Below are 546,241 nucleotides of genomic sequence, written 5' to 3'. Positions count from 1 at the left end.
ATCAGTCTCTCCATCAGATGGCTATCTAGCCTCTGTTTAAAAATTTCCAAAGATGGAGAACCCACCACCTCCTGAGGAAGCCTGTTCCACTGAGAAACCGCTCTAACTGTCAGGAACTTCTTCCTGATGTTTAGACGGGATTTCTTTTGCATTAATTTCATCCCATTGGTTCTGGTCCATCCCTCTGTGGCAAAAGAGAACAACTCTGCTCCATTCTCTATATGGCAGTCTTTTAAATACTTGAAGATGGCTATCAGATCCCCTGTCAGTCGTCTCCTCTCCAAGCTAAACAGGCCAAACTCCTCCAACCTTTTATCACACGTCTTGATCTCCAAACCTCTCATCATCTTTGTTGCCCTCCTCTGGACACACTCTAGTTTGTTTACATCCTTCTTCAACTGTGGTGCCCCAAACTGAACACAGTACTCCAAGAGAGGCCGAACCAGAGCAGAGTAAAGTGGTACCATCACCTCCTGTGATCTGGACACAATACTCTGATACAGCCCAAAATACCATTTGACTTTTTAGCCACTGAGTCACATTGCTGACTCATGTTCAATGCATGGTCTACTAAGACTCCTAGATCCTTTTCACACATACTACTGCCAAGTCTCCCCCATCCTATATTGGTGTATTTGGTTTTTCCTACCTAAATATACAACTTTACATTTGTCCCTATTGAATTTGATTTTATTCAGTTTGCCCCAATTTTCGAGCCTGTCAATATTATCCTGTATTCTGACTCTGTCTTCTGTTGTGTTTGCCACCCCTCTCAGTTTAGTATTGGCTAGAAATTTAATAAGTATCCCCTCTAATCCCTCACCCAAAATTTATAAATAACACAGGATCCAGGACAGATCCCTGGGGCTTTCCGCTTGTCACTCTTCTCCAAGAGGATGCTGAACCATTTACAAGTACCCTTTGGGTACAATCTGTCAGCCTGTTATCGATCCATCTGATAGGATCCATACCTCAATTTATCAACTTGTCTACAAGAATATCATATGGAACCTTATCAAATATCATATGGAACCTTATCAAAAGCTTTACTGGTTTCCAAATAAACTATGTCCACAACATTCTCTCAAAAAAGGAGATAAGGTTGGTCTGACATGACTTGCTCTTGTGAAAACTGTGCTGAAATTACAGCTCTAGCCAAGGCTGCACAAGCCAAGGCAAGGGAGAAAGAGAAAGATACACCCAACTGAATGCAGAATTCCAGAGAATAGCTAGAAGAGATAAGAATGCCTTCTTAAATGAACAGTGCAAAATATTAAAGGAAAACAATAGAATAGGGAGGACCAGAGATCTCTTCAAAAAAATTGGAGATATGAAGATAACATTTCATGCAAAGATAGGTATGATAAAGGACCCAAATGGTAGGGACCTAACAGAAGCAGAAGAGATTTTTAAAAGGTGGGAAAATTATACAGAATAACTATACAAGAGTGAGCTTAACATCCCTGATAACCACTATGGGGGTAGTTCCAGGATGTCTGACCTGGAGCCAGACATCGTGGAATGTGAACTCAAATGGGCCTTAGGAAGTCTGAGCAACAATAAAGCTAGTGGAGGTGACAGCATTCCAGTAGAACTATTGAAAATCTTAAAAGACAATGCTGTAAAAGTGCTACATTCAATATGCCAGCAAATTTGGAAAACTCTACAGTGGCCACAGGACTGGAAAAGGTCAGTTTACATTCTAATCCCAAAGAAGGGCAATGCCAAAGAATGTTCAAACTACCACACCATTGCACTCATTTCTCATGCTAGCAAAGTTATGCTCAAAATCCTACAAGCTAGGCTCCAGCAATATATGGACTAAGAAATTCCAGAAGTACAGGCAGAATTTCGAAGAGGCAGAGGAACTAGAAATCAAATTACCAACATACGCTGGATCATGGAGAAAGCTAGGGAGTTCCAGAAGAACATTTACTTCTACTTCATTGACTATGGAGCACAACAAATTGTGGCTAGTTCTTAAAGAGATGGGAATACCAGAGCATCTGATCTGTCTCTTGAAAAATCTATGTGCAGGTCAAGAAGCAACAGTGAGAACCGGGCGTGGAATCACTGATTGGTTCAAAATTGAGAAAGGACTTTGGCAAGGCTGTATACTGTTGCTTTGCCTATTTGTATACGGAGCACAGCATGAGAAAGGCGGGGTTAAATGAGTCACAAATTGGGATCAAGATTGCAGGGAGAAATATCAACAACCTCAGATATTCAGATATCACTCTAATGGCAGAAAGCGAAGAGGAACTAAAGAGCCTTTTGATGCGGGTGAAGGAGGAGAGTGCAAAAGTTGGCTTGAAACTCAACATCAAGAAAACTAAGATCATGGCATCTGGCCCTCTCAATTCCTGGCAAATAGATGGGGAAGAAATGGAGGCAGTGACAGATTTTATTTTCCTAGGCTCCAAGATCACTGCAGATGGGGACTGCAGCAAAGAAATTAAAAGATGCTTGCTCTTGGGGAGGAAAGCTATGGCAAATCTAGACAGCATCCTAAAAACCAGAGACATCACCCTGCCAACAAAAGTGCGTCTAGTCAAGGCTATAGTCTTCCCAGCTGCAATGTATGGCTGTGAAAGTAGGACCATAAGGAAGGCCGAGTGTCAAAGAATTGAGGCTTTTGAACTCTGGTGCTGGAGAAGACTCTTGCGAGTCCCTTGGACTGCAAGGCAAACAAACCGGTCAGTCCTAGAGGAGATCAGCCCTGACTGCTCCTTAGAAGGCCAGATCCTGAAGATGAAACTCAAATACTTTGGCCACCTCATGAGTAGGAAGGACTCCCTGGAGAAGAGCCTAATGCTGGGAGCGATTGAGGGCAAAAGAAGAAGGGGTTGACAGAGAATGAGGTGGCTGGATGGAGTCACTGAAGCAGTAGGTGCGAACTTAAATGGACTCCGGGGAATGGTAGAGGACAGGAAGGCCTGAAGGATCATTGTCCATAGGGTCGTGATGGGTCGGACCCGACTTCGCACCGAACAACAATAACAACAAATTGCTAATTAACATTACTGCTATGTTTTGAAGATTTCCAATGTGTTCTGAAAAAGAGTCAGATCACTGACTGATTGTTCATTTAGTCTGAGGAAGAGTGCATGCACTCGAAAGCTCATGCCCTGAATAAATCTTTGTGGGTCTTAAAGATACTACTGGACTCTATTTTTGTTGTGATCACCAAAGTATAATTTTGAAATGTAATGGCATGATTCTTCCACTTATTTATTTCTGAAAATTCAGATCCTAATAATCTAAAACCTTTGCATTTCTATGTTTTCCCATTATATTTTAATTTCTTAAAGTTATATGCCACCCTTCTACGAAGACTCAGGGTAGCTTACAACGATTTGAAATTTACAATGGTTAAAACAATTTAAAACATTTAAAACAAATAATTTACATTTAAAACCATCCAAGTGCATTACTATTTATCTGTCAAAGAGGGTGGGGAATAAAGTGCTTTGTTGGTACATAGAGTACATATTCAGTTGTTTCCAATTGTGTTCAGTCATAGGCCTGGTGGAACAGCTTTGTTTTCCAGGCCCTGTCGTAAGTCCTAGAATCATAGAATCATAGAATCATAGAATCATAGAATCATAGAGTTGGAAGGGGCCATACAGGCCATCTAGTCCAACCCCCTGCTCAACGCAGGACTAGCCCTAAGCATCCTAAAGCATCCAAGAAAAGTATGTATCCAACCTTTGCTTGAAGACTTCCAGTGAGGGGGAGCTCACCACCTCCTTAGGCAGCCTATTCCACTGCTGAACTACTCTGACTGTGAAAAACTTTTTCCTGATATCTAGCTTATATCGTTGTACTTGAAGTTTAAACCCATTACTGCATGTCCTCTCCTCTGCAGCCAGCAGAAACAGCATCCTGCCCTCCTCCAAGTGACAACCTTTCAAATACTTAAAGAGGGCTATCATGTCCCCTCTCAACCTCCTTTTTTCCAGGCTGAACATTCCCAAGTCCCTCAACCTATCTTCATAGGGCTTGGTCCCTTGGCCTCAGATCATCTTCGTCGCTCTCCTCTGTACCCTTTCAATTTTATCTACGTCCTTCTTGAAGTGAGGCCTCCAGAACTGCACACAGTACTCCAGGTGTGGTCTGACCAGTGCCGTATACAATGGGACTATGACATCGTGTGATTTTGATGTGATGCCCCTGTCGATACAGCCCAAAATGGCATTTGCTTTTTTTACCGCTGCATCACACTGCCTGCTCATGTTTAATTTACAGTCCACAAGTACCCCAAGGTCACGTTCACACACAGTGCTACCTAGAAGCGTATCCCCCATCCAGTAGGCATGCTTTTCATTTTTCTGACCCAGATGCAGAACTTTACACTTATCTTTATTAAATTGCATCTTGTTCTCATTTGCCCATTTTTCCATTGTGTTCAGATCTCGTTGAACTCTGTGTCTATCTTCCGGAGTATTTGCCAGTCCTCCCAATTTGGTGTCATCTGCAAACTTGACGAGTAGTCCCTCCACCCCCTCATCTAGATCATTAATAAATATGTTAAAAAGTACCGGGCCGAGCACCGAGCCCTGAGGTACCCCGCTACTCACCTCTCTTCAGTCTGATGAAACACCATTGACAACAACTCTTTGCGTGCGGTTCTCTAACCAATTCCCTATCCACCTAACTATCTGAAAATCCAGATTGCAGTCCTTCAACTTATCCATCAGAACATCATGGGGAACCTTGTCAAAAGCTTTACTAAAATCCAAGTAAATGACATCAACCGAATTTCCCCGATCCAGCAAACCTGTTACTTGGTCAAAAAAGGAAACCAGGTTGGTCTGGCAGGACCTGTTGGAGACAAATCCATGCTGACTTCCTTGGATCACCAAATTGTCCTCCAGATGTTTGCAGATCGCTCCCTTTAATATCTGCTCCATTATCTTCCCCACAACAGAGGTCAGACTCACTGGTCTGTAGTTTCCCGGGTCATCCTTCCTCCCTTTTTTGAAGATCGGAATAACATTTGTTCTCTTCCAGTCCTCCGGGACATCTCCAGTATTAAAGAGGTTCCGAAGATGATGGACAAGGGCTGTGCAAGTTCTCTGGAAAGTTCTTTGAGTACTCTCGGGTGCATTTCATCCGGACCAGGGGATTTGAACTCATCCAGTGCATCTAAATGCCTCTCGACAACCTCTCTATCCATGTTAAACTGCCACCCAGACACTGTCCTTTGGCTATGGCCATCTCTAGATGTGCCTAAACACTTTGACCTGTGGGAAAAAACAGATGTAAAAAAGGCACTAAGCCTTTCTGCTTTCTCTGCATCTTCCGTTAGAGTTTGTCCGTCCGCACCCAACAGTGGGCCTATTGCCTCCTTTACTTTACGTTTGCTCCTCACATAACTGAAAAATCTTTTCTTGTTACAATGGGCTTCCTTGGCCAATCTTAGCTCACTCTCAGCTTTGGCCTTTCTTATGATTGATCTACAATGCCTAGTAACCTGTAGGTACTCTTCTTTAGAGCTCTGTCCTTTCCTCCATTTCCTGAACATTTCCCTTTTCTTTCTTAGTTCCTCTTGAAGTTCTCTGTTCATCCAAATAGGCTTCTTAGAGCTCCTGCAGTGTTTTCGTCTTTCTGGGATAGTCATTGATTGAGCATGCAATAGCTCCTGTTTGAGTAGTGCCCACCCTTCACATGCTCCCTTCCCTTCCAGCATTCTCGTCCATGGTATGACACTCATCATGTCTCTGAGTTTATTAAAGTTTGCCCTACGAAAATCCAACATCCGCGTCTGGCTACAAGCTTCCTTGGCTCCCCATCTCAAAAGGAATGCTATGAGGACATGGTCACTTCCCCCTAGGGTCCCCTCCTCCTTCACCTCATCCACCAACTCTTGCCTGTTGGTCAGTATTAAGTCCAGTATGACTGAACCTCTTGTGGGTTCATCTACCATTTGATAAATGAAATTGTCAGCCAGGCAGGTCAGAAAGTTATATGACTGAGGACGCTTCGCAGACTTTGTTTCCCAGCACACATCTGGGAAATTGAAGTCACCCATGATGACAAGGTCCTGCCGCTTGGATATTTTCTCAAGCTGCTCACAAAGTGCAGCATCCACATCCTCTCGTTAGTCAGGCGGTCGGTAGCAGACACCAACCACCACACTGTTTGTTTTCCCCTCGCTTATTTTCACCCAGATGCTTTCCACTGTAGATATGCTCTCTTTCACTAGAATTTCCTGACAGGTAAGCCCTTTCCTCACATACAGTGCCACTCCTCCACCTCTTCGATCTATTCTGTTTTTTCTGAACAGTTCATATCCATCCACCATTACATTCCAGTCATGAGAATCATTCCACCAAGTTTCTGTGATGCCTACTAGATCATACCTTTCCATCAGCATGAGAAGTTCCAGCTCTTCCTTTTTATTGCCCATGCTTCGGGCGTTAGTATAAAGACATCTGAATCCTTTTACTTTTGGTTCCCTATGAGCTGGCCTTGTCGGTTGGGCTGCCTCCGATCGTTTTCCTTCCATACACTCCCTATGTTGATCGTCTCCTTCCCCTAGTAGCTTTAGTTTAAAGCTCTCTTGATGAATCTCCCCAGGTTCCTGCCAAACACATTCTTCCCCAGTTTTGATAAGTGCAGTCCATCAGGTGCTAGTAGGCCTTCCTCAAGAAAGCCTATCCCATGGTCCCAGAAACCAAATCTCTCCTGCCGGCACCAACTACGCAGCCAGTGATTCACTTCCATTATCTTCCTCTCCCGACGCATTCCTCTTCCCTTGACAGGCAAGATTGAAGAGAATATCACTTGTGCCCCCATTTGCTTGAGCTTCCTCTCCAGATCTTGATAGTCTTTTTTAATAGGAGCGATGGTATTCAGGGACATGTCATTCGTTCCCACATGGACCATCACAAATGGGTAGCGATCCGTAGATTTGAGGAGTTTGGGCAGCCTTTCTGAAACATCTTTAATTTTCGCCCCTGGCAAGCAACACACCTCTCGGGTTAGGGGGTCGGGCCCAGCCACATGGCGATCCATTCCTCTTAGCAGGGAGTCTCCAATTACCAGTACTCTCCTTGTTTTCCCTTCTCAACTCCATTTCCTTCTGTCCCCGTGGCCTCTTCCCTTTGTCTTAGAGTTTGTTTTGGGACCTCTTCCCTTGTTGACTCTTGCACCTCCTCTGCAAGGGCCTGAAATCTATTCTGGAGCTCCAAAGGCCCCGAGAACTGTTTCGCCCTTCGCTGTTCAGTCTTTTTCCGAACTGCCTGCAGAGGCTCCCTATGGTGGTCAATCTCCTTATCCTCTTCAGGACTGGTTGTATTCTCTTTATTCCAAGTTGCAGAGCTCTGGACTATGAACTACTCCCCTTTCTTACTTTGGGTCAGAGTAAAAATTCTGTTTTCTAATCCCCTAATCTTTTCCTCCAAAAGTCTTACCAGCTTACACTTGGGGCAGCTGTAGTCCATCTTGTCTTCTGGGAGGAAGGTAATCATGTCACACTCACTGCAGATGATGGGATGAGTGTCCTGGAGGTCCATTGGAATGTCTAGGCAGTGGAAGTACTAGGGAAATATAATCTACTGATTCTAATTGCTCGGCCAAGAACCCCAGACTAAGAGCCACAGGCCAAGAGCCCTTTGTCACGCCAAAGGCTCGCGCCTCTGGTGAGGAACAGTCCTTTTTAATCCTCCCAACAATTACCCAGCAATCACCTCACCCAGGCAGAACAATAGCCTCACCTGGTCAGCAGCAACTCTCCCCAGTAGCTCTCTCCACGTGCTCTCAGTTGTCTGAGCTCTGCCTCTGGTGAGGAGCAGCCCTTTTTAATCCTCCCAACAATTACCCAGCAATCACCTCACCCAGGCAGCACAATAGCCTCACCTGGTCAGCAGCAATTCTCCCCAGTAGCTCTCTCCACGTGCTCTCAGTTGTCTGAGCACGGCCCTGATCTAGCTCAGAAGAGTGTTCCACCAGGTCATCGTGATTTTGTTTTTAAATTTAAGGTCATAGCTTTATAATATACTTCCAGTAGAACTTCAGGACTAAATTTGTTAACAATATTGTATCACCTGATTTTGAGAACATTGTTTTGAGCCTGGCAGGCAACATCTTGGAATTCTGCTTTCCTCCAAAGGAAAGTCTTGTTGGTTTCTGTGCATTCCTGCCATGTCAGCTACTAAGACTCAAAAAAAGAAAAGTATTACAGTCCCCGTTAGGGATTTGCAATGTGCTAAACTAGTGGAGTATGTAATTTCCCCTTGAAGACCAGCTTAAGTACCCATACTTCTTCTATAACAATTGGGTTTCTGCTCATCAAAGATGGTAATGGATTCTAACAAAACAAGGGAGGGGAAGCAAAGTTTTGGTTATGAGCAAGGATCAGAATATGTCTCGGAGCAGGGCTAACACTAGCAGGGCTAGCACTTTTTAACTGCAATCTGAAAGCACCCTTAGATTGAGACCAGATGTTGAATACCTCTTGCAAATTATTTTCAAGATGGATTTAGCATTAGGAGGGAATTTTCAGACTTGTAATGGATCATAAATTCTAACTAATCAGAGTCTGATGGAGAAAAAGCTCTGTTAGCATTAGCAAACAAAGGTAGAAGGCCATGATAGGGGGTATGGGGAAGAAAGAAAGAAAATCTGGGGAGGTAAATAATATGCATGTCCAAATTCTTCGCAAGGAATCTCTTAGTGGCTTAAAACTTATCAGAAGCCAAAAGGAAAAATTGTGAATATAGGAACAATAGCAAATCTAATGATCTCCATGTATGTCATTCTTTCAACCAACAAACGGGAACTTTAAAACAGGCACTCTTCCATTATTTCATACTAGTAAAAAACCCCGCTTTAAAAAAAATACAGCGGGTGCTAGCCGTTCCCAACCACACTGGCAGCACTGCCTGGGTGGATGGGAAGGGCTGGGTCCCCCCTAACTTCCCCCCCAAGGGAAAAAGTCTCCCCAGGGCCAGGGAGGGCCATCCCAAGGGTCTGTGGAGTAGTTTCCTCCCCCAAGGGAAAAGCGTCCCCGGGGCCTTGGGAGCATTTTTGCTCCCCCCCAAGCAAAAACGCTCCCCAGGCCTTGGGGAGGATGACGGATATGCCCCCCATAAGCCAAAAGGCTCCCCAGGCCCCAGGGAGGATGATCGGCGGCTTGGCGAGCTGCCGATCATCCTCCTTGGGGCCTGGGGAGCATTTTTCCTCCCCCTCTTAGGCAAAAACGCTCCCCAGGCCCCGGGGAGGACAATCAGCGCCTCGCTGGCAATCGTGCTCCCCGGGGCCTGGGGAGCGTTTTTCATCCATCAGGTGGAAGGGTTCATCAGGATGCCCCCCCACAGAAGCGCATGGGCGGGAGTGAGTGGCAGAAGGCCGGGATGGCGCAGATCACTGCTGGCCAGGCTGCGGAGCAGGCTGTCAGCTCGGCGGCCAAGGAGGTCGTGGGGAAGGGAGCGGCAGCTGCAAGGTCGGCGGCAAGCAGGTAGTAGGCAGGCCTCTCAGTGGGTGGTGAAGGTAGGGAAGCGGCGGCCATTCCCAGGCATGTAGGCAAGCCCCCAGTGTCCCCGGGAAAGGTGGGCGGTGGGGCGGGTGGAGACCGGTGCCAGACCGGTCGGGCAGGGCCTCCATGTTTTTTTGGGGGGTGAAGGAGTGTGCTCTGGGCCTCCCCCCAGGCTAAGGCGGGTGTGTGCGCATGGGGAAAGGAGCTTGCTGCTCCTTTCCCCAGTGTTGATGGACCCGGGCCGGGCAAGAAGCAGGTGTCTTCGATGCGGCGTCCCTGCTCCTTTCCCGAGGGTGAGGGAAAGGTGGCCGGAGCACTTACTTCATGAAAGGTTCTTCCTTGGACTCGGGAGTTTCTGGCTGGGCAAGGTGAGGCTGAGCCAACCGGGCAATGGGGAGGCGTGCTTCGCGTGCCTCCTCATTGGCCGATTGGCCCTGGATTGACACTTGGAGGGCCCAATCAGGAGCCATTTCGCGGCTCCTGATTGTGCCCTCCGAGTTTTTATCTGGGACAGAGCCCGCCCTTTCTCCTCCCCTTTAGCCCTTACTCTTTTATTTCTACCGCTCCGCAGGAGTGGTTTACAGATTAGGAGCAACCCCACACATATAAAAACACAAGCAAAGCACACCTGTGTGTGCTCTCATGTTCAGGTACATTTTAAATTCATTATATATTTGTTACTCACCACCTCCCCACTCAAAATGTCAGATCCATGGAAAATTCATGCTGGTAATGGGAGACAAGGAAAGATGAAACTGTCAGAAGGATTTTGGTGCTAAAGAGGTATTTTGAGATATCTTAGCTTTACATATTTTAAGAAAATAGGGCACAACTGAAATGATATTTACAGTACATTTTCACAGTAAACTCAGACTTGATTTGAATCCCTTTTTCTGCAATGGAACATAGAACATTTTAAGTGGAGTGGCTCTCACCAAGAGTATCTACTGTTGAGCCATCTTAGACTAACAGCTAGAACATAGTGAGACAAGCAACAGCCAAATGGAATACAAGTATGTTTTTAAAAAACCACCCTTTCCTCTTTCCCAATGTGTTGCTGGTAATAGATGGCTATGAACAAATTTCCTTCCAGGTTTTACAAGGGGAACGAACAACAGTTCCTGTGGGAGCAAGAAGTGCTCTTGTTCTTGGGTCTGGCAAAGGCTACCTGGTATGTAAGCTTTAAAAAGTGCAAACAGCTGGGGTGGCTATATAGTAAAGTGGATATGGAAATTCTATTCAACTTGTATATGTTTTTTGTACAAGTACCCAAGAAGAATCCCATTATTTATTTTAGATCAGCATTTAGTTTAGAACTATTTTTTTTCATTCATTTTACATTTGACTAAACCTGGATAACAGATGAGCTGACACATTTTACATCAGCTCTGTTTCTGAATTATCTTCATGTTACAGTAATTTACTCTCAGAGTTGTTAAAGCATGGATCAGCACTGCCAGTTGTTAGCAAATAGACCATAAGTTTCCTAACTAGATGGAGGTGTTTTAAAAAAAAGGTATTTTTGTGGTCATGGACACCTGCTTCTCCAAAAGCAGACCAGGGTCCAGCAAGACACCCAAACTCTTATCAGAGTCATTCACCAAAATCTACAACCAACAATGGCACTTCCAGCCAGCTTCACCTACATCTTATTTGGATTCAGCGTCAGTTGTTGTCCCTTCACCACTTTACTACTCCAGTCAGACACTGAACCAAGACAGAGGCGGCAGCAGCCAGTGGCTTATTCAGCATAATTAATGACTGGATGTTGTCAGCATATTGATGAAAACCTACTCAGAAAGTGTGGACAATCTCATTAAAGGTACCTAGCATATATATATTAAACACAGAACCTGGTGCCACCCATGTCATTTCCTAAAGCTTCAGCACTCCCTACTGCAACCTTATGTGAGCATTTCTTTTAGAAACATAAATATATACTAAACTAGAGGCAAATCCTGTTGCGCCCAGGAATACAATGGGTGGTAGCACATACACCTACACTGTGACCTTCTTGGGTTCTCCCCCCCCACACACACACACACACACTCCCTGCTCTGTCATGAGATCCCGAGTGGCAAAGTGGTTAAAGAGTAGCAGAATCTAATCTAAAGAGCTGGGTTTGATGCCTGACTCCTTCTCCATATGCAGCAGCTGGGTTGTCAACTCCCAGATAGGGTCCTAGAAGCCTTCAGGAACATGAAAGAGAGAAAGACAGGATGAAAGAGCGAGGGAAGGAGGAAAAGCTTTGCAAGGAGCTCCCAGCTTCACCTGAGCCTCAGCTGGGTGAGAGCTTAGCCCAGCCAGATGTTCAACAGGCAGAGAGTTCTGACCAGCAGGAGGGAATGGAGCTGCAGACAAACCAGGGATTAAATTCCAAAGTGGTTGCGGGAGGCCCTCATTCTTCTGCCCATCCTCCAGGTACAGCTCCCTGCCTTGTCAGCCTAACTGGCTCACCTGAGTCAATTAAGCAATGCCAGCTATGTACTAGAAGATCGCTCGTCTAAAAGGCACTACATCATGTTAGCAAGACAGTTGCTGACTGCAGAAGACTATGAGTCACAACAGAATGAGGACTGAGAGGCTGCTGACAGCCTATATTAACTTGAGACTGTGAGGCCTGGGTTGTGGACCTGCTCCTTCTGCTGATGCCCATGAACTGAGTTAAGACATTCACTGCATTCTGTCTTCCCTTGGCATTCTGTTTTTTGAAATATTGATTTGCTCTGCCTTCCTGTATCAGCTCATCTGTGCTTCTTTCCAGCAGAGAGCTGAAATCTGAGACCAACAGAGGAGGCAAAGGAAGAAGCTGTCTTTCCTCCCTTGCCAGGAGGTGTTGGAGGGTGGGAAGAGGCCAAGAATGGGGACAAGCAGCAGGGCCTTTCAGGGAGGCTAGCACCTCTTCCACCTGGCAAGCAGCAGGAAGAGGAAAAGAAGTCCAGATAAGCCCCACATTTGGCCCTAATTGGGAGAGTGCTCTCTCCCGTTTGGCAGCACACCCCCAGGGAAGGCCAATCAGGTAGGGAGTGAGTAGCCTGCATACAATTTGAACTGATTAGCCATCATTGGGACAGTACTCTCTCCCTATCTGTATGCAGTTTGAATTGATTGGCCCTCATTAGAATAGTGATCTCTCCCTATTGGTGACATATCCACAGGGAGGGCCAATCAGGTAGGGAGTGAGCTGCCTGCATGCAACTTGAGCTTTATTATGTTTAGTGATAGTGATGGCAGCAATGATAAAGTTGTCAAAAATAGCATTGCCTTATAACAAACAACAAAACTATCTCATAGCTATTCCTCTTATTCGCTTGCATTATTAGTTACAATCTACAGAGTTGTTAAGGCATTAAATGAACAATTGGTTTGTGATGGTTCTTTCAACATAGATGACACAGGAAACTGAAGAAAAGATTGAATACCCCTGTATTTTTCCCCATGTTGTCATGGCATCTGTATTAGATGCCATGCCATACATTGTTGGTATGGCTTCATATAAAATAAGATTATGTTAAATGTGTCTTTCCTTTTCCATTTCCACCACTGCTTTGCTGAGCCTGCTATTTGCCAATTAGTTCACTCACATTATGAAGTGGGGGTGATAGGAACCATGCTGAGACCACCCAAGCATTGCACTGGCTGTTGAGCAGCTGCCAGATTGTTGTAACTTTCCATCACTACCAACCTGGGCTAGATTCAAGCAAATTATTCAAAGTAACCTTTGTTTAGATGCCAGCATTGTTCAAAGACATTCATTGTTCCAGGGAGAAAAGTAAATAAGAAATCCCTATTAAACATTTTACTTAAAGCTTCAGTATAAACTTTCCTTTTTGCTTTCTTTCTTTAATTCTTATGAATTCTGTCATACATCAAATTTCTGACTTTCAAGATGTTCTTTTAAGAAACTTTTTAAAGTCTTTGTTTTTATAATGGCAGATAACATATTCTTGATCCAAAAATTCTTGCTTCAGACCTCCCAAATAAGTATTTTATATAATTAATTTGATAGCATTGCCTACTTTGGGTAAGTGAAGGGACTAAGTCCAGCACCCTCTAATAAGTGATACTTCTGTTAGAAATGTCAGAACTGACTACCCCTGACCCAGTAAAGTTGACTGTATGGATATCTCCAGATATTTTATGTAAATCCCAGGAATAAGACCTAGTTTGCTCTTTGGTGTCAAAGCAATTCAATCAAAGTAAGCTCACTGTATTTGAATTGAGGAAGCCTATTTAACGTCACTGTCAAATCAGATGAAAAATAGACCCTTGACCATAGAACTCTATCTGTTCCTAAGGCTTTTATCCACCAGAGGGCATTCATGTGTTGGATATATTTTAGCTTAGTTAACTGAGGGGAAGGGGGGAGGTCAAGCTGTTTCACTAAAGGGTTGCTGTGTGAATTGTTTTTTTTATCTTTTCCAGAACTGAAATTAACAAATGTGAGGAAGTAAAAGCTAAGGCAGCAGCCATTATGTGGTTTTCCAAGGACAAGAAGCAATAAAGAGTAGTTCACCTTGGAAATGGGCTTAGATAAACTAAGTTATTTGCAATGTTAGCAAAGTAGCTAGGTTTTTCTAGGCTCAGAAATCTTGACCAGGCTTCCCTTCTTTCTCTCCTCATCTCATTTCTGGTTTCTGCAGCAGACAGTGATGGCCAGCCAGCCAATTGGTATGGAGAGAGTTGCTTTTGCTCTTACTACCAGTCTATTTGTCCTCTTCTTTCTTGCAACATTGTTTCAGCAGTGTCCAACTTATGTCCAAGTTATACTGTGAAATGTAGCCCTCATCTTGCCTTAGGCATTATCACATGCTGCCAACTCAGCATCTGAAGCACTGGATGACATGATGTGGGGGCTATCTGGAAGGGAAGAAAAGTTAGGGCCAAGGTGTTTTATATGTCTGACCATCAGTTGGGTCAGGTTTGCCATGACCCAACTTGCTTTCACTGCAGCCACATGCCACAGTACCTGTTTTAGGTTGCGACTGTGGCACCAAAGGATGAGGAGCTCCAGACTCCTCCCTGCCATTTCCCTTTGCCAATGTAGCTTCAGGGGTGCTTATTGGCCCATTGGAGGGCTACATGTTCAGTATTCAGATTAAGAAAGATACCATCAGAAAAAGGAGGACACCTATATGACTAACAAACAGTAAGGAATTTAAAATAGCAGTTAAAATTCATTTAAAAACTGATTGTCTTGCCAAATTTGGAAAACAAAAAAGAAGTCAGGCTCTAACGAAACAAATATAAGTTATTGGTAAGGCAAAAGGAATGAGAATTTGGGTTTATACTTCAAAAATGATCAAGACAAGCAATAAGAAGGCAAATGAGCAGCAGGGAAATAAAAGAAAATGTGCCTAACTTTAATGTGTAAGATACAACCCAGAAGTGCTGTTTTCAAGAAAAGTATATGAAAATCTGAGTCAAATTGAAGTCATGAGAAATTACATTCTAGGGTCAAGGACAAAAATTAACAAGTGACCTAACTTCCATGCTAGACATTATTAGGAAAGGAACTAACTATGATGTCATCATAGCACTATTTTTGTAATACAGTGTAAAGCCATGTTTCCTCATCTCAAAAGGAACATTGTAGAGACAGAAGACATGAAGCAAAAGGCAGCGAAGCAGATTAAGGGCTGGAACATCTTAATTATGAGGAAAAGACAAAATTTTGACTTTTCAGTTTTGAAAAACAAAATGACTGTGGGAGGACGCATGACTGATCTTTACAATTATGTATTCTGTAGAAAAACTGAGCAAATACATTTTTCTCCCATTAGCCAAATATTGCAATATTACAGACAAAGAACTTCTTCACATAAATCATAACTGGCTTAGGTGCGGTGATAGCTGCTAGCTTAATGGATGTAAAAGGAGATTAGATACATTTATGAAGGAGAGGTCCACCATTGGCTGTTAGCCATGACAGCTACATGGGAATCTTCATTTTCAGTAGCAACATATCTATAAATTCCAATTGCTACAGGCTATAGTAGGAAAAGGTTGTGAATCACTGCCCTCCTGTGGATTATTTAGAGCGTCTGATATATATGTGGAAACAAGAAACTGGGTTATTCTGGTCTGATCCAGCAGTGGCCTCCGTGTGCTCCCAGGTACTATTATTAGTTGTGCAATATTGTAGAATCCTATTACTTATTATCAGGCATAGGTTAATTTCCCTTCAGGTAGAGCTGGTTACCTTACTGGATGGTAATTATGACATAATTGTCCTCTGGTACTTGTAAAGTTCTGGGTTGCGTTTCCACTTTACATCAGCCTCTACTGGAATGCATTTGGTATTATTCCTATGGAGGTACATGCACATGGAAAACATTGCATTAAAGTGGTAATTCACATGGAGTGTTGATGAAGGCTCTTTAGGCAAGAAGATATATTCCTGCCGAAAGCACACCCTAGGGGAAAAGTCCAACTACTATATCAGACATTATATTTTCCATTAGAACATTTTCCAAAAAAGGGGGGGGGGCAACAAACATGCCAGAAGAAGTTGTCTGTGACTACTGCAATGGCTGTTTGCAACTCATTCTGGTAATATTTTATTATACAGATGAAGTATTATGTATGGTCACCAGATGTTTGTGCCTCTAGATAGGTTAAATCTAAATGTTTGCCTCTCCTTCTCTCTCTGTTTGTGTGTGTGTATTTAAAAGAGAAAGATCCTAGTTTGATAGCAAAGTTGGTGGCAGGGGACAGGAATATCATACACCATTCTAAATTGCTATATCATTTAAACATTAAAGGCATAAGGCATAAAAGAATAACATGACCAGATTTTGAAGGAACATCTGGGGGCACCTGGCAAATTGTACTTATGTTGAAAGTAAAAATATATATATTACAATACTATTTTTACGTTCTATGCATTCTATGAAAAATTTTGTTGCTCCATTTTAATCAAGACCCCCCCCCCCCCCCGGTCAATGGTGTCCCACTTTACCATCTGGTCACCTTACTATAGAAGAGATTTCAGAAAATAAATTGTTGAGGAAAAATTATGAGAATCTTTTATACATTTCCATACTCCAGCAGAAGTATGTTTTTCCCCACATATCAAAGGGTTTAGGCACATCTAGAGATGGCAGTAGCCAAAGGATAGTATCTGGGTGGCAGGTTGACATGGATAGAGAGGTTGTCGAGAGGTATTTAGCTGCACTGGATGAGTTCAAATCCCCTGGGCCAGATGAAATGCACCCGAGAGTGCTCAAAGAACTTTCCAGAGAACTTGCAGAACCCTTGTCCATCATCTTCGGGACCTCTTTAAGGACTGGAGATGTCCCGGAGGACTGGAAGAGAGCAAATGTTATTCCGATCTTCAAAAAAGGGAGGAAGGATGACCCAGGAAACTACAGACCAGTGAGTCTGACCTCTGTTGTGGGGAAGATAATGGAGCAGATATTAAAGGGAGCGATCTGCAAACATCTGCAGGACAATTTGATGATCAAGGAAGGCAGCATGGATTTGTCCCCAACAGGTCTTGCCAGACCAACCTGGTTTCCTTTTTTGACCAAGTAACAGGTTTGCTGGATCGTGGAAATTCGGTTGATGTCGTTTACTTGGATTTTAGTAAAGCTTTTGATAAAGTTCCCCATGATGTTCTGATGGATAAATTGAAGGAGTGCAATCTGGATTTTCAGATAGTTAGGTGGATAGGGAATTGGTTAGAGAACTGCACTCAAAGAGTTGTTGTCAATTGTGTTTCATCAGACTGGAGGGAGGTGAGTAGCGGGGTACCTCAGGGCTCGGTGCTCGGCCCGGTACTTTTTAACATATTTATTAATGATCTAGATGAGGGGGTGGAGGGACTACTCGTCAAGTTTGCAGATGACACCAAATTGGGAGGACTGGCAAATACTCCAGAAGATAGAGACAGAGTTCAACGAGATCTGAACACAATGGGAAAATGGGCATATGAGAACAAGATGCAATTTAATAAAAATAAGTGTAAAGTTCTGCATCTGGGTCAGAAAAATGAAAAGCATGCCTACTGGATGGGGGATACGCTTCTAGGTAACACTGTGTGTGAACGTGACCTTGGGGTACTTGTGGATTGTAAACTAAACATGAGCAGGCAATGTGATGCAGCGGTAAAAAAGGCCAATGCCATTTTGGGCTGTATCAACAGGGGCATCACATCAAAATTTGTGTGTACTGGAGTACTGTGTGCAGTTCTGGAGGCCTCACTTCAAAAAGGACATAGATAAAATTGAAAGGGTATAGAGGAGAGCGGCAAAGATGATCTGGGGCCAAGGGACCAAGTCCTATGAAGATAGGTTGAAGGACTTGGGAATGTTCAGCCTGGAGAAAAGGAGGTTGAGAGGGGACATGATAGCCCTCTTTAAGTATTTGAAAGGTTGTCACTTGGAGGAGGGCAGGATGCTGTTTCTGTTGGCTGCAGAGGAGAGGACACGCCGTAATGGGTTTAAACTACAAGTACAACGATATAGGCTAGATATCAGGGAAAAAAAATCACAGTCAGAGTAGTTCAGCAGTGGAATAGGCTGCCTAAGGAGGTGTTGAGCTCCCCCTCACTGGAAGTCTTCAAGCAAAGGTTGGATGCATACTTTTCTTGGATGCTTTAGGATGCTTAGGGCTAGTCCTGCGTTGAGCAGGGGGTTGGACTAGATGGCCTGTATGGCCCCTTCCAACTCTATGATTTTATGATTCTATGATTCTAGGACTTACGACAGGGCCTGGAAAACAAAGCTGTTCCACCAGGCCTATGACTGAACACAATTCATAGTCAGAGTAGTTCAGCAGTGGAATAGGCTGCCTAAGGAGGTGGTGACCTCCCCCTCACTGGCAGTCTTCAAGCAAAGGTTGGATACACACTTTTCTTGGATGCTTTAGGATGCTTTGGGCTGATCCTGCATTGAGCAGGGGGTTGGACTAGATGGCCTGTATGGCCCCTTCCAACTCTATGGTTCTATGATTCGATGATTCTAAAAGCAGACTGTGGTTTATTTTTCCCTAAGGTAAACTCCTGCCACTTCAGAATGCAGGTGAATTTTCATGTGATAGAATGCTCCCCCACAACAAATTCCTGATATCTAGCCTAGAATATTTAACAAAATCAAAATTTTGTAATTGACTAAACAGTTTTCTTCCTAAAGCCAGTAGGAATGTTTTTTTCTAGTATGAAAACTAGGTGGCATGCACCATCTAAGGAGGAATTGCCCTTTCTCACATTAGGAAACCCATCTTCCAAAATGGCTACTGCTATGACAGGTTTACCTAATCTGATTTACATGTGTTGGTCTCAAAGTATTGTTTTTATAATATGAAACCTGAAGTACAAACCTTTGTCAATTAGTTGAATTAATTTTAGCAGATGGTTAAATTAATTCTCCAGGATATGTTTATGTAAGATTTATTTCTGTCTGCTTCAGTTAGATTAGAGTCATTTTCCTATTGTGTTTCTTTTGCTTTGCTCAGAGATTGTTCAGCTTCATTTACAACCCAGGACTATGCAACTTCCTGGTCATACCTCATAGGAACTATTTGGAAAATAGAATAATCTGAGGTTCTAACAATGACCCAAATAATAGCCTTTTAAAATATCAAGCAAAGGCTTTGTTCATAATTTACTTCCTTTTTGCTGACAAATTCTGACTTGTTGAAAGGGCACGTTTTTCTGTGAATATCAAAACCTACACATTTCTGGCACAACTTTAAAGTTAATATCACAGATGCTAAATGACTTAGACACCATCTGCTGCATCCTCTGTTTTAAAAAATATTTTAAGTTCTTTAAGAAAGGCTGTTCATAAATCAGTGTAATGTAATAGTTAGTGTTAGATGAGCATCTCAGAGATTCAGGTTCAAATTTCTACTCTACCATCAAAGCCTATTGGATGAACTTGGGCTGGCCAGTCACATAAGCTCAGTCTAATGCATCCAGCAGCATTAGGGATAGTAGACCTCCTGCTGTAAAGAGGAAAGGAGAAGTGAAAATGGAGCATGCACACTCTACAGTTAAACCAGAGTTTTTGTAAATTCTGCAGTATCTAGATGTCATCACTTCCTGTTGGAAGTAATGTCATGCCTCAGCATTCCACTGGTACATCAGGCCCCCTTTGCCAATTTCCACCAGGGATTGCCTGCTGTGACCTGGCAATCCTATGTGGTATTTCAAGTCAAGGTGCAGTGGGGGAACAGCCCCAAGGGAGCATGACCAGGAGGAAGGAAAGGCAGGACTGTGCCTAGGGCACCTAGGGCAGAAGGATTCAAATACAGTCTCTTTGTGGATAAAGGCTTCCTCAGGAGTAAGGACATCCTTGGGAAAAAAGGCTTACCCACGCCTAGCCTAATTAGCCAGGGAATGGGCATGTCAGAACAAAAGAAAATCTAAAAGGACAGAACATGAGGACAAAAGAGGAGAGAGTTAGCTATGCAGGAAGCCCTGAAGGACTAAAAGGGCCAGGCTTTCTTGTCAGCCAGGGAAGTAGCATTCTTTGCCAGTAAAGCAGTGGGTTCCTTTCTTGGAACCATATATGTCAATGCCTATCCCAGTAGTAAGGCTGCATTGGCTAAAGGCACCAAATAAAGGAATCTGGGGAGCATTATCGGAGCCTTGACAGAGATGAGCACAGGGAATAGTTAGACCTCCAGTGTGTAATCAAGCATGTGAACCAGAGACTCTGTTATTTCAGATGAAATATGCAGTACACCACAGCCTCCACAGTTCTCCTGATGTTTGCCTTTTATGAAGGAGATTGAAAACTAATGAAATGCCTGAAATGCCCTGTGGGCTTCCCACTACTTCACGTGTTTGTTGTGCAGATAATAAAGAGAACAATATTGAGTATAAATGAAGTAACTCAATAAAACACAAAACATTTTAAAGAACTGTAAAGATCTATTGTAGAGCCCTGAATAATAATAGTTCCCATGCAATGTAACAATAGATAAATTCAGTCAACCTGGAAGTTCTGTTGCAGTGTACAAAAGTTTTATAGCATTGTCTTGTTTTTAGAAATGGAAAATGTTCAAACATATTAAGGTGAATATCAAATTAACTCTTCACGAGATATGTCCAACAAAAAGTACTGATTCTAATGTCTCTGAGTTCTAAACTCCAAATGTTATGGATATACCAGAAAATAAATTTAATTTTGATTCAGCATTTTTGAGAAATGTATCCATTTTTCAACTGGCAGCTTCTGGTATCATGTTGTGTCAGAATTTTAGACTTTAAAGTGAGACACAGGAACTACCATTTATTTGGATACTGAATTAAAAAAAACCCAAACATTTCTGTCTGAGTTGTCTTTTTCATGGGGCTTGATTATGATATCAAATGAACTAATTTTCCACTTGATTTCTAGTCATCTTTTTTCTTTTCTGTGAATTTTTGCTGGATGTGCTGATGGGGAGAGAAATACTCAAAGGCTGATGTATATAAAGCAGGTTTTACTACTATAATTCTCTCCTGGAATCTGTGATAAATATATTTTCCAGTGACCAACCATATGACAAATGATCTATGTGCTAGATGACATAATTTCTGTAATTTCATGGACATGAGGGCACAAGGTTGGAAAATACGATGGAGACTGCCAACCCATCACGGACACCTTTCCAAAACACAACTCAAACAAGCCTAAACTGAAAGCATTATAATACAGAGGTTATCTTGTAAACTTTGCACTTTTTCTCTAGAACTGACTTCTATATTATACACATAATAACATAGCAGCATAGGAAAATCTTTGCTTGAAATCCAGCATTTTCCCGATGGCAGCCAACCAGATGCTGCAAGGAAGGTCACATGCAAGGCATACAGCCTTCTCCTGCCCAGCAACTAATATTCATAGTGTCATTGCATCTGATCATGGGGTTCAGTTTAGTCATCATGTCTCACAGCTGTTGATAGACCACATTCCTCATGATTTTTTTTCTGGTACCATGTACGCCATTAGCTATGACCCCCATCTTGTGATGGTAGATCTGAGAAAATAATCAGTATGTGCTTTCTTTTCCCATCCTGAATATACAGCTAGTGAGTTTAATTAGGTTGACCCTGTGTTCTAGAAATATTTCTCCTTAGTCTTCTATTTTTAACCATCATCATGTACTCCTCAGGTTAGAAAGCCTACATTACTTCTAGTCTTATAGATTTATACTTATATATTTATATTTATAGATTTATATTTACTCATATAAATACATCCACAAATACATACTTTCCCATTCATGTAATCAGGGCCAGCACAATACAGTCAAAGGGAAATCACTTCCTGCGAAAAGAATGGGACTTCATATGGAGTATAATAATAATAATAACAACAATAAAACTTTAAAACCAGTGCCTAGAACTTGATCAACCTAAAAGAATACATTCAGTATTTCAGTTTGGCCTTATAAATAGAATATTCACCCCGTTTCAAATTCCTGTCTTTGGTTTGGTTTTGCAATCAGATTTTGTCCTATTTCTGAGGTCCGACTTTGTTGCCAGTGGTTTCCACACGGGGACAGGCTTGTGTGGTTTCCCCATTATTGCTGCAGCTGTCAATACAGTGCAATGGCAATGGGATTTTCACATTTGAAAGAGGTCAGAAGAAACTTATATTCTGTGGATCTGTATTCTGTATTCTGTGGATCCCCCCCCCTAAAGTTACAGAACATATAGACCAAAGTTATAATCAATATGAATTAGCTAAGTTGACTTTTTCATAAATGATACAAAACATATTTTGGATTGAATTTGATTTTCTACATAGGCATGGTTATAGTTTTGCAAGCTCTGTTTGCCAGCCTTCTCTGACATGTGATATGATAGGATTGCTCCAGGCTACCACTTTTTTCTCACAGGAAGATTAATTAAGGCCACACAGATAATGTCAGAGTATTGTCAAATTTGCTAGGGTAGTGTTAAAGTGTTGTGTGATCTACATCTTTTGAAGGTGGGATTTTCCCCCTAGTCTGGAAGGGAAACTTGTTCTCTTTTAACTGAGAACATTTTGGGGCATGGCCTATTGGCAGAATACCTAGTGCAAGTTTCACTGGAATGGTTAGAAACTATACCTCTCTAAATTATCAAAATATGACAATAAATGTCATATTTTAACATTTATTTATTTTTAACAGTTATATCCCACTTTATCTCCTCAGACTCAAGGCAGCTAAGAAAGCAGCAATAATTATAAGGACAGAAAAACAATTTTTGTCTATTAGAGTGCACTGCAATTTTTTTACAGTTGTTAGCACTATAAAGATAGTTATAATCTGTGTATATCCCTGTTATTAAGAGCCTTTTGTGTTGCAGAGTGGTAAGGCAGCCATTTGAAAGCTTTGCCCATGAGGCTGGGAGTTCAATCCCAGCAGCCGGCTCAAGGTTGACTCAGCCTTCCATCCTTTCGAGGTTGGTAAAATGAGTACCCAGCTTGCTGGGGGGTAAACGGTAATGACTGGGGAAGGCACTGGCAAACCACCCCATATTGAGTCTGCCATGAAAACGCTAGAGGGCGTCACCCCAAGGGTCAGGCATGACTCGGTGCTTGCACAGGGAATACCTTTACCCTTTTATCCCTGTTATTGTTTTATCCAAGGACCCCAGAGTAACTTTTATTTCTCTAGCACAGTGGTCCCCAACCTTTCTGAGGTTGGGGACCGGCAGGGCATCGGGGCGCGGACCACGGCCCGCGCGGCCCGCAGCCCGCGCAGGCCACGCCCATGCATCGGGCCGCACCCGCGGGCCGCGCCCACACATTGCGGCCTGGGAAGCTTGCGGCCTGGGAAGTTTTTTACTGCAGGGGGGGCGGGGAGAGGGTGCCACGGCCCGGCGCCATGGCCTTCGCGGCCCGGCACCGGGTCGCGGGCCGCAGGTTGGGGACCACTGCTCTAGCAGTTTCTTATCCGGTCTCTGCTCAGGAAACAATTGCTTTAGCAATTTTACTGTGCCATTGGGTTCAAACAATTATCTGGTCTTTATTATATATTTACTGAATACTTGAAGTTGCCTTATAGAAGATCCTTTCATCCTGCAGGTACATTTATTTATGAAAAATTGCTAACATGTGTTCACTTTACATATTCATTTATCTTTAGACTTCCTCCCCATCATTCTCCCAAAGTGATACCAGGGTCTGTTATCTAGATAAATTTGGAGCTTAATTCACACATTCTCACACATTCATACATGCTCAGAATGTAATATGAGAATTACTCAAAACATATTTAGAAGAAGAAGCAGTGTTGGGTTCTATATTCCACTTTTCACTACCAGAGGGAGTCTCAAAGTGGCCTAAAATCGCCTTCTCTTTCTCTTCCCACAACAGGCACCCTGTGATGTAGGTGGGGCTGAGAGAGCTCTGACAGGACTGCTCTGTGAGAACAGCACTGCCAGGAATGTAACTAGCCTAAGGTCACCCAGCTGTGGAGGAGCATGGAACCCAATCCAGATCGCCAGATTAGAAGTCATCACTCCTAACCAGTTTGGTGGAGTGCAGACTTCTAATCCAGCGTGGACTTCTAATCTGTCTAGTTCGGTTTGATTCCCTGCTCCCTCCCATGCACTCATGAAGCTGTTCTGACCTGGCAGTAATATCAGGGCTCCCTCAGCCTCACCTACCTCACAGGGTGTCTGTTATGAGGAAAGGGAAGGGAAGGTGATTGTAAGACGCTTTGAGACTCTTCACTCTAATTTGTGACCAGTACTGAGTCAGACCATTGGTCTGCCAAGATCAGGACTGTCTGCCCTGTCTGGTAGCTGTTCTCCAGAGTCTCAAGTAGAGGTGTTTCACATCACCAGCTACCCAGTCCTTTTACATGAAGATATCAGAGATTTAAACTGAGACCTTCTGCATATAAAGCAGATGCTGTACTACTGAATCAATGCCCCAACCTCAAACTGTAGAGAATGCATAAAAGTGGCCAACAGAGTTATTCTTAATTTTGTCTCACGGAGCAATTTAGTCTATAACTATTTTGTGTGTTGTCTAGAGATCAGCACAGCATCAATTTTTATTTTTATGGTGTTCTTTTGCCTTTTCATTTATAATAATGATAATGATGAAATGAAATGATGATAATAACAATGAATTTGCTTATCTTCTGTTATCACAAAAGAAAAGAAGGAGGGTGAATAGGTTAACCATAGCCAGAATATTTCACATGGCTTTTAAGAATGCCTACTTCAGGGCCAGTTTAAGTTTGGTTCAATCTCAGAGACCAATAGGATTTTTAGGCATAAGCTTTCAAGAGTCAGTGCTCCCTTTGTCAGATTGGAATGGAGATTTCTGAGTCCTTATGTCCAGTGAGGAGGTAGAAGGGCTGTTGCAGAGGAGGAACTCGGGATGCAGAAGTACAATATGTATTATAATCACAGGGAAAATTCTTGAGAACTCACAATTGCTGAACGAGTTCATTCACAATTTCAGGACAACCCCCCCCCCTCGTGCTGAAAAGAGACATAGGATGCTAATTCTTGGCCCTAAATATTGATCCTGTGCTGTAATCATCAAACTGATTATAATGTGCATTCTAAATCTCAAGTTCCTTCTTTGCAACCCCCTCCCACCTTTTGACTGGGATATTAGGACTCAAAGATTACCATTCTGACTTGTATCTGATGGAGCATTGACTTTTGAAATCTTTTGAACCCTTATGTGCATAGAATCTTGTTGGTTTCTTAATATACTATTGGACTCAAATATAGGTGTTCTATTGCAATATGGCTCTCTTCTGAAACTATTTCAGCATTTAAATGCGTAATTAAAAATATTTGTTCTAGCTTAGCGATCCCCAACCTGTGGGCCGCGGACCACATGTGGTCCATCGACTAATTGGAGGCGGGCCGCAAAGAACGCCTTCTCCCCCCCCCCCCCCCCGGCCCTTTACAACAGACTTCGGGTGTCATTGTCTCCCATCACTCCCAGATGGGACTATCTCGTTGCAGAGAAACAAGCTCAGGGTTCCCATTGATTTGTCATTGTCATGAGTTAAAATTTCCATGAAAATAAAATGTTCCTTATGTTCATTGTTGTGGCGTGTCTGCATCTTATTTTGAAGGGATGTTTAAACATTACCATAGCGATCAGAGAGCGTTAGGGCAGTGGTTGAGAGTAGAGGAGTAAACTACCCCTCCCCCCACCGGGCCTCAGTAAAATTGTCAAGCGTTGAGAGGTCCCCGGTGATAAAAAGGTTGAGGACCACTAGCTGACCTGCAAGGAAGCATGCCATTCTTCATAGGATTGCCAGGTCAGGCTTGGAAAATTCCAGGAGATTTGATAGTGGATCCTGGGAGGGTGGGGTTTAGCGTGGGAAGGGACCTCCAGATGCTACCCTTCAGAACAGCCATTTTCTCCAGGGGGATTTCTAGAGTTTCCAGGCCCCACCTGGAGGTTGCAAGCCGAAAGAATTGACCAAGGCTTTTCAATAAAGCAAACTTCTTATAGCAATGCTAGGTCACCAGGTGGGTCACCTAGCATTGCTATAAGAAGTTTGCTAGCCAACTTGATTTGAAGACACATTTTGAATATTTAATGACTTTATTGAACAGCCATGGTTGGTTCTTCTTTCAGCTTGCATTCCCGTCAGACCGATGGTCTTTCTCCAGTACCACCTGGAGGTTGGCAAATATAATTAAAGTAATCTTTAAAAGTATCAGTGGTTTATTTTAACTATGTACACCAGTTTGTAGCAGGGTGTCTTACATAGTCTTATAGAAGTTGTCTCTTAATCACCAGTTTCCACATCTGTAGTCAGGAATTATCCACACAAGCCAACAGAATTGTCTTACTTGGGAAAACATTATACTTTCATGAGGTTCTTTATGTTTTAGATTTTTATAAGTTTCTTTAAAGACAAGTCTGCAGTACATTCCAGTGTAAACAAAACCCCAGATGTTTTAGCACATTGATGTGAAGCAAAAACTTGCTATTCTTTATTTACACATTCTAGCAAATATTTTACCAAGAAAATGTGGCAAATGTTGACTTTTCACCACTTAGGCTCCAGATGGAACGACATCCTGTATGCCACAATATCGACATTCCTTGTTTTCTTCACATAAATCTTTGGGGACAAATATCTGACACCTCTTTTTTTCAGTCAACAATGATCACTATGCTTGTGCCTTTAAAAAGTAATGATCCTGGAAAGAATAGCTCCTCTCATTCACTTTCTCCCCTCAATGTTATTTCACATAGAAATAAAACTCTCAGTAGGTTGGCTTGGATGTTTCATGCAAAAACACTTCTCCATTTCTGAATGTAATTTAAAACACAGTGTTGCTTTATTGTGACATAGAAGTACTTGACTGCATGGAATTTCATAGAGAATCAGGCTCTTTCAAATAAAGTTGCTTCTAATTAATTCCAGGAAATCCTTTTGGAAGTTTTCAAACAATGAGCATTCTAGACTTGTGACAGCTAAGGTATCCACCTCTGAATCTTAGCATTTGCATTTTCATAACTGGGAAAAGTCAGTCTGTGCAGAGTATGTTGTGTATTGCCTCTTTAAAGGCTAACCCAGAAGGCCTCAGTGCAAGAGGGAAGAAACATCTTTAGTTATATATTGTTTTATCTCCTGTTTCAAAACAAGTTATCTGCCCTGAGGTTTCAGTGTTAATAAACCATTAAGTTACAGGAAACTGGGTGTTTATTGTTGCTCCACTATGCAATCAGGTATCTGTGCATGTATTTCCTCAGTCACATCACCATTGCAGCTTGTAGCATCAGCATGATTATGAGCTGGTTACCACAATAAAAGTGCTCATATGGCTCAGCTTTCAGTTTCAACCTGCCATGTTTGTCAAGAGATACAATCTTGTTAAGTTTTTTTTAAACTCCTATTATGCACAGAATCACAGAATCATAGAGTTGGAAGGGGCCACACAGGCCATCTAGTCCAATTCCCTACTCAACGCAGGATGAGCCCAAAGCATCCTAAAGCATCCAAGAAAAGTGTGTATCCAACGTTTGCTTGAAGACTGCCAGTGAGGGGGAGCTCACCACCTCCTTAGGCAGCCTATTCCACTGCTGAACTACTCTGTGAAAAATTTTTTCCTGATATCTAGCCTATGTTGTTGCACTTGTAGTTTAAACCCATTACTGTGCGTCCTTTCCTCTGCAGCCAATGGGAACAGTATCCTGCCCTCCTCCAAGTGACAGCCTTTCAAATACTTAAACAGGCCTATCATGTCCCCTCTCAACCTTCTTTTCTCCAGGCTGAACATTCCCAAGTCCCTCAACCTATCTTCATAGGGCTTGGTCCCTTGGCCCCAGATCATCCTTGTCGCTCTGTGGTGGGAGCCGCAGAGGGTGCCAGTTGGTGTCGCTTCCTCTCTCCCTCCCTCAGTCAGAGTCCCACGGCACCTTTTCTCCTCTTTCTCCTCCTCCTCCTCCTCCTCCTCCTCCTCCTCCTCCTCCCTTTTCCTTCTCAGGCACGCGCCCTCATAATCTGTCGATCCTGCTGTAAGTTTTCACCTAGTGCAGGCAAGACCATGGCGGAGCAGGACAATAGGGCTGTTTTAATAAGGGAGACCAGGCAGCGTTTTGAGACAGAATATATCCCAGCAAAATCAAATGCATATGATTCAAGAGATGTGGAGAGATTGCAGCAAGATGATTCCTGGGTTGATAACTTTCTGATATGGCGACATGATTCGGTGGATGAAACCCCGAAGATGATTGATGAAAGCTTTCGGTGGAGGAAGGAGTATGCAGTCCATGACTTGACAGAATCTTCACTTCCAAAGTGGGTGTTTGAAGTTGGTGCCCTTTTTCTGCACGGATATGATAAGGAAGGCCATAAAATATTTTGGTTCCGAGTGAAATTTCACACAAAAGATGCTAAAACCCAATTTGAGAAAAAGAAACTGGTTGCCTTTTGGCTAGAGCGCTATGCCAGGAGGGAACATGGAAAACCATTGACTATGGTATTTGACATGGCTGAAACTGGGCTAAGTAACATGGACTTGGATTTTGTCTGGTACATCATTGGCTGTCTTAAAGTGTATTATCCTAATTATCATGCACAAATAAATAAGAATAAATATCTGAATCATCAGACCATTTCTGCACATGCAGAATGTAGCTGGACAGCCTCCAAATATCGCCAACATCCTGAGGCTGTCCAGTATGTGGCTCACAATTTACCATTTTAAAATCATGATGCGGTAAATCCAGGAAAGTGGATTTACCACCCTAAAACATGTGAGCCACTGGTGAGCAACCAGTAGTCAAACAGAGAAAAGACCATATGGAGGGGGAAATGTGCTATAATATGGGCAGCTTTGTCCCACCCTCACACCCACCCACTCTTCTCCATTTCTGCACTACCCAAGTGCCTCCTTCCCACCCTCTTCTTGTGTCACACCCCAGTACCTTCTGCTCCTTTTCTTCCCTCCCACTGGTTCACCCTCCTGCCACTCAAAAAATGGCAGAAAAGCCTCTCTGTGCCTGCATGTAAGAAAATTAGCTTACCAACGAGAAAGGTCCAGCTTATCCCTGCTACGCAAGTTTCTACATGCAGGGAGTTATGTATGTCAATATCAGCTTCACCATGTCTTCTGCTGGTGAGTGGGTGTGGGGGGAGGCGGTGGTAGCAGCACAGGCACCACCACCCCTGCTTCAAAACTGCTCAAGGAGAAAGAGGGCAGGAGTCCAAGACTTTAAAAAAATCCCCAAACTGATATATACATACATAACTCCCTGCATGTGGAAACTTGTACAGCAGGGATCAGTTGGATCTTTCTCTTTGGTAAGCTAATTTTAATACATGTAGGCATGGAGAGGCTTTTCTGCCATTTTCTGACCAGCAGACAGGTGGACCAGCAGGGTAAGGGAGGGGGAGAAGCAGAGCAAACAGGACAGGAGTGTGACACATGAGAGGGCGGGCAGCCATGTTTGATTTTTAAAAAAATTTTTGGGTGCTCTATCTTCTGTGGCAACTTGTATGCATCTCAATGAGTACACATTGTCATATACTGGGTCTCAATTTTTAAAAAATCGTGCTAGAGGCAACTTTGGAGACAAACCTCCGATTCGTTGCCTCCATTGATTGACGGGCTGAGGAGTGGTGAGTAAAATAGCATGTTGCTCTTTCTTGTGACTTTTTCGCTGCTAGTGAGGAGGGGAAAATGCAAGAGGTGGCATCAGAGTGTTGAGGGGAGAAATAGTGCTATTTACTATCCCGCAATTGCGGGCAGGACACAAAGCGCAATTTGGCACTCTGTGCAGAAATTGCCTTAGTCTTTAGGATCTGTGGATTTCCTGGTGTCCTAACTGCCCATTAAAGTTCATCCAGCTCTGTGCCAGAAACAGAAATTTCAGGGAGTCAAAAGAGATATGAAAAAATGAAAGCAAGATACATGTAAAGAATGAGAGGTAGGGGAAACAGAAACTGTCAGTAAAGATAAAGATGGTGTGCATTTTCATGTGAAGTTATTCCCCTCATGCATGCCATCAAATTGATTCTCAAGCAGATTTTGTTGCTAATGATCATGAATCAGTTCCACAAAAATCTGTATTTAAACAAAATAACCAGACTTCTTGTACAAGCTGGGTGAGTCTTGGATGCCTGTACAAAACACAACATCTTTTATGATTTGAAACCTTTGAAATCTTTTTATACAGATCTGTTCAGATACCTATTCAGGTTTTTTGTTCTCTACACCAGTGGTCCCCAACCCGCGGGCCGCTGCCCAATGCCGGGCTGCGAAGGCCTTGGCGCTGGGCCGCAACTCCCTCTTCCTGCCCCCCCGAAGCGAGAAGCTCGCCAGGCTGTGAGCAAATTGGCTGCCGAAGTAGCCGATTAGCTCGCAGCCCAGCAAGCTTCTTGTTTCGGGAGGGGGGGAGAGAAGCTTGCTGAGCCGCAAGCTAATCGGCCGCTTTGGCGTCGATTTGCTGGTGGCCCGGAGGGGCCAGGAGAGGGAGCCGCGGCTGCCGGCATGGCGGCGGCGCAAACATACATGCGCGGACTGCCACGCACGCGCGTTTGCACCCCTGCCGGGTGCAAACGCACGTGCGCAGCAGTCCGCACATGCACGTTTGCGCTGGGGCTGCCGTGCATGCGCAGGGCCCCAGGTCGCCCTCTCCCGCCACTCCGGAGCAGCGGTCCGCGGCAACCGGAAGGTTGCGGACCCATGCTCTACGGAATACTTCTCAGATATCTTTCTCTTTTGCTTAGGTCTGAGACACCTTCTGAACTCTGAATTATTCTACCATTCCTTACAGAACCTTTATTTTCTGTGCTTTCCCTAAATCTGTAATTTGAAGCCATTTTCTTTGGTGAAGTATTTGGGGTTTTGTCTCTGCCCTCTGAGAAATAAACAGTAGAAAGATAATGCTACTTGCAGTTCTTCATTAACTGATATATATCTTGTGCCACAGTTATGAACTCGCAATCCATACAGTATGAGTGATTGTACTAGAGTTTAGAGGAGAGCTAATGATAATGTAGATGGAAACCAATATGATATATATTTGGAGAGCCTAGTTCCTGCTTCTGCACAGACATGTTCTGACCTGCCTTTGGGAAGAACCCTTCTCATGCTCAGTGAGACCATTATAAAGGAGACAGGAAATGGTACAGAAATAGTCATTAGTTTTTACATCTACCTAATGCGTCAGGAAAACCATTCCCCCAAATTTGATTCCTCCCCCCTCTCCAGTGAAAATAAATTCTGCAAGCACCATTCTTTTAAGGGAAAGGGATCATTAGAAAGTCTTCTTTGTACACTGCAGAAAGACAGAGGCAGGGAACTGAAGGACGCACCATTTGTTTGTTTGTTTGTTTGTTTGTTTGTTTGTTTGTTTGTTTATGTATTTACAGACAAAAATGATCTAAAACTGTTAACAATCAAGATTCAGTTTTGGACGTGTAAAAGTGAAAACTTCAGATTCTCGTCCTTCTAAGTCTTAATACGACAAACAACTCATATGCAGCAGATATTGTCTGCTTATTCTAGATACATTAGCATTTATAAAGCATTTGAGGCAATCAATTTTGCTACAGGGCAAATAGGTCACAGGCCAGAACTTCCAGAGGAAATCTGAATCCTAGATATTTAGCTGCAATGAAGCATGTGTGAAGTAGAGATGTGAAGAACTTGAAAGAAACAGGAAAAATATGTTTCCCCCTGTCCCACCCCAACCCCCCTCAGGCCATTATGTTACTAGTGTGAACACTCTCAGGACCTCTTTCCCATTGGCCAATATGCAGTCCCAAACAGCATATTCACAGGAACTCACTAGGTACCCTGAAGATGCCTGGCATTTTTAAAGCCTGATTATGTCCATCTTTACGGAGAAATTGGGATGGTTACTAAAAACAAAGTCCCATTGATGTGAAAGGGATTATTTCCAAGGAACGATAGGTTTGTAGCCTACCATGCTACATTTCCTTCTTAGTTAACATACCAGTTAACCTATGAAGATAGGTTGAGGGACTTAACATACCAGTTAAGTCTATCATTTATGCTCCCACCCCAGGCAGATTTATTCCAACATGGCTGGAGCTAGGGGTGGGTGGGGGTAGAAAGTAGCTTGTTTGCAGTCTTCTGTGTATTTTATCAAAGGTATTCCCACAAAAGGTTTGTGATGCTATATGTAATTCTCAAATATGCCAATGAATTCCTCTGTACAAGGTTGATAGGGAGAAGGGTTCTTCCCTCCTGCTGAACCTTTATGTACAGAGAGGTAGAACCAGCTAACAGCACCCATGCAAGGTTTTCATCATTTTTCACTAAGATAGACAGTGTGAGTGCAAAAGCATAATGTAAGATCACAGAGCTGCACAATGTCTCCCTTTGCAAGCACCAAGTTCATCCTCCAGCAAGTCACTGAAAATAGAGTAAGCAGCAGTTACTACATTTGTGCATAGGCTGTGTGGGGTTACCAACCAACTCCAATGTGAAATATGGCAATAATGTGAAGCAATGCAAAACAGAGGGCCATTCCACACCAGGATCCATGTAGCATATTGTTTGCTGAACGAAAAATCGCCATTTTAAATAGTGGAATTCGTCGTTATGCATACCTGCCTTTGTAGTGGAATCCAGTTGCGTTTCTATCGTTTCCCACAGGGTTCCGGTCTCGGCAAAAATCGCTAGAAAGGAAGCGATATTGCCGAGCTGTGTCCCGCCCCTGGCCATCAAGCAGCCAATGGATGGCCGTTATCATGCTCCCAAACAGCCCCTTTCCCTTTAAGGAAGGTTTAAAAAAAAAACACACACACACACCCGTTGCAACGAATATGCGTTGATTCGTTGCAACGGAGAGACCCATCCATCTAGCAGGTGATGTTTGAGCTGCCGTTTCATCATTGCTACGCTCCCCCAGAGTGAAAAAATCATACAGGTTATTATTGTATATGGGAGTGAAATAAATTTGTCCCAGAAATTATTCTCCAGATTATTTTGTATACATTTTGTTCATGAATATTCAGCAAATATTCTCTGGATAAGGAAATATTTTAGTTTGGGGTGCTGTTGAAATTTTGCAACCCTGCAGTTTCAACTTTTTACAAAATCAACATTTCAGTTTCACTTCTCCCTTATTTAAATAGAATATGTTTGTCTTTAGTTTTATGCAATTTTCTATTTCCCTATGGCAAATTTTCCTATTGAAAAATGCAGATGTTAACAGTACTTTTGTGTTAGTTGTATGTTATTCTGGATTACTCTGATCAGGCCAAATTTAGATATAGGTTTGGATTTAAGAAGCCATAGGGATTTGGTTAGTTTTTCTATACAAGAACATTTAATTTTGGGCAAGAGATACATCTCAACAATGTCTTAGTTTCATTGTGTGCATAGTACAGAAGTGCTGCTATTAGGGAATCCCTGCATCCACTTTATTCTTTATTACAGGATAACTGTTTTGCATTTTTGATACTGATTAATAACAGAAAATTATACCATCCATTACTATTACATACATAATTTAAGTAGATCAATTACACATAATATCTCTTTCTATGGATTCTTCATCAAGAGTCTTCCTCCAAACTTGCTCTAGTCATCTCAGCTCCCGTTTCTTCTAGCACAGTTCCTTGTTATACAAGGGGGCCCTCTTGAGATAGGGGCAGAGAGGACATCTGGGAGGTATCTCATTGATGGTGGCCAGCATCCTGTCATGCCAGTTGCTGACTACTCCATCTAGAGAAGTGCCAGGAGGCACTGGGTCCCACGGAGCATTCAGGAATCCAATTGCATCCATAAGTCTCTATGGGCAAGCTGAAATCTGCTCACACCCAACTGTGGTGGAGGTAGCAATCTTAGCCGGGTCTTCAGAGCATGGCATGGCCAAAGTAGTGACTGGATCCACGTTCAATCTGTGCCAAAAATGAGGTCCAGGGGGTGGCCTGCCTGATGGGTAGGGTCAACAGCAAATTTCAAGAGCCCATTGCCAGAGGATGGTAGTTCCTCATGGACGTTAAAGTCCCCCAGAATAAATAGTCTAGGTAACTGTAGTGTCCAGGCAATGACCGCCTCCGGCAGGGCTGGCAGAGCATCTGGAAGCGCATTTGGCATGCGGTACACTAGCCAGATGGCCACGCTCTTGGTTGTGCCCCACCCAAGGCCAACACATTCAATTCCCAGAATTGTTGGCACAGGAAGAGCCCTGAAGGAGATCTTATCACAGATTAGGATTGCCACTCCCCCTCCCCGCCCCATGGTCCACAAATGATGGTAGATAAAGAGCCCAGCAGGAGCTAGTTCTTAAAGGGCAACTGTTTCACCATCCCTGGTCCAGGTTTCCATCATGCACACCAGGTCTACCCCCTGCTCTGCAAAATAGGCTTGTAGAGTGGAGGTTTTGTTGTTTATTGACCTGGTGTTACACAGCATCTGTGTCGGAGGTGGGTTGTTCACCTTAGCCTCCACCCTAGTGACCTGAGAGATGGGGTGAGGGTTAGAAGGGGCCCGAGCATGATCATATCTCAAGCCCCTTTCTGAGTCAGCCTAGGATGATAAGGAACTGACAAATCCTTTGTTTATATTCCCTTTGTTGGTATGTGGTCTATGCACATGAGAAGCCAATATGAATTCACAACATGTGAACTATTTTATTTCACTTTCAGGCTGTCAGAGAAGTTTCAGTTTTAGTTTGAACCCCTTATCAATCAGTATAACACAGTTAGCTGACTGTTACAAATATATGATATATAAATAAAAATGCTGTTGAAGTGGCAGAAATTAACCAGAAACATCAGCAACAAAAATGTGTGAAAAAAGAGGGACAATAATGACACAGGAAACAAAAAGAAACAACAACAAAAGACACATTCTTTCATCCCTATTAAAGGCTTCTCCAGTTGGAAGAATGGCTACAGCTATAGGTTGAAATGTGGTAAAGACAGTGAGGACATTTAGGTAACTTAAATCCTGTGTCTTCACAAACAATATACAGCAAGCTGTTTACAGGGCATAGCTTCCTGTGCACCATATGCAACTAGTTGTTCTATGTGAAGTTACTAAGACATGACAAAATAAATGGAAAACAAAGGAATATTAACACAGTAAAGACTAAATAAACTGTAGCCAGCTATAGTACTGTGTGTCAAGATTTATGGCTTGGCCTAAAACATGTTCTGTAGATGCCAAGAATTAAAATCAGACGGTTAGTCTCTTGTGAAAAAGTTAAACGTCTACATTTTCCATCAAGTAGAAACTGTCTAGATGTCCAAAGAAAATGTATCCCATCTGGGTCACAGTTCAGGGGAACAGGCATGTAATGCTTGCGGTGATTCTTTAAGCAACATAAAACTGTAATTCAAATATTTAATAGTGTTAAAACATAATAAGAAAGCAAATCTCAACTGCACAATGGTAGAATCTGCGACATTTCATAATGTGGAATGAAATGAATACCACGAGGAATTAAATACAAGCAAGTTATCATACCAACAAGAATAAGACTGCTCTGCTAAATTCACTGCTATTCAATTTTACTTGTAGTTTTTGGAGGTTCAATAGTCTTATTGTAGATATTTGGTAATCAGCAACAATGAAAACTTTCCAAATGGAGGGGGGTAATTTGATGGGAGGGCATTTAGCAACAATAAGTGTTGGTCTTATTGAAAGTGCTTCCCTTATGAGTATTTTTATTCAGACCTCTGCTGTCTTCCACAGCTAGTGCATAGATGGAACTACTCAATCATTGCCCTCATTCCCAACTCTTTAAGAAAAGCTTGCATGATTGGCCTATTCAGATAGTCATTTCTTCACATGTGTAGCGTGGCTGCTCTTTTGAGCTTATCTGTGTGAATGTAGAATCTATTGAAAGTATAATTCACATCTCTATGTACAAAACTATGTTAAAAATAGTGTAGTCTGTCTTCTGTATACACCCTGTAAAACTCAGCCAGACCACATATTTGGAGGAAGGTTATGTGGCAATATTTCTGGTTTGGAAATAGCAGGGTATTTTATTGAAGCTGGTCCAAAGAAATCTCCTTGCACCTTCTCAGTGATCGTAAAAATATTCAACTACACTGCATTCAGCCAGTTATGTTACAGTGCCATATCCTCATAGACTTTCAGAGTCATAAATATTTCTTCTAATAAGGATGCTCTCCATCAAGGGCCATTTTATTAAAAAGACTTGGGAAGAAAAGGCAGACTTCATTTAAGAAAACTATTTCCACTCCTATCCAAAGCTGAAAATCTGCTGTTTGTTCAAAAATTTGGTAATAAGATCATTTTTGTATGTTCATTCAGCTCAGGGTACGTGCATAGTAGAAGGTTTCCTTGCTCCTGATATAAGTTTTTCTGTACTGCCAGAGGCAAAAGTAATAGTATTTCTGGAAAAAGAACCAACCTGAACCATGTCTGTGCCTTGAAACTGTAAATGTTCTGAATCTAATTGTTTCATGATTGATTGGAAAGCTTTCTGTCTGACTATTATTTAAGCATTTTGTTGACTGGTTTCAACAATGGTAAGCATATGAAAAAACATGGAAATAAAAATACTCAATAGGTATAATAGGTGAAAGGACGTTGTCTATCCAGAACAGTATGCCAGTGTTTCCAACCAAACAAGATAATCAAGATTTGTGTTTGTGTGTACATAATTTCCACTTCCCAACCATTACTGCACTATCTCAGCTTTGGGAAGGCTTTCTTAGTATATATGAACATGGATACTGCTTGTGTGAGCTATGTTTTCTCCAAGATATGACTGCCTATTAGGCAACCCTTGCTTGGGCAGGCGAGGGTTTTACTGAAGGAGGGCATAGAGATGGAAGCAAAAATGCTGCACACCCCTTCAGTGCTACCCAAGCATGGCATATGCCTGCAAGGGAGAGAGACTTGTTCTGTTCTTCTAGCAAGCAGAGGGGTGGCAGTGAAAAAAGTGCCCCCCCAACTAAAGACAGGGCCCAACGAGTTGCAATGTAAGCAATCTGTCACAAAGAAGAATCTGAGTTTTCAGGAAAACAGATCAGTTATGAGATCTCAGTCTTCATATTTCTTTAATTTAATGTAAAAGCAACTTTTCCCACTTTCCAGTTGATATTCATCTGACTCTTTCATTCACGTGTAAACAAACTGGGTAATAGCAAGCAGTTTATATTTAACCAGAAAATAAGAGAGAGTGAGAGAGCGGCCGTCCTGATCGCATGGCCGCGAGGCATTGGCGGTGGCAGGTAGGCCAGGTGGAAGGGGGCGGTTTGAGAGGCGCTTCTCGAGTAGTTAGTCCGGTGGCAAGGGACAAATTGTGAGGCGAGCTGCTTAGCACCTGCCAATTGGGCCCTCCGAGTATCAGTCCTGGGGAAGGGGCCTATGGGCACCCTTCCTCATCACGGACAGGGCCCACCTTCAGAGCCCTTAACCGATTATTTAATCCGCTCTGCTAGGAGCAGGTTAAAGATACTAAAACTGGAGCACATGTGTCAGAGAAGTTAACCATGCCCAATCCCACAATTCTTGCATCATTTTTCTCTTAGCCAAGCTGCAATGCCAGCTTTGATAGGAGAAAAATACTGAAAATAGTGGAGTACTTTGAGGTAAAATGTATGGGGGAGTTAAGATGTGGTTCCTCTCTCCTGAGCATTGTTTTTGCTTGAAATTAGGCACATATCCCACCTATCACTTGCATATCCTATGCCAGTCTAGAGAACAGAATAACTTTTTAAACAACCACTAGCACACACAAGGAACAACTAGCAAAGTAAAACTGAACACAACAAAAAATATAGGCTCATTTCATGCCTAAACTTTCTGCATGCAGGAACCAACACTTCTTTCTTAAAGACACAGTCACAAAGAAGAAGAAGAAGAAGAAGAAGAAGAAGAAGAAGAATTTATTATTTTCTATATTACGAGTCCGAAAGCGGCTTACTATCACCTTCCCTTTCCTTTCCCCACAACAGACACCCTGTGAGTTAGGTGAGACTGAGAGAGCCCTGATATTACTGCTCAGAACAGCTTTATCAGTGCTGTGGTAAGCCCAAGGTCACCCAGCTGGTTGCATTTGGGGGAGTGCTATGAAACTGTCTATTACAGTTCTCTATATATGCAGTCTAACATTATTATTGCTAATATCCTAAGCCATATGGCTTAGTGTGGAAAAGTCTAAAGTATAAACAACTAAATAATAAAATAGCATGTGTCATTTTAACAGGCCTGTCAAGAGAAATCTTAGGGTTACTACCCTAATATATATTATTGGGGTAGTAACCCTAAAATTTCTCTTGACAGGCCTGTTAAAATGACACATGCTATTTTACTTTGTATTAACATTGAGAATATCTTGGAACTCTTTTAGGAAAACTTGTCTGGAGTTTTACTTCACTTTAGAATATAGTGCTTATTCCATTTGTTTCCTAGCAAGAGAGGACGATTGATCATTTTTGTGGCATACATTCAGCTAACTCGGGCCAGTAAAATCTGCAACACAATTGGTTTCTTCTATGTGCTTTTAACAAGTCGGGTGAATAACCATTTCCTCTTCCTTCACCACAGAAGTGGCTTGTAAAGGGATCTGAAGGAAAAAATGTTTCTAGGGATTTGTTCTTAGAAGGATGACGAAAAGAAGGGGGGAAAATCCCTTTCAGTTTGAGAGAAACTGAAGGCTTGTGGCATCCTGAGGTTTGGGACAGCTAAACCATAGTAATCCTCACACTAGGCTTCCTGGCAAAATGTTTAGGGCTATTGGAGTTGTCAGCTGTGGCTAAAGCCAGAAGTAGTGAGTAGAATCCAGGCAGGATGGCTGCACTCCTTGATATCGAGATTGGAAAAAAAGTATTCCCAGTTTTTGGCATCTATTTCTCAATGCCTGCCAAACACACCCTAAGAATGGCCACACATGCATTGGTGTGCATGCCAGAGCACACCAAGGAACAAAATGAAAACAAGAATACTGTAGGAACAGTAATGCCAGCAATAACAGTTACTACAGTGCCAGAACTCTGCAAATAATATATGTAGGTGCCTTTGCTTTCCTGTTCCCTAGTAACTTCTTTCAACAGGTGAAATATCATATATAGTTTTTTGTTTTGTCTTTTCAATTAGTGAGAAGGCACACTTATTTTTAGTGTGTCCAAATTATCTTTATTTTGGAATTATATGCAAGTAGTAAAAGCCCCCCTTGTATTTCAATAGCAATTTTCTGCCATTTCAGAAGCAAGTGAATTTTTAAAACCTTTCTGTTCTTAGATTTCCCTTCTAAAACAGTGGTCTTTTGTGACTCCAGCCTGTTTGCTGAATGATGGCGGGATTACACCCCCTTTATCATAATTATACAATGCAACCATAAAGTTATCATCTAGTTTTCAATGACTGATAATTATTATTTACATTCTTATTTATGTAACACTCAGAAATCAGTCAGTCATTCAGTATGTTTATTCGGTCAATTGACCCATATAAATAATACATCTATAAAAACTACAATCAATTATAAAAGTTAATCGATATGAGTTATGAAAAATACAAGAGTATCGCTACATTAAAATATTAAGATAATAAAACAATGTTATATTGTTGGAAACAATTGTAGGTAGGGGGGAAAGGGTTATAATATGTAAAGGAGAAGAAGGGGGAAGAAACCTCAAGTAAACTGCAGGGACAAGGAATCTTCTTGAACAGTCCATTAACCCAAGTGATAAGATGGCCTATTCCTTACTATTGTTTGGACATTCTTTTCAATCTAATTCTAGTAGAGATGTAAGGAATGCACTCAGTAATCTATGCTGGCCTGCCCTTATCCTTGATCCAGAAACCGCAATTGGTCCAGAACGCGGCTGCCAGGGTCCTCACAGCTACACCTCAGAGGTCCCACATCCAGCCCATCCTTCAGCAGCTGCGCTGGCTCCCAATTGAATTCTGGATCAGGCTTAAGGTTTTGGTTATCACCTTTAAGGTCATATGTAGTTTGGGCCCAGTACACCTGAGGGACCTCCTCTCCACCTACACCCCTCAAAGAGCCTTGCGCTCTACTACCTCCAACCTCCTGGTGGTCTCTGGCCCCAGGGAAGCCCGCTTGACCACTGGTTTGAGCTGAAGCTCTTTGAAGATCCATCATTGCCTAATGTTATTATTGTTATCATGTTAAGGTTATGGTTGTTATAATGTTTGGCTGTTATCACATGTTGTTGCCATACGTTATCTGTATCTTTTTCCTGTTCCCTGTAAACCAGCCAAAGCCTTCAGGGAGGGCAGTATATAAATACAAATACAAATCTTTAACTCGCTCCTAGCGGAGCGGATTAAATAATTCGTTAAGGGCCCCGAGGGCGGGCCCTGTCTGTGATGAGGAAGGGTGCCAATAGGCCCCTTCCCCCGGAATGACAATCGGAGGGCCCAATTGGCAGGTGCTTTGCGCCTGCCAATTGGGCCCTCCAATTGTCAGTCCGGCAGCAAGGGGCCAATTGCAAGCCGCACACAGCGTGGCTAGCAATTGGTCCCTTGCCGCCGGACTGACTAATTAGGAGGCGCAAAGCGCCTCCCGATCCGCCCCCCTTCCAGCTTGCCTCCATGCGTCTGGATGCCACCATTTCCGATGTCGCTTCCCGCTCGGCCGGTCTGTGGCACCAACCCCTCCTCTACGCCCAGCCTCGGGCCTGCCGATCACACTTGTGGCACCGCGGCCAGCACCGCGCCCGCCGATGCTCACCTTCCCGCTGATGCCAGCAACCATGGACTGCAGCCTTTTAGCTTGCCTCCTGCTCCGGGTAAGAGGTCGTCCCATTGTTCTTGAAAGGCTTCTTCAGTTTTCCCATTGACCATCAGTGTCAGTTTTGCCATTTTGGCCAGATCCGCCAACTTATTCAGCCAGTCTTCTATCGATGGTAATTCTTCTACCTTCCATTTTCTAGCCATTACTAATCTGGCTGCTCTCGTCATGTAAAAAAATAGTCCTCTGGTACATGTCGGGAGGCACTGCGGTGGTAAACTTAATAACATATACTCTGGCTTCATTGGAAAATTAAGATTTTCCCACATTTTCTGCATAACAATATGAACTTTAGCCCAAAATTTATATACTTCATCATATTTCCACCACATATGATAAAACGAACCCACTTTGTCTGAACATTTCCAACATTTGTTATTACAATTATTTGCAATTTTGGCAATCACTTTCGGTGTTACATACCACCTATAAAACATTTTATACCAGTTTTCCCTGAGAATTTGGCTATTAGTTAACTTAGGAATTCTAGACCATATATATTCCCATTGTTCAATTGTCACATTCATCTCTATATTTTGCATCCATTTAATCATGCATGGTTTAATCTGCTCCATCTCGGTCTCATAGTTTCAGTAACACTTTGTATATTTGTCCTTGTAGGTGGGGTTTCTATTGAATCAACAAATACTCAAATTCAGGTATAGAAGCCCCTAGATCTAGTGGTTGGCTGAACTCAGCTTTAAATCTGGATAACAATTGGTTATATTCTAACCAATATATTTCTACTCCTTCTTTTTCTAATACTTGTCTTTCTTTAAACTTTCCACTTTTAGCTAGCAGGTCTTTGTAACTAAGGCAGGCTATTCTTTTTTTACCGAGCTTTGCTGAAGTGTGCTTCAATTGGGGATTTTAATATAGATGGAGTCAGAGACAGTTTTCCTTTATACTTCTCCCACACCTTTAAAAGTCCAGCAGTCCAGGAATTCAATACTTTTTTCTGATGGCCACAGTTTCTCATGATAGCTGCCCCCTACAGCTTCCTTTTCAAATAGCAATTCTCTAAATGTTTGTTGTTGTTGTTAGGTGCGAAGTTGTGTCCGACCCATCACGACCCCATGGACAATGATCCTCCAGGCCTTCCTGTCCTCTACCATTCCCCGGAGTCCATTTAAGTTTGTGCCTACTGCTTCAGTGACTCCATCCAGCCACCTCATTCTCTGTTGTCCCCTTCTTCTTTTGCCCTCGATCGCTCCCAGAATTAGGCTCTTCTCCAGGGAGTCCTTCCTTCTCATGAGGTGGCCAAAGTATTTGAGTTTCATCTTCAGGATCTGGCCTTCTAAAGAGCAGTCAGGGCTGATCTCCTCTAGGACTGACCGGTTTGTTCGCCTTGCAGTCCAAGGGACTCGCAAGAGTCTTCTCCAGCACCAGAGTTCAAAAGCCTCAATTCTTTGACGCTCGGCCTTCCTTATGGTCCAACTTTCGCAGCCATACATTGCAACTGGGAATACCATAGCCTTGACTAAACGCACTTTTGTTGGCAGGGTGACGTCTCTGCTTTTTAGGATGCTGTCTAGATTTGGCATAGCCTTCCTCCCCAGGAGCAAGCGTCTTTTAATTTCTTTACTGCAGTCCCCATCTGCAGTGATCTTGGAGCCCAGGAAAATAAAATCTGTCACTATCTCCATTTCTTCCCCATCTATTTGCCAGGAATTGAGAGGGCCGGATGCCATGATCTTTGTTTTCTTGATGTTTAGTTTCAAGCCAACTTTTGCACTCTCCTCCTTCACCCGCATCAACAGGCTCTTTAGTTCCTCTTCACTTTCTGCCATTAGAGTGGTATCATCTGCATATCTGAGGTTGTTGATATTTCTCCCTGCAATCTTGATCCCAATTTGTGACTCCTCTAATCCCGCCTTTATCATGATGTTATCCGCATACAAGTTAAATAGGCAAGGCGACAGTATACAGCCTTGCCGAACTCCTTTCTCAATTTTGAACCAATCAGTGATTCCATGTTCAGTTCTCACTGTTGCTTCTTGACCTGCATATAAATTTCTCAAGAGGCAAATAAGATGCTCTGGTATTCCCATCTCTTTAAGAACTTGCCACAATTTGTTGTGCTCCACACAATCAAAGGAGTTAGCATAGTCAATGAAGCAGAAGTAGATGTTCTTCTGGAACTCCCTAGCTTTCTCCATGATCCAGCGTATGTTGGCAATTTGATCTCTAGTTCCTCTGCCTCTTCGAAATCCTGCCTGTACTTCTGGAAGTTCTCGGTCCGCATATTGCTGGAGCCTAGCTTGTAGGATTTTGAGCATAACTTTGCTAGCATGAGAGATGAGTGCAATGGTGCGGTAGTTTGAACATTCTTTGGCATTGCCCTTCTTTGGGATTGGAATGTAAACTGACCTTTTCCAATCCTGTGGCCATTGTTGAGTTTTCCAAATTCGCTGGCATATTGAGTGTAGCACTTTTACTGCATCGTCCTTTAAGATTTTGAATAGTTCAACTGGAATGCTGTCACCACCACTAGCTTTATTGTTGCTCAGACTTCCTACGGCCCATTTGACTTCACATTCCAGGATATCTGGCTCCAGGTCAGTAACTACCCCATTGTGGTCATCAGGGATGTTAAGCTCATTCTTGTATAGTTCTTCTGTATAATTTTGCCACCTTTGTTTAATCTCTTCTGCTTCTGTGAGGTCCCTACCATTTTGGTCCCTTATCATGCCCATCTTTGCATGAAACGTTCTCTTCATATCTCCAATTCATATCTCCAATTTTCTTGAAAAGATCTCTGGTCCTCCCCATTCTATTGTTTTCTTCTATTTGTTTGCACTGTTCATTTAAGAAGGCATTCTTTTCTGCATTCAATTGGGTGTATCTTTCTCTCTCTCCCTTGCCTTTCACTTCCCTTCTCTCCTTAGCTATTTGTAAAGCTTCCTCAGACAGCCATTTTGATTTCTTGCATTTCTTTTTCTTTGGGATGGTTTTAGTTGCTACCTCTTGTACAATGTTGCGAACCTCCGTCCATAGTTCTTCAGGCACTCTGTCTATCAGATCTAATTCCTTAAATCTATTTGTCACCTCTACTGTATATTCGTCGGGGATATGATTTAGTTCATACCTGAGTGGCCTAGTGCTTTTCCCTACTTTGTTCAATTTAAGCCTAAATTTTGCAACAAGAAGCTGATGATCTGAACCACAATCAGCTCCTGGTCTTGTTTTTACTGACTGTATAGAACCTCTCCATATTTGGCTGCAGAGCACATAGTCAATCTGATTTCTGTGTTGACCGTCTGGTGATGTCCATGTGTAGAGTCGTCTCTTGGGTTGTTGGAAAAGAGTGTTTGCTATGACCATTGTATTCTCTTGACAAAATTCTACCAGCCTGTGCCCTGCTTCATTTTGTACTCCAAGGCCAAACTTGCCTGTTATCCCGGTTATCTTTTGGCTTCCTACTTTAGCATTCCAATCCCCCATGATGATAAGCACATCATTTTTTGGCGTTGATTCTAGAAGGTGTTGTAGGGTTTCATAGAACTGATCAACTTCATCCTCTTCAGCAGCAGTGGTTGGGGCATAGACCTGGATCACTGTGATGTTGAATGGTTTGCCTTGGATTCAAACTGAGATCATTCTGTCATTTTGGGGATTGTATCCCAAGACTGCTTTTCCTACTCTCTTATTGATTATGAAGGCTACTCCATTTCTTCTGCAAGGTTCTTGTCCACAGTAGTATACCTGATGGTCATCTGAATTAAATTCACCCATTCCTGTCCATTTTAGTTCACTGATTCCTAAAATGTCGATGTTCAGTCTTGTCATTTCTTGTTTAACCATGTCCAGCTTTCCTTGATTCATGGATCTGACGTTCCAGGTTCCTATGGAATAAAAATCTTTACAGCATCGGACTGTCTTTTCGCCACCAGTTACTTCCACAACTGAGCGTTCTTTCGGCTTTGGCCCAGTTGCTTCATTCATTCTGGCGCTACTCGTAGTAGCCGTCTGCTCATCCCCAGTAGCATATTGGACACCTTCCGACCTGAGGGACTCATCTTCCGGCGTCATATTGTTTTGCCTTTTGGAACTGTCCATAGAGTTTTCATGGCAAAGATACTGGAGTGGTTTGCCATTTCCTTCTCCTGTGGATCACCTTTTGTCAGAGCTCTCAGCTATGACCTGTCTGTTTTGGGTGGCCCTGCATGGCATAGCTCATAGCTTCACTGAACTACGCAAGCCCCCTTGCCACAGCAAGGCAGCGATCCTTGAAGGGGGCTCTCTAAATGATGGTTCTTGTATCCAATCTGATATGTATGTCAATACTGCTGCATGATGGTATAATTTTAGATTGGGTACGCCTTGTCCCCCTCTCTTCTTCTCATCTTGCAATATCTTAAAAGCTATTCTTGGACTTTTTCCACTCCATATAAATTTATTAATTGAAGAGTTCCACTTTTTCCATGTTCTCTCTGATATTTCCAAAGGCAACATTTGGAATAAAAAATTAATTTTCAGCAATACACTCATTTTAATTGTTGCTATTCGAGCAGACCAAGACAGTTTTAGCTCATCCCAATTCTTAATATCAGACTGAATTGTATTCCAAAGTATTTCATAGTTACTCATGAAAAGCTTTTGAAAATCTTTATCTAAGTAGATACCAAGGTATTTAACCCATTTTGGGTTAACTTCACAGCCTGTGAACTCTTTTATGGTTTTTTCTACAAAAATCAAAACCATTTATTTAGTCAAAATTTCACTCACAGGGGCTGCAATTAAGGAAATTTGTACAAAATCCAGACCACCCTATTTTAAGCTGGTGTTAAGCTTGTCAAAAAGTTGTTTATGGTTCATTTATCACAGCTGGCAGTTGGCATGGGAGGATTCCTTTTGGAGGGTCAGGTCTGCGAACCAGCTCTCTCCCGTCATTGGGGTCTCCATAAGAGATAGCACGTATGTGAGCAGGTGTGCCAACCCAGCCTGGTTGGCATGTTTACATTGCCGGGTGGTTTGGGGACTCAGACAGAGGTTTACGCCCAGTGGGCCCCATTTAAAACCACCATCCCACGGTGGGTTCCAGCTGGTAAGGGGTACCTCTACTTTAGGCTGATGCAATGGCAGGGACTCCATCTGGGACCATGGTCAAAATACACGGTCTGCTGACCGTGTTGTTTGACGGAGTCCTCCTCATGCCAGGCCAACACTCCTGCTGGAGTTGTATTAATAAAAGCTGTGGCCTTTTATTTATTCCAAAAGTTGCGTCTTTATTGCTGCCTCCATTATGCCCTCCTGCTAGGCAACTGCTCTTTTGAAGAATGATGACCTGAAATACAAGAATCTTATAGTGTAACAACATGTTTAACTTGTGATAAGTATTAATGGTAGTATTTCAGGGAACCACATAAATATGCACAGTGATGATTTCTGGAACTAGGACAAAAGTATATTCTGAATGTTTCTGTCACAACAATTAATAGTTTATCTACCTCCTTAAACAGTCTGTTAGCTAGTAATCATTTTGCTGATGATTTGAATAAACCAGAATAAATTATTTAAATAGCACTGTCTCTAAACAGTTTTAATTTTTAAAGAAACAACCAGATTCTTATTTGTTGGGAGTTATTATTAAATACCTTACTGTATTCTAGTTTAGTGATCAAATTAATTATGAATGAGGCATTAGAACAGTGACTGCATTGTGAAAAGATTAAGAAATGAAAGAGTTCAAACCAACCGGCAAGATCTGAACTTTAGATACATATTGGCTATATCAAGGATTGTTAGCATTTTCCTCCAACTCCAGTCCTAGATTATGTTGTTATTCACTGAACTTTTCATACCTCTATACACAGGCATGCCATTTTATATACACAAACTGAAAATTATAGAGATTTAAATTAGACTGACATGAAAATAGTTCTTTAAAGTTGAGCTGAGTATCTTAGAAGACATCTGTGTTCAGTTACAAAGACATAAGACATTCTGTATTTTACAGTATATCGTGTTCATTGAACTAAAATGAACTTTTGTTCTGGCAATAGACATATGGTGCTAACAGTGTTTAATTAGGTGGCTTTTAAAACTTGTATACTTCCCTTGTTTCAGACAGTCATTGCCAAGAGTTTCATTTTATTATTGCTCCAAGATGTTTTATTTATTTATTTTTAAGTTGCAAACAATTTTACTTCCATTTCTTCTGTTGAATCTTGTAAAATCAATAGGAATGTTAGTTTACATTTTTTTTAGCAGCAAAATAACAAATAAGAAAAAGCAGAAATGCTCTATAAATACACCAAATCTAGATTCTGGGCATTTGACAGAAAACCTCCTCCTTTGTCCAACAAACCATACAAAAAAAAGCACAACACTCGAGTGACACTCGGAGGGCCCTCGAGTGACACTCGGAGGGACACTCGGAGGGACACTCGGAGGGACACTCGGAGGGCCCAATCAGGAGCCGCTTCGCGGCTCCTGATTGGGCCCTCCGAGTTTTTATCCCGGGCAGGGCCCGCCCTAACTCCTCCTCACTTGCCCTTACTCCTTTATTCCTCCCGCTCCTCCGGAGCGGGGGAGGGTTAAAGATGCTCCCTTTTATTTATCTCACTCAGACTAGTCTTCCACCACTTAAAGGAATTCTTCTTACCTTTTACTGCTTCCATTGCTTTGTTCATTAAGCATGCAGGTCTTTTTTGTACACCTATTCATACCTATCCTAACCTGTAGTGTACATTTTCTTTGAGGTTAGTCTACAAACTTCCTGAAGGGATTTGACCCTTCTTACCTTTTCTTTCAGGTTGTTTGTCACAATCCTCCTCATTTGAGAGAAGTTACCCCTTCTAAAGTAAAATGTAGTTGTGTAGTTTTGGGGCAACTCCCTATTTATATAAATGCTAAACTTAATAGCATTATGCACTGTTCCCAACTAGTGTTATTACATTTATATCTCTTATCAGATCTTGAGCATTTCTTTGGACCAAGTGTGATCATCTTCCCCCAGTAGGTTCTCTGATCATCTGCTCCATGGCTCAGTCATTGAGAGTACTGAAAAACCCAAATTCCTTTGCCTGACTTGAGCACATATTGACCCAATCAATATGTGGGTAGTTAAAATCACTATTATGAAACAGGGCTGTTCTTACTTTCAGTTACTTTATTTAGCAGCTTACTTCAATTCTTTTGTTCTTTTAAAATCATCCTCCAACCTTTGATCTGGTGTATGATAACAAACTCAGACTTAAGCTTCCTTTTGGGCCCGCTATTTCCACCCATAGTGTTTGTGTAAGCAAATCTATTTCTCTTAAATTCTCAATTTTTGGTCCTGGCCCTGACCTGGTGGAATGGGCTCCTGGCTGAGCTGTGGGCCCTGCGGGAACTTTCTGCATCCTGCAGGGCCTGCAAAACAGAGCTTTTCCACCAGGTCTATGGTTGAGGCCAGGGCAGTGAGGAAGATAAGAACAGGTGATAATATCTATAGACATTCCATGTTTCACTCCTAAAAAAACAAAAACAAAACTACCCTGTCATTATACCTCAAAGATATGCAGAAATGAAAACAAATTGTTGTATATTTCATTTGTTTTCAGGTGGCATTTTGTGTGCTTGTTTTTTATCTCTAACACAAAAATGCTTCTGACAATTCAGTAAACCCGGTTTAATGGGCCTTTTTATAGTGTTTATTTCATTTATCTGTGCACTAAAAGTATATAAGAATACATACTCTTCTGTCAGGTCATTAAAAAACCCTTAGCCACTCACCTATTTTTCAGTTGATTAATAAACATCCTAAACATTTCCCATAATAAAGCTTAATAAAGTTGTCTAGACCAGTGGTCCCCAACCTTTTTATCACCGGGGACCACTCAACGCTGGGGACCACTCACCGGGGACCACTCAACGCCTTTTACTGAGGCTTGGTGGGGGGGGTAGTTTACTCCTCTACTCTCAACCACTGCCCTAACACTCTCTGATCGCTATGGTAATGTTTAAACATTCCTTTAAAATAAGATACAGACATGCCACAACAATGAACATAAGGAACATTTTATTTTCATGGAAATTTTAACTCATGACAATGACAAATCAATGGAAACCCTGAGCTTGTTTTTCTGCAACGAGATAGTCCCATCTGGGAGAGATGGGAGACAATGACACCCAAAGTGTGTTGTAAAGGGCTGGGGGGGGGATAAAGTAAAGGGCCGGGGGGGGCGTCCTTCGCGGCCCACCTCCAATTAGTCGACGGACCACATGTGGTCCGCAGCCCACAGGTTGGGGATCGCTACTCTAACAGGTCTTGCAATCCTCAACTAAGTCAGTCTGTCTAATGTTGGGTCTCCTTCTTTCCCCGCAGCCTTCAACTTTTCCTAGGATTATTGTCTTTTATGGTGACTCTTGTCTTCTCATAGTGTGACCAAAGTACGATAGTCTTTCTTTGGTCATTTCGGCATCTAAAGAGGGTTCAGGCTTTTTTGGAGGAAGAAGAAGAGTCGGTTTTTATACCCTACTCTTCAATGCCCGAAGGAGGCTCAAAGTGGCTTCCAATCACCTTCCCTTCCTCTCCCCACAACAGGCACCCTGTGAGGTAGGTGAGGCTGAGAGAGCTTTGACAGGACTGCTCGGTCAGAACAGCTCTAACAGGACTGCGACTGGCCCAAAGGTGGCTGCATGTGGAGGAGCGGGGAACCAAACCCAGCTTCTCAGATTAGAAGCTGCCTCTCTTATCCACCACATGGCTTCACAGGTTGGGGATCGCTAGTCTAGACTACAATTTAGCTACCTTAATGTTAACCTTTGATTACAGGAAATGTTGATGGAAATGGATCATAAATTCATATTTCTTACTTCCCCTCACAGAGCTGATTTCTGATCCATGAGAATGAATTGTTTTTCATGCCAAAACTACTTATAACATTTAATGGCCAAATGAAGAGTACCTTTAAAAATACCATCAACTGTTCCTTATTTATCCAATGCTATGCTACATATAGGTGAGCTGTGTCATGTCACTTTTAAAAAAAACAGAATTCTTGCCAATGCAGGCTCTTTTATTTAAAACAGAGGTATTGGGATAATCCAGTTTGTGTATGTTACAAAAAATAAGGGTTGTTTATAAGTCCAAGGTTATTTCTGTGTGATTCTTTAATGTAAGATCACTGTTTCCACAGAAAAGAAGACTCCTTTAGTTGATTTTCACAAGTTTTCACAGAACAGACCTCCTATATATGCCAGTTTCATTTTTAAAAATCATCAGTTGTCATTACCATTAAAGATTTTTAAAAATCAACACTAATATAACCATTAAATACAAGAAGTGTAAAAAAGCAGCACTTTTTAACTTACCAATAAAACTTATCATAATGAGCTCTCACAGCTAAAACAACTATCAGTGTCTCAAATTGTTTTTACTATATAAAATAAATAGAAATAATTGAACAATAGTTGAATAATAATTCTGTAGTGCTATAATGAGAATCATAATCTAATTATATAAACTATGATAACGGCTTACTTTCATGACTCAATAGGAGTAGCAAAAGACAAACAGCAATCAATAATTCCAAGTTATCAACAGAGGAAGGGATTGTGAGCCTTTTATTTATATTTTGAATTATACGCTACAACTCTCCAAGTAGTCTTGGAGCAGTTTGATTAAAAACCCATACAATTTGGAAAACAACATCATCTAAATTCATATTGTTATCTTTAGCTAATTGGCTTCAGGTGTACAAACTGAAATTTCTACATAAGTAGTTAACAAAAAGTCACTGAAGGATGTTATATTTACTCATTTAACAATCTGAAATGCCACAGCACTAAAAGATTATTTTACAAGAGACTATAAACAGAAAACAATTAATTCTAAAAACGTGTTTAACTTGGCTGGCATCAAAGTATTTAGTCTATAAATATTGAAGCTTGATTGTTGTGCCACTAAGTCTGAAATATCCCTTTAGTCATATTTCCTTCACTTGTTAGTGAAGTACAAGAAAACTTAAGTCCCTTTCAGTATGTCCCTTTTCAACAAAGTGATGAATTGGCTGGGGGGCTCAAAATTCTTGGTTTTGATTCTGGATTTGTGATACAAATTTCTAGTCCTCACAAGTCCAGAAGTTCTTCTGACATACCAGATATTACATGGACATGTGATTATGTACATGACATGTTTTGTTGCACAAGATACAGATCTCCTGTGATACTAACATTTCTGTGATAAGCAGACGATTTATATTCTTTTTCAATTTTACATGCAAGACAGTTGACTGCAAACTACATGCTATCTAGTTGGATTTGCTCACACCCTTGGATCAAGCACACCCTTACTCAAACATATACTCCCTTTAAAATTAGAGTCCAGTAGCACCTATAATTTAAATCTTTGTTGGTCTTAAAGGTGCTACTGGACTCTGATTTTATTGTGCTACTTCAGACCAACACAGCTACTCATTTGAATATACTCCCTTTGTTTTCCTGTAAAAATTTCCTCGTAACATATATAGCATAAGTAAACAAATTAATCTGTGCAGGCTGAATAAACAGTTTACTGAAAGAACTTCCTAATTGCAGAGTACCAAAGTTCAACAGAATTTTCAACAACATAATATTCAGCAATACCATATTCAACAAACAGGTCCCGCTGAGTTGCCCTTGTTTCGATATACTTCATCAGTGTATAATACAATCTACTTCAAAATGAAAAAGATAATGAATATTATACCATTTGCGAAAAGTCTAAAGTAATGGAGAAGATGCAGATATCACTAAGGTCTCTAAATTCCTCCCCAGAAGAGATTACAAACCTCACAAATGGACAAAAGAGATATAACTGGCAAATGCTCTAGTTCTCTCCACCTCTAGGAACATGCAGTGGCAATTGCTCATGCCATTCAAACTACAATACCAAGGTCCATTCCGCACGACTTAAATATAGCAGAAGTTTTACCTTTGGTAAACGCTACAAATTCAAGGTTCCGCATGGTGTCGCACACAATGTGCAACACTCCTGCAACACTCCCGCAAAAAGCGCTTCGTTGTATGTGGAATAACGAAATTCCACTATTTAATATAGTGTTTCTGCATTCTGTAAACCAGTGTTCCCTAACCTTTTTATCACTGGGGACCGGTCAATGCTTGAGAATTTTACTGAGGCCCGGGGGGGGGGGTAGTCTTTTGCCGAGGGATGTCACCACCTGAGCCCCTGCTCCGCTTGCTTTCCCACTGGCGGCACTGACTTTCCACCACCTGCTGGGGGCTCTGCCAGCAGCAGCTGCACAGTGCCATGCAGAGGGGGAGCCCCAGCCATGGCGGCCGCTGGAGAGCACCAAAGGTGAGTGGGCGGCAGAGTGGCAGGGCAGCCCCTAAGGCAGCAGCCAGGGAGGAGGATAAGGAGGAGCCGTGGCCTGGTACCAACTAATCCACGGACTGGTCCCGGTCCCCTGACCGGGGTTTGGGGACCACTGCTGCAAACAATTGGCAACATTGGTCCTTGTGCAGAATGGCCCTAAGTTACAAGTTTAAATAGAAAGCATGCAATCATATGTAAACAGTGCAGGAAGAGCTCAGTTTCGTAAAACAAAAAGCTTGTATAAAATTTTAAGGGGACAGTCCATTTATAGTCTCATAATATAGAGAAAACCAGTCAGTACAAAAAAACCATTTACGTATAAAAAAAACATCCAAGATCCCAAGCTGAATTTAAACCAGAAGGTGATAATGTCTGCCACTTGTGTATAAAAAATGCTTCTTTTTGCAGGAGTTGAGTCTTAATATCCAGTCTGTTAAAGGGGTGCAGTTTGTGAACCCAAAGCACAGTGAACTTCATATCATTTTCATTATAGCCAGCTTCTAAATAATGGCTAACCAAAGGAACCTCAAGTTGTTTGTTCCTGATTTTGGAGTGATACAAAAAAGGCACCCATGCTGGTGCCAATATAATGCTTGGGTGGATGGCAAGGGCATTCTATACAATATACAGTTCATTTGGTGATACAGTTACTGAAATGATCAAATTGTATATTGAGATTTAACTCAGCAACTTCAAAATTTTTAGTATCCTGTGTAAATCTACAACAGGCACACCTAACATATCTAAAATGTTCCTTGACAGAGAAATCCACCTTTTGGTAAAACATGTCAGAACACATCAAAAAATTCCTTAATGCTTTAGTTCTCTTAAAGCCAGTGAGAGATTTTTCTTCATAACCAGGAATATCAGATATGTGCCAGTGCCTAAGAATGCTTCATTTAATGATGTTAGATGTATGTATGTAAAAGAACAGATTACCTGGTTAGTATGTTTGTCCTGTTTCTCCTTAAATAGTTATTCTCTAGTAATCATATTGACTCTATCAATAACTATCTACATTCTTCTGATTGATTACAGCTTTTTGGAAATCCAACAGGTTAGAAGATTTCCTTTTTAACATTACAAATAAGGCAAATTATTTCTTAAGTGTGGAGGATGAGCCCCCGGGGAGGGCATTATATAAATATAATAAACAAACAAACAAATAAATAAATAAATAAAAAATGAAAGGATGTATAGTGAAGAAGGGAGTTCCTGTCAGTTGGTGTTGTTGAAAATTCTGTAGAAGTTTGGTGCTCTCCAATTAGGAGGTTCTTTCAGTAAACTGTTTATTCAGCCTGAATGGATTCATTTGTTTATTTGTCACATCCCATATACTCCTTTCACTGGGTATATATGTAGCATAAACCTATTTATTTATATTTTATTGTATTGTATATACCACCATGTAGTTCAGGGCACTTTACAAAGAACAAGAAACATAAGATAAATACAATAAATACTGCTTAAGGTTTTATGTAAGGTTCTTTGTTATAATGTAAATCGCCCTGAGCCTCCGGGGAGGGCGGTATAGAAGTATGATAAATAAAAATAATAATAAATAATAATATAAGTTTGATAACTGCATCAATTAAAGATAACAATAACAGCAGCAATATCTAATAACTGAACTGTTAATGTATTGACTGCAACCCCACAGATGAGTCAGTGTAGTTTGCCTCATGGTGTACTAGGTAGGCATATTTGTGTGGGGGGGGGGAGGGTTCTAGGGCCCAGTAGTTGGCAAGTCTATTGGCCTCAACCAAATGTAAGGCCCCGCAGATCACCAGCTGGTTGGAGTTGGCTGAGCTTTGAGGGGCATGGGCAGAGAGGTGGTCCCTCAATTAGACTGGGATCAGACTGCGTATGGCCTTAATGCTAATTACTAGAACCTTAAGCCTGAGCCAGGACTCAACTGGTAACCAGTACAGCTGTTGGAGTATGGGCCAGAGATAAGGGTAAGAGATAAGAGATCAGAGATAAGGGTAAGCCTACATACACTGAATTGCAGAAACCCAGTCTAGAGGTGACTGTTGCATGGATCACTGTGTCTAGGTGTTGTGGGGCCAAGTAGGGCACTAGTAGTTTGGCTTGGTGCAGGTGGTAGAATGCCAGCCATGCTACTCATGTGATCTGTGCCTCCAGGTTTCTGGCAAAATGAGCCACTGACAGCTGCACTCCATCCAGGTTGACCAGTCATGCTTCCTCACTTGGACCCTTCTTGCCCAGCCATAAAGCCTCTGTTTTTAAGGTTTGACCTTCAGATGACTCTGCTTGAGCCATCCCATCACTGCTTCCAGACATTTGGCTAAAGATTCTGGGAGTGAATCTGGGTGGCCATCTATCAGGAGGAGGAGCTAAGTGTCATCTGCATATTGATGCCACTCAAGCCTGAACCTCCACAACAACTGGGCAAGAGGGCACATAAAAATGTTGAATAAGATTGGAGAGAGGACCGCTTCCTGCACAACTCCACAAGTGAGTTGGCAGTGGCTCAATTTCTTCTCTCCAATTGCTACCCTCTCTCCATGATCCTAAAGGAAAGAGATCAGCCATTGCAGGGGTATCCCCCAAATTCCAGTGTCTGTGAGGCGTTGAATGCTGCTGTTGAATGCTGCTGTGAGTCCGAATAAAACAAGCAGTGCTGTCCCACACTGATTCAGCTGGCAGTGGGGGTCGTCTGTCAGGCAATCAGCACTGTTTCCACCCATGGCCAGGCTTGAAACCTGACTGGGGTGGATCTAAGACTGAAGCTTCATCCAGGTATGCTGATATTTAGTCTGCAGCAGCCTTTTCCACCATTTTCCTCAGAAACCCATGTGCAAGACAGGGCAGTAGTTGGCAGGTTCCCATGGATCTAGAGATGGCTTCTTCATTAATTGATGTACCATTGCCTCTTTCAGCCCCTTCAGGAATTCTTCCATTGACAGGAAGAGGTTGATTATCTCTCAGAGGGGGATACCTGTCCTCTCGTCAGCTGTTTTGAGTAGCCATGAGGTGTGGGGGTCTAGTGGGTATGTGATTGACCTCACTGAAGTTAGCATCCTATCTAACATCCTTTTATAACATTTGTGTTATAAAACCATTTAAATAAATTACCCTTCCAACTATACCTAATTAAAGCAACTTTCGAAAGTTAAAATAAATATCTAACAGTTAAAATACATATAAAATATAAAACATTGGATGGGTCATTGAGGAAATGTCAAACAAAACAAAAAGAGTCTTCACCTGCTAGCAAAAGACAGCAACAGAGAGACAGATGAAACTCCCTGGGAAGAGATTTATAGAGCATTAGTACTATGACTGAGAAAGCCTTGAGACATGCCTAAGGACTGAATCATCAGCTACCAAGAGCCCCGCTCCCTCCCTGCTCAGGAATGGTTCCTTGATATGAAAGCATACCTGTTCTTCAGCAATTTAGTCACTTTTGAAGGAGTGCTTTGACAGTTTCTGATGTCTTTAGCAGATTTGACTTAGACTAGTTCTTAGCTCCCCCTTCAAGGATCGCTGCCTTGTTGTGGCAAGGGGGCTTGCGTAGCTCAGTGAAGCTATGAGCTATGCCGTGCAGGGCCACCCAAGATGGACAGGTCATAGCTGAGAGCTCTGACAAAAGGTGATCCACTGGAGAAGGCAATGGCAAACCACTCCAGTATCTTTGCCATGAAAACTCTATGGACAGTTCCAATAGGCATAACGATATGACGCCGGAAGATGAGCCCCTCAGGTCGGAAGGTGTCCAATATGCTACTGGGGATGAGCAGACGGCTAGTACGAGTAGCGCCAGAATGAATGAAGCGGCTGGGCCAAAGCCAAAAGGACGCTCAGTTGTGGAAGTAACTGGTGGCGAAAAGACAGTCCGATGCTGTAAAGATTTTTATTCCATAGGAACCTGGAACGTCAGATCCATGAATCAAGGCAAGCTGGACGTGGTTAAACAAGAAATGAGAAGACTGAACATCGACATTTTAGGAATCAGTGAACTAAAATGGATAGGAATGGGTGAATTTAATTCAGATGACCATCAGGTCTACTACTGTGGACAAGAATCTCGCAGAAGAAATGGAGTAGCCTTCATAATCAATAAGAGAGTAGGAAAAGCAGTCTTGGGATACAATCCCCAAAATGACAGAATGATCTCAGTTCGAATCCAAGGCAAACCATTCAACATCACAGTGATCCAGGTCTATGCCCCAACCACTGCTGCTGAAGAGGATGAAGTTGATCAGTTCTATGAAGCCCTACAACACCTTATAGAAGCAACGCCAAAAAATGATGTGCTTATCATCATGGGGGATTGGAATGCTAAAGTAGGAAGCCAAAAGATAACTGGGATAACAGCCAGGTTTGGCCTTGGAGTACAAAATGAAGCAGGGCACAGGCTGGTAGAATTTTGTCAAGAGAATACAATGGTCATAGCAAACACTCTTTTCCAACAACCCAAGAGACGACTCTACACATGGACATCACCAGACGGTCAACACAGAAATCAGATTGACTATGTACTCTGCAGCCAAAGATGGAAAAGTTCTATACAGGCAATAAAAACAAGACCAGGAGCTGATTGTGGTTCAGATCATGAGCTTCTTGTTGCAAAATTTAGGCTTAAATTGAAGAAAGTAGGGAAAAGCACTAGGCCACTCAGGTACGAACTAAATCATATCCCCGACGAATATACAGTAGAGGTGACAAATAGATTTAAGGAATTAGATCTGATAGACAGAGTGCCTGAAGAACTATGGACGGAGGTTCGCGACATTGTACAAGAGGTAGCAACTAAAACCATCCCAAAGAAAAAGAAATGCAAGAAATCAAAATGGCTGTCTGAGGAAGCTTTACAAATAGCTAAGGAGAGAAGGGAAGTGAAAGGCAAGGGAGAAAGAGAAAGATACACCCAATTGAATGCAGAATTCCAGAGAAAAGCTAGAAGAGATAAGAATGCCTTCTTAAATGAACAGTGCAAACAAATAGAAGAAAACAATAGAATGGGGAGGACCAGAGATCTTTTCAAGAAAATTGGAGATATGAAGAGAACGTTTCATGCAAAGATGGGTATGATAAGGGACCAAAATGGTAGGGACCTCACAGAAGCAGAAGAGATTAAGCAAAGGTGGCAAAATTATACAGAACAACTATACAAGAGCGAGCTTAACATCCCTGATGACCACAGTGGGGTAGTTACTGACCTGGAGCCAGACATCCTGGAATGTGAAGTCAAATGGGCCTTAGGAAGTCTGAGCAACAATAAAGCTAGTGGTGGTGACAGCATTCCAGTTGAACTATTCAAAATCTTAAAGGACGATGCAGTAAAAGTGCTACACTCAATATGCCAGCAAATTTGGAAAACTCAGCAATGGCCACAGGATTGGAAAAGGTCAGTTTACATTCCAATCCCAAAGAAGGGCAATGCCAAAGAATGTTCAAACTACCGCACCATTGCACTCATTTCTCATGCTAGCAAAGTTATGCTCAAAATCCTACAAGCTAGGCTCCAGCAATATGTGGACCGAGAACTTCCAGAAGTACAGGCAGGATTTCGAAGAGGTAGAGGAACTAGAGATCAAATTGCCAACATACGCTGGATCATGGAAAAAGCTAGGGAGTTCCAGAAGAACATCTACTTCTGCTTCATTGACTATGCTAAAGCCTTTGATTGTGTGGAGCACAACAAATTGTGGAAAGTTCTTAAAGAGATGGGAATACCAGAGCATCTTATTTGTCTCTTGAGAAATTTATATGCAGGTCAAGAAGCAACAGTGAGAACTGAACATGGAATCACTGACTGGTTCAAAATTGAGAAAGGAGTTCGGCAAGGCTGTATACTGTCGCCTTGCCTATTTAACTTGTATGCGGAGCACATCATGAGAAAGGCGGGATTAGAGGAGTCACAAATTGGGATCAAGATTGCAGGGAGAAATATCAACAACCTCAGATATGCAGATGATACCACTCTAATGGCAGAAAGTGAAGAGGAACTAAAGAGCCTGTTGATGCGGGTGAAGGAGGAGAGTGCAAAAGTTGGCTTGAAACTCAACATCAAGAAAACAAAGATCATGGCAGCCGGCCCTCTCAATTCCTGGCAAATAGATGGGGAAGAAATGGAGATAGTGACGGATTTTATTTTCCTCGGCTCCAAGATCACTGCAGATGGGGACTGCAGCAAAGAAATTAAAAGACGCTTGCTCCTAGGGAGGAAAGCTATGGCAAATCTAGACAGCATCCTAAAAAGCAGAGACATCACCCTACCAACAAAAGTGCATTTAGTCAAGGCTATGGTATTCCCCATGAGCCTCTTGTGGCGCAGAGTGGTAAGGCAGCCGTCTGACAGCTTTGCCCATAAGGCTGGGAGTTCAATCCCAGCAGCCGGCTCAAGGTTGACTCAGCCTTCCATCCTTCCGAGGTCGGTAAAATGAGTACCCAGCTTGCTGCTGGGGGGTAAACGGTAATGACTGGGGAAGGCACTGGCAAACCACCCCATAATGAGTCTGCCATGAAAACGCTAGAGGGCGTCACCCCAAGGGTCAGACATGACTCGGTGCTTGCACAGGGGATACCTTTACCTTTACCTTTATGGTATTCCCAGTTGCAATGTATGGCTGCGAAAGTTGGACCATAAGGAAGGCCGAGCGTCAAAGAATTGAGGCTTTTGAACTCTGGTGCTGGAGAAGACTCTTGCGAGTCCCTTGGACTGCAAGGCGAACAAACCGGTCAGTCCTAGAGGAGATCAGCCCTGACTGCTCTTTAGAAGGCCAGATCCTGAAGATGAAACTCAAATACTTTGGCCACCTCATGAGAAGGAAGGACTCCCTGGAGAAGAGCCTAATGCTGGGAGTGATCGAGGGCAAAAGAAGAAGGGGACGACAGAGAATGAGGTGGCTGGATGGAGTCACTGAAGCAGTAGGTGCAAACTTAAAAGGACTCCAGGGAATGGTAGAGGACAGGAAGGCCTGGAGGATCATTGTCCATGGGGTCGCGATGGGTCGGACACGACTTCGCACATAACAACAACAAAGTTCTTAGCTTCAATGAGGCCAACCACATGCCCTCGTAGCTCCTGAAAATGACCAACAAGAAGGTAGGACAGCTACTCTGGGAAATCATCAATCTGTTCCTTTTTACAGGAACTTCCTGGATGGCCTGAAGAAGGCAGTGGTTCACCCTCTATTTAAAAAAAATTGCTGGATCCCCAGGACCCAGCCGCATCAGTTTGAGATCCATTCCAGTTAAGCTTCTGCCCTAGCCATGGAGTCAAGGTGGCTCTGGTCACCGTGATGCATTCTGATATCAGCTGGATTGAGGCAGGTCAGCGCTGCTGGTGTTGCTTGATCTCACAGTAGTATTTGACATAGTAGACCATGAGGTTCTTGCTCAATGATGCAGGAATCTTAGGAATGGTCTTTCAGTGGATCCCCTCCTTTCTCCGTGGTTGAGGTCAGAGGATCACAGTAGGGGAAGAACAGTCACACTACTGCCAACTCCTTTGTGGGGTCCCACAGAGGGCGATTCTCTCCCTGATATTATTTAACATCTTTATGCATCCTCTTGTCCAGCTAATTCAGAGTTCTGGGCTTGGATGTCACTGATATGCAGATGGCACCCAGCTCTGTCCTGATGGATGCATTGGTCCAGTGTTTGGAGGCAGTCACAGAGTGGCTTCAAGCAAGCCATCTCCAACGGAACCCTTCTAAGATGGAGGTTCTCTGGCTGGGGAGGAAGGGACCAGAAAAGGAAGTGCACCTTCCCAGGCTGGATGGGATACAATTCACAACTGCGCAGCCAGCCAGGAACTGGGAGTAATTTTTGATGTTTCCATAATAACAGAGTCACAAAGACTACTAGTACCCTATCTGGCCCCAGAGCACCTAGCCACTGTGATTCATGTGTCACCTTCAGACTTTATTCACCTCAGCACTTTATGTTGGTGCTAATATCAGTTAGCTCTGATTTTACTGTCAGTGAATTGTTTTTTATGTATATTTATCTGTTTTATCCAATCAGTTGTACACTGCCCTAAGATGGCAAAGACCAAGAGACTCCCTAAACAAACCAACCCACAATTTTTCCCCTTCCTTGTGCATCTGCAGCCCAGGTCTACCCCAACATTTTCCATGTGTCACCTTAATTCTAAGGTATTTCGGGAAAGTAGTTGCTAAAACCAAATTTTGGGGATGGAGAAGTCATTGCTAAGACCATAATTGATACGTTGGGATTTTCTTTTTCACACACACACACACACACCAGTAGCTTTGGTATGTAGTAGGAGGAGTGAGGTTGTAACTATTTAGGAAATAGGAAACCACAACAAGCTAGGAAAATGTCAGTTGTGGTGGTGGTGGAGGATAATAGAAGACAGCAATCCAAAAGGTTACAGCTGCTTTCCTCCCTTCACAATTGATCTCTGCTGAGAGAAGACAGATGTAGTTTTGACCCAGACATTTGGGCCTAATTATTCTGATAATTGAAAATAAAAGGTATGTCTCCTTAGAGAAGGCATGCAAGGATGGTACACTTCTTTTACAATGAGGAAAGAAGGATTTTAGGCAATTTTCTCTAAAGTGGGTATGCGTTCCATTTTGATACCTAATTTAATTTTGTCATCAACTGCACGGGGAGGCATAATGAGTCAGGAGACCCTTGGCCTGCTGCAGTGAGTACAATGAGAACAGCTACATTTGGAAAAGGGTATTTATTTAAACAAAATAAAAACTGGTCGTAAACATTTTCCTTCTTCTCTCTGCCAAATCCTGGGTCTTCAAGGCTGTGTCAAGGCTGTGTAACTGGAACTTGTGCATTCTTTTGGCATCATTTCTCTGTCCCTCATTTGGCAGTCTGATAGTTCAAGTCTGCTCTGCAGCTGCAACAATACAAGAGTATATGAAAGACTCCAGGATTATTTGCTGGTTTAAAAGTTTTATTTCTGTCATGCTCTACAGCACATCTACATCCCCCCTTGGATGGTTTTCCCTCTGGTTTCACTGAGAAACTATACTCATCTTTTGTGCAGAAGACTGTTCAACTAAAATTAGGGCACTACAGAACATAATAAAATAAACGCAGAAGCTAACATTTGCTAAGCCAGGCTGCTGCAGAATATGTTGGGAACAAAGCCTGGGGTTCATTTTTAATATTAGTCTTTCTGCATTATATGGGCCCCAGTTTTAGTGCTTGTTAAATCTGTAATAGAGCCACGTATCTGTATGCCTTAACACAAAAAGTGGTATGCCATCAATTTCTGCAACACTTCAGCTTGTGCATTGGCACCATTTTGTTTTCAATACTTTGGTAGATTATGGAGGTTTCAAGCATCCTTCGGATAACAGCAAACAGTATCTGCCAGTCAGCTAACCGAAATGTACAAAAGTGAATTTTTAAAAAATGCTCATAATATATACTCTGTTTTTTATAGTTTTGCAATTGAAAGTAATTTATGCAAATTGCCTCTTTTGTGGAACCTTTACTCATTATCCCCAATTTCTTTGAAGCTAGTTTGATAGTGACTAGAGAAAATAGTTATTTTGTCAATTTTAAAGATATCACCTATTTACTGCCTGTGTTGGAACACAAACTGAAATGTCTGTTTTTAAAAACAGTTGATTTGTACCCTAATACATTTTTAGCTATTTGTTAGAAAAGGAATGTCTGGTGTACAAAGAAGATAAGAATTATATGCTGTAGGGGGCAGCAAAAACACAAGTAGATAGGATAGTGAGGTTAGAACATTCTTTCTTTTTAAGTGTGATTCCTTGTCTGTCTCCATATTGCTATTCTCAGGGTAATTTCTTCCTTTTTCTTAGAAGTGCCACACTCAGTCTTACTCTCTCTCTCAGTTGGAGATGTTGTTTTGGAACCTATCTCTGTCTCTTCTCTTTCCTATCAAGTATATTAATTCATAAATAAACCTTTATGTTGTGAGCTTCTATCAGTTACTCCCAGTAAGCAGACTTCATTGAAAGAATATCTCCTTATAGAAAGAATAATTAATTGATCTTTGCGGGGTCCTTGGCCTAACTCTAAAGATCCCACCTCTAGCGTCCCTTATATACCTTCCACCCCATGGTTTTGGCACAAAGGAACTTTCATAACTAAATGGCCAGGATAGATGCAAATGCCTGTGAAGTCCCAAGGATGGTGGGGAAAATAGTCATTCTCAAAATTTCAATCATGAGACCTCCCCATAAAACCCTGGAGATTGCTAGCTACATTCACACCTATTCTAATCAACACCAATGGATCAAATGCTCATACAAGATCAAAGACCACTGTTGATATAAAAATAGGACAGGAAACAACCTGCAAGAAGGCAGGTCAAATGATAAAAGCAATATAAGGCAAAAGCATAAAATCTGGTTATGATATCAAAACAGTCCATGAAGAAGAATAAAGGTAAAGGTAAAGGTATCCCCTGTGCAAGCACCGAGTCATGTCTGACCCTTGGGGTGACGCCCCCTAGCGTTTTCATGGCAGACTCAATACGGGGTGGTTTGCCAGTGCCTTCCCCAGTCATGACCGTTTACCCCCCAGCAGCAAGCTGGGTACTCATTTTACCGACCTCGGAAGGATGGAAGGCTGAGTCAACCTTGAGCCGGCAGCTGGGATCGAACTCCCAACCTCATGAGCAAAGCTTTCAGGCGGCTGCCTTACCACTCTGCGCCACAAGAGGCTCTTGAAGAAGAATAGTCGGTTCTTATATCCCGCTTTTCTTGACTCAAAGGAGTCTCAAAGGGGGCTTACAATCAACTTCCCTTTCCTCTCCCCACAACAGACACCCTCTGAGGTAGGTGAGGCTGAGAGAGCCCTGATATTACTGCTCGGTCAGAACAGCTTTATCAGTGCTGTGGCAAGCCAAAGGCCACCTAGATGGTTGCATGTGGGGGAGTGCGGAATCAAACCCAGCTCCCCAGATAAGAAGTCCACACCCCTAACCTCTACACTAAGCTGGCAGGTCAAGTAATATAAGCAAGACAGATCAAGCAATATAGGCAATACATGGCAAAGCATAAAATATGATTTTAACATCCAGCTACTTCAAAATTATTCTCTCTCTTGATCACCCCAGAACAGGTTTATCTGGAAACCATTAATAGAACTTTTGCACAATATAAGGACATGATCCGCATTTACTCACTCCCAGTTGCCCTCTGTATGATATCTGTATGTAAGGGACCAAAATGGTAGGGACCTCACAGAAACAGAAGATATTTTAAAAAGATGGCAAAATTATACAGAAGAACTATACAAGAGTAAGCTTAACATCCTTGATGACCACAATGGGGTAGTTACTGACCAGGAGCCAAACATCCTGGAATGTGAAGTCAAATGGGCCTTAGGAAGTCTGAGCAACAATAAAGCTAGTGGTGGTGACAGCATTCCAGTTGAACTATTCAAAATCTTAAAAGATGACGCAGTAAAAGTGCTACACTCAATATGCCAGCAAATTTTGGAAAACTCAACAATGGCCACAGGATTGGAAGAGGCCAGTTTACATTCCATTCCCAAAGAAGGGCAATGCCAAAGAATGTTCAAACTACCGCATCATTACACTCATTTCTCATGCTAGCAAAGTTATGCTCAAAATCCTACAAGCTAGGCTCCAGCAATATGTGGACCGAGAACTTCCAGAAGTACAGGCAGGATTTCGAAGAGGCATAGGAACTAGAGATCAAATTGCCAACATACACTGGATCATGGAGAAAGCTAGGGAGTTCCAGTTCTACTTCTGCTTCATTGACTATGCTAAAGCCTTTGATTGTGTGGAGCACAACAAATTGTGGCAAGTTCTTAAAGAGATGGGAATACCAGAGCATCTTATTTTTCTCTTGAGAAATGTATATGCCGGTCAAGAAGCAACAGTGAGAACTGAACATGGAATCACTGATTGGTTCAAAATTGAGAAAGGAGTTCGGCAAGGCTGTATACTGTTGCCTTGCCTATTTAACTTGTATGCGGAGCACAGCATGAGAAAGGCAGTATTAGAAGAGTCACGAATTGTGATCAAGATTGCAGGGAGAAATATCAACAACCTCAGATATGCAGATGATACCACTCTAATGGCAGAAAGTGAAGAGGAATTAAAGATCCTGTTGATGCGGGTGAAGGAGGAGAGTGCAAAAGTAGGCTTGAAACTCAACATCAAGAAAACAAAGATCATGGCATCCAGCCCTCTGATTCCTGGCAAATAGATGGGGAAGAAATGGAGATAGAGTTCTTTAACCCAGTAGTCCCCAACCTTTTTATCACCAGAGACTGGCCAACCTTTGACAATTTTACTGAGGCTAGGGGGGGGGTTGTCTTTTGCTGAAGGACGTCATCGCGCCTGAGCCCCTGTTCCGCTTGCTTTCCGGCCAGTGCCCCTGACTTCCCACCGCCCACTGCCGGGCGCTGCCAGCAGCAGCTGCGCAGTGCCACGCCAAGAGGGAGCCCCAGCCATGGTGGCCCCCAGAAAGCACTAAAGGTGACATAGTGGCGGGGCAGCCCCTGAGACAGCAGCTGGGAAGGAGGACGAGGAGGAGCCATGGCCTGGTACTGACTGGTATCTGGACCAGGGGTTGGGGACAGCTGCTTTAACCTCATCGCGAGTGTCCTTATCCACAAACCCAGGAATGAGAGCACTGGAAACCACGTGCCATTGTATGGGGATGGAGCCTGCTTGAGCGAGCTAGAATGAAAAACATGACACACATTCTTATATATTTTGGGGAACTTAACTTCAGCAGTTATGGAATTGATCACCCTTGTTATGGGGGAAAGGCCCAAGATATTTCTTTCACAGATTCTTTGATGACTGATTTCCCTTGAAATGCATCATAGAAACATAGACCAAGTCCCTTTCCTTCCAGTTGGGTTCAGGGACACACTTCTTGACTGTGAACTCCTTGTAGGCATCCTTAGCAGCATTCAGGGAAGCAATGAACTGAGGCTAAGACTGTTGAACCCAGGCAGCCCAAGCTTTCAAGTCCATGGGGCCATCCAGCAGCAGCTCCCAGGTGGGGAGAAGATGTGACCCTCTCCACTGACCACTTCAAATGGAGACATGCCAGTACTAGCATGAACAGCGTTATTATTTGGAAACTTTGAAAAAGGGAGCAGTTAAGCCCAATCGTCCTGCTGGAATGAAATGTAGCAATGATAGTACTGTTTCAGGATTTGATTTGATTCACCCTCTCAGCCTGGCCATTATCCTTAGGGTAGTAAACCAAGTTAAACCCCTGCTCCACCCCCAATAGTCACCAAGACAGGATAGCAATCTTTATCGCAGCTGTCTCCTTTTTCCAAATTGCCCTGGTACCCTTGGCGTCATTAAATTTCCTTTACAAGTAAGCACGGGGATGTAGGCAACCCTCCACATCCCTCTGCAACAACACTGCACCCACAGCCACATATCTCAAATCAGCCTGCACAATAAATTGCATGGAGGGTTGGCATAACTGAATGTGGGCTCCAATGTGAACCATCTTTTCAGCTCCTCAAATGTCTGTTGGCACTTGGCAGTCCACTGCAATTTAGACCCTGGCCTCCAGGCACTATTTCAAAGGGGCATAGCTGGTGATGGACCTAAAGCTGTGACTTGGTCTGTCTTTGGCATGTTTTTATTTTTACCTCAGAGTAACTTTAAATATCCATGCACCAAGTGCAAGTTAGTAGCACTCCTAGAGCAAAAGGTACAGAAGCTAGAATGCCTGTCCATATTTTATTCTAAAAAGAAGTGTAAACTGTTCTTAGAAAGAACTCACGGAGCACTTTTTGGAAGGCAATTGGGAGAGGTGGGAAAGCTGTCTCACCAATTAGAGAAGAACCCAATACAAGAGGACAGCAGACGGAAGAATGTTACTCATAGGTGTCAAAAAAATAAGATATTCTGCCCCTTTGACAATCAGAAATCATTTCCAGGATCTGCCTGTAGATAGTGACTGTGGACCACAGCAACAAGGGCTATTCCCCCAACTCCCCCGAAGCTCAGAAGATGTTTCACAGGCCCCTGTGGCTGAGAGGATTACCTGTTCTGCTCCCCAATGTGTTAGGACTAGGAGATGCATGCTGGTAATTGGGGATTCCCTATTGAGAGGAGCCAAAGTATGTAGACCGTAGTCTCAACAGATATGCTGTCTACCTGACACAAGAATCAAGGATGTCACAGAAAGGGTAGAAAGACTTGTAAAGCTCAAGGACAGATATCCCTTCCTGCTCATTCATGTGGGAACAAATGATACTGCTCAGTGCAGTGTGGAGCATATGAAGTGACATTACGTGGCTTTGGGGGGGGGGGAGTGAAGGACTTGAGAGCACAGATTGTGTTTGCATCAGTTCTTCCTGTTAATGGCCAAGGCTTAGGAAGGGAAAGAAAAGTAATGCAGATAAATGACTAGCTATGTCATTGGTGTCATCGAGAAAGATGTTGGTTCTTGGACAATGGATCACATTACGGTGATGAGGCTCTTCTATCAGGAGATGGTTTGCACCTCATGAACATGGGAAAAAATGTCTTGTGGACCTGGTGAGGAAAGCTTTAAACTAAGTCTAATGGGGGAGCGAGATGTACATTCAAAGCCTAGTTCGATAAAGATAACATATGCAGAGAATTGTTAACTTACAGTAAAGTTCAAAAACTAAAAGCATGGGGTACTTGTATGAAGGATTATGATGTTTCCACACTAATGCACAGAATATGGGAAACAAGCAGGAAGAACTAGAAGTTCTAATAAAGGAACGGGGCTATGATCTAATAGGCATTACAGAAACCTGGTGGGATGATTCTCACAACTGGAATAGTAGGATTGAGGGAAAACTTATTTAAAAGGAAGAGATAAATAAAGAAGGTGGGAGGAGTAGCACTATATGTTGAGAATATATATACTTGTGAGGAAATATATGCATATGAGCATGAGAGTTCAGTTGAGAGTCTTTGGGTAAAAATAAAAGAAGGAAGGAAATAATAGTAGTAGTATTGTGGAGATCTGCTATAGACTGCCAGGCCAGGCAGAGGATCTGGATGAGATGCTCCTAGACCAGATTACAAAGTTCTTAGAGAGAGAGTACCTAGTGGTCATGGGAGATTTCAGTTACCCAGATGCGTTACCCAGATGCGTGTTGGAAGACCAGCTCTGCTAAAAATGAGAAGTCCAAACTATTCTTGACTTGTCTTCCTGACAACTTTATTTCCCAGAAAGTGGAAGGGGCAACCAGGGGGGCTGCTATTTTACACTTGATTCTTACCAATAGGGAAGAACTGGTTGATGAGGTAAAAGTTGTAGGTGTGCTTGGGTAGTAGTCACCATGTGATTCTAAACTTTATGATCTTGGGGAAGAGAAAATCTGTATGTAGTCACGCATACAGGTCGGACTTCAGGAAAGTAAAGTTTGTTGGGTAGAATCCTGTGGTCAGAAAAACTTAAGGAGATGGAAGTCCAAGAAGGTTGGGATTTTCTCAAAAGGAAAATACTGAAGGCACAATTGCATACAATTCCCTTGAGAAGGAAAACTGGGAGGAACCTAAAGAAACCAGGATGGTTCTATAAACAGCTTTCGAAAGACTTGAATAATAAAAAAAAGACTCATTTAGGAAATAAAAGGAAGACCTTATAACCAAGAAGAAATATAAACAAATAACCAATGCTTGTAGGGAGTGTGTTAGAAAAGCTAAAGTTCAGTATGAGCTTAGGCTAGCAAGAAATGCTAAAAACAAGAAAGGGTTCTTTAGTTACTGTATATTCAAAATACGAAAAAGAATAGGGACATGTAGGACTATTGCAGGGACCAGAAAGTGACATTGTAACAGGTGATGAAGAAAGGGCTGAACTGTTCAATTCCTACTTCTCTTCAGTCTTCTCTTGCGAGAAAAATCGTACTAAACATGGCAATATCATTTCATGAGATGGATTGAAATTGTGGCCTAGGATCACTGTAGGGTTAGTCCAGTGGTTCTCAATCTGGGGGCAGGGGTAGATCGAGATGGAGCATTCCTTTGTATGGAGCAGCGGAAAAGAGCAAGACTGGAATCATTCAGCATGTGAATTTCCTTTGTCTTTGGAGCCAAGAAAGGGAGAAAAGAAGAAGAGTTGGTTCTTATATGCCACTTTTTTTCTACCTGAAGGAGTCTCAAAGTGGCTTACAATCTCCTTCCCTTTCCTCTCCCCACAACAGACATGCTGTAAGGTGGGTAAGGTGGAGAGAGTCCTGATATTCCTACTTGGTCATAGTAGTTTTCTCAGTGCTGTGGCGAGTCCAAGGTCACCCAGCTGGTTGCATGTGGGGAAGTGCAGATTCAAACCAGGCTCGCCAGATTAGAAGTCCACGCTCCTAACCACTACACCAAGTTTTTATTTATTTATTTATTTATTTATTTATTTATTTATTTATTTATTTATTTATTTATTTATTTATTTATTTATTTATTTATATTTTTATACCGCCCTTCCCTACAGCTCTGGGCGGTTTACATAAAACATTTTTGAACATTCACATAGAACATTATCAAAATCAATATAACAGTAAAGTTGGCTCTACACTGCTACACCAAGCAAACCACTACACCAAGCAGTGGAAGTATGGAAGAGAAAACAATTAGAAGCTGAAAAGCTGCCTCTCTTGGGGCAAGGACATTTACAAAAATCAAGCATTCAGCAAATGGAAAACAAACTGAGCACTGAAGGGAGCTAAATCATTGCATAAGAAAAACAAAAGCCCAATCACCTTGCAAAGTGAATGTGTTGGCATACAGAAAAGAAAAATACACCTAATTGAAATGCATGGTAAAAGTGAAGGGAAACATCAGTGCATAAAAGGCCACAGTGCAGGTCCAATTGTGCCGGAAACTTTTTCCTTTCTCAGTGTCTTGGGAAACTATGATTCCTCGACAGGAAAGATTTTATGGAATCCCACAAGAATCTTAATCAGAAAGGATTCTGTAGTTGTAGAAGACTCATTCCCCTCCTTCCCTTGCATTCCAAAGTCCTTGCCAGAAAAGTGAAGGGTAATCTGGATGAATATGAGAAGGATTCCTTAATTGTCTCCTCCCTCTTTTTGTATAATGTAGCATGACATCATTCAAGATGTACCTTTCCTTGTTCTATGTGGGATATGTGTGTTTGGGTGTAAATGTGTGTGTTCTACAGGAGCTGCAAATTTAACCAAGCACATATTTAACTGTCAAATGTAAAGTATTTGAAGATTGTAAGCAGATGTGAACCATTACTTTTTTTATTTTATTTTTGCCAAGCAGCAGTAAATGCCTGCCAAACTGCTTTGCATCAGGTTTTTCCCAAATGTGTAAATATCCTGCTATTCACACTGATTCTTAGCCATTAGCTGTACATAGCTGAATACCAAAAGGTAGGAATTTACTGAAACACATGATTGATGATTGATTTATGTGTTTTGTAAGTGATTGTAAGTGATTACATTTTCTATTTAAAAATTTGCCTGCTTATTTGAGTACTTTCACAATCAGGATGGGTAGATAGTAGAACTCTACTGGGCTATGTGAGAATGCACATGCATAAAATGCCACTTGCACTGTACTGCAATATTAGTAAGGAATATAATGAAGAAACCCCCTTGAACATAGCAAGCGGAAGCTGCAGCTGTTTGAGTATCCTTAGTGTGCATGTCCTACAAACACCCCTCTACATACTAGTCAGGAGTTCCTATTCTATATGTGGAATGAACTGTCAAGTACTTAAATAAAAACTTTTACTACAGTTTGAGTTCTTCAAAAGGGGGAAGATGTTCCTGAGGGGGGGGGGGAAGTGGTTGCTGAAATATCAGATCTCAACAATTTTGCAAAAAAAACAAAACAAATTCAAGAGGAATTGGAATGACAACTAAATGATGTTGAGGAATGAATTGACGATGTGGATAAAATTGAAAGAAAATTAATATCAAAATTATATAAGATAATTTTAGATCAAGAACAATCAATTAAACATTTGTGAGAATTAGACTTAAACACCATTATTAATTAAAGGGATTGCAGCATGATATTTAGGCAAGTTTTTTTTAAATCCTTATCTAGGAAAGTCTAAGCCTAAAAGTAATTCAAAACTTATATTATATTCCAATTAGAATATATCATATGAGGAATTCCAGAGACAAAGGCTGTTGTAGAGCTTGTAGGAAGTTGGGAACCTTTACTCAACTGCGATGGGAATGTCCAGTAATTATGGACTTGGAGAGAATTCATAGAAATTCAAGAAATTATAAGCGTTCTTAGATTTCTCAATTCAATTAGTCCTCCTGAATTTATTCCTGAATGGTAATACGCAATGTAAGCAAAAAGCATTGGTAAAATTTCTCATTGTAGCAGCCAGAAATATAATTGCCACAAATCGGAAAAATGCAGAAAATATCACATTAGATAAATGGAGAAATAAAATGGGGCAATTTATGATTTTTAGTTTATGATTGAAATGAGGATTACAATAATATTTAGATCAATCTGGTAAATGTATTAAAGACATTTTCAGATTATAATATATGAAAAAAGATAATGTAATTGCAGACTTGAGACACGAGTAAGGGATTTGAATTATAATAGAAATGATTTTATAGGTATCAGAATGATGATTAAAGTTTCAGACTATTTGTACTTTCTTTGGTGTTTCCTTTTTTCCCCTACATGGTCTTTATTTTTATGTGTCATTGTTTCTTTCTGAAATTAAATAAAATATTATTTTTAAAAGTTTATCTACTAAAATGCACTCTCAATTCAGTTGAGGCATCAGAAGACGAAAACACTGCAGGAGCTCTAAGAAGCCTATTTGGATGAATAGAGAACTTCAAGAGGAACTAAGAAAGAAAAGAGAAATGGAGGGAAATGGAGGGAAGGACAGAGCTCTAAAGAAGAGTACCTACAGGTTATTAGGCACTGTAGATCAATCATCTGGATTTTCAGATAGTTAGGTGGATAGGGAATTGGTTAGAGAACCGCACTCAAAGAGTTGTTGTCAATGGTGTTTCATCAGACTGGAGAAAGGTGAGTAGCGGGGTACCTCAGGGCTCGGTGCTCGGCCCGGTACTTTTTAACATATTTATTAATGATCTAGATGAGGGGGTGGAGGGACTACTCATCAAGTTTGCAGATGACACCAAATTGGGAGGACTGGCAAATACTCCAGAAGATAGAGACAGAGTTCAACGAGAGCTGAACACAATGGAAAAATGGGCAAATGAGAACAAGATGCAATTTAATAAAGATAAGTGTAAAGTTCTGCATCTGGGTCAGAAAAATGAAAAGCATACCTACTGGATGGGGGATACACTTCTAGGTAACATTGTGTGTGAACGAGACCTTGGGGTACTTGTGGATTGTAAACTAAACATGAGCAGGCAGTGTGATGCAGTGGTAAAAAAGGCAAATGCCATTTGGGGCTGTATCAACAGTGGCATCACATCAAAATCACAAGATGTCATAGTCCCATTGTATACAGCACTGGTCTGATCCCACCACAGAGTGACGAGGATGATCTGGGGCCAAGGGACCAAGCCCTATGAAGATAGGTTGAGGGACTTGGGAATGTTCAGCCTGGAGAAAAGGAGGTTGAGAGGGGACATGATAGGCCTGTTTAAGTATTTAAAAGGTTGTCACTTGGAGGAGGGCAGGATGCTGTTTCTGTTGGCTGCAGAGGAGAGGACACACAGTAATGGGTTTAAACTACAAGTACAACAATATAGGCTAGATATCAGGAAAAAAAATTTCACAGTCAGAGTAGTTCAGCAGTGGAATAGGCTGCCTAAGGAGGTGGTGAGCTCCCCCTCACTGGCAGTCTTCAAGCAAAGGTTGGATACACACTTTTCTTGGATGCTTTAGGATGCTTAGGGCTGATCCTGCATTGAGCAGGGGGTTGGACTAGATGGCCTGTATGGGCCCTTCCAATTCTATGATTCTATGATTCTAAGACTATATCAAAATACTACAGAGTACCACAGACTAAAAAAAACCCAAAACATATGGAGGCTAATAATCTGCCTTGAGCCCCAGGGAGAAAGGCAGACTACAAATGACATAAAGTAATAAATTATGTAAGACAGACACTGGTATCATCTTGAGAACAAGATTAAAGTCTAGTATCACCTTAGAAACCCTTCCCTGAAATGCCCGCAGGAACTCCAAAAAGAGAAGCTGGTGTCTACTGTGTATGAAGGAATGGTTAATCTTATGAAATCAAGGATTACTTATATTGGAAGGCTCAGGTTTGTTGTTTGGTGGTATGCATATCTTTGGTACCAAAAGCATAATGTTAATAAGCAGTTTATGCATCATGTTTTAAGGTTTGCTTTATTTATTTAGAATTTCGGATAAATTAAAAAAATAATACATTTTAAAAGTTATGCTATAAACACAAGACTGAAGAACAATTAAAACAAATAGATAACAGGTAAAATAAGAGGTATTTAGTTTGAACTACTAAATCCTAAAATGCTAAAATTAAAAAAAAACATAAAAGATTATGAGGTTTCAGCATGGGAAATATTGAAGATTAAATATAATTGTTAAAGAATGAGGAACATGTGATTAAGAAAATGTATGGTTTATATTTAACATTAGAGAATGAGATAATGAAATATTTTATTATTCCCTGGGCTAGAAATGTAGCTCATAACATTATCTTAATAGATAGTTAAATATGTTGTTATTACCTGGGTTAGAAATGCAGGTTGTAATATTAAGTTAATAGGGTGGCAAAAAATGTGGACAAAAGATTTGAAGTTTTCTAGAAGTTATTATATTAAAGAAAATTATTATATTATATTATTGTTGGTATATGACACTCCATAAATTGTCCAAAAAGCAGAAAGGAATCTCAGACAGATGTGGAGAAGAGAGAGGAACTTTGTATCACATGTAAAGGTAAAGGTATCCCCTGTGCAAGCACTGGGTCATGTCTGATGCCCTCTAGCTGGACATGCAAAAAAACAAAGGAGTTTTGGTGGAAGATACATGTTCACATCTTAAATATTCTTAAAGATACTATCTTATTGAAACCGGAATCATATATTCTGGATTTTCTGGATAGAGTTAACTATAAGAAATGTGGAAAAAATATTTAGTTACTTGACTAGCCGCAAGGATTGTTTGGTCAAAAAAATGGAAATTTATGGAGATACCTACCATTTTTAATGGCAACCTTAAGTATTAGAAATGGTCCAGATGACAAAACTGAGAAAGTATGTAAGTGATAAGCCAATTAAGGATTTAAAAATTGAATGGAAATTATATTAGCAGCAAGTAGAATCTTGGCAGTGAGATGATTATATGAAAAGAAAAGGCTCTTAAAATGTCTACCAACTTTTAACAGAATAAGTATAGCTATTGTGTTTTTGTGTGGACTCCATCAGAGCAGCAAAATCACTTACCTAAAGTCTGAGGCAGACAGCCATTGACCATGTGCTTGCCTAGAGAGCTGGTGCAAATTCTAAGGTTATGTAAACATGATTGAGACCTGTAACTTTTAAAGTTTGAGTACACAATCTCCATGTTAGTTCCACCTGCGTCTACATGTAGTATACTATAAGGGCAGGAATACAGGCACATTATCCTGTAAGGAAGAGTGTGCTGTAAGTAGGAGGATCCTTGCAAAAAGCTAAAAATAGGGATCTCCACAGAGGTAAGTTTAAATTCCTTCCTTCAATTGTGTTTCCCTTTTGCCTGGCACACAAATAGGGGAGGAAACATAGCCTCCGGCCACAGAAGTCTCATGTCAAGGTGGACATAAGAAGAAAAAAGACATATTTTAAAAAATTTAACATTTCCCCAGTCAAGAAAGGAGCACAAGTTGTGGCAAAACAAATGTAAGCTGACAATAAGGTGAACAAAAGGAGAATTTTAGCAGTGGATGTCCCAAACCATTAAGACACACAATATGCATTTTTTTCAAATAAATTAGGAAAAGGAAATTGTCAAGGAAATCAGTACACCCTTGAATTGCTTGAAATAAAATAATTGCTTAGGGAAGATGGAGGGTGGTAAAGAGAATGAATTCTTTGCATCTGTTTTCACTATGCTGAGTTCACTGTTTTATCTACCCCATGCTTACAGTCCTTTCTCATGTTCACCCTTAACCATCTTTTTACTGAACTGAAAAACCCCAGACTCTTTAGCCATTTCTCATAGTAAATGTGTTCTAATCTTTTAATCATCTAAGCTGCCTTCTGCTTTTTCCAGCTTTTTTTTAAAAAGATATGGCAACAAAAATTGCACGCACTATTCCAAATGAAGCTTTAGCATTAATTTACTCAAGGACATTACTGCATTTTCAATTCATTTCATAATTACAATCCCTCTCACAGCCCCACATCCCACATAGGTTGTCTATTGAAGGGAGACAAAGGGAAAAGGTGTTTGTAAACTGCTCTGAGACTCCTTTGGGTAGTAAACAACAGGGTACAAAAAAACCAGCTCTTCTTCTAAGGCAGTGGTCCCCAACCCCCAGTCCGGGGACCGGTTCCAGTCCGTAGATCAGTTGGTACCAGGCTGCGGCTCTTCCTTGTCCTCCTCCCCGGCTGCTGCCCCAGGAGCTGCCCTGCCACTCTGCCGCTGGCACACCTTTGGTGCTCTCCAGCGGCCGCCATGGCTGGGGCTGCCCCTTGGCGTGCCACTGAGCAGCTGCTGTTGGCAGTGCCCCCCAGTGGGCAGTGGGAAGTCAGGGGCTCTGGCGGGAAAGCAAGTGGAGTAGGGGCTCATGCGGTGGTGGCAACGTCCCTCAGCAAAAGACTACCCCCCCTGGGCCTCAGTAAAATTGTCAAGCGTTGACCGGTCCCCGTTGATAAAAATGTTGGGGATCACTGTTCTAAGGAGCAACCATGAATGTGGGCACATAACATTTTATCAATAGTGAAAAAATGGAGAACGACTGAAGATGGTGCCGTAACAGCTGGGCTTCTGTCCGGCTCTTAAGCCATGCTGAGGGTCAGGAGCAACCGCACCTGGCAGACCTGAGAAGACACGCAAATCTGCTCACCGGTCGCCCCAGGAACCGGGAACGGCATCCTGAGGGTCCTACAGATCCGTGGAGAGGGAGGGAGATGAAGCTCTCCGGATCAACCGCGGCATGTGCTTAAGGTCATGATGGCGCCCTTGTCGTAAATAACTTTCTAAGCCTGAAACGACCAGCTGACCCTACATTCTTCCCAGATCATCTTTTACTAGACTGACAGGAGCTGAAGTCTACAACAGTAAGGATTGAAAGCTTTCTGACTTTTCCTTTTCTTTCCCCACAAGCTCTTCCCCCCCCCTCAACCAATTTACAAGTGAATTCCTTCTTTCGTCGAGTGAGAGGCTCCCAGCTAATTATACCCACTAACCAAACAAAGAGAGAGCTTAAGAAAAGAGAGACTTTAAAGTTTTGCTGGAGAGAGTTCAGTGGGGGAAGCTGACTTGATACGGAGATCGACAAACTGATAATTTGGGATCGCTCGTGCTCCCGCGAGACCTCACGAGACTTTCTGTTTATACTTTGTGACTGCCTAGAACTATGGAAAAATTAACTAAGGCACAGCTTTTCCATTTGTTATGCGAAGGGAACTCAAAGATACTGAAAGCAGTCAATAATGTGGAAAAGGAAATCCGAGGGACTAAGGGGGAGCTTTTGGACGGAGCCGACGGTCTGGAGAGAGCAGCTGATGAGGACACAGCTCAGTCAACAATACAAACGAGAATTCAATGTCTGGAAGTTAATCAACAGGAGGGGGAGAGAGCTAGGGACGTAAAAATCCAAAGCACCTTGGAAGAACTTGGGAAAACAGATTTAAGGAAGGAAAGCACCGAAAACCTGGAAGTCTATTTAGAGCAGGAAGTGATTTGGATCAGCAAAATAAAAAGAGTCTATTCAAAGGCGACAGCACGCAAAAAGCTATCAGGAGATATCTCTGTGCGACCAGAGGAAGAGATCCAGATTGATAAAGTATACAGAGCCTACTTAAAGGCGACTGCAAGCAAGAATCAAGCAAGAGACTTCTTTGGCCCTGACAGAAGGATAATCAGAAATACTCTACTATGGAAAAAAACACAATTTCATTTTCTGCGACCACCTGAAGGATGTGTTGAACAGTGGAGCATTCCTGTGGGGAAGACAGCGGCAGTAACTCTTAGGACAGGACCAATATATGAAGGGAACTGACTTTATATCATCTAAGACAATAATAGAATATATTCTTATAATTGATTATACTCTTATATGTATCAACAATTACTCTGCTAAGAAAGATTTTAATAACTTCTAGATCAGGATCAATATGTGATGGGAACTGAATATGTATGCCAATATGTATGCTAAAAGAAGATGACAAACTATACTTCATATGTATTAACAAGACAGCAGCAGTAACTCTTAGGTCAGGGCCAATTTATGAAGGGACTGACCGTATATCACTTAAGATAATAATAGAATATATTCTTATAATAGATCATACTCTCATATGTATTAACAATCATTTTGCTAAGAAAAATGGTAAAAAACTTCTAGATTAGGATTAATATGTGATGGGAACTGAATATGTATGTTAAAAGAGGATGGCAAACCATACCAGCTGGTCGCTTATTTCTCTTTACTTTTCTGTAAATGCTACATATAATAATAAATAATAAAATTATAAAAAATAGTGTAAAAATGGAGACAGAAGGAGCAGGGTGGACATCTGTGTACTATGACTACCCCATGTGTAATAGGGCAGGGGGACATTTCAATGTCTGTGGCCTAACTCACAGAATAAGGAAAATGACACAGAAAGAGTGATTCCTCTCTTCTAGATCTGTTGATGATAAGAATATGTTTTAAAATTCTTCAGCACCATGTATAGATAGTTTCACTTAGCATAGCTAAATGATAGAATATCTTTTATTAACTTGGATGAGTTTTCCTAAGAATAAACTCAACATTGGCCAACAATCATGTTCTTTCTAATTTAGATCAGGCTATCAGTGAAATAAAAGATGAGCCTGCACACTTCAAAAAATTCCAGTAAGTGTAGAAATGGATAAATATTTTTAAAATTATGATCCCATTAAAATGTTAGCAATAGGCCAATTAGCTTTTGATAAACTATCTTGAGGACAAAATAATTATGCCCTCTGCTTTTTTATGCCCAGGGTGTATCTGTCCATGTACAGAAAGAGCAAACATGTTCTTAGTTTGTTTTTAGTTTGAACTACTAAATCCTGAAATGCTAAAATTTCTTAATCACCTACATATGGTTCTGTAGAATACCACCCATGCTGCCAATATAAACAGAAGAAAAGTCATGATTAGATCTTGTATGCTTTTACAACAACAATATAGTTATACTCTTTCCCCGTCCCCTCTGGTTTCTTTGCATTTTGGACACAGTATAGTTTTGTTCTAAAGTTTTTCCTTATGACTGTAAAGTTTATGAACTTTAAAAAAAATGAAATTCTTGTTTTCTTACATAACTGAAGAATGTGGGTCATTAAAATAGCAAAAATCAGCTTCAGTAGGTAACTACAGATGAGTAGAATGCTTCTATTAAGGAAGAAAATTTGGTTAGAGTCAATGTCTTCCATCTACTAGTGCCTCGCTTTAGAGGACGGAATCTATAAGCAGTCATAGGATTCAATCCACTGCTAGTTATATGTGACTCATAACAATTCATTGGAAAAAAAGGGTACATGTGGACCGTGAGATTATCACTTGCTTTTTTCAAAAACAGACTTCTGTTCATTTGAGGGCAATGTAGAATTACATTGTTTCACATCCAGTGTATGTTACTGTTGTTCATAGGAAGTTCTATGTATCCTCATATAATTATATATATTTTCCTTATATTTATATACTAGATTTAAAGCCCGTTGTACTTTTAAATACAATGGGAGCTAGAAAGGGGGGGGAGGGGGGAAGGAGGCCTTTTGGGCCTGGGAGGAAGGCCTGCTTCCCCCCGGCCATGGCGCGGCCTTCCCCCTAGGCCCAGAAGCTCCTGGGCCCAGGGGAAAGACCTCCTGTAATCACACCGTGGCACCGCTTCCCCATCACTTTCTAGACTGTCCTGGTGAGGGCCAAATCGGCCCTCACCCAACTGGCTAGAACTCTTGTGTGTCCCGGTGAGGGCCCAATCGGAAGGTGATTCATGCCTTCCGATTGGGCCCTCATCTGGACTGGCCCCACCCACTCTCTGCCCACTTAGGCCTTAGCCTTTTATTTAACAGCGACCCGCTGTTAAAGATGTATCACCCTCCCTTGCATCTCAGGGCAGTGTACATAGAACATGGGGGAAACATAGGAATAGGTATAGTATAAATCAGTTTTAATGTCAAATAAAATAACAGTAATAACAGTGGTTTCAATAATGTTTCAGTAATTAGTAGTAATGTTAACCTGATTACTATGATCTCATGGTCGGTCAGTTCATTATTCAGTTCATGGGGAGGAGTTCTGGGGGGCCCAGTAGATGTTGGTTCGGTCGACCTCAACCACATGCCTGACAGAATAAGGGTAGGACTTAACTATGATACTGAGGATAACCTTTCCCTAGGATATACATACAAAATTTTGTTGTTGGAGAGGTCATGGCAATAACTATCCCCTCAGCAGAATGACTCTACTTGCTAGGTCAAAAACTGCTGTTTAAAATCCATTGGATCAATGGCATGACAGTGCATTCCTAAACAGACCTGAATGGAGTGGGTTTCGTTTTTGTTGTTGCTCTTTCATATCTGGAAGAGACCTGGCGAAATGGTGAGGGAATGCTCAAAAGAAGTTTAGGAATCATTCTCAAGTTATTCTGGCCACTGTTGTGAGGCTGTTATGATGGCCCCTTTTGGGATGAGATGGCTGAGTGGTGAGGGCAGTGAACTAGTAATCCATGGTGCACTGTGAGTGTGAGTTCAGATCCCATCCTTTTTGGCCTCAGATAAGGAGATTCATGGAAGTCATAACACTGAAAGATGTTTGTGGTCTCGCTTGCTTTTTTGTTATCGGAAATCAGTGATTTCAACTTTCTAACATCCTAAAAAATACCAGGCATGGGCTTTTGAAGTGAAAAATATAGAGGGTTTGATTCTTCAGAGGCTTGTAGCTGACTAGGGAGTATGAAATCATATACTTTCAGAAAATCTTTAAACAGAACTGCTTCAGCACCCTGATTTTTATATGTCGATCTCAGCCAAGACTGTATGGTAGCAACAGCATACATTCTAATATCCTAGGAAAGAACGTTAGCTAGCATAGGGTGTGAAGAGAAGTATAAATGATAGACTGGAAATTCATTGTTCTCTTTACCCTGGGGTTCAAATCACACCCTTGCAGGTCTTTTAGCCTCAGACCAGTTGCTCATGGGATTCAACTGGACTTGGGCAATGGTACAGATCTCTATTGCTGACTCTTTTTAATTATAGAGCAGTGGGAATTCCAGGCTCTCAAGCATGCTGTGAGAACATTTGTATGCTACTGCCCTTCGGCATCCCCGAAGGCAAAACAAACAGTTTTGAAGAACAGGCGGCCAGGACTTACCCGCGCAGCCATTTGGCAGGGCGAGGGTGAGCTGGGGAAGGAGGCGACATGGGCAGGCCCAGCTGGAGGGTACTTGTGTGCGCTGCAACGCAGTGCATGCGGCAAGAGGCGGGGCCGGGAGCATCGGATTTAGGATGCTGCCTGGATGTTTTCCTACCTCTTGCCAGGACGGCGTAAAGTTGCCCTCCCTCCCTCCCTCCCTAGTTATGTTGATTGTTGGTTTTTTATTGTATGTTTGTCACAGCGGGGTCTGCACTGGATAATGAGCCTGTTTAGTGGGGAGCCGGTGTGCGATTGGTCTCCCCACAAGGGTAGGGGCCCCTTTAAAAGTCACGAGCAGGCCTGCCCGGCGGGGTAGGTTAATACGGCTCCTTATTGACTGGGTGGCTCTGGGGGATGCCAAGGAGGTTTGCGCCTTTTGGCTCCCCCATCAGGGCCATCTCCCATTTAGCAGGTCCACATAAGGAGACACATATCCCAGCGGGGATTAGTGATGGGCTCCTTATGGGTGGCTCTTGGGGCAGCAGCCAGCTGGCTGCTTAGGCGGCTCATTGTCCAGGCAGTGCCAACCCTCCTTTGGGAGGCATGTTTGTTGAAATAAAAGCTGTGGCCTATTTAAGCCAAACAAAGAAGTGTCGCATCCTTGTTCTATTAATACTGCCCTCCTACCTGCCAAAGAAAACAGGCAGGAAGGTAAATTGAGAGAGCGAGGGAATTGACCAGCATCTCTCTCTGCCCAACTTTCTTTCTTATCACAAGGCAGAAGACTTTGGGAGGATGTTCCTGTTCATATTGTTCCAGCAGTGATTTCTCTTGCATTTGTTTGGCAGAATATATAATAAAGAGGAGATTGTCATGGTCTATGCATAAGGATGATCCACAAATTATTACATATTCCATATTCAGAATTGGGGAAGTCCAGCTGCCAGGTGGATGAAGTCTTCCACCACAGTCACTAAGTAAAATAGAATTTTGATTGGCTATAGAATTAATTATCACATGCCTAGAAGTCCCTGCATAAATGCCATGCCTCTGTGGTCTTCATGCACCTGTCTAAAACTTCTTTATTCACTCAGGTTATTGGTAGACTCTGAATGTTGTTGAAACTGAGTGGGCTTTTCTACTGCTGTCTTTTCTACAGCTCTTAGCTGGGGGAGCTAAGAATCAGCCAGTAAAGCCACTATAAATTTGAATATAGAGTAGCAATATTCACTAGACTACAAGATTCGCAGGCCGACAGAAAATGTCTGTAAATGAATTCTGCCTTGGAAGAATGCATATAGAATTATATCATACATTTTTCTGAAGGTAATATTTGCGCACGACTGAATGAGTGGCATGCACTGCAACGCCAAAGATAATTTAGGCCAAAGTACTTTTGAATGATTATTTTTATGAGTAGTTTTGTCTGTGGTATATTTGCAGTCACCTTAATAGAGCTGTTTCTTTCAACTGCATACTGCTTTTGAGCGGATTTGTAAAGTATATTTGGAGTCATGCTAGGTAATTAATTTGTCAAGGCACAGAAGGCTTAACAAAGAGATTTTAATAATGTGTTTACATTACCTCCATATGTTAAATTAAACATTCTGATGCAATCTTTGCAATGTCAGGTACTCAGTGTAAGCAATGGTAAGTTACTTAGCCATCTATTCTGCTAGATTAAATGTAAAAGGTTCAGTTAGTGTTGGTAGCCTGCTATGAAACTGGATCCAACATATTGTGTATAATAAATAGTGCAATACAGTTGCAACAGGAAGCAAACACAATTATATTGGAACTCTATTTCTAACTTAATGTTCCATAGAGCAGGGGTCATCAACCCCCGGTCCACGGCCCGGTGGCGGGCCACAAAGGCCACGGTACCGGGCTGCTGCCAGCCACGCCTGCCTTCCCCAGCCGGCAGCAAGAAGGAAGGGAAGAGGCAGGCGCAGCCGCCGGCATGGCAGTGACGCAAACGGGCATGCACGTTAGCGCCCCTAGTGGTGAAAACGCACACACGCAGTTGCCGCGCATGCGCGTTAACGCCACCTGGTGGCAAAAACACGCATGCGAGGTAATTGCGCGTGCGCGTTTTTGCAGCACCCGGGCCGTCGGCTCTTTCCTCACTCCGGAGGCGGTCCCTGACCTGAGAAAGGTTGGGGACCGCTACCATAGAGTATAAATTAGTGATTGTAATACATGTTTTCCATACCAGAGTTTAATGCCGACAATATAAAGCACTGTTCTTGAACACAGAGGAAATAGAACAGAAAGGATGCTTTCCAGATATCTGACTTTTGAAAGCAGAGCAAAATATCCATCAGAAGCTTAGGACTCAAGATTCCAGAAGCAGTGGACTAGCCATTCAGAATTACTCCACTGTAACTATAGTGGAGTAACTCTGAGTCAGATTGTACTGTATGTTAGCTGCAAACCTGTTTCTTCAGGGCTACTGGGGGCCATTCCGCATAATGGGCAATGTTACTAAATCTGAGCGCTATTGAAAAGCACTGCAAGCCAAAGCAGCAGGTCTTGGTAATGCACACAGCCGGTTCTATCGAAAAAAAGGCTCTCACACTAGCGCTGTTCTCGTAACGCACAAGTTTCTGGTCTCACTGAAATCACAACAAAGGAGGCGATATTTTTCCACGCTTTCTCCCGTCCCTGGCCGTCAATCAAACAGAGCAGCCAATGAACTGTTGTGTTCATGCTTCCCTTTAAAAACTGTTTTTTAAAAACATGAAAACACCAGTAGCAATGCACATTCGTTCATTCGATGTATCAGAAAGAACTTTTTGCTGGCTTAGGAGCTGGCGCTTATTTGTTTACACGCTCTGAAAGTAAAAAAAACACCCCTCTCCCCAGTGCTATTTCTGGCTGAAATTATGGGCAGTGTCAAATGGGGGGCTGTATTGTGCTTGGAAACTTTACAGACAATTGCTTGTGGAGGAATTTCAGCCAAAGAAGCATCGCTTATTCGTTGCTTTTGCTGGCTTAAGGGGGGGAAAATGGCGATTGCGATGCCGGAAGCTTGCTACCGCTATACTGAGAATGCACATGTCTTTTTCGGATGTGTTGCAGGTTGTTCTCAAGAGTCTAGCGGTTTGTTACAATGAAGCGATTTTTGCAGGAGTGTTGCAGGAGTGTTGCAGATTGTTTACGACGTCGTGAATAATGAAAAATAAATAGCGTTACACAATGGTAACACTTCAGCAACATTAATGCTGTGCAGAATGGCCCTGGATATTACTCTAGGCACAAAAGTTTAGTTTGTAAAAAATATTGGTTGTCTGCTTCTGCCACCTCCTGCATTGGATTCAGTCTGTGATCCAATTCAGCATACAACTCACTTGTAATGCTGGCCTGGTAACACTGTACACATAACTAGGGATATGCAAAAAAAAAAAGGGGGGGGGGGAGGATTTGGAGCATTCCAGTGTATTGGACCTGAAAAGATGTTGGTATTTCCTGATCTTTTCAAATCCTAGTACTACTATTGGATTCAAATTCAGGATTTTTCAGGAATCTCACTTTTTTGGCTCCATTATACTCTATTGGGACCATTATTGTTCATGGTCTCCATAGGTTATGTGGAGGAACACTCCTGCAGGCCCTGTTCCACCTTGCCCTCCAAGGCTGGCCCTCGTATTAGGTGAGGCTGGAAAGCCACTTCCTCCTCTCTGCCTCTTCTCTGCACACGGAGAAAAACTTTTAAAACCTCTTTGTAAAGCTTTTACTCAGGTCAAACCACTTCACAGGATATAATGGAAAATCAATCTGAGGTCAAGTTGGGGGGGGTTGTTTTTTGAGGCAGAGGTACCAAATTTGGAGCATACCTGCTGGTGCCTCTCCTCAAACGAACCCTAAGAGGTCCAATTCTATCGGCCCATAAGGAAGGTGCCCCTAACCTCCATCATTTCCAGTGGAGAAAAAAATGTTTAAAGGGATAGTGGTCTCTTCAAATGCCTTCTGCAAGTTTTCAGTGAACTTTGAAGGCATTTAAAGGGTTCACAGTCCCTTTAAATGCCTTCTCCAAGATGAGTGTTAACTCCAGAGGCATTTAAAGGCACAGAACCCTTTAATACCTTTAACTGCAGGTATCTGGCATTTCAGATGATCTCAAATATTTTGTGGATTCTCTTGGAATGACTATATTGGATAGTCAAAAATAGACTGATCTGTATCCAGCTGAGAACATGCCCCAAAATACCAATAATACCTGGTATTTTTTTTTTGCTCTGATACAGCAGAATGCACATCCCTACACAAGACCCACTCCTAAATATCTAAGAATACCCTAGTGTCCCCTGGTTCACTTTCCAGATAATATGCTCTCACCAAAACTTTATGTGCCCTACAAAATTCTATTAATAAATCCTGTTTTCATTTTTTTCTACAATTGATATTACAGCCAAAGCAGAACACATAATAAACAGCTTTTAAAGTATTTTCTGTGACCAAAGAAGCAGAAATACAAGGGAAAGCTTCCATATTGTGCAAGGATGGAAATGTATACATTGTCCTCATGAGTATCAAGGTTTACTGCAGAAAATGTTATGTGGAGATGTATTTCCATAACTGTGGAAACACTAAAACAGGAAGTAGAGAGGGAAAAATGTCTCTTGTAATGGAGGCACCAACTATTCTACAGACTATCTGTCAGTACCCTAATAAAAGGTCTCCATATTCTGCTATTTATGAGATGTTGACAGGAACACCAGTGACAAAGTAAATAAAATAAAAGCTCTGTCAGGTCCATGTTCCGCAAATCTATGTACAAGGAAAGATATTGTGTTGTTTAGGATTATTTGAATTAAGCAGATTTCATCCATTTAAATTGGTAGAAATGTGAATGAGGTTGCTCTGGGAATTGGCTAGGATTCTCTGACCCTGGTTGAAACTTTCGCCAGCCCTATCCTTTCATCTGGAGCAAAACAAAGACTATTCTGGCATATTCAACCATAAAATGTATTCCATCTATCTTCACTTCATACCTAGATCACTATTATTGCAACATATATTTAGAATGAGGAAATCTGATTTTTTCCCATTGTGTTGGTGTAGTTAATACATGAACAATTTCCATTTAAATATACTAAACATCAACAATGTATATTTTAGAATTAGTTATATTAAATTAAAAATAACCTGATACAAAGAAACAATGTTCAGATGAACTGTGTACTTAATATATGGGATATTTTGTAAAACAAACTAACTAACATAATATTTCTGTGGGGATAGGATCTTCCGTCGATGATTTTCCTGCAACCTCTTTCCATGGTAGCCAAATGCCCCCTGAAATCCTGTTCTTAGGCGAAAGCAATCCTCCCTCCCTCAAGAACTGGATTTGGGGAGCATTTCAGGCTGCTGCAGGGTAGGCAGGAAAATTGATGCTGCCTGAGGCAAGGACTAAGCAACTGAGATAAGGAAGGGCAGGCTGGCACATTAATATTCATTAATACTTATAAGGACAAACCAATACTCATCAGGACAAACCAATGCTTTGCAAGAGCATTCTCTGGGGAAAGGCTGAGTGAGCATCTAAAGACTGATAGACTGGTCCCAGTAGTGGAAGATCAGCGGCAGACAAGAGGAAAAGGAGGGTGAACATACCCACACCCCTTTTGGCTGTGATTTTGATGAGAATGAGTGGTGTGGGTAGAATGCACAGGCAAAAGTGGAATTTCAAATAGTGTTGTTTGTTACCTATTAACATTTCCTTCCTATTTCTTTTCCTCTCCCAATCTCTCTTTGTTAGGATCCTTTGTCAACCTCAACTGATTTGGAGCTCCATTTTGCTTTTTACCACATAAACCCAAGCACATCTACTCAGAATTGTATTTGGAACTATTTAGTGGTTTACTCCCAGGAATGGAGTGCAGGTTAAGTGCCTTTTGTGCTTAGTCTTCTTTTCAGCAAAGCCAAAATTCTGTTAGAGGGAAACAAACATTTTTTTTAAACAGGCACAAATGATCAGATTTAAGTAAACTAGCATAATATTATCATGGCCACAGAAGTTAAGGCTTGGATCTAGACTACATAGTTCTACAAGCTCATTGTCGCTGTTTAAATGGGCACTTTTTCTAGTCTGCAAGAGACACCCTTTGGGGTATATGAGAAACGTGTTGTTTTATTCTCAGAGACTGATGCCAGGCATACATCCAAACAAGGTTCTAAAAACTATGAGCTGCAGGAATAGTAATCTAAGTCAAGTTTCAATATAGTTTTAAGTATGTTTTCTTGGAAATAAATTTGACCATTACTGGTAGAACTTGCTCACAATGGAATGTATAAAAAAATTGAAGATGACATGGACAGTAAGAATTCTGGTTATTCTCTGCTCTCTCACAGGACTTAATTTGAGCCAAAAAGAACTAGGGCTCTGCTCCAGAACATGATTTGACTACTAGGGCATGTAAAGTAGTAACGGAGTACATCTGGTTTATGAGGAATAGCTTGCTCCTACTTTGTTAGGATGGCAGCCCTATTAGAGACTGTCTAGAGGGGTACGATTTCTAAACAGGCTTGAACCCCAGCACCCCTCGCTTTTGGGGAAATGCTTTGCCTGTCTCTTCAGCAGGAAAAATCATCTTCACTTTACTGAAACAAATGCAGTCTTCAATGTTTAGTTTTTCTTTTTCTTGTTTGGATTATATATTGTTTTATAAACTTGGGCTCTATATTTTTTTTTTTACAAAAAGGAATATAAACTTGGGCTATATATTTTTTACAAAAAGGAATATCAACACTTTTGTTTCCAGGACAATCATTTCAACTAGTTGGAAAGTTAGTATAAGCCTTGAAAAGAATCCAAGTGTAATATAAAACCAAAGCCTGGTGGAAATACTATGACAAAGCCATAACCTAAGCTTTGTTATTGATCTCATCTGAGTTGCTTTTCTAGTTTATATTAATACCATTCCTAGCAAATCTATTTCCTAAAAAGTATTGTGAATTTTAATAAATTATTATACCACCTAAATATTATTTTTCCAGACTTTAGGAAGGCTTTCTCAAGCAACAGCTAGCTCACTTTACAAGGTCATTGTTCAGTATTATAAACATTTGAATAAGGAGGGCATACGATTTAGCAAACAGTAACCCTGGGAAATTAAGTGGATATGCAAACACCTTTATTCTCTGTCTTACTCCAGCGTTCAAAGTATATTTTATTTCAGCCAAGCTACAGTATAGAGTGTATTGGATTGACAATGGAAAGGGCCAGATTTAGGCCAACAGATGGCCTAAGCATAGCCCAACAATGATGCCCCTCATTCCCCCCCCCCCCCGTTGCTTAATTGTCAAGATATTGAGACTCAATAAAGTGCTGATGGGAAAAAGAGATGAAAAATTCTGTTTTCTTCCAGGCCAGATTCCATAACTATATTATTATATAAACTTTAAATTATTCATTTAACACTAAATAGCGGTAATCAATATAAGCAAATTATTTACTTTTAACTAGGGCAACAGAAAAAATATTTCAATGAATTTTTAATAGAATTGGTGTAAGGGAAAATGCAAAAATAAACATTTATTGAAAACTATTTTAATTATGCTTCCAAAGATTATAAGGGAAAAGATGATCTGATATTATCTCTACTGAAATTATGTGATCATGAGAGCATACTTTTCAATGTTGAAAATCCTTTCTACAAAAATCAATGGTTTTTAATATATATAATAATATTCTTCTATTCCCCAGCTAGAGCCTCTTGTGGTGCAGAGTGGTAAGGCAGCGACAAGATATCTACAGCTCTGACCATGAGGCTGAGAGTTCGATCCCAGCAGCCGGCTCAAGGTGACTCAGCCTTCCATCCTTCCGAGGTCGGTAAAATGAGTACCCAGCTTGCTGGGGGGTAAACGGTAATGACTGGGGAAGGCACTGGCAAACCACCCCGTATTGAGTCTGCCATGAAAACGCTAGAGGGTGTCACCCCAAGGGTCAAACATGACCCAGTGCTTGCACAGGGGATACCTTTACCTTTACCTTTTTATTCCCCAGCTATTGTATGGGGTGGAGATCTGGGGATGAAATCAAAAGATCCTAACTCAGTTGGACATTATTAAAAATATCTTTATTGGAAAAAATTTAGAACTTTTTCAGGGTATTCCAGCAGCACATTTAAAAACTGAGATTGTACTACATTCTCTATTACCTTTTTTCACAACTGGGCTGGCACGGTGTTTGGGCTGGGGCACATTGCCCCACCTCTTCCCAGGTCCATACGGGGGACCATTTCCCCTCTTTACCTGGTTCACCTTGGATTTGTGTCACTGGATGACACAGTTGGGGTGGCAAGGTTCCGCTGCATGGCAGAGCCGCTAAGGGCATTTATTTTTATTTTTAAGAAAGTGGGATTATGTTACAATGCTATCCCACCTTCCAAAAATAAAAATAAATGCCCCCAGCAGGTCCACAGCACTGTGCAACACAGCGGAGCCATCTAGGGCATTTTTTCCCCTTCTAGAATACCATATCTGGCCACAGGTAGGGAAGAGACAAGCCAGGAAGGCCCACCTCTTCCCTGCCAGATGGGCCTGGCCTGACATAGGTCCCAATAATGCCTGCGGAAAGGAAGGAAATGTGGAAGAATCTGTGTTCCCTTGCCATGGGCCAACTAAGAGACTGAATAATGCCACCCCAGATGTTGTCAGGAAGCAGGCATTAGCCCCACAACTGGATGAGGGCTGGCCTGGGTGAAATTCCTTGTGTAAAATTGGTCCAGAAGGCTCTTGAATTTTTATATCAAATTAATAAATCCATCTGAAACCCAGCTGGCTAAATATGGATATCAGTCTTACTCAAAGGAGAACTACTGGATCAAGGTCATAACTCCAGTCTTGCCGCTGTACACCTTACCTCCCTTAGGGGTCATTAAAATCTGAAACCTCAAAATAATCCATAAATGGGTAATTGAAAAGGCATGGCATCTGCTCAGTTCAAAACTCCAGATTTTTATATGACATTTTGACTCTAAGACACTTAAATCCCTCACAAGGTACCTAGAAGACCTTTCCAATGCCCCATTAAGGAGAATATTTACTACTGCCTGTTTTCAAACAATTCCCTCCGCCTATTTATAGGCAGATATAATAAAGTTCCCTTAGATCAGCATGTGCCTCCAATTATATCAAAGATTCCTAATACTATTTCGTTCATTGCCCACTATATAATGCTATTCGTACTAGGCTACACCAGGTTGTATTATGCATGACAAGAAATCTCACAAAATGTCTGCCCAAAATCATGTTGTTTTTTCTGCACATAGGACCGTTTCTGCTGTGCAAATCATGGTTTTTTATTATGCATGACAGCCCCTCCTTATAGTGTTGATTGCGTTTTTTCAGCACAGTATCTTAAACTTGCTTTGCAATTACTTTTCTTGTGTGATGGCACTAAGGGTGTTTTTTTTTAAACAAATAAATGTTAGCATGTTTTTGGTCTCCTCCCCTTTTCTGCTCACAGTCCCCCATCCACCAATGGTAGCTCGAGGCACCTGCTGCTGATGTCTGCCTCCTCAGTGTTAGTGATCACATGAACATGCAATTTGGTTCAGTCTTCCAATGCCTGTAATTGTCCGAGGACAGCCTGGGTGTTTTGTGTGGTTTTTTCTTAGGAAGGAAGGGCCTTTGCCTTAACTCCAGGTGGCTCTCTGGCAGCCGGGTGGAGTTTAAAGCAATTTCCCCCAGAAATCAGTCCTTTGTAGCTTGATTTACGTAGACCCAGGGTCTCTGCCTTAAAGAAACTGGTTGCAGTTCCAGGCAAAACTGAAACTTAAATGCTAATTGGAGGTCAAAACTACTTTGAATGTGAATGACATTGCCTAGCAATGAAATTCCTTCAAAGAACACTCCTGAGATTACGAAACTAGATTCTCTGTTGAACTCTATCACATAAGTAATTACTTTGAATGGCAATCTACCTCTGATCAGTGACCTTGGGGGGGGGGCTGTTATTTGATAATTTGTCATGATAGCAAAACAGAGGGGTTTTCCCTGTGCTGCCTTGCATCGCCTCAGCAGCTGTCTGAAAAGCAAAATACTTTGTGTCCGTATAGAAATTTCTCATTAGGTCTCCATGTCCATGAACTACAATTCCCTGCCGGCAGCTTGTGCCAGAGTGGCAGTCAGGTGACATTGCAGCAAAACAGAGGAAGTTCCCCCTCCCAGAGTTACTGCCAGAACTTTTTAAGTTGCATAATCACTGCAAAAAAATCTACGCAGTATCACAGCACATGTATAAATGGGAATGTTTTAAAAACGTTTTTTAAAAGGATGATTTAAAAGGGTTGGCAAACTGACTGCAATAAAACTGACACATGCATAATAGGCCCTGGTCATCCCACAATCTGTCAAAACAGTAGAGGATTGTATTAGCTTTTTACTGGCAGATACAAATTCATTTATAACTTTTAAGGTTACCTCCTTTATATTATCGCTCAAGTTAAAGAAATGCATTTGTTCATGCCAATATCTAAAGTAGAAATGCCTGCATTTATTATAATTAACCAAACTCCATATTTTATTATTGTTGTTTTTTAAAATATCAACTTTTATTATTTTATTGCTTTTTAAAGTTGCTCTAGCTCATTTATTGTATATGTTAAGGGCAATGGCTATAACACTCAATAAATGACTTACTTTTATTCTATTGCTTTCTAATCTTATAGATATATAGCGTTTCAATATACATGGATCAAAAGATGCAAAATAATGCATATTCTGTTGCCTACTTAAACTTTATTTATACTCTAAAATTTCTCTTCTAATTTTTAAATTGCAAAGTCTTTGATCAAGTCTTCAAAACTAATCTGGTGTAACAAATCTGCTTCTGTACTAAGCAGAAACCAGGCATTCAGCCTGACATGTTACATAATTACCCCTGCTGTTTCTCTTTCTCAGTTCTAGTGGTTTTACTGCCTATTGTTTCTTATGAATAGCCATAACAGAAGGAATCACTGAAAAAAAAAATTCAAGGTTCCCCTCCCCCCTTTCCCTTGATGTCCCAGGTACATATTTTTCTCAATGGGGTTGCCTATGGAGTTTATGCTCAGGAAAGTATCCTTCAAAGAAAACAACATTTTCTTCCCACCTATTCCTTGGAATATCTTAGGAAAAAATAAACTATATTTCCCTTTAGAAGCAATTAAATTGTTCAGATTAATTTCTCTAGTACCATGAAACACAATGTTAAAGAATTTAATTTTCCCCCCTGAAATTGACCTCTCCCCCCTTTCCCTAGTGTTGGGTAGGTATTTTGTGCATGCACCTCTTGTGCCATGGTGACCTGATATTCACATTAGTTTTTATTTGAATTACACATCTGAAACCACTCCGTGGTAAAAAATAAAGGAGTAAGCCCTGTGTGGAAGGAGTCGGTCCATGATGAGGAATCCCACCGATTGGGGTCTTGCCCCCGAACTGACAAGCGGAGGACCGAATCGGCTGGTGTGAAGCGCCAGCCAATAGGGCCCTCCGCTTGACAGCCCACCTCCCGGACTGCCCACCCTCCACCAGAGCCTCCCTTCGGCTGCCACCCACCATTTCAAGCCTCACAGCCAGCGAGGCACATCGCCACCCAACTGCCCTACCCTCTGATGTGGCGCGCGGCCCACTGGCCCTGCCGTGCCCCGACTTCACCCTGACTTCGCCCTGAATTCGCCGTGCCCCGACTTCGCCCCGACCTCAACAGCCACCTGCCTCCCAATCTGCCCATCCTCCACCACAGCTCGCCTTCGCCTCCAGGTCACCATTTGGATCCTGCCGGACAGCCAGCCATGTCGTCGCCCACCTGCCCTACCCTCCAATGCAGCCCGGGAGCACTGGCCCCGCCGTGGCCCGACTTCGCCTGGGACCTGACAAGGCAAGTACCCAGCCGCCCACTCACCTCTGCCGCCACTTTCCGCCATGCACTCTCCCCCCCTGACAAGCCCTCCCCATCCCCGCTCACCTCCCCATTCTCCCCCCACTTCACACCCCTCCCTATCTACATGCACCTCCGCTGCTGCTTCCCACCACCCGTTCTCCCCCCTCCAAAGTCCTCCCCATACCCGATCACCTCCACGCTCTCACCCCCTGCCAAGGCCTCCCCATCTGCCCGTACCTCTACCACCTCCACCCATTTCCCCCTCCTGAGCCCTTCCCCTTCCTTGCTCACCTCCACGTTCTCCCCCCAGCTCCCAAACCCCCCTCTACGTGGACCTCCGCCGCCACTTGCATGCCCCACGTTCTCCACCCCCATGCCACTTCCTTCCTCCCACCAGACCCTTTGTCCTCCATTCCTTCCTTCCTCCTTTCTCCCTCTCTAATTGACTTTCATTCCCTCTTCCTTCATCTCTTTCTCTCTTCCTCCCTTTCTTTCTTTCTTTCTCTCTCCCTCTCTGGCTCTCTTCCTCCCTTCCTTCTGCCCCTCCAGTCAACCACACCGCTAGCGCCCGCTGTATTTGGGGTACAGCGGGCTTAATTTCTAGTAATTTATATAATTAGCAAAAACTTGATAAGCGTTATTTACCATAGTTTGTATCTAACCGAAAGCCAATTGGGGTACTGTGCTCAGAGTTCTCATATTATCCACAGAGTTGTTTTGTGAAGTAGGATAGGCTGACTTATACCAGGCCACCCAGTGAGCTTCTCAGCTGAACAGAGGTTTGAAAATAGGTTTTCCAAGTCCAAGGTAAATATTTCAGAAAATTTGCATCTTCTATGCAACAGAGGACAGTTTTCATCTTGCATGCCAAAGCGAGCATAAGGTCAGTGGTTTTTAGAGCAGCCACACCTCATTCCATCAACAACTTTCTTCATTAAAGTGTATAATCATTGATACATCAGTGGTCACAAGAAATGAAGCCTCTATTTGTTTTTATTTCTAGAAGCTTTGCCTGGGAGATTTGCTTGCATATCCATTTGTGAAAAATATAATTTCTAAAAATAAGCATCTGAAATTTTTGCACAAGATAACATGTTACTAAAGATAACAGAACTATTTGGGAAGAGGTGGTCTTAGATTATGCAAGGCATGACCTGAAAAAAATTAGTCAGCTGGAAAAATGATTGATTACTTCCAACTTCACTGTTCCCAAGAAGGGCTACAGAGCATATTCTATGGTTTCACTCTAAACAGAGATCCAAATTATTCTACCTTATTACAGCAATAGGCTCAAAATTTGGCTCTGGGGGAAAACATCTTGGCATTTGTTAGTGGACATATTCTGTAGGGTTAGTGGAGACCTCTTTAATGTAGAAACAAGAAGCTTTGTGGCACCATAAAGACTAACAGATTTGATGTGTTAGGGAGTCTCATGGACTTATATTGATGCTTCATACTGATTTCACAAAAAGAAAGAAACTCTTCCATAATAACTTTGGATTGAAGATGCAGTGCTGCAAGACTCCTTTGCTTGGTTATGCTGCACCAGACTAATAAGACTACCATACTGGAATGTCAAAACCTTCTTTTAAGACCACCTGCCCCCAAATTTATAGAAATACAACCAGTGTCTTGTCAATTATAATTACAGGGTCTGCACTTGCAATACTGGTACACATCTTAATAATATGGCTAAAGAAACCACAGGGATTTTTGGGCGACACCCCTTTTCCCAATATTCCATCCCCACACTATTTCTTCTTTGCCTCTTCCTGGAAGCCCCTGAACTTCAACTATCCATGTGTCCTACTTTCTTTCCCACCACACATCAACCTACCTATCTGCCTCCCAATTTTCACCTGCATTTATTATTTATTTATTTTGATTTATACCCAACCTTTCTCCCTAATGGGAACCCAAAGCAGTGTACTTTGTTCTCTCCTCCATTTTATTTTCACAAGGTAGATTAGGCTGAGATAGAGTGACTGGCCCAAGGTCACCCTGGAAGCATCCATGGCAGAGTGAGAATTTGTATCTGATTTGCCCAGATCCTAGTCTGACACTCTCACAACTACATCACATCAGTTTTCAGAGCCAGCATGGTACATTGGTTAAGAACAATGGCTTCTGATTTGGCGAGCTGTGTTTGATTTCCCACTCTTCCACATGCAGCCAGCTGGGTGACCTTGGGCTGGGTGACCAGATAGCGCTCTTCTGATTGAGCAGTCTTGTAAGGGCTCTCTTAGCCTCACCTGCCTCACAGGGTGTCTGTTGTGGGGAGGTGGAGGGCAACTATAAGCCACTTTGAGACTCCTTTTGTCAGTGAAAGGCAGGATATAAAAACCAACTCTTTTTCTTTTCCACCTCTGCTCCTCCTAGCAGCCTCTCTATAGGAAGTTCAGCCAAGTACCAGAAATCATGCAAGTCAACCAGGTGTGTTGGGTTGGTGGCCACCATTGGACCCAGCCATGTTGTGAGAGCTATGCAGTGGCTGCCACTTGGCCCAGGCAAGCTGTATGGCATCAGTCATCCAGCAGCCATTGCCTGGCTACATTTGCATGGGTAAATAAACCATACAAATTACATGGTAGGGAATGGCCAGGAACATCATGCATCAGACCAGTTCTGAGTGAGCCATTTATGTTACATGGTAGTGATTGTTGCTTGACCTGACCTTGCCATGAGATGTGTTCTTCCTTCAGGAGAAGAGAAGGGAGCAGAGACGATAAAGGAGAAATGAGATTCCCTACCCACAACTGCAAGGTGAGTTCCTAAAGAAAAATGAGTCTATTTTCAGATACAGAACTTTTCCTGGCACATTTAGATAAGAGTTTGGGTGGCTGATTGGACCCAGATGCTTTCCTGGATAAACAGATTGCTTCATACATATGCATATTTGCTGTATTTTGTCAATTAATTTGCAACCTTGAACTCAGTCTTTATGCTCCAGCTTTATGCTCAAGATTACAGTTACAATAAGTGTTGCTCTAGCTCAGCCTTTCTCAACTTTTTAACCATTGAGAAACCTCTGAAATGTTCTTTAGGCTTTAAGAAACCCCAGAAGTGGCACAATCATGCAGAATAGGGTTTGGAAGCATCGCTGTAGGCACACCTACCTAGGGACCCTCCCCTTCCCACTCTCTCCAGGCCCATCACTAGCCATTTGGGGAAGGTGGGTTGACATGACCATATTTGGTCATTTCACCCAATAAATGCTTAGTAATATTTTAAAATTGAATTAACTCCCACCTATTCAGGAAATCCTTCCAGGGTCATCAAGAAACCCCAGGGTTTCATAAAACCCTAGTTGATAAAGCTTGCTGTAGCTAATATATTCATTAATTTAATTTATTTATTATTTGATTTTTATCCCACCACTCTTGACGACTCATGGTGGGTTACAACAATACACATAAAATGCCACATTAAAACTACACAACTCACAAAAGACAAGTGGCAATATTCTCACCCATCCTCAACCAACCTATCTGGGCAACCATCGACCTCAACATATGGGGTTTGCCAGTGTTCTGATGCTGCCTGAGGAGGGGTCCTCAGGGCCTTTTCGCACGGGGATCTTTGTTGCAAATTGTTTGCGGAATGAAAAATCGCCATTTAAAATAGTGGAATTCGTCGTTATGCATACCTGCCTTTGTAGTGGAATCAGTTGCGTTTTTTAGCGTTTCCCACAGGCTTCCGGTCTCGGCAGAAATCGCTAGAAAGGAAGCGCTATTGCCAAGCTCGTCCCGCCCCTGGCCGTCAAGCAGCCAATGGGCAGCCGTTAGCATGCTCCCAAACAGCCCCTTTCCCTTTAAGAAAGGTTTTTTAAAAAAAAAAAAACAGACCCATAGCAACGAATCTAGGTAGATTCGTTGCAACGGAGAGACCTATCCAGCTGCCTAATGTGAGCTGTCGTTTGATTGTATGATCGTTGGCATGCTGCCTCGAGTGATAAAAAAAAAATCCCCCCCCCCTCTCACGGGCCCGATTTTCGGCTGAATTAATGTGTAAAAAATAAAGGGACTTTATTTCAGCAAACGGGCTTTTATGTGGTTTGTGCTTAGTGACTAAAGGTGAAGGACTGAAGCCAGGGAAGCCTCTAAACAGAAAGAGGCTCGCTGGTGCATTTATCCCCGCTCGCTCGGAGAAAAAAAAATGGCGATCGCTTCGCCGGAAGTTTGGAGGACAGGCTCGGGAGGAGGGACTTTGAAGAACCCGCAACAATGGTAACGCACAGGTCTTTAGCGCTATTGTTGCAGATTGGTTGCAGGAGTGTATCGCTATCCGGAGGGTGAATCCACTTTTCTGGATTCCCCTGAAAGCGCTACAACGAAGCGCTTTTTGCGGGTCGGTTTCAGGATTGTTGCAGATTGTCTACGACGTCGTGGGTTATGGCAAATTAGTAGCGTTTCCAATTAGCAACCATTGTGCTATTTTGAAGCCGTGCGAAATGGCCCCTAATCTTCCTGGCTCTGGCCTCAACCACAGATCTGGTGGGGGAGCTCCATCTTGCAGGCCCTGCAGAACTTTGAAAGCTCTGTCAGGGCCCTTAGTTCTTCTGGGAGCTCATTCCACAAGGCTGTGGGAAGGACCAAAAAGGTCTTGGCCCTAGTCGAGGCCAGATACACTTCCCTTGGGCCAGGGATAAAGGACTGACCTAAGCTTACTATTTCAATAGATTAGCTTCCATTATATTTCTGGGCTCAAATCAGGGTACTGCTGCTTACCTTTAAAGCTCTTTAGGATCAGGGATCCAGGTACTTGAAGGCCTACCTCCCTGTATCAACCTGCCTGGTAGCTTCAGTCATTGCAGCAGTGCTTTCTTTCACCCCTCCTGCTCCCCATAGCATGGACAACCAGGGATCAAACTTGGACATTTCCAGCTGCTGCCTCCACTTTGTGAAGCCTCCTTAAATGCATGAAAGAAACATGAGAAGCTGTAAGTCTGAACTTAGAAGGGCATTTGGGGTCTCATGGAAAAGCAGCAGTATGGGACTATATGAGATGTATTGTGTCTGGTTATGAGATCAAGTTTTAACTTTTCCTTTGTTTTAAATTGCATGTTATTACCTGTCATGAGCCCCAGATTTCTGGGAGAAAGTATTTTAAATAAATAAACCAGTATTTTAAATAAATAAAGCAACAAACAAGCAAAAATTGTTAACATTTATGTACATTAATGTGCTAATTATATATCAACTAGCAGTAGAGCCCGCTATCAAAAAAATACAGCGGGCCCTAGGGGAGGGTTTGCTTCCCCTCCCCCCATGTAGCAAAACGTTCCCCAGGCCCCGGGGCTTGGGGAGCGTTTTAAGGCAGCGTGCAGGTTTTAAAACGGTCCCCAAGCCCCGGGAAAGGCGCTCCGCGGATCTGGGAACCGCTGATTGCATTCCCCGTGGCTTGGGGACTGTTTTAAAGGTGGCATGCAGGTTTCAAAACAGTCCCCAAGCCCCAGGGAAGGCGCTCCGCGGCTCCAGTAGCCGCGGATCACCTACCCCGGGGCTTGGGGACCGTTTTAAAGGCAGCGTGCAGGTTTCAAAACGGTCCCCAAGCCTCGGGGAAGGCGATCCGTGGCTCCGGGAGCCGTGGAGCGCCTTCCCCGGAGCTTGGGGACTGTTTTAAAGGCGACGTGCAGGCTTTAAAACGGTCCCCAAGCCTCGGGGAAGGTCTGGGGAGCCGTTGTTGGGGCGGGGGTCAGGGAGCCTACCTTCGCTCTCGGCGGGCAGCAAAGTAATGGCCGCCGGAGCGAAGGAAAGCTCTGGTGGGGGGAGGGGCGGGTTGGGAGGCGCTTTGCGCCTCCCAATTGGTTTTTGGCCAGGCAAGCAGCCAATCAGCTTGGCAGCTTGGGGGCTTGGCAGCTTGGGGGTGGACTGACCAGCGGAGCGGCCAATCGGCTTCACGCCTCCCGATTGGGCCCTCCGTTGGTCAGTCCAGGGGAAGGGGTCTATTGGCACCCTTCCTCATCCCGGACAGGGCCCGCGTTCGGGGCCCTTGCTCCTTTATTTAGTTCGCAGCGCCGCGGTGCCGCAGGGCTGTGTTTAAAGATGTTTAAAGATATTGTGATTTGGTATATGTGAAGTCATTCTTCCCTTCCTGGAGAATAAGAGTTATTTAGAATTTAGTTTTTAAACAAGGATGAATTGCTAAGTTTCTTTACCCTGTCATTGCCCGGAATTGTATTTTGCAATCACAATTTTCTTGGTAAGAGTGTGAAACATATGAAGCCACTATGCCACATAACTCCATAAGCACATATTACAATAGAAAACATGGTAATAGAAAACACAAGTTGTTAAGCAAATTGCCAAACACTGTGACTAATGAGAGAGGTGGAAAGGGAGGGAGGAAGAAATACTTGCTGTCCATTGTTGGTAATGAAATATGAACCAGAAATTCCATTTGCAACCTTTCATCTCAATTCTTCAACTGGATAAACAGTAACATTTGGATTTAAGCTAAAACCAGTGGTATTAATCAACCTAAATATAAGTACTTATACTTGTTTGTATTTGTGTATTAAGCTTTAGTTACTTTTGGTGTCCCTTTTTTAAAACTACCAGGAATAATTGTTTGAATTCATGATTATCTCTTAAAGCTCTTTTTTGCATAATTTTAAATATGCAAGACCAAGGAATTAAAATTATGTCAGCATAGTCATGATACACAAGAGCTACTAATACACATCCCCTTACACACAAAAGCATAATAGGGGGATTAAATGTATAGTTTTACCACACAAGGCCATTCAGGCATAACTAGGTATGGTCCAGCACAGTTTGCACCCAGCTTCCTTAACCCTTAAGGGAAGTCATGGCAACACCCTTCCCATGGCTTCCATGTTGAGCCTGGTCGCTCCACGGTCACCACCAGACCTGATACCCCATAAAACCTCTTTCTTACCCCAAAAATTCCAATCATGGAAGATGTGGTGTTGAAGGTGAGGAGCATCCTGGGCTCCCTGAGAAGGAATAAGCCTCAACAACTCCCTCAGAGATTGTAGTGACACGGTCGTGGGGGGGGGGGGGGTGAGATCATCACCTGGCATCACAGCAGGCTTATGGAAGCCACCTGTCAGCTGTCCCTACAGCAAGAAGAGTCCAGCAAGGTCACATCACAGCCAAGAAGAATGCCATGGAGGCCAGGTGGGAACAGCCCAGTAGAGGTAGGTTTGTAATGGTGAGCCAGGTTGAAGAAGGCAATTAAAAGGGTGGTACTCCAGGACCTAGCCCAGGTGATAGCACAAGTGGTGCTGGTGAGGGAGGACCTTCACACAGAGCTTAGTTCAACTTGAGCGGTAAGCTACTGGCTACACATCCTTATTCCTGTTTTTTATTTAGCAGAACATTTATTCTTAATTGTTAAAAAGTTGTATTCTTTAAAATATTTTCAGAGTTCTACTTTTTTAAATGGCAGAGAGCTTTCAGTACTAATGGACCTTGATTTTACAGAGGGAGTAAAAACTTATAGCATAGGGAAGCAGTAGTAAACAACTAGACGTTTAGAGCTCACTAAAGTATTTCTGGAGAATTTTCCATTAAACATATAGCCTTTAAAGGCTATATGAAATCAAGCATAATGTAAAGATTTAGTTGATGTAATGACTACATTGTTCACACTTGGCTTCACCATTAACAAGTTATGTAGCTATACTCAGTTTAGTACTATAAACTGTAATGATGGTGGCTGTGTCAGAGAAGAGATTAGGAAGGGAGGCAAAAAAATACAAAAATGTATTTTTAAAAAGTCTTTCATTGCCATATTGTATTTAGCAAGCACTTTCTAAGTGCAGTGTAAACAGGCTCTGCCCACAAGATATTGTAATCTTACAATATGCATTTAAAAACACTGTATTATAGCATACATATTTATTTTTATTTTCTCTTTTTTGTTTATTTAAGATAGGTGCATCCTTTCAACAGGGGGGCAGGGTTTTTTTGTAAGTTACTTACACGTGCCATTCTCTTGCTGTACCACAGGGGGGGGAGTCAGAGATATATTAACAACATTATAGGCCCCTGGTGCAAAGCAGTGTACTGGAGCCCTAACTACACAAACACAGGAATACAAGCGCAAATTATCGATAACATCAAACTTATGTTTATTGGTACCTTCAACAAAATCAGTGTTTGAACGTTTAAAATGCTGTACAGCAATGAATGCTGCGAGTGATTGAGGGCAACAGAAGAAGGGGATGGCAGAGAATGAGGTGGCTGGATGGAGTCACTGAAGCAGAAGGTGCAAGCTTAAATGGACTCCGGGGAATGGTAGAGGACAGGAAGGCCTGGAGGATCGTTGTCCATGGGGTCGCGATGGATCGGACATGACTTCACACCTAACAACAACATAGCAAAGAACAAATGTTTGGACAATATAACATGACCCTTTCAACCTATAAATGGCACTCAGTTGGTAGATCATATAGATGGAGATGGCACACTATGCAATTACTATGAATTATTTATTATTAATCCAGTGGTCAACACAAACATATCACAAACTATCAATATAGATTAGCATGGGGGCTCCCATGCTCGTGGGGCATTAAGACAGCCCAGGAAGGAGGAAGAAGAAAGAATTAATGATTAGTGTAGTGCTATAGGAATTGCCAACTTTTACAAAGCCATCAGAAATCCCTCTGGTGACATGGTGGTGACAAATCAATGGAAATAGTCACGGGGGGGGGGGAGGACATAGAAAACTCCTATGTGGATGCTCCTTGGCACATTTGCAGCAGCAATGAATACACAATGAAGAATTCTTGCCATGTAAATACAACACAAATATTCAATATTACTGTTTATAGTCAAAGGTAGGACTGCAGAAAATTTTCCTTCTAAATCTTCAGCTAGCTCTACTGATTTAGAATAATAGAAACATAGAGTTGGAAGGGGCCATACAAGCCATCTAGTCCAACCATAACCTTGTTCTTTTGTTTATGTTTATGGCATTTTGTGAAGTATTACCCAAATGCTGTTGACTTGCTATTTGCCATAGAAAATCATTTATTAGCATCAAACATATATTTCACCAACTGCTTGCACAACAAGTACGCTAAGCCAGTGTAGAATCATAGAATCATAGAATCATAGAGTTGGAAGGGGCCATACAGGCCAACTAGTCCAACCCCCTGCTCAAAGCAGGATCAGCCCAAAGCATCCTAAAGCATCCAAGAAAAGTGTGTATCCAACCTTGGCTTGAAGACTGCCAGTGAGGGGGAGCTCACCACCTCCTTAGGCAGCCTATTCCACTGCTGAACTACTCTGACTGTGAAATTTTTTTTCCTGATATCTAGCCTATGTTGTTGCACTTGTAGTTTAAACCCATTACTGTGCGTCCTTTCCTCTGCAGCCAATGGGAACAGTATCCTGCCCTCCTCCAAGTGACAGCCTTTCAAATACTTAAACAGGCCTATCATGTCCCCTCTCAACCTCCTTTTCTCCAGGGTGAACATTCCCAAGTCCCTCAACCTATCTTCATAGGGCTTGGTCCCTTGGCCCCAGATCATCTTCGTCGCCCTCCTCTGTACCCTTTCAATTTTATCTACGTCCTTCTTGAAGTGAGGCCTCCAGAACTGCACACAGTACTCCAGGTGTGGTCTGACCAGTGCTGTATACAATAGGACTATGACATCTTGTGATTTTGATGTGATGCCCCTGTTGATACAGCCCAAAATGGCATTCGCCTTTTTTACCGCTGCCTCACACTGTCTCCTCATGTTTAGCTTACAATCCACAAGTATCTCAAGGTCTCGTTCACACACAGTGTTACCTAGAAGCATATCCCCCATCCAGTAGGTATGCTTTTCATTTTTCTGACCCAGATGCAGAACTTTACACTTATCTTTATTAAATTGCATCTTGTTCTCATTTGCCCATTTTTCCAATGTGTTCAGCTCTCGTTGAACTCTATCTTCTGGAGCAGTGGTCCCCAACCTTTCTGAGATTGGGGACCGGCAGGGCATTGGGGCGCGGCCCGCGGCCCGCGCGGGCCACGCCCACGCATCGGCCGCGCCCGCGGGCCGCGCCCGCGGGCCGCGCCTGCGGGCCGCGCCCGCACATCGGGCCACCCCTGCACATCGGGCCGCGCCCGCGAGCCACGCCCGCATGGGCGCGGCCCATCCCCGATTCCTTCTCCCCGCCCTCCCGCAGTAAGAAGCTTCCCGGGCTGCAAGCTTGCAGCATGGGAAGTTTTTTTACTGCGGGGTGGGGGGGCGGGGAGAGGGAGCCGCGTCCCGGCGCCATGGCCTTCGCGGCCGGCACCGGGCCACGGCCCGCAGGTTGGGGACCACTGTTCTGGGATATTTGCCAGTCCTCCCAATTTGGTGTCATCTGCAAACTTGATGAGTAGTCCCTCCACCCCCTCATCTAGATCAAAGTAGGTTAGCTCAAAATAATAAGGTGCAATATCCCCATGTTAAGATTCTAAAAAGTACATTCTTTACACAGCAACAACTTATTTCAAATTGTGGCTGAATTCTTCACAATGTAATAGAAAGGTATGAAACCTAAAAAAATGTCTATAGGTATCATTAACATGATGGCTGTTCTGATGGTCAGTGTATGTATGGGGAAGCAGGATCCATCCGCTATCCATTCTTATGACTGGATCTCCACTTTTTGGAAAAGTTACATGAAATAACTTATGTGCATATATGTCTTTGGAAAAGAGCCCTCTGAAAACAATAGGTTCAATATACAGATATTAAGGGTGGGCAAGCATTCATGATCTTGTGTGTGTATTGTGTACAAACCGAACTTCCTTGAAATGGCAAATTTAAAAAGACAGAAAACTGAGGAACTACAGAGGATAATATAAACGTTCTGTTAAAGCAGACAGTGTGTTATTGCATTGGAACTTTAATTTTTTCAGAGTATTTCTGTTTATTTGGTGCAGTTTACATTCTGAATAGTAGTTCATAAATTCAGTGGCTTGATGGTACTCTATAGAGGCACAGCACATGGACGTGCATGGGGGAGGCCATGGAAAGCGGGGCCTGTGCATGTCTCTCATATTCCCATGTTGATTCTGGATGGCATTCATCTGCATATTTTGAGAAGGATCCTGATCAATGCCAATGCTTATAGATGAGTAAAGTAAGTGAAAGTGAAATAAAGTGAAAACATAAGGTTATATGCTTGCAAATTCTTAAACTATGGCATGGAAGTGAAAAATAATGTCCAGTATACAATTTATTAAAATAAAATTAAAAACCAGTTCACAAATTCAATTAGTATTGTGATGTTATGACATCACAGGACAAAACCTAGGGCGCATGGTTGCACAGTTTCTTATTCCATCCGAGGATTTATCAAAATTGACCTTGACCTTACTAAGATGGAGTCCTTCTACAGCTATGTCTTCTATGGCTACAGGATTGTATGGTTAATGGGGTGACAGAGGCATGGTAGTATACTGGCACTGGGAGCCAAAAGAAAGTTGGCACAGTGCAGGCTACCAACTTGAGAGCCAGGTTTGATTCTCTGTCAGCTAGGTATAGTAGTTAAGAGTGACGGCTTCTAATCTGATGAACAAGGTTTGGTTCCCTGCTGTTCCACATGCAGCCAGTTGGGTGACCTTGGGCTAGTTGCAGTCCTGATAGAGCTGTTCTCACTAAGCAGTCCTATCAGAGCTCACTCAGCCCCACCTACCTCACAGGATGTTTGTTGTGGGAGAGGAAGGGAAGGCATTTATAAAAAGTGGGGTATAAAAGTGGGGTATAAAACCAACTCTTTCTTCAACACCATGAAAGAGTACATGGGGGGGGGGGGATATCTTACTCCAGCATAGGGCATAGTTGGTATCCTAGATTGTTCAGAGACATCTTTGTGGTGTTAAAGACAGCTGTTTAATGCATGCTGCATAATTTTAAAATGGAAATAATCCCACTTTCTTCAGGTGCATTTCAGCAGCTGCATTTAGCAGTTAACATTCAGTAGGAGAACTGTGCAATATTAAATTTTATGGGTTTCAAAGTATTTCAGGTACTGTTCCATTGTACTAAGCTTTCCATTATTTTTGGCAGTAGACATTAGGAATGTCTGCTTTAGTACCTGCATTATTACGGGGCAAAAACAGAAATCTGAATTTTTTAAAAAAAGAAGAGCTATAAAGAAGGGATTGAAAAGCCCATCCCACAAATTCACTCAGACAATACTGCAGTTAATATGCCACATGATCACTTGACCATTAAAAAGATACAATTTATAAATAAGAGTGAAAGGTGTCTCAAAAGCATTTTATAGGTCAGCAAAACACCTGCTTGGAACACAGCTACATATTCCAGCTTATTAATAAATTAGCTAAATGATCGATAATTTGAAAGATTATTAAAATTCTGTTGAAAGAAGAAACCTAAGTCTGTGTCTAGACTTCTATTATGATGGAGGTAATGAACTCCCTGGGCTTAGTAGAATTGCTTTACTATTGTTTCATTATACTTTAAGGCTTGGTATTTTGCCCAAGAGTGCTTGAAACACAGCTCTTCATGCCTAGCTTTAGCAGCAGGAAATTATTTTCCAGTGACAGATCAACTATCTTTCCCCACCCCTTATTTTATTTATTTATGTGATTTATAGTCTTTCATACTGGGACTCAAGGCAGAATGAGTCAATGCAATCAACAAATTAGGGCACTCAATAAACAATGAAATAAATTTGAATTGTAGAGCCAACCAGAAATCTAAAAAAACAAAACAAAAACAGAATTGGACCCAAACTTGAGTGTTAACAGTACATATAAAATGATGAAAAGTTACATAGTTAAACCAATTTACAGCGGACTATACATTAAAGAATAGACCACAGACCCTAGTAATTTGTCCAATGTGAATCATTCTGTATAGTTCTATCCTACTGCCTGCACGGTGGGTGGATAGCTGTGTTGTTTGGTGTTTTGGCAGATTGCGTGTAACATATCAAGTTTGGGCTAATGCTGTATGAAGAAGCCTCTCAAGAAACAGGAATAACAAACCTGGGAGCCTGTCAGCATCTGCTTGGATGAATTTATATTTCACAGATTAGTCTAGGTCACTTTTGATGTCGTCATGAGGACTTTAAAAGAATTGTGAAGTGGAAATATAGAATGTAAAACTGTTTGCACTTAATTTGTGAAGCATATGTGCATTACACTTTCATCAGTTTTATGTAGCTTTGCACTGTATTTTGTTTTTGCTTGTATATTGTTCTCAAACTGTCCTTGTGTTTAGTGCTTACATGCATAGAAAATCCCTCTTGAAAAATTTAGTTTTGCATAGTTGTGGAAAGCCAGGAGAATGGGAACCTTCCTGATCTTTTCAGGCAGACCATTCCACAAGGTGGACCATTCCACAGAGAAAGCACACGTATGGGTAGTTGGTTGGGGATATTTGTGTATTGGTACCTGCAGAAGGTACCTGTTCAGTTGAATGAGGCTGTCATGGCAGAGCATAGAGGGAGTGATGGTCTAGCATATATGAGGGTCCAAAGGCTCTTAAGCAGTACACAAGGTTTTCCTTAGAACCAATCTGATTGAAGTTTTAGACAGATAGGATGCTACTGGAGTACAGTTTGATTCTAGTTGTATGTAGATGACATTTTCAGGCCTGATGAAGTGGACAACCTGCTTGGAAGTGTATGGCCCACAGACAGGAACTGGGTTATCCCTTGTTCTATATGGAGCTTCACTCCCCTAAAGGAGCAGATTTGTAACTTAGGATGCTCCTGAACTTGGGCCTCCTGTTGGATAAACTGGCAACTGTGGTATGCCTTTCAGCTGCAGCCCTTCTTGGGCAGAAAAGATTGTGCCACTATAATGCATGTCCTGCTAACATCTAGATTAGATTATTTCACTGACCTGTGGGGTTGTCCTTGAATACTGTCCAGACACTACAGTTATTAGAGTGTTGACTAGCATGGGTGTAGGGAACATATCACTCCAATCTTGTCCATCTATATTGGCTTCGAATTTCCTTAATTCAGGGTGCTGGTATTGACATTTAAAACCTTGTATTGTCATTTTAAACCACATATTGACTTGGGCTAACATACCTTAAGGTCTTCCTTCTTCCATATAAAACTGCATGTATGCTTCAGTCATCTTCTGAGGCCCTACTTCAATTGCCCCCACCATCTAAAGCTAGATGGGCGATGACCTGAGAATGGGCTGTCCCAGTCATGGCACCAAAACTTTGGAACTCCCTCCCCAGGGAGATTTCTCTGTCTCCCTCTATTGGTATCTTTCACCAGCAGGTGAAGACTTTTTGATGTTGCCCGGCACACCCCCATTAATATACAAAAAACAAACAAGCACTGTGAAACATCAGATCAGCACTATCTGGCACAAAAATTCAGAAACAACATATTATTCTCATATGCACTGAAGTGCTTACACAATGGGAAGTGTGTTAAAAATATCGATAAGAGTTGACCTTACAAGAGGACATTGCTAAATGACATTTACTAATATGTCCCTGTCTGTGAATTTCTAATTTGTTTGATGCATTGTACACTTTAGTAATCTTTAGGAACTTGAGGATAAAATTAGAGAGCCCATGTATAAAAACTGACGCACTTCAGTGCATATGATAATGATTTAGTGTTTCTGAATTCTTGTGCCAAATAGAACAGTTTTGATGATGCTTGTTTGTTTTTTGTGTATTTTTTTGTGTATAGCACTTTCCAGCACCATTCCACTGTATTTTGATTCACATGCCTCTCAGTAATGGCAGCTGATCTTCCTTCTATTTTTAATTAAATTATTTTATAATTTTAAATGTATTTTTAAGGGCTCAAATATTTTAATGTTTATGTTCGCTGCCTTGTAGACCCTGATCAGATGGGAAAGTCACATAAAGTGTTTTAAATAAATAAATATCTTGGTCCAACTCTTGCTCTTTATGGTTTTATTTATTTTTAATTCACATCTCACCTTTGTCACTGTGACTCAAGGTTGCAGGTTACAAAAACAACCCCCTCCATTAATACAATAAAGCAATAATATAATAACATTTTAAAAAACTAACAATAAATAACAATATTACCATTTTAAAATGCCTCCCTGAACTGTCTCTTTCTGCACATTTTAAAGAATGAGAGCAGTGTGGGAGCCTTCTGGATCTCATCAACTATCTTGGCTAGCTTATGTTCCACCCACAGAATGCCCCTGAATCTGTCTGTGTCAAATTCATGCAAGCATTGTTGAGCTACCAGCTCATTTGGATATCAAGTTAAAGTTTAGCTCTCAAAATATTAAACTATGAACATTATAGCATGTTAGTTGTGAACAAAATTAATCTTATCTACCTGATATAAATGCTTGAAAATATATTGTAGATATATATAAAGTACATAAGAATCATCATTATCTGGAGCTGTAGATTATTTCATATTTAGAAATCTTCATACTTCACATTCTGAGTGAGTAAACAAGAAAGTATTTCATTAGTTTTTTCAGTACTTCCCCAAAATTACATTCCCCCCCCCCCCGGGGCAGGGGCAGTGGGACAATGCCAGGTACTTCCACCGCCAGTCATCCCTCTTTCTCTCCCTTTCATGACAGAGACAGTCATCTTGCTGTTGGATTGCACCATGCAGATACATGTGCATACTCACAGTCTGGATCAATGAGTTGCTAGGCTCCTAATCATGCATCTTTCCAACATCTCATATCAAACCCTCCTACTCCCTGATACTGAGCCATGGAGCTGTACAGCTGGGATACTCTACTATCAGGCTGCATATTGTTGGTTGACAGTGCAGAAGTACCATCCTGTAAAAAAAAAGGTAAAGGTATCCCCTGTGCAAGCACCGAGTCATGTCTGACCCTTGGGGTGACGCCCTCTAGGGTTTTCATGGCAGACTCAATACGGGGTGGTTTGCCAGTGCCTTCCCCAGTCATTACTGTTTACCCCCCAGCAAGCTGGGTACTCATTTTACCGACCTCGGAAGGATGGAAGGCTGAGTCAACCTTGAGCCGGCTGCTGGGATTGAACTCCCAGCCTCATGGGCAAAGCTTTCAGACAGCTGCCTTACCACTCTGCGCCACAAGAGGCTCTTCACCATCCTGTCGCAGGCTGTTTGTAAGTGGTTGAGGGCTGGGACTTTCTTTACATGCCCATTCGTCTTCTGAAGGTTCCCCTGCCCCTTCAGGATTAACTGTGCCTGTCTGACTCATGATAGCCTCATTTCTCCTCCTTCCCAAATCTTTCTTTCATGTACCTCCATTTTCAGCTCTATTTATTCTTTATTTATTTGGAAATGTGGCTGATGTTTTTTACTTGGATTTCAGTAAGGCTTTTGACAAGGTTTCCATGATGTTCTAATGGGTAAACAGAAGGACTGGATTTTTGGATGGTTAAGTGAACATGCAGCTGATTTAAAAAACTGTACCCAACAAGTAATTGTCAATAGTATTTCATATGATTGGAAGGAGTGAGAAGTGGGGTGCCAGAGGGTTCATACAGGTTCTGGTACTTTTCAGCATTTTTATCAATGAGAAGCATGCATACTTTTTATTATTTTTTTATTATTATTATTGGATTTATTACCCGCCACTCCCTTGCGGCTCGTGGCGGGTTACAACAGTATAAAACCCCATAAAATACATTAAAATCCCATTGACACATCTACAATTAAAAGCTGCCTGGCAAGAGCGGCTAATCGACTACCCATTCCCCCACTAGCGGGTGGAGAGGGGATACTGATGGTACCCGTCTCTTTAATCCCAATCCTCAGGTCCCGGGGGGGCATAGATGTTAAGCCTGGTCTCAACCGTAAACCTGGCGGAAGAGCTCCGTCTTGCAAGCCCTGCGGAACGATGGAAGGTCCCTCCTGAGCCCCCAAACCCCCAAACTTGATGGGAGATACACTTCTGGGTGGCACTGTGTGTGAATGAGACCTTGGAGTACTTGTAGACTATATGTTAATGAACAGACAGTATGATGAAGCATTAAAGAAAGCAAATGCAGGCTTGGGCTGTAGCAACAGAGACATCACATTAAAATCACAAGGTGTCATAGTCCTGCTGAATACCACATTGTTCAGACCACACCTGGAATATTGTATGTGGTTCTGGAGGGCTCACTTTAAAAAGGATGTGGACAAAATAGAAAGGGTGTAGAGGAAAGTGATAAGGATGCTCTGGGGCCTGGAGGGCAAACCCTATCAGGAAAGGCTGAGGGACTAGTTGGGAATGTTCAGGCTGGAGAAAAAGATGTTGAGAGGAGACATGATTGCTGCCTTTAAGTGGCTACCTTTTAGTCACTTAGTGGTCCCCAACCTTTTTATCACTGGGGACTGGTCAACGCTTGACAATTTTACTGAGGCCCGGGGGGGTAGTCTTTTGCCAAGGGACGTCTCCGCCGCCAGAGCCCCTGCTCCACTTGCTTTCCTGCTGGTGCCCCTGACTTCCCGCCGCCCACTGGGGGGCACTGCCAGCAGCAGCTGCGCAATACCACACCAAGGAGGAGCCCCAGCCATGGCGGCCGCCAGAGAGCACCAAAGGTGAGCTGGCAGCAGAGTGGCAGGGCAGCCCCCGAGGCAACAGCCAGGGAGGAGAAAGAGGAGGAGCCGTGGCCCAGTACCGACTGACCTACGATTCCGGTCTCTGAATTGGGGATAGGGGACAGCTGACTTAGAGGACAGGAAAAGGTTACCATTGGCAGAGGAGGATAGGACCTGCAGTAATTGGTTTAAACTACATGTAAAACAGTACTGGCTAGATCGGAGGAATTTTTTTTCATGACAGAATAGTTTAGCGGTGGAATCAGCTGGCGAAGGAGGTAGTGAGCTCACCATCATTGGTGGTCTTTAAACAGCAGCTGGACAGGGATGCTTTAGGCCCGGCTTTCCCAACCAGGATTTCATGAAACCCTGAAGTTTCTTGATGGCCCTGGAAGGGTTTTCTGAAGGGGGGGGGGTAATTAATATATTTTTAAAATTTGTGAAACACTTATCATGTGATATGACCATATATGGTCATGTCAACCTGCCCCCTCCTCAAAATGCCCAATGATGGGCCTGGAGGGAGTGGTAAGAGAAAGGGCCCTGGGTAGGCATGTACACAGCTATGCTTCCCAACCATATTCTGCATGATCACACCAGGTCTGGGATTTCTTGAAGGCTGAATAATTTTTTCAGGGATTTCTCAATGGTAAAAAGGTTGAGAAAGGCTGTTTTAGGCTGATCCTGCATTGAACAGGGGGTTGGACTAGATGGCCTGTATGTCCCCTTCCAACTCTATGGTTCTATCGCACCTTTCTCCACATTGGGGACCAAAGCAGCTGATATTATGCACTTTACCATTTTATCCACACAGCAACCCTATGATCTAGGTTAGGCTGAAAGTATAACCCGTCCAAAATCACCCGGTCAACTTCCACAGCAAAATGGGCATCTGAACTTGGGTCTTACATTCCCTAATCTGAAGCTCTAACTCCTGCAACACACTGACTTTCGTAGGGTAGCTACCTTGTGAACAGTAGAAAGCAACTAGACTTACCTGAGTTATGCAGGTCAGGTTATCATCAAGTCACCTATATGTTGCTGCCAGACTGACCTGGAGATTCCCCAGAATTACAACTGGACTCCAGACATTTGTATTTAGAGAAAATGGCTGCTTTGGAGGGTGGTCTCTGCAACATTATGCCATGCCTCTCTCCTCCACAAACTCTTCATTTCTTAGACTTTATCACAAAATCTCCAGAAATTTCCTGACCTAGGCTGGCACCACAGCCTGGTCTGGCCCCAACAGGTTCTTCCTCAAAGACCAAAATAGGGCCGGAAAGGACCCTGCCCCCATCTTCAACCTTGTACTGCCTTTTAATTTTAAATTGCAATTATAAATGTTTACTATCTTCCTATCATATAATGCCCCTTATTCAAAGGGTTTCTTTTTAACTAACACAGAGAGCTCTATATACATAATTTCTCTTGATTAGAGGGAGTAGTCCTGCCTTGCAACTTCTTTATATAAACATAGGAGGAATGGATGAGGAAACCCCTGGGAAACCATGATCTTTATGTGTACATTACAAATCCTATATTGGTAACGAAATGCTAGGTCAAGTGGTGCATCTGGGATCAAGGTTCAAGTTAATGTTTTATTTCTAAAATAATCAAAGTTTCAGATACTGTATGAGATGTAGTTTCTGTATATGTCTGACTCATTGTTTGTATTGGATTTATATTTGACATCTGTGGAACTATCCAGTTAAAAGGGTGTAAAATTTAACAGAGATTGTTTTAAATATGTGTTTTACTTGCTATATTGTTTATTTAAACAGTCAGAAAAACATTCTGGCTCTATACATACTATCTGTATATCTCCTGTATTTTGGGATCTGTAGTTCCCTTATGGCTAGAAGTGCTGAGCAGAGGTTTTTGCACAGCTGCACTTCTGTCTTGTCATCTTAATTTCAACTGCATATTGCAAGTCTCAAGAATGCAGATGTAACACAGAACATAACACAAAACAGAAAGTTACAGGGAAGAAGCAGTACTCTACATTTATACTGACTGAATAAAGTAGGGCATGCTATACCCCATTCTTTGTTGGAAAATGTACTTCATGACCTTTTTTGATGAGATTTTCTTGATAGCAATTGAAGAAATCTAAAAAAAAAATTTCTTGATACCAGTTCAGATTGGCATAATAAAACTCTTTAATAGAATAAGTAATAGAATAAAAAATACTTTAGTTTCCCCCCAAAATGTGTTCTATATAATAAAATGTGTTACCATGCCCCCAGAAGTCACATGACACAAGAAGTGACATTACCCAGAGACTCCCACCAGATGTGACATCTCTCTCTGTCACCCCCACCTTCCAATGCCATAAACAACCCAGTGGCCTGCTCTGCTTGGCCAGGTACAGGGCTGGGACAGGCTCTAATGCTCTGTCACGTCCTGTCACCCGCTCCCCAATCAGTTAACTTAAAATTAGGGTACCTATCTCTCTGGACTCCAGTCACTACCACATACAATAAGCTTCAACCAGGAAGGATTTTTATGACTGGACCCCTCCCCTTTCCACCCCCTCCAGGCCCATCATTGGCCATTGATGGGGTTAACATAACCATACATGGTCATGATACCCAATATTTTTTTTTTAAATCTTTTAAAAAAATAATTAACTCCCACTCAATAGGAGGAACCATTCAGGAGCTGTTAAGACATCCTAGGGTTTCACTAAACACTCATTAGGAAAGCCTGATATAGAGAAACCCTGAGAGAGAAAGTATATATAACACTGCTAAATCTTTGCTCAAAGAAGTATCAGAAGTTATGATATCTATTACTGAGTTTCTTCTCTATTACTTGACTTTCTTCTCTAAGTATGTCCTTTTTTTTGAAATTGCTAGAAGTCTTCAGGGAAAATGTTAAAAAAGAAAAGAAAGAACAGAAAATGCAGAAAATCTGTTTGGTTAAAAATAGGAATGTGTCAAAAATACAAGATTCCTAAGGTTTAATATTTATAAACTGCGCCTGCAAACAGGGATTTTGCAATCACTTTTACCCTAAGGGGTTTGCAGTTTTCATAGATAATAACCAAAACATCCTGGAAAAAGTGAACCTATTCCTAGAATGAATTTACCATACAAAGTCTACCCCAACTGACTATACAGTGCCCTAACTAGAGACAGACAAAAAATTTCAAGAGAGCTGAAGTCTGTTGTTCATGGTATGTATACTGTTTCCGTATGTGATCAGGGGATGCGTATGGAGCCCCACTTTCTAAGGTTTCCCAGAATGTTTTCTCGCACTCCCGAATTGCCAAATCTGATCTCAGAAATTCCTGGAGATTTGAGGGAGGTGTTTCAAATGATTAATCCTTCTAAACAGTCTCTGGGAATTCTGCAACACTAGGCATCTAATAAAAACCAGGGCTTGCTATAAACTATTTGTAAAATGTTTCTTATTATATGAATAAATTGTTCAATGGTATGCAATAAGAAATTCTAATCTCAATCTATGAACATCTATACTTAACTTTCAAGTATCCTTATATATGGTTTTTAACAAAAAAAATTAAACAAAAATATTTACATAAATATTTTTTTAATATGGATTTGTAACATCCTGTTTTGTTTGGTCATATGGTGGTAGCTTCAAAGCTAATTGGTTCAAGTGAGGAGAAAACCTGGAGAAAAATAGGTGGCCACAGGGATAGTCTTTGTGTCTGATATATTACTTTGTTGAATGTGTTCTGCTCGCATAAGTCTCAGTTGCGTGCGCAGCATAAAGGCTTTTGGTGGAAAGTAGATCACAGAAGCTCGCACTACAGACAGACCAGCAGTACAGCCATGGTTCTTTACACTGGCAAATAAACTCCGCATATTCATCTACCCACAAATTTTGGAAATATATCTAATGGGAAGAGAATACACCAATACATTACCAGTATAACTGGCTATACATCTAGACAGAAAGAATTCAAGATAAATACAACAAAATAGGATAAATGAGTTACAGCAATTCAAACCAAATACAATTTTGAGATCCAAATGCACTTTTTAATTCAAGATTATGAGAGGGAACAAACACTAGAGGGGAAAATGTATACTGATGGCAGTAATTCTGGAAAAACAGACTATTATGAAAGATTTTGGAAGCCTACAGGGAAATAAAAGTGGCACACTGAAAATGTAGTAAGAACAGAAGTGGAAACGCAACTGAAAAACAAGCAAAGTAATGCCATCACCACCAACAGCACTGCATATAAGAACACCTGCTAGAATAGTACTCTGGCATTTATGTATGTTGCCAATTTTTGTTATTTAAATGAATTTAAAGTGATATGCTTAATTAAAAAAAAATTGATCTAAGGTTACCCATGAAAGTTTTCAATATTGCATTCTACTTATTCAAACAAATAAAATGTTTTCTCTCAGCTAATAGTTATTATATAATGTAAATAATAAGTTTGTTTCCAGTTGATTCACAAGATTTTAATAGAATCCTAGTATTTTTCATGAATACCACTGCAATTCACATTAATCAGAATTACTTGTTCACAGCATAGTTTCCAGTGATATGGGGATTTGTTTTTACATTTTTGCTATTACAACAACAACAACAACGCATTCCTTGACGTGACGAAGGGGCAAGCGAGCCTATTGCAGAGGCACGACAATGGGTCTATTTTTTTGCTATTACATTTTACTTCTATTAATTACTGATATGTTTGACATGGTTGACCACAAGTTATTGGCCCACCACCTCGCCAGTGCCAGGATCCGTGGAACAGCCCTTCAATGGCTATGTTCCTTTTCCTGGAACCGGACACAGAGGGTGGCAGTAGGTGAGGAATAATCATGACCTTACTGACTCTTTTGTGGAGTCCTACAAAGGTGGGCATCTCCCCTGCAATATTTAACATCTTTATGTGCTTTTTGGCACAGCTGGTCTGGAGTTATGGGCTGAAGTGCCACCATTATGCACCATTATGCAGATGACACCCAACTCTATCTCCTCATGGACACCTGATAAATTTGCCAATTGTTTGGAAGCCATTGCTGGATGGTTAGAGCAGAGTCACCTGAAATGCAACCCCTCCTGTGGCTGGGCAGAAAGCTGGCAGATGAAGAAGCGCACCTACCCACCCTGGATGGGGTGCAACTTAACATCTCATCCTCAGCCAAGAATCTTGGGGTGATTCTGGATACCTCCCTCTCTATGGAGGCCCAGGTCACAAGGTACTTAAACACCTCTGCCAGATGAGGCTGTTAGCGCCCTATCTTCCCCTGGACTGTCTAGCCATAGTGATCCATGCAACAGTCAGGATTTCTGTAACTCGCTCTATGTAGGCCTACACTTGTCCTTGACCAGGAAACTCCAGCTTGTGCAGAATGCAGCTGCTAGTGTCCTTACCAGAACATCTTGGAGGGCCCATACAGATACATTGGTTGCCTGTGCTGGCCCAGATCAAGTTCAAGGTTTTGGTGCTGACTTTTAAGGCCATTCGCCCTTGGGACCTTCCTGAGGGACCGCTTGTCTCCTTATACCCCCCACAGAGCACTTGGCTCTGTGCGTGCTAATCTATTGGAGTTCCCTGGCCCCAAATATGCATACCTGGCCTCGACCCAGTTCAGGGACTTTTTGGTCCTGGCCCTGAACTGGTGGAATGAGCTCCCAGAATAGCTGAGGGCCCTAACGGAGCTATCAGAGTTCTGCAGGACCAGAAAAATTGAGCTGTTCCACCAGGTCTTGGGTTGAGGACACAACCAGGAACAATGGGAGTCCCTCCTCAGGTTATGCAATAACATCCAGAGTATCTCACCCTGGGGTGTGGATGGCTTCAGGGATGGGGGACGGTTATACAGCCAATCTTGTATTATCCTCTTTTATCTTTGTTTTGTTGTTTGTTATGGGATGGGGTTTTATAATGTTTTATGGAGGTTTATATATTGTACCCATGGACTAAAAATCTAAGGAATGAATGAATGAATGAATGAATGAATAAATGAATAAATGAATAAATGAATAAATGAATGAAATGAAATGAAATGAAATGAAATGAATGTGATATTTCTCCTAAATGTTTTTTATGGAAAAAATTCTGTGTCAGCAGTGGAGGAAAAATTTATTCAGAAAAAAATTGTATGTGTGGCTGTAAGAACGTTTTAGGATGTAAAAAAAGCCCACATAACTCTGCACAATAGTTTTCAGTGGTAAATATTATGATAAGGTGACCAGATGTCCCACCTTTCGCGGGGCAGTCCAGCCTTTGGGGGCATTTTCCCCATATCCCGCGGCATTTTTAAGATGTCCCGCGGTGTTCTCCATTAAATTTTTATTTTTCTCCTGCGCAGGCAGCTAGGAAGACAGGCTGGGCTCCGAAGGCTCCCATGCAGGCCCGGGCTCCAGGGTGGGGCTTGCATGGTGCCGCCATTCCCGCCGGCTGGCGATGGCCGTGGGGCCCTGGAGGGCAGTGGCAATGCCTCGTGCATTGCAAGCCCTGCCCTGGAGCCCGAGCATCTCCTGAGCTTGGCTTGCTCCGCTCTCGTGCTGCTGCCACCGCTGCTTTTGCTGCCTTCCTTGTTGTGGTGGGAAAGCCTACCTGCTGCTGCCAGCGCCATTGCCGCCCCGCTGCCACCCTTCTGAGGCCGGGAGGGGGAAGGGCCTGACTACTGCCGCTGCTACCATGAGCAACCAGCTTGCTCTCGCTCTTCTAGCTCCATCTTGGTAGCGCAGTAAGTTGGGGAGGGAGGAGGAGGGGAGAGCCCACCTGCTGTTGCCACCGCCACTGGCCCACCGCTGCCCTTCTGAGGCCAATCGGGGGGAGGGGGAGAGGGAGGGCCCAAGTGCCGCCCCTGCTACCGCAGCGGCGGCAGCACGTCCTGCTGTTTGTCCCCAGAAATCTGGTCACATTATGTTATGATGGGGAGAGGAACATGTGTGTGAGAGACAGGACTAGCTCCCTCCTGCTATACAGTATGCCACCAATTAAGCTCTGTCCTTTTACTTGGATACATTTGATTTGAGATGCAGATAGAGCTATTTGTATTTGTGCGTGTTTTCCTCTTCTGGGTCTTATCTCTCTTCTCCTCCCCCCTATCTAACTGAACCTGGCCAGGAGTTTCTAGGCTATGCTTGGAAAAACAGCCAATGAAAAAGTAAGAACTTTCTGCATAACCTGAACTATTTAAATAGAAAGAACTTTATTAACATACAGTCTTAAGTCACTATAGCACAAGTGCATTGGCAAACTGCATCATAACCATATAGAGCTTTGTAGAACTAAGAAAGAAACATATACATGGCAGGCCAACTAAACTGTAGAATCAGTGACAATACCTTAGCATCCCCTCCTTGGAACAGACAAAGGCCATTGGAACATGGAAAATAGAGGTTGGTTAAAACAGATGTCACACTTATCCCCTTGTCCTAGGGATGTCCAGACATTTGAAGCCCTTGTGCCTCTGCAAAATGGATTTCATAGAATCATAGAGTTGGAAGGAACCTCCAGGGTAATATAGTCCAAACCCCTGCACAATTCAGGAACTCACAACTACCTGCCTACCCACAGTGACCCCAATTTCATGCCCATGTGATCCCTCCACCAAAAATCTTCCATCCTAAGGTGGTGATTAGCAATTCCCTGAATATGCAAAGAAGTGCCACAAGATTCACTTGTGCTATATGGTGAATCTGGGAGTTGAGCTCCACATGGATTACTCTAGATTTGAGCCCAAGAGCACCTTAAAGACCAACACAATTTGGGGGGCATAAGCTTTCAAGAGTCAAAGCTCCCTTTGAATTTAGCTGTTCTACAGCAGACCAAAATGACTACCCTCTGAAACTGTCACCGTGGATTATTCTACATCCCTTTCTCCAATCAATTTAGTGTGCACATCAGGTAATCTAAATAGCCAACGATCTTATCGTTTCCTGGCAGCTGGGTAAATGGTTATCTCCTTGAGAGAAACTCATATCTTCTCAGCTGACAGTTTATAACCCCATTCATAGCAAAATAATATTTTCCCCTCTGAGATGGAAGCTTCCTGGCATCTTGAAACTCTTTGTCATAACTGTTAATATATTCTACTCGAGTTGTGTTTCAAAGAGAAAGTCGTTAAATTCAAATATTTTTGTGTAAAAGGTACAGAAAAAATTCAAGATACAGGGAACTTGGCTAAAAATAAAGTTCTGCCAAACTTTTTTTTAATCTGGAACATGTGATAAATAGGATATGAAACTGCATGCACTTTACATAATTGTCATTATTACAAAAACATAAAAAGTTGTTCCCACAGGCAAGCTAGTACCTTGGATCTTAAGTGCATATACCACTGAGTTTGAGGGTTCTTTTTGTCTTTTTATGGACAAAGGTAATGATTTCCCCCTTAATGTTAAAATTATTCTTAGTCCTTTTCCTGAAACATAATGAAGCAGAAATGCTATATAACAGTAGGGATTGGCACAAACTGCAAAAATGTTTTAGTTAATAGTTTATGCCATGAACCAGTATGCATGGTTGGTTTGCAAACTGAACCAGTTCATAGGATTTTGTGACCCCTGCTTTCTGCTCTCTGCTACTTTTGGCAGGGAACAGAAAGCAAGGGGGTTAAATGTCTGAACGCCATTTAAACACCCCTGCCCCTTTTCATGGAGAACCAGAAGCAGGGTGTTCCTCATGAAAAGAAGTGGGGAGCAGTAAGGTATTTCAATCAATCAATACTTTTAATGGCATATAAAATATCTAAAACAGTACAAGTATAAAATTGATACAATATCTCAACATGCAACAGAATATTAAAACAACATATTTTATGTGCAATTAATGGTACTGATTGCGGACACTGCAAAAATTATGCTGATTTTTTAAATGACAAGCCTCTATAGTGTAGACTAGTTGTGTTATAAGGCACTTTCATTGTTTTTCATAAGCCTCTGACTGGAAATTTTACCTTTTGTTGTTTATGCACATTGACTTTTAGGCCAATAAAGGCTTTCTGAATCTGAATTTGTTTTAAAGCAACAACACATGTAAACAGTTTTAATGGAGCATTTTGAAATTAACCTTGATAACACTTTCTAAATTTTGGTAACTACCTTTGTAGTATCAGGATCATTGTGCTTCAAGAGATGCTGACACATCTCCTTTGTTTGCATTAATCCTGTTCTGCAGGATGGTTGAAAGAAATTTCTGGTGAGGTACTTTGTGAAAAGGGCATTATAATATTATGTGCAATATTGTATTGGGCAAAACCCACACCACAAGGACAAAGCCTGTCATGCAAAGAGATGTGATGATACCTTCTAATCAGAATCATAGAAGGAAAGGTGTTGTTATGAACTAACATAAAGGTCCTACACTGAGAAGGAATGTTTAAGGTGCAAAAATAATCAGCAATTTTTCTGAATTGAGGTAGATTTTGCATTATGTCATTCAGGTATAAGTTAAAGAGATGTGGAGCCAGGATACAGTCCTGTTTAAACACGATTCAATTGGGTAGCCATGTTGGTCTGAAGTAGCACAACAAAAATAGAGCCCAATAGCATCTTTAAGACCAACAAAGATTTATTCAAGCCATGAGCTTTCAAGTGCATGTACTCAATCCTTGTCTGAGGAGCCATGCATGCACTTGAAAGTTCATGCCTTGAATAAATCTTTGTTGGTCTTAAAGGTGCTATCGAATATTTTTGTTGTTTAGACTTGGTTATTTTAGGCATAAGATGACCCTTAGTTGTATATTTAACTTGACACGTAATGTCAGCATGTCGTTTTTTCAAAAGAAAGAGTAATCAACAATCAATTCACAGATTTTCCAACTGATTCCATAATAGATTTCTTGAAATTCAGTCGAATGCACGAGTAATAAACGCAACGTAAAGTTGTCTGCTACCAAAATTAAAATATTTGTCCACTAAATAGGACAAGGTGAAACAATGGTCTAATTTCCTTTTGGAAAAACTAATCTGTTCCTGGAAATAACATGATTTCAACACATCCAATCAACAAAGAGATGTTCAAGGTGTTTAGTTTACAGTTTGCCTATGATGGACAAAAGACTAATTGGGTGAAAATTATATGGCCGGTTGACATTGCCTTATTTGTACACTGGGGAAATTATTGAATTTAACCAGAAATCTTCCATTATCTCAGACAGATTTACAATGGTAAAGAGACTGGCTAATAGTTGAGCCCACCAGTCAGCATGATTTTATCCGTTCAGTGGTGTCCGTCCCTGTCTCTGACTGCTTCTTTTAATTGGTTTAATTGGTACAGGGATGAACATGAACCAATTAAAAGAAGCAGTCAGAGACGGGGACACATGGCGAAGACTTTCCTATAAAATCACCGAGGGTCAGACATGACTGAACAGATAACATCATCATCATCAGAAATAGCTACACCACTTTCAAGAAGGCATTAACTACCTCCTACACCCAGTCAGCCAGTATTCCCATGGCGGATTTAAATAGCTAGGAAGGGTAGGGGAGATATAAGAGGGTGGTGTTTCATCAGACTGGAGGGAGGTGAGTAGCAGGGTACCTCATGGCTTGGTGTTCGGTCCAGTACTTTTTAACATATTTATTAATGATCTAGATGAGGGGGTGGAGGGACTACTCATCAAGTTTGCAGATGACACCAAATTGGGAGGACTGGCAAATACTCCATAAGGCAGAGACAGAGTTCAACGAGATCTGAACACAATGGAAAAATGGGCAAATGAGAACAAGATGCAATTTAATAAGGATAAGTGTAAAGTTCTGCATCGGGGTCAGAAAAATAAAAAGCATGCCTACTGGATGGAGGATACGCTTCTAGGTAACATTGTGTGTGAACGAGACCGTGGGGTACTTGTGGATTGTAAGCTAAACATGAGCAGGCAGTGTGATGCAGCATTAAAAAGGCGAATGCCATTTTGGGCTGTATCAACAGAGGCATCACATCAAAATCACAAGATGTCACAGTCCCATTGTATACGGCACTGGTCAGACCACACCTGGAGTATTGTGTGCAGTTCTGGAGGCCTCACTTCAAGAAGGACGTAGATAAAATTGAAAGGGTACAGAGGAGAGCGACGAAGATGATCTGGGGCCAAGGGACCAAGCCCTATGAAGATAGGTTGAGGGACTTGGGAATGTTCAGCCTGGAGAAAAGGAGGTTGAGAGGGGACATGATAGCCCTCTTTAAGTATTTGTCATTTGGAGGAGGGCAGGATGCTGTTTCCGTTGGCTGCAGAGGAAAGGACGCGCAGTAATGGATTTAAACTACAAGTCCAACAACATAGGCTAGATATCAGGGGGAAAAAATTCACAGTCAGAGTAGTTCAACAGTGGAATAGGCTGCCTAAGGAGGTGGTGAGCTCCCCCTCACTGGCAGTCTTCAAGCGAAGGTTGGATACACACTTTTCTTGGATGCTTTAGGATGCTTTGGGCTGATCCTGCGTTGAGCAGGGGGTTGGACTAGATGGCCTGTATGGCCCCTTCCAACTCTATGATTCTATGGTAGGTCTCAGACTTTCAAGGAGGAGAACGATGTAAACTGCTCTGGGTCCCCATTGTGGAGAAAGATGGGGTATAAATAAACCAAATAAATTAAAAATATAGCTACAGATACAGATAAAATGTTGGTTGATGGGAATGAGAACAGAAAGCAGGGAAACTTGATCAAAAGGAAGAAAAGAAGAAGTGTTAAGAGGGGATTCAGAGAAAAATTATGTGCCCTAGGCAGATCTTTAAGTACTCTTCACTATGAGACTTGGTCCAACCTAGATATAGGTTGCAAGGGGAGGGAAGGAGGGAAAGCTGAACATAGCAAAGAAAATAAAGACTGACTGGCTGTGAATGAGAAGAAGACAAGGTAGCAGGAAAATTGGAAAGGTTATGGGGGCTTTGCTGGATATTGTAACTCTGCATGCAGAAAGATCTAGGAAGGAAAGGGTCAAGAGAATTCTCTTGCTCAGGTGCACTTGGCAGTTGGCCTTACCATCTCATTGGCTATAATGCTGAGCCTCTTTGACCCTTGCTTGCTTTCTGTTTTCATCTTCTCTTCTTTCTCTCTTGCCTGGGCTAGCTGTAGTAGCTTAACTTTTTGAAGTTAATCTGTTCACAATAAAATGTACCTACATGAATGTGTCATGTGAGATGTGCTTCTATTTTGTAATTAAAATTTCTCTCTCTTGTTACAATTGGAGAGTCAGATCATCTTTGTAATTTATTTGAACATTTCCCCCTTATCTGGTAAACATGGAGGATAGGTGATACTGTGTAAAGCTTCTGTGCTTCCAAGGCAATTGATTATTTTTAACATTTAACCCAATAGCCTTTTGTAGAAGGGAAAGAGGAAATTGTGGAGAAGGAGAAAATGAATCTTGCCTGTCTCCCACTTGTATAGATTGAATTCTGAAAAAACTTCCCCTCTTGGTGATAAGAAGGAAGGAAAGCATCAAGCATTTCCTTTTCAGATTGAAAAATACAGGAATGCAATAGCACATCTGGACTGAATTAGTATTTTTCCTTCCTACACATTCACAGGACTGCAAAGCTTACAACCCATTGTAAACTACAGATTTTAGGGGCTGGCAGATGCCAAATTTTCCCTCCTAGGTAATTAAATTTTCGTTTGTTCTGAGTGCTCTTTGTGAAGGGCACTGAAGGTTCTGTCTCTTCAGATTAGGGTTGCCAGGTCCAACCTGGCCACCAGCAGGGAATAGAGAATAGGATTACCAGAACCAGGTTGGGAAGCTCTTGGAGACTTGGAGATGGAGCCTGGGGAGGAGAGGGTCCTCTTCAGTGAGGTACAATGATCTAGAGTCCACCCTCCAAAACATCCATATTCTCCTGGGTAACCAATCTCTGTTGTCTGGAGATGAGGTGTAATTCTGAGAGATCCCCAGGTCCCACCTGGAGGCTACTTCAAGTGTTGATATGTTCAAAGATATTATAATTGTTTTATCTTTAATTGGTAAGTGGGTAGATTTATGAGGAATGTGTTATACTGAAAACCATCTAACACCTTGAATGTTTTTCCTTTTACCTTTGAAGAAATTTCACATTTGTTTGCCAAGCCATATGAATGCTATCATGGATTGATTTGAACCCCGTTCCCACGCCCAATTAGAAAAGGTTACTCAGGTACTTCGGTTGTGCAGAAGGGCCCTCAGTGTCCATTGCAGATGAAGTTAATTAATTTATTTTCAGTAATGTGTGTGCAGGAAGAAAATGTATTTTGTGTGCTTCTGCTAGCACAAGTTATAGCATAACAGCTGCAACAACACATAAATGCTTTAATTGTAAAGAAATATGTGTAATAGAACAATGAAATGTACAACAGATGGTCCACATGATTTCATTTAATTTGGCTTGAAACTGTATCCAAAGAAATACCTTGTGTTCTGTCTTGTGCATTAGCAAAAACAGACAGCAAGGGGCAATCTTAGCACATCATCATGAACAAGGACTGTTGTGCATACAGAAATATTCCTTGGGATCAAATCCACTATTTGTATTCTATCTCGACAATAATGGCTCCCATTATCCTCTTACCAACTATTTATTCCAGAACAGTGAAAACATAATGTTGATATAAAGAATTTGAGTAAAGTATTATTGTTCTGTAGGCTTAGCTTAAGTCTCAGAAGAATGAAATTTCTGGTAAATGATTTAGGGGTTACCTAACGTTTAACAGCTACCATGCAAGAGCCACCATTTTACTCTTAGAAACTAAATATATCCAACTTCAAACTGTTTTATAAAAAGCAATAAATATACGTTTTATGTTTACAGTGAAATCCTAAGAACACTTTCCTGGCAGTAAGGCCCATTGAGTAGGATTCTAAGTAGACCTACTTTGGTTTGTTCTTAAAGTAATGTATTTGTGAAATTGTAATAATGCTATAAATAATGTCTAGGCAAATGGTTAGTTAATGTGCTATTATATCAGAAAGATAATGGTGATCCTGCATTAGAAGACCTTACTAACATGGATTTTTTTAAAGTGGGCTATAATGAAGTCTATATTAAAGACTAACTATGTACAGTTACTCTCCTCTGAGTCCACTGAAGTAATGTAATTCATTTTAGGACTGCACTGCACATCATGCAGTGGAAGAAACAGAGCCACCTGAATATACAAAGGAGCTAAGATAAACATGCCCACCTGCTATGAACTCTTTATTATTACTACAACAATGAACCAGTTAAGAAACAGGAAGCAATTCACTGCTGGAGAACAAAAGGAGAGCATCCACATATTTGAAAAAATAGTTGTCTATCAAATAATATGTAATCATCCAGTTTTGTACAATTTCTAAGGGAGTGTAATCAGAACATTTCTGCATCTTAGCCAATGTGACCTCACAGCCATAACATAAGAGAACAATGACTTATGGGCCTGTAAGGGAAGCAGATTGTCTTTCTGTCAGTCTAATAGTCGAGTCCAGGTATGTTTGAATGCTTAAAGCCAGTGAACGGAGCTGTGAACAGGCAAGATTGATCTTTCTACAAATCTTTCCAGCCCTGTTTTGGCCTTTGTGGGAGCTTATTGAGGCTAAGTCTGACAAGAGCTCCAGGTTGGGAAATTCCTGGCCATTTTATGATGAAGCCTGAGGAACTTAGGGTTTGTGGATCAGAGAGGCCTCAGCATGGCATAATGCCACAGAATATACCCTCCAAGCAGACAATTTCTCGAGGGGAACAGATGTCTGGAGGTCAATTGTGATTCTGGGAGATCTGCAAGTCCCACCTTGAGATTGGTAACCCTAGCCTGGCAGCAATCTCTGATAAGTAACTTCCATCTGTAAATAAATAATGATCAAAACTCTTTTCATTAATCTGGAAAACTTACTATAAAAACTTACTATAAAAAAAGCTTCCAGGCATGAAACATGCTTACCTTAGAATATCAAAATGCCCCAAAGGGTTCTAAACTCTCAAGGCAATGAAGGGGGATCCAGTGGTGTGAAACCAACAGCACTGATCCCAAAGAAGCCAAAGAATTCCCCATGCATAAATGCTGAGTCACCAAATGCTGAGTAAGGTTCCTTAAAGGGAAACTGTCCTGTACTGAAATTGACCAGATGAAGACTCCATTAGGGCACTTAGAAACACCTCATGCCAGGCTGGAGTCTATTTATGAATGAAGACAGTTAAACTGACAATGTTGAGATTAAAAACATTTGAAACAGACAAATTAAACCCGGGAGGTCTGCCATCACATCTTCCGCATTTTACAAATCCATGGTTGTTGTCTCTGTTTCTGCCTTCAAGTTTACAAAATGGCAAGATCCAGGACTTTCTATGTATGTTGCTCAGACTTTGTAGCAGAGCAGTTTGCTTGGATATTGTGATGCAAGTCTTTTGTACTGCTTACATCATTATATTCTCTTTTCACTTTTGTTAATGCACTGTTTTGGACACTTGTTTGATAACCATTGTTTAATTGTCATTCTTTTCCATGACATAGCTTTACAGCAATTTACTATTGCTATTCTGATTCATGATTTATTGCTGTGGTTTCCTTTAATTCTTCTTACTCCACCTGGAGGTTGGCAGCCCTGCAAGAAGACAAGAAAGGAGGAAAAGGGGAGATACTATGGAAGTTTTCAGAAAATGGAAAGCGGAAATAAAGGGAGAGGGGGGAGGTGAGATATCTCCCACAAGTCTTTGCAGGTGCCCACTAGGGATGGGCAATTCAGTTTGTATAAGTAGAAAAGTACCCAAATCAATGCTGATTTCAGTACTTCCCACATTTATCCAAGTCAAATCGCCCTTCCTTGCAGTCTAAACAGTTTGACCCAGTGGTGGCTGAATTGTGATTTGGCTACAATTTGGCCAGTCTAAAGAAAGGATGTGGGGGGGTGTGTCAGAGAAGGCTGGCAAGCAGGACCTGAGAAATTCGGGAGGCAAGACTGTGTGCCAAGTAGCTGGTGTGCCATTAGCTGCTTGCTGGGTCCTTTAATTGCCTCCTCCACTTTCTCAGGCAGTGGAGATGCCCCTTTTGCTGCTTGGGGACGCTGAAATGCAAATTGCCTCCCTCTTGCACATGAATGGTATAAATACAATTGACCCTTTAATGAGGTACTGTTCAAGTTCTTCCCACATCCCTTTCACAGTCTGCATATCTAACACCCTGAAAAGGTCCCAATCCATACAAAACAGATTACCTACCAAAGGTGCTACAACTACACCTGAACCTTCCACATGGAAAGGAGGAAATTGCCCCTAAGAGTAGCAGTCTGGAGACAGACAAGGAATGACACTTAACAGGAGAGAAAGGTCCTGACCTCACTATCCTATCTAATAGTCTTCTTGCTTCCCCCCTCAGGCTCTTCTTCTCTTTGTACACCAGACATTGCATATTCCAACAGGGGAGAAGCATGTGAGTGTGTGTGTGTGTGGGGGGGGATTCAGACCGCTTCAGATTTGGCCACTCCACTACATTTTAACGTTTTAATCAATGATCTGGATGATACCAAATTGGAAGGACTAGTGAACACCCCAGAAGACAGAGGAAAAGGGGGCAAATGCAAACAAGCTGCAATTCAATGATAAGTACAGAATTGTACATCTAGGTCACAAAAATGAGAAGCATGCTGACTGGATGGGAGATATACTTCTTGGTGGCAGTGTTTGTGAATGAGATCTTGAGGTACTTGTGGACTGTAAGCTAAACATGAGTAAACAGTGTGATGCAGTCATAAAGAAGGCAAATGCAGTCTTGGGTTGTATCAACAGAGGCATCACATCAAAATTGCAAGATGTCATAGTCCCGCTCTATATCACATTGGTTAGACAGCATCTGGTGTATTGTGTGCAGTTCTGGAGACCTCACTTCAAAAGGAATGTAGACAAAATTAAGAGGGTACAGAAGAGAGTGATCAAGATCATTCAGGGTATGGGGACCAAGCTCTATGAGTGAAGGCAGAGAAACAAGGGAATGTTCAGCCTGGAGAAGAGGTTGAAAGGGGACATAATTGCTCTCTTTAAGTATTTCAAAGGTTGTGTGTGGGGGGCATGGAATGGTTTCTGTTGGCAGCAGCGGATAGGACCCACAGTAATGGGTTGAAACTACGTACATTGGCCAGATTTCAGGGGGGGATTTCAGGGGGGGAAATTTCATAGAATAGTCTGGAGGGGGGAACTTTAGAGAGGCATGCTGAGGGGATTTTTTTTTTTTTTTTGCTTTGTCTGTACGATTGAACACTTATTCATTGTTCCAGGCAGTTTTCTTAACAAAAACTCCAAGAAGGGTGGGTGTGAGGGCAGGACATTGGAGGCAGAGATAATGGTAATTTGCCTCCATACATTTCCTTAGCATGTGGCTTGCTGGTTGCTCTCCGGTAGCTCGCAGTTGTTAGGCTGTTGAATCCACTTTATGTAATTCCCCAGCTAGTGCTTTAAAATGGAGGATCTAGCTACCAGTTTGCTGCCTGAATGCTCTATGTTGGTGCCATTGTGCAAAATAGGAAAAATATGGCATCTTCATAAAGTAAGCATTTCACTATATTTATCAGGTACAAAATGGCCCTAATGTCTATTTTCCTTATGAATGATAAAATCAGAGTCCAGTAGCACCTTAAAGACCAACAAAGATTTATTCAGGGTGTGAGCTTTCTTGTCAGACTTGCACTCAAAAGCTCATGCCTTGAATAAATCTTTGTTGGTCTTAAAGGTGCTACTGGACTCTGATTTTATTGTGCTACTTCAGACCAACAAGGCTACCCATTTGAATCTTTCCTTATGAATGGTAATGCACATTTCCTCCAGTTAGAAACTCTTTGGAAATTCCCATCCTGCAAAACAGAACTTGTTGGGTTTAAATCCAACAAAATATTCCTGTTATATAAGGGGGAAAGGATGCTATTGCCTTATGAGGCTCTTTGTGGTAGCAATTTCCAGTTATTACTTTTTTCTTGTGTTCAGCTCCTCTGTCTATCTAGACTGCTAAGAGTGAACAATCCATTTTCTTTTGTTGGTGAAACACTGACTCACTGTTGTTGTCTTAAAACTGAAGTAGAGTAAAAAGGTCACCGATGGAGGCTGACCAGTTACTTGCCCTTCCTGCTGAGTTCAGTTTCCTTGAGAGTCCCAGAAGAGTCTGCAGGACTTCTTCCAGCAAGAAGCAAACTCCCGCATTTCTGGAGCCCTGCACAGAATCCTCCTTTCCCTGTCTGCGTCTGCCAGTTACCCTGATCAAAGCTCACCGAAATAACTATTCGCATTGTCCATCAGTGGCTCTGGCTCCGATTCAAGCTGCATGTGGTTCATTTCACAAGGGGCGTTGCCTTGTGTCTTCAGGTTTCTGGAGAATTGTTAAGCCTGCCAGAGAGACAGACGGATCCCGGCCAGAGATCTCAAGATAGCTGTGGAGCTCAAATACCACATCCTTTCCCCAAGGGTGGAAGGAGTTTCTGAAGCAGCGTTTCTGGACAGAATAACCCATCACTGCAGGCTTTCACGTCCAGTCATTTATAACCGTAGTAGAAGGACAAAGATAACTTTCCCTTTATTCCCGGTCTCTGCTGATTCCTGGGTGTGAAAAGCGGCCGACAACGCTGGGGAACGGGTAGTGCACGGGCAGACTTAAAGACGCCCTGATTTCTCGGCCAGACGCCCCCCATGCAGCCGCCGCATCATCCCCTCGTCTCCTCCCCCACCCCCCCAAGCGAGTCTGCCTGCCGGCCCCTTCGCCCTCTCTCTTCTTCCCCCTCTCGGCAGCCTCATTCGCTCCTCCAGTGGGCTCCTCTCCCACGTGTTTGGCGCGGCGCTGCTGCTCCCCGCTGACAAGCGAGCGGTCTCCCTGCCTCCCCCTCGCCCCTTCCCCGCCTCCCCTCATTCTTCTTGCAGCGCGCGGCCGAGCCGCTTTCCCTTTTCCAGCGGGTGGTTGTAGCGGCGGACGCTTCGCCTTCCCGTGCCTGCGCTGCGAGTGGCTTGGTTCAACTTGGCCGCGGTCGGCGCTCCTCGCTCATTAGCGGCTGATTGAGCGCGCGGGGCTGGGGTGTGTGTGTGTGTGTGTGGCGGTGGGGGCGGCAATTTTTGTCTCACTCAGGAGCCGTCGCAATTAGACGGAACCCCGAGCGTCTTAGAGTGGTTTTTCTTCTCTTTTTGAGTCACAAACTGGACTTGTTTTCTGCACACTCCTCCCCCACCCCTCCCGAAAGCCGCCTTCCAGAGGCTTGGGAGGGAGAGCAAGGGAAAGAGCGCAGGATGCAGCGCGGAGCGACACCAATAGCCCGTCTCGCTGCCAGTACAACTCACGGAGAGTCTCGCTGAGGAGACGGGCTGGTGGCAGGAGCGGCGGCGGAGTTTCCCTCGCTCGGGTGGAAGCGGGCGAAACAGCAGAGCAAGTCGGAGCTCGCGGCAGCGCTTCAGGATTCCCGCGACGACCATGGGGAGACGGCGGGGCCTCTCCCTGCAGCCGTATTTCCTCTGGCTGGGCTGTGTGGCGCTCTGGACGCAAGGAGCAGCTGGGCAGCCAAAGCAGCAGCAGGTCCGGGGAGCAGAAGGCGGTGGCAGCAGCAGCAGCAGCAGCAGCATCTACCCTGCCGTGGAGAACGTGGAAAGAGGAGGCGCCGCGCCTGCCGCTGCCAACCGAGTCCGCAGGAGAGGCCAGCAGGACGTGCTGAGGGGGTAGGAAAGAGGTGTTTCTTCGCACCCCACGTAGGTAGGCCTAGTTCGCACAAAGAGCAGATGGGGAGCTAATTCCCTGGCGGGATTGCACATCCTTAGACTACAGGTAGGGGGTCACATGATACGTCTCCCACCCCAAAACAACATTCTGGAACTTCGAACATTGGCCAGGGGCTGTGGCTCAGAGCAAGAGCCTGCTGTGCATGCAGGGGGTCCCTGGCATCTCCAGTTAAAAGGACTGGGCAGCAGGTGATGTGAAAGACCTGAGACCCTGGAGAACCACTGCCAGTCTGAGCAGACAGTACTGACCTTAATGGTTTGGTCAGTATAAGGCAGCTTCATGTCTGTTCATTAGGACAAAAGGATTTTAGATTACCACCCCCCCCCCCATGATTTGCTAATTTACAACCTTTGGGGAAGGCTGAAGCATCTTATCATGTAATTCCTTCACCTGTAATCTGAGAAGGTAAATCTCGACACTGGGTTACTACCTGAACTGCGCTTCTTGAGAACTATGCCACACACCTGCATCCCCAAAGCTCTACTGGGTCAAGAGCCTCCAGCCTGCCATCACCTTTTCAGATTTAAAAATGCCCATGTAGCCTCATTCAGTGCATTCAACAGACACATCTAATTGTCCTGGGCATAATTCTCAAGCACCCTTTCATCTCCTTCCTATTATAATTCCCCTCTTTTTTGTGCAATGCTCAGTATCCCATATGCCATATTAGGTTAACCACTCAGCCTACAATATTGTGTCTTCTGTGTGAATTCTTGTACTCTCTAGAATGTAGCAAATATTCTGTTCTCAGAAAAGGCTTAGGTTCCATGGCCATATTTTGAACATTCATACTTCTCGCCACCTTGTAATATACAGTGACTTCTCAGTCTGTCAGGGAAATCCATTAACTTTCTTCCTGACTCTCCCTTCCTCAAGCACTGAATGCAACTTGTGGGTTAATTTTCTCTACTTTCAAGATAGTCTACAAAATTTACTCTTGATTCTTCTGCCCTTGGCATTCACAGTCTTGTTGTTTCAGGCAGGTTGTCTTTGGCTAAAGCACTACTTAATCATGACTTGATTCTGACTCCATAAATTTTATAGGCATCTGATAGCTACTTCATCAAAAGCTTCATTATCATGCAACTTGTAGTGTCTAAGTCAATTTCTAGCACATTCTCTTAATCTCTAAAATGTCTTTATCCTCCTATAGCTATCTCTGATTATTTTACGCTACAAGTGCTCTCCTTACTGTGAAGCTTTTCTTTATCTCTAAGCAACCCACAAGTCAAGCATCTAGAGCATAAGCTCTTCCACATGAATGTCTCTTCACCATGATTCTGTTCCATTTGGTAAGCCCTTATAGAGCAACTATACTTTTCTATTATGTAATGTATTAGATATTTGAAGATCACATGAGTTTTTCTGTTCAAACAGCCACAGTGTTCCTTATTTTTGAATTTTTTCATTACCTTTTCTGGTTTATGAGCTTATCTGCTGGACAACCAGTTCCATGTACATTCTACTACATCTTGCACCATGCTGTTTCATCATGTTCTGTGTAAGTTCCAGCCCCATCCTTCCAGCCACCTTTCTAGACAGTTTGTTTTTCCAATCAGTCCTGCAAGATTCATCATATATCTGTGTAGTCTCCCTAGCCTTTCAGCACAAATATTTGTAGATGTCTTCATCTTCTCTGCTCTAAGCTGCTTTTCCTTCTGTAACTGTTGTTTTATTTTTTTTTAAATGACTGTTCTATTTTAAATGTTAATATTAACTTTTGGTCCAGGTTGGAAAGTTTTCTTGTGTGTTGAGTATTGTGATGGGCTGCAAAAAAACATCTGGCTTTTGCACCACACTAATAGCAATACCAAATGTGGCAAATCTTGCCTCAAATTCATGATGAAGTTTTAATGGTCTTTGCTATATTTATGGGTGATTTCAATTAGAATTTGCTGAAGAAACATGTTTTTCAGATTGGGTGAGTGACGCTTTAAAGCTCATGTTATAAAATACACAATGATTCCTTTCTGTTCCTAAAACATAAAGCTTTTATATCAGTGTTGCCTGTAACATGCAATTCTTTGAGATAGAAATAATGTAGGTGTCTTTGGAGGGAGATTTTACTCTGTATAATAGACATAACATGCTTTCAGAATTATTTAAAATGGGGGAAAATGCTGAGTCCTTTTTGTTATAGAAGAATGTTCTTTGGAGGGAAAGATATTATGAAATTAAGAAATCAAACAAGGCTATGAACAATGTGTGTTGTTTCTGTGGCCAGTTTCATATTTGCTTTGCATTACTAAACTTTACATTCTTTCCACTGACCTTGTTTTTGTTTTTTTATGTACACACTTATTTGCATGTGACAGACCAAATGTGTGTGGCTCCAGATTCCACTCCTACTGTTGCCCTGGATGGAAAACACTCCCTGGGGGAAATCAATGTATTGTTCGTAAGTGTTTGACTTCAGATTTTACAACCTTTGGGCAATAATCTACCCCAAAAGACTTTTTTGAATTGTAACACTTCATCATTGCACATAAAAGGAAGTACAACATGAATCAAGTTTGGCTGTTTAGTGTTTCATTGTGTATTTAATGAATAGAAACACTGGCAGTAGAGCAAATCTATGAATAAAAGAAACATGTTAGACATTCAAAAATAGCTAATTACCTTATTTTTGTTTGTCTGGAGTAGGGTTGACATTTCTGGGCTGGGAAATTCATGGAGATTAGGGGTGGAGTCTGAGAAGGGCATGGTTCAGGGAGAGGAAGGATCTCAGGGTATAATATCATGGAGTCCACTCTCCAGAGTAGGCATTTTCTCCAGGCAAACTGATCTTAGGGGTCTGGGGATCAACTGTAATTCTAGAAGATCTCCAGGTTCACCTGGCAGCTGGCAACTAATCTAGAGCTGTGTTTCAGGTTAGATAGAGCAGATTTTTAAAAATGAATTTTAATAGCCCCATCATTATTTATTTGAGCAAGTGAACTATTGTTGTAACAAGTCTGGCTTTTGACATAACTTGGTAAGAATATGGAAGTCACTTGAACAGAGATTCTTCATGGCTTTGTTTCATCAGAGCTGACTCATAGAAGTTGTTGCTAAGGTCAGTACTGAAAGAGATACAATGTTATACCTGTGCAGAGTGCTCTTCTTTCACTAGTGATCAACAGTGTCTAACTATCATACCTCTAAGGATAGATTCAAATGGGTAACTGTGTTGGTCTGAAGTAGCACAATAAAATCAGAGTCCAGTAGCACCTTTAAGACCAACAATAAATCATTGTTGGTCTTAAAGGTGCTACTGGACTCTAATTTTATTATCATACCCCTATGATTAGAGCCAGAGCCAGAATAGAATATCTGTTTTTTAAAGATGTTAATTTTAAAGTTTGAAAGGATCTTATAGAATTGCTTTCTTTGTTGGACCAGTAGTTAAGCTTCCTGCAGTAGTGATGGGCCCAATCTATGCCTTTATTAGGGTCTGATTTGTAACCACACTGCTAGATCATAAGCTGTCATCAGTGGCGTGTCAACATTTCCTCCCAGTTTCTTCAAGTGCATCAATAGGCCCTTCTAGTGGATCCAAAGGGCTGTTGAAGTATTCTCTTGCTTGGTGCCCACCTGTTTTTGCCTATTAGGAGAGGTAAACCCATTTTGGCAAGTGAGACATAAATATATTCTCTGTCTCATCTCCATTGCCCTTTTAGGGTCCCAGCATAGCTGCAAAGGCCAATGTGGTTGTTAAGGAAACATACAGGACTGTGACATTATAGCTAATCTATAAATGAAAATAACATTAGAAGGATAGTTGTGCTAGTTGGATTACCACTGGTTTCAGACTACTCTTTCATGCTTTGATCATCAGTTCTAATATGGCATTCCTTAACAAAGCATTGGTTCTGGTCCATCATGATTTCATTTTTCTTCTGTTTATTTGTAATGGCTCTCTTGCTAGCTATACATCACAGGTTTATATCTGCATATCTTGTAACTTAGCACAAAGGTTGCTAGCTATAGTAACACTACTGACCAGAACCGTAGTGGGTTTTTAAATACTTTTTCCAGTGGTGGAAAACTCACCTTAATGTTTATTTTAACTTGGATCTTTGTTAGGGATTCTTTTTACACATGCAGGCTTTTTAAATATTGCAATCCAGTCTTCAGAGCATTTTCATACATGATGTTTACTTTGGTTGTATCCAAAGAAACATTAGTGAACCTCCAGTTATAGAATGGGTTATTCCCACTATTCTCTTCTATTACAACCCTCTGTCTGCCCTAAAAGCTTCTCCTGATTGTTGAGAAACCCTCTCCAATGGTAATATAGGTCATTTGGAGGTCTGCAGAACAAGGAATAGATAGAATACACTTATTTCTTGAATAAGTGGGGGTGCTTACTCTCTTAAGTATGAAGTTCACAAATTACAAATGAAAAAAAGAGAATGTACAGATTCTTTATCCATTAATTTCTAATGGTTTACGGATTTCTAGTGGTGGAAAGTGCCATTAACTCACAGCTGACATATGGCAGCCATTTAAGGTGCTCAAGGAAAGAGATATTAGGAATTGGTTTCCCAATGCCTGCCTCTGCTGCATAACTCTGATGTTCATTGGAGGTCTCCCATCCACATACTGGCCAGGGCCAACCCTGCCTAGATTCTGAGATCTTATGAAATCGGGCTGCCCTGGATTAGTCAGGTCAGGGTTTAAGGATCATTATTAAAGATACTATTTCCATGGTACTTCAACCATACAAAATTTTGTTTTTATTTGTATTTGTTTATAGTTATATTTCTACTAGCTTCAAAGTCCGTTCCTAAGAATGGGCCTTGAAAGGGCCCCCTCGCCTGGCCCTTGGCCAGGCAGCTTAAGGTGGCTTTAGACTGCAGCTCGCAGCCAGATCAAGTGGGGTGGGTGGGGGCTTGGGCAGCTTGTTAGCAGGGCTGGGACAGAGCTCCTTAGCAGGCTGTCAGCAGTCTGGGAGGCCCTCGTCATCAGGCCCAGGCTAGCAGGCCAGGAGGCCCTTGTTAGCAAGCCCTCCACCATGGCCCTTTGCCGACGGCCTCTCCCCTTACCTGCTGCTGGCTCTAGACACTGAGGTGTATGAGAGCAAAGAGGCTAGAGTCCAAGGATGGAGGGCAGGAGCTGCAGGGGCAGGGCCAATCAGGGCAAAGCTGGCTGCACCCTGATTGGCCCTATTCCAACTTGGACAACTGGACACATACCACCCCCTAGGCTGTTTCATAAATATATAGAGAGGAACAACAATGGATAACCACCCCTCCTGGTGCTGCTGATTCGGGATGGTTCACGACATATAGTTTACAATAATTCCACAAACAGTTTAAAGATTAAAAACATAATTGAGACATTACATTGATCAGAAGTTATAAATCTTTACCCGGTATTACCATTTGCCATCATTGCTTTGAGCTATAGAATCTCATAGGCTAGATATCAGGAAAAAAATGTTCACAGTCAAAGTAGTTCAGCAGTGGAATAGGCTTCCTAAGGAGGTGGTGAGCTCCCCCTCACTGGCAGTCTTCAAGCAAAGGTTGGATACACACTTTTCTTGGATACTTTAGGATGCTTTGGGCTGATCCTACGTTGAGCAGGGGGTTGGACTAGATGGCCTGTATGGCCCCTTCCAACTCTATGATTCTATATTACATCCAGAAGGAGAGTTTATGGAGGAGGGCCCAATCCCTGATGTTCTATTGCTCATTGGACCCTACAAAATGCCTGGTGGAACTCTATTTTGCAGAACTGTGAGAGCTCCTTTAGGTTCAGTCCCAGGTTACTTGCCTGTTTGAATTGGCAGACCAAAATGCTCTTTGGGGAGGCATAATCAGTTAGGCCTTTAGGTAAACCAGTCCCAGACCGTGAATGGCCTTGAAGATCAGTACCAAAACCTTGAACTTGATCCACAATTTAACTGAGAGCCAGTGCAGTTGCCTGAGAACAGGCCAGACGTGGACCCTCCAAGGTGTTCTTGTGAAGGCCCGCATTGCTGTATTCTGGACCAGTTGCAGTTTACTACATGCTAATTCTCCAGTGTCCCACTGAATTGTTTGTATTAGCAGATAAAAGTTTAATATTTTAAGAGTGATGTCTTAAATAGATTTTTTGCAGTTTTTAAAATAAAGTCAGAATATGCTTTAAATTTGTTTTTCTAGAAAGGGTTTTTTTTACCTAATCAGATCCTAAAACAAGGACTTAACAGTATTTTATTTTTTATGTTTAGAGGAAATTTTGTGTCTTTACAACAAGGATTTTATAAGGATTTAAAAAAAAGATATCAGAGTTTCATTTTGCTGTTAAGAACAGTAAAGAGGCTGCAGGAGGGGGCTGGGGCCATATGAGTTAGTGCTTCATTGCTCTTTTGACCATTTCTGTTGCTTAGAAAACAGTTACTCATAGAGATTTAAAATCAGACACTTTAAACTCAGAAATACAAGCAAATAAGACCCCACCCAAGGAGCAGAGAGCTCCCCCCTTAAGCCAACCCTGTCTACAATATCATCTTAGTTTATTGGGCAAGGGGCCATCCTGATGTCTCCTTTTAGTCTCTAAGCAGTCAGAATATGCATAGGAATAATTGAACATTATTAATATTTTTTTCTTTCCTGGGGAAAAGGTGGGGAAGAAAGAAATAGACCATTCAGGGATTTTCTCAGATGTGTGTGTGTGTGTGTGGGCGGGAGGAGAGCCTGGAAAGAAGGATTCAGTCTGGTGTATGTTTCAGTGAAATCTAGATAGTGCAGAATGAAAAGATAAGCTTCTTTCTTTAGTATGAAAAGAAAAATATTATTCTCCTGTCTTTTCCTTGACTACTGAGAAATTGAAAAAGAAGAATTATGGAAGTTGTGGGGATTTCCCCTCCTGTTCATACTTCTTTCATGCTCCAAAACACTATATACTTACTTGAGAATCCTGTTGGATACAGGGATGTCTGACTTCGGATGCACATGATCTCACTGTTAGGAGCAGATTAAGAGCATCCCGCTGCTTTCAATTGTATTGTTATGACAGCTTCTGGAAAATGCTACTTCCTGAAAGAAAAGGGGTTGGGACTCCTGAAAAACTTTTATTTTGGTGGGCTGGGTGTATGAGAAAATGCTTCTGATTTCTAGATGTGGGTGAAGGCCTCCTTGCTTTATGTGAAACAAAAAGCTCAGACAACTGAGAGCACGTGGAGAGAGCTACTGGGGAGAGTTGCTGCTGACCAGGTGAGGCTATTGTTCTGCCTGGGTGAGGTGATTGCTGGGTAATTGTTGGGAGGCTTAAAAAGGGCTGCTCCTCACCAGAGGCGCGAGCCTTTGGCGCGAGCCGAAGAGCGAGAGAGACAAAGGGCTCTTGGCCTGCGGCTCTTAGCCTGGGGTTCTTGGCCGAGCAATTAGAATCAGTAGATTATATCGGTAGATTATATTTCCCTAGTACTTGCACTGCCTAGACATTACAATGGACCTCCAGGACACTCATCCCATCATCTGCAGTGAGTGTGACATGATTGCCTTCCTCCCAGAAGACAAGATGGACTACAGCTGCCCCAAGTGTAAGCTGGTAAGACTTTTGGAGGAAAAGATTAGGGGACTAGAAAACAGAATTATTACTCTGACCCAAAGTAAGAAAGGGGAGGAGTTCGTAGTCCAGAGCTCTGCAACATGGAATAAAGAGAATAAAGAGAATACAACCAGTCCTGAAGAGGACAAGGAGATTGACCACAATAGGGAGCCTCTGCAGGCAGTTCGGAAAAAGACTGAACGGCGAAGGGCGAGACAGTTCTCGGGGCCTTTGGAGCTCCAGAATAGATTTCAGGCCTTTGCAGAGGAGGTGCAAGGGTCAACAAGGGAAGAGGTCCCAAAACAAACTCTAAGACAAAGGGAAGAGGCCACGGGGACAGAAGGAAATGGAGTTGAGAAGGAAAAAAAAAAAAGAGTACTGGTAATTGGAGACTCCCTGCTAAAAGGAATGGATCGCCATGTGGCTGGGCCAGACCCCCTAACCCGAGAGGTGTGTTGCTTGCCAGGGGCGAAAATTAAAGATGTTTCAGAAAGGCTGCCCAAACTCCTCAAATCTACGGATCGCTACCCATTTGTGATGGTCCATGTGGGAACGAATGACATGTCCCTGAATACCATCGCTCCTATTAAAAAAGACTATCAAGATCTGGGGAGGAAGCTCAAGCAAATGGGGGCACAAGTGGTATTCTCTTCAATCTTGCCTGTCAAGGGAAGAGGAATGCATCAGGAGAGGAAGATAAGGGAGGTGAATCACTGGCTGCGTAGTTGGTGCCGGCAGGAGAGATTTGGTTTCTGGGACCATGGGATAGGCTTTCTTGAGGAAGGCCTACTAGCACCTGATGGACTGCACTTATCGAAACTGGGGAAGAATGTGTTTGGCAGGAACCTGGGGAGATTCATCAGGAGAGCTTTAAACTAAAGCCACTAGGGGAAGGAGACGATCAACATAGGGAGTGTATGGAAGGAAAACGATCGGAGGCAGCCCAACCGGCAAGGCCAGCTCATAGGGAACCAAAAGTAAAAGGATTCAGTTGTCTTTATACTAACGCCCAAAGCATGAGCAATAAAAAGGAAGAGCTGGAACTTCTCATGCTGATGGAAAGGTATGATCTAGTAGGCATCACAGAAACTTGGTGGAATGATTCTCATGACTGGAATGTAATGGTGGATGGATATGAACTGTTCAGAAAAAACAGAATAGATCGAAGAGGTGGAGGAGTGGCACTGTATGTGAGGAAAGGGCTTACCTGTCAGGAAATTCTAGTGAAGGAGAGCATATCTGCAGTGGAAAGCATCTGGGTGAAAATAAGCGAGGGGAAAACAAACAGTGTGGTGGTTGGTGTCTGCTACCGACCGCCTGACCAACGAGAGGATGTGGATGCTGCACTTTGTGAGCAGCTTGAGAAAATATCCAAACGGCAGGACCTAGTCCTCATGGGTGACTTCAGTTTCCCAGATGTGTGCTGGGAAACTAACTCTGCGAAGCGTCCTCAGTCATGCAAGTTTCTGACCTGCCTGGCTGACAATTTCATTTATCAAATGGTAGATGAACCCACAAGAGGTTCAGCCATACTGGACTTAATACTGACCAACAGGCAAGAGTTGGTGGATGAGGTGAAGGAGGTGGGGGACCCTAGGGGGAAGTGACCATGTCCTCATAGAATTCCTTTTGAGATGGGGAGCCAAGGAAGCTTGTAGCCAGACACGGATGTTGGATTTTCATAGGGCAAACTTTAATAAACTCAGAGACATGATGAGTGTCATACCATGGACGAGAATGCTGGAAGGGAAGGGAGCATGTGAAGGGTGGGCGCTACTCAAACAAGAGCTATTGCATGCTCAATCAATGACTATTTCAGAAATACGAAAACACTGCAGGAGCTCTAAGAAGCCTATTTGGATGAACAGAGAACTTCAAGAGGAACTAAGAAAGAAAAGGAAAATGTTCAGGAAATGGAGGGAAGGACAGAGCTCTAAAGAAGAGTACCTACAGGTTACTAGGCACTGTAGATCAATCATCAGAAAGGCCAAAGCTGAGAGTGAGCTAAGATTGGCCAGGGAAGCCCATTGTAACAAGAAAAGATTTTTCAGTTATGTGGGGAGCAAACGTAAAGTCAAGGAGGCAATAGGCCCACTGTTGGGTGCAGATGGACAAACTCTAACGAAAAATGCAGAGAAAGCAGAAAGGCTTAGTGCCTATTTTACATCTGTTTTTTCCCACAGGTCAAAGTGTTTAGGCACATCTAGAGATGGCTGTAGCCAAAGGATAGTGTCTGGGTGGCAGGTTAACATGGATAGAGAGGTTGTCGAGAGGCATTTAGCTGCACTGGATGAGTTCAAATCCCCTGGTCCAGATGAAATGCACCCGAGAGTACTCAAAGAACTTTCCAGAGAACTTGCACAGCCCTTGTCCATCATCTTCGGAATCTCTTTAAGGACTGGAGATGTCCCGGAGGACTGGAAAAGAGCAAACGTTATTCCGATCTTCAAAAAAGGGAGGAAGGATGACCCAGGAAACTACAGACCAGTGAGTCTGACCTCTGTTGTGGGGAAGATAATGGAGCAGATATTAAAGGGAGCGATCTGCAAACATCTGGAGGACAATTTGGTGATCCAAGGAAGTCAGCATGGATTTGTCTCCAACAGGTCCTGCCAGACCAACCTAGTTTCCTTTTTTGACCAAGTAACAGGTTTGCTGGATCGGGGAAATTCGGTTGATGTCATTTACTTGGATTTTAGTAAAGCTTTTGACAAGGTTCCCCATGATGTTCTGATGGATAAGTTGAAGGACTGCAATCTGGATTTTCAGATAGTTAGGTGGATAGGGAATTGGTTAGAGAACCGCACTCAAAGAGTTGTTGTCAATGGTGTTTCATCAGACTGGAGAGAGGTGAGTAGCGGGGTACCTCAGGGCTCGGTGCTCGGCCCGGTACTTTTTAACATATTTATTAATGATCTAGATGAGGGGGTGGAGGGACTACTCATCAAGTTTGCAGATGACACCAAATTGGGAGGACTGGCAAATACTCCGGAAGATAGAGACAGAGTTCAACGAGATCTGAACACAATGGAAAAATGGGCAAATGAGAACAAGATGCAATTTAATAAAGATAAGTGTAAAGTTCTGCATCTGGGTCAGAAAAATGAAAAGCATGCCTACTGGATGGGGGATACGCTTCTAGGTAGCACTGTGTGTGAACGAGACCTTGGGGTACTTGTGGATTGTAAACTAAACATGAGCAGGCAGTGTGATGCAGCGGTAAAAAAGGCAAATGCCATTTTGGGCTGTATCAACAGAGGCATCACATCAAAATCACAAGATGTCACAGTCCCATTGTATACGGCACTGGTCAGACCACACCTGGAGTATTGTGTGCAGTTCTGGAGGCCTCACTTCAAGAAGGACGTAGATAAAATTGAAAGGGTACAGAGGAGAGCGACGAAGATGATCTGGGGCCAAGGGACCAAGCCCTATGAAGATAGGTTGAGGGACTTGGGAATGTTCAGCCTGGAGAAAAGGAGGTTGAGAGGGGACATGATAGCCCTCTTTAAGTATTTGAAAGGTTGTCACTTGGAGGAGGGCAGGATGCTGTTTCTGCTGGCTGCAGAGGAGAGGACACGCAGTAATGGGTTTAAACTTCAAGTACAACGATATAGGCTAGATATCAGGAAAAAGTTTTTCACAGTCAGAGTAGTTCAGCAGTGGAATAGGCTGCCTAAGGAGGTGGTGAGCTCCCCCTCACTGGAAGTCTTCAAGCAAAGGTTGGATACACACTTTTCTTGGATGCTTTAGGATGCTTAGGGCTAATCCTGCGTTGAGCAGGGGGTTGGACTAGATGGCCTGTATGGCCCCTTCCAACTCTATGATTCTATGATTCTATGATAAAAAGGAAAATTTAATTTTGAGCTAGTGATTTGGAGAGGTGATCACATTGATATCTGCAGTTCTCCTGTCTTACTGGTTGGCTGTCATATGTACTGGTTAGAGTGAAGGGCTTGGACCTGGGATGATTGGGGTTGAGTCCTTCACTCATCCATGAAGCCCTGCCTGGTGACCTTGGGTTCATCGCAGTCACTCAGCCTAACTTATCTCCATCAGGTTGTTGTGAAGATTAAGTGGAGGGGGGGGGGCACCTGGTGAAAAGTCACTTGAGTCCCCCGTCAAGGAGGAAAATGGGATTGAAATTTAAAGAGGACGCAAGCATAAACCTTGCTCTTCTGAGTAGTAAGTTGTATAGTGGATGTTAGGAAAAACATCCACGTGTCATGATTTTTTTCTTGCATGGGGTATTTTTTACCTGAGCCCCAGGGGAGGGTGGTATATAAATGTAAAATAAATACATTAAAATGAAATTAATATTCCTATTGTAAACACAGTTACAAAAGAAAAGGGTGCATTAGGTTTGCACCTGCAAAAGGATCAGTATTTCCCTTTTCTACAACTGGGAGAAATATTTCTACCATGTCTTCTAACTTGATTTGTCTCCTTCAGTATTTCAGAGGAAGAGGATGGTAAGAGCACCAGAACTGATTGGTTCTGTCTACTGTTGCCATATCCCACCCCTGATCTCTGCCTCAGTGGGTACCAGCTGCCACTTCTTCTGTCCACTGAAATAAATGCATTTAGGAGGATGCATTTTTTCTGTTTTGGATAGAAGAAGAAAAAGAAGTTGATTCTTATATGCTGCTTTTCTCTATCCAAAGGAGTCTCAAAGCAGCTTACATTCGCCTCCCCTTTCCTCTCCCTACAACAGACACCTTGTGAAGGAGGTGAGGTTGAGAGAGCCCTGATATTATTGCTCGGTCAGAACAGCTTTATTAGTGCTGTGGCGAGCTCAAGGTCACCCAGCTGGCTGCATGTGGGTGAGTGCAGAATCAAACCCAGGATGCCAGATTAGAAGTCTGCACTCCTAACCACTACACCAAATTGGCTAGGAAAAGTCACTGGGTAGTGTTGTTTATAAATAACATTACAAACAGGGAACATGGGGACTAGTCAATAATTTCTGTACTTCTTTGGAAATTATGTGTGTGCATAATGCCCTGCTTTGAAATATGTATAAACTCAGAATGGAGTCTATATCTGCAACCCTGTATTTAATTAAAGGCCTTTTCTGCATGGGTTATGTGCCCCCCTGATTGATGCTTTTGGGTAGCAAGGTTTTTTCCTACTGAAACATTGTGATGCAACTTTCCTCTGATCTTTCCCATACCTGTGTTGCTGCAAAACTTTATGAATAATCTCAGCAAAACTTGTTGGGCTGTACAGCAGTGGTCCCCAACCCCCGGTCCGGGGACCGGTCCCGGTCCGTGGATCAGTCGGTACCGGGCCACAGCTCCTCCTCGTCGTCCTCCCCAGCTGCTGACTCGGGAGCTGTCCTGCCACTCTGCCACTGGCTGGTGCTCTCCAGCAGCTGCCATGACTGGGGCTCCCCCTTGACGTGGCACTGCGCAGCTGCTGCTGGCAGCGCCCCCCAGCGGGCAGCAGAAAGTCAGGGGCACCAGCAGGAAAGCAAGTGGAGCAGAGGCTCAGGCGGTGGTGACGTCCCTCGACAAAAGACTACCCCCCCGGGCCTCAGTAAAATTGTCAAGCGTTGACCGGTCCCCAGTGATAAAAAGGTTGGGGACCACTGCTGTACAGGTTAGATTTTCCCAGTCCAGTTAATACAGTAATCTTTCTATTCCCTAGATCCTGTTGATATAAATATGTATCACATCATCCATTGCCAGTTTGTTATAATATGACTCCCCCCTTCCCCTGTTGACATATGTGTGCGTGGGGAGTGGCTACCACAAGGAAACTGCAGGAGGGTAGATGTGGGGAAACCCTTATCTAGTATCCCTGTTGCTGCTAGGGGCTTCCAAAGGAAAATGTCATTATGTTGAACAAATATCATTGTGTGGCACCTTTAAGACCAACAAAGTTTTATTCAAGCTATGAGCTTGCATGTTCATGCACACTTCCTCAGATACAATATAATGAAATGGAAGTAATCAGTTCAGACTTATAGGTAGAGTGTGAGAGTAATTTAACATAAAGCATAATGAAAATGGTTAACAGATTCCAGAGATAAATAGGAAAAACAGCAGTTTGGATTCGTTTGTGTTTGCTTGTGTGGGAATTTGTGCCTGGGAATTTACATTTGGTATAAAATAAATATGCCACATTAAGAGAATAACAGGCAAATAGATAATCAATTGCTGACAGCAGTTAGCTGAGAACTTGCCCTTCTACCCCAGGGTAGAATATAGAGGGTACATAGTCAACCAAAATACCAAACCTGACGACCCAGGATGCCCCATTGTCTAAGGCATAAGCACTATCATCGTGGGCATATCTGGATACATGGACTCTGTTCTGAGACCCCATGCCATCAATTCCTCTAATTATGCCTGTGATAACACAGACTTTCTGAGGAAAATACAGTCTTTGAACAACCGTATAGAAAACACTATTTTGGCCACCATGGATGGGGAATCCCTGTATATCAACATCCCACACAATGGTGGATTACAAGCCATTATGAATACAATTTCAAACAAAAACACAGCTGATTCAGCCACCAAACTGTGCCATTTTGTTCTGACCCATAACCACTTCAGATATGGTGACAAGTTGTTCCTTCAGATAAATAGTACAGCCATGGGCACTCACATGGCCTCTCGATGTTCCAACATCCACATGGTAGACTTGGAAGAACACTTCCTAAACCCACACACTCATACCTCTCTTATACCTGCGATTCATTGATGACATTTTCATCATCTGGACACATAATAAAGAAGCCCTAGATACTTTCCACCAGGCATATAATGGCTTTCACCCCACCATCTACCTGACAATGAACCAGTGTGCACAAATACATTTTCTGGACACTACAGTAAAAATACACAATGGACCACTAGGGACCACACTATACCCGAAGCCTACTGACCGACAAACATACCTACATGCCTCTAGCTACCATCCTGAACATACCAAATGATTCATTGTATATAGCCATGCTCTATGCTACAATTGCATCTGCTCCAACCCTACATGCAGGGATTCTGATCTGAGGGATCTAGAACACACCTTTTTAGAACAAGTACCCACCTGTAGAAGTTAAGAAACAAAGCTAGAATAATATCCAGAGAAAACCGTTATGAGACTGCCCCAAAAGAGACAATAACAGGACACTACTGTTGGTCACATATAGCTCTCAACTCAAAGCAGTTCAATGCATCAACAGTGACTTACAACCTCTATTGGAAAATGACAGTTCTCCTTCACCTGTTCTGGGGGGCAAAGCTTTTCTTGCATACAGACAGTCCCTTAATCTCAAACAACACCTCACCCAGATTAATACAGCATCTAATTTGAACATAGATACTGGTACCAGAGCTTACAAGAAACCTAAATGTCAACTTTGCTGTCACATACATCCAGACAACACAATCATTGGATCCAACAATATTAGTTACACTATCATAGGCTTATTCACATGCTCATCTTCTAACATTGTATATGCCATCAAATGCAAACAATGCCCTTCTGTTCTCTACATAGGATGAACAGGGCAAACTATGCCAAAGGATAAATTTATTTATTATTTATTTATTCGACTTATTGCCTGCCACTCTCATAATAGGCTCATGGTGGGTTAAAATCCCATTAAAACCCATTCGGACATACATCAATACAGACTCCTAAAACAGTTAAAAACCATGGCAGTCACTGACCCTCTAGCCCCTCAGAAACCTAAAGTAGGAGTGGGAGGAGGGAACACAGATCATGGCAGGTGCTACACTCTTAACGCTGGGGGGCCCATCAGATCTTCTTTGCCGCGCCATCCTCAACCATAAACCTGGCAAAAGAGCTCCGTTTTGCAGTCCCTGCAGAATGCTGAAAGCTCTTGCAGAGCCCGCAACTCCTCCGGGAGATAATTTCATCAGGTAGGAGCCAGGACAAAAAAGGCCCTGGCTCTGGTAGAGGCCAGGTGCTGGGAATGACCAATACATTTCCTGGGCCCGGGAAAATAAATAAATTAGTGCCCACAGAGTGTAAAGCCCTGCGGGGGGGCATAGGCTGAAAGGCAGTCCCTTAGATATGTGGGTCTCATAATGCGTAGGGCCTTGAAGGTCAGAACCTTGAACTGAATCTGGGTGGCAACTGGCAACCAATGCAGATGCCTCAGCCCAGGCTGGATATGGGCCCTCCAAGATGTCTCTGTGAGGACCCTAGCAGCTGCATTCCACACCAGCTGCAATTTCCAGATCAAGGCCAAGGGAAGGCCCACGCAAAGCGAGTTACAGAAATCTATTCTGAAGGTGACTGTCACATGGATCACTGTGGCCAAATGTTCAGAGGATAGGTAGGGTGCTAGTAGCCGTGCCTGGTGAAGGTGGAACAATGCCTGGTGGGCTGCCTTCTTGACCTGCACCTCTAGAGTCAGTGAGACATCGATGGTCACTCCCAAATTCTTGGCCATGGGCGCAGTGGTAAGCTACGTCCCAGCCAGGGAGGGTAAGCCTGCTTCCTGACCCAACCTTCTGTCACCCAGCCACAGGACCTCCATCTTAGAGGCATTGAGTTTCAGGCGGTTCTGCTCTAACCATCCAGCAACAGCTCCCATATATCTGGCGAATAGTTCGGGGGGGGGGGACGTCTGGACAGCTGTTCATCAGGAGATAGAGCTGGGTGTAATAATATTGATGACAGCCCAGCCCGAAACTCTGTACCAACTCTGCCAGAGGGCATATAAAGATGTTAGAAACTCTGCCCTGTGTGACCCCACAAGGACACAAATGGACACAAATCTGACATCAGGAACCACAAGACTGAAAAACCTGTGGGAGAACAGGTTTAGTGCCCACAGAGTGTAAAGCCAAGACATTCAATAGTAGCCCCAAAGTAGCCATTTTATTACAAAGGAACTTCAAGAACAGAATTGAAAAGGGAAATTGCTGAAATGCAAGTTATTACAACACAGAACAATGGAATCCCCAGGACTCAACAGGAACATTTGTTTTTGACTTACTATATAAGGTAACCTGCATTCCTAACAAGCCCTCAGAAGAACCCAATGTGCTCTGTATTTTAATTGATCACTTATTTGGAATAATTGATTTGAACAAGTAGATTGTATTTAACTATGGCTAATATAATACAAAAGAGCCTCTTGTGGCGCAGAGTAAGGCAGCCGTCTGAAAGCTTTGCCCATGAGGCTGGGAGTTCAATCCCAGCAGCCGGCTCAAGGTTGACTCAGCCTTCCATCCTTCCGGGGTCGGTAAAATGAGTACCCAGCTTGCTGGGGGGTAAACGGTAATGACTGGGGAAGGCACTGGCAAACCACCCCGTATTGAGTCTGCCATGAAAACGCTGGAGGGCGTCACCCCAAGGGTCAGACATGACCTGGTGCTTGCACAGGGGATACCTTTACCTAATATAATACAATGTAGTTTAGAATACTATACATATGCTTTTCACTGGTCTATGACCAGTGGTTTGTGCCATGCACGGCTGCAAACACGCATGAACGGCAGTTTCACGCATGCGCCAAAGTGCCACGTGTGCGCGTTTGCGGCCGCGCATGTGCAGCCGTCGGATCGCCCTCCCCACCTCAACCAGTCTGCAGCCTTAGAAAGGTTGCGGACCACTGCCCTAAGACACTGTTCCCCAATCCTCGGGCTGCAGACTGGTACCAGGCCATGGTGGGCGGAAGGAGGGTGCGCCTCCTCCCCACAGGGTGTTGCTCCCAGCGCAATGAGTGCCACGCTGTGGGGGGTTGCGGGTGCTGGTGCAGCAGCCCCGTGGCAGCTCCACGCCTGTGTGTTTGTGCCTGCTGGCATGCTGGCGTCTGCACCTTCCTCTTCCCCCCCCCTCCGGTCCCCGGGCCTCCCTCTCCCCCCCCCCCCGGTCCCCAGCCTGAAAAAGGTTGGGAACCACTGCCCTAAGATGCTTCCATGCTTGAGAGGACAGACAGGGGGCAGAAGGGCAAGATCTCAGCTAACTGCTGTCAGCAATTGATTATCTGTTTGCCCATTTTTCTCTTAATGTGAAATGTGATGTATTTATTGTATGCCAAATATTTCTGATGCAATTCAAACAAATTCAAATTTCTGGTTTTTCCTATATCTCTGGAATCTGTTAACCACTTTCATTATGCTGTTAATCTGTTAACCACTTTCATTACTCTAGCACTCTACCTATAATTTTGGACTGATTACTTCATTCCATTATATTGTATCTGAGGAAGTGCACGTGAAAGCTCATCCCTTGAGTAAAACTTTGTTGGTGTTAAAGGTGCCATTGGACTCTAAATGTGTTGTGCTTCAGACCAACACAGCTACCCACTTTGATCTATCTTCATTGTGTTGAACAGCCCACACTGAAGGAAGTATTCTGAAACTTTTAAAAAAATGCAAAGCTAGCAATTTTTAAACTTCTGTTTCAGAATATATATGCTTGCTTTTTTGAGACACAAGTAATGGAAATGTTTTTTTGTTTTTTTGTTTTCTTCCACAGCAATTTGTAGAAATAGTTGTGGTGATGGGTTTTGTTCCCGTCCTAACATGTGCACTTGCTCCAGTGGACAGATCTTGCCAACCTGTGGAACAAAAACGGGTAAGATTTGAATATATATTACTCTTTAGAAATTTTCCATTTTATTGTTTAGAACACGTATAATATTTGGAGTGTGTAAAAGTATATACATCTTACAGCTGTAGCGCAGACTCCCTTTTGGTACTGCCTAACCATTCCTGCCAAGGTAGCGCTGCTTTAAATGCTGATGTGTCCTGCCCGGTTCCCTTTTTCCATTAATCAGTTGAGACCTGTCTTCAGGGAACAGGGGTACATATCTGTTGATGAGAGTAAGTGACTAACTGATTGTGTGCTATGACCTTTGTGTATGTGTATATGAAATATATGAAATATTCACCCTGATCCAGCTAGAGGCAAACTTCATTGTGTGCATCTGTAGTTTGATGAGGAATTATGTATTCAAACAGATGCTGTATGCACCATTACTCAAGCAATTCAGCAGCCAAGGTCTATGCACAGATAGCAAAAATTGACATTTTGCCAATTTTTCTGGAGTAGAAGAGAGCCAGGATCCAGTCATCCTCCCTCTTGCTGTTGTCCTTCCTCATCAGTTTGATTGGCTTATTTTACATGGCCTGAAGCACACAACCTTGGAAGTAACATGTACTACATATGTTGTGAGAGTAACGCCATTTTGTTCAAAGTCTTTAAATAAATATAACAGTTAATTCGTGTTATGTTAAAATTTTAATATTATTCTATGGTGTAATTGTATACAAGGCATCAGACCTAAAATAAAATAAACACAGTTCTAGAATTTAGCAAGCATAAATAAAGCATCAGTTCAGGGTAATCATTTTATTATAAGGTTTGTTTTATGAATGGATGGAGTAGTACTACAAGACCATTTGATACTGATGTTGTCAGAAAGGGTCATGGGAGAGGGGAAGAGCAGAATAAATTATGTGTTCTGTTATAAAAAGTGGCAAGATGAAGATTATTTTGTACAATAAAACAACTGAAAAAGGGTGAAGGAAAAGTATAAGGTTAATAATACGTAAGTATATAATGAATGAATTGTTGTCCCACTTTTGATTGCAGTCCCCCAAATAGCTCAGATCATACGTAAAATGCAATAATCTATTGATACAACATAACTTTCAAAATATTAAGAGTATAAAATAAGTAGATGAAGGAGTTGAGAGTATATTAAAAAAAAGAATTTTATATATTAAACTAAGAAACTCAAAGGAGATTGAAAACAAAATATGAGTAAATATGATATTTGCCTGAAAGGAAGATGACCTCAAATGTTAAAAAGTTCTCCCAGAAAGGAAGAATGAAAAGGAATAAAAATAATAGCTCTATATTTAATATTTATTTATTTATCTACTACTCTCCCCTGAGGCTCGGGGTGGTTCACATAGAACTTAGCAACAGGGGACAGTACAGATAACTTAGTAGTTGTAAACAGTAATAATATAGTGATGGCAATAGAACAGTGTAATAGACCAGTGAAACAGAAGAACAGTGGTGAGAACAATAATTTACATACAGGATACTGATGGTTGCGGGAGCTGTGGCCTCAGTGACCCAAAGGGGAAGGGGTTGAGAACCACTGGCAGCGAGGACCCAAAGGGGATCATAGGGTTGCATGTGTGCTGGTGATCATGGAAGGCCTGCTGGCTGGCGCGCCAACACTGCTCCTCCTCTCCGTGCCATGGCACTGGCCACCTCAACCTTCCATGATCACCAGCGCATGTGCAAACCTATGACCACCTTTGGGTTGCTGCAGCGGTGGGGGTCACAGCATCTGGAGGCTTGAGAACCGCTGGCTGAAACAATCAAACTTACACTCAGGAAGGTGGGAAAAGAATGGAGGGCCTAATCTAATGTCATCTATTTAAGACAAGGTGTTAGTTAAGTTGTAGGGAAGAACTGGGGGGGAGGGAAACGGAGGAGTCCAGAGGAGGAAAGAAAAACCAGAAAAAGAGAACTAAAGCACCAACAATAAAAACCACAAGGGGCAGGAAGGAGGAGGGAAGAAAGAAATGAAAAACGGGAAGGAGGGAAATTGAAAATCTGAACATTAACCCCAGTTGAAAAAAAGCCGCTTCCTGGCCTACAACACAGACGGAGCCAACCTAAAGCGGTGGGAATTATGGTGGGAACAATGAAAAAACTCAGACTAAGCACACCAAAACCGCTCTAGGAAATCAGAGCTGCACTGAGCATCCGAGGTTAATCCAAACTGACTCCCCCAATTAACTCAAATTAATTGCCCCTTGATTAATTCATACAAATTAGGTCAACCTCTCCATAATTATTTCCGCTAATTAAATTATGTTATTCTTGCCAAAAAATCTGTATTGATTATATTTTTGATTAATTCTACCTAACTAACCACCCTAGCCTAGCCTAACTGAATTCCCCTAACTAGCCAGTTTGATCCCACAAGTGAAACCAAACACACCCCTAGCAACACACCCTATACACAGTGTAGATTTAACACACAGTCAAAACACACAGTGAAACAACTGGACCTGGTGTGTGTGATGGAGACCTGGGTCAGGGAGGGTGGGACAGTTGGTCGTATAGAGATAGCCCCTGCTTGGACTGTGGGGCAGGGAGAAGGGGTTGGCAATCCTAATCTGAAAGGATTTCTCCTTCAGGGTTCTCCCCATCCTGTCAATTCCAGGAATGTAATGCATAGGCCTCAGATAGGACTCAACCGAGAGTGTGGCCATCTGGCTGGTATACCATGCATCCAGTGCACCTTCAGATGCCCTGCCAGTTCTGTTAGAGGAGGTGACAGCCTGGATTCTAGTTTCCTAGACTCTTAATTCTGAGAGACTTTTACATCCATGCCGAGCTACCACCCTCTAGACATGGGCTGGACCTAATGTGAGCCATGGTGACACTAGGACTCTAGCAAATTGTTGTTGGCTCTACCCATCAAGCAGGTCACATCCTGGATCTCATTTTCGGTGTGAGGTTGAACATGGATCTGCTGTTGGCTAATGTCCTGCTATAGTCAGACCACTTTGCCCTGAAGGCCCAGCTAACACTGCAACCCCCTACACATTTAGGTGCCAAGTAGCTTTTAGCTTGTTCATGGAGGCTTATGGATCCAATTGGATTCCTGAATGGTCTAAGTAACCCAATGCCTCCTGGCACTTTTCTGAATGGTCTGATCAGCAACTGGCATGACAGAATGCTGGCCTCCATTGATGAGATTGCTCCCAGATGTCCTCTCTGCCTAAAGGCAGTTGAGAGCCTATGAGATGGCGGTGAAGTCGGTAAAATAGAAATTTTACTCAACTGCCATTGCATCTGCTAACTTACACCCAGTGCAATTATTTAGGATATTTTGATCTCTCTTTGCCCTGGAGGAAGGGTGCCAAAATAATAGCCAATTGGATATCAGCTGTAAGGCAATTGCAAGTCACTTTTCAGACAAAATCTCAACACCAACACCTCCCTCTAACTTTATATACAGAAAGTGAACTAGAGGCTCCTTGGCCATCTCTGGAGAGTACAGATTACTCACTCTGACTGAAGTGGACAGGATGCTAAAGGCAATGAAGCCAACCACATGCCCTTCAGACCCATGACTGCTAAAAACAACCAATATAAGACTAGTGGCTTCCCCCTGTAAGATAATCAACCTCTCCCTCTCAACAGGAGAATTCCTGGAAGTGCTAAAAGAGGCAGTGGTTTGCCCGCTGCTCAAAAAAAACATCTCTGGACTTGTGACAACCTATCAACTATTGTCCCGTCTTGCACTTAGCATCTTGCATATGCTCTGCACCCCCATATCTTCTGGCATGCACTAGAAGGCATAGGAGCACAGAGAGGAGCTTGCCTGACCTGATCTGACTCACTACAATGCTAGCAGCCCAGCGTATCATCCTGAGGAGTGGTGGATGCATGCTCCTCTCTCTGTGTCCTTTGGTTACTGTGAAATTAGAGGGGACTAGCTTACCAGCTGGTTTACCAGACTCCAAGCAGTGAGCCAGTGAGCCAGTTAGTGAGATGGAGTACAGCACACGTCTCTGTCTGTATCCTTGGCTCTGAGGGAAGTGCCCTCCAACTGACTCACTGAATTTCAAACAGCCCAGGAAGCCAGAAGGGGGAAGCACACACCTTATCCAGTGTTATGATCAGAAAAATTCAAAACAGAAAACGCATATGGTAGTCTTGATTGAAGAGGGAAATATAATTTGTTATATTTTATGACTTATGAATTCAAAGCACCATATATATTGCCTTTTTTGAAAAGAAGTATCACTGAGAATACTGCATGTTTGAGTAAGGAGAGGGAGAACGGAGACTACATATGTAAGAGATAGTGGTGGTAGAAATAAGTCTGAATGAGGGATGGAGGGAGAGGCCAGAGGGAGGAGGAATATAGGTATGTGTATTGGGTGCTGGAGAAGTTGTGTATTTTGGAATATAATTACTAAATGGATGGCTCCAGGGATAACCCAACTGTGGCTCTCCAGATATTCATGGACTACAACTCCCATAAGCCCCTGCCAACATGTGCTTGCAAGTGCTCATGGGAATTGTAGTCCATGGACATTTGGAGAGCCACAGCTTGGCCACCCTGCATATGCTAATAATTTATATTGTTGTATTTTAAAATATAACAACAAATTCCTTATAATTGCCTTTTGATGTGTCAAAAAGTCTATTTTTAGGACAATTACTTGTCTGAACTTGGTTTATGTTGTCACAAATACTAGAATGGTGTTCAGGTATATGTTTTTATTCTTGTACATTTTTGGTTGGATTCCTGTGCTGTTTTGTTTAGCCATTGTTGGCTACCCACTATACCATTAACAATTAATATAATATAACAGTAACAATTAATATAATATAATATAATATAATATAATATAATATAATATAATATAATATAATATAATATAATATAATATAATATAATATAATATAATTAATATAATTAATATAATTAATATAATTAATATAATTAATATAATTAATATAATTAATTTTTGTGTTTTACTGCAGTACAACAGTGCAGTATAAGATGCATGAATGGTGGTACCTGCCTGGATGAGCAGTGTCAATGTCAGAAGGGATATATTGGCACTTACTGTGGACAACGTAAGTAGTTTTTTTTTGTCACTTAAGACCTGTTTGAGTAACTCTACTCATGCGTGCCAGTCCTGTTAACTTACAACAATAAGCATTGGTTTGCTGAATCAGGATAAAGGCCTGTCTAGTCCAGAACTGTCATCAACTGTGATTAGTCAGATGGTTTAGCAAAGCATGGTTGAAATCCTGTTGTCCTGTGGTAACAAGAGTATTTTTGAATAGGAATATTCCACGTTTAGCTTTTGATAATAATGTTCTTAGTGGCATTGGTTTTTTTTTTTTTGCTCAAATAAGGTACTGTTTCAGACACAGTAGTAATTACACTGTCCTTTTCTCATTCCTCAGCTAGGTTAACAAGAGAATATCACTGACATTTTTGCAGACTCTGCTAATAATCTACTATCTAAATCTGTGCTGTGCTTAATTTTTAAATTTTTAAATTTTAATTCAGTTACTTTTCTTCATCTTACTTTCTTAATTCAGATTCATCCATATTAATTTCATTTATATTCTGCCTTTCTACTCCATGGGGACTCAAAGCAGATTGCATCATTCTTCTCTCCTGCACTTTATCCTCACAAAAACTCTGTGAGGTAGATTAGACTGAGAGAGTGATTGACCCATAGTCATCCAGAAAGCGTCTCTTGCAAAGTGGGCATTTGAACCCGAGTCTTGCAGATCCTAGTCTGAAACTCTCATCATCATACCTCGCTGGTTAATTTAGAGATGGGGATAACAAAAAAAACTATGATTAAAAAAATCTGTAGTAGGATTTTGTATCACAACATAGGTGGGATAATTTTTTTACTAGTTTAAAATAGCAGATATTGCTGAATCTGCTATAAGTGCTAATTATTCAATCAATAATGCAAATAAAACTGGTGACAGAAGACACAGTTGGTATATTTTGGTGTTTACTAAAATCCAGAAATTTTAATTAACTATAGATTTAGCTTTTGATAACTCATACAAAAGTAAAAAGCTATTTGATAAACTGTTTATCCAGGCTAAATTTACCATAGCTTCAGCTAAATAGGGCCATCCCATCCTGTAAAAAAGATGTAAAAGTATATATGCTATTTTCTCTTTTCAGTTTGCATTATCAATAATGTTAACCCTCTAAATATTGACAGCCATCATCATAGCCTATAAAATTGTGACTGTGCTTCCAATGATGTGCCAGCCCACTGATTGGCCCTCGGGAGGTGCTCCCCTGAGTGCCACTCAGCTGGCGCACCATCAAAAAGCACCAGTGGGCCTATGATTTGCTTTCACTGGGAGGGCTCTCCCCCACTGATAGCCAATCAGAGGCTCTTCCCCACAAAGAGTGCCAGGAACCTCTGTCATGCCCACCCATCCTTCTGGCCAGCCTCCACATCAGACTATAAGCACTGTCAGCCTCTGTCATTGCTGCCCATCCTTCTGGCCAGCCACCCCGCTTCTGCGGTGGGCCAGGAGTGCTGCCAGTATCTGCTTCTGGTGTCCGCTATTCTGGCTGGTCTCCACATGGAACAAGTAGTGCTGCCAGCCTCCACTGCAGGTGCCTGCCTTTCTGGCTGGCCTCCTCACCTCCATGATGGGCCAGGAATCCCACCAGCATCTGCCACAGCTGCTGGAAGGGCCTTCTGCCAGCTCCCATCTCTGTACAGTGAGAGCAGAGCACCGGCTCCCAGCCTTCCACAGTGAGAGCTAGTGGGACTGGGGGGCCTGCCACTGGCTCCCAGCCTCCCATGTTGAGAGCTTACAGGCAGGCCTATTGCTAGCTCCCAGCCTTCTTTTAAAGTAGATTTCACCCTTAGTCCTTTAATATACTGAAATTGGTGTAGTGGTTAAGAGCAGTGGCTTCTAATCTGGCAAGATGGGTTTGATTCTCCACTCCTCCACATGCAACCAGCTGGGTGACCTTGGTTTATCACAGTCTTGTTAGAGTTGTTCTGATTGAACAGTCTTGTCAGAGCTCTCTCAGCCCCACCTACCTCAAAGGTCATCTGTTGTGAGAGGAAGGGAAGGTGATTGTAAGCCACTTTCAGACTCCTTATGATAGTGAAAAGTAAGGTATAAAAAATTCTTCTGTAGGTACATAAGATGGTTTTAATGTTACTGTGATGGATTTTTATTTGATGTTTATTATCTAGATTACTGGAAAATTTTGTAGCCCATATCCCCTTTTCTTACTGATTGACTGCATGCTTCTCTCTTGAATTATGTGTATTCACTTCAGTGCTTGCCCTAAATTGTCAGTCAAAACAGATTTTTTACAGTCCTCTTTCATTCCTGCTGTTTTGACCATCTTATAAATTACCCCTGAAGTTTGAAGCTCATTCTTGCTTTGTGAGCCACTACTAGCAGGGAGAGAGGGATGGAGAAAGGAAGAGGAGAGGGGTTTAAAAGCACATTGACAGTTGAAAGTGGCTGAGGCAGCAGGAGTTTCTTTTGGACTGTGCCTCCCTCTCAGTATACAGGAAGCGATACAGGGTGATACCAATAAACATGCTGGGATTTCTGCATTTAGAGGTCACAGTAAACCAGTTGTTCAAACTAACATTTGACTTTTGTGACATCTGCATACAGTCCTAGCCTAATTGAAATTTTTGTGAAGATAAAATGTTGATCTAGGAAGACTAAATAAAAAATAGGTAATAAGCATAATGTTGGTGGATATATAGAAACTGTTGTGCTGTCCACACTTAAAAGTATAGGGTCTGTATTAGAAATTGCTGGGAAACTGAAATAAAGTTCATTATGAAGGGTATATTGAAATAACTGTGAATTGCTCATCATATAACACTTGAGCACAGTAAGGATTTGTAACAGAATGATGGACAGCAAATAATGCTAATGTGTCTGTGTACAGAATGAATTTCCTATCTCCATAATTCTGATGAAGTATTAAACATATCAGGACTATTTCAGGAGATAAAATATTTGAAATTTCAATAAATACATCATTAAACTTTTATGTATTAGGACTAGTTTGCTCATGTGTTTTAATATTATTTATGCCCTTTTACCAGGCAGTATTTAGTTGCACAGTAAACTTGTGAAGTAAGTTTCACTGAAAAATAGTGATTTGTTCAGGGCCATTGTTAAGTTGATAGTTGCATGCGGATTTGTTCTTCATGCAGTTAGTACATCTCACCCTGTTTACATGAAAGCGATCTTAGATTTCTTCCCACATATGCCAGAAATTCACTTGCAAGTTGTGATGCCTCATCTTCATTCACACAGAGTGCCTACTACTCTTTCAGGCCACTCTCTCAGGTTCAGGGTTATCAGTAGGTCAGGACTTCACAAGCTACTCTACCTTACCCGTTTTAAAATATACAGAGAGAGCAATGACCATTTCACACCGCAAGTGCTTTTTCACTCCCAGAGACAGCCACAGACCGAGTAGCCCAGCTTCCTTTAATAGTAAGGAAGTGAGTAACACTCACTCAGAGTTATTGGGGCTAGGGCTCAAACACTGTTCCAGTCACTTGCTGCCACCATTTAGTCATATCCTATAATACATGAATATAGATTGAGATATTAAGTTGTGTGTGAATACTTCTTTCCCTTAGGCAGGCAGCCCACATGTTTAAGCAAAGTTTTATAACCCATTTTCTAGACCAGGCAGTTAATGATTGGTTTCCAATGAAGAAATAATCACAGACCCTGCTTCCCAAAGCAAGCCTTTATCCTTCTTGGTAGTATCTAATGGTAGGATACAAATGGTTCCATGGGAGCTCCTAACCAAGGAATTAAGCTGGGCACTGGCAGCAGGAGTTAGCCAGGTAGGAATCCTCAGCTCCAAGTTACAGGAGGGGAGCAGAAGTACTACACTTCCTCTCTTCATTCTGTTCTTTCCTTTCTTCATTTGAGTTCTTCACTTGCTCTATTTTTTCAGTGGTTGTCTCTCAGTGAGTAAAAGGTGATCTTGCTAAGAAATATACATTACTTGATCTCTGTTCTAGTGACGCTGCTTTGCAACATCAGGGTTTGCGGTTATTTTTGCATACTTTGCAGATTGGGTTATGTACACAAATTACAATCCATGTGAAAATTAGAAAAATATTATTCTTTCAGATTGTCAGAATGTAACCATTTGTTAAACAGACTGTACTTGAGATTTTTAAAATAGTGCTGTTCCATGTGGTATAATAATTCATCTACTGTGAACACAGGGATTTGTCCTTGTATGGACAGATTATGTACAGTGAGTGAAAGGTAATTCAGTTTAATCAGCCTTGATAAGCAATAGAGACTTTATTATGTCCTATGATAACAGTACATTTTAATGTTTTTCCACTTGTAGTACAAAAGCATACTTCAATGCTCCCCACCTTTTCCTTTCTTTTTCACTTTAAATAACGGAACACTCTTGAAGCAAATAAACAATAAATGCAGGTTGGTGGTGGATGAGAAGGAGAGAAGAAAGGAGTGAAAGGTGGGGATATGGGGAAACGTAGAGAATACAGGAGAAAATGAGGTGCCTCCTTTAAGTCTTCACAGGATGTCTGATGGTCAGCAATGTGCAATTGGGCCATTGTTTTCTTGAATAGAGACTGCTGAGGGAAGGAAGAATAGGAAGCTGAAAGGGGAGCAGATAAAGGTTTGTTGGCTGGAAAGGAAAGAAGGAAATAGGAAAATGTGAGAGGATGTTGGAGGGGAAGGGCTAAGTAGTGGTGAAGGAGAAATGTTATGCCCCTGTGCAAGTCCTTGAGGATTTTTTTAAATTAGTTATGATTCCATTTTATGCTAATAAAAGAGAATGTGCATAGTTATGATAATTTTTCTGCTTGACAGCACTGTTAAAAATTACAAGAGTTACCTAGCCTTGATTCCAGGTAAGTGTTCCTACTGTCTCAAGGATTTCTACCTATGGAGCATGGTCTTTCAGTCATTCCCCTCCTGTAGCAATTCCAAATGCCCCTCTGAAATCCCGTTGCTGGGTATTCCTTGTACCTCAGAAACAATTTCTGTTGGGATTTCAGTATGCTGTGGGAAGGGTGACGTGAGAAGGGCTTGCTTTGCAGAAATCCAAGTCACAATTTCCAGCTTTGATTTACATAGAACTAATCTTAAACTATTCTTCAACAGTTCTAAAGAATTAATTCTTTGGTCTTGTCAGTGTTTTACAGCCAAAGCCATTCTTATTCTGATCTTGTCAGAAGAGGCCTTCACTTCATTCCTTCTCTGTGCCTTCTCTTGCTGTCTGCATATGTGTTTTTAGTCTGGGTATTTATTTATTTATTTATTTATTTAATTTATATTTTTATACCGCCCTTCCCTACGGCTCTGGGCGGTTTACATTAAACATTTTTGAACATTCACATAGAACACTATCAAAATCAGTATCAAAATCAATATAACAGTATAACAATAACAACAACATATTAACTGGAACAATTAGAACGGCACTTCAACAATAACTTGACAATCCCTCAGTCGGTTTGTTCCCTCAGTCTGGGGGGCACCTGTAGGTGTTATGGCTCAGTCGGCCCCACCAAATGCCTGGTGGAAGAGCTCCTTTTTGCAGGCCCTGCAGAATTGTGGAAGTTCCGGCAGGGCCCTGATCTCTTCGGGGAGCTCATTCCACCAGGTGGGGACCAGGACCGAGAAGGCTCTGGCCCTTGTTGAGGCCCGACGTGCCTCTTTAGGGCCAGGGATCTGTAGCCAGTTGGAGGTGGCAGAGCGTAGAGCTCTTCTGGGGGTATAGGCAGGGAGGCGGTCTCTCAGATACACTGGGCCCAGACCGCGTATGGCCTTAAAGGTGATTACCAAAACCTTAAGCTTAATCCGGAATTCAACTGGGAGCCAACCGAGTTCTTGAAGTACCGGCCGGATATGTGATCTCCATGATGTCTTAGTGAGAATCCTGGCCGTGGCATTCTGGATCAAGGATAAGGGTAGGCCTGCATAGAGCGAGTTGCAGAAGTCAAGTCTGGAGGTGACCATCGCATGGATCACTGTGGCTAGGTGCTCTGGTTCCAGGTAGGGCACTAGTAGTTTGGCTTGGTGGAGGTGGTAAAATGCCAGCCATGCTACCTTCGTGACCTGGGCTTCCATTGTAAGGGAAGCATCCAGGATCACGCCCAGGTTCCTGGCGGAGTGAGTCTCTAGGAGGTGCACACCATCCAGGATGGGCAGGCGCGCTTCCTCCCATGGTCCCTTCCTACCCAAACACAGGACCTCCATCTTTGCAGGATTGAGCTTCAGACGACTCTGCTTCCAGGCATCTGGCTAAAGATTCTGGGGGGGGGGGGGAGTCAGGGCAGTCATCCATCAGGACGAAGACTCTGTGGCACTGCAGAGAAATGCCATTGTCCCCGAAGGTGTTTTTCTTCCTGTCATTATACAACAAACATGCTAGTGGATAGCAAACACAAAATAACATAAAACAGATACTTTGTAACTATCTATACATGACCTTTATATCCTACCTTTCTTGCTTGAAGAACTCTAGATCAGTGGTCCCCAGCCTTTTTATCACTGGGGACCAGTTAACGCTTGACAACTTTACTGAGGCCCGGGAGGGGTGTAGTCTTTTGCCAAGGGATGTCGTAGCTGCTGCCTGAGCCCCTGCTCCATTTGCTTTCCCACTGGTGCCTCTGACTTCCCGACACCCGCTGGGGGGCGCTGCCAGCAGCAACTGCGCAGTGCCATGGTGAGGGGGAGCCCCAGCCATGGCGGCCGCTGAAGAGCACCAAAGGTGAGCTGGCGGCAGAGTGGCAGGGCAGCCCTGGAGGCAGCATCTGGGGAGGAGGACGAAGAGAAGCCATGGCCCGGTACTGACTGATCCACGGACTGGGGGTTGTGGACCACTGCTCTAGATATTGATCTCCCTTCCAGGTACTGATCAGATCCATACCTGCAGAAAGTTTGATATATTAGCAAGTTTGCTGAATCATGCATCTCCAACCGTAGCTATATGAAAGCTTCCTTGCAGATTCAATTTGATTGTGTTGGATGATGCCGTGGATACCTGGAGTTGGGTGGAAGGTGGCATAGAACTGTTTTCAATAAAGGGAAAGTAATAATTATGATTTTTGTAATGTACTTACATAGTACTTTAAATAACCTTTTAGTACAAATAATTTAATTTAATTTAATTTCCCTAGGGCCGTTCCCGGCCCTAGGGAAGCACGCCTAGCCTCGACCAGGGCCAGGGCCTTTTCGGTCCTGGCCCCCACCCGGTGGAATGAGCTCCCGGGAGAGCTGCGGGCCCTGCGGGACCCTTCAACGTTCCGCAGGGCCTGCAAGACGGAGCTCTTCCGCCAGGTCTATGGTTGAGGCTGGGGCTGCTGTGGTACATCGACTGCTCTCCCCCGGGCTTCTTCTTGAACATCGTTGACCTCCTTCTCCTCCACCCCCCCTTTTTTAGGAAGGGGGGTAGGAAGGAGATCTTATTATTGTGCCGCCATGTTGTGACATTTTAAAGTCTTTTAATGGGAGTTTTAATGGGGTTTTAAGACACTGTAACCCGCCACGAGCCATCTGGGAGTGGCGGGAAATAAATTGAAATAATAATAATAATAATTTGTATGTATTTTTGTGTTAAACACAGCTGTCTGTGAAAATGGGTGTCAGAACGGTGGTCGTTGCATTGGGCCCAACCGATGTGCATGTGTATATGGATTTACAGGACCACAGTGTGAAAGAGGTAAGAATTTATTTTTTTAGGAAAAAATTAAATATACTTAACATCTAAAGACCCGCAATACGTTTGTGTGTCTGCACTGAATGAATGTATGGGAGGGACTTGTAACATCCGGGTCTGGCTGCCGTCTAAATATTTCTGTTATAACACCAGTACATAGACTAGTGTTTTCCACATGGGGGCACACTAGTGTGGTTTTCCTGTTATGGCTGTGGCTGCAGTAGTGCGGTGACACTGGGGTGTCTACGTGGTAGATTTTTCTTCATTTTTCCTGCTCCATTCCTCTGCTAGAGAACATCCTTGCTTCTGAAATTATTTGGATTTACAAATTACAAAATAAATTGGCAATTGAATATTGTTATAGCAATCTGTATATTAAGTTCTCTGAATTCTCTGATTTTGTTAGAGGTAAGTTTTCCTTGCGTTGCAGCGATATGCCTTTCCCCTTATATCTCTGCAGTAAAAGGGGAGTTAGTTAAAAAATAAAAAAGGGAATGCCAAGAATTGCTCAGTCCTGCCTTCTTCAACAGAGTGGGGCTATTTGAATGAACAGTCTCCTCAGGTATAAATACTATTTTACCTGCTGCTGAGCTGGGTATCACAGGTAGGATGTCATCCTGTCCTTTACTTGCTCTCAGCAGGATAGTGTTTGGTATGACATTTACTAATGTAGAATGAAAAGAATGGTGCAGCTTGGAGTGGTGGCATGGATGCCTAGTTCTGGGTTTTGGACTGTCAGGCAAAATGAGACCTCCTGGGCACAGAAAGTAAAAGTTGTTTTGTGTTATTAAAAAGACAGTAAATAATAATATTTTTGGTTTGCTTATTTTGTATCCTGATATTTTAATAACAGTTCTTAATTTGTAAATTAACTTTTTACAGCCAATGTTTCTATAGATATCTATGGTCCATTTTTTAGCATTTCAAAAGACTACTATGGCTCACAGATATAATTATACTTTAAATGCATAGCTTTCTATAGTTCTGTAAATTAAAGTAATTTAAATTAGATATTTTCTTTCTAATATAGAACACATGTAGTATTCCTCCCAAACGCAATGGTATGATGAAGCATGACTGTTTGTTCAGCTATCTGGATTTCTAGCAGACTAATTTCCGGGCTGGAGACAGGAGACTGAAGAGTAACTAATCACTGCCAGGATTACAGTATATTTAACTTCTAAATCTGCTGCTAGGTTTCAAGAAAATACAACTTCTTTTGGACCCACCTGGCCATACTTTTCTGTTTACCTTTTTCTGTTCTTTTATTGGAAATTCTTCCTGTGGTCAGTTTTGCTTCTTAGTTTTGAAGAGAGATAATAGAAGACTTTGAGAACAAAGTGATTCAATATGAATGGTAGACTATACCTGTCTGCACAAGCTGAGATAGATCAAGATGTGTAGCTATGGTATGTCTGTAGCAGTGGAAAAGGGGAGGAGTCTAGTAGCAGCTTAAAGATGAACAAAATTTGTGGCAGGATATGATCTTTCACGAGTTGTTGCATACAGATATACAGGTAGCTGTAACTGAAAAAGTCAGCAGTGACTAATGAAAACTCATACTCTGCTACAAATTTTGTTAGTCTTTAAGATGCTACTGGACTCTTCTTGTTTTCTACTACACAATCAGATTAGGCAAATCCTGAGAATTCAAGTTTTCATCTTCAATAATGCCAGCTGCACCCTGATTGGTCCTGCCCCTACAGCTCCCACCCACCCTGTTCAACTTGGAATAGGGCCAATCAGAGTACATCCACCTGCACCCTGATTGACCCTGCCCCTACCTCTCCTGCCCTCCCTCACCGAGCCCTCACTCCTTGCCTTACGGACGTGCCTGCCTGTTAGAGCCAGTCACGCCTGTGACTCTGTCGCTCCACTTGCAGGACCTCAGGTAAGAGGACTGGCCGTGGGGGGGGGGGAGTCGGGGGAGAGGAAGTACTTCCCGGTGCCCTGGAAAGCACTCTGCCTGTATGGGGGAGGGGAAAGGGAGCACTTCCCGGCAGCCTGTACAGCACACACGGGGCCTTGCAGAGGCATCAGGAGTGCTTGCCAGGCTGCTGGGAAGCGCTCGATCTCCCCCCCCCCACGCCCTCAGTGTTTCCTGGCGGCATGGAAAGCAACCGGACAGCTGAGAGGGAGGACCCTTTCAAAGCCCATTCTTATGAACGGGCTTTGAAGCTAGTTTTATTAAATAACTAGCAAGAAAGCCAATTGCAACCAGAAATGAAATGGGTGCTAGGACCCAGGGGACACGGTCAGATGCAGATCTCTCTCTCTTGCAGCAGGGGACATAGGAGGTAATCAGGGCTCCTAGCAGGGAAGCAAGGGTTGTTTGCAGTTTGGGACTTATTTGCAGTTTGTCTTGGTCTATCTCTCCCTCACATCAGAAGCCATAGCAGGTAATCAGGGGTCGTTTGTTGTTTGACAGGGCTCTCTATGTCTCTGTGTGTGTCTCTCAGGTGTCTGAGAGCAAAGTGGCTAGTGTCCAGGGAGGGAGGGCCAATCAGAGCTGGCCACACCCTGATTGGCCCTATTCCATCTTGAACAGCCAGGACACTCTCCACCCCAGGGCTGTTTCACAAATATTAAGAGGAACAATGGATAAAGATAAGCATTTCCTCCTAACTGTTTTCAGTTAGTCCTTCATAATTCAGGTATAGGTATCCCCTGTGCAAGCACCGAGTCATGTCTGACCCTTGGGGTGACGCCCTCCAGCGTTTTCATGGCAGACTCAATACGGGGTGGTTTGCCAATGCCTTCCCCAGTCATTACCGTTTACCCCCCAGCAAGCTGGGTACTCATTCAGGTACCTGGTCTAAAACAATTCATGCTTTAAAAATAATGCACAACTTCTGAATATTTATGAAAATATAATCTGTACAATATATTATTTATTTTCTTGACCTGTATTATTTGTTCTGTTGGAGATATATTTTTAAAGGCACTGTATTCTTCAACCTTTAATGCAGCATTTTGGTTACAGTCCAGAAGTATGGCCAATCTACATACTTACAGTATTTTTGTGAGACATTTCGTCTCAGCAGCTGCTTCTAAGAAATCTTCAAACATCTTTTTGAATTCTGATATGTTTGAGATATTGGATGCTTGGATTTGTTATTTGTTTACAGATTTCTCTACATGTAATGCTTTACAGAGTGACATTGTAAACTCCTGTTTTTAAGTATTATACTGTAAAACAACTTGTCTGCTGTTGGTATTGAATAAATATATTTCTTCCCTAGGAAGTATCCTGTGCCCATCCCTTTCAAAGGATGGAATTCAGAACTTTAAAACTTATTGGAAGGATTCTGTGGGAAATCTTAAAAGTGCTATGGATATGCATATAGTATAAACAAAAGCTTTTGGATTGTGGTGGAGTCTGGTGGAGGCTCAAAGCACTAATCTCTTCTGGCACATTTCCTGAGTGAAAGTTGGCAGAAAACTAGTATGCTTCTTGAAATATATACATGGTGGACCAACTGTGACTCTTATACTTTCCTGGGATTCATTTGAGATACATTCTGTGGCTTTTATGATAAAGATCAAGAATATTTTTTCAGCTATATTAGGCAATGGCAAAGCTGGAAAGTAGAAACTGCAGGAGCTAGGTCTGCTTTCTGGATACAGGTCTGTTTCCTTTAATCCTCAAGACAAGAAACTGCATGTTAATACTTCCTTTCCAACAGGTTCCCCAAGGTGGCAAACAGTAAAACATTTGAACATTAAACTAGCATTGGCAATCTGTACCATAAATAAAGTTGGAAAGGGATGGTGGGAGGAGTTGGGACTCATCATGTACCTGATTGGCCATCTATCGAATTAATGGCCAATCAGGTAAGCTGTCCCACCCCTGGTCACATCCCCCTCCATTGCCAGCCCGCTCCACTTGACTGCCGGTGAGGTGTAAGGCAGCTAGCAAGCAAGAGCTTGAAAGAGGGGGAGGTCTTGGGACTGCAACCAGGACTAGGGCTTGGGAGGGAACTGAGCACATGGGGGGCAGGGAAGGCCGCGACCCCTGCCAATGCTCCCCCTGCCCCAAAAAGGCCTGCCGAGGTCTCTCCAGGCCATAGCAGGCATGCCTGGGGCAGGGGGGGGATGGAGGAGAGTGTTCCTGCCAGTGTTCCCCCTCGCTCTGAGAAGGCCTGCCACAGCCTCTCCATGCATTGGCGAGCCTGCCTGGGATGGGGGGAGGGAGGAGGCGAGTCCCTGGCAGTGCTCCCCCCTGTCCTGAGAAGGCCCACCGCAGCTTCTCCAGGACATGGCAGGCCTGCCTGGGGCGGGGCGGGGCAGGAGGGAAGATGGCTAGCAGCTGTTGTATTTAAAATTACAGTGGGGTATTTTGCTAGTAATCTTTAAACCGCTCCTGCAGAATGGTATAAATAAAACAGTAAGAGCTAATGGGTAGGAGTTAGGGCGGGCCCTGTCTGTTGGCTCCCCATTGGCTACTTGGCCCATCCTCCAAGGAGTGCTCCAGCGAGTCAGCCATCCATCAAGGCGGCCGTCCTCGCCTCTGTGGTGCCCCGATGGTCAGTCCTCACCAGCGGAGTCCTCACCAGCGGCAAAGGAGCAGGGCTGCTGGCCACCTGGGGATCTTGGCCGGGGAGCTGCGTGGTCGCACAGGACCGCGCCCCGGTAAAGAAGCAGGGTCGCCACATCCCTCCGCCCAGGAAGACGCCTTGCCTGCAGAAGGGCTTGGCACCCACCCACACTGATGTAGGCACCAAACCCCAAAGGGCCACTGGCACCTCAAGCTGATTTCACCCCTGTAGAAGAACTGGTGGCTGCTGACCCTCTGTTATTCTTGCCAGATGACCAGACTGGATGAAAGGGTGTACGCTGCCTTGTTATGTGCACCCCCGCAGGACTCACACGTACGCTCAAAGCAACATTTTCACTTCTTACAGTCATCCTGATTAAAATCCCCACATATGAGCCCTGTTAATTTCTTGACCAGCACCCCAGCCTTCCCTTTTTCTTTATGGTGTTGCACACAGGGGCCCACATGATCCACAAGTTGTGGTGTTTTAAATCCCATCTTGATAATGGATTGTGTGAAGCCAACTGCCTAAACTGTCATAATCCAGAGCAGCCTCATCACCTGCCAGCTCCCTGGCTTCCAACAGACATGACAAATAACAACACAAGTGCCAGCCCCACTCTGGATATGCAGCTTGGAATTAATGCCATAAACAGGAATTAATGTCATAAAACCACGCAACCAGTTATTAAAAGTCTTTTCCACCTGAGGCTTACCCTTTGTCTTGCTTTCTTTTGATTTCCCTGTATCACCCCCTTTGCTCTCTCCTTTCACAAAATCAAAAATCTCAACAAAAAAGCTTTCCAAAGCCCTCTCACAGACCTTTGAGGACAGGTGCGCACCAGGAGGGCTATTGGTATCCGAATACCAACCAGGAGGCTCTCTCTAACTCCATACCTTCATTGTCCAAGAGGCAGCAAACCTTGTCCCTCTCTTTGTGAAGCCAGGGAGATAACCCTGGGATGAAGGCCCCCTGCAACCAATACCACCCCTCCTGCAGATCCTCATCCCCCTCCCAAGAAGAGGACTCACCTGAGGAGGGGCTAAGCCATGCTGAACGCCGGCTTGTATCCTGTCTTCTGATGCCTCCGCCTGCTCCAGACTTTCTGCCACCCACCTTTTCCAGAGCAAGTATCTGAATTGGAACTCTCCTCACCCTCTGACCTATAATCACTTGGCCTCAAGCTGGAGCTGCTGTCGTGGCTATCCTGTGTCATGTTCACCAGTGCCTGAGAGTAGCCTTTCCAATTGGCTGCTTCACCCCCAAGTGGTGAAAGCCAGCCTCTGCTTACTGCTTGACCTAGCCTTTGAATTGGCTCCCACTTGTGGCCATCTCTCGCATTTGCCCTTCCAGCCTCTGGACCTCTGCCTAATTGCAGACCCCCAGCTACCCCCAGGTCTCAGTGAATGTATCTGCATCTACCACTCTGCCCCACAGATGAAGCATGGCCCCGATGCCTCACATGGAGCATTATATAGAAACCGCCCTTCAACGTTGCCACCATGCATGCCCAGATGTGCAGGCATGTAGCCAGGCCTAGCATCCATTGCATCTCCCTGCAAACTGGGCCATCAGCCGGCAGCCGTTTCTGATTCGCAGCTGCTCCTTCAAGTGTTAGAATTCCAGGCATCCAAAAACATACAGTATTTGTAAATCAACCTCAAGGGAAATATTGCATTATGCAGCAAAGGCCTGCTGCACAAAACAGAGCCACTTGCAACTCTGTTTATGATAATATTTGTTTTGAATTTAATCAGTGTTTCCAGACAACAGCCCATACTCAGTTTCACAGCTTTGAGCCTCTAAGATTCCCAAATGGATTTCTCCATTGCTGTGTAATTTTAGCATTTCTACACAAATAGGTTACCCAAGGTAATGAACATTAAAACATTTTAATGTTAAAGCAACATCTGTAACCGCTCCACAGGAGTGGTATAAATAAAACAGTAAGGGCTTCGGGGGTGGGTGCTGTCCGGGATGGGGGGGCAACGATTGGCCCCTGGCCCTGGACTGACAAGCGGAGGGCCCAATCGCGCTTTGCACCTCCTGATTGGGCCCTCTGCTTGTCAGTATGGGGCCAAGGGGCCAATGATTGACCAGTCCATGCCTCCCAACCCCCCCCCCATCCCCCCACCCCCCAACGTGGGCCACCTTCGCCATTTCTGTGCTGGCCGCCAAGAGAGAAGGTAGGCCCACAGCCCCGGGCATCCAGCGAATGCCGGGTGGGTGGGGAGGTCTCAGCCCAGCCAAAGGAACAGGCCTACCGCAAAGCCCCGAGGTCGGGTGGGAGCTGGCTGGGGGAGGGCTTCTGCCAGGCCAAGGGACAGCCTTACCATGTCGCAGACATGCCAGTGCTGTCCCTGGGCCTGGCAGAAGCCCGAGGTAGCCGGGGAGCCGGGCAGGGGGTACCTCTGCTGGGCTTAGGGACAGCCTCGCCACATCGCAGATGTCCTTAGGCCTGGCAGAAGCCCTGAGTTAGTCGGGGAGCCGAGCGGGGACGGGGGCTTCTGCCGGTCCCACCCCTCTCTGCCCTGTGGCCCCCGCGCTCTTCTACCGCTTCCTGACCCCTAAACACCCAGCCACCACTCTCTTTCCCCGCAGCTCCCCCACTTGCCCCCTCGCAATACCACCCACACACCCACCCAGCGGACCCTTCACCCCCTCCTTCCCCCCTTCCCCTTTCCCTTTCATTCCACCAACTTTCGTGCCTGCTTGCCTGCCTGCCTGCCTGCCTCCATTTCTCTCTCTCCTTTCTGCCTCTCTCTCTCTGCCTCGTATTCTCCCTCTTGCTTGCTCTGTTTATGCCTTGCTGCCTTTCTTTCTTTCTTTCTTTCTTTCTTTCTTTCTTTCTTTCTTTCTTTCTTTCTTTCTTTCTTTCTTTCTTTCTTTCTTTCTTTCTTTCTTTCTTTCTTTCTTTCTCCCTTTCTTTCTCTCCTTTCTCCCCTTCTCTCTCTCTCTCTCTCTCTCTCTCTCTCTCTCACTTTCTCTCTCTCTCTCTCTCTCTCTCTCACTTTCTCTTTCTGTCTCTCTTTCTCCATTTCTACATACCTTCCTTCCCTCCCTCCCTCCCTCCCCGCTCCCTCCCGGGCCTCCCCCAACCACCCACTGCCCGCTAGTGCCTGCTGTATTTTCTCTACAGTAGGCTTAATTTCTAGTTTAAAATAAAGTCTGTACAAAATAATTCACTAAAAACAAAATGATGTGTTTATACAATTTACAATTGTGTGTTTATTCATAATAGCACACTTAATTGTCTTTTTCTTGGGGGGCTGTTGAACCATTTGTGTGTCACCTTTCCAGCACAAGACATTAAAACAACAATTTAAGTTGTTAAAAGATAATAAGAAACAGATTCTAGGAATGTTGATTTAACTCAGTGGAATTTTCAAGGATAGCTTTGGATGAGCTAAATGATAGAACTCATAAGAACCATTTTGTGAAAATTCTTATGAGTCGTTTGTTATTTCCTAGTTTGTGCAGAAATTGTTTCCCCAGAATTGAGCTTAAAGCTTAGCATTATTTTAGCAAGGCCTATGAAACTAGCACTCGGGCTTTATCATGTATTTTGGCCTATCCAGTCTGTGTTTGTTGTAACAGGTGCCTTTAAAGTCAGTGATTAAAATTACTTTTCTAAAGCAGTATCCATCATGTTGTTTACCTGAGATCAGTAGAAACTATAGGCCTGCAAAAATTACTTGTGATGAAGTAAATGTTCTCTGCAGCAGGATTGCCAGCTAGCCTGAAGAATAATGTCCTGTCTCTTTATTAGATTGATATTATTTACCAGTTGATGATGTTGATCCTCATTTTCACTTCCATACAGTAAGCCTCCATTAAAGTGCCAGACATTTTTTATCCAGGTAAGTTAGTAAAAAGAATTGTATGCCAAACTGTAACACTTCACTTTAGTCCTTCTTTTGATATTGTTCTCTTTTTTTGCAGGAAAATAATGCAATTCTTTTACCCCTATACTTCAGCAAAAGCACACAATTATCATAACTGGTAGATTTTTGAGGGGTTGTTTTATGGCCTAGCTATTTTTCTGTTTATATAATAGCCAGGTGGCTGTATTCTGGGGTACACTGTTTAGTAAGGTTTAGGGACAATTTCCTAAAAAGACAAAGTTATTGACTCAGTTTCCTCTTCAGTCAGAAGATGGGGAATAAATGAATCAAGCAAACAAACAAACAAATGTTTTTTGTGTCATGATTGATTACTGGACCTGAACAATTTTCAAAGGCAAATATAACAGCCTCATCTTAGATACAGAATAAAAGTGCTCCTCAGGGTTTAAAATTCACTAAGGAGGCTCTAATATGTAAAATATGTTCCTTTTGACAGAACTATCACCATAGCAACTGTGGGTAGAAACAAACTGAAAGTCATGACATGACACTTATCTATTATCAAGGAATATGTTACTCAATTAACTTTTGTTTATGTTAATTTTATCCTTAATTATGTGCAAGTAAAAAGTGTCATCAGCATAAATGTGGCGTGTATTAAGTTGTTCTCCTTTTTACTATGGCAGTAAATTGTATTACCAGTTTTCGTTGCTTTGAAATACCATTGGAGGTATGTGTCTGGAGAATATCTGCAGATTCTTGTAAATCAAAACATAAATGTGGACTTCTAGCTCTGATACACTGGTGACATCCTTCTGGCTGCCATCACATACAGCTCAATATATAAAATTAGAGATGGGCAAGAGCCAGCCCATGGGTCTCCATGAACCCACAGAATGGGATAGTTGATAGGTCATGTACCAGGCTTGTATGGCCACACCCCCGATGACCAAGCATGACCATTTATGGCTCTTACCCCTCTGTGTGCATTCACAGGCTTTTTTTGGGGGGGAGGGGTGGAATTTCCTCCCTCGGCACATGAGCATTGAGTATGTGAAGTGTGCAAAAATCTCTCTTCTGACATAGATAGGGCTTGGGAGGGCTGTCTTTTGATTTCCGTTGCTACTTTAATGATTTCCGTTGCTACTTCAGGGGCAAAGCAAGTGGAGCAGGGGCTCAGGCGGCGACATCCCTCAGCAAAAGACTACCTCCCCCCCCCGAACCTCAGTAAAATTGTCAAGCATTGACCGGTCCCCAGTGATAAAAAGGTTGGGGACTACTGGTATACACCACAAAAATTACATATCTGTGCCTTTGTGGCAATGCCACGGGCAAAAACATGGTTCAAAGCTTGGATCCTCAGGATTTTTGCTTCTAGTCACCTGAAAAGCACTCCAAGATTATCTATTCTATCAATACGCACAACTTACACAACAAAAATCAAGTATCCAAACCTTCAGGGCCACGTCATGGAGCAAAAACAAGGTTCCAAAAGTCAGATCCTCATGGGTCCTCAGGAATTTTGCATCCAGTCACCTCAAATTCAATGTAAGAACATCTGTTTTATCAATAGACACAGCATACACAAAAATCACAGATCCACACCTTCCTGGTCATGCCATTGAGCTAAAACATGGTTCCAAAGGTCAGATCCTTATGGAATCTCAGGGGTTTTGCATCCAGTCACCTTAGTTTCACTCTAAGATTATCTTTTCTATCAATATCCACTGTATACCGCAATAATTAAGGATCCAAACGTTCAGAGCAACATCACGGAGAAAAAACAGGGTTCCAAAAGTTAGATCTTCACAGATCCTCAAGGTTTTGGCATCCATTCACCCCAAACTCACCATAAGATCACTTCTGCTAGTGAAAACCACAGCTTACACCACAAAAGTCCCAGTTCCTGGCCTTCCTGGCCATGACATGGAGCAAGAACATGGTTCGAAAGCACGGATATGGATACATGGAGTTTTACTTTTAGTTAACCCCCAATCATTATCCAATTACATATAATGGCTACGGGTATGGCACTTTTAGCACCACAGAAATCTCCTGGCTCTGCCAGGTTGCTAACATTTGATATTTGCCTTGATGGTGGTATAGGTGGTTAGGTAGATAGTTCGTTTGGTAGACAGGTAGATGGTGAGGTAGGTAGGTAGCTGGTTAGGTAGGTAGGCAGATAGTTAGAAATTCAGAGCACCTGACCCAGGGCCCAGGGAGTGTGTTGGGAGCTACATCCCATCCAGCCCCCTCCAAGCTTGTGGACCCTCATGGTCATATACATGGGCACCACTTGTCCCCTGTGGGGGCTCCAAATTCCCATTTCAGTCATCATCCATTAGGTCCATAGGAAACATTAGTCATCTCTAAAACTATTACATGGGAAGGTAGGTGGGTGGATAACTAGCTCCCAGGGCCAAAGAGGAGAGGGGTGGACACTAGACAAGACCCATAAACCATATCCACAGTATGCCGATACAGCCAGGGGACTCATGAACATGAGGGTCCATGCAGGTTTGGGGTTTGTGACTTCCCCCCACCCACGACCACCCACAAATCCAACGAACTTCCATTTTCCAGGTTCCAGCCCAACTCTATATGAAATGTATAGCCTTCTCGTTAATTTCACAGAACAATAGCTTAAAATAGATTAAAATCATTTACATGTGATAGCAAGAATGATTTAAATGACCACCTCTTCAAGTGGAGCACATCCAAAGAACAGTTTGAAAGTACAGAATGCTGTTCTTTTAATATGGACCAGTGTGTTTTGTCCTGTGTTTCTTTGCCAGGGGATTTGTCTGGGGCTCACCCTAACTAGTCAGTCCTGAAGATATCTTATCCTTAAGATAAAGTAGTTAGGGTCAAGGAATCTAGTTTTGGAAGACATGGATACTCCACATCCAGTTACCTGTAAAGAGTGTGCCATGTTTGTTTTTCTCCCTGAAGTCAAAATGGACTACACTTGTCATAAGTGTAAGGTGGTAGGGCTTTTAGAGAAGATCTGGGGTCTGGAGGAAAGAATTAAAACACTGCATGAAATCAAGGAATGGGATAATTTTCTTGACAGGAGCAGTGCAAACCTGCATATGAAGGAGGATAGCAGTCCAAAGAAGAATTGGGATATTTACTTCCCTATGGAGTCTCCCTTCACTGACCTCTATAGAAGAGTATCTGCAGGTTACTTCACACTGTAGGTCAGCCATCAGAGAGGTCAACGCTGGGAGTGAGTTGAGACTGGCCAGGCAAGGCCAGAAAAACCTTTCCAGATATTTGAGAAACAAACATAAGGTAAATGAGACAATAAGTCCACTGTTGGATGAAGATGGAGAGACTGACAGAGGACAGAGAGAAGGCAGAAAGGCTCAGTATCTATTTTGCCTCTGCTTTTCCCAGAAGAGTATGGACACATCCAGAGATGATAGTAAGCATGGTATAGTGTCTGAGTGGCAGGTTGACATGGACAGAGAGATTGTTGAGAGGCACCTGGCTGCACTGCGTGAGTTCATATTTCCTGGCCCTGATGGTATACACCTGAGAGTGCTCAAAGAGTTTTCTGGAGAGCTTGTGGAACCCTTGTCCATCATCTTTAGGATCTCTTGGAGAATTGGAAAGGTGCCAGAAGGCTGGATGACAGCAAATTTATCCCAATCTTTAAAAAAGATAACCCTGGAAACTCCAGGCTAGAGAGTCTTACTTCAACTGCAGGGTAGATAATGGACCAGATTTTAAAGGGAGTGATATGCAACCATCTGAAGAACATTTTGTTCATTCAGGGAAGTCAGCATAGATCTGTCTTCAAAAGGCCCTGGCAGACCAACTTTTTTCTTTCTTTGAGTCATAGGTTTACTAGATTGTGGAAACTCAGTTGATGTTGTTTACCTGGATTTCAGTAAGGCTTTTGACAAGGTTTCCCATGATGATCTGGTGGGTAAACTGGAGGACTGCAGACTGCATTTTCAGATGGTACGGTGGATAGGGTTGGCACTGGTATTTCATCAGATTGGAAAGAGATGAGCAGCAGAGTGTCACAGGGCTCAGTACTGGATACAGGACTTTTCAACTATTTTATCAGTGATCTGGATGAGGGTGGAGGGGGAATCCTCATTAAATTTGCAGATGGCATCAAATTGGGAGGAGTAGCAAACACCTCAGAAGATACAGAGTTCAATGAGATCTGGAAAAGTTGACAAATGAGAACAAGCAATTCAATAAGGAGAAGTGCAGAATTCTACATCTTGGTCACAAAACTGAAAAACATGCATACTGGATGGGAGATACACTTCTGAGTAGCAGTGTGTGTGAACATGATCTTGGGGTATGCGTACTATAAGCTAAATATGAGCAGACAGTGTGATGTGGTGGTAAAGAAGGCAAATGCAGTCTTGGGCTGTATCAGCAGAGGCATCACATCTAAATCACAAGATGTCATAGTTCCATTGTATACCAGTTTGGTCAGACCTGGAGTATTATGTGCAGTTCTGGAGGCCTCACTTCAAAAAGGATGTGAACAAAACTGAGAAGGTTCAGAGGAGAGTGACGAGAATGATCCATGGCCTGGGGACCAAGCCTTATGAGGAAATGCTGAGGGACTTGGGAATGTTCATCCTGGCGAAGAGGTGATTGAGAGAGGACCTGATTACTGCCTTTAAGTATTTGAAAGGTTGTCACTTAGAGGAAAGCTAGGAGCGGTTCCAATTGGCAGCAGAGGATAGGACCCTCAGTAATGGGTTTAAACTATGTATATAATGATATCAGCTAGATATCAGGAAAAAGTGTTTCATGATCAGAGTAGTTAAACAGTGGAATTGACTGCTAAGGACGTGGTGAGCTCCCCCTCACTGGCAGTCTTCAAGCAGTGGAAGGACAGATACTTATAATGAATGCTTTAGGCTGATCCTGCATTGAGTAGGAGGTTGAAGTAGATGGCCTGTGTGGCCATTTCCACCTGTATTATTCTATACCAGGGGTCCTCAAACTTTTTAAACAGGGGGCCAGTTCATTGTCCCTCAGACCATTGGAGGGCCGGAGTATAGTTTAAAAAAAACTATGAACAAATTCCAACTCTGTGCTCCAGAGGAGCTATGTGTCTACTATCCCAGTGCCAGCTAGTGACAAGACCTCCTCAACTTGCCCGCTCTGACAAAATGTGAGCTCCTCCACCCCCCAATGCACTGGCTGCTACACTGTCAGGCAGTGAGCTAAATTTGGGAGATCTGCCTGCAATGATTAGTCCTGTCATGGACTTGCAAACTGCTCTGAATGCAAAAAGCTGTTGCAGAGGAGTTGGTTTTTATATGCTGCTTTTCTCTACCAGAAGAGGTCTCAAAGCAGCTTCCAATTGCCTTCTCTTTCCTCTCCCCACAGTAACCACCCTGTCAGATAGGTGAGGCTGAGAGAGCCTCGATGGTGCTGCAGAGGAACAGCTTACAGTGCTATGGAAAACAAAGGTGACCCAGCCGGCTGCATGTGTAGAAGAGTAGGGAGGGATCCCCAGCTCACCATGTAGCTGTCGGGCCACCTGATTACCCCCAAAATCCTGGCTCAAGAGAAGCCCTTGGAAAGCATGCCTGCAAAAGCTCATGCAGCTGCCCTCCCAAAATGTTTCTTCCTGCTCCCCATATTAAATGTCCTGGCTCTTGAGAACCTGGGGGGTTGGGGGAGTCCAGCTCCCCTGCATCCAACATTTGCCCAAAAGGATCCAGCAAAAAAAAAAAAGAGAAAGAAAAACAGAAAGAAAAATAAAAAGGGAGGGGGTGCCCAGTGGCTGCTAGATCCTGCTCTTAGCAGCTGTGCCAAACTTCCAATCCCCCTTCCCTTGCGGCTACAAAGTGGGGTGGGTGGGGAATCCAGCCCACCCCTACAGTTACCCCTATGGAGCAGCCCCTCAATGTCCCCAGAAGCGGGGGGGGGGAGATTTCCATGAGCCTAATTTTCATGGATCCAAGCCAGCTGCCCTCCCAACTGCTGCCCAAGAAGAACCACTTCCCAACTCACCCTCTCCTGGCTGCCAAGCCTGCCTGTCTTGAGTTGTTCCGTGCTCCTGAGCCAGCACCCATTGTGCTTGATACCCTGTTGTATGAATTAGGGTGGGGTGGCAAAAACCCCATAAGCTGACTGGCTCAAAGGGCAATACTCTGCTCTTCCACTGAGAGGACCACCTCAGCCTCAAATCCCTTCCCCCCCATCTCTGCACAGCTAAAAGAAAAGGGGAGGGCAGCAGGCCCACTTCTGCATTTAATCCTTTATATCAATTGAGCCTGTCAGGTGGGGTGGGGGGAGAAACCGCTAGTCTCAGCTCTGCGGAGCCAAGCCAGCTGGTGGCTGGCCCTGCCTGAGCTGCACCAACACTCACCTGCTACCCACTGCCATGAGCCCACATCTCTGAAAGAGTTCCGCACTGTGGGCTAGCAACACCGTCGCACTTGCATTCTGCCGGCGCTAACATGGCTGGGCACAACACACGGGCACTGCCTGAAAGAGGGAGGAGTGGGGCCCAAACCCTGTGAGCCCCACCATCTCTGAGGCTGCTGCTCTGCTCTGAGGGAGCCTCCGGCTCCAGCCCCCCTTCCTCGTGGGCCATCAGTCCCCACCAACAGCCAGGCCTGGGGGGGGGGGAATGGCCTCCTACCTGACCTCTGCCACCACAGAGAGCAAGCTGCTCTCCATGGCATCCTGGGTAAGAGATCTGGGACCCGCACACATGGTGCCTTATATAGGCTCCTGGCTCACCCTGATGGGTCTGGCTCACCCTGATGCCGTGCGTGCTGCGAAAGTCATCCACTGCAAAGCAGGACAGGCAGCAGCAGCAAAAACACCCGGCAGGCCGGATAAATGTCCTTGGCGGGCCGTATGTGGCCCCCAGCCCTGTTCTATACCTTTCAGTCATATCCAAGCTGAATAAAACATCTCATCAGTTTAAATGAGCCAAGTCAGAGGAGACTGAATCAATTTGAGCTTGATACCTCCCAGGCTATGCAGAACCTGTGCAGAGCCAAGTGGCCAGGCTGGGGTGTGGGTCAGATTTCAACAGTTCATTGTCTGGAATGTAAGATGATGTTCAGGCAGAGAGAGAGAGGGCTTTTCAAAAATCAGAGTTCTTTTCCAATCCACCACTAAGGGCCAGAGAGTGGTCATCACTCAGCCCAAAGTCAGGATGCCAAAGGGTGATCTTGAGTCAGGGTCAAGAATGCTGGTAGGTGCAGATCTAGGCAGATATTCGGCATGGTGGTTAGCTGGGAGTGCCGGGCTATACAATCAAATCAATCTAAGTGAACCCAGAACACTGCCCCTTGCTGCCCTAAAATACCTGAACATTCTTTTCAGGTCTCTTCTTCTTTTTTTAATTAATATTATTTTTATTTTTGTTGTATATAAGCGCTTACAAAAAGAAAGAGAAAAAGAAACAGCCAGCTGAGCAAGTAATTAATGATACATGTAAAGGTATAGTCTGTTATTATCTTAAAGAAGAGAGAGAAAAAAGAAAAAAAAGCCAAGTAATTAATATAAGGGTACAATCTATTATTATCCCAAATAATATATAGTCAGTTCCCATCATATATCGGCCTTAACCTAGAGGTTACTGCTGCCTTTCCTAAGAGAGACCAAGTAATTGCTCCACTGTTCATCACATTCTTCAGGTGGTCGTAAAAGGTGAAATTGTGCTCTTTTCCATGATGTATCTGCTGGCAGGTCTTGAAGTATTTGTGTTTCTTTCTTGTTGTCAGGTCGCACAGAAATATCTCTTGATAGCTTCCTGCATGCAGTCGACTTTGAGTAGACTTTGTTTATTTTGTCGATCCGAATCACTTCCTGCTCTAAATAGACTTCCAGGCTTTCGGTGCTTTCCTTCCTTAAATCTGTTTTCCCAAATTCTTCCCAGGTGCTTTTGATTTTTACATTCCTAGCTCTCTCCCACTCCTGTTGATTAACTTCCAGACATTGAATTCTCATTTGATGTATTGTTGGCGGAGTTGTGTTTTCATCAGCTGTTTTTTTCAAACCGTCGATTCTGTCTAAGAGCTCTTTCTTAGTGTCTTGGATTTCCTTTTCCACCTTGTTGACTGCTTTCAGTATCTCTGAGTTCCCTTCGCATAACAAATGAAGAAGCTATGTCTTAGTTAATTTTTCCATAGTTCTAAACAGTCACAGATTATAAACAGAAAGTCTCGCAAGGTCTCGCGGGAGTTCGGGCGATCCAAAATTATCAGTATATAGATCTCCATATCAAGTCAGCGTCCCCCACTGAACTCTCTCCAACAAATCTTTAAACTCTCTCTTTTCTTTAAGCTCTTTCTTTGTTTGTTTAACAAGTATATTTAGCTGGATTCCCTTGTAAATTGGTTAAGGAGGGGGAGGGGGTCTGGTGCCTGACTCCAAAGAGTGGGAAAACAAACAGCAAACTCACAGTCTTTACGCCGCCAACCTTCACAGATTCCGGCTCCTGTCAGTCTGGTAAGAGATAATCTGGGAAGAATGCAGGATCAGCTGGTCGTTTCAGGCTTAGACAATTATTTACGACAAGGACACCGTCATGACCTTGAGCACAGGCAGCGAAGATCCGGAGAACTCAGTCTCCGCGGATCTGTAGGACCCTCAGGATGCCTTTCCCAGTTCCTGGGGCGACCAACGAGCGAGATTTGCGTATCTGCTCAGGTCTGCCAGGTGCATTTGCTCCTGACCCTGTGCTTGGCTCAAGAGCTCGGCACAGACCGGGCTAGCACGGCACCATCTTCAGTCGTTCTCTCTTTTCAGGTCTCTTCTTGAGAAGACTCAGAGTCAGTTAGCAAGCCTTGGAATCTCATGAGGCATGCAGTCCACCTCTGACAGTCTAGCTCCTTCCAACTACACTGGATGTGATGACCCACAGCTGTTTCAGGGGAGCTATCAGCCTGAAAAACTACAGCAGAGCCAATGGCATGGTGGGAGTGCTTCTGCTGATACTCTTGGCTCAACATGCTCTCCAGTCAGCCCCACATAGGGTGACACAGGCCGGCTTTTTAGCTCTCCCACCTACTCTGCAGTCTCTGGCTGAACAACCTGTTATTTCAGGTGCATCCCCACAGCTCAACTCATCCTTGGAAGAGTCAGTTGGCAGCAGCTGGTTGCCTTTCTGGTATCACAAGGGGAGCCTTTGACCCACTCGCCCCATCTGCCCCAGATGTGTGTTTCCGCATGGTAGCAGAGGCTCGAGGATCTGTTGTGCTGTTGGGCAGCATAGGCCTTTTTTGTTATTTTTTAAGAACATGGTATCATGTAGCAACACAATACCATGTTCTTTAAAAAAAATGCCTGAGACATTTCTATTTTCCTTCCAGGATTCCATACTCAGGCATGGGTAGGGAGGAGCCATGCCAGTATGGCTGGATTCTTCTGCAGATGCATGGCCCAGGCCCAGTATAAGGCCCTGATGAGTCCCACGACAAAAAAAGAAATGTGGATTTTTCCACATTCCCTTTCCATGGGCCAACCAAAGGCATGAGTTGTGCCAGGCCTGGGACTCTCCCATGCTGGTGCTGATGTCATGCAGCAGCAGGAATTTGGCGCAATCTACAACAAGCGGTGAGTAGGACCAAATTTCCTGTGCAGAATACTAGACACAGGGGTACTATTCCTAAATAGTATTCCACAACAGTTTTGTGGAATCCTGTTTTATAGAAGGATCCAGATACATCCTTGCTAGGTGGACTAATTTACTAAAGCAAGGTTTTTTTTTATAATTCAGTTTCTTGAAGTGGCCCATTTGTTTTGGGTATGTGATATAACATACATTTGGATACTGGGATAATGGCTTCATGCAAATTTTTCTTAAAGCTTCACAGTGTCCTGACGTGACCTATTTTCCCAATCTTTTTGTAAGTGGTCTCTGAATTCTCTCCAGCTTGCTTATATTGTTCTTAAACTGTTTCAACCAAGACCTATCTAATATTGGTTTCAGCTTCATTATCTGCCAAGATTTCCCTTGTTTTTGTTATGGTAGCCTGTCTGGAAAGTTGGTTGGACTTTAGACAGTGGAATATAAAAATTAAATGTACAGTGTGGGTTCATGGTCTTCACTCCAGGAGCAAGAGATTAAGGGAGGAACTACGTAGAAGTTGAACTACAGACAGGAATTCTGGCTGGCTCCTTCTGCTTTCTGAAAAATTCTGAGAAGGGGACAGTTTTTATTGTACAATAGACAGAAAGGAGGGAGGGAAGGAGTTGCTCTGTCAGCTATTTTTTAATCTTTTGCTACTATGTTTAATACCTTTGTAAGCACGATACCTTTGTAAACTAGATATGAATCCAGAAAATTAATATTTCAAATAAAGCTTTGGGAGGAGGACTTGGGAAAGGTAGCCAGTAGGGAGAGAATTAAACACTCCTAATCCTCTTGTTCTTCCAGAGAAGAGGCTTTTCAATATAAAGTGTAGTTTCTCTGGTAATGGATTATGCTAGTTCATTGGGGAAACTGTGTCTGTACACTAAAAACAGGCTGTTTGAAATTTTGAACAAGTTTTATGCTGCTTGCACTGGTCATTTATGCATTGATATTCTTTGATAAATATCTTTGTGAATCCCTTCCCTAATTTGTTCTAATTTAAAAGACAGCATTCTGCAAAATCTTAATTTTTTTTGAGTCATGAACTGTTATAGGCTACAGATGCTTAAAGTACATTGAGAAGTTGCCATACTGATGTGTGTATATGTGTTGTCTGTACTCTGGCTGAGGTCAGATGATGGAGTCCTCAAGCACTAAATATTTTTTTCCATTTCCAGATTACAGAACAGGCCCTTGTTTCACTCAGGTCAACAACCAGATGTGTCAAGGCCAGCTGACCGGCATTGTATGCACAAAGACACTTTGTTGTGCAACCATTGGACGTGCTTGGGGCCATCCATGTGAGATGTGCCCTGCTCAGCCTCAGCCATGTCGCCGAGGTTTCATTCCCAACATCCGTACTGGTGCATGTCAAGGTAAGTCCTTTTGAATTATTGTAAATGAAATGTTTTCTTCCCCTAGAATAGCTTAGAACAAACAACCAAAGCCAGATGACTGCTTTATATATTGTTTATATATAAATGTATTCAAAACATCAAACATTTCTGGGGGTTTTTGGGCTGCATTGATACAATAATGAAATAAATGTGTTTGGGAAGAATGAATTTAGTCCCACATATACTATAAATAAAATGGTGGAAAGTAAAATTCTCTGGAACTTTCACTCGTTTGGATATAGTTCTGCTTGTTGGAATAGTGAATTTTTCTATTATTTTTATTCTGTTCCTTTCATTTTACTGAAAAGAACAATAGCTGCAAGCTTAGCGATTCCTAAAGTGGTAGGTGAGGTGCTGTAATGAGACAGAAACATTAGTGTCAGTTTCCCAGGTTGTTTCCTCATCAACAGGAGTTAATCCCTGAAAGCTATCAGAAAACCAGTTGGATCCATCAGACTAGGATTTGTTCTGGGAAGAACAAGCTTTCCTGGTTGGAAGAAAAGAAAAGTCTAATAGACTTCTAAAGATTAGAAAACATAGTCACATCTACAAAAATTAGGAACACTCCCAGTATAAAAATGCCCAGTATAAAATGCTCAGTTTAAAATATCCATGAGTCAAAAGAAATCAAGCCTCAAGTAGAGGTTGATTCCGGCTGGTTTCCTCATCACCTTCAAGGATACTATCCTGACTTGGATAATTTGTTATGTGGGAAATCTCGGTTCTTGCAAGGGGAGGTGGTAAGTGAGAGAGTGAGGTACTTTTCTAGAGGATTCCACCAATGATGTTGTTGGGAACCCCCCGTCCTGATGATGATGCAAGTGTCCTTACCTGGGAGCAGACAGCCCGAAAGGAGGAGGAAACCCTGAACAGAACCCTCCAGAGGGCTGCAGAACAGGGGCCCAGTGCTCCCCAATAGCAGAAGTGAGCAGCATCCGGGCAGTAGCCGTGAGTGGTATCCTATTCTAGTTCTAGACCCCACCACCTACCTTTGAGCCCAGTGGTGGCAGCAGTTCTTGGGAGGTGCTCTGTGGTGGGAGCCGCTCCCAGAATTCTCCGCCACAGTGACTGAGCCCAGAACCTCTCTTAATGTCCTTGATGTAGGGCCAGAAGCAGCTCTAGGGATCCTCTGCTGTGGTGGAGCAGCTCCAGATGTCTTCCACCATGGCAATCAGGTCTGGAGCATCTCCCAGTGTCCACTGCAGTGGGGCCAAAATGGCTCTCTGCAGTGGTTACCATCAATTCCACAAGTAAGCACATTGTCTGCACATGTCCAAACAGTGCTGTTTTATTTTGAAACACCTGTTGTTATTTTTGTCATTTCAGATTTTTCTGCAAATCTTGGAGGTACCTCAAGTTTGCAGGAAAATCTATTTAGCATTGGTGTAGCCCCATCATTAGATTTAAATATTAACAAATGGGGACCACATCTCACTATTAATGGGAAACCATTCCCCTGCCTTTGCTTCCTTCCTTCTATCCCCTTCTCTGTCAAGGTTCTCGCCTCTCGCTTTCTGCCCCACCCCGTTCTGTTGTCTCCCTCATTCCTCTTTATCCATTTATCCTTTTAATGTAAGTTTTCTCCTCTTTCTACCCCACAGCCTTCTCTAGCAATCATGTCTTACCTCATTTCTCATCTTATCCTTATATGTCAATGTATCCCTCTCTTAGAGCCTCTTGTGGCGCAGAGTGGTAAGACAGCAGTCATGCAGTCTGAAAGCTCTGCCCATGAGGCTGGGAGTTCAATCCCAGCAGCCGGCTCAGGGTTGACTCAGCCTTCCATCCTTCCGAGGTACCCAGCTTGCTGGGGGGTAAATGGTAATGACTGGGGAAGGCACTGGCAAACCACCCCGTATTGAGTCCGCCATGAAAACGCTAGAGGGTGTCACCCTAAGGGTCAGACATGACTCGGTGCTTGCACAGGGGATACCTTTACCTTTATCCCTCTCTTATTCCTGTCCTCCTTAGACAATGTCCTTTTTTCTTTCTCCTTCCTCCCTACTCTTTCTCCCCCCCTCTTTTTTGTTTTTCCCCTCACTCAGACAATCCCCCCTTGTTTCTCTCTCCCACACAAGCCAATCTCCCTTTCTTTCTCTTTCTCTCCTTTCAAATGGGCATCTCTTCTTTCTCTCTTTTTTCCCTTAAGCCAACACATCCTTCTTTCTCTGTTCTACAACTCAATCTCACCTTCTCTTCCTTTCTTTCCCTTGAACCAGTATCTCCTTCTTTCTTTCCCTAAACCAATCCTTTCCTTTTCTTACTCCCTCAAGCCAATCCACCCTTCTTACTCTTTCTCTTCTCAATATCCCTTATTTCCCTTTCTCCCCTATCTTTCTTTCTTCTTTTCCCCTATCTGAGCCTGGCAGCATTGATGATGCATGGGAGCTGCTCCGAGTCTTATGTACACCACCACCTTGGCAGGCCTGGAGCATCTCCTGGTGTCACCTGCCACTATGGAGAAGGGGCTGGTGGCGGCTCCTAGGCTCTGCCAAGGCCAGGCTCCACCACCACAGCAATTGCCATCACAGGTAAGATAACGGTATTTTACTTTTGAAAGAATTAACCCTTCCTATATTTTCAAAAGTATTTCAAATATTTCTGCAGACAATCAACTTTCCAGAAAAGCAAAGGTACTGATCTAAGGATTTAGGTATATGCAGATAGTGGACACACTTGAGCAACAAGTGGGAACCCCCTCCCCCAATACACTTTCTCTTTTTTGAAAGTCCCTTTTGCTTCTTCTCTTTTCTAATGCTTTCTTCACTCCTGTGGTTTCCAACCTCAGGTTGGGCCTTGAGATTTCCTGGAATCATATCAGATTTTACAGTTACTGAGATCAGTTTCCACTTCCACATTAGGAAGGTTGATAGTGGAGACTTGGGAGGGCAAAGTTTGGAGAGGGGAGAATCCTTAACAGGATATAATGCCACTGAGTCCACCTCCAAAGCAACCATTTTATCCCAGGGATCTGATCTGTCATCTGGACAGCACTTATAAGACTGTGTGATGTCCAGCCCTGATCTGGAGGTTGGTGATACTATCTGTATACACATATTCCATCCATGTTTCTGATGGGAGCATAATTAAGATAATTATGAAAGTTAATGATGGGTTTACTGTACTACAGTTGGCTTACTGTAGGTTTGGACTACAGTTATTCCTGAACAAAACAAGTTTCTATATTATTTTATTAGTGCTGCACCAAGGATTCACTTGCCTCTGTAGCTTCAGCACCTTTGAAAGACATTTTCCAACATTTTACTGCTAGGGTAGCCTGTTAACTGACCATAACAAATATTTCTAAGCTCTCCAATGCACAGTTGACATTGTTGCAAAGTTACACAATGAAAATTGAAAACACTGTGGTGATTTTGCCTGAGAACAATAAGTGCTTAAAACAACTTAAAAAAAAATCTGTAGTATGTAATTTCACATTGCTTTTTAGGAAGGGCTGTATACCCATCACTCAACATGAATTAGGATCTCAGCTGTTGAGCAGCTGAGATCATGAATGAATGAAGCAAAACATCAAGGGCAGAAAGAAAGATAACATCAGAATTTTGACAAGGAATAAATCCTGAGAAGTGCTGAGTGTCTATAATTTTCATTAAACTAGACAGAAATGACAGTTGCAAATACAGACTGTAAACCCAGTCCTGACCTCGGGATAGTCCATCAATTCCAGATTTTTTTCTGGTCACTAGTAGTCAACACTTGGGTTATGCATAGGTATACATGGCCTTCGTTCATTTATTATAGAGGAAGAATATAAAGAGCCCTCCTTTGTGATATTACAGTAGACATAACCTTCATATTGGATTTTCAGGCTGAATTGTTTCTCGATTCTAATGAAAGAAACATTTAGAATTGCAGGAGCAGCAGTTTTGCTTTTTGTATCCAGATGTGGATCTCATCTTTTACTCATATAATACCAATGGTGCTTATAGTGCTAATAGATGTACCAGTTCTGATATATACTAAATGTCATCCAAATGTCAGCTTTGTGTGGTTTCTTTCTTTCTTTCTTTCTTTCTTTCTTTCTTTCTTTCTTTCTTTCTTTCTTTCTTTCTTTCTTTCTTTCTTTCTTTCTTTCTTTCTTTCTTTCCAAGAGAACCTTGAAGGCCTTGGAATTGGAAGAGGAGGTTGAACTGCCTTGTTCCTCTCTTCCCAGGGCTCTCCACATTAGAGCCAGGACTGCCCTTCCACCCTGGCCTGCTGCCAAGCACTCAGATGGGACTGTGTGGCATAGAGGCAGGAGTAAAGACCAGAGCAGGCCCCATCTACTGAGCAAAAGGCAGTAGCAGCCCTATGCAAACCTAGATCAAGTGGGGCAAGAAAAGGAAAGGATTAAGAGCACAACAAAGGCTTAGAGAAGGGAGGGGTGATGCTTAGCTTGACCAGCATGCGAGAAGCCCCAGAAATAAAATAAGATGTCAGAACCGACAGGGGAAGTGAGGAGTGTAGACTGGCTGAGCAAGGTGGAGATGGTGCAAAATAGGAAGAAATAAGAACTTAATGGAGGAGATGGGACAAGAGAAGGTTACCAAGCTAAGACAGGTCTGGTGGAAGTGCCCTGAGGTGTGAAGGCAGAGGCACAACACAGTGCTGTGATGTATGAAGGAGCAGAAACAAGTGAGTGAAAGGTACTGCACTTGTGAGGAAGGCTGTGTGGACTTTACATCTAGTAAAGAGGCAATCAAAGAGACTCCCAGGAGAAGAGCCTAATGCTGTGAGCAACTGAGGGCAAAAGAAGAATGGGGACGACAGAGAATGAGGTGGCTGGATGGAGTCACTGAAGGGGTCGGTGTGAGCTTAAATGGACTCACGGGACTCTGGGGAATAGTAGAGGACAGGAAGGCCTGGAGGATCATTGTCCATGGGGTCGTGATGGGTTGAACATGACTTCACAACTAAAAACAACAGAGGCAGTTAAGGAAGAACATTGTATCTGATGAGTCTCTGCCATCTGTCTAAGTTAGTTATAATGTTTTGCTGCCTCTGAGGGGGGGGGGGGGTCACAGATGCCAAACTCAACCATTCTTCTTCCTGCCTAGCTCATCTAATCCCTACTTTCTGCCTGGTCAAGGAGAATGGCCTTCTGCAATCCACCCACAGATTTGATTGCACAGTCACAGGCCCTTTCTTGTCTTCCTTTCTGTCCAAAGGCTGCCTCTTTCATCTGCCATCATCCAAATGAGATGTTTGAGGGTTCTATCTTTGGTGTTTCCTTCTGTCAAGAACTATGACAACATCCTCGTCTTTTTTACTGATTCTTTTCATACAGGGTGAGATCAGCTCTGTTTGCGCAGCTCAGTTGATAAAGCATTTGACACTTTCTTTGATGTTCCAAGGTTTGAGCTCCTATTTTATATATAAAACAGTATACTTTTCTTTCTAAATAATTTCATGTCAGTATTTTTTTAATAGTGTAAGGCAGTGGGGGGAGTCATAACTGCAGCACTATTAAGATAACTGAAAGAGGGAGGGAAAAACAAACTGTTATGAAGGCATTTCCCAAGCATTACAAGCAGATAAGGCCCGCCTTGCCTGTTAATGGGAGTGTTTCCTGACAGTGAAAACAGAAGGCTAAAAAGTTCTGCATGTTTGCCTAGCAGGAGGGCAAAAAGGGGCCAGCAAGGAAGATACACACATAAAGCAATAGATTTTGGCAATGATTTGGCCACAGCTTTATTTTCCAGCTGGAGCGGTGGTGCAGCCCGGGGAGACCCTGGGCTACCTCAAAGTCAGCCGACTATGAGGAAACCAAACCCCAGGAACAAGCCCGTGGTTGCTGAGCGCTCAACACTCCGAGCCAAAGCATGGAGTGTGTCAGCAGTTGGAGAGGGAGGAGGAGGGGGTATAATGCATCACATTCCTTTATTACCTGGGAGACTCCCCAGGGATGGACTGGAACTAAGAAGTGTTTTTCCTCTGACTGGGTGGAGTTCATTAGAAAGTCCGCCAGACACTAGAAAAAATACTTCTTAGTGGACTCTGGCCATAAAAGTTTGTGAGTATTCATTGGCAAACTATTGTATAACATTTTTCTAAACATCCATGTAATCAACTCCTGATTGGATTAGATGCCTTGCAAGATCCTAAAGTATGTTTTAAATGAATGTTTGGGTTCTTCTAATGTTGTGGGAGAACTAACTGGAAGACATATCTACAAAAAATGTCTATGGTAATTAGTATATACATGGTTGTGTTGAAAACAGATGAGGAGCAAGTTCAGCAGAGATTACTCTGATGAGAAACACTACTAAGAACATATGTGGTCAGATCTGTTAATATAAAATTTCACATCAGGCTGAAAATAAGAGGCATTAATCATGCTGTTACCAAAATAGGTAACAGAGAACCAACTTGGTGTATTGATTTATAGTACAAAGGTAAAGGTATCCCCTGTGCAAACACCGAGTCATGTCCGACCCTTGGGGTGACGCCCTCTAGGGTAATTCCACTTTGCCTCCCCCCTTTTCTGCTTGCCTGCCATTGAATCTGGGTTGAAGTGGGCTGTATGGCCAAAGTGACCCGTTGAGGAGCAGGCTGCGCTGGGCTGCCTTATGGTCGACTGACCACAAGAGGGCTGAACGTGGTTCCCCATGCTTTCCATACTCACATTGTTATTAAAGGCTGTGGCCAGATTTAACGCCAATCTTTGTGTCCGTGTCCTCATTAGCGATATTAATTCCTGCAAAGCAAACACTATCATAAGGATTACATTTTAAAATTGCATAAACCGTTTTCCTGAGTTAAATGGACAACCCCTCCAATGTTTTTTCTGTGCTTTTTAAAGCTACAACTAATTGTATAACTCTATGAATCTAAGCTCCTACACAGTGTTTATTTAAACATATTTTATGGAGCCTCAATTTCTATCAGTGTTTCTGATCTTTAAACTTGCATATAAGCTACCCAGTCATCAGGAAGAGAAATTAAAGATAGTGGTTTTCAAAAGTGTGTGTTCAAATCTCATAGGTAGTTATCATTTACTTAGAAAACTGTCCACACAGGCAAAGAACCTTTTTTCACTTGCCAGATATTATCAGGAACACATGGAAACATTCTACCTAATGTATAGCATATTGAACCTCTTGGAATATGCAACTTGGCCTGCAGAATAATTTATCTGATGTTGTTAGGACATCAAAGCTTTTGGCAGCTGATTTGAACCTTAGAGGCATAAATAATTAGAAACTGGACAGCATGAGAAACTAAAAAATGTATTTTATCAGATTGTTTTAGGATTTTTTAAATTGAAATAACACAGTTTTGATTTAATATTCTGCTCAGCCAAATGATGCCACAATCCCCTTTCAGAGTTACGCATGAGAAATATTAAAAGAGCTATTTGCAGAAACCTACTTGCAGCGACCTGTAAAAACACTAAAAAATTAATTTTCCATGAACTTTAACTTGGACAGAATCAGAGCCCTCACTGTGTAAAGCTGTGTGATATGTCCAGCAAAATTTCAGACCTAATTTATGTACTTATCTGCATATCTATTAATAGCTCCCCTGAGGCCTTAGGGGAAAAAAAAACATTCATAGAGCTGTGGAGTGTAATGTAAGTCACTGGCCTTTTCTTTTTTTGAACAGATATTATTATAAATTGGCTTAAAACTGGGGGGGGGAGGGATTTAATCATATTTCTTCAACAATAAAACATTTTTACTTTAATATGATATGTTTTTCACTTTAGAGACAAAGAGGAAATCGTAATAACAATTTTTTTAATTTTCTGCTATCATAGTAATTATTTCTTAGAATTATTTAAGGTCTTCAGCTTTGAAATCCCTTCTGAGAAAGTTAAACAGAAACCCCTTTTGTAGAAGTAATGGTCACCAGAGGACTTTCATACTGATGTTTGTGCATTAATTTTTTTACTTACAACATCTGTAAATTGTTAATATTAGCTAATGCCCTGCTGATACATGTGGCTACATTTGAATAATTAGCATGAGCAAATGAAAGGTGTACTTAGAATTACCACTGCGTATTAGGTACATGTTGAAACACAAGGCCAGAGATTAAACACAGCAAATTACATTTAAGAACTGAAATAAACGATTGAAAATATCAACATTATTAATAATACCTTGTTTCTAATGAAACACAACTTTCTAATGAAACACAACATCCAGCCACATCATTCTCTGTCATCCTCTTCTTCTTTTGCCCTCAATTGCTCCCAGCATTAGGCTCTTCTCCAGGGAGTCCTTCCTTCTCATGAGGTGGCCAAAGTATTTGAGTTTCATCTTCAAGATCTGGCCTTCTAAAGAGCAGTTAGGGATGATCTCTTCTAGCACTGACCAGTTTGTTTGCCTTGCAGTCCAAGGGACTCGCAAGAGTCTTCTCCAGCACCAGAGTTCAAAAGCTTCAATTCTTTGACGCTCGGCCTTCCTTTATCAATTTTTAATCAATCAGTGATTCCATGCCCGGTTCTCACTGTTGCTTCTTGACCTGTATATAGGTTTCTCAAGAGACAAATAAGATGCTCTGGTATTCCCATCTCTTTAAGAATTTGCCACAATTTGTTGTGCTCCACACAATCAAAGGCTTTAGCATAGTCAATGAAGCAAAAGTAGATGTTCTTCTGGAACTCCCTAGCTTTCTCCATGATCCAGTGTATGTTGGCAATTTGATCTCTAGTTCCTCTGCCTCTTCAAAATCCTGCCTGTACTTCTGAAAGTTCTCGGTCCACATATTGCTGGAGCCTAGCTTGTATATTATATATTTCCATATATCATATATCCCATATATCATATATTTCCTCAAATGCCCAGAGAAGCTCAGGTGCCATTCAGAAATTCTTCTGGCATGAAGGTGGGCGTAATGTTCCCGCAAGCCCTATGGGGCCTCATTGTGTATAAATGCCAATATTTCCAGCCTACAAAAGACCCAGGCCAAATTTTTAAGATCTCTGCTCTAAGTACCAACCAGCATTTCTAACGCTGCAATCCGGGTGGAAACAGGAATATATTCTGTCCAGACCATAATATGAATATGTACGTCCATGTACTGGTTAAAATTGCTTTTTTACACAGAGGGTTTGCTTTATCTAATGATGTCTGAATCATTAGTTGTGCTGTGGATATCCACTCTTGAGAAAAAACTTTGCTCATATGGTCTATCCAAACAGTTAATACTGTCTCTGGGTTTCAACCGCGCAAAGGAAATGATAAAACAAAGAATCCTAGATATCCATCGCCAACAGGATTTTAATCAAGTAAAAAATCCACTTTTTCCAATGCCTCCACTTAATAATTTGAGGCTATTACCTTATTTATCTAATCTTGTTTTCCCAAATCATAGGAGATCATTTACTCTCCTATGATATAACATGCTCCCATCGGCTTTTAGGGAAGGCTTATTAGGGAAGGCTTATTCAAAAAAATACCCATCTGTGATCGTTTATGCATCTGCCAGGATGGGAGCATTGAGACATTTGAACATGTATTACTCCAATGTAGGCTATACGATCAATTCAGGAGAGAACTTATACCATCCCTACAGAATAAGTCCAACTCAGAGGCGATCAAAGATATGTTGTCAGACAAAAGCACAGAAATAACTTCTGTTGTGGCCAGATTTGCTTGGAGAACAATCAAAACAAAGAAGAGCTGGGTGGATTCAGAGCAACTTAGGTAGAGATAGTCTCAATTGCTTGAGATAATGCTTGCAAGTTTTAAAATTAGAATGTTGATTCTTATAGCTGGAATGTTTTCAAATTTTATACTATTTTAATTATCAATAATTCTTTGATGTACTTTGTAAATGCCAGATGTTTTATGTACTTTGTAATTTGATTACTGGTCTAGTACCGTAATAATAATAATAATAAAGATAAAGAACGGGTCGTTCGACCCCCAAAGGAGTCCTGACCCCCCAGGTTGACAACCACTGCTTTAATGTGTGATGGTTGCAGAGTCCACTGCCCTTTGGGCTGCTTCAAGCAATCAAGTTCCAGTGGACTAGTGTGCATGAAGTATTTTTTTCATTAGGTAGGAAACCTGAGCAAAGCTGTTAATGATAGGACAATTTTGAAATCATAACTTATAATCATAAAATCAATCCTCATTTAAAGTATCATGTCTCCCAAGCAGCCCAGACATCATATATTCTAGGAAGGAGGTACAGGAGTCCACATGGCTTTACTTCATCCTTAGTCTAAATTATACATTTTGAGTTTGTACTATTCTAAATAAACTCAGTACAGTTTCAGAAACACAGTATAAACATTTACTGCAAATTTACTTACATTGTTTGGCAATCAAAGTTTATGATAAACTGTGTTTAACTAAATGACTGTATCCAAAAGATTTGTACATTCTTGTTTGCATTGTTCCTGCCTTGGTCATCAGAATGGAGAATTAAAAAAAAACATTTCTTACTAACAGTATCAGTGCTTCTTTATGAAGGAGAGATCTTGAGACAAACTTAATTTTAAAACTTTTAAAATTTTTTACAAATAGGAAAGAAAAATAATTTCTGTTGTTTTTAACCATCATTTATTCTTTAACCATCGTGTATTCACTTTGAATATGGAAAAGCAATATATTTTTTTTAATGAACAGATGATTTTCTAATGTAAAAACAAAACAAAACAGGCCTATGGTCAAATACTTAATTAAAAAGCACTACTATAGGCCCTTCTTACCTTGTCTTCAGTTAGAATGCTTTCTATGTTACATGGTATCAACCCTTTATTATATTATGTATGTGATGGTGTTAACAATCAGGTAAGGTTGATTTTCTAGGATTATTTAGAAGCTGGAGCCAGTCATTTTTCATGACAGTTTTAACTCCCTATTTTCTTTGCAGATGTTGATGAATGTCAAGCTATCCCTGGAATCTGCCAAGGGGGAAACTGCATCAATACAGTTGGTTCATATGAGTGCAAGTGTCCTGCTGGCCACAAACAGAATGAAGTAACACAGAAATGTGAAGGTAAATCTAAAGTACATTGATGGTATTCACTGTCTTAAGCTATGGTTTTCAATGAAGTGCAAACAAAACATTTAAATTAAAGAACAGGGATTGGGTGCAGAGTCTTCAAAGAATTTCATTATGCCAAAGGAGTACTGATTGCAATTGGAGCAGTGCAGAAGGATTTGAATGCTTTAGACACATGTATAGAAAATGCAAACCTGACTAAACATTGTGTTTATAAGAAATGTTCCTGGCTATGACATAGATGTCTTGGACATAGATATAGTGATGTCTTGGACATAGATATAGTGATGCTATTGTCCAGCTTGAGAACCAGAACCTAGCCAAGGGCATACAAATAACCAAATATAATATTGAAAGAGTCTATACGCAGTGCGTTCAAGTTAAAGAAAGGGTCAAGACGTAGCTTTAGTAACAGCCAGACACAGTACTCCCTAAAATTAATTCAGTGATGTATGGGGCCCAATAAATACAGTGGCCCCTAGTGAGAACAAGTATATATAACTTTTGTTGATAATTTATCAAATATACAGTTACCTATTTATTGTCGAAGCTGATGGGTTTTCCAAGAAGAGCTAGAGCTTCAGAGCTGTTTGACGAAGAGTTGGTAATCATTGTTGACATAATTCCTTTGGTAATAAATCCCGAGTTGAGTTTTCTTCTGTGGTCCAAATTTCATGCATCTTGGTTCTTCAGACATCTTGGTTCTAATCCTTGCCTCCATTTCCTTCATTTGTTCACCCAATGAACATTTTCCAAGGCTCTCCTCCTGCTTCCGGTCTGTTAAACAATATTTCCCATTTGTCTGTATAAGCATCTTGGAAATTTTCTGGAAACTGTCTAAGTTCAGCTACTTCACCTACATTCAATCACTTCCTCTGGACTTCATCTATTGTTAATTAAAAGGATTAGTCCTCTTGATTGAGGAATACTGTCATCAGCTCAAGGAATACTCTGTTCCTTCAGAACAGCATCATAACATAATATTGTTGCCTGTCATATAAACACATGTGTTTGTGTATCTGTGAAATCTATTAACTCTTATTAGCTTACTAGTGTGACATGTAGGCATTTCCTTTTCTGTTCATTTTTAATAAGCCGACAAAAAATCCAACATGGGGCTTTCATTCCCAATTTTTACCCAGATGCAGTCCTGGGAAAGGGACCACTGTATCATGGCCAAGATATTTTCATATCTGTAATGTTCCCTAAGGCTGTTTTTTTGCTGCTATTCAATATTGTAAATAATAGATTTGGATTTACAGATAAACCAATTAAGTATAAGAAAAATGTGGGAAATATCTATATTTGACATGACTCACTTTCAGTTTTAATTAATGTAGGAAAAACTGTATAAAGTAGAAAATTTATTTACTTGGAATAATATATCATAAATAAAGCAGCTATGGAATAAATAATAAAGGTAGTGGTAGTAAGTAGAAGTGTGTTTTATATTTTCTTCATAAAAACCCTTTTGTCTTCACTGAGTGAAAATCTGAGGACATATTGTTTTCATAAAAGCAATAGAAAAATGAGGTGAAGACAGCTGTACTTTCTAAATATAACTACACAAAGTATGGATATTACATAGACAAAGTAAGTGTTTCTATGTTCTTGGCTTTTGTGCTATACAATGGCATGTTGCTTCTTCAAAGGATTATGAGTATATGTAACTTTATTTCAGTTTGGGTATTTTTCACATAAGCCTAATTTGGGTAAGAAATGCAGGTATGCTACTTTTTCTCTAAAATGAATGAAAAAGCTCTCATATGCGTGACACATGAATGGCAAGTTAATTATTACTAGCAAATATTGGTACATAAAGAAGTGACCTCTAGGCTAAGCAGACATGATTGTAATAGAATCTGTAGTCCCTCTACCTTGTTAATAAAATCCTTTTATCTTTTAAATAAGACAAGGTTTTAGAATCATAGAGTTTGAAGGGGCCTCCAGGATCATCTAGTCCAACCCGCTTTGCACAATGTAGGAACTCATCTGCCCACCCACAGTGACCCCAATTTCATGCCCAAGTGATCCTTCCACCAAAAATCTCCAGAATGCAGCCTGGCCTGGAGGAAATTCACCTACCATCCCACAGTGGCAATTAGCAATTTGCAAGGAAAGGCCACAAAATACAACACTGGCACATCCCTTCCTGCCTACCCATTCACAATCTGCTTAAGTTCATAAAATCAGCATTTATGTCAGATGACTATCTAGTCTATGCTTAAAACCTTCCATAGTAGGAGAACCTACCACCTCCCAAGGAAGCCTGTTCCACTGAGGAACCACTCAAAATGTCAGGAACTTCTTCCAGATGTTTAGTCACAAATGATTGTAAATGAAAATCTATGAAGGCAACAGGTTCTAAAAATGAGCTTGAAACTGACACAATAGGTCTACTAGGGGGATTTGTCAGTCTTGTATATTTTGGGGAGTACATAGAAGACTGGCACTCTCTTTGTTCATACACAAAAATTGTGCTATTCGTTGAGAGTTATAGCTGAGGCTAAGTGCCTCCTGCACTGCAATCCTAATTACCTGAAAGATGAGGTTGGTAGAGTTGTGCTTGATATGGTTGTAGCGTTATTAAGTGTTTTTAAGTTGTCTATTTACCTGTGTTACATAGTTGGTGATATTCATTACCATAATCTCCCCACCTTTATCTTCCTCTTGATCGATTGATTAATTAATTAATTCTACTTATATACTGCCCTCCCTTGCAGCTCAGGGTGGTTTACGTAGAACATAGGAGACCATAAATACATTATAATCCAGAATAACATTAATTGAACAATAGTGGTTTCATAACAGTAATACCAATGGTTTATTAACAGTTCATAACTAATTGTTGTGATGTTAACATTTTTAGCTTACTTATGTCAGGCCATATATATTAGATTTTATTTGGTTGTTTTTGGCCTGACTTTCTTGGGTTTTGCTTTGGCTTTTCTTTTCTAGGGTATAGATTTGTTCCCTGGCTACAAACAACATGATGATGTTGGGGTCAGAAGTTAAGTTGGTTGGGATACATTTTTCTTGTTGTTTATAACTGACCCATCTTCATTGTTTGACATTTAATTCCCCCCACCCCTCATGATCCTGAGTCTCTAAATCAGGCTTTCTCAACCAAGGTTTATTTTTATTCATTTATTTATTTTAGATTTTTACACTGCCCTTCCATACAACTTTGGGCGATTTACATATAACATCATGGGGTAACTACATAGAACACTGCAACAAATATAACAAGTATAGCAATCATAACATAACATGTCAACCAGAACAATATTTGAACAGGAACAGGAACATTGACACAGCTTTAGATAGGTGGGATTGTTCGGTCATGGGAGGGGGTGTCTGGGAGGGGCAGTGGGTGTTTTGGACTGGTTGGCCTCAAGCCAATGCCTAGTGGAAGAGCTCCCTTTTGCAGGCCCTGTGAAACTGTGAGAGTTTGAACAGGGTTCTGATCTCCTTAGGGAGCTCTTTCCACCTGGTGGGGGCCAGGTGTAGGTCAGTGGTTCTTTTTATCACAGGGGACCGGTCAGTGCTTGACAATTTTGCTGGGGCCCGGGGGAAGGTAGTCTTTTGCCAAGGGACGTCGCCACCACCTGAGCCCCTGCTCCACTTTCTTGCTGGCGTCCCTGACTTCCCGCTGCCCGCTGAGGGGCACTGCCAGCAGCCAGAGCACCAAAGGTGAGCCGGCGGCAGTGTGGCAGGGCAGCCCCTGAGGCAGCAGCCGGGGAGGAGGATGAAGTGGATCCGCGGCCTGGTACCGACTGATCCATGGACCAGGACCGGTCCCCAGACCGAGGGTTGGGGATCACTGAGGTAGGTTATGGAATGTTATTAATTTCTTAGTGAATATTATTAATCTCTTAGTGAATAGTTCTTCAGTGAAAAAATGAACACTCTACAAACAACTTGCAGAAAACTTACATTAAATAAAATTATAATTATGTGAGCAATATGTGAGACTTAACATAAAACATTAAAAAATGTTGAGTCTACAGACAGGGCAAGTCCTCAAACCATTGCAGACATTACCTATTCTTGGCATGAATCAGCTACAAAAACAAGATATTACATGTTTTAACATAGAGTAATGTGAATACCACAAACCTAAAAATATTCCTCATTACACATGGATTGAGCCCTGGAAAGTCTAATGATCCATGTAAATATACTTTACAATTTATTATTTCTGTGTTTAGAATTCAGTTACCTTAAATGTGGCAATGAACCTCTCTTTTTTTAACCTTTCCAAGAATATGCTAATGAACTAATTAATAAAAGTCCAAGTTCCACATAGGTGAATTGACTGATATGCCTCATCTAAGAAATATGATTGTATGTTTTGGGCATCAGTGCTAGTTTCCACAAAAGACAATTTTCTTTGTCCTTTAGCAACTTGTACCTATCATGGCAGTCTCTGGAAAGATGAAAGATCCTCCAACCTTTTAGTGGAGACGGAAGTAGCCTCTATATCCCAGTGGAAAAGTCTATTTAAATAGGATGCCAATTTAATGTGAGCATTTAATAGATAAAATATATTAATATAACTTTACATTCTTCTATTAAGTACTGCTATACAAAGTACAGTTATGATTTAATGTCATTTGATATAGTAAAAATATATAATGTAAACTCTTGTTGGTCTCCAATATGCTAAATCTATATAATGTAATTTCATCTTTACAAAATTGTAATACCATTATGATTATTACATTATAGATCAAAATTGGGAACTTCTGTACAAAATTAATCTTCAATAAATCAATCTGGAGTGCAAAAATAACAATATAGCCACATGAAAAATTCTTACTGCCAGTTACAAAACATGGAAAGATTCAAAAAGGCTCTGCAGAAAAAATCAACAACAAACCTAGTCATAATCAAACGCTTACAAAAGAAAGGTTAAAAAAGAAATGAAAAAAGAGCTGCCTTTGCCACTAGGGGTTGCACAGTTGCAGCCAATGAGGAGGAGAGTTAGGGTATAATAGACAGCACATAAATCTTGTTAAACTGAAGGAAATTGGAGTTTGGTCTGTGCCTTGGTGAAACTTTCTGGCAGACTTATGTATGCTACCTTAAGTTCCATAAGAGAACAAATATATAAATGAAATGTAATTAAATAAGTGATGGCAGAATAGAATATATGTGATACCACCGTCTAAAACCTGTGCATTCTGCCCATTGAAGTTTCCAAAAAAAGGATTTGGGTTTCCTTTATACTGAAACTGGGGCATGTTGTGTCCAGCTCATGGTGAAGGTTGTCACAGTTTCTGAATATGAAGTCGGTATTTTTGACCCAAAGCCAAATAGAAATGCCCCGTAATGCAGTGTATGTGTTGAAACCATATGTTAGAATGTCTGTGGCCCTTGTCAGACAGCCTTTTAATACATTTTGGTAGCCAGTTACAAACAGATTTTTGTGTGTCATTTCAGACACAACTGTTTTAGCAACCAGCTACTAACAGCTTTTATTTACCTTTTTTATACAAAGCTATTTGTGTCCGATTAGCAAAGTGTGGTTGAGATATTCTTAAGGTAAACGTCTTTCTTTTATCTTCTCTTCTTTGCACTTCTGAATAATTGTACAGTGTACTATTTAAAATGTCTGCAGCACCTCAAACTTGTTTTGAACATTCTAGATTGAGTGCTATAGCACTAGACCAATATAGCACTCATCTCAGAATATATTTTTTTTAAGTTCAAGGAATATTGTGCTGCAAAAAAAGGCAGGGAATGGGGAGCACGGCACTGTTTGAAATGGCCAGATCACTTCAAAGATGGTTCATTAGTAGAATGAAATTTGCTGTATGAAATCTTTATCCCTATATTGCTTTATTCAGAACTGAACCCACAACAGTTTAGAACAGTAATGTCAAAGGGCCTGTGTCTTCATAGATGTGGCCATCAGACCTGCACCTAATTAGGGGGCAGCAGACACAAACTTCAATGAGCTTGTCCCTTACATCACACATTATCTTCTCTTACATGCCAAGCAGGGTGATTGATTGTTTTCATCTTTTGGGTCGCTGTGTGCTTAGTCAGTCAGTCAGTCAGTCAGTCAGTCAGTAACCTTTTATTAGCATAAAATGTATAAGACATATAAAAATAGGGTTTAAAAATTTCAACAAAATAATAAAATGGGGTTACAGACCAAACAGATCTTAAAATGATTAAATAAACTATAAGAGATAAAATACAAGGTAGGCAGCATATTATAAAAGCTTAGTTAAAACTCTGGCAACTAAAATGGTTATCTCTGGGTCTTTGTCAGAGAGCAGAAATTGCAAGGTCATAGATTTACAGATTTACAGAAGGCTTGTTTCCCAGCAAAGCAACAAAGCTGTCATCCCGACACTGCTCATATAAGGGGCAATCTAACAAAATGTGTGAGACAGAGTCAGGGCAACCAGAACCACACGGACAGAGTCTCGCATGGTATGGGATATGGTGGAATCTTCCCTCTAAGACCTTTGAGGGGAAAGCATTCATTCGTGCCAGGAGAAAAGCTCTTCTCAGGGGTGGGACATCAAGGAGATGCAAATATGTAGGCATAATATTTCTCTGCATAATGATGCCAAAGAATGCTGGTGAGCAGACTCGAGACTGGGTGTGCTTAGTGAAGCAGCATCATGCAGAGGGCAAGCTCCTCTGTCTCAGCCACCATACCTCTTTGTCTTGGGCTTGCATATGCCTTACTCCAGCAAGATGTCTCCATCCATTACTGGGCTATTGACATCTGGCATTACAAACTGATATTGCCAAGTGCTGCCTTTCCTTTAAGTTTACTTTAAGCTGTTACAAGCCAGCTTTGCCAGAGGGCTCTAGGACAGCTGGCCTGCTTCTCTGCCTGCTTTTTGAAACATCTCAGTAGTTTGGGGGAAGAAGAAGGTTCTTACCTGATGTGGTGGCTGTCTCCCTGTGTTACCAGTAGGGTGTGGGTTGGTTACTTCCAGTTTCTCATGGTGGCAGAGCTATAACTTGAGTATTTGCCACATTTGCAAGTAAACTGACAACCTCTGTTTCTCATGAGTGCCAGATAACATATTTAAAAAATAATACTTAGCAGTTTAGATGTGTGACCTTCCCATGAGCAGAAGAAAGGGGGAAGGGAAGCCTTTTCCCAGGTTATCCCCCCTCCTTTTCTTCTGGCTGTGGCTTATCATGATTGCGAGAAAGAGGGAAGGGAAGCTTCTTATCAGGTGATTCCTCCTTTCTTTTGGCCACAGCTTACCATGGCCAGGAAAAAGGGGAAAGAGAAGACCTTTCCTAGGAAATCTCCCTTTTATTCAGGCACAGATTGCCATAAAGGGGGAACCAAGTTTGCTGGACCAGTTTGGTCTGTGTGAGGCCAATTTGGTTCAAAGTTTGATCTATGGGCTGCCACAGACCTTAAACCACCACCCCTTTTTAATTCATGTCCTATATCTAAGAGCCTCTTGTGGCACAGAGTCGTAAGGCAGCAGAAATGCTGTTTGAAGCTGTCTGCCCATGAGGTTGGAAGTTCGATCCCAGCAGCTAGCTCAAGGTTGACTCAGCTTTCCATCCTTCCGAGGTCGGTAAAATGAGTACCCAGCTGGCTGCTGGGGGGTAAACGGTAATGACTGGGGAAGGCACTGGCAAACCACCCCGTATTGAGTCTGCCATGAAAACGCTAGAGGGCGTCACCCCAAGGGTCAGACATGACTCGGTGCTTGCACAGGGGATACCTTTACCTTTACCTTAGAGTTTGTGTTTATTCATTGTACAGAATTCTTTCATATCAATCTGCTGAACCAGCATCAAAATTAAATTCCTATATAGTAAAGCATATCTGTTTTCTTTATTGGCTCTTTTCTTTCTTCTATTTGTATGCTATTTGTACCAATACCTCAAAGATTAAGTGCAATTTCTCTATTTGTATGCTATTTGTACCAATACCTCAAAGATTAAGTGCAATTTCTCTGTACCATAATTTATGAAATATGGATGTGATGCTAAATTTCAGTGGTTTCTTTCACAATTGATCTCGCTCTCTCAACATGTGCACATTTACACACTGTACTTAGTCAATAAAAGATTCTTTGTTTTAATCTGGATTTTATTTAATTTTTTAACAGAAGTGATCTCACCAGCAAGCACTCTGCCCACTCCCTTCCCTTCCTCCAGTATGTAAAGCCAGATCAAACATTACAAAGAGGCAAAAGTCTAGTTTAGGCAAGGTGCCAGTTTTTAACAGGAGTGGTATGACTTTGACATTAACTAACCAATTTTGTTGAAAAAGAAAAATAAACTAGTAGTCATGCAATTTTAGTTTCTTTTTCACTTTTTAGACTTAAAGTACCAGATGTGCTTCAACTTGCTGGAAGAAAACCTTTTTTCTGGCAGCAGTGTGAATAAGTATTCACATTACACTGTCAATATCCTGCTGACTAAAATTGTTTAAATAACATGAGTGCACAAAACCTACCAAAACTTAATAGAACAAGTGCCCTGGTCTTTTTCCTGTAGATCTACAGGGTTCTTAAAGTTTGTACTCTTGTAACCAAAGTTGTCAGTTTATTATAATATTCTTAGATTAAAGGGAACTTGCAAAGGTTTAGTGATTTCTTAATAATCCCCTTCAAGGATCTCTGCCTTGTTGTGGTGAAGGGGCTTGCGTAGCTCAGGGAAGCTATGAGCTATGCCATGTAGGGCCATCCAAGACAGAAAGGTCATAGCAGAGAGCTCTGACAAAAGGTGATCCACTGGAGAAGGAAATGGCAAACCAATCCAGTATCTTTGCCATGAAAACTCTGTGGATAGTACCAAAAGGCAAAACAATATGATTCCGGAAGATGAGCCCCTCAGGTCAGAAGGTGTCCAATATGCTACTGGGGATGAGCAGATGGATAGTACGAGTAGCACCAGAATGAATGAAGTGACTGGGCTAAAGCTGAAAGGATGCTCAGTTGTAGAGGTAACTGGAGGTGAAAAGACAGTCCGATGCTTTATTTTATTCCACAGGAACCTGGAACATCAGATCCATGAATCAAGGCAAGCTGGATGTGGTCAAACAAGAGGTGACAAGACTGAACATCAACATTTTAGGAATCAGTGAACTAAAATGGACAGGAATGGGTGAATTTAATTCAGTGACCATCAGGTATACTTCTGTGGGCAAGAATCTCTCAGAAGAAATGGAGTAGCCATCATCATCATAATCAATAAAAGAGTAGGAAAAGCAGTCTTGGGATACAATCCCCAAAATGACAGAATGATCTCAGTTTGAATCCAAGGCAAACCATTCAACATCACAGTAATGCCCCAACCACTGCTGCTGAAGAGGATGACATTGACCAGTTCTAGGAAAGCCCTACAACAGTGGTCCCCAACCTGCGGGCCGCGGCCCGGCGCCGGGCCGCGAAGGCCATGGTGCCGGGCCGCAGCTCCCTCTCCCTGCCCCCCCCCGCAGTAAAAAACTTCCCAGGCCGCAAGCTTGCGGCCCGGGAAGCTACTTACTGCGGGAGGGCGGGAAGAGGGAATCAGGGCCGGGCTGCGCCCGTGCAGGCCGCGCCCGCGCGGCCGGATCCGCGGGCGCGGCCCGATCCGCGGGCGTGGCTCGCAGGCGCGGCCCCGATCCGCGGGCGTGGCTCGCGGGCGCAGCCCGACCCGCGGGCGCGGCTCGCGGGCGCGGCCCGATCCGCGGGCGCGGCTCGCGGGCGCGGCCAGAAGCGTGGGCGTGGCCCGCGCGGGCGCGGTCCCCGCGGGCGCGGCCCGATGCCCTGCCGGTCCCCAGCCTAATAAAGGTTGGGGACCACTGCCCTACAACACCTTCTAGAAGCAACACCAAAAAATGATGTGCTTCTCATCATGGGGAATTGGAATGCTAAAGTAGGAAGCCAAAAGACAACCGGGATAACAGGCAAGTTTGGCCTTGGAGTACAAAATGAAGCAGGACACAGGCTGGCAGAATTTTGTCAAGAGAATACAGTGGAAAACCAAAACCAAAAAAGGAACACAACCGAACTTTTACAAGTGGGAACTCAGAAGTTGAGCTGTACAATAAAATATTATTAAAACAGTAATTATTTATTGTGGTGCACATTTTAAAAACAGAATAAAAACTACATACATACTATACAGAACTAACTGCACATAAAACCAAACGCGTTTCGACCCTACTCGGTCTTCTTCAGTGGTCAGAATTATAAAAATACACTCTATATACAAAGTCTGAACTAATTATAAAGTGTAGCTATCATATAATTCTGAGAGTGTATCTCGTGTGCGTTAGAAAAAAAAAGCTATCACAGCTATCACAGCTTTTTTTTCTAATGCACATGAGATACACTCTCAGCACAGAATTATATGATAGCGAAGAGTGGTGAGCCTAGGCCTATGCCAAAGGAGGTGGTCTCCAAAAAGTCAAAAAAAATTACATATTGGTTGGAGCCATAATCTACAGACCCCACTCAGCTACACTCAGCTATACAGTTAGTTCTGTATAGTTTTTATGTAGTTTTCTGTTTTTAAACTGTGCACCACAATAAATAATTACTGTTTTTATAATATTTTATTATACAGCTCAACTTCTGAGTTCCCAAGAGAATACAGTGGTCATAGCAAACACTCTTTTCCAACAACCCAAGAGACAACTCTACACATGGGCAACACCAGACATTCAAAACAGAAATCAGATTGACTATGTGCTCTGCAGCCAAAGATGGAGAAGTTCTATACAGTCAGTGAGAACAAGACCAAGAGCTGATAGTGGTTCAGATCATCAGCTTCTTGTTGCAAAATTTACGCTTAAATTGAAGAAAGTAGGGGAAAGCACTAGGCACTCAGGTATGAACTAAATCATATCCCTGACGAATATACAGTAGAGGTGAAAAACAGATTTAAGGAATTAGATCTGATAGACAGAGTGCCTGAAGAACTATGGACAGAGGTTCTCAACATTGTATAAGAGGTAGCAACTAAAACCATCCCAAAGAAAAAGAAATGCAAAAAAGCAAAATGGCTGTCTGAGGAAGCTTTACAAATAGCTGAGAAGCTACAAATAGCTGAGAAGAGAAGGGAAGTGAAAGGCAAGGAAGAAAGAGAACTGAATGGAGAATTCCAAAGAATCGCTAGAAAAGATAAGAATGCCTTCTTAAATAAACAGGGCAAACAAATAGAAGAAAACAATAGAATGGGGAGGATCAGAGATCTCTTCAAGAAAATTGGAGATATGAAGAGCACGTTTCATGCAAAGATGGGTATGATAAAGGACCAAAATGGTAGAGATCTAATAGAAGCAGAAGAGATTTTAAAACGGTCGCAAAATTATACAGAAGAACTATACAAGAGCGAGCTTAACATCCATGATAACCATGATGGGGTAGTCACTGGCCTGGAGCCAGACATCCTGGAATGTGAAGTCAAATGGGCCTTCAGAAGTCTGAGCAACAATTAAGCTAGTGGAGGTGACAGCTTTCCAGTTGAACTATTCAAAATCTTAAAAGACGCTGCAGTAAAAGTGCTACACTTAATATGTCAGCAAATTTGGAAAACTCAACAGTGGCCAGAGTATTGGAAAAGGTCAGTTTACATTCCAATCCCAAAGGAGGGCAATGCCAAAGAATGTTCAAACTACCGCACCATTGCACTCATTTCTCAGGCTAGCAAAGTTATGCTCAAAATCCTACACGCTAGGCTCCAGCAATATGTGGACCAAGCACTTCCAGAAGTACAGGCAGGATTTCAAAGAGACAGAAGAATTAGAGATCAAACTGCCAACATACGCTGGATCATGGAGAAAGCTAGGGAGTTCCAGATAAGCATCTACTTCCGCTTCATTGGCTATGCTAAAGCCTTGGATTGTGTGGAGCACAACAAATTGTGGCAAGTTCTTAAAGAGATGGGAATACCAGAGCATCTTATCTGTCTCTTGAGAAACCTATATGCAGATCAAGAAGCAACTGTGAGAACCAGGCATGGAATCACTGATTGGTTTAAAATTGAGAAAGGAATTTGGCAAGGCTGTATACTGTCGCCTTGCCTATTTAACTTGTAGGGGGAGCACATCATGAGAAAGGCAGGGTTAGATGAGACACAAATTGGGATTAAGAATGTAGGGAGAAATATCAACAACCTCAGATATGCAGATGATACCACTCTAATGGCAGAAAGCGAAGAGGAACTAAAGAGCTTCTTGATGTGGGTGAAGGAGGAGAGTGCAAAAATTGACTTAAAACTCAACATCAAGAAAACGAAGATCATGGTATCCGGACCTCTCGATTCCTGGCAAATAGATGGGGAAGAAATTGAGATAGTGACAGATTTTATTTTCCCGGGCTCCAAGATCACTGCAGATGGGGACTGCAGCAAAGAAATTAAAAGACGCTTGCTCCTGGGGAGGAAAGCTATGGCAAATCTAGACAGCATCCTAAAAAGCAGAGACATCACCCTGCCAACCAAACCCTGCGTCTAGTCAAGGCTATGGTCTTCCCAGTTGCAATGTATGGCTGTGAAAGTTGGACCATAAGGAAGGCTGAGCATCAAAGAATTGAGGCTTTTGAGCTCTGGTGCTGGAGAAGACTCTTGCAAGTCCCTTGGACTGCAAGGCGAACAAACCAGTCAGTCCTAGAGGAGATCATCCCTGACTGCTCTTTAGAAGGCCAGATCCTGAAGATGAAATTCAAATACTTTGGTCACCTCATGAGAAGGATGGACTCCTTGGAGAAGAGCCTAATGCTGGGAGCGATTGGGGGCAAAAGAAGAAGGGGACGACAGAAAATCAGGTGGTTGGATGGAGTCACTGAAGCAGTCAGTGTGAACTTAAATGGACTCCGGGGAATGGTAGAGGACAGGAAGGCCTGGAGGATCATTGTCCATGGGGTCACGATAGGTTGGACACGACTTCGCAACTAACAACAACAATCATCCGTGACTCATATGTATCTTTTTTTCATTATTAGTGAAATAATTAAACAATTTTTAAAAACTCAGGAAGAATTGCAACATTAAAAAACTAATACAATATTTTGAAGTATTTAAACTTCATCTCAGCCTTTAAAATCTCTCTATGTGTATGTGTTAGGTACCATCAAGTCACTTCCAATTTAAGGCAGCCCTATAAATCAATAACTTCCAAGACATCTTATAATTACTAGCATTGCTCTGATATTCCATGCTGAGGGACATGGCTTCCCTTATTGTGTCAGTCCATTTCACATTAGGGCAGAGTCTGTACTTACTTTGTTTATTCCATTGTCAATCCTGTTGAATTCAGATCGTTTTGAATTCGAGTCTTCCTCCCCCCCTCCCCATTGAAACAGAAAATTGTTCGGCACGTGGTTACGGAGGCTCAGAAGAGGGGGGGAGGCAAATGGAGACTCTTTGTTTTCTTGAAGGGGGAGATTATTAAGAAATCACTAAACCTTTGCAAGTTCCCTTTAATCAGCAGAAAATAATTCTACCTAGTTTGAAGCTTAATTATCAGAATCTGGTTATCAAAGGCCTAAAGGTTGGCTGAAGTTCAATGGAACTATGACAAATATTTTTTTTTATCAATGGCCTATTACTTGGTTTATCATAAATTAATATCAAAATGAAATGCATTTTGGTTTCTATAAGATTAAATCTGTATTTTAATGTAAAGGCAGATTTATTTATTTATTTCACTGTTACTCTAGGGCAGAGTCTGCACTTTGTTTATTCCATTGTCAATCCTGTTGAATTCAGATCACTTTGAACTAGAGTATTCTGCACGTGGTTAGGGAGGCTCAGAAAGGGGGGGGCAAATGGAGACTCTTTCTTTGTTTTCTTGAAGGGGGGAGAGTATCCAAGAAGTCAGAGGAGGGAGGAAAAAATCCTTTCTTTTCTTGAAGGGGGAGGGGAGGATCAAATAAGGTAAGAAGAAAATCCAAGGCCGACAGAAGTTGAGAGAAATTAGGGGCTTCTCCTTTAAGGCAAGTTTGTCACATGACCACCTGTGGCCAATCATGGGTTCTCTACCACAGAGGAGAAGCCAGATTCAAAACAATGTGATTTTAAAATATATTGATTTATTAAAAGCACTCTAAGATATCGCACAATAAAGGTAGGGTCACTCCGATCAATCCTTCTTGCTGCAGAAGGAAAATTTAAATCACCCCAAATCAAAACAGAAATCGCATTCTGTGTAGAGGGCAGGGACTGAATCGACCTGGTGTTGGAATAAAAGCAACTAACACCTAGGTTTTCCTCTTTTCCTGCTGCATCCAACCTTTTCTAGCATTATTATCTTTTCCAGTAGTCTTGTCTTCCCATAATGTGAGTAATGATAGCCTCAGTTTTGTCATTTTAGTTTCAAACAAGAGTTCAGGCTTGATTTGATCTAGAACCCACAAATATATATTTTACAGTCCATGATATCTTTTCCAGCACAGCATTTCAAATTAATGCACTTTCTTCCTGTCAGCTTTCTTCACTGTCCAACTTTCATATCTATACATAGTAATGGAGTATAGTGATTGCATGTAACACTTAAGGATGTGTTACAGGCCAGGCTTCTACTTACTTATGGCAGCGAGGCAGGGACAAAAAATGCCCCGGTTGTCTCTATGGCACTTCATGGTGGTGCTGGGCTGAATGGGGCATTTAAAAAATTTGCACTAAGTTGGAATTGTATTGTTACACAATGCCACCTTCCTGCACATAACCCCCCCACACACACACACACACAGTGGAACCTTTGCACACCAGCTGCATTGTGGGTTCGCAGAAATCCAGGGCAGTAAGGGTGTGCCACTGAAAAAGGTCCCCTGTAGGGACAAAGGAAGCAGTGGGCAATGCAGCTCCACCTCAGGGTACTGTCGTTAGCACAGAGCAGCATTGCTGGCACGGAATCAGTATCAGAAAGTTAAGCTCCTTCCACCAATATTCACTCCAGCATCATTTAAATCTAATCCATCTTTCCATATGCTATATTCTGCATATAGATTGAAGAGGCAGGGAGATAAAATACATCCTTATCTGACATGTTTGCCAATTGGAAACCATTCTGTGCATCAAAAATGCTTATGCTAAACAAACTGCTGTAGTGGCAGCTTGGTGTAATGGTTAGGAGTGTGGACTTCTAATCTGGCGAGCTGGGTTTGATTCTGCGCTCCCCCACATGCAACCAGTTAGGAGACCCTGGGCTTACCATAGCATTGATAAAGCTGTTCTTACCGAGCAGTAATATCAGGGCTCTCTCAGCCTCACCTCCCTCACAAGGTGTCTGTTGTGGGAAGAGAAAAGTGAAGGCGACTGTAAGCCGCTTTGAGACTCCTTTGGATAGAGAAAAGCAGCATATAAGAGCCAACTCTTCTTCTTCTTTTAAAGTAACCATAGTTTTTCATGATCCACACAGTCAAATGAAATACAAGCTGATTTCTTTTGAAATGCTTTTCAATACTCCAGTAATCAATGCAAATTTGCAAGATGATTTCTAGTGCCTCTTCCTTTTCTGAATGCAGCGCGAACATCTGGTGTTTCCCCTTTCATATATGGCAGGAATGGCCGAACAGATGTTTGTGTACTAGAATTCCCATGAACACCTGCCAGCACATGCTGGCATAAACTCATGAGAACAATAATCCACAGACATCTGGAGAGCCCCCCCTTATATATGGTAACAGATTTTGTGGTAAGATTTTGAGCATCACTTTACTTATGAGATACATTAATTATTATACTTTGGTTCCCACTTTTTGAAATCTACTCAGCTATCCTTAGTTTAGGTGTGTAATCATTTTCTTTCTGGTCACTTACTTTTAGTTTCTTGCTCTCAGCCTCTGTAGTTGGGTGTAAACTTGAATGATGGTTATGCTGGCATGATGGTTGGAATGATGGTTATGGCTGGAATGATGGTTATGCTTCCCATGAAGTCTGTTTGATATTATTCAGTCAGACTTTGTATTAGAGCTCCTGATTACTTATGCTACATCTCACCTTACTATTAGAGCAACTCCATTTCTTCTGTGTTTTTCATTTCCCAAGTAAAAACTTTGTAATTTTCTAATTGAAAATGTCCTATTCAGGCCCCATTTAATTCATTCACTCCCAGGACTACAATGTTTCAATGTTCCATTTCTCATTTAAATGATTTAAAATATCACTTGATTTATGCTTGTAACATTCTGTGTTCCTATTACATGCTTTGAACAGCTTTGGACTTTGAATTGGCACATGTTTCCATCGGCAACTGAACATCTGTTCTGTTTTAATTCATTTGCATCATTTACCTCTGCTTTTTCCATGTAGTGGACTGTTGTCCCATTGAGGGGCAGGTGCTGACTTCCAGCGTTATATCTTTATTCATTTGCATTATCTCATCATAGGATTTCCAAATGCCTTTTTCTGCACAGTACTAACCAGAGTTAGCTGAAGTATCATTATTATATGGAACCCGAGATACAGACATACTTGGACCCCCTCAAACCTCCATCCATCCCTTTGGACACTAGGGTAGAGGCAAAGGTGATCAACCCACCTCTGACACTGATGCTGTGCAATACCAGGTCACTTAAGAATAAGACCCACACTTTGCAGAGAACGTAGACCTGGCTTGCATGACGGAGACCTGGGTTAGGGAGGGTGAGACTGTCACCTTCAAAGAACTGTCCCCTGACAGATTCTCTGTCCTCCATCAGTCTTGGACTGCAGGGCAGGGAGGAGGGGTGGCAATCCTAATCCAAGAGGATTTCTTCTTCAGGCTCTCCCCGCGCCATCAGTTCAGTTTAGTAGAGTTTACTGAGATTCACCCTACACCTTTTAATCACATCATTTTGAATTTTATGGATAAAAGGTCTCGTTTCAAATGGGATACTGTTTTAAATCTAGAATGTAACATAAATGTGAATTTTCTCTTTGTCTGGTTTTAATAGTCTTATCAGCACTGGACCAAGGGTACTTGCCTAGCATAAGTTACCTAAGTATGTGCCAGACTGGAAAACCTTCTTATGAATTTTTTTATTTTAGCGGCAGTGGAAACAAAAGTCATAAGAACATGTGTTTATTCGAACCTGTGCAAAACAAAGAGGGTTTTATATGTATACGTTATGTCTGTTTCATGACTACCTCATAGGGCTGGTCTAGAGGCCTGGACCAATGCAATAATGCCATTCCTTCAGAGTCATCTCCAGGACCATTCCTAAAGTCTTCAGGCTAGCCCTGGAGCTCCTGACATGACATGTGGTCGCTGGGTCAGCAGATATCACTTCAAGCTTATGCTAAACAAAGCATATTCTCTAAACAACCTTCCATTCTTGACAGTCACTTATGCCAAACATTATTCCATCAAGAATGTAAAGATACAGTGACCAAGAATCTTAGTCAAAACATAATATCTTGGCATAGGTGGAAGACACTTCCATTGTGGGTGAAAGGTTATACAACAAACAACATTTCTTAATAGAGAAAGAGAAATCAATATGGAACTAAAGTTGATTTTCAATAATTGTATGATCAATTAGAAGGTTGTAATCATTTTGTTTATTACCATTCCATCAATTTCTAACATCTTGTTCAAGAATGGTGGAAGAGAGGAACTGAACTCTCTCTCTGTTCCTCATGTACTCCTATCTGAATTGGGGAAGTATAAGCAGCTGGAAGGTAGCAATCAGGGATCTCCTAGCATGTCTAATATAAGCATTGTTAGTTGTTTAAATAAGATGGCACCTTTGGTTTTTAGACAAATTCCAATTATGTTAAGGAAGAATCATAAAAATTACAGTTTTCCCTAATACAGCTAGAGTTGTCTCAAACCACACTGAGATGCCAGAAGAAATAGATAAGTGCATGGATATAATTCTGTATTTGGGGGCTCTTGGAAATTAAAAAAGACAAGAAGAATAATATCTTAAATATACCTCAGTATCAATATGCCATTCATCTTTCTGATAGCTCAGTACAAAAACAAAGACATTCATGAAGTAGTGGTCTTTAAATTCTACAGGCACCAATCTGTTTAACACTTTAGAGTTTAAAACCCAACACATGGATTTGTGTTGCTGTAGGAAACCACTGCAAACATATTAATGTAATATGTTCTAGGAGGCATTCTGCACCGGCTGCAACTTCTGAATACCTTTCAAGTGAGAAATGAAATAGGTTAAAGGATCTGAGAGCTTCTTTTGTTTTATGAGGACAATACTCTTAGTTTTCCAACTTAAAAGACAGCTGAAGGGAAATTATCTGGTCATAGATTGAGACATGAAAACCCCACAGAGTTTCATGTAGCTTTGAAATTGAAAACACGTTAGTTCAAGGTTTATGGAAACTTGGCTTAAACCTGAACAAAATGAATATCACTTTAAACTTGGGCTTATCTCCAAATGTGTTACAAAACCTGAAAGCTGACATTTTTTAAATGTTGATAGTTTTTATGAAAAATTATTTTCATGTACCAGAAGTCACCATAAAATTATAACAGGTATTAGAAATGATGCAGCTGTATAACCTAAGAGTGTGCATATGAAAATTATTTTATTGTGCATCATAATTTTAGAAAGGACAAGATTATCACTTTCATTAACTGACTGGAGACAGATTTCTATTTTCATTAGTCAAAACAGATGTCTGCCCATTATTCCCTATGGAGGAAATGGCAGGTTTTCTGGAGCAGCTGTTTTTTCACTAAGACCATTTACGCACTGGAGGTTTCATGCCGGGCTGCAGGCTGGAGTTTCAGTCATGGCAGGTTACCCCACCTCTTCCTGCACCCACATGGGGGAGCATTTGGCCTGGTGTACCTCATCCGTCCCCAATTTGTGTTCCTGCACAAGAGCTGGGGCAGTGAAGTTCCCAGTGCATAAACGGTCCAAATGTCACCAAACTTTCAGCTAATATAGTAATCCTTCTCTACTAAAGAATACCCCAGTTGTAAGTGTCTGAACAAAAAGCTATCATTTTACAGCTCCTCTGAAGAAGGTGCCCCAAACATCCTTCTCTCAGTTGTTTCCTATAGACAAAAATGGCAGGAAAACGGCAGATTTTCAAAGTGGCTATTTTTTTCACCAAATGACACCCAAATTTCAATGAACATGTTCTCCCTCTCAACTGAAGATCCCCACACACAACAAGTTTCAGGGGAATTGGACAAAGTGGTCTGATTTTACAGCTCCCGAAGGAGGTACCCCCACCCATCCTACTCCTCATATGGGAGAGGAAAGGGAAGCTCTGCTAATCCCTCACTGGGATCAGATTGGCTGCAGAACTAGCTGTTTTTTTCCCCATGTGTCTCCCTTTTCTAGGTAGTGTGAACACATTGCATGCAGAGAACTGAGAATGAGCCTCCTGATCTGATTCTCAGTGTTAATTATAATTATCAGATTAAAATGTACAGGATTCAAAAATATCAGGAAGCCTTTTTGCTATGTTATTGTTATTATTAATATATTATTAGATTTCATGGTATAGGCTGTTCCCCCCTGCAAGCAGGCTCAGGGTGGCTTACAGTAATTTTAACAGTAACACCAACCTTTAAAAAAAAAAAGTTTAAAATTATCTATTGCTATTCCCTTCCCATAGCTCCACTGACATTCTAAATCAAGTTATTCCAAGCCTGTGGTGGGAGGTCTTTCTATGTTGGGATTAACCAGAAATTGAAATGTTGGCTATTGTCTGTCTTATACTGGAATAGTAACATGACTTAGAATGCATAGTATTTAATTGCACATACTAATCATTTCATAGTTAAATCGCAATTAAGTAGTGCAGATCTTTAGGCTCCAACCCTGCCTCTTTGAATCTCTACTTGCCCCCTTTTTAAAGAGAGGAAACAGGAAATACAAGAACTAAGATGAAGCAGTCCAATACTTAGCAAATTTTACTACTGTGATGTAAACTTCCTGGATCATAGTATTTCAAATGCATATATTAAGTGATATTTGAAATAAAAATTATACAACAATGTTCTTCTTCTCCTCTCTATAGATATTAATGAGTGCAGCCTTATTCCAGGAATTTGTGATGCTGGCGAGTGCTCTAATACCGTTGGAAGTTACTTTTGCCTCTGTCCACGTGGCTTTGTGACATCTACAGATGGTTCACACTGCATTGGTAAGTGCAGTTGAGAGGTCTGAATTCTGAAAGCTAGAAGTCAGCCATTTCCGTAATCCTTGATTTTTGCCTACCTGGCACTTTTAATCTGGTATGCATTCTATTAATTTGCTAGCCTTTTCCTGTCTCACAATACTGATATTTTGTTTCTATTTATGTGTATTCAAGGAGATAATTTGATTTTCAGTGGCTCTCAAACTACCGCCCACTTGTCTCCCAGGCCACATCCCTAGTGCCCTCTCCACATTTGTGCACACACATACACACGTGTGCACACACACCTCTTTTCTGGTGTTAGGTCTATTGCAGATTCAATATTGCCTACACTTCTTTTTTTGTTGTTGTGCAGTGACCCTATTCTAGTCTGGAAAATAATATACAAGTCCTGGAAGGTTGGAGTGTTCCCCTACAGGTTTTTCAGTCTTGTGGCTTTTGATGTCAGACTTGTGTCCATTAATTCTTTAGCGGAGGGTTTGACCTGTTTGCCCTAGGTAGAGAACAGAGGGACATTGTTGGCACTTGATGGCATATACCAAGTTTGAAGATGAGCAGGTGTATAAGCCTTTGATGGTATAGGTGACGTTGTTAGGTCCAGTAATTGTGGCATTGGAGTATATATGGCAGCATTTGTAGGGGAACACTTCAACTTTCCAGGACATTCTATAAGGCGGTGGTCCCCAACCACCGGGCCGCGGAGGCCCTGGCACCGGGCCGCAGCTCCCTCTCCCCCCCCCCCCGCAGTAAGAAACTTCCCAGGCCGCAAGCTTTCGGCCTGGCAAGCTTCTTACTGTGGGAGGGGGGGAGAGGGAAGCAGGGCCGCACACGCACAATGTGCATGCGTGGCCTGGCCACGCATGAGCACATGTGCCATGCATGGCCAGAAAAGCACATGTGTGGCACTTTTGTGCATGCACACATGCGCAAAAGTGCTGCACATGCGTGTTTTTGGCAGTGCATGGCACATGCATGCGTGGCATGCGCGGCCGGGCAATCGCCCTCCCTGCTGCCGCCGGTCCACAGCCTGTAAAAGGTTGCGGACCACTGCTATGATGGACCTGAAAGTAGTTGTTTTATTACAAAGAAACTTCAAGAACAGGCTAGAAAGGGAGATTTCAGAAATGCAAGTTATTACAACACTTTGTACTTTGACATACCCTGGATTCAACAAGCACAAAGGTTTTTTTTAATCTTACTATGCATGCTAACCTTATGTAACTTGTGTATCCACATTCCTCACAATTTATTTTAATTGGGATTATGTGACTGTTAGTAATATATAATGTAATTTTGATTTCTATTTTCTGGTCCCAGGACAAGATAGCTGCCAGTTTAGCTTCTACTTGTAAGAAAGTTTCACACTGGTATGGAGACAGATGGGGCCGGCAGTAAATAGTAGGGTGTGAGCCGTGGATCACTGGTTTTGGCAGTTTTATTTCTGATATGTCTTTGTGAACTACAAATGGGTTCGAGGGGTTTGATTGGCTGGTTTGGCAGGGAGTCATCATGTGGCTGTGTTTGGATGCTGTGACACAGTTTACTAATGTAACAGAATTAACTTTTGCTTATATATTCCTACTGTTATGATAGTCAGTTCTTAGTCTGAGGAAGAGTGCTTGCACTCGAAAGCTCACGCCTTGAATAAATCTTTGTTGGTCTTAAAGGTGCCACTGGACTCTGATTTTACTGTGCTACTTTAGACCAATGCGGCTACTCATTTGAAACTATTGTTAATCTCTCTTCCTTTTTTGACCCTTCCCTCTCAGACACACAGTGCTGTTATCCTGCCTGCCTGTCCATCTTTCTCTGTTCTTCCCATCACATGCGATCCCATGTACTCACTGTGTGCTTTTCCTATTTTTGAATCCAAATGCTATCCTGTATCTTCTCTATAATGAAAGTGTCAGAGGGGGCTTCTGCCCACTCTGCAAATGAGAATTAAAATTGCTTGTAAAGCTCTATTCCATTATTCCTGAAATTTGAAAAGGAGAATCCCTTTATTGAAATTCAGTGGAAAATAAGAAACCACTGAGCTGTGTATCCGGTTAAAATGTATTAAAATCTTTAAAACCAATAGAAAAACATAAATCAATGAATGCAGGAACAATCATAACATTTCTAAAAACAAATCAAAATGAAAAAATGAACATCCGTGATAGCTAAAATAATTGTAGACACAAGTGTTCTTTTCTATATTGATTTATTTTACATTTATTTACATGGTTTCTTTAAACGCGATCCTTACATTAGGAAAAAAATGTTTAAATGTCTCATCCAAACAATCTATTATTTTTTCTCATTATCAATATCCAGATCAAAGAGCAGGAACATGTTTCTCTAGCTTGGTGAATGGCCGCTGTGCACAAGAACTTCCAGGGAGATTTACCAAATTGCAGTGTTGCTGTGAATCTGGGCGTTGCTGGGCACTTGGATCCATTCCAGAGATGTGTCCTGTCAGAGGCTCTGGTGAGTGTCTTTAGATGCCCCTTTGGGATAATATCATTAGATGTCCCTTTGATTATTAGAATAATATCTCACTTGTTTTAAAATCCAGCTTGAAGAAAAGAAATAGTTTTAATCAATTTCAGCTTAACAACCTGGTTGTTTCTTATTTAGACTCAGTATCTTCTCAATTGTTGGAAGCAATTTTTATTCTTTTGAGGCATTCATATTCATGTTTATTGAAACACAAAGCTACCATTTAATTTCCTTACACTAATTTGAACTTCCAGAGTACAGTACTAGAGATTTTGCTTCTGTCTGCCTGTCTAATTTTTATTCATCCCTTTGCTGAGTGAGATTAGAGTAGCAACAGCCCTGTGATGTAGGTTAGAGTGATTGGCAAAGGGTCACCTGATAGGCTTTGTACCAGAGCAGGGATTTGGACATTCAAAGTTCTAGTTCAATAGTAGGATGAAGTTACATTTAGTGAACATAAGAGAAGCCATGTTGGATAATGCCAATGGCCCATCCAGTCACCTCTCAATTGTAATTTCTCCAAGCTAAAGACCCCTAAGATCTTTAACCTTTCTTCATAGCAAAGGTGTTCCATCCCCTTAATTATTTAGTTGCCCTTTTCTGCACTTGTTCTAAGGCTGTAAGTGGATAGAATGTCCTCCTGAATTTATTTCAGAATTTGTAAGAAATGTACCTAAATGTAAACATAATAATATGCTAGATTTACAAGGGTTGTTTATACTCAAAACCAATTGTACTGAAAGCATTTACATTCAGTTTTTGAAATAAGAGTAAATTTTAGAATATTTTCCAAATAAACACACTTACATATATTTCTCTCTTTATTAAACAGTACCATGATGCCTCTTTATGCTTGTGGTTCCCTTTAATAGATGAATATCGCAGACTTTGTGTCGATGGCATTCCAGCTGTAGGTGGTCCCAGACCTGGTGGCACAGGAGCAAATGGCTTCCTTCCTGGTGGAAATGGAAATGGATATGGCCCAGGTGGAACAGGATTCATCCCTATTCCTGGAGGAAATGGCTTTTCTCCAGGTGTGGGTGGGATTGGTGTAGGGACTGGAGGTCTGGGCCCCACGGGAAATGGCCCCATCATAACAGGGCTAAGTAAGTTGTCACATTATTTCATTTTTGGTCGTGTGGTAAATAAGTTTATGTATCCATCTTTTTCTGTTTGAAGTTATGTGCTACCATGTGGCTGTGTTTCTTTTCATATTTTCATATTTGTACTTGTGGAAACAGTGTAACTTTTCATTTGTCAGATGTGAACATTTTCTCCCTACCCACTTTCCAATATGATATATGTATATAGCTCATAAATGCTATAGTCATTAAAAACTGTGTTATCTGGCACTTGATTATTCAGAATGCTCAGTTAACTGACCATGGCCAAAGGACAACTTTCTCTTCCTCACATAGAATCATAGAGTTGGAAGGGGCCATACATGCCATCTAGTCCAACCCCCTGCTCAACGCAGGATTAGCCCTAAGCATCCTAAAGCATCTAAGAAAAGTGTGTATCCAACCTTTGCTTGAAGACTGCCAGTGAGGGGGAGCTCACCACCTCCTTAGGCAGCCTATTCCACTGCTGAACTACTCTGACTGTGAAAATTTTTTTCCTGATATCTAGCCTATATCGTTGTACTTGAAGTTTAAACCCATTACTGCGTGTCCTCTCCTCTGCAGCCAACAGAAACAGCATCCTGCCCTCCTCCAAGTGACAACCTTTCAAATACTTAGAGGGCTATCTGCTTTTTAAAAAATAAGACTTTTCATAAACTGTACAAAGTTCTGGGGTTTTTTTAGATTTCAGATTTTTCTCCAAACCTCAAGCTTTTCTCAGATTTGTAGGAAGATATGTCTTGTCCATCCATGTATCTAGTCTCTGGATTTGAGTATCTGCAGATGCATCCATGTTGAGAATTAGATATGTCAATACTTGGCATATAAATACTACCATGCCCAGAAATAGCCCAGAAATTCGGCAAAAAGAATTCTAACAGAAATGGATAAGATGGAGACCATATGTTGTATTGTGTCCCCAAAGCACTATTGTGTGGGCTTGATTTGACTTTGGTTATACAATCCGTGAACCTCCACAGGGTTTCACAATTAGAAGCTGTGGTCTCTTTTGTTATTAGCATTTCCATTGAGAAAAGATCTGTCCTTTAAAAAAGCAATGTTCCCCTTTTAAAATGCTAATAACAAAGCAATGAAATTGGTATCAGTGAACTGAATGGAAGTTCTATGTGTTGAATTAACCATTCTTGCAAATTGATGCAAATTGAGACTGCAATCTGAGTGTTATGAGTGGAATAAGGTAAAAAGCATGATCTTTTCTATTTGAGCCATTAAAATGTCTTCTAAAAACTAGCAAAGAAGGAACCATCTGTACTTCCCCATTCCCAATAGGCCATTCCAGAGGATCTGGATTGTGAAGAAATCTTGCAGTTAGACTAAAGATGATCTCACTGTCCTGTGAAGGTAGAGTGGCAAGCCACTGTAAGGAATGAAGCTGGGACACAGGTCCATAGCAGTAGAAATGGCTCTTCTTCACAATCTCTTTGCAGCTCTACAGAAGAACTCAACCATGTAGGAACCCTTAGAAACTCTTAGATGTGAAAAAGTGCTAAGAGTTTAATAGAACGTCCAGTGATCATTTAAAGAAGTACAATACAACGTTATGAACTACAGAACATTTAAGTTACAAGTGAGCAACTATGATTTGTTTTGTGATACAAATATACAACACACTTTCCATGTTCCTCTCATCCTCACCTTCCTTCATCTTTACCTCCTGGAATAATCATCCTGAGCCAAAGCTAAGAAAAATACATACATACATACATACATACATATGTAAAATGCATATATGTCAGTGTTCTGTCAAGACAAAAGACACTATTGTTGATTATATGTTAAAATGAATGGAGCATGAAATGAAATTTAATCTTGTTTACCATCTAGAGGTAGTGGCATGATTGAAATTTATGTGTATTAAACCTTTTTTTTTTTAGTTATGACATGATGTTATAAACACAAGCGATTATAAAAGCTGGTACCTTTAAATTTTAATAGAGGTTTGTTTTTCATTTTTTTTTAGCAATACTCAATCAAACAATAGATATCTGTAAGCATCATCCAAACCTTTGTTTAAATGGGCGCTGCATACCAACCGTTTCCAGTTATCGATGTGAATGCAATATGGGATACAAGCAAGATGCAAATGGAGACTGTATTGGTGAGTATAGCTTTCTGTTTGACTCTTACATTTCTTGCTAAGCATCCTCACTCATGTCCTATAAGAAACACTAGTTTCTTTTAAGCTGAATGTATATACTGCTTTTGGATCCCCTAGTGCAGTGGTCCCCAACCTTTCTGAGGTCAGGGACCACCTCCAGGGGAGAAGAGAGAGCCAATGGCCAAGGTGCCGCACACACGCGCGGCAGCTGCGCGCAATTGCGCATGTGCAGTTGTCACACATGCTGTTATCGCCACCAGGGGGTGCAAATGTGCATGCAAGGCAACTGTGCGCATTCGTGTTTACATTGCTGGCGTGCTGGTGCCCGCGCCCGCGCCTACCTCTTCCCTTCCTTCTCGCTGTGGAGGGGAGGCAGGCGTGGCTGACAGCGGCCTGGTACTGTGGCCTTCACAGCCCGGGGGTTGATGACCCCCACCCTAGTTTGCTCTGAAGCCTTCACAACAAAATGAGACAATTGCACATGAGCTTGTAACAATGAAAAATTGATTTAATTATTTGTACCAAAGTGATATAAAAGCTTATACAATGGATATTAATCAGGAGAGCATTAGGTTAAATATTTGTTGGCTACTTCTTGTTCTTATAGATTTTTATGAGTAATTTTTGCCATTTCTGTTGCAGATTGGCATGCAATTTTGTACTGAAAAAAATCAATAAAAAGATGACCAGAATCCTGCTAAAACTGTTTTGGTTTTTGATGAAAGTTGTACAGAACTCTGTGCAATGTCTAGATCAGGGGTAGTCAACCTGTGGTCCTCCAGATGTCCATGGACTACAATTCCCATGAGCCCCTGCCAGCTAGGGTCTAGATGATCTGATTGTCTCTTAATTAAAACAAATTCTGGAAGATTTTTAGCAACATTCTATCAGGAGTGTCCTGTAAAGCAGTGGTCCCCAACCTGCGGGCCGCAGCCCGGTGCCGGGCCGCGAAGGCCATGACGCCGGGCCGCTGCTCCCTCTCCCCACCCCCCACCCCCCGCAGTAAAAAACTTCCCAGGCCGGAAGCTTGCGGCCCGGGAAGCTTCTTACTGCGGGAGGGCGGGGGGAGGGAATCAGGGCGGGTGCGGCCTGATGCGCGGGTGTGGCCCGCGGGTGCGGCCCAATGCGCGGGCGTGGCCCGCGGGGGCACGGCCTGCGGGCGTGGTCCGTGCGGGCGCGGCCCGATACCCTGCCGGTCCCCAGCCTCAGAAAGGTTGGGGACCACTGCTGTAAAGTGAGAATAGTTACTGAATATATTTGGAAGCAAGTGTTTTGAGATTGCTTCTAAATTGTTGTAACAGATCAGTAACAAATGACCAACTACTGTTTTGAACTAAGCCCTGGTTAATTTTTGAAAGCATTCATAAGGAAACTATTTTTGAAGTCACTGGATTGTTCTTCAATGGAAAAAACCCTAAATCTCTAAGTACTTTGTAATGAACTGCCACAAGAGCGAGGGTACTAAGGAAAGCTGCAAGGACATTTAGAGATTTGGAAGGTGTTCAAAGAGAAACAGTTTGAATCATAACAACACAAGTTGGGTGGTACAGTGGGCATATGATAAGGAAGGCAAAATTGCACTAATTGAAGTACAGAATGTCCTTTCATGGGGAGATTCTTTTTTTGTACAAGAAGATTCCATTCCTTTGCTTTTCAACAAAAAGCAAAAATTTTATTCATTGGTTTATTAAAAAGCAATGGTGCATTTATCTTTACTTCCTTTCATCACCAGTAAATAATAATATGGGGATTGCCAAGTTTAAATAGATGGATCAGAGAGAAATATGATATTACTTCTGTAAAAGTTATGAAATCAGTGTTGCCAGTATTTCAGATTTGCTAATCATTTAAGACAAATGTAAAGAAATACATTTAAATTTTTTCCACAAATTATGTGTTTTCTTTCAAAGCGATTTCCTGTTTATAAACATCTCCTGGTTACAAGCAATTAAGAGCAATTTGAAGAGTTCAATATTTTACATTCTTTCATGATGATCTTTTACTTTTATGTAAATAAAAATAACAGTTATGAGTTATATAGGCCAAAGATTAATAGGAATCTGGCTTTGCTTGAAAGAATACTTCAAACGGTGAGCTTTATTGTGATGAAACTATGTATATTTGTATAGTACTGAGTGCAGAACCAAATAATCTAGAGAGACAGCTTGGTTTCCTAGAAGTGAAAGCTGCAATTTTCTTTATGTTTGACTACAGAGTACTACAGGAGAAAGGAGTATAAACTGATGCATACTGTTCAGTAGAAGATTCAAAAAGTCCATGTTGCAAGGCAGCTACATTTTCAGTGCTGTTTTATGGTATGCTACATTAGTGGCATGTCAGCATTAATATAGTTTAAATATAGCTTGCCTGTGCTATGCTAACAGGAATTGAAAGAAAATTTGCCAACAGAGCCTGTAGTCACAAGTATCAACCCAACACGAAATAGATTGCTGCAGTACTTAAGTAATCCATGAAAGGAGTCAGTGACACGAAGCAACTGCTGTCTACCTTCTTGATATCTAACCATTTCCACACTTGATAGAGAAACAAGTAGGGGGAAAACAATGACCTTTTCCAAGGATGCTGGAGGAAAATGCTCTTCAAATGGGAAGAAAGGTTTTCAACTGTATGCCCTCTTGATCTTAAGCAGTTTCGTAGAATACTGGCATCAAGGAAAGGGGCTTTCCCTCAATTCCCAAACCATCTGTCTGCTTAAAGGCCAACAATATTTAGACCATTCCTTCTCATCAAATTCTGTGTATCACTAAACACACTTAATTTTTCCCCGTCTCCATTCTTACATGTTTACATACTCAGAAGAGAAAATATTCTTAAAAAGATCTAGGATGCCCAGAGTCTAGGTGGTCCCTATACGTGAAATCAAGGGAAAGACTTCCTGCGAACACAATTGCACTTTGCCAGGGCCAGGAGAGACCATGGTTTCCATCCCCCATTTGAGTTAGGGAACAGACTTTTGCACTCAACTTTCCACATTTGTGAGTGTCACCATTGGTGTTAGTTGACCAAAAGGAAGTTTTTCTTTTCATTCTCCCTACTTATGGACTGGGATTGGTACACAGAAGTCCATTGTTTGGGAACTTCTACATGCATTTTGATAAACCTGGCAAAGATACTCTGTTCTGTAGCCATTGTATATATTAAATGCAGATCAAGTAGGATTACTGTATAAGATAATTGAGTTTAGATTTCTCTACGGTAGACATGCAGAAATTAAGAACTTCCTTGTTCTCTAAAGTTTGCCAAAACTTTTTCCTTTAGTTATTAGAGTTTATCAGGGAAGGCAAAATTTATCTTTTAAGATTTAAGGAAAGATAAATAATGTGCACAAAGCATGTGGTACCTGTTCCACACACTGCCTTCTTCTCCTGGGTGTTCTGATCTAAAAAAAGCCTTGCCTTGGTTCTAAAAACTTTCAGCTTTTTATACAGGGCTAGGAGCAAAGCCCATTTTTAAAATAGGCTGAAGTAAAGCGGGGCAGCCGAGCTAGGAAAGTGGGCCACCCAGCTGGTGCAGCAGAACATGGCCAGCTGGCCTCTATCAATCTCCCAGCCTCTATCAATCTCCCAGTAGTAAGAGAGAACAGTGTGTACCACAATGGAGCAGATGCAGCCAGCCTCCAGTGCCTTCCCTGGAGCCATGAGTGTGGAAAGCACCGTACGCCATGGCAGAGCCTGCAAAACTAGCTTCCCTTGCCTTCCTGATAGCAAGGGAGTTGTGGAGTACTGTGTGCCATGGCAGAGAGCACCCAAGCACCCTCTGTCACCCTCCCAGCACCAAGGAGGGCATGGAGAACCGTGCACGATGTTTGAGTATACGCAGCTGGCCTCCCTTGCCTTTCCAGCAGCAAGGAGTGCCACGTGCCACAGTGGAGCATGGCCAGCCAGCCTGTTACTGTCCTGGCAGGCAGGAAGGTGGGAAGTTCCACACATCACAGCAGAGTATGTGCAGCTGGCCTCAATCACCTTTTTGGCAAGCAAAAGGACAAGGATCATGGCAGGCCGACAGCAGAGCATGCCCTCTGACCTTCCTTATTTCAACACTCTCAGAACAGGACATGAGTTTAGGATAGACTGAGTCCCCAGAGTGTTCAGACTCAGGTAGGATAAGTTTTCTATAGCTTTGCTCTTCAAAGTACTCACAGCAATGTTTTGGTCAATAGTGATGGAATGAAGGTTCTCCTGGTGGAATATAGAAGAACAAGTAATGTTGAGGGTTTCCTTTGCTCAGCTGGGTGTACAGAGTCATGGCATGCTGCTGAAATGGGGAAAATATATATGTAACTGAATATACAACATCTTGAATAAACTTGGAGATTCACAACAAAATAAATAATATACCATTAGTGCTGAATTTTCCAGGAGCGGTGACTGGATGTATAATAAACCCAATGAAGCAAAAAGTGGAAAAAGCATTATTTTGTTGCATGTGCACATTTGTGCAGAATGTGTTTGGGTAGTTCATGGAATTTCTGTGGATATCTGCCACCATAGAGTGGAACAATGAAAAAATCAGCATAAATGGTAGGTTCTGTACCCACATATTAATTTAACAGCCCCTTGGCTAATTATGTAATTTTGTAAATTAGGTTGCTGATATTCTCAAACACTGTTGAAAATCTAGCCAAAAACTCTACAAAATGATTATTTAGTTTTATGGTCTGCTTTTTTACTAAATGTTCTTCAGAGCCTTAAGAAATGTGTGGTTAAGTGTGATTGAATTTGAGAAAGCTATTCTGCATATATAGTGAAATCTGATTGTCTTCTTTCTGATGCCAACAGATGTTGATGAGTGCATTTCAAATCCATGCTCTAATGGAGATTGTGTGAACACACCTGGATCCTATTATTGTAAATGCCATACAGGTTTTCAACGGACCCCTACAAAGCAGGCTTGCATTGGTAAAAAAAAAAAAGTTTTACTTGAACATTTGTAGACTTTACACATGCTTATGTTTGTTCTAAGTTAGTTCACTTGGGATTTTGAAAAAAACTGAGTTTTGTCTATTCACTAAACCATGACCATGATGTAATATTTGAAGGAATTTAATTAAACCTAGAGTAACAGTGAAAGAAAAAATAATAAATCTGCTTTTACATTAAAGTACAAATTTAATCTTATAGAAACCAAAATGGATATCATTTTGATATTAATTTATGATAAACTAAGTAATAGGCCATTGATAAAAAAAAAATGTCATAGTCCCATTGAAGCTAGTAATGAGCTAGTTCTGAACCAACTCTGAATCATCCATGGGATCTGAGGGAACTGTCATTCAATATAATGTTGAAGTCTTTGGCAAATTAAGGATTGATTTAGGACATTAGTCCTAAATATTATTTTCAGTCTCTTTATGAACTGAAGCTACTAAAATACATTATTTTTATAAGTAACTTAAGTCCAATTATTTTCAGTAGAACAATCCAAACTAACTTCAGCCAACCTTTAGGCCTTTGATAACCAGATTCTGATAATTAAGCTTCAAACTAGGTAGAATTATTTTCTGCAGATTTTGCAAAATATTATGTAACTAGATGTAAAGCCCATTGTACTTGTAAATACAATGGGCGCTAGGCGTGCTTTTGGGGCCGGAGGGGGCCTCCTTCCCCTCCTCCCCCCAGGCCATGGTGTGGCCTTCCCCCCCAGGCCCAGAAGCATACCCGGGGCCTCCTGGAGTGGAATGGTAGGTGCCCAGAGCCTCCTGGAGGCTGTGGGTGTGCTTTTGGGGCCAGGGTTAAGGCCTTTTCCCCCTCCCAGCTGCGGTGCGGCCTTCCCTCTGGGCCCAGAAGTGCACCCATGGCCTCCTTGAGGCCCTGGGTGTGCTTTGGGCTGGGGGGGGAAGGCCTCCTTCCCCCTCTTGTCTGTCCTGGACTGGCCCCGCCCACTCTCTGCCCACTTAGCCCTTAACCAATTATGTATACCGCTCCCCGAGCAGTTACAGATAGAGCATCCTTTTAGTGTTAGATATGTTGTTTTGTGTGTAAAAATAATTTACTAATTACTGATGGTAATACATGTTTTCATTATTAGATTAAATGCTGGTTAGGGAAGATTTACATTAGAAAAACAGCTCTTGGGATGAGTTAAACACACTGAGTGCCATGATCTCAGTCCAATTCAGAATTGTTTGTAGATGCTGCTTATAGAAATTTAAAGAGACAGATGTTATGATAATGCCTTCTCTAGTTGCACCTTAAGGTTTCCTAATGCAAATAGCAAATTACAGTGCTTGGTCAAATGGTGTGAATCCTAAAGTCATATCAGGTTTCACTGGTGTCAGAAGTCTGGGGGTAGTCTCAATCTCCAGAGTTGCTTTTGTTGAACAAGTATTCTAGGGTAGACCTCAAAAATGGGGTGGGGGTATCTTTATTCAAATTTCAGTCACTGCTGTGCAGATTACGTATTTCCATCTGCGGGGGAATGAGTTTGGCTCTCCTGTCCAGCTGCTCCTGGGATACCTTTTGAATGTTCTCCCAAGGGAAAACTAAATCCAGACTCAGCCAGTTCTCTCTCTGCAACCTATGGAGTGACAGTTCCTGGACCAATGGTATTGGGTAGATGAGCTCACTAGGACATTCCCTTAGACCTCTTTAAGGGGCTGACTGCCTCATCCAATCTCATCTCAGAAAGTCAGTGCTTCCTGCTCCTCTACCAGAGCTCCCCAGGTTTCCAGTGATAATCTCTGTTAAGAACTTAGGTAGGTTGCCTTCTGCCATTCTACCATTCCACTCAGAGCTGGCTGGGCTCCTTCAAGCTGGCTGACTCTCACGACAACTCCATCAAGGCCACACCCTTGTGCAACCTGACAGACAGCTTTCCAATGCGTTGCAGCTTGCTGGTGTGATGTGCCTTTGGTGGGACTTGTGGTACTGAAGTAAGTGTGAGGACAGAGGCATCAACCCAGGACATATCAATATGGTGTACTGGTTAAGAATGGAGGATTCTGATCTAGAGAACTGGGTTTGATTCCCTACTCCTCTATATGAAGCCTGCTGGATGACCTTGAGCCAATCACAGTTCTCTCTGAAATCTCGCCTACTCACAAGGTGGCTACTGTGGGTAAAGGAAGAGAAGGTAATTATAAGCTGCTTTGAGATCCCATAGGGTAGAGAAAAGTGGGGTCTAAAAAGCAACTCTTGTCTTCTTCAATAGTTACTGTATAGAGTTAATTCAGATACATTGAGCTAAACTTCATATTTTCTAGTTGAAAAAAGTGGAATGTTCATTTCATACTTTTTCTTTCTCTTAGATATTGATGAATGTATTCAGAATGGTGTCCTTTGTAAGAATGGCCGTTGTGTGAACACTGATGGAAGCTTCCAATGCATTTGCAATGCTGGTTTTGAACTAACCACTGATGGGAAAAACTGCATTGGTAGGGGACAGTATGGATTTTTCTCTTAGTTTTTCTCCCATCTCCCAACTTCTTTCTGGGGCCAGTTCAAGGTGCTGATATTGACCTTTAGCTCAATATGGTTTAGGACAGGCATACCCTGAGGACTTATCCCATGCAAACCAACTAAGCCATGATGGTCATCTTCTGAGTCTTTGCTTTGGGTGTCTGTTTCATGAGGTAGCAACACAGGAATGGGCTTTCTGAGTTGTTGCACCATTTTCTACTTCAAACAAAATAACTTTAACCATGTTAAATGGAGGCAAAAAGGTTCAAGGAAAAGTTTTACATTAATTACTTAAGACATTTTTAAGCTCTCTCTGTACCAGACTTAGTCCCCAGGGCAGTGAACAATAACAACAATACAAAGATTTTAAATACATAAATATATAAAAATATTAAAAAACAAACAAACACATGAACTTGTGGAAGGGCCAATAAGAATCCATTAAGCAATATTAGACAAAATAAAATTCATCTATAGTAACTGACAGTGATAGAAAGGGAAAGCTAAATCTTTCTGGGGAAGAAATTCCATAATTTTGGTGCAATCAAGGAGGTCCCTTCTTGGATTGCAAGCTGTCTAGACTCAAATGGCAGGAGCATTTGAAACAGACCGACAGAAATGACTGCAGTGGTCGGTTAGGTCCAAATGGAAGTAGGCCGTTCTTAAGACATTAAATAAATATGGAATGTATTAAAATAGCTTTTTCTTGTAGTGACAAAGTTATTATGATCCTTTTAAATGGGTACATAACTTAGAAAAGATCTAATACTTTTTTTTCAGGGATAAAACAATATTTGTTGCTTCCTTTTCAGATCACGATGAATGTACTTCTACCAACATGTGCTTGAATGGAATGTGTATTAATGAGGATGGTAGTTTCAAATGCATATGCAAACCTGGGTTTGTCTTGGCTTCTAGTGGACGCTATTGTACAGGTACATATATTACATTAAGGAAATCTTGTCTGAAATTTCACTTGTCTGCTAAATTATTTACCCTTTACAAACATGCAAACAAAAAAGAGCCTGTGTGAGGATATTAGAGGTACATTTTAACCTCCTGTTCTGACCCTCTTGTCTGTACCTCTGTGTTCATGTTGACACAGTAAAGTGAAATCCAAGCTTTGTTGAGGACATAAGAAGACCTCTGCTGGATCAGACCAGTGGCCCATCTAGTCCAGCATCCTGTCTCATAGAGTGGTCAGCCTGTCCCTCTGGAGAGCCAACAAACATGGCATAGAGGCTCAGACCTTCCCCTGATGTTGCTTCCTGGTGCCAGTCACACACTAGTAGCCACTGATGTTTGTCTCCTCCATTAATCTGTCTAATCACCTTTTAAAGCTATCTGTGGCTGTGGCTGTCACCACATTCTCAGGCCGCATATTACACATTTTAATCAGCTGCTGTGAAAGAATCATTTCATTCTGTCTGTCTTGGACATTATGCCTATCAGTTTAATCAGATGTGCTCAAGTTCTAATATTTTGCAAGAGGAAGAAAAACATCTCTGTCCACTCTTTTTACCCCATGCGTAATATTATAAACTGCTACCATTTATATCCGGCGGGGGTGCAAACGCGCATGCGCGGCAGCGCTGCGCATGCTTGCATGCGTGGATGTGCCATGCGTGTGCATTTGCGCCCCCGCCAGACGCAAACGTGCATGTGCGGCAAGTCTGCGCATGTGGGTTTACGCCACTGGCATGCCGCCGGCCGCGGCTCCCTCTCCCTGCCCCTCCAGGCCTTCTCTTCCACCCCTCCCGAAGCAAGAAGCTTGCCGAGCCGTAAGCTAATTGGCCGCTTCAGCGGCCGATTTGCTCATGGCCTGGCGAGCTTCTCGCTGTGGGGGGAGTGGGAAGAGGGAGCGGGAAGAGGGAGCCACGGCCCAGCACCGAGGCCTTCGCGGCCCGGCATCCGGGGACCCCTGGCCTAAAGCACCCAGGGTAAGTATTTGTCCAGTTGCTGTTTAAAGACCCCAGTGAGGGGGAGCTCACCCCCTCCTTAGGCAGCCTATTCCACTGCTGAATTACTCTGACTGACACTTTTTTCCCTGATATCTAGTCAATACTGTTCTACACATAGTTTAAACCTATTAGCGCGGGTTCTATTCTCTGCTGCCAGCAGGAACCACTCCTCTACGTGACACCCTTTCAGATACTTAAAGAGAACAATCGTGTTCCCTCTCAACCTCCTTTTCTGCATGGTGAACATTCCCAAGTCCCTCAACCTTTCGTCATAAGACTCATCACTCTCCTCAGCACCCTTTCAGTTTTGAACACCTTATTTTTGAAGTGAGGCCTCCAGAACTGAACTCCAGGTGTGGTTTGACCAATGTGGTATACAGCAGGATTATGACATCTTGTGATTTTGATGTGATACCTCTTTATACAGCCCAAGACTGCATGTGTCTTCTTTATTTCTGCATCACACTGTCTGCTCATATTTATCTTACAGTTCACAAGTACCCCAAAATCTCACAGGGTCACAGCCCAGCCCAGTGCAGGGCTTATAATTTCTCTGCTGCACATCATCCCCAACACTCAGTTCCTTAGTCAAAAACACCTAACAGTACTTAACAGAAATTAGTTTACAAAACATGCATTCACCCACAAATACTGCCCTTACTCATACAGACACAGCAACCTTTATTAGAAGAGAGAGAAAAACAAGGATAAACCCCTCACCTTGTGAGCAATTCTCCACATGCTCCTTGCCTTCTCTCCAGCTGCTCAGCTGAAAGATTTTCCTTGTCTCCTAGTCAGCAAGTAATGTTATTCTTTTTTTTAATGTGGATATTGAACTGATCAAGGGGTAAATGCTGAGCAATGTCAGCTTCATTCTGTCTCCAATATCCATGAGAACTGAGAGCCAAGCTAAAGGGTCCTTCCATCATTGGCAGCAAAGGTGGCTCAAGGAGCCCTTTCCTCATCATGTGACCTTGGCCACTCAGTTCAAGATCCATGTATAGGTTTTTTGCTCTACTTCTGTATAAATAATAACAAAGGCTTCCTTCATGCCTGTCTCTTCTCAAGGCTTAAATCCTGAATCTGTCCGCACTGCAAATTAGAGGGTGTTTTTTAAAAAGTCCTTCGCATAAAAGAGCACTTGCTTATATTTCAACTAAGTAGTCTCACAATGAAGAAAACAGCAAAAGTAAATTCTGGGTTCTGGGTTCATTTTAAGGTTTTTATGCTTACCTAGAAGACCATATGCAGTCCGGGGGCCTGCATATCTATATGAATAAACCCCTCTGAGGGCACTTAGCTGCGCAACTTCTAACCTGTAATCTTCAGCCCAAAACATATCCAACTGGCCTCGACCAAGGCCAGGGCCTGGTGGAATCATCTCCGTGATGACATCAGGGCCCTATTGGAACTAATACAGGCTGATTCTGCACTAGCTTTATTTTTCCGTTGTTGATCCTATTGAATTCAGATCTATTTGAACCCAGGTCATCCTCCTGCCTCCCCCCACCCCCAAATTGAAGCAGAAAGTATTCTGTACTTGATTGGGGAAGCCCAGAGTGGGGAGAGGTGCCAAGCACCACGGGAGGCTCCCTCTCTCTTTTCCTGAACGAGGTGGGGGAGAGGAAGGGGAAATAAATCCCTCCCACCTGTCCTGGGCAGCTTGCCAATACCTGGCGAGGTCATGGCCAGGGCTGCTCAGGGTGGGATCAAGTGCTAACAGGGGCTGGGCCATCCCCCCTCTCTCCCAATTCCCACTGGCTGTGTAGCTTTCAGTGGGCTGTCACTTCTTCCACATGGAAGAAGGTAGAGGGGGGTTTGGACAGGGGCAGGACATCCGACCTGATTGGTTGTTCATTGGATGGATGGCCAATTAGGGATGGGATAGCCTACCTGATTGGCAGTTAGGCAATGAGTTCCAACTCCTCCCATCACTCGCTTCCTATTTTATTTATGTGTTCAGATTGTTGTAAACAGCCCTGTGATGGCTGTGCCAATAGGGGCTATCTAGAAATTTAATAATATGTAAATGTTCAAAAATCTTGTTGGTCTTTAAAGGTGCTACTTGAATATATCTTTAAAGGTTTTTACTGTTTATGGTCTCTTACTTACAAATTTCCAACTTACAAATTAAGGTTAATTTTATAAAGTCAGTATCAAGCGGACATTAAGTACTTGCTATAATTGAAATCAAGGAAATTTAACAGTGAGTGTGATGGAAATATCTGCTTAGAAATCTTGGTCTTCTCCCTTGAGGCCCCCTCTGGATCAAATTCCTATTTGTAGGAGATCTACTGAGGATCTGGGAGAAGTTTACAATGTGGAGGGATCCATGTTTTCCCCAAAATATCACCAGAACTTTTAAAAATCCCATAGATACACAGTAGTGCTACTCCAAGATTAAGTAATTCTTCTTGCCTCCCAAAAAAGCACGTCTCTACATTGCATTAGGGCAGGGGTTTGTGAAACCTTGGGGTTTCTTGACAGCCCCGGAAGGGTTTCCTGAATGGGTGTGAGTTAATTAATTGTTATATATTTTTAAAATTTGTTAAAAATTTATTGTGACAAGACCGTATATGGTCATGTTGACCCACCCACTCCTTCCCAAAACAGCCAAGAATGGGCCTGAAAAGAGATGGGCCCTAGGTGGCCATGTACACAGTTATGCTTCCCAACCCTATTCTGCACGATTGTGCCACTTCTGGGGTTTCTTGAAACCTAGGTGCAAACTGCACGAGCTTTTATTCCAACCCCAGATCGATTCAGTCCCTGCCCTCTACACAGAATGCGATTTCCGTTTGGATTTGGGGCGATTTAAAATTTCCTTCTGCAGCAAGAAGGATTTATCCGGAGTGACCCTACTTTTATTGTGTGATATCTTAGAGTGCTTTTAACCCTCAATATTTAAAGGGTGTTTTGAATCTGGGCTCTCCTCCATGGTAGAGGACCCATGATTGGCCACAGGTGGTCATGTGACAAACTTTCCTTAAAGGAGAAGCCCCTAATTTCTCTCAACTTCTGTCAGTCCTGGATTTTTTCTCCCTTCTCTGCCTCTTTTGATCCTCCCCCCCCCCTCCAAGAAAAGAAAGAGGCTCCCTGCTTGGCTCCTTTCCCCCCCTTCAAGAAAAGAAAGAGGCTTGGCTCCCCCCCCCTTCTGAACTACCCTAACCATGTGCAGAACACTTTTCTGTTTCAATGGGGAGGGGGGAGAAGAGGAAGATCCGAGTTCAAAGCGATCTGAATTCAACAGGATTGACAATGGAATAAACAAAGTAAGTGCAGACTCTGCCCTAATGAATGTTTCAGGGGGTTCTCAATGGTAAAAAAGTTGAGAAAAGCTACATTAGTGGTAAAAAATATTAAAACAACACCCTTTAAACTAGCTGGCTGGGTATCAAAAAAGTAAATTTTAGGATGAGGTTTTAGCACACAGAAATCTATTTATGAAGTGGTTCTTATTTGTGCTTCTTTTTTGCTATGCTTAACCCATGTTTCAGATGCACTGATACAGGAAAAATTCCCATTGGATTGTGATCACGCTCTAAGCATTTTGATCATATTTAATTCCACACTGGGTTCATATAGAAAAAATAGGATAAACTTTAGGTATAATCACAATGATACAGGTCCTTAATGATTTTTTAAAATGTTTCATATTATATAGTACTGCTAAATAAAAGTTACATTTTCTTCTGGCTAGATATTGATGAATGTCAAACACCAGGAATTTGCATGAATGGCCATTGCATTAATACAGAGGGATCATTCCGTTGTGAATGTCCACCAGGTTTAGCTGTTGGTGTTGACGGTCGTGTATGTGTAGGTAAGAAAAACTTTCATAGCTCTATATGATGAAACGTATTCCAATTTATGATACGGTTTTGTCTATTGTTTTAAATCAGATTTGGTTTTTGATAGCACTGGGCTAATAATATCTGAAACTATATTCACCTCTTTTTCTAAGAAACAATGTGAGGCTTTTCTGTGGCAGCCTCACAATTGTGGAACAACCTCTCCACGGGGATGTGCCTGGCCCCCTCACTGTAGATTTTCAGGAGGCAGCTGAAGACAGTTTTGATTGATTTAGTTTTTATTATTGGAAGTTCTATCTGGAATTTTTAAACTGTGACTTATTGTTTTATTTGGGTTTTTAAATTATTTTTAATGGATGTCGTAAGCTGCTTTGAGTTCCACAAGGGATAAAGGTGGCTAATGCATGTTTTAAATCAAGAATGAATAACCTGGTATCTGATGAAAACTAGGTAATAAAAATGCACTAGAAATCCCAGCAGTGCAGGCTGCATTGATGTTCGGGAGCTGTTGTTTTCTTTTTCTAGTATCAAAGGGGCAAGCTTCGGAAAGCTTTGCTTGGAAAGTAAACGGGCATGTATATGCTGCCACAACCAAGCCAGCTGCCAGAGCCCTGGATGGGTCTGGCATGAACAGCAACATGCTCTTCTTGCTCTGTGCAGTTCTCAGCTAGTTCAAAAGTCATGTGATTATTCTCATAGTCCTACTAGAGTTTCAACAAGAATATTTTCTCCTGTCAGAAGTTCAAGTTTCAGGATAGAAATTTGAACCCACAAAAATCTGACACACTGCTTTTAATAATATGGCTTGTTGTGAACAGTTTGTTGCTAGGGTATTTCTTCACAAGAAATCAGGACTCATTCAAGAAATGCACTATGCCATCATAATCAGAATTATACCTTTCTAAGTCAATTGAAGTCAGTGGCTTAGAATGGTATGACTTGCGTTAGATTGGTATTGATACAGTACCATGCAAAGGTACTGGAGTAACTGCATTGGATTTCATTGTTAGCTTTGGAAGACAGTGATATAATTGCTATAGACATACAGTAATGGGAATAAATCCTATATAGTACAAAATGAAATTCTATCCATTTTGCCTGCTAAGCAGAATTTCAGAGTCCATCTACTTTAAACAAATGTACTTTAAATTCTTTGGCTTCTAAAGCCTTTTTGTTGGCTATGCTCTATGATCCTTTAAATGATTTAAGTGATGTTATTCATAAGAAGAAGACAGCAAAGAGTTGGTTCTTATATGCTGCTCTTCTCTACCATAAATTGGCACAGAATCACCTTCCCTTTCCTCCCCCCACAATTGACACGCTGTGAGGTAGGTGAGGCTGAGAGAGCCCTGATATTACTGCTTAGTCAGGACAGCTTTGTCAGTGCTGTGGTGAGCCCAAGGTCACCTTGCTGCATGTGGAGGAGGAGTAGGGAATCAAGCCTGGTTTGCCAGATTAGGAATCAGCTATCCTAACCACTATACCAAGCTGGAGGCAGCTGAAATGTATTTATAGTCTGGTAATTGGCACACTATATTGAACATTTTACTTTAGACTGTTACTAATGCTGACAAATGGGTTAAATATTTAATGGAAGAAACCAAAACAAAATGATAAAGAACTGAAATCATTCATTGATTTCTGGATAGATGAGGTATTAGATTCCTTCTTGTGTGGTTTAATATGGACCAAAGTTTAATATTATGCACGGTGGGAAAATACCAGGACAGTGCTCGCATGGTAGCAGGGCTAATCCCTGCTTATTCAAGATGTTGCTGCTGGACCTGGCTCACAATACCTTCATGAAAGTAACCCCCTCTGCCACCATGGAGAAGCACAATGGAACTTTTCTGTCCAGGCTGATATGAGTACATGATGAAATCCAGGGCAGATCGTGTCCAACAGGGGGAAGTGGCAAGGCACGCTGCCTTGCCACAAGAAACCTGTGGCGGCTTGGCACAGCCACCACTGTGTATAATAGGTCATAGTGATAACTGGTACAGAATATCTACTTAGGTAATATTCTTTCAAAATACATATGTGGTTGGATCCAACATTTGGAGGGTATCGGGGCTGATGGAAGCAAGTTTTGCTTTAAAGATTAATTAATTTATTACATATGCAAAAGTTTTGGGCTTCATTCTTTAGGGGGTAATATTTTTTCATACCATTTCCAGAGTAAGACAACTCTTCTGTTGTTCCTGGCTCTTCTTAGATACCCATATGCGCAGCACATGCTATGGTGGGATCAAAAAGGGAATATGTGTTCGCCCTTTTCCTGGAGCTGTGACAAAATCTGAATGTTGCTGCGCCAATCTAGACTATGGCTTTGGAGAGCCCTGTCATCCATGTCCTGCCAAGAACTCAGGTAAAGTTGCATTCTTCTTTTGATTTGGTATTTGGCATAAATCAAACAATAAAGGAAATCCATATAATGTGTCTTTTCAGGAATGTTGTGTTCAGATAAATTTCTGCTGTGAGGAATCTTGTTACAGTATAGTTTTTCCAATATTGCATCTGGCAATGCATATAAAATAATGGGTTTCTGAGGCCAAACAACTTTATATTTCAGTTGAGTTAATGGGGATTTCAAAAGAGATGTGAATTTACATTAGCAGTAAGAAGTGAAAACATTAATTTTAACAATGTCTCTTTTTTATGGATCAATTTATTTTCTTTGTGAAAAGCTGAGTTCCATGGTCTGTGTAGCAGTGGAGTGGGAATTACTGTTGATGGAAGAGGTAATGTTTCATAATATTTTATAGATATTCCTACAAAGATTAAAGTAAATGATAATTAATTGGTCTTGTGCATGCAGTCATATGTCTACAAAGTTCTGTTTTGCAGCTTCCCATACAATTTTTTTTCAATATGTTACCATATTTTGAAAATGAAACAGATACTGAAGAGAGACCAGATTCTGCTTCCTTGTTGCCTGTGGCAAAACTCATTTCTATTACATTGTTTTAGTGTCCTATAATAATACTTTACTAAAACAAATGAAAATTGATTTCTTAAAATATATATTAAGATAACTTTATAATTCTTTAATTATATTTTTATACTCTGAAATTGTCCCCTACATTTGTGTTTTTCAACCCATGGATCAGGACTTCAGGCGGGCGGCTGAGTTGTGAGCCCCTTCAGCATTTTTACTGCCTTTTGAAAGAATTTCCTGTTAGTGCAGAGAGAGCATACCATGAAAGTTAAAGACAAGATAGAGATAGATTGCTTGGTAGGTGGAAGAAAGATAAGGAAGCAGGGGAAGAGGAGAAGCTATAGAAGCTGCTTGTCAAAGGATTGTAAGCCGTGACTTCTTCGGGTAGTTAAAGGAAAATGAGATTCCCCTGCAAGTATTCATGAGCCCCCTGCTTGTTCAAATTACAGTAACCTGCATTAACAGGCTTAATTACTATTACAGATATTAATGAGTGTGCTTTAGATCCTGATATTTGCTCCAATGGAATTTGTGAGAACCTTCGTGGCAGCTATCGATGTAATTGTAACAGTGGGTATGAATCAGATGTTTCAGGAAGAAATTGCATTGGTAAGTTCTTTAAACTGTGTTCATACAGAGATCAATGACAATGCTTTCTGTGGAGACTTTGAATATATGAAAATAAATGAACCTTTTGCTATGATATTACCACAGATTGCTAGTAATTTATTACTGAATTTTTGCATGTTTTCTGATAATATGGGTGTTTAATGAAGGATTACATTGTATAAAAACACTTAGATATATTTATAGAATGTCAACATAAATTGTTTGTAAATACCACTTAATATCTGGATAATCTGTTGTCAGTTGCCATTTTATTGATGCTCTTGACACCTAAGCTTATACCAGTCAATTACCACTGCAAGGTTTTTTTTTAAGCCTCTTTATTTTAGTAGGGTAAAACCAGGGCTTAATGCAATGTACAGATGCAATTCCAAATGTTCCCAACATACAGAACATGTGTGGTTCTTCTCATCCATTTGTTTTAGAAATATTGCAGTTATGTTTTATATAGGTTAATGGATGAAAGATAAAAGGATAATTTTAGTTGGCAATAATGGCCTGGATCTGTGGTGTCCCTAGCCTATTTTGTGACCAGGGCAGGCAGGGGGAGGGAGGCTCTTCTTTCCCTTCACTGTGCAATAATAGCATTCAAAACAAACCAAAACACCAACATACATCATGTTTGTAATCCTGAAACTTCCGTCTTCATGACATGACATGTTATTGGTCGTGGTGGTGTAGTTTCACAGATCATGTCAAGCCCTGATGGCCTGCACAGGCAAAGTCATCTGCCAGCCCAAAGGATGCAGGTCAGGGGCACTGCAAAGGAAGGGATGTGTGAGGAGGAGAGAATCTTGAACCTCTTTCCCTCTGGGTGAGAGTAAGAGAGTCTTGAACCGCCTTCTCCCTGAACTAACATTTGCCTCTAGTGGAAGGGAAAAGTCGGCCCTGCAGCTCCTCGGGGAGGCTGTGCTGAGCACCATCATGGTTCTCCAGAGATGTGAGAGGTTTATTCTCAGCAGATGGGAGGGAGAGGATGCCCACTGTGGGCTTGTCGAAGACCACTGAAAAGCCTCTCACATAAAACAGCCACAGCCTCCCTCTACAGGGGATGTGCCTGTCCCAGACTGCAGTTGGGTGGGATTCTCCCCATGCAAATTGTAGAAGGGGTACCCTGTGTCAGGAAAGCAAAAAAAATGTGTGACAAAAGAATGCATATGTGAAGTGTAAGGAGGAAGTGAAGGGGTTTAAAAGATGAGAAATCTAGGTCGGAAGAGGTTTTCACACGTACAAGACCTGGAGAGAACTTCCCAGTTGAACATGGAATTATCAAGGTGCCTGGAGCCCTAAATTTGTCTAGAACTTGCTTAGCTTCTAATCCTTTCTTTACTCTTCATTACTTTATTAGCAAATTAAAAAGAAGATAATTGATGACTAGAAAATGCCATTATTACTCGTTTCTATGTAGTGGGCTTATAGATAAGGATACAAAAGTTTGTAAGAATGTGGTCATTTAGATCAGCCTGCTTAAAAGATCCTAAAATTATTCTTTCTGAAGCTGCTGTTGGAAAATATGAAGCTGTGTATGTGTTTGTGTCAATATCGTAGTGTACTTGGCATCAGGGAAGCACTATTATAAAATTAATGAACATTACACTTCTTCTTTAGACATTGATGAATGTTCTGTGAACCGATTACTTTGTGACAATGGCCTGTGTCGAAATACACCTGGAAGCTACAGCTGCACATGTCCAAAAGGTTATATATTTAGTAGTGAGACTGACACATGTGAAGGTAAGCATGTTTCTGTCGTTGGCTACTCTAAGCAGTTCGAACACTGAGAATTTATATAATTGAATACATGTGAAAGCCCATACACTGGCAGAGGGCTCACCCTCTCCAGTCAGTGTTTGCTGATGGCCAGGAGGAACCTGGCAACCTAGTACTAGGTTAATCTCCCAGTTCTCAGTGCCAAATTAACCAGTGCAAGAAACAGAACACAAGAGAATTGCAGTTTGCCAGTTGGGCACAGGCATCTGCATTGTTATATGGATTTCTTTTAGGCTTGTTAGCCAATGGGTCTAAAAGAAGAATAGGAAAGACTTACACCTCTTTATGATAACTGCATGTTGTGTAGGTGGAACAGTGAGAAACACATATATTCAGACATTGATCTTGCCATCTGGGGTTCCTTTACTCCCTCCTCCCTATTTTTTTTAACAAATCTTCTTTTAAGTTAGGACAGAATGATCCTAACATTTGACATTTTAACAGAATGATCAACTAGAGTTATTATAATATTAGATTTAAAGCCCATTGTATATTGTAATACAATGGGCACTAGCATGCCCTCTCCTGTGGCGGTCCCCCTTGCAGCCCTCCTGCCCCCTCCCACTCTGCCACCCCCAGCCCCCTCCCCCCCAGAGGCCATGTCTTTGGTGATGGAAAAGGAGCAGGGAGCTCCTTTCCCCATGGTGACAGCTTCTCCCCCCCAGCCCCCTCCCCAGGTGCCGGCCTCGTGGCGGGAAAGGGCGCCTTCGCCGTTGGGCAGGTGAGGGGGGCGATTAGAAGAGTGCCATGTTGGGGGGGTGGGGGAAGTGGCGGCGGAGGTTGGGCTCAGCACAGGTGGAGGCGCCGCGACGGCTGTGGGCTCAGATGCAGCGAGATCTCTCCGGGCAGCAGCTGTGTGGGAGGCAGCGGTTTCCCGGGCGAGCAGGGTGTGTTACCGGAATCTGCGGGGCGAACGTGGAGTGGTGTGGGTAGTGAGGCACCGGAAGAGCTCCATGTGGGGGGGGGGGGGTTGGGGAAAAGTGGCCCCTGTCGGTCTTCTTGCGGCTGGGCTAGCCACTACACGGAGAAGTGGTGCCCTTCCAGTGGGGGAAGAAGAAGGAGGAGGAGAAAGTGGCAGCTGGAACTCAGCCGAGTGCCCTCAGTGGGGACACAGTGGCCGGGGGGCCAGGCACTTCTGTAGGGTACTTTGCAGTGAAGCTGTACATGGGTCTAGGGAATTGGCTGAATTAAACCCACTTTGAATGAAGGCAATGGGGGCAGGAGAGTTATGGCTAACCTGCAGAAGTGTGGGATGCCACCAACGACAGAGAAGGGCACAGAGCAGCAATGGCTGTGTAAGCAGGTGAGCGTCCCAGGCTTTTATCCTGAGGCAGGGCAAGCGATGTCTCGTGAGGCAGGCCTGCATCCTAGGTCTTGAAGATGGTGTCACCATTCTTGGGGCTCGGAGGGCAGCATGGAAAGGCGCCGTGGCTGGGTGGCCACCTCTAGCATCCCTGGCAATTGGTGTAATGGTGGTCGCAAGCATCTGACTGCGTGGGCTGGTTGGGAGGTGCTGCGTGGCTCTCGACTGTTTGGAATGGCAGTCAGGGGCTCTGGGGGCCAATCAAGAGGCGGGCTGTGTGTGCCTCCCGATTGGCCCCTTGGCCCCGGACTGACACGCGTAGGGGCCAAGGGGCCAATCATTGCCCCCCCATCCCAGACTGTGCCCACCCCCACACCCCAGAGAGGTGTAAAGATGGAATTCCTAAATGTTAATGTAATCAGAGTGTAACTCTAATTAGCAACCCCAGTTAATAGACTTTCTACTAATTAGAGTTAGTCAGATGGCTATCATTCTGATCATACTAAACAAAGTGGTGTTTATAAATTATATTTTTGCATGAAATTTGAATGCAGTCTTAAGGTAAGCTTGGTACCATAAAACTGCACCACAATGTTGGTTTAACTTAACTGATTTCATAGTATGGAAAATATTTGTGTATTGATCAACAAAGATTGGCTGCTGAGTTTCTGCTGCCTATATTCCTCTCACAATGGATGGGCACAAACTGGAAAATTCTGGTTCATTTTTGGGTTCGGGGTGTTCCCAAACTGAACGAGCCAAAAGCTCTGAAACAAACCAATTTAGGCCAGTCTGTTTCACTCTTCCTCTTCCAAATAAGGGGAAGCAAAATGGACTGCTGAAATAACTGCCAGCCATTTCAGTGGTCTGTTTTGCTCCCCACCTGCCTTTAAGCAGAGGGGGAGCAAAATGGAGGGTTTAAATGACTGCCAGCCATTTAAACCTAACAGCTGATGGGCAGACCCACTGTTAGCCTGAAATAGCTGGTAGCCATTTCAGAGGTCCATTTTGCTTCCCCCCTCTTCAAATGGAGGAATGAAAGGAATTATTTAAATGGATCACAACCACTTAAACCTTAAAGCAGACCGATCACCCTGCTCAGCTACAAGGTTTAAATTGCCTAAACCCCCCAAATGAACAAAAGTCCAGGAAACATTTCGGAGAGGCGCCCCGCCGAAACTTGGTTTGGGGCACATGAGTTGGGCCAGATTGTGGCAACATTTGGTTCATGCACCAGTTTGTACCCATCACTGTTGTGTCTCTTGAATTGCCCTGGAGAATTTTATAGTTCCATTCTGCCTGTCATGCATCAGGTACATTTAGACTTCAAAAAACCAGCCAACAAAGCCGATACATGGACATTTATGAAACATTAGAAAACATTGTATGTGTTTCATGTTCTTGGAGATTATGTGAGGAGGTTATTATAGGTTGAAGTCTGGAGTAATACTACAGGGATATGCTAAATGTATCTTCTTCATATTTAACTGCAAAGTATAGCTCTGGCCATAAACATGTTCACACTGTTGAACGTGAATCCAGGACACAAAGAACCAAACATAAATCACAATATAATCACAAGGGACATCTCCAACTTTGGATTTGGCTCAGAGGAAATAACTAAACCAGTAGGTTTCTTAAACAAAAGATCTGAAGATAGTCTATTTTTTTTAACTGCAGAATTAAGATTTTTTAAAAACAGATCGAGTTTACTGTTGTAAATATTGAAGGATACAATTTACAGTTTTGTTTCAAAAGTTTCCTGTATTAGAATGGCAGTTCATGTTTCAAGAAGTCACTGCTAACTTTTATTTGCAGTTTATACAAAAAAGAAAACACTCATCAAATTATATTTCAAACACGGTTTACACAGTTCTTCCCTAGCATGTTTGGAATTATATTCCAGTTTAGTAGTTGCACAAAATGTCCAAGGGCACAGTGAAATAAATTAATAAATTAATGTGACAAACAATGCAAATAAATACATATCCATAATATTGAAAATTAAAATTAGGTTTGATTCAAAGTATTTAATTATAATATTTCCTTTCTCCTAAGAGCTCCTTGCTCCATAGACAAAGAACTTTTAGATTCATGGGACCTCTTAAACTAAAGGGGGTAACTGATATAGTGCTATCCCACTAAAGCCTGCTTCATAGGTAAAGTGGTAGCTTGTTTTTATTTTAAAATCTTTATATCCTGCCTTAGCTCCTTAAATTCAAGGGAACTAACAGTAACAAGCTGAAAAAAGTTAAAACATAGGATTAAAAAACACAAGATTAAACAACAGCCAGATTGGCCAAAGCAGTTCACTCTATACCAAATGTCCTCTGAGGTAATGCTGTCAGCCATGTCCAGGCACTGCTGATGTAGGCAGCCCAGCCAGAGGCTATAGGAACAGAGGCTACAGGAGGCTATAGGAAGTCTATCCAGCTCAGGCTACACCTGGCAACAGACCAGAAGAGAAAGCTAGAAGAAACTGGGGACTCCTGGAAACTGGGCTGGGGGGAGGAAGGAAGGAATCAGGAAGGAATCAGCCTTTTGCCTTGTTCTCTTCCTAGGTTGATATCATTAAAAAGAACCAGCGGAGGGTGCTATAGCCCCAACCCCAAACTCTGTCCTAGGGATTTCAGCCTCCAGGTGGAACCCTGGCATCACCAGGAATTATAGCTCATCTCCAGATCAGTTCCCTTACATAAAATAGATGCTTTGGAGGATGGATTCTGTGGTCTTGTATCCCACTGAGGTTCCAGTCCTCCCCAGGCTCCACACCCAAATCCCTTAAAGTTCCCCAATCTGGAGCTGGCAACCCATCTGCCTCCCCCATGCACATACGTTAACAGCCAGGGAAAACTGTCCCAGCATTAACAGAGTCTGGCAGTCCTCTGCATGAAGCTTGCTTGTTGTTGTTGTTAGATGCGAATTTGTGTCCGACCCATCGCGACCTCATGGACAATGATTCTCCAGGCCTTCCTGTCCTCTACCATTCCCCGGAGTCCATTTAAGTTTGCACCGACTGCTTCAGTGACTCCATCTAGCCACCTCATTCTCTGTCCTCCCCTTCTTCTTTTGCCCTCAATCGCTCCCAGCATTAGGCTCTTCTCCAGGGAGTTCTTCCTTCTCATGAGCTGGCTATGAGGCTTTAATTGGTGCACAACCTAGTGGCTATGCCACTAGTACATCAGCAATGGAAATCCAGGTGGGGCATGGAGTTGCTGCTCATCTCCAGACTATACAGACCAACTCTGCAGGCAAAAAATGGCTATTTTGGAGGGGTGACTGTGTAGCATTGTATCATCCTGAGGTTTAGGGAAGCCAGCTTCCAGGTGGGGTCCGAGAATCCCCTGGAAGTACAACTCATCTCTAGGCAGTTAGGCTGAAGGGAAAGCTCTCCCCCCTCTCATGCACCCCTTCAAAAGGAATGCACATGGCTCCAGAATCCACTTGGTTGCTTGGCTGGTGATGTCTGCCCTTCTGAAGCCTGAGACCTACTGCTGGCAACTGCAGTCCCTGTTGTTGTCTGCAAAGCCAAGTCGTTGCCTAATAAAAGTGGATCACCTAGTTTTCCCCAAAGTCTCACTGTCTACTTTCCTGTAAAGCTAAATGCATTTGAAATTCTGGGCCACTTATGTCTTTGAGTTCATAGGCGTTTTTATTTACCAGGCCAAGCTTGAAAAAAATCACTTTTACTCCCATGTTTCTCCAGCCATTTACTTGTTCACTGTTTACAGTTTCAGACTGTAAATATTCTTTATTTAGATATTCCTGAACTTTTCAGACTCGCAGGATTGATATTGGTCGGTCTGTCTGTCTGTCTGCACCCCAAAATTCAAACAGTTGCTGGTAAGCCCATAGCCCAGAAGGAACACAACCACTCCACCCCAACCACAGTCCTCATCTCTAGATTATAATGATCACCTCTGCAGGCAAAAATGGCTAATTTGAAGGCCAGATTCTGAGGCATCGTACGATTTTAAGGCCCTCCTCCAAACCTCCAAGAATATCTCCAACCCAGGGGTAGCCAACCTCCAGGTGGAACCTGGAGAGCTCCTGGAATTACAGCTCATCTACAGAGTATAAAGATCAGCTGCCCAGGCAGAAAGGGCTCCTACGGAGTTTGGACACGGTTGAGGAGAAGAAACATTTAAGGTCTCCCACGCAGGTTGTTGTGGAGTTGAATCACTTGAGGCCTACTGCACAGGATTGTTGTGCAGATGAAACAGGATGCAAAAGAACCTCTGCAACAGCTTCCAGTTTCACATGCACAACAACCCTGTGTGGTAGGTCTCAAATCAGCAGAGAGTTGCTTGGCTGTTTCTTCCCTCCAGCAGCATGGCCGGCCACAGCAGTATTTTAAGTGAGAAGGGGATTTTCTGTGGCCTCCCTGTCAGCCAACTGTAGGGCAGAAGGGGAAAGCTCCCCCCCCTCAAAAGGAATGCCCACCCCCATGCCCTCAGACTCCCCTCCATTGTTCTTGGAAACACCTTCCTCTCCTCAGTCAGGGCCTGTCAGAGGCTCCTTCGCAGCAGGCCTGAAGGGAGGGGGAGGGAGCACACTCACAAGCCTCCTGCCAGTTCGGTCAGTGTTCTGAGACTATTTGCAGTTGGACTTGACAGTTGGGACAGCCTTGGGGTGAAAAAGGCTGACACATCCTGTCCTATCCTCTGTTCTCATCCCTCTTGGCAGCCCTACTTACCTCCTCTCCCTGCGGTGGTCAGGAGCAGACTGGCATCAATGTCTCCAGATTGCCCTGACTGGGCTGGGTGGGTGGGTCAGGAGGTACTTTGCGCCTCCTGATTGTATGAAACTCTGGTCTTTCCGGGTTAGGGCCCAATCGGATTGGCCCCGTGGCCTCTGGCTGCACGTGCCTCCGGATTGGCCCCTTGGCCCCGGACTGACAAGCCCCTTGGCCTCAGACTTGGCCCCGGACCTCCGCTTGTCAGTCCGGGGCCAAGGGGCTAATTGTTGCCCCCCCCCATCCTGGACTGAGCCCACCCCCACACCCCATAGCCTTTTTATTTATACTGCGGAATGCAGTTTACAGATGCTTGCTGATGAATTATCAGTCATCATCTAGAGTCACTCTTCCATTAGTTTGCTGGAATTCCAGTGTAAGACTAGCCTTGCCAGAGGAGGTAGCAGGTTATCTAATGCAACCTCCAGTTTCTAACAGTATTTAAGATGGGCATGAAGGCAACAGTCTGCTTATTATTTGTTCTACCATCAAACTGTTTTTTTATTAGGTGTTTTATGGCCAATACCAATCAATATATTGTCTAATTTGTCTTATCTCCCTTTAAACCTTCATCACACCTTTTTGTAGTGAATTTAATTAATTTACTAAGCTTTCAGTGAAGGTGCAGTTACTCTCTTTCATCTGTTCTGAATCATTTTCTATTGTATGAAAGGGAGAAAATGTTTTCATTAATTACTTTTACACACCATGAACAATTTGATGAACCTTTATTTTGTGATCTCCTAATTAGTCACTGTCTTGATCATTCTAGTTCTCTGTTCTACAACTTCCCCCAGAACACTGAAATCCTTCCTGAGCCATATCTTTATACACTATTCTGACTGTAGTTGCTCTATAGATTTATATAAATGTATTAAAGGTATTATAATACTGGCCTTAAACATATTTTTAAAACAATCACTAGCATGTAATGCTATAACTTTCCTTTGATCACAATAATTTTACCTTATGACCATCTTTTCAGGACCCATCAGATATGTGTGAAACTAGGCTCTTTTTTTGCCCAATGGTGCTTCACTTGTAACTAATACAATGTAGCAATACAGTGATAGTTGACTAGATACTGGAGGTTTCAGTGCTGCATTGACTGAACTTCAACACAAAGAAGCTGTCATGAAGAAGAAGAGTTGTTTCTTATATATAAAGCTTTAATAGAGTGATAGAGTGATAGAGTTTAAATAGAGTTTCATGCAAAGATGGGTATGATAAGGGACCAAAATGGTAGGGACCTCACAGAAGCAGAAGAGATCAAACAAAGGTGGCAAAATTATACAGAAGAACTATACAAGAGCGAGCTTAACATCCCTGATGACCACAATGGGGTAGTTACTGACCTGGAGCCAGACATCCTGGAATGTGAAGTCAAATGGGCCTTAGGAAGTCTGAGCAACAATAAAGCTAGTGGTAGTGACAGCATTCCAGTTGAACTATTCAAAATCTTAAAGGACGATGCAGTAAAAGTGCTACACTCAATATGCCAGCAAATTTGGAAAACTCAACAATGGCCACAGGATTGGAAAAGGTCAGTTTACATTCCAATCCCAAAGAAGGGCAATGCCAAAGAATGTTCAAACTACCGCACCATTGCACTAATTTCTCATGCTAGCAAAGTTATGCTCAAAATCCTACAAGCTAGGCTCCAGCAATATGTGGACCGAGAACTTCCAGAAGTACAGGCAGGATTTCGAAGAGGCAGAGGAACTAGAGATCAAATTGCCAACATACGCTGGATCATGGAGAAAGCTAGGGAGTACCAGAAGAACGTCTACTTCTGCTTCATTGACTATGCTAAAGCCTTTGATTGTGTGGAGCACAACAAATTGTGGCAAGTTCTTAAAGAGATGGGAATACCAGAGCATCTTATTTGTCTCTTGAGAAATTTATATGCAGGTCAAGAAGCAACAGTGAGAACTGAACATGGAATCACTGACTGGTTCAAAATTGAGAAAGGAGTTCGGCAAGGCTGTATACTGTCGCCTTGCCTATTTAACTTGTATGCAGAGCACATCATGAGAAATGCGGGATTAGAGGAGTCACAAATTGGGATCAAGATTGCAGGGAGAAATATCAACAACCTCAGATATGCAGATGATACCACTCTAATGGCAGAAAGTGAAGAGGAACTAAAGAGCCTGTTGATGCGGGTGAAGGAGGAGAGTGCAAAAGTTGGCTTGAAACTCAACATCAAGAAAACAAAGATCATGGCATCCGGCCCTCTCAATTCCTGGCAAATAGAAGGGGAAGAAATGGAGATAGTGACAGATTTTATTTTCCTGGGCTCCAAGATCACTGCAGATGGGGACTGCAGCAAAGAAATTAAAAGACGCTTGCTCCTGGGGAGGAAAGCTATGGCAAATCTAGACAGCATCCTAAAAAGCAGAGACATTACCCTGCCAACAAAAGTGCGTTTAGTCAAGGCTATGGTCTTCCCAGTTGCAATGTATGGCTGCGAAAGTTGGACCATAAGGAAGGCCGAGCGTCAAAGAATTGAGGCTTTTGAACTCTGGTGCTGGAGAAGACTCTTGCGAGTCCCTTGGACTGCAAGGCGAACAAACCGGTCAGTCCTCGAGGAGATCAGCCCTGACTGCTCTTTAGAAGGCCAGATCCTGAAGATGAAACTCAAATATTTTGGCCACCTCATGAGAAGGAAGGACTCCCTGGAGAAGAGCCTAATGCTGGGAGAGATCGAGGGCAAAAGAAGAAGGGGACGACAGAGAATGAGGTGGATGGATGGAGTCACTGAAGCAGTAGGTGCAAACTTAAATGGACTCCGGGGAATGGTAGAGGACAGGAAGGCCTGGAGGATCATTGTCCATGGGGTCGCGATGGGTCGGACACGACTTCGCACATAACAACAACAACAACAAAATAGAGTGACATAATAACAAATATACTGGAGGTCCACTACCTATTCTGTCATGTCAGTCTCTTGGTCTACCACAGCTTTAATTTTGCTAAAGTAGCTGGCTGATTCTTATGGGGGGAATTCTACAGATGTGAGGTCCAAAAACACCTAGCTCAACTACAGTATATAAATGGACACCACCCACATTATAGCCTTAATAAGCTTATCCCAAAATAAATCCTAATGATTTTTAAAGATCTTAGTGTTTCGTGTCAGTAGATAGAGTAGCTAATAGAATACTATTATTTTTCCTTTATTCTACTAAAATCTGTAATCCACCTTTCAAAACCTGAAGAACTTAGTAATTTGCAAAATATCTGAAAAGTTATCTTAAAACAATCAATTGAAACTAATATGGCAGTCTTTGAGCTAGAGCAAGCTAGATATTGAAACAGATAGGCAGACATAGCTTGGAGAAATGAACATAAAAATGTTCCTAAAGAGCAAGCTGGTATCATAATTGAAGAAACTTAATGCAGTCAGATTCTTGAGTTTACAAGTTGTGTGAGAGCCATGATAAAAATATAAATAGTAGTATTTTATTTGGGGTATTAACTTCTAGTCCTACCTTCATATCCTCAGTTTCTTCTCTTTGCAAAGAAACAAAAGTGATCTACCGCTATTTGTGGCGAGTACACAATAATCTTAGTTCTGTTTTGAAGCCTAGCATTTGGAAGTGTGAGAGGTGTGCATATCAAAAACTTTTGGATCCAGCTAATGACCCCAAACAGCTAATTTCCAATATGTTTATGGCTCAGGTATATCCAAGTGCACATGTCTAAACCTTAAATCCATAGCATCTGAGCATCTCTGTGCAGTTCAGTGCCTTCTCTCTGGGGTGAGGTATGAAAAGTGGAAACTTGGGTGCTTGTATCTTTTATAGTACAGAAAAGAAAACAAGTGGAGGAGGGTAACCATTTGTGGAAATATGCTTGATAGAATGGGTGAAGAATGCCAGTCTTCTGTTTTATATTGCAGTCTGCATAGTTGTATTTTGAAAAAGAAAACTCTCAAGGATAAACTACATGCAGCTGAGTGTGACTTTTAGTTTGGCCCTTGGTCCTAAATTTTATTAATGGTGTATCTTCCCATAATGTTGTTTCAACTTTCTTTCAGTGCCAGCATAATTTGATGTCTGGTCTGGTGCTTCAGTCATCTGAGCCCCATCCAAAGAATTTCTTTACTGGTGCAGCATGTGCTGGGATCATGCTGTTCTATGGCTGTTTCCCATTATTTATGTAAAAATGTAATTCAAAGAATGGTTTAGCAACACTCTGCTCATGACCCCAGAAGACATTATATGGGGGAAATATCTGGAAAAACAAATACCTGGGGTGCAAATGGCAGGGCATTATAGCTTATTAGATACATTCTAAAGTAATTACTGAGAATATGTGAGGCAATTTTAAAAATCTATTTATCTTGTTTGTTATTATGTACTAGTACACACTTATCCAGTTGAGTTAACAATTTTTGTTGATGTAACTAGCTCTTGTGTTTAATTTTTCACTTTTAAAGAATTGTTTGTATTGCTATATATTTTATTATTTCATGGATTATGTCATTAGGTACTATATTCCTAATCCTCAATAGAAACTCTCAGTATTTATGATTTGATTTAAGCTTCAGAATTTAAAAGTATAAGCACAGAAAGGCACAGAAAGATCAGTGTAACACTGATCTTTAAAGAATTATGCTTTTGAGCAAGAAGATGCCACATTTTAAACTGTTTTTTCTTTCAAGGAAGGTTGATAGAGTCTGCTGAAGTCTGCCCACAGATGGAACTGTTTCAAAAAACACATCTAAGGGGCAAAGGGGGACATTTGGAGGTACAAGCAAAATAAGACAGAGTATGGACTAAATGAAAATACTATGTTCAGATATATATGTTCAGTTACAGGTTAAATTTTTGAGTAGCTAAGTTCAGTTTCTGACAGTGTTTTCTTAATTTTCTCAGAGTACTATAGAGCCATAAATGACAGAAACAATAAAATCTTTGTTTGGACACAACATGTTATGGCTGAGCATGTATTGCTTTCCATTAAAATTGGTTCTGATTTCTCACAAGACAATTATAATTGATTCTGGAAAATTGTTTAGTCCAAGTTCTTGGAAATTTCTAGCTTATATGAAGCAGCCAATTAATTAGCACTTCTGAAACTATGCAAAGCCTTTTGTGTTCAAACAAACTTTCTGTCCTACATTCTTTGAATTATAGACATTTAGGTTAACTCCTAAAAAAAAAAAAAAGGAACACATTTTCCAGACATTCTGGCATAAAATGGTTCGTGGCAGGGCTTAGACATCATAATATTTTCCAGAAACACATGGCAAGTTTCACAGTGTCTTTTCCTTCTGGATTATAGATATAAATGAATGTGAAAGCAGCCCTTGTGTCAATAGTGCCTGCAGGAACAATCTTGGTTCTTTCATCTGTGAATGTTCATCTGGCAGCAAACTAGACGCCACAGGCTTGATCTGTATTGGTGAGTCCATTGGTCTTTCATTTTAAAGATACAAATACAGTTGACTATCATGATTAGTTAAATGAAGAAGGAATTATATGAAGGTAAGTATTATTCCCTCCTGGTAACAAAGCTAAATATTACTCCCTAGAATGAACATCTGGCTTAGGGACAAGACTGATCAGATCCAGACTGGTCTATCTTTCTCCTAAAATAATTTAGAAATATATGCCATTGGGTCCGTTAAGATGTATAACAGAAGGAACAAAAACATTCCAACAGTATTTCATGAAAAAAGCAAAATCCAAAATTGTAATTAATTCAGATTATTTTTTTCAAAAATGTGTCATTTAGTCCAGTTTAGCTGGCAAGCAGAATTTCTAGGTTAACCTCAACAGATACTAAAATTTATTTATTTGATTCAGGGTAGAAAAATAAATACAGTTTCACACAAAGTATAGTTATCTTCTTGAATTCATTATCATTGACTGTGGGGATTATGATCATTATATGTAGCTTGAGAAGAATAGACAACATAAAAGATAGCAACAAAGGCATAAAAGATAGCAACAAAACTTCAGTTTTGTAGCTGAGACTCAAGGCAGATTACAACATGCTTATTATAAAGGTATAATAAAACAGTATAATGCATACAAACTGTCTGGAATGCCTCCTGGACGTCTCCCAGAGCCATCAGGAGCCACAAACACATCACCTGCAGGAGAGACCAAGCCAGTGTGGCTTACCTAGGACCCAGCGTAACCGTCACCACCCAACTTGAAGAGGCACTGGGGCCAGAGCCAAGCTGCAGGCTACCAATACTGCTCTGGCCAGTCCAGAAGACATTAGCTGCCCCAGAGATGGAGAATGCCAGAGAGAGAGAGAGAGAGAGCCCCACTACCCCAGGGACACAAAGCAACTGGGAAGCCTGGGGACACCATCCAGCACATCCAGCCTCTTGTTCCATGGGCAGTAGCTGGCCCAGCTGTTCTGACACCCAGTTCACTGGGGCAGGGCAAGCCAGGATGCACCATATAGCCCATCAGATGGTAGGCACAGGCAGCTGGCATCAGAAGGAATGGGAGGATGGGAGGACTCAGGAGGGGGGGGTGGCTTGGAAGAGAACGCTGAAATGAGCCTGGGGATAAAGGAAGCTCAAGGTCAGATGCAAGAGAAGGAGAGGATGGCAGGATGGAAGGAAAGGAAGTAAAGAATGCTGTATTAAACCCAGCTGTAATTTGCTGGGGCCTCCCCACTATCTTCAAATCACTGGTTACTTACAGCTGCTTCTAACTACTCCACAACCCTGCCACTCAACACCATTTACTTGCAGAGTTGGTGGTTGTACATGTAGATAGGTGAGAGCAGGGAAGCAACCATTATAACCTAAAGAAGGATCCCTCTCCATTAGAAGGACACAGTCCAGTTTCTCCATAAATAGACACAAATCCAATATTTAAAAACAAAATATAATATTCAGATAACCTTGAGAGAATGTCAGTCTTGGATATTTACGATATCTGATCTAAGTCACTATTCTTCTAGAAAAGAACTTCAAACAGGTTTCAGCATGAAACAACTCATTTGGTTTTTATTAAAAGGTTTCAAATTACCTTCCTATCACTGGGGTGAGCTTGGGATTGTTATCTCACTATAATTGTGACTGTATTTACAAAACCTGTAGTTCTTTCTAGTTTTATTTGAATGTTATATATAATTACATACAATTCTCTTCCTTCAACATTATATGGTCCCTTTGCTTTTTAAAACTTCTACCTAAAGTAACTGCATGATGGGAAAAGCATATGGTTCAATGACAACGCATCTGTTGTCATGCAGAAGCTTCCAGGTTTAAACCACAGCATCTATAATTAAGGATTAGGTAGCAGGAGATCTGAAAGATTTTTGCCCGAAACTCTGGGGATCTGCTGCCAGTCCAAGTAGACAATACTGACATGGATGGACCATGTGTCTGTTTCAGTATAGGGCAGCTTCATAGGTTCATGTGTTCATGAGGATTCAAGGCACCTGAAGAATTGAGATCTAGTCCATGCAAAGTTATGCTGAAATGAAATGTGGTTAATCCTGGAAGTGCCACTAGAGTCCTGATTAATTTTGCCAAAGAGAACTAACATAGCTCCCCCTCTGGAATTATTACCTGATCCCTTTGGGTCTCCCTCCTCTTCTCCTTTTCCTGAACCTCAGATGTAGTGCAAGCAACATCAGGCACTGGAAACACTAGGACAGCCTTTTTCAATCTTTTGACCATGAAGGAGCCCCTGAAAGAATTGTTCAGACTTCAAGGAACCCTGGAAGTGATATCATCTGGCCCTGCCCTCTGCCATGCCTCCAGAAGTGATATCACTACTTGCACTCATAGTCCTCCTTTTGCTTCTTCCCCCCACCTTTACTACTACTACATGGCTTGCCAGATTTGAAGTCAGTGCTCCCAACCACTACACCAACCTGGAAAAGAGTTCAGGGCAATATGATTTACTTTAGCATGGAAGGCAAACATTGCAAGACAACTGGATTCGTATCCCATAAGTAAGGAATACAAACTTTGGTGGCTACACAGTTCTGAATCAAGAGCCTGCCTTTCTTCCCCCTCATTTGTAAAAGCATGGAAGATGTATTATTTCACTGATCAATTAAGACCGTCTTTTATTTTAATTCCCTGTAGATAGTTTGAAGGGAACATGTTGGCTGAATATCCAAGACAATCGTTGTGAAGTTAACATCAATGGAGCCACTCTGAAATCTGAATGTTGTGCTACTTTGGGAGCTGCTTGGGGTAGTCCTTGTGAACGCTGTGAATTAGGTAGGATTTTTACATTGTAAAGTGTTCTAGCTGCATGGGACCTGCCAGAAATATGTAGGTGATACAACTATACTTTCATTCATCAGAGTAGTTATGCTAGGACACAATCTGATTAGCACAGTACTATTGCAGTAAAACCAGCATTTGATTACCCAGAATGCTCAGTTAAACAGCATCAACCAGAGATCAAGCCTTCTCCCTCCACCATATTTTTGCACCTGCTCCTGTTTCTCCAGCCAGCATTGCTGTACTTCTGTCAACTGGCATTGCTATCTAGTGTCATCCTCAGCTGCCTCCTTCCCCTTGGATATCTGGAGCTAGGTCTGCCAAGGGACTGTCAAGCAGCTGACCCACTTGTTTGCCACCTTCATATGACAGCTGGCTTGGGGCAGGAGTTCCCACCATGGATGGAGGCTGCTGCCATGACATTCCCAGTAGTTTGGAGTTTGGTTGCAGCAGACATATCTGGGTAGGGCATAAGGCAAGACAGTAAGCTTGAGTATCCAGCACAACTGAGTCACCAGAGATACTTGTTCTTCATAAGGGCTGGTTAATAAAGATTATATTGTACTTCTAAACACATGCATCCCTTAAGGTAGTGACCCCCAACCTTTTTATCACCGGGGACCGGTCAACGCTTGACAATTTTACTGAGGCCAGGGGGGGGTAATCTTTTGCTGAGGGACGTCACCGCCTGAGCCCCTGCTCCACTTGCTTTCCCGCTGGCGCCCCTGACTTCTCGCCACCTGCTGGGGGGAGCTGTGCAGTGCCACGCTGAGGGGGAGCCCCAGCCATGACGGATGCTAGAGAGCACCAAAGGTGAGCCACGGCAGAGTGGCAGGGCAGCCCCCCAAAGCAGCAGCTGGGGAGGAGGATGAGGAGGAGCCGCAGCCCGGTACCAACTGATCCACGGACCGGTCCCGGTCCCCGGACCGGGGATTGAGGACCACTACCTTAAGGCAAGAACTTGCTTTTCATTTTGTTTTCATTAGTTTGTAAAATTATATTATAGGATTCTTTTTGTAAGTGTTTGTATTGTGATTACAGAGACAAGGAAATGTCTTTTATTTCTTGTTAAAAGTTTTGTTTCCCATTGTATGCAAACTCTTAATTTCTATACTTATCTTCTTCCTAATTACAGGCTATGCGTGACGTCTGTTTTATTTTTTACTATTTTGTGATGGGTACAGTCAACTTTGAAATGCAGTGACATAAATCTTCATAACCAAGAGAAGACAGTGCCCTTATTACTGATTTGTTTAGGATTGAAAATGCTCAAATAATGTTATCTAATTCCATCTCCAACCTGACCTGGATAGTGTAGACAAGCTTGATCTCATCAGATTTCAGAAGAAGCTAAAAAGGATTGGCTATGTCTAGTAAATAGTTGGGAGACCTTCAAGGAATATCAGTGTCTGGTGGGGGAGCTCCTTTTTGTAGGCCCCGTGGAATTGTGGAAGTTCGGGCAGCAACAACAAAATTATGGAAGTTCGGGAGGTTAACCAGCAACCCCTCCCCCATTCTTTCATAAAACAGATTTTATTTATCTAGTCCTTATTGATAACTATTGTACTGTCTTGACTTCAGATATTTGAAGAAACATGGAAGTTCATAGGAGCAGGGCAAATTGAAAATACATGTGTTAACCATTTTATGTACTGCTCTGTTACTAAATAAAGTCCATTCTATTCAGACAGACATATGTAACATGAAGAATAAAGGAGATAGTTCTTCAGGAGCTATCAGGGTTCAGGAAAAGAGGCTGATAATTTTAAGGTGAAATTAAACCAACATGAGCAGAGTACTTATTTGGATATACCATGTTTATAGTTTTCTTTAAATTGCTTATGTAGTGAAATTATTGTATTATAATACAGTTCAGTGCTTGCTGAAGGACAAATTTGAGGAATTTGGGGGCAAGAGAGACAAATGAACATCAGTTTATTCGGTTTGGTCTCCATATCCACTCACTCATCCACTCAAATTTCTATTTATGAAATAGTTACCAAGAGTAACTTAATGCTGTAAACTGTGTTATCTCTTTTGGAAATAAGTTTTGTTTCATTACTTTTCTGAAGACACGGCATGCCCAAGAGGATTTGCCAGAGTTAAAGGTGTTTCCTGTGAAGGTAAGGTTGTTCTTTGATATTTGCATATTAATTTCCTCAAAGTATAAAAAAACTGATGTTCTGCCTCTCCCAAGTTAGACATGTAAGCTAAATTTTTATCTGGTCATCATCACAGAAAGCTCTGTAAGAACTAGAAAAGATCCTAAAGCAGAATGTTTAACAACTTGATGGTGATTTTACTGTTATTAAAATACCTTCTTGATTAGGCATTTCCTCCTGAATCTTGGTATCATTTAATAATGTTTGACACTATTTGTTTTAACCTCAATTACATCAGAATCCTGTTACCTAGAGAAAACACAGGACACTTATGAATTGCTTGTGGAGGGACTTCAACTGAAGAAGCCTCGCTTATTCATTACTTTCGCCTGTTTAAGGGGGGAAAATTGCAATCACGTCTCCGGAAGCTCAGGGGAGAGATCTAGGGAGGGACATTCTTTCTACCGCTATTTTGAGAACGCATATGTCTTTCGCTGATGTATTGCAGCTTGTGCTCAGAAGTTTTGTGGTTTTTTCAGGGGAATCCACTTTTCTGGATTCCCCCAGAAGTGCTACAAATATCCATACGTTGTGGGAGCTTGGCGGGAGCTTGGCGGTTTGTAGGCGACCTCATGTGGAACGTTAAAAAAAAAAAGCATTTACAAATTGTAAGACTTCGGCTACATTTAACTTGTGCAGAATGGCCAACAAAATTATAACCCCATGTCTAATGATAGTAAAGTTCTAGAATGTACATATTGTTTCTTATATTGGTGACATAAATTGAGAGCAAGGCTTTCCAGTTTATTTGAAATACTTGTTTAAATATCTGCAGAGTTATGTTCAAGTTTCCCCATAGATTCTTTCAAATATGCCATTTTTTAATAAATGTCACAGACAACTATCTGCTTAAGAACAAAAGACTGATATTTCTTAGTCAAATAGTCATGTCTCCCTATAATATTAAATCTATATAAAATTAAACTCTACTCATGTGCTGAGTATTCCGTAATAATTTCATTAATATGGATAATGTTGTTATGTCATTGACAAATCAGTGTCATTGAGATTAAGTGTCAGTGAAGGAAACATAAGGGCAAAGAAATAAAAGGCAAATAGATTGACAAAGGCCAGCAGCCTGTAAAGAATGCAAATAGATTCATGTAAGAAATGCTGAAAACAGGAATTACTTTTCGATATTGACATAACATGAATTTGGTTGAGTGGTTTTGCTCAACCCTCCAAGAAAAGTTTATCTTACAGATAATTGTCTAAAACATTGTATCCTATATCAACTTAACATAAGCAACACTATTACTTTAAAAATTCCTATCTCTTAATGCTATCAGCAGCAGTTGACTGAATCCTACCTAAGCTTCATCAACTGCCCTGCCTTAAATGGTTTGACCTATACAGAAAATTTACAGTATGAGAGAAAATCCCCATTCATATTTCTCTTATGGTGCTAAAAATAATTTATCAAAAGTCTCAGTGATATATCCTTTGGACGATTCTGCACGAGCGGTAAAGGCTGAGGCGGCACCTACATCGATCCTGGGCTAATATCTGTGTCCATATGACAATGATGCCAGGCTGCCACCCTCCTGGGCCTGCCATGGATCAGACCCCAGAAGCCCCTTGATAAAGGAACATGGATAATTCTGTGTTCCCTTTCAGCACTGCAAATGCCATCTGGGCCTGTTCAGTGGCAGGCCTATCAGGGGAGGCCTGCAAGGGTCAAAAAATGCCCTGGATTGCTTCGCGGCACTTCATGGTGCCTCAGGGCAGACCAGGACATTGTTTGTTTAGTTAGAAGGACAGTGGGATTGTATAGAACACAATCCCACCATCCAGTGAACTACAGTGCCCCTTGTCATCACCACACTATGCAGTGGAATCTACCAGCCACCACTGTATTTCCTGGGCGACTCCTGTCAGTGGGAAACTGGGTGTCCCACTGAAATGTGTCCCCCGTGGGAACACAGTATGCTGCAGAGCATGCAGCTCCATAACATGTACCCGTGGCAACCCGGAATGGCGCTACTGGTGTAGAATCGCCTTTTGAGAGAATTCCTAGAGAAAAATCATAACTGCATGAAAAAATTAATGGCTACTGTAAAGGTTTTTTTTAACCCATTGTCATAGACTGTTTTACATGATCTCATATTTTTTCTTCTTTTTATAGCCTTCTAGTATTTTTTAAATATGTTTTTTAAAGAACCACTAGTGTGGATCCTACTTAAGAATATAATTATGTATGTGGGCAATGGCCTTTTCCAGCATCCTCCTCAGCCATATGACACCTCAAAAACTGAAGGTGTGGGCAAAATGTTAAGCACCTTTAGCGTGCTGCATTGTGAACTATACTTTTCTCACTCCTACACCATCAGAATTTCCACTAACAGAAAAGGAAGAGGAGAATATGTTCAGCTTGGTTTTCCCTCCTTGATACAGCTCCTGGATTTCAGGTCTTTTTGTTCATGTGAATCTTGCCCCCTCTAGCATCAGTATTTTGGAGTTCATGGTGAGCTGCTGAGGAGAAGGTGAACACTGGAAAAGTCCTCACATGCACACTTCAGGGGATCCAAGCTATTGATTTGGATTTTTCATTTTTTAATGCAATTACAAATAAAGAGAGATGTGATCAATGTTCCTTGAGTTGCATGATTTGATCCCATTTGGCAGGGTGGTTGTTATTTCTTATATTACTTTAGAAATTGATCACTGTCTGACTCTGTAAATCAAAATATTATTTCTTTGATAACATGTTACATATTCATTATAGAGTTTTCCTGTCTGTAAAATAAGTAGAGACTATAATCTGATATTTGTATGTCTCTTGAGATGTAAACGAGTGTGAAGTGTTCCCTGGTGTGTGTCCCAACGGACGGTGTATTAATAGCAGAGGGTCTTTTCACTGTGAGTGTCCGGATGGCCTGACTTTGGATGGGACAGGCAGATTGTGCTTAGGTGAGTAATCAGCTTATTATTTATTACTAGAAATATAGCCCGCTGTAAAAGGGATACAGCGGGCTCTAGATACATACATTCTGTGTTGTCCCGTGGCAACGGCTCTGTAGTCAGCTCCGTGTAGTCAGTAGCGGCGGGGGAGGCGGGGAGGGGCCGGCAGCCGCGCTCCGCGTGACTGCCGGGGTCTTTTCCTGCGGGCGAGAGTCTTTTCCAATGCGGCGAGAGTCAGGCGGCTACCCGAGGGATCCTGCGGCGGGCTGACGTGGCGAGAGGCGCTTCGCGCCTCTCACCGCGTCAGCCCGCCGGGCAGGGAGCCCCCGGCAGCCGCGCTATGCGCGGCTGCCGGGGGCTCTCTCGGGTAGCCGGCTGACGCTGCGAGAGGCGCTTCGCGCCTCTCGCCGCGTCAGGCCAGGAGGAATTGCGAGCCGCGCTGCGTGCAGCTTGCAGTTGCTGCGGCTGGAAATCGGAGGGACCAATCGGCAGGCGCAAAGCGCCTGCCGATTGGTCCCTCCGTTTGTCTGTCGTGAGGAAGGGTCCAATCCGGACCCTTCCTCATCACGGACTAATCCCACCTCCAGACCCCTTACCGAATTATATAGTCCGTGGCGCCATGGGCGGTTTAAATATATTTGTATACCACCCTCCCCTAAGGCTCATTGGACTAATTCACAAGGAACTATATGCTTTGAATATGCTAGCTCATTCCATCTGGTTAAAGCAAAAATCCTCTTTTCATTTGTTCTTGCTTATTTGAAAAATTATCATGCAAGTATTTATTTTTTGATCCTGAGCTGAAAATTTCTCATTAAAGTAACATTTTTCAGTATTATCTCTGTGCCTAATTTGTAGAAATGATAATGTTTATATGAAATAAAAATTGAAAGAAAAAATCAGATTGAGAATGCCAAAACAGAAATGGGTAGAAAGAAAAGCCTCTCAATGACAGTATATGAAAGAAAAATTAAAAATCATATTTGTACCTAGTGTTGAAGTTCCTCTGGTGACCCTCAGTTTTGACAGCCGCTTCAAGCTTGGAAACCCATTGCTTTTATACCACCCACTTATCCTTCCTTTTCCTTGCCAGAGAAAACTTCTAAATGACCACCCTGGCTATTTTCCTTCCCTATTTCATGCAGCAGCTGTTAATCTTTACCTGCTGTTGGGAGAGAAAAAAGCAGGAAAGAACCTTTAAGTCTTGAGTGGTGTCAGGCCAAGAGGAAAAAGTGGATGAACAGAGACATTAGCCCTGTTCTCTCATTATAGATACTGCATATGCATTTGTAAGAAAAAGCCAACACACATTCACTTTACAAATGAACATTGGATTAAAATATTGTACAGGGCACTCAAGTTCAGTATCTCTTTAAATATATGAGCAAAGTGACTTAGCCTGATGGGTCAGCGAAGGTGAGCAGGCGGCGACAGTAGGCAGCAGCAAACGGCAATGGGGATATGCAGCAGCACGTAAGCAGCAAGTGGCCAAGGCAGCAGGCAGTGAAGAGACTGTGTAGTCAACCCACCTGCCTTTAAACCTGCCTCCCCACCCCTGCAGCGCACGGCTCACATGTGCAGGAGCACGCAAACCACGCACTCAGCACACAGGTGCCGCCGTACTCTTGTTACTGCCATGCCTGCAACCCAGCAATGTCTGCTGAGTGTTGAGGGCCACAGCAGCATATCCCTCAAACACTTAATTTGGAGATAATAACCCACCCTTCATATTATTTAAGCTACGAGATAAGGTGTCCAATGCAATTTAAAAGGCCATAAGAGAAAGAAACTTGCCCAAAACCAGCAAAACCTATGTATTTATTTGTTTGTTATTGGATTTCTATCCTGCCACTTCTCAAAAAGACTCATGGTGGATTACAAGGTAAATTTATATCCCTCTCCCATAGGATCCTTTAAACTCTGAGGAGCCATTCCTTTTCACAGTTTAAGTAATCGTCTGTTATGCAATTTAGCCTTAAAAAGCATTAATGAAACATTTGGATAGGCAGCAGTAGTAGCAGAGTGTGGTTTAAACCTTGTGAAGATAGACTTCCTCTGATGCCAATGCACTTCTCCAGTTTTATGGTTAATTTAAAATACAAGAAGTATCTCAGAAACATTTACTGCCATTTTGCAATAATAACTTTGGTCCATTCCAGAATGGACAGCTGTGGTATTCAGCAGTGGTCCCCAACCTTTTTATCACCAGGGACCACTCAACGCCGGGGACCACTCACCGGGGACCACTCAGCGCCTTTTACTGAGTCCCGATGGGGGGGGGGGGTAGTTAACTCCTCTACTCTCAACCACTGCCCTTACGCTCTCTGATCGCTATGGTAATGTTTAAACATCCCTTCAAAATAAGATACAGACACGCCACAACAATGAACATAAGGAACATTTTATTTTCATGGAAATTTTAACTCATGACAGTTAAACTGACAGTTTAACTCATGACAGGGGTGGGGGGAGAAGGCGTCCTTCGGGGCCCACCTCCTATTAGTCGAAGGACCCATGTGGTCCACAGCCCACAGGTTGGTGATCGCTAGTATTCAGCATGCTTTCTTTCAGATTTTATGGAGAATGGAAATATGGCCATGTTATGACTAAAAATACCAAGAATACAGACATTTTTGTCTTTCAGCAGAGAAAAAACATATCTTTAAGATAATGGATTTGTTTGTAGGAAAAGCAACTGTGTATACTGTTAAGATAATATTAGAAAACAATTTATTTTGAGAAGTATATAAAATTTGAAAGAGAAGATTAGATAATATTGAAAAACGATATGGAGGTTTAAGTTTTTGATATATGCATAGTTTAGACTTGTGCATGTTTACTAAGAAGTAAATGTTCTTTGTTCAGTCAAAGTTCCTACCAAGTAAATGTCAAAAGGACCTAGGATGTTATATTTAGTATCCATGACCTAGTCATACAAATGTGGTTTAGCATTTGAAAAGCAGCTGGAAGAAAATGGATTGTGGCTGAACTGCTAGAGAATGATACTTTACCAAAATGTCATATCTAAAAAACAAAGACATATCTTTGCCCACCAGTTTTTACATCCCACAACAGATGTAGTGTGAGGGATTTTGCATGCATGCTTGTCAGATGGGGACTTGTATGTGGTGAAGGACTCCCAGCACTACAAGCCCAGTTCAACTCAAGTACCAGAGGCTCAATGTGGCATATTGCTTATGGCAGAAGTACTCAAACAAATTCTGTTTGTCAACATGTATCAGTTAGGTTCAACTGGAAAAGACAATAATACTAAGAGGAGTTGAAGGCAGTAGAAAAAGAGGAAGACCCAATATGAGACAGATCAACTCAGAAAAAGGATCCAAAGCATTTAGTTTGCAAAACTCAAGGAAGGCTGTTAATGATAGGATATACTAGATGTCATTAATTCATAGGGTCACCATAAGTCAGGAATGACTTGATAGCATATGACACAACATGTTTACTGGTTTATTTGCAATTCTTTCTATTCACTTCTAAGTCTTAAAATCTAAGAATTTCACATTTAGTTTGGTGCCAGTATTTTATGAAACAGTGGTAGACATATTGGATCCATTTTAAAAGTGCTATAGGCAAAAAAGAATGAAAATTAGACACAAAGCTTCAAAAATACAGCAAAACAAAATGCAGTTCATTCAGTCTTTAAGAGATCGGCTTGAGTTATGTAAAAGTTACAAAAAATGACACCTAGAGATACTAACTTGCTTTAGAGCACAGGATGCTGACAACCTAATGAAAGACCTTGCATACAGTTGCTGTTCCCTGTCATGTAAGAAGTTCATAGTCTGACGAAGGGTGCTTGCACTCGAAAGCTCACACCTTGAATGAATCTTTGTTGGTCTTAAAGGTGCTACTGGAATCTGCTTTCATACAATTGGTTCAGTTCTTCTTTATAATGACATAGAATCATAGAATCATAGAGTTGGAAGGGGCCATACAGGCCATCTAGTCCAACCCCCTGCTCAACACAGGATCAGCCCAAAGCATCCAAGAAAAGTGTGTATCCAACCTTTGCTTGAAGACTGCCAGTGAGGGGGAGCTCACCAACTCCTTAGGCAGCCTATTCCACTGCTGAACTACTCTGACTGTGAATTTTTTTTCCTAATATCTAGCCTATATCATTGTACTTGCAGTTTAAACCCATTACTGCGCGTCCTTTCCTCTACAGCCAACAGAAACAGCATCCTGCCCTCCTCCAAGTGACAACCTTTCAAATACTTAAAGAGGGCTATCATGTCCCCTCTCAACCTCCTTTTCTCCAGGCTGAACATTCCCAAGTCCCTCAACCTATCTTCATAGGGCTTGGTCCCTTGGCCCCAGATCATCCTTGTCGCTCTCCTCTGTACCCTTTCAATGTTATCTACATCCTTCTTGAAGCGAGGCCTCCAGAACTGCACACAGTACTCCAGGTGTGGTCTGACCAGTGCCGTATACAATGGGACTATGACATCTTGTGATGTTGATGTGATGCCCCTGTTGATACAGCCCAAAATGGCATTTGCCTTTTTTTACCGCTGTATCACACTGCCTGCTCATGTTTAGCTTACAATCCACAAGTACCCCAAGGTCTCGTTCACACACAGTGTTACCTAGAAGCGTATCCCCCATCCAGTAGGCATGCTTTTCATTTTTCTGACCCAGATGCAGAACTTTACACTTATCTTTATTAAATTGCATCTTGTTCTCATTTGTCCATTTTTCCATTGTGTTTAGATCTCATTGAACTCTGTCTCTATCTTCCGGAGTATTTGCCAGTCCTCCCAATTTGGTGTCATCTGCAAACTTGATGAGTAGTCCCTCCACCCCCTTATCTAGATCATTAATAAATATGTTAAAAAGTACTGGATCGAGCCCTGAGCCCTGAGGTACCCCGCTACTCACCTCCCTCCAGTCTGATGAAATACCATTGACAACAACTCTTTGAGTGTGGTTCTCTAACCAATTTCCTATCCACCTAACTATCTGAAAATCCAGATTGCAGTCCTCCTGTCATCTGTCACCTCTCAAGCATATATTGGTAAAAATAAGTAGGTTCACTAATATTCATCTCCCATGTCCTGATCTGCCAGGCTAGTGCAATCTCATCAGATTTCAGAATTTATGGTTGGCCCTGGTTAGCCACCTCTGACTCTTGCCTTGAAAACCCTATGAAGTCAGCATAAGTTGGCTGTGACTTGACAGCCCTTTCCGCCACCATATCTGTTTATTGCCAGGATGTGATGCAACTGTAACATTTTAATGTCAGGCCGCTATTTTCCGTCTCCTAATTAAAAATTATGATTAGGGAACTATATACCTGATTAGAGTTTTGAATTAAAAAATCCCATATATTTACACCTTGACTTACTATTACAGTGATGGGAAAATTCAGATCTAATTCTGTATTATATATGTAACATCTATACACAAGTTGATTGTCATGTCTGTTGTCTTGCCTTTTGCTGATAACTTCTTTTTTATTGGAGCCAGACTGAACTGCAGTAAGTTTTGTGTCATATAAGAATAGTGCTCTTTTTGTGATTTCTAAGTGAATAACCCCTTTTTTTTGTTCCATATTTGTGTTAAGATATTCTGTTAGGCATTTCTCATTTTGAAGGATATATTTGCTCAGTAAATCACTGGGATATTATGAGACCAATCCTCAGAAGATCTATACAAAATCCTACTTGCATATGTTTAATGGGCCTTATCTCACTCCCAGGAAACTATTCTTAGGACATTGATTTGATGTTATGGAAATTTATCTCAGACTATAACATACGACATTACTTTTGTTTAATAATCTTTGTAGATATCCGCATGGAACCATGCTTCTTGAAATGGGATGAAGATGAATGTGTCCAGCCTGTCCCTGGAAAATTCCGGATGGATACTTGCTGCTGTGCTGTAGGTGCTGCTTGGGGTTTAGATTGTGAAGAATGTCCCAAACCTGCCACCAAAGAGTATGAAATATTATGTCCCAGAGGGCCAGGATTTTCCAATCGAGGAGACATTTTAACTGGCAGGCCATTTTATAAAGGTAAAATTATACTCTTTATATTAGTGAAGTTTAGTATTTACTTTTTGCTTTATTGTAGAAAATCATGTATTTTCGTAGAGTTTTATACAATATTATAGTATGTACAAAGTATTAATATATCTAGATCTCAACATGACAAAATCCGTAGACAGTTAAAATCCAGAGGTGGATCCTAAAAATCAGACAAGACAGATCTTTCTGCAAACCTGACAAAAAAACACGTTGAATGTGTTGTTGGGTTTTTTTTTTTTTTGTAATACAAAACAAAAAGAAACAGAGAAATGCAAAGCCTATAACTTTGAAAGAGCAATGGCCTCGGTGGCTGTTGCTAGGATACTGTAACAGTATTTGTGGTTTCATGCTGTGATTTATGTCAATAAAAAACAAAGGGAAGGAACAAGATTCTTTCCAGGGATATTTTGGCCTTTGAGGGAAGACTCATCAGAGCCAAACCAGGAAACAACCACTGGGTGACTGTTGCCACACAGCTTGTGTGGCTCAATGAAGACTGACTGCTTGCTGCTATTCAACAGCAGGCACCCCATGAAAGCCAGTGTTTGGTAGTGATTAGAGTTTCAAGCTAGGATTTGGGAGATCAGGTTCAAATTCATACACTGCCATGGAAACACAGTGGGTGACTTTGAGCCAGTCACACATTCATAGCCTAACTTACCTTCCAAGATTGTTGGGAAGATAAAATGGAGGAAAAGAGAATGATGTAAGCTATTTTAAGTCCCCATTGTAAAGAATAGTGGGGTGTAAATGGAGTAAATAAATTGATAGCAGAAAATGAGGGATAGATAAAAAGTAGGTTTGTGGGTGGGCAAGAGAAGGGGACAGTGTAAGGAAATAGACAAGAGGATAGAAAGAGGAAATAGTTTATCGAAGTGTAAAGTGAAGTGCCACTCACAAATCTTCAGAGGTTCCTCACCATGTAGCCTTGCGACTGGGACCACACAACTGGGATGTAGTTTTCTTGGGTAAAGGTTACCTGGGGAGAAGAGGAGGGAAAATTGAAGATGGATGGGCATATAAAGGTAGGTTGGTGATTATTTAGGAAAGAGAGATAGAAACAGGAAAAGGTGAGAGACCATGGGAGCCTTTAGGGAAGGCAAAATCATTCAGAGAAAAATCAAACAATCTAGCCCTTTCTCCTTTCCCTTTTGCAGTGCAGAGATTAAAAACATTGCATTGCCCCATCGAGTTTGAAAGGGGGGAAGAGAAACAAACTTTTCCTTTTGCAATGTAGAAATGTCAAGGGGCTTTCCGCATTCGTCCAAAATAGCACAATGGTTACTAATTGAAATCGCTACAGTTTTGCCATTATGCACAACGTCGTTGACAATCTGCAACACTCCTGAAACCGATCTGCAAAAAGCGCTTCGTTGTAGTGCTTTCAGGGAAATCCCAAAAAGTGGATTCACCCTCCGGAAAGCGCTACACTCCTGCAACCAATCTGCAACACTAGCAGGAAAGTTCTGTGCGTTACCATTGTTGCGGTTTCTGCAAAATCCCTCCCCCTGGCTCTCTCCTCTGATCTTCCGGCGAAGCGATCGCCATTTTTTTTTCTCCGAGCGAGCAGAGATCAATGCACCAGCGAGCCTTCATTTACCCAGCGAGGCTTCCCTGGCTGCAGCCCCTCTGTTTAAAGTCACCAAGCACAAGCCCGTTTGCTGGTTTATTTTCACTTTATTTTCACTTTATTTTCACACTGTTTTCGGCCGAAAATCGCACCCGTGGGGGGGGGGGGTTCACTTGGGGGGAGCGTGGCAACGATGAAACGGCAGCTCAAACACCACCTGCTAGCTGGATGGGTCTCTCCGTTGCAACGAATCAATGCAAATTCGTTGCAACGTGTGTGTTTTTTTTTTTAAACTTCCTTAAAGGGAAAGGGGCTGTTTGATAACGGCCGCCCATTGGCTGCTTGATGGCCAGGGGCGGGACACAGCTTAGCAATAGCGCTTCCTGGCTAGCGATTTTTGCAGAGACCGGAAGCCTGTGGGAAACGATAGAAACGCAACTGGATTCCACTACAATGGCAGGTATGCGCTACGCCGAAGTCCACTATTTAAAATGGTGATTTTTCGTTCAGCAAACAATTTGCTACATGGATCCCGGTGCGGAATGGCCCCAAGTGTTACACCTATCCCTGTCCAGCATGGAGAGGGGGGAATAGAAATGAGCACTTCATTTTGCAATGTGAAAAGCATTGCATGTGTTATTGTTCAGCTTGGAGATAAACAAGTTCTCCCTTTTCCATTGCAGAGATCAATAGTATTGCTTCTGTCCCTGCCCAGTTTGGATGGGAGGGGAGACTTTCCTTTTCTAACTTCACCATGTACCAATTTCTCTGAGAGGGTAGGATGGATAAGGAGTCACACCTGATCTGCTGAACAGCTGTGAATCAGCTTTTGACCAACGGGCAGCTACAGACTTGTTCAGCAGCTGTTCGTGCAATGCAATCCAAAAATATCCCTAATCAGCTCATATTCTGATTTTAAGTGTCCAACAATGTAAGTTCATCTACTGAATAAATTCACTGAGAAATCCATGGCACCCTTAGACATATATTTAGGTTCTGTGGAGTCTTGGAAAGACAACTGACAACAGGTGAACCCATGACGTCCTTAATATCCCTCAGTTCTGTGCCCGTATAATGGCTAAAGTAGTGAGGTCCTGGCAAGTCCTGTCACTGGCATATCTCTGTGGTAAGCTGGCCTAGGGCTTGGTTGCCATTTTAAGATTTTTTTAGGATGCTATTTAGGATTGCACACTCAGTAATGTCTTGCAGTCTCTAAATACTCAACTCCCTTGTAGGGTTAATATATACCTTCTCAATAACTTTGCCAAAAAGACTAACATACTGCTGTGCTGTAAGAAATAATGGGTTAGAATTCCCCCCATATCTTTCTCTGCTATCTTAGCAGATACATTGTGGAATCTAGCTTCTTCTGAGGACAGAACTAGAACTGATGCTGTCCCTGGGCTAACCCTGGGCTAACCCTCCTAGGGCAATGTACTTCCAAGCCAACACAAGGAGAAGAGGTACTACTCTTAAATGATTGCAGTTCTTTCTCTAAAGTCAGGAACAGAGGGTGCCACGAGGAGAGAGAGCCTTCCAGCAAAATGGCTGATATGTGGGGTCCTGCAGGGAGCTATCATCTCCCCAGTGTTATTTAAGATCTCTATGTGTCCCTTCCCCCAACTGGTCTGAAATTACAGCCTAGGTTGTTATCAATATTCAGACATCCATCCAGCTACACCCCCAGACTCGCTGACCAGTTGTCTGGAGCTGTGGTGCATTGGCTCAAGCTGAAGTTGTATCCAGATAAGATGGAGGTCCTATGGCTAGGTTGTTGATTGCCAGGTGAGTCAGTGCAGCTCTCGGCTTTTGATGAAATCTGACTAACTTCAGCCACAGTGAGGAGCCTGGTTGTGACTTTGAACTCCTCTTTATCAATGGAGATCCAGGTCACAAATGTTGCCCGCCAGGCATTTTATCATCTTCACTGGGCATGGAAAATAGTACCTTATCTGTTTGCATCTGACCTGGCCACAGTGATGCACACAACAGTTACCTCCAGACTGGACTACTGCAACTCACTCTATGCAGGGATGCCCTTGAAGCTGCTTCAGAAACTTCAACTGGTCCAGAATGAAGTGGCAAGAGACCTTAGGTAACCCAGTGGAGCTGTATGGGAGAGCAGTATATTAAATAGGCAAACAAACCTGTGCTGTCCAAGATATGTTGACTCAGTTTGAAGACTGAATCAAGTTCAGGATGCTGGTTATGTTCTATAAAGCCCTAAATGATCTGGAATCTTCATACATATGGGACCACCTCATCCCTTACATCCCTTAGAGGAGTTTAAGATGAAGCCAACAAAACCTGCTCAAGATCCCCAGCCCCAAGGACATCAAACTGACTTCAGCCCAGCCTGATGGAACACTCTCCCTGGAGAGATCAGGACCCTGTGGGACTTGGGACAGTTCTGCAGGGCCTGTAAAATAGAACTGCCAGGCCTACAATTGAGGCCAGAAATGACATTGAAATTCTGGCCTCCCTGCCTGAAACATCAGCCAAAACTTGATCACTTGACATCAGTACTACTCCCGGTGAAAATTCTGAGGCAGTTTTAATGACTGTGGGTATAAAATGTTTAACAATATCAATTGCTGTTATTTTATTATATGTGTGTGTGTGTGTGTGTGTGTATGTGTGTGTTTAAATACCTTGAGCCTTCAGGGAAGGGCAGGTTAGAAATAAAATTGTATTATTATTATTTGTGCTGCCCATGAAAACCCTTTAAGAGCACCTTCCTCCCCCTCCCCTCCCCACCACCACATAAACACGCCTTTTCCAATCCAAAATGATGCCAGGAGTGTCTATCAACAAACATGCATATCCTGTGTTGTTTGGGATTATAAAAAATTCATATGGGGTGGAGGGAGCAACCCCAATTTCTTTATGCCATAGGGGTCCCAATGAGATTCAGAATCCCACAGTATTGTTAAACTGTTTTCTGAGCACTACAAAATGCAGGCACATTGTGTCTAATTGTGCCCCCATTCCAGACTTAAAACCCTTAACAAGTTACTTTGCTGTGTATTTTTGCAAGGAACTTGAATGAGGAATTGATATATGGCAGTGGTACAGGATTTAATGCAAGGCATACGGTGGCTTGACAGAGTAAGATTGGCATCGTCTTAGTTCATGAACATACATATGCAAATTTATCAGAATTATATTTCACTCCAGAATGTTATATTTCATAACTATAACACTTACCTTGTAGTATGACCGTTCAGTAAGAAGCAATCTTTCCTGGAGACAACTCAGTAGCTGTTCATGAAGTAAACGGACTTAAAAGAACTTAATTTTGACATACACATATCCTTTTGATGTTCAGGCACTGTCCATGGCATTACAAAGGAAGGAAGAGGCATGCATGCCTCACAGGCCCCCACTCTTCTCAAGAAACAAGAAGCCAAAGTAGACATTACACAGCTGATGTTTTGTAGTGAAAAGCAGTTATAGTGGTTGTGAGTAGAGAAATTATGAGGAGAGTGTCCACTTAAACTTTGTTTCTAATTAACCAACACAGACAACTAACACTCAAGTCTTTTATTTCCCCAGCAGTGTAAAAGCTGCTTAGAAAAGTAGCTTTGAATAGAAAAATGACTTTAGGAATGGGTTAAGCAGTCTCTTCATAACACCATTTTCCATTCATTTGCACAACTTCTCACAGCTGCTTTTCATTTTAAAAAAGCTGTTGTGGGATTGTCGTGCCACATCTGTCATGCCACAGCTAGTTTGGCCATTAAATAATACAAAACAAAATATCACAATAATGTTATTCACTGTTTTGCTCATTACTAAAAATGTTTGCTTTTAAAGGTCATCAGATTTTGGGATGGACAGCAGCTGAGTATTCTGCAGTTAGGTTATTGAAAGAGCAATACCCGTAACTAGCAATCTACTATTGTTAGGTGGAGTAAATGTTCTCATACAGTCTACCCAGCTATGCAGGAGACAGATTGTTGGGCAACTAACATTTCTGAATCTTGGGAAATAGGTTAGTTCTAGAAAATTTAGAATTTGGCCATCCCACATCTAGCCAATCCCTTTAATAAGGTCAACATGCATAAGACATCCCTTAGGTGCAGCTTATCCTGAAACAATGACCTCTGTGGCTTCCCTTGGCAATTTTGTCGGTTGATATTATCAGATGTGATCTGTTTTTTACCTCTTCAGTTTATTATGTCCTGTTAACTCTCTGTCACAGAGAACAATACCATCTGATTTAGCATTCACTATCATGCTAATATACTTTGAAATTAATTATTTATGATTTCTGTACTGCCCATTGCAGCAAGACTAGTCATGCTGGATCAGGCCTATGGACCATTGAGTTCAACATCCTGGTTCTAGCACTGACTAGTAAGATAGTGAAATACCTGGTGTATCGCCATTAATAGATAACATTGCTCTAGTTAGATAAAATGCTGGCTTTTACATTTGTTTATAATAATAGATAACCATCTAAATTACATAAAATATAGAAGCAAACTGTTATATGTTTTCCCATTATAGATATAAATGAGTGCAAAATGTTCCCTGGCATGTGCACAAATGGCAAATGCAGAAACACAATAGGAAGTTTCAAATGTAGGTGTAACAATGGATTTGCTTTAGATATGGAGGAGAGAAATTGTACAGGTAAGTGTAACTTTTCATGATATAAACTTTTTTTGACGTTTGAAATGGGCATCCATAAAGAAATGCTGCCGGATTTCAGGGTGATATGGAGTTCTCCCCCCTCAAGCCTTTTCCTGTTGTTAGCTTGCAACACATTTAGCTTTTCTTTGGACTTAATGGTTGGAAAACAGCTCAGAGGGGAACAGTTTGGAGCAGAATAACAGGTAGAAAGGAGTGACTAAAACATATAAGCATGTTCTGCAATTGGTGGCCATTAAAAAAATCTTTAATGGCCGTATTGAGTCTGCCATGAAAACGCTAGAGGGCGTCACCCCAAGGGTCAGACATGACTCGGTGCTTGCACAGGGGATACCTTTACCTTTACCTAAAAAAATCTTTGGAATACTGTTGTTTATGTCTTCTTTGTATTGTATAGCTGGCCCCAGGCTACAGTCTAATCTGTTTTTTCTTGTCTTCATGAGCTGTAAAATATTACTGTCATCCTGAAAAGACAGCCAAATAAGGTCCAACAATTATGAAGCCTTAGCCAATATATGTTGTGCACCAAACATCAGTGCAGAGAGAGGAACTTCACTGACATTTCTATATTAAACCTATCAAAATAAATTAATATCTGGTATAATCCAGAAGAGCTGAAATTGGGGTTTAACTTGACATCTTCTACAATTATGAGAAATGGATGCGTGCACTGTGGTAGCTACACATTAAAAATAGAAAGAAATTTGTTCTTCGGCTATGGAAATTGCAATAGCTGGGGTAGTATATGGTGTGGGTGGTATGGTGTAGATCAATGTTATTCTGTATGTATTAAAGTTATGTCGTGTTTTTATATAGATTGCATTGACAAAAATGCACTCGCTGTCAAACTTAAAAGCAATTCAGAAAGTAGGAAAGAAAATACCATGGATGATCTTTTCTATCTTATGTGCCCAGTCTTTGCAACTTGGGTAGAATCACTTTCTGGTTGGAAGACAAGATCCATGTTCAGATTTTACTAGGAACATCTCCCAGCATATCAAGAGTGGCCCTGTCTTTGGGCCAAAGAACAGAGAGCTTTTCTAGAGCTCCTCAACAGACTTCAAAAGTCTTTTAACTCTTACTTTTTATTCCTTCCCCTTACTCGTTATTGCTTTTAAGTGTTTTATCTTATGTGCAGCTTTATCTTTGTCAACACTGCAGTATGTTGTTTTCTAAGCTACCATGATTTAATGGAGCAAACGTAGGATATAAATATTTTAAATATATATAAATATTTTTAATAATGAGTAGATTTAGATGGCTGACCTTGCCTTTCAACAAGAAGGTGGAACTATGCCAAACTGCTCTCAGGACAGGAAAGAACAGGAATGTATGGCATGCCCCCCCCTTTTTTTTCTTCTTCTCAGTTGCACTGTATGTATGGAAGTGTGTTTTTTCCACATACTTTTTATTGTCAAGAATTTTTCAAAAATTAGTAGCTAAAAGAAAATAATCCGAAAAGCCTAAAAGTGACAAGATCCTCCACTTCTGAACTGTTAGATTTCCAAGGTGGTAGGGGACAAGGCAGAGGCGGTTTGCCATTGCCTGGCTCTTCATGATGACCTGGTATTCCTTGGAGCTCTCCCATCCAAGTACTAGCAGAGGTCAGCTCTGATTAGTTTCTAAGATCGGGCTATCCTGGTGGGGTAGGCTAATTTAGTGAAGCAGAATTAGCTGAGTTACGGTGGGGTGGGGTGGGCTGAGTAGAAACAGACAACCAGGAATCAGGTGATTCTGAAATAAACACCAATATTCTTGATTTAACCCAGATTTTATCAATTATTTACACAAGGAGCAAGCTAGAATAGCTTCTGTTCTATTCAAAGATTGCTTCTGTATTAAAGATAGAATTGTGCTTTTAAAATTATATCATGGTCCAGGCAGGGGTCCGAGGTAAAGAACTGGAAACCAGGCAGTAGTAGAAATATTTTGAGCTATAATGTATCTGTTGACCATCGCGACAGATCAAATGTCATCTTCCAATAAGATATCATGATTCCTGCAGATTTCAAATACTGTGCTATTGCCACTCTGGTTTGGAATTTAGGAAATTAAAAGCTAATTTATTTGAAGTTTTCTGTGGTCAGCATAAAATTTCTTTGTCTTTTCATCTGGATTCTAGACATTGATGAGTGCCATATCTCACCTGACCTCTGTGGAAGTGGCACCTGTGTCAATACTCCAGGCAGCTTTGAATGTGAATGTTTTGAGGGTTATGAAAGTGGATTCATGATGATGAAGAACTGCATGGGTAAGTGCTATAGATTTCAGCACTCACACATTTTGGAACTTAGAAACCATATTAACAATGGTGGTCTCTTTGGATTGAGCTTGTATTCAGCAATCACATATATTTATTTCTTGTTTAATTTACTTAGAACAATTTTGCACTGCACTGTTTCTTAATCTAATACAAGGTAGCTTAAATCACACTAAAGTATTTAAAAAACTGAATACTGCAGTAAACTAAAACAGCAGTCAAACAAAATTAAAATGTACAAGTTAAAAACCATACAAAATCATGAACAGCACAAGAATTTAAAAAACAGTCAAAGTAACTCTGAAATACACCACATTAAAAACGAAAAGCAAAGTCTTAAAAGCAGAGTGACCAATAAAGCAGAAGGTTATCTCTAAGAGGCATTTAATCAAGAGAGCTAGTGAAAGGACATTAGGGAGGGGTGAATTTCAAAAATACCTAGAATAAAAAATAACTTTGCCTGGTTCACAAAATATTATAAAGTTGACATCAAGCAAGCCTCTGTGAGAAGAGAGTTCCATAACGGAGAAAACAGTTGGAAGGCTTAATCACCTGGCTCCTGATAGGAGGACTGGGCTTCAGCAAGTGGTCTTGTATAAGGGTGTGCAAAAAAGATCAGCATTTTTATAGTTCAAGTCTACATACACACAGCATCATATAGGAGTAGGCTGTCCTACAGGTATCCTGGTTCAAGACCTTGCTGAGCTTTATAGGTAACTGCCAGTACGTTGCATTGTACTCATAAGCCTGCCACCAGCCATTTGAGAACTTTTAAAACTGCACAAACACATTCCCTAAAATTAGCACCTGCTAGTAGCATACCTAAACACATAAAACTGCCTTCTGACAGCTCAGTACATGTGAACCGCATATTGACTGAACACAGCATCAGGAGAACCGCATATTGACTGAACACAGAGGGAGAATGGGTGTGAACACACTAGCTCTGATGTTGTTTTCACATTGTTGCAAGCTTGTGAGTACAGCACTTACTTGTGGAGCAGTGTCTGTGCATATGTTGTAGCTCTGTAATCCGGGCTGCTGTCAGTCACTGGGAGAGTATGTACAAGGAGCTCCACGCATAGATGCTGTGCTTACAAGTTGGCAGTGACACAGAGGTGGGGGAGGAGTCAGTTTAGTCATGCCTGCTTTCTCTCTTTCCAGATGGGTCATGTGACAAGGCAACTGAGTCAGACCATAGGTCTCTCAAAGTGTTATCTGCTGTGATTGGCAGTGGTTCTCTGGTTTCCTAGAAGGAGGTCTCTCCCTTCACCTACTAACTGATCCCTTATATTTTTCAATCCAGAGACACCAGTGATTGAATCTGGTACTATGTGTTCTGGAGGGGATATTGTTACAATGAAGTAGCCTCTAAGAGCCATAGATTTCTGTTTCCAGATGCTGACTGCATCTTTATCTCCAGTTGTACATTTAAAATGTTTTTTTTTCATGTACTGTCTTTCCAGATATAGATGAATGTGAACATAACCCTCTTCTTTGTAGAGGTGGCAAGTGTGTGAATACAGAAGGAAGCTTTCAATGCGATTGTCCTCTAGGTCATGAATTGTCTCCATCACGTGAAGACTGTGTGGGTAAGTTTCTGGGTATTTTAGGATGAAATTTATGCATACTGTAGTATCATGGCCCTCAGTAGAGGCTTTCAGAATTACTTGTTTCTGAAAACATCTGGTTAATATGTATGGTCACAACATGTGCCTGAGATTCAGCAGGAATTTGTCCCACTTTTCAGTTTGACCCCAGGTCGTCAGTCAGATTGCTAGAGCATAGTCTCTTCCTTCTTCCACCTCTCACTCTGTTACTGGTTACTGGCTTTCATGTGCTGCTTGGTTTCAGGAAATCCTCAAATAGGGACAGTAATTCATATGTCAGTACTAAGAGATCTTTGAGTAATGAAGTAGCACTGTAAGCTTGGAAAGAATGCCAAGGTAGGAATAAATCTGAAACCAGAAATAAAGTGTATGAATCAGAATAATACAAATATATTGGCAGAGCAATTAATAAATTTCAAGCTAGCACTGTGACCTTACTGGGTTCTGGCCCTCCTCCCCCTGCTCCCTGCTCAGTCTTGAGATCCAGTGTGATGAAGTGCTTAAAGAGTAGCAGACTTTAATCTCAAGAGCTGGGTTTGATTTTTGACTCCACCTCCATATGCACCAGCTGGGTTTCCAAATTCCAAGTGGAGGCCTGGAAATGTTCAAGAAGATGAAAAAGAGAAAGACAGGATGAACGAGAGAGAAGAAAGAGGGAGAGGGAAGGAAGACATCAGTTCTCCTGAAGAACACAGCTGCTTTGAAAGGTCACTGGCCCTCCTACAGTGTCTATATAGGTCACCAGTGTCCCCACCTTCCTACCACCACATCTTCGAAAGGCCATCCAGAAAAGCTGTGGGGTAGGGGGTGGCTGACATCTTCCTCCCACCCACCTCACATTTCCCGAAGGCTGGACCAGGCAGTGAAGGCCGCAGGGGGGCTGCCTTTTTCCTGCCCCTTTCTCCACATCTCTCAAAGGCCAGGTTGGGTGGGCAAGGCCATGGGCCTTGCCTCTATCCCACCCACCCCACCTCCCTCAAAGGCCAGGCTGCTCTGGGAAGACCAAAGGGGTCAAGCTACCTCCTTCCCACACATCCCTGTCTCCCAAAGGGCAGGCCAGGCAGGGAAGTCCATGGGCTGTCTTCTTCCTGCTCCCCCCCCCCCACATCTCCCAAAGGTTGGGCCAGGCTCATTAAGGAAGGCCATGGAGGAAGCAGCTTCCTTCATACACCCCACATCTCCCAAAGGGCAAGCTCGGCAGGTAAGGCTGTGGAGTGCTGCCTCCTTCCCATCCCCCTATATATCCCAAGGGCCACACTGGGTGGGGAAGGCAAAGAGCATTCTGATGGCCAGCTATAGGGCCATGGGGAGGTGTTGTGAATCCAGGTACTGTTAGGGAAGACACCTTGGAGGAAAAGCCATGCCAGGAGCCCCCAACTTCACTGAACCTCGATGGCAGCTTAGCCCAGCCAAATATTCAACAGGCAGAGATCTCTGACCAGCAGGAAGGTATGGAGCTTCAGACAAAGTTGTTGCAGGAGCACCTCATTCCTCTGCCCATATTCCAGCTGCAGCCAATTAAGCAATGCAGTTATGTGCTGGAAGAGAGCTCCAATCTAAAAGGCACCACACCATGTTAGCAAGACAGTTGTTGACTGCAGAAGACTGGGATTTATCACAGAGTGAGAACTGAGAGGCTTCTGACAGCCTATATTAACTTGAGGCTGGGAGGTCTGGGTTGTGGATACAACCTGTGAACTCCTCCTTCTGCTGATTTCCTTGGACTGTCTGAAGGAACCTTTGACTCACTGGACTAAGACATTCATTAGATTTTGTCTATCCCTTGGTATTCTGTTTTTGACATACTGGTTATCTGTGCTTCCTTCCAGCAGACAGCTGAATCCTGAGTCCAACACAGGAGGCAAAGGAAGCAGCTGGCTTCCCTCCCTTGCCTGGGAGGAGTTGGAGGGTGGGAAGAGACTGAGAATGGAGCAAATTATAGCAGCAGGGCCATTCAGAGAGGCCAGAACTTCTTCCACCCAGTAAGCAGCAGGAAGAGGACAGATAAGCCCCATGATTGGCTCTCATTGGCAGAGTGCTCTCTCCCTGTTGGCAGCACACTCCCAGGGAAGGCCAATCAAGCAGGGACTGAATTGTATGCATGCGATTTGCACTGCTTGGCTCTAATTGGCATAGTGCAGTTTGAACTGATTGGCCCTCACTGGCAGAGTGGTATCTCCCTATTGGCAGCACAGCCCCAACACCAATCAGATAGGGGGTAAGTTGGCTGCATGCAAGTTCAACTGTATAATGTTTAGTGAATATCATCTTATCTATTGCTCCATTTTTAACTTCACCATGGCCAAAGGTGAAATGCAGTTTTTGTTTTTCAGATGTTAATGAATGTTCTCTGAGTGATAATCTGTGCAGAAATGGCGAATGTGTGAACATGATTGGTACATATCAGTGTTCTTGTAATCCTGGGTATCAGGGCACTCCCAACAGACAAGGCTGCATTGGTAAGTATTGGATGCTATGACATCCAGGATTTTTTATATATAAACACTTCACATTTTTCTCTATTTTTCTCTTTTTTCTTTCATCTGTACACCGCCCGTGGCGCCGCGGGCGCCACGGACTAAATAAAATAGTAAGGGGTTCTGGGGCGGGATGTGTCCGGGATGAGGAAGGGTCCGGATTGGACCCTTCCTCATGACAGACAATCAGAGGGACCAATCGGCAGGCGCAAAGCGCCTGCGGCTCGCAGTTGCTCCCGGCCTGACGTGTCAGGCCGGCCCCTGAGGGAGCCCCCGGCAAGACTCCAGCCGCCGAGAACCTCCAGCCGCTGAGACTCCAGCCGCCGAGAGGGAATCAGGGCCAGGCCGCGCCCGCGCGGCCCGATCCGCGGGCGCGGCTCGCGGGTGCGGCCCGATCCGCGGGCGCGGCCCCGCGGGCGCGGCCGGGCACGGCCGGGCACAGCCCGATCTGCGGGCGTGGCCTCCGAGAAGCAGCAGAAAGAACCCACCCCCCCAGCCGCAGAAGATCAAAAAAACGCAGAGGAGCCGCCGCAGCCCAGCGCACCACGCCTGGGACTCCCCACCAAAAACCACGAGACGCCGAGGAGCCGCCACCCGCCTCCTCTTTCAGGTAGCCTGTCCCTTGCTCTGTCCCTCGCTCTGGTCCCTGCCTGCTAGCGCCCATTGTCTTCTGGATACAATGGGCTTTTTTACTAGTATATTATAATAGCAAACTTACAGAACAGACAGCATTAGAAAGATGTACTTGTATGTAGCACAGCTTTAAAAAGTGTAGAGATCTGATGGAATCTACTATATGATCAAATGTTAGAACCATATAATTGTCATCAATAAGAAATTTACTTAAAAAAAATAAAATGCTGGCATTGTCCAGAAAAGTTTGACTGGCAAACTGCTGAAACTGGTTCACTGAAATGGTTTTGGCATGATTGTGCTTTCCCACTGGTAGATTTACAGGCAGTTTGTTTGAAATGAACCATGTTCATTCTGCAAACTTCTTTTCCTTACACCCCTGTTTGCTTAGGCTGAGTTCAGCTACCAAGCAGACAATGAGAAGCAAAGAGGTGCTAAAGCTACTGCATTTGACAGCAGTGGCTAAGAATCCACATTACTTTTTCAATGCGATCATATTGATATCATAACAATGAATTAATCACAAGGTACTTTAAAATCCACATGATTGTAAGCCCTCTGCTCTACAAATAGCACCATTATCTCACCTATCTTATGTTCTAATTTTTATTTTGGTCATTAAATTTTCAACATAATCAAATAAATTAATGCAACAGAGGAGAGGAGGAAGACTAAAATACGGGACGGAAACTCACTCTAAAATATTGTTAAGAGAAACATCAGAGAAAGTAGTTGCTTTACAAACTGCTAAATCCTCTCCCCTTAAAATCTTCTCTCTCTAGACATTGATGAATGTATGATTGTTAATGGAGGCTGTGATACTCTCTGCACTAATTCAGAAGGCAGCTACGAATGCAGTTGTAATGATGGTTATGCCCTGATGCCAGATACGAGGACATGTGCAGGTAAGAGAGTGAATACTAGCAGTTAAGCTTCTTTCTCATGGGTTAAGCAACACAGCACTAAGAAGTATGCCTAAATCCCTTACACAGAGATCAGATACATCATAGGAGCTTAGAGCATCAGCTGCAAAACAGAAAGTCTCTGTTCAAATATCTCCTTAGCTAAGCATTCACAAGGTGCCCCTTGTAGGCTACTGTTTTTAAACTCCTCACCTACAATGAAGTAATCCAGACCCATATCACTATGTATGAAGGGTTACTGGGATAATGTGTGTGCAGTAATTGAAACACTTTAAGGACCAAACTAGACAGTTTTCTCTTTGTAAAGAAGGGATCTGTTTATTTTTACAAAAAAAAATAGGATAGGATCCTGCCTCTTAAGAAATAAGAAGAACCCTGTTGGATCCGACTCATGGTCCTTCTAGTCCAGCATCTTGTTTCACACAGTGGTCAACCATCAATAGCATTTAGACGCCGGTGCCTTCCCCTAATATTGTCTCATGGCTCTGGAACCCAGAGGCTTAGTGCCACTGAATGTGGTTCCCTTTAGTCACCATGGCTAGTAGCCATTGGTAGATTTTTCCTCCATGAATCTGTCTAATCCCCTTTTAGAGCTGTTTATTCCTGTGGCCATCACTACATCTTCTGGTAGTGAATTCCAGATTTTAATCACTCTCTGTGTAAAGTAGCATTTCCTTTTATTTATTTATTTAGATTCATTCTCTAGAGACTCGCAGCGGTTTACAAAGACAATAAAAACACCCCTAAAACACCCCTTATTAACTAGATGGCGATCAATATGGATTCTAATCCCCCCCCCCATTCAGCGCCTGGGTCAAAGAGTTCTTACGGTGGGAGCAAGGGTTCTGATCTAGCACATATCTAGGGATCCTCCTATGGTAACTCTGAGACCCTGCCCTGGCCTCAACCTTACTGCCCATCAGTTTAATTGGCTGCCCTCAAGTTCTAATAGTTTGGAAGACTGAGAAAAAGTTCTCTGTCATTTCTCTCCATTCCATGCATAATTTTATAAACCCTCCGTCTCCCTCCCCCCCCCCAAAAAAATTACTTTTTCTCATAAAGAAATTGCTCCAACCCCATAATCATCTTAGTTTGCCTATTAGACATTTTGCAGTAATATACATTTATTCCAGATATTGATGAATGTGATAACAATCCAGAAATCTGTGATGGTGGACAGTGCACCAACATTCCAGGAGAATATCGATGTCTTTGTTATGATGGATTCATGGCTTCTATGGACATGAAAATCTGCATTGGTAAGTTATGTAGATATAGATTTCAGAAATGAAATTAACATGTTTATCAATTCTGTAATTAAAATGCTGATAGATACAACACTAATATATCAGGATGGTACCACTTTATTCTGCTCTGGTTCAGCCTCACTTGGAGTACTGTGTACCACAGTTGAAGAGGGATGTAGACAAACTGGAGCGTGTCCAGAGGAGGGCAACAAAGATGCTGAGGGATTTGGAGACCAAGGCATATGAGAAAGGGTTGGGGGAGTTTGGTCTGTTTAGCCTGGAGAGGAGATGATTGAGAAGGGATCTGATAACCATCTTCAAGTATTTAAAAGGCTGCCATGTAGAGGATGGAGCAGAGTTCTTCTCTCTTGCCGCAGAGGGACAGACCAGAACCTATGGGAAGAAATGAATTCGAAAGAAATTCCATCTAAACATCTGGAAGAAGTTTCTGACATAGTGGTTTCCCAGTGGAAGATGGTGGGTTCTCCATCTTTGGAAATTTTTAAACAGAGGCTGGGTAGCCATCTGACAGAGTGGCTGATTCTGTGAAGGCTTAAGGGGGTGGCAGGTTACAGTGCATGAGCGATAGGGTTGTGAGTGTCCTGCTTTGTGCAAGGGATTGGACTAGATGACCCAGGAGGTCCCTTCAAACTCTGTTATTCTATGATTCTATGTAAATATGGAAATTATTTTAATACTATTATTTGAAAAGTTGTGAAATAATTTGCTTAACATTTTAAATCTTTTAAACGTTTTCTGTATGTTGCCTAAATTTTATTAGAAAACATCTTTTGAATGCTTTTTTTCTCAAGAAAAACATGTTTATTTTCATCCTTATATTAAATAGACAAAAGGGTGTGCTCCATGTGTGAATCAACACATCCACACAGCAGGGGCATCCCAGAATTCTGTATACCAAAGCAAAAACCTCAGGTTTTCAGAGAAATGTGTTATTAAAATTTTTTTTAAAAAACTCACAGCATTAACCCAATGTCTGCACACACACAGACATTACCAAGCAAAAGTCCTAGTGGCATTTGCAGTTGCTGAAGAAAGATTGTGGGAACTCTGAGAAAGAAGAGGATTGCTAAGGAAGGGGGCAAAGGGGAAGGATTTAGCAGATGAGAGGAAAGTAGGGAGAAATGAAGGAGGTGCCAAGGGAGTATAGGATTTCTCCTCCTTCACAGTCCATGCAATCTATCAAGTATGTACACCATAGTCTGTGTCCTTTAAAATTAATTATTGTATTCCTAGAAAAAAGTTTGAATTTTCAAATAACTTGCATTTACAGATGTGAATGAATGTGACCTGAATTCAAATGTCTGTATGTTTGGCGAATGTGAGAACACCAAAGGATCCTTTATTTGCCATTGCCAGCTAGGCTATTCTGTCAAGAAGGGAACCACAGGATGCACAGGTACATTGTACTTGGATCAAATGTGTCTTTTTATTTAACCCCAATCATTTTTCTAAGAAATAATGTCTGTTATGTGGACCAGTTCTGTATATTTTTCAGCTTTACAGATAACAGCAGCATTAACATACTTCATCCAGCATACACAGCACCATACCTAGTAATCCTTGGTTGCATATTGTTTGTGACCACGTAGGAGTAACCTTGAATAACTGTGGTATACTTCTTGTCACATAGTTTGAGTTGGTAGTCATGTTGGACTGCAGTAGAACAGCTGGCTTTGCCTCCTATAGTACCTTAGAGATCAACAATATTTTTGAAAATCTGTAAGATGCAACTGGACTTTAAGATGCGACTGGACTCAAACCTAGCTGTTACTTTCACATGAGCTTTTTCAAATGTTGAGATCCACCATGCAAAATAAAATATATCCAGACATACACAGAATTATTATCAGATTTAGTGTTCTACATGTTTGAAATATTTTACTATGAGTACATTTACAGTACAATCATAAACACAATTATAACTTTTTAACCCCATTGTCCTCAGTGTTTAGGCTAAGTTAATTCTGAAATGTTATGATAATGAATGAATACAGATTAACTTTTCACCACAGGCAGCATTAATTGCCGCAAGGGTTTGTTGTCTGTAGCATCTTATGTCAAGGTGAGAAACCTTTTACATGATCTTTCAACTTATAGGGAACGAGACATTGCAGGAGTATGGTATTTTTTATATACCATTTTTACAGAATTAAAATAGTATGAAATCATGCTACTCAAAGGTGATTATCATAGACTCTGATTTCAATATGTGCAATTTGGTTTTCTTAGATGTGGATGAATGTGACATCGGTGCCCATAACTGTGACCTGCAAGCCTCATGTGTCAACGTCCCAGGGAGCTTCAGGTGTAGCTGTAAAGAAGGATGGATTGGAAATGGAATTAAGTGTATTGGTGAGTACAAACTGATTGTTCATCACAGTGACAAACTGGAGTTAACTGGTTATTAGTTTATAATTTGGGTGCTTGTATAGGAGCTGGAGCCAGCAGGGCATTCTCAGTCCTTTGGACTTGTCATTCCTGCCCTTACAGGCCAGCTTGCTGGTTCACTTCTGAGTGCTAATGGGGCTCCTTTTCTACAAGCCCAGTCACATCTAGAGCCTGGGATTCATAGAGCTCCATGTGGAATTGCCTCCCTAAGCAAGTCAGGAAGGCATCTAATTTGTTGCCCTTTCAAAAGCTGTAAGGCTGATTTTTTCCAGGCTCGTTTTTCAATATATGGTTCTTTTCTGGATGATGACTGCTGTGACTTAACTGAAAATTAGGGGGTTTTCTTCCATAGAGAACAATAACAGAAATATCCCTTAAATAGGGGTCAGAGGAAGCTGATCTAACACCTAAAGAAGGGCATGGTGGGCCCTGTTCAAAAGAGCATAGTTGTCAGAGTGGTACATACCTGGAAATGCAGTCCTGTATGAAGGCTGAGGACAGTATGAGCATTTCCACACCTAACCTTGTAATCCTGCAAAGGATCCACCATGATCTGGCCCAGGAGATGGAGCATGGACTGCCAGCCTGGCATTGTGTCTTTGCTGGCTTATCTTGGCACAAGCCTTCTGCCTCCGCTGTTCCTGCTGGGTGGAGGTGGATTCTGGTGGGCTTGGGGCCTAAGTCCTGGACAAAGGGAAATTCTGGCAGAGAAGCTCCTTTTTCAGGCTCCTTAGAGCCAAGTTCTAGAGGATCCCCCACCCCAGGTTCCTCAGTTGCCAGTTCAGGAGCAGATGTGCCAGGAAATCACCATGCATGGGTCATGCAAAGTTTCCAGGATGCCATGTCTCTGGCTCCTCAGGCTCCTTGGAAGCTTCTGATTCAGAGTCCAGAACCAGCTCAGTGGAGGTCATTATACCAACTCAGTTTTGGGTGAGGGGAAGACAAACAGTGGTTTGACAATGATGCCAATAATCAACAAGGGGTTGGAGGTGCATGGGAGTGGTTAGGACTAAGAACATTGACAGAAACAATTCACTTGGTATAGAGGCATCTTGTTATTTGAACCACATAACATAACATAACGATATAATTTAAAATCTGTGAGATAATTTTGTTCACTGTCTATTGCTATTTGTTCACTACAATGTTCACTGTCTATTGCTAAAGTTCTTCTTTGCCTACTGCATTGATGGAAAGTGCTATCAAGTCACATCTGACTTATGCGGACCTCATAGAGTTTTCAAAGGAAGAAATGTTCAGAAATGGTCTGCCATTGCTTGCCTCCATCTCACAATCCTGGTATTCCTGGGAGGCCTCCTATTCAAATACTAGTCAGTCTACTTAGCTTCCAAGATCTAATGAGATCAAACTAGCCTGGGCTATCCAAGTCAAAGCCTTTGTGCCTACTAATACTAACTGTAGATATATCCTAAAAACTGAGGGCTCATTTGCACAATAGACTGCTAATGCGTCACATCTAACAAAGATAATTGTGGATGTGCCAACAGTACCTTCTGGTGAGCATATGTGAGATTTTGCTCAGCTTCTTTCTAATCACTTTGCTCTTTGGCAGATCTTGATGAATGTTCGAATGGAACTCACCAGTGTAGTGTGAATGCTCAGTGCACAAATGCTCCTGGATCTTATCGCTGTATCTGTGCAGAAGGATTTACTGGAGATGGATTCACTTGTTCTGGTATGAGAATATTAAGACTTTTAATGGAGGAATTCTAAGCTGTCTACTTATTTCCTCTAGAAGCAGATTTATGAGCTCCAGGGACAAGGGAAGGAGAAATAGTATTATAGTGAGGATTTTTTTTACGAAGTCAAGAAACCCATTTGTAGAACTACTTAGCATTTATTTGTTGTTTTGGTTTCCAAAGTATGTACATTGCAGTCTAGGAAACAGCAGCATTTTTTCTTTCTCTTAGATAGTCTGTACATATTCTTATATCAGTCAGGTATCAGTTCATCTAACTCCACAGCTTTAATCAGGATGGGGATCATAAAACTGAGTTGTTTCCCCAAAATCAGTTTTTCTAATCCTAATCCCACTCATCATGACCTCATTAGAAGCAGAATTGAGTCTTCCCTCACTCTTCCCCAGGAACACCCAAGCCCTCCATCTATCCATGATCCATAAAACAACTACACACAGGCCTTTCCTAACAGCAAGAAGCCATGAGGTTTCTTTGCAAGACTTGTGCTGCTGTGTTGTGCCTGGAATGCTCAAATGACAGTTTCAGGGTTCCCAAGCCATGCCACTGTCTGGAATGCACGAGGATGCCCTAGACTCCACGTGCTTCAGGGCACATTCCACCTGGGCTGTTATCATGAAAGTGCTCTTTGGCAATCCAAGTGAAAAGAGCCCTGGGACATAGGTATATATTCTAGGGTGTTTGACATCACCACCTGGTACCCAGAAAAATAATATGTCCCAGAGCTTCTTTCTGGCTTGTACATTTCCAGCAGCTTGTCTTTCCAAGAAAGAGAAGCCATTGTTGGAGACTTGGCACTCAGCTCCCAGTCCAGTGAAGCATTATGAACTGAATAAATTCATATTCCAGGGCAGATTCAACAACTTTTTTTTTTATTTCTCAAAAAAAATTTAATCCTGGCTGCAGCACTACTTGAAAAATTGGCTTTGTTTGCCAACATGTTATGCTTTTCCATTTAGAATTGGCATTAGTTATAAAATTTCAATTATTCAGATTAAAAATTGTAAATGCACTCAAACTGGCATATGCTCATTTCAGTACATTGAAACCAGAGAGTGACAGATTGCATTATTTAAAGAAGTATTCTTACAGTTTTCTGATTTCAAATGCTTTTTGGCACATCTTGATACCACATTTCTTGAAAGCCTGAGCACTGTGCCTTCATATCACATCTATGTATAACCTTGCAGTTTTCAAAAAAAAGATATGTTCTACAAAGGATAAAATACTGAGGGCCTTTCCGCACAAGGACCAATGTTGCTAATTGGTTCCAGAAAGCAGAAACACTATTTTTAAAAGTGCAATCTCGGCGTTACACATACCTGCCTTTGTAGTGGAATCCAGTAGCGTTTCAGTCGTTTCCCACAGGTTTCCGGTCTCACAAAAATCGCTAGAAAGGAAGCAATTTTTTCTGTGCTTTGTCCCATCCCTGGCCATCAATCAGACGAACAGCCAATGGGCAGTTGTTATCATGCTCCCGAAAAGCCCCTTTCCCTTTAAGAACAGTTTAAAAAAAAAAGAAAAGAAAAACACACGTTACAATGAATATGCCTTGATTCCTCCTAACATAGAGACCCATCTAGCTGGCATGTGAGCTGGCGAGTCATCGTTACCATGCTCCGCTGAGTGAAAAAAAAATCCCCCCCTGCACGGGTGCGATTTTTGGCCAAAAATAAAGGGAACTTGCAAATGGGGCTGTGTTGTGCTTGGGGACTTAGGGGAGCTTTAAAGCACTTCTGTGGAGGGACTGTAGCCAGAGAAGCCTCGCTGGGTGAATGAAGCCTCGCTGGTTCATTGCTTTCTGCTCGCTCCGAGAAAAAAAAAATGTTGATTGCTTCGCTGGAAGTTCGGAGGAGAGAGCCAGGGGGAGGGACTTTGTTGGAACCGCAACAATGGGAACGCACAGGTCTTTTTCACTAGTGTTGCAGATTGTTTGCAAGAGTGTAGCACTTTTCAGAGGGTGAATCCACTTTTCCCGATTTCCCTTTAAGCGCTACAACAAATCGCTTTTTGCGGGACTGTTTCAGGAGTGTGGCAGATTATGTGCGACGTTTTGCGGAACTGCAAATTAGTAGCGTTTACAATTTGCAAGCCTTCTGCTACATTAAAGTCATGCGGAATGGCCCCGATTTCCACTAAGAGACTTGAAATAAAGAGTTATTTTAGTCATTTTTTAAATTTATTTATTTATTTATTTATTTATTTATTTGTTTGTTTGTTTGTTTATTTGTTTATTTGTTTATTTATTTATTTATTTATTTATTTATTTATTTTTTTATTTATTTATTTCAGTTATTGCCCACTTCATTTTCAGGCTTAGAAAAACTGCACTGTTTTCCTGTTAGCCAATATTTAAAATTAAAAAATAATATAGAAAAACAAAAGTTGAGCAAACAAAATTGACCTTGAGCAAAAGGAAAAAATCCTGAAGTTATAGCATTTTAATGACAGCACTATGTTCAACAGATATTGATGAATGTGCAGAAAATATTAATCTGTGTGAGAATGGACAGTGCCTGAATATTCCCAGTGGATACCGTTGTGAGTGTGAGATGGGCTTCACCCCAGCTTCAGACAGTAGATCTTGCCAAGGTAAGTCACTACTACTCCAACTTCATGTTATGAGTTTAGATTGGATGACAGGAGAGAAGCCACAAGAAATACTGAGAAGAGTTTCAGTCTTCAGTTCACTAGAACAAGCAAAACATACATAACATAAAAGTCAATTTCCTCCCAACTATGGATTATTTTCCATAACCAACTATGATTAAAAATGTTTTCATAGCCTTATACCAAGAGCCTATGCTTTGTTTTGATTGGCTTCCTTTCTGCAGGAGTAAACCCAAACCTTATAACTTCTATGTGCTCAGACAGCACCATGCAAATGCATAGTGTCTTTATCCCAGCTTCTGGGAAGTACCACCTCCCATTCTGGACCTGTCTGTTCTGGAGCTTGATGCTATCAGATTGTTTCTGCTTTCTACTAGATTCTTCTGTTTACTTCACAATTTTATCTTCTACAATTCTTCCCTAGAATTTCTCTTTCTCTGTCTTAATGGGACAGAGGTTCAGAAAATTATATCTTGTTTCCTAACTTCTTAAAGTCTCATTTCTTCTCTGAACTACCCAACTGTCTCTGGCTATTGTAACATTATTGGTAGTGATAATGATTTGCCAGAGTATCACATATTAGCTGACTAACACCTGATAATCTAATGAACAAAGGTCATGTTTACCTGCTGGTGGAAGTAATGGCTCCACTATCTCCTATGGGTAGAATTTGCCTCTCTACAACCCATAGGAAATAATGGCCTCTCAACCACAGGAAATAATATTTCCAGTTGCTAATGGACCTGGGATCTGTCCACGTGACTACCAGCTGTTAGAATGAGTGATCTGCTCTGTGGCTGGCAGACTAGCAGCAGAACTTAATGGAAGTGTGGAAGCAAGAGTCAGGGTGGGCTAGATACTGGAAGGAGTTGAGTCAGAAAAGGGCAAACATCAAGTACACAGGAATCAATGCACCTACAACAAGTCTAATGGGACCTGTTGAAACAGCAAAGCTTCTAGACTTCTGCAAGATTATGTAAGAGACTGGGATCTGCACCTTCTAGATGCCCTGGTTAAAGACCAGGCTCCCTTCAATACACTTTATCTCCTTCATGAGAGATATTGAAGAGAGGGAGACCCAAAGTGGCTTGTTGAGTGATCCTTCTTTGCATCTGCTCTGGTCCTCCTCCATCCCTGATCCCAGTACTCTGGGAAAGACTCATAAAAAGATAAGCAGAGCTCTGCTGAATCAGACTAATGGCCTATCTAGTCCAGCATTCTGTCTCACATTGTAGACAACCAGTTCCTCTTGACAGCCAACAGCAGGGCATAGAGGCCAAGACCTTCCCCTGATTTTACCTCCTGGCTCGGATTCACACTCATGTGGAATGTGCATGAGGAGGCCTGCCATTGAATAGGTCTTACTAGCTCAAAGCCTCTAGAGGGTGCTGTGCACTGGAGTCAGAGGCTTGTTCCCAGCAGCACCCCTTCTACTCTCAGTTCCTCTTTTGCTTTAGAGTCTCTAGTGATTCCTGAAAATAAATTATGTTCAGATTGTTTGGATCTGTGATGGCTTTGGTGTCATTGTCATCGCTCAGAAAGCACTCTTCAAGAAGTGCTCCGAATGCGGAGTGAAGATGACCCAGACTGACAACACAATCTTTGTCTGTTCTGTTTGGGTGAAGGGCATACTGTATCCACATGTAAGCCTGCCAGCACTTCACCCCAAAAGTCTAGAACTTCATCTTTGGTCACCTCATTTTGGCTCAGTTCTTCAGACTCCTTTCCTAAAAATAAGGGCTGTAGCATGAGGTCATGCCCCACACTTTCCACAGCGAACACAGAAGCAAAAAAGTCATTGATTTTCTCTGCTATCTCCCCATCTTCCTTTAGCAATTCCATTATTCCCTTGTTATCCAAGACTCCACTGCTTCTCTGCCTGTTTCCTGTCTTTCACCCCAAGACCTTGGCAGGGCTACTGTAGTAGTTTCAGATTACTGGGAGATGTTGACAAGTTGCAAGGCTCCTAAGGAGATTCCTTGTCTGTTGACTCTCTGGGGGTGGAATTTAAACCTGGTTGCTATGTAAAGATCACAGGATCTATCTGCAGAGTGTTCAGATATATTAGGGATCTTAGGACCAGACAGGAGTTTCTCGTGATATGAAAAATTTGCCCCAAGGGAACTGAAGCAACCAATGGCAATTCAGCAATTAGGCAGGGCTTCTAATTCCTTTAAAATCTAAACAGATGGGATATGCCAGCTAACAGCAGGTCCAGCTTTCTCTACCTCCGTCCCTCCCCCCCTCTGGTGGGGAGAATGGAGAGGAATTGAAAAATGGTCCCGAATTCCCCCATCCAGAATCCCAAAATGGAGAGGAATTGAAAAATGGTCTCGAATTCCCCCATCCAGAATCCCAAAATGTTAGTGAGGATCCAAAAACTTCAGGATAACAGAAAGCATGTTCTTCCAGAAATCTAGATTTGAAATTAATGCCAGCATCTTTTAACATGCATTCATTCATTTCAGACTGTTTATCATACTGATGTCTGTTAATTAATTATGTGATTATCATTTCAGATATTGATGAATGTGTCTTCCAGAATATCTGTGTATTTGGTACTTGCAATAACTTACCAGGAATGTTTCACTGTATTTGTGATGATGGCTATGAACTTGATAGGACTGGGGGAAATTGTACAGGTATATCTTACACATAATACATTATATTTATTTGTCACATTTGAATCATACTCTTGTTTCCAAACACCTCTGATAGTGTTCAGTGGGTTTTTCCATTTTATCTGCAGCATAGTGGGTGGAGAGATGGTTAACTTCCTGAAGATTACTCAGAAAACTTTGTGGATGAGTGAATATTTGACTCCAATGTGATACATGTCTCATAGATTTTCAGAAATATGATCCAAATTCCAATTAGAAAAAGAAAACTGGAACTGGGTTTGGGAAAATATTCTAGAAGATTTGTATAACTGGAGGAAATCTTTAAAACTTAGTTTCAGTTATCTCTATATTTCTTGCTTTTAGACATTGATGAGTGTGCTGATCCTATCAATTGTGTTAATGGTTTTTGCGTGAATACTCCTGGAAGATATGAATGTAACTGCCCTCCAGACTTTCAGCTGAATCCGACTGGAGTCGGTTGTGTTGGTAAGTAAGGGAGCTATCATGCCAGAAAGTTTTATGGTAGGTGAAAAGGTATATTTGTTGTTGTTGTTATGTGCAAAGTCGTGTCCGACCCATCGCGACCCCATGGACAATGATCCTCCAGGCCTTCCTGTCCTTCCTGTCCTGAAAAGGTATATAGATTGCACATAAAGCAATCTCTCTCATAACAGGAATAAAAAAGTCAAGTTCTCAACAAGTTTAAACCCTACTCGTATGAACTGAGGAAGACTGTTCTTTATTCACAGTCCCTACTGCCCTCTCAAACTTTTCTTGAAACTACCTTTTTCTTACCTAGACTAGAATATACAGAAAGAGCCATGACCATTTTGCACCGCAAGTACTCTTTCACTCCCAGAGACAATCACAGAGTAGTCCAGCTGCCTTTAATTGTAAGGCCTCACTCAGACCCATTATGCACACAGCAGAACACCCGAGACAGCAGTGACAGGGCTTCAGGGAAATGCCCAATGTCGCTGTCATCCCAGGTGCTACTGAGCCCTGGCCTGACCCAGGCCCTCGGAAGATTCTTCCGCATTCCCAGGTCCTGCCACAGGGGCAGGCAAGGGCTAGGTCAGGCTAGCCTAGTGCATAATAGGAGGAGTACATAATTCTCCCCCAACCTATGGTGTCCCTGCAGGAACACCTCTCGCCCCTGCCAGCTCCACAGCTCTGTTGCGTGCGCGGGGCCATTGTATCGGGGTAGCCACCATAGGCCAGGGGAGTCCCTCCCCTGTATGCACATGGGAAAAACCCTGCTGCAACAGAATGGCAGCAGCCACTGTGCATAGTAGGTCTCACACAGAGCTATTGGGGTTAGGGCTCAGACACTATTCCAATCACCCACTGCCATCATTCATTCATTCATACACACAGAGAGAGAGAGAGAGAGAGAGAGAGAGAGAGAGAGAGAGAGTTGTAACCCACAGGAATAATCAAAACACAAAAAGTTTAATTTATTATTTGAACAGAAGTAAGGTATAAATAACTTCAACTGAACTTTTGAACTGTAGTCATTATCCTACAATTGGGATCATTTATTTACAAATTTATTAGCTTATACAGCTTGTTATTATTTATTATATATTTATTTATTGAAATTGCCCATAATGTCAACACCAGTGGGGTGTTGGGTCACAGTCCTGGACCCAGATACAACAATGCTGATTCCAAAATTGTGTCCTGAGACAAAATCTAAATGAGTTTAAGAAAAAATGGAATTAATTTATCAATGTAACAGGATTCTGATATACTTACCTCAGAGTTTTCTGCATGAGATTTCATTATATTCTTTTTTCTGGTTGGCAAGTAACTATCATAATTATACACAGAGATGTAGTTAGTGCTTCCCTTAATACAGTATTCTCTTCACCATGTTTGAAGTTCGGAAGAAGTTGGCACTGACTTTTATGGGGATGGAGGTTGCTTGTTCCTGTGGCTTGTAGTTTGACTAATGTATGCTAATCTCTGAGAATACTTATTTGCAGAGCACTTGCTTCTTTGCTTGTGGCCAATGATATGCAAAGTTCTATAAAAACTGATATTTGGGAAACTGGTAACCTCTTATGATAGGAAAAAAAGAGACATAAACAGAAAGATCTTTGGGTGTTCTTCTAACTCTATTATTCTATTCTTATATAATTTCATTCACACAGATCTGGAGTACCACCTGTGTTCCATGTATATGGTTTTCCTTTACACAGATCAGTTGTTTAAGAACCTATTCACAATACAATTTATTGGAACTCATTGTTGTTGTTATGTGCGAAGTCGTGTCCGACCCATCGCGACCCAATGGACAATGATCCTCCAGGCCTTCCTGTCCTCTACCATTCCCCGGAGTCCATTTAAGTTTGCACCTACTGCTTCAGTGACTCCATCCAGCCACCTCATTCTCTGTCGTCCCCTTCTTCTTTTGCCCTCGATCGCTCCCAGCATTAGGCTCTTCTCCAGGGAGTCCTTCCTTCTCATGAGGTAGCCAAAGTATTTGAGATTCATCTTCAGGATCTGGCCTTCTAAAGAGCAGTCAGGGTTGATCTCCTCTAGGACTGACCGGTTTGTTCGCCTTGCAGTCCAAGGGACTCGCAAGAGTCTTCTCCAGCACCAGAGTTCAAAAGCTTCAATTCTTTGACGCTCGGCCTTCCTTATGGTCCAACTTTCACAGCCATACATTGCAACTGGGAAGACCATAGCCTTGACTAAACGCACTTTTGTTGGCAGGGTGATATCTCTGCTTTTTAGGATGCTGTCTAGATTTGCCATAGCTTTCCTCCCCAGGAGCAAGCGTCTTTTAATTTCTTTGCTGCAGTCCCCATCTGCAGTGATCTTGGAGCCCAGGAAAATAAAATCTGTCACTATCTCCATTTCTTCCCCATCTATTTGCCAGGAATTCAGAGGGCCAGATGCCATGATCTTTGTTTTCTTGATGTTTAGTTTCAAGCCAACTTTTGCACTCTCCTCCTTCACCCGCATCAACAGGCTCTTTAGTTCCTCTTCACTTTCTGCCATTAGAGTGGTATCATCTGCATATCTGAGGTTGTTGATATTTCTCCCTGCAATCTTGATCACAATTCGTGACTCCTCTAATCCCGCATTTCTCATGATGTGCTCTGCATACAAGTTAAATAGGCAAGGCGACAGTATACAGCCTTGCCAAACTCCTTTCTCAATTTTGAACCAGTCAGTGATTCCATGTTCAGTTCTCACTGTTGCATCTTGACCTGCATATAAATTTCTCAAGAGACAAATAAGATGCTCTGGTATTCCCATCTCTTTAAGAACTTGCCGCAATGTGTTGTGCTCCACACAATCAAAGGCTTTACCATAGTCAATGAAGCAGAAGTATATGTTCTTCTGGTACTCCCTAGCTTTCTCCATGATCCAGCGTATGTTGGCAATTTGATCTCTAGTTCCTCTGCCTCTTCGAAATCCTGCCTGTACTTCTGGAAGTTCTTGGTCCACATATTGCTGGAGCCTAGCTTGTAGGATTTTGAGCATAACTTTGCTAGCATGAGAAATTAGTGCAATGGTGCGGTAGTTTGAACATTCTTTGGCATTGCCCTTCTTTGGGATTGGAATGTAAACTGACCTTTTCCAATCCTGTGGCCATAGTTGAGTTTTCCAAATTTTCTGGCATATTGAGTGTAGCACTTTTACTGCATCGTCCTTTAAGATTTTGAATAGTTCAACTGGAATGCTGTCACCGCCACTAGCTTTATTGTTGCTCAGACTTCCTAAGGCCCATTTGACTTCACATTCCAGGATGTCTGGCTCCAGGTCAGTAACTACCCCACTGTAGTCCAGGGATGTTAAGCTCGCTCTTGTATAGTTGTTCTGTATAATTTTGCCACCTTTGTTTAATCTCTTCTGCTTCTGTGAGGTCCCTACCATTTTGGTCCCTTATCATACCCAACTTTGCATGAAAAGTTCTCTTCATATCTCTAATTTTCTTGAAAAGATATCTGGTCCTCCCCATTCTATTCTTTTCTTCTATTTGTTTGCACTGTTCATTTAAGAAGGCATTCTTATCTCTTCTAGCTTTTCTCTGGAATTCTGCATTCAATTCAGTGTATCTTTCTCTTTCTCCCTTGCCTTTCACTTCCCTTCTCTCCTTAGCTATTTGTAAAGCTTCCTCAGACAGCCATTTTGATTTCTTGCATTTCTTTTTCTTTGGGATGGTTTTAGTTGCTACCTCTTGTACAATGTTGCGAACCTCCATCCATAGTTCTTCAGGCACTCTGTCTATCAGATCTAATTCCTTAAATCTATTTGTCACCTCTACTGTGTATTCGTCGGGGATATGATTTAGTTCATACCTGAGTGGCCTAGTGCTTTTCCCTGCTTTCTTCAATTTAAGCCTAAATTTTGCAACAAGAAGCTCATGATCTGAACCACGATCAGCTCCTGGTCTTGTTTTTATTGACTGGATAGAACTTTTCCATCTTTGGCTGTAGAGCACATAGTCAATCTGATTTCTGTGTTGACCGTCTGGTGATGTCCATGTGTAGAGTTGTCTCTTGGGTTGTTGGAAAAGAGTGTTTGCTATGACCATTGTATTCTCTTGACAAAATTCTACCAGCCTGTGCCCTGCTTCATTTTGTACTCCAAGGCCAAACTTGTCTGTTATCCCGGTTATCTTTTGGCTTCCTACTTTAACATTCCAATCCCCCATGATGATAAGCACATCATTTTTTGGCGTTGCTTCTAGAAGGTGTTGTAGGGCTTCATAGAACTGATCAACTTCATCCTCTTCAGCAGCAGTGGTTGGGGCATAGACCTGGATCACTGTGATGTTGAATGGTTTGCCTTGGATTCGAACTGAGATCATTCTGTCATTTTGGGGATTGTATCCCAAGACTGCTTTTCCTACTCTCTTATTGATTATGAAGGCTACTCCATTTCTTCTGCGAGATTCTTGTCCACAGTAGTATACCTGATGGTCATCTGAATTAAATTCACCCATTCCTGTCCATTTTAGTTCACTGATTCCTAAAATGTCAATGTTCAGTCTTGTCATTTCTTGTTTGACCACGTCCAGCTTGCCTTGATTCATAGATCTGACGTTCCAGGTTCCTATGGAATAAAAATCTTTACAGCATCGGACTGTCTTTTCGCCACCAGTTTCTTCCACAACTGAGCGTCCTTTCAGCTTTGGCCCAGTCGCTTCATTCATTCTGGCGCTACTCATACTAGCCGTCTGCTCATCCCCAGTAGCATATTGGACACCTTCCGACCTGAGGGGCTCATCTTCCGGCGTCATATCGTTATGCCTATTGGAACTGTCCATAGAGTTTTCATGGCAAAGATACTGGAGTGGTTTGCCATTTCCTTCTCCAGTGGATCACCTTTTGTCAGAGCTCTCAGCTATGACCTGTCCGTCTTGGGTGACCCTGCACGGTATAGCTCATAGCTTCACTGAACTATGCAAGCCCCTTTGCCACAACAAGGCAGCGATCCTTGAAGGGGGTTGGAACTCATAGACAGGTTTTAATATAAAAAATTGTGGGGGTTTTCATGTTTACATTTATGGTATGTATTATAAATGCCCATAGCTCAGCTATGTTTGTATGTTTTCTCTGTAGATAATCGGGTTGGCAACTGTTATCTAAAATATGGACCAAGAGGAGATGGAAGTTTGTCCTGCAACACTGAAATCGGCGTTGGCGTCAGTCGTTCATCCTGCTGCTGTTCTCTGGGGAAGGCCTGGGGAAATCCCTGTGAGATTTGCCCCCCTGTAAATAGCAGTAAGAAATTATTCTCTTTATGTCTCTATAGTTCAGGTGGTGATTAAAAAACTAATTATAATATACTGTGAAGAGTAAATCTGATAGTCATCCATGCAGTAGTTCTGTATATCATGCAATATGTCTGGGTTCTCAGAAATTAAACGGCATCTTTGAGTTTAAGGTGTTGACTTTCTGTGTGGTTATTCTGGAAGTTCCCTAGTGCTGTGTAGGGAATCTTCCATTGGAGGATGACTCCATCTGTTTGATGATGGAGCACTTTTAAAAAAGTCTTCCATCAAAAGTTCTCTCACTTTGTAGAAGGAAACCACTGGATCCAGCCTGTGTGTAAAACAGAAAGAATGTTAGGACTGCTGAACATACTGCAGAAAAGTTGTATTTTTGGTGGATCAGCTTGACATCCCTGTGGCCTGTCAGTAATGTTTGAAGGGTGATGTGAATCTGGAAAAGCATGCAAGAGCCTTGGCAATCATGGCTGTCCTGCAGCACTAATCTAACATTTGCTTCTGCAGTGGTGAAACAAGTAAATTATTTTTTAATCAGTTGTGTTAAATCATTTGTGGTGTCCAATTAATGAATGATTTACATATCTGATTTAAAATACCATTATTATTATTGTTAATGTCATAATCCTCATCATAATTTTAATACCACATCTCTCCAATGGCTACTGTATCATGAAGACAGGAAGTTTTTTCTTTTTCTTTTTCTTTTTCTTTCTTTTTTTTCTGCTTTTAGATAATTGTATTTTAGATTCTTAAAAATTCTATCAATTATTACATTTGTGGATTGTGATTGTCCCCATAGGCATCAATTCATATGGTGCACGGCACAGCTTTCTAAGGAACATAAAGGTTCAGTTTTAGGATAAAAAGTATAAGGTTCTGTACTATAAAGTCTCATTTAATATTCAGATGGTAAATTTCATGTTGTATAATTAGTAGACTTTGCATGAACTAATCTATTAAATGACAAAGAGGAAACCAGATGAACTAAGTTTCACTTTTTATTAATGCTTGTGCTGTTTTCTGTCTAGGTGAATATAATACTCTCTGTCCAGGGGGTGAAGGATTCAGGCCAAATCCCATAACTATTATCTTAGAAGGTAAGTTCATCCTGAATACTGACTACTATGACTTTTGCTAGAGAGAAAGCCCATTTTGTAAAAGGTCTGCAGGCAGGAGGAAGCATGACTGAGAACCACTTTCACTTTATATCCGCATATGAGGGAAAGAAATTGCAGAGTTAGACTGGTGCTGTTAATCAGCAAGTTCTGTTGAAATGTGTTTGCAGGTCCATGGAAATATAGTTATGCATACCTTTTGTCAGCCACGTTTCATTGTTCTGGTCATTTGAGTCAAGAAACTATGTATGGAAATTAGCTTTCAGTTGTTCAGACCTGTATATCCTTACCTACTTCTTTTTCTTAAAAGGTGAAAGAAGAAAACTCAAAGAAACCAAATGAACTGTGTAAAAACTGGCCAAAATAAAACCAATGAAAACTATTTTTTAAGAACTAGAACAAAAACAAAGGCTGATCCCCTCTGCAACTATAGTCCCTTGGGCAAAAACACACACAGAAAAAGTGCACGGAAAAACTTGATATAATATTTAAAGACAAGATCCACTGTAGGCAAATCAGTCCTGAAGCTGTCCAGACATAGAACATGAAGGTCTTCTCAGGCAGACAACAGCAGGCTGCAGAATTAACCCAAGGCACAGGCAGAATGGAATAACAGAACCTCACAGAACTACAACATATCTCTTGCTGAAGTAGAGTCCAGCCGCAGCCAGGCCTGCTTTTAATCCTCTTTGTCCATTCTCAAAGAGCCATAGAGGTTTAAGAGAGAATTGTCATGACTGAGCAGACATCTGATCTCATTACGTGGGAGAGCGAACGCCTTCTTTCTTTCCTCCTATTTCCCAGGAGACCTGTTTAAAGAAAGAAAAACAGGCAGGGGAGCCTTAAAATGCTAATCCAGATATTCCTGAATATTTCCAGTAATCTTTGGCATATGATTACCAGTATTTTAAGAATATTGCTCTGCATACCTGGATATATCCAAAATATAAACAGCTATGTATTTGAATATGCATATATTTGGAATGGAAACATTTAAATGTGCATCTCTGAACTACACATTGAAACAAGTTATGCGGCAATATTCCACTTTCCTCTAGGCTTAGGCTATCCAGAACAGGTCTGTTTTGCATGTATAAGCCCCTCTGATCTCTTCAGGGAGACACTGAAAAACACATGGGGGAATACGCCTTAGATGGGGGAAGGGGCGATTGAAAATTGAGAAAGTTGTGTGTTGTGTGTGAATTGCTCTTGTTGGAATCGGAGGCAGTTTAAAATATTAAATTTGATAGCATCAAGATATATTTTATAATGGTGTGTGGACTTAGAACCAATGAATCAAAAGCTGATTTGATTCCATCGAACTCCTGTAGCTTCTTGTGTAACCTTTACCAACTAGAAAATATGGCCTTTTCTTTCTTTTCAGACATCGATGAATGCCAAGAATTGCCTGGTCTCTGCCAAGGTGGAAACTGTATCAATACTTTTGGCAGCTTTCAGTGTGAATGTCCCCATGGGTACTACCTCAGTGAAGAAACCCGTATCTGTGAAGGTACAAATTCTCCCTCTTTTTGTCATGTATTGCTATCTGGACGTTTTTCTTTTATTCCTGTTCATAATATTATGCAAAATCCATGTCATGTTGTAGATTTTAAACTGTGAGAACTGTACTGAATTACCCAAATGAACTGTAGGGTACTGTAAATGAAACTATCATACCTCCCTTAAATCTTGTCCCTACATACATAGTCTTAGAAACAAGACTCATTAATTAATTTAAAATAAATGTGTTAGCTATTTGGCCTTATTCAGGCATATACACCCAATACATTCAGAAATATTCCAAAGTCCTACCAGTTCTTATTCCCACTATATAATGTGATTGTCTCATAGTGGAATGCATGAATATGTGACTACATTTTAATTGATATGATTATTAGATGAGCCTTAAGAAACCTTGAAATTCAACCAAAATCAACTTTTAAACAATGTTGTTTGTTTTCTTCTCTTCAGTTGAAGAATTCTGGAGTAGTTCAATTTGTGCTTCATTGTTTTTTGTTTCTAAACTCTGTTACTTCATCTTTTCAGATATTGATGAGTGTGTTGCACATCCTGGTGTCTGTGGCCCTGGGACATGCTACAACACTTTAGGAAACTATACCTGTATTTGCCCTCCAGAATATATGCAGGTGAATGGAGGACACAATTGTATGGGTATGTCAGCCTTCACATTTATTCCATTTAATGAGGATGGTATAGACCTCAGCAAGCTGCCTACAAATCCTCAGATTATGCTTACAGTCTCTCCTCAAATAACAGCATTGGCAACTACTGCCACTGAGCTATAATCAGGCAGAATTTTTTAATGAGATAAATGTATCTTTCAACTAAACTAATGTTAAACGTGTATTTATAAAATGTTGAATTTTGCTTCAAATTATATTTGTTGTATTCACATTTAGCCTATTACAAAACAATCTGAAACAAGATTTAAGCCATACTAACATGTAAACATTCCCTCACAGATTGCCAGTGCATTTGCAATATTTTTCTCCCACCTCCTGTTCTCTCATTATACTACCTCGTAAAGCTTTGAATAATCAGTAGCACTACAAAAGATCATTAAAACCGAGTGACCAAAATCTGCTCAGCTTCCCCAATCAAAACAAGTGAAAATGTCCTCAACCAGGGAAAGTTCTCCCCAGTGAGATCAGGGTGCTCTGGGACCTTAAAGAGTTCTGGAGGGCCTGTAAGTCAGAACTGTTCTGCCAGGCCTATGTTTGAGGCCAGGAAATAACATAATGAAAATGCTGGCCTCCCTGCTTCAGAAACTACCAAACCCTTACCCGTTAATATCAACTACTCCTTAGCTGTCAAAAACCATAAGATGATAAAGATTTGAAAACTGAATTATTTAATTTTAAACTGTCTATATATGTATTTTTTAACTGATATTACCGACCCTGAGTCTATTGAGAAGAGCGTGCTGCTGACTGAGGACAAGTTGTATTAGTTCATTCATAATTGTTCTTGGGGAAATTCAGTAAATCTAACAATAAACTGGATTCCCCCTTTTGGTGACCTTTTAGTGACATAACCTCATTGGAGGTCTAAAAATGCCGAATTAGCCACCTATTTAGCTTTTGCCCAAATCCCCTTGGATATACAACAATATATCATTGAAATGTTTTCTACTTTACTAAACAGGAAGCATGATTGAAATATTGACTGAGACACAAAACTTTGATCATGGTATATACAGGAAAATAAGTGTATGGTTTAAGATGATTGTAACAAGCACATATGACCTTTCTGTACATGTAGATATGAGAAAGAGTTTTTGCTATAGAAGCTATAATGGAACATCTTGTGATAATGAGCTGCCCTTTAATGTAACCAAGAGGATGTGTTGCTGTACCTATAATGTTGGGAAAGCTTGGAACAAGCCTTGTGAACCATGTCCAACTCCAGGAACAGGTAAGAAGTGCTGTTAGCTTTGCTGTATATAACCTTAGTTGGAAAATATTCAGGAATTGTGTACCAAAGCCTTTACTGAAGAGACACATAGAAAACCATTGTCTACCTTGTGGCTAGTTAGTGAAACCAGGATTTTGTTCACAGGCCATTAGTGAATGCCTTCTTATTTCAACAGATCTTACATTCAGTTCCTTCACCCTCTCTCTTCCCACATCCATGCTAGAAGCACAGCTATCTTAGGAAAGGAGAAAAGGGATGTAGTTAACAACTGAATAAAATCACTCTGAGTTTTGCTCTTGAATTCAGCAAATAGTACTGCAGTTTCTGGACTTTCAGATGTTTGGAAGCAGTGACTGAATGCCTTGAGCAGAGTTGTCTGAAATTTAGGCCCTCCAAGATGGAGGTCCTGTGGCTAGGAGGTAGGGGGATGGGCCAGGAAGCATGCTTACCCCCCCCCCCTGGCAGGGATACAATGTACAGCCGCGCCCCGGTCAGGAATTCGGATGTGACCATTGATGCCTTGCTAACCATGGAGGTATAGGTCAAGAAGTTAGCTAGCCAAGCATTTTTCCATCTTCGCCAAGCTCAGCTACTAGCGCCCTACCTGTCCCCTGAACACCTGGCCATGGTGATCCATGTGATGGTCACCTCCAGAATGGATTTCTGTAACTATGCGTAACTACCCTTGTCCTTGATCAGGAGATTCCAGCTGGTGCAAAACGCAACTGCTAGGGTCCTCACAGGAACACCGTGGAAGGTCCATATCCAGGTCCCATATCCAGCAGGCAGATGTACTGGTTACCAGTTGCCATCTGGATCCGGTTCAAGATTTTGGTTTTAACCTTTAAGACCCTGTGCGGTTTAGGACCCACATACCTGAGGGACCGCCTATCACCCTATGCCATCCACAAAGCCTTACGCTCTGCAGGTGACAATTTACTAGTCATTCCTGGCCCCATGGAAACATGCCTAGCCTTCAACACGGCTAGGGCCTTTATGGTCCTGGCCCCGACCTGGTAGAATGGTGGCCTTGCGAGAAGTTTTGGTGTTCCACAGGGCCTGCAAAATGGAGCTGTTCTGCCAGGTCTATGGTTGAGGCCGGGGGCAGTGAGGAAGATCAATGGGGGAGGGGGCTGGCGTTAAGCAGCAATCAGTGTTATCTTGACCCTCTTTCCTCCAGCGGTATGCATGGGTGGGGGGTTGGATAGTTGGAGGCATTCTGCCATGTTGTCTGTTTTACTGTGATCTGTTGTTCGTTTTAATGGGATTTTTAATTGGATGTATGTAACCTGCCATGAAGAGCCTCTTGTGGCGCAGAGGGGTAAGGCAGCCGTCTGAAAGCTTTGCCCATAAGGCTGGGAGTTCAATCCCAGCAGCCGGCTCAAGGTTGACTCAGCCTTCCATCCTTCCGAGGTCGGTAAAATGAGTACCCAGCTTGCTGGGGGGTAAATGGTCATGACTGGGGAAGGCACTGGCAAACCACCCCGTATTGAGTCTGCCATGAAAACGCTAGAGGGCGTCACCCCAAGGGTCAGACATGACTCGGTGCTTGCACAGGGGATACCTTTACCTTTACCTTTAACCTGCCATGAGCCAGTGTCAGGAGTGGAGGGAAATAATAATAATAATAATAATAATAATAATAATAATAATAATAATAATAATAATAATAATAATAATAATAATAATAATAATAATAATAATTGTTGTTGTTGTTGTTGTTGTTGTTGTTGTTGTTGTTGTTGTTGTTGTTGTTGTTGTTGTTGTTGTTATTTTGGTTTCCTAAGCATTATTATCTGACGTTGAATTGGAAGTACATGATCTCTTGAAATATATCAACAATTAAATTATGAATGGAAAAGTCTTCAGTGGTTTATTGTATTTTCAAAAATCACTTGTTCTGAACAGTTACATACCTTGCCTGAACCCCACGAGTTCCCAGAGCTAGTGTGCGCAAGAAAACAATCCTTGTAAGAAATATTCAGAAATAGTTCTATCACTTGGCAACACACCACTTAAAAAGAAAACAAAATCTTGATTAACACATTTGAAACCTGCATTAGATGGCATAATTGTAACATCCCAAAAGTCCAAGCATTCTCTACATTGCTGTACCTTGCAATGGAAGCGTGCCATAGTCTAGGCCAGGGGTAGTCAAACTGCGGCCCTCCAGATGTCCATGGACTACAATTCCCAGGAGCCCCCTGCCAGCGTTCGCTGGCAGGGGGCTCCTGGGAATTGTAGTCCATGGACATCTGGAGGGCCGCAGTTTGACTACCCCTGGTCTAGGCCTTTAGTCTATCAAAATCTCAGCTAGCATTCTTTTCCCCACACTTAGCCCAATTATAGTTTTTTGACCAATCAGCATCAGGCGATGATGACAATCTAGTCAGGATGTGTTCTTGCTGGAAACCCTCATTACTCCCGATTCTTTCCCTCCCATACTGTGGTCCACAGGTCTCATGATGAGCCAATTATCCCATTCCTGACTCTGACCTTGAAGATGATAAGGGCCATGTAGGCAAATAGGCCCAATTAGCAACACCTGGAAGATGGGATGAGCCTGTTACTTAAACACGTTAACCTTGGGGAGGAATCAAGGGTGCTTTGCCTCACAGTATAGATAAAAAATCTGAAGTTGTTTGAGAATATTTTGCAGAAGTCCTGTGAGCTAGTTTGTCTCCTATAATTATGAAAAGATCTGTCTGCCTGATCACTTGTCACATGTATAACAGGAAAAAAACTATGAGTCTCAAAATAGCCCACTCGTGCTCTCTCTCTCTCTCTCTCTCTCTGTGCTTTGGAAGGAATTATTGTCTCTGGCAGGCACAGTACACCAGAAAATAAAGCTAGGCATTTGAAAATTGCACATCCAGTTCAGGATAATGATGGGAGTGCCAGAAATGAAGGGACTTGGGACATCCTGGTCCAGATTATCCACCCCATGCTGTTTGCGATGGAAACTCAGGTTCTTTTGTGCAGGCATAACTTATCTAGAAATAAACTTAGGGCCCTCAAACTTGGCAGAAGGTTTTGTGATGGTTGTACAAGTTGCTATGCTGGACATGAAGGGAATCAACATCTTTGCCCAGGTTACGAACAAAAAAACCTTCCCCCCCCCCACACTACTCGCACTGGAAGCTGTTTGTTTGTGCCAAGTATACTTCATCAGAAAATAAAGCTTGGGGTTTCAAACCTGAGGAGATAGGCAGAGTATAGCATCTATTGTAAATCTTGTTTTTCTTACAACTCACCAACAAAAATGCTTGTTCTTACTCTTGCTTCATTTGGTAGTGCTATTGCTCTTTTGGCAGATGACAAAGCTGCTCATCAGGATTCAAATTACCAATAGATAGCATGGCCCCAGAGAGCATGGGGGGCAGTGGCAAGTAGAGCGACGAGAGGCGAAGCTCCTTGTTAATTTAATTGTTAGTTTGAATTTCCTGCATTTTGCAGGGGGTTAGACTAGATGACCCAGGAGGTCCCTTCCAACTCTATGATTCTAATCAATCAAATGTATTTAGAATTACAATTTTTAAAAAAATAACTTTTCCAAATTAGGAAATCAATAAGTTGTTTATATTTTTCCTTCTTTTCACTTATAGCAGTAATAATTAGAAAACCACACACACATTTCAGCTACATTTTAAGCTTGATTTGCATGATCCAGTTATGTGGAAGAGCAGAAAGTATCAGACAGTAATACCATGACTTTCCCTGACTAATTCCATTCATATCCCAAACAAGAAAGTCACAAGTGAAACAAACTATAGCTGGTCAAAAGTATTTAAAGTGAAGGTGTTTTTTTTTTTTAAGGAGTTACTGAGAAAAATATGAGAATTCTTTTTAAAATTGTATTTTTATTTCTTTTAAGTTGATTTCAAGTCACTATGTGGAAATATTCCTGGCTTCACTTTTGACATTCACACAGGCAAAGCTGTCGGTAAGTTAACTTTGAAAAGCTATTATTAAGAGTTACTACATGATGCATGTATTTACAATAGTCTTGCAAGAAAATACCTTTCTTGTATTTCATCATGATCAAATGTTTAGGTGTGTACAAGGGTGTACTGCTGCTGAAAGGCACCCCTGGTCACTTCTGCCACTTGTTTTTTTCACAATCCTCTTCAAGGCTGTTCAGTGAGGCCCACTCCCAGCAAAGAACTATCCGTATAGTTTACATTTTAGCTTCCTTCTTCAATACTTTTGTCACTAGAAAATTTGGATAATTTGTTTAAAAAATAACTATATAAGGATACATTTATAACTCCTTTACATTCTTGACTGTTTATTGTATATAAAATATATAAATTAAAATTTAGCACTAATTTATTTTCTTTGTTGTAAGCTTAGAGAAACTGTGAGAAAACATGGGTATTGTTAGAAGCCCAAACAGCTGCATTTGGCTAATGAATGTTCATTTTTCAGATATTGATGAATGTAAAGAAATCCCAGGAATTTGTGCAAATGGTGTTTGCATCAACCAGATTGGCAGCTTCCGTTGTGAATGCCCCACAGGATTCAGCTACAATGATCTGCTCTTGGTTTGTGAAGGTGATGTAAAAGATAATCATTTCAGAACTAACCTCACAAGTAGGTTCAGGATCTGGCATTCTAAGGAGCAGTCAGGGCTGATCTCCTCTAGGACTGACAGGTTTGTTCGCCTTGCAGTCCAAGGGACTCGCAAGAGTCTTCTCCAGCACCAGAGTTCAAAAGCTTCTTTGACGCTCGGCCTTCCTTATGATCCAACTTTCGCAGCCATACATTGCAACTGGGAAGACCATAGCCTTGAATAAACGCACTTTTGTTGGCAGGGTGACGTCTCTGCTTTTTAAGATGCTGTCTAGATTTGCCATAGCTTTCCTTCCCAGGAGCAAGTGTCTTTTAATTTCTTTGCTGCAGTCCCCATCTGCAGTGATCTTGGAGCCCAGGAAAATAAAATCTGTCACTATCTCCATTTCTTCCCCATCTATATGCCAGGAATTGAGAGGGCCGGATGCCATGATCTTTGTTTTCTTGATGTTGAGTTTCAAGCCAACTTTTGCACTCTCCTCCTTCACCCAGATCAACAGGCTCTTTAGTTTCTCTTCACTTTTCACCATTAGAGTGGTATCATCTGCATATCTGAGGCTGTTGATATTTCTCCCTGCAGTCTTGATCCCAATTTGTGACTCCTCTAATCCCGCATTTCTCATGATGTGCTCTGCATACAAGTTAAATAGGCAAGGCGACAGTATACAGCCTTTCCGAACTCCTTTCTCAATTTTAAACCAATCAGTGATTCCTTGTTCAGTTCTCACTGTTGCTTCTTGACCTGCATATAAGTTTCTCAAGAGACAAATAAGATGCTCCGGTATTCCCATCTCTTTAAGAACTTGCCATAATTTGTTGTGCTCCACACAAAGGACTCCCTAGCTTTCTCCATGATCCAGTGTATGTTGGCAATTTGATCTCTAGTTCCTCTGCCTCTTCGAAATCCTGCCTGTACGTCTGGAGGTTCTTGGTCCACATATTGCTGGAGCCTAGCTTGTAGGATTTTGAGCATAACTTTGCTAGCATGAGAAATGAGTGTGATGGTGCGGTAGTTTGAACATTCTTTGGCTTTGCCCTTCTTTGCGATTGGAATGTAAACTGACCTTTTCCAATCCTGTGGCCATAGTTGAGTTTTCCAAATTTGCTGACATATTGTGTGTAGCACTTTTACTGCATCGTCTTTTAAGGTTTTGAATAGTTCAACTGGAATGCTGTCACCACCACTAGCTTTATTGTTGCTCAGACTTCCTAAGGCCCATTTGACTTCACATTCCAAGATGTCTGGCTCCAGGTCAGTAACTACCCCATTGTGGTTGTCAGGGATGTTAAGCTCGCTCTTGTATAGTTCTTCTGTATAATTTTGCCACCTTTTTAAAATCTCTTCTGCTTCTGTGAGGTCCCTACCATTTTGGCCCTTTATCATACCCATCTTTGCATGAAATGTTTTCTTCATATCTCCAATTTTCTTGAAAATATCTCTGGTCCTCCCCATTCTGTTGTTTTCTTCTATTTGTTTGCACTGTTCATTTAAGAAGGCATTCTTATATCTTCTAGTTTTTCTCTGGAATTCTGCATTCAATTGGGTGTATCTTTCTCTCTCTCCCTTGCCTTTCACTTCCCTTCTCTCCTTAGCTATTTGTAAAGCTTCCTCAGACAGCCATTTTGATTTCTTGCATTTCTTTTTCTTTAGGATGGTTTTAGTTGCTACCTCTTGTACAATGTTGCGAACCTCCGTCCATAGTTCTTCAGGCACTCTGTCTATCAGTTCTAATTCCTTAAATCTATTTGTCACCTCTACTGTATATTCATTGGGGATATGATTTAGTTCATACCTGAGTGGCCTAGTGCTTTTCCCTACTTTGTTCAATTTAAGCCTAAATTTTGCAACAAGAAGCTGATGATCTGAACCACAATCAGCTCCTGGTCTTGTTTTTACTGACTGTATAGAACTTCTCCATCTTTGGCTGCAGCGCGCATAGTCAATCTGATTTCTGTGTTGACCGTCTGGTGATGTCCATATGTAGAGTCGTCTCTTGGATTGCTGGAAAAGAGTGTTTGCTATGACCATTGTATTCTCTTGACAAAATTCTACCAGCCTGTGCCCTGCTTCATTTTGTACTCCAAGGCCAAACTTGCCTGTTATCCCGGTTATCTTTTGGCTTCCTACTTTAGCATTCCAATTCCCCATGATGATAAGCACATAATCTTTTGTCATTGCTTCTAGAAGGTGTTGTAGGGCTTCATAGAACTGGTCAACTTCTCTTCAGCAGCAGTGGTTGGGGCATAGACCTGGAGTACTGTGATGTTGAATGGTTTGCCTTGGATTCGAACTGAGATCATGCTGTCATTTTGGGGATTGTATCCCAAGACTGCTTTTCCTACTCTCTTATTGATTATGAAGGCGAGATTCTTGTCCACAGTAGTATACCTGATGGTCATCTGAATTAAATTCACCCATTCCTGTCCATTTTAGTTCACTGATTCCTAAAATGTCGATGTTCAGTTTTGTCATCTCTTGTTTAACCACGTCCAGCTTGCCTTGATTCATGGATCTGATGTTCCAGGTTCCTATGGAATAAAAATCTTTACAGCATCGGACTGTCTTTTCACCACCAGTTACTTCCACAACTGAGCGTCCTTTCGGCTTTGGCCCATTCGCTTCATTCATTCTGGCGCTACTCGTACTAGCCATCTGCTCATAGCATATTGGACACCTTCTGATATGAGGGTCTCATCTTCCGGCGTCATATTATTTTGCCTTTTGAACTTGTCCATTGGGTTTTCATGGCAAAGATACTGGAGTGGTTTGCCATTTCCTTCTCCAGTGGATCACCTTTTGTCAGAACTCTCTGCTATGATCTGTCCTTCTTGGGTGGCCCTGCACGGCATAGCTCATAGCTTCACTGAGCTACGCAAGCCATGGCAAGGCAGTGATCCTTGAAGGGGGATTACCTATCTAGACATCCAGTAATATATAGAGTCTCTGCCATAAAGACAGTGTCAAATAGCTACTAATAAATCTGTCCACTGTGAATTTGTTCAGTCCCTTTTAAACCTTTAAGCTAGTGCCCATTACCAAATTCAATAAATTAATTTAGTGTTGTATGAAAAAGTACCTCCTGTTGTCTATCCTGAATCTACTTATCATCCATTGAGTTTGTCTTATTATTAACATAATTAGTTAAAAGGGACGGTGGGATTTAAAGATGCTTTACTTTGCCTGGATAAAGCCCATTATCCTTCTATTGCTTAAAAAACTGTGCAGCCTTCATAGAGATGGCAAAATGCTATACTAACAGTCAGCATTTGACCAAGATTCATTAATGTTGCAGATATCGATGAATGCAGCAATGGTGATAATCTCTGCCAACGAAATGCTGATTGTATTAACAGTCCTGGTAGTTATCGCTGTGAATGTGCTACAGGTTTCAAACTTTCACCCAATGGTGCCTGCATTGGTAAGAAATGTCATATCAACCATTTTATTTTTTTACATGCATATTTTATCTAAAATCACATCACATTTGTGCATACATTTCTCCCATTTTGCAGATGCAATAACACACTTTTTATATTTAAAGCAGCAAAAGGAGGTGGAAAATGCAGTAATACACAGGAAAAACCCTCAAGGTTTGCAGGGTGCATCTCACACCACCTCCATGCATACACATACTACTTCATCTTTTCCTTCCTTGTTGCATCCACCCCTTTTCTGCTTCCTTTTTTCCTTCACATCCACTATCCCACTTACTTTTCTATGCCTCTATATTCAGCTTTCCTTCCTTCCCTGTCTCTGGCAACCTTTCCCCAAGGTGAGTGTGTCTTGAGTCATGATGTGGCCCCCAAAGCAGGACTAGGCTGGTCCTAATTGTGTGGTGACCATCAGAGTCAGATCCAGCTTAGTATCAGCCTAGCTGCTGCTAGAAAAAGTCCAGTGGGGTGCTTCCTTCTCTCTTTCCCATCCACCATCCAAACTACCGATATCTGCTATTCTGTCTTCAGCTTTCCTTCATTCCCAACCCTTGACTGCCTTTCCACAAGAAAAGTCTGTCTGAGCTATAAGGTTACCAGTGGTAGGCCAGGCTGCACAGTGGCCAGCATGGGCTGGGCTGGGCTGAATTAAGTTGCACAGTTGCTGCCTCCAGGGCAGGCTGAGTTGTGCAGGTAGCAAGTTTCCAATAGTTGCTGTTGAGCCTGCTCTGGCGAGTCCTTCATTAAATTGGAGAGGAGGACGTGAGACAGTTTCCAAGGCTGTTGAAGTATCCCTCAGGTCTTTGCTTTACAGAAACCAAGGCTTGACAATACTGTTGTGATTGCCTAGCAATCCCCAGGAGCCACTGAGGCTTCCACGGGCATTCTTTTCTTAAAGCTACAACTACTGTTCCTGTTATTTTACTGAATTCCAGTCCCTCATTGTGGGGTTGTTGGGATTTTTTAGATTGCACATTTGTCTGCAGTCATGGGATTCTCCTCTATCTGCTTGTGGCTGTATCATTCACATTCTCTTGGGCACTGTTTGGAAATAGATTTATTGATAATTTCCTTCTGTCATATTTTACCCACGTTTGCCTTTATAAAGCATAAAAGAACTTACTTTTGATATTTGTGAGCAGATTATAAAAACAAGTAGGGACAATGAGTGAATAATAGTTATAGAAATCAGTAATGTGTATGATATGTTAATCTGAATGCTTTGTTACGTCAATGGGTTCTCTTTAGTAAGACGTTATGTCTACTAAGATGACATAGATTGAATAGTTTATCTGAAATTAAGTATGCTGGTTTATTTAAGTAACGTGTAAAGGACAGTTGAATAAAATTATAACTATAATACATGGATATATGAACAGTGGAAAGATCATAAAAATACATTGTTACATGGCCCTAATACGTATATCTGCCAACAATAACCTCCAACTCACTTAGTTAAAATCTAACTTTCTATATTTCAATGCAAGTTTTTAATTTGTTTAAAACATTTATTAGATGCCTTTGTTCCTTATGGAGTTCAGGGCAGCTTACATAGATAACTCATAAAATGCATGAAAAACAGGATTTAAAATCACAGTTCAGGACTGCTAATAAATGCAACCAAATGTAGTTCTAAATAAAAATGTATTCTGCTGTCTCCTGGAGGTCAAAAGAGAGGGGGACAGGTTGTTCTATAATTGTGGGGCTGTTACTGAAAAGACCCTGTCTCAAGTACTCACAAAACCAGCTTCTTTGATCAATGGGAAAGTCAAGATGGTCTCTCCCTGTGATATTGATTCCAAGGAAGCAGCTTAAGGAAAAAGACAGCCCTTCAGATATCATGGCTTCAAACCAAGTAGGACTTTAAAAATCAAAAACAGCACCTTGAATTGGCCTCAGGAGTGGATTGGTAGCCAGTGTAATGGCTGTAATATTGAGATCACATACTCCCATTAACTTGCCCCAACCAGCAGTCTAGCCACAGAGTTCTGCACTAACTGCAACTTCCAAACACTCTTCAAGAATAGCCGTAAGTAATGTACATTGCTTTAGTCCAAAGTAATGGATCATAATGACTGTATCTGACTGACCGAGAAACAGATGTAGTTAATACATTAGCCAAAGATGGGAAACACACACTGAAACACATCAGCCATTTTCGAATTTTCAAAAATTATGATTTTATCTCTAGATGTTTGTTGCTGCATAGGTCAGAAAACTCTCTGAGACCTAGAAGGCATACTTAAATCAGTGTTAAGCCAAAAACAAGCATTTTAGGGCAGCATAACAGGCCTTCCTCTGGGTACCATGACAACCTTCTTCAAGATTGAACAGGACCGGATTAATACCATGTGTTTTATATTTTTGTTGTAGATCGCAATGAATGCCAGGAAATTCCTAATGTATGTAGTCATGGCACATGTGTGGACAAAGAGGGAAGTTATCACTGCATCTGTGATAATGGTTTTAAAGCATCCCATGATCAGACTATGTGTATGGGTATGTAAAAAAAGCACTTTCCATATCGAAATTCAAATTGAAAGAACACTTTAGGGACTGAATCATATTTTAAAAAAAATAGATTTAACTGATCATTGTTGATAATAGTAAAGATAAAGATAAAGGTATCCCCTGTGCAAGCACCGAGTCATGTCTGACCCTTGGGGTGACACCCTCTAGCGTTTTCATGGCAGACTCAATACGGGGTGGTTTGCCAGTGCCTTCCCCAGTCATTACCGTTTACCCCCCAGCAAGCTGGGTGCTCATTTTACGGACCTCGGAAGGATGGAAGGCTGAGTCAACCTTGAGCCAGCTGCTGGGATTGAACTCCCAGCCTCATGGACAGACAGCTTCAGCTAGCATTTCTGCTGCCTTACCACTCTGCGCCACAAGAGACTCTATTGTTGATAATATATAACCTCAAATGGATATGAGTTCCATATCCACTGATATGTAGTGATTAAAGATATCAAAGCTAGAATAATCTCTGGTATGCACTGTGGTAGAAAAAGAAGAAAATATTAACACAGTAGTTTTCAGTACTGTTTATAAAAACAATCCTTTTTCTCTCTGTAGATGTTGATGAATGTGAAAGACATCCATGTGGAAACGGCACCTGTAAAAACACGGTGGGATCATATAACTGTCTATGTTACCCAGGGTTTGAGCTAACTCATAATAATGACTGTATGGGTAAGAGCTTTCATAAAAACTAGAGATGGGTGGGGATTCACTCAGCTATATTCTAATTCCATAGAGAGCCAGTTTGGTGTAGTAGTCAGGAGTGTGGACTTCGAATCTGGTGAATTGGGTTCGATTCTGCACTTCCCCACATGCAGCCAGCTGGGTGACCTTGGGCTCATTAAGGCCCATTATGCACGGCCGCTGAAACGGCGATTTTGGGACACATGGAAAACGCGGAGGGGGAAGAAGCGAAGCAAACCGCTTATGCCCGGGATGGAATGCAACAGTGGCAAAACACAGAGTAACCGATTATGCACGCGGCAACCCCGGCACCACTTCTGGTTGCACCCTGATCACCCGGAAGCTGCGCTTTCTTCCGCGTTTTGCTAATGTGGCTTTTTCGGCGGCATGCACCGAATCTGCGGCCGGTTGCAGGCGGCTCCGTGTGTTATCGGTGATTTTAGTCACCGCCATTCCACCCTGAATACGCGCTATCCCCCCCCCCCCCGTGCATAATGGGCCTAAGTGAAACATCTGCTTTAAAGTGGTAGACTGGGGCCTTCCGTTCACAAGCATTATTGACTGTGATTTGTCTTTCCCATAAAATTATTTATTGAATATGTTTATCATATATTTTACAGATAGTGCCTGCATATACATTCCATTTTGTAGACTTCACTAGAAATGCTTAACTTTTTCTTTTTTCTTTACAGATATTGATGAGTGCAGTTCCTTCTTTGGTCAGGTGTGCAGAAACGGGAGATGCTTTAATGAAATTGGTTCTTTCAAATGTTTATGTTATGAAGGTTATGAACTTACTCCAGATGGCAAGAATTGCATTGGTATGTATGCAATTAACCCAGCCACAGCTGTATTCCTCATTAGTAAGCTACTTTGAAAGCAATGGGACTTTCTTCCAGTTTATGATAATAGACTAAGAAATAGTGATGCTACTAGGAGAAATATGATATTTTGAATTTCTGGCATCAAGTACTGAGATGGAAAATTATACTAAAAATGTTATATCAAATGTGTGATAGGTGTAAAATAGAGACTTTAATTTTCAAAAATGGGCCTGTGCATGTTTAGTTAGAATTTTGTTGTTGTTAGGTGCGAAGTCGTGTCCGACCCATCGTGACCCCATGGACAACAATCCTCCAGGCCGTCATGTCCTCTACCATTCCCCGGAGTCCATTTAAGTTCACACCCACTGCTTCAGTGACTCAATCCAGCCACCTCATTCTCTGTCGTCCCCTTCTTCTTTTGCCATCGTTCCCAGCATTAGGCTCTTCTCCAGGGAGTCCTTCCTTCTCATGAGGTGGCCAAAGTATTTGAGTTTCATCTTCAAGATCTGGATCAAATGAGCTTCTGCCTTCTCAAAAGGAAGATTCTCTCAGTAGCAGCTGAGTAGCAGAGAGTTACTTAACAGAGGCAAAATATGGGAGTAGAGATCAAAATTGCTATTCCAGTTTATAGCATATACATATTATGTCTTTTAGGATTCATTATAAAATCTCTGAAATTCTTTCTTTTTTTCTATCGAGACATAAATGAGTGTGTAGCACTTCCTGGCTCATGTTTTCCTGGAACATGTCAAAACTTGGAAGGATCATTCAGATGTATCTGCCCTCCAGGATACGAAGTGAAAAGTGAAAGCTGCATTGGTGAGGCTGCTTTTTGACAGTGGTTTCTGATTTATGTACTAAAAAGCAGTAACACACTATTATAATGGAATAGGTGGAAATGAAATTTTAAGTATAGCTTTGCGTTTATATAGTGATTTCTAGACAAGGCATGGTTTTGTTGTGATGGTGAAAACAAAGCCTTAATATTTGTATTAATGCCAACTAAAAAATGTTGCATGGGTTCGCATAATCAGTTGTTTCGAGGAAATTAGTGAAAAGGTCTAGTGAAAAGAAATTCATACTGTCTAAAAAGATTGTCACTTTTGACATTCATCCAAGTTATTCTGAAATGTATAATATATAAAGCTTAAAAAGTATTTTAACAGCAGTGAAGCTCTTCTTCCTAGAATAAAGGAAACTTTCTATCAACTTCTTATAAGTTATTTCTGTTTATATGCCTTAGAACTGATAAAATTTTATATGCAAGCTGTAAGTAGATTCTGAACCATGTATATATCTGAACTACAAAGAAAAATGAGGTATTTGTTTAGAATTTTAATATTGTTTATTTCAGCATCAAAGAGATAGATATACTAGTAACACAAGACCTTAATCTGGCTTCTTTTCTACCTTGTAAATCTTATATTTCTTGAAAAAATGGGAATTAATATATAGCTATTAAATTATAATTGCATTAAGATAAAAAGAAAACAGAGACATAAAAGCAGATGCTAAATACATTGTAATAAACCATGGAATAAGTAAATCATGTCTTTACCTAACTTCCACAGATGTCAGTAGAATGTTTGCCTGGTTAGTATGTATATAAACTACAGAAGTCTATATGAATCTATAGAGGCCCCGAAACTAATATTTGTTTAAAATGTTGGGCTTCCTTCTTTGAGAACTATGTTATATTTTCATACCTGCCTTTGGACCGTTAAGTGAAAGGGTGTGGCAGCTTCCTTCAAATGGCTCATTGAAGGGTGAAGTCTGTCCTTACAAGCTGTGGTCCTGATCCAACGTAATCTCTGTTCATTAAAATTCAGGAGAATCCACACCAAATCTGACTGTTACACAGGACAAAGGTTAGGTACCCAAACCCACTCTGGGTACTCTGTAATGAAAGACTTGGATTTGAAGAGTTTATTGCTGACTAATATGTAAAATGCAAATGGTTCTTGTGCTTTAAGGAAAGAGGCCAATGACAAAGATATAAAGTTCAAAATTATTTGTTTTAAAACCGAAAATATTCTGATTTGCTTCTCAAACAGTTATTGTGCTTGACTGAAGCAAATTCTTAAGGCTTAGAAAAATGCAAAGGAAATGAAATAATGCCATGATGAATATTTTTAATGATTTCTTTCAGATATTGATGAGTGCAAAGAGGATCCCAATATCTGTCTCTTTGGATCCTGCACTAATACTCCAGGAGGATTCCAGTGCATCTGCCCTACAGGCTTTGTGATATCTGACAATGGCAGGAGATGTTTCGGTAAGCACTTGGGTTGTAGTAGCCATAATAATCAACCCAACACAATACAGGAACAGAGAACCTTCAGTAAACAATGATTTGACCAATTTGGGATCTCCCATGAGTTTGTAATTCAGATAGGGTCATCAATGGATAAAATGACAACATTGTATTATATGCTATGTTTTACACATTAAGAGAGCAGTCTTACTCAGATCTACCCAATGGGACTTACTCCAGGATAGTGTTCTTAAGAGAGCACTGTAAATAAATCTCCTTCCTATGTCTCTCCAGCCATTTACTTGTTCACTATTTACAGTTCCAGGCTGTAAATATTCTTTATTTAGATCTTCCTGCACTTTCCAGACTCACAGGACTGATGCTGGTCTGTCTGTCTGCGCTCCAGAATACATATATTTGCTGGTAAGGGCTGGCCGTAGCCCATAGCCCAGGAGGGACACTCCCTACCAACTGCAGTCTGCAAGCCTCTACCATAGTATCTAGATCGCTGCTATAATGATCAGCTCTGCAGGCAAAAATGGCTACTTTGGAGGCTGGACTTTGAGGCATTGTATTATTTTGAAGTCCCACCTCCAAACCTCCAGGAATATTTCCAACCCAGGGGTAGCCAACCTCCAGGTGGGGCCTGGAGAGCTCCTGGAATTACAGCTCATCTGCAGAGTATAAAGATCAGCTCCCCAGGCAGAAAGGGCTGCTTTGGAGTTTGGACAGGGTTGTTGTGGAGAAGAAACATTTAAGGCTTCCCACACAGGTTGTTATCGAGTTGAAACACTTGAGGTCTACTTCACAGGGTTGATGTGCAGATGAAACAGGAGGCAAACAGAATCCAATTTCATCTGCACAACAACCCTTTGCAGTAGGCCTCAAATCTGCAGAGAGTTGCTTTGCTGCATCTTCTCTTCAGCAGCAAGACTGGCCACAGCAGTATTTTAAGTGAGAAGGGGCTTTTCTGTGGACTCCCTGGCAGCCAACTGTTTGGCAGAAAGGGAAAGCTTCCCCTCCCTCAAAAGGAAAACACAAGTACCCCCACAGACACCCCTGTGTTGCTTTCGGAAACGCCTCCTTCCCCTCAGTCAGGGGCTGTCAAGGCTTCCTTTATAGCAGGCCTGAAGGGAGCGGGGAGGGAGAACACTCATCAGCCACTTGCCATCTCCATCAGTGGTCTGAGGCAAAGTGAGGGAAGTTGTTGGACATGACAGTTAGGACAGCCCTGGGGCGAAAAGGGCTCTCGCAGCCTGTCCAAGCCTCTGTTCTCACTCCTCCCCTTGGAAGACCTATCGACCTTCTCTCCCTGTGGTCCTTGGGGCAGACTGGCAGCTATGTTGCCAGATTGCCCGTGGCTGTGTCACTTCCCTATAGGTCCAAAGTCCAGGGGCAGAGCCAGTCATGGCTTCCGATTGGTCCAAAGATCGGACTGGCTCTGCCCATTGTCCGCCCACATAGGCCTTAGCTTTTTATATTATACAGCAATAGTAGTAACAAAACAACAATAGGAACAAGCCCAATCTATATTAATTCATTCCTCTAATTCAGAATATTCAAATTCAACCTGACACCCAGGTATTCAATGTAATTATGTGTCATTTTGTTTTTCTTCTAGATACTCGACAGAGCTTCTGTTTCACTAACTTTGAGAATGGAATGTGCTCCATACCAAAGGCTTTTAATACCACTAAGGCAAAATGCTGTTGCAGCAAGATGCCTGGCGAAGGATGGGGCTATCCTTGTGAGCTGTGCCCAAAGGAAGAAGAAGGTTGGGGCCAACAATTTGAATTATGTTGAATTTACATTGGGTGGCAGAATTTCCACCTGTGATGCATGACTCACCCTCCCACTGAAATCTCAAGTGCCCCCTCAAAGTGCTGCTATTGGAGAAGAGACCTCTCTAAGGAACAGCATGAGGAGGCAGTTTGGTTGCTACTTTGGGAGGGTAAAATTGAAACCCCCATGCACACTCATGGATCTGTTGACAGGATTCACCCCCTTAGTGTTTTCAAGAGGAGGCAGAAAAAGGGAAATTGTAAATGAAATGCAGAGTTTCTGCTTCTCTCACTTGGAGAGCATTTCTAGTAGTTCAGTACTACTTACAAGAAAGTGGTTTCAGGAATTGTATCCTCAGTCAATGGAATAGATATGCAGAGTGATAAACTTGTTTATTGAATCCTATTTGTTGTGTTATCTGTGGAGCTGATCACCTTGGGTTGGACTGCAAAACCATATCCCTTTAGTTTGGGGTTTTTTCCTGTTGTCTTGCATTAAAGACAGAATACTTGTCATAGCAACAGTTGCTGATTGCTTTAATATTTATTAGATTAAAGTCTGTCTTTTAGTAGAGCTGATGTGGAGTACAGTTTTTATATTTCAATTTACTGTAGTGAACAAGTTCATTATAGCCATTTTTATTTGTTTTATGGGTATGAGTTGGTGATTCAAACTTGTTCTTGCACAGTTGCTTTCCAGGATTTGTGTCCATTTGGTCATGGAACTATACCTGGGATTGATGATACACGTGAAGGTATTGTTGTACTTTTGCACCATTCCTAAACATTTTTTGAATTATTTCTTTATTGCACAATAGTACAATATTCTATGTAGAGCTTTGATCCTCCCCACCACTAAAAATAAAACTGGCTTGCTTGACCAGGGATAAACAGCATTAGGCTTAGCCTAGGAATGTTTCTTCATTTCTTTTCCCCCAGTGGAGAATTTCCTCAGGGCATCACAAGACTGTATAGACCTGAAGGAAAGCCGTGGTAGGCTTAGGTTCTGTGTCCTATTTCTTAAAGCAGCAAGGTATATTTTCATAAATGTTTTTGTTAAAGTCTTATGTATAATTCTTTGTGTATTTTGGCATGAGAAATACATGATTTGTTCTATTTACTTGGAGAAGATAATTCTATTATTGTTGCTTAATTTGTATTCTTACTGCCTTAAAACTGCAAAATGAATAGCAAAACAGTATAAAAAACTTGACATTACTTTCTGCTTTTCAGATGTCAATGAATGTCTTGAAAGCCCAGGCATTTGTTCCAATGGTCACTGTATAAACACAGATGGATCATTCCGCTGTGAATGCCCTTTGGGCTACAAGCTAGACTACACTGGAGTGCATTGTGTAGGTGTGTGATAATTTTCTGCTATATGGAAAACCCTTAAAGTTCATGAACTTGGCTTGGTTCCCATTTCTCAGACATTTGTTTTGCTTGTTATATCCTAGATACTGATGAATGTTCAATTGGTAATCCATGTGGAAATGGTACATGTTCCAATGTGATTGGTAGCTTTGAATGTAATTGCCTTGATGGATTTGAACCTGGGCCAATGATGAATTGTGAAGGTAAATTATGATTTATTTTATCTTACTAAATTGGGGCTGCTAGCATAACTTTAGTTTTTATTTATATATTCTCATAACCTCCTCAAGCAGAGAGAAAAGATTTGTGTCTGCTATTTTATTTTTTGTAGAGTGTCCTTTCCTCCCAATATCTGACATATCCTTGTTTTTTTCTGTACAATTTTTTCATATAAGAAAATATTTTAATATATGAAATTGTTTTGTTATCCCCTTTAAAAACAGTTGCATACATTAATGTGCGCTATTTGAGTGAGCCAGTTGACTTGTGGATAAAAATGCATATTGGAGTATCAAACCATGCATCTTGTTGAATATCTACAGCAGAATATGTATTCAGTCTCTGTCCCACCTACTCCCACTCCCCATTTTTTCCCCTCAGGAAGTTTTGGAATGATTATCTGCCCTGTGTCAAACTTGATGAATTATTTATTGCATGATGATAGTCATAATTCTGTTGGTGGACAGCCATTTATCTGCACCCCCAAGCATGCTGGGCAGTTGTCTGGAGGCTGTGGTGGACTGGCTCAAGCAGAGTCGGCTGAAATTGAATCCAGCTAAAACGGAGGTTCTCCAACTGTGTCAGCATGTCCCAATAGGGCATTGCAACTCCTAGCTCTTAATGGTGTACAACTAACAACTTCAACCACTGTTAGGAGCCTGGGTGTGATCTTGGTCTCCTCCATATTGATAGGGGGCCCAAGTCACAAACGCTGCTCACCAGGCTTCCTACCATCTTTGCCAGACTAAGCAGCTAGCACTTTACTTATCAAATACAGACAAGAGGGACGATTTGTAGGTTTACACAAAAAGAGGAAAAAAACCTATCCCAAGGCTATTAACAGCATAAACAAAACTAATACAGAATAAAGAAAAGTAAAAAGTCTCTTCTTATTTGTAGGTTTATTGTAGCATCCAACCAGAACAGGATCCAGATCCGTTTTCAAAGGGAATTTTCCTCAGTGGTTGTTCCTCTCACTTGTGCGAAAATTGGTACTTCAATACCTCTATTCAATCTCAAAATGTTACAAATATACCCTGGCCTTTGGCTTTATACTGTAGGGATGCTAGCCTATTTAAGGTGGCGCTCGCTGTTTCCCGGCCTCTTTGTGTTGTGGCTGCCTGAACAGCAACCCTTCCTCCCACCCTAGTTTTACCGTTTCAATATGTTGTTATAAGTTCTATATTTGTCGCAGCTGCGGTTTATGACCAGCAAGGAACCTGTTGGTAGGGAGTCCTGTCTGCGTATGGGACTCCCGATGAAAGGGGGTCTCCTTAACGAGGCCAGCCACAAAAAAGGTGTGGCCTACCCAGCTGGGAGACCAGGGGCCTGTGGCCAGGCAGCCAGGGATACCAGTGGAGGCGGACACCCATTGGTCCCCAGTAAGTCGCCTCCCAAAGAAATCTTCTGTGATGTTGTGTGACCTGCCCTCCCTGCTGGGAGTGAGGCGGGGGCCCCGAGCGCCACAGAAGCTTAACATCAAGCAGCAGGATGGCTGGGAAGGTTCAGGTTTCCTTACCTGGTCTTGGGGGCCAACCCTCCATTTTGGAGGCCGTTTTACTGCCAGCAGGAGTCAGGTCTGGGGATATACAAGTTCAAATTCCCTCCTGCCATGAAAAACTCATGGTGATTTTCTCATGACCAAGGTAAAGGTAAAGGTAAAGGTATCCCCTGTGCAAGCACCGAGTCATGTCTGACCCTTGGGGTGACGCCCTCTAGCGTTTTCTTGGCAGACTCAATACGGGGTGGTTTGCCAGTGCCTTCCCCAGTCATTACCATTTACCCCTCAGCAAGCTGGGTACTCATTTTACCGACCTCGGAAGGATGGAAGGCTGAGTCAACCTTGAGCCGGCTGCTGGGATTGAACTCCCAGCCTCATGGGCAAAGCTGTCAGACGGCTGCCTTACCACTCTGCGCCACAAGAGGCTCTTTCTCATGACCAAACATACCTCAATTGATGGTTGTTACTACTCTATTATGATAAAACTAGGGATCAAGCCCACTGTGGTTAAACTACAGCGGGTGCTAGGTGCAGGTGGGTATGGTGGCGGGCAGCAGGGCAGGTGGGCATTGGTGTGGGGGCGGTGGCGTGTCGATCTGGGCCCCCTCCTCGGTGGGCAAGACTCACCGTGGCGGCAGGGCAGTGGGTGGCAGCGCGGCAGGGCAATGGCTGGGAGCTTGCGGCGACGGTTCGCCTCTGCGCAGGCATGTCAGCAGCCTGCCGGCGATCTTTGGGTGGCGGCGGCCATGTTGTTGCCGGGCCGCGAGGGCTGTGCGGGGCGCTGGCGGCGGAGCGGCTCAGCTGCGGCGTCATCTTCTCGGCGTGGATGATGTGTAGTAAGTGGCAAGGGGACTTGGAGGAGGCAGCGACGGGTGGCTTGCGGTCAGCGGGTACGGCGGTCGGCGGGTGGTGTCGGCCATTTTCGGGGCAGCGAGGGTTGGGCGGTCCGCTTGGTTGGGGACAGCTCGGGTTGCGGCGGGCGGCTGGCTGTGCTCGCGGCAGCTCCACGGGGGTCTCCTGGTGGCGGCGGCCATTTTGAGGTGGGGCGGCAAGTGCTGGGCGTGTCGGCATGCTGGCGCGTCCGTGGAGCATTGGGAGGCCATCGGCGGGGAAGGCTGGGGAGAGGCAGAGAAGCGGCGAGCGGCAAGTTTGGGGGGGTGGGAAAGGGCTGGCAGGGTCGGCCGGGGATGGGCGTTTGGGGTGGGGGTGGGAAGGGGGTGTGTGGCGGTGGGCTGGGAGGTGTTAAAGGCGTGGCCCAACACATGAGATAGCTTGTGCTCACAGGTCATTATTTTACTAAATTAATACACTAAGCTTTATTTTAAAAATGTACTAATGACTATTCAAATACAATTGAGGTATCTATACTTTTACAGTTTTTTTCTTCCTATTTAGATATTAACGAATGCGCACAAAACCCTTTGCTATGTGCTTTTCGTTGCATAAATACATTTGGTTTCTATGAATGCACCTGTCCAGTGGGTTATGAATTAAGAGATGATCAAAAGATGTGCAAAGGTATTGATCTTTTCTTAAAGTTTCTGATTTAATTATATTTTGTAACATATCACTTTTTACACAGTGGTTAGAACAAAATTCTAAAGTGACTTGTTTAGTAAGTTCTGTAAGTATGATGCATGTCAACTTTCTTATGCGGGAACATAACATTTTGAAAAAAAACATTGGAGATATTGCCATTTGTTCTCATTGTAGAACTTATGTTGGAGATAACACACAGAATCTTGGTAGTTCCCTTAATTTCACTATGTTTTTCTTAGTAAATAGTACAGTTGCATATACCACTACGTAGCCTACTGTTCTTTTACCTCTCATCACTGAGAAACTTAAAAAGTCATTTGTATATTTTCCAAAGAATAAATAGTAGTTATTACTAAATAGATTATGTTTCTTTTTAAAAGATCTTGATGAATGTGCAGAGGGTCTTCATGACTGTGAATCAAGAGGCATGATGTGCAAAAATCTTATTGGAACTTTCATGTGTATTTGCCCCCCTGGAATGACTCGTAGACCAGATGGAGAAGGTTGCATGGGTGGGTATTAAGAAGGAATGCTGTGTTCTGTTCAGCTGTGATGAAGAAAGCCTATTAAACTATTAAACTCAAGTGTGGATTCTGGCCATTAGGAAGTTAATAACAATATATCTTATTATGATCATGCCTCCTTCTGTGGATACTCAAATCCAGAGATTGGAACCATGAACAGACAGGATAGATCTTTCTACAAACCTAAGGGGGAAAAAACAGGTTTGCAAAAAAAAAAATCTGAATTCTTCTCCCAGTGCTTCTTTATTTGCCCTCTACTGCTTCAGCCCCATTTCCTCATTCTTCTGCCTACTCTTTATATCCTTTCTTTAATATCTTGCTTCTATTTCCCTTATATCATCCCATCTTTTAGCTGTCTAAATTCCTTAGCTCTCTTGCTTCTATTCACCCACTTTTTGAGTACCTATTTCTGTCTCTGCCTCCTGCAATCAGGCAGTTCTTCTCTTCATACTGAAACAATGTTATGGGTTTCTTGTTTGTTTGGGGGAGTTGCTTTTTCACAACAATTTCACTTGTTAAAATTTTATTCATTTCATACAGAACTTACATTGTAATTTTTTTATATATATAACTGAACCTTTTCCTTCAGTAATGGAAGGATTAGAGCAAGACAGCAGCTTAGACATTCTGTAGGTAAAGAGCATAGCCAACAAAAAAACCCTGATAGCCAGTTTTAGCACAGTTGCGGAAAACACAATCTTGTGCAGAGTTACTCCAGTTTAAGCCCATTAATTTAAGTGGTTTTAAAGCAGAGTAACTCTTCATAGGTAAATACCTTAAACTGGTTTTGGTTGTCTTTGGCATATATCTGGCTGTTGTGATTTGATGTTTGTGGCTTATTTTTGTTTTTTTCATTTGCCTTTGTGGCAAAGATGAAAATGAATGCCGTATGAAGCCTGGTATTTGTGAAAATGGTCGCTGTATCAACATAATTGGGAGTTACGGGTGTGAATGTAATGAAGGGTTCCAGTCAAGCCCATCAGGAACTGAGTGCATTGGTAAAGAATTTTATGTTCTTTCATATTTTGTTAAATGAACGTATCATATGGGATGTATTTGCCAACTTGGATTTATATTTGCTAAACCAGAAAAGAAGGCATGTTTTCTATGCTTTCAGCCGTCGTATTTTTGGAGAAAAACTAATTACATTAGAAAAGTAACATAAAAGGTATCCTCTGAGCACTTTCAGTTGCTACATTCAAGCAAGGATTATCATGCCTATAGTGTATTCAGAGGGTAATTGGGATGCTGAGAATGTTCTTAGTTATCATCTCACTTCATCATGTTTATATGTTATGTTTACAAACTTGCTCATTGTAATCTGTTGTACTTTAACAGTAAAGAAACATCTTTAAATATATAAAAGTAAGGAAATCTAACCTGAGTTTGAACCATGCACATTCACTGAGAAAATTTAGAACCATGATAGTGCTATGTTGTGAACCGCCCTGAGCCAGCAGAGCCAGGAGGGGTAGTTATAGAAATCTATGAATGAATGAATTTTTTAAAATCTTCTGTTGAAAAACTTACCACATTCATCCTGCCACCTTTTACCATTTTTAACCACCATCATGGCAGGTCCTTTCTTCCCTTCTAGAATTCTGTTTGAATGCATAAGAATAAGAACTGATGGTGCTAATTGTACACTTTACCTCAATTCACTTCACAGATAACCGCCAAGGTTTCTGCTTTTCTGAAGTCTTACAGACTATGTGTCAAATGGCATCTAGTAGCCGTAACCTTGTCACCAAGTCAGAGTGTTGCTGTGATGGAGGAAGAGGCTGGGGTAATCAGTGTGAGCTTTGCCCTCTTCCTGGAATTACTCACTACAAGAAACTTTGTCCCCATGGACCAGGGTACACCACAGATGGAAGAGGTATTGTTTCACAGAGCTGAGCCTTTTTCTAATTCTTTGATCTGAGCATTTTATGTCCCGCGCCCACAAAATCTGGCAATGTGCCTTCAAACAGATGTAGCCAAGCAACTTCTGTGTTTTATGCTGACCAGAACACCAGAAATGCAAGGATACTGTGACATATCTTTGAAATTCTGGCCACAGAGGATGTGTGTGTGGGGGAGGGGGGTTGAAATTAAATATGAGTACAATTGTAGGCTATATACAGAAGTGTACTCACACAGTGGTTCATGGAGAGCTGTATTTACAATTGTCCTGAACTATAAGACCGATTATGCACAGTGGTGGCTGAGCCGGGCCACTGCTGGTTCCTAGCAGTGGGCAGCATGTCCTGCTGCTTCCCACATACACACAGGGGGGCAAATTCCCCAGCACAAATGGACTATCCTGGAGTTGTGCATGTACACACACAACTCCGTGGTGGGAAAGGTCCGCTGCACTTCACAGCAGCAGTGGTAGCGGGGGGGCACAGGGATACCACCACGGGATGGCGGGGTAGAGGCATGCTGCTATCCCACCATTGTGGGAGTGTTGACATGCCTCATTCAGCTCTGCAGCAAAGCAAAACTGGACTGGAGAGTACACAAATGAGCTGTCCTGTCTGCTTTCTCTACAGGATGCTACCTCAAATTCTAGAGTGCTATTTCTGTGAAAAGTCTAGAGAGGGTCCATATATAAATAATTTTGTTGCAAATGTAGTGATGATTACGGAAACAAAAGATCCACTAATCTTCCATTAGGAATGTATATAAGGAGCATGATAATATTCCCGGGATTTTTGGAAGGCAGAGTTGTGGGCGGGTTGACTCTTGCTAGAGTGAGTATGAGTGTTGTTGGGCAGAATAGGAGCCAGTGACCAATGTTCAGGGAGACTGCTAGTGAGAGACAAAAAGTAGTTGTTATTTGCTTTGTCATGATATTTGCATGGTAGTTCTAGCAGAAATAAATTCTCAAAACTTCTTTAAAAGATCACATAATCAAAAAAGCAAATGTTAGGTTGTTTATGTTTCAAAATTTATCATGAATTGTTTCTTAGGAAATATTTTTCAAATTTTCATATGTATTGTTTTCTCACAGATATTGATGAGTGTAAAGTCATGCCAAGCCTATGTACACATGGACAGTGTATAAATACCATGGGTTCTTTCAGATGTTTTTGTAAAGTTGGCTATACCACTGATATTAGTAGTACATCATGTGTGGGTAAGCATTATCACCACATTCTGTTTCATGTATAACTTTCCACATTTCCTCACTATACTTGCAAATTAAAGCCCCGTAATACAAAAATTGTGTTCAAATGTTTACAAAGGCTGATCTTTATAATAATTGCTTTTTACTGGAGGATGGGGACCACTTTTGACCTCAATATGGAGAGCAGACCACCGCCTTCTTGAATAGGCTTTGCCTTTAGATCTGTAAATAATGTTTTTTTTGTTGAGGAGTGTAGAGGTTTGCATAACTACACAAAGTAATGCATTTCTTTCTGTGGGGGCTGTTTTTTATTTTTGTTTCTCCTTTCCTTGTCCCTTACTCTCACTAGAAGCGGAGAAGAGGAAACAGAGAAAAGGTAGTCAGGAATGGGTCTTGGGTCCCCACTATGGGTCCCCACTATGAAGCTGCCTACCTCATCAATCTGGTCAAAGTGTGAAAGCTTTTCGCTACTCAGCCCCAAAGCATCAGTTTCATCCTCTTTACTGTGAATAACAGCAAGATAATTCTTGTAGTGGGAGTGATGTGAAAAGGTGCTGTTACCATCACCTTAACAGACCCCGCCCACACACACACTCACAACCACACAATACAGAAATTTGAAAATAGTCAATATGATACTTTCTACCTTTATTCTACTGCACCTAAGAAAAGGTTGAGATTTCAGTCATTATTGACCCAGTCTGTGGTTGGGAAGAAGATCATACTGAGATAATCTCTCCCAACTTGCGCCCTGTTGCTGCAAATAGCACAAGGCCTGGGCAACTGGAGATCAGTAATCCACCCTTTCTTCCTTCACCTCACTGGATTAAATAAAGGAAAAAAGAAACTGTCCCCTTGGAGGACAAAGGTAGAATATAAATTGCAAATGAAGAAAAATGATGAGTGTATCTTAACCTGAAAAGACAATATATTGTTTCTTCTAGGGAAAACTAGAAGTTCACCAGTAGCACACTTTTATTCACCACCTCAATAATTTTTCTGTGAAAAAAATTAGATTTCTTACAGTTGCTAAGATTGTTTACATTTTTTCTTTCAATACACTTAAAGACTAACTGTTCATTATTCTAATTAGATCTTGATGAATGCTCTCAGTCTCCTAAACCATGCAACTTCATCTGCAAAAACACTGATGGAAGCTATCAGTGTTCATGCCCTCGTGGCTACATCCTCCAGGAAGATGGAAAGACCTGTAAAGGTAAGGAACGGAATAGTTTTCTACTCATTCATTTCTCACAGTATTCAACTTCCACAAAATGCTAAAGTGGGAGAACTAAGGAAAATATCCATGTTGATACACTGTATAGTTGCAGCCACATTTCCATTGTTAGAAGAGTTACTTGATACCTGGCTAATTTCCATGAATCATAGCAAAATATTATGCAACATAATCCAAGGGAAGGAAACATGCAGTTAGGACAATGATGAATGTACATCATCCTAAATTTGAATACTGGTTTGAACCTTAAGTATAGCAAAGAACGAGTTTCTCCACCTCTCTGCCCTCAATACAGCCTCCTTTTTCTCCTGATTATTATGTTATGCTCTTTTGGGTCAGTGGACCCACAGGAACAGCATGGAAGGCAAATAGGGGGTGGTCCACAGCAGAAAGGGAATTTGGAAAAATTGCCCTTCCCTCTTTTGCAGTCATTCTATTATAGGAGCTCCTATACTGATGAAAAAGCATCATTTAGCTTCTGAAACCACATCCTGTTTCATAATTAGAAGGTTTACAGAAGCTCTAGAATTCTGCTGTACTTCTCAAAGGATTGTGCTTAAATTCTTCTGATTCTGCAGTTTAAGCAACAACATGGGATTATTATGTAGGAGAGCTGCTCTGCTGAAATAAAAGTAACTTGTCTTGATCATACTACAGTAACTATGTTGTAAAAGGAACAAATATTGCACCGTTTCACTTTCAGATCTTGATGAATGTCAAACTAAACAACATAACTGCCAATTCCTTTGTGCGAATACCCTTGGGGGTTTCACATGTAAATGTCCACCAGGTTTCACACAACATCATACAGCTTGTATTGGTAAGACCAACTGAAACAATGAATTTTCTTCCATTTAAAAAGGGAAAAAATGACAAGGTGCTATTTGAACATCTACTTTACATTTTAAAAAACGTTTTGCTACATATTCAGGCAGTTATCACAGTTGTATTATTGTAGTGCTGCTCAGGACTTCTAGGAGGAAATGTATATAATTAAGATAAAGAAATTTTTGGAAGAAATCAAAGCTTCTCTCAGCTTTTTTAGTAAATATTTGTGTGCTCTGTATTACATTGTAAATGTAACCATATGACAACAAAGGGGCAAAGTATTATTACAATTGTATTTTAAATGGAGTTGATCAAAAACAAATTTCATTGATAGATCAACAGATTGTAGCTTTAATTGGCCTCCAGACAATTGAAATTGTAGAAGAAAAAGAAGAAGAAGAGTTGGTTCTTATATGCTCTACCCGAAGGAGGCTCAAAGAGGCTTACAGTTACCTTCCCATTCCTTTCCCCACAACAGACACCCTGTGAGGTGGGTGAGGCTGAGAGAGCCCTGATATCACTGCTCGGTCAGAACAATTTTATCAGTGCCGTGGCGAGCCCAAGGTCACCCAGCTGGTTGCATGTGGGGGAGTGGGGGAATCAAACCCGGCATGCCAGATTAGAAGTCCGCACTCCTAACCACTACACCAAACTGGCTCTCAGTTTGTGTTCATGTTAAGTCAATTCTATGGTGCGTTTTCAAAAGGCGTGCCACTTTTCCCCCTTCCCTATACTAGCACTATGCTGACTAATACTTTCCACAGTATATTGTACTCAAAAGCCCATATCCTACCACAATTCAGATTTATCTCAAGCAAATAAGATGTCCAAAGACGTGAGTTTTCCATACAGTTCTAGATTTGTATAAATGTTCAAGTATAATCTTTTTATACTCTTTTGAATACTTGGTTAATTTCTATATCCTGTGTCTCCATACAAAAATGATATGCTTTTGTTTAGATAACAATGAATGTGGATCCCAGCCTTTGCTTTGTGGGTCAAAAGGGATCTGCCAGAATACTCCTGGAAGTTTCACCTGTGAATGTCAAAGAGGTTTCTCTCTAGATTCATCTGGATTGAACTGTGAAGGTAAAACTTGAACACCAGTCATTATTACCAATGGGTTGAAATTAATTCAAAAGAATTTTCGGCTAAACATCCAGAAGAAGTTCCTGATAGAACAGTTCCTCAGTGGAACAGGCTTCCTCGGGAAGTGGTGGGTTCTCCTTTGGAAGTTTTTAAGCAGAGACTAGAGTCATCTGACAGAAATGCTGACTTTTATAAACTTAGGCAGATTGGGATGTGCCAGTGTTTGTCTCTTGTGGCCCTTCCTTGCATACCCAGGGAATTGCTGATTGCCGCTGTGGGGTGGTCGATGGATTTCCTCCAGGCCAGGCTGGATTATGGAGATTTTTGATGGGGAGATCATTTGGGCATGAAATTGGGGTCACTGTGTGTGTGGGGGATCAGATACTTGTGAGTTCCTGCATGGTGCAGGGAGTTGGAATAGAAGACCCTAGATGTCCCTTCTGACTCTATGATTCTAAAGGTTAGGCTCACTGAAGAGTTTAGGGAAGATGTTGAGTTTAGGGAAGAAGCTCTTTCTCCAATTTCCCTTTCCCCAAACAAGTTGTCATTTGTCTTCATTCTCTAACAATCAGGAGAGCTTCACAAGTAAAATGCATCAAGTAAAATCACCTTTCTCCCCTCTTCCACTTGCTAACACTTTCAGTGAACTTATTCATTGGATCCAACGAATTGCAAATTTTATTCCTTAAGTAATATCACAGCTTTACAAAAGTATGCATAATATGATGTGTGTGATCCTTGTGAACAGTGTTTGAGTCCTGTGGCACCTTTAACATCAACAAAGTTTTATTCTGGATTTAAGCTGGTCTTAAAGGTGCTTCAAACCAACATTGCAACATTTTAAAATCTGAATAGTTTAGCTAGCTAGTTCATATTTTTAATTCCAGAATATTCTGTGTGTAATTATATTTTAGTTAGTACCTTATGCCATATTAATTCTGTATTCTGGTGAGATTTGATTTAATCATGCTCCTTGGTTGTTGAGAAACTCATTTTCTTGGCCTCACACAGAAAAGGTTCATTCTCACATTAAAATGGAGGAAGAGAAAGGTGAACTAAAATGAAGAATTGATGGCAACATCCTGAGTATCACATCAAGTGTGTTTCCATCCATTTATGATATGTAGAATAGTCCAAAATAGGGGTGGGCATGACCTGGCACACAGATGATCCCACTACAAAAATATTTCTTTCAAATATTCTCTTATTTCCTGTGACAGGTTTCTTATTTTAGAGCTCTTTAAAAGCATTAACATTGTTTTGGTATTTCTCTCTGTATATGTAACTTGGTCTCTTCTGCATGTTATCACTCATTCTCCTTCTTGAGACAGTATGCCAAATATCGTCCAGGTTTATTTCCATGTTCAAAATTCTTCTGATTTAAAGATTTCATTTTTTTCTGAAAATCTCCAATCGCTGTTTCTTTATTAAAATTAAGTTTCTTCCATTGGAATTCCTGATTTTAACTTTCCATTGCTACCTCCAATAGAAGCATATAGTGATAGAATTACAAGAATCAAAAAGAATTTTCTAATTTATAGGAATATATTAAATGCTTGAGGAAAACTCAAATCCTGGCAAGATATTAAAGATGAAGTATTTAATGTTCAATGAGTAATTCAATGAGTAATTGACTATCACTCAATTTCAAGATTAAAGGAAGCAATTAATATAGGAAAAGGTTTTGAGAATAACAAAGATGTGGTAGTAATGAATTTCAGACATCTGAGAAAATTATAAGGGAGTTCAGGAACCAAGTATATTAACTTTTTAAAAATGCAGATGTGTTGAAATATCTGTGTCAATTCCTTGAAGGTGGTCAACTGTTTAGGAAGATTGTGAAGCAGTGAATTCAACTTGCAGTGAAACACATTTAGATAATATATTTCCTCCTTATAGTAGTTAACCAAACAATGAAGTAAGTATCCCCAAGAAGCTATGGAGCTTTTTCCGTTGAGGTTTGTAGCAAAGTCTGAGCACTTTCCCAGGGAAATCAAAGAAGGGTGCATGTTTATGTGATGAAATTCTTCTTAAGATTGTGTACAATTCAATTTTATGCATATTTACCAAGAAATAAATTATGTTGAGTTCCATGTAACATATTTACAAGTAAATATGCATGTTATTTCATTCTTACACAATTTTCTGAACATCATTTTTTACACATTTATATTTATACCACCATCCCTTGTGGCTCCGGGCAGTTTACAGCATTCATGAATACTCTGGAATAATACTCCAGGAATTAAGAAATTTAACTCAGTGATTAAAACAACTTTTTAAACATTCAACTGTTAACCACCTTTACACCGCTCCATGGGAGCGGTATAAATAAAAAAGTAAGGGGTGTGGGGGAGGGCTCGGTCCGGGAAGGGAGGCCCTTAGCCCCTTGCCCCCAGACTGATGATTCGAGAGGCGCTTCCTGCCCACCCGCCAACCAGGGCCTCCTTCGGCCGACAGCTACCATTATATGGCTGTCCGCTGACAAAGAAGGTCAGCCAGCCTACCCTACTGTGCAGCCCTAGGACTGTCCCTTGGCCCAGCCCAAAGCCCTGCAGTCCAGTGGAGCCGGCCGAAGGGAGGGCTTCAGGGAATGTCCCTTGGCGGGGGAGCCTGGCTCCTTCACTCGAAAGCCCGGCTCCTTGGCCTGCTCTTGAGCCCCGGCGTTGGGCGCGAGGGTACGGGGGGTGCAGCTTCAAAGTGGCCCATGGAACCAGGCAAAAGCCCGGCTCCTTGCGCTGCTCTGAAGCCCCGGCATCAGGCCGGAGGGGGCCGCGGAATCAGGTGGGATGGGGGGCAGGGGGGAAACACTCCTAGCGCCCGCTGAATTTCCCTACAGTGATCTTAACTTCTAGTATAACTATAATGCAACTATTCATATATCCATATAACCCTAATGTAACTATTGCCATGCTTTATGATGTGTCTAGTAGGCATATATGATGGGGAGATGTTCCTGGTGGCTCGATGGATGTTGCTGATTAATTGGCCTCAACCAAAGGCTTGGCAGAATAACTCCATTGTGCAGGTGCTGCAGATTTATGCTAGTTCCAGCAGGGCCCTAATCTATGGGATTTCATTCCATCAAATGGGATATAGGACAGAGAATGTCCTGGGCCTGGTTGAGGCCAGGAAAGCTTTCTTGGGATCACCAGCTTCTTGGAATTGGTTGAGCATAACTCTCGCTGGGGGGCATAGGCAGAGAGGTGGTCCCTCAGGTACCCGGTCTCAGACCACATATGGTCTTGAAGGTGATTACCAAGACCTTACATTTGATCTGGGATTTGACTAGTAATCAGTGCAGTTGGTGTAGTACAGGCCATATAGAGGCCCTCCAGGGAGTTCCTGTAAGAACCCTGGCTGCTGCATTGTGTACAAGTTGCAGTTTCCAGAGCAGAGATAATGGTAGGCCCACAGAGTGAGTTAGAGAAGTGACTGTCACATGGATCACTGTGGCCAGATTATTCTGGTGTCCAGATAAGAGAAGTGACTGTCACATGGATCACTGTGGCCAGATTATTCTGGTGTCCAGATAAGGCATTGGCTTGTTGCAAGTAGAAGAACGCCAGCCACGCTATTCTTGTGACCTGAGCCTCCATAGAGAGGGAAGCATCAAGGGTAACACCTAGGTTCCTGGAGGAGTGTCTTGGTGCATTTCACTTTGTTTAATTTGTACTTGTTTTGCTTTTGCCACACTGTTTCTTTACAGATGTAGATGAGTGTGAAGGAAATCACAGGTGTCAACATGGTTGCCAAAACATTCTTGGTGGTTACAGGTGTGGTTGCCCACAAGGATATGTTCAACATTACCAGTGGAATCAATGTGTTGGTAAGACTATTTTGCAAGCAGAATATTCCAAAATTCAAGTTTTACATGTCTGAAAAGTAAGATTAAAACTAATAAATAAATCAGCACACCAAGTTTCAAATTAGAATCTGAAAACAGTGCATATTTGTAGACCATGATTTTCTATGTTTGTATACTGTACACGTTACTGTTAATACCATTATCAGTTCCAAAATCTTGATAAGATTTCTTTTGTCCTCTCATATGATGTGCCCAAATCTACATTAAAGTGCATGTCAGACACTAACTGCTTTCTCACCTTGCTTTTAATTGCCTTCATATAATTGATTAAGGTTCCCAATAAAAGGCATATCTACATTTATAAAAAACAATTCCAATATTCCATCACATTCTATTGTGATGGGGCCTGTGGCATCAAGCAGTTTTGTCCTGTCCTCAGTGCTTTCTCTCGATTCTTTCCTATAAAGCAGACTTTCTTAACCAGGGTTTCATGAAACCTTGGGGTTTCTTGACATCCCTGGAAGCGTTTCCCAAATAAGTGGGGAAAAATTTAATTTTTACATATTTTATAATTTGTTAAACATTTATCATATTGATGGAATGACATTCAAAGAAATGATTGCAACCTTCTTATTGATTGAGTACCTATTGGAAAGATATCTATGAAATTGCATGGTGGAACCTCAAGAGAGGGAGGGCCTGTCTCTGCCTGCTGCTGTCCTCAAAAAATTTCATAGAGATAATGCAGGATGCAGATATAGGGATGTGCAATTCGGCGGCCAGTCCCGCCGGTCGCAGCCAGCACCGTGCCACGAGGGGGAGTGCAGTGCAGGCAGCGGCGCGACAATGGGAGCAACTGCACAAGTGTGGAGTTCTGTGCCTGTGGAGTTGCACCTGCCTTCACGCTGCCACCCGCACCGCCCTCCCCCTCCCCTCCGCGGCGCAGCGCAGCGCTGGCTGCAACCAGCGGGAATGGCCGCTGAAGCGGCCAAATGGCACATCTAATGCAGAATGCTTATATTAGAGATTGGGTCAAGTCACTTCTCTCCATCAAGATCCCAGATAAAGGAATGTACTTTTTGTTCTGTAAACAATGTATCAACAGTTCTTAGGGAGGGCTGAGGGAGGGGGTCCTGGAAATAACTTTCTAAGAGTGGCATTATGGAATTGGCTGGGCAGCTCTCTGAGGTAGGCATGATGTAGGATGTATAAAAAGCTGTGTAACTAAGGCTGATTCTGCAGTTACTTTGTTTATTCTGTTGTGGATACTGCTGAATTATCTATTTGAACTTGGGTCTTCCTCTATTCCCTCCCCCATTGAAATAGAAAGTGTTCTGTATGTGATTAGGGAAGTTAAGAAGAGGGGGATTGCCAAGTGCAGCAGGGGCGTCTTTTCTTGAACAAGGGAGGGGGGAAGATTGGAGACAGCAGAGGAGGGGGAATAAATCCAAGAGAAGTTAGGGCTTCTGCCAAGAGAATTAGGGCTTCCCCTTTAAGGGAGCCTTGCAACCTGGGAACCAGGAACTGGCACCCTGGCCAATCAGGGCTTTTCTACAGCAATGCAACGATTGGCTGGCTGGAGCAGGCTTTTAGTTCAATATATCTGCATATAGGGGAGAGGCAAAGCGGAGACGGAGGCGGCCGCAGGAGCTTCACTGCAGCCCAGGACGGGAGAGCTAACACTCGTCCGCTCTTACTGTCTGCTTTTACCGCTGAGGGAATCGAGACCTTTGGCCTGGCCGATAGCCCCTGCCCCCCGAAGTCCCCCTGCGTGGCAGATATTCGCAAGAGCAAATGAAGAGCTGATGTGGAAGGAGCCTGAAAGATTAAAAAAATAAAAAACAAATATATGTATATATTTGCATATAAGCCGAGGAGGGCTTTTCAGTGTAAAAAAAGGTGCTGAAAAACTAGGCTTATACGCGAGTATATAGGGCAATTTGTCTCTTGGTCAAATTGCTTTGTTGGGGGGGGGTTGAGCACTCTGGAACCCAGTATTCAGAACAACCGGTAGAGGCAGCATATCTTTTAGTATGGAGAGTGCATTCCTGAAAATAACAAATGAGGGACTGCCTTGTTTACTTCCTCCAGGCACAACCCCATCCTCCCTTGTGGGATATTATTATCCATTACTATACTGAAACATGCTTGATTAGAAATTTTATATTTCTACAGATAACAAGGACTCTGATCCAGGCACAACCCCATCCTCCCTTGTGGGATATTATTATCCATTACTATACTGAAACATGCTTGATTAGAAATTTTATATTTCTACAGATAACAAGGACTCTGATCTATATTCTGAACATCATAAGATTAAGAATTCAGGAATTTATTTATTTAGAAAATTTTTGATCACTGAATACTGGAAACTGGTTGACTAGTATTCTCCTGGAAGATTCTTGTGCTTCAATAAAGAAAATGTTTTCATGTGTCTAACAGATGAAAATGAATGTTCGAATCCTAATATTTGTGGCTCGGCATCATGCTACAACACACTTGGAAGCTATAAATGTGCATGCCCCTCTGGGTTTTCATACGACCAGTTTGCAAGTGCATGCCATGATGTTAATGAATGTTCTTCTGCTAAGAACCCATGCAATTATGGCTGTTCCAATACAGAAGGTGGATATCTTTGTGGATGCCCTCCTGGATATTACAGAGTTGGACAAGGGTAAGTATTTGACTGTCTCCTCCATAGGACAGCATCTATTATAATGCTGTGTATCACAGCATGTTTTATTACATAGCTTAATCATGCTCCCCTACAAAAATTAGGTAGCTCAAGCCATTATCAAATTGAGAAAATGCATATGGGTTTCCAATTCTAAAGTAGCTTTGATATTCTTGACTGATGATAGCAGCATATGAAGTATAGTTTTTCACTTCCTTTCTTTTTAGTAACAACTGTTAGAACACAAGTGTCAAAGTCTGGGGCGGTGATACTCTGCATTCTTGGTACTTGGGGAGCAACTGTGGAAAGGCTTCAGGAGTTCTGGCTTCACTGATGAACATCCTGATGGCACCTGTATTTTGGCCACTGTGTGATACAGAATATTGGACTGGATGGGCCATTGGACTCATCCAACATGGGTTCACTTACATTCTTATGTTCTTAATAGCCCAGTATAATAATGCAAAGAAAAATAAAACAGGTTTCTATAAAGCAACCAAAGGGATCCCCACCACCTTTGTGGAATTTTGGAAGGAATTGGGCTTTTTAAAAATAATACTTTCAGTTATAAGGTGTAGTTGGAGTAGCAAGTTAAAGTTTTTGGGTTCAAAGCTGTGAGATATATTTTGCAGTGAGCAAGGACATGGAGATTACTGAGGCAGAAGATGTATAAAAATAACAGACAATATTTATGTATAGGTTGTTTTTAAAGCATAGTTTGACAAGGCAGACAGTCCCAGAAGGCACTTAAACTGAAGCTAGTTATGCCTTCAAGTTGTAATTTGAATGTTCTTAACACTTGCAGTTACAAACAGGCTTTCACTGCCTAGCCACCAAGTGGAGTAATTTTACACCCACAGGACTCCACTCACATCAGCCTTCCCTTTCCCAAGAGTCAGACTAAACTGTTCCAGGTTTTCTCATCACCAGTAACAGGCCTCACAACCAGGTATTCTGTCCTCTTGCAGAGGTATAATTAAACCACTGTGACATGCTACCAGGTGGAGCCAACTGTCCGTCACAATTCAGTACTCTGAATATTGTTCCTGTGTACTGTATACCCTGTGCTGACAGGCTCATGGAAATTGTAGTCCATGGACATCTGGAGAGCCATTGTTTGGCCACTCCTGCCATAGGGTATAATGGAGAATCAATATGGGACTCTGGGATGCTGTTTTTTTAGGTAGATTCACCAAATAGCTCCTAGTGCCTCTCCTCAAAAACATCTCCAAGTTTGAAAAAGATTGGATTAGAGGTGTCCACATCCTCTATTGCTTTCAATGAAAGGGGGGGAAAGGCATTTAAAAGAAATCTGGTTCCTTTGCAAGCTGTGAATGAACTCTGAAGACCTTTAAAGGACTTCTTGTCCCTTTAAACTTCTGCAAGCTGCAAGTTCACCTCAAATGAATTTAAAGGGACTGCAGTCCTGTTAAATGCCTTTTAAATTTGATTATCTGGCAATCCAAGAATATCCTGAATATTCTTGGGATTTTTTCAAGGGCAGCCATTTTGGATAGCCAAAATAATTCTCACCATATCAAAATGTAGCATAGGATGTTATGACTGTGCCATATAAGCCACAATTAGTACAAATTATGGCTGGTGGTTGTGTCTGAATCTTCAAACTATGAGTGTTTTGCATGAATGTATTGCACACGGTATCTAGTGTATAACAAAATCTGAATCCAAGGGCACCTTTAAGATTTGGTCTTGGTGTTAACAACTTATTTATTCTGGTGAGGGCACCAATTCATGATGAGGCTACAATGTGACTTCTAAGTATAACATAATTGTTTTTCAACAGACATTGTGTCTCAGGACTGGGATTTAATAAAGGTCAGTATCTGCCACTAGATGGTGATGAAGAGAATTCTCTGTCTCCTGAAGCGTGTTATGAATGTAAAATTAATGGTTACTCCAAGAAAGACAACAGGAAGAAAAGGAGCATCAATGAAACTGAGCCTGCTAAGGTAAACAAGTAACAGGTCCAGCTTGCTTTTAGTTGATGTTGCTGAATTAAGTCCCAGAGATTTTGCCAAATAGGGTTGCTGATCTTTTCCTCCAACTTATGGAGGAAAATGTATCAGTACAGGGAGAGGAACAACCACTACTGAACTGGAAGATGTGTTTGACTATCAGGCGGCGACTATAAAGGAAGACGGTGCTCCTGCTGGCATTAAAATGGCCGCAGCCTTTATTACAACATATCCTCAACGGAGGGTTGGCCCCACGACCGGATAGGGAACCTGACCACATTCAGCCATCCAGCTGCATTTTATTCACCACTGTGGCGCTCGGGGTCCCCGCCTCGCTCCCAGCTGGAAGGGCGGGTCACGCTACGTCATGGTATCTCCACGCAGGGGAGGCAACTTTAGAGAACCAAAGGGCGTCCGCCTCCATTGGAATCTACAGCTGCCTGGCCACAGGCCCCTAGCCTCCCAGCCAGCTAGGCCACGCCTTTTCCGTGACCGGCCTCATTAAGGAGACCCTCTTCAGACGGGAGTCCCGTACACAGATGGGACTCCCTGCCAAACAGGTTCCTTACTGACCGAAACACACAGCTGCGACAAATTAGCACAAAATTAACAATGAATCATAAAACAGGGTGGGAGGGAGGGTTGCTGTTCTGCTGGCTGCGGCACGGAGAGGCCGAGAAGCCTCGCGCTTGGCCTTAAATAGGCCAGCACTCAGCCCCCACCACGTGACCTGGGCTATATAGCCCAGCAGGAGCACGCGGCCTCCTGGCGCTGCCGCGGCGTCAAACCGCGGCTCGAGGTGAGTCTTGGCCTTCGAATACTACCTTCTGACCAGTAGGTGGCATCAGTCTATGTTAGTTATCATGGCAGGAATATAGAGTTATGTAGATCTGCCTTCTGTTTCAAAGAAGTTTTCACATTTCATTTTTGTAGCATAATAAAAGAGTAAAAGTTAGTTTATGAGCAAGAATAAATCAGTGTAATGGGCATTTCTAATAGGAACAAAGGTTCCCAGGGGAAATCTGTGCCATGCCATTTAATCAATATTAAATTTACAAGTTTGGATTTTAATGCATCCTTGAACTGGTTCTTCTTCACTCTATCCTACCAGCACTGTTTATTTTGCCTTTCACTAATGTTAGTATATTATCTATAGTCCAAGAAAGACAACACCATATCAAAATGTAGCATAGGATGTTATGACTGTGCCATATAATACATCTGTTACTATAAATATTGTTTATTATTTATTATTATTACTTAATAATAAATATTGTTTATTATTTATTATTATTACTTACATTTTTCAAACCCCGCTTTTGGCCATCTTATGGCAGTTTACAGATAGTAAAAAATATAAAATACAATAAAATACAGAGATTACACTAATTACAATAAAAGGCAGCAAAATCCTATATCAGTTGACCCTCCCACCTAAATTCCCATACCTGCTTGAATCCCCTCCCATCAGACTCCATGCCCTGAGGTAGATGTGAAGATGGTTAAGATGTTTAGGAATATCTGGAGGAGGGACCCAAGGATCTTCCATGATCCAGCCTCAAACAGACACCTGGTGGAAGAGTTCCATTTTACAGGACCATGATAGTTCCAAGACGGCCCTTAGATCTTCCGGGAGCTCATTCCACCAGGTAAGGGCCGGGACCAAAAAGACCTTGGCCCTGGTCAAGGCCAGGAGCACTTCACGTGGGTAAGGGACCACCAGGTTGTTAGAATCCATGAACCCATGATTGGGTGACCGAAATCTGGGCTCAAGAAGGCCCGGTATAGTCAGAATAGTCAGAATTTATATAATTTCCCATTATTCAGTCAAATATACTTTGAAATGTTATTGAAATACTTTGAAATACTTTGAAATGTTAAACTTTTCCTTGAAAGTTACAAAAACCTATATTTTTCCTTTAGTCAAATGGTTAAATTAAGTCTGCTGTGTGCAAAGTCTTGTATTTTTATTCATTAATAAAACTCATCTCTAGTTGCATATGAGATTCAGAAGAAGACTTCTGGGATGCAGCAAAGTTTTATCTAAACCTTTTGCCCTCAACTTTCACTTCTGGTTGAACAGATCAGTCTGGAAAGTTTGGACATCGACCATCCATTGATAATGAAGTTGAACATCTCTACCCTTGGCAATAAGGAACACATCCTAGATCTCATGCCTGCAATACAGCTCCTCACAAACCATGTCCGCTATATTGTCTCTTCTGGTAATGACAGCAGTATCTTCCGGATACACCAGGTGGATGGGCTCAGTTATCTTCAGGTTGTTAAAAAACAGGCTGTGCCTGGCACTTACACACTGGAAATCGTTAGCATTCCTCTTTACAAAAAGAATGAACTAAAGAAACTGGAAGAAAGAAATGAGGACAACTACCTCCTAGGAGAGCTTGGAGAAGCTCTGAAAATGAGGCTTTATGTTGAACTCTACTAAAACCTCCACTACTAAGTTTCACTTTATGAATGACCCACATCTCTCCATGTACTTATCCACCTGAAGATACTTTGCTCTTCAAAAGCTTTAAAGAAATCAGTGAATTATTTTTTGTAAAGACCAAAGACTATAATGGATAAAGACCTCTGTATAATCTCCATTCTGTCCAAGACTGCAGAATGGCCATTTGATTCTACCATGTCCAAAGCTTTGACTACAATGCCAGTCATGGTTACTGTATCTTCTATATAACCTCAATTTAAAATATATTTTTTAAAAATAAAAAATGGACATTCAGGAGGTCAGCATATGGCACTATATGGCACAAAAATGTGAGTTACCCTTTTTCATGTTAGCAGTCTAGCATGTTAGGTATTTTGCTATAGTTCCTAAATTAAAAAATAGAGATTTTATTTATTTTTAATGCAGTAATATATGGAGAAATTAACAATCTATGTTAACAAAAAAGGGAAACATTTGTTTTTCTTTGAGATTTTATCAATTTGAACTATTATGAGTAAGAGGTTCTTTCTTTTTTAAAAATAAGAAGAAAAACTAATTGATTCTTAAAAAAATATTTCCTGTCATAATTGTGCCAGTTGTCCATATAGCATAAAAACCATTTTTTCAAAATGCTATAATAGAGCCAGATGAGCACTGTAGTACACTTCTATAGGGACAAAAATATATTTTTCCAAGCAGCATCAGGACATCATTAATGTCTATGAACAGAATGCCAGTACCTGTAAGACTCAATATTAATGCTCACATCATAGGCATAGGGACTAGATTCCATATTCAGGAGAAGCAAGAATGGAAGATGATGCACAACCACTGTAGCAAAATACCTGGACTGCATGGGGTACATTAACTTTGCAGGCCAAACCGTACTGTATTTCCTTCAGATAACCTCAGTATATCACATAACACCTCATCCATTACAAACTAAAGGTGCTCTACATACTTGCATTACTGTAGGCAGCTGAATACAAACCTCTTCTTAGGAAGGGGCATCTGATTTCTCATTCTGTTTGGTGCTGGCTTGGATTAATGCTGAAATGGATATGACTGAGCTGTTTCAGAACTGCCAGAAGTGCATGCTGCACAGAAACAAAGCATATTTGAAAACAATTAAGAAATTTCATTAATACTGTAGTTACACACAATATGCCTCATTTTATCATAGCCTATTTTGTAAGTGACTTTTTGTACAATGAGTTGACATTTAGTTTATTTTAGTATTTTTTAAATTGTTGTGCCATTATGTGTTAATAAGTATAAGTCGCCATGGTGCTTTTATTGACAGCTGGTACCTGTAACATGTTACATAAAAGAATCTCACACGTGAAACAGTCCAAAGCACATCCCAATCCCTGGTTTCAATTCAGTCATATACCTTTGCCAACCAAAGAGTAGCAACGAGTTACACTCAGTGTTTGGATTCATATTTTGTATTTTCTTTATGAAAGGAAGAAACAATTGTGAATTGCAATTTTGTTTTTGAAGAGGGAAAATGTTTGTTTTATGGGCCTTTGTACTAATACAACACCACTTTTCCAGCAATAAAACTTATTTTCTGGTAACTTGGTTTTGGGTTTGTTTTTTGAGGAGTAGTCATATCTGGCCACTGTTGTGGCAAAACAAACAACAACAAAAATCCCATGGTACCTTACAGGCTCATAGCATTTATTCCAGTATGAGCCAGAGTCAAAACTCACTTCCTCGGATAAAATGGAATTAAAACCACTTATCTCATTTTAGGAATGTTGCCGTAGCAGTAGGAGAAGGAATTGAGCAGAGAGGCCTGATATCATAAATCAGGTCTGATTCTCTCGTTACTGTAGCACAAGGAGCCTGCTTCAGCTTGCAGACCCTATTCTACCCTGCCCACTCCAAGGCATTCCTAACTTCTAAAAAGACATCTCTCTCTCTCTCACCACTGAACCCTTTTCAGTTCTGACGCCTTGCCTCTGTGTCTCCCTCTTTCCAGTGCTTGGCCACCATGGAGACAATTTATTACTGGAGACACTCCTGGAAGAATAGTTTCTTGTCAATTGCCAGCTTCCTTTCCTTCCTCAGATTTCCCTTTGTAATAGTGTGCCCAAGGTGGTGGAGGTCTATGTAGAACAGAGAACTACTACCGTCATCAAAAAAAAATATTTAAAAAAATGTTTACAAGCATATTTCTAGTACAGCACCAAATTGAACAAGAGATTCCAAAAGAAATTGGGTAAAAATGAAATCCTTTTGTTCCTCACTAAACATGCCCTATCAATAAAATATAGGACAAGCCTCTCTATCGTAAAAAGTTACAGGTATCTCCCAAGTTAAGATTTTCTTAAAGCTTGCTTCTGCTCCCCATGGCCAGTGGCTGCCTTAGCAGACCTCAAGTGAGAGCTTTGTCCCTCTTGATGGAATCTGTGCAAAACAGCACTTCTTCCTTGTTCTCCTCATTTTATTACCTCTCTTCCCCACTCACTTTCCAGGTCAGGCTGGGTGAAAAGGCCACATGTTTATTGAGATTTTCAAAGAATTCTAAAAGATAAAAGAACAGGAATTGATGGTTCTATCTTTAATGATTATGTCCATCAATTTGCCCAGAACAAACATTAAGCTAATCAGCCTGTAATTTTCCAGATGAAGGTTTTTGTACCTCTAAGGTGTCTCAAAGCAGTTTACAATCAGCTTCCTTCCCTCTACCCCACAACAGACACCTTGTGACATAGATGGGGCTGGGAGAGTTCTGTACCTGACCCAGGGACACCCAGCAAGCGTCAGGTGAAAGAGTAGGGAATCAAACCTGGTTCTTCAGATTAGAGTCCTCTACTCTTAATCATTACACCATACTTGCTCTCTGAATTCTTTTTTACAAATGAGTGTTACATTGGTCACTCTCCAGTCATTTGGTACAGAGGGTGATCTTAGGGACATGCTGCATAACTTAGAAGATGAGTTCTTTGAGAACTCTGTGATGGATACCATCTGGTCCCAGTGATTTGCCAGTTTACAATCTGTCTATAAATTCAAGAATTCCTTGTCACTACTAATTGCCAAAGATACACATCCTCCCCATCCAGGAAGTATCTGATCTATATGTTCAGCAGTGAAAAGAGACGAGAAGAATTCATTTAGGTTCTCAGCTGTTATCCTCCTTTAGTTCTTTAATTCCATAGTCATTCAGTAGTCCTTCAGCATCCTTAGCCAGTTTCCTGCTCCTAAAGTATTTTATATACATATATATTATTGGTCTTAATGCTCCCTGTGATATGGTCTTCAAAATACATTTTTGCACCACCAATAGTCCACTTGCATTTCCTTTCTGCAAGCTCATGTTGGTTTTCGTTTGCATCATTGGGCAAACTTTCCAGTTGCTGAAGAAAGCCTTTTTCATTCTAACAGCTTTCCTTACCCTGCTCACCAGCCATGCTGGTGGCCTTTTAGATTTCCTACTACCTTTCCTGACTTACGGTACACATTATAACTAAGCCTCTAGCATTGAGATTTTGAGTAACCCCCAAGCCCTTTGGAGAGATTCGACATTCTTGACTGTTCCTCTCAACTTCCTTTTTACCAGATACCTCCTTTTATAGGCTTCCTCTTTTGAAATCTATGACTGTGTTGGCACTTGTACACATGCACAGATTAGTGATTCCTGTTTCTAGTCAGTTTAACCTCATCCACATATCGCACCAGAATCTGAGCAACCTCATTGAAGATTCAGTTCAGGGTTGTCGGTTTGGCTCCATGACTGACTGTTCTAGAGCACAGTAATTTATCTAAAATCTTTTGTTTCTTTGACATGACTGGAACATGTATTTATCCAGTTGATATGAAAATCATTAAAGTTGCCTATACTTTGAATGTATGTCACTAGATATAAAGTAAAAATATAATTATTAGATGTTTTGCACTGTCTGCCTGGTATATAGCTAACCACAAGGATGTTAAAGACCAACACAGACATTAATCTCTTTTTGGTATTACTAGAATGTAGGTTATACATGAGCTGTCATACATGGTCAGTGTTAACTACTGTTCACTTTGGTTTTAAAGCTTCATTTGTTGTAGGAAATTACTTTGCAAAGGTGAATGATTGCTCATTCTTTTTCTGTGTTCATTGGAAACTAAGCTAATTTGGTTGGCTCCTAATTTCTAGGAAGCAGCTTGTATTAATTCATTTTTGTTTCAAAGGAAAGGATCCAACTGTATTCCAGGAAGTAATGTAGACAAGTTTCAAAAGAAAATATGAGCGTGTTTCAAAGTCACAAAAGGAACTGATTCCCTACAGCTGACGTCAGTGGGAGTTCTGGCATTCTCTTCAGTGGAAATGAATTGGAGCCAAAGAGTTTTAAATGCAGAAAGAAAGGGGGGAGGATGTGCAATGCTAATATCAAGCAGAATTCCATCTGGAATTTCCTAAAAATAGGATCCTCAGATCACTTTTTTTGGGAGGTGAGAACAGTAGGTGAGGCACTTTTACTCATTTGGTGCAAGAGACCGATAGGTTTCCCTTTTTACTCAAGCAAAATGTAATCCATGTACCTTGCTTTCAGACTGTGGATCATTTTATTTATTTAATATATATGTATGTATCATACTTTCAAAAAACTTTCCAAGAAAGCAAAAGATGGGCTAAATAAATTTTCAAGGAACTATTATAGAATCTGACAGTTTGTGCTTCCATTTTGAGTGCAGTTGTACAGTTTTTAGAGTTTTAGGCTATGATCTAGAAGATTCAGATTGAAAGCAAAGCACACCTAAGGCAAGAATAACTCCTTCACTGTGTGCTGAGGCTGCAAACATGAAGCATATGCAGAGTGGTTGCCCCTCACCACACAGTAATCACAAATGCCCACCAGGCTATTATCAGAAGCTATTTCTAGTTCTGAGAAGCAAAATATAGTTATAGCTGTTGTCAGAGATGTATAAATCCCATATTAAAATTTCAGATTTTTTCATTTTTTCTTACATGCATTAAAAATGTTTCCCCAAAATTTCCATTCTTACCACAAGATGGGGCTTGAGCACTAGAAATGAAGGTTTGATAGCCCACACTCCCCAGATCTCTCACACACATCAGGTTCCATTTTCCAGTAGAGGTGGGAGAGCAGTGACACAATTCATTTGCGGTCCACATGGAAAGAAAGGCAATGTGCAAACTTTTTTATATAAACAGTGAACAATTGATATCCTTGGGCCATTTCTATTATTTTGACAAAGAATGTAAGGATTTTTAAATCTTTATACATAGTATAGATTTTTTGTTTTAAAAAGCAATGTTTTTTAAAAGCTCCCCGTTTGCTAAAATAATTCCCCCCCTCAATGATTTCCAATATGGAGATAGCCACATTCAGTTCTATCAATTCATCTTTTCTTTAATTCACATGGCTGGACTTCTGTACTCAAGGAAAAATAGAAATTCCAGTGATTTTCCAGCTCTTAGATTCAAAGCAATGAGGGATTTAAAAAGCAAAAGTCATATAACATCTTTTATTCAGGAAAATGAGAATCACATAAGCATTTGCAAGCTTTTTCTTTCTTTCTCTAGAGCGCTTCACCAGAATGTTAAATTTAAAAAAGGAGTGGGTGAGATTTTTCAGGCTGTTTTTTACTGAATGTTCAGCTGACTTCAGTGGGTGCAGGGTGCAACTAGCATCAGGCACAGAATTGTGGGAAGAAGAAAAAACAGAAACCATCCCACTGAAAACACAGAAGCCTGTGATTAATCAAATATCACTGTGATACCAAATAGAACGCACAGGTACCTTAAAACGTCAAGAGCAAAGGGAAAATGTAGTTATTCTTATAGTAATAATACTGGAGAGTATTGGTTGTTACTCTGCTTAATGCATTCATATAAACCAACTTGTCGGGGCATTACCTGATTAGCTCCTGAGGTATGTATTCCTCAGTCAAATTCTGGTATTCCTGAAGTGAAAAAAAATAAGGTAGTAGTTGCTTTGGTCCACAGAAAAAAATCCAAAAACAAATCCATGCATTACTTTTTATTTAGATGAAGTAACACCATACAGTGTGCAAGGGTTACAGATCAACAGAGAATGCCACTAACAGTGACTGCAGCAGAAAAAACAATTAATTCTTTCAGGAATATTCTGAATACTATCAGATACTCTTTCTATTTTACATCTCAAATAAAGTAGTAATAAATTGGAGTTACACAGTCCCACAAACCACATAGCCAGGGAAAGCTGTACAGTTGACCACAAGGATGAAAAGCACATACCTGTTCCTTTCTTCTTTGTTCTGTAAAAGGCAGAAAGTATGGTGTGGTCATCATTCAACATTTCACAACTGTTGACTTGTCTAGTAGATTTCAGGGCTAGGATGATGACTGATGTGTGATTAATGGGAACCAAGAAGACTCTCATCCAGTGTTTTCAGTGGGAGGAGGTGATGTCGCTCCAGAGAAAGGAGGAGGGATGTAGATCAGTAATGTAATGGTAAGTATCAAATACCGGTTCACCCAGGAACTTCTCAAAGTTTGGAGAAGTGTAGACAGTGAAACCAAGTATGATAGTGAGGAGCAATAATTTTTGCACTAGTAGTATTTTGGACAATCTGAAACATATAGCCTCTTCATAAGGAACAAGAGAATCAATGTTTATTAGGCAAGTGTTGTGCTATGAGAAAAATGTTGGTTCACAAAGTAGGTACTCTGTAATGAAGCAGATAGTTTGGATTGGGGGGTAGAAGAAGAGTTGGTTCTTATATGCTGCTTTTCCCTACCAGGAGGCTCAAAGCGGCTTACAATCGCCTTCCCATTCCTCTCCCCACAACAGACACCCTGTGGGGTGGGTGAGGCTGAGAGAGCGCTGATATCACTGCTCGATCAAAACAGCTTTATCAGTGCTGTGGCGAGCCCAAAGTCACCCAGCTGGTTGCATGTGGTGGAGCGCAGAATCGAACCTGGCATGCCAGATTAGAAGTCTGCACTCCTAACCACTACACCAAACTGGGTAGTAATCTCCACCCAGCAGTGGCAGCCATGTTCCCATCAGTTTGGATCACCCAGAGAAGAGGGGGGAAAGGAGAACACGGGAGGGATGGGAGGCCTGGATCTTACTCCACCAGATACAGAGTAGGGTGGTCCAGCAGGGGCAGGTTGACCTTCAGGAAAGCCAACTTGCTCACTCTGGCTGGATCCAGACAGGAGTAGCAGGGGCTGATAATTTCTCCCAGATGGGATCACAGTCTCTGGCTCTGCACGCCTGGCATCCCCACTGCTGCCCCTCCAATTCACTACTGACTAGCAGAATTTCTATATGGTTGAGCGCAGAGTTGTTGGGCTGCAGCTCCCCCCTCTCTCTTTGTTCCACCCGCTGTTCCCTCTGGCCATAACTACTGGCCTGAAGTCTGCACTTATTTGCATAGCCATTCCCTCAGGGCCTGGTTGCCATGCAGAGGCCAGTGCCTGTTCCAGCCTTCTAATAAGGGGTATGATTTGCCCCAGACTGGCCATACAGCAGTTTTCTGGAAAGGCTTTAGGACACATACCGTTTGGGAAAGGGTCAGTGAGTCATTGGAGTTGATGCTGAGATCCTGCTCCTCATACACAATAGTTACGGAAGAGAGGACATCCTGCCCTGTGCTCTTCTGATCCACCAAACAAACTATCATGACACTGAGTTGTTGAGTGTGTCCTGGATGAACCAGTGTTCAGGCTCATCCCCGTCTCTCATGTAGCAGCATGAAAAGTGAGCAGCTAGGTATTGAGCAGGAACCGTAGCTCAAAGATGGCAGTGTCCCAGGTGGCCTTCACAGAGCTCGCCAGCCCCAGAATGTCCCTCATCACCAGGTGAACCATTTGCACTAGGCAGTCAATGCCCTTATGGGCCTAAAGCTGAGCCAAACAGCCAATCATTCCACGGAATATCGTCTTTTAAAAAAATGTCTTGCAATATCTAATTCACCTGATCTGCTACATGTATGAGGCAGGATTGCTTCAAATTGATAGCCTCCGGTCCAATGCTTAGTGTCCTATATTATTTTTTATATCCTGCCTTTTACCCCAGTAGAGACTTAAAGAAGCTTACAGAGTTTGCCTCTTCTCTATTTTATCCTCTCAGCAAGTCTGTGAGGTGAAAGCATCATGGAGCAAGCTTCTAGTGCCTGAATGGGGATTTGAACCTGGATTTCCCCAATCCTAACCAGATACTGTAACCACTTCATCATGCTGGCTCTCAATACATGACACTTACAAAAGGGGGAAAAGTTGATCAACTTCAATGTACTGGTGCACAGCAAAAGACTGTCATCCCTTAAATGCCTTCCCCACCCTTCACTGAGAACAATGGAATTTTGCATATGTCTGTGCTGTGCTGTGCTTGCAACACCCCCTCCCCAATTGGGAAATGTTGAGCTGGCATTGCCACAGTGGAACGGATTCTGTGTGGCAGGCTGTACATATACCAGTTCTGTGGGGCTTGGAAAAAATCTCTTCCACCTTCAGTTTCCACTGCGCAGATTCTTTGGCTTGATATAAATCTTTTTTTGTCCCCCACCTCATTTGGAAAAAATGGAGAACAGGGACACTTTCTTTGAGGACCCATTAGAATTAGACAAAGGACTTGGAGGTTTTGAAGAGAGGCACCAAAAGCTATGCTGGCCTTTTGATGCCTCTGTCTCAAAATAGACCCCCTCAGAACTAATATTCCGACAGATTCCCCACTGACCATAATCATACCATAGGGTATAATAGAGCCGGGGGGGGGGGGGGGGGAGACAGAATTCTAATCCCATACCATTATTGGAATTCAGTTTTTTTCAGGAATACTGAAAGGGAGGGGGCAATATATCCAAATCCCAAAACTCCCCCCCCCCCGTTTTTGTGTGTGCACACCCTTAGTTCATATCAGTTACTTTACCTAGGATCATGCACTGGCATCTTAGCAGATATGAGACTTCAGTTTCTGCTCCTTGGAGTTTAAATTCAAGTCTATATCAATATGGACAAAAGCAGACATTCTTTCTAACAAGGGGGAAATCAGTTGGATTAAGCATACTATATGAGAAAAGAGCATCCCCTTAAATGCATTTTGCTTTTGAAAACCTCAAATTTCCATTTGATACATACTCCGGTATTTCTTGAACATAAAAAAGTGGTGCCAATATGAGGTGTGTTCAGAACTGGAAGTAAGCCAACATAATCAACAAAGGTAGGCTGGTTTAGGCAACTTACTTTAATTCACTCCCTTTTATTGCAGTGATCCTTCCTCAATACAGAGTAGTAACTGCAATATTCAATGTTATTAAAACATTAAAAAAGCCATTGTGTGTGACAGTTACAGTACAGTATTATCAAAATATGACATTTTCAAACTGTGGATAGTACCAATCAAAGCTCAATCTTTAAATTAAGACCATAGATCATGTTTAAATAACAGAAAAGCATATAAAAAGATTCATGTAAAAAGTAAAGCCTAATACAAACATAAGAAAACAAATAAATAATTGATTTATTTAGCTACTTTCCAAACAGTTCCTAATCCCATAACATAAAATTTCACCTATAGAAATGGTATTGCTGAGTGTCAATGGAAAAAAAATTACTTCAATTCATTACTGATTGGAAGTTTAAGAAAATATGGTGCCAAAAAGAAAACGAGTTTATATGAAATAAAAATTGAAATGGCTATGTCCCAAACTTGCCTCTTGCTAACGTTGCAGGAGGGTTAGAATAAATTTTACAGTTGCGGAGTTGTGTGTACGTACAAATTCTCATATGAAAAGCAACCTTTACATATATTTGTCATCACTTTAGAGACAGGGCACACATATAAACACTTTTCATTTGGTTCCTTTGACAGATTGCAAGCAATGTTTTTTTCTGTACGGGCAAAACTTTGAATAAGTGCATATCATTGCAATAGCAGCATGAGGTTCATGCCCTGCTGTCCACCTGTACATTAAAAAAAAAAAACTGAAACAGAAATTCAGATTCGTTGAATATTGTATCCCCTATCATCATGCCAATAAGTACTGCAAACCAGCATCATATTGATTACACACAGGGAATGTTTGTCAGGTAGTAAACTGCTCTTATTACAACTTCCAATTTCCTTTAAGACCTAGATACTGGCACTGATTTGCTCTACCCTAGCAGCCAATTTTTATTGCACTTCTGAAACAAATGAGAACACAGTCAACATTAGGAAAGACAATGAGAACCGTAACTTACTGGATCACACATCACTTCCTTAAGTTAATCACCTTTGTAACTGGTCGAATTGCTCTTCCCAAAAGAAGTGACCATTTAATTTGATCTTGTTCTGCGTAAAAGTATACTGTATATCTGCTTTCGATGACAAATAGTGAAATGATAATGTTCAATCCAGTACAGTAACCTGTATTGATGCAGGGAGGCTGCAAGGTTTTAAAATTGTTCTTGAGAAGTATATTCATAAGCACTCAGTGCTAACCATTGAATAAAAGCCTGAACTGATTTTTCAATACGCAAATTAGAGATTTAAAAAATCAGAAAGCAGTTCACACACACACACATACTAGGAGGGCACACAAATTGGCAGTTCTTGAATTCACAAGAGGTCATGTACAACTTAAACTGTAAGGTTAAGAGGATCAAACCTGAGTATTTAACAAGATTGAACATATATTCTCTCATGGAATGAATTGACCTTAGAACAACTTGAATAAAATGTGGTTCATTTAACTAGGTGAATGTATAGACAGCCTTAGAAAGAGTCTACACACCATCCATGGAAGTATCCCATATCACACTCTATGTTGACATCATTCTGTAACAGAACTATAGTTTCAGAGCAGAACTGCAGAATGAAGACTAGCCTATAATCTGCACCTATTAATCAATAAGAAGAAATAGTATGGAATTTGAGAACCATGTCCTCTCTCATTTAGTGTATTTTAGCTTTATTCAGTGGTACAAACTGAGCAGTACAAAGTTGTGGACATTAACAGTATGAATTTGGTTTTTATTACAGTCAGCCTGCCACGCTTTCCACCTTTGTTTCCGATCCAACAAATACCTTTAAAAAACCCAAAACCCAACAGCCACCATTCTGAACAATGGTAAACTTACAGAAGTAAAAAAACGAACAGCTTGATGGAAGACTAAAACATAGCATTTCTTATTGTAAGATGGAAGATCCTAGAAACTAAAGATTGATCTAATGGCAGACTTTGACATTCTTTATAAATTTACAAAACAGGGTATATGGATGAAATTTGGTTAATTTCAGAAGGCACCTCAAGGCTAAAAGGCTTTTATAAATCTATAATCCTTTCACTGATCAAAAATAAACACTTTTATTGCTGCCATTCAAGTAGCAAAGAAAAACCTGTTTATTCATTCTTCAGTCTAACAAAGAACCTTCCCCCATTAAGCAAGGTTAAATTACAGAAGAATTAGACAACTGAAGCTTTCGCAACTTTAGGAGTACAGTGACTTTCCTTGTGTGCTTTGTTCAAGTCAGTGGAACAGTGAAAGAGTCGTCACTTTTGCCTGCGTGTGATGTTAATATCTGAGACATCCCCGTCTCTCTCCTTTAGGCACTGAAGTACCATTTCTCCGCAGCTGTACACTGTGCAGTAGTGCTTAGGAATAGAAAGTAAGCACACTCTGATGATTCCCACGAACCAGGAGAATTGGCGGCAGATCCTTTGAAAGAGCTTCTATCCAAGCCATGTATAGCGCACTTGATACTGCACTTTTTCGTGCCACTGGCAAGCTCCTATGGTGCAAGAATGAAGGAAAAAAGATTGAAGGGAAAAGGAAAAAAGAGAGCCGTTGCTCACATTTCCTTCACACAGATTTATGAAATTACATGGATTACATACATGATGGTAGTTCATAGTCTGAGGAAGAGTGCTTGCACTCGAAAGCTCACGCCTTGAATAAATCTCTGTTGGTCTTAAAGGTGCTACTGGACTCTGATTTTGTTGTGTTATTTCCTTTACATAATTTACAATGATTTGGCACCCAGAATGCTAAATAATGCTTTGTAATAATAACAGACCATAACCATCATTTGGGGTAATGCTGATACACAGCATTGGCAAAGTGAACAGTAATCAGGATGCTTAGCAATACATGCCTTTCACAATTGCAGAAGTCCATTAGAGAAGTACCTTGTCTTCTGTAATGAAATATGCATCCATTCCACTCTACCCACCAAATCTGAGACTGAAAGGAAATTAAGACACCTAAATTTCATTGCTTGCTAGAGTGTTGGATGGTATTATGAAGCATCTGAGACACTGAGTTTTCTGACTTTACTTCTTGTACTCTCAATCTGGTTTTCCCTGACTTAAGCAAAGGTCCAAATCCTATAACACCACCAATAGTAACTCTCTCCATTGATTCTCATGTGCATTCCTTGTAAGTTTCCTATATGAGAAGATATATCCAGTATGTAGAGGGAACTATGTGGAAACAATTCCAAAGGCACAACATCACAATAGAAATGAAAATGAGGCTTTAAGGAACTGGAACATCGTCAGGAAACTTCTACAAATGGCAAGTATTTTCCTGTTTTCAGCCATTTTTCAAAATTGCCAAGTCACTTGGCTGCATCCAGGAAGTCTATCTGTTCAGGCTGAACTTGCCTGTGCTTACTACTATACCCTGAATAATGAGAGACAACGAACTTTTAAAACTTCTGAATGGGGTAAACATATGATCAATCAAAGTGTAATGCAAAAACTGACATTTAAATCAAAGTTATGACTTGGATGATTTCATTTGTCAACCCTGGTGTGACTGGGCAGAAAGATACAGGGCAATTCACATATTCTACAATTATCTGGCACAATGTTACTTAAGAAATTAATGATCTAGCTAGAGGATGCTAGAAAACAGACATCAGGAAAAAGGCTTTAGGGAAGGAAGTGAAGCTTTGTTGTACATATAAAACAGAACTAGATCAACTTGAGCAGTCTTAACGGCAGCCTATAAACATTGTGTTCTTAACAAATTGATGTCCTAAGCTCTGAATTAGAAGTATAAACATTTTCAGATTTTTTCTAATAGTTTCTGCTGAATAGTTTTAAAAGATCCTGCTTCATATCTTGACTCCCACATAGGAGTCGCAGTTAAGATGAGCAGCTCCGTACCTGCTTAGCATTGATTGATTAACGTAACTGTTATTAGCATTAATTGACTAACGTAACTGTTACAGCCCTATCAGGGTCTACAGAAGGATGATACCATGGCATCATAACAAGGTCGCTTGTCTTTTACCATAAGGAAAGGTGACTATGCGTTGTTCAAACTGTAATCGAATATTAAATGTTTAATGATTTTTAAGTTGTGTTTTTTACAAACAATCAAATACTTTTAGAACCATCAAATACTTTTAGAACAAACTAACTGCATGTATCCATTCCACACCAACTACCAAATCTGAGATGGAAAGGAAATTCAGACACTGAAATTTCATTGCCTGCTGGAAGCTTGGATGCTATTACAGAAAGACATGAGATACAGTTAAGTCGACACAGCATTTGTGAATGCTTTGAGAGATAAAGGAATATATATATATTTATAGTGTACCTATTGCACTCATTTCTCATGCTAGCAAAGTTATGCTCAAAATCCTACAAGCTAGGCTCCAGCAATATGTGGACCAAGAACTTCCAGAAGTACAGGCAGGATTTTGAAGAGGCAGAGGAAAGAGATCAAATTGCCAACATACGCTGGATCATGGAGAATGCTAGGAGTTCCAGAAGAACATTTACTTCTGCTTCATTGACTATGCTAAAGCCTTTGATTGTGTAGAGCACAACAAATTGTGGCAAGTTCTTAAAGAGATGGGAATACCAGAGCATCTTATTTGTATCTTGAGAAACCTATATGCAGGTCAAGAAGCAACAGTGAGAACCAGGCATGGAATCACTGATTGATTCAAAATTGAGAAAGGAGTTCAGCAAGGCTGTATACTGTCTCCTTGCCTATTTAACTTGTATGCAGAACACATCATGAGAAAGGCGGGGTTAGATGAGTCACAAACTGGGATCAAGATTGCAGGGAGAAATATCAACAACCTCAGATATGCAGATGATACCACTCTAATGGCAGAAAGTGAAGAGGAACTAAAGAGCCTTTTGATGCGGGTGAAGGAGGAGAGTACAAAAGTTGGCTTGAAACTCAACATCAAGAAAATGAAGATCATGCCATCCAGCCCTCTCAAATCCTGGCAAATAGATGGGGAAGAAATGGAGGTAGTGACAGATTTTATTTTCCTAGGCTCCAAGATCACTGCAGACGGGGACTGCAGCAAGGAAATTAAAAGACGCTTGCTCCTGGGGAAGAAAGCTATGGCAAATCTAGGCAACATCCTAAAAAGCAGAGACATCACCCTGCCAACAAAAGTGCATTTAGTTAAGGCTATGGTATTCCCAGTTGCAATATATCGCTGTGAAAGTTGGACCATAAGGAAGGCCAAGCGTCAAAGAATTGAGGTTTTTGAACTCTGGTGCTGGAGAAGACTCTTGCGAGTCCCTTGGACTGCAAGGCAAACAAACTGGTCAGTGCTAGAGGGGATAATCCCTGACTGCTCTTTAGAAGGCCAGATCTTGAAGATGAAACTCAAATACTTTGGCCACCTCATGAGAAGGAAGGACTCCCTGGAGAAGAGCCTACTTCACACCTAACAACAACAAATGATATATGGGAGTTTCTACGGCCATTTGATTGGAAAAGTACTCCCAACCTTTTACAGGCTGTGGACCGGCGGCAGCAAGGAGGGCAATTGCCCGGCCGCACATGTCGCACATACGCACATGCGCACATGCCATGTGCGGCCGAAAACACAATGCATGCGCGTTTTTGGCCACGCATGGCGCATGTGCGCGCCCCAGCCATGCATGTGCATTGCGCGTGCACGGCCCTGCTTCCCTCTCCCCCCCCCACAGTAAAAAGCTTGCCGGGCCGCAAGCTTGCGGCCTGGGAAGTTTCTTACTGCGGGGGGGGGGGCACGGAGAGGGAACTGGGCCGCTGCCCGGTGGTTGGGGACCACCATTGTAGAGCACATACTTCTGAGAGCTCCATCTAACAACTGCCCTCTTTCACAGAAGACCTCCTGGCATATTATCCACAATAATCTTGCAACCCTCAGCACTGATTGTTTAGGAGTATGCTAGGGGAAAGACCTACTAGCACAGACTAAGAACTCCCTGAGTCTGAGGAGGAGTGCTTGCATTCAAAAGCTCACACCTTGAATCAATCTTTGTTGGTCTTAAAGGTACTACTGGATTCGGATTTTATTGTGCTACTTCAGATCAACATGGCTACTCATCTGAATTTTTCTGTGGGTAGTTCATGGGATCCGGTTTCAGTTTTTGTTTTCAATTGTCGTGTCAGTGGTACAATGAATATTTTCTCAGCACTTAGAGGATTATTAATATTTAGTGCAAATGTGAAAATCAATAGAAAGCAGTACTTACATAACAATTAGATTAGCTGTGCTTGAATGTTCTTTCAGTAACTCATTTAGCCGAATCTGGCGGTGACTCTGCAATTCAAATGAAAACACTAGTGATGTAAGACAAAGCAGAAGAGACTTATTAAAAAGAAGTCTGATTTACAGTTGTAGGTGAGCAAAGCCAACTAGTTAAACAAAGAAAAGTTAAAACAGTCAATACTGAGTATGAAGGGGAATTACAAATGTACCTTGGTTTTGTACAACTCAATTTCATTATCTGTGATTCTCCAAGGTTCGTCTTCTTTCATTTTATCTGCAACATCTTGTTCCTTATCTTCTTCATGAAGTCTGAATGGCTCTATCATTTCATCAAAAGCTGCAACGCTAGAAAGCATTTCATTACAGTTAGTGTTCAAACTGTGAGCTGAAATTATTATACTAGAGACACTGAACTAAAATGCTACATTGTTCATTCACAAAGATGGAAGGTAAGTGCTATTTTCCCCATGCTGTACTATGATGTTTTTAAAACAATAAGGGGACTATGGCTGCCCCGGAAGGGAGGAAGGAACTCCATAACGCTCTGCAAGTTTACTTCTTTTAATTTGTCTAATATCATAAACAATCATAAAGGATTCATCATTTCTTAGGACATAAGGACTTGATCATTCCTAGTACATTTTAGAAAATTCTTCCTGCCTTTTTGAAATTGGTTTTGAAGCTCTCCGAACTTGTAAAAAGACATTTGCCATCTAGCATAGGGGCTGAGAAACCACAGGCTAGAGCTGCCTTTGGGACACAACAGTATAAGTAATAAAAAACAGATTTAAGTTTTCAGGCTATTTTTATTTGGTGTTCATTTACTAGTTTAAGATTTCAGATTTATTATATGCATCAGGTTCCGTTAATGTACTGACTTATTAACTTTAATGTAATAACTTTATATTAATGAATATACCAAAAACTAACTTCTGTTCAAGCTGTTGGGGAAAGTGTCCTATGGTGATAATTTGTTTTTGTGGTTTTTTAATGTGTAGAAATCAGAGCAAAAATTAAGCAAGAGTTCCACCAAAAGTTTAATATTTGAGGTTAGCACAAGCGTTTACCTATTTTTATTTCATTCTTTTAAACGGAGTATAATTTATTAATATATTTCTTCTAAAATTGCTCTGTTACTAGCATGTTGTTACCTATAATCTTTTATTTTCATAGTAAGAAGACTGTAACAGCTGATAACAGCAGTTTTTAGTTGCCAACTATACTGCTAAAAAAATAATAACTGAAATAATCCACACACATACAAACTTACTTTTCCTTCTTTGGCTTCGTGTTAATATCCCCGAGGACCATGATATCTGAGAAATCTATTCGAAATTTGCTAAGCAATGTAGCCATCCTAAGAGAGTTCCAGAAGAACATAACAGTCGAATCAATATTTAGCATGAACTGAGCCCTACATTACTTTTAACATTAACATTTGTTCACAGTGCTACTCTAATACTCTATAGCTACTCTGATGCTGCAGGGTAATGTGCCTATTTAAACAAACTCAAATAGGTTTTTTGGAATGGGTACGAGAGCAAGCTCGGTGAAGTGATTAAAAGTAGCAGCCTCTAATCCAGAGAAACAACTTTGATTTCCCATTCCTCCATTTGCTGCCAGCTGGATGGACTTTACCAGTCACAGTTCTCTCAGAGCTCTCTCAGCCTCACCTACCACACAGGTTTGTTGTGGGGAGAGGAAGGGTAGGCAATTGCAAGCTGCTTTGAAGCTCCTTTGGGTAGAAAAAAATGGGGTACAAAAAAAAACAGCTTTTCACATCTCTTCTACAATATTTACTTGAAGAGGCTGCACAATTTACTAGCTGACAAAAAATGGAACAGAGAATAAAGACTATTATTTTGTTAATTTATATAAACATGTTAAATCCAACCTGGTGATTGAAAAGTTAACACAAATTATTATTTCTGGAGAAATGCAAAATGTTGATTTCAGATATGACACGACAAATGTTTACATTTTTACTTCATTCACTTACGCTCTTCTGTCATGATCTATTCTGTTTATTTTCCCACCAATGAACACCCTGATCTTACAGTCTTTCCACTTTTTCTTGGTTGTCAGAAGATAGGGAATCAATAACGTCAATCCTATGTTAAGAAAAATCAAACATCACCATTGATTTCACAATAACAATTTACAAGGTTAATATTACTCTGGACCTCATTTTATGAAACATTTCTTTTACCTCCATCATCAAAAAGCCACCAGACATCAATATTATTTTTGCCTTGTTTCTTCTGAAACTGAGAACTTGCATCAAGCAGTCTTTGATCTGCCATGTTCAGAGGAGCAGATGGACCTTTAGGATCTGTGAAATTGAGAAGACATATTTGAAAGAAATGAAGCAAGCAGAAGCAATGACAGTTATTGCCCACGACAGAATCTAACTGCATATAGCTTACTTGTAGCACCACAACCCCTGCCCCTGCTAGTTTCACTTTCTGGAAGACAACTGGAAAACCTTTGTATCAATGAACATGAAGGTTCCAAGTCTCCAGGAATGTGACAAGTATTCTCTTTTGCTACTACTCTTGTAAAGTGCATAACTGCGATACACTGGGGAGCAACAACTCCCCCACCCCCCACTGAACAGTATAGCAGAAGATGGGATAGAATATTCAGTGCTTTAAATCTGATGACACAGCTACAAAGGCACAACATGGAGAAGGACTACGTAGCAAAACTGACTGATATTTCATCTGCTTCTAGTTTTATCCTTCAAACTATTTAAAAACTAGAAAAGGAACTATATGAAAACTGCTTTGTTTGATATCTTAAATCAATATTATTTTAACTTTGTTAAAATTTTGACTTAGCACGAGTATTGCAATCTTTTGTTGCTTGAGTACTCAAGAGAACTTCTCAAATTCATGGCTACAGAGAACTTTAAAGATGTTTATATTTTAAAAATACGATTTTGATCAAGTACTGGCTTTGACTATATGTTTTTAAAAAATCCAAGTCCTGTCCAAAATCTAGAGAGACATGTTTGATGGTAAAGACACAAGCAAGTAAGATATATTAAAGAGATGGGAAGCCATGGAAGAGTGAGAGTGAAGGTTCGTGAGAACTTTAAGAGTCTACAAAGATGACAGCTGTAGAAAAGATGCAGGCACAGTGACAGGATATTAGAATGGCAAAGATAACATGCTGATTGGCAAGTATTTAAGACCCATTCGCTCCCATAAACCAGTGATGAAATTATCTGAAGAGGAAATGCCATAGAAAAGGAATGGCAAAGATGCCCAATAATAAAGAGAAAGGATGCAATCTTTGTGAAGTCACTCAGAAAACCTGTGATGTTCTGGGAGAAGTCTGAAGGTGGAGGACTGCTGCTTTGTTGAATCTATCACACAGATAAAGAATGTTGTCCAAAGCCCACATTAAGGGAATAAATATTTCACTCAAAGCAATGGATCTGGTACAAATAGAAATGCTAGTAAGGGCTACCCTTTCTGGACAATGCACCTTCTTTATCATAGACTATGCCTAAATTGTAAACAGTCCTCACTTCCTGTCTGAAGATAACGAGTGGTTGTTCCCTGAGAACTAAGCAAAAGGAAGAGTGGCCGATACCAGGCAGACAGGGGAGAGACTGCACTCAGTAAAGGCCTCCATCCAAAGAACTACTTTCAGATGTACCCCCAAAACAGTGAATGTGTAGTTCGTTTTCTTTTTGGAATAACAGCCCTCCATGCCATATTGCCAAATGCCTGTAGAAATTGGACTAGTATTTATAAAAGGAGGCAAGATTAATTGTCCCACTGGGCAGAGATTATCATGATATCCTCTGGATATTGTGTGTCCCTCTATGTGAAACACTTCAGTTTTGTTCATTAAAAGCTTGGCACAGTGGGCATACATTTCACTATTATCCTGTTGCCATGTTCAATGGTGATATTAAGACACATTTAAAATAAATTAATTCTTCCTAGAAATCATCACATCACACCTAAAAAGTCCATCCCAGCAGTGATGTTTCTCATAGGATTCCATGAACTTGGCAAACATAAAAGTTTAATCATCTGAGAGATGTTGCCTCACACTAAATGTATGAGAAAATATAGATTGATATATACAGTATGGAAAAATGGATTAAAACTAAGAGATGGAAAAATGGCCTGCCTTTTTTCAAAAGTGGTTGTGTTGGATTCTTGACATCATCTTCATCTTCTAGACAAGACAAGGTTTAAAAATAAAAAAATAAGATGTTATTAGGTGTATTAATGAAAATGAATATTCTTTAATTCTAAAGCACAACATAAAATGACATTATGGGAAAACAAACATGAATGAATTCAATCAAATCCTGTGATTAACATGTTGACATGTGACCTTCACATACTTTGTTTTGTAAATTCCCACTTGTTGCTGGAGGGAGGGGGGGAGATGAATCAGTTGTCCACTACTGGTATAAGCAAGCAATGCTCAGGAAAAAATGTTTTCCTGAAGCACATATGGTGCAAGAAGAAAGGAGAGTTCATAGCCTACAGCACTGTCCTAGTGTCAGGAAAGTCCCACAGACTTCCTGCATACATGCTTAATACTGGGCAGGCTTTTGAACAAAATAAGAGCCCTACTGGATCAACCAGTAGTTCTTCTAGCCCTTCAACCCATTTCAAACAGTGTTTAACCAACTTGCGACAGAGAACTGACAGCTCTGTGGCCACGGCTTTCCCTGGTATTCAGAGGTTTTCAGCTTCTGGATATGAAGGTTCCTTTTAACCACTAGGGAAGGAGGCCTTTGATGAACGTGTCTTCCATGATCTATCTAATCCAGTTTTAAAACAATATATGTTTATGACTATCACATCCACTGGCGGTGACAACTGAATTACTTGCTGAATAAAGAAGCATTTCTTTTTGTTTGTCCCAAGTCTATTGTCTATCAAGAATCCAATAGTGTTTCCATTGGACTAGCATATTGCCATTTGGTAAGAGGTTTCCTCAAGTTTAATGGCTTGAAATATAGCACTGGAGGAAAGGGAATGAAAATCCCTTTGTTCTCCATGCACACGTCTGCTTTGCAGGTCACATTTGAAGATATAAAAAGAGACAGAATAATTATTCTTGCATGACCACAAGGAAAATTCTATTCAGTAGATGGTTACCTTTCTGAATAGGAGCTTTTTCACTCACAGGCTTAGAAGTGACTATCTCTGTCTTCTTGCTGTAGTCCACATTTACTATAATATCTTTGGTTACAGGCGATTTCTCTTGGGATGATTGTAATTCTTCTGTGAATTGAAAAAGAAATTAGTTTACATAAACTAATTATTTACAAGCTACTAGACCATTGTCAGCTCATTTTAGGACAATAATACATGGCCAATGCTAAGGTCAAGCAACTGAGAGCCAGCTTGGTGTAGTGGTTAGGAGTGCAGACATCTGATCTGGCGAGTCAGGTTTGATTCCATGCTCCCCCACATGCAGCCAGCTGGGTGACCTTGGGCTCACACAACAGCACTGATAAAGCTGTCCTGACTGAGCAGTGATATCAGGGCTCTCTCAGCCTCACCTACCTCACAGGATGTCTGTTGTGGGGAGAGGAAAGGGAAAGCAAACGTAAGCCGCTTTGAGATTCCTTCGGGTACAGAAAAGCGGCATATAAGAACCAACTCTTCTGCTTCTTCTTAACAGTACAAACCATATTCTGTCTCTCTCTCTCGCACACACAAACTCACCCATTTGTGTTGACCCACTTAATGCTGGAAACAACAGCCTCGTAAATATTGACAGCTTCACAACAGTATGGGTTGGATCTAGTTCAGTGTTTCTGCAAGCACAAGGACTTCTGTCCACAGAGTGCCTTGTGGAAAGCGGTAAAACTTGCATTCTGCAGATGGAAGTCCTTGTTCCTGAAGAAATAATGCACTGGATCCAATACTATATATTTAATCCTAAATCTGAGTCCAGAAGCATTTCGTTGATCAATTATTGTTTGAAAAGGCAGGAGGCTGCACTCATTCAGTTGTAAGGGGGAGCGTTCTGTGCAAACTTGTATTTCCATACTGGAGCTGAAAACAAGCTCCTGCGTACGTCTTAATGATTTAATAGTTCCAGGGATAAGAATTTGGAATTCGTAGTCTATTGCAGTAAATCCAATCGTAAGTGCTGTGTCGCTTTAAAGATTAACAGACTTACTCTAGCATGAACTTTCAAAGCTACAGCCAAACCGTAGGACTAGAAACCATAGGACTAGAAGCATAGGGCTTGTGAGATTGTGAAGCAAGACTCAAAATACAAGTTAAAGCACAGTGATCATTCAAAGCTGCTGTAGTGGCGTCAGTTTATACCACAGTAACTACAATTATATCTCCTATTAAATTCTAATTCCACATTTAGTTAGGCTACAATAAATTTGTTAGTCTTTGAAGTGCCATAGGGAAACTGATCAACCCATTAAAATGCATCTTATCATGGAGTAACTTAGGACCAGTTGCTAGGATTTGATAAGTATTGCACATTTAACGATAAAGAAATTTAAAATAAAAAATTTCTAGGAACTCATCTCGTGCTGTTTAGAATTAGGAAGTAATGTCCAGGGAAAGGAGGCAAAACTGTACCTTACTTGGAGTGACAAAATACCTTGAGCTGATTCTAGATATTTTGATGAGGATTACCTTGTCCCTGAAGATGAGAAATATCCAGGCCTTCCCTCAGCCGGATTACCACCACGCCATACTGAACATCAAAGGCATCACTGTCATAGATTGGACAGAAAGACATTTTAAAAAGTAATTCTAGCTCCAAAGAAAGTGACTGGGTGTATTGTTAAAAGAACCTAAGAGAATATATGATGTCACATACCAATGTGAAATAAGGGAATAACTTCCTGCCTCAAGCCAAAGCTTTAGCACCCTACTTACAGCATTTTAGATGAGCTAACAGAAACCTGATGCTGCGTTTTTAATTGTTCTTAGAAAACATACCACACCTCAAAGCAGGCTGAAAATTAATTATATTACTAAAATCACACTCTTAATTACAGCTAGGACTTGCTCAGGTAATTTTATTACCTGAATTTTGACCTTTAATATTTATTCATATAATTTTAACCATGCCATTGTTTATGTAAACTCAGTGGTATAATTGTATGTGTCATATATTACAAATTTCCCTGGTGAAGCCTGTTAGCAAAAGGTGTAGGGAATTTTGTTTTTTGTGAATTTTGACTGAATATATTTTGCACCATTGACCTTGGCCTTATTTTAAAAGGCAGGGAGGGAATCCAAGATCCTTTAGAACCTCTTTCTTGTCTTTGTGAAAGGACTCATCAGGCCATGCCAGGTCAGGTTGCAGCCATTGGCAACTTACTATCATGGAACTTGCATGACTCAGTCAAGCCCAATTCCTTGCTACAATTCAACAGCAGCCACCCAATGAAATCCAGTGTCACCTAGTGGTTAGTTTCAAACAAAGATCTGCAGGGCCAGATTTGAATCCCTGGTTTATTGTAAAATCTCAATGGAAGAATTTGGGTTTAAATGGCTGAGTTCAGCTCTATAAGGGTTTCAAAACCATGAATGCCATAATGTGTGGTTAGACTCTAAACCTACCATATCCCACAGACTAATTGTGAAGATATAATGGAGGAGAATGTCCCCAACCGAGGAGAAAAGCTAGATATAAATAATTCAAGAAAGAATAAATAAATTGCCGAAGATAAGGGGCAGATAAAAGGTTGGCTGGTGAGAGAACAAACCAGGGAAAAGTATGACGCTATGGGGTCTTTCAGGAAAGGAAGAAAAAGCTGAGGAGAAGAAATGAGATGACCCACAGCGGTTCTTGTGAATCCCCCTTGTGATATACTAATATCAGGATTGCAGAATTACATCTTTACATTAATATATAATTAACCTGGTACTCACTGTAGTAAGTTGATATAGGTATCGACATCCCTCATGTCAGCTGACTGCCAATCTTTCTTAAATCCAATAACAAGAGTGTTTGGTCTCATTCGGCCTAAACCTGCAGCCTAATAACAAACTTAAATTAAAACCGTTGGCAAGCTTAAAGTAGCATCCTTCTAAGAATATCACATTGAGAGAAGATTTGGATTACCTGGAGAACTAGACACATATCCTTTCTATTCAGTGACAAAAGAAATTCAAGAATTTGGAGGAGGGCAGCTCTTCCAAATATTTCAGATGAAATATTCCCTCTGGAGGAGAGGGATCCAAGGTTGTTGCCTACATAGAATTTCAGGTTCTCTCCATCTCTGGGAACATCTACTTCTACAAGTCTGGCCTGTCAACACTCAAGCTCTCATTCCCTTGCAGAAGAATAAACTTCTTAAAGTGGATTTGTAACATTTTCTTTCTCTAACATGTTCTCTCATCCTTGCTGCTGGGCTTACAGTATACCTCCCCAGCATCCTTCAATGAGGTGGCTGGATGGAGTCACTGAAGCAGTAGATGCAAACTTAAATGGACTCCGGGAAATGGTAGAGGACAGGAAGGCCTGGAGGATCATTGTCCATGGGGTCGCGATGGATCGGACACGACTTCACACCTAACAACAACAACCTTCAAAATATTCTCTAGATCCACTTAAAGAAATCCAGGTGCGGGTGGGAGGAGGGTTTCAGCGTAAATTGATGGAAGGATGTTAGGGGGATTTGCCATTTTATTGTCCCCTGGTCTCCAGACTTTTAATTTCTAATGTGAGCAAAAATACAGATCCAATCACCATCCTGGGCTTTGGTCTTGTCAGCCAGGCAAGCTCATTACAAATTTCAATACAGAAGCTTTCCACTAGGGTTCACTTTTTAGAGGACCCTGGAGAGAATGTCTTTATAAAAACAAAGCACCTCAGTCCTGCATTCTAAGGTAATGCAGTAATGGGGGTGGGGAGAGAAAAAGTTGGACATTTCATTCAACCTATGAGGATATGAAAATTTTAGAATGGTCTCTGGCAAGGGAAAGTAGAGTTTAAATTGTGAGAACTAGGACAGTGGTCCCCAACCCCCGTTCCAGGGACCGGGACCGGTCCATGGATCAGTCGGTACCAGGCCACGGCTCCTCCCCGTCCTCCTCCCTGGCTGCTGCCTCGGGGGCTGCCCTGCCACTCTGCTGCCGGCTCTCCTTTGGTGCTCTCCAGCGGCCGCCATGGCTGGGACTCCCCCTCAGCGTGGCACTGCACAGATGCTGCTGGCAGCGCCTCCCAGCGGGTGGCAGGAAGTCAGGGGCGCCGGCGGGAAAGCAAATGGAGCAGGGGCTTAGGCAGTGGCGACGTCCCTTGGCAAAAGTCTACCCCCCCCCCAGGGCTCAGTAAAATTGTCAGGCGTTGACCGGTCCCTGGTGATAAAGAGGTTGGGGACCACTGATCTAGGAAACACATTTCCTGATTTCTTGCAGCATAGTAATTTTAAACCCTACATTCTAATATAGAAGCAAGAAAGTTACTGTGAATGTTAGCAATAATCTTTAAACAATTAAATATTTTTGAAGTGGAGTGTATGAAATCCAATTCAGAATTAATTACTCACAGCACAATATTATATCTCTTGAGAACAAATGTTCTCTTTTACTAAGTATTGCATACCTGCATTAAGTATTGTGCACCATCCCTCAAATCTTCTGCATGTACTGGAGCATAGAAGGCTTTCATTTTGTTTTTAATAAGCCACCGTTGGAATCTGGATAAGTCATTTGACAATTCTTTCATGGCTTGCCTGCGAGGACCCTTTAAAAAATATTATATAGTCATGTACATTTCTAAAAAGTTTCTAAAGAGAAAATTAACAATTCCTCATTGAGGATCACTGATTGGTTCCTTTATGCCCCTTCCCCCTTGTTAGAGTAATTTAAATATAAATTAGACCACCTAAATTTGAATAGATTTAGGACTCTTACATGAGAAGGTGAGAGTTGTAAACGGAGTTCCCAGTGTTTTCTGAAATTAATTTAATTTACAGGTGTGAAATGACTCAATATGCTGTGTCATGCAGAGAAGAGGGGGTAAAGTGCTTATGCAAACTAGTTTGATATGCAACGTAAAATGCAAACAGTTTACATATTGAACCCAGTTCTTATACAAAAAAACCGATATAGAAATTATAAGCCCAACCAGTCTATTTCAGAATTAAGGCCTGCTGGTTCAAGAGACTTCAACCACCAAATATGAACATCTCACATACATCGGATGCCACTCACTCTCAGTTGCCCGTGGAGATTTATATATCTGTTTGGATTGCTAAATGCTCTACGGGCCCTAATACATCCCAGCACTTCTGGCACGACAGAATGCTGGCTATCGTTGACAAGATAGCTTCCCAATGTCCTCCCTACCATCTCAAGCAGGCCCTTTGGTACACTGAGGAGCTCAATGAGAAGAAATGGGAACTGACACTACTAGAGCAATTCTGAGATGGTGGTGAAGTTGGTAAAATGCAAATTTTACTCAATTGCCATCACGTCTGCTAACTCACACCCAGCGCAATTATTTAGAATAGTTCAATCTCTCACCACCGTGGAGGAAGGGCACCAAAATAATAACCAAATGAATATCAGCTGTGAGGCATTTGCAAGTCATTTGACACTCCACTACAACCTCCCTCCAACCTTAGATAGAGAAATCAAACTAGATGGCCAAATCCCTTGGCCATCTTCTGGAGAGTACACCCCCAGGGTTATTCTTAGCGATTAAGTGATTATTGACTCCTTGCCCTCTGGGTTGTGTGGGTTGGGTTAGGCTGGGTAAGTTCCGTCATCACTTGGGTCAGGGTTGGATATTAGGCTTGACTTTTATTGTATTAGGGGTTTTTATGTGTTGTAACCCGCCACGATCCTTGTAGGAGTGGTGGGCTATAAATTTAATAACAATAACAATAATGATGATGGTCCTCGATGAGTGAAGTGGAAGTCAACCACATGCCCTTTAGATCCATGCCCATCATCACTGTTAAAAAATACCAATATAAAAATAGTGCCCCCCCCCAGGAGATAATCAACCTTTGCCTCTCAACAGGAGAATTCCTGGAAGGGCTAAGAGAGGCATTGGTTTGCTTGCTGCTAGGGAAAAAAAAAAACATCTCTCGACCAGCAACAACCTATCAACTATCATCTAGTCTTGCACTTAGCAATTCTGGGGAAGACGTTTGAAAGGGCTGTCGTGGATCAACTGTCAGCATTCTGGGAAGATGCTTCAGTCTTAGACCCATCTCATCAGTTTCTGGCCTGGCCATGGGGTAGAAACAGTGCTTGTCGCCCTGACAAAACCTCTGTCACCGGTTGGACCAGGGCAGGTCAGCACTACTTGTGTTATTAGACCTCTCAGCAGTGTTTGACACAGTTGACCATGAGCTTCTAGCTCACCACCTCGCCGATGCTGGGATTAGGGGGACTGCCCTTCAGCGGCTGATCTCCTTTCTCCGAGATCGCAGACAAATAGAGTTTATTAAGCTGCTACCAGCTTGCATGTGGAGTCCCTAAGGGAGCAGTTCTCTCTCCAATCCTATTCAAAATCTTTATGCACCCTCTTGCTCAACTGGTGTGGAAATATGGATTGGGTTGTCATCAATGACACCCAGCCAATGACACCCAGCTGTTCCTCCTGATGGATGGCTGCCCTGATTCTCCCCAGAGGCATTAGTCAGCTCCCTGGAAGCAGTGACAAGGTAGCTCAAGCAAAGCTGTCTGTAGCTCAACCCTTCAAAGACTGAGGTCCTGTGGCTAGGCAGAAAGTGTCCAAAGCGAAGAAGCACGCCTATCCAACCAGGCATGATTCTCAATGCCTCCCTCTCAATGGAGACTCAGATCAAGAAAGTAGTGTGGCTGGAAGTCTAGCACCTTCACCAAACCAAACTACTAGTGCCCTACCTGGCCCCAAAACACCTAGACACAGTGATGGTCACCTCTAGAATGGACTTCTGCAACTCACTGTATGCAGGCCTACCCTTAAACTTGACCTGGAAAATACAGCTGGTCCAGAATGCATCGGCCAGGGCCATCACAGCAACACCATGGAGGACCTATATTCGGCTTATTCTCCAAGTGCTGTGTTGGCTTGCAGTCGAATTTCGGATCAGGCTTAAGATTCTGGTAATCACCTTTAAGGCCATATGCAGTCTGGCTCAGTGTACCTGCGGGACCACCCTTTTGCCTACACCCCTCAAAGAACTTTACGCTCTGCTATCTCCAGCAGCCTGGTGATCCCTGGCCCCAAGGAAGTTCACTTGACCTCAACCAGGGCCAGATCATTCTCCATCCTGGCCCCAACCTGGTAGAACAAGCTCCCAGAGGAGATCAGGGCCCTAACAGAACGAACAATTCCACAGGACCTGCAAAAGGGAGCTCCTCCACCAGGCATTTAGTTGAGGTTGATCTGAACAAATCACCTTCCATTGGCCCCCAAACCTTCCCTCCCATGAAAACAACCTTGGATTTGTCCAATGCACAGGGCCATCAGTATGCTGTAGTTAAATTACTATCCTCACCATTGTTCTGCTGTTCTATCATATTGTTCTATTGTCATCACTGTATTGTTACTGTTTACAACTACTAAGTTATCTGTACCGTTCCCTGTTTGCTTAGTTCTATGTAAACCGCCCTGAGCCTCAGGGGAGGGTGATATATAAATATAATAGATCCAAAATGCCTCTTTTTCTCAGTTATCTAGTTATCTATTCCTCAGTTGTGTGGACCTTTTCAATAACCCAAAATCATAGCTCTTTTTCTGTGTGGAAGAAACTCAGCCAGTGCTGAACCAGTGGTGCAACAAATCACCTGGTTTGGAGGTCAGAGTTCGGCCATGACCCCAAACTCCATTTTCCCAGTTCGTGCCCCTCCCTAATGGTGTAAATCCACATATATTCTTTGAGAATATCTGCTTCTTAGTATCCAAGAATTAAAGTTAAGGTTCTTCTGCTAACATGACAGTATTTCAATAAAATTTAGAAAACAGCTAAGTCATAGCTGCCATTTGTTTCTTCATGCTTGTTGAAAGGCTCAGCCATATCCCCACTAAGGACATGAAACATTTATACCATCATCCTAAGAATGATTTGCTTTAAACTGGATGCTCTTCATCTCCTGCTAGCTTTCCCCAGAAGTCAGCTTAGAGCTGATATACAAGCTTTTTTATGTTATACACCAGCTGTCTGATTATATTGCAACTCAGGTGCACTCAAATTTTTGTACAATCTGTTTGTTCCAAGATGTTCCCCAATATCCCTCAAGTCTATGCCCTACTCACCAACACATTAGTACAGTCATTATTTGTATTCTTCTCTAGTACTGCATCATCTGACATGGTTTCCCCGAAAAGAGGGGCAGTGGGACAGGTTCACATGTCATTTTATAAAAGATATAAGAAATTATTCTGACTTACCATATGTATGTGACCACAGATCATTAACCCTACATTTTTGGTGAAGGCATGTACCAGATGAAGCAATGCAGGACGCGAGTTTGGAGGACCACTCATAACAAGACACTGTGGCCTAGTTGTAGATTTAAAAGATAAATAGTATGTATATCATAAATTATCCATCTGAACTGCTCTTAATAAGCCATAGATTCTGTCCACACAGTAACTCAAATTGCATAACATTTTATGGAGTATTTCCATACATTTCAGTAGTAAGTGTCTCTAATATTCATTGATTAGCTGAACTCCAGCAAAGGTAACAGAAGACACCAAGATACCACCGATATTTGCCTAAAACAGAACGACCAGAATAGGCCTGCTGTGTTCCTGGCCAGACACTACTCTGAAATCTATCTTCAAAACAAAAATATCATCTTATGGATATAGAAGAAGTGTTCTTTTTATGGCATTTTCAAGTTATGTGAACTCTTTCTTCGGTCAACCTGTGAAGGCTCAAATACAGCTAACCTTTACAAAATTTATCAAAAGCTTCCCAATTCATGAGCACATTTAAAGATTTCTGGTTTTTAGAGGGAAATTAAATTTTGGTCTTGTGTTGATAGGATTTTAGTTTGTTATTTATAGCAAAAATATACAACTTGCAATATACTGATTAAAATTAAAATTCAAGCTAGCAAAAACAGCTAACAGAGCTAGCAAAATAGTCTACTCAACACTTTATTATTGGCTAGGCCACCTGATAGAGCAGGGTAAAGATATAATGAACAGTGGGTAATGGCCTTTTCACCTATGAAGCAGCAACTCGTGGCTTCCCAGCCAATGCCACACAGTGGCAGCATGGGTTGCCTGTCACAAAGCACAACTGATGGGATCAATAACTCACAACCTGTTTTTGTTTGTAGGACGTGTTCTCTATTTCTTTACATAACATCCCTCAGATCCTTTTGGTTTGGTTGTAACTCACCTGGGCCCAAATTTATTTATTATTATTGTTGTTGTTGTTATTATTATTATTAGATTTATATACCACCCCTTTCAGGATTTCTGACTTGGGGCGGTTCATAACTATTTACACATTAAAATTAAAAACAGTTAAAACAAATTAAAACAGATTAAAAATCAATAATCATCCCAACTACGTTTCTGTCTCTCCATCTCCCACTCGGGGTGGGGGGGTCTTTGAAGAGGACTCCATGTGATAGTATCAAATTCAGTTGTTCACTGGCCCCAATGTAAAGCCTGGAGGTAGAGTTTCATTTTGCAGGCCCTACAAAACTAAAGAAGTTCTTGTAGGGCCTGCAGCTCTTCCAGGAGTGCATTTCACCAGGTAGGGGCCAGGACCAAAAAGTACTGCAAAACAAGCCCACCTGTATTTACTTTGTTATAAGCAAGCAACCTTGCACGATATGCAAGCTGAAAACCATTCAAGCTGGGGTTTCAATATTATTCTTACATTTATTGTTCATGTTACCTCGGTGGACTCACCACTACAGAGTGAGAGAATACAAACTCCCTTTCAAAATGTGTGGTTGTCAGTTTCTACTGTTATGTTAGTTGGCCCCTATAGTATATTATTGTTTGCTCATATTAGCATGTATATAATTCATAGCATTGGAAAGGACCTATAGGGTCATCTAGTCCAACCCACTGCAAAATGCAGGTAAATGGCTACAAGAGCCAAGCACTTATGCAGTCCCTTCTGTCCACCCACTTAAAATCTGACTAAGTTCACAGAATTAGCATTTCTGTCAGATGGCTATCTAGACTCTGCTTAAAAACTTCCAAAGGAGAACCTACCACCTCCAGAGAAAGCCTGTTCAGCCAAAAATTCTTTTGAATTAATTTCATCCCATTGGTTCTGGTCCAGCCCTCCGGGGCAATAGAAAATAACTCTGCTCCATCCTCTGTGACAGCCCTTCAAGTACTTGAAGATGGCTATCATATACCTCTTAGTCATCTTCTCTCCAGGCTAAACAGATCATGTTCCCTGAACCTTTTCTCATACGTCTTGGTCTCCAAATTCCTCACCATTTTCATTGGCCTCCCTCTGGACATGCTCCAGTTCGTATACATCTTCAATTGTGGTTCCCAAAACTGAACACAGTACACTAAGATATTTATCTATCTCAAATTACCTGAAGTTTTTCACATGGTCTTCCACACCTGAAAGGCGAACAGCATGCTGTAGTGCATTTAGATAGGTCAAGGCTTGAGTTGAAGATCCCCAATTTACATCTGGAAAAAGAATTGTTTGTTTGTTATAGCAGAAGGAGCCCAATGAGGTAAAGTCTTTGATCTGGCTGGTTTGAAGATGACCAGAAAAGGGTAGTTAACAAATCCATTCTCATTCTAAAACTCAAGCAGAACCCAAAAGTGGACAAGACAGTACCAAAGGTAGCTGAAGATGTGAACTGGATTCAGTATACTGATAAAAAGAAAACCTCCTTCCTAAAATGCTCAAAGCAAGGGTTAATGCCTCTAAGAGATTTTACCAGTAATTTACCGAAGCAAGTGTTTTGGGACCAGTTTAAGAATACACATTAAGCTGCCTTACATGTAGCCAGGCCGCTAATCTATCAAGGTCAGTTTTGTCAACTGAGCTAAGAATAATAGAATCAGAGTTTGGAAGGGACCATAATCAATCCATCCAGTCCAACGCCCTGCTCAATGCAGGATCAGAATAAAGTATCCATGGTAAGTATCTGTCCAGCTGCTGCTTCAAGACTGCCAGTGAGGAGAAGATTATCACCTCCTTAAACAGCCAATTTCACAGCTGACCTATGCTGATTGGTATTCTTTCCCCAATACCTAGCTGGTACCATTGTTTACACCCATTACAGTGGTCCTATCCACGGCTGCCAACAGTAACCATTCCCTGCCCTCCTCCAAGTGACAACCTTTCAAATACTTAAAGACAGCAATCATGCCCCTTTTCAACCTCCCCTTCTCCAGGAGGAACATATTCAAGTCCCTTAGCCTTTCCTCATAGGGCACCAAGCTTTGGATCACTCACGTTGCTCTTCTCTGTGGCAGTGCTCCAGGAACTCAGATAGAGATCCCTCACATCACCTACTATTTGATCCTTTTGACTGTAGATAACAAGGACTGACCCCTGGACTTTGTGCCTGGAAAGCAGGTACTTATCAATGACCCGCAGCATCTACTACAGCAATAAACTACAAAACCTGTAAGACTTTCATGTAATGTATAGCAGTTGTGTAAGAATTAACACCATATAATATTACAGATCTTTTGCAAAGATGCTTGGTGCTTCATAATCTCTTATCCCACTTCATTTTACTAGACTTTTGAAGTGTCATATTTATTGCTTAATTTTTTTTAAAGTAAAAAAAATTAGGAACATAATGTATTTTGTAAAGCACTATCATTTCTTACACAACCACTATACAACATTACATGAAAGCCCTACAGATTTTTTATTTAACTTATTTACTTCAATTGCATCTCACCTTTCTCCCCAATAGGGACCTAAAATGGCTTACATCATAGCTTGCAGCAGCTCCTCTGACAAGCAAGTTAGGATGAATGTGTAACTGGCCCAAGGTCACCTGGCAAACCTTCCACAGCAGATTAGAATTCAAATCTGGGTCCCCGTAGACATTCTGACCACAACACCACCACACTGGCTTGGATGCCCTAGGGCAGCCTTTCTCAATTTTACCCTTGAGAAACCTGTGGAACGTTCTTCAGGGTTCAAGAAACCCCAGAAGTGGCGCGATCATGCAGAATATGGTTGGGAAGAAGAGCTGTGTACTTGGCTCACCTATCTCCTTACCACCCCATCCAGGCCATTTTGAGAGGGGTGGGTGGGCTGACACGACCATATATGGTCAAGATCACCCAACAAATGCTTAACACATTTAAAAATATATTAAAATTAATTAGCTTGCACCTAACCTGGGAAACCCCAGGGTTTTATAAAACCCTGGTTGAGAAAACCTGTCCTAGATCAAAGAAACAGCTTTCAAAATAGTTTTATTATTCCACTTTAGTCTGCCACAATGTTTTTTTGCCAGTTACCTTCCCATTTCTCTTGAGAAAACGCCTACCAAGTACAATCTCAACTGTGCCCTGAACAACATATCTCATTTCTTGTAGTATCTTTGTATGAAATTCACTTTAGGGTCTGTAAATTGTATTACCTAGTTAACTTTTGAAACAGGCTCCAGTCAGTAACACTAAAAAGCAAAATACGCTATCGTGTACACAAGGCAAAACAGATCACACATTTTTAATACCATAATCAAATTATTAATCCCATCACTGACCTAGTGTTTCCTACACATGCACCCACCTGGCTTCTTGTAAGTTACATAAATGTAGAGTCCTAGAACGATGACATATGTGAGAAGTGCTGCCCACCAGTTAATGACAAACATCACTATACAGCAAAGTATTGCGCCAACTAGGGACACCCACATGTTGTAGTACTTAAAAGCAGGACGCCAACCTATTCAAAAAGCAAACAGAATAAAGTGAATGAACAGTAGTTTCTCCTTTTGTGTTACCAGCAACTTCCAGAGCATTTTAATACCATACATATCTGTGGAGTATTAACATGTAACTACATATATATGGGGCACCTCGAGGCCAAAGAACAGCATATTTTAAATACACACACGCATTAAGTTCTAATGAAAGAGAAATGGACAGCCTTTAAAATTTCATGTTGGTTTGGTGCAAACTGCTGGCCACAGCATGGTTGGCTGATAGTGAAATATAAAATGTTTGTTCTTTGTAGTCCAATGACAGCTTGTGCAAGCACTTAACTGCAATTTAAAGGAATTTTAAAAGGCACTTTTGCCTCCATTAATTTGTTTCATGTGCATAAGAGTAATGACATAATTCATACCTGGGGATTTTGCAAGTGAAGCATGGAACACTGAGAAGTTAATTAAGGCATAAGAAGCCAAGAAGAAGTTGGAGATAATTGGAGCAATGAGATTCAATTCAGCTGTAAAGACAGAAAAACGTCATTATACTTTTATGTTTACGACCAAGGTAAAACAGAAAGGGTTACATGTAATGTTATTGTTAATTTTAATCTGCTGGTTATTTATTTTAAGCTGCTGGTTATTTATTTTGAATAAAAATAAGCAACCTTGACAGCATTTTACCTGAGAGTGCTGGCTAAAAATATTTTGAATAAATGAAAGAGAACCATGGGTATTCTTTGCAATCACACAAAGCGAAATAAATTCTTTAGGGCCAAGCTAGCCCCAGAGTTGGGCTGGCTTTTTAAAAATTATTGGTTTTTTTTCATGTGTCTACTGGACCCCCCAAAATTTGGAATTTCTGAAAAAATTCAAGATCTAAATAACATACTGGTATCGGGATCCAAGGTTTTTCAGAAATACTGAAATTTTTTTGGGTCCAGTAGGTCCAAACCAAAGTATAGGGTTTTTTTTGCATATCCTTTAGTCAGCACTAACAATAACTGTTCACAAATATAATAAACACAAGTACAATGTACACGTGATTTCTCTTTATACATTCATTGATTCTCATGTTACATTCAATGCTCATACAGCTGAACAAGTGACTTAAATCATAGGTTTATCCAGATATTGATCCCTGGTTGCATCTTTCTTACAAACAAGCAAATGCATGCACATGCAGATGGTACATTCATTCACTGTAGCATAAAAGGTGCTAATAAGTCTGTATTGTTCAGTTTCAGATTTTGTCAAATATATATATATGGCTTGCTCATTAACCTCAGAATTCTTACATGATCAAGATAGTGATCTAACCAACTACTTGATTTCTAATGTAGATTATATTCAGTGCTTCTGAGGTACTTGACAGGAAAAATTAGGCAAAAATCCTTTCTCACAAACAAAGCTCATAAATCACACCCACCAATTAATATGAATCCAAGCCCAATCAGGAAGGTCAAAAGATATCCTCGTAAAGGTTCATTATTCTTCCCATAGCCCTTAGCAAACATCGAGAAACCTGGGTAAATATTGTCTTTACATAGAGCCTTAAAAAAAAAGAGAGAAGAGATTGGAATAATTCAACTACCAATAAAGAATAGCAAATCATTTAGATCAGGGGTAGTCAAACCTGTGGTCCTCCAGATGTTCATGGACTACAATTCGCATGAGCCCCTGCCAGCAAACGCTTAGAGTCAAAACTATACTGGTTTTTCACATTAAAAATCCTATTGTTCTCTTCAGTTTTATGGGAAAATTTTAAATAATGAACAATAAGAGGCTAGTATTGTGCTACCTAGTACATTTTCCACCTTTAAATACAATGTAAAATTATATTAAAATATATATATTCCCTCTTTCATTTCTCATTTGTTTCTCATCCCTTTTGCACTGTGCTTACACTCAGGCCTTGCAATGTTTGTTACCAGATGCCAAGCAACCCCTCAAATTGCTGCCAAGATCTCATAACAGAGTCTCCTGACATCTCAGTGTTATATTTTTCTTAAAATAGCAGACAACGCTTCTGATTTTGGTTTTCTGACACACACAACATCCCAGGACACACATACAAGTTAATATTTTTCTGCAAACCTAAGGCTTCCCACATGCTTTTAGCAAACTCTTCTATTGATCCTTGGGCCCTACGGTGTGAATTTTTGATGGTCCAGTTCAGGTTTAGATATATAGATGAGTCTTCACAAGCCCTCCTGAGATAAAGTTATAGAAGGACTTGGGAAAATCAACTTATAATTGTATGTATTACTTCCAAACAATGGTAACCTGCACATGAGTAAAGTTGAAATAAAAGGCAGTATCATTATCTTATCAGTTTGGTTTTGGCCCTGAGACCTCAATTTCTTGATTAAGCCTTGAGAAAGGCTGAGGGGCTTGGGAATGTTCAGCCTGGAGGGGGTTGAGAGGAGACATGACTGCTCTCTAAGTATTTCAAAGGTTGTCACTTAGAGCAGTGGTCCCCAACCTTTCTGAGGCTGGGGACCGGCAGGGATCGGGCCGCGCCCGCAGGCCACATCCGCACATCAGGCCGCGCCCGGCCCTGATTCCCTCTCCTCGCCCTCCCGCAGTAAGAAACTTCCCGGGCTGCAAGCTTGCGGCCTGGGAAGTTTTTTACTGCGGGGGGGGGGCAGGGAGAGGGAGCTGCGGCCGGCGCCATGGCCTTTGCGGCCTGGCACCGGGCCGCGGCCCGCAGGTTGAGGACCACTGACTTAGAGGAGGGCAGAAGTGATTCCTGTTGGCAGCAGAGGATACAATCCGCAGTAATGAGTTTAAACTACATGTAAAATAATATCAATAATATCAACTAGATATTGGGGGGAAACCTCAGTCAATAGTTCAGCAGTGGAACTGACTGCCTAAGGAGATGGTGAGCTCTCCTCACTGACAGTCTTCAACCGGCACTGGACAGATACTAATCCTGCATTGATCAGGGAGTGGGACTAGATGGCCTATATGGCCCCTTCCAACTCCATGATTCTATCTAAAGAAACAGTATATGAACTTCAGGTATACAGCGTTTAGAAGAGTAATTTTATAGTGCTGATTTCAAAACAACTTCTTACCTGGAAAATTTTAGGTGCGCTGACAAGAGATGCTAATGCAGAAGAAAGTGTGGCAGAAAAGATACCAGCAGAAATCAAAGGTGCAAATCCTGATACCATACTCATTACCTAGAAGTAGAATATAAATATAAGAAGTGAAGATATAACATAAGATACTTTAGTGCAGCAGTTCTCAACCTTACCTTTGCTGTGACCCCAACTTCAGCGGCGGCAGCAACACATGTGTGCCCATGTGGTGTGCATGACTGTGTGCACGCAGGCGCACAACAATTGAGGTGGCGTGGAGGTGGCCATTTGCCATGGCTCTGCTGCTTCTGCCACTCCCCGCCTTCGCACGCCGCCAGAAACCTGGCAACCCAGGGGAAGGGGCCAAGCAACCCCAAATGGGGTTGCGATCCCAAGGTTGAGAACCACTGCTTTAGTGTAAAATCTGATAGACAAACCTCTTCTAGTTTCTAAAAGAATTCAATTATTCAGAGAAAAAACACTATGGATAGAATTATAGTATTACTACTCACAAACTTTTATACATCTGAACACAGCCCACGGCGCCGCAGGCGTCACGGACTAAATAAAGCCGTAAAGGCTTTGTGGGAGGAATTAGGGCGGGCTCGGTCCGGGATGAGGAAGGGTGCCGATTGGCCCCTTCCTCCAGACAGACCATTGGCCGGGCCAATTGGCAGGCATGAAGCCCCTGCCGATTGGCCCAGCTGATTCCCGCCCTGCTAACAAGGAAGCAACTGCGAGCCGCTCGCAGTTGCTCTTTGCTGGCGGCCTGATGCCGCGTCAGGCCTCCGACCAAGGGAGCCCCTAGCGCCCGCTGTATTTTAGGTACAGCGGGCTTGATTACTAGTTTAATAATAAAATATTAATGGAACATTGGTTAGTACTTCTCATAGTTACTAAATGCACAATAAGCAAGGGGCTAAATACAGGTTTTGAAGAAGTCTGAAAGCCACTATAAAATCTTCTGAGTCATGAAAAGGAAACAGTGCGGATATTTATCGATCAACGGAACTGTTATACAACTTCTTCATTTCAGTGAGGGTTCTGCAAAACACCTATACATGATCTAACAGGGTTGGAATGGGGGGCTTGCATAGCAGTAATGCTTGATATGTTCTACAAAGTTCTCAGAACTGGAGACTTTTAAAGCTATTTAAACAGTTAGTTAAGATTGACTCAGAACTATTGGATGAGTTCCATAATATAACTTAGTTACATAATTCCTAAAGGGATTTGTTCCACAAACTATTCATTCACAAACATTTAGTTTACAGGAAAACGTGTGGTAAGTATTAAGCAGTTCACTTCCTAAGGAACCTCAGATGCTACTTCCAAATCAATAGACAAAACTAAGTCTTAATTATTCCAAGCTATTTGCAGTAGTTAAAAGAATATCTTGAGCATATGGATTTACTCTTGTTGATCCAGCTGCTAGCTGCCGCCAAAAGCCACCTTAAAGCTGCCTGGCCAGGGGCCAGGGGAGGGAACCCTTTCAAGGTCCATTCTTAGGAACGGGATTTGAGGCTAGTATTTATATATCAAGATAGGAGTGATACAGATATCATCATCACAAAAGAACAGTATGTGATGATGTTAATGGGGCAAGTAGTATCCTTCTCCATACATTTTAAATGGGGAAAATATCTGTTTCAGACACATTTGCTAAATAGGTTTTACAGACTTGCATATTTTAAAAACCTGTGTGACTAGAGATAACAATAAAAGTAGCATGCACATCATAAAAAAAGTAAGTAGCATGCAGACTCTGAATATTATGAACCAAGCACAAGCAAAAGCCACCAGCAAACACACATTCTTTCTTCCTATTAACTTTAAAAGTTTTCAGCGAAAAGAGTTGTAGATTAAACATTTGGCCAGACATTTATTATGTGCACATAACACTCTATTGTAGTCTGCTCCCAAACACAGAAAACATCAAGAAAACACTCAGTTTACACTGCCAAGAGAAGTCACTGCGCACCTGGAAGTTGTTCATTAGCCCATAAGGGCATGCTGTCTTTTCACAGGAGGAGAAGTCAAACTTCAACTTGCAAGCTGCAGTAGTGCAATTTGTTAGCTCATAGATAATTGTATCATTGATGTTCCCAGTTGCATCTCGCACAACACAGGAACCTAGAACAAAGTATATAAGCAATTATCTTTGAATAGTGAAGCCAACTGCATCATATTTGCCTTCAATATATTCGAGAAAAGGAGGATTATTTCTAAATCTTTACTAAACAGATATACACAGGCATACAAACTCTCATCCTCATATTTTAGGTTAAGACTCAAGAAATCACAGGTTTTAGAACTATAAAACCTCTCTTTTTTGCACTGAGAATTGCACAACATTGAAATACCTTTAGTCAGTCACAAAATGTTGCTAGAACCAGGTGAATCTCAACTATCTTAAAATACTAGCCCAGACAGATATGGAGATATTTGTACTATTAGTGCACAGGTACGGAAAAATATGTAGTATTTGTCCACCAGCATGTAAATTAGAAAGTATAATGTATTTGGATTATGACCATTTCAAAACCAGATACAAATCATTTTGTTCAGAACACTGATTTCCCAGACTTCTTAAAATGCCACAGACTGTAGTCTAAAAACAAAAAAGACATACAAGGCTCTGCAAAATCAAAGTGACATTCTGAGAAACTCATGTCTATGTTCCACAAAATACTGGGTACATATTTGTAAGCAGGCAATATCTATTTCCATATGTTTATTATGATGCTACAGAATGAAAGCTACAAAATTTATTTGGTTTTCTGCAGTTTAGACTATTTACACTTTACAATTTCCAAAAGTTCAAAATGGCTTGCTTAAACAAGCAGAAGACAACTATTTCAGCTGCTGGAATTTACCCAGGCAACACATACACAAATTAACTGTTGTATTTTGTCTGAAGTGTTTAATGAATTTGTACTGAATCTTCTGAACATTTTGAGCTGCAAAACAGCTACACTTCCCTATCTAAAAGCACGGGAAACGAAGATACTGCAGTTCAGTGCCAGACTAACGATAGATTCTTAATGCTGCAACTTGGCTCAACCAAACTGACTACTTTGGTCTCCCCTCCCGTCTTTTAAAAGCCACAGGGTTAAGTAAAAGTAGTCAGCAATTAATGGCCATATAAAGGATACTGATTTCCAAGAAACACAGGCAGAAGTCTACAGTGTGTACTCTTCTTTACTATTGAACTCAAGGATCCACACTGACATGCATGTTTCCTATCTATGTTAAGAGTCCCAAGTTATGCTACCATCTGTACTCCTGTCAGGATGCTACAAAAATACTGCATCTACTTGTAGATCATGATCCTGCCATGTTAACTTGTTTGAAATATTAGTTCATGTGTTTTCCCACTAGACAGTATGTATGGGGACACTTGGATTTATTGGAACATGAGTTAGCTGATGATAAACTGTCCTTCAACCAGAAGACACTCAAAAGTATTGGATATATTTGCAATGCTGTTTATATAGTAATAAGGCATTACGAAATTTTAAATTCTATAAACCTATCAAATATTGCAGTTTTACATTCTCAGTATGTTATAACAATGCATTTTATGTCCAGTAAAATTTTAGTCCAGTAAAATTAGTTTGGGTTTGATAGGATAGTAAGTATTGCATATATTTCAGCCCAGTCAATTAGTAAAAACTATGTCAACTGACCTACTGAAAGAGTCAAGTGAACATATTTTATTAAATTACTTTCAGAGATTGCATTGAAGGAATTTTTCTTTGCTTTTAATGATCTGCAGATTAACATTTTTTTAAATAACAAGGAGGTCCTGGGAATGATACTTATCATGTGATAAGAGGACAGCTGGGAGGGAAGGAATAAGAGGAAAGACCAGAGACATTAGTACAATACTAAGGTAAGTTTGATTTGATTTCTAAAAATACCAGCTCAATAGATCCTGCTAAAAATCTTTTATTTAGAACCTGGCTATATTACAGGATACGTGGAAAGCATGTACCTGTAGTAATCTGAAGCAAACAAAAAACAAACGTGTTAAAAACTGAGCATTCAAGTTATAAGATCCTACGGAAATTGCAAGTAAGTTTCTCCCTGAAGCTCATAGCATCTCCCTAGTTTGAACAGCGATGCAAATTGGATTTTTACAAGAGCATGCTGGACACAGGCTCTTTAGAGTTCTCTATAAGACTTGTATCCTGAAGTGTGCAATTGCAATCTGTTTACAAGATAAAAACCAATTATCACTCAAAGCTGGCAAGCAGAAAATAGTATCGGGGGGGGGGGGGACACAACAATTCCCTTTTCTTCCCATGTCAAGTAATAATAATTGGCAGAGACCCATCCAGATTTGTAGCTACATCTTAAAAGGACGCATGTCACACATGCTCAGTAATAGCTGCCTACAGAGTTCTGTTTACTCAGAATGAAATCACAAATAATGTCAAAATCACTTGTATAATAAATTGCAAATAAGCTCTGTGTATATTTGGCTTTCTAAGGCACTTACAAAAGTAGTCAAAATGTTGAAAGAAACCCTGAAAAATCTAAAATCAGTTTTCCAAAAACTTGAATGCCAATTTCCCTGCCTACTACTGAGAATCTCCTCCCTGCTATTTCTACTTTGTGTGCATATATGCACGTTCTCTCCTTAGGTGTCAATAAAGCCAAATGCATCATGTTGAAAAAAAAAAGTGAAACACTGAATATGACTAAATATCGTGGTTATAAAGCAGCCTGAATAGCCCTGAGAAGCTCAATCTCACTAGACTGTGGAAGCTAAAAGGGATCAGCCAGAATTAGATGGGAGACCATGAAGGAAAAACGGGGTTGCTGCGATGAGGAAGGCAATGGCGAACAACCCCTACTTGTTTCTTGCTTTCGATACCACTTGGTTCTGGGGTTACGATGAAAGCCGCTTTAAAGTTTCTGGAAACACAACTAGTTTTTATTACAGCACAGGAAGACAAACTTATCAAAACTCATCATGTTGGCTTATCCAATCTATTTCCAATTTTTTATCCAAGTTTAACAGAACAGAAAACAAATTGCTACAAGACACTAGTTGATGGAATTGTCTGAATACAGTCAGATTTATACCTGTAAAGGTTATTAGCTAGACTTGAGTAGCACCTTAAAACCATAAAGATTCAACAATATGAAAACATTATGTAATAATGAATAAATGAAAGTCAGCTATTTACCTACAGATACAGCAATTCCTATGTAAACCACAGTAGTTATTAAGATGGCCAACAGTGTCCCTTTAGGTATGGCTAATTGGGGATCCTGAAAGAAAAATTCAGTCAATTTTAAAATCCTACAAATGATTTAGACTGAATATGTAAGCATCAGACCAAAAATACACTCACCGCAAGATCACCTGAGATATTGGCACCAGCTAGAATGCCTGTTGCAGCTGGGAAAAATATAGCAAATACTGAAAAGAAAGTTTCCCCCTCTCGGAAATCTGGTCCAAAATTCTCTGAAAATATTTCAGCTGTTCAAAAACAAAACAACCAGAAAACATATATTAAAATATATAAATAACCACAGCAGCCATTCTTCACTTAAGCAATTCAGAAACAGTTAAAACTAAAGGAAATTACTCTAAGGAGACTAGTCTTTTAACCATTTTTAACCATAATAGAGAAACAACATATACTGAGAGATCTAGATCTCTGGCACATAATTGCATTGCAATGTTCGTTTTTGTGAGGGTGTTTGTCTTTCCTTAAACATAGTTTGTTATAGTTTGCTTTAAACGCAAGAATTCACTTGTAGTAACAAGCTATTTTAAAAGGACAGATTATTGAGATTTATCCGAGCTATGGTCTTTTAAAAACTGTCCTTTCTTCTATCTCCTTTTAGCTAAATTAATTCCTCCTTTTGCATAGCTAGCTGCTTCTCTGGTAGCATTCTTGCATACCTACATTTTCTAAAAAATGAATAGTCGTTACAGCTGGCTACAAATGGAAAAGTAGCATTAAAGTCCCCTGCCTCCCTAAGAATAGCAGCAGTAACTACAAGCTGTGGCAAAAGAAAACTAAAAAACCCTAAAAGCAAAAGAACATTAAAGGGAAAGTCAGAATTTCTGCTGAAGGGGACTTACTTCTGAAAAGACACACAATATGTGAATGGATTTTTATGGGGAATGCAGTGCTATACTACATGCTGTGTAAGACATGATCTTAAAAGGAATCTTTCTGCACTACAAAAAGACTACAGTGTGTAACTACCATTTGGTATGTCAAAAGAAAGGACCTTATTTGCTTTTTTCTAGTAATACTAATAGTTAAGAGTATCACAAAACCATCATACACGCACAAATACCTTGAATTCTGCCTAAATTTCTGTGGCCATGAGAAGGAAAATTTTCATCAATACGTTTCTTGCAAGAGACCTCCAATCCCTCCCCCCATTATTCCTTGATATCCTCTGTCCTCCCAAAAGAAGCATTTCATACATTCGTATTGTGTGTCAACACATGCTCTCAAACATTTCCTATCAGATGTAGCAGTGAGTGCACTCTAATAGCTCCCCCCTCATTCTCCACAAATGTTGCAGCCCAACTCACTTGAATCTATCTTTAACAATAGTAACTTATATCAAATAAAGCAGTTTATAATTTAACATTCAACAATTAGCAACTCCGTTTTTTCTGCACTGTGATTCTGTTTTTTCTTCTAATAGTGCAGTTGATGGTAGAAAGGGAATCTGGTCTTTGGTTGGTGATTGATGGCTTGTTCATTTGTCTTGACTGAAAGCCTGGGCCCTGTGCAATTGTTTCAGCTCTGGTAGGGCCCTGATGTTTTCTGGGTGGGGGCCAAGACTGACAAAGCCCTAGTTCTGATTGATGACAGATGAGCTTCCCTTGGGCTACGGAAACCCACCTGTCATCACCAGTTGGCTGGTGTTGATGAAGCTCTTTGGAGGGCATAGGTAGAAAGGCGGTTTCTCAGATACTTAGGGCCTAGACCATGTATGGCCTCGAAGGTGGTTACCAGAACCTTAAGCCTGATCCGATAGTCAACTGGTAGCCAGTGCAGTTGTTGGAGTGTGGGCCCTCCAAGGTAGAATCATAGAAACAGAGTTGGAAGGGGCCACACAGGCCGTCTAGTCCAATCCCTTGCTCAATGCAGGTGTTCCTTAAGTACTTTGGCTGTGGCATTTTGCACTAGTTGAAGTTTCTGGATCAGGGATAAGAAGAGGCCTGCATAGAACGAGTTGCAGAAATCTATCCTAGAGGTGACCATCGCCTGAAGCACCTATTTGTTATGGGCTATCATTCCTTCCAATAGCTTACTGCTGTACGTGACAGCTATAACCAGCACTATGTCATTTCACCCCTTCTTACTCATGTTTTCATTATTTTACAAGCAGTTTAACTTGCTTTTCATGCTTACTGGAGCAAGACAGAATGTATAAAATCATTTGTTCACTGAACACATGGGGGGAAGGCAAGGCATAAGTAGATGTGCTACATAAGATCAAAAAATGGCATACAGTCCATTCCCATACATGTCTACACAGAATTAGTCTTCATTCATGTAATGTCAGTGGGATTCACTAACAGCTGTCTGCACAGGATTATAGCAATAGGGAGCAATCCCAAGAATAATTTTATTTGACAGGGTTTACTGCCACAGCAATTTTCTTAGGACTACCAAAGACTTCCAGGGAGATGTAACATTAGACTTTAATACAGGGGTCCCAAATGTGTGGGTGAGGCCACATCTGATCATCGACCATTTTTATTCAGTCTCATCCCTCTTTCCCAGTGTATTTTAAAAATTACCCCTTTTCCTCTGTCCTTTGACTTCCTCTGAGCATGTATGTGTCTCCACCTCCTGTGGGAGCCTTTTCATGGTTGAGATCTCCACCCTATGCCAGAATTCCAAAGGAGGCCACAGATTCAAAATAGTAGTGGACCTTTGGGTTAGTGTGTGTAAACATGAACTCATGCACTGTAACTAGGAAATTTGAATTTGTTCTAGGCCAAACCCAAATGGAAAAAAGGAATATGTGCTTGATCTGTATTGGAATGACTGCTTCTATATATTAGTCATTCAAAACCTTTACACTCTGAAATTCACACACAGTAAAAAGACAGATTTTCTTCAGAGTTGTTACAATGTTGTTACAAGTTCAATGTGACACTGAAAAAGCATGTTCTATAACCAGTCTTCCAACTGGACAGGGCAAACTCATTGAAAATGTATTTCATACTATCAATCAATCAAACTTTATTATGTATTTCATACTACTCTTACCTTTGTAGCCAAAGAAGCCTCTGGGCTTCTTGCTCTCAAATGGAATAAATGTTCCAATGATAAAGTCAACAATAGCTAGTAACAGGATCACCAGTAGAACAATCTGTGCCTGTAATTTTAGAAGTCATCATCAAAGTCACTAATTGAATGCATTTCTTATCAAGTCATCAAATTTTACTAGGAAGATCAAAACCAGGTAGAATTGGGGGCATTTCCGCACATCAGTAAAAATAACGTTTTGCCAGCTGAATGGCAAAGCACTAAATGTTATCTCACTTCCCAGTCATTCCTCACCTTTTCTGCTGCCTTGCCTTGTCTGTCACCGCTTCACTCTTCTTACACACGTGTGCTGCTAGAAATGGCAGAAGAGAGCAACGCGCCTTATACGCGACTCTCTTCCGCCTGTCAGTCAATCCAGGCAGCCAATCCCTTCCTGCATATTTTATAATGGGAATTTCAGCATTCCTGCCTTTCCTGGGCCCTGGGGGGGGGGAGGGTTAGGGTTTGAGGTAGAGCCTCCAAACATTCAGGGTAGCTCCAGGAGGCTCTTCCCTGACTCCTCTACACATTTCAGAATGATTGGTCCAAGGGGTCCACATCTAGGGGCCTCCTTAAGAGGGTGCCGCCATCCCTCCATTATATTCTATGGGATGGACTTTTTTCACCCTAGCTACAGGCAGATATTTGTTTCATAAGCAAGAGTTAGATATTTGCAGCACAAAACAGCTATTTTGCCAAGGCAATTTCAAGAACCTTCATCTGATATTTGTATTATGATCTCAAGTCCAGTTACTACAAGAATGTCATCCACTCAGAAATCTGAACATTAAGGCCTGAATTCCAACATCTAAAAAAAAAGTATGGATTTTCTATATTATTTATTTTCTCTGAACACTAAATAGTTGGAATGTAATACTTACTTTAGCTTCCCATTCCATTCCTGCTACAGAGATGCCCAACAAGATGACAATTGTTATGGCTCCTATAATTCTGATATCATTTGTTCCATCCAACATAACAGCACCATGTTCCTATGAGAAAAAAATCATGGTTGGTGCTTGCCTTTGTACTTGCTTAGTTAATACATTATTTTCAATTTTGGTTTGGAGGGCGAGGGCAAGGGTGATCTAAATAAATTTTTAATGTAGTTATAAGCAAGGATCCAAATACTTGTTTAGATGCATTGCACTCAGCCCAACAGATTTTCAACTTCTTTTCTTAGCAAATCTCACATGGCTTCGTGAATTTCAGACATTCTTTGGGCATGAAGCATGAGGAGCAGTTACTAGAGAAACTTTATGGTTCCCAGAATCTTTCAGGACTTTACAAAACTAATTTTACAGGTCATAATGTAAATTTTATGGAGAATAGATAGTAAGATTGACTACGTATCAAAGCCATGGTGCAAAAGCGCTATGAATACTACCTACTCATCTAAACTCAATACATTCAACAATGTATTTTATACCATAATTTATAGTGAATTTAACAAATGCATTATTCCAGTCTGTAAATAAAGCAGAAGACTGATCTTATTCTGTATGATTACAACAGGTAAATGAGAACAAATAGCTTACCTTAAGCAGTTCTACAACAGTTTCCGCAAAGCCAACAACATACATGGCTACAGCAACTGCATTAGCAAATGCAAAGATCAAGCCAATTGCACCACCAAATTCTGGACCCAAGCTTCTGGAAATCAGATAATATGCTCCTCCTGGGGGGGGGGGGAATGTTTTCAATGAATAAAAGAATAAATAACTATAAATACAAAAGTCTATTTAACATATTACATACGAGCATATAGCAGATTCATGCACTTGTTTGCTACTGCAAGTTCAGGCTTTAATATTAATTTGTTTTGGACTACCTGTCCCCCAATTTCAGAGCCCTAGTTCATCAGAAAGTAGCCTAATTATTTTATGTACATCCCTGAGTCAATCAGGAAGGTCTGACACCTTCGGCCTCCCTATGAAAATACAAGGTTTCACAGAAATAGGACAAGAATTTGCTATATATTTAATGTTTGAAAAGGGGCTGGGATATGTTTTTAACACTTTCCAATTAATCCTCAGACACAACCAGAAATATTTTGTGTACAATATCTTATTTCAGCTACAAGTTTTGCTATTTTACAAAATAAATTTAAAAAGAGTCATACCTTGAGCAATTTTCCATGTAGCAAACTACATCTGTTGTTCTAACTACAGAAGAATCTAGTTCATTTACTGTGCCTTGTTACAGACATTATTGAACTACTTTTCCCATTCCTTCTACAAGGACCAAATTGAATTAAAATTTGGAATATTTTAAAGAAGTGAATATGCTATTCTGTTCCGCCGATAGAAAAATGAATCTTAACAGTGTAATAATAATGTAAATACAATAAATGCATACTTAAGCATTAGCAGCAAACACTAGGGATGGGAACAAACCAGCTGACAAACTAAAGTTTGTCAACATTTTGACTGGTTTGTGGTAATCCAAGAAAAGCAGTCAGCTCTCCAAACAAAACAGATCAGGTGTTTGGTTTAAATTGATGGGAACCATTTGAACTCCTCCTTTCTGCTTCCTGTGGCTTTTCACGGGGAGCAGAAAACAAGGATATAAATGGCTCCCAGCCATTTCACTCCATGCTTTCTGCTTGCCCTATACTGCCCCTTTTTGCACTACAATGCAATTATAGGTTGACAGCTTATATAGCTGTATCACATTAGTTTCAAAGTAAAATGTTTAGAAGACTTGTTGGAAATATAAGGTACCCTCACACTACATGAGAAATTTAGACATTGAGATGCATAGCAAATTTGTTGTTACCTCCTCTCACAAAACCATTGGTAGCTATTGCTGATGTAGATAAGCCTGTGATAGTGGTTACAACAGTGGCCATTGCAATGACTAACACTGACAATCCTGTAAGGAGGAAAAGAGGAACACACTGAGTAATACAATTTTTCCTAAAATGAACATTATTGAGCAAATCCTGGTGTTTCAAACAATTAAAATGTGCATTCCAAAGGTATTTTAGTTAAATAACATTAAACAAACATTGAAGTTTAAGGCATGATTAACATATTTGTGCAAGATATTACTTATTCACCAACTAAAGTACTAATGTGCACTGCACAACTGAAATCAGGAAAATGGCATGTTTCATATTTTGTAGACATTGTAGTGGCTGCTAATTTCCATAAATGAAAAGGGAGGAAATGCCTTCTGTTAAAATACTGTTCTATAAATCTAACACTACGCTAATACTTCCAAGTATTAAGGTGGTATGAACTGGCAAAGACCAATCAGGAGAGAGATCAAGGTAAAAAGCATGATAAAATCATTGGCTTAGACTGCAGAAGTGGTGAACAGAGCAGATTCTATACCATGGATTATTATGAAAGAGGTTGAAAACAAAATGGGCAGAGTTATAATTTCCTATAATGCTTTATGGATAAGCCAAGTAAATTCATGACAAATAAAAAGAAAGTATTCATCCAAAATGTAATTAACTTGTGCGATTCACTGCTACAGGAGGTAGTGATGGGCCACTAGCTGGAGTCAACTTTATAAAGGTATGCAACAAATTCATGGAAAATAAGCTCATCAATAGTTATTCGCTACAATGGTTAAATGGAACCTCCATATTCATTTGACTAAACTTCTAAATTCCAGTGGTACCAGGGCTTTGGCCTCTGTACCTTACTTGTAAACTTACAACAGCCATTATATGATCCATGATGTTGAACCAGACTGATCAGCAGTCTGGTCCAGTTTCAGAAGGTAGTTACCTACCTTGGTCTGCAATAGAACATCTAGATTAGAGTCCAGAGCAACTTAGAGACCAACATGCTCTTACATGTACATTTTATTTCTGTTAGTTTTTTCTACTGAAGGAAAAAGTAACAAACATATTTTGCTTTGGAGCTATATAGAAAAGGTACAACTTTGAAGGCACTATGCCTCTTAACAGAAGTAATATAGATGGGGGCTAGGCAGAATGTCAGGACTACCATGTTTATAATTCAAGTTTCCTCTGTTTTACAAGCTGTAAATAATATGAAAATAATAAACAAAATATCTTTTAGATTTTGTTATACTTGCCTATACCAGCCTGTCCTACAATCCAGGACAGTCTAATAAAAAGCATCACACCCCATATATTCAGCATACATCGTACCTATAACATAAAAGCAAAGTTATTACATGTAATATACCTTTTAAGTAACAATGTTAATTGTTGCAGCTACTGAAAATGTTTTAAATAAATTAATCACAGTGTCAAATTTGGAACCTTGTTACTATAGTGCATACAAACATTTTCAAAAACTCACCACTAGTCTTTGGGCCCCCCAAGCAGAAAAGACCCCATCAGATACCACAGCCCATCTGGTACCTTGCATCTCCCCTCACTACGTTTTTCGAGTCCTAGACTGGTAGCCAAAGATGAGGGTTGGTTGCACTGGTAGCATATATAGCTAGCTTTTCTAAAAATACCATCACATCACAAATATTCATAAGATACATGCTATATGGAAAGAAGGTAACTGCTATGTCTGTATCAATGCAAACTGTGAATCAAGGTGAAATTTCCATTGCTAAAACCAAGGAATAAGTCTCACTGAACTCTGCAGGCCTTGATTTTTTCAGGACAGGTAGACGAGTGAACTCTTAGTGAAGGCTAACAGTGTGTGTGTGGGAGGGGGAGAGGAACATGGGGGCAAAACAGGTTTCTCCAAACAAATTATCTCTTCTTGCAAGAGGGTACAAGAAGCATGAGCCCCATTCAAATTACTTTAAGGAACATAGGAAAACTCTTATGAAACATTTTCTGTTTAAAACTGAAGAGTGAAACATTTTGGAGATTTAAGGTTATTGTTAAAGGATTTTGACTTCCTCTAAATGCTTTGTAAAACACATAACTAAGTAAAACACTCTACAATATGACACACTTACCTCCTGTATTCTGTGATCATGCATCATTAGATCTTTTGTGCCTACTTTATATTTCTTATATATTTTGCAGCACCATATTTACTGAAGATATTTAAATGCCACATTTTAGCAAAAAGCTTTCAGTGGCTTACAGAATAGAATAAAGCCACCTATATAGGACTAGCAAAAGTAGGATTTAAAACCATACAACAACAAAACCAAATGAAAGGTAACTGGCACCTCAGTATCATGTTTTTGTTTTGTTAGGTGCGAAGTCGTGTCCGACCCATCGCGACCCCATGGACAACGATCCTCCAGGCCTTCCTGTCCTCTGCCATTCCCTGGAGTCCATTTAAGTTTGCACCTACTGCTTCAGGGACTCCATCCAGCCACCTCATTCTCTGTCATCCCCTTCTTCTTTTGCCCTCAATCGCTCCCAGCATTAGGCTCTTCTCCAGGGAGTCCTTCCTTCTCATGAGGTGGCCAAAGTATTTGAGTTTCATCTTCAGGATCTGGCCTTCTAAGGAGCAGGCAGGGCTGATCTCCTCTAGGACTGACCGGTTTGTTCGCCTTGCAGTCCAAGGGACTCGCAAGAGTCTTCTCCAGCACCAGAGTTCAAAAGCCTCAATTCTTTGATGCTCGACCTTCCTTATGGTCCAACTTTCGCAGCCATACATTGCAACTGGGAAGACCATAGCCTTGACTAGACGCACTTTTGTTGGCAGGGTGATGTCTCTGCTTTTTAAGATGCTGTCTAGATTTGCCATAGCTTTCCTCCCCAGGAGCAAGCGTCTTTTAATTTCTTTGCTGCAGTCCCCATCTGAAGGGATCTTGGAGCCCAGGAAAGTAAAATCTGTCACTACCTCCATTTCTTCCCCATCTATTTGCCAGGAATTGAGAGGGCCGGATGCCATGATCTTTGTTTTCTTGATGTTGAGTTTCAAGCCAACTTTTGCACTCTCCTCCTTCACCCGCATCAACAGGCTCTTTAGTTCCTCTTCACTTTCTGCCATTAGAGTGGTATCATCTGCATATCTGAGGTTGTTGATATTTCTCCCTGCAATCTTGATCCCGATTTGTGACTCCTCTAACCCCGCCTTTCTCATGATGTGCTCCGCATACAGGTTAAATAGGCAAGGAGACAGTATACAGCCTTGCCGAACTCCTTTCTCAATTTTGAACCAATCAGTGATTCCATGCCCGGTTCTCACTGTTGCTTCTTGACCTGCATTATAGGTTTCTCAGGATACAAATAAGATGCTCTGATATTCCCATCTCTTTAAGAACTTGCCACAATGTGTTGTGCTCCACACAATCAAAGGCTTTAGCATAGTCAGGGAAGCAGAAGTAGATGTTTTTCTGGAACTCCCTAGCTTTCTCCATGATCCAGCGTATGTTGGCAATTTGATCTCTACTTCCTCTGCCTCTTCGAAATCCTACCTGTACTTCTGGAAGTTCTTGGTCCACATATTGCTGTAGCCTAGCTTGTAGGATTTTGAGCATAACTTTGCTAGCATGAGAAATGAGTGCAATAGTGCGGTAGTTTGAACATTCTTTGGCATTGCCCTTCTTTGGGATTGGAATGTAAACTGATCAGTATCATAGGTGGTACCTAATAAGCATGCCTAAAGAGATGATTCCAAAATCTTACACCTCAAGGAAACAGCATGGACACTGAAAAAGGCTTAATATCTTCATCAAAGGAGTTTCATTAATGAACAGGTGGTCTTCTAAATACCTAGATCACAGGGCTTTTAAAATTAACACTTGTACTTTGGACTGAGTTTAGAAATAAATTGGAAGTGAGAAGGCATCTTTTAAAGCTGGAATGTCTTATATTATAGCAGTTATCACTAGTCAATAATCTGATCACGGCATTTTGTACTAGCTGAAGTTTCTCAAATACTTTTTGAAAGCAGCCATATGGATAAGCTATTACTTGATCCAGCCTGGATGTTACAAAGTACGGGTAATTGCAGTCATCTTTTTCTAAAGACAAAGGTTCCTTAATCTTCAGTTGTCTGCTACTCCATCTTCAGAACTGTATATATTTGTAATTGTTTTGAATAAAATTATATTTATGCTTCTTAATCCTATCGTACATGTTAAATAAATATAATGAATTTTAGTAATAAAGCGAGTTTAAACATTGTATTTCAAGTCTTTTCAAATTCCTCCTCTCACACACTTTTTCTGGCTACAAGATTTCTGAAAGTTTTATATCTCTGTGGTAGTAAAAATACACTACTCACATACCAGTTATTCTAATCTAATGTTTAAAAAGTGCTTTGCGCTAATCATATTTAACAGGAACTCATAATTATTTTATCAACCTTTTTAAAAAGTGAAAGAGTAATTCAGAATCACTTGAAGGGCTGAAATACTATACTTACCAATACACCCTTGATCCAGCCAAATTTGACAACACCTTTACTATCAGCAGCATAAGCGGCAGTAGCTTCACCAGTAGGAGTTCCTTCTTCTCCATTTGCATATCCATCTTCAAAAGGTTCCTGTAGCACAGCAGATTTATGGAATCAAGGGACAGACATTGAACATGGGTATGCTTAAACTATGCCACAACTCTGACTGTTTTTAGGTTTTTCTATGTGGTTTGGTTGGCACTTTTGGTTTAGACTATAGTGTTCATTTTATTGTTATGATGATGTGTCTCAGGCACTTGTGGTATAGAAGCAGTATTGTAAATACTTTAAATATCCCACTACAAATGAACTCTGATTTGCATCAGATTTGAATACAAGCTTAAACAGCAATAGCACATTAACAAAATAATTTTGTTTACAATATTAGCAACACAAATGGGATTGGTGAAAATTATTCAGTGTTCTGAGTTGAAAGTGGTCAAGAATTACAGAGCTGCCACTATTCAAAGCACCTACTTGCAAGCCTTGAATTGTACTTGCAGACTGTGAGTTTATCATATATGGAAAGAGTAACTAATATAGGGACTGTAAAGTAAACTAGAAGCAATTTTGCTGGAGTACCTTGGAGAAAACAGTATAATCCTCGAGTACATTTAAAACTTTGTAAGCAAAACAAATCTGATATAAATCTTTAATTTATAAACAGATTTTCAAGTTCTACTGAAAAATTTAATATTTTGAACACAAAATCAAATATAAAAATTTCAAATACAGTATAATTTCTGCTTGGTGTGGAAAATTATTGTATTAACACTCATCCCCCACCACAGAATTCAAATAGTTCATTATCTTGCATTTGGCTCTGTTCACTAAAAACAACCATACACATCTTTGAGGCTCAGATGGTTCAATGCAGAAAAGAAAAAAGAAATCTTAACAGATTTTGCCATTCTAAGGTGATAATCTTTATGCTCTCCTTACAATAGTCTATACAAATTACAATAAAAAAATAGATAGTCCTGATAGGCCGAGCTTTTGCTTGACATAAGGGCTAATTACAACTCAGTAGAATCCCAATCTACACAAAAATTGTAAAAATATCTTTGAGAGGTAATTATACTTACATCCAGTTAAATTATATTGTATGGTCCTTTTATCAGATATACAGATTCAAATTACAAAATCATACGGGCATTGGTAACTAGATTCACCAATGACATTAATCACCAATGACATTCATTGTTACGAATAATATGCCATTCAGTGTCACATTATAGCCTGTTTGGCTCTCTATTTCATGAAACAATTGAGTACTCATAGGCAATGAGGATTATCATATATCAAATCAGCAAAGCGCTCTTAATATGAGACTGCATCCTTTCTGTTTTACCTTTGTATGACAAACAGTTTCTCTATATTTACTCTTTAAGGTTATTGTTGATTATTACAGGAAGTGGGAGTTTTTCTAAGAGAATTCAAACCGAAAACACTGAGGCATTATGCACATTTGTGGGTGTGACAAATTCCACAAAGATTACAAAACGTATTACTTTTTGCGAAGAATGGCAATGAATGCCTTATATGTGTAGAAATTTATCTTGCATACAATTAGAGGGTATAAAAATTCTTTGACAGTCACTCAATATGACATCAACAGATATTACTTTGAAAGCAGCAATACAGTGATGGCACATACTAAACTCTAACCCAAGTTTTCTCAACCAGAGTTTCAAGGGGTTTCTTGACGGCCCTGGAAGGGCTGCCTGATTCGTGTGAATTATTTTTATTTATTTTTTAAATTTGTAAACATTTTTCAGGTGATATGACCATATGCAGCATGTTGACTTGTTTCCCTCCTGCCCTCAAAATGGCCAGTGATGGGCCTAGAGGGGGTGGAAAGGGGAGAGCCCCTGGGTGAGTATGTATGCAGCTATAAGTCCCAACATATACTGCATGAACATGCCACTTCTGCGATTTCTTGAAGGCTGAAGAATGTTTCAGGGGTTTCCTCAAAGATGAAAAAGTTGAGAAAGGCTGCTCTAACCGGTAGATTAGTGATATTTTCTATATCAATACTTTCTTTACTTATATTTTTCAGAATTTTCCACCCCAGCATTTATTGCTAGAATGTATTTAGGTTTTTTAATTCTATGCAACAAAATGTATGAAAAAGTGTTACACAAGTAAAAGGTAGCCACTTGAAATTCAATCTGTTATTCTTTTTCATGTTTTGCACAGATGTTGTGCAAGGATGCAAAAATCCAAATACCTCCTTGTACTCAAGATAAGAAGCTCCATAGCAAAACTAGTATTTCACAGTACCCCCCAGACCATTTGATCCAATAGCAACAGCTTTACTTGTCAGTCACAAGGCACCTAAACACTAATCAAACATCTTAACAGCTGCAAACTTTCACAGCAAAAACACCTTCCAAACCTCAGGTTAACTATCGCTCTAATTAATTTTTCTTCGCTTAAAAAGTTTCCTAAAATGAAGGTCTTGGTAGTAAACAAATACTTTCCCACTAATATAACAGTCATTTGCTTAACTTACCTAATTTGTCTTTTCCACTTCACCATATAAGACTAGTTGTCTTTACACATGTAAAAGCCCAGAAAAAAATGATAAGGGGAGGAGACAAGTGTATGTTTTTTTTCTGAGATCCCCCCCCCAAACTTTTCCAATGTGGAAGAAAAACTGAAAATTTGGGAGAGGGCTAAAAAACCATCTGGGCTATCTGTAGATATCAGCCATATCCCATAACAACAGCTTTCTCTGCTGTCGTTCCCAATTTTGTGGAGAGAACTGCCTGAGAAAACCAGGAAGAGCCCTAATGCATGAGTTTTTTGGAAACTATATGAAATTGTTCAAAGATCTTTCCTAAAAGTAATAGGGTTGCAATATAACAGAATAGTTCAGGAAGGGGCTTTATTTATTCATGCAATTTATATACCACCCCTCACTGTGACATCTCAGAGCAGTGTACATAGAACCAGTTGGAAGTGGGAAAGGAACACTGAAACATTTGGAACAGTATGAACAAGCCAAAAATATACCAAGTTATTATAACAACATCTGGGTAATTACAACCAAACAACAATTAAAAAGGGATAACAATAATGGTTAGGGACATGCTGAGTGTCAAGGTTGCTAGGCAGGGGACCAGGCTATAGGGGAAATCCCCATCATTGGCATCTGAAAGCCTGGCAGAAGAGCTCTGTTCTGCAGGCGCTACAAAACTGAGTTCTGATAGAGCCTTGGTTTTATGGGAGAGATTCTTCCACCAGTTTGGGATCACGAATGAAAAGGCTCTGGCTCTGGTCGAGGCCAAGTGGATTTCTTTGGGGCCAAGGATCACTAGATTGTTGGAGTAAATAGCGTGTGTCATTTTTGGGGGGGAATATAGGGAAGTAAATGGTTCTTGAGGCATATAGGGCCCTGACCATGTATGGCCTTGAAGGTAAGCACCAACACCTTAAACCTGGTCCCGTATTCAATTGGTAGCCAGTGAAGCTGCTAGAGAGTTAGGGTGATATGGACTCTCCACAGCGTTTCAGTGGGAACATGGGCAGCTGCATTCTGCACCAATTGTAGTTTCTGGAGCAGGATAAGGGTAGGCCCATAAACAGCGAGTAACAGTAATCCAGTCCAGAGGTAACAGTTGCATGGATCACTGTGGCAAGGTGTTCTGGGACCAGATAGGGTGCTATTCACTTGGCTTGGCAGAGGGAGAAGAATGCCAGCTGCACTACTCTCGCAATTTGAGTTTCCATAGTTAAAGAAGCATCAAAGATCACACCCAAATTCCTGACCGATTGTGCTGTTTTAAGTTGCACACTGTTCAGGCTGGGGAGGCACACTTAGTTTAAGTTCGATTCTTACTGAATGAAGTGGTATCTCTTTAATCCACATCCTGATCGTATCTTGTCCTGTACTCTGCGCATATCCTATATCTCACATTTTCTTCTCCAAATCACAAAGTTTAGATCTGCACACCAGATTGCTAATACTTTTTCCTTCCCCCCCCCCTCCTTTTGTTTGAGATGTTGACTGGTCTCACTTTTAAGTGAAGGGGATGCTTTACCCTGGGATCTCTTTAAAGAATGATTGTACAGAGACACTTCATTTCATTCTTTAAACATTTTTTTAACTGGCAGTGAATGTTGTGAATACAATCCACAGGCAATGAACCCAACATAGCTGTGGTGGCTCAATTAGTAAGGTGCTTGCCTTACAACCAGAACTTTATGTGTTTGAGTCTGGCTGTGAGTCTTCAGATTTCCCCCCCCCCCAGCCCCCATGCAAGAGTTTTAATTAATTTTTACATTTGAAAGCACGTTTTAAAAATGCACCATTTTAAACTTTTGACCGTTTAACTTTTGAAAAAGTTTAAAAAATAATTAAAACTCATGTGTGGGGGAACAAAATCTCTAAAATGGAATCAACAGGACTCAAAAGGGCTGCTCCCGCTATTAACCAACCAATCAGCAAAGACCTCTGCACAATATCTGTGCTGTAGGCGTGGCTGGGGGGGGGAAGCCTGAAAAAGGATGGACATCTACTCCCAGAAGAGAGTATCGTGGGCCCACATTTTTTTGATTGGATATGCTGGCGAATAAGTAGCATGAATGCAGAGTCAACCCACAGCTGTGCAAGACTGGAGAAAAAACCCAACCAGGATCAGAATGGGGGTCAGGTGCAGATGGCTTTTGTTTAACAACCCAACCTTCTTTAAAAGCCCAGTGCTGATAAGCCACTGGTCTGACCCTTTCTCACCTATCCAAAGGACATCCATCTTCAAGGGGTTGAGCTTCATGAAACCATTCTGCTACAGCCTCCAGACATCTGGCCAAGGAGTCCACGGGATTATAAAGCTGGCCGTCTATCAGGAGATAGAACTGGATATCATTGGCATACTGGTGACAGCCCAGGCAATAGCTTTGAACCAACTGGGCAAGGGGACGCATAGCATTACGGAGAGGATCGCTCTCTGTGGGATTCAGCATCTGAGTTCACAGGGGTGTGACTGTTCTCCCTAATTACTACCGTTTGTTCTTAACTTTGGAAATGTTTTAAGACAATCTTCACATTTACATTTTCCCAGCATATAGTGTGGGATGTATGCAGTGTTTTCAAGAATATTTTCTTGAAACAGTATGCTATGTTAAATATGATAGAGCTCTGTCCTATCTATTGTGACTGTGCTGTTTAAATAATACTCTTCTCATCTATTATATTGAAGTTTATTTTTTTCTACTCAGATTGCGAAGGAAAATGTGTAAGTGGGGACCCGCAGGAAAATAGCAGAAGCAGCCATCTCATTTCTTGTTTTCACCCTATTTCTCTCTCACTTGTTCTCCTTCCAACTACCCTTTCTCTTACTCTCTCTCCATGCCTGCCACTCTCCTTCAGTTCCACCACATCACTCTACATATCACACACTACACCAATGTGGTTAAGAGCAGCATCTCCTAATCTGGTGAACTGGGTTTGATTCCCCACTCCTCCACATGCAGCCAGCTGGGTGACGTTGGGCTGGTTGCAGCTCCAACAGTGCTGTTCTGAACAAGTAATCTGTTAAAGCCAAATTATAAATGCAAGCAAACCAACCTACTTTTATAACAAGCACTCAACATTCTGGTAATTTTATTAAACCAACTTGCAAAGTACAACTTCGGTTCATTTCTGAAGTAATACTTTGAAACCTATTTTTAGAACATATATCCAACTCTTACTTTGCATAATTTTGCTGAATTAATATGAATGATGGAATGAAATAATTACAGCTCAAGAGTGATAGGGAGGTGGTCAGGAATATCTAGCTACCCTAAAATAGAATCCAAGGCTTCAGGACTGATCAGCTACCTTCACAAGTAGTAAAGGAACTTGTTGATCTACTCTCAGAAACTATTAAAACCATCTGAGAAATCCAGGCTGTCCCAATCTTCACAGTGGGCATAAAGGAGGATGTGGGAAACTGCAGACCAGTCTTTCTGGCTTCAACACCAGGAAACATAATAGATTAGAACAGATTATAAAATGGTCAATCTGTAAACATCTAAAACAATGATTAGTGATTAGCAAAATCAGCATGGATTTGTTAAGAATAAATCCTGTCAGATTAAATTTATCTTGTTTTTAATTGGGTTACAAATTTAGTAGACTGTAGGGATGCTTGATCTTACCAAAGCATCTGACAAAGTCCCCTGTGATAGCTTGATCAGTAAGCTAGTTAAACTACAGTACCATTAGGTAGATATACATATACATACGCACACATACATATACACAAAATTATTGGGAGGTATGACAAGATATGGTCATGCCAACCCATCTACCCGTCCCAAAATGGCCAATGATGGGCCTGGAGGGGGTGGGAAGGAGCCCCAGGTGGGCATGTACATAGCTATGCTTCCAAATCATATTCTGCAAGACTGCACCACTTCTGGAGTTTCTCAAAGCCTGCAGAATGCTTCAGGGGTTTCTCAATGGTTGAAAAGTTGAGAAAGGCTGATCTAAAGGGAGATTTCTGGTACAGTGACATAGGCTTCTGTCTCAGGCCTGGTATTATTACGTTTTTATTAGTGACATTCCCATTAAAATGAGAGTCTAGTAGCACCTTATTATTATTATTTATTCCCATTAACTCTAACATATCAGAATAGAAGTAAAATTTAAAACAGCCTTGATAATTTCAGTTATCCAACTAACAACATGAAATTCAACAGAATCAAATACAAAGTTCAGGATTTAGGTAAGAATTAAAACTTCACATGGGATGAAGTATATCTGGCAGTAATATTTTGGGACTGCAGTCAATTACAAGCTGATTATGCAATGGTAGTGTGATGCAGCTGCAAGAAAGGCTAATATGATTTCAGGCTACATTAACAGAAGCTTAGTATCCAAGCTATAACAAGTAATGATTCCACTCCATTCTGTGGAAGACTGCATCTGGACTAGAGTCAGGAGACTCTAGAAAATAACCCAAAGTGTCTGGGTATGTTTAGCCTGAAGAAAAGACAAGAGAAAGCACAAAATAGACTATACCAAGTACCTAAAGGTCTGTTAGATGGAAGAGGGCAAATACTTATTCTCTGCTGCTTCAGAGAGTAAGACTAGATGACCTGAAATTACAGAAGGGCAGACTTCAGTTGTACATGAGGAGATGCTTCCTAATGAGAATAGTTTGACAATGGAGCCAGCTACTGAAAAGTAGGCTATCCCTTGTTGGTGAAAGCAGAAGATGGACATGGGACATCTCTTGGAGACATGGGAATGTTCTAGCTTTGGATAAATTCAAATGAGTAGCCATGTTGGTCTGAAGTCTGATTTTACTAGCTTCAGAGTGAGCAATGGGTTGGGAATGGGACTTATGGGCCATCTGCCAAAACAAGTATGTTATGTATTGAAGTGTTCCCCATCCAGAAAGTATGATGTGTTAAAACCATAAAGAATGTTATATTCGTTTATCGTTTTAACACATCATACTTTCTGGATGGGGAACTCTTCAATACATAACAGAACTAACAACTGGATCATATACATTAAGTCATGATAGATACATAAGTTGCCACATCTCAGGTAGCTCACCCCTCCAAACTAAGGGTCAATTTGTATTTCTGTTACATTACTATGAATTCTAATCGTGGCTCTGAAAGCTGGTAAGGGCAGTCCAACTATACCCACAAAGTCCTTAACAAACAGAAATAACAGAGCCAGCCACTATGGTATCCTGGCTTTCTTCCCACTGTAGCAAAATTCTACTATTCCAATTTACAAGTGGAGCTCTCCAGGATGCTTTTCATAAGTTTAAAATGCAAATGGGACTAAGAATTCAACAATATCCTCAAATATACAATATAATTTTCTGTGTAGCCATTTCTCATTTTAGTGGGTGACAAACAAACTGGGACTAAAAAGCAAATTCTAGAAAGATTATACAGATTAAGAACTTTCATGATCTACATTCAAAACTGCTGTTTGAGACATGGCCCTAGACACTGAAATCATAGCCATTTTGCACCTTGACTTTCTTATACCTAAGCATGGACTGCTGCCATTTGTTCTTTTGAATGAAAAGCAAGTTGTTCTTTTGGGAATATTACTGTTCCAATGTCAGCAAAAGCATTCCAATGCTGCTAGTTTATGTCAGATGAGATCAGGCATGAAGGGGACTATGCACAGAATAAAGGTCCAATATTCTTAATGTTTACAAAAGCCCTCATCTCAATGTTCAGAAATTATACTAATTTTTACACAGTGCAATAGATACCTCCTGATGAACTGAAAACATTCCCTGATGCTTACCCTCCTCACCCTAAAAGAGCAGGAAAGATAGCAAAGAATATAAGCCAAGGTAAGAACAACTAACACACCAAGATGTCTCTTGCTCTGATTTGTTCTTGCGGGTTCCACATGTGCCCATTTTCCAAAGCCAATGCAAGTTGTTTTGCAGTTCTGATACTACCAGATGAAAATCTAACAGAAAAACCTAAGCTGTGTATATTTACAGTAGCACAAGAGGATAAATGCCCAAGATGTTTGTGCTGCGCACTAATGAGATCAGGTGCAATACAATTTATAGCACGGATCTTCAACTTTTCTAAACTTGGGATTCACCTTTAATGCCCAGGCATTATCGTGGCTGTCAGTGCTAAAAAGAATCCTCTCGTTTGCCAAAGTCCTCATCATCCTACTGCCCTTCTCAACATACATGAAAGAAGTGGTAGAAGCTATGATGTCCTTGCTCTCTCTACAGAGACACACCAGCACAGGCAGAGTATCAGACTAGGATCCAGGAGATCACATTTGAACCCCCACTCCACCATGGAAACTTGCTGAATGGCCTTAGGTCAGTGATGCTATAAGTCTAACCTACTTCATTGGGTTGTTGCAAGGACAGAATGAAGTAGGTATAATGTTGTAAACCATTGTGCCCCCCCCCCCCCCCAGAAAAGAGTGGGATGTAAATGAAGTGAATCAAGCACAAAAAATCCAGCTCTACAGAAACTGAAAATTTAGCAGTCAGGGTACTATAACCCATAGGTTAAAAGGACCATTTTACTACCGAAGTGCAGGCCAACACTACATCACATGGTAGATCATATCTCAAGTGGCTGGCAGAGTTACTACAGTCATGATACTGGTTGGATACTCCCCTTCCTGCCAGTCCTTGTCATCATAAGAACTGCCTCACAGATCTCCTATTTGCTATATATTGTTCTTCTCTACGTTTAGCCAGCAGTGTCAGGGAGAAGATTAAACCCCCTTTATCCAGTTCTTCTCCACTCCAAAACTTTTTATAATTTGACCTCATGGTTAACACCTAAACTTCCAAGGCAGGAAAGACGATTACCTTCTTTTAATGTACATGATTTCTAGATAACGTTTTAATAACTTATTAAGGGTGGAAAATTAATACATCTCTGAATTTCAGGAAAGATGTAAGTACAATCTTTGAAGTTTCTACACAATATCTTTGGTGAAGATTTTCTACACAAGAAAATCAAGATGACCTCTGAATAATGCAACAAGATTTATAGATAACATTGTTGTAACTTAACAAAGGTAGAATATTAATCCATCTCTGAACTTCAGGAAATAAGTTCTTTGAAGATCATACACAGTATCTTTAGTGAAGATTTTCTACGCAAGAAAATTGGGAGGGCATAGATAGTTTTCCTCACCAACCAATTCAGCTTTAACAGAAGTTTAGGCTGAGAGATGGCAACTAGATTCAAAACACTCATGGCTATATGAGAATTTGAGTGAAGACCTGACTACTCATTTTATCACATTGATTTACTTAAGTTATACTTGCCAAGGGGTCTGATGGTATGGTGAACAGGACCACATCAGGACTAGAAATATCTATTACAAACATGCAAATATGATTTATGTACCATTCTACATTACACAGAAAACCCTGCTGGATCAAACTACGGAGGCTGACCAGATATCCAGAAAGCCTACAGCAGCATGGAGGTCAAAGAGATGTAACAGTTTGAGAAAAACCAGGAGAGTGCAAGCCTGCCTGACCTCCTCAGGAAGACCATTCCACAAAGTGGGGGGCACAGCAGGGAAGAAATATACATAGGCAATTGTTGATTTTGCCCATTTGCAGGTTGGTACCGGCAGAAGGCCCTGCTTGAATGACTGAATCTGTTATGATAGAGCATAGGAGGAGAGAGTCAGTCTTGCAGAGATGACAGTCCAAGGCCATGAAGGGATTTATATGTTATAGCCAATACTTTAATTAGATCCTAATACATGGACAAATCAATGGAGTGAATGCACAACGGCAGTAATATGCATGTGCTACCTAGCTCCCAATAACTGCTTAGCTGCAAGTTTCCAAACTGATTTTAAAGGAAGACCAAGAGGTGAACTTTGGTATGAAGTTGCAGAAGCCCATATGTGGATTTAGCCTATTTCTATAACTTAGTCCAGTGACCTCATGTATGACTCCTCCTGTTACAGAATAAGGGTTTTAACAGGAAATCTTAATATACAATAACCTTCTGATGAACCTTTTTTACTTGAGATGAGAAATTGCTTTCTCATCTTCTGTCGTAGTACCTTAATAACATAGGGACGTAACTGACATATGCATGCTTTCATATTTAAGAAAAAAGGCCACATTTTAACATTATTATATGACTACAGTTATAGGTGTGCCATAAAAATGAATAGCAGAGATTCAATTAGCTACATGTACTATTATTTAAAATATTACAAATGTCCGTGAGGAAAAGCACAACCTTTCTGGTTGAGAATTATCAAAATGCAAAAGCTGAACTATTTTACTATAAATTTTTAAAAAGCTGTTCAGATCCAAGTATGATGGACTTGTTAGTGTGCAGCACTAAACAGAATTACACTCAGATAAGTCAATGGACTCAGAAAGGTGTAACTTTGTGTATGATTCTACCATAACTATATTGAGCAAGAGCTAGCCAGCTTTTCCATCAGTGAAAAAGTAGTCACCAGAAAAAGTATGCTGAGGATGCATGGACAAAATCCATGAGGGACAAGGGCTGTAGCTAGGAGAACTAGGCAAACTGAGCAAAGACACTGGCCAGATCCAACCCTTCTATATCAGCAAAACACTTAAGTCATCACTACTGCCCATCACAGCTTCATTTGATCCAAAGGGAACACAATAAGGCAGTAAGATTTATGTTCATCAATAAAGTCATTGCCAGGGATATAATGAGGTAAGATTTTTGAAGTGGCATGCAATGGCTTGTATTTCAGTTAATAGCATTTTGACTTAGTTATGGAATAGCTTGGAAAAGTTTCTATAATTTTACAGAGAAACATCAGAAAAATAAGCTCACAAAATAAATGTCTTATATCTCTTCTACCAAAGGTTTATACAACTTATCTACAAATCTCAGCAAGCCCATGAAAGTCTGTGGGTCTGCACACAAAAATTCGTGCAGAATACAACAGTAGATCAAAACATGCATGCTGCAAAGAGACATTAACAACACCGAGGAGAGCATTAGGCCTTTGAAGAATCCAGGATGAATCCTTCTCAAAGATATGTCAAACAATATTGTGTCACTAATCTCAGTATCAGGAAAGGGTAGAGGGGGCACACATATGAAGCAAAGATGCTTGTTTTACAGTAGACACTACAAATGAATTTCCTCAGGCCTATCTCAAGGTGACCTTTTCTTGTTGCCTACATTGAAGTGTTTGGTTCTCTTCTGCAAATACCATTTTACCATCTAAATGCCTCTACATCCAATCCATTGTTCACACACGTATTCTGATTAAAACTACATAAACCTCAGGTTAAAGAGCAGATTCTCATGCACTTGAAAAACAGTCCATTCAGCAAATGTTAATGATCTATTGGCTAAGAAATTTAGCATTGGCTAAAAGTTTCCCTGTTCACAACTATGGTTGCTGCAGACAACCTACACTTATCTAGGTATAGTAAATTTTAATTGGGATCAACTGGCATTTAAGAGAAAATTAGCTGTGTGTTGTATTTATTAGCAAAGGGAAATGGCTAGGCAAATCAAACTAATGCATTCCCCAACATTCAAGAGCCTGTGCTTCCCACAGCTGATCACATTCAAGAAGTTCCTGAGAGATAGCTGAAATTGTACTGAATGGAAAAAGTCATTTCAAGGTGTAAACAGTCATCTGTATTATAGTTGCTACTACAGCAAAATCTAACAAATGGTTTTCCCATTTTCCTCCAATGTGATCCATTGTTTTTGCAGCTTAATAAATTCTGCTCCATGCATATGCAGCCAGTTCGAGCTATGAGCTGAGATAATACAAGAAAAATAAAATAATATGTACTTTCATTATCTCTGATAGCCAGAAAGTCACGCATAAAGTAAACTAATAACAGGAGCTTATAAATTCCTAGTTAAAGCTAATCTGCTTCTGCCAGTCTGCTACAGAATGACAATGCTTATCTACTAAAGTACTAGAAGAACACTGCATAAGTCTTTTACCACCTTGCCCACCGGCAATGTCAGGTGCCTGTTTCTTTACAGTGCCTCATTTTTTGGGGGGGAGGGCAAAGAAATCTGTACTCAAAGGCAGAAGATTGCAATTTCAACATACAAAAAGCAAAGGAAGATTACTTAGCAGTAGGTAAGAGTGCCTTCTTGGGGGGAAAAAAGTTTAGTTTCAATGGTCTTATAAGACATTACCTTCAATTCTGCGATGGCAATGCATTTCAGTTCAGCACCAGAAACCGCTAGAACTCTTGAAGTACTTGGCATTTCTGCAAAGCTGCTCTAGCTAGTCCACTGCGCAAACGTAGAGCATAAAAGGCCACATGGAGAAAGCCCAGAGCCCGCTCAGTCACTCACCTTGTCCAGCTCATCATGCAGCTCGGCCAGGCTGGGCCGGATAAGCTTCTCCCCCAGACCGGCAGCAGTGTGCCGGTAATAGTCTATCCTTGGCACGGCGTCGATGGTGTTGTGGCCGAAGGTGCGCAGGTAGTAGGTGTTGGTGTGGGTGTCGTAGTAGTAGTGATGGTGCCCCCCCGAGCCGCCGCCCCCGGAATGGAGGCTCCCCTCGCTCAGCACCGTGTCGCCGCCGTTCTGGAAGCTGACATTGAACACCTCCCCGCCGCCCAGCTCTCCCGAGCTCTCGTCCCCGGCGGAGGGGTCCACGAAATTGACCCGGAACCGGCCTTTGGCTTCTTCGCTGCCTTTCGCGGGCCCGTCGCCGGTGGGTTTAGAGGGCGACTCCGTCGTCCCCGGCTCCTCCTCGGCCGCCGCTCGACCAGCGTTTTCCGCCACCAGGTCCACCTGGAAGCGGCTCTGGCTCGGCGTGGGACCCAGCGGTCTGCCCAGCCCATCGCCGCCTGCCAGCCCGGGGCCCGGCTCCGGGGACAAGGAGCCGCCCGGAGCATCCCCGTCACTCGCCGGCAAGCGAGACGCTTCGTCAGCGCCCCCACTTGCCGCGGCGGCTCCTCCTCCCGCCGCTGCTGCTGCTGCTGCTGCTTTCAGGCTGGGAGAGCCGGAGCGAGGTGCCGGAGGCGGCGTGTGCGGAGGCTGCGGCAACGGTTTCCCCTCCATGGCTCCTCCTCACACGGCAGCAGCGCAGGCCGGAGGATGAGCAGACTGTGGCGCGGCTCCGGGACTTCCTCTGCTGGAGGCAGGCGGGCGGGCAACTATCGTTCAGGGGCGCCTCCAACTGCCAAACCGGCACCCCGCGCAGCCGGACTACACTACAACGCTACGCAACACGCCGCGCCTCCTGGGCAGGCAAGGCAGGCAGCCAGGCAACCGCCCTCTCTCTCTCTGTCCCTCCCTCCCCGCCGTCCCCCCGCCCCTGCCTTTGCAGCCGCCGCCGCGCCAGGTGATGATGATGATGATGCTCTCGCCGCCGGCGCGGCTGCCCGGCTCTCCTTGGCCCGCAGCAGGAGAGGAAGCCGGTTTCCTGTCAGGGCACACAACGGCCGCCGCCGCCGCGCCAAGACGCAGCCTCGGGGGAGAAGGCGGGGGGCGCCGCCGGGCGTCCTGCTCCAGCCGCACGCGTCTCTTTCTGCATCGAACGCGCTCCCCGCGCCCCGACCCGACTTCCCTCCACACACACACACAAAGACACGCTGGAGCGCCGGTCCCGCCTCCGGACTACACACTCCGGGCAACGTCACCAGCCTCGCCGCACGTCAGCCGGGCCACCTCCAAGGCGGCGGCGGGGCTCCGTTCGCGGGCAGCCGGAGGAAGGCGGAGAGCCTGCCGCGCCGTGTCCACACGCGCCCCGCTTTCTCTTCCACGCCCCTTTACTCCCTCGCGGGCGGGCGGGCGGGGGGGGAAGAACGCGGTGCTACTCCGCTTTGGCGCCCTCCGTCCCCATCCGGACACCCTTCCCAGGCAACGCCGCCCAGCCGCAGAGCTCCCCTGGACGCCGCCACACACTGACAAGCGAAGCCGCCGCCGCCGCACGGAGGAAGTCCGAGGCCGGCCGCGAAAGTGAGCGGGCCCGCTGCAGCCAATCGCCTTCCTGCGACGCGGCCCTGGGAGGGCTCTTTAAAGCATCCGCGGGGAGAGAGGCGGGGGCAGCCGCCTCGGGGAGGGGACTGGCCCCGCGAGGGGCAGGGCGGATCCACGCGGCTCTTCTCCGGAGAGCGAGTCCGCGCAAGGGTGGCTGGCCCGGCAGGCCGCTCGCTTGTCTGGGGCTGCCCGGGGCGCCGTCCAATCTCCAGGTACCGCTGGGACCTCCCCAGCACTGCCCCGTTGGGCGCAGGCCCCGCCCGCTCCTCACTGCAGCGGCCGCCTCTCGGCTCGGCGGCTCTGATGCTCCCCCGAGGACGAGGAGCAAGACGAGAAGCCGCCGCCGCCGCCGCCGCCTCTTGGCCGAGAACGAGGCTGAAGGCGGGCGGCGGATGCAGCTGCCTGCTTACAATGCCTGGCACTTGTCCCGAGAAAAGAATGGGCGGGGCTGGTGAATCCTGACCCGCAGGCGTCTGACAAGGGCTCGTAGGGAAGTGTTTAGCCTGGTTGCTCTTCTTCTTAGGCGTAAATTGTGCCCCAAATCTCGCGAGGCAGGACCCAGGCGTTACGGAGCTTGCTGCAATGCTGGGTGCGCTCGTTAGGGAGGCGAACCCCACTGAGCGCTGCGCGGCCTGTTGCCCGGTGAAGGTATTCGGGAGTTTCAGTCAGAAAACGGTTGCTTTTTTGTTTTTATTTGTTTTAAAAGTTTAAGTCCTGCCTTTGTAGTCAAACAAGCTTTGCGGAACTCCGCAATCGTTTACACTATACAACAACAAATAATAAAAATGAAAAGCAGAATAGCTATTTTTTGTTTTACTATCTAACACTTGCCTGGTGCTATTGCTATTAACCTGCAATTGTGACTGTATTTTAGGGGGCACAGGATGATATGCCAAACAAGCCTGGACATTGCCCAATTTTAACTGAGTTCGACCTAGAACATGATCCAGAATCTGCAGAGCTCAGGGATTTGTAGGTGGACAGGTAGATGTGGAAATGGTTCCCTGAAAGCAGAAAATTGGACAGCTGGAGGAATATACTGTTATGCTGGAAAGCAAGGTGGCATTTTATTATGCGAGTTGCCTACTAATCTATCATGGCCCTCCTAAGCAGGTCTACTTGTTCATTGAGTCTTACTCCCAGGTAAAAGTTATCAGAGTTGCACCTTCTACTACTGGCTTTAGGGTGGCATTCATAACTACATGTCTCAGCTGTAAACCCAACATTAAATTGAGTGGTGTACCAGACACCCCAGAACAAGATGCAGCTCAGTAAAGATAAGTGCAGAGTTCTACATCTGGGTCACAAAAATGAGAAGCATGCCTACTGGGTGGGAGATATACTCAGTAGTAGTCTGTGTAAATGAGATCTTGGGGCACTTGTGAACTATAAACTATAAACAGACAATGTGATGTGGTGGTTAAAAAGGCAAATGCAGCCTTGGGCTGTATCAACAGTCATCAGAATCTCAAAATATCAAAAGTTTCACTGTATACTACATTGGTCAGACCACACCTGAAGTACTGAGTGCAGTTCTATAGGCCTCACTTCAAAAAGGATGTGGAAAAAATTGAGAGGATGCAGAGGAAAGTGACAAGGATAATCTGGAGACCAAGCCTGAGGAAAGGCTGAAGGATGTTCAGCTTGGAGAAAAGGAAGTTGAGAGGGGGACATGATAAGTATTGTTATTATTTTATTTCTTTATTTAATTTCTTACCTGCCACTCCCAATAAGGCTCGTGGTGGGTTACTGAAGTGCATTAAAAACCCCTAAAAACAACATCATGCACAGTCCAATACATAAGTATACAAGATGCAGCAAAAACATAATACTACTAAACCACAACACTAATACCAGCCGTGGGGCAGACAAAAAGGGGATGCTGACGTTTCACCCGCCATCAGAATAACTCAAGGGGGGGGGGAGCTCTTCCTTAGCGTGCCATATTTGAAATGTTGTCACTTGGAGGAGAGCAGGGAGGATAGAACCCACAGTAATAGCTCTAAACTACCTGTAGAACAGTACCCAAGTAGTTATCAAGGCAAAAAATCGTACAGAGTATTTCAGCAGTAGAATCAGCTGCCTAAGTAAGTGGTGAGCTCCCCCTCACTGGCTGTCTTTAAGCAGGAGCTGGACTTATCAAGAATCCTTTAGGCTGATCCTGCATTGAGCAGAGGGTTGGATTAGATGGCCTGTGCGACTCCTAACTATGATTCTGTAATTCTATTATGCTTTGCCTATATAGTGCTATCATATTTACCTCTTAAAACATGTATAATTCTGAATTCCAAGCAACAAGATAAAGTATAAAACAGGTATGTTTAAGTTACATTTGAATTCAAATAGAGCATGGAAATATAATTGATTTCAAGGAGAATGAGTATTGAATACAATTACAACTGTTACTTAAACAATCATTTGTGGGATTATTTTTGGCCTATTCAAAATCTTTTGGTTCACAATAACAATACATCAGCATTTTACTGTCATTGTGTTGTGTTTCCTCCATGGATATTGGATGCATTCCTAAGCACACATTGTGTACCCATGCGGTATGTTATGTGTAATTGTATTTTAGAGCAAACTTTAAAAAAATTAATTCCATGGTATACCTGTGAAAAGTTGCCAGGCAAATCTCATGATAAGTCCTTCTGGCTGAAACACTGGGAGGTTTGCTTTGCCAGCCGGATGCAGAGGCGGAACAGCTCTCTTCAGTGTGTTGATAGGATTTTTGTACTTGCTACTATGTGCTGTGCCTTTCAGCTCCTGTTACTGTTGGTTTTAACTTGTATGTCAATATTCCTATTTCCTCAAAGTCACACAGCAGATGTGGGGAATGGTTGTTTAAAAAACTAGGGAAAGCCTGTTTGCACCTGAAGTACTATTGGAGTGGGAGGAAGGAGTCCTGCTATTTTCCTGCATTGAAACAACATGGGGGGAGGTATTACTTTGTGCAAAAATGAGGAAAGAAGAAGAAAAGTTGGTTTTTATACCCTGCTTTTTACTGCCCGCTTTCCCTTCTTCTCCGCTAACTGATGCCCTGTGAGATAGGTGAGTTTGAGAGAGCTCTGACAGGACTGCTTAGTCAGAACAACACTATCAGGGCTGTGATGAGCCCAAGGTTACCCAGCTGTATGTGGAGGATTGGGGAATCAAACCCAGCTTGCCCAGTTATAAGATGCTGCTCTTAACCACTACACCACTTGGGCTCCCCAAGGCCATTTCAGTGTGGGAAAACATTGGGGGATTAAGTAACCCTCCCTCCTCAGCATTCTGAGACCAAATGAGCTTTTCTTTACTAATTTCTGTACTCCATGGCTGCTAAGTGGCTGCGGGGAAACAGAGTGGGTCCAGGTTCACATCAGTGAAAACCAGCACATATAGTCTGGCTGTAAGGTAAACGTATTGTATGATCAATGTAGAATGTGGCATTACAAGGTGTAACACTGTGGGTAGGAAGGTAGTTTTGAATTTTCTGCATTCTGCAGGGGTTGATGGACCTGTAAGTCCCTTCCAACTCTATGATTTTGTCATTCTATGACAATGTAGTGAAAGCTAGATGATACCTGCAATACTAGAGTGAACTGTGCACATATTCTCATATGAAGGTGCCTTTCTGAACTATTCCATTGTAATACATCTCTTATCATTTTAAATTTTTTGTTAATTATACAACAGAAAAGCAAAGATTAGAAGAAAAGAACAAACATAATCATACCACATAAAACAATGATACTTTCAATGACATGACAGCCATCTGATTGGCCTTTGGAGGAAGGGCCCTTTCCTCTTGAGGGTCACTCAGAGGGGCTGCCAGGCTGTGCAGCTTGGGACGACCTTCCAGGCAACCTCCTAGCCAGCTGAAGGCTGCGAAACCCCATCCACCTGTACTCTGATTTGGCCACCCTGCTCTGCACAGCCAAAGGCAGCAGACTTCAGTTTGGGCAGAAAAAGTCTGCACCACCTGTGCTGAGCCATAGCTGGTGGGGCAGGTGCTAGGAGGGCTCCTGCAGAGTAGGCTGACCCAGCCATAGTATTCACTCACCCTGCTCTGCAGAAGCCCTCCCCCTTTACTTTCCATGCCCTTACCTACCCTTTCGGGCACCTCATTCCTCCTCAGCACATGTGGGGGTGCGGTGACCACCAGGTTCCTGCAGAGCACAGCATGCTAGCTGCCAACCTGGCCCATGCTGTTCTGTGCCCATTTTTTAAACAGGCTTCACTAATATATCTTAACATGATTACATTACTCGCAATATTGTTATACTATTATTTTACTTCATTTCCAACCATTTTAAATCTCATCAACTCGCTAATCATTAGACCCTTTTCATTATAATATACTTACTTAGAAATCTAAGATCTTTGATCTTCAGGTCTACCAATTATCAAACCATTTCCCCCTAAAAATCAAAAGAAAATTCAACAAAAGATGTCCACTATATCATCAAAGTAAATATTACATTTTCTCTAACCAAAATAATAAGATCAAAAATTTCAGCCAATTTGAAGACCTTAACAAACTAGTCTTCTATTATAAGTAAGTTTGTATTTTTGACCAGTATAAAATTCTCGGAACCATTGACACCTATCTCGACAAAATACCGTATTTGTTTTCCAATTTATTATCCCTCAAAGTCAACCAAATACACTCTTTCAGAGGGGATTCTTTCAGAGGGGGATTCAATTCATTTATATTCCACATCCAGAATTTGTAATCCATATCCAGGTCTCAGTAGAGACAGTCCCCCTTTCCCATCCTTATTTCTTTCCCATTGGTCTTTCTTTGGAGCTGGTATATGTTGCCAATTTTGATGATGTGGGATTCTACAACTTCCCATTCTGTTTTATATCCTTCAATGAATGTACTCATTTTGGAAACTGAATTAAGTCTGAATCTGTGTTCTTGAAATGTCAAGATGACTCCTTCAAATTTGTCTCATTGAAATTTAATTTGTTTCTGTCAAGAACACATAATTATTTCATTTCCATAAAGTTCTTTGTGGAACTTCCTTCAAAATTATCACTTCCTTACTGTCAATCTTAAATTTTGTCATGGAATATTGTTGTAGGGTTCTATCTCTAGTAGATTTCTTCACAAAGTGAACCAAAGTATTGCATCTTAATACATATGTTACTGCATTATATAAATTTTTGTCTGAACATTTCTGATTAGCACATTCTGTGGAATGATACAGCTGTGGGAATCCTCCTGACCTACTTAGACAAGCTGTTTTATAAGGTGGGAGCCACCACAGAGGGTGCACATGAATGGGCAGTAGTTGATCTTATCCATTTGCAGACCTTGTTCAGATGATCAAAGTTTTTGTGACAAAGCATAGCAGGAAAGGCTCAAGTATGTGGGTCCCAGGCCAAGAATTGAATGTAACTCAGGGAGCAACTGCAGAGGGGTCTGTTACTCAGGCTGCCAATTTCTGAACCAAATGAAGTTTCCAAGTTGACTTTAAGGGCTAACCCTTCATAGTGACCAAAGCATGGATGCACATGGACACATTGGTTGAATCAAAATAGAGGGCTATCTTCTAAGACAACTGAAGATGATAGAAAGGTTTTGTTTTATTTCACTGTGTCAGCTTGCTTCCGTAGCTGTGATGCTGAGTCTGGAATGATCCCTAGGGTCTTAAACAAGTCATAAAGTGCCTGCTGACTCAGTTCGTTTGTCAAGTGCCACAAGCTTCTGTCTACAAAGCCTACTAACCAAGTACTAGGTCTTTGGTCCTTGTTGTATCTGTCTATTGCTAAAGAAGGGAACAGCAAGTATATGAAACTATGTTTGAGTCCAGGGGCATATTTAAGAACCACAAAGTATTTAATGATGTGTGCATGCATGTGAAAGCCTATACCTTGAATAAAGCATTGTTCTTAAGGCTGCCACTGGATTTAAACTTTGTTCTGCTGCTTCAGACCAACACAATTACCCTCCTAAATCTATATTATGACAGTCACACAGCAATCTAACTTCCTAGTTTTGAGCTATTAGGAGCCATCAGAAGACGGTCTTGATCTGCCTTACTCCCATAGTTTAGTCAGTTTGTTGCTCTGTGCTGCTGCCTTCTTCAACGTTCTCAACTGCAAATGGGGAGGAGAAAACTAGATCCATAAAGCCATTGATAAAATTAAATGAAGAGGCCACAAATCAGAAAGGAGCAAAACATTTTAAAAGCATTGCCTCCCCAATAGCATTCTTTGTCTACTGTATGTACACAGAGATGGTGTTAAAGATATTCACTGAATGACTAATTAAAGATAAGTTTTCATATAAACATCACATACCTAGCTTACTTTGTGTTTGTTTAATGTTAGTTGAACTATTGTTGTATACTCCAGTTACAGAATCAGTAGTATCAAATCCATTTATATCCTGTCTCAAGTTCTTAGCTGCTGATTCAGTGTATGTCTGGAATCTCTCTTCAGCTATCACTGGTATGGCATCCATGCCCTCTCTGGTATACCGTGTGGCTTCTTTGTTACATGCTCAAAACTCTATGGATTCTTTCAGCTTGATGCCGATTTATTCCTTTGTGGACAGGCTCATTTTTCAGTTGTCACAGAAGCAGGATACAGGCACAAATCCCATCAGGAGACTAAGAACAGTTGCCATAAAATAACTTCTGCATCTTCTAAAGAAAGATCGATGCATATATTTAAAGAAAATGTTGCCCAGTGTTTCTGCAGTTCTTATTTATTGCCAGATTTAAACTTTATTTTTCTGTTGTTTAACTGATTTCTAATTTTGAGAACATCATTGGCCTCTGGTAGAAAAATGTAATATAAATCTTTTAATTAAATAATAAATAAACACCCCATACAAACTTTTTATTTGAGGAAGAATTTGTTTCATTTTAAAAATCATCTCATTCCCTTTTTTATTGTTTTGGATATAAAAATAATTTTATCTCACACAATTATGCATCTTTAAATTATTGTATCTTCTCCTTTTAGATGTGTAAGCCTGGTTTGATTGTTGATACAAAAATAAAATTAAAAGTAAAAGAAAAAAATTATTTGGAAACTATGCTGTCACAGTTGGATCATCTTATTGGGAACATGAAAATAACAGGATTTTAAAGGCGGGAGGAGCTAAATAAAATTCAGCCTTCCCCTTCTTCAGTATAGTATTCTTTTTTCTTCGTTTATTATATAGAGATAATATCACATAGTTGTCATTGTGAGAGAATTGCACAATGCTTATTCTTCTCTGTAGGAAGCCTCTGACCTTAAGCAGTATTTTAAAGTAATTGTTTTTAATTTTCTATCCCAAATGCATGTAGGATATTAGTAATAGCAAAGGCAGTCAATATCCTCATAAGAAATAGAAGTTGCAAGCTTGTGACATTTTTGATAATGGGCTTATTTCCTCTTGCTTTTAGTTCCTCATCTTGGGACAACAGATCATGTAGCAGGTATTATTTCTATATCTTTTGTCTAGCTTCTGAAGAAATGTTTGAACAAGATGCTATGTGACTTATAGAAAGTTTGGACAAAATGACTAGCAGCAAGCACACAGAACATTTCTTACTAACTTTCACTGCTTAGTAAAGTAGAGCCAGTTCGGTGTTGAGACCCAGCTTGGTGTAGTGATTAGAAGTACAGACTTCTAATCTGGCAAGCCATGTTTGATTCCCCACTCCCCCACTTCCAACCAGCTGGGTGGCCTTGGGCTTGCCACAGCACTGAGAAAGCTGTTCTGACCGAGCAGTGATATCAGGGCTCTCTCAGCCTCACCCACCTCACAGGGCGTCTGTTGTGGGGAGAGGAAACGGAAGGCAACTGTAAGCCACTTTGAGCCTCCTTCAGGTAGAGAAAGGTGGCATATGAGAACCCCTAAAGCTTTCTAAAGCCTTTTAAAGCCTGAAGTTGTATCAACATCAGTGGTGATTTGAATTCATGTAATGTTACTATTTTGCAAGTGGTATGTAATTCTATCATGACCATTATACTACCCAAATATGGTGGCCAGGTTTGCTACTCCCTCCAACAATCCCTATTTCCCACCACTGCTTCTTTGGGCAGCAGGAGAAAAATTAAAACATTGCCATTACCACAACAGCATGATATCACCTCCAGGGGAAACTCAGAAGTGACACCACAGTCTGCTATGAATTGCCATAAAAGCTATGGTTTTCCTAGAGCGAAAGTGACATCATGCTATTGCACCAATGGTGATCCATGTCCCCTCCTCCCTCCATATTGTGCTAAATGCCAGCTACTGGCTGGCAACCCTGTATAAAACTACCAGTAATGCGTAGGACAAAAACAGGCATAAACTGGGACTGAATCTGCACTTACTTTGTTTATTCCATTGTGGATCCTTCTGAATCCAGATCGATTTGAACTCGGGTCCTTCTCTCCCCCCCCTCCCATTGAAACAGAAAAGGGTTCTGTATATGGTTAGGGAAGTTCAAAAGAGGAAGGAGGAGCCAAGCACAGCTGGAGCCTCTTTCTTTGTTTTCTTGAAGGGGGGGGAGAGGATTGGAGACAGCAGAGGAGGTAAGCACAGCAGGAGCCTCTTTCTTTTCTTGAAGCACGTGGGGAGAGGATTGGAGACCACAGAGAAGGGAGAAAAAAAACCAAGAGGCAAATCTCTACCGACAGAAGTTAGAGCTTCTGGGAGCTTCTGCTGAGAGAAATTAGGGGCTTCCCCTTTAAGGCAAGCTTGTCACCTGGGCAGCCTTGGCCAGTCAGAAATTCTCTACCACGGAGTTCAGAAAAAAATTCGAAGCAACCGGAGCTCTGCATACTTTCTCATGCTTTCTCAATCCGATTCTTCAAATATTGAGGGTTAAAACCACTTCAGGATATTGCAGGACAAAGGTAGGGTCACTCCGGATCAATCATGCTTGTTGCAGAGGGAAAATTTAAATCGGACAAAATCAAAATGGAAATCACATTTAGGGGAGATGGCAGGGACTGAATCGACCTGGGATTGGAATAAAAGCTCTGTGCAGACCACCTAGGTTTGGTACATTGGTTGCACCTATGAGGATAGTAGAAACTTTCACTTGCAATGGAGGTAGCAGTGGCATAAGTCACAATATTCCCATTAAAGTCAACAAGGACATGAAAACAACTGCTTCCACACCTCTCCTTCTCAGCTACATCAAAGAATAGGACCTAACCCCTGCATACCTCCACTTAGTATAGGAGTCCCAGCAAGACAGTTCATGTATCAGGACATACAGCATAAAGTTGTATCAGTCCACCCCAATTTTTAGAAAACTAGAAGCATACAATTGGGACTGGCATCACTAATGGAGAACTTTAGCAAAGCAAGCAAATGAAATAGCAAATATAAGAAGGCTACTGATTCTTAGAACTTTGTAACTACTCTTATTTATTTTTATTTACTTAAATTCTTGTCTGCCTTTCTCCTAGAGGTTCAAGGTGGATTAGAGTTATGACAATGCAGAAACAAATTTTAAAAAACAGAAACGATATACTGCATCACATGAACTAGATTTCACAATTAGACGACAACAATCCAAGAAACTGGATGTCACCATCAGAGAATGCTGAAGTACACACGGTATAATATATCCGGTGAAGAAATGAGCAGTGACTCATGAAAACTCATACCTTACCACAAATTTTGTTAGTCTTTAAGGTGCTACTCGACTCATACTTTTTTCTACTGTTACATCTCCAGTGAACAATGCAATATAAAAAGAGGAAGAGAGGGAAATTACCTACAAATAACACAGGCAAGTAAATTAAAACATTATTTAAACAGATAATGAGGCTCCAAGTCCAAGGCAATCCCATACAAGTAAGCAAGATGAAGGCTTATAGAGAAGAGGTACAGACTTCAGGCAAGACTCTTAGTTCTCCTTATTGCATACTGGCTTTACAGCTTTCCATTGCTCACTAGGCAGGAGAAAAGTTTCACAGAGAAATTGAATACAAACTACAATAAGAGGCTCATATTAGCCACAAAGCTTTATCAGGCAATGGAAGGATAACAGGAGTGTGACTGTCCTATTTGTAAATACAAAGTGCTTTGTTTTACCTAAACCAATAACCTCAAGAAAGAACCACAGGAAGCGAATGCATTTGATTCTCACAACAAGCTTATATAGTTTTCATTGAGAAAAAATAACTGATTCAAGGTTACTAAGTATTTTATTGCCAAGCTGTCAGCTGGATAGATACATCCATCTCTTGCAAATACTACATTCTGTCAATCGTACTGTAAAAACTAAAATTGAAAATTAAAATTGAAACGGTACAGAGGAGAGCGGCGAGGATGATCTGGGGCCAAGGGACCAAGCCCTATGAAGATAGGTTGAGGGACTTGGGAATGTTCAGCCTGGGAAAAAGGAGGTTGAGAGGGGACATGATAGCCCTCTTTAAGTATTTGAAAGGTTGTCACTTGGAGGAGGGCAGGATGCTGTTTCCATTGGCTGCAGAGGAAAGGACGCGCAGTAATGGTTTAAACTACAAGTACAACAATATAGGCTAGATATCAGGGGGGGAAATTTCACAGTCAGAGTAGTTCAGCAGTGGAATAGGCTGCCTAAGGAGGTGGTGAGCAGTCTTCAAGCTCACTGGCAGTCTTCAAGCAAAGGTTGGATACACACTTTTCTTGGATGCTTTAGGATGCTTTGGGCTGATCCTGCGTTGAGCAGGGGGTTGGCCTGTATGGCTCCTTCCAAATCTATGATTCTGTGAACTACTTAGATGCTAAAGGAATGCATTCTAAATTGACTACCATCTAGACCCAACTAGTCCAACTAAGCTGCCCAACTGAATTGCTAATGTTATTAAAAACTGAATAACAACAGAATTACTCTCTGCATGCCATAATCAATTATTACACAACCTTTACACCCTTGCTTCCACTCATCTTGTTTCTGTTCATTCACTGGAGGAAGCCATTGCCCTGTCTTTGCCCAGAATGTTTCTTGAAAGGCTGTTTTCCTCAGGTCGAATCATAATAATATATTCTAGGAGTGTACAAAGGATTCTTCTGTGGTAAGTCTTGACTCTCTCTGAAAAAAGTAACACACCAGTGACATTTCATTATTGCCATTTTAATTATCACCACACAAAATATTTTTTGATTGAGGCTGACTAAGCTGGAATGCTCAGACCAACATACCCTAGTTTTGTTTGACTAGAGAATGAGAACAGAGTGTTCTCAGGTTTAGGTCAAAAACACTGGATCTCTTTCCATTTCACTCTTTGGCACAACAGTCAAAGGAGTTTTCACATTTAGGTACAACAGAGTCTATTTTGGCAGAATATTATTTGGAGGTGCAATGAATTTTTTTTTGTTTGGTAAGTGGAAGTTTTTCATGACTGATAGATGCTAAGATATTCCTTGACCATTTCCACATGAGGGGCTTCCTGCTTGCAAAGACAGGATGATAAATCTCACGTTTGCAGCCCTCCTCACGGAGAGACCCCTCACATGTTTTTCCTCTGCCCCGTCACAGCTTATTGCCTCCTGATGAGGCTGCAAGGGAAAACAAGCCAAACTTCTCCCTCTGCTCCTTGGCTTGTCAATCACAGCTAGCCACCAATCACAGCACAGCAGTTCTCTCATGGACTGAGACCTTCTCCCACCCCCACCCCCCAAATTATATATTTTTAAAAAGGCACTCCTGCTTTGCTATGTGGTAATGCGGTAATGCCACAACAAAGATGCATTTTTAAATAAAAATCAACACTGCCGCATTGCTATGAATAAACACCAGAATGATACAGCATCCCCTTCGCCCTTTGGAATTCCTGTTCTTTGGGACTTTATTTCTGTTTGAGTGGATTTCTGAGATGCTAAACATGGTTCCTGGAGCCCTAAAAAAAATTATATTAATGGTTGGCTTAAAAACAAGGTGCTCAGACTCCTATATGATTGGGTGAAAGCTTCCCAATCACCTGCCCCCCCTCTTTCCCAGTTCATTCCCAACCTCCAGTAAACAGAAAAGGGGCTGTGTTTTGCCTGCCTGATCCCAAAAAGACTATGGACACTTTAAAGAAGATTTTATTTTACCTTTGACAATGTAGGTTTGTGGTTGCACTGCAACGCAAACCGTGCCATTAAAAAAAAATTGGAGCAGGAAATGGAGAGGGGAGGGTGGGTGGGTGCGAGGGCGGGATAAAGCTGCCAAGACTATCATGCATTTTCAACCTCCATATGGGCTTATCCCTGGTTGCTCACCGATGGGTCGCCCAATTTAGGGAAGTAAATCAAGTTTTGGCAATTCCCAAAACCGTGCAGGCAACGTCATGTGGAGGGGGCTCTAAAACCCACCAACATTCAAAGGCTGTCCAGGAACAGATTCCTTATACAGAAATTGTCCTTTAGTGCCCTTCCTGACATATTTCAAGGTACTATATTAATCTACTCCAAGACCAAAAGGATTGAGGGTTGCAAGGAACTGAACTGAAAAGCTTGGAACCTCAGTAACAATTGCACTGACATATGAACTGGTGATTTGACCTATAGCTTTAGAACCAGAAGAGATGCACCCATTTGTTATAGTGTTGGGGGATACTATATAATAGTTTGCTTATTTTTGGTTCACATGGATCTGCTACAAAAATAGACTGCCTTATATTAGTGCCATGCTTAAAATGCTGGGCCATTTTAGAACTCTCTTACAAAAAGTGATAATCACTTTGAGGTAATACCCAAGTATATTCTGGTCCTATACCCATCTATTCTAATTGCTGTATGAACCATGCATTATTAAATTAAATTAGGCCTGCAATCCTGCATGTATTGTGTACCTATTATAGAGGATCTTGTTGCTTTTAAAATATCTGTACTCTACTGTGGTCAACTTTTAGAAAGCTTTACCGTATAATGAGATTTTATATATATATCAGCTATTTCATAAAAGAAAGAACACCAGAACTAACATAATAGGTCAAATAATTCCTCTGAGGGCTGCAAATATCACAAGATCACTGACAGCACCATTCTTCCCCTTTTTGCCCTGGGGAAGGCAATGCCATATACCTCTGCATAGAGTTGCAGCTTTAGTCTCTATTATAGAGCTGTCCAGATGGCAGCCCATGACAGAGAACAGATTGCCCAGTCAGTTTTGTTCTGAAATACACAAGGTTGTCAATATGTGGCAGTGTAGCTGAAACATAATGAAAGTAGATGAGATACAGTTATAAGATTCTAATTTTCCCTTAAGAGCAAAATTAAACTGCTCTAGATTAGCCTAGCATGTCCTTTAAGTTAGGGAGGCAGTGGTGATTTCATCTGAAGAAACTCTATGGATTTGCTTTTTACAACTTAGTCCATGTTTGTATCAAGACTACTGAAAGAAAGAAAAAAATCAAGAAACAAATTGTCATAGATTTTGTGGAAACACATAACCTGCAACCAGCTGATTCTGGAAGGCATGCGGGGCTGGGCACTGAAGACGGGCAGCAGAGGAGGTGGCAGCTGGGCAGGGCTGGCACTGAACCCCACACACCACATTGCCACCACCACCTCTGCCATACATCTTCCAAGGCCAGCCCCTCACTCCTGACAGTGAAACTGATCATGGAAGACAGGCAGCAGCACAATGAGTGGGGTTTAGCACCATGCCTGGCCAGCTGCCAGCCCCCTACTGTTGTGCTCCCATTGTCATTTTTGTTACAGTGGGTGCCTCAGTACATGTTTTTCCACATCAAAAATTGTTCCACAACTGTTTTGCTCAAGTAACTAAAAAACAGGGCCCAAAAACAAGACTATGGAGGAAACAGTTAACTCAGTTCTAAAGACTCCTATAACGTTTCCTGTTGGGAAAGGGCAACAATCCTGTCCTCTCCAGAAAAATGGGTGCAGGGAGGGATGGGATAACATAGCTTTCACCTGAATATTGTCCTGAATTCACATCTTTAATTTCTTTAATATCTTGTAAGGTGACATACACTGCAAAGAAAAGAAAATCAGATATTATTGCCACAGAGGCAAAACAACCATTCATTACTGCTGCATGGAAGTGTCCATGCACATGAAAGCTCACACGTAGAATGCTGTGTTAAAGGTGCCATTAGACTCACATTTTGTTCTGCTACTTCAGACCAATATGGCTATGTACCTGAATATACAGACCCACCTATATATTCTAGTGTAACAACTTTGGTTAATTAATTCTTGTGACTTTTACTGTGTTGGCACAAGGGGGGCTCTCATGCAAACATGTCTCTTCTAGTCTTCAAAGGAACATTAGCATCTGTTCACACAATTTCTAGCAAAATATATTTCCCCTTTTAAAATATTAAATTTTAATAACTAAAGGAATAGGTATTAATAGTTCACATGAACGATTGTGATAGTTTTCTTGAATTCATCACCTATTTTTCAGTTTGCAAGTGAGACACATTTCTATGCTGCAATCCAGCCATGCTCTACATATTAGACATAGCATAGAAATATTAGAAACAGCACGTCTCAGCTTCATGGGGTTTTTGGGGTTTTTTTTGCTAAATATCCTCAATAGCAACTAAAGATGTTCTGTTCTTCTGAATGTTGACACTGAACTGACTTATTTTTCCTGTAGATGCCAATTGACTGGTACTAAGTTGTTTAGAGATGTCTCAGTCAGAACCAAATGTCCAAGTTGTTGATGATAATTTTTCATCATCTCTGTGTGTGTAATACTGAAATATCTTCAGAAGCCCTTCATATTTACATACCAGCTTAGTGAGAGTGACTGGTGGGTATAAAGGAGGTCTAAACTGGGGCAGATTTAGTGGATATACCACAGCACCTGGAGCTTCACCTAAGAATGTTTCCAAAACAACAAGCTTTTAAATATGTATCCCAATACCATCAATTGAAAGATGTAGATCTGGCTTTTAGGATAGGAAAAATTCTGTTTAAAACCTAAAATAAAACAGTGATGTTTGATGCTCACTCAAAGTCAAAATGGTTCAAGCTTCACCTACCTGACCTGCAAAGATCTGCCCAACCACAGTTTCATCTGCCTTGGGGTGAATTTTCCAAGAGCTTTTTCCAACTTTTAGTCCAATGATCATGAAACAAATTCCAATCCTAGCTGTACAGGTATGTGAAAGATTTTTTTTTAAGTGGTAAGGGGGTATCTTAATCAATTTAAAGCTCCTGAACTTAAAATCAACAGTTCTCTTCAAACATATTAGTGTTGTGTATATAAAACCTGCATAGAGACTTGCACATGGTGATGGTATAAAAGTTTCTGTTAAAAGTTTCTGATGAAATAACTGATTTCCCATGTGCAAGAAAACAAACTCCATCTGGAAATATGGCCACATTTCCAAGAAAGGATGGCTATGGCCCTGGGTAGCTGTTGCCTTCATGTTCTACTTAGAAACAAGGTTGCTCAGTCACCTGCTGGTTCAGCTCATAGTTTGTTCACCAGTTGCTGTCAGCACAATTGTTAACTTGTATTTGAACAATTCACATGTGTTCAGTCATGCAAAAACGATGCCCACGCATACACAATCACATACTGCTTTTCCGCAGCTTCCCATGTCTGTCTTCCAGCCACTGCCATCATTATTTTCTCCATCTGCTGTTTCCCACATGCCTTAAAGGCACAAAACATTAACTTCTCAGTTAGTCACTTGCAGTTCTGAAATATCTCTGTACTAGTAAAAAAGCCCATTGTATCCGAAATACAATGGGCGCTAGCAGACTGGGGCAGAATAAAAGGTGGCTTACCATTGAGCGGGGGGGGGTCCCTTGCGGCGTCTTCTGGCTGGCGGCCATTTTCTTAACGGAGGCGGCGTGTGCCGGGCCGCTAGGGGCCTGAGGAGCTGTTTTCTCACCCCCCCCCCGATTCGGATAAAAGCTCCCCAGGCCCCGGGGAAGGTGCGCCGCGGCTCTGTGAGCTGCGGAGCGCCTTCCCCGGGGGTTGGGGAGCCTTTTTCCTTCCCCCCCTGTTGCGGAAAAAAAGCTCCCCAGGCCCCGTGGAAGGCGCTCCGCGGCTCGCAGAGCCGGGGAGCGGCTTCCCCGGGGCTTGGGGAGCCTTTTTCGTCCCCCCCGTTGCGGAAAAAGGCTCCCCCAGCCCCGGGGAACGCGCTCCGCGGCTCTGCAAGCCGCGGAGTGGCTTCCCCGGAGCTTGGGGAGCCTTTTTCGTTGCCCCCGTTGTGGAAAAAGGCTCCCCAGGCCCCGGGGAAGGCGCTCCGCAGCTCTGCGAGCCGCGGAGCGCCTCCCCCGGGGCCTGGGGAGCCTTTTCCCTTCACGCCTGTTCCGGAAAAAAGCTTCCCCGGGTCCTGGGGAGGCTTGTTCCTTCCCCCCCCCCATCGCGGAAAAAAGCTCCCCAGATCCAGGCTGCCGGAGGCTCCCTGGCTGGCGGCCTGACGCGGCCGAGGCGCTTCACGCCTCTGCCGCGTCAGGCCGCCGGCAAGGAAGCAACTGCGAGCCGCGCTTTGCGTGGCTCGCAGTTGCTTCCTTGTGAGTAGGGTGGGGATTGGCTCGGCGGATGGTCTGTCCAGAGGAAGGGGCCAATCGGCACCCTTCCTCATCCCGGACCGAGCCCGCCCTAACTCCTCCCACACAGCCCTTACAGCTTTATTTAGACCGCGGCGCCACGGGCGCCGCGGACTGTGCTAAGATATGTGCCTGACAGTGATCATAACAGCATAGACAGATGAACTGTCTGGATCAGTCTGTATCTGGGCATGCTTGCATTGTCTTCAGGTAACCAGGTGATTTTAAAAAACCCTCCATGTCTGAAAACTCTTGTTACTAGACCTGCATATTTGGTTTTTTCACTGAATTCTTGCCCATCATGTCTACATGCACTGGTGGTTGTTTTTATGAAGGACAGGCAAAGTGTTCTGATTAGGAATAGTTTGCACATGTGTGTTCATGAACTGCCTTGTAGGAGTCACAGTCCTATTTCAGAGCAAATCTTTATATAGGCAACATGACTCTCGTACCATGATGAAGAGTTTGCACAGGAATTTGCACAGGAATGTTTGTAGTGCAACATAGAATTAGATTTGAATAGTGACTAAAAACACCAAGAGAATCTAAGAAGAAATTCAAATAATGTATAAACAAACCATATGATCATTGCAAGTTAGAATATTAGTCGTGTCTGTATAAAAGTGCTCAGCATAGCTGTGTATCCATTCCTAGAAATATCTGACTGGGCACTGCTGGCAGCCTCCAGCATCTTTCACACAGTGACCCACCAGTTACCCCGAAAGGGCAACAAACAGAGCAGAGAGGTCAAGGCTATCCTCTAATGTTGCTTCCTAGCACTGGATTTCAGAGATTTAATTCCTCTGGATATGGAGCTTCCCTTTGCTCACTTGTAGCCGTTGGACCTATTCCCCATGAATCTGTCTGATCCCCTGTTAAAGTAATCTCTGTGTGTGGACATCTCTGCCTCCAGTTTAGTGTAATGGTTAAGAGTGGCAGCTCTAATCTGGAGAGCCAGGTTTCATTCCCCACTCCTCCACATGCAGCCAGCTGGGTAACCTTGGAATAGTCGCAATCCTCTTAGAGTTGTTCTCACCGAGTAGTTGTGTCAGAGCTGTTTTAGTCCCACCTACCTCCCAGGATGCCTGTTGTGGGGAGAGGAAGGGAAGGCGATTGTAAGCCGCTTTGAGACTCAGGTAACAAAAAGTGGGGTGTAAAAGCCAACTCTTCTTCCTCTACTGGAAGCAAATTCCACAATGTGATCACTCAAAGAGTAAACAAGTGTTTCTTTTGGGCTGTCTGGTGCCAACTGCATTTCAACTTCATTGGTTGCCCCTATGGTCTAGCATTATTGGTGAGGGAGGAAAAAACTCCCTCTAGCTACCTTCCCAACTATGAAACTTCTTTACACTGAATCAGACCATCTGTCCATCCAGATCTGGCAATCGTTTTCTAGAGTCTGAAGTGGAGGTCTTAAACACCACCCAGCACCTAGTTGGAGATGCCCAGAATTGAACTTGTGATCTCTGCATGCCAAGCTAGTGCTCTACCACAATTATGACCCATCCCCCTGTCATTGTTCTTCCTGACTAAGACCTTACAGACTCTTCAGCCTTTCCTCATAAGAAAGGTGCTTAAACTGATTAACCATCTTGTTTGCCCTCTTCTGTACTTTTTTCCAGGTCTGCAGTATCCTTTTTGAAATAAGGATATCTGAGATAAGGTTATCTGACACCATATTCCAAAAGTAGACACACCATTGCTTTAAACAAAGGCACATTTCATTCCCAACCTTTTTCCTTGAAAAGGGTCTTTTGATCTAATGGAGAAGAATCCTTTGCCCATAGAATGAAAATGCCCTTTTTCTGTGGAGGGTCGAACTGAGCAAAACCACTATGGGTTTTACCAGGTTCTCTCCCCATCCCCCCCTCCTCTTGAAAGAGAACAGGCAGGGAGGAGGAAGGCAGTTAATGGCTTTCCAGACTCACCTCAGCTACTGCTCAAGAAATGTTAATGGATTTAGCAAGAGAGATAATGGGCGAGTTAAAATATGCCCCCTTTTCCAAGCAGGAAACAGAGATTTTGGAGGATTCTAGATTAGGAATGCTCCAGGAATAATCTCCAAGAAGGAGATCTCCAGGAAATGCTCTCTGACTCATCCTGGCCTGATTAGTGGCTGAAGAAGCAGATATGATTAAAATGCTTTGCAACAAGGAGGAACTCTCTTGTGCAGAATCCCTCAGGGCAGACAGAACTCTTAACTGAGGTCTAAAGCAGCGGTCTGCAAGCTTCTGCTTGCCGTGGACCGCTGCGGAGTGGTGAGCAGAGAGGGCGGCCCGGGGGCCCGCACACGCGCAGCAGCCCCAGCGCAAACGCGCATGCGTGGACTGCCGTGCACTCACGTTTGCGCGGCAGTCCGCGCATGCGAGTTTGCCCGGCCCCCATGCCGGCGGCCGCAGCTTCCCCTCCCGGCCACTCCGGGCCGCGAGCAAATCGGCCGCTAAAGCAGCCAATTAGCTTGTGGCTCGGCAAGCTTCTCTTCCCTCCCCTCCCGAAGTGAGAAGCTTGCTGGACCGCAAGCTAATTGGGTGGCCGATTTGCTCATGGCCTGGTGAGCTTCTCACTTCAGGGGGGGAGGGAAGACGGAGCCGTGGCCCGACTCCGAGGCCTTCGCAGCCCGGCGCCGGGCCGCAGCCCACGAGTTGGGGACCACTGGTCTAAAGGATGTGACTGTTGACCTGGGCAGAGTCTGCACTTACTTTCTTTATTCCATTGTCAATCCTGTTGAATTCAGATCGCTTTGAACTAAGATCTTCCTCTCCCCCCCCTCCCCATTGAAACAGGAAAGCCTTCTGCACGTGGTTAGGGTAGTTCAGAAGGGGGGGAGCCAAGCCTCTTTCTTTCTTTTCTTGAAGGGGGGGAAGGGAGCCAGGCAGGGAGCCTCTTTCTTTTCTTGGAGGGGAGGGGGAGAAGATCGAAAAAGGCAGACGAGGGAGAAAAAATCCAGGACCGACAAAAGTTGAGAGAAATTAGGGGCTTCTCCTTTAAGGCAAGCATGTCACATGACCAGGTGTAGCCTATCAGAGGTTCTCTACCACGGAGCTTTCTTTCCCAATCCGGATATTGAGGATTAAAAGCACTCTAAGATATTGCACAATAAAGGTAGGGTCACTCTGGATCAATCCTTCTTGCTGCAGAAGGAAAATTTAAATCGCCCAAAATCCAAACAGAAATCGCATTCTGTGTAGAGGGCAGGGACTGAATCGATCTGGTGTTGGAATAAAAGCTCTGTGCAGTTTACACCCTGCACAGCTTAAGGAAGCTTCACAGTAATGGAACCTCTGTACTTCTTAAGCTAAGGAGTCTGCCCTATATTTTAACATCTAATAGGGCATGTATAAAGAGAAGGACAAAGGAACTGCATTTTACCCATTTCTTTTGGATTCTCTTGCTCAATCTGTTGATGTGCTGAAAGTATGCTTGTGAACATTTTTCTAAATAAAATTTATTATTTTGGGTGCTGGTAGTGTTTTTCTAAACCAGGGGTAATCAACCTGTGGTCCTCCAGAATTTCATGGACTACAATTCCCATGAGCCCCTGCCAGAAAATCCAAATACTGGCAGGGGCTCATGGGAATCATAGTCCATGAACATCTGGAGGACCACAGGTTGACTATCCCTGGTCTAAACCACACATACTTCCAATGTCTTAGAATCACCATTATAAAAGGGAGTTTCAGGAACGGAAGACTGGCAATTGGCAAGTGGCTATTCCTCCAGAGCACACCAAGCAGTAAATTGTCCCTGTGATGGTCAGGTGCTGGACAGTGGAAGACACAGAGGCAAGGCCTCCAAATTTGGAAGGGAAACTTGACCCTCTCAGTGGGCAATTCTGTACAAAGGTCACATGATAAGAGAGAGAGAGAGAGAGAGAAACAAGCCCTTCCAGGTGTTGGGAACCCTTTGGAGTGGGCAGGGCAGAATAGGGCCTGCAGGCCAGAGCAGGCCCATTCCACCGCAGCCTGATCTAGAAAGATCAGACATGCTGTATCATGTACCCTGTGTTGATGAACATTTTTCCTCTTATCTGAGTATCATACAACTATGCATGCAATTCTCATTGGATAGCCAGACCTCATAGGAAAATAATGCATTAAGATGTTTGCATTAAAATCAGATTCAGTCATTTCTAAACTTGATACATACTGGTCTTCTTCACCTGGTTGCTGCAAGTGTTTATCCTGTAACCAATTTCAATCATAACCACAAACGGAGATTTTTTTGGACGCTTTGGAACATGATGTTAATGCCCTGTTATTTAATTTTGCATCATACCATTTGTACACATGGTTCTTCTTGTCTTCTGCTTCATTTAGCCTTCTTGAAAAGCACATAAATGTGTATTCCTTTGTTTACCCTGCTTTTGGATGTTTGTGCAAAAAGAAAATTTCAGGCATTAATAAGAGTGATTTGTAGTTCAACTTTCTATATTTCACTGTGAGAGTTAAGTGTGAATTGGACCATTTGTCATTGTGGTACAGCACTGATATCTATAACTACCTTTTCTATCTATCATCTATCTATATCTCTATATCTGCCTAGAAGAGGAGAAAATTTATTCAAGTAGGTATTTCAGTAGGATATAGCCCATAAAACAGGATAACCCCATTATGAGTATAGTGCTCTGGATTGGAATTCTGTCTGATTTCATAGACACACATAAATTCACTTATGCACCCCTGTGTAGGTTATTATGCACTGCAGAGGTATGGGCAGTTTTTACCAATGTTTTCCTGGACTTCTATAGGCCCATTTCTAGCTAGAATTTATCCTGGTTCTGAATATCCAATAAATATCTCAAAATGGCAGTACTTTTGTGGATTGGAACCATCATTTCCCACAAGCCTATAGCTGTTTGTAATGTGTTTCAATTGAATATTTTTTAATCTGTACTAATAAACATGAGTTATGTAAATGTTTACCTCAGCACTCAGTGCATATTTTTCAAGGGTGTTCTTGAGAAACAGGATAAGCCATCTCAAGAGGGCATTTCCTAGTTAAATAATCAAAAGGAATAATGTTTTCTGGTGCTGCTACCTTCAGTGTTACATTTCTGAGGATAATGATGGAAATTCATATAGCCCAATAATAGGATTTAATGTCAATAAGTTCTTTGTACTGGAGACCTAGACTATTATATCAGTGCCATAGACTATATAATTATTACAGAACATATGATTATTCCACTGAGCTTTGTCAAGAGTAGGTAAGTGGCATACAGCTTTGTTGGTCTTTAAGATGCCACTGGACTCAAACTTTGTTCTGCCATTTCAGACCAACACAGCTACTTACCTGAATCTAACTGAGATTACAAATGATCTCCAGTTTACAGGTATCCATTCCTCTAGAGCAATAGGTAGCTACCCTTTTCTTATCAAATTCTACCCTTTCTGGGCAATGCCCAAGTTTCCCAAGCTGGAGATGACTACCTTTGGTTTAGGGCAGGAAGGGCAGAGTAGGTCTCAATTTAGAGTGAAATTGAAGCACAGTTGGAAAAGTGTCCTTGAGTAATTTCTCCATTAAAAATATCCCTGAGAATGGTGTTCATCATTTTTCCTTTACGGGACTTAAAAACAAAACAAAGCTTGGAGGAAAGGGTTTCATGTGTGTGCGTGTCAAAAACTGCAAAGGTGGAAGAGTTAAATCATTTCCCCTTGTGCACTGAGGCTTCAATACAAATTAGGATTCCTTGTGGCTATTTGACTTTTAAAACCACTGGGAAGATCTCATTATAGAATATCCCAGCACATCATCTGGATATGCCCTTAGTCACAATGAGTAACATGGATTTCTTTGACCTTTTCAATACAACAGAAATGGGGATTCCAATCTGCACTTGTAACTGCATATGAAATTATGTTGTGTTGGTTAAAGTGAATGGATTAATGTGCAATGCAAGGGTAATATTCAAAATTCTGGTGCCTACTGCATTAGAATGAGACATCTAAATTACTGCCTGAGACAATTCCTCCCATATCCTCTAATCAAAGAGTAATGCAGTGCAATTCTAGAACACTTGCAACCCTCACTGAATAGACCTGAGTAGAATTCTAAGTAAACCTACTAGGATTCTTCTCTTAAACACTGTTGATGTGGAACACCTCCTGGTGAGGTCCCTATAACGGAAATGATAATGGATGTGATGTCCATTGTTCCATCTTAGGGAGTGTGCTGGTAGGTAGCCCGTGGCAGCAGTGCTAGAGCAACACGTGAATTTCATTGCTAGAGCTCGCTGCTCAGTCGTTGTGACCTCCAGTCTTCAATGGGCCAAATATAAGGAGGGAATGGGAGTTGGGTGGAGAGAATCTAGATGGTCAGTCTGAGAGGGGGGAGTGGGCAGGGGACAAGGATTCTGGCCATTATGTAGATGTTCCACATAAAAGGCGAGAATCCTTGTTGACAGATTTTATTTTATTATGAGAAGTTTCTCTCTGAATTATCCCAAGATAGAGCTATTGATGGGATCTATTGATGGGATTCCAAGGAATGCCAGCTCTATCTTGGGAGATCGTTGCAGATTGGGAGCAGTGCCTAGGGAAGGGGGATTGTGACAGGGGAGAGATCTCAACAGGAATATAGTGCTATAGAAACCATTCTCCAAAGCTCTAATTTCTTCCAGGGAAGCTAGGGGTACTAACTTCTAGGTTGGTCCTGGGGCTCCCCAGAATTCCATGTATTTTCTAGACTACAGAGATCAGCTCCCCTGGAGAAAATGGATGCTTTGGAGGGAGGATTATATGGTTGTTGTTGTTGTTAGGTGTGAAGTTGTGTCCGACCCATTGCGACCCCATGGACAATGATCCTCCAGGCCTTCCTGTCCTCTACCATTCCCCGGAGTCCATTTAAGTTTGCACTGACTGCTTCAGTGACTCCATCCAGCCACCTCATTCTCAGTTGTCCCCTTCTTCTTTTGCCCTCAATTGCTGAGGACTGGAGATCAGCTGTAATTAGGGCTGCCATCCTTTGGTGATGGCTGGAAATCTCCTGAGTTTACAACTGATTTCCAGATATCAGTCTACAGGATAAAATGGCCCTTTGGAAAGGTGGATTATGGCATTAATATTCTATTGAAGTCCCACCCCAAACCCTGCTCACCTCAGGCTCAACCCATATAATCTCCAGGTAGTTCCCAATCCAGAGCTAGCAATTAATTGTAATTCCAGCAGAACCCTAGGCCTCCGTTTTGTCCATGGTAACTCTTGCCCCAATACTCTTTCAATGTAATGAGCAGCATACAGAAGTGTCTGTGACCTGCTTCTTCAGCAGTCTTTTCACTCAACTTTCTCCTCTGTCTGGGTTCAACTAGAATCTGCTGTAATACATATGGTAAATAGAGAAGAATGGGTGGAGGAACTGTGCTGTCTTAGCTGAAAATATGAGGGTTTGAAGTGTTTTAACTGTATTATGTTCTACTAAATATTTATTTACTATTAAAAACAATTGCTATAGTATTTTTATGTAGCATTACAATGATATATAGATTTGTATAATACTTTGCAAGGAGATTTCATTCTGTAAGTCCAGATAAGTTCTTTGTGCTTTTGAAGATATGGTAGGTGCTCAATTCTTCATTGACAAACAAAGAGGACAAAATGTGGATGCCAATGAAAAGCCTTGAAATATGCAATCCATTCTCACTTTTATTGCCTTCCAAAGCAACATATCTACATTCACTTGTGGCTATGTTTAGAACACTCTGGGCAACGCTTATCCAAAGCAGCTGCAATAGTGATTAGGTTAGACATGAAATACAAGAATGGAAGTTAACATGAATGGAAAACAATGTTGAATAGAACCCAGCCTGATTGGAAACACAGCCTGCTGCTAGAAACAGTCGCTATAATTGGTCAGTTGTGTTTGATCATGGATGAGAGTAATCCTTATTTTCTCTTGCTGAAGAATTTTCAAAAAGGCCAATTTGATACGTGGCTGATGCCACATCACGGTGATTGACAAGCCAAAATGGGGTGGAGGGGAAGTGGGTTGTCTTGACTTCCTCTCAACCGCCTAACTTGTCAAGAATAAAAAACCTGGGACAAAACTTGGAGATAAAGCAACAGGAGACTCCTGTCAGAAAGACAGAAACTGCGTGGTAAGTGGGTGCAGATTTATAACTAGGAGGCAGCGCTCTTTGGCCGCCTCTATGCGGAAATGGTCTTGGTGACCTTGCTTTGGACAGTTACACTAAGATACCATAATGGTGCTCCACACAGAGTTGCAGGTAAAATCTTGGATTGTATAATATAAGGAATACTAGGGGCCATTCCGCACCGGGATCCATGTTGCAAATTGTTTGCGGAACGAACAATCACATTTTAAATAGTGGAATTCGTTGTTATGCATTCGTCGTTATCCTTTGTGGAATCCAGTTGTGGTTCTATCGTTTCCCACAGGGTTCCGGTCTCGGCAAGAATCGCTAGCCAGGAAGCGCTATTGCTGAGCTGTGTCCCGCCCCTGGCCGTCAAGCAGCCAATGGGTGGACGTTATCATGCTCCCAAACAGCCCCTTTCCCTTTAAGGAAGGTTTTTTTTAAAAACACACACACACACACACACATGTTGCAACGAATATGTGTTGATTCGTTGCAACGGAGAGGCCCATCCGGCTAGCAGGTGGTGTTTGAGCTGCCGTTTCATCATTGCCACGCTCCCCCGAGTGGAAAAAAAAATCCCCCCCCCCTCACGGGCCGAGGGGGATTTTCAGCCGAAAACAGTGTGAAAAATAAAGGGGAAATAAACCAGCAAACAGGCCACTGTTGTTTGTGCTTGGTGACTTTAAACAGAGGGACTGCAGTCAGGGAAGCCTCGCTGGGTAAACGAAGGCTTGCCGGTGCATTAATCTCCACTCGCTCAGAGAAAAAAAAATGGCGATCGCTTTGCCGGAAGATCAGAGGAGAGAGCCAGTGGGAGGGACTTTGCAGAAACTGCAACAATGGTAATGCACAGAACCTTCCCGCTAGTGTTGCAGATTGGTTGCAGGAGTGTAGTGCTTTCCGGAGGGTGAATCCACTTGTGGGGATTTCCCTGAAAGCGCTACAACGAAGCGCTTTTTGCGGATCGGTTTCAGGAGTGTTGCAGATTGTCAACGACGTTGTGCATAACAGCAAAACTGTAGCGATTTCAATTAGTAACCATTGTGCTATTTTGGATTAATGCGGAACGTCCCTAGAAAAGACTGTTCTAATTTTGTACAATTAAAATTCTTCCAGGATATGGACAGAAGCTGAAAGATATTTATGATATGTTTTAGGTAACTTTTTCATGTCATTAGAGCATAAAAATGGATGCCTAGATATTTGTAAGAGTGAACTTGTTCAAACTCTACATCTTGTAACTTCCAAGGATGTCCTGTTTTCCTAAGGTCTCCAAACAGCAGTATTTTGGATTTATTTGGACTTACACTAAGTTGCACCATGTCACAATATGTAATACTTTGATTAATTTGATTATTAACTAACAATGCAACCCTGAGACTTTCCTTGGCCCTACTGAATAGACCAGTTTAGGATTTCACATTTTGGGTAGCTGCCACCGCCCTATAGAACAGTCAGAGAAAAGGTGTCTTTTCTGGAAAATTTCTGAAATAATGCAAGGGAGCTTTCCCCCTGCATATAATTAAAAGATGTATGTTATTTGATCAGTTTGAACTGGAAGTTTGAGTACAGTCTGATCAAGTGATCTTCCTTTATTTTATTTATTTATAATTTAACTCATAGGCTGCCTTTCCCCAATTATGGGCTTGGGGCGGTTTCCAAGAATACCTACTAGTAAGCCCTGTTTGTATGGCTTTTTTCCCCCTTTGCTTTTCTTGTCTGAGTGCATAGGATCACAACTATGGCACAATAGTGCTTCCTTTGTTGCAGTAGTTTCCAGTGTAGCAGGCTCAAGGAGGAGCCCAAGTATTTATGTCAACAAAAATGAGAGAAATTGGTGCATAATATGCCTGGAAGTTCACATTTAGGTCATGGCCATGTGAGCAACTTACTCACAGTTCAGTTGTTCATAAACCAGCAGAGCATATTTAAAGTAAGGACTTTAGTAGCAGATGTTACCAAGTGTTTGACCAAAGTTTTCATATGTAGCCTTTTTATATGAGAAGCTAAAACAAAGCTAGAATTTAAAAAAACCTCATGTGCACAGAGCAGGATGAACTTTGGACAATTGCAATATTGATGGATTAACTTTGCATAAGAACATTAGAAGAGCCCTGCTTGATCAGACTAGTGGTCCAGCTAGCCCAGTATCCTGTCTTACACAGTGGCTCTGGAGAACAAATTTAGTGGTGCCTTTAAGACCAACAACGTTTTATTCAAGGCATGAGCTTTCTTGTGCTTGCACACTTCCTCAGATATGATTTCATTAAATGAACTCTGGTGGTTCAACAAGAACTTACAGGCAAGTCAGCCTAATGTCTGTCTCAGGCAAATTAGTAGAAACTGTAATTAAAGATAAAATTACTAAGCACATAGAGGAACAAAGACTGCTGAAGGAAAATCAGCACAACTTCTGCAAAGGGAAGTTCCACATCATCACTTTTGGAGTTATTTGAGATAATGGGGGATTAAGGATTTTTAATGTATTTTTTGTGGGGTACCTTTATGTAACCCACCATGAGATGGTTTGTCTGTTAGCAGTGGGCAATAAACCTAAGTAAAAAAAAAGTCAACAAGCAAGTGGTGACGCAGTAGACATTATGTACTTGACTTTCAAAAGGCTTTACCCCAGTTCAAGTCCATTGTGGCTTGGTTTGGATTGTACAGATTCAGGAGATGAACTCTACAATCTAAGGGGCCAACATAATGAATAGGGAATTGTGCTTTGCAGTGCACACGCACAACTCCAGGACAGGAAAATTCCACTGTGCCTCATGGCAGAAGCAGGGGGGGGGGGCAGGGGCACAGGGGTCCCACTGCTGAATGGTGGGATAGTACTATGCTGCAATCTCACCATCATGGGGGTGCAGAAATGCCCTGTTTGGCTCCAAAACACTGTTGAGCTGAATGGGACATTTTGTGTCCCTGCAGGTACACTGTAGTTCTGGGGGAGGAGCACACCTTCCCTTATGCATGGGCCTGTCCCAGCCAGGCCTCTGCTGGCAACTACGACAAGACAGGAAATGTGGAAGAATCTGCGTTTCCTTGCCGCAGGCCATCAGAGGGCCTAATTTGGGCCAGGGCTGGGAGGGGCCTGGATGGTGCTGGAGTCATGCAGGCACTGGCCTGCCTTTCCAGGCCCATGCATAATTGATCTATGTGACACACTGTACAACTAAGTGTGTCTTTTGAGGTGTAAGACATTACAGAATACAATTCATTTTAAAACTTACTATATCTTGTGATTGAGTTGGAAGATTCAACAGTCATATAATCTAAATCATCATAAAAATATAGGCCTTCTACAGTCTGCCACATATTCTAGGTTTACTGTAAAAGGTACTTGCAAAGGAAATATGTTCAACTCAGTGAGAGTGTTGATCCACAATTTTAGTATAGCCTTTTCCTTTTGTTCTATATAAATATTTTTCATTCCCCAACTATGGCAGTTAGTCCAGACACTAAAAGTGACAACTGAACAGGTCTAGTGGATCATGTGCTTCTCCTGGAAGGTAGTAAGTGGTAGGTCAGGCAGCACTGTGTGGCTGTCATGGGTAGGTAGACCATAATGAAAACTGATAATATCACAGTCTGTGGCAATTTCCATACATAAGTAAAAACAACGTTACGCCAGCTGACTGGTATAGCGCTAAATAATATTGCACCTCCCAGCCCCTCCTCACCTTTTTTGCACTTCTTACCCTCCACATCTCCTGCTTGAAATGGCAGAAGAGAGCAACACACCTTATACGTGACTCCCTTCAGCCTGTCAATCAGTCCAGGCAACCAATCCCCTTTCTCCATGTTTTAAAGGTCCTACAATGCCCACTATTTTTTTATTTAAAAATGCACACTCCTCCATTGCTATGCCTATCCAACTAATCATAGATGCATAGTGGTTTTTGAATGCCACCTCTTATGGGATCGTGAGCTAGCAACTGCAAGGCTTGCAAATAACCATAATAATAATAAAATCCCATCATTTGGGCTTCCTAACAACTTGGTGGGAGGATAACAGGACTGGAGTGTGCCTAGCAGGTGCTGCAAAAATCACAACATAGAATCACAGAATCATAGAGTAGAGGAAGGGGCCATACAGGCCATCTAGTCCAACCCCCTGCTCAATGCAGGATCAGCCCAAAGCATCCTAAAGCATGGGCAGGTTGAAGTAAACGGCTGGGGAAAGCCCACCCTTCCACCCCCTTTTGTCTCCAGAGAAAGCAAAGCAAAGCCAAACAAGGAAGAAACTTGCTAACAAATGCAGCCTTTAATCAGTAGCAGCTAGCAAAGTCTCCCCCCTCCCCAAGCCTGGAGAGGGTTGTGAAAGACAGAGAGCAAGTGGGAGAAGATGGGGGGGGGGAGAGAGAGAGAGAGAGAGAGAGAGAGAGTATGGCTCAAGCTGAAGGATCAGCTCCACAGCTGCTCAGGAAAACTGAAGGAGGACTGATCTTGGCCAGATCTAAAGTGAAGTGCTGTTTTGTTTCAGACCCTGTGATTAGCAGCTTGGTGCTGTTTACATAGGTAAGCTCAGTTCACAAGGGTTGGTGAAATTGCAGAGCAGGCTGGATTGGTGGCTGAGGGGATTGTGGGGGAGACACTTGTTCCCAGTCCCCGGGAACAAGATAGAGGGAGGTGGGTGCGAGGGCAGGACGAGGCAGACACCTTTAGCGCGTTTGAGCCTGCATACAATCCCTCTGCTGTTGGTTGCTGTCCAGTAGCTAAAACTAAATAGGTTGGGCAATCTACTTTATGCGATTCCTGAACTCAGGCTTTAAAATGGAGGAAGAAGCCAGCCGGTTACTGCCCAGACACTGGATGCTGGCGCCATCATATGGACGGGCTGGAATAAAACGACTACATTTCTCTACATTTAAAGGATGCGGAAATGCCCTGTGCTTCGGTTATACGTTTCTAACAAAATGACATCACAATAAATTTTTGATATTTTTTAATATGCACATTTATGAGTGGTACTAAGTTTTCTTCATTGAAATTATAATACAAAAATCCATTGGAATATGGGTAACTCTCCATCAGTTATGGGAATCCTTTTTAGAAACTTGGGAGATTAGAACTATAAGTTGGGAATTTACAAAATGCCAAAAAGGAGAATCATTTTGAGTAATTTACTAAGTTTTCTAACCATTCGACTACTGTATATTTACTTATGATGATCATCTTTTTGGCTTTAAGAGAAAAGGAGAGACCTCAAACTGCTATTTAACCTAGATCTCCATGTCATAAGGTTTTCACCATCATGCTCAGAATGCAAATATCAAAATACTTCATTGCTTGAGAAATATTTTTAAGTTGTATTAACACTTAAAATAAAGGGCACTCACTATCTACTTGAGATAATAACCAGGAAACTGTCTGCGGTTGGTATATATTCTAGGCTCCAGATTTCTATTTATGGAAAGTAAGCTTAGAGAACTAAAAAACCTGTTCACTGTGGTATCATTTCAGAACTTACACCTGGTTCCTTTAGAACTAGAATCTTAGCAGCAAAACATCTTGCTTCACCCTGTTCATGCATATAAGTGTAGTAATTTATCTTTAAAACGTCAAACCAGATTGCAAAACAAGTAGGCAGATTCTTACAAGTCAGCCTGACTTTTTAAATGGTTACTCATTCCTCATCACTACTTCGCCAGCTTTGAATCCCTAGAATGTCTGCCAAATTTTAAATGAAATATCCTATACATCATGAATGTTACTGTATAATTACATTTAGATTCAAGTTCAGTAGCACCTTAGAGACCAACAAAAGTTGCAGGGTAAACTTTTGAAGAGTCAAAAAAACACTTGGACATATTACTACAGATTTTCAGAGCATGAAGCCTTTAATCTTGACTTTGGATTCTGTGGCCACTTTACACAGCATTCTTTTTCATCTGGTGTATTCATTCTGCATTCGCAATAACCTCCCTTCCCCCCCCCACACACACACATGTTTTTCTAAATTGTGATTTGTGTATGGGGTTGTCCAAAGATTATATTAAAAAATTACACAATTGCCCTATCATATCTGCACAGTAGCATTCAGCAAGCACTTTCCATATAGTTAAGATTCAGATTCTACATATGCATTTTAATGTTCATTAAATGAAAGGGAACAGCGAAAAACCAATGTTGAAATTGACAAGACTTTTCTTGAAATTGACAAGCAGCTGTTCTGCTGTTCTGGTCTGGGGGATTCTCTGCTGTGTTTTCAGTGAGTGTGAAAAATGAGGAAGTGTTACATGATCTCATAATATTCGAGAACATTGTAGAGTATATAGGATGCATGACAGAACTCACTGAGTGGGTGGATAGGAAGGGATATGCCAGTGTTTGTCTGTTGTGGCCTTTCCTTTCATACCCAGGGAATTGCTATTTACTGCTGTGAAATGGTAAGTGAATTTCATCCATGACATGCCAGGATGAATTCTGGAGATTTTTGGTGGGTGGGGATCATTTGGGCATGGAATTGGAGTCACTATGGGTAGGCATATAGTTGTGAGTTCCTGGATAGTACAGGGGGTTGGACTAGATGACTCTGGAGATATCTTCCAACTCTGCTTCTATGATTCTATAACATTGGCATTGATCATTGGTAGTATGTGTGTGCTTGCATGTGCCTGTGCAAAGTCAGCTGCAGCTCCCTCCATGGAAGGAGAATGAAAGCATACCAACAGGATGAACGGAGGGGGGGGAGACAAACAGATGACCAGGCTGCAGCTGGGGAAGAGAGAAGCCCAGGTCTTCTGGAAAGGAACAGGCTGAGCTCAAGCCGCTGAGTGAGTACCACGCCCTCTTCAGCTGGAAGAGAGAAGACAGCTGATGATGGACCTTTAAGCCCTGGGGGGGAGTGGTGAGTGGAGAGGAGGATAAAAGGAGAGGCCATGAGAGATCGGGGGAGGGGTTGCTGGAAAGCAGAGAGAGAGAGACATCCAGGCATCTGAGCCAATTGTGTAGGAGGCTAAAAAGGACAGCCGAAGCTGCAACCCCTGTGGAAATACCCAAGGACCCATCAAAGGGGAAAATGTTTTCATAGCTTTAGTCTTCCCAAGTTAATGTTTCTCTCTGTCTCTTTACATCTCATATAAATTTCAACCCACACTGACAATACCCCATTTATTTTGTTTGCATGCAATACTGATTTTTTTTTTTGCACTGGCTACATTGTTATTTGCCTCCTTTATAATCCCCCTTTCAAGTCAATGCCAGCAGGGAACTAAACCTTGCCGTTTCTTTATTTTTCTAGATATCCAGTGACCTGAGACTCATATTGCCAGACTCATGCCACTTGTAAAACAAATTAAAATTTAAAAACAAGAGGGAAATGGAGCTTGTACAATGATGAATGTAAGAGCATGGTGGAAGGTGCAGAATGGGCAGAAGGATCTCAATGTGAGTGAGGAGTAACTTTCAGTGGGCAGCAAGGGGGGGAATCAAAGGCAATCTGTATACTTTTGAATTACCTTCAGCTTGGAAGTGAAAATGAGGAAAATTGGTACAAAAGCACTCTCAGAAAACCTGGAAAAACATTAACCAGAAAATGAACTGAGTGCTGAATGGAGGAAAACCAATGCAGAATGACAACAAAACCCCTACGGACATAAACAGGGAAAACACCTAGACGTAATAGGCCAGGGTTCCCTTTGTTAGACATGAGCAACTTTGACTCTCAAAAGCTTACACCCTGAAATGTTTGCTAGTCTCTAGGGTGATATTGAATCAAACTATTTTACTGAAGATCAATGTGGCTATCATCTAAAACTACTGCATAACCACATAACTACTCAGTGTTTGCCACATTCCTAAAATATAAGAAATTAATTTGGAAAATAATAGTGTCAATAATTATTATAATATACTTATGTTTTAAATGCTGTACCGAGAGCTGAAGCCTGTGAGCTAATACCACAATTTACTATATTGGAAAATAAAGTGCTTATTTGGATGAAATGTACTTATCAGGGTATCGATATGAGCAGATATTGCCAAGTACACTAGGTACTGCAGTAATTACCATAAAGATTGTATTAAGACATACACACATGATATATATTAGAGAGAAAGGGAGAAGGTGTGTATATGTGCTGGGGCTCAAATTTAGCAGAAACCATTCCTATAATTCCATTCAGCCACTTCATTCTCTTCATCCCCTTCTTCTTTTGGCCTCAATTGCAAAAGACTGTACAAATTGTACAGTATTTTGTAACTCTTTTTGCTAGGACAAGCTACAGGATGAGAAGGATGCAGTATGCATGCGCCAGAAGGAAGACAATTTGGACTTACCTCCCTCCTCCTGCAGATCTCCAAATTTATTTATTTTATTTTATTTTATTTAGGGATTTATGTCCTGCCCAGAGATTTGTGGCATCTTACAATAATAAAATCATCATACATCAGGTGGCCAATCAGAACTGCTCTACCACGGAGTCAGCTGGCCAATCAGTGCTTCTCTACCACGCAGGGAGTGCTTTCTCAACAGGAATATCCCAATATTGAGGATTAAATGCACTCCTGGATATGGCGAAGAAATGGTAGGGTGACTCCGAATCAATCCTGCTTGGTGCAGAGGGAAAATTAAAATCACCCAAAATCAAAACAGAAATCACATTCTGTGTAGGCGGTAGGGACTGAATCGACCTGGGATTGGAATAAAAGCTCCGGGCAGTTTACACCCTGGTTTTAAGGGCTATTTTTCATTTGATCTATAAACATATGGACCAAAATTTGAAATTAAAAGCTCCCAAATCTGTATTTGTACAGCTGAGTGAATAGACTGGCAAAAGAAATGCTGCCATGAAAACACTTGATTTTGAGTTTAACAATATACAATCTGATCCTATCAGCACATGCATATAAGTTTCTGCGATTTCACTAGGACTGCTCTGAAGTTGGGGTTATGAGATTGCAGACTTATATTTAAGAAAGTCAAAATGAATTCAGTGTAGTTTAGCTACAGTTCAGATGTACAATGGGCCACCTTTGTTTCCATGTAATCAATCACTGGATAGAGAATCACAAAGAAACTTATCTGTGACCATTTCCACACAAGTGCAAACCTCTACATCAGCATTCTTAAATAATTAAAGTTTGTAAAGCTTTCCAAACAACTTTTTGTCCTCCCAAGAATAGATCTGAATTTAATGCCCTGTTACCCTGTATTTTCCAAATCCACCTTTTCTGTGGTTTCCCCACATACACACACCTTTGGATCTGAACTCAGTTTTCCAGTGAGGAATTCCTAATTTTGAATTCTGTTTCACATTGCCCTTTTGTGTTGTCAGTGTTGCCTGTTCACCTCCCTCCTGCCTTCCCACTCCCTCTCTTGCCCTCCCACCCCCTTCATGTTGAGTAATTCACTAATTATTTTTAAGCGTAGTTGATCGCATTTATTATAATATAGCAATATTATAAGATTGGGACAAACTGGGCAGCCAGGTTTCACATAACTTTCTCCATGCAAATACCTGCCCATTAAGTTCCTTTCCTTTCATATTTTTCCTGGTTGGTAAATTTTAATGATATGATCTTGTGTTGTTTCTTCATTCCCAACTTCTCTTCCCCTTTAGGTTCCAGTTCATGTTTTTACAGTGTTATGTTAGAACAGGGGTTCTCAACCGGAGGGTCGTGGCAGGTCAAGCAGCTTGGCCGAGAGGGGGGAGCCATCCACACAACAGCCTTGCGGGGTAGATCGAGATAGAGCGTTCATCTGTCTAGAGCAGCAGAAAAGAGTGAGATTGGTATGGTGGGACAAGAGGCAGAACTGAACTGAGAAACCCCGGAAAAACCCCAATTTATATACAATCATGAACAATGGATCTTCACGCCATTGGTCAGTTTCAGTTTAATTTCTGTGAAAGAACACTTGAATAATTTTACAGTTCCACAACATGAGGAACTGTATTAAAGGGTTGCGGCATTAAGTAGGTAGAAAACCATTGTGTTAGAACATTACTGCATATGCAAAAAAAAAAAATTGGGTTCCGTCAATGACACATTTAGCATGCTTCATAATCTTTAACCGCTCCTGTGGAGCGGATAAAATAAAGCCCTAAGGGCTACTGGGGAGGAGTTAGGGCGGGCTCTATCCGTGATAAAAACTTGGAGGGGCTCCTGATTTGCCCCTCTAACTGCCACTCAAGGGCCAAGCGGTCTCACCAGGACAGATCAAAATTCCATTCACCCAGCCCAGTCTGCCTGCCAGTCTGCTCCTGACCACCACAGGGAGAGGAGGTCAGTAGGGCTGCCAAGGGGGATGAGAACACAGGCTGCGCCAGCCCTTTTTGCCCCAAGGCTGTCCTAATTGTCAAGTCCAACTGTAAATTGCCTCAGAACCCTGACAGAGCTGGCAGGAGGCTGGAGAGTGCGCTTCTTCCCCTTACCCCCCCTTCAGGCCTGCTGTGAAGGAGCCTCTGACAGCCCCTGACTGAGGGAAGGAGGCCTTTCCAAGACCAACGTAGGGGAGCCTGAGGGCATTCCTTTCGAGGAGGGGGACTTTCCCCATCTGCCAAACAGTTGCCTGACAGGGAGGCCACAGAAAAGCCCCTTCACACTTAAAATACTGCTCTGGCTAGGGGTTAGACAGAGCCAAGCCATGTTCCTTTCTTCTTTGCAACTCTCTGCAGATTTGAGGTCACTGAACAGCATTATTCTGCAGAAGAAACTGGCTCTTTTGTCTCCTATTTCATTTGCACAACAACTCTGTGCAGTAGGCCTCAAGTCTTTCAATTCAACAACAACCTGTGCGGGAGGCTTTAAATGTTTCTTCTCTACCACAACCCTGTCCAAAGTAGCCCTTTCTGCCTGAGGAGCTGATATTTATACTCTGCAGGTGAGCTGTAATTCCAGGAGCTCTCCAGGCCCCACCTGGAGGTTGGCTACCCCTGAGTTGGAAATATTCCTGGAGGTTTGGAGGTGGGAATTCAAAATCGTACAATGTCTCAGAGTCCAGCCTTCAAAGGAGCCATTTTTGCCTGCAGTTGGTAGGGAGTGGTGCAGGGGTGTCCCTCCTGGTCTATGGGTTATGGCCAGCCCTTACCAGCAACTGTTTGTATTCTGGGGCGCAGACAGGCAGACCAGCATCAGTCCTGTGAGTCTGGAAAGTGTAGGAAGATCTAAATAAATATTTACAGCCTGAAACTGTAAATAGAGAACAAGTAAATGTCTGGAGACACGTTGTTATTGTTGTTATGTGCGAAGTCGTGTCCGACCCATCGCGACCCCATGGACAATGATCCTCCAGGCCTTCCTGTCCTCTACCATTCCCCGGAGTCCATTTAAGTTTGCACCTACTGCTTCAGTGACTCCATCCAGCCACCTCATTCTCTGTCGTCCCCTTCTTCTTTTGCCCTCGATCGCTCCCAGCATTAGGCTCTTCTCCAGGGAGTCCTTCCTTCTCATGAGGTGGCCAAAATATTTGAGTTTCATCTTCAGGATCTGGCCTTCTAAAGAGCAGTCAGGGCTGATCTCCTCTAGGACTGACCGGTTTGTTCGCCTTGCAGTCCAAGGGACTCGCAAGAGTCTTCTCCAGCACCAGAGTTCAAAAGCCTCAATTCTTTGACGCTCGGCCTTCCTTATGGTCCAACTTTCGCAGCCATACATTGCAACTGGGAAGACCATAGCCTTGACTAAACGCACTTTTGTTGGCAGGGTGATGTCTCTGCTTTTTAGGATGCTCTCTAGATTTGCCATAGCTTTCCTCCCCAGGAGCAAGCGTCTTTTAATTTCTTTGCTGCAGTCCCCATCTGCAGTGATCTTGGAGCCCAGGAAAATAAAATCTGTCACTATCTCCATTTCGTCCCCTTCTATTTGCCAGGAATTGAGAGGGCCGGATGCCATGATCTTTGTTTTCTTGATGTTGAGTTTCAAGTCAACTTTTGCACTCTCCTCCTTCACCCGCATCAACAGGCTCTTTAGTTCCTCTTCACTTTCTGCCATTAGAGTGGTATCATCTGCATATCTGAGGCTGTTGATATTTCTCCCTGCAATCTTGATCCCAATTTGTGACTCCTCTAATCCCGCATTTCTCATGATGTGCTCTGCATACAAGTTAAATAGGCAAGGCGACAGTATACAGCCTTGCCGAACTCCTTTCTCAATTTTGAACCAGTCAGTGATTCCATGTTCAGTTCTCACTGTTGCTTCTTGACCTGCATATAAATTTCTCAAGAGACAAATAAGATGCTCTGGTATTCCCATCTCTTTAAGAACTTGCCACAATTTGTTGTGCTCCACACAATCAAAGGCTTTAGCATAGTCAATGAAGCAGAAGTAGACGTTCTTCTGGTACTCCCTAGCTTTCTCCATGATCCAGCGTATGTTGGCAATTTGATCTCTAGTTCCTCTGCCTCTTCGAAATCCTGCCTGTACTTCTGGAAGTTCTCGGTCCACATATTGCTGGAGCCTAGCTTGTAGGATTTTGAGCATAACTTTGCTAGCATGAGAAATTAGTGCAATGGTGCGGTAGTTTGAACATTCTTTGGCATTGCCCTTCTTTGGGATTGGAATGTAAACTGACCTTTTCCAATCCTGTGGCCATTGTTGAGTTTTCCAAGTTTGCTGGCATATTGAGTGTAGCACTTTTACTGCCTCGTCCTTTAAGATTTTGAATAGTTCAACTGGAATGCTGTCACTACCACTAGCTTTATTGTTGCTCAGACCTCCTAAGGCCCATTTGACTTCACATTCCAGGATGTCTGGCTCCAGGTCAGTAACTACCCCATTGTGGTCATCAGGGATGTTAAGCTCGCTCTTGTATAGTTCTTCTGTATAATCTTGCCACCTTTGTTTAATCTCTTCTGCTTCTGTGAGATCCCTACCATTTTGGTCCCTTATCATACCCACCTTTGCATGAAACGTTCTCTTCATATCTCCAATTTTCTTGAAAAGATCTCTGGTCCTCCCCATTCTATTGTTTTCTTCTATTTGTTTGCACTGTTCATTTAAGAAGGCATTCTTATCTCTTCTAGCTTTTCTCTGGAATTCTGCATTCAATTGGGTGTATCTTTCTCTTTCTCCCTTGCCTTTCACTTCCCTTCTCTCCTTAGCTATTACATGGCAACCAATTCCTCCCAGTTATGCATCATTTCCCTTCTTGTGTGAATTAGGCCACATTCACCGAAATGCCCCTCTGCCCTAATACACATTGCCATGTAATCTTCCCCTAAGAAGAGTCTCCAGTCTGATTTTCCCTTCACATATCTGAGCACGTGGCTCTGGAAAGCTCATCTGTAACCACTATGCCAAAATTCCCAAAGGTCAGTCCTCTCCCACACTCAACGAACATTCCATACCACAGGTTCTTGACACCCATATCTCCACACCCATACCCTCATTTGCCACCATGCCACCACAACCTCCCACACAACACATATTCAACCCCATGCCCTTACAGACTGGACAACTCCTCCCCTTCCTCATCCCATTGCCAAGCTCTAGCACCCGTTGTATTTTTGAATACAACGGGCTTTGCCCCTAGTTCTAGAATAATACTGTTGTGAATTGGTGTACCCAGTTCAACAATCCCCAGTTTTTTTCTTAATTGGCCACTGAGGAAGACAAAGTGGGATCATTGAAATGGCAGCAACTATGCTGTTCCCCACAATACATCCATTGTTGTTATATACATTTAATTGTTGTTATTTTATAATGTTACTTCACAGCCCCCCCCAAAGGAAGGTTGTGTCACTGATGAAGTACATGATGATATGGCTACACATCCCTTTTTGAAGGAAGTGCAGAACATGTGGGGATGGTCAAATCTGAATTCAAGAAAAAATCCTCCCATATAAATGCTCTTTTGTGCAAGGAATGCTGCAAAGTTGGAGCATCATCTGGGGATTCAACTCACTGGGAAACAATGAGGTGTAGGAAAGGCCTGTGAGAACTGGGCTGTAGATAGCTGCATCTCATGTAGCTGGCAGCCAGTTCTGTGATTGCACACTGTAAACACAGAATTACTTTGCAAGATTTTTCAAACTGAAGGTATGGAGTACTGCATACCCATTAAAGGAAATGGAATACTCGCACACATCTGTAAACTCATCCTCTCTGCCAACCATCCAAGACTGATACTGCACTGAGGCTGCAACTGGAAATAGAAGAGCATCACCAGTGCCTTTAATCATCCCCATGTGATCTTCCTGATGCAAACAAAGGCAGGTGTTTGGGAATATATATGGGAAGGGAATGGCAAACCACCATCAGCCGGCTCAAGGTTGACAGCCTTCCATCCTTCCGAGGTCGGTAAAATGAGTACCCAACTTGCTGGGGGGTAAATGGTAATGACTGGGGAAGGCACTGGCAAACCACCCCGTATTGAGTCTGCCATGAAAACGCTAGAGGGCATCACCCCAAGGGTCAGACATGACCCAGTGCGTGCACAGGGGATACCTTTACCTTTACCTATATATATGTGTGTGTGTGTATAATGTATATATAATTGTAAAGCAGCCAGAGGTTAAGCTCATAGACATTTTCTATTCCCAACTACTGACTAATTAAACTGGCAAATGTGTGAGTGGAGATGAATATCAGGCTATGAAGAGTTGCAAGACAGAACCAAAAAGCTCTGTTTGCATTTGGAGAACTTTTGTTTACATGCTGCATTTTGATGCTTTCTATATTTGAAACGATGTTTTATTTAATGCTAAGTAAACGGTAAGGCGTAAAGCTTTTCCTCTTTTGGTTTGCATTCCTTGCCTCTGGGCTCTTGTATTGCAGGCTTCTCAGATTAGATCACTGTTTCAGTAAGATGGCAGCTGGTTTAGAAATATGTCTAGTTGAAAACCTGGTGTAAAATATAATTCAAATACTACAAATGATATGAAGTGTGTCCCCTCAAGCACCCATTCCCTCCCTTAAATCCCCCCTTAGACAGTTTTCTTTGAGCCTCAGTCTATAACACTCACGTACACACACACATAAAATACATCATTTTGCAATCTGATATCTCTGTTTATTCTACCAAAAGTAATTGGGAGGTGGGGCGGGATGAAACCTAAAATGATTTTAGGTCTGTGCAATAATACTATAGTCAGCTATCCTATCTGCAAGTTCTTTGGGGAGTAAATGTGAATCAGGACTGTGAAGATGGGCCGCTTCAGATGAATATGTGCTCTCAGCAAGGTCCCCCATGCATCTTGGCATGCCTGCTCTTTTGTCCTCCCTGTAGACAGGGAATGTTTTGACTTTCCTCCCTTTCACTGGGACCTGGAAGAGTCAGGCTGCAGAGCATGTATATGCTCCCTTTAAGCTTCATATTCCTCAGATACTCCTGGTAAAAAGCAGTGCTGATGTCTGGTTGAGCTGCTGCCCTTCTCAACAGCAGCATGTTCTTGCTGTGGTGCCTGTGTCGCTACCTGTCCTCCCCATGAGTGGATTCGGTTTCACCCCAGCCTTTAGCCCAATAGCCAATGATATTGTTGTGACTGAAGGTAGAACTATATGTTATGTGGAGTTTCACGATCCATTCATGTGAAGAGTTTAAAAAAAACAATGGGGCGATTAATTCAAAGGGGCTTTCCTGTCATGCCATTTCCCAACTCCCAAGCTGCTTTTACTTCTGCTTGGGATAACATGCATATGCCTGGAGGTTTCTCCTAATAAAAGTCAAAATTATTCTGAGGACAAAAACAGCACAAAGTGCACCAGTCTCCCCCACTGAATTATATCCTCACTGGCTCCATCTCTAATGAAAATGCTCATAAGTCTCTAATGAAAATGTATTCAGGTTTGAGTTTGAATTTGTTGAGAAACATCTGGGGCAGAAAAGGTGTGGTAATATAGATTTTGGGAGAAAATCTGGCAATGCTAGTTGGAAATTTTGGTGAGTCTGACGGGGGCTCTGGTATGGATGCAAGCAGACATCAAAAAATTGTAATCCTGCCATACATAATCTAATTCTCCAGGAATGCAGAGCATTGCTTTAATATTTGATTCACAGACTTCAGCTAAGAACAAGCTCTTTCCCCCACTACAGGTATCAAATCAGCAGCGCAAATCTAGGAGGATTCTGTTATGGCAAACCACTGTTGTGGTAAAAGGCCACTATGCTTACCATATATAATACATTTTGCATATAATGTTGCAAACTATACCTCTCATGTTTCACATCATTTTAGTTGCACAATTTAGATTTATTTCTTGACACTATAGGTATCTGCCCTCACAGGATATATTTCATGCATGTGGGCTGATTAGTCAATCAGAATGTTTGTCCAATAAATCTTATAGTCTTTAAAGTGCTGGGTTGTTTTTGCTTTTAACAGACTTGCACAGCTAACCATCTCTCCCTCCACAAATACTGGTATTTATATGAGAGAGAGAGAGAGAGAGAGAGAGAGAGAGAGAGAGAGAGAGAGAGAGAGATTCACATACCAACAACAAGCCTAGTCTAAATCACCACAAAAGTGAGGCGATGTACTGCAATCCAGGTAAAGTCATCCTGGTCCTTCCTTGGTCCAATATCATTAAATCCTCCCCTCTTGTTTCTTCTGTTCCTGGACTTGGCAAGATATTTCTCCTTTGATGTCAGAGGGAGGTCTGTACAAAGAAAAACAATACACAGTTCAATTCAAGGTTGTGTTGACCCCTATTGAATATGCACCAGATAAAGTGACGGAACAAAAGCTTTTAAGTGCCACTCCTAAACCTATAGAAAGTGCAACTGACCGATCTGTATATATTTTATTCTGGCCTGGACAAACACCATCTTTAATTCATCTGCATACAGCTGTTAAAAAAAAAGAATTGCCAGAATTCTTTGTGTGTATTAACATATGAAAGGGTTGATATACCTTTGTTCTCACAAGCTTTTCCTCTGCCACAAAGACATTACAGTCTTTCTGGGTGATAATTATTCTGAGTGAAAACATACAAGCAGTTTTTTTTATTATTAAAAGGATTGTCCTACAAGTTTCAAAAAATACTGGTAAATGATGACATTGGGCCCTGAACTGGTTCCTTTGGAGAAAGCTGTCTCTTTGATTTAGGAATAAGTATGACAACAAGCTTTAAGCCCCTAAAATAGAGATAAAATTTTATAGATCAAAATTATTTAATTATCCTCAGCCTTTTACTACTTAATGAATACTTCAAAGGAACAGTTTTCTCAAAAGATTTTTCAAGGGACATTTAAGTTTAAAGAACAAAATATTAAATGGATAGTCAAGGACATTTTATTTAGATACTTGGAATGTGGAGATGGACTCACTCATTTATCACTGGATGGGGCCAAAATGTCTACATAGGACTAGATATTTTATTTTCTAGCCCTTCCCTCCTTCATCACTGATATTTTTCCTGCAATGAGGTACACTGGCCTGACAGTTTAGGATTTTTTGGCTGGGATAGCCTACATATTCTCCCTGGAAACTGCACATAGAACATAAATTTTTGTAAATGTTTTTAACCCTTACAGTCAAACGGAGTTCTCTTTGCCTTAGAGGTCCATGCTAATAAAGGCAAAAGATAACAATTCACTTTTAAATAACATGAACCTTATTCCTAAACAGATTTACTTGGAAGTAATTTCCAGGGCTGGCTTTTTGAAAATGTATTTAAGATCAAGGTGGGAGTAAGATCCAGCTGCCAATGTTAAATTTTTCTGTCCATAAATACAAGTCTAGCATATAATTTTTTTAATAAATATTTTTTATTTTTAGAAAACAAAAATAAAAGATGGATACATAAGAGAAAAAGGATTATATGTAATAATTCACTATACATGGAGGTGTAAGAAGAAAGCAAAAGATTTTTCCCAACATCCCCCTTATCATAATCTTAACAATAGTTCTCACTTCAAATATTTCTATTTTACCATTAGTTTTCATCATCACTAAATATTCCATAATACACACTTCATCACCTCCACATATCTTAACACCGCCCGTGGCGCCGCGGGCGCCACGGACTAAATAAAAAGGTTTCTGGTGCGGGATGTGTCCGGGATGAGGAAGGGTCCGGATTGGACCCTTCCTCCAGACAGACAATCGGAGGGACCAATCGGCAGGCGTGCAGCGCCTGCCGATTGGTCCCTCCGATTCCCAGCCCCAGCAACTGTGAGCCGCGCACAGCGCGGCTCGCAGTTGCTCCCTTTACCGCTGGGCGCCTCCGACGCGTCAGGCCGGCTCCCTGCACGGCGGCCTGATGCGGTGAGAGGCGCAAAGCGCCTCTCACTGAATCAGGCCGCCGCCCGAGGGAGCCCCCGGCAGCCGCGCGCTCCCTTGCCTACCGAGCAAGAAAATGGCCGCTGCCAGCTCCAGGTAGGCTGCGCCGCCCGCGGGGTTGGGGACTGCTTTGAATCCTGCCCGCTGCCTTAAAAAGGTCCCCAAGCCCCGGGGAAGGCACTCCAGGAGCCGCGGATCGCCTTCCCCGGGGCTTGGGGACCTTTTTAAGGAGGCGTGCTGGATTTAAAGCAGTCCCCAAGCCCCGAGGAAGGCACTCCGCGGCTCCCCCGGGGCTTCGGGACCACTTTAAGTCCAGCACGAGCCTTTAAAACAGTCCCCAAGCCCCGGGGAAGCCACGGAGCAGCTTCCCCGGGGCTTGGGGACTGCTTTAAATCCAGCACGCTGCCTTAAAAAGGTCCCCAAGCCCTGGGGAAGGCGCTCTGCGGCTCCTCCGGGGCTTGGGGACCACTTTAAGTCCAGCACGCCGCCTTTAAAACAGTCCCCAAGCCCCGGGGAAGCCACGGAGCAGCTTCCCCGGTGCTTGGGGACTGCTTTCAATCCTGTCTGCTCCCTTTAAAAGATCCCCAAGCCCCAGGGAAGGCGCTCCAGGAGCCGCGGATCGCCTTCCCCGGGGCTTGGGGACCTTTTTAAGGAGGCGTGCTGGATTTAAAGCAGTCCCCAAGCCCCGGGGAAGGCGTTCCACGGCTCCGCCGGGGCTTGGGGACCACTTTAAGTCCAGCACAAGCCTTTAAAACAGTCCCCAAGCTCCGGGGAAGCCGCAGAGCGGCTTGGGGACTGCTTTAAATCCAGCACGCCACCTTAAAAAGGTCCCCAAGCTCCGGGGCTTGAGGAATTTTTGGCTACCTGCGGGGGATGGGAAGCAAACCCTTTCCTAGGGCCTGCTGTATTTTTTTGACAGCGGGCTGTACTGCTAGTCAACTATAACTTATTAACTATGACCTTCAGTAAGTCACATTCCAAAAAGAAAATTCAATATGTATCTCACAATAAAAGAAAAAATCAAGAAGAAGAATTGGTTTTTAGACTCAAAGGAGTCTCAAAGTGGCTTACAATCACCTTCCCTTTCTCTCCCCACAACAGACACCCTGTGAGGTAGGTGAGGCTGAGAGAGCTCTGGCAGGACAGCTCAGTCAGAACAACTCTAACAGTGCTGTGATGATCCCAAGGTCAGCCAGCTGACTGCATGTGGAGGAGCGGAGAATCAAACCTGGCTCGCTAGATTAGAAGCCATTGCTCTTAACCACTATACCACGCAGTCCAAATTCCAATTTTTAGACATTTTCATCTAAATCGTGATCACATTCTACTTGAACATTATAATACATTTGCTATATATTTACTATTCTAAATATGTCTTCTGCTTTCATAATAAACTCTCCATCTTTTGTCGGATTTTGAGATTGATCTCTTTTTCAACTGCTGCCACCATATCTCTCTCACTCAAAACTTGTGGTAATTTGTCAGGCAATATTCCTAATAAAAGAGCCTCTTGTGGCACAGAGTGGTAAGGCAGTAGACATGCAGTGTGAAAACTCTGCCCATGGGGCTAGGAGTTCAATCCCAGCAGCCGGCTCAAGGTTGACTCAGCCTTCCATCCTTCCGAGGTCGGTAAAATGAGTACCCAGCTTGCTGGGAGGTAAATGGTAATGACTGGGGAAGGCACTGGCAAACCACCCCGTATTGAGTCTGCCATGAAAACACTAGAGGGTGTCACTTCAAGGGTCAGACATGACCCAGTGCTTGCACAGGGGATACCTTTACCTTTATTCCTAATAATTTATTCTTACCTTCTAAGGGAAACTTAAATTTTGATACATTTTGCATTTCCCAATGTATTTCCTTCCAATATTTTTTTTAAATATGATAAAAGTTCCATCTATTCGTTGACATTTCCAACATTTTCCTTTATCATTTTTATTTATTTTTTTCTCAATGTCCTTGGGAGTAATATACCATCTCTAAACATTTTATACCAATTTTGTCTTAACATCTGATTGGCTATGAACTTGATTGCTTTCCCCCACAGCTGTTCCCATTGGTGCATAGGTATTTTCTCTCTAAAATTCTGCATCCATTTAGTCCACACATCAGCAATCAATATTTTTATCTTTCTCAGGTTTGTGGGAAATTGGAAGCAAATCTGGAGAAAATCCAGAAGGTGCCCAAATGTACCATCATGCTGTAAGGAAGCAGGGAAAAAAACCCTGCTTCTCAACAATTTCAGACCCAGAGCAAATAAACCACATAATGAGGGTCCTATACCATGACAGAGAAGGCTTTAAAGAAAAGCATGGTGCTGTAAAATCGTGCTGATTTAACTTGTGTAAGACCCATAGGTCAAGATCTGCATGTGGTAGTCCTGAAAGAAGTCCTAGGCATAGCTGTAATTTTACTCTTTGAGATTCAATCAGTAAAGTCGAGCTATTTGTGTTGATTACTTAGACCTGGATTATTTTGCTTATGGCCTTCCCATTAAGCCATCTATCCTCTGGACTGAAGACATTGCCACATTATTATTGCCCCCTCAATCATCTATATTTGCAGTATGAAATGCCCTCTTCTTCCAAAAATACCACTGGGGCCCAGTTCTGAAAGCTGCCTGACAGCACCTTCCCAGCTCAGGAAATTTAAAAACATACACAAAGGTGAGTATTAAAAGGTGTGTATTAATGCTTGCTGGGTGATGGGGGAGCCTCCAGGGGTAGATCATTCCCCACCTAGCCCCCTCACCTCACCTCTGTTGTTGCCAGGGTTCCTGTTTCCTCCTGCTGCACATTGTTTCCAAGTCGACTCTGGTGGGAAAGACTGGCTGGGTCTCATCCAGCTAGAGTACTGTCAGGTTGGCTTTCAGGATCTGGCCGCTGCAGCATTTTTGAAAGAAAAAATCCTAGCCTTAAAACGGTGGTATGAACTAATGACAGCCACAGGATACCATCACTTCTAGCTGAGCCCATGGCAACCCACGATCAGTCAGTATGTTTAGAAAGAGTAGAAGTTAGTCCTTAAGGTGAGGTTACAAGTCCAAACTGGGCACTATGAGAAATACTACATAGCACTGAGGTGCAAAAAATGGACAGGTCCTTCACCTCCATGTGGTTTTTTAAATTATCTTTTTTTAAAAATCTGTTGATTGCTTAAAGCATGTGCTGCATGCATATATTTTGAGGTTTCCAGATTACTCAGTATTTGTTTTGTAACTCTGTGAGGAAATCCAGTAAATATATAGCAATTAAAAAAGAGATTATAAGATTTTGAAAACTTGCTTGCCCACTTCCCACACTTTAACACCTGTCAATTCCTAATCTCATCCTAATGCAGTCCCAGAAATATTCAGTGGATTTAAATTTCAGAGCAGAAAAATAGAACGAAGAATGTTGATGAAAGAAGCAAATAAATTTTGTTTTCAAGAAGACAAACATCTTTGGACTGATCCAAACATAACATTTTTAAAAAATATCTTTTAAAAATAAATAAATAATTATAAAGGATCTCAGGGCAAGGAAGAATGGGATGTTGTTTTACGGCAGCAGTGGTGCAACAGGGTAAAGTTTAACTCTTTCCCCATTTTTTTTTCTTGATCAAAATGATTCCACAACCCAAGGGCAGGGGAGGGGTTTCTCCTTTCCCCCTCTCCAGCAGCTAGAGGAGGCAGAACTGGGTTTGTGTTAGGGATGCTTTTAAACTTTAAAAAGGGCACGGAGAGATCATCAGAGCTCAGTCATTTTTACAAATCTTAGGCATTTGGGCCCTAAAATGCTTATTAGCTCCATTATTTTTAAAAAGAAACAATAATTTTAAGCATAGGGCATATTTCAGAACTTGCACTTTTCCCTTCCACAAGACAGGCTGTTCTGTTATGGTTCGAAAATGTTCTCTATTTTTTCACACAAAGAACCTGAGTCATAACTGATTGTGCAACTACTGCACTCAATTCCAGCTCAGGTGAATGGAAAGGTTTAATGACTTATTTAAGGTCATACCAGTAGAAAGTAGCAGAGCCTGCTTCAGATCCCATGTTGCTGGCCGACTCCCAGCTTCATGCTAAGTCAAAGAGATGACATTGCCCCTTTTGCAAACACAGCAGTGCCTTGTTCAATGTATAGGTGTATATTTCCATCGACTTGTCAAGAGAACAAAAACACTATTCATAAAAAAGAGACATAAAGTATGTACAAAAGGTGATAATTCATCAACAAAAGCCAGTCCAGTTACATACCATATCTTTTGTACGTCTTTTCAGGCTGCATTGCAACAATTTTGTGGTTATTTAAAAATAAAAGGCTGGGCACTCTCAGAGTTTCTGCATTCAATTATATCCGTTGAAAAAACTACTACAATGTTTTTATTAGAAGTAAAAAGGACAGAATGACAGCCTATTTGAAAATTTATTTATACACTCATCCCCCACTAAATGTTTATTTGTTTATATCATTTATCCCCACTAAATGTTCAATAGTACAATCTCCACCCAGCACCACTATAAAATTTGCAGCATACACAGACTGTCAACAGGATTCCACTGTTGTTTTTTTAATGCTTCAACTGGCTGACAATTCTAGCTGAACAGTTTGAGTTCAGATAGTATTGGCCATATGTGTTTGAATACCTCTTTGCTCTGACTATCAACCTTAACAATATCATAATTGAATCCTAAAAACTGACCCAAATAGGGATGAACCAGAGGGTTCCATTATTTTCATTCTATTATTGTTCAGCAGGGCCTGCATTCCATTATGTACTTTTTGTACTCCTTTTCCTCTATATGCACATGCTCTTGAGCATGCCACTAACCAAGCAAAAGAAACTAGTGTGTTCAAAATGATTACCCAAGCTGAAGATACATATACATGTGAGAAATAATGTAAATAATTAAATAAATGTTTTGGAAAGGTACTGGTCATCTGTGATTCTTAGGGCCATTCCACACAATGACCAATGTTGCTCAATGTTTGCAGTATGCAGAAACGCTATATTTAATAGTGGAATTTCATCATTCAGCACACCTTCAATTCTAGTGGAATATTGAAGTCCCAGTAGCGATCTATTCATTCCCCACAGGTTTCCAGTCTCGCCGGAATCGCAAAAAGGAGGTGATATTTTTCCACGCTGCTTCCCACCCTTGGCTGTCAATCAAACAGAACAGCCAATGAACTGTAGTGTTCATGCTCCCGAAAAGCCCCTTTCCCTTTAAAAACTGTTTTTTTAAAAACCCCAAAACACCAGTAGCAATGATTGTTTGTTCATTCGATGCCTTTTTCGCTGGCGTAGGAGCTGGTGCTTAATCATTTACACGCTCTTCAAGTAAAAAACAAAATCCCCCCCCCCCAATTTCTTGTGGAGGGAGTTTAGCCGGAGAAGCCTCGCTTATTCGTTGCTTTCGCCAGTTTAAGGGGGGGGGGAGAATGGTGATCATGTCTCCGGAAGCTCGGGAGCGAGAGCTAGGGAGGGACATTCTTTCTACCGCTATTTTGAGAATGCACATGTCTTTCGCTGATGTGTTGCGGCTTGTGCTCAGACGTGTAGCGTTTTTTCCAGGGGGAATCCATTTTTCTGGATTTTCCCCTAGGTGCTATAAAAGTCCGATTGTTGCTGGAGTTTGGTGGGAGTTTTGCTATTTGTTTACGACGTTATGCAGAACATTAAATTAATAGCATTTACAAAAGGTAAGACTTTGGCTACATTTAAGTTTTGCAGAATGGACCTTAGTGAAACAAAACTATCCTCCCTGAAGAAATGTGTGTTGTTTTCAACTCTGGATGCTGCAGTGATAGCTGGTAGTGTGTGAGTGTGTCCTTCATTGACTCTACTGACTCCTCAAGCAATGGCATTCTCACTACAGGAAGACCTTCCCTCTGTTGGAGTGTGTGTGTGGGGAGTCTTTTTTTTGTGGCTGGCTAAATAGTGAGCTGGGACAAGATGCATTAAAACAAATGAGAAGAATGCCCATTGAGAGCAATGGGAGACACCTGAATGACCACTGGATGTAATGGAAGCCAGGAATGCCAATTGATTGGCATGGGCTGCATTGAAATACATTATGGCAAACATACATTGTATAAAAAATGCAAAATAGGTTTAGAACATGGCCTGGGCCTGGAATGACACCCCCAGTGTGGAATGATAGTATTTGGGCCCAGATAAACTGCTCTGGGATGGAATGATGGTCTGTGGGGGAGGATCTCAGGGACCACCTCTAGAGCGAAATGATGGCCCCTCAGACTAGAATTAACAGTTAAGAACTGGCATGATAACTCCAGAAGCTGCCATTCCACTCTGGGAGCTGTTATTGAAATCCCAAAGCATTTTATGTAGGCCCGGGCACTGTCATTCTGCTCCTAGGGATTGTCATTCCACTCTGAAGGCAGTCATTCTGGGCTCATGGCAGGTTTCTCATAATCCATTCCACATTTTCATTGCAAGTCTTGTGTGCTATAACGTATGTCAGGTCACATTATGAGAAGAAAAGAATCACTGGAAAGGCAGTAGTTCTAGGAAAAGATGGAGGAACCAGGAAAAGAGATGGATTGACTCAATAAAGGAAGCCAGTGCCCTCAGTTTGCAACAGGGAAGGGTATACCATGAAAATAAAGTTTATTTTTATTAATAGTATTATTATTGAATAGCTGTTAACAATAGGATGTTTGGGAGTGCATTAATTCATAAGGTTGCCATAGTTCAGAAGGAACTTGACAGCACTTAGCACATGCACAATGTATTACAATGAAGCCTTTGCAAGTTTATAGGCATTATATTCAATGAGCCTTCAGGCATCTCCCATAGTTTCCAAATGGGTATTCCTGTTATTCATTTTAGTACATCCCCATAACAGTAGACTGTCATGTAATCTAAAGTGCTTCTGCTCACCTGTTACTTGGTCATCATTTTAGGAATCAATGGACAGGTCTGTGCTGAGTGGCGTCTGCACTGGGGTTCTGTAAAATGGAGCTTCTTGGTCCAATTCACTTGAAACTTGGAGAGGAGTTAGATGATAGAAAGGAATATATTTTGTGAAGATTTAATGGCATCTTTATAAACAGCTGCTCCAGACATATATTCCTCATAGAAAATTATGATCCCATAAGCTGAAATGACATAGGGTTGAATCCCAAACAATAATGCCCTACCTGTAAAAAAGAAATTACAGTAATAATCCCTCCCCCCATCCTGGTTCCAATTCTATAATGATGTTTTTCTTGATGTACACCCTAGAGCAGTGTTCCCTAACCCCCAGGCACAGACCAGTACCGGGCCGTGGAGCCCTTGGTACTGGGCCACAGCAGGGGGGAGGGAGGCATGGGCGCTGGCGCATCAGTGGGCACGTCTCCCTCCCCCCCGCGGTGTGGCGCTGGCTGAACCGGGAATGCCACGCTGTGGAGGGGGAAGCGCAGGCGCAAATGCGCAGGTGCGGAGCTGCTGTGCCTGCGCGCTTGTGCCCTCCGGTGCACTGGCACCCGCGCCTCCCTCTCCCCCCCATGGTCCCCGGCCTGAAAAGGGTTGGGGACCACTGCCCTAGAGAGAACTATGATTTGGAATGGAAGGAGCCAAAAGCTATGCCAAGTTGAACATAAATGGGAATGGACACAAAGTTTGATTGGTTCATGGCTCACGAACTGAAGTTTGTGGTAGGTCAACTGGCATGAACTTTCAAGCTCTTTGTGTAGGTTTATGAACTGATACGTTTCTAGAAAGTCTGTCTCTGCTCGATGTAAATGTTTGCTGAAATTCAAAGCAACATAACTTGGAGGTCATGTAGAAGAGCATTTGGGAGTAGTCCCTGGTGACTCTGATGCCACTTCAATTGGCTGCTAAAAGTTAATGATGGTTCTGTTGGCGTAGTTAAGATATGCAAAGAGGAAGAAAGCACTGGGTAGCTTAAAAAATAAAATAGTTCTATTTAGAGGAGAAACAGTTTATTTTATTTATTTATTTATTTATTTATTTATATTTTTATACCGTCCTTTCCATAAAAGCGGAGGGTGGTATACATGGAACATTTTAGGAAATTTCAGATAGAAAAAGAGGAGAAAGACCCACTAATTCTCTGACTCTCCTGTTGTATTCATTCTGTGTGTTCTGGAGGCAGTCGGGCAGGAAGTGTACTCAAAAGAGCAGGAATCTTCAAATTGTGCCAGTCAGGACATGGGTGGAGATAGCTGGAAAAATATCGGGAAGTTACTATTCTAACTGTGCTAAATACACATACCCTCTGATGCTCTCTGCAGTATGCTCTTAATATGCTGTTCAATCATGCACACCATAGATCTTGCATATTACAGCAGGTTCATCATTCACAAACCAGGCAGGCCATAAACTGAACCACGTTTTCCTGGTTCATGCCTACCCTTATACATAAACCAATCCCAACATTTAAAATTTAGATTTACCCATGCCATGAAATTGCAGCAAGACTCTTCTTTGATATTGTTTATTGTGAACCGCCGTGAGCCAGCTTGCTGGGAGCGGTGGTATACAAAACCAATAAATAAATAAAAATAAACACGCATGTCTTTTTAGCATATTAATATCCTTAATGAAAAACTACACATGAAAAGAAAGCAGTGCCTAACTTTGCATGATAGTCATCTATAAAATGTCCATAAATAATGTGATAATAAACAAAAAGAATGGCTGATTGCTAAAGGACTCATTTCATTCTACAAAGATATAGTGTGGAGACAATATCAAGAATTCGATAGGAACACTTTCATAAGCATCCCTTATAGTGAGGTACATGGCAAAATAATAGCAGAAATTATGTCTCATTAAAATTAAGGGACCAAATTTGCTGTCACCTGTCATCCTAAAGGACATCCTGAATATTTTCAGAGTTTCTGGTGAATGCTATTGATTTTTTTTTTAATTATGCTGTTTGCATAAATTTCATAAAGAAAGGAGCTGAAAATAAAATAGAATTTTCTCATTTGTTTGCAAGGTGTTCATCGTGTTCTATTTTTGCATTCTTTTGCAAACTCTCCCCAGGGCACAGGATTTTAAGAAGAACATCACAGGAATGTCATTGCAAGTCATCCCAACATTCACATTTAGAATCTTATCACAAGATCGCTTTGAGACAAAGGCAATTTTTCACCAAGATTAAGTTCAGTTAAGCTGACCCAGCTGGAGCAAATGATTTCATCATAGCCCACTCTGTGCCTTTCATCCAGAATTTAAGGATCACAGAAAAATACCAGATCCTGCTGCACCAAGTGGTATCTCTGTCTCTGTCTCTCTCTGTCTCTGTATCCATCCATCCATCCATGTTTTGATTTATATACCACACCCTCTTGATCAAATTGCTTTGGTGTGGTGATTTACTACTTATTTCTTTACTAAAGATTTAGCCCACTGGGTTCACTTTCCTTTTTTAATTAAGACTGTTCTAGAGTTGAGTGACATCTGCATAGGTCTGTCTCATTTAAGGCAGTGGTCCCCAGCCTTTTTGTCACTGGGGACCACTCAGCGCCGGGGACCACTCACCGGGGACCACTCAACGCCTTTTACTGAGGCCCGGTGGGGGGGGGGGTAGTTTACTCCTCTACTCTCAACCACTGCCCTAACGCTCTCTGATCGCTATGGTAATGTTTAAACATCCCTTAAAAACAAGATACAGACACTCCACCACAATGAACATAAGGAATATTTTATTTTCATGGAAATGTTAACTCATGGCAATGACAAATCAATGGGAACCCTGAGCTTGTTTCTCTGCAATGAGATGGGAGACAATGACACCTGAAGTGTGTTGTAAAGGGCTGGGGGGGGGGGGAGAGAAGGCGTCCTTCGGGGCCCACCTCCAATTAGTCGAAGGACCACATGTGGTCCGCGGCCCACAGGTTGGGGATCGCTAATTTAAGGGACTGGATCTGAGTGGTATAGTGGAGAACCAGATTTGATTCCAAATTGCTCCACTAGCAGCAAACTGATTGATCTTGGGTTAATCACAGTTCTCTTAGAGCTGTTCTCACAGAGCAGGTCTGTCAGAACTCTCTCAGACCCACCTATCACACAGGTATCTATTGTGGAGAGAGGAAGAGAAAGGTGTTTGTAAGCTGCTCTGAGACTTCTTTGGGTAGTGAAAAATGGGGCAACTCTCTTCTATGGTGCATCTGATTTCTGCAATGTACACATAGGCAGTGTCCCTAAGCAGTGCCAGTTTCTCCCTGCACCAAGTCAGGACTCACCAAATCAGTGCCCAGTCCCAGATGTGTACGTGGCTATTTTGGCAGCTGCAATATGAGGCAGGACTTGATGATGCTGGAGGCAGGACTTGGTGATGCAGAGGCAGGGAGACCATTGTAGAGAGCATGCCCACATCTCAGCCCACCCTGTTGCCTGTCATTCCATTGCCTTACCTGTGAATGATGGCAGAGGGGCCAGCCACCATGGGCTGTGAGCCTTGGTTGCCTTGATTGCCTTGGTGCTGCAGCATCTGGATAGGCACAGCACACTGCCATCCACTACCTTCAGGGGTAGGTATTGATGTGAGTGAGGAAACACACGGCTCATAGAATCATAGAATAATAGAGTTGGAAGGGACCTCATGGATCATGTAGTCCAACTCCCTGCACTATGTAGGACACTCACAACCGTATCACTCATACACTGTAAACTGACACCCCCTTGAGCCTTCACAGAATCAGCCTCTCAGTCAGATGACTATCCAGCCTCTGTTTAAAAATTTTCAAAGATGGAGAATGCACCACCTCCTGAGGAAGCCTGTTCCACTGAGAAAACCATTCTAACTGTCAGGAACTTCTACCTAATGTTTAGATGGGATTTTTTAAAAATTAATTTCATCCTATTGGCTCTAGTCTATCCCTCCGGGGCAAGAGAGAACAACTCTGCTCCATCCTCTATATGGCACCCTTTTAAATACTTGGTTATCAGATTCCGTCTCAGTTGTCTCCTCTCCAGGCTAAACAGCTCCCCCAACCTTTCTTCATAAGTCTTGGTCTCCAAACTCACCATCTTTGTTGCACTCCTCTGGACACGCTTCAGTTTTTTTACATCCCTCTTCAACTGGGGTGCCCAAAACTGAACACAGTACTCCATGTGAGGCCAAACCAAAGCAGAGTAAAGCAGTACCATCACTTCCCATGATCTGGACACGATACTCCGTTTGATCTCAGCCCAAAATCCCATTTGCCGTTTTTGCCACCGAGTCATACTGCTGACTTATGTTCTGACTCTACTAAGACTCCTAGATCCCTTTCACATATGCTACTGCCAAGACAAGTCTCCCCCATCCTATACTGGTGTATATGGTTTTTCCTACCTAAATGCAGAACTTTACATTTATCCCTATTGAATTTCATTTTATTCATTTTATTCATTTTAGACCAGTTCTCGAGCCTGTCAAGGTCATCCTGTATTCTGAATCTGTCTTCTGTTGTGTTTGCTACCCCTCCCAGTTTAATATCATCTGCAAATTTAATAAGTATCCCCTCTAATCCCTCATCCAAATCATTTATAAATATGTTGAACAACACAGGCCCCAGGCCAGATCCCTGGGGAACTCCACTTGTCACTCTTTTCTACTTGTCACTGATGGTGGGCCTCCTGCACATGGCGGGCAGGGCACAGTTCACTCCCTCCCATGCCCCCACATATGGCACCTAGGGCTTGTGCTTCAGCTGCCACACCCAAGATACACTTCTGCCCAGCCCACATGAAGAGCCCAGGTCACACCACCCCTACCCTCCAGCAGCTGCTTTGGTGACCAGTTGAATACTGGATCAGATTTAAGGTGCTGGTTCTCACCTTCAAGACCTTATGTGGTCTGGGTCATGCATATGTCAAAAACCATCTGCCTATAACCTATGAAGAGTGACTTGCTTAATGTATGCTAACAATTTAGTAATCCCTGATCCCAAAGAAATCTTCTTGGCCTCACTTAACACCAGAGCATTTTCATCTGTGGCCCCAACCTGTTAGAATGATCTCCCCAAGAAGATCAAGGCCCTATTGGAACTTAGAACAGTTCCATAAGGCCTGCAGAATGGAGCCCTTCTGCCAGGCTTTTGGATAAGACCAGCAAGGTCTTGGATAAGACCAGCAAGACCTATCACTACCCACACCACCAGGAAATGAAACATCAAGTCCTCATACGTCTGTTTCATATGTTACATATCTTCTTGGTATTTTTTTCCTAATGGAAGAAGTGGTTTTGATTAAACAGTTGTAACCCCAGGAGGGTTAAAAATGGAATGAAGAGGTAGTAGAATACATAGCACCATGTTCCCTGACCTCTGCTTGTATTCTGTTAGCATAGCCTTTTCACTATTACTAAATATTTAATAGGTCTCCATTGCATCTCCCTTGAAGCTTAGCATTAAAGATTTCCAGGTGTCAATTTAGTTAAAGGACAGGGCTTCTGTGTGAGTGCATGTGTGTGTGTGTGTGTGTGTGTGTGCATGCATGCGCACACATATTTGCTCCTTTTGTTCAGCTGACCTGAAATAAAAGGCTCCCTCCCTCCTGAGTAGAGTGTGTATTTAATCTCAGTGAATAGCTGCCTGGGTGTATTTCCCTCAGCAACATACGCTCCATTGTGTGCCCTGTAATGAAATCATGGTGCTGATATTTAGAAAGTTGATACAGCAGGGGAGCAGAGCCATTGATTCTCGTCCAAGATGAAAGTCAACAGGACACATTTTCTTCAAATGTTCATGAATTAATCAATGCAACTCAAGAATCTTTAGAGCTAGAAAAATGTCTTGTTTTCAAGCTGGAGACAAACTTCTTGAATCCAAAAAGATTATTTGCTTGGCTAACCTAAGGCAGGTTAAAGTAGCCGCACAAGCACTGAAACAACCTTCTTGTTAATCAACTTCTTTGTAGGAGGTCAAGAGGAATAGGCGCTTTATCATTTGAACTGAGAACATCTTAAGTCCAAAAGCACAATGTCCCCTGCCTGTGTAAATGTCACGTTACCAGGATGCAATAGGTGCCTAAGAAAGCATGGACAATTTATTGTAGAGTCTCTCTCAGTCCGTGGGTAACTCATGTAACACATTTAAGGGTTTCCACCACCCCTACAGACCTAGTGTATGAATAGTGTCTAAGGGTGGGTATACCTAGCTGTAATCTAATGAACAACCAAATTAAACTAAACTTTACACTTAGTGGCACTGGAATGTTTAAAAATTGTTAAATCTTTCAGAGTAGTCAGAATACATTTCCATATGTCATGTTTTACATTACATCAGTCATGGAAATTCATCCAGAGAAAAAAGACACTGAAAAATCTGTCTGCTTCTTTGAAATATTTAAATCTATGAAGTATCCACCTAAATATTTAAATCTATGAATTATTCAGCAGCTTGTATAGTGGTTAAGTGTGATGGCTTCTAATCTGGCAAGCCGGATTTGATTCCCTGCTCCTCCCCCACATGCAGCCAGCTGGATGACCTTGGGCTCACCATATAACTTATAAAGCTGTTCTGACCCAGCAGTAATATTAAGGCTCTGTCAGCCACACCAACCACACAGGGTGTCTGTTGTGGGGAGAGGGAAGGGAAGGTGATTGTAAGCTGCTTCGAGACTCCAGGTAGAGAAAAGCAGCATATAAAAACGAACTCTTCTTATGTTCATAAATTCAGTAAGGTTTACTCATCATTTCAAGAAAGCATTTTCAGTAAGTCTTCAAGTGCCAAGAGGTTATAATCTATTGCCAAAGTTTAAATATACAAGTGGTGTTCAACACCAGACTGCTTAAAATAACAAAATAGTTTTACTGTGAAGCAAAACAAACTTTGACCATTTCCACATGAGGAATCTGCCCCTGGATAGCCTCTGGTTGCTGGAAGGTTTTAGAGCTCTCTCTACTTGACATCGCCTGTATCCCGAGGCTGTCCAGTGGCTGGCTCACATTTCGCCCAGATTTGCCTCAGGATGAGGGAAATCACAAGAGGTGGATTTGCCACCTTTTATCTTGCATCTCATCATTGAGCAACCAGTGGCAATCCCATATGGAGTGGGAAAGTTGCAATAGTGTCTACAGTGCTGTCCTACATTTGCACTCACCCTCACCTTTCTATTTCCTGCTCTGGGTAATTTTTTTTAATGGCATGGTCTACATTGCAGCACGACCACAAAGCTACATTGTCAAAGGTAAAATATAAAATCTTCTGCAAAGTGTCCTGGGTCTTTTTGGGATTAGGCAAGCAATCTGTTTTCTGGAGGTGGAGAATGAGCTGGGGAAGGGGTGGTGGTGGATGACTGAGCAGCCTTCTCCTAATCAAACAGGGATCTGAGCGCTATATTTTTAAGCCAACCATTTACCAAAAATGTCTTTTTGGGCTTCAGTTGCCATGTCCACCCTTCTTCCAATTTAGGCAGGCAAAAACAGTCCCTTTTGTGTTTTCTGGAGGTGGAAAATGAGCTGGGAAAGGGTGTGTGTGTGTGATCAAGCTGCCTTCTTCCAATCATACAGGGATCTGAGCTCTTTGTTTTTCAGCTAACCATTTACAAAAAAAAAAAGAAGACTTTTGGAGCTCCAGTTACCATGTTCAGCATCCCAGAAATCCACTCAGAGATAAAGTTCAAAAGAACACGAATTCCAAAAAATGGGGAGGGGGGGGATGCTGTATCATTCTGGCATTTCTTCATATCAACGTGCTGATTTTTATTAAACATGCATCTGTGTTATGGCCTTACTGCATAGCAATGCCTTAAAAAAAATGAGGCCTGGGGTGGGAACAAAGTTTTAGTGCATGAGATAACTGCTGTGCTGTGATTGGTGGCTTGCTGTGACTGACAAGCCAAGGAGGGGAGAGAAGTTTGGCTTGTTTTCCCTTGCAACCTCATCAGGAATCAAAAAGGAAGAGAATCTGGCTGGCCTTCCATTAGGAAGTATATTGGTGATACCCGAGCCCGAATCCCTGAACCAGCTGGGCTAGGGAGCAAGATGTTAAATAAAATGGGAGAGAGGACCACCCTATGTGAGACTCCACAAGGGAGCTGGCAGAATTGCAATTGATTCTCTCCCACTATAACCCTCTGTCCACAACCCTGGAGAAAGGAGATCAGCCATTGAAGGGTAGTCCCCGGTATTCCAGTATCTGCAAGGTGGTGAGCAAGAAGCTCTGTTATGCTGAACATTGTCATCAGGTCGACCATCACAAGCTGCATCAACATGCCCCAATCCAATTTTATTTAAACTCTTTGACACACAAGCCACATGAAGGACAGGAAGGTTTAATTTAATCTCTGTTTTCCTTATATATTCACCTTACAAATGAAAATTGAGTAGGCTGGATCCAAGGAAACATCAGTAGAACTCCAGCTGAGAAGCTGTTTTTTCCTACCTCTATCATGAAAACCAGGAAATCCATGGAAATGGCCAAAGACTATTTTGTCATCATTCCAATTAGATATGGGGACTCTTCCTTCAAAACACATTGGAGAACCACCTTGGTGGGTCAGATAGCAGAGTTTTTTAGAGTGGGCCTATCTGTCCTTACTTGGGTAGTCATGGTGTGTATTCAGTAAAACCTGAGTGTTTGTATGTGCAAATAGTACTTACCGATATTTTAATCACTTAATATGTCAGTGTGCCATTTTGTGACATCACTGATGATGAATGTAAACGAGGGACTGAGTAGTAAAAATGATTAGGTTATTTGTTTTCAGCTTTTTATTTGTGATTCAAAGCATTTGCTGCTTTGCTTCCCCACATTCTGTGGCCTTTAAAGACAAATAAAGGTACATATAACAATATATAGACCTTTGTTCAGTATACAAACATATTTTTAACTGTTCCCCAATGTACAAGAGTCAGTCAGTGCTATTATTCTCCATCATCCTTTGCGATACAATTAGTTGTCTAATGTTTTCTCAAAGAATTTCTGAGGCATGAACTGTCAGTTAAAGTTCTGTGCGCCTGACAGAATTTCTTCAAAGGAAAAAAAAATGATCCTCTTTTTCCCACATAGGTCACACCCTTCCTAGTACTGTTCTTGGCTTTCTCATCAGTAGTACCTAGTTTAAAATGCCAGAAAGGCTTACAGTATGAAAAAGGAATTTTGGTGCCTTCTACCTCCCACTGAAATGCTTCCTGTTTCTTTTGTCTGCCCAGATATGCAACAAAAAAGTGGGATAATGCATTAAATGTCAAAACAGAGGATTGTCTGAGATTTTCTGACTCATTTCCTTCTTACACATCCTAACATACTTTCCAAAGATGCCCTGTCTTATTAAACATCCACAGCCCCAGCCCACAGCTAATCAATATTTCTAATACAAAATGGCAGTACTCAGTAACTCTGACCCCAAACTATAATTGGGTCCTGCCCAGGTTGTCATTTGATATTCAACCACTCCTTCTTTTCAGAAACTTCCATGCTGAAAATAGCCCTGAAACAAGAGATGTACTTATCATTATGACTTTACATCAGGGTAAGAGGAACTCTCCTTATTTATTTCTCTGCCAAAGTCCAAAAAGAAATCGTGGAAGCTTTCAAAGCAATTAAGTAGAAGCAGATGCTGTTCCTCTCTTAAACATCGTCCCTCCACACTTGCTTTTCCTGGTGCTTATGAATGAATTGAATAACAATACTCCAGATACAGATCCTTGGGAGAACCTCATCACTTCCCTCCATTGTGAGAACTATCCACTTCTACTCTCTGTTTCCTGTTGGTCAAAACAGAAAATTAGTGTTCTTTTTCTCTTTAAATAATTGTCAGTACTCATATACAAGGTTGCACTGATTCCCCTGAAATCCCTTCTCCCTCTGCAGATTCCCATAAGGATATTCCTGAGAATCCACTCCTCTTCTGGTAGAGTGGGGTGGGCTGGCTCATGAGGAACAGGACTTGAGAGAGCCTTACCCTTACCTGCCCCCACTGGTCATTGAGTGACCTCATCTTCTGAGTAACACTCCCTGGGCCCACTTTTGGGCCTCCAGGCAGTGGTTGATCCTTTGACATATTAACAGCCTGGAGAATGGCAGACCATTTGGTACAGGCCAGCTTATCCAGGACATCACCTGCGAGGCCCTCCATGAACTGGTCCATCAGGGCCAACACGTTCCAGGTTGGGTCCTGTGCCAGGAGCTGGAACTCAGCATCATCATCATAAGAAGAAGAGTTGGTTCTTATATACCGCTTTTCCCTACCCGAAGGAGGCTCAAAGTGGCTTACAGATACCTTCCCTATCCTCTCCCCACAACAGACACCCTGTGGGGTAGTGAGGCTGAGAGAGCCCTGATATCACTGCTTGGTCAGAACAGTTTTATCAGTGCCATGGCGAGCCCAAGGTCACCCAGCTGGTGGCATGTGGGGGAGTGCAGAATCGAACCTGGCATGCCAGATTAGAAGTCTGCACTCCTAACCACTACACCAAACTGCCACATAAGCTGTTCAAATTTTATAAATGGCGGATCTGCTGACTGACATAATCTGATTGCACTGGATCAGTGAATGTGGTTTTCAACTTTTCCAGGAAACCACTGTAATCCTATAGAAGAGGAACTGGCTGAGGAGGTGTAGGGTGGACCATTTGGTTACTTGGCCCTTAAGCAGGTTCAGGATGAACCCCACCTTTGTTTAGTCATCAAAGTAATCCCATGGCCAGAACATGAAGGAATTCCCCATGTTCCTGGCTCAGTATCAGCCCAATACAGAGCTGACACTGAGCCAGGAACATGGGGAACTCCTCCCTGTTCTGTGAAAAATTATCTGGTGGGCTTATTTAGCATTTTGGATGTGAGGTCATTAGCACATGGGGTGTAATACCTGAACCACCAAGGCTGCAGCAGTTGTAAGCAATGTGTCATGTAGAGGGTCTGGCTCTGTTAAGAGACTTGATTATTCCAGGACACACAGATAGAATAACAACAAGTAAAGCAGGAGATGGGAGTAATGTATACAAACCAGTCAGAGAGCCAAAGGTCCAGGGATCAGGGGAAGAAGAGTCCAGGGCTTGTGAAAAAGTACAGGATACAAGGTCCAAGTTTCAAACAAGGAAGCAAGCAAAGTCTAACAGAAATAGAGTACAAGGCAGTAAGGTGAGGGTATAGTTCTATTTGCTATGAAGGTCAGCTTACCCAGAGGTGTGGTGAACAAAATTGCTTCCATGCCAAACCTTGATCATGTGAAATCAGGGGTAAAATATTTGAGGTGAATCAAATATAACTCCAAAGTAACTTGGTGTTTCACAAACTCCATATATTTCCCGGACATGGGTTTAGAGCTTTACATAAAGTCCTAGAATATTTGAGATGATAGACTTTTGATTTAGTATACTTTCTTGAGTTTATCTGACTCATCAGGTTTCAGAAGGCAGGGATATACTACCACGTATCCAAATTCCTTTTCTGTACACACCAGGGATCACTTAATTCTAAAGCTATCTCCCTTACCAGCTAAGCAGGGAATTTCTTCTCTCATACTGGTTTGAATAGGGGTCTTCACCATCATTCCCACTATACTTTGCCAACCTTCCCAGTCCTCAATCAGTATTCAGCTATTATCCTCAGCAGTCAATTCCCAAGTCTTTATGCTCAGCTGATGCAAACCAAGCCAATCCTTTTGAGCCTCCTGTCACTTAAGGCTCTTTGGCTGTATGTCACCTCCTTCAACTAAAGAAATCCTTATTCAATGCTTTAATATAGGATTTCATGTCTTATTTCATTATTTCACATTAGTTTCCATTGGATTCAATACAAAATATTGTTATTCTGATATCTGGCATAAAGACTCCAAGCTAAAGAGTTGGGGACATGACAAAATTGACTTGGCATAAGACTTTTTATTCAGATAGGTCACAGTGCTTCCATCAGTCATTACAAGCTTCAGGAAAGCTTCCTTGATTCCACAGAAACAACAAATTCTCCCTGTCCACCATGTTATTTTTCCAGTTTTAATATTGTTTTCTTATTATAGGTTCTAGTGTTTTGCATTGGTACTATATGATTAACTTGTGCGTGAAGGGTGGTTTGCTATTTTTGCTAGTCTGGCAGACGGTTTCTACTTAGCTTATTTAGGTTTCTTCTCAATTCCCTTTTATTTTTAACATTAAATATAGTCAGTTTTCCTATTCGTTTTAATTAACAATAACAAAGGGAATTGTTTTCTGTGTTAATAGATACACATCTGTACTGAATAGTTTGTTCAATATATTTAAGTTTTATGTCTGAAGCAACTTAAGGTATTTGAGTACAATAAAAATAGATGGAACCATGAGGATGGCTCTGTTTATACAGTCTAAAGGATAATATTGACATAAGCTTGTTCTGGATCCCATTGTACTTTCTTCTTTTCCTCAAACATTTCTTCAGTTCCTAACATTAAGCATGGTGTTAACACATCAGTTATTGAGTGTCAAATAGTCTTGTGAAGATCTTTCTCAAATTAATGTTTTAGAGTACATTTCAGTAATTTTAAAGGTGCAACTAGTTACTAGACTCCTGTTAAATTTTGCTGCAAAATAGCTAACCCTATGGAATTACATGCCTTTATAGGTAAGGTAAAGAGCCTCTTGTGGCGCAGAGATTTAAGGCAGCAGACATGTAGTCTGAAAGCTCTGCCCATGAGGCTGGGAGTTCAATCCCAGCAGCCGGCTCAAGGTCAACTTAGCCTTCCATCCTCCCGAGGTCGGTAAAATGAGTACCCAGCTTGCTGGGGGGTAAACGGTAATGACTGGTGAAAGCACTGGCAAACCACCCCATATTGAGTCTGCCATGAAAACGCTAGAGGGCGTCACCCCAAGGGTCAGACATGACCCGGTGCTTGCACAGGGGATACCTTTACCTTTTTATAGGTAAGGTAAGGAAAAGCTAACTCACTTTCTAACGTCCCAAAGTCCACACATTCTGGAATGACACAAAAAATCTGAAAAGGATAAACCAACTACTTTCTCTTCTGCATTTGTTGTCCACACAGTCATAGTGTATCATTACCAGGAACAAAAAACCATGTAAAAAATCCCCCATGGTTTTACATGAGTCCAATGAGGAAGGCAGGCTATAAATTTAATAAACAAACAAATTAATAAATAAAGTAAAGAAAGCTTGTAGGTCCATCTTTCCTTTGTCTTGAAACAAACATCTTATGAAACGAGGCACAATACCTAATGTAGAAAGCTACATGTACAGTATGATATATATATTATTGCATTCTAGGCAATCTTGGCTTTGTAATAGCTTTCTGGCTGAGTTATAATATTTAAGCAGATAGAGTAAAGTTTAGCCAACTCATTTTTCCTGTAGCTATAGAAAGATGCTAACTTATGCTGTGTGCAAACTGGGTATCTGATACCATACAGCAAACCTTTTAAATTCAGGAATGACTGCTGATTACATAAATTACAAATTCATGTATTTCTGCAATCTTGTCCTTTAAGGAAAAAAAGCAGGCCTCATTTCTCTAATGAATTCAGTTGCACAGACACATTAATCCTGTATCTGTCAGCCCATTTTAAATTAGCAACAAGCATCCATAACAGGCTGTCAGAAATATTCACAGACAAATGAAAGGGCAATGCTCTTAATCTCTCCCTCTCACTTTATGTGTAATAGCAATGAAGAGGAATTAGAGCTATGATTCTGCTTTGACTCTTATACAACACAGGCTGGATTTTGCCCTACAGATAATATGCAACTTCATGTCCAAAAAGGACAACAAATCACACTCGGGCATGTTTATACCTGAAAGCCTACACTTTTTGGTCATAAACGTGATTTAATTTCTTCTGATATGCAACAGCTGTCAGTATAAAAAAAGAAGTCAGGCATAGTACAGCAACATCATGACCAAAAATTACCTTGGTTTCTATCCAGTAGCTATGGCAGCAACAAGAAGGACAATTTGTGCAATGAGCAAAGTTTCTTGATTTCTGATGATTGCGTAGCACAGCAAGTAAAAGCTTGATTTAAAAAGAAAAAGATATATCAGTCTTTTCTATGACTGTCTTGGAACAGCATTTTCCGATATTACACCATAGGAAACATAACAAGTGACTCCCAGATCACTGCTCAAGTTAAGAGAAGGAGCTAGAAGGGCTCTTAATGAAATCTATCAGCCCCATCCCTGAGTCCATGCAATTTAGTTCTTCCTACAATGTTATGACCTGGCAGCTCAGGCTAGTCCAATCTCAACAGATCTTGGAAGTTAAATGCTCAGTATTTGGGAAGGAGGCCACCAAGAAGTCCCAGAGTTATGATGCTGAGGCAGGCAATGTCAAACCGCCTCTGAATGTCTCTTGCCTTGAAAGCCCCAAAAGGTTGTCAGCTGTGACTTGACAGCAAAAAGTGAAACAAAACTCTGTTCTCTGTTAGTCCCAGGGTTGCCAGCTCTGTGTTGGGAAATATCTGGAGACTAGGGGCAAAGCCCGTTGTATCCAAGATTACAACAGGCACTAGAGCTTGGCAGTGGGAAGAGGAAGGGGAGGAGTTGTCCAGTCTGTAAGGGCATGGGATTGAATGTGTGTGTTGTGTGGGAGGTTGTGGTGGTGTGGTGGTAAATGAGGATATGGGTGTCAAGAAACTGTGGTTTGGAATGTTCATTGAGTATGGGAGAGGACTGACCTTTGGGAATAGTGGCATAGTGGTTACAGATGAGGGAAAATAAGCCTGGAGATTCTTCTTAGGGGAAGATTACATGGCAACCAATTCCCCCCAGTTCTGCGTCATATCCCTTCTTGTGTGAATTAGGCCATAGACACTGAAATGCCCTTCTGCCCTAATACACATGGGGTGGTCACAGTACACAGGTGTCCACCCTGTTCCTTCTTTTCCATTTTTTCACTGTTGATAAAATGTTATGTGCCCATGCTTTTTTCATGGTTGTTCCTTAAAAGAAGAACGGATTTTTGTACCCTGTTGTTTAGTACCCAAAGGAGTCTCAGCGGTTTACAAACACCTTTTCTGTTAGTCTCCCCACAATAGTCAACCTGTGAGTTATGTGGAGCTGTGAGAGGTTTGAGAGAACTGGGAATGGGCTGCAGTGACCCAGCAGGCCTCAGGTGTCTCAAAGCATTTTCCAATCGACTTCCTTTCCTCTCCCCATACCAGACTCCCGATGTGGCAGATGGGGTAGAGAGCCTCACAGGGAAGCTGGCAACCCTAAGAGGAAGACTCTCTGTGCACAGCAGTCTAGACCTTAGTAAGGTTTTTTATACAGTTTTTTTTATTTGCCAAGTCAAGGTCGGAAAAAGTCAAGTCAGTTCCCATATGTCTCCAGCCATATACTTGTTCACTATTTACAGTTTCAGGCTATAAATATCTATTTAGATCTTCCTGCACTTGTCAGACTCACAGGACTGATGCAGGTCTGCCTGTCTGTGCCCCAGAATACAAACAGTTGCTGGTAAGGGCTGGCCATAGCCCAGGAGAGACACACCTGCAGCACTCCTTCTCAACCGCAGACAAAAATGGCTTCTTTGAAGGCTGGACTCTGAGGCATTGTACAATTTTGAAGTCCCACCTCCAAACCTCCAAGAATATTTCCAACCCAGGGGTAGCCAACCTCCAGGTGGGGCCTGGAGAGCTCCTGGAATTACAGCTCACCTGCAGAGTATAAAGATCAGCTCCCCAGGCAGAAAGGGCTACTTTGGACAGGGTTGTGGTAGAGTAGAAATATTTAAGGCCTCCCACACAGGTTGTTGTTGATTTGAAAGACTTGAGGCCTACTGTACAGGGTTGTTGTTGATTTGAAAGACTTGAGGCCTACTGTACAGGGTTGTTGTTGATTTGAAAGACTTGAGGCCTACTGCACAGGGTTGTTGTGCAGATGAAACAGGAGACAAAAGAACCAGTTTTGTCTGCAGAATAACACAGTGTAGTAGGCCTCAAATCTGCAGAGAGTTGCAAAGAAGAAAGGAACATGACTTGGCTCTGTCTAACCCCTAGCCAGAGCAGTATTTTAAGTGAGAAGGGGCTTTTCTGTGGCCTCCCTGTCAGGCAACTGTTTGACAGTAGGGGAAAGTTCCCCATCCTCAAAAGGAATGCCCTCAGGCTCCCCTGCGTTGCTCTCTGAAGAGAGCAACCCTCCCCTCCCTCCCCTCAGTCAGGGGTTGTCAGAGGCTCCTTCACAGCAGACCTGAAGGGGGGGGGGAGCGCACTCTCCAGCCTCCTGCCAGCTCTGTCAGGGTTCTGAGGCAATTTACAGTTGGACATGGCAGTTAGGACAGCCTTGGGATGAAAAGGGCTGGCACAGCCTCTGTTCTCATTCTCCTTGGCAGCCCTGCTGACCTCCTCTCCCTGCGGTGGTCAGCAGCAGACTGGCAGCCGTGTCTCCAGATTGCCCTGGAATTCTGGTCTGTCCTGGTGAGAGCCCAATCAAAAGGCGTTTTGTGCCTTCCGATTGGCCCCTACGCTTGTCAGTCCGGGGCCAAGGGGCCAATCCGGGAGTTTTGATCACAGACACAGCCCACCCCAACACGACTTACTGTTTTATTAAGAGGGAACAGATGGGGGGGGGGGAGCCTGAGAAGAGCAGAGTTTGGGGAGGAACCTCAGCAGGGTACAATGCCACAGAATTCATGCTCCAAAGCTGCCATTTTCTCCAGGATAATCAATCTCTGTTGCATAGGGATTAATGGAGTGACCATTTGATTTAATGACTTACATGACTTTTTACACCTTATATTTTTCCACCTTTTTGCATCTTTACATTTTTAAATGGTTATAAGCACTATTCTATGCAGCTACAAATACATAAGCCAAAACCACTTGAAAATCCATTATTCTATAGATTATTCAGTATTATTATTATTCTATGCATTAGTAACATCTCATTATTACTTTTTAAGACTTTACATTTCAATAATTTTCCATATCAGTATATGTTTGGTCTAGTGGCCCAATGTTCCAGGATTTTCGTAAACAACTGGCTAAAGGACACTTATCTGCAGAAATCATGAGATAAGGCCATTGTGACACAGTGCCCTGGGCTCGCTATCACTTACTGCCTTTTTTGCCCCCACTTCTCTCAACCCACAGGCTGGCATAAGTGGAAATTTCCACCAGGACTGAACTGGTTCTCTATGGAAGGATTCTATTGGAAAATATTATCAGTGGTGGTGCCAGAGCAGACACTTAAGATATGACTTAACTGTGACTTAACTGGGGTGTGATTTCACACCTGCATAAAACCTCATGTATTGTATTTGAGAGCGCACACCAATTTGGGAAATGTCCTGGTGTAAATTGGCAAAATGAAGCTGCAGCTTTAATAAATTTCTTTGAGAGAGCCCCTGCCTTTCTGTGGGAATTCTTGTTCCTTCCACAGTGGGGAATGGAACAGAACCAGCCCAATTGGGACTTGGGCATCATTGCAACAAGATGTAATTCTGGGAGAAGCTGTAAAAAGTGTTCATATAATTCTGGTGTCATTGAAAACCAGGTGCCTGAGGGCATACACATCGTGATTTTATGCCTTCTCAGACCCTAAAGTGTACCAAGAATATCCTCCTATTCTTGCTTAACTCCACAGAGAGACATGAAAGCAAAACTGGATGTGATGCTGGAAGCTTCTGAATGGAACTCTCAGCAATTAAAAAACAGCACAGTCATGTACAGGTTTGATTCAAAATGGGAAAGGGGCCATTTTCCCAACCTGGAATAGCCCCCATTTCCCCAGCTGGCAAATTTACAGGTACTGATATGGATACTTGTAGGCATTCCCATACAGGTTAAATAGCAACTTTGTGGAGGTGTTTCTTTACCTAAAAGAAGAAATGCATGAGAGAAAAGCTTAACCCACCTCATGTACTATGGTCATATTCAAACTGGTGGGGCCAGCTTGGACTCCATTCATGGAACTCCCAGAATCACATCATGCTTGGCACTCCAAGTCCATGTTCCTCTTCATGGAGATAATATTTGGTTCCTAGTTTCAGCATCACTAAATCTTCAGCAATGACCCTTTTCACTCAGCAGGTATTTCTCCAGGGAGGTGATAGCAGCTGAAATATAGGATAGATTATGCGGGGCCATGGTGAGACATTCTGGATTATTCCTTTCCCTAAGCAAAATCTCCTTGGCCAGTGACAATTCAGAGAATTACAACAGTTACTATGGATGTCTCAGTCATATAAACTGATAATATTCAATGGGAGTTATTTCAGTGAGCAAATCCCTGGACTGGTTCACTTGAGCATCAAACATCTGTAACTACTGAACTGACCTACAGCTATGATACAACACAATCTAAAAAGGTACAAAGAGTAAGTTGTGATGTAGTTGCTGGGTGTAGAAGAGTTTTTTTTCTTTTTTAAAAGTGCTGCATTATGACAGTGCAGAACAAATTTATTTATTTATGAGATTGGATTTTTGTCAATCACAAAATGACTCACAACATTTTCTGCTCTACCCGAGATGTAATTATCAGAATATAGAAACCTGCAGCCAAACATCAAACCAGTCACTCTGTTGCCTCTTAGGAAAGCCCACGGTAGTAAAGTACGCATTGTTGTCATTCCTTGTGGGTGGGAGGAATGTGAGACATATGGGAAATCCTACCTTTAAGACAAAGCAGAGAAAGGAAAGGGAGAGGCTTTGTGACTTCTTAAGGACTTGGCCAGTATGGTGTACATTCTAAATATAGCTTGTGACTCATGTAACTCTGGAAGATTCCTTTTTGTGTGTTTCTGACTACTCTGCCTACAGGCTACAATTTTTGAACTGTAGCATTTCTTTGCATAATAGCACTATTCCAAAGTAATCACTTTGAGTGGCATTCTTAGAGCTTAAATGTACGCTTCTGGCAGCATACTAGTGGTTTTAATACAAATCATATCTGATTTAGTGCGATCAAGGGTTCCGCCCTCATACACACGATTCATTTGGACACTAGCAGCTGCTTTAAGCTGAGCCAGACCATTGGTTTAGCAAGGTCAGCCTTATCTACTGAGACTCTTCAGGGTATCACATAAAGCTCTTCAGGGTATCACATAAAGCCCCTTCTGCCTGATCTCTTTCATGGGAGATGCCAGTAATGGATAGGGTTGCCAGCCTCCAGGTGATGGCTGGAGATCACTTGCTGATACAATTGATTTCCAAGCAACAGAGATCACTTCATCTGGAGAAAATGGCCACTTTGGAAGATGGGCTCTGATGCTTTACATCCCATTGAATCCCCTCCCCTCCCCAAATCCTGCCCTCCTCAGGCTCCACCTTGCCCCCAGATTTCCATGTATTTCCCAGCCTGGCGAAATGCAACCCTAGTGATTGAACCTGGAACCTTCTGCCTGCAAACTCTACTACTGAGCCATGAGTCCTCCCTGATCATCAGCATTCCACTTCTATCCATGTTATAGCCAGAACCCCTACCCTCAGAAGTCCTGACTCATCCCAACCCTTGGTGCCTGAGCTGAGGACAACCGGGGCCCAGGCTCACCCATATTAGGAAGGCTGGGAGAGGGAAGTGGTGGGGAACCAGGTATATCACTCTGAGACAGACAAGAATAAGGCAGGGATCCAGGCAGAGGCAGGGAGTGGAATAGTCAGAAGGCAAGGCTGAACTCAGACTTGAGGAAGGCCAGAATGAGAGAGGCTGAGAAGCAGCCCTGAGCAGCAAGGGGAACGAGCGCTGGGATGGGGGGCAAGAGACACACTGCATCCCAGGTGGTGTAGGTGGAGGGGGATTAGAGACAGGCCTGGTGGAGATGGGGCTAAGGAATCCTATAAACATGGGGCCAAACTAGATGTGAGGGCATCCCCTGTATGACCTGTGAAAACTGCTGCAATTTTTAAGCCTCCTGAGGTGATTTTAAATATTGGAAGTGAATGGGCCACTCTTGTTGCTTCCTCCCTGTACCCTCCCAAGAGCCAAACAGCCGCTGGAAAGAGGAGTGTGCAACTGCTTCAGCATTTGAAAAGGCATGAGATGGACAAGAGTACCGCCTCGCCATGGACCTGATCAGGATCAGTCCCTTGCGGTATTTTAAAATGACTAAATTAGGCTTTAAAATGATGGCAGTGTTCATGGGTTGGACCCATGTACATTGTCCTATCTAGTTTGGCCCACAAATACACCATACATGTATATAGGAGTTATACGGTTAGATAGCTCTAGCCAGGGGACTACAGTGCTGATGTTTCTCTTATTTCAGCCTAGAGTTGCCATGCAAAGCTACTTTCTAAGCAAAGACTAGGGCTATAGGGGAAGACCCTGGATTCTCCATGGTATCTGGCAGGACCTCATAAGTTCTTTCAGCCTTAAACTTAAGCTGGTATGATTGCATTTCTCTCCCTCAGGTCTTATGAAAGTAATGAAGCAACTAGGGAGCAATCATCTGCACATTCACCATATTTGCCACTCTGTAACTAGGGGCCTGTCCCTACACAAACCACAGCTATGCTTAACAATAGTACCATTTTGCATGATAAGCAGTTAAATATAAGTAATCTTAGGATCAATAGAAAATCTTTGAATTCTATGTATCTTTAATACAAGTTATGAAAGTCTTTGAAATAGAATTTTGGTTGCCTCTCTGAACATTAATACATCCATGCCCTTTTCCCTGGGAAGCTACAATAAATGCCCCTGTGTACATGAGTGTATTTATTTATTTAATAATTATGTTTTTATCATTTAATTAATTAATTATTATATTTATATACTACCCTCCCTGAAGGTTCTGGGCGGTTTACATGAAACAAGAATTATACAGGCAACTCCATTTGTAATAATAACATGGTGATAACAATAACATTAACATAGTAATAACAGTAATAACATTATAGAACGGTGGAATACAGCGAAGAGCATTGAATTAAACTCATACCGAGGCCCAGTGGGTCGGAGGGAGGCTGAGGGGCCAATGGGAAGGGGTGGTTCTGGTCGACCTCAACTAAATGCCTATATGTTTTTTATATTTTGTATTCTGGTCTAAGATCATATGACTAAATAAACTTAAACTATCTATTTAATGTTTTATTTTATTTATAATTTAATTTCTATCCTCCAATCCCATGACCATCTTGTGGTGGCTAACAGATTACAAAGCGAAACCCACATTAAAACCCATCATAAAATAATCCAGGTCATCATCGGCTAGACCTCCCATCTCACCTAGCTCACACAGATGTATAACACCTTGGGGAGGGGGGGACAAGGAAGCTGCGCTGATCTTATTCGCTTACAGGGGAAGCCCAGATCTTAACAGCCCTGCCTCAACCAAAGACCTGGGTGTAAACTGCACAGAGCTTTTATTCCAACCCCAGGTCGATTCAGTCCCTGCCCTCTACACAGAATGCGATTTCCGTTTTGATTTGGGGCGATTTAAATATTCCTTCTGCAGCAAGAAGGATTGATCCAGAGTGACCCTACCTTTATTGTGCAATTTCTTGGAGTGCTTTTAATGCTCAATATATCTTAAAATCGCATTGTTTTGAATCTGGGCTCTCCTCTGTGGTAGGGAACCCATGATTAGCTACAGGTGGTCATGTGATAAGCCTGCCTTAAAGGAGAAGCCCCTAATTTCTCTCAACTTCTGTTGGTCTTGGATTTTTTTTCTGCCTTCTTCGATCCTCTTACACACACACACACCCCTTCAAGAAAAGAAAGGATTTTCTCCTCCCTCCTCTGACTTCTTGGATCCTCTACCCCCTTCAAGAAAACAAAGAAAGAGTCTCCATTTGCCTCCCCTCCCCTTCTGAGCCTCCCTAACCACGTGCAGAACACTTTCCTGTTTCAATGGGGGGGGGGGGGGGGAGAGGAAGACTCCAGTTCAAAGCGATCTTAATTCAACAGGATTGACAATGGAATAAACAAAGTAAGTGCAGACTCTGCCCTGGTCTAAGAGCTCTGACTTACAGACTCTGCAGAACTTGAAGAGCTCCATCAGGATCCTCAGCTCTCCTGGGAGCTCATTCCAACAGGCTGGGACCAGGACCAAAAAAGCTCTGGCGCAGGTCAAGACCAGACAAACTTCGCTCTGGCCAGGGAAAATCAGCTCCCTTAGAGTGTAGTGCCCTCAAGGGAATAAGCAGGCAAGTGGTCCCTCAGGTAAGCGGGGCCTTGACAACAGATGGCCTTAAAGATTAATACCAAAACCTTGAACCTGATCCAGGCCACAACTGGCAACCAATGCAGTTGCCTCAGCACAGTCTAGATATGGGCCCTCCAAGATGTACCTGTGAGGATCCTAGCAGGTGCATTCTGCACCAGCTGCAATTTCCAGGTCAGGGACAAGGGTAGGCCCATGTACAGTGAGTTACAGATGTCCAGTCTGGAGGTGACTGTAGCATAAATCACTGTGGCCAAGTGCTCCAGAGATAGGTAGGGCACTAATGCCTGTGTCTGATGCAGGCGGAAGAACACTGAGCAGGCCACTCCTGTGACCTGGGCCTCCATAAATAAGGACGAATCCAAGCTTACTCCCAAGTTTCTTGCCAAAAGCGTGATGTTAAGTTGCACACCAACCAAGGTGGATAGGTGGACTTCCTGACCTGCCCCCTTCCCATCCAGCCACAGGACCTCTGTCTTGGAAGGGTTGATTTTCAGGCAACTTTGCTCTAACTGTTCAGCCAATGCTTTCAAGAATCTGGCTAATGTATTCGGGGGGAGGGGGGGAGTCCAGGCAGCCATCCATGAGGAGACAGAGCTGGCTGTCATCCACATATTGGTGACAACCCAGTCCATAATGCCAAACCAGTTGTGCCAGAGGGTGCATGCAGATGTGTAGCAGAGTGGGGGAGAGAACTGCCCCATGTGGAACCTCACTGGGGAGATGGAAGGAGCATGATAACTCCTCCTCGACTGCAACCCCCTGTCTGGTTCTGGGAGAAAGGAGCACAGCCATTGAAGGGCTGTCCCCTGTAGCCTGGTCCCAGTGAGGTGGTGTGACAACAGCTTGTGGTCAAGTACATCAAATGCAGCCGACAGATCTAACATCATGAGCATGGTTGAACCGCCCTGATCCAGTTGGCTGTTCCCTTGTCTTGAGCAACCATGATGAACAGGGATCCAGGGGGCAGGTAGTTGCCCTCACCTTCCCCAGCAACTTGTCCACATCAATTTCCAGGAGCTGGCTAAAACTGTCAAACATATTCCCCCCCCCCCCCAATATGGCCATGGGGCCTCCAGTTCCCGTTCTGTATCAAGTGTGGCAGGAAGGTCTTGACAGAGCAACAAGACTTTATCTACAAAAAAGCTTGTTAATGCCTCACAGCCAAGATCCAATTGACTGGAATTTTGGCGCCCTTCCTCGAGGGCAGTAAGAGTCTGAACTACCCTAAATAATTAGGTGAGAACAGATGGTGGTGCCGGGTGAGAGATGGTGGTGCCGGGTGAGAGCTCGTGGATGCAATAGAGATGGCATAAAACCCCCATTTAGCCAACTTCACCACCACCTCATATGCCTTGATAAGCACGTGCTAAGACCTAAATATTGTTATGATGGAAACTAAGCTGCCCTAGCTGGCCACACCCAGTAGCAGCTGTCTCGGAGAAGCCTGGGCTGCAAGCCCAGCCAGGGGAGAGTTAGAGTTCAGTCCAAGTCACCAGGAGTTAAACAAGTATAGTGCAGAGCAAGGCAAAGAATAGACAAACAATCCCAAGCCCCAAATCCAGAGAATCCGATAGTCAAACAAAGCCAGTTCACTTTACCAATGCCGGAGTCAAGAGCGAAGCCAGGGGTCAGTTGCCAGTGATCAGTCAGACGTTCACAGGAGCAGAGCCAGTCGGGGGGGGGGGGGCAGTAGTAGCATAGATTGCTTCCATATCTGAACAGTTGTGTTTGTCTTCCTAAATGCAGCCCAGCTAATTAGCTGCACCTGGGGGATGACTCACCCATCCTCCCCTGGATCTAACCCAGCTGGCCCCCATCTATTCTGGCAGTGTGCCTGCAGCCTCTGGCTTCTTCTACGGCTTCGTCTGAGTCGCTCGGGCGATCCATCCGAATCTGATTCAGACTCCTGCTGTGGCAGTGTCCACGATCTCTCATGTGTCAGGCCCAGCTGACTGGAGCAGACCTCCACAGCATCCCTGTCAGAATCCCCTGTGTCTTCAGCCTCTTCAGCCAGAGCGGACTCAGCTGCCAGGTCCAGTTGCTCTGGCAACTCCTGGGAGACAGGAGGTGGCAGCAGGGGTGTGACAGAAACGCAGCCTTATTTTATTGCAACATATGTACTTGGAACATTGAGCCATATAATTATTTTCAGCTTGTCTTGTATTCAAATCAAATGTAATACCTATAATTCACTGAATATATATTTAGATAACAGTACTTGTATTTGTCACAGTAGAAATCAATGCATACACCTGGGAATGAGCACTATTTAATACAGTGGGGCTTATTCCTGAGTAAACATGAAGAGGACTGTGATATCAATGTCTTGTGATGGCCACAGTTTACTTCCCATTTCATTGTAAATGGCTATATTTGTAAAGGAGATTTATTTATGTACTTTATTTATATCCCACCTTCCTCCCCAACAGGAACTCAAAGCAACTTACATTGTTCCCTATTAGTGCCCTACCTATCCATTTTATTCACTCAACAACCCTGAGAAGTAAGTTAGGGTGAGAATGTGTGACTGACCCAAGGTCACCCATCAAGTTTCCATTGCATGACTGGGAATTTGAGCCTGGGTTTCCCATATCTTACTCTGACACTTTAACCACTATACCACGCTGGATGTCTTCTGAATGTTCCATAACTTCAAGAATGCCATATCACATGTGTGACAAGAATGTAAGGACAATCTTCAAAATAAATTCTAAGCTATTTGGAGTTCCTCTTGGGGCGACTAAGATGTGTGCAAGAACACAAATTTCCTGGTGGAAAAGCTGACTGACTGCAAGCAGAGCTGGGACAGATGGGACAAAACCTTTGCAATGATCTATGATTCAGAAATGTAAGTTCTTGAAACCAAATGCTCTCTCAAAGGAATGCAGATGGTTAATCCTATACAGTGCACTCCCATTCTCTTTAATTATTCACTAGGGATCATTGGCAGAGATCCCAATTAAAATTATTATGACCGTTACACAAAGTACTGTTTAATGGTCCCCATTTCCCTGAATAGTAGGCAATCCCAGAACAGTTTCACCAAGTCATTTTCCTTCAGACAAGAGAGTATTGGAAGCTGCCTTATGCTGAATCACAAGGTCAGTATTGTCAGACAAGGCCACTGTCAGACTGGCAGTGGCTCCCCAGTTTCTCAAGGATTCTTTCATATCACCAATAGCTCAGTTTTTAAAATGGTAGATATAGCAGATTGGACCTGGGACATTCTGTGTGCAAAGCCAAGATCTTCCATGTCAGTGAAGATGGATGCTGGGGCGTGAGCACTCTGCCTGTTGGTGCAGTTTTGGGGTGAAATAGTCACCCAGAAACTTTGTTTTTGGCCCCAATGCTATTTGGGATATGTTAGAGTAGAATGGGACCACAGCCCTCTTTTATTCAGACTGTAACCAAGCGACAGCCACTGCCCGGAGGAAGACCGGGATGGAGTTTGGGAAGCCCCGCTGGGACCAGCAGACTCACGCAATAGATGCACCTGGGCTCAGTAATATCAGAGCCGGGAGAGCAAACCGGCACAAGATGGCAAAGGCTGCAAAGGCAGTGAGCCACCCATGATTGGGGAAAGGCATGCTGCAATGAAGATATCACCTGAACCTCTTCCACCCCCCAAACACTGTGACCTACCCAGCACCGGAGGTCAAAGGGCCTTGGAGGAAACAACAAAGTAACATCATTTACCAGCACCATGAAGCCAACTTTCTGCTGTGGGCTGATGGATACAAATTTTTCTGGGATTTTCACACCCTTTGAAGCACTTAAAAAAAAGAATGGTGGCTTACAGATGAGAAATTGGTTTCCAGTTTCTGAATGTTAAGACATTTATTTCAGATTTGTGTCCATTTATAGATCTGAGTCGGTACTAGCTTATTTGTCTTATGTAGAGAGCATAGATCATTGTTGACAAATGCGGACATATGCCACTTTGAAGAATCAGCAGGTGGATAAGCCCAGTAAAGTATAGCTAATGTTTCTAGGTTCTATAATATTGCATGAGTATTTATGGCATCTCATCCAAAATCAAAACATCAAAATCAAAATCAGGATATCAGGACATTTACTAAGATATTCATCTCAATGGTCTTATTATTAGGAAGGTATTTCTACAGGGCAAATTATTTTATTCCAAACATATCACTATACTCTACATTTTATCATGTAGGGGTAGTTTCTTCATTTTCTCTACAAAATGTTTTAGATAGATTTTACACATGACAAAATGAAGCACTGTCACAACAGTCCATAGTACATTATTTGGAGCTAAGCATTTTTATGGAACGTCTCCTATTAATATATAATATATAATAGGATTGAGTTGCAAACACATGAAAGACATTTATGGATAAACAAGATATGGAGAATAATACAGCCAGTTTGGTGTAGTGGTTAGGAGTGCGGACTTCTAATCTGGTACGCCAGGTTCAATTCTGCGTTCCCCCACATGCAGCCAGCTGGGTGACCTTGGGCTCACCACGGCACTGATAAAGTTGTTCTGACCAAGGAGTGATATCAGGGCTCTCTCAGCCTCACCTACCCCACAGGGTGTCTGTTGTGGGGAGAGGAATGGGAAGGTGACTGTAAGCCGCTTTGAGCCTCCTTCGGGTAGGGAAAAGCGGCATATAAGAACCAACTCTTCTTCTTCTTCTTCTTCTTCTACTTTAATATCACCCAGTCCTAGGCAATTCTGTAACTCCTCAACTATCCATTCGGCTTACCTAAATATTAATCTTCCTTATCTCTTAGAAGAAAGTTGTTTCATTCAGCATTTTCGAGTTCTTGTCACGTGTGCTTCTTTCCAAATGACATAAATGTAAAAATGTTACCACAAAACAGCTCCTTAAGATCTCACATTTTTTTCTACAGAACAACAATTTATTTATTCAAGGTTGAGTAAAAGTTTAATCATTTACTTTCTTTAAAAGTCTTTATGTATGTCAGTCAAATTGTTCTTTTTTCATGTGACTGTATGCAAGCAGCAGTATCATTCCATAATGTCTTCTTATATTGGAGTTATCAACAATGGGGTGTTTTCAATGAAACCTTACTTAATTTTATAATTACCTGCTTAGTTGTTCTCCATGTAGCCCCAGCCCCTGGTGTATTCTTCTTCTGCCTTTTTTAAAGCAATGACTTGTATTATTTTTCATATACCTAACATATTTTCTAGTGCATGTTAATATATTCCCCAAGGTTCTGTTAAAATAATGTCCCAATTTTTAGTTTTCTTTGAAAATAAGTATATAAATCTCTCTCTCTCTCTCTCTCACTCTCACTCTCTCTCTCTCTCTCTCTCTCTCTCTCTCTGTAGATTCAATGAGTAGCCGTGTTGGTCTGAAGTAGCACAATAAAATCAGAGTCCAGTAGCACCTTTAAGACCAACAAAGATCTATTCAAGGCATGAGCTTTTGAGTGCAAGCAGCCTTCATCAGACATGCTTCGTCTGATGAAGGGTGCTTGCGCTCGAAAGCTCACACCTTGAATAAATCTTTGTTGGTCTTAAAGGTGCTACTGGACTCTAATTTTATTGTGTGTGTGTGTGTGTGTGTACTAGTTTTCAAACAAATGTTGAAGTCAAGCAAATAATTTCACAAATTCCATTCTAGTTCCATTACTATAATTAAATATCAAGTGAATAAACTTGTGAAAAAGCTGAGCTTATACATTGGCATTTCAATTCTATGTTCACCTACAACTTGCCCTCCTCCATAAGAGAACCCACTTATTAGTAAGTCTACATATGTTGTGGGACTGCATTTCCCAATGTACATTTCTGAGGCAATGAGATTTTTAAAAAGGTCAATTGCTACTTCAGTGCTAAGGCTGAATCAAAAAAGCGAGAATTAAAAATAGTTTATGTATGTGAAATATTAAACCAACATCTTTCTTCTGTCCATAAATATAAAGAAGAAGAAGAAGAAGAAGAGTTGGTTCTTATATGCCGCTTTTCCCTACCTGAAGGAGGCTCAAAGCGGCTTACAGTCGCCTTCCCATTCCTCTCCCCACAACAGACACCCTGTGAGGTGGGTGAGGCTGAGAGAGCCCTGATATCACTGCTCGGTCAGAACAGTTTTATCAGTGCCGTGGTGAGCCCAAGGTCACCCAGCTGGCTGCATGTGGGGGAGCGCAGAATCGAACCTGGCATGCCAGATTAGAAGTCCGCACTCCTAACCACTACACCAAACTGGCTCTCTAAAGCCACAGGAATGATAAAAGGGGCTTATATAAGTGTCATGGCTCAGTAGGTAAACTGCTGCATTCTGCCAGTCAATTAGACAAAAATTACTGAATCCCTCCATGTGCAAATCTCTGTTCATTTTTCCCAGGTTTAGTTTTGGTGCCACACCCTGAATTGGTGAATAGCTGTGAGGGTGGGTGCTTAATCTTCTCCTCAACTGACATTTTTTTCTCCCCCATTGCTTTCACACACACACAGCCTTGAGTTTCTATAAACCGTTTCTCCATTCACAATCACACTCCTCCAGAAGCATTTCCCCCTCATCAAGCACGGTCCTCAGACAGCAGTTATATACCTATATGTCATCAAGATCTTGTTAGTGAATAGTTTACTGTGCTGGAGAAAAAGTTGCTGTTTTTTGAAATTCTATATGACATATCAGCCCAGTTTTGACAAAAGAAAAACTATGAGTGGACAAAGGAATTATATTATTCAGGATTTCAAAGGTTGTCAGTTGATTTCCAATAACAATTCAAAATACTGGTTCTGAACTTTAAAACAAATTTGTCAGAAGGAACATCTCTTCCCATGCATTCCCCCGTAGGTTTCCAAAACTGCTCAGGAGGCTTTGTTACAAGTGCCCTTGTCAAGAGAGGTGCAGCTGATAGTCACATGTTTGTGACCTTGCATGTTTTCTAATGCTTCTCAAACTCTTGTGAGATTTCTTCCTCTTCTGGGATTTCCATCATCATTTTGATCACTCTGGTGCCATTGACAAGCTAACCAAAATGATGGCCTCTCTCTCAAAAGAAGAAAGAATTTCACACGAGTTTAGGATGTCCACTGTGGCATTTTTGGCTCGCTGTAATGGCTTTAGATGAGGATGAGAATCATTAGCTACTCTGACTCCCAGGTGGGGTCAAGGGGGGCAATAGAGTAAGAGGTTGCTACCAGCCCAAACCTACTGATGTTGACCGAGTTGTAGAACTGTGTGTAGCTGCAACAGATTTCAGAGGCAAGAGACAAGAATTTGTCCCAAGGAAGTGTTGTGCATATATCTACCCTTGCAGTTAAACTTCTCCTGCTGAAATCAACAGGTCTTAAAAGGGCTTAACTTTGGCTGGATTTCTTCCAGATTGGAACAGGGTCCAGACCAAAGCCTGTTGAAATCAACAAGGCCATGCATTGTCCTTAAGTTTGCACTTACATCTTAAGTGCTTTAATGGCTTCAAGCCAAAGCAATAAATGATGACATTGCAATTAAAAAATAACTGTTCATAACTCATGTCATACATTTGTTTTGTACATATACATGTACAGCATATAAAAATACAAGGAGCAACGGTCTCATTTGATCCTCACTCCTGCGATTATATATCTGATAATGGCAGATTTAGTTCCTGGCCCTTGTCTGTAACATTGATTGCATACAGAGCAACATGCTACTCATTTTACTTCATCCCCTACCCCTCCGCATACATTTAACTTTTTTGCCCTATTTCATCTAGAGATAATGTTTGCAAATTTCCACCACCCCCTTTCAAGGCTGTATGTGTAGGATTTTTAAAATTTAAAAATATTTTATTTTTATAACAGTGAAGATTCACAAAAAGTTAAAACATTTATTGACTGAATAAAAGAAAGACATTCTGATTATGAAGGAGAATGTGTACAATGAGAATAACTGCCAGGAAGAGACTCCATCTGAACCAATTGGAAAAAAACAACAACACAAACTTCTTGAGAGTTCAGAGACCAGAAGCAAATACATGGAGGGATGGCTCCTAGCATGGATCTATACCTGTTTTTCAAGTGAGGGTTAATAGTGGCATATATCCTTTGTGTCTCCCCTTGACTGTAGTTCTGCAAAGCAGTTGATAGGCATCTAAGCAATCCTCTTGGCATTTTTCCTCTGCCTTGCATGATCCTTTGGAAGTTTTCTGAGGGAAGGATGAGAGAGGCAAGCACAGGATGCCACTGGGTAAAATTAGATTTGCAACTAGAGAATTGTTTCTGCTGCTTAATTGTAATGAGCAGAACTGCTTATGAATGATATGGTTTTAATAATTAATTGTAGTTGCATGAGTTGGAAAACACATTGTGGAAAACACTCTGTCTCTAGATCACAAACAAACAGAGGGAATGGTGATATCATGATTTGGGGGGGTTGTTTTCATTTGAAACAAGCCGAGTTTACAGTGTTGGTTACATGGACACAAGTCTATAGCTATATGCAATAGAAAATATTAATGGTGTCTTTGAGCACAAGCAGAAACCTGACAAAGACACTGTTACCTACGCAGGCTTACCCAATCTATTACCTCAGGAATTTTAGGAAGATGGCTGTATCTGTTTATTTGATACAGCATTAAGGCAGAAGCTAAATGGACTATTCTTTCCTCCTTATTTTCTGCTATTTTACTGGGGTTTATAACTCCACCATACTTAATATGCTTGTCTGTTTTGAATTCTTAATGAAAGTTTATTTTAAAGTGCCTTAAGAGTTCTTGGTGGCCATTAGGTAAGGCACTGAAGAATAAAAATAAATATATACAAAGGACATAATCTAGCCAGCCCTGACCAGGGTGACCCAGGCTAACCCAACCTTCTATGATACTGAAACCTAAGCTGGGAATGCCCTAGTTAATATTTGGACGGGAAGACATAAAGGGAATCATGAATTGCTACTCAGAAACAGGCAATTACAACCACCTCTGACTGTTTCTTGTCTTGCAAATTGGGGGAGGGGGTCACAAGTTAGCTGCAACTTGATGGAACTTTCCACCTCCATCATGATGTAGCCAAAGGTAAACATGTCCAAATCTGCAATCCTTAACATATTTAATAGGGTGCAATCCCACAAATGAATTTAGTGGAATTAACTCCTGAATATACAACTGTAAGATTGTCCTGAGTGTCCCATTGGTTTAAATAGGAATGATTTAAACATTAAAATCAAAAGAATATAAAAGCATTGAACATTGGATGGATTATGGCCATAACAAATATATATGTTTGATGTCTCAGAGAGACTGGGTAAAACAGGTTGACAATGCAGTATTACCTATGACAATGTGCTTCTTCATTCTTTGCCTAACTGTGAAATATTTTAAAGCAACCTGCAGTAGTATGACCTTGAAGGTACATCATCACCTTGGTAGAGTATTAGCCTTGCTTGATCTGCCTTTTCTGTTCTTCCTTTTCTTTCATGTAAGATTTGTTGTAATTACTTTATTATATTTTGGCAAGAAAACTCTTGTAATCAATGAGCCACAAAACCAAATTACTGCTTGGTTTACTACACTTTAAAAATTCTTTCTTAGAGTAATGAAAGATGTGTAGCTCTAATTCTGCCAATGGGTGTGATCTTGAAAAGTGATTAGCACAATCTTCCATAACAAACAAAGTTAGTTCAAGGACAAACACAATGTTTTCAACATAATAGCATTGGCTAGTAGCAATGGACACCAAAGGAAGTCTCCACTATAATAGAATCATAGAATCATAGAGTTGGAAGAGACCTCCTGGGTCATCTAGTCCCATTTGATCTGGTCTGTCCCTCTGGGACAAGAGAAAACATCTCTACTCCACCCTCTATATGGTTGCCTTTTAAATACTTGAAGACTTTTGTCTTGTATATGTTCATAACTATTCATAAATGTATCAACCCTCCCCTCTCCATTTCAGGATCAATTTTTTTAATTGTGTGGTCCACATAGCAATGGGACTACAAAGCAATGTGCCCTTAGTTCAGATAAAATGTACTGTCATGTTCTCTTCAGTATGCACAGTAATATTGGGATTGGACAGCAACCCAATCTAAAACACATTCCTCTTGTGTTTTCTGGGGATGGGGTATGAACAGGGAAAGTGGGGTGTGTGTGTGATGAAGCAACCCTCTTCCTAGTAGTTTAGCATTCGTAATCTGTATTTTAAATCTTTACTGTGACCATACAATTATCGGGGTCCAATTACCATGGCCAGCCTATCAGAAATCAACCAAAACATAGAGACCACGCAAAGGATTCCAAAAAGTAATCTAAAGAAATGCTTTATAGTTGTGACATGATCTTGTAGCAATGTGGAAGACTAATTTTTTAAAAAAGATCCTGTTTTATTATTGTGCTGTGTCACCATAGCAATGTGGAACTGTTTTTTTTTAATTATTATTATTAATTTCAGTACTCGGGGGGGATGCAAGTTTGAGTCCCCAAAATAACTGCCATGAAAGGAATGGTGGCTTTCATTGATTGACAACTCGAGGACCTGGGGGGAACCTGCGGGTTGTACACGCTTCCAGTTTCTCCACTGCCTTGTTGGGAGGCAAAAAACAGCAACAAGATGGCAGGATAACGCGGGAGGGGTCCCCCATCAGGCAGTGTGCAAATGCATGGTTATCTATCTCATATTTGCAAGCAGGAGGCGGTGCATGTTGTCTGTCTCTGTGCAGAAATGGTCTGGGATACAGATCACTGAATATGGAACTGAAGCACACTCCACTGGAAAAAAATGCTAATCATTTTTATTAATGTACAATAGGAATGAGTCCTTCTTATCTTTAAATACTCTGCTGTCTCCTGTTATAATAGTGTTTTAAAACATAATTGCAGACACATTTACTAACATAAACATAATGCATGATGGGAAAAAACCTAAATGGCATAGAATTTTTACAGGGAGAAGAATAATAATTGGTTTTAATATCCCTCTTTTACTGCCTGAAGTCATCTCAAAGCGTGTTACAATTGCATTCCCTTCTGCGCTCCACAACAGACACGCTGAGAAGTTTCCCCCAAAGTCTCACTGTCTACTTTTGTTTAAAGCTAACACCACTTTAAATTTTGGGCCACTTATGCCTTTGAGTTCATAGGACCTTCCTGGCAAGTACTATTTTTAATTTACCAAGCCAAACTTGAAAATGTCACTTTAGTTCCCATGTCTCTCCAGCCATTTACTTGTTCACTATTTATAGTTTCAGCCTGAACATATTCTTTATTTAGATCTTCCTGCACTTTCCAGACTCACAGGACTGATGCTAGTCTGTCTGTCTGATTGTCTGCCTGCCAGCTCTGCGAGGCAGCATGAGGACTTCCCGGCCTAAGAGGGAATGGAGGTCACCCCCCCCATGCCACTTTCTGTGTCCCTTACAGCAGCCAGGGGCAAACTGGCTGCAATCTTGCCAGATTGCCCCTGGCTGGGCTAGGGGGGCAGGCTGTGTCACCTCTCTATTGTACCAAAGTCTGGGGGTGGTGCCAGTCCAAACTTTAGACCAATCAGACAGGCCCTGCCCACAGTCTGCTTTTTATATTATACAGTGAAGCTGTTCCAGATTAGCAATAGTCTGGCAGACTTGAGTCCTAACTGCAAATACTTCCTGTTAGGATTCCCACAAGGTTTGACATTTCTGCTTTCAGAAGACAGCTGCCTAGCAACACTGGCTTTAATATCCCCCTCCCCCTTTAAGGATTTGCAGTGTTTTCTCTAGTGTGCATCAGCTCTGTCCATGTGTCTCTGAGTGAAGATGATGGATTTCCTATCTAATCATACAATCAAGAGACTAGGATTAAAAGGTCCATTATTTCACAGGGGTTGATGTTTCTTAGCCTATCTCACATACTGAAAACATTAAGTGGAAAATATATCAACACTACTGAAAAGATACACCACTGCACAGTTTTTCTGCACTTTGTCTTAGTAGCCTTTTACCACCTAATTTGTTGATGTCAAGAACAAGTAATTCATTATTGTAATTTGTGACAGTTGGATCCAGACTACTCAGCTGCTTTAAGTAAAAGAAGAGGCACATTTTGATTCTGCAGAGACCCTTAGACCCATCATTTCAGTCTTCTACAGAGATGCTGTTTCTTGCCAATTTTGGAATATCCTTCAGGTAGTGTTAATGCATACATATCTTCTTCGTCTCCTAGCATGCACACTGGGAGAACCAGGAAGAGAGCAAGCAAGGTCACTCAGTGGTAGAGAGGATTCCTCTTTAGCATAGACAGGTTTAGAGTCATCCCTTCTGCTCAAAACTGTCCCTTCCTCCTTTTCCATCATCTGGCCAGCCCCTATTCCCAGCAGTGTAGAGCATCATTTCAACCATGCACATTCTGGTCTTTCCTCCAGTCAGCCTGGCTACTCCCCACCAGTCAGTTTTATAATGTTCTGCTCATGTGCTTATGAGGGTGCTCATGTGCACCTGATTCACTCATGAGAACTCTTATTTGCTTTGCTCCTCACCTGGCACAGCAACCATGGCCATTTCCTATTTTGAACCAGTCAGCATTGCCAAATGGTATATGTACTATGGCTTCATATTTTCTACAGGGCAACTGCATCAGTTTGATCCCCATATTTTGCAGGGCTTTCCAAATTTTGCAGGGCTTTCCACAATTTGTTGTGATCCACACAACCAAAAACTTTCCTGTATTCAATAAAGCACATGTAGACATCCTTCTGATAGTCCTGAGACTTTTTGTCCCTTCTAGTCTGTCCCATTTCTACATATCTTAATGTTTACCTTGTGCCTTTGGGTTAGATACTTTCAGTCTGCATGGCTTTGTCCTATAGTGTATTCCTCACTGCAGTATATCTACTCATGCAAAGCTTGTGTTTCTCTTCTCTCTTGGTTTGCTGCCTACAGGCCCATCCTGGATAGCAGTGAGCCATAACTCTGACTACACTTCCTCACGTCATGTGATTATGGTATTACTCTCTGTTCTCTGTGACTTGCCTTACTTGCTAACCATAATTACTTTGGACAGATTTATTTTTTTTTAAGTCACTCATTTTTCTCCCTATGGCACACACAGAGATTATGAATCTAACACTAGATGAACACATATGTCCATATTACAAAAATAAACAACTTGTCACTAAAGACTGCCTCATTTCCAGAATATTTGGACAGAAGCCAATTTTGAAAATGGGACTTACTTGCAAGCCATGAATCAGAGGCCAGTTAGCTTAATATCTATTTGATCCAAACAGGAGGCATGACTTAATCGATAGTTCTTGCAAAGGATAGCAGAAAGCAATCAGGTCTGCCAAGAATCACTGGTACTCCACATGAGTCATAAATGATTTTTAGTCAGGAGTGCTAGCAAAATTTGTTAAGGGCCCCCAGTTATTCAAAAATGGTGAAACAGTCTGCAAAAAACCAACAGGGGTATTTCAAATTGAGTGAATGAGTAATAAAATGGGAAATGAGCTTCAGTTTAAGTAAAATATTGCATGTTGGCACAAAGAATCCTATGTACAAAGCAAAAGAGATATGTATTAAATCTTTAGGTTCAGCAGACACAGATAAAGCTCTTCCTTGACCTTGTCCTTGACCCAGAAATTGCAGCTGGTACAAAATGCAGCAGCCAGGGTCCTCACTGGAACACTTTGGATAGCCTATATCCAGCCAGTGCTGAGGCAGCTCCATTGGTTGCCAGTTGCAGCCCGGATAAAGTTAAGGGTTTTGGTTTTGACCTTTAAGGCCTTTTGCGGTATATGCCCTATATATGAGGGACCGCCAATTGCTTTATGCTCACTGCAGGGCCTTCTGTGAGTACTAACCTGCTGGTGATTCCTGGTCCACAAGAAATTTGCCTGGCCTCGACCAGGGCCAGGGCCTTTTTGTCACCAGAGTAGATGGAATTTAGTTTTATGTTTTTTATTTTTTATGTATTGGTATTTTATTCTTATAACCCGCCGCAAGCCAATTCTGGGGTGGTGGGTAAGAAATCTAATGTATAATTAATCTAATGTATATATATATAATTACAATAAATTATATTATTGTTATCATTATAATATCATATCATATCATATTTGAAATTCTATGTCACCAACATAATACAGAGATGGAAAAGCTGCCAAGAAAAAGCAACCACAATGATTAAGGGGTTGTAGCAAATAAAAATATTTCTGATTTTTTAGAACAAAGACTGCTAAGTTGTTCCTAAAGTTATATATAGTACTAGCTTTAAAGCCCATTCCTAAGAATGGGCCTTGAAAGGGCCCCCTCTCCTGGCCCCCAGCCAGGCATCTTAAGGTGGCTTTGGGCCACAGCTCACAGCTGGATCACCACGGGTGGGGGGGCTGGTCAGCTCGGTAGCCTCATTAGCAGGCCCTGCTTAGTAGGCCAGGAGGCCCTCGTTAGCAAGCCCTCCACCACCACCCTTTGCCCAGGGCCCTCTCCCCTTACCTGCTGCTGGCTCTAGGCACTGAGCTGTGTCTGAGAGCAAAGAGGCTAGAGTCCAGAGAGCTGTAGGGGCAGGACCAATCAGGGTGGCCCACTCTGATTGGCCCTATTCCAATTTGGACAGCCGAACACGTTCCAACCCCCAGGATGTTTCACAAATATATAGAGGAACAATGGATAAGGATAGAGAAGTGGACAGAGAGAACCTTTTCTATTTTCTATTTATAATGGATCATCCTGGGAAATTGTTTGGGAATAGATTCAAGATGAACAAAGAACACACAATTTCATACAAGGCATCAATTTATGGTATGCAGAGTCCCAAGATGAAGTCATTAGATAGCTTTATCAAGGGATTAGACAGCTCTATCAATGGTTATTACTAACAATGGTTAAATTGCATTACAGTCATCTGGCTGGATGAAAGGGGAAACTGTGGCAGTGTTTATAAGGCCTTTTTGTGGCATTCCTGGGGGGATCTAGTTGGCCACTGCTGGAATCCGGATACTGCTGATATTTTGATTTGAACCAGCAGTGCTCTTTAGTTTTTATGACAAACTATAGCCCACGCATATGCATTGCCTCAACTTGTTTCTGTCACAAGCAACTGTTACAACACAGTTTCCGTAGCACTTATAAAAATGTACCAGCCACTTGGTCCTTTTCATAAACATTATTGAAGAGTCTTAGAACCCAAAATAGCTCATGATTGAATTTCTCCTGCCAGTCAGCTGCAGCATCTTCATTTGATGTAGGGCTAAAGCTACATCAGTCGCTTTATCTTCTTCTGGTGCAGTGGAAGTTGAGTAGACAATTCTTGAATCAAACAAAGCCTCTGTCTCTGTCTCCCACTGGTGTGAGAACTCATCATGTCTCCACTGCCGAGTGTTCTTCTAAAATAAGCAAACACAGAGAAGAGAAGTCTGATCAATTTTAATTTGATTTGGCATTGCTAAAAAGTTCCCTTTAGAACAATACACTTTCATATTTTTACCTCCAATTAATATTGAGCCAAGTTACCTTCATTGCACTCAGGGGTGGCCAAATTACTGCCTAGAGATCAACTGCAGCTCTTCAAATGCCTTTATCTGTCACCTATTATTTCTCACAATTTTTAATCAAGGTGTATAAAAAATGTACTTGTACCTGAACACAAATCTTGAGGCTTGGCTACCATAACATATTCTGTTGGGTCTGCCCTTGATGACAGTTCATAAACTGCATCTGGTGCACAATACCATTGAATGCTAAGTGAAAGCATCAGAGATCCTGCTATATCTATTATGAAATCCTTTTATTGACTTCTTTATGGTTTCTCAGTCCAAGTAAAGATACCTTTGGCATTCTTAAAAACCTGGGGGCCACATAGTTGAAGGGCTGGCTCTCCTAGCATGAGTCTGTGCAGCAACTTTGCTCAGTATAATAATATACTGTGGTCATTCTAATTCCTATAATGGTATGTTTTGCTGCTGCCAACATATCAGCTGTTCCCTGTGGCTGCTTCAATGTTGTGAAATAGCCCCTAAAAATTAAATTATCTGTTTTAAATTTAAAATATTAATATCCTACTTTATACCTTGGCTAACAGCATGTTATAAGGATATAAAACATAAAAGTCCATAGAAATATAAAACATACAGCTTTAACACCACAGAGTTATATCTGCTAAAACAGGCCACTCTCTTTCAAATGCCCTCTGAAAGATTAAATAGGTAACTAGTGCAATTGACACAACACTGGAATTATATGCTACAAATCTCGCTTGTGCCTTTCCTACCAATTGAATCTTTTGGGGCATTTTCAAAGGCATCCTCACATATAATACATTATATTAATCTGGAGATTATGATTGCACAAATCTGCAGAGCCTAAATAGAGGCCATCTTGTGTGTAAAATATAAATGAACAACAGCAACAGCAGCACTGTGTTTATTCATTAAGAAGGTCTGGTCCAAGAACACGCCGAGCCTCTTTGCTTGAACTACCAAGGAAAGATTCGCCCCATCTATGTCTGTTAAAACAACACCAGCCGTATAACTTGCATTTCAAAGCAGCACAAACTTCATGTTTTCTAAATGTTTTCTTCAGTTTGTTCACTCTCAGCCACTTCATCACAGCCTTAAAACACTGGCCCAATCAACTCATCCAAAGGTTTTACATACATACATGCAAGCATACAGTACATGGGGAATAAAACAGATTCTTGGGGTAGCCCATAGACCCATTCCCAACTGTTTTGGCTTTTTCTATGAAAGTGCCTTGGGGATCTGTCCTGGGCTCTGTATTGTTCTGTGAGGATCCTTGGTTACTCAGATAAGCAAACTCTCGGCAAATAATTAAAGATTTCTTTATTAAGTAAGAAAGTACTCTCATCAAGGCATTGTCGAAACTGGGGCCGTGGACAAAGGTCTTAGCATGTATCCCAAACTCTGTTCCTTCCTCCTGTGGGAATCCAGCGAGGATGGGGAAACATCAAACAGTTTTAGCATGCAGATGGGAATCCGGCTTCAAGGGAGAAGGGAAAAGGAATGGGTTGCTTAGAAGTGAGAAAGAGGAGAGGGAGGAACAAAAATGCAGGAAAGAACATCAGGTTCATAAACTAAAGCAAAGGAGACAAGCTGCCCACACAGGGATGAAACTCTATATATCCTAGTTACATAAATATAATAAATAATGGCAGAAACCACAGGATTCTGAAATGTCCAACATATTCATAAATGATTTGGATGAAGCAATAGAGGGGGTGCTTATTAAATTTACAGCTGATACTAAACTGGGAGGGTAGCAAGTACACGAGAAGACAGAATCAGGATACAGGATGATCTTGACAGGCTGGAAAACTGTGCTAAAATGAATATCATTAGTGAAAAATTTAAAGTTCTATATTTAGGCAAATAGGGTCTGAGGCTGTATCAAAAGAAGTATAGTGTACAAATCATGTTAGGGGATGGTACCACTTTACTCTATTCTGGTTAGACCTCAGCATACTGTGTTCAGTTTTGGGCACCACAATTGAAGAAGGAGGCAGACAAACTGGAGCAAATCCAGAGGAGGGCAACAAAAATGGTGAGAGGTTTGGAGACCAAGGTGTATGAGGAAAGGTTCTAGTCTGTTTAGCCGGAGAGAAGATGACTAAGAGATGCTATGACTGCCATTTTCAAGTACTTGATGGGCTGTCACATAGAGGATGGAGCAGAATTGCTTTCTGTTGCCCCAGAGGGTAGGTCCAGAACCAATGGGATGAAGTTAGTTCAAAAGAATTTTCGGCCAAACATCTGGAAGAAGTTCCTGACCAAGCAGTTCCTCAGTGGAACAGGCTTCCTCGGGATGTGGTGGGTTCTCCTTCCTTGGAAGTTTTTAAGCAGAGGCTAGACAGCCACCTCACAGAAATGTTGATCCTGTTAATTTAGGCTGCACAGAAAAGATTGTGTCCATGCTTGGCTCTTGTAGCCCTTTCTTGCATGCCCGGGAAAATGCCAATCACCACTTTGGGGCCAGGAGGCGAATTTACTTCAGGCCAGATTGGCCATGGATTCTGGATTGGGGGGGAGGCATAATCTGGGCATGGAATTGGGGTCACTGTGGTGGACAGGGAGTTGTGAATTTCCTGCACTGAGCAGGGGGTTGGACTAGATGAACCTGGAGGTCCCTTCCATATCTATGATTCTATGATTCTTTGCTTCCTGCCAGGAAGAAAAGACCAAAACCAAAGGAGGGATGTCCATTTTATCCCAAATTTGTCAATCAGTATGCATACATATACACAAACATATGCTCCCCCCTCCGCACCACACCATCAAATAGCCTCATATTGTGATACAAAAACTCTCTTTAGTTGCACTGAATTTCAGATATATCATTTAGCTGAAATTGCCAAGATTCACATACCAACAAGAAGGGGAGAGACATTTGTTATGCAAGTTCACGTAATTAAAGTGCAACAGGAAGACAAGAATATTACAAAGAGTGCTAGAACCAGCTTTTTACTTCCGGCTTCCAGACTGTATCAAGCACAGTCACAAAGCAACAGATAAAAAATTGTTATTAAAACAAGTGGGAAAATACTGTTTGTGAAATAAAATAAGAAAAATAATTGAGAAGTTGTAACTCCTGAAATGTATTTGCATCTTTGTTGCTTTTCCTATGAAACAATTTTCATGATTTTTTAAACAAATATATAGCTGTTGTTGACAGCTAGATTGAGAGGATTGTGCAGCTGGATGAAAGGCAAACTGTCATACAAAGAGAGAAGAAGAAGAAGAAAGAAGAAGAAGAAGAAGAAGAAGAAGAAGAGTTGGTTCTTATATGCCGCTTTTCTCTACTCGAAGGAATCATAGAATCAGACAGTTGGGACCATACAGGCCATCTAGTCCAACCCCCTGCTCGATGCAGGATCAGCCCAAAGGAGGCTCAAAGTGGCTTACAGTTGCCTGCCCTTTCCTCTCCCCACAACAGACACCCTGTGAGGTGGGTGAGGCTGAGAGAGCCCTGATATCACTACTCGGTCAGAACAGTTTTATCAGTGCTCGCCACAGCACTGTGGTGAGCCCAAGGTCACCCAGCTGGCTGCATGTGGGGGAGTGCAGAATCGAACCGGGCATGCCAGATTAGATAGAAGTCTGCACTCCTAACCACTACACCAAACTGGACATCATAAGGAACTCTGAGCAGGGATCAAAATCAGCCAGCCAGCCTAAGGGAAAGTCATGTCCCACTATACAAATTTGCCATTAGTGCCCCAGCCATATGCTTCTACTGGCGTATTTAAATAAAAGACAATTTGAAAATTTTATGTGTGTCATGGTCTGTTTTACAATGTTGGTCTGTTTTACAACATGGTCTGTTGGTCTGTTTTACAACATGGTCTGTTTTACAATGTTGCATGCTGCTTTTGAGAGCTACCAGTTGCCACTTCTTACTCTTGCCTTGTGAGTTTCTTGTGGCGCAGAGTGGTAAGGCAGCAGACACGCAGTCTGAAAGCTGCTCTGCCCATGAGGCTGGGAGTTCAATCCCAGCAGCTGGCTCAAGGTTGACTCAGCCTTCCATCCTTCCGAGGTCGGTAAAATGAGTACCCAGCTTGCTGGGGGTAAACGGTAATGACTGGGGAAGGCACTGGCAAACCACCCCGTATTGAGTCTGCCATGAAAATGCTAGAGGGCGTCACCCCAAGGGTCAGACATGACCCGGTGCTTGCACAGGGGATACCTTTACCTTTACCTTTACTCTTGCCTTGTCACTGCCATTGGTGTTACTACTGCTGGCTCATGGAGCTGGAGCAGTTACTTTTCCAATCCACCTCATTCCCCAGGTCTCTTTAAAGATAGCACAGCAAGTCATACATACCTGCCCAGAGTGGCTTCCCAAGTCCTCACATTGTGAAAGTTCAGGAAGCACCAATAATCATGCACAACTTCCCATGTTTTCTTCAAAGTGGCTGGAGAGACAAGGAGGGAACAACTGTTTGCTGCTTTGGTTACTGGATGTGGATGGTGAGAAGTGGTAGAATGCCACAGGTGAGTGGAGAGATGGACAGGGCTGTAAAAGTCAACAGGTGGGAGAAATGGAGGGGTCAGGAGCAGTGACCTTAACACTCCTTGTTGAACCACACCTGAATTTAAGACACTTGAACTTCTTCAGTTCCTGAAGGAGCCTTAGTGAAGAAATAGGCTGAGACTATCTTATGAAGAGTGATCAGCAGTAGTACAAGTATAAACCATGTCATTTTCACTTTAACATTTTATTTCTATTAAAAAGGTTAAAATTTAGGGCCTAGGGAGGAAAAGATCACTGACCGCAGGAGACCCACCCCCTCAGTCAGTCTGGCCTGTAAAGGAGAGAATAACAGCAGAAGCAACAGGCACCATATGGGGATGAAGTAGGCCTCCTTTTCTATAAATTAACATTTTGGTCTTTCTTGTTTCCTTACGTGAATAGGCAGAGTTTGCTAGACTTTGCCTTTGTACTGAGTGCTCTTCCTGAAGAGATGATCTCATCTCTTTGGATGTTCCTACATTCACAGACATTGGTTATTCAGTTTTATCTTTAACTGTGTTGTTGATAGGTTTGTGATTAATATTTGTTAAATTAAAAATCATAATACCATGAATGCCTCCTCCACCCAGAACTTTTGAAGCACTTTCCATTTGACTGCCATAAGGGTGCTGTCATTCATTGATTTGAAAACCACCCCCCCACACACACACACACACACTAGAACGGGTTACACAAACATTACAGTTCTGTGAGATGCTGAAAACTAAGATCCAGTCACAAAGTCAGGGAGGGCCTGACAAGTCTAGCATTCGATTTGTGTAGAATTAAGCAGATGAATCTTGTCAGAAAGACTCACAGCTGAGTTTGCAGCTACAACCATCAACATTGAACTGTGTCCAAGCTCAGAAACGCTACTCTTCAGTCCCAGTTCCCCCAGCATTACACAATGCCTTTTGCTGGTGAGAGTGGTGTGCAAGATGCACGTGGGGATATTATGCAAGGGTTTATTTAATCTTTCATCACAGTCTGCATGGTAAGAGACTATCAGGATACACAGAGGTCATTGTTACTGTTTGTCCCTCAAGTCTTCCCTAATCTCCCCTCCAGTGCTTCAGGACTAAATTCATTTCTAATAAGCACTTGAGGGAATTTTGTGACATTAGACATTTCTAAAGTGTTACTGAAACACACATTTTACCTTCTTAAAATCAGATTAGCCTTAAGAGGCTTAGTCTACCTGCTGTGCTCTTTGCAAAATGACTCATTTCTAGAATGCAAAATTACAAGCTTCTCAAGGCATTAAGCATTTACTTGCCATTCATACCATGAGTACTGTAGTCCTGTTTAGGAACCTAGGAAACCGAATCCAAAGAGCATACATACAGGCCTGGCCTTTATGCACTAGTCCTACTTCCCATACATATGAAAAGCAAACATTTTGCCTCACTGTTTAAAACAAAAAATCCCTTGAGCCTTTGTTTCTTAATGGAAAGCTTTCTGTTGAAATGTTTGGAACGTAAGTAATCCAGACATAGAACACACTTTTGTTCATAAGGACAGGTCTGGATACGGAGCACCTAATAAGGGCGTGCAGAGGAATGCCTTCCTTCCAACTTAGAAATCATTGCTTGGATACATTCCTTGTACATTTTAAAATCAATATTTCTATATAACCTTGAATATACCTTGAGTCACTTTGACATTTCTCTGCACCAGTGACAGAAACACTTATATAAGGATCAGATTCACTGTTGCTACCAAGTGCTTTTTGAAGTGACCTCCAATGAGCATTTGTACTTAGCATTATAGTGTTTATAAAAATGCCTATAAAGAAATTATGTATGCTCTGAACTTGAGTACAATTTGGTTACGACCACACCACATATGTATTGTATTTAATTTCATTTTACTCCCCCTACTTTGCTGTCTCTGTTTTAATATTTGTGCATTTCTTGTAGACACATCGTTCTAAATCCCAGAATTATACATGCGGGTTTTAAATTATTTGCCCCTTAACAAATATGCAGCCAATCAAACTGAACTATTGCATTTGGGCACCCTTTGCTAAATTTTATGCAGTGTATTAGAAAAGAGGAGGGGTTGAATTGAAACAGGATTGTGAAGTAACCAAGTTGAAATTTCACCTGAATACCTTAACAGAGGAAATTAATGTGTTGAATTCAATAGTTTCATGGATGCAATGATGCAAATTAAATGTTTAAAAAAAGATTCTGAAAGTTACTTTAAACATTGTGTAACAGGGAGGGAGACTGTGTTCTCTGTTCTTCTTTGTTAAAGTAGAACCTTAGTATCTCTTCCAAAAGTCAGACATGCTAGATTTTCCCCACACCAGGAGTCTGCACATTTAATTGCAGCACAAGGTGCAAAATTTTGACTTTGCACATTACAAAGGCTCTTAAACATCTCACTTCTCCCTGCATTATATAAAATTTGATTGATGTGATATGCCTGAAAAAACAAAAATTCCATGTCTCATAGCTGTAATTATGTGGTTTTTCTACTTGGTGCAACATTGATGTTGATAGAGATAACCAAGAAATATATAAAAGTTCAGAGGCCTATAGCAGGAGATACCTAAGCTGCTGCTTACACAGCCCATACAGATCACAACCCAAAGTGTATTTTTGCCCTAGGAAAAGGTATCTTATCTTTCCACCAGAACAGCCCAATGATAAATACAAAGTACGAAGAGTCAGCAGCATGGTTTGTAGAATCACTAATGATTTTGCAGGACTAGTGGTGTGTATGGAACATTGTGTACTGAATCACCCTGCACATCTAGATTGCAATAGCCTGAAGTATACCGCTGACTTTTGAAATCAGACCATGCACCCTCTTCCTGCTCTGGGTCAGTGCAGCCTGTTGCACAGTGCTGCATATTTATGTCTGTCTCCATGGAACCATAGCACAATATGTGAGGCACAAAAGGCATGAAAAATTGGTAGGGACTGTGGATGCCTGATTTTGCTGACATCCCAGGCATACCGGTTGCACTGAAGATTCGAGGGACGTGTAGACATAGCCTCCCCTAATGAGCAGGGCTGTGCTGGAGGAAAGGCAAAGGCAATCAATTTCCTTGCACCCCATTGAATACAAGCAATATAGTAGACAGGCAGGGGAGTAGAGACAAACACTCAACAAAACTGAGAGGACCAGAATGTAGCAGAGTAAGACTAAGGTGGGGGAGGGTTTTGCCGTCTACAACTTGTACGTTTCATTTTGGTTTGAAAACATCACAGCACCTGCCTCAGACATGAATCAGTGGGTTCATTTTTAAATGAACATAAGATACTCCCGTTTTGTATTATAGTTTACTGAATTATTCTATTGGGCAGCCAGCCTGAGAAAGTCTAACAAGACAAGACTGTTTGCTTTATGGACTAGTTTTATTGAGAATAAACTTATGAAAGTAAGACACTCCTAAGGCAAATCTCACATCCCAAGGTCACAGAGTGGAGAATGGAGTCAGGTGTTAAAAATTTAGGTTGTGCACTTTCCCTCTTTGATTCCTTCACGTCCCTCCCTGCCCCTGATAAACTTAGTGTCTGCTCAGTGATGTTACATTTATTATTCCTATATTGTTTTTGCCCACTCTGCCTGTTTTGTTCCACTTCTGGAAGTGAAACTTTAAATGCATATGCAGGAACACCATTTTGTAAGATCCTGTTTGTCCCACTTGAGAGTGACAAAGCTACTCAGCCTTCTTGGGTCTGTGGCCCAGCCAGGCCTCCCTTTCTATGCTTCTGGGTTCTGTATTCTTTCTGGGTAAACTTTTGCTAGCACCACAGAGCATGAACTGAGGGAGTGGTTGCACCCTCTGCCACTACAGGCTCAGTTCTGCTTTTGCACAGCTCTTGCTTTTCTGCTGAGTTGACTAAATGTTCTCCCTTGCATATTCTATTGAGACAGATCACAGCTGCCCCCTCTTCTTCTCTCTCTTCATAAACATGATCAACCAGGACTTTGCCAGCCAAAAAGAGTTCAAAATGTCAATAAGCTTAGTAAGAGAATTAAAAACATATCCATCCTTTGCAAGAGCAACAAACGAGAAAAGATAAAAGAAATTGGGAACAAAATGCAAATCTTCTTTTCCTATCTCTCACATACCCTAAATTATGATAAGAGATGATAAGTGATTGATTCTTGAAACTGCTAGTGTTTAGAACCCTTTAGTTATCTTGATTCCTTTTCCAGAGTTTTCCTACTCACTTCAGCAACACAAGGTCATGGCTGCTGTCTTGTGCCAAACTAAGGTCCATTCCGCATGACTTCAATGTTGCAAAAGGCTTGCAAATTGTAAACACTACTAATTTGCAGTTCCACAAGACGTCGCACACAATCTGCCACACTCCTGAAACAGTCCTGCAAAAAGTGATTCATTGTAGCACTTAAAGGGAAATCCAGAAAAGTGGATTCACCCTCCGAGAAGCGCTACACCCTTGCAAACAATCTGCAACAGTAGCGAAAAATACCTGTGCGTTCTCATTGTTGCGGTTCCAGCCAAGTCCCTCCTCCTGGCTCTCTCCTCCGAACATCCGGCGAAGCAATCGCCATTTTTTTTTCTCAGAGCGAGCAGAAAGCAATGAACCAGTGAGCCTTCATTCACCCAGCGAGGCTTCTCCGGCTACTGTCCCTCCACAGAGGTGCTTTAAAGCTTCCCTAAGTCCCCAAGCACAACACAGCCCCGTTTGCAAGTTCCCTTTATTTTCGGCCGAAAATCACGCCCGTGCAAGGGGGGGGGATTTTTTTTTCACTCAGGGGAGCGTGGTAACGATGACTCTCCAGCTCACATGCCAGCTAGATGGGTCTCTACGGAATCAAGGCATATTCGTTGCAACGTATGTTTTTCTTTTTTTAAAAAAAACTGTTCTTAAAGGGAAAGGGGCTTTTCGGGAGCATGATAACAGCTGCCCATTGGCTATTCGTTTGATTGACGGCGGGATAAAACACAGAAAAAATCGCTTCCTTTCTAGCGATTTTTGCGAGACCGGAAACATGTGGGAAATGATTGAAACGCTACTGGATTCCACTACAAAGGCAGGTATGCGTAACACCGAGATTGCACTTTTAAAAATAGCGTTTCCGCTTTCAGGAACCAATTGGCAACATTGGTCCTTGTTCAGAATGGGCCTAACTGTTGACTGTTTGGAAGGACCACTCAGGGGACCTAACCTAAAATGAAAGCTTTTTCCTTGTATCCAGGGTTTTTATTACCTCTGACCCCTTGGCCTCTCCAGCAGACTCTTTGCCTGTTCCTGTCTTGAAGGACAGCATACCTCTCTATAAACGAGATCAGGATTAACCATTGCCCAATGGTATGTACAGCCATATGTGGATTTACAGAGAAATTTGGACTGCTAAAAACTTCCATCTGGAAAGTTAGCTGCAGTGGTCCTAATTAACAACTATGAGCAATACGTTGTTCATGTATTTTATGATATTTACAATTGTAACTGGTCATAGGAAAGATCTTGTGTGTGATATCTCAATGTATATAAATGTAATTTACTTTAAAAGCTTTAAAAAACACTGAGGGAAGGTACCTAGATATGTAACCAAAGGTACTTACATAGGCATTTGGATGCACAGTTTTTATAAGTAAATTTTTTAAAATATAATGTTAACTTTTTTCTGTAATTGTAATTTTATTTGTAATTCCCTATATACTTTCCCCCTTTTTTGTTCAACCTTTTTGCTTACCAGGGCAGAGTCTGCACTTACTTTGTTTATTCCATTGTCAATCCTGTTGAATTCAGATCGCTTTGAACTCGGATCTTCCTCTTCCCCCCCCCCCCCGCATTGAAACAGGAAAGTCTTCTGCACTTGGTTAGGATAGTTCAGAAGTGTGGGGGGGGGAAGATCTTTTCTTGAAGGGTAGGGGGGGGGGAGAAGAGCCAAGCAGGGAGCCTCTTTCCTTTCTTGGAGGGGCGGGGGGAGATGATCGAAAAAGGCAGAGAGGGGAGAAAAAAAATCCGACAGAAGTTGAAAGAAATTAGGGGCTTCTCCTGTAAGGCAAGTTTGTCACATGACCACCTCTGGCCAATCACAGGTCCTCTACCATGGAGGAGAGCCCAGATTCAAAACTGCCTTTAAATATTGAGGGTTAAATGCACTCTAAGATATCGCACAATAAAGGTAGGGTCACTCTGGATCAATCCTTCTTGCTGCAGAAGGAAAATTTAAATCGCCCCAAATCCAAATGGAAATCGCATTCTGTGTAGAGGGCAGGGACCGAATGATTTGGGGTTGGAATAAAAGCTCCATGCAGTTTACACCCAGGTCTGTTCTGGTTTCAAATTTTTGTGTTCCCCCCCCCCTTTTCTTTTCTTTTTTGTTCATTTCTATGGTGAAAGGCACTTCTCATACAATATGAGGCCGATATCTCCCACCTTTCTGAAATGTGATAAGGAGGACAACGTAGATGGCAAATGAAACCTCTTTGAATTTCATGTCAGTTTTATATATGGTGGGGTTAAAGAAGAAATATGTTATCATTTGAAGGTAATATAATGTAATAATTAAACTCAAGTTCTAAAATAATGAATGAAATTGAACTGAATCAAATATTTTAAAAAATGAAAATGAACTGAAAATAAAACACTAAAAAAGAATTGTGCACACCCCTACATATTATTCATGTTCGAGGATCACTATAGATGCAGTTAGATAAACGTTTTACCTTCTAGGACATTACTCTGGGATAAATCCACAGAACTACAGATTTAGTGAAGCAGCCAGCAGAACATGGGGAGCCATATAGACCAGGTACCCTGGCTTGAATATTTGCTTGTTTAATGTACTTAGATTTCCAACTGTAAGGTGAAGATACAGAGAGAACACATTTCTTCATATTTTATATGGAATCTTGTAGCAAAACAAGAAAGCAGCTTCATGTCCTTTACACTAGAAGAAATTAATAGAACTCAGTGTTAAAAAATAGCTTATAGTCAATCTGAAGAAAGAGGGAGAGATCAGTGTAGAAGGCTTGTCTAAGGTCATAACACATGTATACATTAGTGGGACCATTTTTGCAAAAGGAATTTGCCCCTGCCCCTGCTGCTTCCTCATGATGTTGTCCACGTTTCTGTCTTCTCCACCATCTAGTTGGGAAGGGAAAAACCATGATGAGACAGGATTACACGGGAAGGCTCTCCTGTCAGGAAATGGCCAAATGCATGGTTTACAATCACGTAGTTGCAAGCAGGAGGCAGCATGCTTTGTCTGCCGACGTGTAGAAATGGTCTGGTTCATTTGCATGAAGATGTGAAGGTCAGATTGACCAAACAGACCCTTCAACAATATTCCTTCAGTTGATCATCAGGTATGTTTTCATCAAAATTTTCGTAAATGTACATGCTCATTCAACTAGCTTCAATGACAAAGATTATCTATTACTATTGATTATCAATACTCCTTTTACAACACAGAGACCATATATTTTGGACAATATCTTTCAGACCATGAGCTCTTGGTACAAGGTTCTGATTCACATTTCTCAACCCTGGGGATTTTGTTGTCCAGCTTGGGCTGCACAGGATTATAAATAAATAAACATAGTTGTACAGCAGTGGAAAGATTTTGAGTTCATATTTGCATCGAGAAGGCTAGAGAAGGAAAGAAACCTGATACTCTCAAACTCTTGAGTTCTGCATGTGGTTGAATATTAGATTTGTAAAACTTGAGAATACACATATTTTTGACAATAGTCTTGTAACTTTTTTCACAAAAGAAATCATCCTCAGGTAGAAATAAATCTATCCTTAGTTTATTCAGAGGTTTGGAGCATGGAGCAGAACCCTTGGATGTGTTCCTGCTCTTTCTGTCTCTGACATACAGAGACATGTAGGGGCTCATTCCACACATGTTGGATAATGCACTTTCAAAGCAGATTTCCCTGTTTCACACAGGAAAATCCAGCTGCAAATGCACATTGAAAGTACATTTTCTGAAGTGTGAGGAATGACTCCAACCAATGCAGGAAAAATTTCCTGCTAGTGCAATCCAAGACACTATAGAATATGATCACTAGGACTGATCATATGACTCTTCCCCATCTAAAAATTGGTTGTGAGCGAATTATGCAATCCACTATCTACATGATTTTAATACTTATAATACTTACCCACACTCCTTTGAAGAGTGCCAATGGAGAGGAAACGCTGAACTACAATTTTGAAATAAAGCCTTCCAGAAAGAGGAAGAGAAAGATTTAAATTACTGTGAAGATCATTTTTCTTTTTTTCTTGAAGGGAAAAAATGTTTAGCAGGAAGGAAGAGCGTGAGAGTTTCTTTTAGCTGTAAACATCCTGAGTCAAGCAGCCTTCTGAAGCCAGGGGCCATGAAGCTCAAATTAGATCTTCTCATTGAGAAGCCTGGGCTTCCTCCTGCTGAATCCACAGAGTCTGTTACTTTGGCCATAATAAATGGATGTCTCTGTTTAATCAGGTTCTTGAAGAATTGTATGTATTGCTCCAAAATCTTGTTTAATAAATGGCTTGGGTTTAGGCATGCATAATTTAAGTTCACCAAATTCTCACTGGAATCCCACTCTTGCCAAATGCAACATTTCCCTGTGCCTTCCAGCTTGCAAAAGCCTGAGCTGTTCCTTCTCTTAAGTGAACTTCAGGTATTAAGGACAGCTTGGCCTGCAGGCCTTCTGGAACAAGCTGCTGACTGATTGGAATGTAACTGATCTATTGTTTTCATTGAGCCCCACGTCCTCAATAGCATTCAGAAAATAACATCTAGAACAGAGAAATCTTTTTGTGAAATGCCATCAAACCTTTATATAAATGTAACTTTTAAAAGCTAGCTCTGCACTGGACTGAAACTAGTATACCATTTAGTGTTCTAAAGCCATTCTGGAAAAAGGCAGATTAGCAATGAAGGTGCACCCATTCCAGATAGTAACCAAACTGTGTTGGACTAACATAATGATATAGTGGCAAATCCCCTTGCCATGTTGGTATAAATGCTTCTGCAGTAGGGGCCTGAAATGAGTAATGTTGATGGTGTGCCCTAGGAGGAGAAATTGGGCTTAATTGGCATTCTTATCCTGAGTCCTAACACCACCATAATGTAATGCTGGGGTGAAAAAACAAATCCCCCTCAAATTTCCTGCCATGCCAACAGAGCATAGATTAAGTCTAGTCTAAGTCTGCAGCCACTCACAATGTTTCTAAGCACCATGCTAGCCTCAGCCCTGATACCCATCTGTCAAAGATTATGGAACACAGGATGGGACTAGACCTCTCTAGTAGCTGGGGTGACGCTGTGGCTCAGTGGAACAGCCTCTGCTTTGCCTGCTGAAGATTCCAGGTTCAATACCCAGCAGCTCTAATTAAAATGACTAGGCAGTAGGTCATGTGAAAGAGCTCTGCCTGAGACCCTGGAGATACACAGCCAGTCTGAATAGACAATATTGGCCATGACAGGCTGATTCTGATTCAGTATAAGGCATGTTGGATGTTGCATGATGCACACTTGGAACACAAACAAGGGAAACCTTAGCCCAAGGGCAACAGGGGCAATTATCCATACACACACCCCACTCAAGGGGGGGGGTATGGAAGAAGTGTGGGGTCTTGCCACTGACAGGCTTCCAGTGGTAGCAATAGCTCCTGCTCACATGGCACCCTTTGCTTATTTCCAGCAAGTTCATCTTGGACTTTGGCCAATGGCCCCAGAATCACCAAGACTGCCTGCTTATACAAAAGGGGCATCTGGGGACACAAGCTCAACAGATAGATGTACAAGCGATTATAGCTGCCTTTGCAAAGGGGGAAGAAAATTGTTCATGATGGCATTTTTAATAATGTTCTTATTACACATGAACATTCTGCAGACTCTGATTTGCTCATTGTACATACCATACTGTTCTTATTGCACTGTTTCCTCATCTTTGCAATTCAGTTTTACTACATTTTCATACATATCATCTTTTATAGCATTTCTTATCTTTATAATCAACTTCTACTGCATTGTGATATGTATTATACTACTTTATTGCATTGTTTTTGAAATTTTCTAAGTCTCCTTCAGTTTCATTAAGGGTGACAGACTAGCAATGAAGGAAATAAATAAAATTTTAACCAAGTCAGGGAAACCACTATGTGTTTGTGTGCACGTTCTATTTCCATTGTGACTAGAATTGGTTAAACTGCTTCACAGCAACCACACATTGGGCCTCCATGGCTTTGTTTCCTGGTACGTGACATGCTGCTTGAGTAATGTGTGAATTGGATCTCAGTCTGTGCAGTTCAGCCAGTTTCCATAGCATTCTTGGCACTGTACCAGATTTACTCTCCAATTATTTTCCATGTCTTCTAATTGACTGCTAGGATTTTACAGATCAGATCACCAACTCCAGTATCTTATTTCTGACCTGCAGAGCCCGACACAAGTTCATGAAGGAAGCTTCCATTTACAAAGAGACTGTCCAGTGTCTCTCCCTGGCTCTTTCATTGTTATACACAAACCACTTTGTAATTCCCTGCAGATAGGATGTTTCTAATGGAGTATTTTTGCACAGATTACTTATGCCAGTTTGATGTGACATAAGCCATATATCCTTCTTCTCTTCAATTCAATTTCAAAATATTTTCTTTTTCAGTTTCCTCTGAAATTGAGATGGATGCTGGAAAAAGTTTTCAGGATAAAAATTCTCACACAAAAATCTCACCACCAATACTTGCTTGTATTTTCTTCCCTGGGTCTTACTTCTAAAGCAGGCCAGTTGTCTGTGTCACATTTTGCACAATAAGGTGGTGCTTTTGGGAAAAAAATTTTTTTAACCTGGATTCACCAAGCCACCCAATTACTTTATGTGTGTGTGTTTCAAGGAAAGGACCCAGTACCAAGAGGGTCCTCCAGCAGTTAATTCCTCCTGGGCACCCTGGGCAGGAAGCCCTGTTCTTCCATTAAAAACAAGCAAACATGAACATAGAAAACTGGATTGTTCTAGGGAGAGGCATCATCAGCCTCCAAAAGCTTATATTGTACAAAGGATGTAAAAAGTATGATGACCTTTGTGTCATCTGACTTGCCTTCTAGTTATACTCCATTGGTGCAGAAAGACAAATTTGCTAGTGCTTATTTGTCAGTCTGCATTTCTAATTCAAGTACTAGCAGAATCTCCAAGAGGTTCCATCTTATTTAGACACAGAATCGCTTTTAGGTCACCTCAGTTTAGCATATACTAGCACTGCGACCCATTCTGAAACAGAGCAGTTCCCTGCACAGCAGCTTCTCAGTGTCCCAAATAATAGCATGGCTTTTCTCCCCACCTGCCACATACTCAGCATCTTCCATCAACTGTACCTTTAAGAGCACTTTCTGTCAGGACTTTTGCTGGTCACTTTCCATTCCCTATATACTGCCAGCTTGGACCCAGCTATAGGAAACAAAATGTGATCCAGTATTTAGGATGTGCTCCAGCCAAATTGGGTCCCCATGGAATAATAGACAATGAAGAACAAACAATGGCATTCTTTACTTGCAGCTGATACAGCTTAGTAAGGTCTAAAAAAGCTCTTCTGTGCAGAAACAATTCAGCTTCTGTATTCTATATTTTCTTTACTTTCTTTACTTTTCTTCCTTGTCATTTATTACTGGAGACATTAGTATCAAAACATGATATTTGCTTAAGGGTTCATCTGCCCCTTCCACTTAATTACACAACCGAAACTCTAATCCTTTGTTTGTAACGTCACAGTAGGGTTGCTGTGGAAATCAGTGTCTTGCCAAAAAATGGAGTGCTGGGCCTGCAGGTAGAGAATAAACAGAAGGAGCAGCTTTGCTCTTGAGAAACAAAAGACCCTTTTCAGATCCAAATATTTTCACTAATCAAGAGTGATAGAAAGGAAGGACAGAAAACACATGACAAGCTCCAAAGGGGGCAGCTGTTCTTTTTAACAAGGGTTTTGGCAGGTTGAAGTGCGAAAACCTCCTGTCACACTCTGCAAAAATATTTTCAGAGCTTATGCATTTTGCTCTTTTTAAAGCTTCACTTTTTTTTAACTCTTTGAAGGCTGTGAACAAAAGTTAGCAACTCCCTCCCAACCCTGGGCTTGTCTAGTTTTGAGTGCTGCATGACAATCAGAAATTCAAAAGGATCTTCCCATCATTGCATCTGTATAACTTGAAAGCTTCACCGGCTAAATTTTTGTCACACCGAAATTAAAGCACAGGAGCCCATTCACGGTCTCTTCCCTAATCTACTTGACCAGGCTGTAAGGATCAAGAGGAAAATAAAAGCCCCTTGGTGGAAGGGTGGTATAATAAAAAGTTGCAGGTAGCTAGATCTTCAGCCTCTGTTTTCTTTTTTTAGAACCAGAATAAGTACAGCACTTTTGTCTCTTTGTGTTTCATTTGCTATATGATATCACCATGAAGTCAGATGAGAATAAATACAGTCAGTCAGTAACCTTTTATTATAACCTATATTTCTTGCCCCAACCTATTTCTTGCCCTAATTCTGGCATCTTGTGGTTAAAAAAGGAGAAACGCTTCCCTGGTCATTCCAGCAGTAAGTGCTCAGGATCCCATGAAAAACTCATCGAAAAGGGGTATGATGAGCCTGCAACACACTTTCCCACACTGAGATAAATTTTTCCCTCCAAACATAAAATTCTTTTCCCTCAATGACTGAGCTGCCCAAGTAGCATGGGTTCTTTGTTGCAAAATTAAAAAGTTGGCTGTCCCACCCTGTCACTGACAGATAATTTGGCCTTTAGCTCAGCCCTGGAACAACAAGGGATATAATAGGAGCCCTCTTTACTAAAACCCTTTCAGAATGACACTTAAGGCAATGTTAAAGTCCTGCAAAATAAAAGATTTCTTTAACATACAGGGAAAAGTTAGATGGAACCACAAGTTGAAACTTAGATATAAAAATCAGTTGTAGAGTTTGTAGATCTTAAATATAGGCTTTTTAGAGTTACAGAAACTTTTCCGTAGTTTCTTAGTTCTTAACAACTGAGAGGTGTTTGTTTCTTGTTTACCAAAACACTTCAGTATTTTTGCTTGAGTTCCTTTGAAATGCCCTGGTTTCCTTGAAGGCTAGTAGACTCTGTTAGTACCCCAATCTACCCTCTAACTCCTGAGGTGTTCACAGCACGATCTTTCCGCACCATATCAAAGAAATCACCACAGCTAATTTCCCCCTTTTAACTTGGCAATGATCCTTCTCTCCCTACAAAATTTGTTCCCTTTCCTTTGTACTGATTTGTTCCCTTTCCTTTGTACTGATTTGGAAGTCTCACACCACTACCAGAATCACTCTGTCAAATATCATTCCCAGTTCTCCTGACTATGTAGAGCTGCTTTCAGCTTATGCCAAAAGCATAATTCACATTAGTCAAGACTGTTCTGACTAAAATTTCCTCAGGGTAGATGTTTTACAGCTAAGGCACAGAATGCAGGTTTCTGTCAGTATCCCAAAAACTTCCCTCAGCAGACAGCTCACATATCACTTCTCTCACAGCTGTTGCCAGCCAATTAGATATCTTAGAGCAGCCTGTCACTCAAGCTGTATGCCTCAGTGAAGAATTAACCCTTCACTTCCTGGTTTCCTGATATTCCAGAATCTTGAGGCTTGTCTTTAAAGGGCTGTCCATCACAGGGGGCATCACAGCTCCCAGACAAGATAATGAAATTGGAAGAAGGGAGATTTTAACCATTATATTGGTTAAAGTTTGCTCGAGTTTCCAAATTTAGGTGAGAAGATAGTTTTGTAAAATGACTATGTAAAATGCAAGAACTATCATCAGTTTGCAAAATGGGTCTAGAGACTAGAGAGGGTTTGGAGACTAGAGACTGAGGTTGCCATGGCTTTGCAATACGTAGAGTGAGGCTTCAAAAGTTCAATCACTGGACCTGCCATCACTCACTCTTCATTCACAAAGTACTGAGCAGTGAATCTGAACCAGTCAAGAACCGCATACTTCTGCATGCTTCCAATGATCATGTCTCAGCAGGCAGAAATCGCATGGCATGAAGTCATTAAAAGAAACATTTTGCAGTCAAAACTGCTAAAGAAAAGTAGAAGACTGCAGCCTTCAGGTTCGAATTGGGTTACCAGTGCAAGATTTGTTTTAAAAAAATACAGTTTGTTTCATTAATCAAATAAATAACACAGCTTCAGGGCAAATGTATGTACAATATGCATAAATTCAAAGGAATTAGCATATCCTTTCTCCCTCTGTGAATGAGGTGCTCTACAAGTATCCTCTAATAGCCCGCAGAGAGCTCCCCAGAATTACAACTGATTTATACAATGCCGAGAACAATTTCCCTGGAGAAAATGGCTGCTTTGGACTGGGGACTCTATGCATTACAGCAGGCTGAAGACCCTCCCCAAACTCCATCCTTCCCAAAGTCCACCCCAAATTCCCAGGAATTTCCCAACCCTGGGTTGGCCACCCTGACTTCAGTACAATCTGTGCCTTTTTCTTTTAGATAGAAATGCTCTTTTTCCATCTGAAAGGACAATTCTGGGCTTGATCTTGCTCAATACTCACAAATGCTGCTTCTTGTGTGAATATTTGAAATACACTGAGCTCTGCCTCTTAAAGAAACGGTGCTTCATCCTAAAATACTTCATATATATATTTCCCCCCCCACCACCACCACCACTTAGTCTATAAACATGGCCGCCATTAACTGTGGCTGCTCAGGGGACACTGGGCTGGAAGAATGGGAATTGTGAGGCTGGTGTTCTCACAGCACATGATTTCCCATCAGCAGGCCACTCACTTTCTCCTGATAGTGGGAGAGGGAGAGCCCCAGATTGATGCGACGGACCAAGGTGGCCAATTGAGTGTTCTTATTTAAAGGACTGTGCAGTGGTACATGGCCTCTTTCCTCCCATTCAGCCTCACTGCTTCCCACTCAACCCACCCTCATTTCCATTGTTTCGTTTTATGGTTTCTGTTTATGTTTCTTTGCTCATGTTCTTTGTTCATCTGTTATTTTCTGATTCCATCACAGTTGGCAGTTGCATATGGGTGGGATCCATATTAGGGGGAGCCCAAGCTTGTCACTGAACTCTCCCATTTGGGGGGGGGCTCCATAAGATGCCATGGGGACATGGAACTACAGTGCAATCCCTGGCTTGGATGGGGATTGATTGCTTGGTTTGCATTTCCAGATGGCAGGCTTCGGGGGGGGGGGGCTAGCAGAGGCTGATGTCTGCTGGACCCTTCTTTTGGCTGCCACCTCCCAGGTGCCCAGCAAGCATCAGTATTACCATTCATATATGCACGTTCCTATGTGCCTCTGGGCCTTGCTGCTGGAGACTGGACTTCCTTGCAGTCTGCTGGCTGCAAGATGGGTGCATCTTTCCATGCTGCACCAATGCTCATTTGCATGATGATAAAGCTGTGGCCAGTTCTTACCAAAATATCTGTTGTTGGTGGTGTTTTTTATTCCACATGGCACATGTCCCCTTGCAATGCACATGGGTTCAGTTACTTCAGGTGGAGGACAGCCCCAAACTCAAAGGTAATACAAATGACTTTAACCAGAGTCTGATGTGTGCACACCCTTTGCAACAATTACAGATACGTTCCAGCACATTTAGTCAGGATTCAAATCATGTCCCAGGGACTACTTGCTGTGCAAGGCAGGAGATGACAGATCAGAAAGCAAGCTCCTGTTTCAGGGACTAGAGTCTGTGCAAGGCAGGAGATAAGCTGTAGGAAGAAAGTATGACAACACTGGCCAGTATGAAAACCCAGCAACAAGCAACATTGTGGAGAAGAAGCAGGGAAATTTGGAAGGTTATGGTCTTGCATTTTTCTCTATTATGTTACCAAGGCAGAGAGCAGGCTGAGACTAGGGATGTACACCTGGGGGGGAAATGGTATTTTTTTTGGATTCAGATTTTGGGAAAGGCACACATACCAGTATTCCAGGTAATTTGGATTTTGGTATACATATTTTCTGAAAATTTGGAGGCCTATTATTACTAATGGAGGACTCTTCCTGGAGGACTGGATGGACTGTTTTTCAAGCAAATGATACCAGAATTGCAAAGAATTCAGTACTGCCTGGATTGTTTCTTGGAGGGGGGGGATTCTCATGCTTTCTCCAGAACAAAGCCAATAACCAGGCACAAAAGAGCACTCAGTGGCCAAATATAAACAGAATCAACATGCCCAACATAAAACCAGAAAATCCCAGCCCAACTGTTGGCTAATGTGCCATGCACAATAAAACCAGTGTCAAACCAGAGAATCCAAACCAACCAATCTGGCAAGGCAGTATCAAGAGCTGGTAAGAAAACACTGACACAGACACACTGTAAAATTGAAGAAAAACAGTCCTGGGAGTCTTAAAATGCCTGCCTCAAATATTATTGCATATTCCCAAATATTTCCCCCCAAAATTATGAACCATTTACCAGTATCCCAAAAAATCACGAATGTCAGCTAGACACCCATATGCATCTGAAAATGAACAATAAGGCAGTTTTGGATAAATATTTAGACTGGAAATAGCCAGGTGCACATCTCTATATGAGACAACTCTCTTAATATTTTTAGCAGCATTCTCATAGTTGATGTTCCATCTGGGTTGGCCTTGGTGTCTGTAATAATCACATAGAACAAGTCATAATGAGATTATTTTAGAACAAAAGCTAAGCTCTGCCCCCCCCCCCCCCCCCAATGCATTTCCCCTGAGAGTCCAAAATGAATACTTTCCTTCTATGGTAAAATGAATGATGCCATGAATGACTCTCCTATGTAATTCCACCAGCAGTATACTTGCTGAGGCAGAACACATTTTGGGTGTATTAATCCAACAAATAATTCTGGTGATGACAGACAAAGGAAAGAGGAAGAATCTGGCTGACTCCCAACATTCTGCTGAGTAATATCTAGTAAAAGTAGCTTAATATATATGGGCAATGGGCCAATGAAGCAAGAAAGTGCCATCTGAACTTTACTCACTTTCAAAGCACTCTTGCCATGTCAGATACTCAGGCAATGGATGTTTTCAGCTGATATTTGAAGAAGCTGGCAAGATAATGCTGGCTTAGTTTATAGAAATGTGAAGACCTTTCTAGAATTCAAAATCATTTCCTGCTATTCAGCACCAGAAATGTATTAAGATCCCACAGATTCTGGGGCTAGGCCTGAGCCCTGAACACAACTGCTGAGCCCTGCCTCTGAGAACTCTCTGCACTCAAGACAAATGATGTATTAGCTTTCATCTGAGAATGTAGATGCCTCTTCTAAGAATAACACCTAAGAGGGTTATTTCAGGTGAACTAGCTGCTTATTGTGCATCTGCTGTGTTTTGTAGAATGAAAGAGGTTTGTGTGTGGGGGGGAAGGATTCACGGTATTGGCTGAGATAATACATCAAGGGTTTTTTAGAAGCTGAACTTGGATTTCTCTAATTTTTATACAAGTCAATCAAATGAAAAACCTCAAAGTCAAAAATAAGCATTCTGGAAGCAGATTAATATTTATAAAAAGTATTCTGGATAAAATATCAAAACTAAAAATGCAATAATACCCATCCAAGATACAAGCTGTCATTTTCTTTAGCACACAAACAGAAAGTAAACACAAAAGCATTGTAAAAATCGTCAGCAGCAGGAGCTATCAGTTTACACTTGTAATCCAATTTGAATCTCATTAAGAATGACAGATTATCTATATAGTAAATAAATAAATCTAATTAAAATTAAAATGACTGAGATCTATATAATGCATCATTGCCAGTCATTACTTCAAATGTTCTGCAGCTAGTGAACACCTTTGCTTCTCAAAATGCAGGTTAGGATGGAAGGCAGCATCAAAGATCTCAGAAACTAAGTAGGATCAGAAGCTGGAAGGCTCTGCAGAGAAAGGCAGTGGCAAAGCATCTCTGCTTCTCACTTACCTTGAAAGTGAGTTGACTGCAACTTAACAGCACTTTACAAACACAGAGAAATACAGGTTAAAAGTATTTGGAAAGAGTAATAGTAATAATGCAGTATATTTCATTACAAAATAAATGTGCTCAATAGTAACCAAGTAAAAGTCAAGAGAGCTTCAGTTATGTAGCTGCAAAGTGCTGCAGTTTTGAAGAAGGAATATTTAGGAGCTCTCTCTCTCTGTGTGTAGAGGCCTTTGTTTTCCAGCTGCACGCAATCCACATCTTTTGTTATAAGGACTGCATTTTCTGAGCACCCACAGCCAACTATTGTGTGCCTGGTACAAAGCAATGTCTCCGTCTGGCCCATCCTCCAATCAGTTTGTGACACAGGAACCAAAAAGCAGACTCACATGCTCCCTCCTTCCCCTCCCTGCTTCCTGTTGTACTTGGCTTTACTTCCCATGGGTTCTTTAGTTCAAATCATAATTTGCCCTGCCCTCCAAACTGGCCAATCATGCCTTGTATACCAAGATTTGGAGTGTGTTTCTAATTCTGCACACATTGGAATTAGCTACAGTTTGCATATAATAGCAAACTGAAAGTAAAGCAGCACAAGAAGAGGACAAAAGCAAACTTTGTTTTCCGCTTGTCCTCTAAACCAGTTTTGGAAATCTACTTCTTGACTGTTCCAACACCAGAATTCCCCCTTACATGGACAGCAGAAGCCCCGCCTCCAACTATTTGAGAACATCCAGACAAGTTATTCCCAATCCAGACACCATTTGTCTTCCTCTTGTATTTTTCTCTTTTTAGCTGGATAAAAATATTAACCACTGTTGTATAGTTTGATGGAGGAAATGAACAATTCTTAAGTTTTATTCTTCTGTCCTGCTTACTACTCCTGTCCTATATTCTCCTCCTCCTCTTTTTCCTCTTATCTTGCCTTTCCCATTCCAGACTGAGGGATTAGTTGGCTCAACAACACACTGTGGTCTTTATAACAGGGCAAATTTATAAACATCAACAATGAAGCAAACTGATTAAAACCCAACCACCACCACTGATCTGGTATAAAGGGGTAACTGCTGAGTGGCTACAGAAAGAGCACTCAACAAAATGGTGGAGTTAAGCTCTCCATCTCTTCCCCACTTTTCCACCCCTTTAAAAGGCCTTTTTATTTTCCAACTGACCTGTGCTGTAGGATTGCAACATGGCTTGGTTGGGGAATATGAGACTGGCAAAGAGAAAGTAAATAGTTACTGAATGCCACCTGTAAAGCCTGGTGTTTGTGCACTTGACAAGTTAGTAGTTAAACATAGCTACCCATTCTAGCTTAGTTTATAACCTGTGTTCTCAAGGCTTTGGGAATGTGTAAACTCAACATCTAAGCATTTCCCAACAACAATCCTGCTTTACTGTCTTTACTGGGAAAAGAAAGCTGTGACATTCTTGTTTTACTCTTTATCATTCAAGCATTTACTGAGTACATAATTATTATACATAAGCCCTTACGTAATGAAATGTTCCAACTACATGTAACATAAGCATTGAAAGTAGGAAATTAGACCTTCTATTATAACAACCATATGTTGTGCATACTTTCAAGTTTGGTAGCTCAAGCAAGTTCTTATATCTAGTTCAGCAGAAACAAGTTCCTTCTTCATTGCTCACTAGTGGGTCAATTGTAGTGTTTTTTTCCAAATCAAAGGAGTTCCAGGCAAACCAGTAGTTTCCAGCATGGTTTAGTTGTTAAGAGCAGCGGACTCTAATCTGGAGAACCAGTTTACTTTCCCCACTCCTTTTCCACATGAAGCCCGCCATGTGATTTTGGGCCAATCTCAGTTCTTTCAGAACTCTCTCAGCCCCACCTACACCACAAGGTGCCCGTTGTGGGGAGAGGAAGAAAAGGAGATCATAAACTTCCCTGAGACTCCAAAAGGTAGAGAAAAGCAGGGTATAAAAACCTATTCCTCTTTTACATCTCAGAGGGGTTCTAACTGGACATACAAGAAGTCATTGTACCATTAAATCATCTTCAGTTCCTTGGAGCAATTTAATTGTGGTAAAGCACTTAAAGGGTGTGCACCAGTAATCTTTTGATAATTTGTTCTACAATGCTGTAGTTTAACAGAGAGTTGCTTGTGTTGCTTTTCCCATCAGGATTGTTTTTATGGTCTGCGAACTGAAAGGTATGCAGGTTCCTTAGCACACAATGTCAATATAGCCAATCTTTATTGTGATTTATGGCAGCTTTAATGCACCTCCAGGTACCCAAAGGAAAAAAACAACAGGAAATACAGATTGATTTATAGCCATCTTCTTTTTGTGCTTTACATTTCAAAACAGTTTAGGAAGGAAAGGAGAGATCAAAGGAAATAAATACCTAAATGAGAAGTTAGTGGCTTTTAGTTTTCTAGACAAACAGATATGGCATTAAACTGTAAAGGGTTTGTCAGCGGTTCATAATTTACAATAATCATATTTTATTTTAGAATGATTCCCAGTGGTTTTATCGTGTAATTGAAAAGTGATCCAAGTGAGGGTGATTCTGAGGGGCTTTTCGCACGCCTTCAAAATCGCACAATGGTTGCCAATTGAAAACGCTATTGATTTGCCGTTATGCACAACGTCGTTGACAATCTGCCACACACCTGAAACCGATCCGCAAAAAGTGCTTCCTTGTAGCGCTTTCAGGGAAATCCCCAAAAGTGGATTCACCCTCCGGAAAGCGATACACTCCTGCAACCAATCTGCAACACTAGCGAAAAAGACCTGTGCGTTAACATTGTTGCGGTTTCTACAAAGTCCCTCCCCCTGGCTCTCTCCTCTGATCTTCCGGCGAAGCGATCGCCATTTTTTTTTTTCTCCGAGCGAGCGGGGATAAACGCACCAGCGAGCCTCTTTCTGTTTAGAGGCTTCCCCGGCTTCAGTCCCTCCCCAGAGTCACTAAGCACAAACAACACTTTGGACACAAACAACAGAGAAGCCCGTTTGCTGATGTATTTTCCCTTTATTTTTTACACGAAAATCGGGCCCGTGAGAGGGGGGGGGATTTTTTTTTTTCACTCGGAGGGAGCGTGGCAACGATCAAACGACAGCTCAAACACACCGGGCAGCTGGATGGGTCTCTCCGTTGCAACAAATCAACACAGATTCGTTGCAATGGGTGTGTGTTTTTTAAAAAAAAAACTTTCTTAAAGGGAAAGGGGCTGTTTGGGAGCATGCTAACGGCTGCCCATTGGCTGCTTGATGGCCAGGGGCGGGACGAGCTTGGCAAGAGCGCTTCCTTTCTAGCGATTTTTGCCAAGACCGGAAGCCTGTGGGAAACGCTACAAAACGCAACTGGATTCCACTACAAAGGCAGGTATGCATAACGACGAATTCCACTATTTTAAATGGCGATTTTTCATTCAGCAACCAATTTGCTACAAAGATCCCGGTGCGGAAAGCCCCTGAGAATGGAACTACAAGACTGGTGTCAGGAAACTGCTATCAAATCACAGCCAACATCGCAATTCTGTAGGGTTTTCAAGGCATGAGACATTCAGAGGTGGCTTCCCAATGTTTGCAATGCTTCCTTGATGCTCTCCCACCCAACTATTAACCAGGGTGGTCCTGCTTTACTTACAAGATCTGATGAGGTTTGACTTGTCTAGGCCATTTGAGATACATGGGCACAAATGAGATACATTAATTCAGTTCTATTTGTTACACCATGAACCTCAACAAGAAATAAGATTTCTCAGGATTTTCTAGACTTGGAAGGCAGCCAATTCTAGCTATTACTAAATTAAATAATCTGATGCAAATAATGAAAACAACACAAAGCAGGGTAAGACTCGTTTCAGCATACATGGTAGAACCCCTCTCCCATGTATGCAGACCTTGTCCATTAACAAAAGGAGGGAGACTCTTTAAATTTTGTCTGATGAGCTTTGAGCAGGGGAGGAAAGGGAAGGTGAAATCAGCCCACTCAAGAAACAGAGAGTTTAGATGAGTGATTGCAGTGGGTCATTTATAAATTGTCCCCCTTCTCATGGTTCTTTGTGGGCTCCCACTATGTCTTCATCTGGACATATGAACTATTAAATTTCAACATTCCTAATCATACTGTGATTGAATAATTAAATATTGCTGCATGCATCATAGTCCCACATGTTGCAGTGTGCAGTAGCTTCTGAAACTCTGCAGAGGTGATCCCCCTGTATGCTATTGCAGCCTCAAATACCCCCCTCCCCCAATGCTGCTCTGATGGAAAAGCTATATGGGGATTGGAGGTCTCAGCAGGGGGAATTGATGAAAAGTACTTTCCCTTCCACCTGCAGAAACATTCAGTAGGATCGAACCCTACTCTCAGAGAGTAAATTTTATAAATTAAGATAATGAGCCCAATAGAAGAGAATTTATTGCAGTGGTTCAACAAAATAGCAAAGTAATAGAATAATAAAGCAGAAAATAATGTTATGCTTTTGCATTTGTGTAACAAATTTATCAACTATTACTTCCTTTTTTTCTTGTTTTGAGAAGATTTTCTTTAGAAGATTAATTATTGTTCCTTTAGGCACTCTAAGTACCTTTGCTTTTCCAAACAAATATCAAGGAAGTTATGGATGCTGAACATTTTGTATGTTTTTAGTGTGTCATATAAATCTATCTTCCAAATACCATAATTTTCATAAATTAAATCAGAGTTTAATTTCATGTCAAGTTTTGCCACATCTGACAATTAGTTATGCAGAGATGACAAAGGTTTGATATATACTAATAGAAGTCTGTAATCACTATCACTAAACATTATAAAGTTGAAGTTGCATGTAGCCACTCCGTACCTGATTGGATCTGGGGATATGATGCCAATAGGAAGATATCACTCTGCCAAGCAGAGGGCCAAGCAGTACAAATTGCAGAGTGTCAATGAGGGCCAATCAGTTCAAATTGCATGCAAACAACTCAGTCCCTACCTGATTGTCTCACCATGTAAGTGTGCAGCCAATAGGGAGAGAACATGAGAACATTGGCCAATGAGGGCCAATACTTCAGTTTATCTGTCCTCTTCCTGCTCCATGCTGGGTGGAAGAGGTGCCAGCCTCTCTGAAAGGCCCTGCTGCTGGTCAGTTGCTCCATTCTCAGCCTCTTCCTACCCTGTTGCATGGGGGTAGGGGTAGGAGGACTATTGCTCCTCCAAAGCATCTGTTTTCTTCAGGAGAACTGAGGCCTTCCTTCCCTCCTTCCTTCCTTTTCCCCTCTTCTTTGTCTCTGTCTCTTTCTTTCATCTTCCTTAAAGTTTCTAGGACCCCACCTGGAATTTGGGAACCCAGTTGGCTGCATATGGAGGTGAAGTCAGGAATCAAACCAAGCTTGTAAGATTAGAGTCTGATACTCTTTAACCAACCTGGATCTCAAGACTGAGTGGGAAGCAGGGAGAGGAGAGCCAGAACCCAGGAAGGTCACAGTGTAGGTGTATGTTTTAGTGCCCATTGTATTCCTGGGTGCAACTGGCTTTGCCCTTAGTAAATAAATAAATAAATAAATAAATAAATAAATAAATAAGTGTGATGAACCCTAACTATGGGGCAAGAAAAAAAAAGCTTCCCTCTTCATTTTCTTCACATCACTCAGTAGTTTATAAACCTCTATGTTTATATAGCCCCCTGACCTGGATAGCCCAAGCTATCCTAGTCTCACCACATCTTGACTTCAGAGCAGAGTCAGTCCTGGGTGTAAACTGCAGGAAGCTTTTATTCCAATCCCAGGTTGATTCAGTCCCTGCCCTCTACACAGAATGCGATTTCCGTTTAGATTTGGGGCGATTTAAATTTTCCTTCTGCAGCAAGAAGGATTGATCCAGAGTGACCCTACCTTTATTGTGTGATATCTCAGAGTGCTTTTAATCCTGAATATATTCAGAAAATCACATTGTTTTGAATCTGGACTCTCCTCCTTGGTAGAGGACCCGTGACAAGGAGAAGCCTTAAAGGAGAAGCCCCTAATTTCTCTCAATTTCTGTCGGTCTTGGATATTGTTCTGCCTTCTTCGTTCTCTCCCCCCCCCCCCGCTTCAAGAAAAGAAAGGATTTTTTCCTCCCTCCTCTGACTTCTTGGATCCTCTACCCCCTTAAAGAAAACAAAGAAAGAGTCTCCATTTGCCTCCCCCCCTCTTCTGAGCCTCCCTAACCACGTGCAGAAGACTTTCCTGTTTCAATGGGGAGGGGGGGAAGAGGAAGACCCGAGTTCAAAGCGATCTGAATTCAACAGGATTGACAATGGAATAGACAAAGTAAGTGCAAACTCTGCCCTGGGCTCTCCTCCGTGGTAGAGAACCCATGATTGGCCACAGTTGGTCATGTGGCAAACTTGCCTTAAAGGAGAAGCCCCTAATTTCTCTCAACTTCTGTCGGTCTTGGATATTGTTCTGCCTTCTTCGTTCTCCCCCCCGCTTCAAGAAAAGAAAGGATTTTTTCCTCCCTCCTCTGACTTCTTGGATCCTCTCCCCCCCTTCAAGAAAACAAAGAAAGAGTCTCCATTTGCCCCCCCTTCTTCTGAGCCTCCCTAACCATGTGCAGAACACTTTCCTGTTCAATGGGGAGGGGGGGAGAGAGGAAGACTCGAATTCAAATCGATCTGAATTCAACAGGATTGACAATGGAATAAACAAAGTAAGTGCAGACTTTGCCCTGGTTAGTATTTCCATGGGAGACTACTAAAAAAGTTCAGGGCTGCAACATAGAGGTAAGCAATAGGAGACAACCTCTGTGAATGTTGGCTGTGATTTGGCAGCAAATAGAGAGAGAAAGATTGTGGGGGGCATCAAGTTGCAGCCATCCTAAAGCAACCCAGTAGGGTTTTCAAAGCAAGAGATGTTCAGAAATGGCTTACCATTGCCTGCCTCTTTGTGATGACTCTGTTATTAAATCCAGAGTGTAGCCTCTTTCATGTACTGGTCAGTCATAATTAGGGAGGGACCAAAGGCAGTCTGAGAAGCTATAAAATTGTGGGTCAGTCCTGATGAAGTATCCTTGGCATGAAAGTTGAAGTCTCCAAGAAGGATCAGTTAGGAGTCTCCAGCACCACATCCAACTATACCTCTGCCAACTCATAGAGGGTGCCCACTGGGAACTAGGTGGCTGGTAGACAAGCAGAATGCCAAATTTGTCATTAGTCCATAATGTAAGGAGCATACAGTCAATGCCAATGATAATTTGTGCTGGGAGTCTTCAGAAGTTGAAGCACTCACAGAGACTAATAGCCATGGCCAGTTCTGTGGGAATGATGGAGGACCATGTAACCAGGTGGAATTAGTTGGAACAGACACACCATATCATTTTCTCCCAGCCATGTTTTGTTAGTCAAGACAGTTCAATTTGTTCTTCCTTCAACATCTAATAGAGGTTTGCTGTTTTGTGCATAATTGATTTGGTTTTATTGGTAAAGACATGGGAGGGGGGATAGGATGCCCTGTCTCACCAACTCTCAGGATGCCACCGAGGTTACACAGGCAGTGAAATTCCTTGCTAAATACTGGCCATCTATGATAAATTGCAGCCCATACCTACCAGCTCCCATTTGTACTGGATGCACTGAATCTATCAAACATCCTTTCCTAGGGAAAGATTTTTTCCAAACTTGTTAAAAAACCTCCCCAACATCCCATAGTCGCCATTCTAGAAAAAGTCAGATAAGAGTCCAAGGACACAATCATGATGTGCTGAGGTTACAAACGGTATTGTTCCATGTCAATACGCCTTCTGACTTTAAATTAAGTCATGTACTTTTGGTCACTTGGCAACAGCAAAAACATGGGTATGGCTGACTGTGTCAGGGAATATGCTTTATGCACATCTAAGGCAGTCTTCAGACATACGTGCAAAAATGGGGTAGCAATGAAATGTTTTAGGGGAATATATTTTATAATGGAAATACAGAGCAACGTTTCACTCATTCCAAACTGTTGGCTATCTTAATAAAGTTTCAGTGAATTAATAAAACAGATTTCAAATATCTGCAGTGGCTATTTGCTTTCTCTCTTTTCAGTTGGAAAGCAAATATTTTTCTTTATTATTATCTCCAAAATGAAAAGCATTTTTTAATGCAAGTAAAATTTATCTTAGCTGGTCAACAGTTTCTTTCATTTTTGGAGGAGAAGAGGAACCACAGGTTTAATGAGAAAAATTTCATCCGTAAGGATGCTATTGTTGCTAATGAGGAACTGCAATGCAGGATGCTCCTCCTTGGCTTGTTTATGCTCTTTTGTAGCGCAAAATATCCTCTATCCCCATGTCAACATGTCACTCGAGACTCATTCTTCTTCAATAAACATTTCCACAGTCTGCCATCATGACGTCTTGTGGAGTATACAGCTGATCTGGTCAAATGGCTGGTTCCCTAGGTGCTCTAGAGCTAAATCAACAATGCGGACATAATTCCAGCAGATGTTTCTTTCTCTCAAGGCCAAAATCTTCCTATGTTCTTTCTATTATTAAGGTTCTCCAACAAATGTCAATTTAGGGCTAAGGAAGCAAGCTCCCAGTGGGTCCCACAATCACTTTTCATCTTATGGGTGTTTCATTTCTGCAAAATACTCCTGTGACATTATGAACTTATTCTTGGTTTAGGAAGGCATTTCAGAAAGAGCCTAATTCAAGAAAAGATATAAGTACAAGCATGACAAGTGCTTCAAATTAAGTTTTCAACAGTAGTGTATTAATTCAGATATTTTTCCATATGAGTGTTATAGTTTTTAGTTATGATTTTTATGTAGCATTAGCAGGTAAAATCCTAAATCATAGTTCTGTTTAAACCGGCCTGTCACATAAAGCTAGAAAAATAACAGCAAATAGATAGCAAAGTAATTTATTCCTACAAATGTTATAGCATCATATTTGCAGCGCAAAGAAAACAATTTGGAAATATGTATGATCTCAGTTGTCTGTAGTATATTACTGCAAACTCTTAGTTATAATTTCTTTCAGTCAGTGCATCCTTTCCTGCTGACTGTGGACAAAGCCAGTTTTTTTCCTCACTAGTGAAACAGGAAAAAGAGGAACCCTTTGATAATCTAAACAGTTGACCATGGGACCTGCAAGGACAAAAGCTGGATGGGACAGGTGATAATAAGGAATAGAAATAGGGAAGACCAAGGGCCATTTTGCACAGCATTAATGTTGCTGAAGTGTTACCATTGTGTAACACTATTTATTTTTCATTATTCACAACGTCGTACACAATCTGCAACTCTCCTGCAACACTTCCGCAAAAATCGCTTCATTGTAGTGCTTTTCAGGAAATTCACAAAAGTGGATTCCCCCTTAAAAAACCACTAGACTCTTGAAAACAACCTGCAACACATCCAAAAAAGACACGTGCATTCTCTGTATAGCGGTAGCAAGCATGTCCCTCCCTAAGCTCTTGCACCTGAGCTTCCGGTGTCGTGATCACCATTTTTCTCCCCTTAAACCGGCAAAAACAACAAATAAGCGATGTTTCTTTGGCTGAAATCCCTCCACAAGTAATTGTCTGTAAAGTTTCCAAGCACAATACAGCCCCCCGTTCGACACTGCTCGTAATTTCAGCAAGAAATAGCATGGGGGGGGGGGTTTACTTTAAGAGTGTGTAAACAATTAAGCGCCAGCTCCTACACCAGCAAAAAAGGTCTTTCTGATACATTGAATGAACGAATATGCATTGCTACTGGTGTTTTCGGGTTTTTAAAAACAGGTTTTAAAGGGAAGCGTGAACACCACAGTTAATTGGCTGTTCTGTATGATTGACAGCCAGGAGCAGGAGGAAGCATGGAAAAATATCACCTCCTTTGTTTCGATTTCGGCGAGACCGGAAACTTATGATGCGTTATGAGAACAGCACTAGTGGGAGAGCCTTTTTGTGCGTTACCGAGACCTGCTGCTTTTGATTGCAGCGATTTAGCAACATTGCCCGTTGTGCGGAATGGCCCCAAGTGAAAAAACTGCCTGAATCTAACTAATCAGCTTTAAAATGTGAACCTTCCCCAAAATCACTTTCACTCATTAATCAGCCCTTTGCTGGACTGTCTTTTGCAGTTCTTTACCCCCAGTCTCTGCCCCACTTCCACAATCCAAATGTTGCAGCCAAAATAAGTTCTTACTTTTTAAGCAAGCCTCCATATTTTGTGAAATGTCACTGTCGCTCATCTGCTGGGTTGGATGTGCAGTATTTGAAGCTATTTATTTCAGTTTATAAATGTACTGGTGGCATACAGAGAAGCCCTGGTAGACTTTGTGCCAGTCTGAAATCACCCAGCTTCCACTGTTCCCAATACATACAACTGAAAGTAACTGCCTATTTACCAGATTAAATCCTATTTTGTATTATGGCATTAGCCAAGACACCATACAAGTCAAGAACACTGAACTTTCCTGTAAGAGACCCAAATTCTAACACTTTTGCAATGAGTTTATCCTGGGCAAATTACAGTCTCATCTGATTCTCGTGAGCACTGTGATGCTAAAATAGCACTTCAGGCTTCTTACCTTCTTGCCTTTGCATGACATAGATGCAATTAATAAAATCCAAATGAGACCATTTAAATAAAGCACACTAACATAACTAGAAATTGTTTGCAATGTAAATAAAAAATATGCCTTTTTCATAGAGTTGCAGAAGCCAATACAAAGCAAGCTATGGGATATTTGGAAGTAAGAATAGTCTTACAAGTTTGAAATTTAGGACAAAGCCAGCTATTTCTGCATAATGACCACTGGTTAAACATTTTTGCACATGAAAATCATGTTGACTCCTACTGCATGTAGAACCAATCATGTACTGCCACCTCACAAACTGAAATTTTAAACCATTTTAGATGTGGATTAGTGTTAAGAAGGATTCTTAGATTTAATTGATCTTGTTGCCTTTAACAACATGGCGTGCAGAATTAAGCAGCTGATGTCTTCATAATCATTTCTGTCAATTCCTGCTAAAATTCTATGGACTTGATCTAGCCAGTGTTTTTTGCTAAAACTCATTCATTTCCATACTACAGGCAGTGTCCCATGTTCACCTGCATAGCTTTCTTTAGTCATCAAAGGGAACCCTTCCTCTCATTTGAAGCAGCAGAAAAGATGGCTGAACCTAGCTGTTCATTATTTTTCCGATAAAGAACAGGATACCAAGTGGGTTTACCTCTCCCATATATGGATAAACAGTTTTTATAGTGGACAACACTAATTCCCATTGCTTACTGCTGGCCTTTTGTGGTTTCCGATTACATCTGCAGCGTAATATACAACTGAGTCTCCTACCTCTCACCAACAGACTTTTCCATGGCATCTGAAGAAATGTTCTTTCACTCAGAAAGTTCTTTATGTAATTATAACACAAGTCACAGAAGGCGAGTTCAGTGGATTCCAGCTAGGGTAGCCAAATCTGGATTGTCAAATTCTTGGAGATACTGGGTTAGAGCCTGGGGAAATGGGGGGGGGGTTATACCCTCAGCAAGATATAATGCCATATAGTCCTCCTCCAAAGTAGGCATTTTCTTCTGGGATACTAGTCTCTGTCATCTGGAAATGAGTTGTAGTTCTGGGGGGATCTTCAGGCCTCACCTGGAGGATGGCAAATTGCCAAACCTAATTCCAACTCAAGTCTAGACCTTGATCTATGAACTTTGTTGCTGAGGTGTGCTTTTCCTTGGGTTCCACAGATGAATTATGAAACTTGCAACTCTCTTTCTTCTCTTTACACACAGAAAAACTGGCAAACAAACCCTAAGGAGGTCAGTGAGTTTCCTGTTTTGCTGGTTTTGCACTTAAGATATTTGCTTTTAATCTGAACATTACACTTGCCTTTTAGACACTTATTTGCTTTGAGGAAACTTGATTGCATAGCAAATAAAACACATAGCTTCATTTCAAATTGGCACAGCACCAACCATGCTTCTTAAGGCTACACTGCACAGACAAGGGGACATCTGTGATTAGGTCTTTCATTGCCTTGCAATTTGGCATCAGACCAAAATGTTTATCTTTACCCCAACTTTTAATTAAGGGGTTTGTCTGAGACGCGGCAGGCGCACTGGCTGGACTGAGGGGAAGGGAAATCCCTCCCCCCGCCGCCAGGGCCACTTCAACGTGGGACGGAGGGAAACTCAGGCGGGACACGGGACATTTGCGCCCAAGGCATGAGTGTCCCACCATTTTCAGGTCACCTGGTCACCTTATTTTATTGACATGATTTGTTTTCATTGTCAATTAGATTATTTTGGGTTTATGGTTGTGAATCAATTGGGACACGTCTGGAGAAGCAGCAAACTGTTGCAGCATACAAATTGTCTCAATTCATCAATCAATTATTTATTTTTGCTGAAGCGCAACCTGTGGAGGGACCACCTGCCAATTTGCCTACAACAATGTTGAATGGAATGTGTTTAACTCTTCCCACATATAACTTTCCCAATCTAAATGGCACCCAAGCTGTTCTCTCCCTTCCCGCCTTCTGCTAACTGTAATTGGGTGGTATAGAAAGGGCAAAAGCTGGGAAGACAAGAGTTAAACAATTCCTTTGCACATTCTTACTGTAAGACTGTTGGTAGCCACCCCTGACTGTTTTGCAGACGAAAAAGGTCAGGGAGATACCAATTGGATCTTCAAAATAATTGTGAAATTTGACTACTGATTATTTGGGGCCGAGGGGGGCAAAAGAACAGCAACAGGCAAATGACAATGTGTGTAAAAAAGGGGGGAAACACTATAAAGATAAGAAGCCAGCAGGAGCTAACACCTAGTGCAGAAAAGTCCAAAGATATTTGAGAATAATCAGAAATGATTTCTGTTAGCTGCATTGAAAAACAAAATGTGCTCCATTTCTTGATTTCTGTTGAGTATACTGGATCTCTGTTGAGGTATACTGTATAATAATTCAAATCTTTTTTTATGCCTGACATTTTTCTTTTGCCATATCTGACTCTTATTATATGTCTGCTAAGCAATGAGACTTGTTCCAAGGCAGGGAATGCGGAAAGGATTTCATAAAAGGCAGCACTCCCTACTATATTTCACTTCTATCATTTATTTTTGGCTCAATGTCAACTGTAAAGCCTAAATCAGCGTATTTGACTCTCTAAAGTCTCCTTGTTTATCTACATGTTGGTAATGGATACCAGTGCTCTGAAGCGTTCTTCTTCTGAACCAAGATTTCACAAGAAAAAGAGGACAATGTTTTGGGAAGGGAACAATTTATAAAAAGCTATCTGTCCAAAGAAGTGGCTTTTTCATTTTGAACAAAGGTATTATGCTTGGCTTCAGATACTGACAGAGTAGCCTGACATGGGAAAATAATGCCACAAAACTTTGTCCAGGCTGTCTAGTACTACCAGAAGGAAAACACACATTTGTAGACACATGTATCTCAACTTTTTGGACAACAAGGTCACAGGGTAACTCAAGATCAAGCAACACTTGGAATTTCAGGCATAGTGTTGACCTTCTGATTCTAGACTATCTCTAGAAGGGGCCGATTAGCTTGCGACCCAGCAAGCTTCTTGCTTTGGGAGGAGGGGGGGAGAGAAGCTTGCCAGGCTGCAAGCTAATTGGTAGCTTCGGCGGCCGATTTCCTTGTGGCCTGGAGGGGCGGGGAGAGGGAGCCGCCGCCGGCGCAAGCACGCATGCGCGGACTTGCCATACATGCGCATTTGCGTCCAGCAAGGGTGCAAATGCGCACACGTGGCAAGTCAAACTTCTCAAAAAACTGACTAAAAACTGTAACATATAAATTATTATTCTAAAGTTTTGGAGTGGATTTTGAAATTGCTGAGAGAAGGTTTTCTCCAGCAATCTTGCCCTAAAATAGTAATGTGAGTAGACTTCCTAGCCAGCCACTTTCAGGGCTGGATTAAGACATACCAAGGGCCTAAACTTGATCAACTTTAACAAGACCAACAGCCATACCAATTGCATGGTAATTTGGTTTGTTGTTTTTTAAATCTGAGTTCTTAAACTATAGCTCAATTAATTTGAGCATAAATCCAAGTCAGTCCCTTCTTGTATCCATCTGTGTAACAGCAGCCTTCCTCTAATTAGGGCTGATTCTGCACTTACTTCGTTTTTTCCCGGTGTGGATCCTGCTGAATTCAGATCGATTTGAACTCGATCTTCCTCTCCCACCGCCCTCCCCACTGAAACAGAAAAGTGTTCTGCACTTGATTGGGAAAGCTCAGAAGGGGAGGGGGGAGCCAAGCCCAGTCAGAGCCTATTTCTTTCTTTCTTATCTTTTCTTGAATGGGGGAGGGGATTGAAGACAACAGAGAAGGGAGGGGGAAACAACCATGAGGCAAATCTCTATCCACAGAAGTGAGGGCTTCTGTAGTTTCTACAGAAAGAAAATTAGGGCTTCCTCTTTAAGAAAAGCTAACAGCCTTGGCTGGCTTGGCAGGTTTGGCCAATCAGAACTGCTCTACCAAGGAGTCAGCTGGCCAATCAGCGCTTCTCTACCACGGAAGGAGTGCTTTCTCATGGTTTCTCAACCCGAATGTTCCAATATCGAGGATTAAAAGCACTCCTGGATATCGCAAGTAAATGGTAGGGTGATTCCAGATCAATTCTGCTTGGTGCAGAGGGAAAATTAAAATTGCCCAAAATCAGAACGGAAATCGCATTCTGTGTAGATGGAAGGGACTGAATCAACCTGGGATTGGAATAAAAGCTCCGTGCAGTTTACACCTAACATTGTCTTGCACCTAGCACATGCGCCATGCGCGGCCGAAATCGCGCACGCACGGCCGAAATCGCGCATGCGCACATGCGTGAAAGTGCCGCGCATGCGCAATTTTGGCCGCGCGTGCGTGATGCGCGAGCGGGGCAGTTGCCCTGCCGGTCCCCAGCCTAAAAAAGGTTGGGGACCACTGGTCTAAATGATCTCTTGCAACTTTTCTCCAGTTGTTCTGGGCTTTTGAAATAGCCTGCCAGTAGACTAGAGGTAGAGCTTGGTAGAGCTTGGCCCCTTAAGTCTTTAGGAAGGCCTGAAAGGCATCTGTGGGGAAAACAGTATATAAATAATCTAACCAGCATAAATAGTCAGAGTATCGACTTCGCGCATGTCCATTTTGTTTGCGGTGAGATGGCTGCATCATTGCCTCACCACATACATTTTCATAGCATTATTCCAATATTTATTTCAGTTTCAGTTCCCAGAATTGGCAACAATGATATGGGAGAAGACATAGCACAGGCTTCTCTGTGACTGGAGCTTCTAACAATACCTGCACAATGTGGAGAGCTGCTGGAATACTCCAGTGGATTCTACATTAGGGGTGTCAATCTCCAGATGGGGCCTGGAAAGCTCCCAGAATTATAACTGATTTTCTGTTTTTTTCTTAGCTCACAGTCAGTTTCTCCAACTGACTGAATGGCATCATTCATAAGTTAATAGAATTTCCCAGTGTATACAACCCACTCATCTCTTGCACTCTTATCATCACTACAATCCTGTAGAGTTATGCAATGCAATTCTAAACAGTTATACTTTTCTAGCTCCACTGAAGATAATGGACTTATAGAGGGGTATAAATCTGTTTAGGATTGCTCTGTTTTGCCTTACATTTGTATTTCATGTTCATCACTTCTTTCCTCAAATGCCTTGCCTCCTTATAAGACTCCCACAAAGAACTCATTACTGTTTTATTCTCTAAGAAGGAAACCACTCAGGGAATAACCAGAACAGTACGAGGAATACTCCATGCTGTTCTGGACACTCTCTTTCTCCTTACTCCTCTCCCACATCCTTTCAAGAGTTGCCAGGATAAACTGCAGAATCTAACCTCCATTGAGCCCCTATTCAGCAACTACAGGGCTGAGTTCCCTGAATGGCAGTGTGATATTAATCACAGTATTTCTGTTCTGTTTATTCATGCTATTATAACAAAGTATTATAAAACACTTCTAATAGTAAAGTTTAGTAAAATTTTATTACTAGTAATATTTAAAAACAGGGTATTAAGATATTGGCAAATTATTGTCATATTCACTTACTTGCAGTTCACCTCAGTTTGAAATTCCCCTTAAATTAGGCATATAAGAAGGGTTATTGCTCAAATGTATAATGAAATTGATGCAAGGTCTGAGTCAAAGACCCAGTTCAAGTGCTTCTTGGCCATAGGAGCATGCAGCTGGCACATGGTAGAGCATACGAAACTGCCAGGGGGTGCCTGTACATAAAAAGATGAATATTATAAGCAGGTGTCAGAAAGTGGATGATTGTGTCTCAAAAATAAGTCACTGTGATCATGCCCCCTCATATGATTTATACTAGCAATGAAACATGTTGCACAGAAAAATACAATCGGCTCTAAAAACTGTTGCTGGTATGAACTACTCAGACCCTGTTGCCCAAACAGGACACCCCTACAGCACTCCAGCCCTACCTCAGCCTGCAGGCCACCCTTCGCTTCCACTATCACTACACATCTCCAGAGTATAAATATCACCTCCGCAGGTGAAAATGGTTGCTTTGTACTCTGAGGAGTAGTACCCTTTGGAAGCCCCACCTCCAAACCTCCAGGGATATTTCCAACCCAGGGGTAGCCAACCTCCAGTTGGTGGCTGGAAATCTCCAGCTCATCTCCAGATGGTAAAGATCAGCTCCCCCAGCAAAAATAGCTGCTAGGGAGGGTGGACAGGGTTGTTATAAAGAAGAAATAGTTGATGCCTCCCATACAAGGTTGTTGTGCAGATTTATTTATGTGTGTATTTATATCTTAGATTTTTATACCGTCCTCCCATAAGGCTCAGATGAAACAGGAGACAGAAGAAATCCTGCAAAAACATCCTGTTTCATCTGCACAGCAACACTGTGTGGGAGGCCTCAAATGTATGGAGAAGGGCAGGGGGAAGAGACCTGCATGGATTGGCTGCTGCTTCTGTCCAGCAGCAAGGCTGGTTACAGTAGTATTGTAAGCGAGAACGGGTTTTTTCAGCCTCCCTGTCAGCTGACTGTTAGGTTGAATGTGCCCCTTTGAAAGGAATGCACATTCATGTCCACAGACACTACTGCATCATTCTTGGAAAACTGGCAGCAATGGCTGCCCCTCTATGCAGCATAGACAGTCATAGGAATGCATTCCTCGTCTCAGTCAGTTGCTGTTAGAGGCTTCCTTCACTGTGGGGGGTGTTGGAATCCACAACAACAGCTGCAAATGACCTTGAGTGGGGAATATTCCACCAATAGGATAAAGGCAGTCTGGTTTTGCCAGCAGTTGCTGGGCAGATCCCTTGGACTGCAGGGCATGCTGATCAAGCCATTCTTAATCTGAGCTGCTCAATGCTGGTGTGCCATTCTTGATCACAAGTTCCCTTTATGTGGCATGATAGTTGACACCATCTGCATGATCCCAGATGAGCTGTCAACCCATCAAACCTGTAAGGAAGCACATGTTTAAGAAACATCAGAGGAACATTCCTATGCACGTGATGAAATAAAAGATTTGAGATACTTCTAGTCATATTGACATGAGAACAAGGAAGATCACCAGCTCACAGCTGAATCAACAGACCAGACTTTTTTGACATAGCCCCAAATATGCCATACGATGACCTTTAAAATATAAAGCACATCATAGTGTTTCAGACTGAGGGAATAATTTAGGCTGGTTTGGACTTTAGTAGTTAAGTTGTGCTACACTTTTAATATGAATTAGAACGGATGCCACAAACCAAATCGCCAGCCAACTGTGGCATGTCTTGGGTATGGCAGCCATGACATGTGCTCTAGGTGCTCTTGATGGTGGGGGGCACCACTATTCATGGTTCTCCAGTCCTCAGGGAGACACTGCCACCGCTAAGGTTATCTTATTTTTATACTGCTGCTCTTGGTTGACTCGCAGTGGTTTACAATAAAATGATAAAAACACAGTTTTTATCTAAGAACTCCCCTTAATACCATTAACAATTAACAAGATGACAGTTGATAGGAATTCCAAAAAAAAACAAAACAAAAAAACCCAAAACAAAACTCCACCACCCCTGTTCAGCACATGGGTCAAAAGCTCTTTCCCTGGGAGTGAGGGCTCTGACCTGACACACACATTGTGGATCCACCAATGGTAACTCCAGGACCCCATACTGGCTTTAACCATACTCCTGGTGGAAGAGCTCCATCTTACAGACCCTGCAGAAAGCTGACAATTCCAACAGGGCCCTTAGCTCTTCCAGGAGCTCATTCCACCAGGTTGGGGCCAGGGCTGAAAAGGTCGAGGCCAGACGGATGTCCTGGGGGCCTGGGAAAACCAGTAGATTCATACCCACAGAGCAAAGCGCCCTGCAGGGGGCATAGACGGATAAGCGGTCCTGCAGATAAGCAGAACCCAGGCCACATACCTTGAACTTGACCCGGAAAGCAAACTGGTAAGCAGTGCAGATGTCATAGGACCGGCTGGATGTGGGCTCTCCAAAATGTACTAGTTTAAAAGTTGGCATTTTGTACCAGCTGCAGTTTCTGGATCAGTGCCAATAGAAGGCCCACGTAGAGCAACTTACAGTAGACTAGCCTGGAAGTGACCATTGCATGGAGCTCTGCAGTCAAGTGTTCTGAAGACAGGTAGGGTGCTAGTAGCCGCGCTTGGCGCAGATGGAAAAATATAACTCAGGCTACCTTTGTGACCTGAGCCTCCAGAGAAAGAAAGGCATCAAAGGTCACTCCTAAATTCCTGGCAGTTGGTGCAGGTGTTAATTGCACCCCATCCAGGCATGGGAACACCTTTGAAGTGAATAGAATGTCTAAGAACCAGAATGAGAAAATATGCTATCCCTTTACTCCTCTTACAATCTGCTTCTGATATGCATTGTGTTATCCAGTGGGGCAGCCTTTGAAGCTCATTGGAAGACTTTAACAGGTCTACAATATGGTTGTTAATTGATAATTGAAATCCACTGACCGAACACATCCCACTGGTTGAAAGTGCTGGTTTAAACTGATAAAAAAGATTGATGTTAGGAATTCCATGGAGGTGATATAACGGCTTTGTGTGCAGCTCTAAGAATTTCTTAAATTGCTGTGGATTTTATCATAGATGCTTAGGAAATTCCTAGAGCTTTGCATAACATCATTATTTTGGGCTCCTTGTTTTTATCATGCTGCTCCATGGACTGGCAGCATGGATGGTTGGGCAGGACACTGCCCACCATAGCAGGCACTCTGTCAGCCCTTGTGAGCACAGAGCCAGCACAAGGAGGAATTGTAAATATGCTCCTTTCCTATCATCAGGGACATTCTGAAGGCAGTGCTCCCAATCACAGGGAAGCAGCATAGACAAATGGATCATGGATCTGTGGCATAGTGGATCCCAGGCTGAGATTGAGGAGTCCTACTTGCCTCTGAGGAGACCTTCTTGGGACTGCTCCCAAGCACACAGTGTATCAAGTAATTTATCTAAGCAGTTTAAACAGCTAGATTGACTGAAAGCAAGGCATTGCCAAGGGGCATATTCAGCACTAACACAATGCTGAAAAATCATTAGGATTGTGGAATAAGATGAATATTGTAGATCTGGGCTTTACCCTGGCTTTACCCAGGTTGCAGGAGAAAGCCCCCAGGCACCACTGAAAACCTATTCATACCAGCCACTGTTGTAATTTTGCCCTTATGTAGAGTGACTGGTAACCCATGGGAGGCAGGGACATGGAGGGTGATTCCTAGGACGGAGTGTTGCTACGTCCAGGTTTCTCCCAGAAGAGATCCAATGCCATCATCTGATGGTGATTTTGTTTTCCTCAACCTGCCAGCTGTCAGTGTGCCAGTGAGCAATGGGAACTGGTGTCAAGAATTGTCTAGCCCCTAGGAGGTAAATAGCAAGCTTACCCCTAGGTATGAAACAAAACTTGGCTTTCTGGAATTACTGCTGTAATGAAAACATGGACTCCCATGCACAAATGTTACTACAGTTATACTGACCCCTAGGGGCTTATCTCGTCCAGAGTATCTCTTCATCAGCTATGGATATAAACAGTGTCCTTTTGATCAGAGAAAAATGAGCTGTTCACCCCTCCCCACATTTGTATCTCCCCCATTTGCATTCTCTCTTCCACTGGGAGCATATTAAAGAAATATTAAAATAGTTGCATTGGTGATGTTAGTTGGAGCTGTGGGAAAATCCATGCCGATCCTATTCAATTTGCTGTTTTTGTACAAGAGAGAAACACTTATTGAAATTATTTCAGCTGTGGGTTCAGTCACTGGAGGGCTGTGAGATTTCTCATTGTCTTATATGAGAGAAAATTCTCTGGGACGGCTTAGGATTAACCTGTTAATGGGCAAAGTGTTTCCTAGAGAAGACCAGGCAACAGGTACAGTCAGTGAGCAAGGACAGTTTCCACTCAAGGACAGTCTCCACAACATGGTAGTTACTAGAAATGAATGTGTGAGGTTAGGCACGTATTGCAGGATCAAAATTCATACCTAAAGTTCTGTAGTAGGAGAGAGGGAGGGAGAAAACCACTATGAATACTGACACATTTAAAGCTGATAGATTTTTAAAGTACTGTGCTGTAGTGTTTGCAAAGTTTAGTTTGCTTACATCCGTTAAATTAAATAAAATATGGCCAGTTTACATAAGCTTTCGTCCTGGCAGCTTTCCCCACATGTTTGCATGAAGAAAAGTATCTGGCACAGGCAGAGGATTTTAGCCTGTGATTTCTACCATTTTGGTCTTATAAAGCTTCTGAAATTTAGCAGCTTTACGAAAGACTGAACTTTGAGATGCAAAATATTCCCAATCACTTCATGTAAAACAACAACAACAACAACAACAACTTTGCTTGCTGAATTGCTGCCTGTTCTGCTCTTACCAGGGATTTGGCAGAGTGAAGCGTATCAGCTCTGTTCACACATTTAAAATCCTAGGCCTTTCAGAAGAGATCCAACTTTTATTTTTGTCATGGGGAAAGGGCTAATAGATTTGAACATCTGGTAATATACTCATAATGGAAACGAATGGCCTTTTACTGTATCTGTCATTGAAGCCCCTGCTGAACTAAAAAATCTATCTGCCATAGTCTCAGGTCAGTCACAATTCACTCCATTGTACCAGTGTAGTACCATTTATTCCATATGGCTGAGAGCTGCAGATTGTGTCAGAGCAAAAAACATACCACTTAACTTGGAAAAGTTATAATCAAATCATCCTTCCTGTACAGCCACCCTACTTCTGTGACTGCAGCAGAATTGCCAGATAATCAGGAAATCCTGAGGTGGAGAATGGGAAATCCTATTGTTCTATATTAATTTAGCAGGGAATTCCACTGTGGAAATTTCAGCATCATCTGTGAATAAAAATGACCACTGTAGCAGATTCAATGGACAATGTATTGTTAAGCTCTGCCCTGTTCTGCTTTCTCATCACCCCTTTCAAGAAACATTATTATTCCTTTATTTTCTTCAAATAGATTTCTTTTTTGAGCAGAACAAAGCTTCATCTGCTGCTGAAAGCAAGCAAGCTGCTGCTCCTTTATTATCTGGCAGTCTTCAAGCAAAGGTTGGATGCACACTTTTCTTGGATGCTTTAGGATGCTTAGGGCTGATCCTGCGTTGAGCAGGGGGTTGGATTAGATGGCCTGTCTGGCCCCTTCCAACTCTTTGATTCTATGATTCTATGATTCTATCAATAGCATTAAAGGAGCTAAGCATACACCAAATGATTGTCTATCCTATAGGGAAACAATTCCTATTATTGTTTATTAATCAGTCATTGTAGTCATTTAGAGCCAGTGTCCATACTTCCTTAAATATTCTGGTTTTAAACTACAATAATGCTATTCTGGAATTACTCCAGCTAGTATCAGGTATCAGAGTGACCACCACTCAACCTCTTAAGCATGCAACAGAAAAGATATCTAAATCATGTCCCTTGGTTCAAAGCTTTCGTTGGATTCCATTTTTATCATTGATCAAAGGCTTTTCAAAAGCCTGGAAATCAATACTCAGTCACAGAAGACTAATGCACTATGTAATTTATGATTGGCTTCTCTGGATAGCCATAGTTCCTGTTGCTCCGTTAATCATGAAATATGTGTAAACTTTAATTCAGTGGATGCCTAAGTGCTATGGACATTCATGTGGATTTGGTCTTCTACATGTTGAGTATGAGAAGCAACCTACTTTCATCAAGGAACAATGGCTATAATTCAGCATAAAAGAACCTGAGGATTGTGTAGCAAGGGAGACATGACCTGGGACGGAATGAGAACACAAACACCAATAATAGATTTATGGCAAGAAATTGGCGAGAGCTTTATTGTCATGCAAATAAGAATAGGTGCAACATGGACAGATCCAGCCATCTTGTGGCCAGCAGGCTGCAAGGAAGCCACACACCCACAGCCAGACCAAGAGGTGCATGGAAACATGCACAGACCTATGGACTGTACTTGCTGGGCACATAGGAGGTGATAGGCAGGAGGGGAAACCCGAGGGCATCAGCCTCTACTAGGTCCCCCTCTGCCTCCAGAAATGCAAGCCAGATAATCATAGCTTCCTTACAGGATTGATGATGAAGCTAAACATCCACACAGCCTTTTAAGGAGGTCCCCTAATATGGGGAAATCCAGCATGCAAGCTCGGCCACCCTCCAAATATGGATCCGCCCATGCCCAACCACTAATTATGTTGAAAAACCCATCAAACAAATATGTAAATCAATACCTGTTATAAGGGTGGGATGGGTGGGATGCCACAAGCCTCAGCAAGAGGAAAGAGGCCAGGAACCACCACTTGACCCCAGGTTAAGGGGTGCCTAACCCGGCCTCCCTGCATGCCCCTGAGGCACTGGGCAAATTGGCAGTGGGAGTCCCTGCAGTTTGGCAGGAAAGTGACCACTGCTAGCTGCTTTAGTCCACCCAATGACTTCTTCCAGCCTGTGGCAGTGAGCAGCATTTGTGTTTATCACAGCTACATGTGCAAAAGTCCTTGGGTCACAATGTCTTCAAGGCATCACAGCATAGAGAGGGAATTCCAGAATTAGACAGCGGTAGCTGAGAAATTCCTCCTGGAGGTTTGAGCTCACCTCACCTTTCATAGGGTTGGCTTCTGAAGGAAAGGACCATCAATTGATATCAGGACTTGGGCAGGTTGATACAGGAGGAGGTGATAGCGAAGTGCATTTATATATTTCTGATCCCAATATGCATTGAAAAAAAAAGCCTTATCAGTGCTTTCCTGATATATTTGGGTGTCTGGATGGTATCTGAGATTTTCCAGGATATCAGGAAATTATTAGTGAGTAAGAGCTTTAAAGGGGATACCTTTACCTTTAAGAGCTTTAACTGTGTGTCTGTGTCTTACCAGACTTGGTCTCAGCTTGGCAAGCTTCTGCTGGGATTCCCTTGTTCTGCATTGGTTAAAAGGTAAAAGCTATCCCTTGTGCAAGTACTGGGTCATGTCTGACCCTTGGGTTGACACCCTCTAGCATTTTCATGGCTGACTCAATACGGGGTGGTTTGCCAGTGCCTTCCCCAGTCATTACTGTTTACCCCCCAGCAAGCTGGGTACTCATTTTACCAACCTCAGAAGGATGGAAGGCTGAGTCAACCTTGAGCCGGCTGCTGGGATTGAACTCCCAGCCTCTTGGGCAGAGCTTCAGACAGCATGTTGCTGCCTTACAAATCTGCGCCACAAGAGGCTCTCTGCATTGGTTATTTGGGCTTATTGGTTTAGTTTGCATCGGGAGGTTTTTGGTCAGTGATTGTTTTGCTTGTTCTTGAGTGTTTGATAACTCTTTGACATGGAAACACCTTGAAATTTCCCCCTCCCCAAACAATGGAAGACATCTGGGGGCACCTTGTTCAGAGGTCTATAAAACTGGGCCTCTTGGTCCAATCTGCTTGAAACTTGGGAACTCTTTATGAAGCAAGCACCACCAATTTTTCTGCAATTTTGGTACCATTGGCTAAGAACAATCCTTTGAACCCCACTGAAATATTCCCCATAGGGAACAATGAAGCCAAATAATACTGGAATCCTGAAGAACAAAACAAACAAACCACAAATCTGAATACTAAATTGGTGTTTAGAACTTGGGATAACAGGGAATAGCAATCTTTGGATCCAAAAATACCCATATTACTCTCTTCTTTTCAAGAGGTGCATCCCTAGGAGGCAATCCTGCATGTTCTCTGGACCCATGCCATTTAGGGTGTAGCCCTTGGAAACAAATTAGCTCATTATTTGGTACAACACCTGTTGCTTGATCATTCTTCCAAGTCTTACCAAGGACTCTTATTGCCACATTCTGTACCAATTGTGGTTTCCAAACTGTCTTCAAAGTCAGCCCCACTTAGAATTTGTTACAATAGTCACCTCTTGATCTTATCAAAGTTTGTGGGGCTGAAACTGGGTGGTCTGCTTTCTCCAGGCACAGCTGCAACAGTCACACCAGGCTGAGCTCGTAAAAGGCACTGCAGGCAGTCTCAGACACTTACTTATTTAAAGATTGTCAGGCACATAGAATTGCCTTACGAAAACTATGATAAATATGAAAGGAATTTCATGAATACTGTTGAACACATCTTGTTAGGCCCAGTCAAAAACCAGAGTTCAGAGATAGCTTGCAGTCAGTAATTCACAGACCAAGGTGAACCATTCCTCTGGGTCTCCCTTCATGTTGCCAGTCAGCACACTGTGATGATAATACAAAACATCTGTGGAATTTGTTTTAAGTTACATTTCTTAAAATGGGCATTACACTTTGACATAAGCCCCCAAAGTGGAAACAATGATGGAAAAGCAAATCACCCCAGCTATTTGAAATTAGAGAGGATTCCAGGTACAAGTTTTTTGTTCCAAATTTTATGCTGATAAAATGGGGCTTGGGCACTGGTTTCCTAGACTATAGCCTATACTTATAATTAATTAATTAAATCAATAATAAGTGAGGACCTCTGTTCTACCAGCCACCTAATATCTCTTTATTACTCACATCAAAGGATGCCAAAGCTACAACCTTGACAGTCCCTGTTATGGCTCTTTCTCTTGGTACCATGGGAGATGGTTAATCCATGAGAGGCTGCTTTAAGGCCATAATCTGCTGTGGTTGGGACTTGCTTTGAGCAGCACACCTGTAATGGAGTGGGGCTTGTGCAAATAAGTAGTGGGCCATGAGAGGGGGACTAATGGGACCCCAGAGAGGGACTAAAGGAACACTGTATAGGACTATTGCTTAAGGGCTTTCAGAGGAGAACTAGTAACCCTTTCATGTAAATAATTTAACTAAAGAAGGCATCCTGCTCAGACCCTGTTTGCCTGTACCTGCCTGTGTATGGCATGTTGTGAATATGTCCCTCTGTCCCTTAGGGGCATCACATGCTTTGCAGACTACACACAAATGTTGCTTTGCCTTAGATGACCCACTTCAGAAGCTCAGCTGCATGCTTCCCTTTTCCCTTCACCCAACGACATCAGAAACTGGGAGTTTTTCAGAAAGCACCCAGAAGCTTGCAAGATCAGACCTGTGGTTGCAGCTCAGAGCAACTGCTCACATCTTAGTTGGGAATTTGCCTAAGGCACTGGAATACAAGCCCTTCTCTGGTGATTTGTCACTGAACCTTCAACAACCACATCTGGTCAGGAGGCTTGTTATCTTTAATCTAACCTTTGTCTGGGTAATGATTCATCTACTCATGAGGGCATCTTGCTTTACTAGTTGTTTATCCAAATGAAGGGGTGATTCTGTTTACATGAGTATTGTCTTAACTTGTCTTAACTAGATATTAATCCCTTTTGGAAGCCTATAATTTAGGTATTATTATTCTCATATTGTCGCTATGAAAAGACCATGTTAGGCCTTTTTTTTTTTTAATGAATGCCATTTTGGCCTTGAATGAGGTTTTAGAGTAAATGAAAAAAAATAGTACATATGAACTAGAGAACCATTTGGGGCCAAAATTTCAGCAGCCAAGTCTTCGTTTTCACTCTGTTATTGCAAACTGGGCTGTTGGTGAAACCTCTTATCTAGTGAGTTTCACCTGTGGACAAGATAGTCTCCTGTGATTTGGTTCTAATGGCCTTTCACCATCACGTAAAGTAACAAGATGAGCTCTATCACATGAGCTTAATTATAGTTCTATTCTGTCCCCCCCCCACCCGCCCAGGGGGTGATATGAGAGAGAATAGATTTCCTTTTCAGAACTGAAATCTATTGTTGTTGTAAACTGCTAAACTGTGCAGTGTCACAAAAGGGTTAGCCGAATTTCTGTATCGCAGGTCAGTATTCCTTCCTGTATCTGTTAGCAAGATCATTTTTAGACACAGCACACTCTTTAGTAATGAAATCACATGGTTTATATCTGCACTATTCCATAAGTGACAAAATTCTAAATATTGTAAATCCCACTGAACCCAGTACCTTATTTATTTAATTTATTTATATATATATATATATACTTCCTCACCATTACCTCTTACTTTTTAGTGATTTTGTTTTAGACAGAACTACACAGAGTTAACAATTGTTGATCTGGGGGCGTTGGACACGAAATAAGTATTATTTTCACTTTGAATGTGCCTCAGTTGCATCAAGGCTTTTGAAAAAGATGATGTTGATTTTAATTCTGTGTTATGGCTAATATAATGCTCATGACTTTGTTAACCTCTCCAGGTCCTCTTTCTTATAATAAGATCTCCTATACTCTTTCTGTATAATTTAGTTCCTATGTCTAGTTATCTAATCTTGAAATTGGATTAAGTGACACAGTATAGATTGCAGAACCATGAGAAACAAATATGTGTTTAATGAATTCACAAAAATATATTACACAGAAAAATCTGTAATGTGAAGTATCTTTGAGCACAAATGTGATTTGGAGGAAAATCTGCCGAGTTAATGTTTTCAGGATGGAAACACATTCTCTGTTCATCAAACATGGGAAAATATCCTAACAAACAATGGCTTAATTGAATTTCTGAACAATTACAGCTCTTTCAAATCCTATTAATTACCTTTATAAAATATTACTGCCAATGTTATCACCAGACAACACTATTGCTTTCTGATGAACCTAAAATGTGGACTCATAAAATGCTTTTATTCACTCCGTCATGCAAGGTTTACCTGTACCAATTATCGCCACTTGCATTTAACCTTTGTCTTTAGTGCTGAAATATTCTCCACAACAGTAGCCAAAACAAACAAATCGAGTACAGCACAATCTTTTCCCATATCAGATTAATCTCTCTTTATTATATCCACTGCATTTCCCTCTTCCTCTTGCCTGTCAAGATAGTCAACACAGTGCACAAAGGTGTTTGTGAACTGTAATGGCTGAGATTTTAATATGGAGTAGACTTTATATTGTACAAGAGCTTTCTAACACATATCTCAGGAGTTACCCCTTGATTTTTACTCTCTAATTTAAGCTGCTGAAGACTGTAGAGCGTATTGCTGTCCTACTTCTTAATTGACAGGCCAGTGTATGATATTAGAAAACTTCTTGTCAGATCCGAGATACAGACACTGAAGGATGTAAACTTGTCAAACAAACCTGCCATTTCCTCTATGCCTTCCATATCCTGCAGAAATGGAAAAGGCTCAACAGCTTTTAATATGGTTCAGTTTGTCAGCATGGATATGTTGAAAATAGATGATCATTTCCTGGAATGACACCACTTGTTCTCCCCTCTTTTCCAATGCATACGTGGAAAACAACAGGACTTTAACAGCAGTCATTCTGGAATATTCCTCATCCAAACTTATTTCTGTTTGATCAAATTATGCAAACACCAACACTCCTGAACCTTAACCAAGCAGAGGGGATGATATGGGTGGAAACATGGAAAGGCCATGTGATCCTATAGAAAACCTGCTGCAATGCCTGCATATAAAGTAAAGGAAAATCTTTAAAAATCGTTAAAAATCTAATAGGATAAAATAAATAAATAATAAAAGAAAGGAAGGGGAGCCTTCAGCACAAGTAAATGCACATGTCTAGGGATAGATTATATCCCTGGTGTGTACATGTATGTGTGCATGCCAAAGAAAGAAATCCTCTTCCTTTAAGGGGGAATGGCTGTTAAACCTGCACTGAAACAACTGCTATCATTAGCTAGATTGTTGTTGTTAGGTGCAAAGTCGTGTCCAACCCATCGCGACCCCATGGACAATGATCCTCCAGGCCTTTCTGTCCTCTACCATTCCCCGGAGTACATTTAAGTTTGCACCTACTTCTTCAGTGACTCCATCCAGCCACCTCATTCTCTGTCGTCCCCTTCTTCTTTTGCCCTCAATCGCACCCAGCATTAGGCTCTTCTCCAGAGAGTCCTTCCTTCTCATGAGGTGGCCAAAGTATTTGAGTTTCATCTTCAGGATCTGGCCTTCTAAGGAGCAGTCAGGGCTGATCTCCACTAGGACTGACTGGTTTGTTCGCCTTGCAGTCCAAGGGACTTGCAAGAGTCTTCTCCAGCACCAGAGTTCAAAAGCCTCAATTCTTTGACGCTCGGCCCTCCTTATGGCCCAACTTTCACAGCCATACATTGCAACTGGGAAGACCATAGCCTTGACTAGACGTACTTTTGTTGGCAGGGTGATGTCTCTCCTTTTTAGGATGCTGTCTAGATTTGCCATAGCTTTTCTCCCCAGGAGCAAGCATCTTTTAATTTCTTTGCTGCAGTCCCCATCTGCAGTAATCTTGGATCCCAGGAAAATAAAATCTGTCACTATCTCCATTTCTTCCCCATCTATTTGCCAGGAATTGAGAGGGCCAGATGCTATGATCTTTGTTTCTTGATGTTGAGTTTCAAGCCAACCTTTGTACTCTCCTCCTTCACCCACATCAACAGGCTCTTTAGTTCCACTTCGCTTTCTGCCATTAGAGCGGTATCATCTGCATATCTGAGATTGTTGATATTTCTCCCTGCAATCTTGATCCCAATTTGTGACTCATCTAACCCCGCCTTTCTCATGATGTGATCCACAAACAAGTTAAATAGGCAAGGCAACAGTATACAGCCTTGCCGAAGTCCTTTCTCAATTTTAAACCAATCAGTGATTCCATGCCCGGTTCTCACTGTTGCTTCTTGACCTGCATATAGGTTTCTCAAGAGACAAATAAGATGGTCTGGTATTCCCATCTCTTTAAGAACTTGCCACAATTTGTTGTGCTCCACACAATCAAATGCTTTAGCATAGTCAATGAAGCAGAAGTAAATGTTTTTCGGGAACTCCCTAGCTTTCTCCATGATCCAGCGTATGTTGGCAATTTGATCTCTAGTTCCTCTACTTCTTCGAAATCCTGCCTGTACTTCTGGAAGTTTTCGGTCCAAATATTGGTGGAGCTAGCTTGTAGGATTTTGAGCATAACTTTGCTAGCATGAGAAATGAGTGCAATGGCGCGGTAGTTTGAACATTCTTTGGCATTGCCTTTCTTTGGGATTGGAATGTAAACTGACCTTTTCCAATCCTTTGGCCATTGTTGAATTTTCCAAATTTGCTGGCATATTGAGTGTAGCACATTTACGGCATCGTCTTTTAAGATTTTGAATAGTTCAACTGGAATGCTGTCACCACCACTAGCTTTATTGTTGCTCAGAGTTCCTAAGGCTCATTTGACTTCACATTCCAGGAAGTCTGGCTCCAGATCAGTAACTACCCCATTGTGGTTGTCAGGGATGTTAAGCTCGCTCTTGTATAGTTCTTCTGTATAATTTTGCCACCTTTTTAAAATCTCTTCTGCTTCTGTGAGGTCCCTACCATTTTGGTCCTTTATCATACCCATCTTTGCATGAAACGTTCTCTTCATATCTCCAATTTTCTTGAAAAGATCTCTGGTCCTTCCTATTCTATTGTTTTCTTCTATTTGTTTGCACTGTTCATTTAAGAAGGCAATCTTATCTCTTCTAGCTTTTCTCTGGAATTCTGCATTCAGTTGGGTGTATCTTCATTTTTCTCCCTTGCCTTTCACTTCCCTTCTCTCCTTAGCTATTTGTAAAGCTTTCTCAGACAGCCATTTTGATTTCTTGCATTTCTTTTTCTTTGGGATGGTTTTAGTTGCTACCTCTTGTACAGTGTTGCGAACCTCCGTCCATAGTTCTTGTCCATTTTAGTTCACTGATTCCTAAAATGTCAATGTTCAGTCTTGTCATCTCTTGCTTGACCACGTCCAGCTTGCCTTGATTCATGGATCTGACGTTCCAGGTTCCTATGGAAAGATAAGTGCTCTTAAATAATTTTCACAGTTTAACCTTTAATAAAACCAAGAACAGGGTTTTGAATAAACTCCCTCCTGGCAATTGGCAGGGGATTGGGGGAGGACTTACCAAGACTAGAAGGAAGGTTCTGTTGACGGGCAGTGATGTGACCATGTCATTATCCATTGGTGACCCGAATGTGATGTGATCAGTTCCAGGATGTTGAGCGTGAAGCTCTGGAATTTGGGCAAAAACTCAGAAGATAGAAGCCAAATTTACCACAGAATTTTACACAAGTACTGGAGTGTTGTACTGATGTCCCAGAAGTCATGATGTTACTTCTGGGTTATGTGGGCAGTGATGTAGGCACTTAGCTGGCAGAGCCTTCCTCTTTTTCAGGGTAAGTTCCCCCCATCAGCCTGTACTAGGAGGTCTGGGAGGCCTACATTTGAATCTTTCTATAAATTTTACTCTCAGTTACCATTTCTAGTATGTCTGAAGTATCTGAATATACTGTGATTGTGGGAGTGGCAAGGACACTTATTGGCTACTTCTTATGGCATATGCTGGTGTAAAAACTTATTCATAATGTTGCTAGTGTCTGGAATTAATTTTTGCCATTTGTCAAGTAGTTAACAGTCCCACTTTTGGGGTCACAACTCACAATCCCCAGTAGAGCCGCCATTTTCTTTTGCTGTCTTTTGAAAGTGCCTGCTGCTGGTTGGCATATATAGAAGTAATAGCACTATGCATCCTGCCTAGGGGTGGCTAGCCCTGGTGGAGCCCAAGGAGAGCAAAGTTTGGGAAGGAAAGGGACCTCAATGGGGTATAATGTCATACTGTCTACCCTCAAACCAGCCATTTTCTTGAGGCAAACTTATCTCTATAGTCAAAGCAATTTTAATTCTGGGAGCTCTCCAAGGTGTAAACTGCACAGAGCTTTTATTCCAACCCCAGATCGATTCAGTCCCTGCCCTCTACACAGAATGCAATTTCCGTTTGGATTTTGGGTGATTTAAATTTTCCTTCTGCAACAAGAAGGATTGATCCGGAGTGACCCTACCTTTATTGTGCGACATCTTAGAGTGCTTTTAACGCTCAATATTTAAAGGCTGTTTTGAATCTGGGCTCTCCTCCGTGGTAGAGGACCCATGATTGGCTACAGGTGGTCATGTGACAAACTTGCCTTAAAGGAGAAGCCCCTAATTTCTCTCAACTTCTGTTGGTCCTGGATTTTTTCTCTCTTCTCTGCCTTTTTCAATAATCTCCCCCACCCCCTCCAAGAAAAGAAAGAGGCTCCCTGCCTGGCTCCTCTCCCCCCACCCTTCAAGAAAAGAAAGAAAGAGGCTTGGCTCCCCTCCCCCTTCTGAACTACCCTAACCACGTGCAGAAGACTGTTTCAATGGACGGGGGGGGGGGGGAGGGGAGAGGAAGACCTGAGTTCAAGCGATCTGAATTCAACAGTATTGACAATGGAATAAAGAAAGTAAGTGCAGACTCTGCCCAAGTCTCACCTGGAAGCTGATAACCCTAATCCTCTGCCTTTCCCTGTAAGTATGCTGAGAAGAGCAACAGTAGAGGATTACTTCCTGCTTCTGACCCTTGATTGGCTTTTCAGTATATCACGTCTCATGGTGCCCATAGATTCAACTGGTTAGCTAAGTTGGTCTGAAGCAGCAGAACAGTCTGAGAAGTGTGTGGGCACACAAAACTTTGTACCTTGAATAAAACTTTGTTGGTCTTAATTCAGACTGGATTCAGACTTTATTATCATGCTACCCAGCTAGTGTTCCTGTCCATGGCAAGTTGTCTGTTGTCTTTGATCATATCTTTGACACCAAGGAGGTCCCAATTCTGCCCTTCCTGTGCCTGTGATAAGAGTCTGATATCACATGACTTTCAGTCACATGCTTGCAGCTTAGTGGCTCCCAGGTCTGAAAAGGCTGAGGACCTCTGATTTAGTGGAAACAACTGGGGAGTTCTTTATTTACAAGGCCACGTCTTCCCTCCCACCTTGCCATGGCATCTAGACAGCTACCTATTTTTGTTGTTGTTGTTGTTGTTGTTGTTGTTGTTGCAGCAACTAACCCTTATCCAAATTCTTGTACACAGTTTCTACTTGTGTTCATCAAATATCTGAAGAAGCATGCTCGCATGCAAAAATTTATATCTTGAGTCAAAGTTTGTTGGTCTTAAAGTGCCACTGGATTCAAACATTGTCTTGCTGCTTCCGACCAACATGGTGACCCACCTGAAACCTATTCCCATCCATGTTATTATACCAATGTTATCCTTAGTGCTGCTTTGGTATAATCTTCACAGCTATTTTTTTAAATCCTTTAAAATTATTATATATATAAATTACAATGGCCTTTTGGTATAGATACTTGTGCACAATTTCTAAGATGGTGTGGAACTGACCAATACAGGTGCAAACTTGTGTGGTTCATCAAATAAACTAAAGCACTAGCTTCTGTGTCTTTTAAAGAGATGAGTGCTGAATGCAGCTATATACCTGATACACATGTTTTCCCCACAAGACTTTCTGTGCAAAATAATGAAGCACTGCTTTAAAAGCCTTGGATTGTTTGTATATGTTAGTAATGAAGGTTAGAAAGAAGGGAGCCATTTTTAAACCTGATGGTCTTGCTAACCACTATAGTCGAGACATTTGAATTACAGGTGTGGGAAAGGCAAAACTTGATTTAAATGTGAAAATAGCTTTATTGATGTTTCCATACTGACTTACAGTAAAAAATAACTCAGACTAAGGAAGAGTGTGCAATGGGAGAAAAACTAGGCATGTTGCATTTTCCCCATCTATTGAAGAACAATAAAGGGAGTTCTCCATTATTTGTAGATATGTCAGATTCCTGAGACTGAAGAGGGAACACACTAAATACTTTGTACACCCATGAAATATAAAATAATAGTAATAGAACAGTTTAGGAAATTCTTCCATTCTATTTGCTCCAGTGAAGCCAAAACAGAGTAATCCTGTTGATGGATGTTTACATTACTTCCCTTCTGACCTCCAGGGCTAAACTACAAATGCTGTTCTGTGGTTGAAACTTTAAAAATCTAATTTGGTCCCAATATGCAGTGCATCACACACATGAGGAAAGATTACATGGGTTGTGACACTTAGATGGGGGGGGGGTTCTTCTCCATTATGCCAATTCACCGATAAAAGAATGGCATGATTTCCCAGTAGGTAATGAACAGGTCTACTTTGGGTACCTGTCTTTTACCATACCAAAGTTTAAAGCTTCTTTAGATGGGAGGGCTAGTGCTAAGATACCCACTCTATGACTGATATCTTCTTTCCTAGAGCCTTAATCTCCCAACTAGGGTTGCTAATTCCAGGTGGAAAAATTCCTAGAGATTTGAGGTAGAGTCTGGGAGGGCAGGGTTTGGGAGGGGAGGGAGGAGGGCTACAATGCCATGGAAACCACACTCCAAAGCAGCCATTTTCTCCAAGGAAACGTCTCTGTAGTCTGGAGATCAGTTATAATTCTGGAAGGTCTCCAGAACCACCTGGATATCGGCAACCCTAGCTCCCATCCACAGCACTTCAGTAATCTATCTATACTTTTAACCCAATTTGTCACCCTGTATATGCAGATTCAAATGTGGAAAGGGGATAGGTTCACTAAGAGAAAAGATTTCTAAAAGATGATATAGCCAACCCTAAAATAGAGTCATCTCATGCAATACCACATTCGTAAACAAACAAAAATGTCCCCCACTGTTCCACAGCATGGAGGAACCTCGCCACCCCATTGTTGGTTGTTATGGCTTCAACAATAAACCTATTGATTGATTATTCTTGTTTTATGTCTGTGTTTTTTTATTATTTGCTGCAAGCCCCCCTAGAGGCTACATTGTTGGACACATAGGCATGCAATGTTGAAATGCTTAATTACATAAACGGATTGTTCAAGGCTGCAGGCATATGTTGGCACACTGCTCAGGCTAATGTTGCTCTTGAAATAGAGCATTGAGTAATATTTGATGAAACTGAATTTATTGCAGGACTTTTATGATTGTATTGTTGTTTATTTGGTATGGGGTTTTTACTGGGATTTTAAATGCTGTAACTCGCCTCAAGCCTCTGCGAGAGGCGTGTCATAAATCTAAATAATAATATGAATATGAATATGAATATGAATAAAAATGCCATTTTGGAAATGTTGCAGATTCAGTAGGATGCTATATGCAATGCAATATTATTTGGGAATCTCAAAACCACCAAAATGGACCCGGATTCTAAACCCATCCTTTATTCTTCATATTCTTTGCACAGAAGAGCTGTTAGAAACCCTGCATGTTTAATTTGAAAACTTCTCTCTGATATTACATGTTTCCACTGTCCTTTGCAAAGTGGGTTGCCTTAGCCACAAAAGGTTTATTCTGTGCTTAATTTCTTTTTTAAAGATGCAGAGAGTCCAAAATTAGCAGTCTCCATTTGTTTCTTTTTGACTTGCAAGGTGCTCAGTGGAAGCCATTTGCCATCACAGTCCTTTTTTGTTATAATTTGCAGCTGAGTGGTCAGAGCCCTACTTCATATGGGGACCGTTCAAGTTATTCTACGATTCCTATTCTGCTTTTGAATATATACATGAATTTGGCCAACGTGGAAGCTGAATACATATTACTATACTTTGATGGTACCTGTCCATATATATGTGGTCAATCATTTAAAGATATTGGTTAACAAGTACAGGCAGTTTCAAGAGCAAGAAAGCTGAAACAGTAGTTTAGTGGTAAAAAGGGGTGATAAAAACCTTACTAAGAGGATAAAATAAAATTAAGGTAAACAGTACTCTTCATAATGTAGATACCTTATTTTAAAAGTTGGAATGAGTGCAAATGTTGAGTACTTTCAAATATTTTACAGATCACCTCTGATCTAGAAACTTGGCCAGCTTTCTCCTCACAAATCACAGCAGCCAAGCCCTTTATGCAGCCATTTGCCATGCTGTTCCCGAGGAAACCCTTCACACACTGAAGACATGAAAACATTTTTCACATGCAGTGCTTGATTTAGGAATATTCATACCAATTACACATATTTTATTGTTTATTTTAGCCTCTCCTTTTGTCTAAATGGGCACTCAAGGTGGTTTGCCTTGTTCCCCTCTCCTCCTATTTATCCTCACAACAACCCTGTGAAGTAGATTGGGCTTTAGACTTCTCAACTGGCCCAGGTCACCCAGCAAGCTTCTATGGCAAAATAGAGATTCAAACCTGAGACTCCCAGTTCTAGTCATTTCCTCTATGATTAATGCATGCATTAATGTAATATGTTGTGCATTGTATTTTGTATTTTGAGCCATTGATGTAAAGCAAACTGCTCTTCTGAAAGCTTACTGCTTCTTGAATATTGTGTGAGCAGATGCCCTTTGTAGTGGTTCAGGGCCATCTGGTACAAATTGATCAATAACAGATCGGATTCAATTTTCAGGACTTTAGGCTACTTAATTTTGATGATTACACAAACCCTGAAAGTGGGTCAGATTCCTAGTCTAGGTGTAACTGCTGCATCATTGTCATATGGGCGAAATAAATAGCTGTAGGAAGGATTGCAAAATGCCACACTCCCTTTTAGAAGCTGAGCTCAGTTTACATAATTGGAATGGAGGAGCTGCTACTTTGTAAAGTATATATATATGATCAACATTTCTGTGCCACCTTTCCACCCAAATCAGGGGCCCCAAGGTGGCAAACATTAAAACATTTCAAGCTTTAAAATAGTGTTCAAAATACATATGTAAACTGTTTAAAACAATTAAATAGAGCATACAAACACATATAAACACACAATCAGGGAGGAGGGCTAGTAAGAATTAGTGGGGGAATGGCAAATAATTTTTGTAAGTAACTGCAATTTTACTTCATTATTTTTGTTGCATTTTATTGCTACAGATTGTATATTGTATGATGTTAAGGCCTACAGCTATAACACTAATAAATGACATCACACACTCAATTTTAAAAAGTCTTTACTTGCTGACTAAAGGCAATAATAGAAGGAGATAGATGGATCTCCCTAGGGAGTGAGTTCCAAGGTTTCAGCACAGCAACTGAAAAGGCCCTTTTCCAGGTTACCACTCATCTAGCCTCAGAGAAGAGCCTCCGAAGATTACTTGAGTGGGCAGGTAGGTAGGTCCACATGGGAGTAGGTAGTTCTTAAGACATATGCAGTCCATGGAAGTAGGTAAGGCTCCAAGCTGGATGTAAATTGAAAGGTCAAGACCAGCACTTTGAACTTGGTCCAGAAGTGAATGAGGAATCAGTATAGATGGAACAAGACTGGAGTGATATGGTCCTTACCACCCACTCCAGTCAATGTTCTGGTTTGCAACATTCTGCACCAATTATAGCTTGTAGACAGTCTTCATGTAGAATGCACTAAAGTACTCTAATCTTGACGTTACCAAGACATGCACCCTACTGAGAAGATCTAAAATAGGGCTGAATGTCATCTACATATTGGTGACTTCTCTCAGCAATCCCATGCAGATATTTTAAAAGCATGGGGGACAAGATGGAATCTTGTGGAATCTTTAGGGGCCAATCTGGTCTCTCAGCACCACACACTGAAACCTGTATTCAAGATAGAACTGAAACCACCACAGAACAATGCCCCAGTTCCAAACCTAAAAAAGAGTCCTGTAGCATATAATGATCAATGATATAACTAGCTGCTGAGAGCTCCAAAAGAATTAACAGAGTTGCACTTCCTTCCTCCACCTTCTGGTATAGGTCCTCTGCCTGTGTGACCAAAGCTATTTCAGTTCCATAACCATGCCTTAAACTAGATGAGAATGGATCCAGAATAACAGTAGACATGGGGTAAATTGACTATTCTACACAGAATATGATTTGTGCAGGTATGAGTTTCATGTTCAGATGAAGAACAGCTTTGCTATACATGTAACTTGTTGGAAGATTGTTGTCTTCTGGTAGTGAATGCCTGAAATAGCACGCCTAGTGGGAACAAAGGCCTATGAAGAAAGAATGTTAATGTTCTTTAATGGCTGTGAATGTTTCTTAATGGGCATAATTATCAGGAGATTGCTGTGATGCAGCTTGCAGCTCAGGGGGCAGAGCAGGTATTATTATTAGTTATTAATTTGTATTCTGCCCCTCACCAGTGTCTCAGGGCAACTATAGGCCTGTGAAGAAAGGGTGGTCTGCATTCTAAAACAGACAGGAAGAGAAGCAGGTGGATATGAGATATGATCTGGATGAAAATGCTCTGGGTGTGCAGGTATTCCCTTGGTCTGGAGATCTGACATACAGGAGCAGATCTACTGCCCTGGACAGAACTCTCTGTCTCTCTCTGCCTCTCGCTCTGCCTTTCTCTCTCTCTCTCGTCCAGTGTATATAAGTTATGTCTCATTCCTTTTAGTCCTCAAGTTTGTATGATTAATTATGAAAATTGTTACCATGACTAGCTAAGGAGACTCCAGGCATAGGCACAGCTTTTTGCCAAGCCAGGTTTGATTCCACTCTTCCCCACATGCAGCCAGCTGGGTGACCTTGGGCTGGCCACAGCACTGACCGAGCAGGAATATCAGGGCTCCCTCAGCCTCACCCACCCCACAGGGTGTTTCTTGTGAGGAGAGGAAAGGGAAGGCAAATGTAAGCTGCTTTGAGCCTCCTTCGGGTAGAGAAATGCAGCATATAAGAACCAACTCTTCTTCTTTCTGCTTGCCCACACATATCCCCAGCCCCA

At 41.9% G+C, this 546,241-nt stretch overlaps 2 protein-coding genes and 3 long non-coding RNA genes across 8 annotated transcripts; 1 reads left to right on the top strand and 4 right to left on the bottom strand.

Moving 5' to 3' along the window:
- Positions 1-106,115: 106,115 nt before the first annotated feature.
- LOC143841799 (uncharacterized) lies at positions 106,116-124,190 on the bottom strand. The gene is made up of 3 exons (XR_013232843.1): positions 123,554-124,190; positions 106,822-106,978; positions 106,116-106,622 (listed from the first exon to the last, which is right to left on the bottom strand). It is a non-coding gene; the product is annotated as an uncharacterized LOC143841799 (long non-coding RNA).
- A 3,283-nt stretch (positions 124,191-127,473) lies between these two features.
- Positions 127,474-334,100, top strand: FBN2 (fibrillin 2). Of its 3 annotated transcripts, none has more exons than XM_077344463.1 (65): positions 127,474-128,289; positions 130,666-130,748; positions 146,333-146,431; positions 151,388-151,483; positions 159,021-159,116; positions 178,258-178,455; positions 189,304-189,429; positions 209,350-209,475; positions 211,786-211,938; positions 212,823-213,056; positions 215,053-215,190; positions 219,990-220,109; positions 222,458-222,583; positions 223,421-223,543; positions 228,270-228,392; positions 230,597-230,749; positions 231,069-231,122; positions 231,803-231,928; positions 233,555-233,680; positions 245,047-245,166; positions 247,829-247,966; positions 250,045-250,095; positions 252,919-253,044; positions 258,845-259,072; positions 265,167-265,292; positions 267,433-267,561; positions 269,037-269,162; positions 271,514-271,639; positions 273,073-273,195; positions 274,347-274,472; positions 275,752-275,877; positions 276,711-276,833; positions 278,443-278,565; positions 281,054-281,179; positions 283,717-283,839; positions 284,182-284,304; positions 289,401-289,562; positions 290,599-290,667; positions 292,070-292,195; positions 292,732-292,857; positions 293,968-294,120; positions 297,995-298,063; positions 298,549-298,674; positions 301,986-302,111; positions 304,498-304,623; positions 305,200-305,316; positions 306,021-306,149; positions 306,852-306,971; positions 308,302-308,427; positions 310,028-310,180; positions 310,877-310,942; positions 311,421-311,546; positions 311,645-311,764; positions 314,677-314,799; positions 315,201-315,332; positions 316,217-316,342; positions 317,014-317,220; positions 318,337-318,462; positions 319,547-319,669; positions 320,394-320,510; positions 321,479-321,607; positions 325,317-325,436; positions 327,861-328,092; positions 329,897-330,062; positions 332,152-334,100. In XM_077344463.1, the coding sequence occupies exons 1-65, from the start codon at positions 128,048-128,050 to the stop codon at positions 332,515-332,517; spliced, it is 8,712 nt and encodes a 2,903-aa protein (XP_077200578.1). In that variant the 5' UTR covers positions 127,474-128,047; the 3' UTR covers positions 332,518-334,100. The 3 variants fall into 3 exon arrangements, with proteins under 3 accessions (XP_077200578.1, XP_077200579.1, XP_077200580.1); XM_077344465.1 differs by lacking the exon at positions 127,474-128,289 and adding an exon at positions 129,624-129,642; XM_077344464.1 differs by lacking the exon at positions 151,388-151,483.
- A 7,598-nt stretch (positions 334,101-341,698) lies between these two features.
- SLC12A2 (solute carrier family 12 member 2) lies at positions 341,699-399,323 on the bottom strand. Of its 2 annotated transcripts, XM_077344466.1 has the most exons (27): positions 397,298-399,321; positions 384,461-384,580; positions 381,237-381,312; positions 379,959-380,054; positions 378,719-378,858; positions 378,062-378,172; positions 377,142-377,250; positions 374,241-374,368; positions 374,073-374,157; positions 370,856-371,007; positions 368,869-368,976; positions 367,215-367,338; positions 366,205-366,306; positions 365,647-365,802; positions 363,467-363,566; positions 361,332-361,443; positions 357,546-357,686; positions 355,871-355,977; positions 354,623-354,702; positions 353,111-353,236; positions 352,125-352,172; positions 350,185-350,307; positions 349,975-350,086; positions 349,246-349,332; positions 348,185-348,320; positions 347,959-348,026; positions 341,699-344,246 (listed from the first exon to the last, which is right to left on the bottom strand). In XM_077344466.1, the coding sequence occupies exons 1-27, from the start codon at positions 398,009-398,011 to the stop codon at positions 344,111-344,113; spliced, it is 3,597 nt and encodes a 1,198-aa protein (XP_077200581.1). In that variant the 5' UTR covers positions 398,012-399,321; the 3' UTR covers positions 341,699-344,110. The 2 variants fall into 2 exon arrangements, with proteins under 2 accessions (XP_077200581.1, XP_077200582.1); XM_077344467.1 differs by lacking the exon at positions 352,125-352,172 and having other exon boundaries at positions 397,298-399,323.
- Positions 399,324-457,115: 57,792 nt separating this feature from the next.
- On the bottom strand, positions 457,116-472,591 carry LOC143841798 (uncharacterized). Its single transcript, XR_013232842.1, has 5 exons — positions 472,206-472,591; positions 466,356-466,557; positions 462,415-462,516; positions 459,525-459,629; positions 457,116-458,283 (listed from the first exon to the last, which is right to left on the bottom strand). It is a non-coding gene; the product is annotated as an uncharacterized LOC143841798 (long non-coding RNA).
- A 12,773-nt stretch (positions 472,592-485,364) lies between these two features.
- LOC143841797 (uncharacterized) lies at positions 485,365-498,734 on the bottom strand. Its single transcript, XR_013232841.1, has 3 exons — positions 498,625-498,734; positions 490,332-490,523; positions 485,365-485,881 (listed from the first exon to the last, which is right to left on the bottom strand). It is a non-coding gene; the product is annotated as an uncharacterized LOC143841797 (long non-coding RNA).
- Positions 498,735-546,241: the final 47,507 nt, after the last annotated feature.

The sequence above is a fragment of the Paroedura picta genome, chromosome 7 (genome assembly GCF_049243985.1).
Source record: "Paroedura picta isolate Pp20150507F chromosome 7, Ppicta_v3.0, whole genome shotgun sequence".
Taxonomy (NCBI): Eukaryota; Metazoa; Chordata; class Lepidosauria; order Squamata; family Gekkonidae; genus Paroedura; species Paroedura picta.
Note: the sequence above shows the minus strand (reverse complement) of the source record. Positions and strands in the feature narration are given on the sequence as shown.

What these genes read in the sequence shown, in the direction of transcription:
- FBN2 (XM_077344463.1), top strand. Translation starts at nt 128,048, where the DNA reads ATGGGGAGACGGCGGGGCCTCTCCCTGCAGCCGTATTTCCTCTGGCTG. An exon ending in GACAGGCAGATTGTGCTTAG is followed by an intron (nt 253,045 to 258,844) that starts GTGAGTAATCAG and finishes TAATCTTTGTAG; the next exon opens with ATATCCGCATGGAACCATGC. An exon ending in TGATCAGACTATGTGTATGG is followed by an intron (nt 304,624 to 305,199) that starts GTATGTAAAAAA and finishes TTCTCTCTGTAG; the next exon opens with ATGTTGATGAATGTGAAAGA.
- SLC12A2 (XM_077344466.1), bottom strand. Translation starts at nt 398,011, where the DNA reads ATGGAGGGGAAACCGTTGCCGCAGCCTCCGCACACGCCGCCTCCGGCA. An exon ending in GTGCACAATACTTAATGCAG is followed by an intron (nt 355,978 to 357,545) that starts GTATGCAATACT and finishes GTTTGTTATTAG; the next exon opens with GCTGCAGGTTTAGGCCGAAT. An exon ending in AAAAGCTCCTATTCAGAAAG is followed by an intron (nt 352,173 to 353,110) that starts GTAACCATCTAC and finishes TGTCTTGTCTAG; the next exon opens with AAGATGAAGATGATGTCAAG.